General features: G+C 38.8%; 2 protein-coding genes across 4 annotated transcripts; both read left to right on the top strand.

Annotated features, from left to right (window-relative positions):
- Nucleotides 1–126,164: 126,164 nt before the first annotated feature.
- Nucleotides 126,165–387,337, top strand: EDIL3 (EGF like repeats and discoidin domains 3). 2 transcript variants are annotated; one of them, XM_076362437.1, is made up of 11 exons: nt 126,165–126,275; nt 197,741–197,869; nt 232,509–232,538; nt 258,404–258,532; nt 283,098–283,211; nt 312,594–312,775; nt 330,796–330,951; nt 332,045–332,189; nt 337,736–337,920; nt 372,787–372,942; nt 383,404–387,337. In XM_076362437.1, the coding sequence occupies exons 1-11, from the start codon at nt 126,209–126,211 to the stop codon at nt 383,551–383,553; spliced, it is 1,443 nt and encodes a 480-aa protein (XP_076218552.1). In that variant the 5' UTR covers nt 126,165–126,208; the 3' UTR covers nt 383,554–387,337. The 2 variants fall into 2 exon arrangements, with proteins under 2 accessions (XP_076218552.1, XP_076218553.1); XM_076362438.1 differs by lacking the exon at nt 232,509–232,538.
- Nucleotides 387,338–503,888: 116,551 nt separating this feature from the next.
- HAPLN1 (hyaluronan and proteoglycan link protein 1) lies at nt 503,889–534,617 on the top strand. 2 transcript variants are annotated; one of them, XM_076362378.1, is made up of 5 exons: nt 503,889–504,006; nt 505,002–505,004; nt 516,152–516,523; nt 526,134–526,436; nt 534,213–534,617. In XM_076362378.1, the coding sequence occupies exons 1-5, from the start codon at nt 503,910–503,912 to the stop codon at nt 534,500–534,502; spliced, it is 1,065 nt and encodes a 354-aa protein (XP_076218493.1). In that variant the 5' UTR covers nt 503,889–503,909; the 3' UTR covers nt 534,503–534,617. The 2 variants fall into 2 exon arrangements, with proteins under 2 accessions (XP_076218493.1, XP_076218492.1); XM_076362377.1 differs by lacking the exon at nt 505,002–505,004 and adding an exon at nt 515,534–515,536 and having other exon boundaries at nt 503,898–504,006.
- The last annotated feature ends 42,099 nt before the right edge of the window (nt 534,618–576,716 follow it).

Raw genomic sequence — 576,716 nt, 5'->3', positions numbered from 1 at the left:
CAAACAGAAAAGGTCTGCCCTTAGCTCACTTATAAATCCAGTTCCCTTCATACAGCAGTGCACCGGAGTACTTTGAGTTACTGGTTTAAATCAATTCATCTTGATGCATACCACCTTTTTACACCCATTTAATGAAATGATTGATTGTTATCCATAGGTCAAAGTCTCACATACAAAAAAAAAGACTAAAAATTTCTTGTGTTACTATTGATCTTTAGTATTTGAAGAACTGGATGGTCACACACCAGACTGCTGCTAAAAGAAAATGGTGTAATACGTAATGACTCTGTAATGGATACTCTGAAATCCAGCATGAGATTGCAGTTCATTCTTCTTAGTGCAGCTGAAAGATATGACAATTCCAAAATATTAACATACAAACTGCTTCCTGAAATGCTGAGTGCTCGCATATTAGGCAGTTTAATTTTTCCTGCAAAGTCATATTGTTTAATAGCTTACACAATTCTGCTCGATGGGGTACTACAAACACTGGAAGGAGAAACAGACTTTAGGAGAGGTAACCTTGGCAAATGAGGTACCTATTCACCAAGTTCGAATATTAACCAGTATTAGATTATTCCAGTTCAGACTGTGTAATAAATAAATGACCAAAAGTTCATGATATTGTAACAGTAGCTTCTTGGTGTTTAGTATGATGCAACACCTTCCATCACAAACCATGTGATTTTAGCTGTCAACATTTTTCATTTAGACAGGAAAACTTTCAGCTCCTGTTAATATGTGTATGCCTCTCAAAATATTTTCATTCTTAATTTTATATTATTATCTTATTATTTTATTCATATTTTCAGTCTTAACATGTTTTTAGCACTCAAATATGGCTTCATGGCAGTGAAAAGGTAGGAAGAATATTTGATCAGAATGCCTTCACATACCATTGGGGTTTCTTCTTCAAGGCATTACCATCATTTAAAAGAAATTTCTGTGCTTCAGTGGGACAGTATAAATCTTACTCTCTTCTTGGCAGAAGTAGCACATTCTTCTCTTCCCAAATATTTCCCCCCCACACATCCAATAATCTGGGTAAGGAGTCACTTCCTCTGGAGCAGTTTTGTGGTGGTTTCAGGATTTTCTTTTTCCAGAAATTAATGTAAGAGAAAGATACCAGAAAATGTTGTCTTACTGGATAGCTTATCCTTTTACAATTAAGGACTATATTGACTCTGTTCCAAGTAAACAAATCTTTTTGTATTTCATTGTAAACTGGAAATTCAATTAAAAAGTTATCTTCAACCTTTGATGCTGAATATTCTGTAGCCAAAGAAATTTAGAACATTTGTAAAAGCAAATTTATTTTCATAAATGTTTACAGAGAGAGAAGTAATCTCATTACTGTATTGTATTGCATTGACACAGGAAAAAAGAGAAAGACAAACTTTGGACCTACGTGTTACTTGTGTCAAAAAAACCTTTTGTGACTGCTGATTATGGGTGGGTAATGAGTATATTGTGTTTTTATGAATTTTGTGAATGTGTACAATTTAAGCTTCAGCTCCTTTATGATTCAACTTCTCCATGTTGTCCTTGCTTAGACTAAACAGATGATCATACTGGAGTCACAGGAGTACAAATCTTTTTGTTTTCCCTTACACACATGTTCAGAAGTGAACAGAGGCATTCAAAGAAAATAACTTCTGAGAAATATGGCCAAAACCTGGGGGATGGAGGGGATGGGAGAAGGTATTGGCGTTTGTAGACAATTAGGTAAAAAGGGCAATAAAATGATTAATTTTGTCACATTTAGTCATGTAAATCAATGCTTGAGTTAACCAGACAGAGAATGCTTAGACTGGATAGAGAAAGCTGGATTTCAAATGCTGATATCCTATGACTGCCTACTGATTTCATGAGGTGAAGTGTCCTGGACATATATTAGAGTCTGACTTTTTAGGTGCAGAAAATATTCCGCTTTAGTTAGAGGCAATGGGAGCTGTAGTTGCATTTTATAGCTGAATAATCAGGCATTTACTGCTTTTATAGCCACAGCAGACTTTTTTTTTTAATAAATGAGCACTTAAACTCTTAAATTCTTTCCTGAACTGCTGGAAACATCCTAATACTTAACATTTTATAAAAAAAACAGACCACTCATGTAAGTACCTTTAAAAAGAAAGATTTAGGGTCTTAATAATAGGGCCCCACTTAGAAAGGAAATCTTACATAATGTAATCAACCTGTGATTATAATAATAATAAACTACTTCTCAAGGACACACTTTACTAATGTATACTTGTGAACATGAATAATTGGATTAAAAGTGCAGCTGAAAAATACACACTACAAAGAATGAGTTTGTTACTTTATTGTTAAATTGTAGACGTTCTGCAATATTTCAAGTTTACTTTTAACAAAAGCCTCCTCCATAACACTGTGGATTTGGAGTTGTTCTTTGCCTGGTGGAGGAAAAATTCAAACTGTAACCACGCAGCAGTGTTAATTTGTGACCAAGAGTGATCTGGCATGGACTGCAAGAAGGTCTGACTGCAGAAGGGGTTAAACTGGCTGGAAGCAGGGATGCCAGGGACAGAACAACTCCCTGCAAGAGAGTCAAGTTTGTTGGTGAGATAAGAAATGCCACCACGTTTTCTTGTAGCAATCGATCGTGCAATTCGAACACTCAGGGACCACCTTTGGTCAGCAGAGATAGTGCTGAGGGATGAACCCAATGCCAGGCTGATGGATAATGCCTGATGCCAATGCTGATGTGATTGGTGCTGGTGCAAGTGTATATCAGGAATCGGCTTCTGCCACATGTTATAGATCAGGTTATGGTGGTAGGACTCTGTCCAATGCATTGTATTTAAGCATATAAATTCCCCAACACTGGGATATACAGAATACTAGATGTCTTTGCTTCCAAGGAGGTGATGCCCAGTTGGGATTCACTTGCCTGAACTTGCCAATATCCACGGGTGCTGAAGCTGTGAGGTTTCACACTCCTATGTATTCATGTCAAGTGATCAAATGAAGGCAGGTCCACTTGGACACCAGCTGCAGGAGATGCAGAAGAGAGCAACAAAAGCAATCTGAAAAACACAACTGCAAGAATTAGTATTTTTTTTCTTGGTAAAGACTGAAGATAAATGTGGTAATGGCTTTCAGACTCTTCCCTCTTTTTACCAGGGATAAGACAAGTAGAAATGGAAGTAAATTACAGCCAAAGACACTAGGAGAAGAATGTTGTGACTGAAAGTCTAGTACAGCACTGAAATGAGTTGTCTGGGGAGGTGCCGTAAAACCCCTGCTAATGGAAACTCTTAAAACCAAATTAAAGGCATCTGCCAGGAAGGGTTCTGGAGTACCTGACTCCACCTTGGACACTCATCTACTCTCAGCAGTCCATGTAGTATCAATATGTATTTATGAACAAAGTATAGAGAGCTCTTAACTGAAAGGCAGACTTGTGAAAAATGACAGAAAGACATAACAAAATCCTTACTGGTCCAGACTAGGGGGGAGGCAAAGAAATCCAAGTGGGAATTTTAATGCCACTGAAACAACATGATCAGAATCACACATTTGTAAGTTTTAAGGTATAATTTCCTTCATATGAAAAGAAATTCTACTGAATAAAGTAAAATTGTAAATACAGTTTTCAAGGTGTAGAACAGTGCTTTTTTAATGACTTTCAAAGATAATGTAACAAATACTAAAGGTAGAAAAAAGAACAAAAGTATGCTTACTGCAGAAATCTTACTTTCTGTATTACTGCAGTAACTCAGCATACTTTACTACACTCTGGACACAGTCCACAAAATTACATTAGAAAAGCAGGTTAAATAGGTTAGGGGTTTCATTTACATAATGCTTGACGTTCAGAAATCTCTTCCAATTAGTCGATCGCTTGCATTGTGAAATGGCTTCCTATAAAATTAGGAGTCTTAGTTGTCAAGTATTAGCTAAGTATAATTCAATTAAAAAGTAATGAAACCACATTATAATATTAAATGAAATATGACATGCATTTTTGCCAGGGTTGCAAATTTTCATTCTTTAAAACTTGCTAGTGTGTGTCTGTCAGATTTTTTTTTTTTTTTAATTTAGATAACATTTTAGTAGTTTGCATGTTCGAACAAGAAACGTTCTGCCCACTGCTAAAGCAGCTGAACAAAGCCTGTGTACTTAAGATTTTGTTCCTTAATGGCAAATTACAGTGTGGAGAGCCAACACAAAAGCTTTCTACCACTGCCAGTCTCACATACGAGTAAAGGCAGCATTCATGGTGGAAAGGAGTCTGTTTTCCATTCTGCTATTACAAGCTGCCAGAATGGCATCTTACAGCTCAGATGCCAGTGCATCAATAACCACAGTTCGGAAGCTGGATGGTCTCATGCTGGGAACAGGACCAGCTCTTGCATGACTTCAGGCTCTATTTCTGCCTCTCTCTTTAATTCTGCAATGACTCTAGTTTAGGGTGTCCAAATAATTTGCCCGCATTATCTAGATGTTTATGACTCTTGCATCCATTGACTCTTTGGAAGACAGCATATTAGTTTGCTTAAAGTACACTCATTTTGAACAGAATAGTAGAACTTATTTCTACAGACATTTTCATTAGAAATTCAAATTACCTGTTTTTTCTATAGGACTTTCCTCTACCATAAAAGACTATTGTTTGTATTTTAAATAGACTGTCACATAACCATGTAAAATAGGCAAATAATTGCAAGAACAGAACATTCTGAATGCTGCAGGTACTAAATTAACATTTTTGTCTCAGAAGGTTGTATCAGAACAATATTTAGCAGATTAAAATAATTTCTTTTTCTGCTCTGTTGCACACAACCTTTTAAAGTACATGCAGCACAGATATAGGTTTCTGTATGAATTGCAAACGACCTTTTAAGATTTTAAGCTGTAGCTTATCAGTAGTACACCTGCTGTAACATCTTTGCAAAGTTTATTACTTTTGAGCATTTTTCATTCACTTTTCTTTAACTATTTGGTATTCTTTTAAAGTAACAGACCTACAAATCTGTGCATTTTGGAATGTTTCTTCTGCTATAAGAAAAAGCTCGTTAGAAAAAAAATAAATGGTGGCTTTATTGATTCTTTTTCAATTTAATTTTAAATTTTTCATTCAAAAATACTGTTAAAATAAATGGTACAAGACACTGAGTTTAGTTAGTACCTTTAGAGGGATTTGTGTAGTGAAAAACGCTACATCCCTCTTTCCGGTCTCACTAGAGCTGATGAAGCCAAACAATATAATCCTTAATGGTTAATTCCTCTTTCATATAAACGCTGCTCATACAGAACTGTCTCTCTGTGTTCCTCTTGGTAGTTTTGGCTGGTATGAGAGTTGAGCATTTAAATATTTAAAAAACTTTTTTTCTTTTTAAAATTCAAGTGACTATGCTTTAACTATGTACACTCACTTGACCAGGAAAATATTGAAATAATTTTTTCCTATATACCATGGCAAAGAGCTGAAGGGAGTTGGGAGCAGGAGGTAGTACCTTGACGCTTTTCAGCTGCAGAGATGGAGTGGCCTTTATGTCCCGCACTGAGGACTTAAAACTGCACAAAGTACACAGCCTAACTCTGCTATTCACCTACATTTTTTCTGCCATGTATTGCTAAGTAAGTAGCTCCCAACAAAAGCTATTGCTTAACTATGTCAAAAGTTATGGTGGACTCCATATAAAGGATCTGATAGACCAATACCTTTTGGTGCTGCACTAGTGGGAAAGGACTGGCACTTAATGACAAGTTTCAAGTTGCTTTCAGCCATCTTACAATGAGAGGCTGCTCACTGTTAGCACATTTTTATAACGATATAAATGCGTACATTTTTAATAAAGACATATCTCAAAGAAGCTATTCCATTTTCTTTAGACTTCCCCTGGAATGGCAAACTTTCATTAGTGCACTTAAGCTTCCTTCCAAAGTGTTCTTGAAAAAATTATGAGGATAAGAACAGAAAGCAACTGATTGCAGAGAAGCTCTGCAATCTTAACCATCAAACCCTCTATGTAGAAAGTTCTCTAGAAAGACTTTGTGCCATGCTCTAGAATAATGTCACTCCTAAGTTAATGATCAGATGCTCTCACCCTCTTTTACAGGCATGGGATAAGGTGGGTACACCCTATAGGTCTATGGTTAGACTTTCATATAAATGAAGACTTTCAATACCATATGAATGGGGGAAATATATGGGGAAAAAAAATTAAAAAGAAGAAGAAGAACTTGTTTCCTCTATCATTGTTATCAGCTGTAGCAAGAAGCAATCAAGGATTTTGTACAGCTCTGTGGATAAACTGCATACTAAGGAAATTATTTTCGTTTAAAGTGATCCAACAATGTAGGGGAAAGGCTGTTTCATCCCTCTAAACATTCAGCAATAACCACTCATGATTCAATGAACTTCTCTCCCACCTATGCTTAGTAAATGATATGACAGTCACGTCATAGCTCTTCAGTTCAGATTGTATGAAACACCACATTTTGTCAGAAAGATACAAAACTAAGATGTGTGTGGAATAAAAAATAAATCACTCATTCAATGAGTACATATACTATTTACTAGGAAAGACAAAAGAGAAATTGAGTTCAAATTTCTATCTCTTTAGTCTATTCCATAACCATCTTTTTCTGCCAAATATAAAAATATTAGCATTCAAACCACCACCAGTGCAAATAAAGCTGTGACCTGTAATCATCTTACAGAAAGCAGGAAGAATGCTAAGGTGGTAATATTCTAGTTTTTTTTCCAATGAAGTATCATATTCTAGTTAAATTGACTACACCAGGAGCCTGAATATCAAGTAGCTCACTAAAACATGACTTTTCCAACAGCTTTTTATATTTCCAAAAGACAAAGTTAATGCCTTTATGATAATTCCTTCTATTTAGCATATTTAAGTAAAGAGTGCATTCATCATCCATTTTAGTAATTGTGGGAAATTACATAATCTTGTTCAAAAAGGCAAAAAGCCAGACAAGATACTTCTGATCTTTAGGTTCCAGAAATAGCATGAAGGCATAAGACACTGCATGGCCTATAAGCACAGGAGATAATGATTGCAATAAATCTGACCAAGTGTTGAATAATTAATGTTAGTAAGGTTTATGAGGGCTTCCCCTCCTCCCTTTTTCCTGATACATAGTCAAAGCTGTTCTCCTTCAGCTGTGTAGTAAAAGCAATGCAAAAAAATGAAAGAAAACAAAAAATAAAACCAACTCTCCAACATGTTATCATATTCTCTTCATATTTAATAAAAGGGTAATGAGAAAATTTCTGATCTAATGTTTTTTCCTTTCTTTGCAGAATATTTTTCCAACTTACTGCTGTTTAAGGAAGTCTTACTTTGCTTTGGCATTGGACAGAAATCCTGTATTTTCTACCATGAACTCTGCAGAATATTTGTTTTCATTTGCCTTATATTCTTAGTAAACATGTCCATTGTAAAGTTTTTGTTTGCATTTGAATTTCTTAAGTCAGAGTCATCTGTCCTGTGTATTTTAGCATGTTTCCCTGGTGTTTACTAATTAGCTGTCTTGTCTTTCTTTCTTTCTTGGCCTTACATATGGCATTCAGTTTTAATTTCTGTGTAAAATTTGTTTTGTCTAGAGTATGATTTACTTGATTTCAGAACAATAACAAAGTTCTAAAAAATTAATTAAACTGATTTTAAGGCCATAGAAATTATAGACAGACAAACTTTTTTACATTGTCTGGTGAATTCCCACATTTTTGTAGGTCAAATGAATTTTTGAGCATATTTTTAAAATAATCCCCAGTGTGCCCTTTCTCAGAAAGACAAATGGTCATTTATCACTTATCAGGTGTGTTCATCATACCTGCTCGTCAAATATGTGCTTGTTAAAACTGAAAATATTAAACCTTTTTTCAGATGTATGACTACAAGGTGCTTCTACAAGATATCTTAGCAACACATTCTTCTATCATCTGGTCTAAGAATGCAGGAATGCAGGTCCTTGATCACTTGTGTGCATAATGTACCTAACAGACGTCACACACAACCATAATTGTTTTTTCCAGTGGGAGCACTTTCCTCACTTCCTCTATATTTCATTGTCCTTTTAAGCTATATCTCCGTCCTTATTCACAACTTGCCCTTTTGCCACTTGGAGTAACCTTTGCCATGCTCCAAAGATTATTACTGTCCTTATTTTCTGGAGACTAGGGGAAAGATCTCCAAATTCTTAATTCATCTCAGTCATTTTTTTCAATTTATAGGTATAGGAGACCTTCTTGGGAGTAGTTAACAGCCATCAGGTATTGCAGTCAACCATGTTTTTTCTATTCTAGAAATGGAAAAAGAGGGGTACACTTTGTCCAATGGAAAACTTAATAGCATGTAAAAATTACAATATGCTGAGAAAAGAAGCAGGGGAGAGGAAGAAGAATATATAGAACATTAAGCAGTACCTCAGAGAGTTAAAGACAATTTCAGGTAGGCCAGTGGCCTGAAAGTTATCCTTTATAAGTGGCCAAAGGGAAACACTTTATTTCTTTATGGTAGTCTGGTTTACATAAAGAGAGTCTAAATCTATGCAAGGCTCATTATACCAAGGACTTGAAAATTAAATTTTAATTGAAATCTGGTAACATCATTACCAATGTGAAAAAAAGTCATACACTCATACATACAAAAACAAAACAACTCTCACTCTTTAAAGTGCACATTAAAAACAAATTATGTCCTCAAAATAGGTAATATGGACCATTCTCTTTTGAGGACAAATTTGTTTTTAATGTTTGTTCTTGGTTTTCAGCACAGCAATTTGTAGTAACATTTGTAATGAATTGTAAACTGAAAATGTCTCTCAAAAAAGGGAAGTAGAGAACAAGTAGAGTCTGGCTGTGAGAAGAGCTTAGTTCTCATTACACTAATGCTTCCTATGTGCATTATTGAGAGAGATGGAAGATCTCTGTGGGGTTATATATTGCTCATTTTATGGAAAAGCTGTGAATACTGAATATTTCAGGCAGATTTCTTGTAAGGACAAGCCAAACTTGCTAAAATTTTAGAAACCAGATGAAACTGTATACCTTTTCCATGTGTGTTTACAAAAATCCCATTAAGATAACAGTACATTTCAATTTTGCATGCCACTTCTGTTCAAGTTTTATAGAATATTTTGCAAATTCTGTAAACCTCAAAACAGCCCTGTTGGACAGATTTTTATCTCGATTTAAATGATAAAGAAACAGTAGCACAAACAGTTTAAAAAAATAGCCTCTAAATTTTTGTACCTTAAGAACAACATTAAAAATCAAAACAGATTTGAAAATATTGTAGTAGCTCACTTGCCCATGATTACAGCAAAATTCATTGCAAAATCAAAACCAATGATCATATGACTTGTTCGTTATTCCTCACTGACACATATTGGCATTTGTTCTTGCATCTGGTGGTATGACTGTGTGGCTTTGCAATTGTAACAATTATTTTGGCGCAGTTTCCACCTCCAGGCCTTTGTGCCATATAAGCACAAAAACATCATTACACTTTCCTTTGAAAAAGTATCTTCCTGCTAAAACATCAGAAAATTATTGTATTTATGTTAAGTTTTCTTTTGAAATATAAAGAATACGACTTTGGTATTGTATATGTTTTCGGTGGTGCTTTTTCCCTGAAATGAAAAATTGGAAAAGTGATGACAACTGATATGATTCTGTTTGATCCTCCGTACTGTAGTTCTTATGCAAATTACTGGAATATACTTTTATTGTGTCTCTCTTTATGTTATCTTTAAAATAAACCAGCCATATCTTTTCAATCTCTCTTCAGAAAAGAGTTTTTGTGTATTAAGTCATTCTAATCATCTTCCTCTGGATGGCTTACACTATTCTGATGTATCTTTTCAGAGCTGGAATATACAGAATGATACTCCAAATGAGGGAAAGTAACTGATTTATATTGTGACATTATATTTTCTGCTGTTTTCTCCACCCTGTTCCTTATGCATCATTACATTTTGTTTATTTGTTCTTACTGTTGCTGTACATTGCCCAGACACGGTGCCAATCCTAGACCATTACATAGTTTCTCCCACAATATCATGTTCACTTTATTACTCCTTCTTGATATTCCTGCAATATATACCTCACTTTTTCTTGTTGTTGTTGGTATTGTTCTTTCCTGTCTTCAGAACACTATGGAGTAAAGAATATTATTTTATATAATTATTTGCTAAAATCTAGTGCCTTTTTACATTCTTCTTGTTAATTAGTTATATTCAAAGATCTAGCAAAGCAACCTCTTTAGTTTCTGTTTTTCTTCTGAATTCTTATTTTAATGGAAGTGCTTTATATTTTGTTTTTTGTCGCATTGTGCTTAGGTGCCTAATAATTACAAATTGTACTTTGTCCAACAACTGTATTTTCAAAAGGGTGTGTGTCCTAGAAGTTTCTCTTCCTTTTATATGCCTGTGAGTAAACCTGTTACACAGCAGTCAAAAAGGAAAAGGTGCAAAGCTTTTCCCACATAGACCACCTGCCAATGGAGTTTGAATATTAGCTGGTGACTAATGACATGGACTTCAAAAATAAAAAATAATTGATCTTTAGCTCATGTCCTATAGCAGAGAAGTCCATCTGGGCCATGCATTAGCTACTCTATTACCAGGACCCTGAAATGATTGTTCTAGTCCCAACAAGATGAAGCAGACTGTTATGAAACAATCAGATGAAATTGTCCCTTCCATTTCAGCATGTGAGGTAGAGGACAAGGCAGAAGCAATACCTTCCCACTCTAAAATGGATTATCCAAATAGAAAGAGTCACCTGCAATGCACTTCAGGGAATGTTGTCCAATTAAGGATAATGGCAAAACTTTAGTTGTCATGATTTTGCAAGGAATTTCCTTTATGAAAGTTGCACTCACATGAAATTGAAAGAAGAAAAAAAGAATCCTTGTTGCTCGAGTGGCACATTTCCAAATAGTAACTTATTTTATATAGAAATGCACAACAACTGTGCAAACCCCAGTTTTTCTTGCCTTTCCCCTCCTCTTTTCCTAAATCTGAGTTCTTTGTCTCTTTCTGGAGCTGAAGACTCGCTCCTTAGCATGTCTCTTTCTTGCCACCCTACTGTGAAAAATGCTCACTGGTTGCTTCGTATTTCTTTGACTGTGAAACTAAATTAAATTAAAGAACAATCCTTATATGAAGTCACCGAAGCATACTGATGCCTGTCTTGCCTCTGCCATTCCGTTGGCAGCATCTCAGTAAACATGCAATAAAAGACCTTGCATCTTCCTACTTGCTGCAGAGAGGTGCTTGACATTGCTATTACTGTCACCATCCACAGAACATCCAGGTTTACAGCTAAGAGATGCCAAAACCACTGAAGATTTTGGCAACTCAAAGTAACGTTTTGCATATTTGCACTATGTTCATCGCAGTGACAGCTGCTCAGACAGATTTCTGAGTCTTTTGCACCACTAGTGCTCCATGTATTTCTGTCCTTGGCAATCCTTTCAAGAGGAGAAAATACCAGCTGTTACTCCTGGCCACCAGAGCAGCAACAGCCTTCTTTTCTCATCACCTCAAAATAAATAACTGAGGCAGGCAACTAAATCTAGACTGAGGAATGGTTTCCATTTCTAAATCGGACTGACAAAATGGTATTAACTCAATGGAGATCTGTGATTCTTCAGTGAAAATAACAACAAAACCAAAAAGGATGGAAATGGTTATGGTTGGGGGTTTGGGGTTTGGTTTTTGTGTTTCTCAAAGTACTTTTAACAGATAGCCAATGCACTTTTTTTCTCCCTCCCACTATATACTCATACAAATCACTGGTGCAATGATATCCCATATCTATAGAAAAGGTAGAAAGATGTCTTTATGCAGGATCATCCAAAAAGACCATTGCAGATCCCAAACTTAATGGTTTTAAAATTCTGCAAATGTCTGTGTCCTCTCTCTGTTTTATATATCAACAGAATATATTTTTTCTGCCCTTACTTTTCATTTTTCAGGCTACACATTTGGGCTACATCTGAACATCATCACTTGCACATTAAATATACTGTAAAAGACACCTCAGAGAGTCAGTCACAACACAGGCATGACTGGAGGCAAAAGAGTTAATTTCCGAATATACCCACATATAGCTGACAGAGATATGTAAATTGACATAGCCATCACTTTCCTACTTTAATTCCTCCTTGAAGGTCCCTGGCTGGTGGCTGGGAGGGCAGGGAGCTGTGGTCACAGCCCCAATTAGTTTATTTAATCAATGACATCAACCTACCATGGGACTGCTGTAAACCACCCTATTAGGATTACGCCTTTCTCTTCCTGGTGAATTTTAACCTTTGGCTTCTTATTGTAACAGCTCAGGTGTTTCATATAAGACTTCTCATTCATGATGTGGCATGGCATTTTGCTAATTGGCTAACTTGGCTGCTAATTAGATTTTACAGTGGCTACTATAAATATACTTTAATATTTGCTTTAGCAAGTGTTTATTATTGTACCACTGTCTTTCACAGAAGATACTGTTAAGTCAATAACTGATTCCTGTTACTGGATAAACAGATGACATTAATCCTGCTAAGATGTTAAACAGATTGGGGGGATAGCAGGAAAAATTAGTAAGAGTGGGTTTTGTTCAATTACATTAGCTACTAACAGTAATTTTAGAAGTAGGCAAATAAACTCCAGGAATCAGCAGAGCCCCTACATATGTAGCAGTAGTTACAAGAAGTGTCTCTTCCAAAGAGTCCAAGGGACAGTGTCTTAATTTTAGATGTATCTGCTATTCCTGCAACTCCAAAAAAAAATTAAATCTCCTTATACACACAAGCTGAGCAGGTTTTCTTCAGCTTGCAGTTCTGCAGTTCTTCTGGGATTAGAAACTGGACCTAAAAATAGGGCATGTCAGAAGTCTGAGTCACTGTAACCCCTTCACGCATGAATAAACAATTCTTCTCCATTTTCTTCATCTCCTTTTGTCACAGCACTGTGGCATCCAGATCTTGAGCATTATACCCTTTACAGGCTCTGATGTTACTGTATTCAATATTCAAATTTCCACTATTTGCTAAATCTGATTTTTTCTGTATTACATGTAATTCTTCAGAAACAGCTCACTCAGCCAAACATTTTGGGTTGCAGGGGCTGATCTTACATTCTTATGCTGCTGGTAATAGAAAGGGGAGTATACTTATCATAACACATTGAAGCTATACATTTGCAATGTTTCTACAGTGCTACTTGTTTATGTGAGCGTCCTATTATATCATAGGATATTATATCATTCAGCTCTGCCTTTCGTAAAGAACTAAAGCATCGCTAAATATTACCTGCTATCTGCCATCCAATACATATTCAGATACTGAGTGATTAAGCAGTCTACAAAACAGCCATTTTTTCTCATTATTGGAGACTAAGAATGCTTTATATCATTTTCAAGACAGATGCAGGGAGACATAAAACTACCAAATTTTGAGTTTACTTTACAGAAATAAACTCTGACTTAAACTGTGTACACCATGTCTGCTTTAGCAAATGCGTAGTACTACTGTTGTGAAAAAATATATATTAAAAAAAGAGTCATTTTAGAAAGAGGCACAATCTGCTTTTATACACCTTAAATGGCTCTTCTGGCATTGTTTTGAAATATATATTTTTGTGTTTCAATTTCATTTCTTTATAAGACCTTATTTTAAAATATAAAAATCTATCAAACCTTGGAGTAAAGCACAGGACACAAATTAAAAATCTAACTTCCAATTTAGCTGCTGCGTATACTACCACACAAAAGGGCCTTTTCTCTCAGGAGGTGAAATCCCAATCTACAGGTATTAATAGCAAACTTCAACTAAGTTGCAGGGTTTCATTATGCCTATCTGTCTTTTGATATGCAAACTAACAACAATCCAAAGTGCCACGTGGATAATGTGCTCTGTCAATGCAGCCAGGAGCAGGAGACTGAATTTGAGGGAAAGCAACAAATCTCGTAGGTAATGTCCTTTCCCAGCTGAGTGCCTGATGTAGTTAATATTCAATAAGCCCAGGCACCTGGCAATGAAAGAATGAAGGAGAGGGATAACCAGCAGTTGGACTGATGGGATCAAGTAGTTTCTATATAGTGACTCCACGTAAAACTTATAGCTGAGGAGAGAGAAAGCCTGGTAGGCACCTGAAGCATAGTGAGAAGTTTGGTTCTTGATTTTCATACAACCAGTGCAGTTCTTTTACAGGATAAAGCAAACACTTTGACATACTTAATAATTTGCTTTGTTTGTCAGTATTTTTTGTAATGGTTTTGAGCAACTTTCACTGGCTGTCAGTGAATTCACTGAGATTGGGAAAGAATTGGGACTGGATTGACACAGCCCTTGTAGATGTCCTCACCTTGGTTGTTAGGTCTTGGGCACAGTTAGTGTAGAAGGAACTATAGATTTAGACCTAATAGAGACAAGTTTGGCTTGTCATAACTTGAGGGTGACCATAAAGGCTAAAAGACACACCTGCCAAGATTTATATACTTGTAGATGTCTGTGCCACAGTAGGATGCAGGACTGATTCCTAAAAGTAAACTGAAGGCTTTGTAAGGTGACTTTCAAACTCCACAATGAGTCTATCAAATGCCCTGGTTGTACCACAGTATGAGTAAGAACAGCTGCTATTTATTACTAAGTTTAGCACTTTCTGGCTTCTCAATTAAAGCCCCGTCTGATCTTGATTTACATTTGCTCCTTATCTGGACCAGGACTCCCAGTTTGCCTCAAGTAGTAGGAATTTGCATAGACTCCTGCAGTTACTGTAATGACCCAGATTTTGACATATCACAATGAAGATCATTTTAGAAATGCAAAGTTAAGCTGAAGTTAAACAAGGAACCAGCAAAAGCAGCCTAAACAAAAGTGCTTGCCCCAGAAAAATGAAGAAAGAATTAAAGAATAGAAAATAAAGATTTAATAGATTCTTCTGACATGTGATAATATATATGTAGACTAGAATATATATCTTTCTTACTTTTATGACCAAACCTATGGAGTTATTTTAACAAATTTGTAATTGCATAGTATTTGTACATCTTTAATGTATATTATGTTTCGCAGCATTTGTTGGAGCAGTTTAAAGCCCAGTCTTCACATGATCTGTACAGGTAAAAATTGTTTGTTTTTTTCTAGTGTAAAAGATGTGTTCTACAAACACATCAGGTCTAGAGACTACTTTCTCACAAAAGAAATCTTAGAACTCTTTGATACAAAGAACTTTCACATTTGAAAGAATAACAGTTGTAATTTGAAAGATTTCACAGATAGGGTAGATTTTATAACAAAAAAATTAAGTTGATAATATTTCAAGAAACAGAATTCACTAACCAAAATGATGCTCTTCCTATTTATATTTTAAAAAATGGCCATAACTTATTAAAAGAGATGTCTGACCATTTCTAGAAGCCATAATGTCATTTTAAAATTTCTTCTTGTTAATTTTATGTTATTCAACTTGTTATTAATCTTTAAGTGTTGAGGTACACTTTTGGAAACAAGAAAAAAAATTTTGTTGGTTTCATCTGTTGAAATCACCTTTTAGATCATGAGAAATCTCTGAAGTTCCTATAGTCACTAGTTTTGCTGAAGTTCTAGGCAGAGGATGATTTAATGTTCTGAACCTGTAGCTCTTCAAAAGATTTGAGTCATAATCTGCATATAACTGGTATGTATGGAAAAATCACATAAGAACTGTTCAAATACAAAGATAGCATAAAAATGTCCTCCATATACTTTGGACTTTCTTGTACAATCGTGATTCAAAAAAACATGATAAAAGCAGTTATTTGACCACATCTAGGTGATGTAACATAAAAAATAATTCCTTCAGTTTCAATCAGTTTGAAATGTGGACAATAGTCCTAAAAGGGCTCCGTTTTTTTCTGAAGGCCAGTAGTAAACAGATTTGGGATGACTGCAAAAGCTAGAACTGTGGGAATTTATAGAAGTCCTAGCTGGTGAACTATCACTTCCTGAAAAAGAAAATAAAAAGTTATCACAGATCAATTAAGCTTAAGGGGAGGAGGCTTAATTAGTTGGCACAATCCCTGTGGTGCCTGAAAGAAAAAAGAAAAATCCAAGCAAAGCAATCATTTTGGGCACACAATTCAGTATTTCTCTTTCTGGCACACAGCAGTATTTCACTGTTTATTTCTCCTGTTTTTCTCCTCTGCAGTGTTTAGAATAAAATGGACAATTTTTGAAGTCTTATCTGTGCAACAATAGTGGTGTTCTGGGGTTGCCCTAAGCTGTAAGAAACTTTTACAGGTGGCCCATGTTCCCAAACTTTGACACTTCGCATTGCTATTTCTCACACTGATCTTTGCAGCTTTGTGCAGAAAACCACAGATCTCTCCAGACTCTAAAACTTTGGTGGTTCCTAAATGTCAGATTGGGCTTCTAATTACAAAATAGGAGATGATATACATTTTTTTCTGACCAAAGCTGTACTTCATACCTCAAATTGTAACCAGTAAGTGAAGGCACCACTGTATAGTTCAGGACTCCAAAGTCTGTAAGACAAAGGGCATGGCCCTAACACACATATTAATCACTATTCAGAAGTACCAAAAAGAAACATTACTTATTATCCACATTAAAGTACTAATTTTTTTTTTCCCCATTCCTAAATATTTTCTGGTTTTTGATATGTTGAGTCACAAGCCTAGGAACAGAAAAAAAAACATTAACCTACCTGCTTTAGGTAGCGGCTGCCCTTTGATAAAATTTCACTATGAATTAGGTTTCTGCCTCCAGACAAGACAAATAATGACTACCCAATAGTTAATAACTGAATATTTCAGAAACAAATTGTTACTTAACAAACATTACAGGAAAAAAAACCACTAACATGAAGAAGTGCTTCTTTTTTGTTATCAAAATCACCAATCATTTTTCGTCATCTGCATATGTTGCTACAGACTTCAGTTCACCTGAGCCTTAGACCTTCAGAATTATAAGCTAGTAATGGCAATTTGGCATTCTTAGCTTTGGACAGAAGATAATATTTAAGGCATGCTGGAGAGAGGGAGAGTCTTTTATTTCTACGCCCTCAGAGGTAAACACACATCTGATCTATGACACATTGGCAGACAGGCATAAAATGATGTCACTTGTTGATTGGATTTTGTCAGGTAATTCACTGCCAAGGAACACAAGTTTTTGTGCTCTTGGCGCAGAAATTATAGAGCATCTTTGCAGAAAGTCTGGGAGTAGCAGACCAGTAGATTACTGCTAATGGTGAAGAGGTATATCTGTATTAATCAGCATGTGCACTGAACAAAATAATATTTTCCTTATTTCTCAGGCCATGTGTATTCCTCAGCAGGTCTGTGACTGAGTATAGTAAGTTAGAAAAGACTGTTTTGGGCACCCCTTCCTGCTCTCAGAGAAGGCCTCAAGGGTGGGAAGGTCAAAAGAAGAGCATACTAGTATAAGCACTTCTCCTCTGCCCTCAGTCAAAAATGCCTGAGTTATTCAGTGTATTTTGTACCTAAGAATCAGGCAAGGCTCAAGAAGTCACATTTTTGAATCAGCTATTTAGGATGAAGAAAGAAGTGATACAAATCTGAAATGGAACATTTATAACACGTGATTGTGTTACTTAAAGGGGCTATCACCATTCATTCACTTTATACAGCCAGTTTGGTGGACTGGGACTTTCAGTCCCAGGAAAAAGGACCCAGAACTTCACAGAGTGAATGCATTTCTGCAGAATACCTCTGCTTGGAAAGCTTTCTTATCTCCTTTGAAAACACCAAGCAAATTATACAATGTGAATTACATGGTTTGTACTAGATGGGATTTCCCTGAGTTTTTAGAAATTCCCACCTATTTTCAATAAAGTTATCCATGGAAATATTAGTTATGTTTATGAGAGCAGAATTAAAACAAAAATTTATTGTTATTAATTATTATTGTTACCTATTTTTATTATAACACAGCACTGTCCAGATGTGGAATGAAAAGATAATTGTGATCTTGATTACTTATCTCTCATTGAGTAGGTAGTCTAATTAATGAATGTCATGTTCTTCCAGGCTGTGCACACAATATAATTACTTTTTAATCGGTGCTTTCACATCTATTTCAGCCAGGCCTACTGTTGTGTCTCAAATTGCTGCTCTTCTGCTATCCCTAGGGAAGAAAGAGAAAGAAAGGGAGCCACAATAGTTCATTAATACGGCAAAATAAGAGATGAAAAAAATCTCATATGTGTATACTCAGCATTTAGTACATTTACTATTAGATCCCATTCTGGGGGAAACAACAATTCACCAATGTTTGAGTATCGAAGAGGTTAGTAACGCTACTTTTGTTGTGAACTTGGAGGACGAACAGCTTTGTACTATGACAGTAACATCACTTGAAGATTGTAGGCTTGAAAGTACTTGTTCGGTAGGGATCAGATAGCTGACAAAAATCTTGACACAGCTGCAAGGAAAAAGGAACAAGAAGCAAATATCTGTTTGCTAATGTAATAATAACAACTAAGCCATGACGACTGAGGTAGTGCTGAAACTGTAGCTGAAAGTACAAGATCGTACTGTGAAGTGTATTGTCCTCACAACTTTCCTGTATCACTTCAAGTGCTGTCTAGTAAAAATGGAGTATAATAGTTCTGTACAGTCATTTTACTGATGTATAGCCCTGAGTTTAAGCCACTACAGCTTCCTTTCAGTCAAGGAGCTCAGTAACAATGGCAATCCTTTTAAGTACCTTATTGTAAAGAAAATGAGTGTAATTGATGATGAAAGTCATGTATATCGAGCTATTTCCTTGCATGCAGTGCCAGGTGTTACCTTTCCCATTGTTTGGAGTCAGGCTGAGGTTGAGAACAGTCTTACTCAGAATATTTATTTATCAATCTATTTTTTCATGTTCCTATAAAATATTTTTCTCCAGCAGATGTAGATGCTACCAACATTTCTTTCACTCTATTTCTCGAGGAGTATCCTTTAAGAGGGAAATACTGCTTCCAACTGCTTCCGATATCTGATGAACACAGCTTTCAGAAAAGGAGTTTCTAATTCCTGCAAAGAACTTGCGGCAACAAACTAAAAAAAAACCATGCAGAGTAAAACCAAATACACCTATAAGTATAAACAAACATAATGTTTTGGACTCATGCAGACATTTTCAGAGCTGTAAGCCCTTTTCATCTTCTTTTTCAAAAGCAATTTGCCGAAGGGACTTCATAGGCTGCAAATCAAAGGTTATGGCTCTGGATTCAAATAAAAATCCTTCAAAATTTTAAAAGTCAGAAAATATTTGCATAATTTAGTGGTCCCATTAACCTCAGTGGGTAAACTATAATTGTATTGAAATGAATGGGAGCTTTGTTATTAATTTTTAAAAAGCCAATATAATGAAGTGTGAGCTAGTGCAAAAACATCTGCAGGAGACAGAACAAGTTTGATCTGAATTTCAACCTCAGGTATTCACGCTTACGCACTTTGGGAAACCAAAATAAACTAGGTTTTTTTAAACCAGCCATGTGTACTTTTTGACAGATAGGGAGAGCATTAAAGTGTGTAAAATCATGTATAAAGTAGTAATACTAACAGATGACATGGATGCAATGGCAAAAAAGGAAGGGTTTATGCACTGGAAAGTCTTTTCTTTGGTCTGACAAGTAATCTACCCTTTATATGTGCAATGTACTTAATGATATAGGTTTAGTCTTTGCTAACTTGTAAACAGAAATAGAAGCAAAATGAAGTTAAATGTTTTAGTGAAAAAATAACAATACTGAAAAAGTTTTAGAAATCTCTAGTCAGGGTGATAGAGGCAGAACAACAGGGCGATGATTCACCTTACTGTTGTCACTGTTTAGCCTGTTGGTCTTTCAAAGCAAGTTCACTTATCGCTGAGCATGAACTCTGGAAGGAATGAAATGATCGTATATGATTTTGTTACGTCAGGAAGGAAATGCCTTTCCTTGGTTATTGACATCAAGGACAGCAGTTACTCCAAGGGAATCCAAAAAACAAATGGCCCGTCTAGAGGTCATACCAGCAACATGACAAGTTCAGGCTTCTGGCTTACTGGTGACAGTACGCAGCAATGCCTACGACCATCGAGGAATTTAATGGCATGCAACCTTAGTGACAGAAGAGATATTGAAAGAGAGATTTGGCCAAGTATTTGTTTAAATATAAGCAGCAACACTGTTCATTACAAAATGATTTATTTTCCTAAGTGTTCCTAGTGTGGGGTTAAACAAGACAGATGCAATCACCTCAGACACAAAGTTCTCAAGGAAGGTGTTTTTTGAATTAGAAATGCTTAAGATGAATTATCTGCATTGACAGATCAAGGGGGTTGTTTTTTTTCTACAGGTTAGTTCTTTTCTCCCCAGCATATGTTCAAGAAGACTTTATTGTCCATGAAAGTGAAGGGCAGAGAGTACAGGGTCCAGCTGAACACAGTTTAGGGAAATGAGATGCATAGTAAATTATGTGCATAATTCCCTGTGCATTTATGCTAGTGACAAGGAATCTCAGGTGCGAAAACAGTCAACACCTCATCTGTTCCAAATGAAGTCCTTTCCTGCAGGGAGGGGAACAGAAAAGTAAACAGGCCATTAACTTTCAGTCCAACTCTACAGCACCATTTTTGTTGTAGGATATTTTTTTTTTTTTAATTATGGAAATAGACAAGTATTTGATTTAGAGCAGTATGAAATTACAAAGAGACTAACGACAGCTCAGGATCCAAATTCTCTCCCAGATAGTGCTCTGTGCATTTAATTCTTTGAAAATTTCTAGAAGACCTCAGAAGTGGTTCTTACTGTGGGAATAGCACATGTATCTGTGTGTCTCTGCATTGCACAGTAGGAAAGGTTGGTACTTATTACTTGGGAAAACTTGGCCACAGAGGTCTGGAGACTTACTCAATGTCCCTTAGCTTATGATGTCTAAGTTCAAGAGAGAAAAGAGTGCTTCCAGACTTCAGTCGTAATTTGGCAACAGACGATGATAATTGTAGGCAACTTAAACATGCCTTTTACTTGTTCCCTTTGAACTAAGAAGCCAGATCTTATCCAAGAAATAACCTTGTGTAGTAAGTAGGTTGAATATCTCACTTATCTTTCTCATGAATTCAAACTCCATACTAAACACTCACAGCTGCTTCACGTGCCATAAGAAGCATAGATGTCTCATCGTGACTACTTCAGTGCAGAACAGAAAAGTAGTAAGCAGAATATATTGATTTTCTACCCAAAAAACCCTCTAAAATATTTAAATTTGTGTTTGTCCTTTTGCGCTACCTACAAGATCAGATTTCAGTTTTACATTTTCTCTTACTGGGCTGTGCTTCAGAATGGACATATTATCTACTTTAGGGTACTTAAATGTATTTGTTTTAATCAGGTTTTCTCTTTTAGCCAAAGGCTTGACTACAAAGGATCTTTTGTGCTTAAGAGCTCAAGGCAAAAATGTATACAATCAAAAACCCTTTCTAGATGTTTTGTTTGCTAAATATATCTGAACAGGATTTTTTTGCTGATACCTAACTCCAGTCTGAGTTAGTTGTTTGTATCCAAAAAGGCTAGGCCAGACTTGAAGATATCTTATGAGTTGTTTATTTCCAGGATTAAGTGAACAGCAATCAATAGGGTTTTAATAGCAATTTTAGAGTTAAGAATCTGCAATTCTGCAGAATCTTGTATTAGGAATTTAGCTTTTATTTTAGGATCTGGTCCAAGATCACAACTAAATTTCTAGTGACAGTCTGCAGCCTAAACATCACCCTGTTTTTAGTAAATTTGCTTGTCTCAGGTCTTTGAATAATAATGAAAATTTTAAGCATAAACTATGTGGGAAAGCTAGCATTTAAAAGGCACACCTACTCCTAATTGATGTTTTTCTCTCTCTGCCAAATGTCGGACTAGAAGAATAGGAAAGAAAAATGTATATTAAAAGCCATGAAAGGCTTTAATTTGCTATTTTTAAACACATCAGCAAGAATCTGGATGCTTCTGCCATTTCAAGCATTTACAGAGATCTTATTTTATCTTCTCTTAAAGATGTGTTACAATTGTTTCTACAATTCTGCACTGTGATTTTCTCAAAGGTATTTTACGGTTTTTGTAAGAGAGCAATGGGATATCATTTTATAGTTGCGTTTTTATGAAAAAAATACTAATAGGAGATATACAATATATAAATGCTCAGGAGAAAACTATCCATATTCAGAATTAAACGTGTCATAAGTCAAATTTGGAGAATCAGAGGGAAACATCTTTTACGTACTAGAGATACAATTGTTTTACAATTTTTAGCTTGGCTGGAAGTCTGTCAGATCTGGGAAAAGAGCCTACCTATCATACACTGCAATCCAGAGTTTAAACATAAACATTCTTTTCCCTCCCATTTGTCTTATTCATCCCCTTCCTGCACATGAATAAAGCAGGAGTCCTAGGAAACAAAAATATGTCATTAAGTAAGAAAAGGTTGTCTGCCAAGCTGGATTAAAAATGACAAGCAAATTTCATTCTACTGAAGAAGACCTTCTATTGAGGTCTTGCTGAATAACAGGAATCACGAACTGTAGTAAATTAACAACAGTATCTAATGTATTCCTTGTCCCTGACTGAGCAAACTTTCTTTTGGGCATAAGCACTTTTTACCAGCCACTTTATCCAGATAACGTTCATGACCATCTATGAAACCATAATCTTCAGAGCTCATTGTAGATGAGAATATTTAGAAATAAGAGAGTGCAATCACATTCTGAACTGTACTGTCAAAAACAATAAAAACATTTTTAATCTTAAGACACAAGTAACCTTTATTAATTTGAATTTAAAGACCTAGAGTGTTCTTTTTAACTTCATGAACATATCCGAAAAAGATTTTAAATGTCAGGTAGTTTTAAACAGCTTTTTCTGTTTTGGTTTTTTTGGTTTTTTTTTTTCCAGAAACATCTACATGTTATTTCCCTGGGGGGGGGGGAAGAACCTAGGCTTTGTCAGAGAGCACATATTTGTTAACACTAGAAAAAATAGATGAAAATAGATGAAACTTTCCAGAAAACCCTAGCAAAGTTTCTATAAAAAACTTCTTTGATGCTCTTGAAGAGTGGAGAAAACAAAACACTTAAACTTGTTACATCTCATTGATTATGTGCCTGACCATGGCTTACTGCTGTGTACTTAGCTGACTACAGTCTGCAAAAGATAATCTGATAATAGGCATGAAATTAAGTGTACCCTCTACACCTGTCTGACTACCATCAATACCTCTCTGTCCCATCTCTTGAGCCACTGTGATGACGACTTCAAACTTTGAGACAAAATTTTGCTGAGAACTGTTCCTAAAACAGGAAATCATCCAGCAGTGTTAGATGCAGAAATCAGTGCAAAGGAAAGGTATAGAAAATGTAGAAATTACACGCAATCTTTTGGAGTCTCAATATGAGTTCCAAGGAAATAAAAAGCTATGTTTTCACAGATGTCTGTTATAAAAGCATTCTTAGAACTTATTAGCATTGCTCACAGGCACAAGTATGTCTATTTAAAGTAAAAATGTACATCTTTCATATTTTCTCACTGCCCAACACATGTAAGAATTCTATCTGTATCTAACAAAATCTTGATATACTAATTTTGTGATTCTTTTATGAAAAATAGTTGATATTCCTAACTTTGGATTTTATTAGCAGCCTATTGTAAAAATGTTTTGTTTACTTTGTTGTTGTTGTTGTTGAACTCTCCCCAAGAAGTAGCTGTCTCTCAGACTACCAGTTTCTTATGAAAACGTGGTGAATGGACATTTTGTGATTTGGAACAATTACTTGGCAGCATGCATTACTTTAATAGACATATTGCTTTAAACTAAGACTCCACCATCTGTTCTGTCCTCTAATTACGAACACAGATGTAATATAATTCAGAGTTCTATCTTATAATATAAGTGATTTAAATCCATGTTTGTTCCCTTATACAATAAACAAAATGTGCATCTGGTAGATTTTTTTGCTTGAATTTCAAAATCAAGAGAGAATCTTTTTCTAATAATATAGACAATATTTTATGGTTACAAGAATTCACATTTAGAGAGTTTATTTAACTATTACTTTTGAAAACAGCTATGCTAAAAATACAAATATTCCAAACATCTCTTGTTTATTTAAATGGAGAAAAGCCATTCCAAGGGTCCTAACCTTTAAGGGACTGGAAGAGCTAAAGGATGGACTGGTAAAGCTTCCTTGTTGTGACTGAAAATCTTCAAAAGAGAAAGAAAGAGAAGAGAAGCAAGCAAAGAAACCACAACAGACAGAAGACTACAAGCTGGCTTTGAGTTAGATCTTTTTAAGGGGTATCTGTAAAGTTAACATAAAATTCACAGCAAGGAGATTCTTTTTTTTGAAAAAATGCAAAAAAAGGCATAATACCATCAAGTTCAAAAGTGCAGGGAAGAAGACCAATAGGAGATATGGCCAGCTGGGAGAAGAAGGAGCAGTACATTGTCATTCTTGTAAGCACAGGGAGGAAAGGAGAGTGCTGGCTGCTCTGTAAACTGCCATGCTCCAGCTCACCCCATCAAGTAGCAGTTACTAACAGGACGTTGCAAACTGGCACCATGAAGACCATCATTCAGACCCTCCTGAAGCCCTTGAGTGTTAGCATTTCCCTCAGCCTGGCCCTACTTCATTTATCATGTCTAAATCCACATAACTACTGAAATGTACAAAATCTTCTTTTGTTCTTCTCTGATTTGCTCCTAGTTTCTGTTTATTTTCATTAACTTTAAAATTCATATGCTATTTAAGCAGCCCTGCAATGGATCTTGGTCTGGAGAACAAGTCTTATGAGGAGCAGCTGAGGGAACTGGGGTTGTTTAGCCTGGAGAAGAGGAGGCTGAGGGGAGACCTCATCGCTCTCTACAACTCCCTGAAAGGAGGTTGTAGCGAGGTGGGGGTCGGTCTCTTCTCCCAAGGAACAAGCGATAGGACGAGAGGAAATGGCCTCAAGTTGTGCCAGGGGAGGTTTAGATTGGACGTGAGGAAAAACGTCTTTCCTGAAAGAGTGGTGAAACATTGGAAGAGGCTGCCCAGGGAAGTGGTTGAGTCCCCATCCCTGGAGGTATTTAAAAGACAAGTAGATGAGGCACTTAGGGACATGGTTTAGTGGGTGGTGGTGTTGGGTTGATGGTTGGACTCGATGATCTTAGAGGTCTTTTCCAACCTTAATGATTCTATGATTCTATGATTCTGTGATCAGTGACGTCTGGAAGACGGGATTCTCCACGGCACCTTCATTAACCTTCTACAGAAGTCAAGCCCCCAAATCACTTATGCAATATAATCAGTTTATCTTATCTTCTATGCAAATAGCAGTTATCTTTGGCTTAAATATGTGCTAGCCTTTACTTTTTGGTACATTGAATGAATATTTACATTGCTCGTAGCTGTTTTTGTAAGTGTGCACACTAAATCTTTTTTAAAAACTTAAAGACAAATTTTTCATAACTTGAACTGTCAAATGTTAATTACAAAGCTGAGATTTGCTGTAAAATAGGAAAAAGAGTGTTATTATATACTGCCTGAAGTAGTCATCATAAGACATACCCATAAGTATGTATAAAAATAAATAAATAAACCGCAATACATACGCACTCAAGTATATATACAATGTATAACACCAACTAGTACACACAACCAAATTAACTTCTAGAGCAGCTAAACCAGACTTTCTCTATGGTTAATAAAGTCTATTGCTAGAAAACACAAAATTAAAACAGCAACACTAGATAATATATGGCAAATTTCATTAGCTCCCTCATTTCCTCTTAGACCAATACTAAACATAAGGAATAATGCCTTGAGTATTTCCATATCCTTGTATTCTGCCCAAGAACAGTACTATTGTAAACCGAAATGCTACTGCAGAAGCTGGGTAAAACATCCAGAGTTAGGGGCTCAACAGCCAGCCCTGGGCATGCATAGTAACAAGTCAGATGCTGCACTAAACCGCTGCACTTCCACCAGTGCCCATGCACTGGATGTTTGGTGAGACACAGCCAGAGCTTAAAAACACAAGTCTTTAATGTTCCTGCACAACTTAGCAAATACCAGAGACATGGGCTTTGTGGGAGGGAGTAGGACCTATGTACAACTAACTCACACTTTGAACACTACCTCTCCCTAGCATCCAGCAGTCTCTTTCAGGCTGGTTAGGGATAAAGAAGTGTTGCAATTCAAACAAGTCCCTTACAAGGATAATTAGCCTCACAAATAAATCTATACTAATTTTAGTCAGCTAACTGGGTGACAGAGCTTAATAATAGAGGAGGTTTCAATGCAGTGCAGTTTTGTAAGGATTTAGAATGTGCTTTAGCAAGAATCAGGTTTTAGCCATTAGAAAAAAAAGGTTGAAAACTCAGTGGCCACTTTTGTTATGTTTAGAACAAGGAAGCCTGGAATTCTTCAAAGAGGAAGCATTACACTAACCTGAAATAAAGTAATTCTCAAATTTTAGGGATGAGATTATTTTATTAGTGATAGGTGATCTGAGAAAAGTGCAACACTTCATTGTGCAATTGGGAGCTCAAGACAGTATCTCCTTCTTTTGAGTCCTTATGTCCATCATCCTCTATATGCCAACAGAGAGCAATACCTGGACCTGTACAAAAGGGACATTGGAGGGATTAAAAAATATCTCTCTCTCCCCTCTTCCACAGAAAAGCTCCATGATAGACATGGGAGGGTACTTAGCCAGCTGTGGTTGCTATAATGCATTCTAAGATAAGTAAGAAGTACTTTAAGAAGCATTTTTGCTGTAAGAAATTTGGTCTGTTCAAAAGTATGGGGGCATTTTTTCCTAAAAGATTTCAAACTTTCTGCCATTTAGACTCAGATGTCTCTTAACAAGGAAACAGAGAAGTCAAGATGTAATAGGAACTTGTTAGGGGTTAAATGAATGCCCAGGCAGGGAATAGAACAGAGTAAGAATAGGGAGCTGGGGGGGGGGGAAAAAAAAAGCAAGAAAAGCCAATAAATGGAAAAAAAAAAGAAAATGCAAAAACATGGAAAACCACCAAATCATCATAAGAGGCTTGGAAAATTCTGCCAACTGTCTAGGAAGATTGGAAATAAGTGATGGAATGTGTTTTGGGTTTTTTTTAATAAAATTTCACTTTTTCAAATACAACAAATTTAAATTTGTGTAAGTGATAAAAAACAAAACTATTACTTCAGAAAGCAGAAGTAGCATGCTGGTTGGAAAGAATCTCCTGTAGACCTTATAGGTAATATGAAATAATACAGAAAAAAAGTGAATATTGCATAAGCACTTTCCCATTTTCCTTAAACTCATATTAGCATAGGATTTTTTTTTCTTTTCAGCTAAGGTAAAGAAAGATGTCTATGTTATTAATAACCTTTACTGCACTTAAATAATGTTTCTGATATTTTCTCCTGCCAAAAACATGAGTATTCCAAAGTAAGCATACAAAATACAGAATTAAAATATATTTAAAAGATTGGGAATTTAAATTACTATATGTAAAGCACATTCAGTGTGTTTATTCAGATCACTTAGTTATCTACCGAGTATCAATGGCAAAGTTTCTGTGGTATCTTCAGCAATAGTTATCATGCTTGATATCTTTGAGATAAAAGCATTCCTTCTAACACAAAAATTATTATAAAACTCAATTTATGTTCAGTTTAACTTTCTCATAATAAAATCAAAATCAGCATAGAAATCCTTTTATTATTTAGCCATTTTCTTCAAAATAAACTTTGTAGATGATTTAGTCACCTGTAAACTAGCCATCCTTGTAAGCAAACAGAAAATAGAAAGGAACATATGGCAAAATGGCAAAAGCAATCTGGAGGAGGGAGGGAGGGAGGGAGGGAGGGATGTTGAAAAGGGGAGATGCCTAATTTTGTAAGCCTATTTTTTCCCCTCCTTATTTCACTATAGTTGGTTGCCATATTAATGCACACCTACTATTTTTAACCAAATATCATACCTAAGTAATTGCACCTATGAACATACGATCAGCTTGACTGGGAGCCTGCCTCTCCAAATTTAAGAGTGAATATCATTGGACATTGGGCAAATTTTGCTGTAACTCACTGAGAAGTTACTAACACAAACAGACCTCTAAAAAACTTAAAGCTTGTATCAGAATGGAGATTGCTGTTCATCTTGCAACAGATGTAATAAAACCCACTACCAGGTGCATACAGAGCAGTATGAGAAAGACACTGTCTGCATCTGTACTGCGATTCTGTACAGGAGAGAGAAAGTATGAGGAAACCTCCCGTAATCTTTCATTTCCTTTGACTTTGGACTTTCACACTTGCTTCTCAAAATGACAGAAATTAAGTAAACTTATAAACTTATAATGTAATCAATAGATTTCTGGTTAGTAGAGAGCACGATACAGTAGGTGACCTCTTTCGGGTGCACACAGAGGGCACTCGCACATTTCTCTAAGCATGCACACCTTTCTGCCTCTTCACATTTTCCAAATTGCAGCTCAGACCTATGACACTTACCCAAAGAAAACGCTGTCAAAACGCAGCGTGATGCTGCAAACCAGCACTTTCAGCACAGGCTGTTCCGTCACAAAATTCCAAACTAGTGCTCGTAAACAACCCTGTAATTGTTCGTGGCATGTCAACGAGCAAAGACTTTGATAATTTTATTTTGGCCGCAAAAAATAGTGAGGAATTAAGTTCATAAAACTTGACTCAACTGTGGATAAAACCCTGGCATACAATTCTGCTACATTGCAGAAACCAATTAAAGTGTTTACAGATTAGTCAACATCTATCCATTCAATTCACATCATCAGTATGCAGTCTGCAATGGAAATGCTAAATAGAAATAAACAAATGTCTGTAATTTATAGTTGTAAAAAGTTGTCATCTGCTTCCCTCAGCTTAGTGGTCTGTCAGGATTTCTTTTCTAAACTACCATACTCAAGAAAGTTTACATATTGCCTTAGAATTTGTCTAGTTAAATATTTCTGTAAACATTATAGCCTTGCAAAGGCAGGAATGTCATTAGATAAAACAAAGACCTTCTCACACTTGGCCCATATTTACAATTCAGACTGGGTCTTTTTTAAATCTTTTTTGAGATTCTGAAGTGATCTGATAAAAACCCTTTTCACCTGATCAAAAATGAACAGCATTCAAAAGGTCAGCTAGGCCTTTCTGTTTATAACAAAAAAACAACAACTCATTCAGCAAAATGTCAAGTCCAGAAATATAAAATCACTAATAGGAAGGAACTTGTCTGGAAAAAACACTTACTTTGCCATTAAACTGTAGTATTTGCTGGCACAAGATAAATTCTAAAGAATATTATATAGTTCATAAAAGGAAATTTTTAAAGTTGATTCAAATAAACTATATTATTAAAAAATTAATTTACTATTATTTAAATTTAAAATTACAAATTTTAACTAAAATATTTTTTGGTTGTGTCAAGTGCCTTAAACAGTGATTAGTTTATATTTTTAAGAAGAATAACATTATTTCATTTCAGGACATAAAGCAATTACTAATGGAAAATTTCTCTAATGATCTTATGATGATGTCCAATTTTCAGTCTTGGAGACAGGACACTGGTATATCAGAATATGCTTGGTTTGGTCTGGGGTATCTTATCATGGTCTTGAGGCAATATCCTGTGAAAGCCAAATTATGGCAAAATAAAAAAAGCAGAGCATTTTTGTTCATGTTTTGGGGAAAAATAATTTTGCTGCATAAGACAATAAAAAATAAAATTGGTTTTAAGTTTCTTGACCTAAACTTTAACCTCTATACATACACATATAACAGCAATACTTTAAAACATAAGGCAAAATCCCAACCTGCACAGCATAAAGACTTCAGGTTTTGTTTTTATGAGCCCTAAGAACGTCTTATAATCAAAGCAGTGTGAGGATTCATGAAAAGGTTTAGCTTACATTTTCACTTTGTATTGAACTAAAAACCCACACTCATATAGCATATGCTGCTGCTTGTGGGAAAACAAAAAAAAAAAAAAAAAAAGGAAGGAAACTGCATGGACAAGCAAAACATCGGCTGTTTATCAGGGTTTTTCTATGTGGAAAAGAGTGACTATTCCATAGATTGATTTCTAAAGAAAACTAAGAGGGCATGCCCCTCTTTTTATGAATAAATATTTCCACAGGAGTAGCAGCTACATTCAGAGATGTGACATGGTAGGAGACAACTTCATCTTCTCTACGCAAAGACACCATGGATGTGAGAGACACACTTGGGTGTCCTGGGTGCCCTCTCCTCCCGCGTCAACCATGCCTCAGGTCCAGTACCAATAATAGCATGAGTTTTTAACTTTTCATATTCATGCTATAGGAAACTGACACTTCCCCGGAGCTGGAAAGGAGACTGCACCAGGATAGCCAGCGCAAAACCGGCAGGCTGGAAGGCTCATGGGGAAGGTAGGAATTGAGGTTTTGCCTGTCTGACAACAGGAACCCAGCTACTTCTTCTGCAGGGAATGATAATCAGTAACCTGTTGGCTTGATCCACTTTCTACAAATAAACAGGTTATTCATTGGCTCTAGTGGAAAACTGGATCCAGTCTAAAAATAAAGCTGATAAATTACTTGGAGAAGCAAAATGAATGGGGCTCAGTTTGAGTCCAGCCTTCCTGCACGGCCTAGGAAGTTTATCTTGCCTCATCCACATTTCAGTTCTCTATTATTTCCTAAAATGATGGTGATACTTCCCGCATTTGAGTTCTGAGATCTCCAGGGCAAAGGCTCTGTTTTATTCTGAGACTGCGGAGCATCCTACATATGGAGAATATTCCTGCCTGGGGACTATTGGTGTCACCATGAAAAGAAAAGCAGTAGAGAGCGGAGGATGGTTTTGTGGGACTTAATAAACAGCATCTGCAGGCTATCTAGATTGAACTTCTCTTGGCATGTCTGGGAACCCTGTAGGGACCTCGTAATTTGTTTCTGCTGACTAACTGATGCAAGTGTGGCTTGTTAACTTCACGCTGGATATTAAGATAAGTAGGCTTGCTTCAGCAGAGAGAAGCAGTAAAAAGAGAAACAAGAAAGAAACTGCTGGTAGTTTACAAAGTATAATAATTTAAAGGGGTCAATATATGGATTTGTGCACATAAATGAAGCAGTAGCCACCTCTCAAATTGCTCCTTAGAAGGAATAACACAATAGGATGATCACATAAAAAGCCCACAGGGCATTTGTCTTCTGTTCAGCTATAATATACAATTTAGGAAAAAAGGGTACTAAAATGCTAACTGTACTGAAATAGTTCTAACCTTAATACCAAAAAAGAAGATCACAAGAAAACCTCTGAACTGGTGATGAAAAAGTAATATTGATCTAAACATGACTATTTAAAAATAAAAAAATAGAAGATGGATAATTCAAGAGTTCAATATACTTTGAAAAGTAACCTTTGAATCAGATCTGTCTGTTGTTTTTTTTTTTTCTCTTCTTCCAGCTTTTGAACACATTCTCAGGCTTTTTATATCAAAGAAAGAAACAACCAAAGCCACAAAATGTGTAAATGCTTTGAAACATTTTATCAGGAGCACAATACAGTGTCCATATCTGCAACAGAAATGGAGAAAAAATGGTAACAAATTGTCACATATAGGGGAAAAGGAGACATTGGATAAGCTCATAATAATTGCTGTGGATCTCTCAAAATTGCAGAAACCTTCAGAGGTAAAGTGACCTTGATATATCTGCATGTCTTGTAAATACTAACATGAAGATTTAAAAAATCAGATAACTAAATCATGTAACTCTGTTTTTCTATATTAAGGAGGGAAAAAAGTCATTAATGCCTTACAGTAGAAAACAAAATATTATGTCATAAAGAAAATTGAATTTCCAAGACAATTTTTAATTTTATTTGTCATTTAAAGTTTTTACCAGAATAATCTCTAGAAATTACTCTGCATCTGCAGACAATTTGTAAATTAATGATTGTTATCAGGAAAAAAGGGAATTTTTTCCTTCAAAGATTAGAAGATTAAAGTCTGTCCTGTGCCAGGCTTCTGGTTTGGCTTCTTGAAATTTTAAATTCAGAATTCATTCCCTGTGAGTTTTCTAATCCTTTCATTTAGAACATTCTACTAAAAATATGCTATTCAAAAGATGCTAATAAAACCAATCAGTAAAAAAAAAAAATCCCAGAAAGTACACAAAGGACTATTTCCTTGCAAGTATTCAGGGAAAAAATTGTTCTGGTAGGTATGTGATTATATACACTATGATATTTCTATTATCTCAACATAATTGTGCACCAAAGAAAAATGCAGCCCTTTAGAATTGTTGAAAATCATAGCACCATACCTATTACTACTTTGCATATTTAGCTTTCTCTAGTTACACATAGATGTAACCCATGAGCACATTATGTTTTCTGCACCTTTGGGTCATAATTAGTAGATCGATTAACTATGGATGAAAACAGAAATCACAGCCTGCTGTTAAATACCAAAGATACATTTCATAAGCAGTGTTACACTTGTAGAGTCAATATCAAAATAACCGAGATATTAGGTAGTGAAATGTCATTATTGCTCAGAATTGTGTTTTATTGCTGCTTAGATGGCTATGGCATGATGTCTATATGCCTGGATAAATCACTAGCAGAAACAGAAATGATGCAAAAGCTTTAGGTTTAACTGAAGGGTGAGAAAAAAGAACTGTGTGTAAACTTTTAGAATGGGAAATGAAAAAAATAAATTTCATGTTAATGTGTCATAGTTCATTTTTTGAAGACATCAAAACATTCCGTGCTATTCTTTATTGGTTGCAATAAGCTGTAAAACATTATTTATAAGACAGTTTTTATTTATAATTGACTACAAGATATATATTTCAGGCAAAAGTGTAGGATGACATACTAAAATAATAGCTGGGGAGAGGGAGGGTAAGCTATGCTGTTTTAAATGTTGCTTAGTATAGCTATTTTATTCATAAATGATGGTACAATCTCCTCATAGCAATTTTCTGATGTAGTAGTTCTATCAACTCTTAGCACGAAGAAAGGGTTAGATTCAGTGAAATGCGTGCGAGAGTGGTTTTATAGCCTTCAGGTATTGGCAGCTACAGGCTTCTGCTCCTCGGAGGTGTTCCTTTCCCATTCAGCATGCACAAAACATCTCCAGGGAAGGAATCGGAAAGCACAGTGTTCCTCAAAAACAGATAAAGCTATCATTAAGTCATAAGACTCTATTAGGCAATTCTAACCCTTCCCCAGAGAGCCTCAGTGTAAGGAAAGATTATTTTGGCTGGTGAGGTGGAATGGTAACTAACATGCTACCTTAAAGTCTATAAAAATTACCAGAATCTCCTGTGTTGACCACCTTTTCCAGTGCATTCAGTACCCTTCTTGATTATTCATTAGCTGTTCTCAATGCAGATCCAAAATCAATTTTTTATTCCCCAACACCTGGAAGAATTAAACTGAAAATATGTGTTCTATCTTGTAATTTTAGGATAGAAAAAGAACATTAAGTTTCTCCCTTTTGCTTAATGCATACCTTGATGCCGTGTCTGTTCATCACTTGCCAGCTCCTCAGGCTTGTGTATGAATACATCAGCATGTCATTAAACAGGTAGAAAGAAGAAATACTTGACAGAGGTCTGCTTTGTCTCTGGAGATAAAGTACGACTTTCAGTTCAGCTTCCATTAACAGTTTTTCTTTCTACTGGTATTAATTGGTCAGATTGGAATCTACTGAAGGAATCGTAATTTGTAAAACTTTCTCACTTTGTTTTTCCTTCTAACATTTGTGGTCTGTCCTGGCTTTTTCTCCATAGGTAGCTGGCCTGTTAGATACAACAGTTTCTTTTATGCAGACTCCATTGCAATCACTCACATTTTACCATCTCAAAGCCTAGTTTACCAACCATTCAAATACAATGTGTACAATTATAACCTTAATTTGATATTATATTAATCTATTTGAAGATTAGGTTGTCTCTGTGGAGATTTATGTCAACAGATTCTACCCTCCCATCAGTTCAAATTAAGACCCATGTGTTAAATTTACTAAAATTTTTATTGGTACAAAAGAGAGGTACAATACTTATTAATGGTTCCCTCATTTGAAAAAAAAATTTTGAAAAAACATAGTTCTGATATTATGTTATTTCAGACACTTGGTAAAAATCTCTACTGATGAGGTATGAGATGATCATTCAGGCAAAAAAGCTGAAGATTTTATGCTACTTAAAAACTATATAGATCAAGACGCTAGTGATGAAGTTTAAGCAGTCTGAGGCCTAATCCTCTAAAGAGTTGTTCCCTGTAATCACTTCTTTGTTGGGTGTGACTACACACTATTTTTCAGGCCAATGTGAGCTAGCAGTACCTTATATTCCAGCTCACGGGAACTCAAATGGGTTCTGAAGATAAACCGATCCTCAGCAGAACGTATGTAACACTAGCAAACACCATAATGAAATGGACTCCACACATTATGCCAAAAGCTGACACCTAGCTGTTTTGGGTAAGGCTTGCTTGCACCTGCTCAAAATAGTGAGCTCACATTTAATTGTTGACTATTGACACGTTTTATTATGACTCCCATAAAGTTCCTCAGCAAATGTCTTCTATAACAGTCTGCATCATCTAATCTGTGAGAGTCCATGCTGGCTGCAGTCAAGGTGGAGAAGTAAAACACTGTGCCAGCTCCTGTTCTTAATGGTTGCAAACTTCAGTTTGTTTAAATTTTCTTCAGCACAATTCTATCCAATTTTATTTTTATTATCATTAATACTATTTTTCACATGTTTGAATGCTTCTGATAATAAATTTAGGAGAAAAATCAACCTTTATCTTCATTTGTAAAATTACTTTAGTCATTTTAGTGAAATATTTCAACATTTCCATGCCTGGATGTCGTGGTTTAACCCCAGCCAGCAACTAAGCCCCACCCAGCTGCTCGCTCACTCCCCCCCGGTGGGATGGGGGAGAGAATCAGAAGAGTAAAAGTGAGAAAACTCGTGGGTTGAGACTGTGGGACAGTTTAATTGGGAAAGCAAAAGCCACATGTGCAAGCAGAGCAAAACAAGCAATTCATTCACTGCTTCCCATGGGCAGGCAGGTGTTCAGCCATCTCCAGGAAAGCAGGGCTCCATCACACCTAACGGTGACTTGGGAAGAAAAACACCATCACTCCAAATGTCCCCCCCTTCCTTCTTCTTCCCCAGCTTTATGTGCTGAGCACGACGTCATGTGGTGTGGAATATCCCTTGGGTCAGTTGGGGTCAGCTGTCCCAGCTGTGTCCCCTCCCAGCTTCTTGTGCACCCCCAGCCTGCTCGCTGGTGGGGTGGGGTGAGAGGCAGAAAAGGCCTTGACTCTGTGTCAGCACTGCTCAGCAATAACCAAAACATCCCTGTGTTATCAACACTGTTTCCAGCACAAACCCAAAACACAGCCCCATACCAGCCACTATGGAAAAAATTAACTCTATCCCAGCCAAAACAGCACACTGGAGCACGTACTGAAACTGGGCAGAGAGATCTGAAGTACGTCATTATAATTCACCACCAAAAAGCCATTCCTACTTGATCTAGAATAATTCTTTCATTCACTGAAGATGGTAAATACTTAGTAAAGACAAATTCCTTTGACAGACAAATTCTCATGTAATCTAAATTTAGGGTCAGTTAGTCTAAGCTGAACATTTTCTACTATGGTCTTCCTTTCTGCAGAGTTATAGATGTTAGGGAATTTTACATTTCACATGCATACAGTTCCTATATGAACACAGCAAACACCTGACAGAGTTGAGTCAGATAAAAACAGGCAGGGATTCTTCAAGGATTTAGCATGAGAGTACAGAAAAACTTGAGAGAATGAGGATGGAAGGAAACCTCTGAAACCCTTGGCTATTAAAAATCACTGAACCTGAGGATGCAGATGAAAGGTTGTTTAGGCTAATGAATTTGAGCATATTTAAGCCTGCTTTCAGGAAAAATAGGATCCAGTGTTTGTCAGATTTGTTTATCAATCATCAAAAACTCAGCATTTTCTTGAAATCCTATGCCATCATTCTAAGTGTCTGTCATAAGTCCTTTTTAGGTGTACATTAAATACAATCTTACATCATGCCATATTCAAGAATAAGGACTGATCTACAGCAGTTTGAGCTTTTTCAAATTATGACTGTCAGTGCAACTGAAACAGCCTTTTTGCACATTTTCTGTGTGTAATCACTTTTGTTATTTCATCTAACAGTTGCTCATATTTCATTTGTACATCTTTGCAGAGATGTGAGCTACAATGTACTAGGCACTTTATAGTTGTAGTGAAAAAGTACAATAATAGCATATTCCTTATCGCAAAAAGCTTGCACTCAAAATGTATGGCAACAGACAATGAATTGAAAAACAAATAGGGGGTATGACATGAAGGATAAAATGACAATGAAGTGATCATGATGAAATAACTCTTGTGGAAGGACCTGGAACAGAACACCTGAATGGTGTTTATTTTGTTAAAATCACAGACACCATTTCAACACACTACTATTATAGTATATTTTGGCCATGACTATATTCAGCGTTTCATGATGTTTTGGCTAACACCAGATAGGAGACAATTAATTTTATTGTGTAATGAAACAATCCAGCAAATAAAATATACATTATAATGGATGAACTGGCATCCAATGCAAAGAAATACTCTGATAAATCTTCTGCCCTGAAGTAAAGTAATTTCAGTACTGCATTACTTCTATTTTTTCATTAACTATGGATCTGTGACTGTTTGTTGCTGCTGTAAATGGATTTTTTTCATCATAAACAATTTTTCTTTCCAAGTGGTATAATCAGAAGGAAGAAAAAAGAAATAATACATTGAAGAAGAGGAAAGTAGTGTTGGAGCAGACAATTTAAATTTAAATTGATATGATTAAATTTAATATGATATACCAAAAATAGTGATTATGGTGAAGAAAAGAATGAGACAAAGGCTTAAGGCAAAGTGAGGCTGAGGTGAAGTTAGAGTTTATTTTCATAGTTGTTATGAAAATAGATGTCAGAAAATGTGTCCTTCCTGATTTTAGGAGCCGATTTCATGTTTCATCTGAGAATCATCTTTATATGTAATATGAAGTTACTGATCCATAGTAGGACCTGTGGCTTCATACCCTAATGTGTTTGTTTCAAAAGATGTCTTAATAGTGTAGCCTTGGATGTATGGAAAAAAAAAAACCACCAACAAAAAACCACAAACTAAATGACACAAAATAATAGAAGGGTGACTGTGTGCTGTTTGTGCTTGTTCATTGCTCACCTGCAGGAAATGATATTTCATCCAAAAGCATTTAGTGAAATCTATAGTATTGTTGTTTGGGGAAAGTACAAGGACAGCGTCCTACCTGAAAAGTCATGCTTACTGAAACGTTTTCCTTCTCCACCCTTAAACTGAATTGTTCAGTAGCCCAGGTTTAAAGGGAGAGATAATTAGCTCATAGGTTGGTGCAAGGAGCGAGCCCTTAAAAAATAGGAAGTATGGCTTTGAACCTGCAAGCTCAGATAAGGGGATTCAGATGCTGAACTTTCTATCAGGCTGCAACTTGTTCTTCCTCACAAGTTTTAAAAGAAACTACAAATACTTCTCCATTCTTTGCATACTCACAAACGATGGAATCACCACTTCAAATCCTGTAGCAGGAAGAGATTTCTAGTGCTTAATGCCTCCTGCTGAAGAGAGCTGGGAAATATTCGGTTTAAGCAATGTACTTGAGGGTTTGTGTATGTGAGCTGGTGAGAGTTGTCTGAGGATATAACCCCAAACATTATGTTTTTTTAAAAAAATCTATGTATATATTCTTATTAAAAAATTGTTATTTATGACAGAGAGACTGCTGTTATTATTAATTTGTATTTCATGCAGTTCGTTCTTACTTTGTTTTGTTAACCTGTTGCTAGTGTATGCAGTTATCCACATTGAAGTATATTCACAAATGAGGGATTCTGACAACAGCTTCTTTGCAGTCAGAGGTTTAAATAAGTTTTTTAGTTAGCTAACATGTAACTGAGTGCTGAATTTTAAGGAAATTTTTCCTTAGCTGGTAGGATTATTTAAAACCCAAAATCTACAAAACTGATTATAAAACTGATACAAATGGGACTGCTGCTGTGCTTAAGTTAAGCATGTGTGTAAGCACTTTGACAGATTGGGTTCTAATCAAGAAAACAGTGAAAAGCACCATCTGCTCAGTGACATTTCACAAGACAGTGAAAAAATTCTGAAGTCTAATCTTTGGTGCGGATGAAAAAGAGATCTGTCCAGAGCAACAAGCTATCACAAAATTAATTTACCAACAGAAACAAGCAATTCCTCCACAGTCTCAGTCTTTTCAGCTTCCTCACATTAATTTTGTAGATCATAAGAAAAATAAGTTATAATGCATCCCTGTTGCAGGCACAAAGCTCAGTGAGGATGAGAAAGAAGTGCAATTTTGTTTTTCCCATACTGTGGTAATAGTGGCAAAAGAAATCAAATATCTCATTTTACATCTAATTTACGAGAGCCAGCTCCAATCATTATTGCTTTGTCTATAGTGGGAATGACATCACTGTAAGTTGCTGCTTTTTCTGATTAGTCAGCCTTGTTTCTGAGAAACATCCATCCCACATGCAATCAGGTCTTCTTAGGGATGAAATCTACCTCACAAATTAAATGACTGAGAGTTGAAAAAACCTGGGTATACATCCACACGTTGCCAGACATTGCTGTGGAGCAAAATTAAATAAATAAAACTACCAGATTGGATTAATGAATTATATTAAAAACACCAATGTTTGAAACTGAAAAATGAATATGAGATCTGCTCCGACTCTCATCATGCACTAAAAAAGAAAGACAGCGAACAATAAATGTTATTTGGTAGTCAGATGAAAAATATGTTAAGTCAATAAAGATTGATCGACAAGCTCAGGTTCAAAATCAGCCTTTGTTGGTTAGCCTCTGGCCCAAACACTTCATGTTTTCGCAAAAGTGAAAAGTTTCAGCAGCCACAGAAGCAGAAACATGCCAGCTGGAACTTGGCAGACAGTTAATTCCTGTGACTCACTGTGTCTGGCACCAGGTGTCAAATATAGAGGGGGAAAAAAAAGGAAAGGGTGTTTTTCTGGCATTTCTAACCAACCAGGCTCACTCATAAGCCTGTGTCGTTCAAGATGTCAGTGTAATGTATCACTAATATAATGAAATATGCACTGAAGTGTACAGATCTTTATGACATATTATTCCTTACCTTAATGCACTGAATACCATGCTATCAGCTAGGGCAATTTTTCTGTTTCTATATATGCTTGGTCATCAAAGGGATAGCTGTACTTAACAGATCAGGTGGCATAATTGAGATCCAGAGTTAATGATATTAATAAGATGAATGGGAGAATTCACACCTTGCAGTGATTGTTTCTGAGTGTCTGCTTGCTCAGGCAAATACCAATGAGCCCTTTTCTTCTTCCATTCATAACGCAAAGGTTGTCTTCATGACTATGACTTCAGTGGCTATGAGCTGAGATACCCTTACTGAAATCAACAGTGAGTGAGAGACACAACAGTGAGTGATTTGTTCTTACTTTTAATTGAAGGATTAGATTTTGAAATGCAGGATGTCACATGTCATGAGAGCAAGACTCAATCTTCTTCTGTCCCTCTCCAAAATATAAGGTATCTCTGCTGAACCCCAGCTGAGGATCCCCTCTAACTATTAATACTGCACTTGCTTCATTACATTTATCCATCTAATGAGCAATATTAATCTGGAGGTTGAACAGCTGATATGAAAATAATCCACATAGCATCTTCATTTGCTAGCATATCAGTGATCCTTCACAAATTATATGGTAGTAGCTAGCTCATCCAAAACTAGGCAGAAAGAAGGAAAATGATGATGGATAAAATGTCTTTGCAAGATGATGTACCTCACCTGCAATTATTACAGCAGATCTGTAGCAGTTATAAGCTAGCAAAATGCCTAAATTCAGTGGAGTTCTATCCCTATTGACTCTGCTCTTACAGATTTGTTACACTTGACTGGTGGAACAAAGTGTCGGGGTAAGACCACTTAAGGCTAATTATTTTGCAGCAGCACTGGTTTAATGGTTCCCAGATTCCCATATTTTTCACCCTCTACTGCTGAGACTGGATTTCAGGAGTGTGGAGTGGGAGCATTCACAGCAGCTTCCCACACCCAGAAGGGTTTTGGCTGGTATACCAGCCCTCAGAAGACAATTTATATAGCAGCAAATATGATACTATCTTAAACTGTGCGGAGGGCCTGGCTCAGCACAAGACACACTCTCTTTAATTGAACTGTGCACTCCTGAACAACAACCTCATGTCCCTGTCTTGCCCACTTCAGCTAAAGAGGTCAAATAGTTTCTCCATCATTGCTTAGAGAACTGCCATCAGACTTGCTAACAAGCTAAGTGTCAAGGATATTTGAATAGAAAGTCCAGCTCATCAGATATCTGTCAGTAATAAATGTGTGACTAAGTCAAATCAAATTGAAAATAAAAAGTTTTTTAGAATATCAGCTATATGTTAACTTCACCAGCATCATTATATCTCATCAGCTGTAACCCTCAGCTGGTTGAAAAATGTTGCAAAGTATATGTAGCCCAAAGAAGGATATTTAATAATATATTAATAATGTTTTTTCCCCGTCTGAGTATCTCTAAACCAATAGAGAAGGGGAGAACTTTGGATACCACCCTTTGATATTTCTGGTTTTCTAAATCACAGACATAATATAAATTCTTCTAAGATTTTAACAGATATTGTACACTCACATGTTTAGGTTTTGAAAAGATTAATCTCACTGTCTTCATTTTGTAAATTTACTGTGTTTTCCCTGTATTAATTTACCCCTCCGACCCAAATATCTCAAAAACATGATCCAGGAATAACCCCACAGCCTATATTATAATGGCAGAATATCTTTTTTGTAATTATTACTGACTACAGCAGTGGCTATTTAGTGACAATTTTATCCTCCCCATAACAAAATTAAACTTGCTTATATGCATATGTTTTTGCTATAGCTTCCAAAAAGTAGCAATATTCTTACATAAAGTTAGTGACCTCATGCAGCATATTAACATCTTCTTCTTACATAATGATTGAATGTCAGTAAATAGTTGGAAACTATTATCCATAAGAATTCAGTATTTTAAAGTTTTATGGATAAATTAAACCTTTCATATGTGACAGTGGGAATGAAATATCTTCATCTTTTACAAAGTCTCATGTAGAATACCGAAATCATGAAGTATTAGTAACTTTCAAATGACGTTAGTGCTAAAGTTGACATATCTAATAAGTGTGTTATATCACCAGTCAAATATGAAAAAATGCAGGTTTTTTACTACTTTCACTCTTGTATAAAGACGACATAAAATCAATTATGTTAGTGATATGCATTAAAATCACACTAGTTATCAACACGTCTCTATATATTCCTAAACATAAGACACTTTTTCCATTCATTGTGATAGGATGCAAACACCTTTGCTTTATACAAAAGGTGCAAGAGCAGTCCTTCATGCAGGATAGAGCCTCTACGAGTTGAGAATATATCTGCCTCAAAAGGATGAAAAACAGATGGGAAACCACCACACGATACTCTGCACTAACTTACGGCAGAGGTCAGTTGCACCTTTACACCCGACGTATATGGATGTACAGATCCTTTCCTTTCCCTGCAGTTTCCATTATAAGGGAACTAGAAGGGACCATTGCAGGCTACAGTCTTTTAGAAATATGCTGTATTCTCCCTCTCAAAATCCTTACCAATAGCTTTGTCTTATTTAACAAGTTGCCAAACGTACCTCAATGTAAGGAGGAGTGCATATGCTCTTCCCAGACAGCATGGACTGGGCATTAATGGATGACAAGAGTGATAGAGTTGACAGGATAATTATTTTTAATATTCTGGAAATATGTGAAGTACAGCTTGCTTTATAGTTGTACTTTTTAGTCTGCCTTGGGCTGTTTATGAAAATATTCACAAATCCTTCAGGTCTTATGAATTATGTCATAAATTATTATCTGTCCAACAGCTTACAATGAAAGTACAATATTCATTATTTACCATTCATCTCCAGATTAAAATGTTATCATCATCTAGTTCTGGGATACAAACTGTGTCACATGAGGTAGCAAATCTGCAGTTAACAATTCCAGACAGCATATGTTTGAAGTGAGCAATTTAAAGAGAACCTATAAGGCTGAAATTGAATGTAAACTTCATAGTGCTAAATAGATGTAGATTATATAGATCCAAAATAGTTTATGAATTACTTTTCATATCTAACAGCATTACCAAAATTGTTATTTTAAGGCCATGAATGATATTATGCATACTTCATACTAATATCTTAAAGAGCAAGCTGGATGCCCTAAGTAGATGTGTTGGTTTGTGGCGAGAAAGAGTTTCTTTCCACTGCCACCAAGTGCATCAGTTCCCAAAATGACACAAGGAGTCATCCTGAGAAATACTGCTGGGAATGAGAAATGGGATGGGACTGGGCACAGGTGTTTGTGAACTACAGCTGGGGGTAGGGGACAAGCAATTTTGGGGTGGCTCCAGGCATAGAGCCTGTACATGGAACATGTACAACAAAAGCAGGGGATATCTGTGTCCACCAGAAGTGGTGACATTGGCTCTCAGTCCTACCAAACAGCCTCTGAGGCGGTGGCTGTGTCACCCTGGGTGAGGAGCACCTTCCTGCCAGTAGGAATATGGGGATGGGGGGAATTGCTTGCAGGGGAACAACCTCCACATCATCAGCCCTTGACTGAGCAACAGGCACAGCATACCTTGTCCGTACTGAGGACCGGGAAGAGTCCACCTTGTGCATATCCTCTGAAACCATCGTTAATAATTCAACTATTAAAAAGCTTGCTCAGAGTCCTTATTTTTATAAAGTAACACTGTTGCAATATTTTGGAATTTATTTATTTATTTTATCTCTTCAGAGAAGAAATCGCTGTGATGTACTTACCAAATGGAAATGGCTGTCAAGAATGAAAAAAGATGGTGGCAAACTTTTCAGCAGGGCCTGTTGTGACAGGACAAGGGGGAATGGCTTTAAACTAAAGGGGGGTAGATTTAGGCTAGATATAAGGAAGAAATTTTTTACGCTGAGGGTGGTGAAGCACTGGCACAAGTTGCCCAGAGAGGTGGTGGATGCCCCATCCCTGGAAACATTCCAGGTCAGGTTGGACGGGGCTCTGAGCAACCTGATCTAGTTGAAGATGTCCCTGCCCAAGGCAGGGGGGTTGGACTAGATGACCTTTAGAGGTCCCTTCCAACCCAAGCTATTCTATTCTATTCTATTCTATTCTATTCTATTCTATTCTATTCTATTCTATTCTATTCTATTCTATTTCAGAATTTATGTCTGGCTCCTCTGTGAATGTTGTGACATGAAAATTACATACATGCCCAACTTTCAAGTACCCCATGTGTTTTGGGCTTTTTTAGATTTTCACTTTGGAAATGTAGGAAATAGATATCCTACAATCTAAATAATAAATCTTTGCTTCTTTGAAGTTTATAATACTCTTTTCTTTTCCCTTAAGTTCAGTTTGAACTGTAGGTGGAATAAAAATCTCTTTACACAGAAAACTGAAATTTGATTAACAGAAATATTTGCATTTCATTTCAATCATTTTATATTTGAATAAAATTATGTTTGTCATGTTGCTTCCAAAACTAAGATGACAATGTCTGTAACTAATTGCAAAAATCCTTCTTTTTTTTTTTCCTTTTTAAAAACAGGATTTGCATTTATAACTTAATGGTATATTATTTACTTCCTTAACCCTTTACACAAACTGACTTCCACATTACATACATTCTTATGTTCTTAAACATATATGCACTACCTGTACAACTTGTGTAGTTCATCAGTTTAATTGAAGTTATCTATGCCCAGTTCACACGATAGTTCAGAATTAAAGCGAATGGAGCCATTTCCAATAATTGGTACGGAAAGGTTCGAGATAGCAAACTCTCTGCTTCCCCTGACCAGGGAAACTACAGTGCTGGTTCAGGACCATCATAGCATCGAAAGCAAGTAGCCATCGTGAGATTAAATATCCTCAGAAGGGATTTGAAAAGGGTTTGCATAAGAATATGTTTTGAGAAAATATGATATAAAGGATGCTGATACTGATATTTAGGTATATAATATAACATAACATAACATAACATAACAAACAACATAAAAGAAGAAATTATAATTCCTGCTTCTCTTATATGCCTCTTTTGACCTTTGTTCCTTAGCTAAAGCACAGGTTTGAATGCTACTGCTTATGGCTTAAGTCTAACTGACTGGTTATAAAGTAACTGGAGTGTGTTATCATACAGAATAAGTTCCCCAGAATAGGAGAAAACTAATATTTTCCTTTTTGTTTTTCATAAATCTCATAAATGTCTCACAAGGAGCAGCAAGAACACAGGGTCATATGCATGTGCTTTAAGTATCCATGGATTTGTTTAAGTTTTCTAACTGTGGTAAGCATTTACTATGAAACAATTTTAGCATAAGGTAAATATTAATAAGCTATTAGTATTTTTATTGCCAATTAAGTATTTATCAGGGAGAGAGTTTAGCACATGGTATTCCAAAGCTGTTAATCCTCAAACATGTCTCCAAAAACCAATGTTTTTTAATTAACACTATATACTAACCTATTGAATCTATATTAATTGTGTAGAGAGAAAGAATTGTAATAAAAATAAGTGCTTTCATACACATATATATATTTACAGATGGGTATGTATTTGTAAATGGTTCTTTATATATATGTGTGGGTATAAAATGAAACACAAAACCAGAGAAGCTTTCTGAAACATACAAAGTTTAATATTGTATTACTTGTAAATATTCACCACTGTTAAGAACTGATTTCCTATCTTCTTTTCCTCTTTTAAAGAGGTATAAAATGAGTGATACTGTTCTTCCTGGAATCTAGACAAGCTCTTTCAAAATTACCACTTAAACTTTTGCATAAGTCTCCACGTATCTTAGTGACATAAGGACAGAATTCCAGAAATTAAAAAAAAAAACCCAACCTCCATCCCGTTCATCAGCTGTCTAAGGTTTAATCTTAAGAATAACTACTTTTTTTGATCATTGAGTAAATTAAGATAAAGAATTAATTTCTACATTTATATATATACACACAAACATATATAAAATTTGTCTTAAAAAGCTCTTAAACATGAAAGAAATAAAATTTGTACCTTGATGTAGTTTCCCACAGATCTGGAACCCTTATTTTCCTGTGGGTCTTTTCAAACAGGTAATTGCACAGCTCCCATAGAATGGACTAGTAAAAATACATTCTCTTCATAATGAAATATAATTTATTTGAAAAAGCTTGAGCCAGTCCATGTTTAGCTTGTTACTGGGTATAAAAAGCTCAGATTTCTGCAGATATATTCCTTAAATAATGACCTTCTCTTGTCGTTTTTACAGCTCAGTGCTAAGGGCTAGAATTATTGGTTAATTTTACATTTGCTCAGGTACAGGCACTTTGCAGAGAAAATTTTGTTAAGTGTAACTAAGGAAATTTCACTCAATAAAGTGCCTTTTCAAAATAATACCCAGATTGCCTAAGCAATTCTAGTCTGTCATTTCTACAAGTTAAGGCATGCTTAAATGGGTCACAGCTCTTTTTACCAAATGGAGTTAAAAACATTTAGGAGCTGGATGGGATGTTAGCTTACAGCTTTCTAGAGTCCCTGCTGGCACAAGTATGAAGAATAAGGCAATTTAATATTCTGATGGACTCAGAGTTTCTCTTCTAGACCATTGTGAAAATATGTGGTGAAAACCAGTAGTTTTTACCAAATGTGAGCAAGATGAAACTGCAAGATGTCAGGGAGCAGTGGAGGCAAGCTGCCTGGTGAAGGAGGGCAAGGCCAGCATCACAGCAAGAGGTGATAGTGCCTTTTTGGTAATATATAATTTTGTCAGATGAGAAACAATATGAAGGAAGATTTTTCCTTTGAGTGGTCACTCTACCTCCTTATTTGACAGTCTTGGACTTTGTAGCTTTCCTGCCATTTTTATATATATATATATATATATATATATATATGTATATATAAAAAATATATGAGACATATATACTATATATAATACCTCCTTATTTAACAGTCCTGGACTTTGTAGATTTCCTGCCATTTTTTTTAATATATATATATATATATATATATGTATAAAAAAAATATGAGATTTATATATAGAATACCTCCTTAATTAACAGTCCTGGACTGTGTAGCTTTCCTGCCATTTTTATATATATATATATATATATATATATATAAAAAAATAAAAAAAATCATTTCCCAGGAGGAGGTGGGTCTGCCAGGTGGCAGTCACCATTTCTCTACCTTGAACCAGGATCCCAGGACTAGAAAGCCCTGCATGTCTGTCCTTGTCCCTTGAACTAGTTAGTTCTTTAAAAAAGTCCTTCCCACTACAGAAATAGTCTTCAATTGTAAGTTCAAAGAACTTGATACACAAGAGAACCTAAAAAATGCCTCTGACTGCAAGGTAGTATAGCACTATCTTGGCTACTTTTAAACTAACTGATTTATGGACTAGTAGTAGCTATGGTGCAACAGAGCTTAGTGCTATGCTATAGTAATTATTCCTAATAAGAATTAGATGCATGCATTTTCACACATCAGGAAAATATTATCGCAATATTTTCAGTTTTCACATATGTTTTTGTAGGTAAAAATAAATATCATTAAGTTAATTTATACATACAGTCTAATTTCCATTGCTGCCTTCCTTGCTGAATTTTTTTTTTCCCCAAAAACTACTAGAACTAGATTCAGGAAATCATATTTCATGCTATAAAATAAAAAGTTCAGTGGAAAGAAATTAAATTGCTGATCAGCATACCTGTAAATACGAATGGGTAGGAAACACGAAAGATTTGCAAAGTATAGTAAATTATATGGCAGGAAGTACAGTCTTCATCCTCACCACTCTGGAATAACAACTACCTCTGTCTTTCCAGTAGTACCTCAGTACCATTGTTCTCTCTAATCTCTATTTCACAAGATAAAATTTTCATTCTATTTCTTTTAGTATATGACAAGTGTCAAGGTGAATGCCAGTCTACCAGAAATTCAGTCCACAGAGGGTTTTTCTAGATATCTGGCAATAACTGACTAATTTAGAATTGAGTAGGACAATATTGAGTTGGACCTGGACAGGCTGGATGGATGGGCCGAGGCCAACTGTATGAGGCTCAACAAGGCCAAGTGCCGGGTCCTGCACTTCGGCCACAACACCCCCATGCAACGCTACAGGCTTGGGGAAGAGTGGCTGGAAAGCTGCCCAGCAGAAAAGGACCTGGGGGTGCTGGTTGACAGCCGGCTGAACATGAGCCGGCAGTGTGCCCAGGCGGCCAAGAAGGCCAAGGGCATCCTGGCCTGTATCAGAAATGGTGTGGCCAGCAGGAGTAGGGGAGTGATCGTGCCCCTGTACTCGGCCCTGGTGAGGCCGCACCTCGAATACTGTGTTCAGTTTTGGGCCCCTCACTACAAGAAGGGCGTCGAGGTGCTGGAGCGTGTCCAGAGAAGGGCAACGAGGCTGGTGAGGGGTCTGGAGAACAAGTCTTCTGAGGAGCAGCTGAGGGAACTGGGGTTGTTTAGCCTGGAGAAGAGGAGGCTGAGGGGAGACCTCATTGCTCTCTACAACTCCCTGAAAGGAGGTTGTAGCGAGGTGGGGGTCGGTCTCTTCTCCCAAGGAACAAGTGATAGGACGAGAGGAAACGGCCTCAAGTTGCGCCAGGGGAGGTTTAGATTGGACGTGAGGAAAAATGTCTTTCCTGAAAGAGTGGTTAAACATTGGAAGAGGCTGCCCAGGGAAGTGGTGGAGTCCACCACCCTGGACATATTTAAAAGACGTGTAGATGAGATGCTTAGGGACATGGTTTAGTGGGCATGGTGGTGTTGGGTTGATGGTTGGATTCGATGATCTTAGAGGTTTCTTCCAACCTTAATGATTCTATGATTCTATGATTCTATAAGGTGTATTAAAAATTAATATATAGCCACATCTAAAATTACACAGGAAATATGTATAGAAGTGCATTTTCAAGTGATACAATTAGAAATTACCATGATTACCTACCAGAAAGGATACCGACATTTGTGCATGTGTCTGTGTGTTTTGTTTCCCTGTAGGGATTTGAAAGCATTGTTTCACAAAATGCTTAGATGTTGCAACTGCTTTCATTTATCGATTCTGTCACTTTTACCCACACCTAAGAGTGTGTCACTCCATCACTTGGCCTCAGTGTGGCTCAACTTGGAACCTTGAGGCACTTCCCAATTGTAGATGCACACCTTAGCCTCCCCAAATTTCATGGTGGGATCTGGGTGTCCACCTGCTCAAAGCAGGAAACCTCTGCAGAAGCAAGTTCACTGGGGTATGTCCACTGCTCTGGATAACATGGACACTAGAAGGTATTTTATTTGGCATTTTTTAAATATGCAATTTTACAGGATATTTACAAAAACATATGGCATGATGAAGTTGCATGAAGCTAAAAGCAAGTCAGTAGAAAAATGCACAGCATGTAGCTGGTTCAACCTGAATCCAATTCATGCTTAAGTTGTTAACTTCTATGAAAATAGCTTTAGAGCTGATTTTACTGTTGATTTTGACAATGTCACAATGAGAAAGCTGAAAATCCACTTTCTATGCTGGGAAGGGAACAGAATTAAAACAGCTGTAATGTCAACAAAAAAAAATCTCTGTGGATTTAGTGGCTTTTTAGAGATATGTGTGCTAAATAATATGAAAGGAGTATCTCTGCAAGTATATCTCCATAAACTCTTAAGATGTATGGATATAGGTTTAAATCTACAGGTTTACGTAGCACCCTAGATGACCTAGATGGCAACTGAAAATTGAAGAACTAACATGGACTGCAACAAGCATGGAAAAGTTTTTTTGTACAAATTCTTGTAGACAGACAACTGGCATGAAGAATATATAATTAGAAGTGTCTTGAATCTTATTATTAAAGGGCTGCAGGGACTAGAAATGCCCCACACTAGAGATAAGTTCAACAGAAGTGTGCATATAAAATGATCAAAGAAATGCTCACACCCAGAGAAATTTGTGAAACATTTCAGATATTTTGAGATACCTCTAAAATCTCTCAAGATCATAAGTATTGTTTGGCGATTTTTGTTTATTTCTTAAACTAACCTAAGTTTCAAAGGACTTGGGTTTCTAAGTAAAATGGCCAGTATTTGGAAGGATGTAGGAGTGTCTAGAGTATTGAGCAAGATGAAAATATCTAGATAGGAGACTGCCAGTTGCCGGATTTACAGCATCTTTGTGCTGTGAAAGAATCAATATATATGCTTGATATTATTAAAAATATTTATTCATGTGTTTCCTACTAACATTTAAAACTTGTGATGTGTGTGCAAGGAAGTATACTGAGAGCTATATACACTGGACAATCCTGAGATACAAAAAGCTGCGCACAGGATCTTAGAATATTGCAATGATTCCCTAACGCTACCAGAAATTGCCCTTCCTATTTTCTTCAGAGGTCTACTGCTTTGTAATGTTCAATTACTGTACTTTAAACATTTCTGGTTTTAATCTCAACTTCTCTGTGATATCTTCTTTTTGGTTACCCCTACTGGGTTTTTGTAGCAATATTTTTTCCTAGTCTTTACTTCATGCTGCAATGTATTACATTTTTTCTTTTTTCATGATAATGATAATTCTCTACTTCCCAAGGGTATTTTGAGGATAAATTCATTAATATGTATGAGGGGTTCAAACTGTAGTGATACGCACCACTGAGGCTGTATGTATGTGTGTGTGTATATATCTCTACAGAAACACACATCTACACACATATATTTAAATCAGTGTAGTTATTGCTAACTGGTATATATAACTATGACATGAATATATAAATACTTTGCATTTCCTCTGCATTATTTTCTCCCACTGCTTGATCAAGGAGATACATCTGTTATTCTGTTGGCTGTACTACGTTCATTACTATTATTAATAGGCTGCTTTGCTGAAGGCTATGTCTATACAGAAATGTGGGAGCACTCCATAGCGTGGCTCATACTTTTGATTCCTGAGACATTTCCATTGGCACCAGGGCCAGAGCTCATCATGGCTTTTCTCCAGCCTGCCCAACAACCTACACAGTTTTTGGGGTTTGGGGTTGTTTTTTTTTTCCATATTGACAAAGGTGTGAGGTGCCAGTACATGTCTAGGGCTTGTTTCAGTATGGAAAGTGATGGACTTTTTATTAGACCAAGAGTTAAGGGCTCCAAAGCCCATAATTTTTTATATAGCCTATACAGCTCAGATGAGTTTGGACCTTGTTTTCCTAAGCATTATACAAATACAGAAGACAGAAGACGTTGACAGTCTAAATAGTAAGTACAAAATGTTAAACATGTCTGAATTTATACTTTCTCCTTTATAGACCTGACTCTCTAGTTTTTTGACAGTAAAATTCTTTAGATATTAACATTATATATTCTCTGTATTTTGGGTACAACTTCCTACTGTTTAGACCTTCAGGCATGGCCCAGGATATAGTGGGCATCCAGGGCATGTTTTAGCCCTGTGTTTGAGCTGAAGTGTATGGCTGTTCTTGCAGAGGTCTGTACCTGCCTGAAGTTCAGATGCCTGGGGTACTGTTGATTGTCGCATCTGCCCTAAGCCACCACCACATGGCTGATACCATCCAGCCAAGAAGATCTTGGAGTCCAGACCAGCCTAGGCCTCACACCCTCTGGGCATTCTAGGCCTGATTTAAACACTGATTTCTAGCCCAGAACTTCAGAAATCTCGAGCAAGCTGGGCAGAGAAGCACCTACTGATATCTAGGTCTTGTTGGGATTTGCACAACAGAGATCCTCAGCTCACCATGGCTGCACCCAGGAGGTGGTGCAGGGATTTCCCATAAATCCAATGTTGCGTGCTCAGTGATCTCACTGGTAGTCAACCTGGCTGTAATTCTTCAGACAGACAGACAAAAACACTTTGCAGATATCTACCAATATCTGACATAGGTCTGTGATTTTCCCTGCAGAAACAGAACCTAAGGAGTCTGAATTACAACCTAGTTAACTAAAACAAACTTATTTGTATCTGTACCCACACAGCTCACCCTTGTTTCCTCTGTGTAGCTTAGTATATATGTAAATTTAGAATTTTGACACTTATTTAAAACTTTAACAAGAAATAATTGCAATACTACATTTTAAACAGAGAACTGTACACATTTTAATCCTTGTTTTATAGCACTATAATTTATTATAATGGTTGAAAAGAACAGTCTGTATAACATTACCAAGAATATTTTAATTACATGTCAGAAATGTACGATTTTATTTCAATCATCTGAAAAGTAATGCATTCAGTAATGTTTTGCAAGGTAAGACTCTCTTTTTCAATTTTTTCTTTTTTTAAGTATAGTTATAAACTGAGGGCTGTTTATCTAGCAACTTGCTTTAAACATTACACATTATACATATAATACATAAATTCAAGTTGGTGCATTAGCTGTTGAATGCAATAAAAACTTTGAATGAGAGATTTTGATACTGAAAATCCATATTATCATAAAAAAGTAGTCTATTTATTAATAATTCAAAGGGCCAGATGGATCACATTGATTTTTGTAGCTCACCTGAGGATCCAGAGTCTAATCTAAATTCCCACCCAAGCAAGAAGAGAGTCAGTTGGCACATTAAACCTGGTGATGCTGCGCGCCTCTTAAAGTTTTGCAGTGACCTCTATGATTGAAGAAAGATCAGAGAAGCTGCTGGGAGAGCTGCAGAGAGGATCTGTGTGCTTTCTGGAGAAAGATTTTCATGACAGTGTATACAAAACCATGTTAAAGCTCAGTATCAGAGAATCCATCCAGTGACAGCACAAAAATAGATTAATTTCTGTTTGTGATTTTACTACTTTTTTAGGTGCTGACTCATTAGTAGTTGAAAATATCTCACTCCATTACATTCTTTGTGGGTGAACTAGATACCTGTATATCTAGCTAAAGTAATAGCAGAAATGTTACATTTAGATCAGAAAGCCTGCTTCTGAATAGGCAGTATTCGTCTCCTGAAAAAAATTTGGAGCTTTGATGAGGTTCTTCTTTTCTGAGATCTCTTAAGATCATTTTTTGTGCTTCTAGATACTTTATGCAGCAAAATTGTACTTAAGCTCTAAGCCAGTCTTTTCATAGACATCCTACTATGTGTCATTTAAAATGAGAAGATGCTTTACAAAGTGTTATATTTTCAGAAAAATATACTCACCTCAGAAGGCAGCAAAATATAATTGATGGTAGTTATAAGATAAAGGCACTGTATTTCATATGACTAAATTCTCAAAGAGAATAATTTAAGGAAATGTGGTCATAAGCAACTTAGTCACATGGTTAAAGGTTTTGGGTTTTTCCAAGTAGTGTCACCAAAGAATGACAGTAACTCATTGAACAAAACACCTGAAGCAACCCTTGCCCCTTGCAATGACTATGGCACAGAGATCTGGAAAGGAGGATCAGGCAAATAAGACACTGGAAGAATGAACTATTGTTCCAGAACAATTGTCTGGATCAGTGAACCTGGTCTCACAGTGCAGCAGTCAACCATATCACGTATTTTATTTCTTAGTTTATCAAGCTGCAACTTAAAACTAGTTAGGGTTTTTATAACTCTTTTGTCTGTATGGGGGATCCTGAAATGTAGGGTCACATTTGTTGTTTTGCACACTGGGGCCAGCTAGAATTCACAGGTTTTTTCTGTTCCTAATAATCCTTCATTCTGTAGGAAAAACCCCTTTGTTAGCCTCCAAGTACAAGATCTATATAGGCATTTTACTTTTTATTACTAAATGCCATCCCATTTTATTTCTCCCTTTCCAAAAGCATTCAATTCTTCCTGTATAATTTTGTAATCCTTCCTGCATGAACAGTTCTTCCCAATTTTGTGCCACTACACAATTCAGCTATAAAAACTCTAGTTTGTGTGCCAAAGTCTAAATGAAAAAGGTAAATGATGTCCAGTAGTTAGAGTCCTTGTGAAATTTACTATGACGTCCTTCAGACACGCTCTCCTTTCAACACACTCAGTTGCCAACCTTACTTTAATTTCTTCCCTAATTCACAATACTTGTAATAACAGTTCTTTTATTCATCTTGTCTATTTCAACAAGTAATTACCCAAGTGCTTTGTAAATATCTCAGAAGTTTAAATTTCTCATAATGGCATAACTCCATTCAATATTTACTCTCTGACAGCATTGAAATAGCTAGACCAAAACTTGGGATTTAGAAGCAGATTCACACATCCCGAGTAGAAACTCTCTCACAATTCTTCCTCAAACAGTTTTGACCCAAAACATTAAGGTTTCTATTACATTTACTTAACTCATTCATGTATAGTGTATATCATCATCTTTACCTGGATGTATTATACATGTATTTCAAACCTAATGGACATTTCAATACTTTTCTGTTATCTTTTCTCATACCTTCTACCAGGAGCAAAAATGCTTTCATTTGGTTTTCCAGCCTCAAACAAATATCTCATTTGTTTCTCTGGTTTCACACAGTCCGTTAGGTTGATTAGTCCCTTAGGTCTCTCAGCTATTTACCTGCCCCATGCTCTCATCAATAACATCTTTCTCTTTATTGGCCCCTCCCGCGGGTCGAGGAAGGGTTAATGGAAGAGAATTATTGATACCCATCACCTTGTAGTATACTCCATCTCTTGCTCTCTTGATGTGGTGGACCTGACAGCTGCCAGGGCAGCACTGCAGCATGTCTCCAGCTCCATGTCCTCCTCATGTCTCAGTGAGGGAGTTGGGGGACATCTGACACTGACTGCCAGGATACAGGGTCTCACCCTGAGAGGCCAGGGGAGACCTCTCTTCTCGTCACATGGGGGCTATTTCTGCCTTAGATTATTCTCAGTGTTATTTCTTTCCCTCATTATATTGATATTAACTTGATATTCCTGTTTTTTTTAGGGGACAGGGATGTGAAACTGGTCTTACTCAAGCCAATACTTCCCTTCTAGGTCTATGATTATTTCTTTCATTAGTGCTGCAGGAAAGAAAGGGAAGAAGGGAAAATGGGCTTCATCTATTGCTCTGACAAGTGCACAAAGTGGACACTTTTGTAAAAAAAAGACAAGACATAAAAGAACATAAAGATAAAAGCCTGTATATCATTGCAAAAATGTTAGTATTATTTAAAGTGTGAAATTTGTCAAAATGTCTCCTTTAATAAACATGAATAATTGGGCATGTGTTTGAGCAAATTTGCACAGAAACTCCACAACTGTATGTGCTGGAAGATTCGGTCTGCTTGTGCATTTTTTTCTTTTTTTTTTTTTTTTCTTTTTAATTTTAGCAGAATTCTTGTTAGGACAAAGGGTCTATCTTCATTCCAGGGGCAGGCAGGCACTACCATCTGGAAACACTTTTGCTACCAAAGGGGATATCTGAAATTGGAGTTTAAAGTCAAAAATAATAATCATCTGGCCTGGTCCTGTAAGCAGCAAGTTTATTTTAGGGCTAGATTACCAAATTGCAAGTACAGGATTTTTGCTGCATTTTTCATGCAAGCAAGTGACTGTGTTATTTAGAAAGAAACCTTGTAGACCTAGAGAAGAGAATTACTGACATTTGGGGTTGGGCTAACCAAACTCCAGACCCTAACATTTAACTCTACTCAAAACAAATAACATGTTTCAAATTCAAATTTTGAATTCTTCATTACACTGGGTGACCTTGAAAACTGTGAAAAAAAGAAACAAATTCCACTTTTGTAGAGTTCCAAAGTGTGAGAAATAATGCTGTGTAAGGAAAGAGAAGGCATTTTCATGACCTTAAAAAAATTGACTATCAAATATGCAGTCTTTTTAACTCATGTTGAGTGATGTTCCTTGCTGTTTGTTGTTTTTTTTTTCATTGCTGATTTAAAATTTAAGTTTGGCAAGGCAATTTAAGGCATCTGCAACTGGCAGGACCTGGGTGTTTGTCTTTAGTGACTGTCTTAGAACTTTGGATGCTGTTTTAGCATCATTTCCATCATGCATAATAAAACAGAGGCAGAAAAATACATATAATCTCCAGTCTCCTCCAGAATATGTTCGTACAAATCTGATGCTGCAAATAGGTTGAACTGACAGAAAGAATTTTAGGCCGTACAAATAAAAATGGGTTTTCTAAGTAATTAATTTTGATTCTTTATTTTTTTAAAAAATGAATTAAGCTATATTAAAAGTATGCATTTTATTTTTGAAGGATTTTAGAAGTGCTTGAAGTCTTGAAAATGAAACAAATGTTTCTTTTCAGGTTGTTCATGACTTTTCTGGTTTGATAAGGCAACCCAGGATTTTTTCTGTTTATGACTCTATTTGTAGTGCAACTGTTTGGATTTATAGATTCTCTAGTTTTAGATGAGAAAATAAACCACCTCATTTCAGTTACATAGGCCCTTATACTAAGGACAAACTCTACCTTATGGAATTTATGGCTTATGTGAGGCATGAGTTTCTCCAGAATTCTGTGAAATTCAAAAAATTCAAATATTTTCAAATATTTGAAGCTCAAAAATTTCAAATATACCACAATTTTTAATAGCACTTTTCCCAAGTTCTTTCCCCCAAAAAAACCAGAGGCACTAACATGATTTTTTTTTTTTCTTCACTTTATTTAATATGTAAAGGAATTTCATTTTCTGACTCAATGCTCACATTATGTAACTAATGTAAGTTACATAATGAAAACTAAATAAGCTCATTCTTTAAGAAGCTCTGATAAGTCCCTCTGTATGCAAGCAATGAAAGCCTAATGTCTGCTACTTTTTCCATTTAAGCTACAGGTCAGCAGACAGTGGTGTTATATGGGGAAGAGCAAAAATAAGTAGAAAGAACTTCTGCAGCAAATGGACTTACAACTGGCTATGTCTGCATGCCCTGTTTCCTTTTTAAAGATAGTAACAAACCTTTGCTAAAATCCAAGGGAGACATAATACACTAAAGCTTTCATTCTTGTGGTCACATTGCTTATGATATTAATTTATGTGTCTTAAAATTCATACTAAAATGCGCCCCACTGCTCCTAAAAAAAAAGAAATAGGAACAATAAATGCAAGACAGTATTGACAAAATAAGAAATTCACACTTTACGGATGAGAGGACAATGTTTTAGTTTAGTATTGAGTGGGAGGCTATAAGAAAGGGAGTTAAATATGCAATGGAATTGGATAGCCTGACTGCAGAATTTTTTGTCAACAGTTGCATAATGCATACTGGAAAGGGTAATGTGAATTACTGATACATATCAATAGGCTCCAGTCTAAATGAAGCTTCAATAAGAAAACACACTAATAACTCATAGCAGTTCAATTGCAACATATGTCTCGGTCATTCAGTGGAAACAGAAAAACAGTAATAGAGAGAAACGTTAGGATATACAGGTAAAGCAGAATTGTGTTGTCACTATATTAAAAATTGATTGATACTAATGTGAGAGCAGACATGTTAAGTGCAATCAAAAGTCTCCCTGAACTTGTAGACTGTATCTAGCAGGGATCAACTTTAGATGCCTAAAGAAGATTGTGGAAATAGACAAAACACTCTTAAATTTTTCCAAGTCTCCAAAAATTTTAGTTTCATTGACAGCTGAGCTAGAGCAGGCACCTCTGCATCCAGCTGCAGATGTTCTAGGGTTAGGAAAAAAAGCAGTAAAAATGATAAGAAAGATAAAAAGGCAGAAAAATACAACAGAGAATTCAAGAGCTGATTAAACAGGAGAACACAAAACAGATCAATATTGATCAATGAAGGATATACAAGTCAGTCTGATACCCATTTTCAAACCAGAAGAACTAGTTTATGTTGTGTGAAATGGAGAGGTAAAAATTAAGATCCAATACAAGGGAATTACTTTATTTACACAAAGAAGGATTAACCTGTGCCCAATTCTATGTCATAACTGAGAAGGGGACTTTAAAAAATAAAGAAGTACATGGATAATAAAAATTTCAACAAAATAAACATGGTAAAACAGTGCAGTTTCTCTTCTAGGCTAACACAAAGTGAGAGTGCTAAAGATCTACACTGTATTATCTGTAAAAAAGGATCAGCATGGTCCTACCACATAAGTCAAAGTGTCATCCCATTAAATTTACACAGATTCTGCAAGATATATGATCCAATACCAATGTGTGGCATAATGGTTTTTTTACAATTTATTTTAATTAGTCAAATGAAAAGATATTTACACTTTCAACTATGTCTAAGAAAATCAATGGCAACTATTATACATAAATTCCAATTCAATATGGTATATGGCAGGATCTAATAAATTAATATGATATAATAAAGCAGGCAATATCAACATTTATATCAGCAGTTAATTTCTGATTTTCAGTAGATTCTAATAAAAAGTAGAAAGGAAGGTGATAGTTATTTCCATGCGTTTTGAAATCTCGCTATTTTAATTCACTGTTTTGCTTTAAAAATACAGTTTTGCTAATTCCTAGTGCAAAATGATGAAGACATACAACGCATGTCATTTCTATTTTATCAGTACTAATGGGTCAATAACAAAAGAATATGCAGCACATGTCTGGGCTAATAACCTACACAGGAAAATTCAGGTTTTTGGCTGCAATGTATATACCTGTATGTATATTTCTGATAGAGGAGAATGGTCTCGAGTAACTTCAGAGTCCATTGGGCCCTCAAATGACCGAAGTGTGACTGCTTCTTAATCTTAAGTTTTCGGGACAGTACTACTACTCCTAAAAAGCCAAGAAGCTGTCAATGTGATGGAAGAAGAAAACATAACCCTTTGGAGACACGATTTGAAAGTAACGCTTAAATTTAGGTAAATATTCTTTTTGTAAATGAAATATTTCAACTCTGTCTAAAAGATATTATGTACAGGTGTCCTGGTTTTGGCTGGGATAGAGTTAATTTCCTTCCTAGTAGCTGGTACAGGGCTGTGTTTTGGATTTAGGATGAGAACAATGTTGATAACACACCGATGGTTTAGTTGTTGCTAGGTAATGCTTACACTAGCCAAGGACTTTTCAGCTTCCCATGCTCTACCGACTGAGAAGGCTGGAGGTGCACAAGAAGCTGGGAGGGGGCACAGCCAGGACAGCTGACCCCAACTGGCCACAGGGACATTCCATACCATGGGACGTCATGCTCAGTACATAAACTGGGGGGAGTTGGCCGGGGAGCAGCAATGCTGCTCGGGAAATGGCTTGACATCAGTCGGCGGGCAGTAAGCAATTGCATCATGCACCACTTGCTTTATATATTCTTTTATCGTCATCATCATTATTATTATTTTTAGTAGTAGTAGTAGTAGTAGTAGTAGTATCCCTTCCTTTTCTGTCCTATTAAACTGTCTTTATCTCAACCCACAAATTTTACTCTTTTTTTTCCTGATTCCATCCCCCATCCCACTGTGGGGGCAGGGAGTGAGCGAAGGGCTGTGTGGTGTTTAGTTGCCTGCCCAATTAAACCACAACAGTCCTTTTTGGTGCCCAACGTGGGGCATGAAGGGTTGAGATAACAACAGATCTGACCAGAGCATGTTCAGCCAAATTTATTATAAGCATTCATCATATTGGTTTAATAGTTGCTGGTCGCAATGTTGATTTATTTGTTCTCAGAATTGTTGTGCTTGTTCTCAGAGTTGTGTTAGGTAACACCTTACTTGCTGTCTATGTTCCCTCTTGTGCTGTTCATCACCTCTGGGGGCTGGATCACGGATATAATTTTGCTGCACTGTGTAACACTACTGCTTTATGATATGATAAAACTATTGGTCATGAGACTCATTTTTGTATTTGTATTTTTGTATTTGTACTCAGCATTGCCATCATCTCCATACCTCAGGAGCCACCTTTCAGAAATTATTAATAATTACACCTTTTACCTTTTATCCTCGGGGAACCAAGCTATGGGGAAGACAGGGGGGACAATTTCCCCCGCTCCTTCACCTTCCCTTTCTCCTTCAGGCTAGTTACAACAGCTCTTGAGAATTTTGAATATCCTTGGGATGTTCAAACCAGCTTTTTCCTATTGCTCTGTCTCCTGAATGTGGTTCAGGTCTTGTTTAAGGTTAAACAATTGTTTAAGAATACCATCCAGAGATCAACCCCCATGGCAGGCACTGTGGCTACTCAAACCCCGTTGACAGGCACTGCGACTACTCCAGTCCCCGCGACAGGCACTGTGGCTACTCAAATCCCAGCAACAGGCACGGCAACTACCTCAGCCCCCACAACAGGTGCTGTGGTTACCCAAACCCCAGCAACAGGCACTGTGGCTGAACCAGAGAACCAACCCGTGCTGGTATCAGTCACCCCTGCACACAAGAAGAAATACACAATAAAATCAGCTCATTTAGTAAGGGATGAAGATGAACCAGGGCCATCACGAAAACAGGAGGAGGAAGAAGCAGAACTCATAAACAAGGCAGTAACCACCTGATCCCTATCCCTGAGTGAGCTGTGAGACATGCGAAAACATTTCAGTCGTTGCCCAGGCGAGCACACTGTCACCTGGCTGCTCCGATGCTGGGATAACGGGACCAGTAGCCTGGAATTAGAGGGTAGGGAAGCCAAGCAGCTGGGATCCCTTTCTAGGGAAGGGGGCATTGACAAAGCAATTGGAAAAGGGGCACAAGCCCTCAGCCTCTGGAGGCAACTCCTGTCAGGTGTGAAGGAAAGGTATCCCTTCAAGGAAGAGGTTGTATGTCACCCAGGCAAGTGGACCACCATGGAGAGAGGTATCCAGTACCTGAGGGAATTAGCCATGCTGGACGTGATTTATGATGACCTGAACAATGAGCAGTTATCCAAAGATCCAGATGAAGTCAGGTGCACAGGACCCATGTGGTGGAAGTTTGTACAGAGCGCACCATCGTCATATGCCAACTCATTGGCAGTGATGACCTGGAAAGACGGAGGGGAACAAACGGTGGATGAATTGGCTGGCCAACTCTGGCAATATGAAGCAAGTCTCTCTTTCTCCCTACAGGCCTGCATCTTGGCTGTGGAGAAACTGCTGGACATGTTAGCCAAGAAACTGTCCCAGGAGTTCCAGTGGTTCAAAGAGGATATGTCCTACTCCCCACCTGTATGGACCAGTATCTCGACTATTAGGAGTAAGCGTCCTTCTGCTCCAGAGAGAGGATATAGTGGGTACACGCCACGGGGCACCCTGTGGTTTTACCTGCGTGACCATGTAGAGGACATGACAAAAGTGGGATGGAAAACGTACCTCGACCCTAGAGGCACGGGCACGTGAGTTGCAAGGAAAAACAATCACAAAAGGGGGTTCTTCCAGGAAAATTGCTGCTCTGGTTTCTAGTGAGCAGTTCCCCAGACAGAGTAGAAGGGCTGATCTTACTCCTGATCTTAATAAAGGGACTTCTGATTTGTGTTTACGAGAAGTGAGTAACGGATACTATGACCAGGACCAGAGGGGCCCTGTCTTCAGCCAGGTGGAGGAAAGGGACAACCGAGTTTACTGGACTGTGTGGATTCAGTGGCCTGGCACATCAGACCCACAGGAGTATAAGGATCTAGTGGACACCGGTGCACAGTGTACTCTAATGCCATCAAGCTATATAGGGGCAGAACCCACCTGTAGTGGGTTCTACACGCTAGAACTTCAATACAAACTGGAGTCAAAGGCAGCCAAGCGGTATGCCACAACTGATATTGCTAATGCGTTTTTCTCAATCCCTTTGGCAGCAGAGTGCAGGCCACAATTTGCTTTCACTTGGAGGGGCGTTCAGTACACCTGGAACCGACTGCCCCAGGGGTGGAAACACAGCCCCACCATTTGCGATGGACTGATCCAGACTGCACTGGAACAGGGTGGAGCTCCAGAACACCTGCAATACATTGATGATATCATCGTGTGGGGCAACACAGCAGGAGAAGCTTTTGAAAAAGGGAAGGAAATAGTCCAAATCCTGCTGAAGGCTGGTTTTGCCATAAAACAAAGTAAGATCAAGGGACCTGCACAGGAGATCCAATTTTTAGGAATAAAATGGCAGATGGACGTCATCAGATCCCAATGGATGTGATCAATAAAATAACAGCCATGTGTCCACCAGCTAGCAAAAAGGAACCACAAGTTTTCTTAGGCATCGTGGGTTTTTGGAGAATGCATATTCCAAATTACAGTCTGATTGTAAACCCTCTCTACGAAGTGACCCGAAAGAAGAATGATTCCAAATGGGGCCCTGAGCAATGACAAGCTTTTGAACAAATTAAAGAGGAGATAGTTCATGCAGTAGCCCTGGGCCAGTCCGGGCAGGACAAGATGTAAAAAATGTGCTCTACACCACAGCTGGGGAGAATGGCCCTACCTGGAGCCTCTGGCAGAAAGCACCAGGGGAGACTCGAGGTCGACCCCTAGGGTTTTGGAGTCGGGGATACAGAGGATCCGAGGCCCGCTATACTCCAACTGAAGAAGAGATATTAGCAGCATATGAAGGGGTTCGAGCTGCTTCGGAAGTGATCGGCACTGAAGCACAGCTCCTCCTGGCACCCCGACTGCCGGTGCTGGGCTGGTTGTTCAAAGGGAGGGTCCCCTGTACACATCATGCAACTGATGCTACATGGAGTAAGTGGGTCGCACTGATCACACAACGGGCTCGAATAGGAAACCCCAGTCACCCAGGAATCCTGGAAGTGATCATGGACTGGCCAGAAGGCAAAGATTTTGGAATATCGCCAGAGGAGGAGGTAACGCATGCTGAGGAGTGTATAATGTATAATGAACTACCAGAAAATGAGAAGCAATATGCTCTGTTCACTGATGGATCCTGTCGTCTTGTGGGAAAGCATCGGAGGTGGAAAGCTGCTGTATGGAGTCCTATGCGACATGTTGCAGAAACTGCTGAAGGAGAAGGTGAATCGAGCCAATTTGCAGAAGTAAAGGCCATCCAGCTGGCTTTAGACATTGCTGACCGAGAAAAGTGGCCAGTGCTCTCTCTCTATACTGACTCATGGATGGTGGCAAATGCCCTGTGGGGGTGGTTGCAGCAATGGAAGCAGAGCAACTGGCAGCGCAGAGGCAAACCCATCTGGGCTGCCGCATTGTGGCAAGATATTGCTGCCCGGGTGGAGAACCTGGTTGTAAAAGTCCGTCACATAGATGCTCACGTACCCAAGAGTCGGGCCACTGAAGAACATCAAAACAACCAGTAGGTGGATCAGGCTGCTAAGATTGAAGTGGCTCAGGTGGATCTAGACTGGCCACATAAGGGTGAATTATTCATAGTTTGGTGGGCCCATGACACCTCAGGTCACCAAGGAAGAGATGCAACATACAGATGGGCTCGTGATCGAGGGGTGGACTTGACCATGAACACTATTGCACAGGTTATCCATGAATGCGAAACATGCGCTGCAATCAAGCAAGCCAAGCGGTTAAAGCCTCTCTGGTATGAAGGATGATGGCTGAAATATAAATATGGGGAGGCCTGGCAGATCGATTGTATCACACTCCCACAAACCCGCCAAGGCAAGCGCCACGTGCTTACAATGGTGGAGGCAACCACCGGATGGCTGGAAACATACCCCGTGCCCCCTGCCACTGCCCAGAATGCTACCCTGGGCCTTGAAAAGCAAGTCCTATGGCGACATGGCACCCCAGAAAGAACTGAGTCAGACAACGGGACTCATTTCCGAAACAACCTCACAGACACCTGGGCCAAAGAGCACGTCATTGAGTGGGTGGATCACATCCCCTGTCATGCACCAGCCTCCGGGAAAATCGAACGATACAATGGACTGTTAAAGACTACGCTGAGAGCAATGGGTGCTGGGACGTTCAAACATTGGGACACACATTTATCAAAAGCCACCTGCTTAGTCAACACAAGGGGATCTGCCAATCGAGCTGGGCCTGCCCAGTCAGAACTTTTACGTACTGTAGAAGGGGATAAAGTCCCTGTAGTGCACATAAAAAATATGTTGGGAAAAACAGTTTGGGTTATTCCTGCCTTGCGCAAAGGCAAACCCATCCGTGGGATTGCTTTTTCTCAAGGACCTGGGTGTACTTGGTGGATAATGCAGGAGGATGGGGAAATTCGATGTGTACCTCAAGGGGATTTGATTTTGGGTGAGAATAAACAATGAATTAAATTGTATGATGTTAATTACTATATAATACTGTATATCATCACTTCCATGGTGGCTATATGCCATATTGTCCTGGTTTCGGCAGGGATAGAGTTAATTTCCTTTCTAGTAGCTGGTACAGTGTTTTGGATTTAGGATGAGAACAAAGTTGATAACACACCGGTGTTTTAGTTGTTGCTAGGTAATGCTTACACTAGCCAAGGACTTTTCAGCTTCCCATGCTCTACTGACTGAGGAGGCTGGAGGTGCACAAGAAGCTGGGAGGGGGCACAGCCAAACTGGCCAGAGGGACATTCCATACCATGGGACGTCATGCTCAGTACATAAACTGGGAAAAGCTGGCCGGGGGGGCCGCTGCTCGGGGACTGGCTGGGCATCGGTCAGCGGGTGGTGAGCAATTGTGCTGTGCATCACTTGTTTTGTGTATTATTATTATTATTATCATATTATTATTATCATTTTATTTCAATTATTAAACTGTTTTTATCTCAACCCACGAGTCTTTCTAACTTGTGCTCTTCCAATTCTCTCCCCCATCCCACCGGGTGGGGGGGAGTGAGCGAGCGGCTGTGTGGTGCTTAATTGCTGACTGAGATTAAACCACGACAGTCCTTTTTGGCGCCCAACGTGGGGCACGAAGGGTTTGAGATAATAACAGATTAACCGGAGTGTATTAAGGAACTTATATCTGTTAATAGTTGAGGGTCACAATGTTGGTTTCTCTGTTCTCGATATTGATTTGTATAATCTGCATCGCGCTCTTTTTCCTGCTGTACATGTTAAAGATTGGTGTTGGGTTTTGCAGTTTGCTGTGGTCTGCAGTGAATAGTAATGTCTCGCTTGTGAGGTTTGTTTTTAGAACATTGACCTTGACGTTTCTGTGGTATGTAAACTTCGCAATGAAGCCGTTACTGTACCATGGATACCATATCGTGGAGACAACTAGCAATTGCAGTAACTTTTCTGAGAGTTTTTTTACAGAGGAAATACAGAATGGCAGTGTCACTACCTTCTTCTATGATGTTTCCTCCTTCATTACAGTAATTTTTCAGTATTTTGAGCATCCTTGGGCAGTTAAGATACTTCTATTAATACTTCTTGGGAATATTGTTTCGGTTTTGTCTAAAGTTGGTAAGCAATTTAAGAATATCATCCAGAGATCTGCCCCAAGGGTGAATAATTATGAATGGCAGGGTGTGTGGGACAAGATGGGCAAGTACCTAGGCCAATGGGCACCCCCAGTGTTTTGGAACTTCACCCCTGAGCAAGTGCAGAATCCTGAAAAGTTAGTAGAATATTTGGAAAAAGTATGCTGTCACCCTGGCAACTCTAGAGAGATGCAACTCATTGCAACGTGCTGGGGCCTGGCCCATGCCTACCGAGCCCTGTTCAACACTACTCAGTACCCTCAAAGGGAAGAGAAGGTCTCTGGCTCTGACAGTAAAACGACACACACTGCGGCCACTCAGACCCGGGCAACAGGCCGTGCAGCCACTCAAACCCGGGCAACACGCACTACGGCCACTCCAACCCCGGCGACAGGCTCTGCGGCCACTCAGACCCCGGCGACAGGCCCTGTGGCCACTCCAACCCCGGCGACAGGCCCCGCAGCCACTCCAACCCCGGCGACATGCACTGCGGCCACTCCAACCCCGGCGACAGGCCCTGCGGCCACTCCAACCCCGGCGACATGCACTGCGGCCACTCCAACCCCGGCGACAGGCCCTGCGGCCACTCAGACCCCGGCGACAGGCCCTGCGGCCACTCCAACCCCGGCGACATGCACTGCGGCCACTCCAACCCCAGCAACAGGCCCTGCGGCCACTCAGACTCCGGTGACATGCACTTGCACTGCGGCCACTCCAACCCCGGCGACATGCACTGCGGCCACTCCAACCCCGGCGACATGCACTGCAGCCACTCCAACCCCAGCAACAGGCCCTGCGGCCACTCAGACTCCGGTGACATGCACTTGCACTGCGGCCACTCCAACCCCGGCGACATGCACTGCGGCCACTCCAACCCCGGCGACATGCACTGCGGCCACTCCAACCCCAGCGACATGCACTGCGGCCACTCCAACCCCGGCAACAGGCCCTGCGGCCACTCAGACTCCGGTGACATGCACTTGCACTGCGGCCACTCCAACCCCAGCAACACGCCCTGTGGCTGAACCAAAGAACGAGCCTGTGCCAGTATCAGTCGCCCCTGTACACAAGAAGAAATCTTGGAAGCGGAAGTCAGCTCGTTTAGTAAGGGAGGAAGAAGCTTCTTCTAAAAGGGAACCGGAGGAAGAAGTATACGAGACAGATGACCCTAGAGAAGGACCATCACGAGAACGGGAGGAGGAAAGCCGGCCGCTGATCGGGGAGGAGGAAGAGGAAGAACTCATAAACGAGACAGTGACCACCCGATCTCTATCCCTGAGTGAGCTGCGAGATATACGAAAAGATTTCAGCCGCCGTCCAGGTGAGCATATTGTCACCTGGCTGCTCCGATGCTGGGATAATGGGGCCAGTAGCCTGGAATTAGAGGGTAGGGAAGCCAAGCAGCTGGGATCCCTTTCTAGGGAAGGGGGCATTGACAAAGCAATTGGAAAAGGGACACGTATCCTCAGCCTTTGGAGGCGACTCTTGTCAAGCGTGAAGGAAAGGTATCCCTTTAAGGAAGATGTCATATGTCGCCCAAGCAAGTGGGCCACCATGGAGAAGGGTATCCAGTTTCTGAGAGAATTAGCTGTGCTGGAGGTGATTTATGATGACCTGAACAATGAACAACTATCCAAAGATCCAGACGAAGTCAAGTGCACACGACCCATGTGGCGGAAGTTTATAAGGAGCGCACCATCGTCATACGCCAATTCATTGGCAGTGATAACCTGGAAAGATGGAGAGGAACAAACAGTGGATGAATTGGCTAGTCAACTCCGGCAATACGAGGAAAGTCTTTCTTCCTCCATCGTCTCGGCTGTGGAGAAACTGTCCGAAAAACTGTCCCGGGAGATCCAGCAACTCAGAGAGGATAGGTCCTACTCCTCACCTGTACGGACCAGTATCTCGGCTATTAGAAGTAAGCGTTCTTTTGCTCAAGAGAGAGAATATAAAGGATACACACCACGGGGCACCCTATGGTTTTACCTGCGTGACCACGGAGAGGACATGAGGAAGTGGGATGGGAAACCTACTGCAGCCCTAGGGGCACGGGTACGTGAATTACAAGGGAAAACAATCACAGAAAGAGGTTCTTCCAGGAAAATTGCTGCTCCAGTTTCCAGCGGGCAGTTCCCCAGAGAGAGTAGAAGGGCTGATCTTACTCTTGATCTTAATAAAGAAACTTCTGACTCATACGTACAAGAAATGAGAAACGAGTACTGTGATGAGGATTAGAGGGGCCCTGCCTCCAGCCAGGGGGAGGAAAGGGACAACCGGGTTTACTGGACTGTGTGGATTCGGTGGCCTGGCACATCAGACCCACAGAAGTATAAGGCTCTGGTAGACACCGGTGCACAGTGTACCCTAATGCCATCAAGATATATAGGAACAGAACCCATCTATATTTCTGGGGTGACGGGGGGATCCCAACAGCTATCTGTATTGGAAGCCGAAGTGAGTCTAACTGGGAATGGGTGGCAGAAGCACCCCATTGTGACTGGCCCAGATGCTCCGTGCATCCTTGGCATAGACTACCTCAGGAGAGGGTATTTCAAGGACCCAAAAGGGTACAGGTGGGCTTTTGGTATAGCTGCCTTGGAGACGGAGGAGATTAAACAGCTGTCCACCTTGCCTGGTCTCTCGGAGGACCCTTCTGTTGTGGGGTTGCTGAAGGTCGAAGACCAACAAGTGCCAATCGCTACCACCACAGTGCACCGGCGGCAATATCGCACCAACCGAGACTCCCTGATTCCCATTCATGAGCTGATTCGTCGACTGGAGAGTCAAGGAGTGATCAGCAAGACCCGCTCACCCTTTAACAGTCCCATATGGCCAGTGCGGAAGTCTAATGGAGAGTGGAGACTAACAGTAGACTATCGTGGCCTAAATGAAGTCACGCCACCGCTGAGTGCTGCTGTGCCAGACATGCTAGAACTTCAATATGAATTGGAATCAAAGGCAGCCAAGTGGTATGCCACAATTGATATTGCTAATGCATTTTTCTCAATCCCTTTGGCAGCAGAGTGCAGGCCACAGTTTGCTTTCACTTGGAGGGGCGTTCAGTACACCTGGAACCGACTGCCCCAGGGGTGGAAACACAGCCCTACCATTTGCCATGGACTGATCCAGACTGCATTAGAACAGGGTGGAGCTCCAGAACACCTGCAATACATTGATGATATCATCGTGTGGGGCAACACAGCAGAAGAAGTTTTTGAAAAAGGGAAGGAAATAGTCCAAATCCTGCTGAAGGCCGGTTTTGCCATAAAACAAAGTAAGGTCAAGGGACCTGCACAGGAGATCCAGTTTTTAGGAATAAAATGGCAAGATGGACGTCGTCAGATCCCAATAGATGTGATCAACAAAATAACAGCCATGTCTCCACCAACTAGCAAAAAAGAAACACAAGCTTTCTTAGGCGTGGTGGGTTTTTGGAGAATGCACATTCCAAATTACAGTCTGATTGTAAACCCTCTCTATCAAGTGACCCGGAAGAAGAACGATTTCAAATGGGGCCCTGAGCAACGACAAGCTTTTGAACAAATTAAACGGGAGATAGTTCATGCAGTAGCCCTGGGGCCAGTCCGGGCAGGGCAAGATGTAAAAAATGTGCTCTATACCGCAGCCGGGGAGAATGGCCCTACCTGGAGCCTCTGGCAGAAAGCACCAGGGGAGACTCGAGGTCGACCCCTAGGGTTTTGGAGTCGGGGATACAGAGGATCCGAGGCCCGCTATACTCCAACTGAAAAAGAGATATTAGCAGCATATGAAGGGGTTCGAGCTGCTTCAGAAGTGATCGGCACTGAAGCACAGCTCCTCCTGGCACCCCGACTGCCGGTGCTGGGCTGGATGTTCAGAGGGAGGGTCCCCTGTACACATCATGCAACTGATGCTACATGGAGTAAGTGGGTCGCACTAATCACACAACGGGCTCGAATAGGAAACCCCAGTCGCCCAGGAATTCTGGAAGTGATCATGGATTGGCCAGAGGGCAAAGATTTTGGAATATTGCCAGAGGAGGAGGTAACGCGTGCTGAAGAGGCCCCAATGTATAATGAACTACCAGAAAATGAGAAGCAATATGCCCTGTTCACTGATGGGTCCTGTCGTCTTGTGGGAAAACATCGGAGGTGGAAAGCTGCTGTATGGAGTCCTATGCGACAAGTTGTAGAAACGGCTGAAGGAGAAGGTGAATCAAGCCAATTTGCAGAAGTAAAGGCCATCCAGCTGGCTTTAGACATTGCTGATCGAGAAAAGTGGCCAGTGCTCTATCTCTATACTGACTCATGGATGGTGGCAAATGCCCTGTGGGGGTGGTTGCAGCAATGGAAGCAGAGCAACTGGCAGCGCAGAGGCAAACCCATCTGGGCTGCCGCATTGTGGCAAGATATTGCTGCCCGGGTGGAGAACCTGGTTGTAAAAGTCCGTCACGTAGATGCTCACGTACCCAAGAGTCGGGCCACTGAAGAACATCAAAACAACCAGCAGGTGGATCAGGCTGCTAAGATTGAAGTGGCTCAGGTGGATCTGGACTGGCAACATAAGGGTGAATTATTTCTAGCTCGGTGGGCCCATGACACCTCAGGTCACCAAGGAAGAGATGCAACATACAGATGGGCTCGTGATCGAGGGGTGGACTTGACCATGGACACTATAGCCCAGGTTATCCATGAATGCGAAACGTGCTGCAATCAAGCAAGCCAAACGGTTAAAGCCTTTTTGGTATGGAGGACGATGGTTGAAATATAAATATGGGGAGGCCTGGCAGATCGATTATATCACACTCCCACAAACCCGCCAAGGCAAGCGCCACGTGCTTACAATGGTGGAGGCAACCACCGGATGGCTGGAAACATATCCCGTGCCCCATGCCACTGCCCGGAACACTATCCTGGGCCTTGAAAAGCAAGTCCTATGGCGACATGGCACCCCAGAAAGAATTGAGTCAGACAATGGGACTCATTTCCGAAACAACCTCATAGACACCTGGGCCAAAGAGCACGGCATTGAGTGGGTGTATCACATCCCCTATCATGCACCAGCTTCTGGGAAAATTGAACGATACAATGGACTGTTAAAGACTACGCTGAGAGCAATGGGTGGTGGGACATTCAAACATTGGGATACGCATTTAGCAAAGGCCACCTGGTTAGTCAACACTCGGGGATCTGCCAATCGAGCAGGCCCTGCCCAGTCAGAACTTTTACGTACTGTAGATGGGAATAAAGTCCCTGTAGTGCACATAAAAAATATGCTGGGGAAGACAGTCTGGGTTATTCCTACCTCAGGCAGAGGCAGACCCATCCGTGGGATTGCTTTTGCTCAAGGACCTGGGTGCACTTGGTGGATAATGCGGAAGGATGGGGAAGTCCGATGTGTGCCTCAAGGGGATTTGATTTTGGGTGAGAATAGCCAATGATCTGAATTATGTGATGTTAAGTACTAATTATAGTTATAATAGTTATACTAATAATACACAGATATACTAATAATACTAATAATATTATATGCCATACTAATGTTATTATAATAAGAATCACCCAGATTAATGAAGAATAACTTCAGTGAAACCAAGCAAAGCACAGTGATGATGGTACCAGAACTGACTTCAACCTGAAACAATCCAACACCACATACCATCTCCATTTTTCCTGCCCTGAAAGATTATTATGACAGATGGAGCCCGAAGTCATGGACTAAATGAACTCACCGAACATTTTAGAGGGATGGCCCACAGATGAAGGGAATGATATCTGTGTATGTGTGTATATATATATATAAAAGGGGGTGGTGATTAATGAAAATGTACTGGAAAATGTGAGACTTGAGCATGATGCAAATGGTATAGAATAAGGGGTGGATATTGTCCTGGTTTCGGCAGGGATAGAGTTAATTTCCTTTCTAGTAGCTGGTACAGTGTTTTGGATTTAGGATGAGAACAAAGTTGATAACACACCGGTGTTTTAGTTGTTGCTAGGTAATGCTTACACTAGCCAAGGACTTTTCAGCTTCCCATGCTCTACTGACTGAGGAGGCTGGAGGTGCACAAGAAGCTGGGAGGGGGCACAGCCAAACTGGCCAAAGGGACATTCCATACCATGTGACGTCATGCTCAGTACATAAACTGGGAAAAGCTGGCCGGGGGGGCCGCTGCTCGGGGACTGGCTGGGCATCGGTCAGCGGGTGGTGAGCAATTGTGCTGTGCATCACTTGTTTTGTGTATTATTATTATTATTATCATATTATTATTATCATTTTATTTCAATTATTAAACTGTTTTTATCTCAACCCACGAGTCTTTCTAACTTGTGCTCTTCCAATTCTCTCCCCCATCCCACCGGGTGGGGGGGAGTGAGCGAGCGGCTGTGTGGTGCTTAATTGCTGACTGAGATTAAACCACGACACATATCAATGGTATTACAGTAAGAATCACCCAGATTAATGAAGAATGAAGTTTGATGAAACTGGGCAAAGTGCAGCGATGATAGAACCAGACAAGTGCAGCAGTGATGGAACCAAAACTGGCTTCAGCATGCCAACAATCCAATACCACACACCATCTCTCCTGCCCTGAAGGGCTGTTATGACAGATGGAGCTCAAAGTCATGGACTACATGAACTCAACGAACATTTTATAGGGACGGCCCATAGACTAAGGGAATGATATCTGTGTGTATATATCAAAAGGCAGGAAAAGTGGTGGTGATTAATTGGGATGTATTGGAAAGTGTGGGACCTGAGCATGACATAGATGGTATAGAATAAGGGGTGGATACTGTGCTGGTTTCAGCTGGGATAGAGTTAATTTCCTTCCTAGTAGCTGGTACAGTGCTGTGTTTTGGGTTTAGGATGAGAACAATGTTGACAACACACCGATGGTTTAGTGTTGCTGAGCAGTGCTTACACTAGTCAAGGACTTTTCAGCTTCCCATGCTTTACTGACTGAGCAGGCTGCAGGTGCACAAGAAGCTGGGAGGGGGCACAGCCAGGACAGCTGACCCCAACTGGCCAAAGGGACATTCCATACCATGGGACGTCATGCTCAGTACATAAACTGGGGAAAGCTGGCTGGGGGGGCCACTGCTCGGGGACTGGCTGGGCATCGGTCAGTGGGTGGTGAGCAATTGCGTTGTGCATCTTTTATCTTTTATCATTATTATTATTTTCCCTTCCTTTTCTGTTCTATTAAACTGTTTTTATCTCAGCCACTGTGGGGGCGGGCAGTGAGCAAATGGCTGTGTGTTGTTTAGCTGCCTGCCAGGTTAAACCACAACAACCGGGAAGAAATCTTTTCAGTTAGGGAAAAAAGAAACATATCAGAATAAATTTGTACCATTGTAATGAATGCTCTCAAGAAAGATGCCTCCACTGCTCATTAAAAATGCTAGCAGAACAAAACCTGCCTATAGTGTGGCCCCAGGAAGAGCCTGAAACAATTTGCACTACTACATTAAATATATCACCCACAGGAATTCAATCTGAGAAGTTATTCCTGTTTTTACAAATCCATGTTGTACTGCTCTAATTTTGGAGATATACAGCTCTAGTTAATGTTGTTTTGAACAGGCTAAAACACAAGCTGTTCTATGATTATGGCATATTTACCCTCCTGGCAGAGTGAGGTATTAAAAAAGGTAGCATCTTCAGCAGCAAGATTTCTTATTTTCTACTCTAGCAGTTTTGCAGATTTTGGCAAAATTCATAACCAGATTGAGTCTTTAACATGGCTTGAGCTAATCTTATGAGGCACTGTAAAGCCAGAGCTTTGTAATCATTAATTAAAATAAATATCAGTTTACAGGCTACCCTTGTTTGCCCCATAAGATTCTGTCTATAATCATTTTCTAAACAGCTCTGCATTGCTTGTTGACTGTTCAGCATCTTTAGCTAATCTCTCAGTTCGTGATGCAAAGACAGATTGTTTCACCTCTAGGCTTGAAGTGCATCGTCATGAGGGACCTTGCTGACTGACTAACTGAAAGGTGGGGTTTTTTTCACTCTGTTTCAAAAAGAACCAAAAATATATGGCCATTTGCAATTTTTTATGAGGTTATTAATCAAATACAGTGGAAATACTAAAGAGCTTTGATTTAGGCAGGGATTCCGCTATAGAATGGGATAAAAAAAAAGCTGCTACAGTGTTCAGTGAAGCCAGTGAAATCCTTATTAGCATCAGTTACTTTTAAATGGTTATCACATTCAGATACTAACAGAAGCTTATATTTTTTACAAATGCTTATAATTACTGTGTCTCCTTATATAGATTTTAAAAATATTCACTGCAAATACATACTTTTTCTCCCCATAAGTCATATCTTCCCTGTTTTGCTAAAATCTCAAAAATGAACTTATTTTCAGAATAAGTAGTAAGTAAATATAGTATTTGTTTTGTTTCTTTTCTCTTTCAATTAAAAATATTCCCATTTTAAAAAAAGGCTTTATTTTTTATGCAACTATTATCAATTTAAAGCTAAGGAATGTAAATATTTTGCATGTTTTCAATGAGACTGAAAAGGGAGTGGCTTTGATAGCTGTGTGCTATCAAAAAGGATTCCACAAAATTGAAAAAGAAAGGTTTTCTGTGTTATACGTTAGTAATCGTGTATCCTCACATGAATAGGATTGCCTATAGTTTGACACCTGATTAAGATCAGATGGAAGAAAGGCTGCAGACCCTGTGCTCCACAAGAACCTGTACAGCTGACCTTACCCAAAAGCTTGGACACCACTCTGGCAGAGTAAGACACGAGATGAGGAACTGAATGATTTTTCCCTTCATCACTTGCATCCCATCAGGATTTTTAGTTCAGAGGTAATGGAGCTCTACAACCCTTACATGAGATTGTTCATCTCAAGTTATCATGTAAGTTGCAGAATCTTCCCCTTTCCTGAAAAAGCTTCTAAATTACAAGAAGGGATCACAAACTCTTCAGATGAGTTTCGGTTATTAGGAATTATGAAGTGGAAAAAATGAGCTTTCTGAAAATATACTATTCATTAAAAAAGAAATTTAGAAAAAAGTAATTCAGAAAGACTGAATTATTAGCAATTCTTGAGGTATTTGAGTTCAGAAAGCAGTCACTTTCACATAGGCTTCTCTGATTTTCTTGTCACACCCCCTGATCACTACTTATTTTTGATAGCTCTAAAACATTCAGCTCTACGTAGCCAAGAAGAAGCTGTTCAGGCTGCCTTCCTCCATGCTTCTTATAGCGATGTGAACTACAGTGGGACACAAGCACATCCTTTATGTTTAATATTTCCCATTACTCTAACATGGAGTAGCATTTGATGTGTTGGGTACTGTCTAGGGAAGCAGGAGGTGCGACTTTGAACCTTTCACAGAGAAAAGGAAACAGGACTCATCTAACCCAGGTGGTGGTGGAGTGCTCTAACCTTTCAGCTGCTGCATAGAAAGATGCTGATCTTTTTGCTGGCCCTGGAAAAAGCGTAGGGTCTTTCTCTCAGTTCTAAAATAAAAGAACATTTAAGAAAAGTTTAAAGCTTGCCCATCTCAAATAGAAAGAATAACTCAAGCTTTGGAGACAGCTGGGATTTAAGATGCAGTAATCCCTCTCCTCAGCATTTTTTACAGGTTGTCTAGGGCAGTTCTATTTTGCAGTTTGTTTTTTATGATATCCACTCTGAAGCATCTAACTCCACTGTATATTGTGGAAGCAATACTTCTGAATCCTTATCCTGAAATTCCACCAAGAACCTGATTATTGATCAGTTTATTCAATATCAAAAGTTGTGATAGGAGCAGGAAGCTAAGGCAGCACTCCCAAATTCCATGCTAGTATACCCAAACCACTTTCCCTTTACCTGGCTTATATGCAGCAAAGATTTTATTCAGCCCCATCACAAACACAGTAATGAAAAATAACAAGGAACCTGAACTGACATGCACATGCAGAAAGATCAGTGGTTTTCCCTTGGCTTCTGTGGGGTACAGAGCATCGGTAAAGGAACAAAAACATTAAGAAATATTTCATTGTATACACCTAGGAGTATTGTTTTGAATGGCCTTGCATCAGTTTTTCCTCCTTGTATTAGGAATGAATTACGCAGGAGAGCATGAGCAAGTGAGCAGATCCATCAGCCTGCCTCATGCTTTCCCTGTCAAAGCAGTAGCTCTGCAGAGTTGGCATGATTCATCAACACTGTTAGCACATTCTTTCATCTCCCTACATCTCTCTTAAATATACAGAAGGGAGGTGATAACCCGATCCTTTATGCAGAGGTGAATATTTAAATCTCATGTCTTATGAATATATCTCGTGTATATAGCTTCATCTCTGCCATCACCTGATGCATAAATTTTGTTCCATCCAGTTGAGGATGAAGTAGCCTAACCTTCCACTGCTGGTTTTACTGCAAAACCTCATTCTCTCTTGAGGTGACTTTTTCCCTCACGCTGTGAAAAAGAAACTAACCATATAATCTTTCAGAACAGTACAGCAAAGATATTATGTTTTACTATAATACAACGAAACTCTCATTTACCACAAAGCTCTGACTACGCATTTTTCCATGGTACACAGTGACACAGATGACTGATTTGGTGTGGACACCAATTTCTCACCTGAGAATCAGGTCTTATGACTTTAAAATGATTAGTCATGTCAATGAGAATTAGTGTATGTTGAAGAATGCTGCCTGATATTCTACACACCCCTCCTTCCCAAATCAGGTGGACTATCTCCTCTTCAATTTCACTCCTTTAGTTCACAAGGAATATTTTTCTTATAGATGCTTTTGGAGAGTTGGAACTTTAAAACCAAATTGCAATACCTTTATTTTTTCTATGGCTATGGTTCTTGTTTCCTCCCTGTTTCAGTGCAGATACATAAAATCATGATTTTGGCTCTCAGATACTGCAGTAATAGAATCTATGTGGGTAATTACAACAGAAGTTTCATTTTTCCACGAGTATGTTGCCACGGGAATAAAGAACACTAAATTCAACTTAAATTCTGAATTAAATTTTGCTGCATAAAAAATGCCTACTTTTACATATACACTGCCAGGTGATAAAATAACATAGAAAGCCATGTATCATGACACGCTGTGATTACTAAAGCAGGCTTTAATATACCTGTTGATAATAATCCCCAGATCTCTCATATAACCAGGCCCAGTTAATTTCCCTTGATTGCTGTCTACAGAAGCACAGCTTTACTTCAGTCTTTGTCCAAATCGTGAAACAGGCATTTTGATTCACACAGTTCTAAGTTTGGAAGCCAGTGTCCTTTTCTAAAATGCCATGTGCACCACAACCCTGTATCTCAACTGAAAGCTAATTTTACTGTCTGGATAAATAAAAGCAGAATAAATAGAGAAAGGTATTTCAGATGATTACTTTAGAATCTGTGTATGACTCAAACAAAATTAGTCATAAACAAACAAATGCAATGATATATATGTAGATAAAAGGAATGTGCTCATGCTCGTATAAAAAGAAACAAAATCATAGAAAGCAGTGGCTCTGAAAGGATTCAGATCATGGCAAGCAACATAAAAAGGTCCTTCCATTTTTCTGCTGGTAGAAGCTGATATCACAGGTAATTAATAAAGAGTAACAGAGAAGTAATTTTATCTCTATTCATGGGGAAAATGAGAGTGGATACTCTGTACATTCTGACATGTGTGAATTTTTTTTTTTAAAAAATGAAAAGCTGGGCTAAGAACACACCACAAATATTGTTGAAGGTAGTGTAGCTAGTCCTGTCAAACTGTCCTGCCTGAAGCAGTCCAGCGCTTTCACCTGTTTCCTTCTTCGGCCTGGAGTATTTTCACCTTTACAACTATTTTAAGACAGGAATTTTAGCACAGAGGTGATAGTTTGATTACAAGCATTACTTCATATTTTCATTAAAAGTTTTTTTTTTCTTCTGGTTTTGAGTGTCTGATACCTGTCCTAAATCTCTCAGTCTGGACCTTAAATCCTCACCAGTGCAAGGAACGTTGATTTATGAGTCCGTGATAATCTACTGACAGTCTTCATTGGCCCAAAAGATAACCTTTAAAGTTTCTTGTAAACATTATTATAGATGTGGATGTTCTAGGATTTGTGCTCAAAGATTTCATAAAATGGCTGTTAGTCTTCCCAGTGTTCAAAGAAGATAATCTATGAAGCAGTGTTAAGGAGGACATGCATGCATGAAAGTGCTAGAAAAAAGACATGGCACTTCTTGTTCATTTTGGGACAAGCTACTTGTAGATCCAGTAGCTCATAAAACAGACAGGAAAATGGGCAAGAAGCTTTGCTTTTATGAACTTTATAAAGGAATCCACAAAAACAGAAACAAATTTATGAAAAATAGCGGAAAAAGAAAGACAATATTTTCATTCTATTTTGATTGTATTTAAAAATGCATAATAAAGCTTAATTATGTCCTCTCTGCATAATATCTACATACATTACACATCCTTCATTCCATATTCTCACTCAGAATATCACGTTTTACTAATTTTTAAAAATTATGAATATTATTACACTGTGCATAGGTGAGATGCCAACAAGTGCTCATTGTGAAAATAAAACAATTCAGTATTAGCTAGAGGAATATGGAAAAATCCCATGCATTTAGCTTTTTGTAGCCCTGCAAATTGAGAATGCATTTCAAAATATGTTTAAGAAAAAAATTCCGTGAATCAGAGAGACCTTTTGTGGCATGTGAAATATCAGTGTTTCTAATAGAAATGCTGACAGACTAGAACATATAATGGGTCTATTGGGTGATTTTCTAATATAACTAATGTATAAATGCTGACTTTCCTGATGTCATCAAAAATTCATTTCATTTCATTTCACTTCACATTTGCTGACATTTAAAGTGCATATACACAACAATTGATTTCTTTTGGACTTCTAAACAACTTTAAATAAAACCAGTGAAAATTGATTCTTTCTTGTTTCCTGGCATGTCAATGCCAGGAATTCAGTTATTGAGCCAAATTCTTGAAAATGAACAGATACTTCATGGAAAATTAAAATAAATGTTTACCTCTAGAAGTTTTAAGGCATCTTAGAATGGTAGTCTTAAAAGAATAAATAACACCACTAACTTCTGTAGTTTCAAATGCATTTAGCTTATTATAAAATGTCTGAATTTAGTCTTATCCTTCAAGTGTTCACTTTTGGTTTTCAGAATATTTGATAACACTCTGTATTGCATATATCTAAATTACGTTGCATGTAAGAAACAATACAATTTGTATTGGAAAAAATGGAAAAAGATACCTCTATTGACAGAAATAAGTACAGCACATATGGTTTTACTTGATAGACTTTATATATGTGTGTTACTATAGGAAACTTTGTAACAGAAAACAGCTGGGTTTTAATCTATTTTTACTGACCTTCTAGAAAAGAATTTTAAAATTCATTGAGCCAAACCTAAGAGCTTTAGAAATTCTCATTCAACCATCAGGACAGCACACAAGAGAAGCCAAATTCTCTTGGTGTGTCACCCATTTGCAGAGGCTGTAGAACTAGTTTCAGGTTACTCTGGCTTTGAACCTGTTCTCCTTCTAATCCAAGGAGAGACTTATGTTTATTTTCAATGGAAAGAAAATAAATCAACCCTTTCTGTATGATGCAATCAAAATTCAGTAGGATAACTTGCCTCTTTTTTATCTATATTGTCTAACACTTTCCAAAATTGCCCTGTGTCCTCCGAATACTCTGAAGTCTGTCAAACACTAACTAAATGCACAACATCAATCTGTAGAATATTATTAAACTACTGTATACAGAAGATGGAAGCAATACTTTAGACAGAAAAGCAAGATGTAGTTGTAAATCATCTGCCTAAATTCTAGGTGTTCCCCATGCGTAGACTTGTATTTACCAAATTACAGCTACTGTATTTTTTTTAACACAGTGCTCATAGCTAAAGATCTAGAGAATCCTATTTACAAGAGGATTTTGTTATTGTCCTGCTTGATTTCAGTCCATTTCACTTGGAATCAAATTATTTTCAAAATTCCCGAGAAATAGCAGCCTAAATTTTCAGCAGCCCAAAGCGGAGGTTTTTGGTAGCTTGGTTTATCTCATAATCAAATCTTTCAATGTACTAAATACCTACTGGTGTGGGTGGGTGTAAGGAAGACCGTATCAAGGACAAGAGGCAATGGGCACAAACTGAAATATAAGAAATTCTATTTAAACATAAGAAATTTACTTTGAGGGAGATCAAATACTGAAGCAGATAGCTTGTAGAGCTTGGGGAGTCTCCATTCTTGCAGATATTCAAACCCTGACTGGACATGGTCATGAACAACATGCTCTAGCTGACCCTGTTTTAGCAGGAGAGTTGGACTAAACATCTACAGATGTCCCTTCTAACCTAAACAATTCTACGATTCTAAGAATAATCGATTGACTCCTGCAAATAATTTGAGTTGTGCAATTTTTTCAGTGAGGAAGATATCTACTCCTGTTTTAAAGATTACAAGATCTCACTTCATTCTTCGAAAATTCTTGTTTAATTAGTCTTGTTCATGTTAATAAAAAATATACTTTATTCCCAACCTACATTTGTGTAACTTTAACTTCTAAGTAGTTGATATCATAACTTTTTTCAAGAGATATGAAGGTTATGTTAACTATTACTACCATTACTTTCAAAGGATTCCTGATATCATTCTAGGTTTCACTGAAAGAGAGGGAAGTGCTCTCATCTTTCAATAAATTCTAGGTAGTTGGTGATCTAGTCCCATCAATTTGTCCCATGAAAGACATAAAAAACAAATTCTACCTTTGTACACACAACATATGAGCATACATGCAGAATACAGCCATATATGCCAAAATGTTCTGCAAGAAAATATTTTGCGTGATAGGGATTCAATGGATAGCAGCTTCTCCATGTTTTTGTAGTATAACATAAACATACCCTACCTTGGCTGAGAGGACAATTGAGTTACTTTTGTGCCCCAATCTTTTCAAAATTAGGCTATCAAACTGATGCAGTGGTTAGCTTTGGAACCACTAGGCTAACTGGTGTCCTAATCTCCATTGGATTTTGAATTCTCCAAGGCCATCCATTTAAAGGTAATGCACATCCTATCTCGATTCCACTCTGTCAGATTCCCTGAAATGCTTTAGTTACTGCAATGGTAAGAAATATATCAGTAAAATGTAGGAAGTTATAGCTTTTCCAGACCTTACTATAACCTTGCATCCAAACAACTGACTGACTATATTTTGAATTTATTTTCTACACACAGATATGACACAATATTTTTAAGAATGTTAACTCACTTTTTCCAATGATACATCTTTAATTTTCTTTTGAAGTTCATCATAAACTTAGAAATGTAATTGAACGGGTTATATTACTATGCAGAAATAAAATACAAATTAAAGAATACTCTGTGTAAATCAGTACTCAGTTTTAACCTCTAGAGAGCTATGCTAGCCAAACGATCTTTCTTAACAGTGCTTATAAAACTCTTTCTTTTTTCAAATTACTGTAGAAATATTTAATCAACCAGTAAAGGAGTAATTTAGAAAGCAACTCAAGGTGGGGCTTTTTTTTAAGAAAAAAAAAGCTTGAATGCCATAGACAACATTTTAAAAAATCCAGAATGAATCAGAAAAGTTTTTTGTAATGAGAATGAAAGACTACAAAATGTAAAAACAAAAAAGTTGTACTTTCTACTGGTGTAAATTTTTGTTACTATATTTCAGTTCAGAAAAACTTCAGCTCAGTACAGCTTCAGAAAAGCTACACTTATGTACACAACAGCTGAAAAACTGGCTCTGCTTACTAAATTTTCTATTTTTTTTTTTTCTGGGTCTCACATGACTTCTCATTAAATATTATTGTTCTGCTTTGGCACTTAGTTGTGATAACATGAAAGCAATACAGATAAGAAATTCATTTGTTAAGGATGAGGGATTCTCCTAATTGGAAAGGAATAGTCCAAAGAACAATGTTTCGTTGACATGGGTTTAATACCTGACTGGCTTGATAAGGTAAAAAAGACTCAAAAAAAAATCTAAAAGCTGTCAAAATGTAGGCTTCACAAAGGATATGGTTGAATTCAGCTGAAGTCTATGAGATTCTATTTTTAATTTCAAGAAAAATACAATTATCCTTTAGCACATCAGATGTAATTGGCTGTAATCCACTCAAATGCTTAAGTATTGTTATACTATAAAATATATTTGCCATCATGCATAGGTCTTTTGGCCTGCAGACCCTTCACTGTGTTCTTAAAATATGCTGTTACAGTTATTACCAAATGGAATAGGTCAAATAAAAGAAATAAACAAATAGGTCTTTTTTTTGGTCAATTACTTCTTGTTCTTTGACCCAAAACTGTCCAAAGAACTGTAAAACAGTGCAGATCAGGTGTTAAATTGTATGAGCTATAGGATATCCTTGAGACTGAAAGTGAATATTGAGGTTAGAAGTTTGAATGATTGCACATGTTCATGTTTCTGTGTGAAAGGAGAAGAAAACAAAGAGTAAGAAAATAGGAAAATGAGGAAGAAAGTGTTAGCATACTTGGGAGGAACCCAAGAAGTATAAGCTACAGTTTCATATCAAAACAGTCAGCAGCAACACCAGCTTAAAGTATTGCGTCTTCTTTCTCACTGTGACTATTTCTTTGTATTTCCCTACCATAACCCCACCATAGCTGTAATGAAGGAGAGGAAGGGAAGAAAAGCAGCATTAATTGGTTCAAAAAAGTCTAATTTTTTATGCTTTATGAAATAAAAAATAGTTTTGTTTTTCCAAATGACTGACTGAAAAGGAAGACTTCTTTTCTGAAACTGCCTCCTGTTGATTTTTTTTTAATATGTTTCAGTCAATTTAACTTCACACAGCCTATTGCAGTGTGGAGAATTCCTGTGGAACTGAGATTCGGTAATATAGTCTTTTAATTTTCCACCAATATGGAATTGTCTGGTACTCTTCACTTTTAAATAGCTTTATGTGTGAAAAGACTAAGTCATTGATGGTTCAGCTACATATTTTTAAAGTTTAGCTCTAAGTTTCTTTTCAAGCCTGCCTTCTTAACTAGAAATAAATTATAACTTTAAAATGTTAAATGATTAAAAATGAAATTATTTTCACAATCTTTTATCCAAAAGCCAATAAGTTAAGAATTCACAGTATTCTAAGTACTTCTTTTGTTTTAGGAATGGAAGTAACAAAGAAATTGAGCTACAAGATCTAAATACAAATTTTTAAGAATATTTCCTTTGATAACTAATCAAGCTTTCCTAAAACGAAGTCAGAAAACTCAAGACACAGATCTCCATGCATAAGTACCTGATTTTTAGGTCAGCATTATTAGCCAATAAGTACACATTTTAAAATGCAGGAACTTGTTTGCAGATATCTCTGACTGAATGTACAAAATCTTTCCATTGGTGAAAATGAGAGTTGGGAGAGGAAAAAGATAAACTAATAACTTCAGCAGTGAACAAGAGTATCCTATTCTATGAATGAAGAACAAGAAAAATTAATTTAACCCATGCTAGTGATCAAGGTGAATGACTAGGCAAGAATGTGTTTTGTACTGGACATATAAGATACACAGGCTCAAGTAATATAAGTACTGCACCTGGAAAGGCTTTCCATACAAGTTGTAAAACACGGCACTACAAGCTGACATTCAATTTTACAACATAGTTGTTTATCAATATGCTACAGTTTTGATGCATAACAGAATTCCTGATTTAATTCACTGCAGTCATTCTGAAGACCTGTGAAAGTGATGAAACAAACACTTGTTCATCAACACAGAGTGCAGACTACAGCTGCAGAAACCAACTCTCAATAGACTGCAGGATTCAGAATTGATTGCTAGTGATATGATTTATCCCAATGTTAATGGAAAAAGCCTTCTAGAGTGGACTGAAGGGACTTTTTTCCCATAAATCCAGACTTAGAACTTACCAAAGAATTGAATTTTTTTTTTCAAAAAACAATTTTCCTCTTGGCCCAATGCTTCACTCGATTACACAATTTGAGGCAATTTTTTTTCGAATGGGCTATAGTCGTAAACAGATTAACTTTCTTTCAGCGATGAAAAGCTGTACCGTGTAATGATCTGAGAACTGCAGTAATACGGAGGAAGAAGGAGAAATTAGTGTTTTCATGGGCTAACCTCAATCACAAAGAGGTAGAGCCCCCAAACTACCCACAGTCTGTGATGACAGGGTGCACGTGGTGTCAGCTGGCATGTGGGACCTGGCTCAGCATGGTCCATGGCCAAGCAGGGCAGGGTTGTGGCATCTCACAGCATCACTGGGACAGGGGCTGATTGCCCCAGGCTGGGATAAAACAGGGTCCTGGGCCAAGGGCAGGGTATGGGGAGGCCCTGGGGAGGCTACGCAGTGGCAGTGCCCCAGGCCCTTACATATGGAAGGAGGTAAGTCCTTGCAGAGGGGAATTCAAAACACCTAAATTAAGCTGCTGCTCTAAATTACCAGCCAGGAAACCAATGCCTCTCTATGAACTGCACAAGAGCTTAAAGTGGACTCACCCACAGTGTCTAACATTAACCAACTATAAAATATTCCAGTCTATAAAATAGTCCAATCTGACAAACAGCATTAGAGACAAAAAAAATTGGCAGGAAGATAAGTGAGAATGACTCTCAAATGAGACTAAAAAGGCTTCATTCTGCTTCTAAATGAAAGGCAGATATTTCAGTATAAAATACAGGATGAGAGGAAAATAATATTTATCCCAGACTCATTTCTTAAGTCACAGTTAAATAGTGCTGCTGGTGGTATAGTGTCAGCGGCTTTATGGGACTCAGCTATAGACATCTTCTCTCCAGAGAAGCTGGTGGGTGAGGCATTGGGGGACTGGGAGAATGGATTTCCCAAAGCAGGTTTTTGATGGGCTTGAGAAACACAGGTGTCTGCTGTTTTGGCCAGCGTGGCATTTTGCTTTCTGGCAAGCACCTGACAACCAAAAGCAAGTGCTTCACAAGTGCAATGTCTTGTTCAGTCCTGATTCATCCCGCCATCAGTGACTTCTCTGCCACTGTCCTCACCTTGAGACTGGAGTGCAACTTTGTGCAGAGCCCTCTGGGCACACAAATGGTGCCCAGCAGGGCAGGGTGGAATGTGGCCATGCTGTAGAGCACTCTGAGGTTCAGCATGGAAGTCCAAGTGGACATTCCCTGTTTGGCGCGATTGGATTGATGTGGAAAGTCAGCTAGAGGTGGGATTTTGAAAGTGACCCAGAGCCTCAAGACCTGGCTTTCTACTAGTGCTGCAAACCCTTTGTCTGCTTCAGAGTCTGCTTCAGATTCTAGAGCTTATCTTGGCTCAAAAGGAATAATCAAATTGTCTTTTCACGACCTTCAGGAATATAGTAACTATCCTTAGATTACGAGTGTACGTAAGAAGACCTTTAAATTGAAAAAGATCTCTTTCACATCTTTGCCTAAACAAGAATTAAAAAAGTAAAGTGTTTGTTTGTTTTTAACTTTTTCATTCTTAACCTAGGTTATAATTATCTGTAGGGCCTTAAAACTGGAATCAGGGAAAGAGGCACACAGGAATGGTGTCCTCTTTGGGAATGGTATGCACTTGGGAGGGGAGGATAAGGCCAACAATAAGGAGCCTGAGGGTTGTGCAGCAATTGTAAGAGGTGGACATGCTGGATAAGTTCAAATTTATTACTAAAATAAATTAAAGCCACATCTCTAATGTCAGCTTTGCTGAATATTCATCCTTCCTTGGTGCAATGTCCTGGTCTGGAGCCAGTTCACCCTAAGAGGAATTAACGCAGAACTTTTGTGAAGACTGCTTCAGCTTGTGACCGATTAAAAAATGCCACTAATGCATTGCCAAACTTGGGAACTTTTTTTTCTTTTCAGTTGTTTTCTTTTGCACTTAGTGACAGATATATCTAGAAGCCTATCTTTGTACAAATTTAACAGCAAAACAGTAAAACAGTATGTTGTTCCCCATCTTCAAAAGCTGAGGAACCATACAGCAGTGTTGCACCTTTCTTCTGGGCTGAGTGTTGATTTGGAGTAGGTGGCTGTGCAAATGTTAGAAGATATATGAGTGATCTGGGAAGCTAGTAGTCTCTTGAATTGGTGGTTTGGGTACAGAAAAGAGTTACACTGTGTGCATAACAAACAGGATACCACTAAGCTGTTTCAGGCAACATATGCACAAATTTATGAGTGAAAATTGTGATTGTTTGAAAAGAATGGTTACACTGAAACCCAAAGTGAGAGATGCTGAACTCACTGGTTAGTGTCAACAGACTGGCTAATGCTGTTTTGGTTTTTTTGTCTGCATATTCAAGGCGTACCTGGTTTCCTAGAATTGGTGTGTTCACAGTGGTTGTTGCTTTTTGGGTATTTTACCTCTGTTCAACAGGTTCAACAGTGCTATCAAAAGACATCTAAAAGGTAGATATCCTTTCCAGGAACAGGGAGGGGAAGAAGGTTACTACTCCCTCTTTCTGGGAAGAGTAATGACCGCAGCTATGGTGCAGCTGTCTTAAATCACAGCATTCCCCCAGCAAAGGTAAAAAGCTACCACCTATAAAGTTTATTAGCAAAATTATCTTTCTTTCTGTGGGACTAGAGGACAAGGCTTTGAGGAATTAGCAGCATCATAAAGAAGCATATTGCTCAATGTGTCACTTGCCATGCTTCTTTTTAAATGAAAACTCTTTTTTTCATTCTTTCCTTGTGCAAGTGCAGACTGCTTTCCTGGATTGAAGGAAACCTGCCTGTTGGTTTACGTTAGTACTATGCAGATTTTCATCCTGCTGGTGCTCTGGAAAGCTCAATGTCCTTCATTTTCATCTGGGCAAGTGACTTGACACTAATGTGAGATTCCTGCTTTTTGCAAAAATGCAGCACCAGAACACCTGCTTATGAAAGGCCAGCGTTAGCAGCAGAGTTCAAGCAGATCCCTAAGGTTCATATGTGTTCAGTGAAGGCAAAGCATTAGAAAATGAATGAGTTGATGAACTATTAGAGGTCTCCAATGCCTAATTATTTCAAACGATGGCTAATACTCATAGGCTAATACTGGAGGAAGTTAACCAAAGTTAATTAGCATGTACTTTGGCAGTCTGCTCAGTTTAATTATTTTGCTACTTTCTGTTAGGGCAGAGTATCCAGATAGTAATAATGATAAAAATGCCTTGTAAAACTGCTTGCTTGGCTGAGGAGCTTCATACCATGAATGACTGCTTTTGTGCCATCACTGCTGAGTGGTGTATTTTTTATATGTCACCTGAGCATACTCTGTTGTTAGAGCTGCATCCAGACACCTAACTGCCATGGGAAACTAGGGAGTTAAATCATATTGGGATATATGATCAGCAGTCTTACTTGATTGGTACAGTTGAAACAAACAAAAAAAACCCCACAATATTTCGTGTGTTGTAGACTTTTAAACTAAATGAAAGAAAAGAATGGTGCTTTAATGGCACAGTAGTCTATTCAGTGTTTCAGGAAATTCATTGGGCTGAGATCTTTCTCAGTTAGCATTTTTGTACCACTCAGAAGGGTCACATTTTTGGGAAAAAAATGCACATGCGGTGTACTATGTGTACACAGCTTAGGGCAGGGGGCAGCTAGCATGGTTGTTAGAAAGCTATGACCAATGTAAATCCCAGCTGTGGGGGTTTTTATGATATAAACTGAAATCCATCTTTTGTGTATGGCTTTTTCATGAGGGTGAGAATTCAGACCAATTGTTTTTTCTGCCAGCCTTAGAAAAAAACACTTGCATTTTTCTTTCACCTGTAAACAGCCCACAGAGAATGGTCTTCAATGGTTAGCAATAAATTACATATGAGTATCAGTTTAGTAGGAAAAACTTAAAATAAGGTAATTATGGTTCTTAACCATTTTCTTCTGGGTCATATTGTACAGGTTGTATTGAGCTGAGTTTCTGATGTCATTTTTAATGATGTAAATCAAAACCCGTGTCATTGTAGACACACATTCATAAGGTCAGAGAAACATGCCATGTACCTGAAAATTCCCCAGGCAGGCTGTTTCTATGCTACATCTCTGCTCAGGGCAGGCAATGTGCTTGTGAACCAATTACGGATACTTACCTGTAAGTAAGTGTACTTACTTACAATCACCAGCACACATCTATTTAGACCAAAAAGACTGCAAGATTTTTGAAGAAGCCTGGTCAGCTGTAAGTCTTGCCTGGCTGGATAAATACTATCAAGCTTTGGGTCTCAGAGATTCAGTGTTGATAGTAAAGTGTCCTTACTTGACCGCTTTTGTTTTCCAGTGAGAAATGTAGAATTTTTTTTTTATTGAAAAGATGTCTTGATTGTGTATGTGAGAATTTCCTCCGTCTCTCCTGACACCCAAACTGAAGTGACAATTTTTTTCCTTGCTGATCCCCAAAACAAAATAAACAAGGACAGCTATGCAACGTGCCTGCACATGTGACTTTGCATGCAAGATTGAGGGCGGAATGCCAAATGGTGCTAAGATAAAACTATTCTGTGTTGTACAACAGTAATAATGGCAGGAAGGACATTAAAACTTTTGCAGTTATCATGTTACAACCCCTCAGAGATGAGAATCTTGCACATTTATGGGATGACAAAACCGATGGATTTGGATCAGAGCATAGATTGTAGTGAAAAGATATTCACCACTGCATGGATCTGCCTTTGTGAGACGATTTATTACCACGGTCTGCAGCCAGGAAGTCTAACACAGCTTTCAAGTTCAGAGATCCTCAGGGGAGGAAAGAAAGATCTGTCAGAGAAGTGGTCCTGTGACTGGCCAGTTGCACAGCTCATTGCTGAGGCAGGACATTACTTGAGTGAAGTTTGCAACTGCACTTAGAAGAGCTGACAGCAGTAAAGGCACAAAGATGCTAAAGTACAACCACAGATCTGAATGCAAAGCTTGCTCCATCCCATATTTGCTTCCCTGCGTTTGCTTTGCTACGTGTCTCTTGCTGGTCTATCTCTGAGCGAAGGGTTCACTCACCCCAGGGTCGGCTCACACAGGTTTTTGCTTGCTGGCAGCAGTCTCGAGACTTTTGTTGTTATTTCTGAAATGATCAGACAAACAATAAGTAACCTGACCACCTCTTCCTGAGAAGCAATGAGTACACATGTAGTCATGAAAAGTGAGGAAAAACACTGAAGGTAAATCTGACATTTTCTATTATATTGTGAAACTTTACAAGAGCAGAGCAGACAAGGCTATGTCTTTGGAGAGCAGGGCTTCAAACCTAAAATCAGTGCATTTTAACATTTACCTTTAACATTAAAGGTAAACATTTATTTGGGAAAACTTTTCTCCTGTTCTAAGAAATTTCTTAATTCAAATATAAAATGATCTAAACTTTTTTTTTGCCATGCAAAAATATTCTTTCAAAGGCCTCTGTCGGTGAAAATATGTCTCCTTTCTGCTCTACAGAGCTCCTTGACATTCCCCACCAACCCAACACGTAATAGCTAAAAGAACTTATTTTGGAACATTTCCCATTAACTAGCCTGGGGATGCTTTCCCTCCCCACCCCCCACCCCCGTATTTCGGAAATGCACCGCTCAGCTCTTATTCTCACCCACAATGCCCTCAATTTTTGAGTTTGTACCTCAACAACCAGAATGCATTTTCCTTTTCTTCACATTCAGATCCCTTTTTCCATTTGATATCCACTGTAATCTTATTTTCCTTGTCTCCATTAACAAAACACATTAGGAAAACCTCTGGATACTTTTAGAGAACAGTATCAATTTACTAACATCAATGGGAAAAAAAAATTATTTCCTTCTGAGAAAACAATTTGCTCCAATATGTCAGACTGTTTTGACACTGGGTTGAGTGGCAACCTTACTTTACTCTAGCAATTACATTCTAAAAAGCCTCACTGATTAAAACCTGATTCCTCTTAATTTTGACTTGGGATCGCCACACGTCTTTTATTCAGTTTTTGCAATGGAGCCATTGAGAGCCTACATAAATACCCTTGTAAGTGAAAGAAGAACATGCTTGTAAATTTCCTTTGGGTCAAAAAGATTAATTTGTTCTATTAATTAGCATTCAGGCCACTGAGATTTAAATACAACCTGTAGAATGCTAAGCAAAATAGTCTACCAGGATCTAATATCTACTTTGTTCTACTTGATTAAACACAACACAAGTGCCACTGGACCTCTTGGAACTACATAATATACTTTTATACCCAGATGTCCCAGTTTCTCCTTCATTTGCATTTACTCAGACTTTAAACTACAGTACTTGCTATCAAATCTCCCATGCAGAGAGAAAGTCTGAAACAAATTAGCTCTCTTCAGCCCAGTACTTTCTTCTTTTTTTTCCCCTCCCACCCCCACCCCTCTTATGGCCTACACCTCAAATTAACTTCAGGGAGAACTGATAAGCTGTAGTGTGGTTTTATTTGTATCAGAAATGGTCAGATTTTGTCCTGCTTATTGAATCCAAGAGGTAGTTTAACTCTTCCGTAATAAAGGACTTTACAGGGAATAAGGTATTACTGAAAGCAAGTGTTGTATAATCTGGTTCTCAAAATATAGTTCTAAAATAGTTACTTTCAAAAAGTATATCCAACAGATGTGGAACAGTGCTAGGGTTTTGTATATTTATTTTTTAGAATAGAATAGTAGTTAGATCTTTTTTGAAGAAGATTGAAAGGGAAAAGAAATCATGTTTGAATTGAAAGTCTTAGTATCAAACCGGTGTCATTTTAATATGAAACACTGGAATCATTGTTTAACCGAGTAAACTTGCTTTTATCCAGTATCAATCATCTCTGAAAAGAGCTGAAGCTGTAGAAATATCAAAAATATTATTCATGAATATTCTTCAAGACTTCATATAAGTAGCAGCCCAGAAATTAATATTAATTGTATATTAAATGTAGTGGTGGCAAGTCACCAACAACCATGCTGTTAATAGGCAAGATGCAAAAGGTGGCACTAATTTGCCAAATCACAAATAAGAATAAGCAGCGTATCCAATTTTCTCCATCACTAAAAATGAGCTCCTGTGTGTTTGTTCAAAATGTGCCATCAAATAAGGAGTTGGCATATCTATATTAGAAATACCTGAGAAGGCTGTATTATTCCATTAACAGGAGAAAGGTCAAGTACCTAGACATAAAATAACATCATTATTATCAAACACATATGTATGAAACCTTTTAGAAGACATTTATAATAGAAATATACTGCAAAAGTACAATGTATGATCCCAATTAAATAGCTGTTATTGAAACCTTTTAGAAAAGATTTTTTTTCCAAAAATAAGTGAAATAACTTTGTTAAGAACACTAATGAGCTTTGCAAGTAGAATATGAAACGTGACATAAGTTTTGTTTCTTATTTGTGATTTGAACTTTCAGCTACAAATTTTGTATTTCTTTCCTGATGAAAGGCAAGTATTCTTCTCTGTATAACCAAAAGGAGAAATTGAATTGCAAATAATTTAAAGTTACAGTCATACAAGACCTGACCAATGCTAGAGATGAGAGCACTCAAGTATTCCATCCGACCACATTAACTTCTGAAGAACACACATCCCATAGTCACAAGCTCTTCTCCCTTGCCATGCTGTAGGCATTTTCTACTACTGAAAATGTAGCATCAAAATATCTTTTTTTTAATAATATATCATTAAACATTAAATAAAGTAATTTTAAACAATTTATTTCCTGTTTAAAACACAATTCAAAAGCCAAACATGTATGTTGGTGCATAGGGAGGAACTTATGCAATTTAGTTCATTCATGAATGTAATGGAAGCCTGGTGAAACTCAAAAGTTGTGCAAAAAGCACCATAACTTTTATGATTTAAGGGAAGCATGATCCCTCTATAAACTGGAAGTGTATTCTGTTTCTGTACCTCCTCAGACATAACAGCCAACATATTGCTTACCATGGAGACAGAGAGACCAGTAATGCGTCCCAGTTGTCTAAGGTTTTTTGATTAGAGTTGTGCATGTCTGCAAAACCACAAAGAAATTATTACTGTATTCATCCCAAGAAAAAGATAGAAAAACAGAATGAGACAGAAAAGAAGTGTATGGGAAGCAAAGAGGTTATTGGAGAAACACTCTGTTGGTTATAGTCTGTTCCCATGCTTCTTAATATGAGAAAGCCTTTCATTATTTTCCCTTTATTTCTTTGGAAAAAGGTCAACATTTCACCTTCAGATTCCCCATCTTTCATTAACATATAATATAGTCAATCACTAGTAGTCTTTGCCTATTTTTAGTTGCATGCAGCTTCTGCTTGTAGGATCAGGTAAATCTTTTTTTTTTTTTCCCCTCATGTTTCCAGCTGTTCTACCTATATATCTGCCCTACTTTATTCAGACTCCTAAATCCAACATCATTCCTTTTTAACAGCTTGTGAATGGATGCCTGGGAACACACAAAATAGGCCAATGATATGGGGTGAGCCCCTGGGAAAGTAACTGAAATAACAAATTACAAAGGACTGAGCTGGTGAGGACATCCCTGCTGACAGTAAGGATCAGGATATGACAAAATAAGTGTGCATATTTAAGAAAGTTTCTGAAATTCTAAAAATGTCTTGTATTTGGAGAGTGAAAAAAGACTGTGTCCTTATAAATTCAAAGGACTTAGGAGCTTGTAGGGTTAAGGCTGTATCTGTACATTTTCATGGTCATATACATCAATTTCTTACGTAGAAAACATCTTAATGAATTATGTTCATTAAAAATACATTTTTTATTTTTGGTTTGTTAGTCATAATCCACAGTTTTGGAAAATGTAACTTAAAATGTTACAGAAACAAAAATTAATTAAATATTTTTAAATGGTCGAATAAAACTGAAAGGTGAGCACCTCATCTACCAGTCACTGAACTCGTCAATGAAGGATGTATTCACTACTAAGTAATCTAGGTTTCCCATGTGTTAGAACATCCAAAAAAATTCCCTTATTTAATTAACAATTCATTCATGTCAGTCTGAGTAGGAATTAATTTAGAGAAAATTGTAGTGTGTATATTAAATGGTTCGGTTTTGAATCTTAAGTGAAAATGTCCTTGGAGATGTACTCAAAGAGGCTTAATCTTAACGTTTTACTAGTTTCTAGAGCTGAAAGATAATCTGGACAAGATCTCAGCTGTTATAAATAGGTACAGCTCCACACTGTCCAGCTTGTGATTTAATATTTGTGAAGATCTGAGAGAGTAATATGTTGTCTTCCACAGATCAATGTTTAAAACATTACTTGTGTGATCACATATGAAAATCGTATTATGTTCACCAAAAAACAACATCCTTTTGGTCTTTGAGAGTCACAAACTTTGCACAAATGTATTTGTTAGGTGTAAGCTCTTCTTTCAAGAAGAACAAGAAAGTAAGTGCCCTTAAAGAACATTCCCATTTTTTCCAGCTGTATCTATTTTGTGAATTTTCATTCCACCAATAGCAGCTTGATTAGTCTACTGATCTTTTCATTTCACTTGGTAAAGCTAGCAAAAACAGGGGAACATTGTTTACTGATGTATTACTATAGTCACCGCAGTGACAGCTTTAGTCATACTCTGTGCTGAAAGAGTCATTAGCCAAATGGAAATCTGAGGCCAGAAAACGTTTCTGAGGTTCAACGAGACAGTTCAGTTATTTGAAAAACAGTGTGTATTTCATCACGAAAGTGTCAAATTCTTTCCCAGGATAATTTATTTTGAATCAAAACCTTAAAGCTATCTGCACTTCCAAGAAAACCTAGAAGGTTCTAGAAATTAAAGTAGTGCTACCCAAGTCTTCTCATTGCTTCTCAATATTGAAATGGTGATGGTAGTACATTCTTTCTGTCCAGATCTCTACACCTGCAGGCACCACATGAATACAAATCTATGTTGCTTGGACACTGCCATATCCAGTGGGCTCCAGTTCCACATTCTTACATTGGTTTTATACATGTGCAAGAGCAGACAATCAGACTGTAAAACTTTACAGCCTGCTGTAATGCCCAGTGAAATTAGTTGGAAAGACTGTCATTCATTTCATGAGATTTTTTTTTAATTTGGTTTCAATATTGTTTCTTCATGTATTAATAAAGAATATCACCAGGGCATAAACTTTGGAAGAAGCGTAACTAACAATCTGTTGCACCTACTACAGTGTCGTTAAGCTGCACGAGACTAAAACTAATCTGAAAAAGAAATAGGCTTTTGACATACAGTGCTGATACAACAAACACACAATATCTCTTCTGAGTGGTATTGATACTAAACTAATTATGTTATTCTGTTTTCCGAATATCTGAAAAAGTCTTTTTACCCCAGTGACCCCTGCCAGTTCTGTCTTCCTTTGCAAAACTGGATGTTTAAATATCATAACTTTTAATGCCAAAATCCTGCATTCCTTTTGCCTTCCTTTCATTCCAGCATTTCAGTACAACTGATCTTGGATGCCATTGCTTGGCAATGGATTATATTTAATAAAAAAAAAAAAAAAACCTAAGAGCTTTTATCAAAACAGTTCTCAGAGACCCATCAGCTTTTAGATCCAAATCTAATACAGAAACAGTTTCTGATTATCATTCTCCTTTAAACTTTAATTACTCCCAACCCAATTTCTCCTTTTCTTGTCCATATTTTCCTGTCAATTTTAATATCTTCACTAGAAGTAGTGTGCACACTTTGCCTTTTTACTCCAAAAATGCACATACAACTTGTACATTTGTACTAAAGCAATCACTGACCATGATTCCAACAATCTGACTACTAGAACTTGCATTTTGCATCATTTATTAATGCATTTTGCATTAATAAAAAACAGTGCAGAATCTTCCCTTCTCCTTCAAACCAAAGGTAGTTTAAAGTAAAAGCATCCTTTGGTATTGCCATACCAGGAATCCAAAAACATAGAAAATAGCATCTTTAAATTGGTCAAAATTACTCATGCTTTTCTTTCCCAAGTTTCTTGGTACACTGCATTCCTCAAATATATTTTCCTTAGCTAGATATAGAACTTTTTTTATCTGTCAGGTATATTGTAGGATCATGTTGTGATTATAAACTTTGCATCATTCTGCACTAGAAAGATATCAAGTTCACTGAACTCATTTCAGATGTTCATTAACCCAGATTATAAAACCTCCAAGATTTCTGAGGTAAGAGACTAATGTGCTAATCCCTTACAACACATAGACTGTGCATGGGAAAATTCTTATGAATTTTCAATACTGATGAAAATTTCTTCCAAGAAGGCCTTCTGTCTTGTTCAGAAAATTCCAGGAACTTCATTTCAGACATGCTTCTGGTCTTTCCAGCTATTTGCAAGAAGCATCATAGTATGATCTGTATAAAATATTACCATTTATATTAGAGCTCCTTAGCAAAACAGATTAAACACTAAAACATCAGCCAAAATAAGAAGCTTAGGGTTTTATCCAGTAGAAAGCAGATGTTGGTCTACAAAAGCTTAGACCCTCACACTCCCAGGGGCCACTGCTCTTTCAGACAGACTTATTGCTTTGACATTGATCATATAATACTGTACTACTAGAGACTGAAACCCATTTTTCCCCAAGCGCTTCTTCCCCATTTCACTCGTTAGGTGTACAAATCAATTTATGCTTGTGAATGAGGTAAATAGCATGTCATAATACACTAAGCTGCAGATATATGTTGGATACCATGTATTTTTGCACTTGCATGACTTTAAATGCCTTTAATTGTGAGGCTTAATAATAACTATCACAGGTTTGCAGATATAACTGGGGAAAATGAGAATGTGTTACCATCAAACCGGGAACCTGTTCCTGCCTGTAGACACAAGACAGAAGCTCCAAAACCCACCTTACCCAGAGTCACCCACCAAGACACCAGGCTAGACACAAGCTTTGCTTTAAATAGGTTGTGAAGAAGACCAGCAACTTAATGACAGACTTCCACACCTTCTCTTTCCTTTCTGACCTCAAAATTATTCTCTGGAGGAGATGACACTGCAGATAGCTACTCACCGCAAGGTGGTAGGATCTATCTGGTGCCATATATAAGCAACGATTTATTCTTCCAATATTGTACCTGCAACCTAACTGCTATATTTACATACTGGTCAACGTCTACAAAACCCTGTTTCTTAGGTTATTTTTCTCTGAACTATTTTCCACAAGATAAAAGCTTTCTAAGGTGAGAATTCCCATTTTATTAGTTACCCATTTTCATTACTGCCACTTCCAAAAATAATTGAGGGAAATAACTAAACAGACCTCCAGAATTTCTTATGTGCTACTTTTGTGAATACATTTTAATTGTTTTATGGGAAAAGGCAGTTTCTACAGGTTACGTTCACAAAACTTAATCATCAGCTATATATTTATGATAGATTAAAAATTTGTTAATTCAGTGAAACTCTTACCAACTGTTAATTCACTGGTTTATGTTAACCTGCAAAATTAGTAAACATTTGTTAGATTTTATTAGAAAATATTTTTAATGGAATGGTGTCATTGCTGTTAAAATTTGTTTAGCTATTTATTGGAAACATGTTTTTGAAAAAAAAAAAATATTGCTCTGCTATTAAAATAAATGTCAGGGTATAATTTGGCAGACATTTTCTTTGCCCATTAGTGAATTTCCTTTTAACAGTCCTTATAATTGGCTTGCTTATTACATTACTTATATTTTATTAATGTTAAAATGCTTTCATTTTCCACAACAACGGAAGAGGCACATATGAAGAGCCAAAACCACTCTCAAAGAAAGGTATGCAATCCTGCTGATTGCAGCAGGATCCAGCAGGATTTCAGCAAAAACAATTTGGCCAGATACTGTGAGCAAAATTAAACTTCCACATAGTAAATGAAAGAAAATTCCTAGAACTTTAGTAACAGGGTGGTAAATTGAACAAGTTTAAAAAAGAAACCCTGAGACTGTCCAGAGTGCATGCTTAAATTCATTGTTCTGGTATCCTTCCAGCGAAGACAAACAAGAATTTTGCTTCAGAACCACAGGAGGTTCAGTATTGGGCACAGTGGCACATTTAGTATCAAACAGAAGTTAGCTTACAGCACTACTTCACCCAAATCTACTTAGTTTTTTATTTCATGTTAGATGTAGTATAAGGTTGAGGATTTTTCATGTGACTAATGTCTCTGCTTGGAGATCTACAAGGAATCTCAAAGTGCAGAGATTTATGAAAATAAAAATTAATGAGAAAAATTTAATCAAAATATGGCAACCTCCAACAAAGGCTTAACCTAAATGAAGAGGCAAATGTTTGGGTCAGGCCAATCAATTTTTTCTTAGCTCTGTAGCACATTCACAGTGCTACTACTTAATCAGTCATCCCCTGACAAAGAGCATTTTGAAATCTCTAATGAGGACAGAGATACAGGGGCTGTCAAATTAACATTCATCTATTTCTCCAAAATTGTCTAAAGCAGCAGCATAGCACCAAAAGAGCTCAGTTTGCAAGTGTACACAATTTATATTGAAGAGAAAGATTGCACATTATATACTAAGCTCCAAGAGAGCACAGACGCATTGGGTTGACTCATTTATCCCAGTCCTGTCCAGAAAAGCAGATTCCTGCATCTTTCAGCATGCAGCTACATGTAAATGCTGACGTCCCGTCCCGCTGCCTCCCCCCAGGCACACCACACAGCGCTGACCCGCTCCCCAGAGGTACGCCGCGCTTGTACTAATTACACAGCTAGGTGCAGCTCCGTGTGAGTGCTGGGAGAGAGCGGCTCAATTTGATTAGTTACAGGCTTTGTAGTACAAATCACAGGAATAATCTACCAAGCCTAAAATGTTCTGACAGCGATATTATCTGTCAGGACGGATTTGGATTTCTTAAGGAATATGAGAAGATTTCAGAGACTCAAGTGCAACTTAAAAAAAGGAGGTGGAAAAATAGTCCTATGAAAAGATGCAATGCAAAATAGTGACACCTCCCGGGCTATCGACATAGGATAAGGATGCTACCCCAAAATAACACAGCTGGTCTGTTCTTCCCACATTTCTCTGTCTTGAATTACTTACTAAGGGCCCCAGGGATTTACTGTAGAGCCAGGAATTGCTGGAGCAGAAAGGAACCACTGTCATCTGTGTTTCATTTTTCCCCTGTCCATAGCCCTTATAATTATCATGGATGGAAATGACATATGAGAGCATCTGTGATAGTCTTGTGATATCCTACATAGAGGATACGCTCCTGTGCTGTAGTGGTACTATAAATCTGCTTTGGGGGAGAATATTTCAGCATACTTTACAATAACATTGTCAAAATTTGCTAGATCATTGCAAAGTTCTTCAAGGCAGAGTCCACCCAGTTTTTGAACTTAAAAAATGTTTAGCACAAGAGCTTCAGTTCCCATTTGGTACTCAGTAAAATAATACATTTTGAAGTGTATGAGGAGAAGAAAAGAAAGGCTTTCAAAGAAATACAGCTACTTTATAAAAAATTAATTCAAAATATTATTTTGATTAATGAAATCAAATATTTATTTACAATGAGATATTTTTGTTAGTTTCTCTACTTTTATAAATTTTAGCATTAGTTATATATATTCAAAGTAATGTATGTGTTTACAGACAACAATTCAGAAACTATTGCCATTTTACATCCACTATTAAGAGTGTGTGATTTCCTCAGTGCTTAAATGATTTCTAGATAACCTGGCGAGGACAGATTCTGTTCTCAGAAAGGGAAGAGAGTGAACTGGAGTGTGTTCAACACTTTTCTAAAAGCAGTATTTTTCTATAGCTCTTCAACTTCAATAGGTAAACTATTCAAAATGGACTCCAGAAAAAAAAACATGCATGCCTTATCACAACTAAGTTCAGCACAATGAAGATGGTGTGTCCCTGAGCCACAGACCCTTTGGCACACATAAGAAATACAGAATTTTTCCAATAATCTTGTAAGAAATAGAGGGCAAGACACATTTGGCTACTTAGACACAAGATGCTCTGGCTTTCTGCTGAATGGTACACCTTCATTAAGGACTTTTATGCTCAAAAGTCTGGTTTCAGGAGGTTCTGACTGCAGCAAAACAAATCACCTACCCAGCTGGAAGGACACCTCACACCTGAAAGAAGATTAATGTCTGTCCTTTCTTACCTAGACAGTTAGTTAAGAAAAAGTGCTGTACAGAGTACAGAATGAGGGCCTGATCCTCTGTCACACCTCTTATGGCAATAAGGCTTTTGTGAGAGTAGAATTTTTCTGAAGTAATGATTGTGAATAAGGCTTAGCTTTATACCTTTAAGGATGCAGCAAACATGTCTTTATCTTGCTACACAACTTGGGGGGAAAAAAAGAGGAAAAATAAAGTAGCCCAAAAAGTTTGCCTATAAAAGTTACTGTGTTGAACAACAAGAGAAATGTCTAAGATTTTTAAGTGAGAGGTTGGGTTTTTTTAATTTGCTTTTCATCCTAAGCTTGACCTTCTTCCCTCTTCTTTCATACTGCACTTTGTGAGACTTCTTAAAGAAGCAAAGTTTTTATTACCAGCAGCGGGAGCTGGGCTTGGGCAATGGATCACAGGATATGATCTCTTGTATTATTCAGCGTGTATACGGAGTTTTCAAGGGTGCTCCAAGTGGGCTGAATTCTGAAGTCAGTGGAAAATTTGTCATTCACATCAGCAGCAAATGCCTATGCTGAAGCTGAATCACTGTGAAAATCCCACAGTACGTTAATTATATACAGTAAACTGAAAGCTTTTATTTTTTGGACTGGGCACCTTTTTAATATGCACATGTAAATCACACATTTGGATCCCTCTGGTGGTTCTCTTGGTAAAACTATGATGGAAATAAATGCTGCTACTGAGAACGCGACCAAAATATTTTTATATTTTCAGAAAAAATAAAGAAAAAAGCTTTTCAGTAGTGCTATTTAGAATGGCAAGAGGGACAGAAACTTAAATTATCTGTAGTGGAGGAATATACTGTGCTTTAAACACTAATAACGAAAAAGAATATCAAAACAACATCACCATCTAGTCTGCAATCTTATTTGCAGAGTTCAAAGTACTTAACAAAGACATAATTATGTAAGTACTGAATTCTAACTATATACCCTCACTTTAAGCCTTGTTGCTTTCTTTTATCTTTCTGCATATCAGCAGGCTGCTTTCCAAATCATATTTTTACAAAAACAGTACAAGAGAAAATCAAGGACATTTCAGATTATTTACTTCAAATGCTAGCAAAAGCTAGTTTTACCTATAAAATCCAGTACAAGATTCATCCAAAGCAAATCATTCCTTCTTTTAAAGAATTAAGCTACCACTCTGTGTGGTGTTGTGCCAAACCAAAAACCATTTACAAGTCAAATAACTCAAAGATCTTTCTTTTCTTTATGGTTAACAAGCTTTAAAGAAATTTATTAAGATTTTGATTCTTGTGATAATATCTAAAAATGGATATATAAAGCTTCATGTGCAAAGTTACGTAATTAGTTACAGCTGAAAGCTTAAAATACTTTGTCTTGCCTTCTTTTCATAACAGCACACCTGAAATTGGTCATTTTCTTACTTACTCTCCAGAATTTTAATATGCTGGAGAAGAATTTGAAGCCTAACTTTAGGAGTTTCATACCAGAAACAGCAAAGAAGGTATATTCTGGATAATTAAACCATTGAAATATAGAACACAAAATTTAATCTGAATATACATTTCTCAATAGCATAATATTACCAGAAGACTGGCACATAGTGGAAATAAAGGTATCTTGCAATAGGTGGATCTGTGGTCAAATTAGCACATTTTCCATTAGCCAATACTATTATGCATTGCTTAATGCACAGTATGCACAGTCTATGTAACTGTAATCACTCGGAAATTTTCCATGTCAGGACATCTCAGGCTGAGTACTTTCTTATTTCAAGATTTTGTCCAAAAGTAACCATAATTTCAAAGAATAATTTAGAGAGAAAGTATGGCTTGCCCACAATAGAAGTTCTTCAAGTCATCTGAACCCAAGAAATCCAATTACCTGGGTTAGAACATAGAAATTTAGCAAGATGGTTGATCTGGGCAACAGGGGTATATCTATGTGTGGAAAAAGTTTCACGTCTCACCATTCTGAAAGGTTGTAGCTGTCATACATAAAGTGTGTGTGCTATTTAATTAGTGGAAAAGAGCTGAAATCCTGTGTTCAGTCTATGCTTATGGAATTAGCAGCAGGAATTGATGCTTAATTTGGAGCATACAATGTGTCCACACTTTCTCCACTATCTGTACAGCAGACATGCAGAGCAGAAATAAATCTAGTGGCAGGTCCCAGCACACATGCTGTGTGAGATTTTATCTTCAGTGCCCGTACTACAGATTTGGGTGCGATAGCGTAGCAGGACCTTCCCAGCAGCTGCTACTCACAGCAGAAATGAGAGCAGTGAGCCTGATCTTTCTTGCTTCCAATATTGTCCTGCTAAACCAAACCAGTATGAGACAGAGGAAAGCAAACAGGGGTGGGGGGAGCAAAAAAAAAAAATCCTGGAACTGCAAAATATGGCAGGATGGAATAATAGGTTAGAAGAAAGACAGTTATTGCAGGGAGGCTGGTTGCTGGTTACTGATGGGACTGAGACTGGGAGGAAGAATGGGGACAGCTGAGCAAAGAGGCTGGGAGTAGACATGCAGAAAGGACATAGAGGCAGGTGACATGAAACAAAAGACGATGCAAAACAGATTGGGCTTGACTGGACAAGATTTCCCTAGGATTACAGGTAAAATCAGATGTACAAAGACTAATTTTTGCTGACCTGAGACTCATCAGTGTATGCCCTACTTGTGGAATCTTCTTTCTCCTTTTAAATAACTGGAGGAAAAGTTGTCATTCTGATATTTACGTAAGTGAGCTGAGAACAGAAGGAGGATTTCTGAGTGTGGGGTAATCATGCCTGAAGCACATTAGGAATTTAATTTTTAATTTAATTCCAAGCCATCATGTATTCATTTAAAATAAGCTCTTTCTCATGGAAGAATATCCTGGAAAAAAAAAAATAAAATGTCAGAAGAAGTCCTAAAGCCAAATGGTTTTAACTCAGCAAAGACATCACGAGAAAGAAATATTAATGCAAACCACTTTCAAGTAAATGTGATAGATGTTAAGTTTAGGAAATGTTATTCTGGCAATAAGTAAAATATCTCCAAAGTTCAGGTTTGATATTCTAAAACAATCAACCAAACCTAATATGTGAAATGTGCTGAAGTTATTAATTCCATCTCAGAAACAAAGAAAAGAGTCTCAGACCCACAGATGAGTCCAGAGAAAGGGAATTTAAGAAGGATTTTCTAGATTTTATCTTCAAGGTTTTGATTGTCTGATTAATTAGAAAAGCAGCAAGAATTCAGTAATGATATAATGGCCTACTTAAAAATCTTTCAGCATTCAGCTTTCCTTTCCCTCTCTAGGATGGTTTTTTGCTGTTGCTTCTTTTGTTTGTTTCATTTTTCCTTTTGCCTTTGCTTTTGCTTCTTCAGATACAAATTTTGGTAAACATATGAAGTTAAAGGGATGGGGTTTTTGTTTTAGGATCTTGTCCAAAGATTTCAAAGGAAGAAGTATTAAACATCTGCTGAGTCCTACCAGTTCAGAATGATTGATGCTTTTCTTTCAGAGAGTATATCCAAAGTCACAGTCAGGGAGAACATTTTGGGTCTGATTTTTTTTTGAGGTACTGAACGTCTCTGGGGAACTCATAAACTCCCTTGATTCCCAGCGACTGCAGAGACGGACCATGGTTTGTTTCATAGATTATTGCACAGGGTTTGATCCCATCAAAGCCTCATAAAGTGCATAACAAAATCTCCCTGACGATAATGGGCTTTGAATAGTCCTTTTGCCTGAGACTGCTAAAACAGATTCTAAAAAAAATGAACTGAAGATTTACCTTACAAAGTGCCTTTGGCATGCATTACTGAGATGAGTATCACAACGGTGAACATTTAGGGACTTTGCCAACAAGGAGAATCCACTCTGTAACACAGATACAGGTGCCCTGGAAATGGATTCATGGGAATTAGCAAGGATCTGCTTTGACTTATCAATAAGAAAGGAAGAAAGGGTACATAAGAACTTAAGAACAGCCTTACTGGATCATATCGAATATAAAGAATAAAGCCAAAGATGAGCTATAAAAATAGCTCATGACAGCTAACAAAGTATCCTGTCTCTGATAGTAGCCTGTAAGTGTTGCTTCAGAGAAAAACAAAATCAGGTCAGGCATACAAAGGGCTTGCCCAGCTTTTAGCAGGACAAAGTTTAGGGTTTTTCTGAGGCAAAGACAATATTACATCTTTGGTTTTAAATTGCTTTTAATGAACTTTTCATCCATTTATTTGCTCATGTTTGTTTTGGTTGTAGGTGTACCGCAGCAAGCTCCCTTCCTCTATTTCATCCTAGGGTTGTCTGGATCTGTTGCAGTTTGAAGAATGACATTCAAAAGCAAACAAAATGGGGGATGCTTTAACTTAAAATTCTGTGCACTGGGACTCACAGATAGGGTGATAACCTTATTCTCTGTCTTGAGTGTAAAGTGACCTTGCCCATCAGTCAAATCTCCTAAGAGTAAGAGCACTAACTTGGGTTACAGGAGCTTTAAAACCTTCCTATTCTCTGTCTATATGCGCAGATATTTAATTTCAGCTCTCATCACATATTTAGCAGCTAATAATCTGAAAACACCTGACAGATCAGCATTATCTCGTGAATTTTGCTGGAATTCAGCTGATGAGCTGGCCATCAGGATTTCCTTTACTATAGATGGTGAGAAAAAGGGAACAATTCATCTCATCCTTAATCTAAAAGCTCATTTAACCTAACGTAGATTAGATGATTTAGATGACTATGTTCTGCAAGTGACTATTCCTCTTCCGTGGCTAAAAAGGGGAATGTTAGTATCTAACACTGCAGGCTTATAAAGTTATGGATGTGCCGGGGACAGTGAAGTGTGGAAGAATGATCTATGTTTTTTTCTAAATCACTTTATTGCTAAAAACATTGTAAAGCTGATAAAAATAATATGACCTATTGCCTTTTTCTGTCAGTGACCTTACATTTTTTCCTTTCTTTTTGTATTTCTGGTTTGGTAAGCAGTTATTCCCATGTGTGCATGCACACACAGACACACAACTGTATATAAAAATTATTATTATTTTTTTTTTAACAACCGTTAGTGTAGTCTGTGAATAAAGGAAGAAAGAATGTTTCCTCTTAAACAAAAATCATTCTGATTTAGTGGTTCCAACATAGTAAGTTGCTAATTATTTATTATCTTTTCTGAACAAGTAGAGTAGAGTAGATTTGCTTTAGGATTATTTTGGGTTTATTTTCTTCCCTGGAGAAACTTTTGTAGGGGGACGCATTCTTGTAGTACAATAATCTCTAAATTTTATTAATATATTTACTATCTTTCACTTGTTATATCCCAATTAAGAATGTTAAATAATTACACTCAAGAACATTATCAACAATTACGCAGGTTAGGATAAAATTACCAGAGCTTCCTGACTTCCTAAGTCAAAGCCCAAGTCCATGTGAAGAGTTGCAGAGGCCAGGGGAGGTTTTCTTCCACAGCATGGGATATTCCAAGCTCTGCCCATCACAGTTTTGTTTACATTTTTCTCTTAAATCTCCTCTGCCATGTTTGATATCAACCCCAGACCCAGTTCTGCAGTGAGAATATTTGTTAGTTTGTTTGAAAATCGCTGAAGCTTTTGGTACCAACCTTTATGGGGTGACTTCTTCTAACTGACAAATTATCCAAAGTATAGCTCCATTGTGACACACCCTGTGTCCTGAAAGACAAGCAGTCAACATTTAATGATTGAGTTTTTCTTCCAAAACCTCTATATTCTGTAGGCTGTTACAAGTTTTTCCCACAAGTAGAATGAGATATATTTACTTTTCTGGGGCAATTCATAAAATTAAAAGGACCAATGTTTTGCATAATTCAAAATTTATCAGCCAAACAACTTTCACAATCCTAAACCAAAGCACACTGAAGTGGATCGGCAATGATCAAATTTAGCTCAAAGAACACAGAGAGGGGAATACATGGAAGAAACACAGCAAGAAAGAAACTTAAGGTTCCTATAAAGACTACAGAAGAAAAAGTGTTGGAAATATTGATTTGCAATAATTAAATAATGTAACTAACCAAAAAAAAGTCATTTACTTAGGTAAGGTTAATTTAATAAGGAATAAGATGTTTGATCCTGTTAACAGACTCTTTAACATTTTGAAGTATATCATACACAAAGTATTCTTGATTATTACGTCAATAAAAATGTTATGAGGAAAAATGTAGACAGAACAGTGAAGAAATAAGCATGAAAGATTTTCCGTCATAAAGATTCCTGACTGTGCATAAATGAGGATGTGTTTACCGTGCATACTGTAGGCAAATCTGCATTGCTATAGCAGAACTGCTTGTGTTACTTCATTTAACTCATTTGGCATTAAATCCTCTATCCCTACAGCTTCCGCATATACTGCAGACACACCCGAAAGAAAAAAGTGATCTTAATTAGTGTTTGCTTTTCTAGTGACATTTGTAATTGGCATAAGCACTTCCTCCCAAAGTTATATTCATTATGTTAAAGTCATTTATTAGACAAGCAGTGGCAGCGGACTCCTCAGGATCATGACATATGGTCTGATCCATACAATAAGCCACAAAACCTTCATTAGCATCACTGAAAGCTGAACTGAGATATTGGATTAAAATTTCTAGATCATATGCCACACTGAATGAAGTATATTTTTATTTAAAGTTATACCAACATATGTGTTAACAGCTATGTTAACTGAGTAAGTTTTCCTTATTTATCAGGAAACAAGCCTTCCATTATATTGTTCACTATAAAAATAACACTCTTGGCTAGCATGCTGTTTGGGCATTTATTTCACAAACAGTTTTCAGAACATACTTAATATCAGAGCTATTATAAAAGAAGATCATTTTTTGTTTTCCTTAACATCAGGACATCCTCAGAAAGTATTTATTTTCAAAAGTTATGTTCAAAGGAAAGTGAACAGGGGGTTATAATATATTTAAGAATTTCTTATCAAAGTCTCTTATTCAAATTTGATGCTAACCAAAATTTAGCTTTCATAAAAGCTGTTTATTTTATTTCATTTTTTAAATCCATGTCACAGTCTGTCATGATTTTTGAAATCACATCGAGAGTCCTGCCATTATACAACCATATGTTTCATCTTGAGAAGGGGTCTTTCCAAAACAGGGTAGATCATACTAAAATTTTATTTGGTAGAACTTCTACTTCATTTCATAACAGCAAAAAGGGACTTTAACTTCCAGTATTGACAGGGGGTTTTTTATGTGGGTTGTGCTTGCAGTGCTTCTGAGAAAATGAAAACTGCACAAAAGAAGAAGATTAAAAAAGTAAAAAAACTTATTTTTCTAGTAATATAATCTCATGAAATGAAAAAAACTCAGAGCATGAAACCTAGTAAGTAGGCACTAATAGCATGTTCTGGGATTTTTAGGTTGCTGAAATAACATTTATATTCCACTGCACATTGCAAAGGAAAAAAGGGGAGGGAAAGGGAGGGAAGGGGAGGGGAGGGGAGGGGAGGGAAGGGAAGGGAAGGGAAGGGAAGGGAAGGGAAGGGAAGGGAAGGGAAGGGAAGGGAAGGGAAGGGAAGGGAAGGGAAGGGAAGGGAAGGGAAGGGAAGGGAAGGGAAGGGAAGGGAAGGGAAGGGAAGGGAAGGGGAGGGGAGGGGAGGGGAGGGGAGGGGAGGGGAGGGAAGGGAAGCAGAGGGGAGAGGAGGGGAGGGGGGAAGGGAAGGGAAGGGAAGGGAAGGGAAGGGAAGGGAAGGGAAGGGAAGGGAAGGGAAGGGAAGGGAAGGGAAGGGGAGGGGAGGGGAGGGGAGGGGAGGGGAGGGGAGGGGAGGGAAGGGAAGGGAAGGGAAGGGAAGGGAAGGGAAGGGAAGGGAAGGGAAGGGAAGGGAAGGGAAGGGAAGGGAAGGGAAGGGAAGGGAAGGGAAGGGAAGGGAAGGGAAGGGAAGGGAAGGGAAGGGAAGGGAAGGGAAGGGAAGGGGAGGGAAGGGGAGGGGAGGGGAGGGGAGGGGAGGGGAGGGGAGGGGAGGGGAGGGGAGGGGAGGGGAGGGGAGGGGAGGGAAGGGAAGGGAAGGGAAGGGAAGGGAAGGGAAGGGAAGGGAAGGGAAGGGAAGGGAAGGGAAGGGAAGGGAAGGGAAGGGAAGGGAAGGGAAGGGAAGGGAAGGGAAGGGAAGGGAAGGGAAGGGAAGGGAAGGGAAGGGAAGGGAAGGGAAGGGAAGGGAAGGGAAGGGAAGGGAAGGGAAGGGAAGGGAAGGGAAGGGAAGGGAAGGGAAGGGAAGGGAAGGGAAGGGAAGGGAAGGGAAGGGAAGGGAAGGGTGCATTTTAGCACACTATGAACTTACTCAGTTGGCTAATTAACATTTCCCATAGAAAGTAATTAAGGTCTATTGGTTACCCTCTATTTCTGCAGGAAAGGAAGATAAATCCTGATACAATATACTCACTGTTCTCCAAAGCCATTCACTTTATATTGGAGGGTTCTCAATTTCTGCAGTCATAATGATGGTAAGAAAGATATCTGACCCATACCAGATTTTCTGCTTCAAAAAAGCTCACAATATAGCTTTTACTACTTAATTCTATCCCTTACTATGAAGATACCATTTGATCCCTAGATCAGTTTAAGTACATCAGTGTATCACTATGTTTGAACAAATGCATTCTTCTGAAGTGTTCATTAGTCTGAATTAATGGCAGTTATTTTATTAGCTTGAACATTGCATTGTACAACCCGTAGCAAGGCAGTGTGCTAGTGCTGCTGTATTGCTTTCAGTATGGGAACTAGAGTGGTCTTTCTGGCTTGGGCACCGTGGGATGTACTGTGTAAAAAGCAAAATGCTCTTGTGCTTGTCACAGCATTAAAGTGCTCACTCCAAGCAGAAGCCAGGATAGGCGTATCTGGAGAAGGGCATCCCTACATCGGAACTTTCTACAAGACCTGAGGTTTCAAGATGTTAGGAAGCACCTGTTGCAGAAGCTGTATGATAGTATATAAAAGAGCCTAGGACACTGGAATATCACATGGCTAATTTCTAAAGATTATTTAAGAGGGAAAAAGAGGGACGATTTTTTTTTTATTATTATTAAAAAGAACCTACTCCAATAATTTACTTCTAATTATCAAAACGTTATGATCCAAATAGGAACAAATAGCAAATTTAAACTGGAAGAGACTGCTGTGTCTTCTCTCTGTTCAATAAGAAATAGAAAACCAACTCATGGTACCTCTGTAAAACATTTAAAGTAAGTAATAATAGTGGTTTGTCACTAAGATTCTTTTCTATTTATGCTGGTTTTGGCTGGGGTAGATTTTCTTCATAGTAGTTAGTGTGGGGTTGTGTTTTGGATTTGTGCTGGAAACAGTGTTGATAACACAGGGATGTTTTAGTTACTGCTGAGCAGTGCTGACACAGAGTCAAGGCCTTTTCTGCTCCTCACCCCACCCCACCAGCGAGCAGGCTGGGGGGGCACAAAGAGTTGGGAGGGGACACAGCGGGGACAGCTGACCCCAACTGACCAAAGGGATATTCCACACCGTATGATGTCATGCTCAGCACATAAAGCTGGGGAAGAAGAAGGAAGAGGGGACGTTTGGAGTGATGGCGTTTGTCTTCCCAAGTCACCGTTAGGCGTGATGGAGCCCTGCTTTCCTGGGGATGGCTGAACACCTGCCTGCCCATGGGAAGCAGTGAATGAATTCCTTGTTGTGCTTTGCTTGCGTATGCGGCTTTTGCTTTACCTGTTAAACTGTCTTTATCTCAACCCCTGAGTTTTCTCACTTTTACTCTTCTGATTCTCTCCCCCATCCCACCGGGGGGGGGGAGTGAGCGAGCAGCTGGGTGGGGCTTAGTTCCCGGCTGGGGTTAAACCATGACACTATTGTATCCTGCACCACTGAAAATACAGACAGAAATCTTTTATAATGTCTATTCAAGTGACTCAGCTAAGTATGCTAACGTTCCTAGAGGGGGAAAAACACCGCAAACAGTAAATACATACAAAATTGGTCCATAGAGACTACTCTGGCCTCAAAGAGCAAGGAGCATCTGTTGTTCCAAAGTCCTCCTCCACAGGGTGACGGGAGGAGAAAATACTTTGTTTAGCACTAGAAATACTAATGCATATAGTGCTACTTTCCCAAATATCAGGAAAAACTCCAAATTGTATTTTGGACTCTCAAATTAATGAGCAATTCTTTCGTGTGCTTGAATAAGAGCAATCTTTAACATATTTGATATTTGACTTCACAATATTAGGCTTTTACAGCTAGCCTGAAAAAAGATTCATTAATAACAAGTTCTTCACATACAGAGTGCATACTTCGATAAGCCTGATCCTCAAAGTTTTACTCAAAAGAGTAATTCCCCTTAAAGATAGATAAGCAATATTCCTAGGATTACAGCTAGAGATCGGGCTCTTTTCCTGAACGTATAAATACTGGCTGCTGCCTATATTTTCTTATACAGCAAAAGCAATGCCTCATTAGACTCTGACGTCAGTAAAGACAAGACATTTCCTTATCTAAGCACACTGAATTTTTAGAGTCCTGGGGATTGTTTTCTAACCTGAATGATGGAACTGTAGGTTTTAGAAAATATGTGTGATTCTCAATGAATTTTATTCAATGATAGGAAAGAGCAGATCAGTTTCTCTACAGATAAGTTTAAGAAAAGTTCTTTTTTTTTTTTTTTTTTCTTATCAATGGCTTCCAGGTTGCATTAATTAATTGCTATTAAAAGCTTCCATAATTTTTTAATGTTTTCCACAGGGCCAGTATTTCTCCTTTTATTGAAAGGACATAGCCTTTTGTCTTTATTCAGCTGCAGGGGGGAGATGTTTTTATGTGCAATTTGAGACATTTTTGGGGGATGCAGGGTTACTTAGGCTGAATCTGTCACATGGTGTGAATAACCCTATATTTTCCAGATATTCATTTTTGATTAAGCAGTACCCTTATAAAAAGTAATAATTGTTCTTTGCTTTTATGGTGAGCATAGGTCCAGTATAAGAAAAAAGCAAGTTAAAAGATTTAACTTTCCTTGAAGGAATCCATTTCTCTGTCATTCAGAGGAAACCTGCAAAATAGGACAAAATGGCATGATAAAACTAATGAAAATAAATGGTGTGAAACAAATTTCTGTACTAAAAGTCTTCACGCCATTCATTTCAGTGGTTTATATGGTCCATGGGAGCATATGAAGTTAGAAGGTGCAACTGAGGGGGGGAAAGGGAAAGGGAAGGGGAAGAGGAAGGGGAAGGGGAAGGAGAAGGGAAAAAACATAAAAATGAAGAGACTGAAGTGCCCTGTTCTTTTTAGACTAGAACATGGTGAATCTTTGCAAAAGTGTGCATCTAAAAGATGAAGAGAAAAAGTTTGATGGCTCCTTCAGTATCCCTGACTGTGCATACCCAAACTCTGTCTTTAAATACTTGCCCTTCAGGTTGCTAATTTTTAATGCATCAGCAGAAGTCCAAGTAGCTATGCTTCATCCCACAGAAAAAATAAGTCTTTTAGCTGTGAAATCATTTTTGGTTTTGGTTTTGGGTTTTATTAAGGAAAAAAAAAGTTTAACAGGAAAAACACAAAAGGAAGGCTGGAGGCTGGACGTAAAGAAAACTAGAAGAATCCATAGTTTGCGTTCATATAGAAGATTACCAAATAATAATCACCGAATGCCTGAAAGTAAAATGTACAGGTAGTAACTTGTCTCATCCACACTAATAAGGTGTTTCTATGTTTCTCTGTTATTTGAATTCATGACTGATGACAAAGTTTAATAATCACAGCCCAGGGTAGTTCACCAATTTAAAGCAGTGTGTAAGATTTTACCTTTTGCTTGTCTACTTTCAAGTATTTTTCCCAGAAGCAACAAAACCCTTCAGAATGAGTGAACCTAATGAAGAACTATCAGCCCAAATCTAGTGTAGACAATATCATGGTGAACAGCCTGGAAGTACCAAAGCATATTTACCAGAAGTACTTTCCTCCCTTTCATAATGACTACGAGGGTCTAAGCAAAAGCCTCAGTGCCCTATTCTCAGACAAACAGTCCAGACCCAACACAGAAACAATTTTAGTGCCAGCAGTGCCACCTATTTCATAGCTCAGTACAAAACTTTTGATCTTTATTATTCTTTAGTCCTGGAAGAGGGCCGTCCAAAATAAAGAAAAAGCAAAGAAACTCATGTTTTAAGCCACTTTTCTATGTAAACCATTTAATAATTTCCTTGTTCTAACAACTATTTTTAAAAGTAATAGAAAAAATTTGTAGATTTCATTCTTTACACCATATTATCAACAGTATTTAGTTAATGAAGAATTGTTGCATTCTATTCTGCCATAGGTTCAACAAATAATGTATAAAAACCTTAATTACTTGTTTATACATTTCTGAAACTGTGTCTAGCATGCTGTCTCCCTACTGTTTGACAAGACATAACAAAGAATCTTAGAAATTATTGACTGAAAATACTGATATCATGCATATAAGACAGTTGGACAGAGAGAAAGATATTGATACTAATGCATGAATCTGTCAACATCTTCTGCAAAAAGAAAAGCCTCTCAAAGAGCACAGCCAACTTTTTAGCAATAAGCTTCCTTCATATTTCAAAGTATGGTCCTGACTAGTAGCATCTATGTGCTAGCAATAGCAAAAGATTCATGAGTTTCATCCTAAATTCAACCTAACATGTTAAGTGTATTTCAAAGAAGCCACTGAGAATTAATGTTACTTAATTTCTCATTAAATAGAAATATAGGTCCTTTTAATGTGACTTGCTAGATGATACTTTCACTTCAGAATTTGACAATACTTACAATGTTTTTCGTCTTTCTTCATCGCCCCAGTCCTCCTAATATTTTTGCAATAAATATCTATGAGAAGGTACTGCTACTTTTCATTTAATGTAGCTTCTGAGAGTCTCCTATGTATCTATTATACCACAAAGATCTTTGCCTGGTCAGGAATCAATATCATCCCCATTTACAAAAAAGAATAGACACATAGAGGATGCATTTATTTTGTCCAGAGCAGGGCGATTTGAGAATGTGCTACAGCACACTGGTCTTTCTGACCTTTATTTTATACTTCTGCACTTTACCATAATGTGGACATTTCCATCATAACAGCCTCCAGTGACTGCAGTGTGACAAGCAGCATGTGGAGGTGACTGCCTTGTCCACCCCATGTGGTTAAGTGATGCTCCTAGAAAGCCCTGTGGGATATGTCATATCTGACTGCACTATCTGTACATCAGGAGGGCATGTATTGGCCTCTGTGCTCAGGAGTAGCACGGCTTCGAGCATTGCTTTTTTTTTCCATTCATGGGGTAGTCCAGGTAGTCCCTGACTGCACGTCAGCATGGATCCAAGCAGTGCTGACCATCTCATTATGTGTCTGATGAGCCATAAAACATCACATAGAAACTCAGCACTAGTAACATTAGTCTCCAGTTTATTTCCTAAACACTGAACCAACTCATCTTCTGGAATTACAGTTCTCTTCTTGTAAATCACCTGTATTAGAGACAGATTCTCGTGATAAGCAGCTAGATAGAAAAACTATATACAGACTACGCTGAAGTGCATCATTTCCAGACCTTCTGAGGGATCAGAGGATGATGCATGTATAGTTATGCAAGAAATGCAGCATTAGCATACTTTTCTGCCATGTATCCAGCCATGACAGTTTGTCAGGTATGAGGAAGGAGCAGTCTCTTAATTTGTATTATGGAAGACACCATCAGAGTGTCGGGTAGGCAGAAGGAAGAGGCAGAGGAATAAAGCATGGGCAGTCTGCTTTTAACACAGCTTAAACACTTCCACTTTTGGGGCCTGCTACAAGAAAAGCAAGTGAATCAGGTGCAAATTAGCTCTAGAAAGCTATTACAGAATATTTCAAGACTAAAAAAAAAAGGTAACTGGAAGAGAACTGAATTTTTTTAAGATAAAATATTTACCTGGCTACATAAGATGTTACCTAAAATATGTGCATTTAAAGGGGGCCAGTTATGTTGTTATCTGAAAGTGCTCTATGGTCCTTGAAGGTAGGTCTGTAATCAAGTTAATAATGGAGGAAATTGGGTGATGCTATCCTGGAAACATAATAGGGAAAGACTGAGCCAGGAAGCTAAGTTCCCAAGACCTTGTCTTCTGTAAAATGTCCATGAAGAGGGAATCCTGCCTTAAAAAGCAAACAAACAAACAAAAAACCCCAAACCCCCCAAAACACCCAACAAACAACTAGTTTGGTAACCTACTAAAACATGACATTAACTTATTAGCACTACCGAAATGATTTCCATTTAAGGGACATTTTTGTTAAATGGTAGAACTGGGAGAAAACCTATCTAAAATTTTCCTTCCTGTGGTTTTAATTCAGAGCTATGCTTGAGCATGGGAATCCAAAAGGTCCTGCAGACTGAAATCCCTTTATTATCCCTCCCGCAACAGCTTCCAACACAGGAACCAGTGTGCCTCAGCATTTCAGGTATCATGGGAGTCTGTTACACTTCAGTATAACAATTCCCAACACATAATATTAGATACATGGAAAAGTTTTTTTTTCAGTAGATCTCAGATTATTTCCAGGCACTTTACAGGTACTTATTTTCTTCCTATTCAGGATGACTTTTCACACATCTAAGAGCTAAAAGATAGCAACGATATTTTTTAAACAATTAAATACTCTTAGTAGTTTTTATGAGAACCATACAGCATAAACAAAATACAATGTTTGTGATGCTTCATGCTTCTGGGAGGAATGACCTGCATTTCTCACTTATGTTTTCACTCATGAGTAGATTAGCCACAGCAAATGAGGAACAACTAGGTCTCAATTCTGCTCCAGGACATGCCATTGTGAATTCTCTTTCTATGCAAGAAACTGAGAAAATCTAAAGATAATCAATGTAGGTTGCCCATGGATAACCAACTCCATGTACATAAAATTAAAAAAAAAAAAAAGGTAGAAAAAATTACAGTGAAGGTCAAGTAATTTTAAATGAACAATAAAAAGTATTTTAAGAATGGCTGCTGCACCTTTAAGAAACAAGGACGACATAGGATGAGAGGAAATGGCCTCAAGTTGCAGCAGGGGAGGTTTAGATTGGACATGAGGAAAAATTTCTTTACTGAAAGAGTGGTGAAACATTGGAAGAGGCTGCCCAGGGAAGTGGTGGAGTCCCCATCCCTGGAGGTATTTAAAAGACGTGTAGATGAGGCGCTTAGGGACATGGTTTAGTGGGCATGGTGGTGTTGGGTCGACGGTTGGACTGGATGATCTTAGAGGTCTTTTCCAACCTTAATGATTCTATGAAAAAAAATTCCAAATTATAAGTACACGAGGAGAAAATTGCTGTTACGTTAAATTGTGCTTTATCTTTTTTTTTTTTTTTTTTAATAAACTATCAGAAACTTACAGCCATTGCTACCTCAGCTGTAGTAAAGTACCCTTGAGGTGGACCATAAAAATTGTTGCATCAGTAGTTAGGTTTGATTGAGTTGGAGGTGTTCCTGATGAAGCATAGTTGGATTTTTGCAGATTGTTGTGGGAGGATCTGTTATTTCTAAAGATTGTTGAAGACAAACAGAGTGTTTAAAAGGACAGATAATTCTTGCATAGGGATTGGGAGTTGATGATATATTGGAATGCAGCAGAACTGAGAGTTTAAAAAGTTATAGTTGTAGGAAGCATATATTTGACGTTGAAAGCTTTATCTGTTGATCAATGTATCACACAGTGCCACTCCCTCTTCTGAATGATTCAGTTTTTATTGAACAATTTTTCTTAATCTTGTTTTTCTCTAAACTTAGTTCCTGTCTATGGTGGTTTCATGGAAAAAGGGAATATATTGACCACACAAAATAAAGGAGAATAAATGTGAACCTATGGGCATTGTTTTGCAAATGCTAATTGGGTATTTAGGTTTTAAAACAAATAAGACATAAGATTTCATAATGCTATGTGTTTTTATAGCAGACGTTGAAGAATGTTTTTCTCTTTTATTAATATATTGTATGTATGTCATAAGCATCCTTAACATTGTCTGGTGGAAATGAACTATGGTTTCCTACATTAAGTTTGCTTGTACTGGTTTTCAATTTGATTGAGTGCTCTGCACACTTATTTTAACACCATGTGTTATGACCATTTGTGTGTGGATTGAGAGATGACAAGACACAGGCATGTCAAGGGAGGCTATCGATCAACTATTGATCAATCAGTCAATCAGGCTGTCTTTCAAAGAACAGCAGAGAGAAAAGGCTGGCAAATCACAGGTGTTAGCAAATACACATTCTCTAATCAGGGTGTTCTTTACCTTAGTGCAGGACTGTAGGAAAAACTGATCTCCTGAGTTACTAAATCAGTGTATATTACTTAGGTAAAATCAGGTTTTTGTTCTCTATTATTCCAGCTAACTTCCATGGTGTTGAATGAAAAATAATCGTCTGTGTTTAAATTCCAAGAAGGCATTTTGACATTTTGTTACTCAAATATCCATCTCTCATTTTGAGGTTTGGTTTGCTTCATTATTTGTAATAACACATATCTCGTTCTTGCAATCAACTGTGAAAGTATTTTTAAATTTCAGTACTGGGAAAAAAAATTAAAGATGTAAATATCCTTTCAGTTTTAAAAAAAAAACAAACCCAACACTTCATTTTTTAATCAGTGTATACTGAAGAGACTGTCAAATATATCAAAGATATCAAAGATGGGAGAAAACTGTTTTTTCAGACAGCAAACAAACACAATAATCACTACTGTGTATGATACTGTATGCTTTGAAAGACTTGCTTCAAAACCTTAGTCGCGAATGTCCATTAAACAACTACTAAATGGTGGTAAAAGCAAAAGAAAGAAAAAAGCAAATTCTTGTCTTGGTTTGTTTACTTGGACTACTGCCATTAAATATTACAAAGTATTAGAAATGCATTGTAAATCACACTGCTCTTTGTACTGACATTGTTTGTGTAATAATGATGGATGTAAGTGAAATTGCCGAAGAGTGATGGCCTTATGTTCTTATTTATGAAGTTTCAGATTTTGTGAATTAATCTGATTACTACAGTGAAAACGAGTTACCGGAACTGTTCCTTGCTTCATAAGAAAGTAGTTCATACTCTAGCTTCCATTTTTCCCTTTTAGAAAAGCAACCCTGAATCAAACAAATACATATAAAGAGCAGATATCATCTTAAAATAATGAGCTTAATGGGTTTTCGAGTGGATGGAAACAAGAGGTGATAAAACCAGAAAACAAACTGCAAACTGAATATAAAAAGCGTTTAAAGTTCAGCCAGAATACTAACTATGGACTCCAGTAAATGCTGGTCATTTGTACTGTTACAATACTATCTATTCTTTTTATTAGAGATATTACCAACTTTATGTGTAATAGTTTTAGTCTTTAAAATTGCTGGCTAAATGTATACTTCTTGCAAGTGATCAAAGTGTTAATGTTAACATTTGTTAATGGATAGCACCTCTTTTGTTATTGTAGATAAAGGCAGAGAGCAGTGTTTATCTTGCCTTTTCTACAACCAATAAATACATTTACAAAATGTATTACATTTACATTTCCGAAGCATGTGTATTAAAAAGCAATTAAAAAAGAGTTCCTCTGTAAGCAACAGAACTAATTAAGCCTAGTTTTCTACGTGTATTGTGGGGTCTTTTTGTTTGTTTTGTCAAAATCTACTGCAATATCTGCATGACACTTCAACCATGGTAACCTCTATGCTCCACTATAAAACCACACTAGAATACCATCAGGTCACACCCTTCTAATAATTTATTAATATTTCTCCTCCACACCACAGTATTTCAGTCTCTTTTAAATGAGTTTATCTCTTCCCTTTCATTTTCTCAGTCTTTGATGGTATTTCTAGTTACTTTATGTGGTCCTCCAATTAAAAGGAACCTCTGATCCTTCTTCTGCTTCTCATTCTAGTATCTCCACAATTTTTTTTTGAGGACAAAGACCTCCTCACCCCTCTACTCTGAGTACTCTGCATCTTCTCATCAGTGTGAGCAACTGCTGTCTAAATTATGTGTGTGCCTTTCTGCCCATGGAGAGACAAAAGTGTCTTTATTTGGCAACTGATCTTGCCCCTGTTTTGGGACACGCATCCATCTTTCAAACAGCTAAACTCTAGAAGTCATTTTAAATGGATGAAAAGAAAAATCCTGGAGTTACTGTGGGACCATGGTCTTCCAGAAGTCTCATATCCAACAGGAAAATGGGCTAAGAAATATGGGTCAAAGGAATACCAAACACGTGGTCTTGCTCAAAAAAACCCCAAAAACTAAAGGGCAGAGGAATTTTGGAAGAACTAACCTAGTTTAAAAGACTGAAGCTTTGGATGACAGGGAAGACTTCTGGGTAGGACTTGGAGCCATTGAACTCCACATTTTCTAAAACTTAACAAAGAAATTCTGTGTGTTCAATCCAAACTGAACAGGCTAAATCATGTGGATTTTTCTTTTCAAGAATTGAAAGGAATTTCTTATTCAGATCATCATTGCTTCTAAATAACGTGAACTAGGCAGATGCAGCAAATTTCTCTGGTGCAGCTCACGGTGTGGCAGTTCAGCTTTGGGAGGCTATAGTGGATCAAGTACAGGTGTAATTTTTATTATCTCTGATGAGTACTTGTTTCATTGCACCTCAGTGTAAAGGGTTTATTCTTCTACCTTATAACAAAAGAACAGCATCTGCAGATCCAAATGAACAGGATGAAAAAAAAACCATCTCTAAAGGATTGTTAGGTTGGGCCGCTCCTTTGATCTCTAGGGACTTTAGTCGCCAGAAGCAGGAATGTTATGTGAATCAACAAATAACATTTGTCATTGAAGTACAACTCTTCTCTGTCCATCTAATAGAACGTGACTTTTCTTCAGGCTCAAGGGTCATAATTTTTTTGTATTTCAGATACAATATTCTTGTATTAATCTGAGGACTGTAAAAGTGAATTTAAACCTTGCCTAGGCTGAAGAAGTTGTTTTGGTGCAGAAAAAAATCTGGGTGTAAACGGGTCATTCTTACCTGCATGCATATATATAGTCGAAAAGCTGGATTTTAATCATCAACTTGTCAAAGGTTAATGATCAAAATGCTTTTGTAAATATGTCTTTGGCTATTCTTATCAGCTTCTGCCTTTTTTTTCTCTCCTCCCACCATCATGAAAAGAGGGATTTTGAAATTTAATATTCTTTTTCTCTGTGGCTGCAGTGCTCCAATATTGGTTATTTGATTACCAAAGCTTCAAAACCTTACTGTTAAATAGATGTCAGACACCATTACATCTCTGGTGAGTGAGTATACAAGATTTGTAAGAGCCACCCTAATTTGCAAGATACTAAAATATTGACTGCTTATATTAAAAAATAACTTGACAAATAATATGCTTCCATATTATATCCATACATATTTTATAAATTAATTTTATAGCAGTAATTAATCTTTCCTATTTACCCAACTGGAACCAAAAGACTTGAAAGAAAACTACCTTTCTGAAAATTCTAATTCTTGAGTACCACGTTTAAGAATAAATACATACAGAAACATCCTTTATCATACTCTTTGCTTTCATGTTCTTGTGTAAGGAAATCTCTTAAACAGGAAGCTTTTCCAGATTGAGAAAAATGGAGTATGGAAATTGCCCTTTAAAGTGTTCTTGCTTAAGATACAAATCTCTCAATTATAAACATTAAACAAAGTTTTTGACGTGACAAAATGACCACTCAGGTGGTCATTTAGACATCCACTTCAGGATATCTAAAAGGAGTAAGCAGAGTGACATATATAAAAACCTTCGAAGAAAGCAAACATTTATGTGAAATATTTATATATTTTAATGTTACTAAGATTTTTCCATAGTATTAGAAACATTTAGTCATAATACATTATAAATTCTGTTGAATAATACAGTCAATGTGCCCATCCAGTGATGACATAAACATTGTTTGTTCTAGGTGCCTATACTTAAATATATTTTTGCATTCTGAGTTTCTCTTTATTTTAATTAGAGGAATTACTATTATTACCATTACTATTACTATTACTATTATATTACTACTATTAAAATTGACTGCTAGTGGGGTAAAACAGTACTGCAGCAACCTCCTGCTCCAGGGAGAGATGTCCTGATTTTGAACAAGATGACGTTGCTGGTGCTCTGGGACCTGCACAATCCTTAAGAGGTTTCTGTGAGGATACAGAAGTCAGACTGAGGGCTGAAGGAGCTTTTAACGCAGACAACCCAAGTCATCATCGAATTATTTCTTTCCTGAGACCCATATCCGATACAATTAATACCACAAAGAGAAAAAGAATTGCATGGATGGATCTTATTTTGTCATAAAACATTTTATTTGTTTACTTATTCTTTTGCCCATTCACTTTGTTTCTCTCCCATGCTTTGTGTTTTCGGCTTTCATCTTAAACTGGGAATCCTCCAGGGAAGGGGCTGTTGCTGCTGCACCTTGGCACAGCCTCTAATATGGTGCAGCCTCCACCTCCAGCCTCTACACCAGCTGTCTGGAAAATATGTTTTGACTGTCAATAGAGATAAAATCAAATGAGACAAAATGAAGATTTCTCAAAATTATCATGAGAACCATAGTACTCATTGGAAAAGTGGAGTCCCTGAGGGGAAGGAAATAGTCAAGATATTTAATTGATATACTAGAAAGCCAGATGAAGCAGCTGTATTGCCTGAATCAGAGTGTGGGTAGGAATCTCAGCATCCTGTGTCAGGCAAGTTTTCTGGCTGCTGTACCACTAACAATCTGAAAAGAAAAGAGGATTTTGTGTCTTCTTTAGATGAGTATGCCCTTTTCCGTCTTGCACAAAAATGTTCTACCAGTCATGAAAAATACTACCTTTCAGAAATTTAAATGGACATAGCACATCTCCTTTCCTCAATTTTTTTTCTTTTTTTTTGGTGACGAATATCAATTTCTAACACACATCTCTAGGTCTTACCTCAAGGAAAACAAAACTATTAAAAAAAAGAAAAAACATAAAACCAAGAACACTTAAAAATAATTTTATATGACAAGGAAAAGTTGTCATACATTGGGACAGGATGGCTGTCAGTCCACTGCAGTGGTATAAATGTATTCCTAAAATCTCATTGTCAAATTCTAACCTGAATGATTTACAAAATGTCGTGATAGGCTGCCAGCCCATCAGAAGATGAAAAAAAAAGTTTTGGTTAGTTGTTTTCTTGTTTCACACAAAACCAATAATTGAAATCTGTTAAGTATATGTAATGTTAATTTGAAATGTATTCCACCATGAGAGACCAGGTGTCAAAAGTCTCCTGGCTCTAATAATATTCTCTTATTTTGAAATCACAAGAACTTTGGCTCAGTTTGCAGTTAAGTTTCTGAAATGCAGATGGCACAACTCCATTAAATACTTTATTGTGATTTAATGGTTTCTCCCCTGGGTTCTGAAATTCAGTGTGAATGAGCTGTTAAAGCTAACTGTGCAATATAAGTGCTGAAAGTAAGACAAAAGAATTTTAGAAATTATGTTCCAAATCTCTTTTCCTCTCTCAGAATAAAAAATAACAACCAAAAAAAAAAAAAAAGAAAAAGGAATAAACTCTTCTTATTTATTGGAATGATCTGCAACAGCACGTTTAGGGAAAAGCAGCCTCACACACTGTAAGAGCTGCTTACAGTTTAAATGGTTAAAGCATATTCTTGCTAAGATGAAAATATCTTTTGCAGGTATCTGAAATAAAGTCTTTCACCAAGTTCATTCGTGGTGCTGCCCTTGGAATTCTAATATAAATAACAGTAGGATGCAGACCTTGGTGTAACACATTTAACTTTGCAAAATTGCAACTCCAGCATTTATGTAGCACTGAAGCAAAAAAACCCCAAATCCAACACCTTGATCATTACAGACTTTAAGGTAGGAACTTCAGATTTGCCTCTAAAAAGCCGTATTTGGAATGCTATCGGCTTTCTTCTACCACAGCCCTTGTGTATTTTGTAGAAATTCAGCTTCAGCCTCATTTGATCAAGTGGTAGCAACACCAGGGAACACATATTTCAAAGCGTGCAACACATATTGCATGAGAATGAATCCTTCCAGCTTTTACAAACCTGGCTCACTGGGTTGCACTTCATAGATGTTCCTGCAATGATTGAGGGTGCTAATAGGTCCCAATATTGAGGGATAAGAGGCAAGGCAAACTTTGCTAGAGATTTCAAAGAACTGTTGCCCTCTTTTCTCTAAACAGCTGTTTAGAATGGTATATGTGTTTGATAGTGACTTAATGCTCCCGTTAACGATCACGATTTAGCTTTGCCCTAAAAGGGAGTACAAACCATCTTTACTAGTGCAAGGCAGCCAGTGTGCAAGTGGAGAAAATAAGAATCATGCACCAGTGGAGAGAGAGAGAAACTCGAAAAGGAGAGAGGTGTGTGTTGACTTGGTTTTGTAAGGAACTGTGGTCTGTTCAATCAGATCGTCTCCCTTCTGCTGACTGATTTCCTCTAAGTACACTTGTTTGCAGCTGGAAGAGGGATGCAGGCCATGGAGGGCACAGAAACGTAGTATCTGAGATGCCAGTCAGACTCCTCCTCACTGTTGAGTGCAAAAGCATTTTATAAACCGATGTAGGCAGCAAAGCATGGGGTTCAGCAGTGTCAGAGACTCTGGGTGTTCATAGTCCTCTCAAGAACCGTGGGTACCCCATAGTCCTCTGGCAGAGGGACTTGTGCTCACCTGAGAACAGCAATCTGACAGCATCACCGCCTGTTGGCGTAGGATCTTGAGCAGAAACCAATTTGTACACGTATCAGAAGACCCACTAGGTGCAGCTTGCTGTGAGTGACACTTTATAGGGGTGCATCTTTGCCTTGTTACCTTAACATCAGCAACGCAGAGGAGTAACATTAATGTTTAACTCAGACCTTCCTATGTAGAAAGTAGAGGAACCACGTGGTGTTGGTGACGACCTGTCTGTAGAGAGAGTGAACAGACATATATGCATTAGCACTCAGCTTCTACACATCTTACTGCTGCTGAAAGAACTGCTGTTCGCCATTCCCATAAATCTAAATTGCTAACTTTCTTCCTTTCACAAGTGGGCAGGGAATAATTTCAGCTGAAATTAATTAGCGCCTAGTTCCACAACTTCAGTGGTGTGCAGGATATGTAGAACAAAATGTAGGAATACCTCATTTCAGGGGCTGCTCTCACACCTTAGCCTGTGCACCCTTCTCCTCTTTTATGTTCTTGTTCACATTACACATTCATAATATGGGCGGCAAAGGATTAATTTTAAAAGGTACTCAGACATTTTAGCCATTGCATGGGATTCTTAAATATCTGTCCTCTGTACACAGTAAAGGCTTATTTCCAAGATAAAAGAAAGGGAATCAAAACGAATTATGGCACTGATTTTGTTGCCTCCTTTCTATAAATAGTAAAAAAAAAAATTCCATGCTACAGACGAGGGCAAGAAAAAATACCTTTTTTTTTTTTCTCTCACATGGAGTTTGAGTGTTTCCCTGTGTTGCACAGCCACTTCTCTCCCTTTCCTGTGATGCAGCATTACATGACACTTCTTTTGAACCAGAAAGGTTTGAGGGAGGCAGGATCTTCCATGCTTTGTGCAACAAAACCCCATGTTGACTTAACTGGAAACCTTGCATGTTCAAGAAGCAGGGGATCAGGCTCTGTTTGGGAAGAGATAAAAGAATGAATTGTTTCCTTTTTCAGAGGCAGTGTCAACCAAAAGAATAATTCCAGCAGTGTTGCGGTGGTGGTGATAGACAGATGTAGTATCTGTTCTTTTCTCCAAGGCAAATATATGCCGATGACTTGCAGAATCAGAGTAGTCGGTTATGGTGAATGGTGTATGACAAATCCCTGACGAACAAAGTACATATTAGTAGAAAACATTATGGAAAGTAATACTGCTTGTGTGCAGCAGTGGCTTTTTATAGCCCTAATTATAATTGAGGTGGCAATATGATCTCTGCCTGTACACCCTGGGCTCTGAGCTTGTGCTGATCTCTCACTTTAAGAAGGCTCAAATCTGGCCAGTGCTTTGATGGGAGCCACTGATAAAGCTAATATCCTAAGCAAAGCTGGTATCCAAGATACCCTAAAGGTGTTATAGGGTAATTGACAGGTTACATTTATGTTTACTAGATGACTTCTATAATTGGCAAGAGGTTGGCAAATAGGAAGGATAAGCTCTTACTCTTTTACTACTGCAGCACAGATGGAAGTTACTCGGTTCACCTTTTGTGTAACAAGTATGAGACCTTATGTTACTACTATTAAACATTCAGCATTATTCTACTTCTTATACTGAAAATGTGTTCATTTTGTGCATTAAGATTTGTTGTTGTTGTTCCTTTACTGATGGCTTTTTATCCAAGGGCAGTGTGGCAAATGACCTGGCCGCCTACGTTTCTAATGGCTACAATTTTTTTCTGTTTGATGTACTGCAGGACTTCAAAGGGTTAATTTGAGCACTTGAGGTAGGACAGGAAACAATGAAGACAAAAGACGAGAAAAATAAAGTACTAATGAAAGGAAGAAGAAGGAAAAAATGGGGACATTACTGTGGAATAGCTGTGGAATAGCTCTTGCCCATCTTCAGAGAAGCTGACAAAGCTGTGTTTTCCCTTTGAAAGGTAGCAGTTGATCTGACTCCCTGCTCCACCGCTTGCACTCCAGAAGATCAATAGGGATCCTTAGCCTAAGCATGGGGTGTTGCAGATTTAGACAGTTTCCACAGTCCCTATCTGGTAATTCTGTTAAGCAGAAATTGTTGGTAAACAATGCTGATCATTTAGATGGAAGAAGTTAAAAAAATTGGATGCAAAAGAGTTCTTGACCCTGAGTGATCAGTAAACAAACAAAATAAATAGTTGGATATTAGAGTGCAGCTAATCAAAATTCAGCAGAAATTATCCTGAAGTGTGGAGACAATTTGGAAAATGAAAAGCGGTCTTTGTGTCATATGTTCATGCAACGGATGGCAGAAAAAGGAAGATAGGATTAATACCTAGCAGCTTTTGAGCCCATTTCGGTACTAAATTCCAGAACATGAAGCACATCATGAATTCACATGACAGAAAGAAGAATTTTGCATTGCAAATAAATATCAAAATACAAATATAAAAATGTAATGTTTGTATATAAATATTAAAATCCATATAAAAGGTGAGAATGTCAGCTTGAGCTGCAATGGCTTGTGCCATTCCAGTCCCATCTCGTCCATATTTCAGCCAAGTGCCTTCACCGTTGGGAAGTCATTAAGGATTTGCAGATATGTAAGCAAATAAGGCAAAGAGAACCTTCAAGATGTCTTGAGTCCTGGGGTTTCCTGTATGAAAATGATGTTTACATACCTGTAGAACTTATAAATGGTAGCAGAGTCAGAAGGCAGTTTTTCCCACCGTCAAGTGGTTTCTTCAAGAAAGGTGTATACAACAAATGGCAAAAATTCACCTTTTCTGAACTTTAGAGGACAACGAAGGACACCAGGTCAGCCTCTTCACCAAGAAGGTCAGGTCAGGGATCAGTCACTGTAGGGGGAGCGCGCTGTGACATGCTGCAACCATAACCCTGATGAAAGCACTGGCGATGTAGCACTGAAGAATTGCAGGCCCATAGCACAATAGCACGGGGAGTCTTTGGTAAAACTCAGGCTAGCACAGTAAATAGGTTTGGCTTATACATATCAGAAAATCCTATTAAGAAAACCTAGATGCAAATAATTACTACATTTGAGTCAGGAGGAAAGAAACTGTCTGTACCTCAGAGCTGTTCCCACAGCACCGAGCTGGAGCAGGGTATTGCATTGCTCTGTGCTAAGAAAAACGATTGGGCTAGAAAAAAGGCGCTGGATGAAGGGGAGCTCCTGCAGCATCCCCGAGTTGGGTCCTTCCCGAAACACCGGGGAGCAAGCAGGGAGAAGCAGCACCTGAAGAAGAGCCTGGCAGAGAGGGGCAACAAGAAAGCTGCAGAACAGTCTGATTACTCTGAGATGGGGAGATAGATCTTGTTGAATAAAACTTATTCAAAATCTGAAAACAAAAAGACATTTCACTTTAGGTAAGAACCAAACATAAAAGCCCTTTGTTGTTTCATCCCTTTTGGCTGAATAAACAATGCCTGGCTTTGAAGAAGCCATTTCTGTGTCATTTTAATCAGCTGCTAGTCACAGGCTCTCAGTGGAAAAAGGCTTCCCAGTACCAAGTGTAGTTAGGCCCTTTAGATTTGTCCTAATTGGGGAAATAAAGGGGCTGCATTATGGGATTATTCCCTTAAGAAAAATTAAAAAAAGGCAAGCCTGCCACTTGGGGGTGCAGGCATGCTGGGCTGCCACAGCAGCTACAGTGCAGCTTGCCTTGTAATTATGACAGCTGGATTCTTGGTTGTAAAACAGAGATAACCAGTAAAATCAGCACCGTTGTGGAGAAACGATGCATTAATGTCAGAAGCTTTGTTAAGGCTTCCTAAACTTCCACTATCTCTGTATTGATAGTAAAGCAACCCTCGAGGAGAAATAGAAGTATTTTCTTTCCAGACAGTAGCTCTTCAGGGAGATCTCTGGCATGGAAACTGACGTGTAAAATCCAAGTTGCTGTAGAAGTAGTGACGCAATCGCCGAGTGTGTCTGTGCAGCAAAACGAAGGCATGACTGTAGCCCATGCAAGTGCTGCCAGGTGAATTATGAGAGCACACATAATAGTGAAGACGGTGAAAATTTTGGTGAATGCTACCAGCTACTGCATGTCCAGAGAGATATGCTGGACTAAAGCCCGTACTAACATATCTTCTCTGCTAGCATGGGCTTCATTAGTGTAGGGGAGATTTTTTTTTCTTTATCCGTCCTAACCTGCTGGATAATTTTGCAGTGCCCCGCTATGCTGCTGAGTGCCAGCAGAGAGGCTTGCACCTCCATGATGGGTGAAGTGCATGCTTGGTGTGTGCACCTGTGCCCTGTATGCAAGCAGAAAATGCTCTGGGATTCTGGGTGTAAAATGTTCTTTATCAAGATGTGTTATTTCTGGTAATTTCATAGCTTAACCAATGCAAAAAGCCTGATCCTTTTAATTCTTTCCTGACAGTGCAATGTGTTGAAACTGAAATACTTGCAATGTCAGAGAAAAATGCGATTAATTGCAAGCTCAGATGTAAAACTAGAGCTTTAGGGAAGGGCTGTCACCCTGCCACTTACAGGCATTTAATGGTAGACAAAGGGCTTGTAAAATGAAATGCTGGAAACTATTGTCAGATGCTAGCCAAAGTAGCCAACAGATTAGACGACTTAACGGGTCGTTTCCACTCTAAATTTCATGATGTCTCTCCTTGTCATCATGCAACCAACCCGGACATTCAGGCTGTATCTATAGAAATGCTTCTCAACAGCCTAATGCTGTTAAGTGCATTCTTCTCACTCAGCATTTGCATTAACGTTTAATATGGGCTCTTTCACTGTGAGGGCATGTAAAGGGGATGCAAATTATAGATATAAAATATCTGAAGAGCCTTTTGACTCCCGTTGGGCAATTAATACTTATTTCACTCTTGTAGCTGTACAAACGCAGGTAGAGGAAAAAAAAAAAAAAAATGTGAGCAGTGGTCTGACATGGGACCTTCCCGTCCTCGACCCTGGACTTCTGAAATTTCACCACGTCGTGCATTCTTGCTCTGATTTCTTTTCAGTAACGGGCAGGATGACATCCTACCTGGGGAAGGCGGTGGAAGAGCGGACATTTACATTTCATGTAAGTTCCCTGTCTGGATGTTCATAAAGGTTTCTAAGCCGGCAGCTGAAGGAGCGCACAGCAAAGTGCAGGGCTTAGACGACACCTACACGACAAAAGTTTGCGGAGGGTGCAACTACCTCTGTGAACCGCGCCGGCCTGCGTCCATTCCCTAATAGAAGGGGGCGGCTACCCACAGGGCCAACGACCGAACCGCGACATACTAATTTGCCGCGGAAGAGGAACGCCAGGCGGTGCAGTCCTGAGCCCGTTCCCCAGACCGCGGTCGCCGCAAACGGGACCCGGGGGCAGAGGGGCACGGAGCGGGCTTCGGGGGAAAGGCTCCGGCAGAAGCCAGCGCCGGCCTCCCCGCCCTCCTCGCTCCCGGCCGTGGCCGCGTACTTCACCTCACACCACCACCGCCGCCCCGCCGCCGACCCCCGCATCCCCCGCCGCAGCGGCGGGGGAGGCGCGGCCGGGGAGGCGGAGCAGGTGCCAGGGTGTGTCGGGCAGCGCCGCCCGCCGCCGGCGCCTCCACCCTCGAAGGAGCCGCTCGGGGCGCGCAGAGCGGGAGCGCGGCGCGGGCAGAGCGGCCGCGGTCGCGCAGGAGGAGGAGGAGGAGGAGGAGGAGGAGGAGGAGGAGGAGGAGGAGGCAGCGGCGGCGGCGGCCCGCCCGCGGGACGGAGGCGGCCGGCCGGGCCATGCTGGAGGCGCGGCGGCACCTGGCGGGCGCGCAGAGCCGGCGGGCGGCGGGGCAACCTCCTCGCCGCTACTAGGGCGGCGGCAGCGGGAGCCGCGGCGGGGGCTGCGCTCGGCCGGGGGCCGCGCCGCGCCGGGAGGGACCTTCGCATCGCCTCGCCTCGCCTCGCCTCGCCTCGCCTCGCCTCGCCTCGCCTCGCCTCGCCTCGCCGGGCGGAGGCGCCGCCGCCGCCCCGCCGCCTCCTTCCTTCGGCAGAGGCGGCGCGGCCGCGGGAGGAGAGGACCATGAGCCGCGCGGTGCTGGCCTGGCTGGTGCTCTGCGGGAGCCTGGCGGCGCCGCGCCTCGCCCGAGGTGAGGGGCCGGGGGCCGGGGACCGGCGGGGACGGGGCTCGGGGGCCGCGCCGGAGCTCTCGCAAAGTCGGAGCCGAAGTGCGCGGGGGACCGGGGAGGCGCGACCGGCGGGCGGCTCTCAGCCGGGTGCCTCCGTCTGGGCTTGCCTTTTTTTAATTTAAAAAACCCCCAACTTATCTCTACATTTTAAATAGAAGCCGACGAAAGATCCGTCCTCAGACATGTTCTGTTTTGAAACTACGCTTAATTAGAGGGGGAAAGAAATGCCGTGAGAGCTTAAATGTAATCCAGATGAGCGGCTGGGAAGATTTAATAATATCCGCAGAGCTGTCCACATCTCTTTTCCCTTCCTCCCCAATCACCGGTCTTCATTTCAATTTGAAAGCTGTTAGCTCTGAGCCGGAGATCCAGCAAACCGCGGAACAGTTTGCAAACACGTTCGGGGGCTTTAGCATCTCGGCAGCAGTGAACAGCTCTTGTCAGGCGACCCTTTTTCTCCCTCCCTCTAACGAGGGTATCTCCATCTAAAACACCAACGGCGCCTTCTCTGTGTCTCATGCCCCCCCCCCCCCCCCAAAAAAAAAACCAAACCGCAAACCAAAAATCCAAACCCCAAACCTACCGCAGAAAAATAACTTTAGGGCTCTTGGAGTTCTCTTTATTGGTATTTAGAATGATTATTTAGTGCAGGCTAGAGGGGTTTTCCCTGCTCGCATTAAAAAAGTTGTCGGAGGTCGTCTTGCAATGAGCTGAACGTCGTGAGGTGGTGGTGGGGGAGGACCGGTTCCACAGCAGCAAGCTCTTGTGAAGGCGACGGGGCCGGGGGTGGCCGGGCTGCCCGGGGGGAAGGCGCCGGGGGCGGTGGGAGTTCACCTGCCGCCCGTCCCGTCCGGTCCCGGGCGCTCCCGGTGCCGCCCCGCCGCTCCCCGCCGAGGCAGCCGCAGCGCCGTCGGGGAAGGAGCTCAGCCTCCGGGACCGCCGTGGGTCCCCCCCGCACCGCCACCGCCCCCTCGCCCCATAGCACGAAATCCTCCGTGGGCGGCCCCCGTCCCGCGATGGGGCTTCCCCGTGCCCCCCCCCCGCGGAGCCTTTTCGCCCTCTGCGAGCTCCAAACGTGCCCCTGTGCCGGGGCTGTTTCTGTCCCTCCGTGTGATGGCCGGGCTGGGGGGAATCCCTCGGTGTTGGGGACCTTTTTATCGTCCTAGTTGTATCTTCCCGAAGCTTAGTGGAACAACTGTTATCCTAACGAGTAACGGAGTATTTCCATTGACTTTTAGACCCGCTCCCGACATCATTCACATTTTTTATTTTAAAATGAAACCAATGTATCAGTGAAATTGAATATTTTATTAGATCTTAAATTATTCAGCACAGTGGCTTCTTAAAATCCAATAACGTTCACACAGTTGCAGCGAGCATGTGATAGCTTATGCAATGTGTCCTTGTACCTGCAGCTTATGCCCAAAGTCTTTTAAGCAGAAGATACTGTACCTGCCACAAAGTCTGGACTTGCCATAAATACTTTGCATTGGGCTTCTGTAGGACTTCTCATAGTTCACATCTGAGACATGTTTTCATTTAAGTCTACAGTCTTGCCATGTTTTTAGGTAACTTCAGAGAGAACTTCATAGATTTTCTAGTAGAAGTGAAATAGGAAAGAAAAAAATCCATTTGCTCTGTGATTGCTTAAGCTGTAATTGTTCAGTTAAAGGTTTGTCCTTGGCTTTCAAAATGAAACAGAAGAAAATGATACAGTCTTTTTTTATGCTGAAACAGAATAAAATGCTGCTTGACAGGTCTGATATACTGGGTTAATTTTGCTCGCTGTCATAACGTTTACTTATAATAGATCCTCTCAAAGTTATGATGACTGTAAGCACTGTAAGTAACTGAAACTCTTTAGAGAGCAGGTTTTCAACAGTACAAAACTTTTCGTGCACATTACGTGCTGATGAGTCCATTTGCATAATGGTGTATAATGAAAACCTATGGTAGTGTCATCTGTGCAGTGGCCAGTTCTTCCCTGTCTTTTTTGGGGGTAAATTCCAACTGCAGATCAAAATTAAGTCATGTAGTTCATTACTGACCTGTGTTTCAAGTCTTCTGTTAAAGAAAAATACCAACTGGTTTTTTATTGGACCTCTGAAAAGTAATGATGGAGATCAAAATCCTGTTTATTCATCATATCTTAAAAATCTCTTTTGCTTTTTGCATTTGGAATACATACATAGTGTACCAGCAAGTATTTTTTTTCTTTTTCTTTTTAAGAAAAAGGGAGAGAGAAAGGGGAGAAAGATTGAGAGAGAGGTGATGGTGATGATGATCAAAAAATCATCCTAATGGAAGACTGGAATTTTCTTCTTTGTGGTCAGTCTGATAAATTTGCAATCTCATGCACTGTAACAGGAGTCTGATCTTCAGAGATGTGTTTATATGCATGTATATGATGAAGGGTGCTTCAAGGGTGCAGTGACTTCTACTCCTTAGTTTGCAAGAAAGATGCAGGTGCATTTTTAATGAGGAGTGTCCTTTTATGCATATTTCAAAACAGCTGTAAGGTTTTACATTTGCTGCTGTTGCTGTTTCTTGGTCAAATTTGAACACATGCCAATCTGCTGATCTACCTTGTAGTGGACAGACAGTAACTACAAGAGTGACTACAGAGACTGCAAGACATTATTTCAGGTGGAAGAAATATAGTGCATCTCATCTATAGTAATACAGGTTTCTGAGTCCCACTGTGTATTTTTTTAGGAACAAATAAGCCAATACCTTTCAGAACAGTCAGTGAAGATTGGGATCAAATGAAAGAAAAACATAATTTAAAACTGGTGGCTGTTTTAGTCTCCAGATTTACCTTACAGAATGGGGTAAGCTGATCAGCTACAGTAATGGTACTGTAAGTGCATAGCAAATTGGTATATTCCATGTCTATATGTTAAATGTCTTTGCAACAGGATCTTCTGAAGATTTACCATTTGAGTTGTCCTTATTGTGAACTGATCCTTAAATTGTATCACGCTTTTTCACTTAGCTTGTTGCTGAATTTTTATGTATGGCTTGCTTAAAAATGGTATTGACATTGCCAAAACCAGGCAAAACTAGTTCTTTATTTTATAACTGTGTCCTGTGAACCTGAGATAAATATTTTGGAACTTCCAAGGAACTGTTTCAAAGATGTCGCTTTTTCTCCGTTACAGTGGGAACCTTCACTCTCTCTGAGTCTTAGAAGTTTCTATAAAGCCTCTTTCTGCAGCTGGAATGAGCTGCAAGGAGTAAAAGTGCTGAGAAACAAGAGAGGTAAACTGTAGCTTTGTTCTCATGTAACTATACTGAAAGACTGAAAAGATCACAGACACTTTTAAAGACCAAGATTCTTCTGTTTTACCAAATGCCTTTGCATCTTTGGACGGCATCTGCTTCTGTACAAACTGCTGACAGTGTGACCCTGCATAATGATTTTCACTGTTCTTTTAACAAATTAAATTTGTATTCAAATTGATTTTCCATGACTGCTCATATAGCCTCCAGAAAGCATATAGCAGATGTACTATTTCATCCTGTATGTGTCTGGTCAGCCTAGGACAGAATTTGATGTCAAGCCATGCATTGTTACAAGTGGAATTAATAGTCCTGATGGTATTCGTTGCGTTTTTTAAATGTCCGACTTCCTCTTTCTCTGCCCTTTATGTCTTCATCCTTTATCCTTTAAGTCTTTTTTCAAAGGATATACTTCATACAAGGTTGTGTATCAATGGTAGCATAGTGAAAAGGGGCACTGTCTTATCTTCCTGCCTCCACATTTTTCCAATTACCATGCAGTTGAAAATCAAGGAAATTATCCACTTTGGAAGTTATTTCAAAAGACAATCACTTTTTATTAAGAGGTTGTTTTTTATGCCTTGAATTAGCTGTTTATACAGCACATGTCCATACAGCAGCAGTAACAAAGTCACAGCATGATATCCCTTCAACGTAAGTAAAGATAACTGGAGAAGCGGCGTTTAAGAAACTGCAAGAGTCAGAAATAAATCTATGTTATTCTCAAATTTATTGTGAGTCACATAGGAGTTAGCGTGTTACTGTTTTCCATTTTTTTAGGTTTTTACACATTTCAAACTTATGTAAGCCACAGAGACAGGAGTATTTCTGAAAACCTAGAGGATGAACAGCATTGTATTACAAGTGATATTGGGCTTCTTTGTAGCATACTTGAAGCCTAGCTGCCTCGAGTTTGGAAGAATATGGGTTGAACATCAAAACAGTATTAATTTATTTCAACTTGCAAAACCGGTTCACGGTGAAAATATTAGTTTAATTTTTCTTGGTCAGATGATACACTAGAAAAAGATGAGTTAAAAGCTTCAAACACAAATAAGGATTGTAAGAACCTTAACATTTGCATACCCTGGAAGATGTTGTCTCATATTGGAGCACCTACACAGATTTTCCATTTAAAGGGAGCGAAGGGAGGAAGTAGGGGGAAAGCCAACATCAGCCTAAATTCAGTGTGTTACATTAGCCCGAGGAATAAGTGCTAATGGGTCTAGGTTTCCTTCTTTATAAGACACTTAGAGTGTGCAAGATCTCATCTTAGAGGGAGAGGTGCTCACTCTGAGTAGTGGCAGTAGGGTATGGCTAATTTTCTAACAATATGGTGTGTAGGGGGTAAAGCAGCTTTTGTGCCATTCGTATTGCAGGACCAGAGCGTGGACCTGTTCAAAAACAGTAACTGCAATTGCGGACCTGGATGATGGATATTACTGAAAGCACAGGCTGAGCTAGCAGCTGAAGTGTCCCAGAAATTTGGAGGCGCAGAATTTTGTGCATGTTTTTTCATGGTTTGGGATTTTATCAGATCTCAATCTTGCTGTTGTGGGAATATACTTACAGGGTTTTTCTGTTCATTTGTTTGTGTGGGTTTTTTTTTCTTTAATCAGCAAGCTGTGTTACCTTTCATCACAGTGGGGGTGTTCTTCTATTTTAAGTTTGAAAAGCTGAGAAATGAAACAGACTGTGACTATCTAATAAAGTGTCTAGCTAATCTAGCTAATAATTACAGTATGTGGTATGTGAGTGAATGCATTATCATATGAAACACACATGAAAACAACTTAATCTTACATACTATATAGTGGTTATATGCATACGTACTATACTGTGGGTATATCCACACTTTAGATAGCGTACAGAAGAATTACATTCTTGTAATTAAGTTAAATACTTAATACTTAATTAAGTACACATATGTATGTGCCACACATCTAATTTGATACTTCTTAAAAGTTTGGGTAATGTTAGACAAGACTTCATCGTTCTATGAACTTGGGATGCAGAGGTCCGTATTTCAAGTAAAAATTCATTATCTTCAACAAAAGCAATGAACATCTAAGGCTGTTTTTTGAGTATTCCTCACTCCACCGCCCCCCAACTTCTTAATAAGGGGTCACTTGTAGCAAAGGCTTTTTATGACTGTAAGAGTTTGGTGAAGTTGTTTGAAAACACAAAAGAAAGTATTCATTTATCTACGCCATTCAAACAGAGAATCCTGGAGTATCTTAACTATACCACTTGTGGCAGCAGAATGTCAGATTTTCAGTTTGAGGAGTTAGGATTTTAACCACAATGTTTAAAGCAGTAAACTCAAGTATGCAGATGACAGCAGGGAGGAGCAGCAGATGGATAAGCAGGCGCAAGAAGATCTGCTCTCCCTGTGCGGAGCCTGGGTAGGAGCTTTGCGCATCCCAGCGGGAAACAAAAGGTGTGAGTGAAAGATGCGCTACTGCTTCAGTTTCATGGGTGGTGTGTGACCTTGGAGGCCACGCAGGGAAGGGGGAGAGGAGCCAGGGCACTGTTGCCCTCCACCGGGGGAGGTGGGAGGTTCGGTGTGGGTGGTCCCTGTCGACTCTCATCCCAGGTGGTGCGTGGGAGAGCGGGGGCAGATCTGAAGGCGTAACCTGTCCTGCATGCAGTGCCTGCATCAAGCGGTGACTCTTGGTTAAAGCTATTGAGAAATTTGCCGACCAAAAATACTTTATCAGAACGTTGAAATTCTGTACATAGAAGAGTTCAACCAGTAATCAGTCTTTCCTGTCCTACTCTGGTGTTTAGCTTGCCCACCTGGGACATGGACAGTGTGGGTTCAAGTTGACTGTTAAGTGGTTCAGACTATGGATTTGAATCTGAGAGTTTCAAATTTTTCTTTTTAATACAGAGCAAGACTTTTTCAGTGTTTTGCAGATAACCTTTCCTTCTTCCTGTCCCCACTCCCCTTGCAACTAATTTTTTCCTTAATTGTTTTCAGTTTTAAACAACAGAAGGCATTTGTGCATAGCCAGATTGTGGTCCTCCTGTAGGATAAAGCTCCAGTTTAGACATAGAGGGCTTTTTTTGTGTGTGTCTTTGACTGTTCTCACAATAGTAACTTTTTGACAGAGACAAAAAAATAAACCTGAAAGAGATGATTGTTTTGCCAATTTTTAGCTGCAGTAATTTTATTTGCCATGCTTCTATGTAGGGAGGCTGACAAAATTTCTACAAAAACTACTTTTTTCCTATCATTGTCGAGATGCTGTGTCAACCTGTATAATTATGGAGAACTGTGACAGCAGTGTGTAAATAATAGTAATTTCTGCCATCTGATTACTCGTGTCTTAGCTTTCTACAATAGTGAAGCTACAACAGACAATATAGGAAATACTTTTGGATAAGACTTATATACGCCATGTGTGAGTGTGAAAAATAGAAAATAAAAGATGTTTGATTTATTTTATTTTTAACATTTACATCTTTCAGTCCGTCTCTCCCTCATGTACGACAGCCTCTATCACTGCTGGATATCATTGCACACAGCCAGCCCCTTTAATCCAGGCTTCCTCTCTGATTATTCTCTATTACAGTCCCATAGGCCATACTGCTTTAATCTGTTTGCCAATTTTTTGTTTTTCTAGTTAAGTATTACGTTTGCAGACAGTGGCCTGGGCTCTGAGACTGACTTTTTTTTTTTTTTTTTTTTTTTAACTCACACACTTTGCAGCTTGGGCTTTTGAAATAGAGATGGAGAAAATATTATTTGCTATGTAACTTGTCAGATTCCTTACTTGTGTGAGGAATTGCACAGGATTGCCTTACAGGGGCTTTTCTAGGTTAAAAATGAAGACCTAGTAGCTGATTGCTTTCAGATGCTATTCTAGAACCACTGAACATCCATTTATTTGAACAATTTTAAGGGAAGATTAGATTAATACTGTGAGTAGTGTACAGTGTGGATGGCGAAATTATGTGCTGTTGTCATGGGAAGTAGCTAAAATGACCTAGTAGTTCTCTTCTATGGTACGTCCTATATACATTTCTTTAATGATGCTTTTGTCTAATTTCTTTGATGTCTTTTTTATGGCTTACCTTCTGACCTCATACAAAATGATGCATCATTTATAAGTAGTCCTTCAGAATAAAGATCAACCTCTTTAATAATGGCCTTCATTTTCTTGGGTGTGATCAAGCCCATCCTATTGCAACCTCTTGACTTTCTTCACCAGGCTTCTCTTACCTGGTGTCCTTGTTCAGGTGCATGTTTTCTTTTAGAAACTTCTCTAAGAAATGCTGCATTTTTGTACTGTTGCACACTTACACGTACATTTACACTCTGGTTCCTTCCTATGGTGGTTTTACTTAACCTCAAACTCTTCTCCAAATGTGGGTCTTGTGGTTCAGCCCATTACTAAAGTCGTAGTGGACAACCAGAGATCAACAAAAAAAGGTGATTGAAGCAATGTCAGACATACTTGGGAATGTAGTCTCGGAGGTGTCTCTCTTCTTTTGTGAAGTCTGTTGGGGAAAAAAATGAAAGCAACATTCTGAGTAAGAACCCTGAAATCAGCTGGAGTAAAGTGCAGTTGACTATATATACTGGCTTAATGTTAAGACTACATCTATAATGCTTCATGCAGCAGTAACAGTTATTACTCTAGTATGCCTCGGTATCTTTCAGTATAGTTGAATAATTATGTGCTAATATGCATTTAAAATGCTGAGTGTGAGTAAAAGTAGAGTAGTAAAAGGTGCAGCTCTGACCTGTGGGTCAGAGCCTCTTGGCCACTGGAGGGGTGAAACATGGATCTAGTCTGTAGGAAAATTCCCAAGTCTTCATAGTTTGTTACTGCTAAACATCAGCTGAGGTGAGCAACTCTGCCATGTGAGATTTGACAGTATGGCCAAGCCCATCTAATTGCTCGTTGCAACTGACTATTCTCTAATTTCAGCACTGGTGATGGTCTTATGCAGAGCAATAAAAACCTTCATTTTTATGCCATGCTAGTTTTCTGGTAGTTTAGCTTGTTGGGATGACTTAGGGCAGGACCAGGCAAGCCCCAGTGCTGGTGCAAGGAAGGGCGATGTGAAGAGGGAGGGAGGAGTGAGTGGCACGGGGCTGTTGGACACTAGATGTGTCCTCACCGGGTTCCTTCAGAGGGGAGTTATAGATAGTTTTCTTGGTGACAACTTAAGCATTTTTTGCCAAGAAATATGTTTCTGGACCTACCCCTCCGGGTGCTTGTTGGCTCTCAATGTGTGAATGCCCCAAGTCTGTTTTTCAGTGCCAAACAGGTAAACTTAAACCATTTTGAACATGGAGACAAGCTCACTCACTCCCCCACCCTACCCTAAGGCACAGAATGCCACATTTCTCCTTGCCTTGTGTATAGCTATAGATCACCTACTGTGGAAACCAGGTACAGAAATCAGACCCATGAGTATGTATTGCGTTCCTGTCTGTGTTGCCTTGGCATGGCTGTAGGCAAGAGGAGCAAATTCTGCATTTCTCCTGCCATCTCCCAGTCCTGAGGATCTGCATGCTGCCTAGCCATCCTGGGTCCAATCAAGTGTTGATTAACTAAACTGTCCTGGTAGGTTATTTTGATGAGGACAGATTACAGTGTTTTTCTTCCCTAATTATTTTGTGCCAAATATTTATCTTAGGGATAAAGATCGTTCCTTGGCCATGCAAAGCAGGTGAGGCTCAGGAGCTCCCCATGTGCTCTCAGTAGAGCAGGAGGAGCTGCCTGTCTTAGAAATTCTGCCCTGGCTTATTTCTAAGCAAGTAAATGCCTTTAAAACTACTGGTGAGTAGATGTGGTTCTGGCTCCTCCATTCCGACCAACTGAAGGCTGAGCAGAAAGAAGGAAGAAGCCAAAATGAATGAGTAAAATCACTACATGCTTCAGTTACTTCAGGAGGAAAAAGAGAAAACTCTTCAAAATGTTAATATAAGATTTTTCGGTTATTTGTTTCATAAGGACTTCATGCGTATGTGTGCGTGCTGAATCTGGGAGATGGATTCAGCTGGAGAAAGATGCATCTTTCAGCAAGTAAACAACACGATCAAGAAGTGGTGTGACCTTCCCAAGCGGCAGTGTCACTTTAGCCCAGCTTCACACACCAGCCCTATGGGAGCTGTGTCTCTTCCTAGGGTCTGAGACCAGTGATTGACTAATTTTGAGCAATTAGTCTGCTGCTTGATTGTTTTTTTGATAGATTTGATTTTTTTTTTTTTTTTAATTTCCAGTAGAAAGCAATAGGTAATTAAAAATGGGTACATTGTTTTCTTTTCAAGTAATGAATTGTGGTTATGGCATTATACTTGTAGAAAAATCTGAACAGAATTTTAAATCACAACTAAAAATTTCCTTTTTAAGGCAGAGGAGGGAAGAAGGAATATCCCAAAACTGTACCCCAACTTCACTGGAATAAAGATCAGTCTGATTTAATTACAATCAGTTTTCTGAACTGGGCTTTTCCTCTAGAGCAGCACTGTTTTCAGAGCTGAATAATTGTAACAAGAAATACAAGAAGTTTTCTTCTTTTATGTTTTTGGAGATTCAGGAAGCTACTTTTTCATCCTATAAATGTTCTAGTCTGGCAGATAATCATAATGTCTTGTGCTAGCATCTTTCACAGCAATCTTTTGTCTCTTGTGTCACATCAAGCTTTTATTGTTTTGTTTTTTCTCCCCTTTCTTCTTGAAGTGTGTGTACCTTCCAGATGATACAAAGAGCATCCCTGAAGTCTGAAAACAAAGGTCAATACGTCATATAGAAAGGCTTCTACCTTTAAGAGAAATAATGAGATTTGATGACTTATGTCTTCTAAAAGCTGTGATGTTATGTCTCCTGTAGTGCAAGCTCCTGCATTGCAAGCATTGCAGCTGCTTGCGTATACATTTCATTGTGTGTGTGAGAAGTGTTAGCATACTGGTAATACCCAAAGAGTTGCAGGGATCTCACAAACAGGTATTCATCTGGAATTGCTGTTTCAGAGGAACTCTCAGGTAATGTTATTCAGTGTTCTCACTTTATTACTGTATATGCAAGAGATTCTCATTTCTTTTCCATTTTCAAAATGAGGTGTTAGAAGCTTTTAAAATTCAAATTGTAAATGCCCAGTCTGTTTACAGCATGGTATATCTATTTTGTAACAGTTGGAATAATTTTTAAAAGCCTTTAATACAGGATCTCAGAACAGATTTTTTGTAGAAAAAGCAGCTTCAGAAAGGGTGTAGTTTTGTTCTGCCCTATTTTCCTCTTAAGATATAGCAGTAAAATTACTGAAGATTTTAGACATATTACACCTGTTCTTTGCAAGAGAACAGCATAAAAGACATAAAATTACTGTTCTAGTAGATTACAAGCCATAGTGTATATCTGCTGAAATTGGCTTTATGGAAGGTGCTTCTAAGTTGAGGTAGTTTAAAAAGAAGGTGCTGCTTCTAAGTTGATGTAGTTTAAAAATAAAATACTAACTTATTTTGGATCATACCCTCCCTGAGCAGTGGAATAACTGTGTATTGCCCCTGCTCATTGGCCACATAGGCTTTGCCCAGAGTTTGGGCTTTGGGGAGCAGCCTGAAGGCCACAGGTGGACATCACTCTACCAGTGACCGATCAAGGAGTAGGGTCAGTCCTATGCCATGTACTTCCTATTGCTGTCTGGGTGGAAAGGGAGAATATTTAGTCTTTCCTGATCCTCTTTAAGGCATAGTAGATCCCTTATTTTCCTGGTGAAAATGAGGACTTGGAAGAAATTGTATCTGTATGGAGTTTATGGTGTATTGCCAGTGGTGTTCTTGGAGCAGCACAGATGTGTCACCACGTGATCCTGCCAGAGCTCATGGGTAGTCTTATTATAAATGGTAGTGGCATGAATTGTAATAGGGATATATTAGCTGGGGATGATGAGGCATTACTGTACTGCCGTGTGATTTTTGTGGTGGCTTTTGATTTTTTCTCACATATCTGTAAGTACTAACACAGGACAGATCTTTATATAGTATTTATGTTCTGCAGTATTCACCGAAAAGTGAAGAGTGGTGGTGATGTTTGTTGACAAAACAAGCTTCTGCATTCAGTACAGCTATCTCAGGCTTCTCAAAAATTTTCTGTGTGTGTTTCCTTGCATTAGAAATGACTATATGTATCCTTGGTATCTATGTAGTGACCTAGATTGTTTATCACAAACTACCTTGAATTTTTAGACTACATACACTGTTGTCTGGAAGAGTAAAGAAGAGGTTGGTTTTTGGTTTTGGGGTTTTTTTGGGTTTTTTTGTGGGAAGAGGTGTAATTATCTTCTGTTTAGCTGGATTTTTTGTTTCTTCAAGCTTGAGGTTTTTATGAGGTCCTACTTTCTTCCTTTGCACAAAGGTTTTACTTGGAGTTTTTCCCTTTTCCTGGAACTCTCCTGATAAATTGAAAGTTTTCTAATAGTTCTGAAAATTAGCAGTGTTACAAACCATAATGGCCAAGGACTAGAGTCAGCTGCAACCCCAGGGCAGGAAACGCAGACAAAAGGCTTCACTGTGTCAAATACAGCTTTATTTGAAAGTGGTTTTCATGTTTAGAATTTGTATTGTACCTTAACCCATTGTTTCTTTTCTCTGGACTATTATCCCTTTTTCTTTTCTTTTTTCCATTTGCAATGTTAAACTGACTTGAACTCCTGGATTTTTGATTTTTTAGTTGATGGTTCAAAGACCAAGGGCCCTGGTAGATGTTAATCCAAATCTGATGTTGAAAGTAGGTTGCTCTTCACATTTAACTCTTTCAGGAATATGGATTTTTGTGGCTTCTCTTGATTTCAATAAAGCAAAGACAACTCTTATGAATATAGCAGAATAACTTTACACCAGAGCTTCCTGTAGATTAATGTCTGCAACTTTGCCAAAACTATTATCTATATTGCAAGCTGTCACTTCATGTCCAAACTGAGTAATTAAATCTTCAAATCAGATGTGCGTTTTTTTATTATTATAAACATAGTTTAGGATTTTACGGCTTCACAGAACCTTCGGGAAAGATCTGCAGTACAGCTCGTTAGAGAATGGACTAAAACCTCTCTGAAATTTTGGGTTGTTATATCACATTTTCAGATTTGGACTCCTGTCTCTCAGGCAAAAACTGCCAGCACTGCATTAGGTGTGTTTGTGCCTTAATGACTGCAAGTCCCTTTATGATCTAGCCTGGGGCCTTTACTCTGGGTTGCTTGCCAGCAATTATATAAAACACCTATCAACTTTTTTAATACTAAGTGGTGAAATCATCCTTTTGCAATAAGCCATTTGAGTAACACTGTGTACCTGAAATGAACACCACTGTCTTTCAAATGTAGGTATTGTAGGTGGCCATTTACTCTTGGGAGAGTATGGTTCATTTATGTTTATGTGCCAAACAAGACTGCCTCTGGCATGGGCTGGACCAACTACCCTGGTAGATCAGAAACCTTGACCCAGATGAAAGGTACTGAGGGAGGATGCTGCTGCCCCAGCGTCAGGCTGTGGAGATGCCTAGGGTGAGGATGGTGATGACCTTGCCTGCCGGGGTGTGCTGCCTGCCATCAGAGAGGACAAACAAGAGATTGACAGGGTCTTGCAAAGACTCCACAAAGCCAACAGCTCAAGTCCTTCATTGCAAGGGAGGAGGGAAATCTATAGGACTACCTCCAAACGAGCTGTGGATAGAAGTTTCCATGATGGGGGAAGCTGGAAGCTTGTCACTTCTGGCATCACATCTCAGCCCTCTTCTCCACCTCGGGTTCTGCAGCTACTGTTACCAACCAAGTGACCAAGCAAAGCAAAAAAAAGGAGAGTGATAGCTAATGGAGACTCCCCTGCAGGGAACAGAGGCACCTGTCTGCTGACCTGACATCTTCTCTTGGGTGCTTAGGTTTGGGATGCTGCAGAGAGACTGTGGCCAGTGATACTGCCGGGGTGGCCTGGCAAAGAAAATGTGGGGTCGTTGCTCAGTGGGTTGGGTGATTTGGTGTGACAGCAGGCACAGAAGGCAGAGGAACTAAACACTGCCATTGCCGCAGTCGCTGCCCAGCCAGTCCTGCCAGACCTCTGTGCTTGGAGAGGCAGGTCAAGGAGAGAAATAACTGGCAGTGGGTGAACATCAAGCTAGGGTGACTGGAGACAACCTCACCCATGGGCCACTGGGACAAGACAGACTGCACCTGAGGGTGCTGAGAGCTGGCCAATGTCCTTGCAGGGTAAGACATCTATAACCTCTGGGAGGCCATGGAGATCCGGGGAGGTCCCCAGTGACCAAAGAAAGGCAAGTATTGCATCTGTGTTTCAAAAAGACAAAAAGGATGACTGAAGGGGAACTCCAGGCTGGCCAGCCCTGCTTGGTCCCTGGGAAAATCATGGACCATGTTTCTGGGCGTGTGAAAGAAAAGGTGATTGGGAGCTGTCACCATGGGTTTACCGGGGGTAAATCACACCTGGCCCACCTGATGGCCTTCTGGGAAGAAATGACTGGTTTGTGGATGGGAAGAGAGGGGTGGGTGTTGTGTACCTGGGTTAGAGCAAGGTTCTTGACACTGTCGCTGTTCTCACATCCAAGTTGGGCCATGGTGGTTTGGATGGATGGACAGCAAGACAGATGAAAAACTGGTTGGATGATGGGACTCGGAGGGCTGTGGTAGGTGGGTCATATCAGCCTGGAACTTGGTAACAACTGAGGCACCACTGGGGTTTGTCTGGGACCTTTCCTCTTTAGCATCTTTATCAGTGGCCTGGAGGAGGTGACAGAGTTCTTGTCCATCAAATGTGCAGGTGACACCAAACCACAGTGACCAGTGGACACCCTCAAGGGCAGGGGTGCCAGTGAGAGAGGCCATGCTGGGGGAATGAGCCAACAGGAGCTGTAAAAAGGGACAAATGCGAAGTTCTGCCCTGGACAGGGAGAGCCCCTGTGAGGGCATGGGTGTTTGGTTTTTGGACCCCCAGTTCAGGAAAGACCTGGATAAATGGGGGCGAGGTCAGGGAGACCACCATGTCGGTGGGGACTAGAGCCCCTGCCCTGCAAATAGAGGGACCTGTGGGACCAGGGCTGGGGCAGCTTCAGGGGCACAAGAGCAGCCGCCGCTGCCTGCCGGAAGGGGTGTCGAGGAGACAGACAGTCCCATCACAGCAGTTCATGGCAGGAGAGTGAGGGTCGTCTTCTCTGTAAATATGGCCCTTACTGGGGGAGGGGGGCAGTATGAAGACTCGTGTTCCTCATAAGCCCCATTTTGAGTAGCTGTGCGGGATTAAGAGTGTTGTCCAATTAGCCGTCTGCAGAATAGTGATTTTTTTTTTTTTTGCCTTTCAATGTAAAGAATAGGATTGTATTTTATGTAGATGCTAACAAAAATAAAATCTAAGACCTACAGGGTACATCTGGTGTTTTTTGGTTTTGTTTGCTCGTTTACTTTGTAATTGTTGCTTATCATTAATAAAGTAGACTAAGCAACATTAAACAAGCTGCAATTTTCAATGTTAAGCTTGTTTGTTTTGTTTTGCAGTTTTCCCTTTATAGTCTTGCAGTTGTGTGGGCTGGCAGTAAGAACCCAAAACCAAAGATTTACTTCCATTATTAACTTACTTTTATGTTTGTTTATGAAATACAAATGGAAAAAATGGGTAGCAATATGTAGAGATTCTTCTTGAACATTTTCCTCCTTGAGATGGTAATAATAGAAATGCCCAATTTCCAGATTGTGACAGAAAACCATGGCTTTCAAGCATATTGGAATGAAGGTATGAGTCTGCATTTTAAAATGCGATCTGGATTTGGCACAAGAGATCTCAGATGAAAACCTCCTGCTAAGATGATGAGATTTGTAGATTTAAGATTCAGTGATCACGCAAAGAGTTTAACAACTCTGCTGATATGAGTGTTAAGGGAAGAAATTAAAATGAACTGAATTGGTGATTCATTTTGGTTACACTCTGGGGGAAGAACAGACATTTTCTAATAATTAATTATCTAATTTAAAACCTCCCTGTTTCTTGGCTGAGGTAAGAAATTAGATATTTTGTATAACAAAGCAGCTGATCTTTAAAACTAATGGGAAGTGCTCTTATATTTTTCACAAAAACTATAGGCACTTCAGTTCACTGGGCTCTGCCTCAAGAAATTAGTTTCAAGCAAATTAGCCAGTAAAATGAATGTACCCTGCACTAGTTTATTAATAAAAGAGATGTGTAAACATAGCTGATCAGTATATGGCAATCTGCATAAGAAGAGAAATAAAAATATGCATAAATTAAATGGTCTTGATTACTGACCATTGATCATGAGCTATGTTTCTCTTAGTTTGGTATGAAATGTTTCTTTTACTTGAAAAATGAAGACATGTCGATCGAATAAGCTGGGCAGTTTTCATTGCCTTTGATTGCCTTCATTACAAATTGAGAGTGCTCAATAGAATTTAGAATAAAAAAGGCACAGTCTTGCAATGCTGTCGATTCTGGAAAATGTATTCTGAGATGTAAATATTTCACCCTTTGTCACAAAAGTCACCAACTGAGGATTACATTCAGGGTTAATGTTCAGATTCCTGTATTTTCCTCTAATGCTTACACAAGTGCTCTCTCCCAGCCAAAGGTACCGCAGTGCGAGAGCCCCAAATTAAGGGCATGCTTTCTAGTTTAACTTTTTCACTAGGGTCCTGAAATAGTAACAGTGCTGCTGATACGGCACTGCTGGCATAACATGTGCAGGATGCTTAGATGCAGCAGGACAGTTACTGATTTCTGTTACTTCTACTTAGTGCATTTGGCTGCAAGAATAAGGTGATTGTGTTTTATTTTTGAGCCGTTGGCTTGATGTCCAGTTGTGCAAGTATCCTATTGCTGTTCCCATAATTTCTGATCCAGAGCATGAAATTGCTTTGCAAATATTAAGAGTGATATTTGGGGTAAGTAGTACGTCTCTCTCTTTTTGTAAGAAAGTGTATTGAATTGCGGCAGAACCGGTGGCATGGCAGAAGGTTTCACGGCAAGTCTTTGAAGACCATGGTTAAGTAAATCTGTCTAATTCTGTTCTCACAGTGTCTAGGGACATATCGGCTTGCACCACGGCATTGTATGTAGCCAATCATACAAAAAAAAAGAACCCTCAAACCTTGCAGCCTCAGGATAAAAGAAAATGCTGCTTGAACACAGATGGAGCCTAATGAATTATGAGACTGTGATGGTCAAAGTGGCTACAGAGCTTGTGATCCCCTGGTGTAACTAAAGGTCAGTGATATGGTGTGACAAGGAGAGTTTTGAGGACGCATTTAGAGAAGATGAAAGGCAGCTTTGTTGAACTTCTCAAAAATATCTTTCCAAAGCTAAAGGGCGATGTGGGAGAGAATGAAACACAGAGTGCTTTGGTGATGAATTTTCAAATACATGGAAGGTTCAGCTGGACTTCTTGTTACTGAGTAAGACACGATACATTAAGAGGTACCCATTGAAAGAGCTTTGAAAATACAGAGCATGTGACATATGTTGGACGTGATAGGAAAGGGTGAGAAAATGGAGGTATGATAGGACAGTAATGTTCTAGTTAAAGCAGAAGGCTTGTGTAATGCTCCACAATAGCATTTGGAAAGTCACTGTTCCATTTCTGAAAGCATGAGTGAAAGATGACAAATTAATACGAACTCAAGCAGATGAGAACTTGGGATGATTAGCTGTGCCAGTGGATAGGAAGGGCTGTGTCTTAGGGGTATAATTAAGGAAAAAAATGGCAGAACGTCAGCCAGCATAGCTACTCACTCTCACCCCTTTTAGAATCAAGTGGCAAGCAAAGTAATAGTGGTCAGTACTGCAGTATTCTTTTTGTACCATATAAGCTATTGTAATTCAGGATCCTTCATATACTGGCAGGAAATCAAGGTCACTGAGGACTTTGAGGGAGTAGTTTACTTGTTAGTGTGCTTCTTGGAGTTGAAGATTAAGGCATAAATCTTTGTTCTTCTTTATTTAAAGCTCTCTTTCTGTCCAGAAATTCCAGCATGCATTAAGAAGAGCTCTTCTGTCTGCCTGTGGAGTGCAAACACATGAAGTAAGTGGTGAAAAAGGAAAACCTACCCCTAACAAAGCTTCTTAAATCACCTAGTTGAATATGTCCAGCTGATTCTAGTTGGCAGTGTTAGGAAGAAAAATCCGCATTGTAGCCACACTATTTGAGCTGACACAGAGTGAAATGGAAGTTGGGACAAGAGGTGATGAATCTGTTACAAAGATTTTGGAGAATAATCCAAATTCATTCCAGTCATAAGCTCTGGTGCATGTTTTTCTTCAAAAGAAGAGGGTATGCAGGAGAGAGTCTCTTCTCTAAAGTGAGAAATGTGGGGAACTTCCAAGCTCCCAGACCCAAGTACGTGTACAAGCATTACACTGTATTGGCCTGAGGTCTGAGACCCCTTTACTCTCTATGCTACCACAGCCTCTTTCTTTGCACAGGTTTCCAAGGAAAGGAAATCCAGATGCCTTGATCTGGTATGCTCTGTAATTACTCTAACCTAAACTGGATAATTAGGGGACTGCAGTCTGGGGATAAGTCTGGTAGTCAACTGATAGATCATTTCAGATTTAGTTCATGAAGGTCAAAGTGTAAGTCATTTGGAAAACAAGGGTGAAAGAAAAAAGTATTTTTTAACACTATCAATGCAAATAATGTGTTATACAGAATAAAAAGGCTGGATAATTATTGCGTGCAGATCACACCAGTATCATCAGCCTTCAAAAAGCAGTCTGGCAGATGATTTAATTGAACCGACTTAGAAAATTATTTACCTTAGGCAATACCCACAAATGTCTTAGACGGCCATGTGTAATGATTCAATGAACTCATTGCGTACTAGAGCATGTTTCATGAGAGAGAGAGAGAGAAAAATATGATTTTATGTTAGGCAACATTACTCAGGTCCAATTTATCCTGCAGGAGGAGAAGCACATCTCTAGAATAAGTTGTGATGAACAGCAAATCTTGGTAGCTCAAGGCACTGGTCTGCTAACTTAGGCCAAATGGAGGTCATTGGTCCACATCAGTAAACCTTGTTTGTTTGTTTCTTTGTTTTTAACTATTATACTTGCAAAACTACCTTTTACCTCCTTAGGAAAAAAAAGCTGCACAGCTCCTTTGGAACATGAAAGAAGCAAAGTACTTACTGGCAGTTGATACCATATAGGGGCATTTTTATGAAAATAGATCTCTATCGATTTTGTAAGTGCAGAGTCAGAATTGTCAAGTGGGAATCCAGACTTGTGAGTTAATTTGATGTGGGACCCTGACTTCCATTTGTGCTCTATTTGCAGAATCTGTGTGCTACAAAAGGAAGATGAGGAGCTATCCATTTTTCTTTAGCTCCCACTTTGAAAATATTTTAGGTGTCTTATGCTTAAATAGTATTAACAAAGCGGTATGTATTAACACTTAAAAATAATGGAACATTGAGAAAGAGAGAATCTCCTTACATTGTGTCCGCTGTCTGCACAAACTGAGGCAGGGATAGCGTGTTCAAAGAACGATACATTAATTTGCTCAATTCTTGAAACAGGTAAAATTAATTTTTATCTCCTCTTAAAGATAAAAATGACTGGTGTTAAGCTATAGGCAAAAATAAACCAGATTAAAATATTTGTAATTTTCTACCTGGCTTTTTGGGGAGAGGTCTTGAGGAGGCCTGACTGAAGCAAAAGCAGTCTTTTTGTCCCCCTAGACTTTGGAAATTTCAGATTGTAAAAAGATTTTAGGTGGACATTATTTACTGTCAGAGTAAAAATTGAATGGAAGACAGATCTTGCATAGGTTAACATTGTTGTTCAGTCCTGCTGAAAAAATAAAATGGCAGAACATCTTTGTAGAAATAGCGATAGCAGAGTCTCACTTAAGGTTATTTATGCTTTTGTCTCCATAGCCTTTTGTCAGCAGTTGCTCTTTTCAGAACGACCCCTGCTTGCTTCTGGTTGACAGCCAGAGCCTGGTTCTTGGGGCAGTTTTGGAGCAGCTCTGTCTTCCACCAGCTGAGAGTTTGGCCCCAGGTTTTTGACAGAGAACAGCACCTTAAAGCATCTGCTGCTCCTTTCCTCTGTTTTCTTTTGTGGGCATGAATTGTGCAAAGTTTTGGTTGCTACATGAGTAATGACTAGTACATGCAGGAAAGTAATGTTTTGCTAGTGTTTGCTTCCCATAGCCATTTATACACTACCGTTCGTGAGCGCCTGTCTAGCTCATGGATAACAAAAAAATATAAACAAATACTGTGTTCAAATAATCCCATGTAACCTTAAGAAAAGAGACTGGAAATATGTTGAATAGCTATAGAACATCAAGCAATACCATAATAAAGCCAAGATGCACTTGAGTATGATGATATTATGAAGTCTTACTGTATGAGTAATGTTTCAAGCATCTAGATATGATATTTACTAGTATCAGCTTGCCTGGGGAGTTTCCTGCTTGGGCTGCATTCCCTGTATTTTTTTATTGACTCTGTATGCTTGCTTCTCACTCTTCTAATAAGGTTACAGCTGAACTTGCTGTAACTCAGGTGCCAGGATACATTTGTCTGTGTCATTCTCAGAAATTAGCAAAGGTGAATTTTGATTTAGCGATAGATGTGAGCAAAGCTGTGGCTTGTCATAAAATTTCTGGATTTTTTTTTATATATAAAAACTTATCTTATTTTAATAATAAATACGCTCTTCTTAAAAAAAAATCTTGTTTTTTGATTATATTTCAGGTGAATAATGTGGCTACTTTATGTTCTCATGGAGCAAGATGGAGCAACCTCTCTTCGAGGTCATCTGTATTTTTGAGTTCATTAATGCTATCAGGATACAGACTACATGATGATGATGTACAGCCAGGACCACATCAGAATATGTCACCCCAGTTTTACTGGTGATGCTTGTGCTGTGGTCACTGGAATGACCGTTGAAATGAAACAGTAGGGAGGATTAGTGCCATGGAGGAGGAATCTGTGGAGGTTATGAGAATGTGTGTAGAAGCAGGATCCTTCTTAAGCCAAGCTGAAAGTCTCTCTCCATTTCTTCTCTGTAGGACTCTAGTTTTGTTTTGACTGGGTTTTTTTGTTGTTTGTTTGTTTCCCCACCTTTGGTAATGATGCTGGGTTCTGGTGGGTTTGGCTGAAGAAGAATCAGGACTGTGTTCATAAGAATTTCACTAAAATTATTGAAACCATGTATTTCAGTGAAGAAGAGAGGAATGTAACCTTTGACGAATCCAAAAAAGGAACTTTCTCCTGTTTCAAGTTTCTGGTGGTGTTTCCCCCCCTGCAGTCACCAAAGTTAGTAAATCCAAGTAAAACCATGAAATTGCTAGACACATAGGATAGTTTCAAGATTAGTATCTGAAGGGATTGTTTCTTGATCACCAAGACCAACAGGTTTCAAATGTTTGTCCTTCAAAATTGGAGGTTTTAAATATAGTCCATTGATTTCAGCTATGTTACGATTATTTTTAAGCCATTTCCTATTTCTTTCATTGACTTCGTAACTACTGAAGTTCTCGGGAGTAAGAAAGTAAATCATGCTGATTACAGGCTTCCATTAAACAGAAATAGTAATTTTCTGCATTAGAATTGCATGCATTTTTCGCTTTAAAATAATTAGATGTATATAGTGAGTCAGCTTAAAATTTGCAATTAAAACCACTGAGTAATGTAAGAGAAGAAACCCTTGAGGCAAATGACTTTCCAGACTTCCATAACTATCTTCAGAAGAAAATTAATATATATAGTATGGATTTTCTTACAAAAAGATAAAGTTGTTGCTCTTCATAAAAGGCAGAGAGCAAAGAAAAGATGAAAACTTACATTAGATGCACCATAAGAATTGGGTATTTCCTGAATACAGTGGCTAGTATCAGAAATGTTGTGGTCTCTCACTAAGGTCTTCATGATTATCAAGGTATTTCAAATATTTCATCAAGTAATACAAACCTAAAGAAAATTACTAAAAAGTTAGTATATTTAATCCTAAAGGTAAATGCATACATTCCTTTTCAGGTTTGTGAACAAACACCCAGTCATTTCAGTTATTCCCTTTGCTGTTTTTTAGATGGAAGCTGGATTTTTGGCTCCACTTCAGCAGCGGCTTACTTAACTTGACAGTCTTCCGTATTTAGCAGTGATGTGGCTATCTGAAATGGGAATGATGTGTTTTCTTTCACTAGTATTGCCACAAGAGGATTTAAATCATCTGGCACAATTTCAGTCAGGGACTATTCCATCAGAAAAGCCTAAGGACAGCAGAATCATCAAAATGATAGACTAGGATAGAGAAGTCAAAGGGAAAAGAGAACTTAATGGTATGGACAGTAATAATATCATCTTAGGCATTTAAAGAGTAAGTCAAATGCTTTATAAGCAAATGCAGTTCTTAAAATACCCATGCTGGGGTTTTTTAGCTTTATCCAGAAACAACAGTAGCTGTGTTACAAACATATATTTGAGGATGAAACTAAATCTGTTAAGAAACAAACCTACCCTAACAAATGAATCTATAAGTAAGTTTGGTAGGCTTGTACATAAGACCTTCGGTAGTATTTCCCTGTAATAAGAAGGATACCTTCTCTACATTTGTTCATAGGTCAGGTACCAGCAGATGGGGCCCAAGGTTGCGCAGCTTTTATAGATTTTAGGAAGACTAATGATACTTCTATTGTCCAGTGTGACTGCTTATAAAAATGGACTCTTACCTGAATAAAAGTCAACTCTAATGAAATACTGGTTACATTTTGGGGACATTCCACATTTGACTTGAAGTATTCAAACCAGGGTAATCGATGAAAATACTCTTTCCTTGTATGAGAACTGTATTCTGAGACTTTAACTGTTTGATCCGGGAATGCTTTTTGTTTTGTGTTCATAAAGCATTTGGCATGATGAAGACCTACTTCATGACTAGTAAACCGTTCAGACAGCTCATTATTCAGAGTAATACTTGAGTAGAAACCATTGTGTGGCTCCCCATGGTCTGTTTAGGGACTATAGGTGCATGTACTTTGCAGGTCTTTGTTGCATACTGGTAACTTGGGGTCTAACTGTCAACAATACAAACTCTTGGATCTCTTTATACATGTTGCATCCCTTGCTCCTTTAAGTCTGCTGCCTTGTGCAGTCCCCAGCTTCTTGTGCAGCCAGAGGAGAAAAATTAGGTGGCTTTGAACTAGACTGACTCAAGCTACCGGTGTAGGCATGTGGAAGTGCTAGGGGAATAAGCCAAAGCCAAAACCCTTTTCTTGACAGACTTCATCAAAAGTCTGCACAGAAGAGACTGACTTACATACGGTAGGAGTTTTCAGTCACAGCTGGTTAGTGCTGGCTGCCCCAGTGCAAGCTTGCATGTGCATGTAGTGTAGCATGATGCTATGTAGTGGTACACCTGCAGTCAAAAAGTAGCACCATACCAACAAAATGTGCACTACTGTGTCCTTACTGCTTTCAGGGCTGGTGTGGATTCTGTTGCCTTCAGATCTACCTGAGCAACTCTGAGCAGCACAAACCTGCTCTAAACAGTTTTTTGTTCCTGTTGCACACATGGGGTTTTTTATGTGCTTAAAAAAATTGCCCAATGAAAGCAGGAAAATAAGCTGGAAAGTAGAAATAGCATTTGCTGTCTCTTAAATACATGTAACTACTAGCATTATCTTATAACACATGGACAAATACTTGACAATATTTAGCATCTTCTTTGACTTATGTGCAGCTTGCCTGTTAATTAGCCAATGGAATGGAAGATTGCAGTACTGCTGTAGGATGTGTCACATCTGCAAATACTCTGTGTGGAGCAGGTCATTACTTAAAACAGAGAGCTGAAGTGTCATGGCACACACAGGGAAGCTTTAGAGGCAGTCAGGTTTCTTCAGTTTGTTGTTTTGTTTTGTTTTTTTAAATCAGGGTGTGCGTGTACACATACGCACACTAGAGTGGGTAAGACTATGCATGAGTTGAGTAGGAAAACTCATTTTGTCACAGGCCAGCATATGCTATGAATGCAGAGCGAAGAGGCTGGACCCGCTTAGCCCCTCTCTGTTGCATCGGTCCAGCGCTGCTGGAGCAATGGGTGACGGTGCTCAGCACTGCTTGTGCCAAAGGCAAATTGCACTTTCCTGGAGCAATGGGGTGATGCAGAGGACACAGTCTTATACAGCGTTGTGTCATCTGCAAAAAACATCCCAGTGTTACTTTTAGCTCGGGGCTGTGCCGGAAGGCACAGACCAGTGCCAGGATTTTGTGTTCTGTACTTTCTGCTTTCTTGTCCCTTTTCTTCCTTTTTCCCCAGTTCCTTTTCCTTTCCTTTTTCATCACATAAACACACACATCCTTGGTTTGGTAATGAAATGCGAAGGGTGTTTACTGGGACAGAAGGAGCTGGAATAGCATCCTGGGAAGAAATTTGAAAGCTGCCCTTTGCCAAGTACTTACAAGCCGTGAATCAGCAGGAGGGAGGGACTGTCATAAAAAGATCACCAGGCTGTTTCATCTGTGTAAAATCAGAGATGCTTGTCATGTTATCGAACAGCCAAGTGTCTTTTGTTAATTCCTATAGTGTTTTGCTAGGTATTCTGTACTTAGAAACCTTACCATAATATATCTAAATGGCACCATCTATTTCTGCGTAAAATTATGTTTTTCTTGTTTGTTTGAATTGTCCAATTAGTAACTAGTTGTTTTTTCCTGTTTACAGCTGTGTTTATAGTTATAAAAAAATTAATCTTAACTGTTATTGCAGATTGGTTTCTGCATTTAGGAAAAAAATACTTAATCTGATAAATACATTTTTTAATTATTTAGTTCTTCATAGTGGAGCAATGATTTGTGTCTTTGTGAATATGTAGGACTCATTGTCTTATTCTTGCCCTTTCAGTAAACTGATAGTCTTGGTTACCTGAGGGTTGAGATGTCAAAAAACGAGAGGAATTTAATAGTCTGAGTATGCTTTTCACACAATTCTCTAGTTGCACATGGGAGTACGTGAAGCAAATAAAGTAAATACCCAGTAAAATTTTCCACTTTTAAACATGTGGGATTTCTGGTTTTTATGATGGAAATCACTAAGTGAATTTTACTTATTCCTGTTAGTCACATCTGAAGCAGAAGTATTATTTTAGAAATGTTAAGTAACCAATGTGTAAGTTAAAGATGTCATTTTTGGAAGTGTAAACCCTCTAAATATTATTGTATAGGTTATATATAGTAGTCCAGGTAGTAATAATTGATTTGGTATGGCAGCTGTATCTATTTTAGGGGTTTTGGTATGTGTATTGAGGGAGGTTATGGAAATCACTGTCTATTTTGACCACTGCATTCAATGGTAGCCTTGTGTCAAGCTTCAGAGAAGGTCTTTTAAAAGTCATTTCTGTGCTGACGGCATTCTGTCATTTTCTTTGGAAAGACTGAAATTATTCTGGGAGCTAGAATTTTAGGAAGAGTACAAAATGCTTTGATTTGAGTTGCTTTGTCATCAATGCTTAAATTGGAAGGTTTATGTAAGCCTTGTTTGTGATGTTTAAGTAGCACACATGCCTGTATCTCTCCTCCCATGCAACTGGAAAGCTAATGATTAGGCCTGCTGTCCATACTAAGACTAATTGTTTATGTGCCAAGAAATGTAAATGTGTGCTCTGGATCAAAATCAACTGGCTTAGAGAAGATTGGAAAGATAAAAAAGGTATATGTATTTCATTAGGCTGTTCATTGGAGGTGCAGACTGAATACAGCATAGAGTTGTAGATACCTTGAGTAGAGTAACTCCACGTTCTCCATGCTGTAAAATGAGGACTGTAGTACCTGTATTGGATATATTTCTCATTACATGGCTACCAGTTGCCGGATTAAGTCATTTCTTTGTAACATCAGCATCAATAAAACTGTTTGGGAGTAGAGGTTTTGGAGGCTTTTGCTCATATAATTTCAAGTATAATTCTCTAAAACATTGGACCATAATTTCGAACAAACAGTAAATACAAGTTTAAGGTTTTTGGTTCCAGATCAGAACTTCCCAGCTCTGAAGCAAAGTGATACTCTGACATAGACCTGCTCCTTTTGCTGGTGTGTATTTGACATAAATTATATATCATTTGCTCTATCTGACGTAAGAGAAACCACAGTCCTGCCTTCACTTGATTTGGTTAAAATGTCTACTGACTGGTAATCCAGCAGTTCATAAGTCTGATATTAGTAATATCAGTAATATCATTGAAGTAATATGTAGACACCTTTTCCAATTTTCAGACTTTTATGTATGAATAATTTACATACATGAGTACTCGTGTCAGTACTGATACTTTAAACATGTAGGGAAAACATCAGGAAAGAACAGTGGCTGAAATCATAGAATCATAGAATCATTAAGGTTGGAAAAGACCTCTAAGATCATCAAGTCCAACCGTCGACCCAACACCACCATGCCCACTAAACCATGTCCCTAAGTGCCTCATCTGCACGTCTTTTAAATACCTCCAGGGATGGGGACTCCACCACTTCCCTGGGCAGCCTGTTCCAATGTTTCACCACTCTTTCAGGAAAGACATTTTTCCTCATGTCCAATCTAAACCTCCCCTGGCGCAACTTGAGGCCATTTCCTCTCGTCCTATCGCTTGTTACTTGGGAGAAGAGACCAACCCCCACCTCGCTGCAACCTCCTTTCAGGGCGTTGTAGAGAGCGATGAGGTCTCCCCTCAGCCTCCTCTGCTCCAGGCTAAACAACCCCAGTTCCCTCAGCCGCTCCTCATAAGACTTGTTCTCCAGACCCCTCACCAGCCTCGTTGCCCTTCTCTGGACACGCTCCAGCACCTCAACGTCCTTCTTGTAGTGAGGGGCCCAAAACTGAACACAGTATTCGAGGTGCGGCCTCACCAGTGCCGAGTACAGGGGCACGATCACTTCCCCGCTCCTGCTGGCCACACTATTTCTGATCCAGGCCAGGATGCCCTTGGCCTTCTTGGCCGCCTGGGCACACTGCCGGCTCATGTTCAGCCGGCTGTCGACCAGCACCCCCAGGTCCTTTTCTGCTGGGCAGCTTTCCAGCCACTCTTCCCCAAGCCTGTAGTGCTGCATGGGGTTGTTGTGGCCGAAGTGCAGGATCTGGCACTTGGCCTTGTTGAGCCTCATACAGTTGGCCTCGGCCCATCGATCCAGCCTGTCCAGGTCTGGACAGGAACATGCTATGCTCTCACTGTTGGTTTATCTAAACAGTTATTCTGACTTTTGCATGTGTGGTAAGCTCTCTACTCCTCTGTGCATGCTTTAATTAACTTTTTTTAGTGACCATGACTGTATATAATGATTCAGATGAGAGCTCGCTGAGATCTTATAGAATGATACTCAGGTTTTTGCACCTCTACCAGAAATACCTCATCTAATACATCCTTAGCATGCCACTTGCCTTTTTCATGGAGTGAGAACAGTATGGATCATATGATTGATTAGGTCATTGAGCCTACAGCTCAGAGGGACCCATTAATCCCTAGGTATTGAGAACTGGCATGTTGTTCTAGTAAATGCTATCCCATCTGCATTATTGCATTCCTTGAGTTCATCCAATTATTCCTCTGCTATACCAATCTGCCTCAGTATTGACAACATTCCCCAGCTTTGTATCACCAGCAGCATTGCTGATGGAAATACTAAAAGACGTATTCAATGACACGTTTCAGAAGCAATGCTGCACTTTGCCGGAGTTAATTTTTCAGCATGCTCATTATCCATATGAAGTCCGTATTCACCTTCCATTTCCTCTGCTAATGATGCTGACAGGAGTCCCTGCTAACACTGAGTTGGTGAATAGAACTCCTCCAGCCTGTTGTGTAAAGAGTAGCAGTTACAATTAAATCATATGGAGAACAAGGATATAGTTGACCTGTTATGATAATGATGTATTTCTGGGTCTGTTGTGAAGATGATGGTTTTAGACATGCATTAGACTCATTACAATTTCACTGCATAGTGTCTGAATCCAGAAAAATGACACTTCTAATTAAGCTGGGAGACACGGGCAGGATGTCTGTTTTCATGGATGTCGGCATACCTGTGATAGGTGGAGTGTGTGAGGCAAAACTGAGAGTTGCTGATCACTCTGAAAGAGACAGTATCCATAACATATGGCTGTGCCTCTAGGTGTCCTGTGCAATTATGGTGTAAGCTTGAGAATTGGTAGGAAAAAAAGAAAAAGAGCAATTCAAACACGCTTATAAATGCCATTGTCATCTACATTTCAGTAGGGAATGGTATCAATACAAAATGCATTAACATAATAAAAGATTTTTTAGAAGTGGTTTTGAAGGCATGTTCAAGACAGTGATACAATAGAATATCTTTCTAATCTTCAGCTAGCTTTTATTTTTAGCTTTATCTATTAGTTTGTTGTTTAGAGAAGAAAAGTCATGGGTGGGGAGGAGGAAGGAGAACAATAGCATTCCTTTTCCAAGTGAAAGAAGGAAGAAATTTATGTAGAAGGTGGTTGTGAGCACAATAAAAGACATCAGTTTGAAAAAGTACTTAGGGGAAGTGTCAGATGCTCACCAGTCCTTCTTTAGATCACTCTGAGCCTCCTTTTTGGGCAATGATAGAACTGTAAGGTTCAATTGTATTTCATCAACAGCTCTGTCTTTTTAAAAGGCACTTCTTTAGCATAGGTGTTATCTAAACTAGCTTCTGCATAGCATTCTCCATCACTCATTGGGAATATTTATCTCATTTGAGTCATCTTCTTTTTCTTCCATATCTACTCCTTATGTCTCCACCAGACATACTTGCAATACATTATCAAATTTCATGTAAGGCTGTTTTGCTCTTTTTGATAGTGTTTCTTCTGTTGTTCCTTGTCCTCCTAATTCTATTGTTCATTACGGCAGCAAGCAAACTTTAAACAATTCAAGTGCCTGTGGAATATGGCTGTCGAAGCAGGTCTGTTTAAAAACTTTGTAGAATGACTTCTTACTTTAAACCTAATCCTGAGTATACTTCTTACACTATAAGCAGTCTTGCTGATTTCAGTGGCATGTTAGCAAGAGTTTCAAATATCGAAAAATTTACTGCTTTCAGGTGCTTACCATAATCTATTAAAGAAATAATCTCTTGCACCTTTTATTGCTTCGTAGGTCCTAAAACTTCAGAATAAATCAACAGTAGTGATAGTGATAGTGTTTCATACTGTACGTGGAAGTAGTATTTAATATCTACCTCTAACAGCTTTAAATTAAAAAACTCTTTTTATCAGCTAAGGGAGGATTAACAGAAAACAGCAAAATACCCATGAAATGATGGGTGTACCAGGTTCTTTTTTAAAATCCCAGATTTGTATTAGCATTTGTGTGGCATTCCTGTACTTCACCAAATGTTCTTACTCATCCCATTGGAAAGAGAACTTGTCCTGTCGCATCTTCTCTGTCAAAAAGTGTTGTTACTATTGAAAAAAATACTCTGTACAGCTGTTGTGTTTGTACATGGAAGAGTCCACTGCTGGAAGAATGAAAGCCCGGCCTAAAAATGCACAATGAACATCTACAGGCGCAAGTAAATACAGAGTCTTCTGAGAGGAAAGAAGGAATAATAATTTGTACAACGAAACATTACACCGTGCTTATGGCTATCCCTGTGAAATAATCACAAGAGAACAAAATTATTTTTAATTTGCATATCTTTACCTGCCTATCCTGAAGTGAGATGCACATTGTTTACCGAAAGGAAAAGCAAGGCAGAAATCAGGTAGTTGTGGTGCTTGAGCTAATAAACCTCTGCGAGCTCAGGAAGAGTGCCACGGGGACACACTTGCAGGGCATCTTGAATTGCAAAGGACTGGTATTTGGCAGCTTGGAGCACAAACTCGGAGTTTATACGTATGCAAGCAAAAAATAATGTACTGTGTGGTTTAATTACTCAAACTGTATACATGATGTAGAGAATATACTGACCAGACATTTGTTAGAATGTACTATACACTTACATATTAAAGAATGTACTATAACAGATGTTGAAATAAAGATATAACAGAGATCACATTATTCTTTATTAATACATTATGTTTAGCATAGGAAAAAGAGTATTTTGGACCCAAGGAGTCTGTGGTCTAATAATACCTATAAAATCTATGAACATACATTTGTAGGTAATTTTATTTACGCGTACTTGGTTTGCACGTGAATTTTGTATTTCCGAGGCCAGAGTTTTTGAAACACTGTGCTAAGGTATTCCAGGCTTTCTGTTGCAGGATTATAGACTCTGGCTCCCTACAGCCTCTTTACAAACTGCAGAAGGAAATTGTTTACCTTAGAAAGGGTACAACAGCAGTGAATCTGGATCTGGGTCTTTCACTTTTGATGTAAATTTCAGCATATTTTTTTTTTCCTCCAGCTCTTTGTGTAGATTGTACAGCATGGAGTTCAGGAAACACAGTGTGGAGTAGATGAACATAGGCCCTCTATCTTCTACACTCGCATTTGCTTGAGTATGCTTGAACATATTTCTTTTTTTTACCCTTTTTCTGGATGGTAGGCTTTTTGTTTGGTTTCTGGCAGGTTTTTTTCATAATAAACTGTGATTCAGAACCCTCCTCACATCACAGATTAAGCTACTAAAGTGATTGATGTAAGGTTGATGAGCATATAAGCTTGTATCTGTAGACCACTAATGTTGGTTAACTACAGAGTAGATGGTAGAAGATATTTTTTCTTTTACTTGCACCTGCAAGGTCCACTGTTACCTTCTGTAGCCCTGCACATTCAGCTGCTTTAGAAATGGTGATGTTGCTTAATTCTCTCAATTAGTCACTGAAGCCTTCACTAGCCTCACCTGGCCTATTATGTAGTAATTCCTCGGTGAAAACTGGGATTAAAAAGCAAAACAACAATTAACTCGGAAACTTTAGCTCAGGAATTTTAGCTGCTGAAACTGAACACATTTATTCTGCTAGCTGTTCAGCTTAATCATCTAGCCCATACCGCTCTCACTGTGTAGGATTGTATTCCTGCTGAACATGCATTAGCACTTAATGAGGTAACTAATTTCTAAAATTTAAATCATGTGGCTGCCACTGTTCTCCTTCAGAGACAGTTCCAAGGCTTGATGTCAGCAGAAGTCTTTTGATTTAGCTCTGAAAAGACTGGCAGGTTGAGAAAATCTGCTTCTGGTCATTGTAATAAAAATGAAGAGTGGGTATTAAGAATTCCTGTACACTCCTTGACTGGCGCTTCATAGACCATTGCCAGAGAGCTAGTCACTAGCCACAGGATTTGTTTTGAGCTTGCATGGGGTTCAGTTGCTTCATTTAGAGATCAACAGCATATCCCTTTCCATTTGAATAACCTTATCATTTCAAATATAATTTTGTGAGTATTGAATGTGAATAAATTATCTAGCTTTTTTCCCCCTATTTTTAACGAAGAACTCTGTGTCCCCACTGTAAATCACACTTGGCTTGTCAGAAAGGGTTCTTAAAATATTTAAGTAGTTCAGTGAAAACTTTTCTAATGATGTCTTTTGATTGTAAGAACAGATTTTGAACTGTTACTGGTATTTAGCATATTTATAGAGTGGGCTGGCTGATATCTGATGATGGATAAGTGGGCTGCATATTTTGGCGTGGGGATGGGACGGGACGTGAAATAAATTATCTATAGCCAGCTAATTTCACAAAACTCCTAAGAAGGTGACCATCTTTGAGTTTCTTAAAATTCTACTCAGTGAATTGATGCACATTTAAAAATTAATTCCATTAAATTGCATACATCTTTCTGTTTAGGAAAGCAGACAAAAACAGTCCCTGGAAATCAGAGAGGTGCAGGGGTGTCTGGCCAACCATACCAAAGAAAAGGTGTTATTTATTCCTTGAAAGGAAAACACCCAAGAGGAGTTGTAGGTCTGAAGCCTAGGTATTTGTGTGGGCAAGGGAAGTTGCACAAGACATGGAACCAATTCTGTTCACGTTCCCCTTTCCTTTTCACTTAGGAACTTTGTTGGAAGAGGTAGCTTGAGTCTGTATAATGATAAAAATGGGTCCAATTTCCTCCTTCTTTCATCCCTCGGGAAGAAGGGCCATACCTGGAAGGAATATATAGCTACAAGGCTTATCGGCAGTTTAGCCCTGAGGGAAGAGAGGTGTGGAAGGAAGAGCTGAGCTGTGTAGGAAAAGAGGGCACACCTTTCTCTAGTGTACTCTGGGGGAAAAAAAAAAAAGGAAATCAAAACTCTCTTTTCCCCCACATATATATGATGCAGGAAAATCATGAAAGAATCCTCCTTATGAGCAGGGAGATGTGCCAGGTCTACCCGAATTAAAGTTCTACCTCGGAAACTTAGAGAGAAATTGTGCAATAAGGAAAAAAACATTTCAAAGAGGAGGAGCTGGGAGACCTGGGTTCAAACTACTGCTCCTTCTCAAACTTAGAATAGAATAGAGTAGAATAGAATAGCGTAGCATAGCATAGCATAGCATAGCATAGAATAGTTCGGTTGGAAAGGACCTACAATGATCATCTAGTCCAACTGCTGCCTTCTTTTCAGTACCTTCCTCTCTCTTCCTCTTTCTGTTGTCTCCTCACTTTTGTATAACTCAGATAATAATGCTTGCTTAGTGCATAGTGATAATAGTGCTTCTTTAGTCTTGGCTGTAAATAGGGTTAAGAACATTAAACATTTTCTCTTTTACAGTAAAGAGGAGCGTGGCCACACTGGGGATAGATTCACTCCTACATGTGTCTCGTGATGAATAATATTTCCCATTGGAATGGGAACTAGAAAAACTAATATTTGGAAGTCTGAGAATAGTTTTAACTATCCTTCTGCTAACTTTAAATTTGCCTTCTGATACAGAATGCAATTACTTTCTTTCAGCAGCTGCAGTGGGAATCAGAGTTTAGAAATTCACTTTATTATTTAAAATGGCTTTGAGCAGTAGTCAAAGGTTGTTTTCTTTTCTCTTTCTGAACTGCTAAAGCTAATAGCAAATGCCTTCACACAATTAGCAGATTAATAATCAAGGATTTTAAGACTACTCAAAATTAGGAATTTATCTCTAGGCCTTTCGAATACTCAAATGTAATCAGTTTAATTAGTTAGATGATGCCACCTTGAAGAATGTTAAAATTCATTGAGCATTGGGCTGCCCCTGCTCTCCACTTCAATTTGCTTTCCTTCAGAAATGTGTTCTCAGTTGAGTGCTTCATTCCCAGTGAGCCATTCAATAATAGTAAATTTTAGAGATTATTTTAATGATTTCTAAATATTAGTCTAAAGTTAAGGCTTACAGAAATAACTAAGTTTGGAAACTGAGGAAACTTTTAATTTGTTCTGTCCCTGGAAGAAAGCTTTGTGTTTCCTGTTATTCAGTTTCCTAAATAAGTCTCTCAAATTTTTATAGCTTTTTGTAGTGTCTGAGTTCATAAATCTCCTGTCCTGTTCAGCTACACTAACTTGTGTGCTTAGGGGGGAAAAAAAAAGCATGTACACAAAAAAATGCTAAAGGAATATTAAGTTTGCAAAGTCAGGCAAGCAATACAGAGGAAGGAAAGAAAAGAATTAATGTTGTCTGAATGGCCTTTATTTAGCCCATCTTTGGCTTGTGATGTAATATGTGATTATATACTGTTTTCTGTCCTATAAAGGTGAGCCTCTTCGTCATGGCACAAGGCATTGGTAAGATGTGTTCACTTAGCAGTATATCTCCTCATTCAGTAGCAGGTGGCCGTTCAACCGCTTTTGAGCTATTATGCAATGATCTCAATGGTAATGCAGAGTTCTTTTGAAAAATGCAGATGACTTTACAGTGAGTTTTTGTTCATTAGTTTGTTGAAAAGTATTTGCATGACAGTATTATTTGAGCCTAAAAGGACATTGTCAGAGAAGCTGAGAGAGAAGTAACACGATGTCTGCACATAGAATACAGGATACAAGTTGTATATAGAGCTTACAGATACAAGCTGATATTTTTTCCTTATATTTTTTTAAAATATGTGAGCATATGTACCTGCTGTTCGGGCAAAGTGAAACTTTTTTGGTCAGTTCAGGGATTAAAAAAAAATCAAACTTACTAAAAAGTTCTTCCTGGATGGAAGATGATCAAAAGATTAAGCAGGGCTTAAAAGATTTGCCAATAAAGACAAGTATGTGCTAAGACATCAGAGTGGATTGGGTCATCCGTGTTGTGGGCACACATCTTGTTCCTCTGCCCATGCTCCCGGATGAGGTGGTGTCACCTTAAAGCAAATGGATGGAAGTACTTCTTAATTCAGTGTTTTGGTAAACAGTGACACTTTGGCATGTTTTATTGCCACAGGTTTTGCTCATGTTCAAAGAGCAATACGGACATACTCAGAGAAGAAAATCCCTTGCAGGAGTTTTCCTAGTGTGAAGGCACCTACTCTCACTTGAGAAGTCTCTCATTGTAAGTTGCTGGAAACTCGAAGAGTATAGCAGTACAGGATTGCTATTCACTGGTTTTGTAAACCTCTGCTGTAAACTGCTGTTAATTCTGCTGAGCTCTTTGATCTGCCCCAATATGACTGTTCTTATACTTAGTTCCCTGCTACCTGAGAGTCATTTTTCAGCTCCATCTAGAAGCACTTCTCAGACTGCCCTTTGGACCACACTGTCTGTGCAATTCTGGTTGGCAAACTGGGAAGATACAAGTCCAGAGCCCAAACCTGCATGAAAGTTGTTTTTTTTTTCCCCCTGTTATTTATCCCAGAGAAGAGTTATGGTTCAAAGCCTGTTTGCCTTGTAATCGCAGCAGGGTTGAGCATTATTTATTGCATTCTATTCAAAACCTGCTCCTGAAATAGAATGATTAATTTCCTTGCAGGCACATCAGTGTTCATCCTTGTAGTATCTTTGTGAGCTTCCTGAATGTGTCTGAAAACATTTCCATAACAACTGTCTGAAATGAGATGATATCATTGTCTTTGCAGAAACAGGAAACTGAGGCAGGACACTCTGGCTATCTGATACTGTCATGGTACTCTGTTTCATTAAAGAGAATTTTAAAAATTCAGCTCACAGATCATACATTTATTGTAGATTTAAGTTCTCATCAGTTTTGCTTACAACATCTGGAGTTCACAAAATGAGCAGCACAGGTAGCAACCAGTCATGAGCAGTCTAGGTGAAACAGGAGGTACCTCCGTGGTTTCATTCCACTGTTTTAACCATGAGATTGTTTCTCCTTTTCCTGTAATTACCTGTGTGAACCATTATGTGCCTTGCAACACTTCCAGTAAATGAAAAAACGGTGGTATCTCCAGTATCTTTCACTGCGCATTCCTGATGTGACCTTTGTGAATAACTCTGTTTTGCTGATCAAAATGGAGAAAAAAGTTCTCCTTTCAAAACAAAAATGTTAGTGCTTGTTTCCCGAAATAATACATCATGTGGTTTTGGAGTGTTTTTCACTTTGCTAAGGAAACCACAACAATCACATTTCAAAACGAAATTTTGTTTCAAGATACAAATTGAAAATACTTATGCTGTCTTGAAAACTTTCCCAGTTTTTTCTTTTGGGAGACCAAAGTATTCATGTAATTCAATTGTAATTCACCACATTCAGCTCAAACTGTTATTTCATGAGTAAGTAATCTATTAATACAATATAACTCAGCTTGCTCAACTGTGACGCACACCAGGTCCAGCCTGTATGCCTTCACTGCAGCTAAACAAATATATTTTTCATTTGCCTCATTTGCATATATGACAAGTATTTTCTTTCCTTAAATATCATCTGAAGTAGAAAAGCTGGAAGACTTCAGTCCAACAGAAAGCGAGGTTTTACGGTTGTGGATGAGCGATTAATCTAGCCAAAGACAGCAAGATTGCTGGTTGGAAGTATGTAAACCCATATCTAACACTTAACATATCTTTGCAGAACTGCTGTTAATGCAGACACTGGAGGTTGCTTCCTCTATTCATTTTGACATGCAAATGATTTTAGCATGGAGAATAATTGACTGGCACACCTTCATACTAAGTGCTTCTGCATTTCAGAGTTTGCAAACAGTAACTCGTTAGTGTCAGGGCATTACGTTAAAGCCACAGCATCTTACCACCTTATTCAGATTCTTCTTCCTTCCATATATTTGTGACTTGCCCTACTTAAAATCTGGACCTATTTCCTTTTAAATATTAATTATCAGTACTTACTTGGCAGAAATCCGTAGTTTTTCAAGGTGTTTCCACAGACTGCTAGAATCAGCCTTTGGAGTAATGTGGTGATGAATGTTACCCACAGCTTTTAAAGCCAGTGGTTTTATTGAGATTGCTGCCTCTCCCTCTTTTTATAGTGTGTTTCCTTGTGTTCCCCTGAGACACCTCTGTCAAGAATCCCATGTTAGGTGAGGATTGACTGTCTTGATGATCAGACTGTTTCAGGTAGTGGCACCGTGTCTTGGAGGTACTGAGACACCTCAGTTACCCACCAGCTTCCAGATTCAGAGTGTTCTGGCGCACAGACCCAAACAACTCCAGAAGGTGAGTATGCAAACTCCTAACTTTTCAGTCAGTTCAAAATATCAAACAACTGCAAAAACAAAACCCGACTGCAAATGGCAGAGCTCCATCTAAATCTTGTATGTGGGAGGCGGTTTGTGTTGCTTCATCCATCTGATTACATAAAGATTTTTAATTTATCTTTCCACTTACCCAGCTGAGAGAGTTGCTAAGTGTTTTGACTTTGTAGAGGCTGTGATCCCCATAATTGTCTAACTAGTGCCAGAGCAATACTAGCAAACAGGTAATACAGATTTGATTATTTGATGGTGAATAAGCAGGAAGTATAAAAAAGTATTAAAATCTGCTCTACTTTATGCACATTTGATTGCGATGAGGCTTTAGAGGCAGATTTTGGAAATCCACATATTTCATACAGATATTTTCTCTCACAGTAAGTAGCTCTAGTGTCTAAATCCAGAACTAAGAATTTATTTCTTGTAATGTGCTTTCTTTCATCTAGCTATATACCTTTATCTCTTCTATTCAAGTAGTACCAGAAGGGAATAAACCCCTGTTTTTCAATAGAGAGAAAATAAACCATGTTTCCCATCCAGTGGTGAGAAGAATGGGAGGGATAGGGGAAGAGCCAAACTGGTACCTGGGGTGCTGCGAGATTGGAATCTGTGGGTTCAGATTCTTTACAGAGAAGGACTTCTTGTGGGCTTTTATGGTGGGTGCCAGCAAGCAAAGCTTCTAGAAGCATCAGTGAAAATACAAATCCTGTAAAATTACTTGGAGACTGCTATTTCCAACCTTTGCTGGTTAATTTTACTGCATATCTTATTTTTATTTTAAGTTGTCAAATTTCATATTACAATATAATCAACAAAACCAAGTGGTAAACAAAATGCATTTTCTGTATTTGCATAACAATCTACTTCTTCCACTTCATCCATTTATAAAAGGTTCTCTCAGAGACTCAAGATGGACAAATATTTATCTTAGCATCAAGGGACGTGAGTGTAAGAGTACAGAGAATAGGGAAAGGCTGTTGTGCATCTCGTCATTCTAAGGAGTTCTCTGTGTATGAACTTTTATAGCAATAGCTCTTATAAATTAATCTAAAATGGGTGAAAGTGCTCATGCATGGAGTTATCTGGGAATACCCATTACAATTAAACTCATGCCCTGCTTAATCATGATGGACTTCCAAGTGTGGACAAACTGCGAGCTGTAGCAGAAGCACTGGATATGATAAGTAATCTCTTATGATGTGAATGCGGTGAAAATTTCAGGAAGGTGATGCACTGTGAAAAAGGAAGACGATATTCAGATAAAGTAATCATGGGACAGTCTGGCTGCTTCATGAGTAAGTGGCAATCAAAACACCATTTTATTTTCAGGTGGCAATTCAGAGTGTTGCCATAGCTATTAGCCATTCAGATATAGGGTGTACCCCTCTGTCTTACTAATTTCCAAGGGATGCAGGGAGCTTCATAATAAAAAGAATTTAAGAAAATCCAAGAAGGCTCTGTGCTGAGAAGGTGCCACTTTTAGAACAAACTTTATAGAGGACATCCTGGATGTCAGCCAGGATGAATTCACTGTCTTTGACTGGTCCAAGGCTCAGGATCGAAAGGATTTCTTGTATGTTTGGGCACTGGCACCACCACCAAAAAAATCAATTTTAGAGTCTCTGCAAGGAAAAACTTGAGCATAGATGTTCCTTGCAAAAGAAAAGGTGCAAAATGTAGGGAAAAATGTCATTTGCTTAGTGGAGATAGGAAATAGGAAAATAGAAGCTTGAGCTGAGGTTTCCAATATAGATTTTGTGATAACCTCTTAGGCGGAGCACAAGTGTTCCTTTACAAATGTACTTCTTTTTGCAAAACCCAGCAGGCAAGGACAGAGCAAGTAATCTGAGGAAAAAGCTATGAAAGCATTTTCTCTCCCTCCAAGGATTTTGCTAGTGTCTGTTTCTCTTGAATTAGATGTTTAAGGATTCAGTCAGGGGGATGGAAAGATCTTACTCTGCACTCAATATCCTTTTTTCCCTGCACTGCTGAGATCTTTTTTTTTTCCTTCATCATTTTGTCTCTGGTGGCAGGAGGTGCCCATGCAGGAACCTAATCAACAACATGAGAATGACCACGGTTATATTTTTTTTTAAATCAGGTTGCCTTGCAAACACCATCTACATTTGATACTTTATTTTCTTTCTCCCTGTGCCTTTTTTTGTCTGTGTAAACAGCAGTTCTGCCCATCCTGCCTAGTAATACAGGAGGAGGCATAGTAAGAAGGGTAGAAGCAATCTTCTCAGGGATAGCAGCAGGAATGGATTTGAACACTTACTTTCTTAGACTTATTCTCTGAAATGGGAGATTTAGATAGCTCAGTGGTATACTATGTGGACAACTGTGTAGAAGTTTCAGAAGCTGTTAGGATATAGACATGTGGCATACAAGTGGGAGATGGGGACAGGCAGCGTTGCAAGGGACTATTGACTTTGAAGTGTCTGTTTCTGTTTCACATCTTGAGACCGTAACAATTGCAAGGCTCAAAAACAACTGATTTGAGAAGCTCTCAGAGAAATGTTTACTTAAGACTTTTTTTCATCTACCCTTAATGAATTTTTCATGGCACAGAACCAAGATGTCTTAATGCAGAGAAGACTTCTAGCAATATAATTATTCAGATATCACATTAAAAAACCCAGATGTTTCAAACTAAGTTTGTATTCTTGAAGAGTGAGCAGTGATTAAGCTATCTCAGTAAGATCTTCAGGGGAAAAATGCTTATGACAAGTAGAGAGTTCTCCATGGGTGGGTACAGTTGCGAGCATGCGTTTTTGACCACCACAAGACAGAGACTAATTTTCTGGAAGTGGTATCTTGATACTAAAATCAAGGCTTAAGTGTCTTGGAAGCCCTATTTTGGAGGACAGTCACTGCGTATGCTGAAAAACGGTGTGATGAAAATCTATGTTAAGCATTCAAAAGTTATTTAGACAAGGTTAAGTGACAAACAATAAGACCATTTTTATGGTTTGAAAATTTTCATTTTCTTCAACACTGTCTTGCGTTCAGTTGCTAACACATGAGGAGATTGTAACGAATGGTCATATGCCCCACACTAAATGTTTGTTACCAGGAGTAGTTAAAAAACACAGAGATCAGCTCCTGAGCCCAGAATTGTCTAAGCCTTGACTAGTTGTATCTGGCTTTCTAATTTATATCCCGAAGACATAGGATTTTAGTAGCATTCAGCATTGTGCAGTTCCATCTTTCCTCAGCCTGGTGGAAAACTCCTGTTGGTTTAATGTGAGCGGCTGTTGGTACATAGTGATACTTTTGAAACTTTTAGCTAAACAGCTCTTAAAATGGAAACTAGATCTGACGGAAGATCTAGTTAGCAAATAGATAGCAAAATAAAACCTAGTGAAGTATATAATCAAATTTTTACCTAAAATAGACTACAGTTTCTTACAAAACTGGAAACAACCATTGGTATTATTCTGTCCAGATTTCCATGATGATAGAAATGAATCCACAGCACTAGCATTTTTATAATTTTATTCCTGGAAAACTGTGTAGGAGACCTAAAACATCCTGCCTGTATGGATTTAGTACCTTGATGTTAAGGTGCGTAGCAGCAGGTTTGACGTTTCAAGGAAAAAGCAGATAACACAGGTTGGTTGTGTGCAGAACTGTTAAAAATGTTTGAGCCTCTTACTGGTCTGCCAACTGAGGAAGATTTTTAGAATGGAGTAAAAAAAAATTCAAGCTTTCAACGTTGTCAAACGCTGGCTGATAAACCTGAAATCATCTGGCTGTGTTCTGCAAAGTGGTGGTTCTACTCACACGGATCCGCACACTTTGGCTCTGTTTAGAGGGTTGATCTCTCTCGCACAGATCACCGGTTTACAACTCTTGCGCTCTGGGTTGTCCTGCTGCTGCCCAATTATGTTTTTCTCTTACTACAGTCTTTTAACTGATTACCCATTCTCCCTACCGCCCATCCTGATTCCCTGTTGTTTGGGGTTTTTTTTTGCATGGGACTAGTATTGCTGATGTAAGTGACAGGCCACAGACAGTAAGACCAAGGAAGAGTAAATTATTTCACCACAAAGTATGGGACTTCTGCCCCGTGTTCACTGGATGTGGACTAACACTCTTCTCTCTGAAATCTTTTCTCGCAAAGGGATTGTGGAGCGTTCCCTGGATGGCTGCTTTTTCTGCTGGAGAGAGAAATACTATAAAATTGACTTACTTTCATTTCAGGAGAAGTAGTTTTTGAAAGATGTCCTTAACTGTACTGGAACAAGATGATTAGGAGAAAATCAGTGAGGGAAAGGTGAATCTGGTATTAATGTAATTCTAAAAAAACGGCAGTGGCAGAGAAACTGGGTTTGGGACATTGCTTGTAAAAATGACTTATCATTGCAAATATGCCTGAGTTCATAATAGTTTTGCATCTTTGTTTCCTGTCTGCTGGCTGTGGTCTCTACTATATGTCCTGTTTGACTGCCTTTGAATGTTGCACATCTGTTGAACTCAAGGCATACTTAAATTTGAATTAATGTCACCAATGCATTAATAATTTTAGCTACATGCAGTTTTAGATTATTGTCTGCTTATATCTTCATGTTTGTGTGTTTTGTTGCAAATGGCACATTGAAAGAATTAAGTTAAATAGCAAGCATCACATCAAGCTGCTTCTGGTGACTTGTATTCAGCTATACTTTGACCAATCATCTGAAGACTGTTATGAAAAGTGAAGAAACATTGAAAAATATTTTATTGATATCACTGATAAAAATAATAATTCAGCGGAGAAGTGTAATTTATTTATTGGCTTTATAATAGATAGTTCCTCAGGCAAATACTGCAATCTCAATGCTGTTCCTGAATGCATGGATTTCTTATGCACTGAGTCATCCACTTGCATCCAGTGGTTCTTACTAAAAGGTAGAAAAAGTTATACTCACAATATAATCTTCAAATAAATGGATTGGGGGGGGGGATTTTTTAGATAGTAGCACCTGAAGGCTTATTTTGACTGGTAAAAATATCCCTGAAAAGTCAAAGCAGTGTTGCCAATGTGGAGTGACACAGCTCTGAATTTGCTTTCTTGAGGAAGGTCAGACACGTCACAATTTTATCAAATGGGAATCTGTGGAGAGAGATACATTCTTCATGCATCTATTTTGAATCTAGGAGTTTTGTTCACATTATGACAATTTTTTTTAGTAGACCTTTAAGAGTTTCTGTTAGTAAAAGAAGATTGGTTTTGCTTGTGCAGTCACACCCCCACACTCTTCTGTAGAAGTTATTCAAAAAAATATATGGACCTGAAAGCTGGGCAAACCAATGTGAGACTTAAAAGGAAGTAATCCATTTTAGAAGCTTTTCAAGATGACAATGATAACAATAATTTAAAACTATACATCAGCTAGACTGTATTTTTCTTATGGACCTGAGAAAGTGGTTATTACCAGAGACAAATCCTCTCAGATCTTCTGTAAGAGGTAAGAAGGACTTGGAAGGCCCCAGATTTCATTTGAAGACCTCTCCAATGTCTTCCAGATCTGTCCAATCTTTTCCATGTTCACACTTGCCCTTGCAAGTGAAAGGATGGCAGGCAGTGGGTGGTACTGTGGAGCCAGTCCTCATCTGCTCTTCTTTGTAGCTACAGTTTTTGGCCATGAAAGAGGAGGGGCAGGTTGATTGGTCTCAGGCAGTGTAGTGACGTGTTTCCCTGCTGTAACTGAAGGGAAGCTATCCCAAGGCTCAGTCCTTCCTGAAACAGAGTTGTTACCACCATTTAAATCTTGATATATCCCTGAATAATGCATAGTCCCAATAAGCTCTATACAGTGCTTAGTCGGAACTGCATTTACACATAGATGAGAAAATGTGTATTTTTATCCACCTAGGTAAAATGATGTTGTGTATACATTTTAAGAATAATTGTCTGTTTTTAAAGATGAAAAGTTGACACAGAATACGATCCAGCTGAGTATCTGCTAATTAAGCTGATTTATGCAAGTCTGGAAAGCTCCTAGGGAGTAGTTGGTTAGAAGTTGTGGAAAACTAAAAATAGAGAAATGAGTCCAATTTCATATGTTTAACATATTTAGCTATGGACAGGCATTGGTTCCAAGTAACTTGTGAATTTTGATTAGGGAACATAATTATTATACCTGTATTTGAAATATTCAAGCTAGTATAAATTTAGCAGATTTCCTATTTTAAGAGTGATCTAACATTTTAAAACATGTAACATAAGTACATTTTATATGCTAATATTTGTATGTCATCTAGGAATTACTGGTAGATAGATTTGAAAAATAATTTGTACGCAACCTTCTTATAAGGCATTCTTATAAGGCCTTGTTGAATTTTTTTAAAATATACTTTTTCGCATTAAAATAATTAAAAACAGTTTAGTATCTAGTTCAAACTAAATGTTCTTTTTGTTTGCCACTCATCTTGTAGAATTCTCACAAAGTTGTCACCCAAGATTTTGTGGTGGATTGGGTTGTAATTGTGTCCTCTTTACTTCTTTCTCACTGTTCTTCCCCAGTATTTTCAGTGGAATCTAGTCACCAAGATAAGGAAAATTTGTCAAATTTGGTTTACTCATAGATAAAACATTTTGTTCTGATTAAAGACCACAAAATAATAGGAAATGCTTCATTTGCCATTAAAGAAGGTGGTTAACACCGGGTAGTTCAATTTATTTCTCTGAAAACAGATATTTTGTTTTCTCTGTTTCAGTGGTGTTAGATATCTAAAAATTCAAATATGGAGGTAGTTAATATTTATATGTTCAATATAAATCTCAGATTTAATATTCATACCTTCAGTTACTTAGCCTTTTACGTCTTTCTCATTTCTTAGAAACTAGAAAGCATATTCAACACTTTTAAAAGTGACAATTAGTCTCTAGTACAAAACAGCATGTACAGCTTACATATTCAATATTTGCTGAGCACCTGGGACCCAATTTCACATCTGCATAGTGTTTGTGTGCATGTATGCAACTGCCCAAAGTGAGTTATACAAATGAATTTGGGACAGCTACTTTAATAAACGTTAGTTTTCTAACTACAGAAAAAACAGGCAAAATCGAATGAAGAGAACATTCAGTATAATCTTTCACTTTGTATATGACAATGTAGTGATGACAAATTCCATAATTTGATGGAATTCATTATTGTATTTTCATAAATAAATAATTCTTAAAAGCTCACAAAACCTCACGACCCATATGTGCTCAGAGTAAATTATGCTTTTTGGCAGTGTCGGATGTTTTTAAGAGAGAGGCTGTCACCACCGGGGTGCTGGATGCAGGACTGTACTCCAACACGTGCAGCAATTTAGTTCTGCCTGTGGATTTTGTGCAAATTGTCAGACTTGCTCTCAGTTCTGGAAACAAGTTTTTGTTCCAGCTGTTGACTGAAGATAGTAAGTCCGTAAACACACATCCCAAGTAGGAGTTGATGAACTGCCATATTCCTCTTTTTTATCATAGCTAGTTCCTGCCTCTCTGTACTGAGCTGGCTTATCTGCAGCCAGATAACAAGGACAACAATGTAAAAAAATGTAATATATGTTTAGTTGTTCTTTACAGTATCTGTGTTTTACTCTGAAACTATTTTGCTGATAATGACCTCCACTGAATACTCGCATGAAAGATCGAGTCCAAGAGGGAGCCTGAGACCAGTGACTTTGTTTGGCAAAGTTCTGATCCTAGTTTTTTTTCTTCTGATACCATATTTAAACCGTTCTAAGCAAAATTGCAGAAATGTTAAAAAAAAGAAAGAAATCTAAGTTCAAGTAGAAAATCAGTTAAATTTTGTAGGCGTTCATTGTTGCAAAATTTAATTGAGGACAGAAAACAGCCAGGTGATTAGCTGTAAACATTATAGCATAGACTTTTGAGGTTAGGTGCGATGGATAACACCTTAATATCATGATGAAGGGACTCTGCCTGAACACTAGGCTGCCGTACAGGAAAATCATGTTATTGATTGCAGTTATTATTGCAGGTGGGACTCTTAATACCCGGCAAGTAATGTCATATGTGTTTTCCTACATCACTTCCTAATTCCACTATGTGATAATGGTTCTTAGTTCCACTAGAAAGCACCTGTAAAATAGATGTAATATTTCAGGCTGGCTGATGAGTTGGGAGAATTTGAAACAGCGCTAGATTCTAGAATTTAGGGGGCTCTTTGTGTATTAAAAGACCTGGAAAATTGTTCACAAACAATGTTACATATTTTTAAGGTTTGTTGGGTGAGTAACCACTTCTGTGGTCATACTATTAAAATTACCTCATATACCCTCTAAAGAGGAGGGTGAGGTCAGAAAGTCAGTCATGATCCTGAGCATCTGGATCTATATTTATCCGTCTAAAAATGGTCTTCAGATCAGTTCTTAATTTTGCACAAATACATTTAATGTCATCTTGAAAGAAGCATGGAAGTTTTCAGATTAACTTGAGTAAATCCCTTCTCCACTGAATTTGAGAACAATAGATTCTCAACAAGCATTTTCTGAGTTTCTTTGAACTGCTTAAATCTGTGCTTTAGTGACAGTTTCAAAGCCACTGAGACACTTCTAATTAGAAAACTTACTTAATTCTCTCATACATTTTTTTAAATGGTGAGTGCTCATACCAAAATAGCAAAAATCAACGAGTGACATCTGTGGATTCTCCTGCATTACAGCGTGCAAAGTTCTGATGTTCTGGCTGGGGCAAATTTCTTCATTCACTTAAGGAGTAACACTGTCACACAGATGTAGCTATGCGGATTCTGCTGTGCATTTGTAACCAAAATGTTTTCCTTTTAGGAGAGGCTCTGAGCCTGTTGATGCCATGCCTCAGTATTGTGGTATGCTGAGATATGTCACGTTGATATGTTAATGTATCTCCTTTCTGGTTTGCTGTTTTGTTTTGTTTTGTTTTGTTTTAAAAGAAGATACTTTAATAGTGAATTAATATTAATTGCATATTAGCACAGTAAGTTTTTCAGAAGGTGTTTTCTCCAGCGTACTTGCATGCTCCATGCGCATTCCAGACAGTCTGTGGAAGTCTTCAGTTTGCAAAAATAACCCAAGAAGTGGTATTTACATCAGACATTTCAAAATAAATGCTGTATCATAGCATGAAATATACAGTGTTTATTTTTGTGAGTAAGATAACTTAATAATTAAAGACATAATTGAAATTCACTATAGGGAAATAGTTTTGCAAAGGGGAAGATGCAAACTTCAAAACGAGCTGGCAAAAATTAGAATGGATAAAAACAGTCCGATTGAAATGTCTAGTGCACAATCCTAAAATCCAGCCTGTAAGTTTGGAGCCTCGTCAAAACCTCATTAACTTTAATGAGGCTTATAATATGCATTCGAGGAGACAGATTGTAGGGTTGAGGCTCAAATTAATACTGAGTTGTTGTACGACAACTTACTAATAACATTAATCTTTCTATGACCTGTTCCGACAGGTTATTTTGTGAAGAAGACAGGACTTTGCATTTTTTTCATTGGAGGAATTTTTGGCTTGCACCTGATCGCCCGGGGAAAATGTGTCAGATTAACTCCTTGGGGCTTGTGGAGTCGTCCGTTTTATCTGTGTCTGTATGTATGTGTGTGGTTGCATGGGGACATGGGGGTTCCTTCCTGGAGGACACAAATGTGTCTTATGCTGCCTTTGTGTCCTTTATCTGCTTTCCTACTGATTGACTGTGTTTGCATAAGTAGCATGCATGTTGAGAAATATGTTTTGTTTTTCTCCTTTGGAAATGAGAATTTTTTGCCACAGAAAATGCAGGTCATGTGAAATGATTTTCCTCCTGCTGTTTGGCATGCTGTTAATGTTGGCTCAGTCGGCTGGACCGCTCTGCACCGTGCTTCTATGTTTTGTTAAAAGCTAGATGTGTGTTTTCGAATAAGAAACAGCACTTATAATTGGGTAGAAGCCTGTGCATTAATTGTGTAATGTAACACGTGAAACACGGTGATTGAATGAAATATTCTACTTCTATTCTCTGTAAAGTCAGTTCTATTTTTTTGCAGAAAGTCAAGTTTTGTTTTATAGAAAGTCAGTCTGCCTGATGTGTTTAAATTCCGGATGTCTTTGAAAGCCACCTCATCAACCATAGTCTTCCAAGAAAAGTAGATGGAAAGGGGTCACTGCAAGTGAGGAAACAGAGAGGAGGAGAAAACACATTTCCAAATTATAATCTGGATATTCCTAAATGTATGGAAATAACAATTTAATTGACATTATTTCATGAGAAACTCTGGTAAAGTTTGCTGGATAATTAATAACACCATATAATCAATGCCAAGATGCCCTTTGTAGCTTTAGAGTGAAAGCAAATGTGGGCTCTTCAAGGACCATCAATATAACACTTAGAAGTCAGGATATAATCAACTTAATCATTCTCCCAGTTTTTCCATTGAGTTTTGATTTGGCCACTTTTGATCAAACCTCTGGTTCAAAATGAGAAGTGCTAACCTGAGTAACCCATCAGTGTGGCTGCTTGGGTGAAATGAGGGATTTGTCAAAGCTGCTGGCTGCAAACTATAGCTTGTGAATTAGAAGGAATGGCCAGTAATGCAAGCATTACGAGAAAGACGACTATCAATTATTTAATTTTAGTTCAATCATTCCTGATTTTTTCTTTTTTTAAATTGCCAACCTAGTTTTTCCTGGTCATTGACTGCAATGATGATTATTTAGATTTTTTGATCTGAAGAGAGAAAGCAATGGGTTCTGCAGATATATGTTGCTTTCCTCTTTCCTCCTTAATGCAGTTTCAGTAACATATTTGCACTGCATGTTTCATGTGGCCTCTAAATTTTAAAAATTGTTATTGTAAAAAAATTAATTGCTGGCTTGTTGTAAAGTAATTATTAAGAAGCAGGCACCCAGGAAAGTCTCCCTGTTGAGAGTGTTTACTGCTTGCTTGTTACTATGACTTATTCTGTATACCATTCCCTGAAGCTGTTACTTAATGGGGATGGACAAGCTGTTAGATAAATGAAATTGTTTGGGAAGTTGATTTTTTGTTTGACTCCTTGGGCCTTAGCAAATACAACAAGTAGATTTCAGAAGTTTTTTTGTCTCTGAAAAAAATTAATACCTTTAATTTTAAGTGTTTGGGTTGGGTCTTTTCCTGCTCCTTTGGTACAAGGCTCCTGTTATACTGCTGCTTCTTTGTATGTTTAATTAGCACCAGAAAAGTTCAGTCCATACATAATGCATTGTACATCACCAGTGTTTCTGGTAAAAACTGAAATTATAATAGAATGGTATTGTCTACCTTAAAATTTTTGAAAAATCAAAAATTCATTTGCAGCGTGACTCAAGCTTGTCATGAGGTGCTCTTCTCATTTTGAAAAGCTGAGTTCTTTTAATGTACTCTTGGTTTTCTTTAGTTTCTTGATTCTACTTATAATCATTTTTGTTCTCTGAATTTATGTATAAGCTATAAACTTAATTTTATAAAGCAGACTACCAAACTTGAGAGGCTCACCTAATTCCTTGCTTGTTTTGAGGTATTTAAAGAAAATACTAAAACCTATAAAATTTGGGACATATATGTTTGGTGATGCTATGTGGGAAAACAGTCGATAGCCACAGCATGCTTTCATTGTCTTGCCTGACAAAGAATTGAGTCATATTTGTATTTAAGTTTTGTCAGAGTGGTGTTTGGAAGTTATCTTGTTTGTTTCTTTGATGATTGCATTTTCTTAGGCTGTGGCTTGAGTGTGATGGGATTTTTTTTCATCTAACAATACCACGTTCCAGTTGTTCTGTAAAAGATGACTGTCTTAAGAGGTTTGGCTTAAAGGGACAGTTAAGACAGGCTCATCCAAAAACTGGTGTTAAATTTATATTAACCATGCAAATGCTTTTAGTGGTAGAATCATGTGTGTAAGAAAATACAGTATAAATGTATGATAATATCCTTGTCTAGAAGTATATATTGGGTAAGCGGTCTGAGAAGAAAAGGATATATTTCTATTCCAACCTTTCTTTTAGGTTGGATGGTAGTGGGCTAACATTAAAAGAGCTGGCATATTACCATTAGTAGCCCCCATACTGCAAGTATCACGGATTGTTAGTGAGAACGATTCACATGCAATAACCTGATAACACAGGTTAGATTATTTCTTTATGCATCCTTGCTCATCTCTTAAAAAAAAAACAAACAACAACAAAACCAAGCCCTAAACCAGATGGGAGCTTAACGTGCAAAATTAAATAGTTTAGAGTTCTACACCTGTATCCACAAATCACAGTTGGGTGTGTTATGCAGAGTTTCGAGGATTAGGAGCTCATATGAAGTAGTTTGAATAGCTTAAAAATGTAGTTAATGCTGTGCTTTTATCTCACACATCAGGCTTTCATGGCAATCCTGGAGATTTATGAATTTCATCATAAATTACTATGATTCATCATAGTAATCATACTTCATCATAAATTACTGTGATTGTTCATTATTTCAGCTGTATCTTATATGTTTTTTGGACTTCACTGGAGATGCAATTACTTACAGAATGTCAGTTGTCACCCCTCATTGTATTAACGATAAATTAAATTTTGGAGCCATTGCAGTGATTTGTTTGTACACTGGTTACTCTTTGCTGAATTGAAATCTGGAGAAAACTAAGAACTTGAAAGTTCCCATAGCCTAAATCAAAGTCAGATGTTTGCATCCTCTAGGACCTTATTTGAATAGCTTAAACATAAGGCCAACATTTCTACATTCTCAGAAGCCATATAAATATTTAGGTACTATTTAAGTACTTACTTATGTCTTGCAGTGATGCTGTTTCTGGTAAAATTCAGAGGTTTTATTAATTCAAACGGTAAGTCAGTTAGATTCCTTGAACATTAACCTAGCAATTTATTTATTTGTATTTATAATACTGTTAAATAAAAAACCTTTTGATAGCTATGACAATATACATTCTTTAAATACCAACTGTGGTTTTCAGTTAATGAATTTCTCAGCAAGGTGATCATCTAGCTAAAATTTCTTTCCATCTTCATTTTTTGTTATAGTAGCTGTGAATTAATAACAACATCAACACAAGTTTAGAGTGAGATTTTTTTTTTTTCCAAAACCAAAATGTAGTAATGATCATTTAATGTCAAGTTTAAGGGAGAAACACTGTTTTCCAGATCATTTCCATGTAGGACTTCATGCTGACTGTGCATGAGGAACATTGAGCAATATTGAATTAAAAAAAGGAAAATACTTCAGCTGAATGAATGTTATATTTAGCTTTATGTTGTGTTGTAACAACATTCATAGCCATGCCAACACAAGATCTCAAAACAAGCTACCATTCCCTAATAATGACTTTTCCCACCAGCTTCTGTGTAATACACTTGTAGTTTGATTTTTTTTTTTTTTTTTTTAAATAATCCTCATTGACCTTTTAAAGGAACAGAGAGAACAACATGATCTGATTGCCAAAAGCAAACACTTTGGAATCTTTCCCTAATTATGGGCCAGATAATCCTTTTTAATTTTTGCCATGGAGAGTGTGATAACAACAGCAAAACTATTAAATGGCTGAAAATCTGTTGGTACTCAGAGTTTGGCTTATCTGATGTTATCTTTTACTGCCTTCTGATTTTTTTTTCCCTTTTTAATTTCCATGTGCTTGAAGAAAAATTGAGATTTCAGATAGGACTAGAGATGAAAGAGATGTGTTACGGGTGAAAATGATGCTGTTGGCTCATGACATGAGAAATACACAGGGATTATCCAAATAATATTTTTCATAGTTTAATGTTCTGGCTGGCAAATATTCTTGGAGGGACTGAAAAAAATGACCAAGTGCAAGTATGGCAAGATGGCAGCACAACTGAGCTGGAACAGAAGGAATAGTCAATCAGGTAGGGGGTAGCCATGCAGAACCCCTTTCTTCCAGAAAGTACTGAGAACTTCGTAATTAAGATAGTCTGTGTTTCCCAGCTCCCCTGTCATGAAAACAAATACTGTTTATGTCTGCTGCAATTCCAGAAGGGAAGCTTGGGTTAGGTCTGGATATTTGCCTTCATCTAGCTTTCTTTCGTAGAAAATCAAATTCCTGACTTATTGTAATTGTTGGAAAAAACCTTAGACGATAGTGTGCAGTACCCATGCAGGAGGGAGTGAGTCACTTGTCTGTCATAGTTAACTGGAGTCATAACCTGGGCTATATTACAGGTTTCTTTATTTGGCCAGGTATTGGGTTTATTTGCACTAAATACATGCTTAGTTACACTAGCGAACATCTTGTTTTCTCTGTAAGTGTGAAGACAATGGGCTTAATGATTTTCACCACACCACATTTATTCCTGTACCAACCCAGTGACTTTGAGGAAATTTTTGCCACTTTCTTTTCATATAGAGACAGATAAAAATCAAGGCATAGGTAAGTATAGAAAGTGCATGTGTCTGTATACATTTTGAAAGGAAAAAAAGTAAGGATTTATATTGCACACTGAAAAGGAGTTCTCTTTGAGTTTATTCTCAATTGAATAAACATCCTATTTATAACTTTGGTTATTTAATTCATCAGGCTGTGACTTGTAGGTACCCAACTAAGAAATCAGAAACATGTCAGAGGTGTATCCCCAAAGCCTTTTTTTGTTATTTTTTTTAATGCCTTTGGCCATGAAGTGGAAAGTAACAACGGGCTTATAAGTCTATCATGTATCATCAGCACTTCCTGAATGTAGTAGTAATAGTGATAATTTTTTGCCATTTCACATAAAAATACATCCCATGATATTTATCATTATTGAAAAAAAGTCTCACAAGAGTATCATTATTAAAAAACATGTTTCAAGAGAGTCTCACAAACTCTGTAGTCAGATTTTTAGTCTCGCAAATAAGTAATAAAAACATAGGCACTGGCTTCTTAGTGCATTTCGTATTTAGAAACTAAAATTATTGTGACTTCTCCCAGTTTTTTAAAATGCTAATCACAAAATTCCAGGAAAGCCCTGGAGGAGAAAATGTTATTTCACTCCTACTACCTCCTGCCTTGACAATGAGAAGTGACAGCATCTCTCTCACTGTAATGTTTTCCTCTGGTTGCTGGTGTCTTGACAGCATTCTGTGCACGACCTGTGCGCTGGACTTTCTCCTCTGTGTCCCTGCTGAAGGCCAGGCAGCAGCAGAGACAGAAAGGCTCACCGTATGCAGTATGCTTTGCTGGCATTTTTCATAGGACAATTTTGTGCGTCGTTTACCACACATTTATATGGAATATATGCTCAGATCACTGTGTATTTACTACATGACAGTAGAGCTTTGCAAGTTAAAGATGATCTGGAATTCTTTCATAAAAGGGAATTTCATGAGAAAACATCAGAAATTCAAAACATAAACTCTTTGTGGAAACACCAATGTTGCAAAAAGGTTGACCAGAAAGTGAGGTCCATACTTGTTTGATTCAAGCTTAAATCTTGCATCACGTTAGACATGAAACTGTAGCATTCTAAATCTACTTTGTAGTATTGCAGGCGGAGTGTGAGATGTGTTGCTTTTAAGGGAACATGCTGTTGACACAATACCTAACTGTGCTATGTGGTTTCCATTCGGACTGGTGGGAGTTAAGAAGACAAGGAGAAAAGCAGGACACAAAGAGATGGATGAGAAAACAAATGTGTTCTCTCTGAGCAGCTTCAGACAGGAGCGGAGAGAGATGCTCTAAATTTAGACATACTGTAAATTACTAATCTATAATACTGCTTACCAATTTGTTATTCCATTACTGTTTTTTATTCTGTAAACTGGAGTTCAGAATATAATCCAGCTTAAAATAAGAAGAACATGTTAGCCACATGGACGGTTAAAGCAAATCTTGATACATCCTGACAGTTTTATTTTGTTTAAAAATAAAAAAAAGGAGGGGAAGCAGGGAAGAGAAGTACTTTGTTCTTGGATATGTGTGTGCACGTTCCTATGTCCAAACAGTTGGGGAAGATACTGGCATTAGCTAGATGGCCTAAATGCCAAAATGATAATAAGTACTAAATTTCTGAAGAATTATGAATTTCAGAACTAAAATTAGTCATGTGTATATGAAAGTGGTTTAATTTGCGAGTACCTGTAATCCTGGCTTCCGTTTAATTTGGTGTTCAAGACCTGAAGCACAAAGCCTGCAAGCTGCTCTGCATAGGGAGGCTGCTGTGTCTTTGAAGAGCCCCTTTGATGTCCGTGGAACAGATTACACTTGAAGTCAGGTAAATCTTTGAAATGTCAGGATTATAGTAACACTTCCCATTCAGAAGATCTAGAAATGGAAGCTAACATTTAAGAATCACTTTTTTAGGGCACCCTAGCATGTTTTATGAAGGTGCTGTGCAGACTTAGTATGATTTGCAGTCTGTGTAGAACTGTTAGTATCTGTGGTTATCACAAGGAAGAGCATTGACTGCTTGCCCAGTATGGTGGTTAGTCTTCAGGTAGTCCAAATGTTTTTTCTTTTTATGGGTCAAATCCTATGACCAACTGCGAAGGCATCTAAACCCATTGAAGTGGTCTTTCTCAAAGGCTGAACTCCAGATCTTCCTAGAGCAGGATCTGAAATAACATTCTTTGAATAACCATCTAGAATATGTGTTTGGGTTTTGGTGGTATTGTGGGTTTTTTTAATTTTCTGTGAATTCTTATCAATTGATAAGATCTCTCTTGTCCCACTTGGATTGTAGCAGGTCAGTAGCCCATACCAAAGTGCATTGGCATGCAGGAGAACGGACATGGTAGACTGCCTTTTAGCTCTTAATTCTAAAAGATGTTGTATTTCCCCCTTACCTCCCTTAGCAAAAAAAAAAAAAAAAAATTACTTGCTAGTACTGCCATGGAACAATACTCAAGTTCAGCCACTGTCAGCTTAACCTAAAAAATTCAGACTTTTCCCAGGAGGAAATGAGGACACACATAAGAGGTGTTCCCACAGGTGCCCTGTGATCTCCTTTCATTCTGGCTAATGAGATCTTTTGGTCTTGCTTTGCCCCAAGAAATGGCCTGCTCAGATCCTCTGCTATAGAATGTCATTGAAAAGATGAGTGTTTGATACTTTTGCTTCTATATTATGTTCATCTGAAACCTAGACCTGCATGGTAACAGTGAGGGGCAGGCAAAAAAACAAAACAAAACAAAAAGCAAGCTAACAGAAAACATCCAGGCACTTGCCAAATTTGTTTAGAGAGGAAAAATCACAGTTAAATATCATTAAAATCTATAGGTTTCATTATATATAGCTGGATAGCATAACAAAAAGTGCTCTTCCTTAGAAGAGGAATGTAGGGAGTGTCAGTCACTTCTCCCTTCACCACAATAGCAGCAAGAAAAGTTGGAGATTGAATCATAGAATAGTTTGGGTTGGAAAGGACCTTTGAAGCTCCCTTCCTTTAAAGATAGGGAGAGAGGTGGGATCCACCTCCTCATAACTACCCCTTCCCTTTTGGTCTATTGATGATCTCTGTTTGCATCTCTAGCAATGGAGGACAGAAAAGCCGAGCCTTCTCCTCCTACAAGAGGGTCTCTGTTTCCTCTGTCTGATGAAGTAGTTCTCATTGTTCAGATGCTGATACCAGAGGAAAGGGGATTTTTGACGTCTACAGAATCTACATTGCTCGTAATAAAACAGGTCCACCATATACAGCCAGGCACAATTGCCACAACAGCCTCTACTGCTTAATTCCTGATCCTCTCCTTGGCATAGCTTTGAGGTATATCAGCTCTCGGACAATGCTTGGTAGAGTCTGGAGAATGGTGGGATTTAAAGACTTGGTAGTAGGCGGATTGGATGAGTCACCTATGGGGAAGGTGATTTATGGACCTCGTAATGGTTTTGTGTTTGTTTTTTTTTAACAAAGATGACCATAGGCAAAGATGTGTTTGTTGGTTCTACACACCATTTTTAATAATCTGTGTTTTGTTCTGTTCAGTCAAATTTGGTTCTGTTCAGTCAAATTTGTATTGCAGTCAGAGCAGGTTTTCATACAAAAAGCTAACCAATAAGCTTTGGACCTGGTCTATTAGAAAATATCTGATTTCTTTAGGACTAGGTATCTGATGGATTTATGAGGAAGTAGATGATTATGGATGTAGTGATAATTTTCCTGTTAAAAATAGAAGCAATACAGTACCCTGGGAAATATAAGTTCATGCAACTTGTATTTCATGCTACTGAATAGATAAGCATTTTCAGCAAATGCTTACAGCTATGATTTTCAACCAGTGATTTTGAAGATAAACACAGAGGTCTCTAGCACTGATAAATACTGTGCTTTTTATGTTTTTACATTCTTTCAACTACTTTGTGATCATGGTTTTTACTCTAATTTACATGCTAATATGTTTTATCTGAGAAGACCTGTTGTTTTCATTGCACATCTGACAATGAAACCTACCAAATTTCACTTCATGCTTACTTTTATTTATTTATAGCGTGTTTCAAGAAAATAAAAGACTGTAGTGGAGTGCAATAGTGTCTGTCTTTGATCTGTAATTATTCAAGATGCTTTCTATTGTGGTGCCTTGTAGATTGCTTTCAATAGTTAAGCTTTTCGGACAATGTTGTTAGGCTTGCTTGGCACCTGCTGCAAGGAAAATATTCATATTGCATTGTCTTTCTTTCAGTCATCTACCAGGGTAGATGTATAAAGAAGAACCAGGTTGCAAAATGCTGAAATTGTTGTTTGAAGTGACTTCTCTTGAACTGTGTGCAATATCCTGATACTTTGAAAGCAGCTTTCATAGCCTAAATCACTTTATTTCTGAATAACATAGCAGGAGACTTCAGCAAATGCCTTTGTCCAGAGTAATAAATGTCTGATCCCATTTAGGCTTTCTTGTATAACACAAACGCAAATAGAGGATAAATATTTTTTATTGATTTGTCCAAATTGTCTTACATACATCTTGAATGTTTGATTTAAGCAAGACCAGCAGGAGCCATTTGCAGAAATTTCTGGCTTAGTAACCCGGCAATCGGGAATACTACTGAGACAAAACTGATATGTCACTAGAACACACTAAAGGGCTAAGAAGTTTCTAGAACCTTCTTAAAATAATAGCTTTAAACTACTTAGCAAGAAAATTGTAGCAGATAAGTAACAAGTGGAAAATCATAAAAGGCTGCACACAAATTCAAAAGCAAACAATACCAACTGAATGAAGTTCAAATAAAAATAAATTGGGCTAAAAAAGGAAGAACTAATCAGAAACTTATGAGAAATAGAAAATGTGGTTTAAACATTGCTGGTTTAAAAAATAAATGAGACAGGAAATTGGAAGAAAGGATAGAAGCAATACTACGAGGAAATAAAATCCTAAGAAATTGTCTTAAAAATTCTTTTGGTGATACAATATAACTAAGCAATGGAGAAAACTATTCAAATACTCCTTCTGTTGACAATATCGAAGAGGAATAATGCCATCAAATTAATGGGCTTACTTTGGACTTGCACAAGAGTGATGCCAGTAGCATTTGGATTTAAACCGATTCTGCTGATCTCGTTAGAAGTTGTTGTATAACAGCTCCTGGCTTAGAGATCTTGAGCACCAGCGGTCTGATCCAGCTTTCTGGAAGAGTTTTGCTTTTAACTTCCCTGGGAGATTTATTAGGCCTTAAACCTGCAGGAGCTCCAAGTGTTATGCAAATAATGCTTTTATCATTCAGGATGTTCAGCACTGCTGTGTGTTATGTACTCCCTCTCTTTGCTGGTAATGAGGCAGTATAATCAGGGGGAGCACTGCCTGTGTCCTGGCTACTGGGCTTGTGAAAAACAGCAGCTCTGCCTTCAGCTCTGATGGGGAGAAAACCTAATTTAGAGCGGGGATAATGTCCTAGCCCCGTAGTGGCAACCGACTGCGGATGTAACTGCCTCGTGGTAGGCAGTGGTCTGGGACAGCTTAGTAAAAAAAAATATTTTCAGAAAGTTAATCTGAGGTCAAGATCAAAGCAAAGAAATGGCAGCAGTTAACCCATTGTGATTCTGGTCTGTGGCATGGGTCCCTGGGCAGTACGGAGGCATGCACAGGGCTAGTGACAATAATTTGTGTTTGAGGAGGGGAGGGATCAATAGCTGTTAAAAAAAAAAAAAAAAAAAATCTAAGCCTGTTCTCAGAGAAGAAAAGAAATTAAAAGTTCCAGTGGCAAACACACAGCTACAACATGCACAAAATAACGGGTGGTTCCTTTAATGAGGCCCACAAATAGAGGGAAAAAGAAAGGAATTCCCTAATGAGCCTCCGGGTTGTTGTTAATAGCTTCATTTGAGAAGAAATACGTTGAATTTCAGACTCCACTGTTATATTCTATTTATCGGTCTTTTTATTGTAGTCCCTTTGTTCGTCAAGATCAGGCAGTAGCAATCTATTTGTGTACCCACAATAACTCTTTTATATTTCCTGTTGGTGAATAATGAGGCTTCTCTAATCACCTGTTTGTGCTATAACTACTGTGTTCTTTGTTGTTGGCATAAATTACTGGATGCCAACAGCAAATGATAAAAAATAACGTTTGTAAGTTAGGGCGTGGGACTGGAGTCAGGAAATGGTCTGCATTTTATGTTTGGGGAAGGAGAGAAAGAAAACTGAATGAAGTTAATTGTATGAACACATTTGAAAATAAGTTGATGTACAAGGATAGAAAGAAGTAGGAGACAGGTGGTCATCTTGCCCTGCTGTGTGGATCCCGCCAGTCACTGTGGATCAGTAAAATAAGCAAAATAAGCTGCATTCAGTCCCCTGGAGTTTTACACTTGTATACAAAAATACATTCAGTCCCCCAAAGTGTACACTTTTACACTTAAAGCTTTATACTCCTATATGTTTTATCTGCTTATTTTCTGTAGGTGTCCTGGGAGAAGAATTTATGGTGAACTGGAAGAGAGTATTTTTAGGTACCTTCTATATAATAGAGATGGCATGTGAGAAAGCAGCTCTTCTCATTAGAAGGCAAGCTTTACTTCTCAGGAGTATTCCACAAAACATTTTTGTGTCAGGAACTGTTGATTTGTTGAAACTGGAAGGCTTCGTAGATGTGTAATATTTCAATTTTGATTAAGAAGTATTTTATTATCAGTATCAGAAACTGAAATGTGTCACGACAAAGTGTACTGAATTTTCTTTTAAAATTATCTTTAATTTTCAGATTAATCTTTTTTATAGAAACAAATTCAATAAGATCCACCATCTGAATTCCCAACTGCAATAATTACCGTAAATAATTACTGAGACTTGAACAATAAACTCAAATACAGTTGTGAATTGTATATTTGAAAATGTTAAGCCCCCTCAAGCTCTTTCAAATAATGCTATTTCTGTGCTTTGCGGGTTTAAGAACTCTTTAGCTGTGACAAAAAAATCTAGAAATACCATCTATACCCTTAGAATTTAAATAGTTCTCTCAGTCTGAATTATTCTTTCTTTTTAATATATCTATTTCCTGTCTGTGCTGGTTTTGGCTGGGATAGAGTTAATTTTCTTCAGTGAAGCTAGTATGGGGCTGTGTTTTGGATTTGTGCTGGAAACAGTGTTGATAACACAGGGCTGTTTTGGTTATTGCTGAGCAGGGCTGACACAGAGTCAAGGCCGTTTCTGCTCCTCACCCCACCCCACCAGCGAGCAGGCTGGGGGGCACAAGAAGTTGGGAGGGGACACAGCTGGGACAGCTGACCCCAACTGACCCAAGGGATATTCCACACCGTATGATGTCGTGCTCAGCACATAAAGCTGGGGAAGGAGAAGGAAGAGGGGATGTTCGGAGTGATGGCATTTGTCTTCCCAAGTCACCGTTAGGTGTGATGGAGCCCTGCTTTCCTGGAGATGGCTGAACACCTGCCTGCCCATGGGAAGCAGTGAATGAATTCCTTGTTTTGCTTTGCTTGCAGGCACAGCTTTTGCTTTCCCTATTAAACTGTCTTTATCTCAACCCCCGAGTTTTCTCACTTTTACCCTTCCAATTCTCTCCCCCATCCCACCCGGGGGGAGTGAGCGAGCGGCTGGGTGGGGCTTAGTTGCCGGCTGGAGTTAAACCACAACACTGTGCTACAACAATCCGATGGCTTTGAAAGGCCTTCCACAGTAGTATCCTAATGCTTTGTTTTAAAATGCAATAAATTTAATCTACTTTTATTTCAGACTTAATTGAGAATTAAAATGATCATTCTTTCATCTTTTCAACTTAAAGGGCTCTAAGGTTTTACAGAGCAAAGTGAATTTTCCATGATTTTTTTCCATGAGAAGCTCTACTCGCATGAAGTCTTCTGAGAGAAAAGATATTTATGTCCAGGAGTGTTTTCCATTCTGGATCATTTATTTATTTTTGAAGATGGTAATGATCTAGGATTTTATTTTGTATACTTTACATATTATATACTTTTATGTACTTTATATGCACATCTATATGTGTATGTATATATTATACATGTGTTGTATTGGTATAGTGCTAGCACCAGACAAATCCATGTAAAGACCTCATTCTGAGTCTAAAAAAACTACAGACTTCTGTTGTGGCATCCCATGTTTACGAATGGTAGGAGTGTGGAAAGTGGAAAGCCGGTGACAAAGGCTTATGACTTTAATTGTACCTATTAAACTGTAATCACCTTCCTCCCTTTGTTCCTCTACGCTTGATGAAAAAAGGCATTAATTTGTTTTTTTTGTAGATTATATTTATTCATATTATATATATATATTCATAACATTCAGTAGTATCACCTCCTTTTTAGTATTTTTCCCTTTCCTTTGGTATTTACTCTCTGCCTAGTCCTGTGTTTTTAAAAATATATGGTATACATGCAGACTCAGGACACTGTTAAGTGCCAAAGAACAGCGATTGCATTTCAAACAGTATGTTGTGGACATCCTATATATAATTCACCACATTAACATTACCTGGATGCAGTTAATAAAGCACAGCTGCAAAAAAAAAATAGCAGGCCAGTTAGGCAAACCCTCATTTTTCTTTTTCCTACTAATTAAGCCAGAGAGGGAGACCAGCTTTATTATCAGGTCTGCTTAAGACATGCTGTTGAATCTGGGATGTAGCTGGGATGTTTGGAAGGGCAGGTCAATGACTTGGCCTTGAGACTAGAAGCAATTATAGTGCACTTCAGTTCTCCAGATATTTTGGTTGTCTTGTGATGCCAGACAAGAAACTGCTTGTTACAGGAACATTTGTCTATGTTCAGAAGCTGAAACAGTAGAGTTATTTAGCTTAATAGTCAAGGATCTGTATGTACCATTATTAAAATAACAGTTAAAGTCCCTCTTAGAATATGGTGTACTAAAAGCATCACATTCTCAGCCACTCCATTTGTGAATATCTTTCATTTATACTGTTCTCTGCCAGACTTTTTTCTTTCTCATTCTTTTTCAATTACTATTCCCAGTTCTTCATTCTCAAATCTTACTCCATACCAAGCAACAAGTAGCAAGCGCATTCAAGCAGCTACCCATCTTTGTTTAGGTTTGGCTTACAAATTACACTAGAAAATAAAAATAAATTAAAAAACACTGCCAAGAATACAGTTTGTTAGTGCAGTGTGGCCATACTGAGACAAGGTTTTGACATACAGAAACTGTTTTCTTACTTATCATTCCTGTAAACCATCATATAGTAAAGTGGCTTTTAAAGTCTGAGACAGTCCTTGCAGCATGGCTTTGAGTGCTTGGATGGCCACTGTGAAAGAAAAACTGGGGACAGCTGCAGAGCAGTGAGGCTAAGTGGTTGCTTAAGGTCAGGGCTGTGCTGCACGAGTGAGTACAATGCGGATGTGCGTGAAGCAACTGTGACCACCAAACGATTTTATGTAATCCAATTTACCAGCTTGGCTAAGTCCTTGTTTTAAGTGTCTTTGTGTCACATGCTGCTGCACGGAATAAGCGCTCTCAGAGGTTCATGCTCAGTTCTTGCCTGATGCCTTTAGTTAACACATGCCTGGTAGATAAGTTGTTTCATCTAATTTTATATTGTATTTGGGGAAAATCGAGGGCTAGAAGAAACCTCTTTTACAAGTAACAGTGTGCTACACAATCTATACTGGAGTCTTTATATGTGCAAAAGTTTCATATTTTATTCTGTTTCTGAACAAGTTTAAACAAATAAGGTAAAAATTGTGTCTGTTCATCTTTCCAGAGACTCTTAGCAAAAATTACCAAATGGGTTTTCATTATTCATCCACAGAGCTTACATGTTACTGCCAGCTGCATCGTCCAAAATAAACAGAATCACTTCTTTATTGTAGCTGACAGCTGTAATGCCCTTATTATTTCATATCTTTCACAGGAGGGACACATATCTTCATTACCTAATTATTATTCTGAGTGCGATCAGTAACATCACCTTCCTGTAAAGTCAGAAAGAAAATAATGAAAACCAGCAGTACCGTTGTATCTCCTTAGGTGACATGTCTTTTTTGATGGTGACAGAACTTTCATGGTGATAGATTTAAATATCCATGTGGCCAAAAAATGCATGAAATGAATGCAGTAAGATCAGCTAATTATAACAATGGAAACTTACAGAATATTTTGCTTTATTCTCTTTAGCTGCAGGGTTTGGTATAATAGAAGAGAAGAGCTCACTGTAGAAAAAGTTCATGTAGGAAAGAGTGTTCAGTGCCGGCATGTCTGTTAAAACGGTCATCTACCACGCCGTTGGGCTTTGGAAGTGAATCCCTTGATTGCCTCCACGTCCTACGCTCACTTTGCTTCTGCCTGCAGAGAGGTTTTGATGGGCGTGAGCTGGATTCGTTCCCGAGGACATCCAACTAGAAGCTGTACTCGAGTGGAGACCCTAATGGTTATTTAAGGGTCTGAACCAACCTTGGGTCATTTGGGCACCTTCAAATCACATGGAGGGAAGTGTTTAGATCTGAAACAAAATCCACAGACTTTAATTTAATGTAGGTACAGAAGCCTGAGCACTGCGTGCTTTGAAATACTGATCTGCTCACGTTGTGCCAGGCTGTTTTCTAATTTAGACATAGCCAATGCTGACTGCTTCACATGGCATATTTTCAAATATGTTTTGCAGTTTGGAATATTGCTTGAAAGCAAAAAATATTCCTTCATTTTCAGTATACATTCTGAAACTGTTGATGGAGGTGAATGTGTGTGTATTTTTTTATAAATGTATATACTTTTTGATATATGTAGACATATATTTAAGGGTTTTTATGGGATGCATTTGGTACTTACATGATTTTTCAAAATTTTGAAAAGTGAATTATAAAGTTTGCATGTTATGTATTTTGGATACCTAACTTGGGGTATTAAATGGTGCCCATTTCTTCAACAGTGTTGACACCTTTTGTAAAAATGTGACCAAATAAGGTATTTGAGAGTGGATATCCAAAACCAGAAGTAACTAGAGCTCGATGAATACTTTTTGAAGTGTAATGAGAATATGTTTAGAATTCATATTGATTTAAGGTATTTCATTTTGATGAAGTTAGAAGGATATAATGAAATGTAATTAGAGTTTTAAAAACTGTTAATGATGACTTTTTAATTGCTCAGCTTTTGAATTTGGATTTACTTAGGATGGGAAAAGATAAATTCACCAGTGCTGAGATTAATAATTGCCTAGCAACCGGTGCCTGAATATATCCAATATAAGGCAAACAAAGGGAAAAAAAAACACTTTCATTCCCATATATATAAAGTATGTATAAGTATATAAGTATGGAGTTAAATATATGTGTGTGTATGTGTATATATTTGGAAGCACACTCTGGTGCTTCCAAATTGCTAAACTCAAAAGCTGTGGAGCATAAGAAAGAGAAATGGAAAGGTAAAACTGGGATGTAAAGTGTGGATAAAAATTGGGAATATTTATTTAAAAGTAATAATTCTACAATAAGTGTTTTGGTTTTGTTTTTTTTTTTTTTTTTTAAACCATCTTGCTTCAGTGATGAAGTCAAAGTAGAAACTGGAAGGATAACTGTCAAGACCAGTAAGAATATGTGTACCTGAATGCTCTTAGTCAATAAGGAAGAGAAGGAAGGAAGATGTTACCTGTCTAGAGAAGGTCATAAACACTTACGACTGTTTATTTTAAAGGGCAGCCTTTGGACTGTGCTGCTGATTTTACTGTGTGCGTGGAATTTCTCTCCATGGAAAGCAGGGGATGGGCAAGAGAGAAGCTGCTGTGTGTCTGAGTTGTTTCCTGATCGGGGGGTTGAGGCATTTCCAGAGCCTTGGGAACCATGAATATTTTTAAGAAAGATTTAGGAAGAGCTAATGATTGAAAGCTCAGTGTAGGTTAAATCAAATAAGAAATCTAGATCCCTATATTGACCATCTCATGGCCATGGATGGATGGCTAGTAGGATCTCATGGCTAGTAGGCTCAAGTGGAGCCTACTAGCAGTTAGTGGAGAAGCCTGCAGGAGCCCAGCTGATTTTTGACACAAACCAGTGAAGCTGTATCAGGAGATCTGCAAAACAGTAATTTTTAGCAAGAAATGTGAATATTTTATTAAGTGAGAAATTTCAAGTGAACATACTACTAAAACTCTTCTGATCAGCTTTAAAAACAAAGGACAAGTGACTGGAAATAATAATGTATTCCCGTCATGACTTGATATCTCTCTGAAAGTTTTAATTGAACAAAACAACTTAATGGAGAGACAGTTTAGCCTAAGTGCCTTGTACAGAAAGTCTCAATTTAAGCTCTTATTCTTTCCCTTTTCATAAACCTCTCTCACCCCATAGATCTGAACAGGTGCAGAAATACAGGTTGATTCACGTGAGTGTTAGTGAGTTGCAAATAATTGTATAAACACGGCTGACGTGGATGACAGCTGAAATCAAATGAGTACGTGCAAGGAGTGCCTAGGTGATTTTTGCCAGTGTTGTTGAGCATGCAGAGAGAAAAGATGTTGTGGAAGGTTGTGTTGATAGGGATTAGGGCATCTTCGTTAAAGGCATTTATCAGCTATCTCCCTGCTTGTGTAGGCAGCATCATTGCTGTTAGCTGATGTTGGGTGCTAGGGATGGTGTGCCACTGGTACCATCAGCTGACCAGTTTGGGGGAATATATATATTTTCCTTTGATGAAACAATGTCTCAACTGATGACAGCTTTCCCCAAATCCTCGTGACAGTGTGTGCATGAAATGTTTTTCACAAGTTGTAAAAATATTCAGAAGTCCATTATATAACCATATTCCTCCTTTAATCACTTTTGATCCGTTTTTTACTAACAAATATTTGAAATTACAGGAATGGTTCATCTTCTTCCTTGCAGAGCCAGTTGGCATAGAAATGAACTCTCTGCAACCTATGAAGGAGAGAAGAGTTTACTTTTTAAGCTGTTTTCTGTTTCTACTTGTATTTCGTATTGTCAAACATCAGATGCTTAGAAAGTCTGTAACACAGCAGGCTGAAGTACAGTGACCCACTGCTCTTTCACATTCAAATGAATAAAGCAGCTCATACTGTAGACCTTTAGAAAGGGAAGGGATTATACTTTTTTAAGGCAGAAGGGGATTTATTATGATAGAAATTAATCTCTGCAGACATTACTTTAGGGCTCTATTCTAACCCTGAAAGTAGGGACACACTTTTACAGTATTGTACTATTAGACTAAATCCAAAACTTAAGTCAGGACTTCATCTTCACCCAGGATTAATGTTTCAGTCCAGTCCCAGAGTGGTACTCGAACAAGAATTCTCTGCATAGAATAGTCTGATTTTCTTTTCATAATACCATCTCAGGTTTTCAAAAATCAGCTGGTGCATCCCCTCAGATTACAAGACCGGAAAAAGTTAAATTTAAAGAAATGTTTATGCCTAGATGACAGGGGTATGTTGCAGTTGTCCTCCACAACTACAAGCTACAGCTCGTTTAAGTGCATACAGTCTCTTGATCCCAGAGGCTTTCAGAAGAAGCAGCAACCATCTCAATTTTTGTGAGACCTGTGATAAAATCGTGAGTTTATTATTGAGATTTACGTTCTCTTGTAAGTTTTCCCATCTAATTCGTATGCAGACATTTAGAGTTGATAATATCAGTTTATTCATTTTCTAAAAGCATTTCAACAGTCTGCCATGAATATTCTAGTTAGAAAGTTAGCTGAACCTTCTACCTGCATAGTAAGCAAATCAGCCTAGAAAACAAGCAGAAGGAGGTAGATGAGAAACTTTAACTTCCCTTTCAAATAATAAGGGATACAAGTTAATTATTCAATTGTTTTTTACCTTAGGAAAAACAAATTAGCTGCCTCACCATTAAATCCGAAAAAAACAGCTTACAAATTTCTTAAAAGAACTGCAGAGTTCATCGGTTTTCATGTTCATATTTTGCGTCTCTGCACAGGTGTGTCTTCAATATGATTTATGCTTCTGCTTCTCAATAGTGGTTCAGCTGTGGAGAAATAGATTTGAACTCGGACACTGTACAGATGATTCTGTAAATCAGAAAACTATTAAAACTCTTTTTCTGAAAATGGATTTTAACATGAAATTGCTAGTAGTAACAAGTACTTTCTCAGTCTTCTTCTGAAGTTCAGTTGCTCTTCTGGGCTTCAGAACTGAGGCTCATTTTCACTGTCCCAAGACCAAATTCCTATTGACTGGCTATTTTCTGGGCTGTTCATTCTTTGGTGCCACCTGGAGATTTCTTCTTTGTAACAAGTTTTAGTCTCATGAAAGGGAATAGCTGTTCATTTTATTCCTTTGGAGAGAGCTTTTAAAATGAGCCATATTTCATTTAACAATATAGGAAACTGAATAAAAATATAGCTGCTGTTTTAGGTAGGAACCATGGTCCACTGCTTCCCATCAATGGTGAAACCAAATGCTTGAACTACAAAACACCCATTATATAGCATACCAGTAAAGAGTGTTTACCTCCCTAACAACTTGCGTGGCTAGCACCCTGAACTTGTATGTTATTATGTTTGCAACTGTTTACCTGTAGGTTTCGTCATACCTTTTGTTTCAATGATTGTCAGCATCTCCTTGGACTCCTACAGCATCAGTATGTTTACCTCAGTATCAGCTTCTGTAAATTGCAGTACATCAATATGTAATGCATACTAAATGTGTTCATATTTATATTTAATGCATGTTATACAAAAGAATAAATAGGGTTGAACTTTTCCATGCACACTTTCTATTTCATGGAATATGCTCTATTCTTAAATTATAGAAGAAAATGTGCCCAAACACCCAAATCATCTTTCTTCTATCACTTCTTTCCTTCCAGTTTTGAAACTTTTGAATCCACACGATTTTTTGAAGACACAGTTCTTTCTTTGTCATCATTTCATTGACTCAAGCAGATGTTTCTTACAGTAACGCTTCTGCCAGAAATCTTAAGAGTTACCATTCTAAGTGTTATAAGATAGTTGAGAGAAATTGTATTCATTTCAGGCTAATGATTTTGTGCATAGGGACTGAAATGCTTCTCCCATGCCTAATTCAGGATACTGTACTGTAGCTTTTGGCAGGTATTCCTACCCCAGGAGCTCTAGTGTTAAAGAGTAAATAGTTTTAAGTTGGAGTAAATAGCTCTTTCTCTTTTTTTCATTGACAAACATTAATGAACTGCAAATTGATTTGTGTATAGTAATGGTAGCTGGCTGGTCTATGTGCTTTTACAACAAAGAGTGCTTTACAAAGTAGTGCATGCAGGTGGTTGTGGACGGTATTTTTCTGTTTGCACAGTGCATCTTCTTTAGCCTTCATATCACAAAAATTGTTTTCCTAAACTCTGTGAATTTCTGTTCTTGACCAGGATTGACAGACAACTGGAGTGCTGCAATGGATGGCTATAAACTCTTCAGAAGGGATAGGCAAGGAAGGAGAGGTGGTGGGGTAGCCTTGTGCATTAAAGAGTGTTTTGATTGTCTAGAGCTTAATGATGGTGATGACAGGGTTGAGTGTTTATGGATAAGAATCAGGGGAAAGGCCAACAAGGCAGATATCATGGTGGGAGTCTGTTATAGACCACCCCACCAGGATGAAGAGGCAGATGAAATAGTCTATAAGCAGCTGAGAAAAGTCTCACAATCGCTAGCTCTTGTGCTCGTGGGGGACTTCAACTTACCAGATGTCTGCTGGAAATACAGTACAGCAGAGAGGAAGCAAAGAGGTTCCTGGAGTGAGTGGAAGAGAACTTCCTGACACAGCTGGTGAGGGAGCCAACTAGGGAAGGCACCCCGCTGGACCTGTTGTTTGTGAACAGAGAAGGACTTGTGGGTGATGTGACACTTGGAGGATGTCTTGGGCACAGAGATCTTGAAATGATAGAGTTTTTGATTCTTGGAGAAGTAAGGAGGGGGGTCAGCAGAACTGCTCCCTTGGACTTCCAGAGGGCGGACTTTGGCCTGTTGAGGAGCCTGGTTGAGAGAGTCCCTTGGGAGGCAGTCCTGAAGGGCAAAGGAATCCAGGAAGGCTGGACATTCTTCAAGAAGGAAATCTTAAAGGCACAGGAGCAGGCCGTCCCCATGTGCCGAAAGACGAGCCAGCGGGGAAGAAGACTGGTCTGGCTGAACAGAGAGTTTTGGCTGGAACTCAGGAAAAAAAGGAGAGTTTATGACCTTTGGAAGAAGGGGCAGGCCACTCAGGAGGACTACAAGGATGTTGTGAGGTTATGCAGGGAGAAAATTAGAAGGGCCAAAGCCCACCTAGAACTTAATCTGGCTACTGCTGTAAAAGACAATAAAAATGTTTCTATAAATACATTAACAACAAAAGGAGGGCTGAGGAGAATCTCCATCCTTTATTGGATGCAGGGGGAAACATAGTGGCAAAGGATGAGGAAAAGGCTGAGGTACTTAATGCCTTCTTTGCCTCAGTCTTTAATAGTAAGGCCAGTTGTTCTCCGAGTACCCAGCCCCCTGAGCTGGAAGACAGGGACAGGGAGCAGAATGAAGCCCCCATAATACAAGGGGAAATGGTTAATGACCTGCTACACCACTTAAGACACACACAAGTCTATGGGGCCAGATGGGATCCACCCAAGGGTACTGAGGGAGCTGGCAGAAGTGCTCACCAAGCCACTTTCAATCATTTGTCAGCAGTCCTGGCTAACTGGGGAGGTCCCAGTTGACTGGAGGGTAGCAAATGTGATGCCCATCTACAAAAGGGGCTGGAAGGATGGTCCAGGGAACTACAGGCCTGTCAGTCTGACCTCAGTACCGGGGAAGGTTATGGGGCAGATCATCTTGAGTGCCATCACGTGGCACATTCAGGACAACCAGCTCATCAGGCCCCATCAGCGTGGGTTTATGAAAGGCAGGTCCTGCTTCATTAACCTGATCTCCATCTAAGACAAGGTGACCCGCTTAGTGGATGAGGGAGAGGCTGTGGATGTTGTTTACCTGAACTTTACTAAAGCCTTTGACACCGTTTCCCACAGCATTTTCCCGGAGAAATTGGCTGCTCACGGCTTGGATGGGCATACTGTTCACTGGGTAAAAAATTAGCTATATGGCTGGGCCCAAAGAGTTGTGGTGAATGGATTTAAATCCAGTTGGTGGCCGGTCACAAGTGGTGTTTCCCAGGGTTTAGTATTGGGGCAAGTTCTGTTTAACATCTTTATCAATGATCTGGACGAGGGGATTGAGTGCACCCTCAGTAAGTTTGCAGACAACACCAAGTTGGGTGGGAGTGTTGATCTGCTCGAGGGTAGGAAGGCTCTGCAGAGGGACCTGGACAGGCTGGATCGATGGGCCCAGGCCAACTGTATGATGCTCAACAAGGCCAAGTGCCGGGTCCTGCACTTCGGCCACAACACCCCCATGCAGCGCTACAGGCTTGGGGAAGAGTGGCTGGAAAGCTGCCCAGCAGAAAAGGACCTGGGGGTGCTGGTCGACAGCCGGCTGAACATGAGCCGGCAGTGTGCCCAGGTGGCCAAGAAGGCCAATGGCATCCTGGCCTGTATCAGAACTAGTGTGGCCAGCAGGAGTAGGGGAGTGATCGTGCCCCTGTACTCGGCACTGGTGAGGCCGCACCTCGAATACTGTGTTGTTTTGGGCCCCTCACTACAAGAAGGACGTTGAGGTGCTGGAGCGTGTCCAGAGAAGGGCAATGAGGCTGGTGAAGGGTCTGGAGAACAAGTCTGATGAGGAGCGGCTGAGGGAACTGGGGTTGTTTAGCCTGGAGAAAAGGAGGCTGAGGGGAGACCTCATCGCTCTCTACAACTCCCTGAAAGGAGGTTGCAGCGAGGTGGGGGTCGGTCTCTTCTCCCAAGTAACCAGCGATGGAACGAGAGGAAATGGCCTTCAAGTTGCACCAGGGGAGGTTTAGATTGGACGTGAGGAAAAATTTCTTTCCTGAAAGAGTGGTGAAACATTGGAAGAGGCTGCCCAGGGAAGTGGTTGAGTCCCCATCCCTGGAGGTATTTGACAGACATGTAGATGTGGTGCTTAGGGACATGGTTTAGGGGTGGACTTGGCAGTGCTAGGTTAACGGTTGGACTTGATGATCTTAGAGGTCTTTTCCAACCTAAACGATTCTATGATTCTGTTATTGTTTATTCAAAGGTGATATTTATTTTGTTCTGCATAATTTCACAGACACTAAGTCATAAATAAAGGTGCTAACATTTTAAGTGAGTTTTACTAATCTATGTATGCAAGTTTGCACAGCCTGGTATCTAGTTTTAAGTAGAATTATTGCTCGCTTGTATCTGTGCGGTTACTCATTTCTCTGACTGCATCATATTTGACGTCATACTATGGTATTATTTTAACCATTGTTGTTCAAAGTACAGATTTCCCCTCTTCAGCCCTCTTTAGCATTACATGGATGAGACAGGCTAGGTAATTTTTTTTGTTGGAACTTTTTGTCTCTTCCCCCCCCAACATTTTCTTTAGAGGTGTGTGTATTCATTTTATTTCTGCAATGTGACATAATGACAATTAAAAATTTACACCAGTGACTGACAATAGAATTTGGGCCAAGGTGCTCGGTCAAAAGAGCACTTAGTGTAGTTATTTCCTGAACATGGAAATAAATGACTGTTTTTGGAGGACAGCATCTGCTTTGTTAGTTCCAACCTGTAGGTCGGGTCACTTGACTTCAGGCTGAAAAAGCCAACACGAATTTTCAGACAAATGAAAACTACACAGTTAAGTATGCACAGTTTGGTCAAAGTAGGAGATTTCAGCTTCTGGAAATATAATGGAAAACTGGGGATGTATTAGGCTTGTCAGTCAATATAAAACTTACAAACTGAAACAGTATTTAGTCTTTTTACATTTCTGTTTCTTTATTGTATTGCATAATTGAAATCAGAAGAACATTGATTCAGGAAACACATAGTAAAAATGTCCCCTCTCATTTTAATCAGAATATCCATACGGATTTGCATAATAAGTGTTCCTGCTCCAGATGCTATTTAATTTATTAATTTAATTAAAGGTATAGGAATACAGTTGTCAGAGCATTCAGTTAATAGTAGTTGTTCTTTCACAACCAAATGCCTGAGCCCCATGAAGTAAAAACCAAGCATCCTTTACTACTCCAATAATGCAACAAGCACTGAAAATGAGAAGTCTTTACTTATTTAGATTCAGTTAAGAAGACAGATAATGTGTAGTCATTAGACAGATAATATCTTATGTCATTGGCTCTTTTCAAATAGCTCTACTTCTCTGTCAGCTGGACAATCTTCAAGACAAAACTGTTAATACCAAGTACATAGACACATGACAACTCTCGGTGTCATGAAGTCAGCTTAAAGCTGACAGATTAAAATTAAATCAAATTAAAAATAACCCAGCAAACTAACCCATAACTAGAGGTTTTTGCAACTGATGCACAGAACTCATAAAGGCAGTTTTGTACATCAGTTAAATTTCTTAAGTGATTGTTAGATTGGAATTCTCACACCAGGCACTAATCTGAAGTCAATGTGCCAGAAAAGTGTTGAAAACATTTTGAGGTCCCTTACCACCACTATAGTCCAAAATGTACTTTAATGTCAGTAATACTAACATAAACAAGTGGATTTCTATAACTCTTTACAATTACATGGCAAAAAACTGATGACTTTCAATTTAAAAAAACATACAAAATAATGTCCTTTTTTTTTAATAATTACCTATCTGCAGATTTGCTTTAAGTTGCCTTTGCAAAAATTTTGCAAAACAAAACCGTACTGCACAAATTATTAATATTTCTAAAAACAATACTGAGCAATAGAGAGCACATACCTGTCTTATAAGATGAAGCTTGAGATAAATAAAAATGCTTCTAAATATATATTTAATAATCTGATAAAAAATATTAAATTGAAGCTGATCAAAGCCTAGGGTATTCTTCAGGATCGCTTCCAGTTATCCCACTGGGGACAGGATGCAATCCTGTATTTCTGTATATTTGTAGAACTATGATAGGGTGGGGCTCTTTAAGGGTGTTAAAACTGAGGTATTACAAGAATTGAACAGGCACTCTGTTCTCTCTTTTATATCTCCTCCTGAAGGCCGTTTCAAATAATATTAGATAGGAAATCACAATAATGTGGTGTACACACTGGTAATATTGGAGACGTTCAAGTTCTGAGCATATGAAGCAGCCCTGTGGTGCATCTTTCAGAGTTTATGTCTTTTTGCTGTTGATCACCTCGCCGCTAATTGACTGAATAGGGTGTCTTCACTGAAGAGCAATTGAAGGATAAGCAAAATCTGCTTGTTTAGCATTATTTAGGCAGGCTGAAGCTACCCACTGTGCCAGCGCTTGCCCTGTATCCCAGGGAGTTTTGTAGCATAGCTGATTCATAGCATAGCGAAGCATAGCTTTGTTTCTAACTGATTTGTTCTGATTCTGCGATCAAAATGAATTATGGGAGAACCTGACAAACTTCCTTGGGACATGGAGGGGACTGTCGGGGAGTACTGAGGGACTGTGGCCTCTCAAGTCCTTTAGCCTCTAGCCCTGCTGTGGAGTTGGTGGGTCACAAGTCATAGTGAAAGCCTCCCTGGGGGCACAGTGTGAGCATACAGCAGCTCTGGTCATAGGGCTCCACATCAAAAATCATTGATTGGTTGTAAACTTACCGTTAGAATTAAATTGTTCAAAATACTTCAATGGCTTTAGTCTGTACTGTCAAACTTCATCCTGGGATCACATGTGATTGGTCTTTGTGTGACTGACATAAAGCCAACATAGAAGCACACTGCTGGCCTGAATGCCATGCTCCGTGTTTAGCTGTGTGCCAATGCCTGATTTGGATCAAATCTGTGCGTAAGTCTGGAGCACATGATGATGTAACCACAGCCACAGTTCTTTGCTTACGAACCAGGTGATAAGACAATAGCCTGAATTGAAACCACCATTCAGCTTTATGTTGAAGGGAACCTGGAGAGGTAAAATCCTGGGTAAATGCCTTTCCAAGTATATATCCTGAATGACTTCAAGTGAGAGAAAGCAAAAAAATATTTTTTCTTAAATTTTATTGTCTTTTGCAAGTGAATAGCTGTCAGTGTATCTAAAAGAATCACATTTTACGGAGTAGAAGGCTAGGGGAAGATGATTACACAGAGGTGTGCTGTCAAATAAATATAAAATGGAATTAGGCAAAAGGTATTCAAAGGACATAGAGGTTGTCATCCCTTTCTGTCTTGGTTGTCAGCAATCTGCCATACTTAGAGCTTCTGCGTAACTTTTGGAGAGGTTTATACAGGAATCTTTTTTTCCTGTAATCCACAGGGGACGTGTGTGACTCCAACCCATGCAAAAATGGTGGCATCTGTCTGTCGGGGCTGAATGATGACTTCTACTCATGCGAGTGTCCTGAAGGCGTCACAGACCCCAATTGCTCTAGTGTTGTGGAGGTTGGTAAGTGCAAACTTTAAATGCTGGAATCTTGAGTATCCCATTAGTCTGTGGCTGGCTAACCAGTGATCATGTCCACGGCATTTTGTATAGTGCTGTGGTCATTGCATTGTTCATTACTGGTTTCTTAACCTTATTTCTATATCATAGATATCTATGTCATAATTAACAGACAGTTAAAACAGCATCTGACAAGTGTATCTGCAGAACATAATCACTCAGAAAAGTTCAGCGCTCTACTTCACAAAAAGATCATAGTTGTGACTTAAAGTGACCAACATTTCTCAAAGATCAATGTAATTAGATATTTCTATATATCCTTCTGCTGATCAATGACCATTTAAAGCTTGGTTTCTGATAGTTTTATGCCTAGGTCCAGAGTAAAGAGTAATTACTTAAACAAGTGAAGTTACAGAAACAGTATAGGAGAAACCAGAATAACACATAGTAGTCACTTGTTTGAATTTCAAAACAATTACTCAGCTGGAGGTTATAATTAATCATTATATGAGTGCATAGAGTGCAAGTCAAATGTACTGAAATCTTGTGATGTGTGTTTGACTCAGAGTAAACGTAAACATGAGTGGCAGCTCCAAAACATCCGGCAGGTCAGGCCTCCATCTTAAGAAAAATTAAGGAGAAAATCAAAGTGCAAGGGAAAAGATGGTAGAAAGCTCCTTGTGTCACAGGCCATCCCATCATTTTTGATGGAGCAGAAGAGCTGCAAGTTGACCAAGATCTTACATTATCCCAAAGAAGGTATAAAGGTACGTATGGTAGAGCAAAACAATAAATAGACACTACTGTTTAAATAGGTACGTTTTCTACCTATCTCTTCCATGGAGTTGTGGGAGTTAGGTTAGGAAGGTAAAAGATACAGAAAAGCATTGACTTACAGAAGAGAAGGCAGTGTCTCTTATTTTTTTCCTATTACTAAAATACGCAAAAGTGGAGGTTCTGTGGCCATACCTCTTATCTGAAGGCTTTGCATGCCCTGCCTGCATTTCTTCTGCTGACAGCCAAAGTATTCGAAAGCAGTATGACCCTTCAAGTATTTCATATCATACGTCTGTGTCTGTGATTCATCAATCTGGGTTACACTAACATGCTTCAGTCTGTGACGGCTGAGTAGTACTCACACATTTTGCTTCTGCCAGCTGTACTGTAGGACACCAACCTCGGGCAGAAAGGCAACGCCAACAGCCTTGCTCCTACAGGTGTCTCACTGAAACCGTGACAGCCAGGCTCAGCACCTCTCTAACACTGCAACCATCCTAAATCTGTGTGGGTTTCATTTTTTAATAAATAAATAAAGGCTACACAGGCACAACCTGAATACAGGATTGGTTTTGTTTTGGTTTGTGTTTTTCTTTTCTGAAAATGATGCTACCGTTGTTCTGGGAGTGAATTCTAAGTCTTCACAATGCAATTTTAAGGGAATTTGGATTGAATTTGATTTCCCTGAAGATAAGTTTTCTGCAGACAAATTAACTAGTTCCTGTGAAAGAATGACCAACTTTGGTCAGACACCAACTGCATTTTTTTCTGACTGTAAAATGTCATAGTAGCTGGTTATTACCTAACATTTGAGTTGCACAAGAAACTGCTTGTTCCCTTGGTGCAACCACACAAGAAGCCGGAAGACACTGCCTCAGAATCCTGTTTTCCATCCCTTTCCCTACCATTTTTATGCATGCTTGAAGGGTCTGAATTGATCCTACAGCTGTATATCATGCTACCCTAAAATGGCCTTGACATGGGTTTACTGCAGGAAACTTGCATTGCGCATAACTGGGAGGATGCCGATCATGAGTGAATCTGAGATAAAAGCATATTGTGATAATTGCCACTGTAATTTACAACTAAATATTAACAGGGCTTTAAAAAATACACATATACTTAACTAAATTCTTCAAACACTTCACAAAAATCTCAGTCTGGTAAACAGAGTAAAGCATAAGCAAATAGAGAACTTGAGAATATAAGGTAATCACAGCGCTTATGCAGACAGAGTATTACATTTTTAGTTTGCAATGCAGAGGGATTATCTGCCAGACAACACTGATTAAGTAAAGGACTTATTAATCTTCCTATATTAGCTAAAATCCAGAGTGTTAATTTAGTTTGTGTTTGTCCTGTATGATTATGCTACATGTATGGATTCAGAGACTAGCCATTACTTTTTGAAATATTTTCTAAAGTAATCTTTTACTTTTTAGTAAAGGCTGTCTGAGGCTTATTCAGCATTATATTCCCCTACATAGAGTCATATAAACCACTGAAAAAAATGTTATTTCAAGATAGTATTTTCGTTTTTCCTATGAAAATGATGATGAATAGTGTAAGCTATTAGTCAATTAGGCTCGATTAATTCAAATACTGGAGTGTTTCAAGTAAAATAATAAGTTGAAAGGTGGGTGTGTGAGGAGCCAAGGAATGCAAGACTCCGTGTGATCACTATTACCAAGAGTGTTTATTAGCAGATGCAAGATTGGAGAAAGAATGCTAACAAAGGTTACTTCTCTTTGGCTTTTTAATGAGTTGTTGCCCAAAAGCTATTTCTCTTAGTCCTTAGTATCTCAAAAAAGTTTCTTGACTATTTCCTGTGTAGTTGAAAACACTAAGTTGTTTGAAAATTAGGCATTTAGGATGTCGGGAGGCACTGAGTAAGAAGAAAAGAGGAGGGTAGGGGAAAAAAACAACGCAGAGAGGAGCTTATGTCAGTCCGTCTCCCCTCAAAAGGGCTGTACAGCAAATTTTAAAAGCAGTTGAGTGTTCTGTGTGACCCTCCGATTAGATACTCCACTATTAGACTTTATTCAGTCCTGGTGACAGGATACTGTTGATCTCTGGACAATAGCTGGAGTGTCACAAATTTTCAAGGAACATACCTCAGACAGGAGGATTTCACAGTGAAAGGTAACAGGGATTTTACTTAATCACGCATTAAAGTGGGTAAATAAAAAACAATGCCATACAGATAAGAAGTTATAAATTCACGTAAAGGAAAAAAAGATAGATGCATAAAAGTATATAAAGGTAGGAAGATTAAATATTTAGGCAGAAGTCTTACCTAAGTCAATCAACAAAGATTCAAGACAGTTTGGGAGCTGCATGAATAGTTCAAGGACTTAAGAATGTAAGTCCTGCTATTATCTTAACAAAACTAAGATGTAAAATAACCCAACATGATTATAGCACCTTATTTCAGTCTAAGAAGATTCATTATTGCTGTTTTTTTCTAAATTTACCCATGAAAAATCCTGACTCCTCTGCCATACCTCGCCACTATTTTCTGATCCTGTAACTTTGAGTGTATCTAAAACAAAATTTTTGTGAAATGTTTGTAATAGTAATTTTTATATTTTAAATTTCTAATCCTATTCTGATCCTACTCTTTCTCTAATGGTAATCCTGCCTTATTTCCTATGTTTCCTTATACAGAATACTCTACGTAGTCATGCTAAAAGAGTTGAGATTAGACGATAGATCTATAATATCACTCCGTTTGTGCAGCCAGGTCATTTCAATGCTCTGTGTATCCTAACATTCTACATATCTGATAAACTGGCAGAGAATAAGATAGAGGCAAGCAGGAAAAAGTACATTGTGGTTCTTTTCAGTACAGCACATCCTCCAGTGAGGTAGAAAAGTATTTTGCTAAACAGATAAGAGTAAAAGGTAATTATATCAAGCTTCCCAAATAGCAGGACATTTTCCAAAGATAATAAGGTCACTATGGCCTGAGTTACCTCTTTGGCAGACTCCTATCTATATCTTTGGAAACATGAATTTTAACTTAGATTGAAAAGGATTCACATGTAATTAACATCGGTATTGAAATGCATTACAGACAACAAGTTGACAGACTTTACATCATTTAAATAACTCACAAGTAATTCTCAGAAACTGTATAAATTACAGAAATACCATAAACACCATAAACTACAACTGTTACATACAATTAATAGAAGTCTAGTACATACTGTTCAGGAAAACTATTAACATGAATCCTAATCAACATGGGTAGTTGATGAAAGAAAAGTAGCTTAGTCATGGACAGTGCATGAGGGGAGCAGTGACAGTGTGGGTATATACATTGAAATAATACTGGGAGAATTTTTTTTTTTACATAAAAATTATTCCTGTTTTGTTTGGTGTGTGCATAGGGGAAAACAGGGAGAGAAATACATGACTGAAGAGAAAAGTTAAAGAAAGAGCAGCTAAATTTAGTATGCCATAAGGCTATCACAGTATGTACCATGAGTGACCAAGTTGTTCACGTTTGAAAAATGAGCAACTTAAAACTATTCAGTCTTGATCCTCCAAATCTGAAATTCAGTCGCTGTCTGAGAGATAAACTGGCGAACATGTTTAGTTTATGTAAGTGGAAAAATAAATTATGTACAATGATAGGGAGGGTGGAGGAGTCATGAGAACATTAGAGAAGAGCTGGGAACCCTCTTCAAAGCTGCATTCAAATAGGCTGTCAGTACCCTCTTGGAAAGCGTCTTTACCTTTTGCGTCAGCTCTCAATACTCACTGAGAAGAACTCATTATTGAAAACCATGGTAAAAATGTCTATGTGCATTTTAGAAGGATGGAAAGGCAAGTTAATGATCTTATACACACAATACAGGAAACTTGGGTCTAAATTCAGCATGGTGGCTGAGAGAAGGGAGGAGAGCTGAAAGGAAAAAAAAAAGAGGTGCCAGTTTTGCATTACATCTTTATTCTGCCAAGTGATTAAGAAGTGATTGTGGGGTTCCTTGTTTATCACATTGCAGTGCTTTCCGTATCAGTTTAGTCTTTCCAGTGTCCAAGGGAAACTATTTCTTTGACAGCTGCTGTCTCTGAGCCTGCGACACAGGAATCAAAGGGGTTCTTCCCTTTTCATGCTGTCAGATAAAAATTCAGTAAGATGGATTAGATCCAGAGTGCTATGATCTGTTGGCTTTGTGGCTTTCTTTGCACAACCTAAGTCTCTACCGTTGCTGTCCTGATCTCTGCACAAGACCAGAGCTTGTCAAAAAAATCAATACGGATAGACTTCTGTCATTGTTTTCCAGTCAGTGTTACAGATGCTTTTTAATGCCATGAGTGGAAATGACTGAATGATTTCCAAGATGTTTTTATAGTCCTACAATATGTGATTTTTTAAGGAGGATTGTTTGCACCACACATTGAACATATGTACTAATAGATTTTCTCTCTAAGGTAGAAATAATGAAATTAGTCCATTCTTACAAAAGAATTCCAATGGCTTAGTGTCATGTGTATCTAGTATGCAATTGATATGAATGTAGCTGCCTTAGCTCTAAATTAGGTAGCCTGAAATAATTCAAATTAAAGTACTGGCGATCATAAATTCAGAGTAGTTGAGGATGGGAGGCAGTTCTGGAGGTCTCTAGTCTAACGCCACTTCTCAAGAGAGGATCAGGGGCACAAGTTTCTCAGGGCCATGTCCAGTTGGGTTTTGAATATTGCCAAGGATGGAGACTTCACAGCCTCTCATGACAATCTGTGCCAGTGTTTGATCACCTGCACAGTGAAAAAACAAGCAAACAAATAAACCCAAATATGTTTAAGTGGAATTTTGTGAATTTTAGTTTCTGCTCTTTGTCTCTTATCCTGTCACTGTGTACCACTGAGAAGACCCTGGCTCTGTTGTCTTTATTTCTATAAGACTTCTCTTCTCCAGGATTAACAGTCCCAGCTGTCTTAGGTGCTCCTCATATGTCAGGTGCTCCAATCCCTTAACGATTTTAGGGAAATAGTCACGTCTCTTAGCCTGCTAGCAGTGCTCTCCCTAGTACAATACAGTACTCAGTGCAGATTGCCCAGAATACTGGGAAATAGAGTGTGGACTCCAGATTTCAGCATCTGATGTCATTGCTGTATGTGTAGTGTCACCCAAACTGACTACATTTATTGCTATTGTGACAGAATCTACCTAAGTGACTTATCCACCATGTTTCTTATTGCCAACAGGGAGGTTTTATTGTATGGCTGTGAGTTCTTCTTCAGTAAAGTTTCATGCTTTGCTTTTGATACTGATTTATTATTTGGAAAAAATTGCAAAGGAAAGGAGTGTCTGTTTGTTTATATTTTTGTTCTTGAAAATCGTTTCAGTGGTTCTGTTGGTATAAAAGTGAAACAGCAGAATGGTGAGTTGGGCCCGTGTTTATCTGAATGTAGGAAGAATAATCAGGTAGTTTCTTCTAGGAAAAGAGTGAGATGGAGTGGGAGAAGGTGGGTAGAAAACAAGTTCTTCCCTGCTAGGCTTTATCTATGATACCTGTTTGGATTCTGTGTTGATTTCTTTCCCTGTGGGCAAAGAGGGAAAGTGCTAGTTTTTTTGAGCAACAGCTTATTGCTTCAGAGTTCTTAATAATGTCCAGGTTTCCACTTCTGAGCAATGAAGGAAGTTGTTAAGTGGAGCCCTATCAGCTTGGCACCTGATTAAAATGAAGCTGATTTTGTGTGAACCTGATTTTTGTTTGGTTGGTTTTAGTGTGAAATATCCCCAAAGTATTTGCTGAACTATTTGAAGTGCACTCTTGTATTACTTTCCTTATGATTAGCATTTGCAGTATGAGTATGGACTACTAAATTCCTCTTAGTAAGGCTGTAGCAGTTCAGTATGTTGAAGGCATTTCTCAGTGTTCTGTTCTGAAGTCTATAGCCTATAGTTTCACATCTCTCTTATAGCAGTGTTTTATGTGGAAATCACTGTAAGGCAGGTTTTTAAACAGGAACTATCAGATAATCAGGCCACTTGGCTCATTAGGAGATGTTCTCAAAGGTTACGGGATTCTATTGAAAGGCAATCAATAGATATTAATAAAAATAGTTTGACAAATTAAGTCTTAATTTTTAGTTTCTGTGTAGCCTGAAGAGTGCATACTGCACAGAACTCTAAATTGAGTCGACTAAAGGCGTGTAAGCAGAATGGCTTAATAAATGGCATTAAATGCAGCACAGAAAATGTAAGTGATAATTGTACAATGTTTGTGCCAAAACAATTGCCTTTTGTGTTGATTGCTAGTAAATCTGTTGTGAAAATATGGCTCAAGTCAAAATTGGTGAGAATGCTAAAATAATGTATATTCATAGAATCATAGAATCATAGAATACCAGCTTGGAAGGCACCTCAAGGATCATTTGGTCCAACCTTTCTCGGCAAAAGCACGGTCTAGACAAGATGGCCCAGCACCCTGTCCAGCCGAATCTTAAGTGTCCAATGTTGGGGAATCCACCACTTCCCTGGGGAGATTATTCCAATGGCTGATTGTTGTCTTTGTGAAAAATTTTCCTCTTGTGTCCAATCAGAATCTCCCCAGGATTAACTTGTACGCATTACCCCTCGTCTTTTCCATGTGACTGCTTGTAAAAAGGGAGTCTCCATCTTCTTTGTAGCCAGCCTTTAATTACTGGAACACCGTGATAAGGCCTCCCCTAAGCCTTCTTTTCTCAAGGCTGAACAAAGCCAGTTCTCTCAGCCTTTCCTCATATGGCAGGCTTCCCAGTCCTTTGATCACCTTTGTGGCCCTTCTCTGGACCCTCTCCAGCCTGTGCACATCTTTTTTGCATAGCAGGCACCAAAACTGAACACAGTATTCCAGGTGTGGCCTGGGAATGGAGTGGGATTATGACTTCTTTATCTCTGCTGGTGATGCCCTTGTTGATGCAACCCAGCGTCCTGTTGGCTTTCTTCTCCACAGCAGCACACTGTTCACTCATATTGAGCTTGTTGTCCACCAGGACCCCCAGGTCCCTTTCCACAGAGCTGCTCCCCAGCCGGGTAGATCTCAGCCTGTGCTGCACTCCTGGATTATGTTTTTCCAGGTGCAAGACCTTACACTTGTCCTTGTTGAACTTCATAAGGTTCCTATTAGACCACTCTTCCAGCCTATCCAGGTCTTCCTGCAGGGTGCCTCTCCCTTCTGAAGTGTCCACTTCCTCACTCAGTTTGGTGACAACAGCAAACTTCATCAGGGTACACTTGATCCCATCATCCAGATCACTTATGAAGATATTAAACAGCATTGAGCCCAATATCGATCCCTGGGGGACCCCACTTGTGACAGGTTGCCAGTTTGAAAAGGAGCTATTTACCACCACTCTCTGGGTGCAGCCTGTCAGCCAGTTCCCCACCCACCGCACAGACCGCTTGTCTAGACCATAACACATCAGTTTCTCTCGGAGGATGCTGTGGGAAACCGTATCAAAAGCCTTGGAGAAATCCAGGTAGACAATGTCCACCGCTCGCCCACATCAACCGAGCAGGTTACTTTGTCGTAGAAGGCGATTGGGTTTGTCAAGCACGATTTGCCCTTGGTGAATCTGTGTTGGCTTTTCCCAGTCACGTGCTTCATTTGACTTGCGATAGCCCCCAGGAGGATTCGTTCCATAACTTTTGCCAGGGCCTGAAGTAAGACTGATAGGCCTGTAATTTCCTGGATCCTCCATTAAGCCCTTCTTGTAGATGGGGGTGACATTAGCCTTCTTCCAGTCTTCTGGGATGTCCCCCGATCTCCATGGCTTCTTAAAGATTATGGAGAGCGGCCTCACAATGACATCAGCCAGCTCTCTCAACACCCTTGGGTGGATAATGTCAGGGCCCATTGATTTGTAGGGGTCTATGGACCGACTCTTCCTTCACTGACGGTGGGTCTGTGTTTACATCAACCTGGATTTTTGTTCCCAAGGCCTGGGGCCCAACGTGCTGGCAAAGACAGAGATGAAGAAAGTGTTGAGAACCTCTGCCTTTTCAGTGTTGTTGGTGAATAATTCACCTCTCCTGTTTAACAGTGGGCCAGTATTTTCCTTCTGTTTCTCCTTGTTGTTTACATACCTGAAGAACCCTTTCTTGTAGTTTTTGACATCTCTGGCCAATTTCAATTTAAGCTGAGCTTTTGCTTTTCTAATTGCATCTCTGCACACCCTGGCAATGCCCTTGTAGTTCTCAATGGGTATTCGTCCACTTTTCCATCTCTGGTACGCTTCTCTTTTGGTTTTGAGCAGACTCAGAAGCTCGCAGTTAAGCAAAGGGGGACTCTTGCTCCACATACTTCCCTTACCTTTAAAGGGGATGAACTGTTTTTGTGCTTCCAGGAGTGTGTTCTTGAAAAACTCCCAGCACTCACTAGCGCCTTTATCCTCCATGGAAGCTTCCCATGGAATCCCTCCCAGCTGAACTCTGAGTGTTTGCTCTTCTAAAATCAAAAACCTTTGTGTGCTCAGCAGGATCCCAAACTCTGCAATATTGTGATCGCTGCAGCCAGGCTATCGCTAACCAAGATATTACAAAGCAGATTTTCTTTGTTGCTTACCTTTTCTCCAGGAGAAGGGTCTGGGCACTTGTTGCAACCTACCATCTGTACTGAAGTCTCCTTCCTTACCAGTTCCATCTGGGTGGAAGCATCAGACATCTCAGGGGCTTTCTCTGTAGAAACACAGGTTTTAACTCTGAGGAGAGAACCCACCATTACGGCAGAGCCCTAGAGCACTTCACTGGGCTGTGGGCCTACAAGCAGGGTGCACGGCCCTTCTCACGTGCCCTTCTGCATGAACTGCTGTGTAAACTACTGCGCCCTCTCAATCCCTGTTTGCACGCCCTGTTCAAGTGCTCCTGGTTGCTAGCTCTCCCTAGGGATGTTTAAATCTCCCGCGGTTGCTCCTGACAATGCCCAAGGTGCGTCAGCCTCTCTCGGGAGAGCTGCTGGCTCTTGGTGGGGCTCTCTGTTCTTCCTCAAGTTGCCCTGGCTCCAGGAATCCCCCTGTACACCTCGATCTAGCGCTCATCCACGGAACTTACCATTGCCACAGCTGCATGCTTCACCAACTGAGTGCTGCTTTCAGTTTTGCCGCGTCTAAAAAAAAAAGCATTTAAAAATATTGCATCAGCATCAGTAAATTGAGCAAGTAATCCTTGAAACACTTTTCCTGTGAGTGATACACATCCATGTTCATTTAGACTGGAGCTAATATTTTATTAAAAGAACCTCTGTATTTGAGTAATGAAGCTGAAATTCATTGGGATAGTATCACAGAATCACAGAACAGCTGAGGTTGGCAGTGACCTCTGGACATCACCTAGTCTTAATCCCCTGCTCAAGCATGGTCAACCAGACCATGTCCAGTTGGGGTTTGTCTCCCTGTGAGACTCCACAACCTCTCTGGGCAACCTGTTCCAGTGATTGACCACGCTCGCAGTAAAAAAAATATTTTTGTGTGTTCAGGTGGAATTTCCTATGTTTTAAGTTGTGCCCATTGTCTCTTGTCACTGGATACCACTGAGAAGAGTCTGGCTCCATCTTCTTTACACTATCCCATCAGGTATTTTTCTACGCTTGGGTAAGATCCCCCTGAGGCACCTCTTCTCCAGACTGAGCAGCCCCAGCTCATGCAGCCTCTCCTTGTATGAAAGATGCTCCAGTCCCTTCTTCATCTTTGTGGCCCTTTGCTGGATTTGCTCCAGTGTGTCCATGTCTCTCTTGTACTGGGGAGCCCAGAACTGGACTCGGTACTGCAGATGTGTCTCACCAGTGCTGAGCAGAGGGAAGGATCACCTCCCTTGACCTGCTGGCCGTGCTCTGCCTAATGCAGCCCAGGATGCTGTTGGCAATTGAAAAAAGGTAGTTAATACATTCTTGGGTTTAATCAGAATGTCTCTTTTATAAAGCATTTTGAAGTATATGACTATTCTTAAGAGTCTACTTAGTCCCATTGATATTGAGATGATCATCCACAATGTTTGTAGGTAGTGGAAAGTTTAGTACCTTTGTGAAAAATATCCTGTTGCATAAGCCCTATCTTGAAAATCACGTCACACTTCTTTTTTTCCATTTACAAATTTGTTATTTGAAAGTACAAACTGGCAAGGAATGAGTAGTTGTAGTCACACACTAGAGTGTTTGACAAAAGAGCAGTGGAACATACTGAGGGAGATTTTATGCATTTTAGTCTAATTAAAAAGACAAACGAAAAACATCCAGACTCTTGTTGCCAGAGCTACTGCTCAGGATGAGACCTTGCAAAGATAAATGAGGTTTGTGAGCATGGGTTGGTCTGCAAAACACATCCCCAGCCCCTGTTTTCAATTGGAGGGATGAAGTTCTCGGTAGTAGATCATGTTTTGATTAAAAGGTCCAACACTGATGCCAAGCCTTGCATACAAACATGTTCAGAAAAGCATGATTGTAGGTGATGGAGAACTGTCACAAAATGGTGAGGTGTGGACTCTCAACCCAGGTGCTATTTAGTTGGAAATTTCAAGTATATAGAGTCTACTAAAGGCATGGTGCTCCAGAAACAAGACTTGCCACGCTGCAGATCAGACCTGCCTGGCCTGTGTGTGCTGGAAAGGAGGCATCTCCTATGAGCCAGGTCCATTTCCACTGGGTTCCTGTCTGCAGCTGACCAGGATGTTTGCCCTACTTTAAGGGATGAAGAAGAGACAGAAGAAGGAACAGAAAAAAATAAGAGTGGTTTCCCTCTTTTCTTTTTCACATTTTACTAATGTGATGTGTCTGTGGCCTGATATGTTTTAAACTGGCTTCAAGCAAGTGGGTAGAATAAGCCAATTATGTTTTACCAGATCTGCCAGTAAAATAGGCAGCACATAAAAATCTGTGGAGAGCTTATGTTAACAGCCAAGGGAAATTGCTCTTTGGATAGGTGCTCTAACATTGTCTGGAAAAAGAAGCCTGCAAATAATTCAGCCACTTCGAAAGAAAGGGGTCTTGGTGCGCAACAGCTGTAGCAGATTAAAACAGCTGAATCCAGTTCATGGCACATCACGATCTAATGGAATGAATATTCTGGTACACAACTTTATGCACATTTCACATCCGTTACTACCTCTGAAGTAGTCCAGGTGCCTGTGAGATTTGCTGACATTGCTGCAAGGCTGTTTGTAGTGAAGTTCCATACTATGTTGACTTTGTTGTTCATTGTTGTTTATTTTGGCTGGTGAGGAAAGATCTGGAGATCCGTAGTTTCTATGAGGCCATGCAAGCACTGGTTAGAACAAAATGGTGTTTGCTGCAGTCTCATGTTATGCTTGTCAGATGCTCATCAGCTGCAGCACAGACTTGGCCCTGTCCTGGACTCCTTGGTTCTATATAAGCTTGAAGAGCTAAGTGTTTAAAATAGGTCTCTCACCGCCTTTTTTTGTCCTGTATTTGTGTGTTTAAAAACATGGAAAACAGACATGTTTTATTTTTTAAATTACTAGTAGATTGTTAGTGCCCTTAAGAGAGTTCCTTGTATTAGATCATTTTTGTATGTATGCCATTATCTTTGCCAAATATTAATCAGAGATCTGTATGTTCTTGTCTGACTCTTAAGAAATGAACTGCTGCGGAACTTTTTATACTTTTAAAATATACCACTCATTAGGAATTATCAATAAGGCTCAGGAATTAATTACTCTTCTGTTTTGCTAGAAATAGGGTGGTAGCTTTATAGATTCACTTTCTTGTTCCTTTAGTTTCTTGGCTAATGTAAAGTAAATAGTTTTGATGTTTTTGAAGAGACCAGATGACCTGATTTCTCATAAAATTTAGACTTAAGAAATAAATGTTCTTAAAGTACCGTTCCTGTTTGTGTTCCCGTTTTATATAATATAGTGTGCTCCTGGATTTTTATGCAGAAGGATATGACTCAACAGCATGGAAACAACTTACTAAAATAAAAAAGCCAGAAGGAAGCTGATTCTTTAGCTGAAAAGGCAAATTGGTCTTTAATGAGATGATAATTCTGGCACCCTGAGAGATTCAGATTAGAAGATTTTAGACTTCTTAGGCAAAAATGATCAGATGGAAAGCCTGGTGGTGTTGAGGTTAATGCAAGTTCTAAATGCAGTGCAGTTCCAGAGTAAAAGAAACAAAAATTAAAAGCTGAATATTGAAACCCAGAGACAGATGGACATTACTGTTGTTTCTTTCTTTTCCCCTCTAAGTTATTTTCCAGATGTTTTTTGCAAAACTATTTATGTAAAGGGCTCATTAAGCAGAGCAAATTTCATCGTGATTTGGAATCACATTTGCTTACCTTTTTCTCCTCATGTATGTTTACTTATATTTAAAATAATGAATTAGGGAAATATTTTTTTGGTACTATAAAGAGATGCAATAGTGCATAAACACTTTTTCTTTTCTCCAGTAATAAATATTCTTATGCTCAGAAGTAGAAGAATAAGAGTGCCCAAATGTTTCTCTGAACAAATTTAATCTTTCTAACTGGGAAAAGTTGCTATTAGTAACTCAGAAACTTCTTTTCACTCTGCAACTCTGTGGGATCTGATGCCTTTGTATGCTCACTCCCTTTTTATTTAAAATCTCTGTTAAGTCATTCACTTAAGGGTGCAAGATCTGATCTTTGCTGTTCAGTACTCCATTCCAGATGCAAAATTTGCTTAAATGTTTAAAACAGTGTAGAATAATGTATCTACTCTACTCTCTTAGTATTTTTTCTGCGCAGTACCAGAATACTAAATGAACTTGTTAAAATTTAAACTGGAATATATACAGCTAGTATTGTCTTGAACAAATATACCTTGTTCTTAAGTATGTTAAAGACTGAGAACTGTTGGTAGAAGTGGGCACAGCTCTGAATGTAGAATTGTGCTGGTATACACCAGATGAGATTTTTATTTTACTTTTTTCAACAAAGGAGTACCCACAGAATCCCATTTTACCTGGGTAAGGGGAATAACTAAATGTTTTAGCTCTTAATTGGTTTGGTTTGTTGTTGTTGTTGTTGGGGTTTTTTAATGTAGATGTAATTACAGGAACTTCCTAATAAGTTTATGGTTGAAAGTTTTTCCTATTAGGCTACTGAATAAATGCAGGATTTATTGCAAGGAGTAAACAAAACAGGGGAATTATACGAGATAATCTAATAAAACGGGAATCAGAATTTGAAAGACCAAAGTTCATTATTGAACTTCTATGAAAATTATCACTCAAAATAACAGGAAGAAAAAAGTCCTTTCAGTTCTCGGAGAAACATTTTTATTTGATAACCCTTCAGCGTAAATTAATCAGATGTTGGAGTAATCTGGATAATGAATGAACTGAAATGGTGCTGCTATATCCCAGCTCCAGCTGGCTCATAAAGAGCCATCTGAGGCACGTCTCACCGTTCTTACCTTGTGTCAGGGTAAGGTCAGCTTTTTGTCTGGACTTGTTGCTATTTAGTCAGACATGCCTGAGCTGCACCAGCTCGTGTCAGCTGTTAATAACCAGGCTGAAGGACCCCCACTGGTTCCTCTCCTCTTTCTTCATTTACCTAGTAAATTATCTGGGATGGTTGTTTTGAGGTTGAAAAGACACTATATGCCATGTGCTCATCTTTACGTGCACCCATGGCTGCTGGATCTTGGCACAGATGGGGAGAGGTACAGCCTCTCCAGTGTGGTGTTATTCAGGATGAGTTTTCACACTTCAGCTATTTAATGGCAAGGTGAGTCAGGCATCCTTTTTCTTTTCTTTTGAATTTGGCCCCAGTATGGATAATGAGGACTTAAGTGAAATGCTGACTCTATGAAGCGTATGAATAATTTCATTTAGAGATACTGGGAGTTTTTCCTGTTGTATCACAGGTGTACAGCTTTCTCAATTCGATGATGCTATAACATAATGATTAATAATAATGCAGTGATATTTATGTTATAATATTAATGACCAAAATTATTAGGGCATGAGATTATGTGCTAAATTATGATTGCTGAATTAATATTTCAAATGTATTACTTGAGCTGAACACCTGCTTGAGAATTGCCATTGCACCATGAGTTAGGAGAGTCAATATGTTATTTCCTATGTCAAAAAAGAGTAATCAATGAGATTAAAATTAATATTTTCAGCTGGTTCTTTCTGGCTATAACTATAATATTAGAATATTATTGAGGTACAAACTCTCCAGTCATCCATACCATCTTCATTTTGAATCATGCACTGGACTGATTCCACTGTAAACCAGGCAATTCTGAAGTCTGGAAAAGCATGTGCAAGGGATTGACTTGGACATGAGCTTGATTTTTTGCCTCTGAAACTAGAAAGGGTGAGGTAGAATTCAAGCTACATGATTTGGTGAAGCCACACTTCAGCTTCCTTGGTATTTATGATGCTATTTCAGCTTATGTGTCTCTTCATGCATAATTGGTGCAAATACGCATAGTTCCACTCTTCTGATCTGTGCTTTCGACAAATATCTAACTCAAATAGGCATGAATGCATGCAAGATTTTAATGTTTTTTCAAATGGATGGGTACAAGACATGCATATATAATCTACTTTGTTTATTTGCCCATATCCTACACTTATTCCCTCCCCCTTTCCTAACAGACTAACAGGGGTGGTCAAAATAGCCTGGAATATTTTGGTTTACCCTAAGAGCATTTCCTACATAGAGAATAGGATACAAATAGTCAGACTCCAAATCCTCATGGAGATGCTTTGAATATTGCATTTCAATTCATATACACCTCTTTCTTGCCCTCCCTCTCTACATCACTGCATCCACACAAACATATAGTGTTGCAGAAAGATGCGTAACTGTCATCTGGGTGATGCATTTGTTATTCCTTTTACACACCAAAAAGAGCATGGAAAGAAGTGCAGGTTGCAGCTATTTATCCCATGTAACATCCCTCACTCACGAAGATGGTGTTGGGAGCAGTACGTGTGTGCATGGATACAGAGCTTCTATTTCAGAGGGAAAGTCCAAGATATCTGTAAATGCCAGAGTCCTTTCTCTAAATCCCAGCCAGTATGTTTTGTAGTTCCTCATGGCTTTGAACAGCAATAACTATTTGGCTTCTGTTGACTATGTTTGCTCAACTGGTCTTTCTAGCTGCAGGTGTAGGAAAAACTAGAGACGAAAGAATAGTTGCTGCTGTGGTAACTGCCTTAAAGTTAATTTTTCTTCTAAACATACTTAACATTTTTCATGGAGTCTGGTGCCTTTTATGGTGTAAACAGAAACAGGACAGAAGTAAAGTTTCTCTTGTCCATGCAGGTATCTGTGTATCTAAGTGGCGTGATGCCCATGTTGTGCAAAGTGCTTCACTCTTCAAGTTTAAATCTGGAAGAAAAAGAGTTGGCAGCACAAGGCAGACAAAGCACTAGCCAGAGTTGATTCCGCTAAATAATCTATGACAAATCAATAAGTCAGGTACTGCTATAGCATCTTAGAGATTTGCTGGTTTCTTCACTGTATCAGAGGAGGCCTGGATTTTAACCTGAGTTGCAACGCTGCCAATTCAGTTAGCTGTTAGAGGTCTGCCAAGGTGTTTGCATCCAGTTAGAAGCTAGTTCATGCAAAGTGTATTTTTCAAACACAAAGGGATTTTTTTTTTTTTTCAAATGCTGTGTGAGTCATTTCTAGTATGTATTTATTAAGCCTTTTGAAGTACAAACAATGGGAAATGTTGAGAGAGTTATTAGAGACTATTACAAAGGAAGAGGTACAAATGGTTTGTTGTGAAAAAAGAATAGATGTTGTATGATGAGATGCATGTAAAAGATGAACAATTAATGCAATAGAATGCCAAGTTTTGAAGATTATGTCTATATTCAAATTGTGAATTCTTTTTTTTTTTTCCTTTTTATTGACTTCTGTGTTTGTAATGCTAACTTTTAGGAACATTTGCTGACAATGACCTGGTCTTATTTCAAACCTAGGCTGGAAGCAACTACAGCTTCAAATTCATATTAAAGGCTAAATGAATTGGCTATGAATCAACAATTAATGTGCTTTATTAAAAAAAAGAAAACAACAAAAAACAAAAACAAAAACTGAACAAACGAAAAAAAAACAAAGCAAGGCAAAAAAATTATGGTAGTCCCCAAACTGTCAGATGTGTTGTAGCAAAAGCCATCGATGGGGAAAAATATGATCAAGGTATGTTATCATTCTTCTTTCTTTCTTTGGTCTGGGGAGTTGTGGGAGAGGTTTGATCCAATCATACGAAGAAGGTGTTGCTGTGGGATCTCAGGCAAAGAGAGCACTGCTTATCCAGTGAGATAATGGATTCTGAGATATTAGGATACTTAAAAGAATCCTTCATGCAAATGTTTCTTAGCTTCAAGTTGATTTGACCAGGAAGAAGGGGCATGCACATGTTAAGTTTTGCTGTTTCAGAAGTTTATTCTGCAGAAATACCTGCATTCCTTGCTGTAACTTATAAAGGATTAAAGCTGTAAGCAAAATTAGACTACGTTAGCTACTGAACTGGTCTTGTGGCCTCTGGCAGATTGACACATTGTCCCGTTTCCTGAGGAATGACAAAAGAGGGACACTGCCTGTGAGGTTGCACTGGGAAGGCCAAAGAAAGTGTCTGCAAAGTTGTTCAGTTGCAACGTCCAAATGCTGCTTCCCATTGAGTGTCTTGCTGTGTGGGTGTCACCAAGGCTTTTTGCCAAGATGTGGTGAACAGTCATGTGCTTTGACAGTATGTCAGATGGACAAAGACAGAGACGTCGTGATCCCAGAAACAGTGTGCCATGAGATGCAATGAATGGTAAGTGCCAAGAAAGGGTGAAGCTGGGGAAAAGGTAGTACATTATTAGAAATGTACCTGAACAGGAGAACTGAGATCTTTCATGTCCAGTTCTTCTCCCGCATGATAATAACATATGCATTCATTAAAAAATGTTTATTTCCTAGTTTATTCACCAATTGCAGTGACTAGAGGTTTAGGAAGAGTGAAAAGCTCAGTTCCGAGATGTTTGTGCACAAAGCTCTAAGTTGCATTTAATTAAGGTGAAAATTAGATTCTCGGTGAGAACCTACAGTGAGTACATACTCAGTGGAATATATTTGTCTAAGTATTAATGTTGTTTAAAAGGCATCATAAAACCCAAAACACACCATTTTCAGATATGCAAAACCACTTTTTGTGTTTAGCTCTGCACACAAAAACCCTGTTCTCATGGTAGATGAGTCCTTCCACTACATTAACCAGCTTTCTGCTGTTGGGACAGTATGAATTAATAACACTCCTACTGTGGCAAAGAGAGTTATCATCATTAGTAGGGATTCTTAGCTACATAGATATGCCTGAGCAAAGGTCCTGAGAAGTCGTTGCAGCCCTATGCTGGCACAAGATCTGCGTATGCACAGGCAGTGGTAAGATCAAGGCTTGTAACAGAATTATGATTGTGGATCAGACCTTAAAGCCCTGAGAAACAAGTAAGAAAAATATTTTTTAACAGCTAAAACTCAGTGTATTAGATTACTATTGTCTAGAAATATAAAACACCATATCCAGTTCTGAATATGGCAAAGTAAATTTGAATTGGCATTAGATTAAACAAAAGGCATTCTTGAAGATGTCTTCTTGGGTTTCTCCATGTGTAAGTAAGATGGGGGCAGTAAGGGTGTGAAATAATATGAAGGCAGAGACGTGCCAACATATTTAAGTACAAATGTACTCTTGTTGAAAGAGAGAGAGAGAGGTATGTCTTGATTAAAAATTCTTATTACTTTCCTCTCCTTCTTAGTCAGGTCAGCTTTTTAATCATCAGTTATATTATTCATTATGAACAGTCTAATGAGGCCAGAATTTGGTCTTGTAAGATTAATTTTTGCAGATAGGAAAACTGCGTTGTCAGTGTCATTTGATTTATTCAAAAATATGACTGAATGGGCTATAATTTATAAAGGGAACTATAATGGTCATAAAAAGAAAATATTTAATTTCAGCTTCTGCTTTTCCTGGCATGAAATAAGAAACATCTGCAGGAGTCATTAGCTTATAGCTGAACAATACATTAGCCTAAGTCAGCAACAAAAGTAAGCAGTGGATTAACTTTGTCCTCACTAGTGGTGTCACTGGGATCAGTCTTAGTTATACTAAAACAACAGACCCTGATCAATGTAGCATAAACAAAGTAATTAAATATATCAATCTGAATGCAAGTTGTGGATACTTCCAAAACATCAGTATGTTCATCACTTGCCCTCTCAGGGTGGAAGAAGGGACCTGAGCACTTTCAAAGAATCAGTAATCCAAAATTAAATAGATTAATTATGTTTCAAGTATTGCAACTGAATATATGAATACCCAAAGACCATGAAATAAAAAGTTTTCTAAAATAAGGAATGTGAATATTAAGCTAGCAGACTATGAATCTTGATACCGTTTAGAATTACGGGATGTGTTAAGCATTTCTTTCATGCACCTTACAGTTAAATACAGAAAGAATTAAATTACACAGTTCTTGTCTGGCCTTGCTGAAATCAAACTGATAGCAATACTTTTAGAGAAATATCCGACCCTTGTTTAGGAAAGGAAATATTAAAACTACAATAATCTGGTTGATCAGAATTGAATTAAATAACATTTTTTTTTATAATTTCATTTGCCACTGAATTTAATTTCATACTCTGTCTGTAACAAGCAGTATTGTATCCATGCTGCTCATGAGCTGTGTTCATTCAAAAATGGTCCATAGTAGTTCCACTGTTCTTCTTTGACTTGGCAGCCCTAAATCACAGCCCTGTTTGTTGCCTACCATTTGCCTGCCTTTGCAAATTTTGTCTACTTCAGCTCTATAGGGCTGATTGTCCTGTGAGACATAGAATCATGTGATGTTACTGAATACCTTTTGCCTGTCCAAGAAGAAAACTACATTTTCTGCGCTGAAGTCACTTAGCTTGGTGGTACAGGTCTTCCTGGAACCTGAGAAGTCTACTGGTTGAGTGGGAGAGATGGGACTTGTGGGTGCGAGTTAACAAGTCTAGTTTGTTTGTGCCTTTACAGTCTTCACTACCATATTTGGATAGGAAGGAGACAATTTAGCTTTATAAACACAGATTTTTTTTCATGTCTTTACCCAGCATGTGGTACGTGAAACACAGTGGCAATGGTCTGCCTGGTGAGAACTGGAGCAGCAAAGAGAATGTGATTAATAGAAATCCAAAGTGCAGTACAGTGAAACGTAACGGCAATGGCCTACCTGGTGAGAACAAAGTGATGAAGGGAGCGTGATTAAAAGGAATCAAAACGGCCTAGCAAAGCAGCTGAGTAGTAGCACAAGAGAAGGGGAGGGAACTGATTCCACAGTTCAAGTGAAACTTAGGAAAATTAAGTTTTGCTGATTAGTAAGTGGCATGTGTAATCTGTAGAACTACACATTTCCACTCTTTGGGAATACAGAAAATGTTGAAGAATCTGGAGAAGGGTCCTCAAACCCTTTGTCAGGGCAAAATGGTGACAGAGGAGCTGAGAGTACAGGTGTTGTGCTTCAGGGAAAGTAGAAAAATATGCTCAGTTTATGGGGTTGTATGGTAAACAAAATCATGCCACACTCTTTGTGTAACTACAGTTACAAAAGAAACAGTGCATTTAGTAACTGATGAATTGAGCATTTTCCAAAGAACTGAAGCACATTCATAGTACTTTTTTTTTTTTTTAAAGATTTCTTTTTTTAAAATATACATGCACTGTAAAATTTTTAACAAGTGTTCAGGGTTCATTATTCTCAAGCATGCAACTTGAATAGACTTGGATTTCTGATTGGCTATGAGGATTCATCAACGTTAGGACCAGAACAGATCATTAGGAAATACAGTATGACCTCCTGTAAATCACAGTGTGTCATCACACGCAAATATTGTTGCATGGAGTCCAAAGAGTCAGACTAAAGCTTTGCATTTCTCAGGAAGCTTCCAAATGTGATATATACAGAAAGAAGAGGGGATTTTAGAGAAGGGAATTTGAGGAGGTGAGAGAAGCCCAGCTGATCTAGTTGGCAATCTCTGCTCTAAATGTAGCTGGAAAATGCCATTGTTTCAATTATGCATATTTCAGGGTAATTTTTTTTCCTGACCATTTACCTGTCTACCACTGTGGTACAATATACAGTTACATCTTCATCTAGAAACATCACTTCATGTTTTGAGGTGAATGTCTCCAATTTACTGAACTTTGTTATCTTTGTCAGCACAATGTGTTTAAAAAGAAAGCAAAAAGCTTTTCAGCATCAGATTTATTTTCTATATGTAAATAGTGCTCGGGTGCTTCTCTATTTATGTTTCCATCACCTGAGTAACAGAACTCTCTAACCCTTATTTCTGATTATTTCTAGTGTTTCTTGTTCTGGTAACATTTCTGAGGTGATAATTTTCTCCATCTTTGATATTTTCAAGTCTTTCCTGAATTGTAGACACAAGAACTGGATACCTTAATCCAAATCTGTTTTAGCAGTGTTATAAGAAGAAGTAAACTAATTTTTATGGGGTTTTTTTAAGATCTATTATGTGTCTATATCCAGGAATCTCCTAATATTGAAAAGGAGTGGGTGAGATGATGGAAAATGGACTGTATGACACACAGCAAAATAATTCTTTGATCAGTGGGTAAATATAGATTGCTGATGAGAAAGCCATGGAGCGAGAAAAGATATTAATCTGGCATGCAATCATACAGCAGAATCATTGTCATGTAGGCAACTGGATATTGCAAGCTGTACATAGGACTGTGCAGAGTACAGTATCAACAGTGGTCCCAACCTGAAAGAGGGGGAGAGTGCGGTGTGTGCAGTCGAACAAAGTGTAAGGTTGTGTAATTCAATGTGATGAGCAGCCAGAGAGAAGCTGAATGTAGAAATAAAGTTTCCCATAAATATTCCAGTAGTAATGTTGATGAATGAAAGGATGAGCAGTATGAAACCCCATAGTATTTTGAAATGCACCAGAACTGATCAGCAGCTTAGTGTCTGGGATAAACTGAGGGTTCTGTTTTTACCCCGGACAACTTCAGTAGTTATTTAAAAACAAATACTAGTACTGGCTGTTATCCAATATAGTGTGCCCTAAACAAAACCGGACGAGAAATGATAAATTCTTCTGGATTGTTCTGACCACCTGCAACACATTTTTGGAGGATGTTCCTGAACATGGGCTCTTTGTGGGTCCAGATGTATCCTTGGTTAACATAACACCAGGTACAACTGGCATTATGGTGATGGCATTCTTACTGAAAAGATAAAGGAAAAAGCAACCTGTGATAATGATAAGAGGTGGTGGCAACCTGTAAATACAATTTTATTGCAGAGCAGCAGCAGGTAACAGGCCATACTTGCAAGAGGTGATGCAGACCAGAGGACATCTATGGGATATCCTTTTGAAAGGCTTATGAGAACCTTATTCACTCTCCGGTTTGGCATGGGAGAGCTGGAAGAAGTTTGATATATGAACAACCTAAAGAATTAGTGTCACTAGCATCATAGGTTGGAAACAAATCCCCAAACCACAGTAGTTATTCAAACAATTTGGGATGCTTATTCATGGAATATCATACTTGAAGTTGTATACAGCATACAGAAAAAACAAAACAAGGAAGTTTATAGCCAGTAAAAAGTCTAATTGATTTGCAAGATTTCCATCAGGAGATTTTTGGAAAGTAATTTGGACTTTTATTTAAAAAAACCCCAACATCGCACTTGTCACTATGCAGTGCAGAACAAACAATACAGAAAACAGACAAGAAGTACCCTTTAAAGGCTTCAAGGTGACTAAGAAAGGCAAAAGGACTTTTAGGAGATGAAGGAGAGGAAACATGGACAGAAAACGTTTTGGTTTGCTTGTTTTCAGTTTGCTGTTTCAATTTTTATGGATAACATGGATTTACCATTAACTGCTTTCCTCCATAATGTTATTAGGAAACAACATCTGCCATTCCTTAGTTTTTACCAAGTCCCTCAATCCACCAAAGTGACTGTCACTTTTTAAGTTGCCTGGTAAATCAGGTATAAGACTATATGAAGGAAAAGAAAGCTTATTAAATTGATCTGTCCTCTCCGCTGAGGAGCACGAAGCTTCTGCCAGTATGAAAAAAGCAAAAAAAACCCCCTCTCCTGTGACCTGATTGACCGCCTTGATGCACAGTAGCCAACCGCAGACCTGCAACTACTGACTTTCCCCAGACTTGTGAGGCCAGATGCAGAGTGAAGGCTGAAGATTTTTGCACTATAATACGTTTATGTTTCAGAAAACAGCTGGAACCTCTTTAAGCTTCTCACTCATTGAGGTGTGCATTTGTCATGGCAAAATGGTAGCAAAATTTATATGATCACTTTCTGCTGGGAAAGCTTGACCTAATTACAGAGGAATTAATTATCCTGGAGTTGTAAGCTCGGATTTTGTCCTGGCTAGACTAAACTCCAGTGATTTCAGTGGAGTTTCTGTCTGTATTATATAGGTCTGATTTGTCCCTCAGTGGTGTGAGGGAGCATTTAAAAATTCTCAAACTGCAAGATAGTACAGTAAAAGAAGCACAGCCAGTGGAAGGTAATATAAATGTGTATTTGATTGATTTATTCCAGGTCACCAGGAGACAATAAATTCAGTCAGTCACTTTTACATTTATAAAGCGAAGCTCATGTAAAGACCTTTGTGTGGTGCAAAGAATCAATAAGAAGATACATAAGTGAAGGAAATTCAGTCAAATATTGGCTGTTTCACTTTAGTCATTGACTGCAGATAGCAATCAGACATTTTGCTCTATCACCCTACAGTAGGAGGGCATCTATGTATGTGTATATGTGTGGGTTGTTTTTTTTTTTTACATATATAGTGTGTCATTTTGTCCTTTTAATGCAGAGTCATGGCTAAAATTCACTAGGTTAAAACATGGAATATTTATGAAGTAGAAGAATTTGCTCACCAGATGAATATTTCATGACTACTATTTTTTATGTCTATTTCTTGAATATATCTTGCATTTAGTCATAATAATCTTTGATGTAGAAAGATCTTGCAGAATGCTGTACATAGTAATTAACATAGACTTTAAAACACATGGTTTAATTTAAAATTTAATATTCTAGCAAATTTCCTTAAGGGGATTATTTTCTGTTCAGTGAAGTCATCATAAAATTCCTAGTGAAAAAAAGGTTTTGGAGAGGAAAAAAATTGATTTTGTTTGACAAAATATTGTGGGATTAATTTTTGTCTTTTAGTTAAGTCAGTGGAATTATTTCAAGTTTACTTTGTTATTAGATACTGGAATTAGATACTATTTCATGTTAATGTTAATAATGCTGTATAAAGCTGAGCAACTGAAAATGCAATCAAACTGCATCTGCTAGCATTATAGGCATTTAGATTGCCCATCTTTAAACCTGAACTTTTTTTTGCATTAATATTAACTAGAAAATGCCATGGGGGCCATGCAAATTATTCATGAATGTGAGTTAAATTCAGAAGGAATTTTTTACTTTAAAAACTAACAGATATATCTTTGACCTACAAACTAACAGAAAAAGGTTTAACCTAAAAACTTGGGAAATTAATCATGAAAATATATTAATGAATTTCATTTTTATTTTTGTGAGACAATGTTTATTGATGTCTAATTTTGAATTTTTTAAAAAATATTCCAAGTGTTTTAAAATTTTGGGGGTTTTATTTTGTCTCTTAAAAGGGTTGAAATTAAGATGAAGTATTTCACTACAAGCATGAAAGTTTTAGGTTGACCCAAATACAAAGTTTTTCACTTCTGCTTAATATATACTACTTTTTTTTCCATTAGGTGGGGAAAAAAATACCCAACAAAAGATTATTCTTCAGGTTCTGTCCTGAAGAAAGCAATTAATGATGGAGAAGACAAGCTAGTAATTTCTTTTTCCTTCATCCACCTAACTGTAATGAAAATCAATCGTGTTCCAGTCAAGGTTTTCTCAGTAGTTCCTCTGAGTTAAGTATGTGAGTATCTGCCTGTCATTTTCCCCGATCTCCAGAAACATACACTTAGAGCATTTAAATGTATTTACCTTGAACATTAGAAATGAAGACTATGGAAGCAGTAGGGATTTTTCCATCACTGTCATTGTAATTATACTTTAAATGTAATGTATTTCAATAATGATAGTATGACAGTCAACATGTCACAAAATGCACGTTAGGTCGCTATCTAAAGAGATTGAAAGGTGGCAAATACTTTAAGGAAAAAAAGTTGATTAACGGTAGAAATATATTTTGTTTCTCTCCCATTGCACAGCCCTTCTGTTGATTGTTCTTTAAACACAATGCGATTCACCGAATTGCAGCAGGGTTGAGGTGCGAAGGGACCTCTGGTGGTCCTCTGGTCCAATCCCCCTGCTCAAGCAGGGCTACCTAGAGCTGGTTGCCCAGGACCATGTCAAGATGGCTTTTGGATATCTCCAAGGAGGGAGACTCCACAGCCTCTCTGGCCCTGTAAGAAAAATATGAAAATCTTACATATTGTCCAGTGTCCAGAATCCAGAATGGTGAGCACTTTGACAGCCCAAACAAAAGTGCCACATCAGCAGATAAGAGGTAAGGCTACGGGTCTTGTACTCAGTGGTTCAGAGCACCATACAGCTTTGGTGTGTACCCTGCATTTCTGTACGCCTTTTTACAAAGAACACAAGGCATTACTGCATCCAGAAGAAAGGATCAAGGTATTGATTTACATTATTCTGACCTGAACCAACCAAGTAAAAAGCGTTTGCGACATCTCGAGTGTCAAGGAGAACAGCTTATATGAATAGTAATCCTTGTTTTTGTGATGGTCTGCAACAGCGTGCAGTGGAGATAAGAGTGTGTAGAAGTGCTCTAGATTCCACCAAACGTAAGTTGGAAGGGGGTGACGCAAGGAGAGGTTTTGCCATCTGTTTGCAGCATGGAAGAGGGAAAATCAAAGGGAATTAAGGACAGATGTTTAACACAGCTCGCCAGAGACAGACAGCTCTTATTTCTCATGGTGGGAGGTGCTGGTTGGAATTGCTTTTGAAATGCAGCCACTGGAGAGGGTGCTAGGCATCCTCTGAAAACACAGAACTCTGCTTCTGATGGAAGGTGCACGGAAAATTAATAAATCTGCTCTGAGGAACGCATGGAAAAGTAGGCGTGAGGTGGGTTTCAGAAAATCCATATAGTCAGGATGAAAAAAATCTTTAAAAAAACCCAGCTCAAAATCAATAGGCCTGCCTCTTACACTAATGAAAATTGAAAGGGGTGGAGGAGCACCAGAGTGCTGACTGACGGCTGCTGTGAAAATGCTTCTTACAGGGGTGAAGTCAGAGAGGCTGATAAACTTTTGACTTCTAGTGGCTTTATTCATTAAGATAAAAGAAAAATCAATGTAAATTATCTTCACTTGTTCATGAGAAAAAGCCTTGAGTATTCAAATTTTAATTATTTTGTGAAAAATTAAGAATAGTATGTAGATGACAGATTAAGGGGAAAAATGTAGCATTTCTGAGAAGATTAAAGAAACCTCACACCAGCGGTAGTTTTTTACCTCATACCACCGTGTTATCTCTTGCATATGTCTGCATACAACAAAACCATGTTCGTGTTAGCAAGAGAGAAAAACATCTGTTTTTACACCTACGTTTAAACATGTTTCTCTTTCGACATTTCTGTTCGTTGAGATACAGTTGTCAGCAAAGGACCTCGCATGCTCAGTAAAACCAGTCTAGGTCACAGTAATGTGTTCAAACTGCCCCAGGTTTAAAGTAAGCTTCTTTGTCGCTTATATATTGGGACAGAACAATGTGCTAGGTTTGAAAAGGTCCAGGTTCAGTATGGCCTCTGAAGATAACCTTAGATAAATTGATATTTTCTATGAGTCATTGACGCTGTTTCTAACATAGACATATGGTAATAAATTCTTTGAGATCTAGATGAGGGCAGTGTTTTATTGAAGCTGGACATTATTGCCACTGTTTTGCCACAGTCTACATACATATTTTTCAACATATATTTTTCAATATTAAACACTAATGGATTCAAATATATTTAGGTATTTATTCCGGTTGTACTGGAGTTAAATATAAAGCCAGTATTAGCTACAAAGGTAATAGGACCTTCTTTTGTTTCTGCCCAATCAGAAAAGTTAGAAGTGAATACTGGTATGTCAATCATTCCTTAAACAGTATGTTCCAGTCTCCAAAATTTACCTGAGCAATCGAAATACAGTTTTATTCATTCAAAAACACCTGCTTTGTCTTTCTTGCACCAGGACTCAAGTCTTCTCTTTTCTATACCTGTATTCATGCCATGTAGCTTTATGGTGGGGTATTTCCTGTTCCTTATTCCTGAAGTTACTAAAAAAAGATTAAAAACACATACCGCACCAAAGCAGTATGTCTCCCTGCATGGGACTCCTCTAACACCACATCCTTCATTTTAGCTGCCGTCTGCTCCTTTGAATTCTCCTCTTGGCACGTCATACAATTTACAACTCAAATTTTCTGTGATGAAGATTGTGTTGCATGGAAATTATCTCAGTAAAGCAGTATGCCGGCCCTCAGTCATGCTGAAAAGAGTACTAAAGACTTGGATTTAAAAAAAAAGTTAGTTCTTCTGTAGGGCCTATGAACCAAGCAAGGCATTTGAACTGAGAACTGTACGCCCCTGGTCCTATGCGGTTTTGTTTAGTATGTTGTAGAGTATTTTCTATGAAACAGTGACTATTGAGTACTTTTCCTTTCGTCTTGATGCAATCTAAAGACTTTTCATACGATGATAAAATTGTTGTCTCTTTGTTGGTTTACACAGCTTCTTTCCCCAGAAAGGATGGCAGTACAATCTTTGTAACTGGCCTGTCAGAAAATTTGCCAAAAACCACAAAGTATTTGGGAAAGCACTGAAAATTGCAGGTTACATATTTGTCCTGAAATTTTAGGGTTTGAAAGTCATTGGGTTTTCCTGTGTGTTTATTGAACTTCCTAGTATGTATTTCAGCGAGGCAAGCTGGTCAATCTGGTCGTAATTTGCTGGCAGGAGACTGGCTGGTTGAGGTTAGTCTGGGGTAAGAAATGGCACAATAGTGTCACAGAAAATTCATGCATTAAAGTTGGAATCTGATGTTACAGGACCATGCACAGTTGGGGTTTATTTGTCTTAACTACTATTTTCTGCTCTGTTTTGAGCATTGTTTATTGTCTTTTGAATCTTTCCTCATTCTATTGGATATTGGATATTGGATATTGTCACGTAGTATGGTAGTAATTCTACCCTTTTATTTCTGGTGGAAGATTTGGTGATGCTCAAACCCTGTTCAACCTTTACTTATCTCAGTCCCACTTTGTTTCAGCCTGAATTTTTGTACCTTTGAGGAAGCCTTGCTCTCCTCCCTTGCGCAGAGAGCAAGTGCCAGGAGTTTCCCCGCTTTGAGTAAACTGTTCTCAAAAGCAGATCAAACTGCCCTCTCAGTCAGCCTCTGTCATCTGCGGATTGAGATGCAACACATTTTCAGCCCATAATACAAAGGAATGGTATATCTGGCATGGCACCAGTACCTTTGACTTGGCCTGGATCAAGTACTTGGGTACACATCTGCAGTGAGAGCTAATCCAGCCTCCTGTACAAGTCCAAAACCAGACTCCAACACACTGTGAGCATCTGAGTGGGCTTTTATTGTGGCTTGTGTTTTTTTTTCCCAAGAGGGAGAATATCTGTAAAATAAAAATTATCATCATCATCATTATTACTTTGCAGTGTAATGTATGATGTTATTTTAAAATTCTCCATTCACGTAAGAATAGGTGGTCAAATTTCCTTTAAAACACACAAAAACAACCAAGCGAAAAAGCTTAAGGCAAGTGACTGAAATATGAAAATATCAAATTATTTGGCTTGGAAGGTGAAGCTTTCTGTGTGTAACTATGGGGATATCCTGGATAGGTTTTTGCATCCATAAGTTTAACAGATGCTAGCAGGTACCTACTTAACCATAACTATATTTTATAGCCTTTTTTAGTATTCAATTTTAAGGTTATGCATTTAGACGCTGGAGAATGTTCTTAGAAATCTAAAGAAGCAAAGACTACTGCACACTGATTTATGGTCTTAGTCAGTTATTTGAGTACACTTGGTTTTGTACATAAAAGTGCTAGCATATTTTCTGATTACATTCTTTGCTCTTTTGGAACATGCACATCTTCTCAAAACTGCATATGGCAACGTGTATGTGTGTGTGTATGTAAAATTGTGTGATATTTCAAGTCATGACAGACTACTCCTGGTCTCAGAATTGCAGCTTTAAGTACTGTTGTGCCTTTGGCAGCACTTGAAACCTTGGCAAGAGCTGCAACTGACTAAGAACTGAATAATTGTTTTAAAACCAAATCTTTTTACGCTGTTTTCCTTAAGCAGAATATCCTGCCAAATACTAGGCTCAGTGGGCACTGCATTGACTGCCTTGTTCTACAGAGTTGTAAATGTGAAGGCATTAACCACAGAAATCATTATCTAATCTTGTCTTCTGCAAAATGTAGAATTTCACCTAACTAAATCTTTTATTTCATATTTAAACGTTTTCATTCAGCACCAGGCCCTGATGCTTAGAAAATAAAGACTAGTGAGAATGAATTAACCACCTCTACTGGCATTTCCAACACTGTCATTTTAAGACACTAGTATTCTAGATTTTAATAACATCTGAAATTTTGCTCAGATACACACTTTTTGTTAGAAATTTGTTTCTTGAAATAAAATAATGAAGAGAAGAAAGAGTAAGTTCCTCATACATTTTAAGTGCTTAAGTGGATGTAAACCTATGCAGAGTGATAGGTTTCCTCTCTTAAGTGCCACAGGCATTTCCATGGCTTCTTAATTAATGACTTTGTTTTCCATTTAACATCTGTCATCCAAGCAGACTTTTATCAGTTCATAGTGAGTTATCACCGACATGCACTAGTGAGTTGCCTGGTGTCTTCCTTCTTGTTTTGTTTTGTTTTGTTTTTCAAGAATAGCTGCAAACACAGCTTAGCCAGCTGAAGCTAGAAGGAGGCACTGCTGTTCCCAAGGGCCTGTGAATGGTGAAGAATGTGCTGGTGACCCAGTACTACAATTACAATTAACACACAATAAGAGAACAAGCCAAACCTCACTTTTAAACTGTGAGATAAAAACCTCTTACTCACACAGACAGATGTATCTTTGACCGACTGGCATAAATGGTGCATTTTCCAGAATCTCACATTCACACATCTTGAAAACAATCTGGTTTTCTTAGGGTTTGCTTCCCCTCTTTATAACTAGGGGTGATGATTATTTATATCAGTTGTTGCAGGGGCAGCCAGCTGAGTTGGTTGAGTTAGTTGTTACGAGTTGGTGAGATAGCGTTAATCATCTGAGCTGTGTCTTTAGCACATTTAACCTGACAGCATGGGACAGAGTGAGGTTGGGTGCAAGGGGGGCTTTGGTGGAAACACAGCTTGTTTCAGCTCTTTGCTTGACGATGGGTTGCCTCATCAGTCATGCCAATAGTGCCCACAGGGCCATGTTGAGAACCAAAGAAGATTGAGCCAGTTTATGGAAAAATGAACTGAAGTCTGTTGAATGGGGAGTGCGTGAAGAGGCAGACTTCTTAAGCGCGTATTTTCAATGAAACATCTGTAGCATTAAAATCACATTCTTAATGACTGATGCTGAGTTTTTGGGAAGTCAGTCAGTCAGTTGCGGTAGCATGCAGGTCCTCCGAGACCCTGAGATTTGATGCTGAGGGGTATATCATTTATTTTTGATGTTGCATTCAGAAAAAAATTATTTGCTGTTGGATTCTGCTCTTCACAGGTGGTTCATCTGGATAATTTTGTAGAGCTCTGGCATAGCCTTTTCCATAGAGATAATGTCATATATCTAAGTTTATTCTTTTATTTATGAGTCTTATGTTTCATTTGAACATTAAAGGCAAACATATTTCACATTAATATAAAATTAGCACAAGCCTTAATATAAACACAAAACTAATGTAATGTGACGTAATACATAATATAATATAGCACCTTGTTACACTGAATCTGCTTCCCTCAACTTTCCTGTACTTCAAAGTTCAGATTTTTCCCAGAGCTGTCAAGGCTTCTACCTTTGTAACAGAAATAATCAGAAGTCTGACACAGGTATTCAGATACTCTCCAAGCATTGCCTTCTTACATTATCTCTCTTAAACTATGTTGGACGATACATGTCCTGGTATATGCTTTCCAGATCTGCCCATGTCTTCTTGGATTTTTTTCCCCGCTAATACCGTGCAGTGTTATTCACCTCGAAGGAAAACATGATTAAGTTTTCAAAGTGAGCATCAGCTTTTCTCTAAGAAGGTAAAAACTAATGTTTGTGCTGCCATATATCTTATTATATTTTGTCAATGATGCATTAAAACAGGAAGAAAATGTTCTTGAAAATGCTTTAAAGCTGCAGGGTAATTTACAGTTTAAGGACATGCAATGCTGTTATCAGACCATAACTTGGGGATGTCTGTAGCTGTTTGGGGGGCTTTTTTGTCAAATGCCTGGCTCCTCTATGCAAGTCTCGCTGCTCTGGAGTCAGAAGGAGAAAGCCAGGCTGATGGTGATCCACCACACAGTGTAGTGAGTCACCAGCTTGTGCCACCTCAGTTGAGCAAGGCAATTCCAGCTTACTCCCTCTCCACCCCTCTGAAATAAGTAAAGAGAGCAAATTACAGATAATTACTATGGAAATGACTCACTGTATAAATAGCTTTTAAAAATAACTTCTAGTTTTAAATCACTGCTGATGAAAAAAAAAGTGGTGTTGTGTAGGAAGTTTTTGGTGTGGCAATTTAGTGCATTTACTTAACGAGTGGAAAGCAGAGTGCTGACATCGCATTTGAGCTGGCATGATAAAGCAAAAATAGTGTATTCTTAGAGTATTCAATAGCTTACTGAAGGCTGTTTTTTCAAACACGGTTTATCAAGTTATGGGGGCGTGAAAGAAGTCCTGGCACATATAGCAAGAGAATAAGTTCATCTGATTTTTAAAAAAGTGTTCATGAAGTACAAACAAGTCCATAACTGCATTTTCATATCTATTTTTAATATGCATTTTTAATTTCTGTCTAGGGTTAAGAAATCTAGTTTTGACAAGTAGAACTAGGTCTGTTCCATTTTACAAAAGCAGTTCTAACTAACTCTAGTCTAACTCAGACAAGAAATGAACATATTCTGTTCCTGAAAGAGCCTAAACTAGCAATCAAATAGTCAAAATTAATTAAATAATCAGAAAAGTAACATTATTGGCATAGCTGTCTTGGCATCTGAATGATTACTTCAGCTGAGATTCAGCTATCCTATTTTATTTAGACGTGTACCTAAGTGCAGAGTGGTTCCACTGAAACAACCATCAGAGGAATAAGAGAATCCATTTTTGAATTGCTAATGCTGGTATTCATCCCAATAATTAAGTTTAAGAATATTATTCAAATAGCAGTCTGAAAAAAATTGTTACTGGAATGAATATTCTTTGTATAATTGGACAATTTTGTTTAACCAGTTTTAATACACAGTCACTAGTACTTTTAATTATTTGTTGCTCAAGCAGCAGTTGAGCTTGCAGCTAATACAGATTTTGGGTATTTGTAAAATTTAATAATGGAACTTCTAACTAACTTTCATGTTCTGTTCTGTTTGTGTAGTCGTCCTCTCTGCCACTGGTAACTTGAGAAATTACAACATGCTTGATTGACTTAGTTTGTAGTTTGTTTATTTACTTCTGATTCTGTTGTTTTTAAGATTTAAATACTCAGTTTCTTTTTGTGGAATCAGCTGTCATGTTGTTGTTGAACTAATGATGTATCTGATTAGTTCAATTTAGAAACGGTAGGGTGGTATTTTCCCTTCTTTCTTTCATTGTCTTGAAATCCTCTACTGTTACAAACACATTTTACTTAAATTCAGTAATTATGCAGTAAAAGAACATGTTATTGTGAAACTTAAAAGCTTAATGTGATCTCTACATATATACAGCTCAGAATGGATTCATCTAGTTTCAAAACACACGTCTAGACACTAAATGAGGAGTTAAAAAAGGGAAGGGTTAGCCTGTTAAATACCCTGTTTAGGTCATTTTAGCTTACGCGTTTCATAATGTACTGTTCTTGTAATGTAGCCATCTTAAGTGTTTATTTGAACACCAAGCTGTATAAATAAAAATCACCTATTTACCTCAGGAAACTTTAGTTAGAGACAAGATAGTTCGCTGGTGCTTCAGACAGTAATTCATTATCTTCTATCGATTGGATTTGACAGCCCCCAAAAGGACACCTTGCTACTCTGCAATTAGAAATAACTGATGTGTCCAGCATTAATTGTCACATACAGTTGCATATAGAATATTGTACTGAATTAACAAAGCTTTATAGTTGGTCTCAAATGCAGTTGGTGTCTGTTGACAAGGCCTCTGCTATGTCTGACAAAGTTTCACTAAACAGAGGACAGATCTTCCTGCTCCTTTCCTAATTTCTCCCAACATAATACACGGAGTGATACTGAAGGGAAAGAAGTCAGTTTACCAAGCATGCACTGATCTTTGAGAAAATGTTTGAAATCTTTATCCATGCCAAGTGCAAGCTCTGAAGCTGTCAGGGTGGATCAATGTCTGCCATTGCTGTAGGAGTGTTGTTTGTATGGAACTGATTCTGCAAGAAATCAAACAGAAGAATGTTCCATTTCAACGGGTAGAGGACACTCCTTAAAAGAGAAAAAATAAAAGTATGGATACCTGTGTTTAGTATCTTAAGAGGGTCTCTATATCACATATATGGAGAGTCCTGTCAGACTTCTAGGTGCTTTTAGAGTATCCAAGTGAGAAACACTTGATTGCTACTTTTTCTGTCATTGAAAACTTTGAAAGACTGTGAGAAGACTGTTTTTATGATGCATGTGTATATAAAACATACTGACTGCAAGGAGAGAAAGAACTAGGTCACTGATGTACTTTTAAAATACAGTTTTACTGTGAATACATCTGTTTCTTTCTTTTGAATGTACAGGTAATAGATAGTCTACAGTCAAAGGTGCTTTCTGATGGTAACTTAAGGCAATTTAATGGTTATCTATTGCCAAAAGGGAAATGTTCTTGTATGAAGATACGGATTTTTATTGCTTTCCTCAGACAATAAACAGCTGGATTGGACAGTCAAACAGGCAACTGCCTCCCTCCCGCCCCCCCCCACCCCCACGCCCCCCATCCTACCAGAAAAACAAAACAAAACAAAACCCAAAAACTGCCGTTTTTGCTCCCTGACTACTTAATTTCAGGATCATTAAATCATTACTGCCAGCACAAAGTTGGGAAGAAACTGAAGGGAACGGAAGGGGTGGAGGATGCAGAGATGGGAAAAAGATGTGGACTGTGCCTCTCATTAACTGCTAACCAGCCGCTGGCTTAGCTGTGTCATCAGACAACAGTCTTCATTAGCTAACCAGATAACTGGGTCCTGCAGTCGATTTTTTAGAAGGCTTTACCTTAAGAACAGCAACAGCTAGCTCTGGCAGTGAATTTGACTGCAGGGAAGTTAACTGAAACTCTTCTGTTGAGCATTGCTATTACAGTATTGGGCCTATCCTACTAGCTACATTAGAGGGAAAGGTTAAGAGTGTAATGCTATAAATGTAAGCTAAGATCTTAACTCATTTTAGCTTAGTTCTCCACGAAGATGAAACATCTGTTACTGAAGTTGATCAAACTATTTAGAATAAACTTTTTTCCATGATGTTTTATTGCTCATATATTAAGAAAATGTAAATAATATAACAATTAGCACTATTTGGATTTCTTCATCTCTCTTTTTCTCTCTCTCCCTTCCCTCCCCTTCCCCTTCCATATCCCCCCCTAACTTTTTGCACAGCCTCAATTGAAGAGGAACCAACTTCAGCAGGTATGAATAATTTAACACCTGCATCATGGTAACCATTCCTTGAGAGCTATCTTTTCTTCTAAATCATTTTAACCAGGTTTATCTTGTGCATAACACATGCTAAATAGCCATATCAGTGTTGGGTTCTTTTCTTTTCTCTCTGCTCCCCTTCCTTTCATCTTTTTTTCCCTCGGTTTGGAGTCAGTAGGAGATATACTCCTCCAGTAGTGGTTCAAACGCTTCCCTGCCACAGTTCCTTCCTTTTTGCTTCTTGCTTGGTTAAGCTGGCACATTGGGCTTCCCACAACAAACCAAGTCAAAAGCAATCAGGAGTTAAAAAAAATCAGTGTTTGTGCTATTTTTTTATCTGTCTTTATGCTGGTGAAGATCAATCATCTGCATCACCCCCAGAACTGGCATCCTTAAAGACAGCGCAGCCTGGGAATGAGCAGTGAAGGAAGGGAAGGACAGCGGGTGCAGAAGCACCCTGCTCAAAGAAAACATTCTGCAAACTGTGGCCTGGATATCTGCTCATTGAACTTTTATTTCCATTGACAGGCTGCCAAGTAGTGAGAACGGTTAACAACACAGTCATAAAAATTAGTTTAGGAGCTCCCCAAGAGACACAAACACGTAGTGTTTATTCTATTGCGAAGATTAACTATTTCTAATTAATTGGCAATCCATTAGCTTGGGAGTATTTAAAGAAAAAGAAGATGATGTACCAAAGAAGAATGCCACTAAACAGCTTAATGTATTTGAAATAGCATTGAGTTGTATAAACTCAGTGAGCTAAAACATCAAATGAATAGGGAGTCACTTTATAGTGGCTTGTTAAAAGAAGTAAAGGTCTCCAGAGGACCAAAGGAGAAAAGGTAAGGAAAGTAAATGAAGAAAGGAAGATGGCAAAGAAGGATTGAACACTGTTTACAACACAAACCTACAACTTGGGAGCAATATAAGTAATTAGGGTACAGTGGAGAATAATAAATGAAAGGATGGAGAACAAAGCCAAGAGCAGAACGTGAGAGAGGGAGAATAGTTAAGACTAGCACTGAATAGAGAAAGAAGCAAAAGGGCACTTTTAACATTAAGATAGTAGTGGAATGGAAAGAAAGCATGACTGAGATGAGAAAAAACACTGCGAAACAGAGAAAGGGTTTGGGAAAGATATAGAGTACTAACACACCCCTGAGGAGTATGTATTATAATTATTAAGCATCAGCCTTCAACTATCCGTTTCTTGAGAGATCTGTCAGTCTTGAAATTTTCATGGAAAATATCTTAATAGAAACCTATGCAGCTGTTAAATAGAAGTGTCAGTTACAAAAGGAAATCTTTTTTACCTAAGAAAGGAAAAAACTACCCCTTTTTTTCCCTTTATGGAATTGGTTTAATTATGCACATTTTGTAGAGATAGAGTTTAGAGGTATATATGAATACGCTGCAGTAATGTTCAAGACAATCTTGCTGTGGTTGTGCATTGTAAAACCATCATTCCTGTTGCGACCAGTGGAGCGTCCCATGAAGATACGGCCTCCCTCTTTGTATTTTGAACATCACTGCCGTTTTTGTGAGAGCCCACAACTGTGAGTTGGCCAAGCTAACCAGATACATCAGATGAAAATGGGTAAAAGGAGATAAGTGGAATTTATAAGACAGACACATGGGCTCCACTACAGATCTCTGTTAGACTTACCAGCTGAAATTTCAATAGTTTCACAAAAGCCTACAGATTCTATATTCAGTTCCTCAGGAGCCCTTGCCTTTTGGAGTGCCAGATGACATTGGGTTTTTTGCTTTTGTATTCATTTAAATGTATTGTTTTTAACCACTTCTGACTGCTTTGTTTTACTCTGCCCTAGTATCACTGCTTTATTTCCGCACATAATTCTTGTGTTCAACAAAGCTCAGCCAATAATTTACAATGAATGTCTTTTGAGCATTGTTCCATCACAGAATATTCCTAAATGTTCATAATCTCCTTGAATTCACCCATTATCAATAACATCTTTTACACCAGTATTTTTTCAAATATTTTCCACCAAGACTTGATCAGATATGTTTCAAACTCAAATCATTTACTTACTTGTGGTTGGTTGAATGAGCTGCACCTAGGTTTTAGCCATTATTTTTATTGTTATAGTTCTTAGTGTTTCAGGGTTTGCTGGCTTCTAAAAATGTGCCACAATAATTTATGCAGTAATAGCTATACCAGTGTAAATTTCTGTACGAAAACTCTTAATGGAAAGACTGGTGACCTTTTCATGTTAGTTATTCCATGAGAGGATGCTGTTTGCAGTAAGAGTATACATGTGGGAGTTGCACTGATACAACAATGCAGACAGATATTCCCACGCAGACAAATCAACAGCTAGAAGTACACAAACATGCAGCACGAGAATGTTTTTGTTCTTTGATTTGGACAGATGCAAAAATGCCTCTGGCATAAATGGTACATGGTAGATTTACAATATGAGACAAAACACATATTTGTAAACGTTTGTGCAAGTAAATCTCAACTGCTCAGAAATTATGTTACAAGGGAATATGACTAAATACCTGCAAAAGTAAGTGAATTAATGTAACGTTAACACTTTCTGTTATTTAATCTGGTTCTAGGACATTGATACTTCACATGATTAGATTCTTTGGGAATTAATTTGAAACAATTATTTTCTTGGGAATAATTTTGATTAATCCGAAGCTTTTTCAAGGAATTAATTTGACTAAACTCCAGGCACAGAATGATTTTTTTTTTTTCCTATTCAAATGAAAATTTCCACCTTTGGGAAAACAATTCTATTCTCTGCCTTGAGTAGCAAACTTTGGATCTTAAACTCTTCTGCTAGATATTAACAGAGTATAACCCATCTCTACATTTGCATGAAATGTGACTATGATAAAAATAAGCTATATTTAAGTATAGATACTATTTTTTGGTGTCGTGGTTTAACCTAGCAGGCAGCTAAACACCACATAGTCATTCACTCACTACCGCCAGTAGAAACGGGGAAGAGAATTGGGAAAAAGGTAAAACTCGTAGGTTTTATAACATCCCAAGGATATTCAAAATTTCAAGAGCTATTGTAACTAGCCTGGAGGAGAAGGGGAAGGTGAAGGAGCAGGGGAAAGTGTACCCCGCTTGTCTCCCCAATAGATTGGCTCTCCAAGGAGAAAAGGTAAAGAGTGTAAAGAAGTATGGAGATGATGGCAATGCTGAGTAGAAATACCAGATTAGTCTCACGACCAGTAATTTTATCATGTCATAAGCCAGTGTTACACAGTGCAGCAAAATGATATCCTTGATCCAGCCCCCAGAGGTGAAGCACAAGAGGGAACATAGAGAGCAAGTAAGGTGTTACCTAACACAACTCTGAGAACGAGCACAACAACTCTGAGAGCAGATAAATCAACATTGTGACCAGTGAATATTAACCTAATAAAGAATGCTTACAACAAATTTGTTTTAACATGCTCTGGTCAGATTTGTCGTTATCTCAACCCTTTGTGCCCCACTTTGGGTGCCAAAAAGGACTGTTGATGTTTAACCTGGCAGGCAGCTAAACACCACACAGCCCTTCGCTCACTCCCCCCCAGTGGGATGGGGGAAAGAATCATGAAAAAAGGTAAAACTCGTGGATTGAGATGAAGACAATTTAATAGGACAGAAAAGGAAGGGAAAATAATAATAATGATAAATTAATATGCAAAACAAGTGATGCACAATGCAGTTGCTCACCACCCGCTGACCAATGCCCAGCCATTTCCCGAGCAGCGGCTACACCTCCCCGGCTAGCTTTCCCCAGTTTATATACTGAGCATGACGTCCCATGGTATGGAATGTCCCTTTGGCCAGTTTGGGTCAGCTGTCCTGGCTGTGCCCCCTCCCAGCTTCTTGTGCACCTCCAGCCTCCTCACTGGCAGGGCAGTAGGAGAAGCTGAAAAGTCCTTGACTAGTGTAAGCACTGCTCAGCAACAACTAAAACATCAGTGTGTTATCAACATTATTCTCATCCTAAATCCAAACCACAGCACTGTACCAGCTACTAGGAAGGAAATTAACTCTATCCCAGCTGAAACCAGGACATTTAGAAATTCCATAGAATGAAACAATAATTTTCTGCAGAGGTGTACATATTTTGTTTTGGATCTTCCTCAGGAAAGCAGTGAAGTACGTAGTTAGTATTTGAATATCAGTGCACAGTAGACCTATTTTCTTTGTGAGCATGTGTTTTAAGCATGTGTTTGCTAGATTAGAGCTTAAATTAGGTGCAGTGAAAGTGCAACCTAGAAGCACAATAAAAAATTTAACAATGAAGTGCACTATCTTGCTCCTGGGGAAGTAAAAATCAGAACCAGACTGTTGCATTAAGAGCAGGAAAGTTTTAAATTTAGTGATGAAGGGCATGCATGTGAAAATGAAGTTATTTTTAAACCTTTGTTATAGAGATATTACTTGTTCTAGCTTTTCCAGAGGAAAATCTATGAATAAAGTGCAATTGTTCTTTACCTAGATGCTTTATAATTTATAGTTTCTATTGATTTTGCTCTAAGATATGACCAGATGTTGTTGTTTTGAAAGTAACAGACTAGTGCATTATTATGGGATTGTTTTAATACAACTTATTTCTCAAATTGTATTGACACTTACAAAGCTGTGTGTTCTGCTTAAAACAGATACCTCTTCCTCAGAGTAGGAAGGCAGTCATGCAGTTTGAAAGATGCGGGGGTGCTGAAAAATAAATAGAAACTGCATCCAAAGCCTCATGCTGTCACCTAGAGCCTTTCCCAGTAAGTTCAGTGGGACGTGCCTTGTATAGGCAGAAAGCAAGTTCTATTCGCTACCAGATTTTGCTCTTTTCCAAAAAAAAAAGCAGCAAGTTTCCTCCAGTTTGTGACATTTATCTTAGTGGAGCATAATTAACCTGCTGATTCTAGTCCTGATCTGGTAGTGTTGGGGAGGAGGTATGCACACACTTCCAGCTGCAAGGCCCAGAAGTCATCACTTAGCATTCAAAATCATTAGAAATACCTTATGATTGTCTTCTAAACACTCTGAGATAAGAGACTGCATTTAGTGTAACAGTTGCAGGGGAGGAAAGGTGAGAAGATTAATTGGAGGGCAACGTAGTATTTTTCCAAACAATACCTTTACTTACTAAAGAATATGAGGTAGGATAAATTGCAGCTAATACATTAATTTTATGAAGATTATAAACATTATTTGAACATTTTATGAACATTATAAACTTTTAATTGACCTGTGGTCAGGATCAAAATTAGAATTTCTTTTTCTATTCAACTGAAGGTATAAAACAATACTATTTCCCATGCTCTGCTCTTTGGGATAGAGTCTATGAGCACTATATGTCACTCTGACAACGCCCTCCGTGAGTAATCTCATAGAAGTGAAGTTACCAAAATTTTACTCTGATTGTTGTAACCACTAGGTTGAAGATTAATAATCCTGAAATAATAAATGCCTTGTGAGTATCTCTATAGAAATGGTATTTCACAGGGGTTCCTTCAGTTTCAGAATGCTTCAGTCTAATGAACTGTAATTATAACTCATTAAACATATTTCATCTAAGAAAAAGCATACTTACTTTTTGCATGCTTTTTAACCAAAGCTAAACCGAGGAGTTTTTCAAATGATCCTCACAGTTTCAACAAGGTTTTCCTTAGCCCTACTTCTGGATAAACATTGATCTAGATCTCTTTTTCCATTCCAGTTAAATACCTATTTTTTTATGTTGTCATAGACATCTAAACACTCTCTTTTGAGCCACTTCTTCATATCTGTTCATTTATTTTGAGTTTCAGATCAATTAAATAGTTTTACCAGAAGCTCATGCATCCTGTGAAAGCAAGCTAGGAAAATCTCAGGACAGTTGTCTTGGAGATTTGTTTCCATGTTTCTTTTCCGATCTACACACGTGGCATGAGTCTTTTAAAGCTGTTTATTGAACTAGGAGGAGGTTGCTTTGTTGAAAATTTTTAAGCCTAATGTATCAACTTCTGTTGGATGTCCTGCTGTTTGAACCTTTGCATCTCAAAAATGTTTCCCCGTGGTTTTATGTATTCCCTCCCTCTCCTCAAGGAGTCTGGAATCATTTCTAAAGATATCAAAGAGTAATTCTTCCAAGACACGATGAGACAGAGTACCGCATAACATGTGGCACTTTGTACACTGGTCTTTACACTGTGACTTTGGCTGAAATAATAAATACACGCCCCTTGAGACCATCACTTAACTGAAGCCATTCCTTGCTTTTGTCACCGATTTTTTTTTAAGCCTAGTGTTTCAGGTAACTGGGATTTGTGTCTTTGTATTCCATCTATATACAATATGCAAATATGTTTAGACTTTCATGACAATAAAAGCGCTTTTACAGTTTGAGTTTAATATTGATTTAATGAAATTTAGGTGTTGAAGAGATAGTAGACTCAATATATGACAGAAATTTCTTCTTCAAAGCCATTAGTAAAACATAATCCCTACAACAACCTTGTGACACGGTATGTACATGTACAGACAGCTGCATTATATATCTGTGTGCAACTACTACAAGCAGTCTATTTTTTCCCATGGAAAATAATATTACTCTTCTACAATTCCATGTGATATTTAATCTGTTCACTTCCTTATTTAGAATTTCAACTTCTATAAAAGTTACTTTAACATTTTTTCCTAAAGAAGTAAAAAACAAGGGAAAAAAATCACTTTTGAGAAACAACAAAAGTTAAAAATGCCATATAAAGTGGAGAAGGGGACTTCTATTGGAAAGTCTCTAGAATGAAGTTTAATCAGAAAAAGAAATCAAAAGATTAGAATAGAAAAGCACAATATCAGAAGTTGCAGGAAGAAAGTTGTACTAGAGATAGCACTTAAGAGTTATCAAAAAGTCATAAAAAATAGACAACTAAAAATCTTAAGATTTGCCCATTAACCTTACCCTATGAGCATGGTGTTAAGCAACAATTGAAATCTAAATTGCTTCCACGTTATGTGTTTTGTTTTGTTTCTGTTAGGACAACTCCAGGTTTCTCTGGCTATTAAAACTGGTGCTTTGTTTCTCCCCCAGATTTCTTGTGTTTAAGAAGCCCTTTAAAGCAGGGCACCACAGTATATTGCCTTAGTGTTTTCCTTGGAACCTATTTGCAGAATACAAAACTATATATCAGTCACTGTGTTTGAAAAAAAAAAGATTGAAAAAGATGAAAAATTAAAAGTAGTTATAAATTATTTTAACTAATAGATATTTCAAAACTGATTTACTGGACATAGCCTAGGTTCTTCTTAAGAGAGACCCTATTAGTTTTCCTATTAGACATCCTCTAGACTTCTGTAGTAATAATGGAGTTCTGTTTTCTTTTCTACTTGTTTTTTAGATTTCTCTCTTTTATTCACATTAACATTTAGGTAAATTTGATTTAGACTAGCATATTAGGAAGAAATAATGTTGCTTCTCTGAGCTCCACTACCTCCCAGGGATTGTCCCTGGACTCAGTGAGAGCCTTATTGTGAAAGGGGTGGTTTCTCATGGAGGTTTCGGACCCAAAAGCCCTTCCTTGACGTAGTGTCCCCGTGCTCACACGCTGACTCTGTTCTTGTGAGTAGCATGCTGAAATGGCAAAACAAAGCCAGCACCTACTTTCTATCTCATAAAGTATGACAGAATGGAAATAGTGTACTCTCTCCCATAAAAAGCTGCCTATGTCATGGGTTGGGTTTCCCTTTATGGATCTCTGGAAATTGACAGGATAGAGACAATAAAGCAACGTATTTAATGTGCATTTGCAACGTATAAGTGCTAAACATTACTAATGTGTAGATTTAAAACCAGTATGCAATCTAGAATTTTTTATCAATTTTCTGGTGAAATTGTTGGTTCCTCAGAAATAAAATTGTTCATGGGACATGGTGAGTTTAAAAAAAACAGAATAGAATTTGTATTGTAAAAATGTTGTAAAAATGTAAGCCACATTTTTGGCAAAAATAAGTGCTTTTTCTTGTTCTAAATAACCTTGCATTTAAAAATTCACTGAATTATCATTTTTCATAGATTTAAAATACTAAACATAAAATTATTAAAATCCCAGGTTTTCCCTTGTCACAGTTTATTTTTATTTTGAGGTAAATTCATAATATCAAATTTTTAAGATTTTGACTTTTCATAACTATTTATGGTAGAAGGTAGGAATGTTCTACTCAGCACCATCTTCGATAGCTTTATGTTAGATTGTTTAAAATAGTTTGATATTAAATAGTTTAGAAAGTGGGTAGATTTAGATTGGACATAAGGAAGAAATTCTTTACTGTGAGGGTGGTGAGACACTGGCACAGGTTGCCCAGAGAGGTGGTGGATGCCTCATCCCTGGCAACATTCCAGGTCAGGTTGGACGGGGCTCTGAGCAACCTGATCTAGTTGAAGATGTCCCTGCCCACAGCGAGGGGGGTTGGACTAGGTGACCTTTAAAGGTCCCTTCCAACCCAAAACATTCTGTGATTCTATGATTTGGATATTGGATAGATCTTTTGCTTGAACAGAGGAATATTGTAATCAATTTTTCATTGTCTTTCCTTCCTTCATGTCAGCAAATGGTTTTACATTTGGTGCTGCGCATCTCTCATCAAAAAGTAGAAGAGATCCAGTTGGTTAAAGTACTGGCAAGATGTCATTGATTCTCAAAGAACTACATTATGAGTTCAAATGAAAAACATTTGAGATCTTACTGAGATTAATATTTACATAGCAACTATACTTATATCCTTATATGCTAACTATACTATATGTTTTCCTTAAAAATACTTAACTGATTGTGGGTATAAAATTGGATTTCACAAAGGGTATCTCTTCTGCCTGAATATAATGCCCTAATGGCCTTCTATTGATTGCAAGAAGTTGGAATTGTAACTCCTTTGGTGATTATCAGAAAAAAAAAACCAAAATAAACAGGAGTCCCTAGCTTATTGAAATGAAACTTTCCAAAAAGTTCATGAGATATTTCATCTGCTTACTCTCTTACCCTCAAAATCTCAAAAGATGCATCTGGTCTAGTCTCAAGGACTTCAATTTACTGCCCGTTGTACAGCAGCATCCAAAGTGTTGTAGTTTTGTGACAGCATGCTCTCAGGCTGTCTTTTGGGGCACAATAATTTTGCTGTGGTATGCAAAGCTGTTCTGTTTCACACATTTTGAAGAGGAAAATCATCTTTCCATATTATTCTAAGGGAGAGGATTTGTTGTTCCCTCAGGGTCTGTAACAGAGATTTACTCTCTTGCTTAACTTGGTTTACACATTTGTAACAATTCCTTTTCTTTTTCTTCTTGAAGTGCATATTTTATTTTTTAGTGCCTGAAACTAACTTGTTAATTACTTTTCCATATATTCAAGTAGAATATAGACTAAATCAGAACATTATATAAAGGTCATATTGAACCCCATTCTGATGAAAATGAGGCTTATGCAGTAAAAATAGCTCTAGATGCCAGGTGGCACTGAAAGCTATTACAGTAGGCTGTCACATTTAAAAGCTGGAAATCTTGCTTAGGTCAGGAATGGAAATTAATTAGTATTTTCAGCCTATTCCTTAGTGAATGTTTGTCCATATATCATAAAAATAACTCAGTTCAGCAAAATCTCTCACTTCTTTTCAGGGTTAGACAAAAAGGGTGCTGGGAGGTTGGGATTAGCCTTCAGTGCTGGCAACTGCCTGAGAAACTCATACATGGGCATTTTTCCATAATCTGCATAGGTCTAGAGAGTGGTATTTGTGGTGGGTATACAACATTCATCCCAGTGTACAAATACAAGTGGAAGATCATATAGTATCCCCTAAACTACCTATTGCTTTATGTCATGAACATTTTCTTTTGGTTGCTTATCACTTTCTCACCCGAACTTTGAGATAGAAGTTTTCCATGCTAGGCGTCTGCCTCAGGCTGAACTCAGCTCAAATAGTTTCACTATTTCTTATAATGAGGTTAAGGAAAAAAGGTGTTCTGCTGCCCATTCTGATTCTCAAAGCTGTTCTACTGAGAAACCTTTCTGCTCCGATACTTTGGAGCTGGGACATGCAATTTCACAGTGCGGTGTCAGAGGTTGCTTTTATTACTGCCATGGAAAAGTCCACAGAGTCAGCAAAGGAGGTAGGCTTAGTTCATGCTCAATTAGCAGAGACCGCTCCTAACCTAACAGAATTGAGAACTCTGCTATAAGGAAACCAGCAGTGCATACTGCTGTCTGAAGGTGGGTGAAATCAAGTCTGCCATACCAACTACCAATGCATCTCTGTACCAGGGAGAGCAGGGAGCAGAACAGATGGAGATGTCACCCTGGCAGGGAAACACAACACCTTTGTCTCAGGCTCCAGCAGTGTCAGCACTGTCTGTTGGTTCCAGGTCTGCATCGATAGGGTGGCTTTACTCAGGTGCTTTTCTATCTGGGAAGCAGTATTCCCCAAGAAGAGGCTTTGCAGGTGTCTAGACCTTGCTTGGACAGATACAAAGAGCAGAACTAGCAGTTAAGACAGGGTCATGTGAATAAAATAGACAAAGATTATTATTTGATATTGATTGTTTCATCCTCTGAAGATGGAGCAAAAACAAACAAGATGAAGAACAAACTACTGTTCTTGTTGCTTCAGGAATCTCAGTGTATTCTGTTGCTCCTTGAGTTCTCTGTACTTCCAAGAAGTAGAGCTGAAGCACGGGAGAAAATATGGCAAAAGGCTAACCATGGCAGAGAACAGATGACAAAATCCTCTCCTGTCAGAATGGACAGATTTTCATCTGAGAAGTGATGGAAACTGAGATGAGAAATTGCTGAGGAAGAAGGGAGTTGACAGGCAAAGAAATGAGATTAATGAGTTGTGCCTGGGCACAGAGTGAGTGGATCTGAATACATGCATACAAAGGGAAGGGCTGTGGTGGGATGATCTGTGTTGGCCTGGCTGCTGTTGGAAGAATTGTTTACTTCACGCAGGCCATTTATTTCTGATTCCTTCTTCCAACCTACTCATGCTTTCTTGCTCTCCCCTTTATGCTTGTGCTAGCAGTTGTACAGCTACATGTTGAGCTGCATCAGGTAGCTGTTCCAGTTGAAAGTAGCCTCTTCCCTAATGTAATTTCCCCAATAGAGTTAGTGTTCATTTGGTCCAGCTCCTTGATCTGACTTGACATGTAGTGGCATGTGTGCTCTCAGTGGGAAGGGGAATTCGGTGGAAATGCGTAGCGAAAGCTAGAGTGAAGAAAAAAAAACAGTCATCTTTGGTGAGATACTGTAATTAAATTGGATAAAAGCAGTCAAAGATTCCCATCCAGGTATTAGATGCATGGAAAGAGGGGAAAAAAGCAAATACTAATGAAAGCAAAACAAACAGGAGTAGTGGTTGGTTGAGGATTTGGAAGCAGGTTAACAAGCCTGATGGAAAGGACTCTGTTTAAAAATAGCATCCCAAAGAGGCTTATTTTGTGCTTATTTTCGGTTTTAAACTGTCTTATGACCATCTTTAAAGCATTGGATTGACTGTGAAAATGTAAGAGTGCTGAGGAAGAAATTTTACTCATTATTTCCTGTTCAGTGCAAATTTAAGTGGTTTTTAGTTACCAAGGCTTGTACTACACATTCATTCAGGAGGATAAAGAAGTATTGAATAATGACCCATTTGCAGAATGGCTGGTCCTGTAGGAAGACAGCACATGTTAGCAAAGTTAAGGACTATAAAGTAAGTGTGCTCTTAAAAATGCTAAGTATATTTTGCTTGGACAATGAACCAGACCATTCCATGATAGGCACTGTAACCCAAATAATATTCATTAGTGGAAGGTTTTATTGGTGTCATATACATTATGAGTGCCAGTTCTTGCATACGTATGAATTTGAAATCCTCACTGTTCGCAGCTGTGCATTTGACACTAAATTGTGCCAAGACTGGGCAGTAGTCTTCTTTTTGGACAGCAGAGCAGCAACAGCATGGGTAGATGTAATTTTATCCTGATTTCCTCTTCAAGAGTGAAGAGTCCAATCTAGGTCAGTCTTTGCAGTCAAAGAAACGAAACACAAACCTGTAGAGAAATTTAAAACAAAGGCAGCGGTTATTCCTTCATTTTCTCTATATACTACAGAAGGAGTGTACATGGTTAATGTCAATTAGGAAGAAACTCTGAATTTAAGTAAATCCCTTTTTCTAGTTTCCTTTCTACAGGAAGGACCCACACCAGTAGCCCAGTATCAAGGTGTATATGCACATATGAGTATGCACATATTTATGATTTTTCTCCTGAGGTTTTTAGGACCTCACCTTTTGTAAAGCTGTTGATTTGTTATGTTTGTCATTTGTTTTTCTTCATATTCATTTATCGTATCTCCTTCCAGGATATACATTCAACACATTGAATGTTCTGTGCTTCAAAGATTTTGAGCCTACAAAAAGCTACATCCATGCATAACTGTACTGACGCAAGTTTCTAAACATCAGTCTGCAAATAATTATAGTTATGTAAAATAAATAAGAGTGGCTGTGGATGAGGTTCCCTGAAATCTCATGATCTTTGGGGTGGGAGCTGTACACTCTTGGTGCTGACTATCTCAACATAACATTTGTAGATTCTGAGCAAAGTTAACCAGTGTGAATCTTGAAAGTACCCTATACCATTGCTCCCCATGTTATGATGTTTAACAGCAGGATGAATGGGAAATATCCCTAATAACTCTCCTGGGAATGACTCTATAGTATAATCTCTACAATTTTACAAGTTGGCTGACATGCTGAAACAGCCAAGGAATCATGTTCAATCATGTATCTTGCATGTTCATTGTTCTAGTAATTTTTCCTATCACTTCATATCTCTTGTTCTTAAATAAATATATTTTTTTATCCATAACTCTTGTTTAGTAAAAAGCAAGCAAATGAACAAAAATCTACTCTGATTCTTGGTAATCTGTGCTGATTCTTGGTAATCTTGCACAACAAAAAAAGTGTTGGTTCTTGCAACCAGAATCCTTGTCCTACCTTTTCAGTAATTCATATCCTATTATGTAAGGGTGTTAAAGATGTGCCTAAGCTTAAGCAGGTTGGATAGATGCTAAAGCAAGTAAGGAAGAAGTGCCAAGGAAAGATTGCAAAGTAGCAGAGAGCATGGCTGAACTGAGGGAATATGGTACTTCTGTTAAATTCAGGCTCCTTTGAGACCGATTTTATAACCAGGGAAAGATGTGACATTTAGGATTGTTTTCTGATGTAAGTCCATAGGTTGCAGGGAAACGTTTGTAGATACAGGTAGCATATTTCATTGAACCAGCTGATAGGTGAAATGGACAGGCATTCAGACACGTGAGTTTTTCTTCATGTCTGAAACAGCAGTATTTTATCGATCATGGATATGCATAATACCATTACACTGCTGTGGATTTGTAGTGCATCAAAGCCCAGGAAGTGTTAAAACTGACAGATAATGGAATCATCTGCAAGTGGAATTAAGTGCCCTGAAGGACCAAGAGCAGGGTTTAAAATAGAGCTGAAGTGGGTTGTTTTTTTTTTCCATCTGGTCTTTCTTATTATGAATCTCTGTCTCATCAGCTACTGATCTGATGCCCAGTTCCCATCCAAATGAGTTTCTTCCTGCATTGCACTGTGTTTAATGTTCTGTCTACTTCTAATCCCCCTAAAACCCTTACTAAGTAAAAAAGCCCTGCCATCCCAAACTCTCTTGACTCTGGCTTCAGTCATTACTATTTGCCAGTAAGGGATCAGCGAGCTGGACTCTCTGAGTAGCTGCATCACTGAGGTGCTGAGAAGATCTTTAAGTCTATCCTAGCTTGAACAGGGGGGAAAAAAATGTTGAAAGAAGATTTGGCATTTATATTTTAATAAACAGTCACAGGTTGCCTGCCATTATTCTCATAAAGAGAACATAAATTGCTTTAGGGGCATAGAAATATCAAGCAAAGCCTTGACTGAGTTCACTCAGACAGGAATGTGGGGATTTCTGCACGTATGCAACAACTTCTTAGACCATTTCTTGCAATAACAAATATTTGCCACTTCATTCACATCTACTGATTCTCATTGTTGCTCTTATAGATTGACTTGCCATATACTAATGACCATTTGCCAGAGCCAAGACCTCCCTTTTTTCTTTTGTCTTAGAAATTGAATAGATTATTTTTTATTGTATATTATTTTGAAGTCTTTACTACTGCAATTAAAATGCATTTCATTTTTTCCCACTGTAAGTCTTTTAGATAAACAGTATTTTACCTCAGAGCATGAATGTCCATTATTAGGCTTAAAGAAAGAATGACATGTAGTATTCAGCTATCTTCTGCTGTATTGTGTAATCTTATCTATACAATTGTAGTGTTTCGAAATACTATTTTGGAAACAACTATTTTTTTCTCTTTTTTTGCACTTATATAAAACTGTTGACTTCAGTAATACTCCTTATGAGTAAATACTATGTGACTTCAAAATTGTAGCAAAACTATTTACATAAGATCCACAGTACTGTAAAGTAATAAACTGTCAAATGAAATTATCAGTATGACTGGAGATAAGAGAGCAGAAGCTTTCACACTCCAGTCCAGAAGTATATATTCATTACTTATTTAAGACAAAAATTCCACTGGCTTCCATGGGAGTTGTAGTTGTATGACAACTCTTCTGATAAAAATATCAGTTATGAAAATGTAACATGCCCCCATGAATGTCTAGTTGTGTATTACTAAAAAATGTTAAAATGAATTGTACCTTTATATACTTTAGAAGTTATTTGAATTATGTCAAATAAGCTGAGAGAAGACTTGGAATTCATGAAGTTTTATTGAAATGGCTAGCTACAATGAAGAAGCCATAGCCCAAGAACAAAAAGGTCTGGATATAGATTTATATATTCAATTTGCCTGCAGTACCATATTTTAACATTTACTTGCAAAACATGAATTAACACTCTACAGCAATATTACAAGTCTTTGTCATAGTTACTCATTAATTTCATTAGTTTCAAGCTTTCTACAGTATTTCGTCCTGTTAAAACTGTGGAACAGTATTTATTTATTAATATAAACTAAGGGAAAGGATGACAATATTTCAATATCTGATTTTTAATCTTTCTGTGTCGACCTGGAATTTCTCAATTTTCTTGTTTTAATCCAGCCTCCTAGATGAGAAAACCATTCTAATAATTTTCTCTGCAAAACAGTAATACTGGGCATGTTTTGAAACAAAATACAATACAACAATCCTGTCAGGTCAGCATTCTGCTTTAGCCTCCCTTGAACAGGGGGAGGGACAGAAGGTATAATGTAATGTATTTGTCATCAAGTCTTGTTTCTATCTAAATATTTGGTAGCAGAATACAGGTAATATGTTGCAACCTCTTAAGAAATTCCAAAGAAAGAATTTGCTTCAAACTGTTTAAATCATGTCACTAGGGATATCCTCAATGAAAGGACACATTACAATAGTAAAGTAGTTTTCACAGCATATCCTATTGGTCTTGTTCCCTGTCATTCAGAACCTAACTGCAGCATCCACATCTTTCAGCCAGATGACCTTCTCTGTGCCTGACTCCATTCCATCAACAGATGAGTAATATTATGGATTCCCTTTCAGGAACCGTATCCAGCTACCAATTAGACTAGATTGGAAAGAGAATATTAACATGCACTCAGGTCGTCTGTCCTGAGGAGAGGGGAAGTTAATTATGCCTAGTTCATGCCCCCACCTTTTGAAGTCGCCCAGATGAATATGGCCGTCATTATGCCTATGCACAGACCTGTGGATCTTGAAAACCAGGGGAAAGTTGGATGTGTCTGACAAGCTACCCATGCCACAGCTCAGGGTGGACACCAGAGAAGAGTGTGTGGCTCCAGAGGAAGTCTGCCATGCCATTCACTAAAGGAGTATATTTCTGGCCTTGGGAGTGCTGCAGCTTATGCCCCAGCCCTTGCACAAGGCTCTGCTGAAGGCAAAATTTACCTGTGCAGAGAACTGTACTTGAATGACAATAATGACACCTGCATTGCGTGTAATAACACAGAAAGGAATTTTAAGTTAAAGCATTGTTTATCAGAAAAGGCTAATCTCCTGTCTTGCTGTGCAGGAATTATTACCATTATCCACCAAAATAGGTCAGTATTTTCTTCCATGTACAACTAACTGCATGTGAATCACATTAATCAAGAGCAATTAGTTTGTATTTGTGCTGTGGGTGTAGCTGGTGCAAAGGAAGCAGACATCTGGTGATTCTACTGTGTATCTTAAAAACTGAAGGCACATAACTGCAAACATGGGTTGTGATTTTAAATTGGGATGGTTAGGCAGTGTGTGGTTTTCTGAGTTGGCAAGACACCAGTATGAAGCAGGAGTGGGTTATGAGGAGAAAAGAGAACGACGATCTGGCTAAGAAGGGAGTAAGAGTTGGAGAATAGTGACAGGATCTGGAATTCAAAAGAATTTAGGGTAGGGTACATAAAATCGTAAGAGTTTGATGACAGCTGAAAAAAAAATGCGAAGAGGAAAGGATGTATTTCCTCTGTCCTACATCCTAAGGGAAATAAATGACTGGAGTGTAAGTCTTGTCTATTTCCCTTGGTTTCTGCTGTGGACAACTTTATGCCTTTTTGGACTATATATATTTCACATTTAGTAATTCTCTTTCATCACTTTTTAATAATATTTCATGTCCTAAGGATAACCATCCTCTGAGATTCTCTTCTGCTGTTTCCGTGTCATTGGTGTGACACTAGTAGTTAGGACCTGACTCATACAAATATGAATAGCATGAGTTTAGGCTGTTGCATTTTTTAGTTCCCACTGGAATGCTCAGCAAGAGAACTAACTGGATTTTAATCTATTTGCTGTTATAGTTAAGGTTCACATAATCTTTTCAGGTTTTTTTCCATTTTCCAGTTATTAGTGGAACACGGTGAAAAAGGATGAGAGGTCCTGATCACTGGCAGTTTAAAGTGCAGTGAAACAATGAAAACTGACATCATCATATATGATGACAAGAATTACGATGATAAAAATAGCACTGTTGCACAGAAATCCCAATTGGCAGTGAGGTTCTGCATTAGGTACCAAACTGTGTATGGTTTCCTTATTGCTGGGTATATTTTATTTAGGCAACAGACCAATGTAGTAAATGCAGAGGTGGATTTCTTTCAACTATATAGAGAAAGGATTTGGAGAGTTTATTTTAATGTAAAACCTGTAGACATTAGCGTTGTCAGAACTGCACTTTTGAACTGAATCTTTCGAACATTCCAATCTATAATAATAATTCTCTGAATATTTTAATATACAAAATTCTTCAAGTCTTTGCAGTCCTCCAGCAAAACTTTTACAAAATACAAGATTCTCTGTGTTTGCAGAGTTTTGTCCATTTGATGTGAACCAGAATCAACTGAAAAAGAGATTTGGAAAATATTTCTAACATAAGTTGGAAAATTAATCTGAATTTAACAATGATACAAAGTAAATCACAAAAAATTGAGTGTAGCAACCAAGCCCCCACACTTGGATCAGCAAGAGTGGGAGAAGTCAGTGACAGAAACAGTATCATCTAGGAAAAAAAAACAATGCTGCTGCCAGAGTTAAACTATAAAGTTAGAGAAAGAGAAGGAAAAGGCCCTGAACCTGGATTTTCTGTAAACAAACTAGGTATTCTTTGGGAAGATAAAACCCTCCTGTGAAAGGTCATGCAGAGATGCAGAACAGGTCTCACGTTAATTTGCTACAGTACGTTTATGAGATAGCTGGTGAGGGAAGATTACTGTGGGCTTTATTCAGGAACACGTGTAGGTGATGAAGGGTATAAAGAGCTGAAAAACAGCATTGAAAATGGGAAAGAAAGTTCTCAAGCTCGGAAGCCTAGGAGTATGAGGAGAAATAAAGAGAGAGAAGTTGAGGAAAATATCTTGTAGTGCATTGAACACCTTCTCTAGCTTTTGGAGCATTTTCAGGTCTCACCCTGTGTAGTATCACTGCATTGCCTACTACACTGGCCACACCTCAAATTTGTGTAGAATCTGTCATTCCAGTCGATGGAACAGTTAGGTGAGAAACTTAAGACTATTTATTAAGGAAAGGCACTGTATAGCCGTCAAGTTTAAATAGCACCTTTTCAGAAAATATTCTAGTTATGTAGTTAAAAAAAGGTTGGGAGATGGCTGGACAATCAGTTTACTGTAATATAAATCCACAGGGGAGAATTAGAGGGAAATGTGCAGAAATGACCTGAAACATTTTGCACTCAGGGAGTGAACCTTAGCTTTTGCTGCATCCAGATGGAGACACCTTGATCATTATAATCAGCACACTCCATTTGCTGCATTAAAAACAAGATAAATATTTAATCACAGTGCAATTAAGTCTGGATCTGTGCCATTAGTTTATAATTGATATATAGTTAGATAGAATCTAATACAGTACTAATTCACTTACGAGCCAGGCTGAACAGATTTTTTTTTTTTTAAACTGATATTTTGAGAATGTTAATGAGGTGAAGGTGTGTGTAACTGCTAATTATTTTTACTACTTTCATGCACTAACTGGAATAACATATAGCAATCAGTTAATATTATCAACATTCCACATAAACTGTTAATGATGTCCTGCAATACCTATTCTTTTCAGGCTAAAACAACCAAACAAATAGCAAGCTGTAGGTATAATAAATATTTGTTGATACAAAATTCATTTGTATCCTAACAGCAAAGTAGAATCAACAGTGGCAAATTCTAAAAGGAAATCGTGTGAAATATATTGATCTGTAGGAGCTATTGTTTGGGGTTTTTTTCCCTCTTTGTTTTACAAATATTCAAGTATGCTGGGCAAGCAAGAATTTATTACACTTTGGAAGACTTGAAGGATGAGGTAGTTCAAAACACGTCAAGTTCAACTTCTGTGGGTTTTAGTTAAACTGAGAGACTCCTTTATTTTCTTTCAGCCATGTCATGATGCACCAGTATAGTGGGAGTTGGGCCCTAAAATGTTTAGATATTTATGTAAATTTTGAACCCAGAATTACTTTTAAGGGGAAAAAAAAGAAAATCTGAGTAAGAAAGAGCAAATACTGTACTACAACGTATTCATTCCTTACTGAAGATGCTTCATACTTAATTGGTAGAATGAGCATGTTAACTAGAATAAACCATTTTCATTATTACAGCCCCTTCTGGCAGAAGGTCAATAGCACATCTGCTGGGAACGTTCTCTTCAAATGCCCTCAAAACCATGCACTGCAAAGCAGGCAGCTGAGATGTAGCAGGAGTTTCAAGTAGTGAACAAACATGCTGTTCTTTGGACCCAGCAACCTCAAGAGTGTTCTTGGGAAATGGTAGTTTTCTTCTAAATACAGGTGAAATCTACAAAATACCTGAGCAGAAGCTTAGTCTTAACCACAAAGTTGGTGCACAGGCTCGAAGTATGTGTACTAGTGAGACCTAACTCCCTACGCTGCGTTGCTGGAATGGATATGTCATACTTGTGTGATTGAACGTATAGATAGGCTGAGACCTAAGTATGTATTTTGGTATGATTTAATGATCCCCAGAACTCCGCAGATGCAGGATCATTTCTGTCGAGTTGTTAAAATGGTCTCTGAAGTATCACGACTCCCACACAGACATGCAGCTGGGAGCATTCAAAACCAGCCTCTGTGTCAGGTAAGCCTTGCACAACCATATTAAATTAATAGGCAAAGTAGTAAATGTGAGGAAGATCAGAGACCATCAAAAGCTTTTGTTATATTCCTGCCCTTTTTGTGCAATAAAGCAGTTTTCTGTCGTAACCTGTAGGGACATTCCTGCTGGTTTTGAATGCTCATTTGTGTGTCTCTGTGGAAGACAGTCTCTTTCAAATAGAATTATGTTATATTTTGGATTTGTGTCTGCTGAACTTTGAAATCTATAAGATCACATTTGAAGGGGCACACCTTTCAAAAATCCATTTAATTGAGTTTTTAAAAGGATAATGACGAAAGAAAAAGGTCAATATAGTTCTGAAAAAGAGGTGGTCTCTCATTTGTGCATATATAGGTGGTATAAACATAATTTTTAACTGTATGGAGAAAACTTACATATTAGTTAGAAAAGAATGTCTAACACAAAGATTCAGAGATTAAGTTCATCTCAAATATTTGTAAGATATCTAGTGCAGATCTTTAATTATTCCCACTGCAGGATTCTTCAGCTTTCTTCTCAGGTTGCAGGAACTGATGAGCAGCAGGGACAGGATGTTGGATTACCTGGACACTGAGCCTAATTCAGTGTGATAATCCTTAACTTCTTTATCATGGGAAGCTTATGCCATTCTACTAGCTCCAGCAGCAAGGAGATTAATTCTTCCTCTTCCCATAAAGATGAAAAAAGTCATATGTGTCACTGGCTTCTTTTATACATACTCATTTCAAAATTAAGAGCTCTTCCTAAGTGAGCTCTGTCATAACCTAATTTGAAGACTTTGCTTTGGCAGAGGAAGCATCTAAAGTATTATGTATTATCAAAACATAGGTAGAGGGAAGACTTCAAACTACTGATGTTAAAACTGTGTGAGAGATCTCTGATGAAGACTTCAACCTACCAGAGGAGGAAAAAAAAACCTATTTGACTGACATTCATGTAGAGCCACGAGGGTCTTAAGCAAAGCTAGTGGTATGAAGGCAAGCAGCTAGAGAGTATTTTTCTTTTACAATGAAATGTAAAATCATTTGATACCTTTTATTAGTTTGATGATAACTCCAATATTTGTTTTGATGGGATTTGGAGCTTACTATATCATCAGAGTAACATTATCTATTAGTCCTACTTCAGTAATATTCCACAAAGTAAATGAAGCAATTAGCTTTGTAGCTAACAGTATCTTCATCTTGATGTATGTCAAGGTCAATGTCTAATTTAGTATTTTTCATTAAAGTTGCATTATTTCTACATGAAGAGAAGATGGATAGATAGATACCATCAAAAGTGTTAACATTTGTATTGCACTGCCTTTAATTTTACTTTTTAAAAATGTGATTATTTGGCATGTGTCACTCCACTGGCATATATTTTTCTTTTTTTTTTCCTCTTTATGTTTTTCATATTTCTCATTTAATCTTGTCTTAGTAAGAAATGATGATTTTTGATTTTTTATCATCTTCCTATTCTAGCACAGCAGCAAGCACACTTCTGAGTACAGGGAATCAGACTTTGAGGAAGATGTGATTGATGTAGAGTTCTTGTTTAACTACATCACCTGTAACTGCCTGGTTTTTTTGAATGTCTTTCCCACCAAAGCAGCAGCAGATTTTATATTTGGCAAAAAATGCTTACACTGTTTGGTGGAAGCATAAGAAATGGCTTGTTTTACAGATGACTATCACTGAATTGGGGAGTGGTAAGGGAAAGAGTCATTGAGGGGGTGTTGTTTGCTTTTTCTTTCTGTTATGGCTGCTATTTCAACTACTTTCTGATTTCTTGGATTTTGCTAAGCTAATGCTACATAGCTCCACTGTTAGCCATTGTACTTCAGAGTTGGCCTTTGTCACATTTTTAAGTCCAATTTATCAGAAAAATATCTGGCAAAGCATCGGTAGACTTCCTGATAATGCAGCTCAGTGCATTGTACAAAATCTTGCATGTGTTCATTGTGTCGCTGACCATCTGCACAGCCTGCCCTTGCAGACAGGCTCTGTGTCTGTCCCTGATGAAGTTTGCACTGGCACTCCGAATGAACTCATGTACGGCTCTCGCTGTCCTCAGCTGGGTGAGGAATGGGAGGGCTGCAGTGCTTCATCAGCAATGCACTGGAAACATAGTATTTTTCCTTTTTTTCTTAAATTCTAATGCATCCTGGACACTTAGAGGGAACAGTAATTAGTGTCATACCTCACGCATACAGATACAACCCTAAGCAGATGAAAAGCCTTGACAAGAGACTAGAGTTAGTCTACCACCAGAGTAACTCTACCACCCCCTTCTCAGGAAGGATACTGTGTGGGCATCAGGACCTCAGCATCAGCCCTCTTGCTCTTCAGATCCCTTCCCATTGCACTGTGTAGCCTGCTCACGTAGATGCAGCCAGTCTGTAGTAAAACTAAATAATTGAAATGAAAACAATCAGAATTTTAGGTAATGACATTCACATATACATATTTAAATGTCCTTTACAATTGTCAATGTTTCTAAGGGTTTTTTGTGTATTTGTTTTTTTCTTAAAAATTGAAGACCATGCAAAAAAAAGAAACCCAAAATAAGACTAGCTATTTTAAAAAATACTTTTCGTCCAGATTATCAGGGGAAAAAGTAGAAAGGTATTTGGACACTTCTTTCTAGTACTTCAAAATAATGTGTATATCCTACAAGACAAAATGAAGTAACAGTTTTCCTAAATAGGCTAATTGACTCTTTGTATATATTATCATTGTCAAAAATTACATTCTTATTGGTGAAATGATGCTTTTCTTGCTTTCCTGGCTTTTTTTGCTATAGACAAACTAGTGGTTTCTCTCAAATATGTAATTACAACTTCAGTACTGCATTATACAAGATTTTATTTTAATGAAGTTTTAGTTGATTGTTCTTGTCAAAGAAGAGAACAGATAACATGCTTCTGCCTTGAGCACCTTTGCAACTCTACTGAGGATGTATTTGTTTGATTTGTCCACCTATAAAATCTCAGAGATTTTAGTAAGAGCATCTAAAATATTTAAAACCTGCTATGCTTTAATTTAACTTTCAATATTTTTTTCAAAAACAGCATGCAATTTCAATTGAATAACAGAATGATGTATTTTGGACTATACTTATTATGTTGGTTAATACCATTGGAACCGCACAAAGAAGGACTCCAAAGAGCAGCAAAGTGAATAGATCTATTTTGAGTGCACAATTAATCTTGTTGACATTATTTTATATGAACATAGATAAAAATGCCTGGAAAGCATACCATTGAATTCTACTGCTCATTAGTATTGATCAAATGTTGTTGTTCTCTTTGTGTTGGAAGCCAATTAAAGATTACCTGCAAAAGTATTACAGTGCTATTGATTTAAAAAAACAAATCCCTGAAGTCCACTGTTTTTTTGAAAATTAGTTGACAAATTTGGTTTGGGTTTTTTTTGGTAAGGAAGGATGTTTTTGAACTTGCTGCTATAGATCTGAGTAACCGAGAATATTAATCAGATTATCAGGGAATTAATTATGCAGCATTCAATACAATGTTATTTAAAAGCCTGTACATCCCAAGTTAGTTGGGACCTCTCATCATCTGGCAGTAGTGCCTAGATCTTACATACCATTTTTGATGCGTAAATGGAATGATGGCAGGATTAGGGCCCAGATCCTTCAAGACACTCAAAACTGCATAACTTGCATCAGGGATCCTGTAGACTCAGTAAAAAAAAAAGAATCATATGCTTGAAGGTTCATGCAATTTAAATACCCTGAAGATGTGTGAGCTCAGAGTATGATCTTGTGGAGAATTGCGAGAAACAGGGTATGATGATTCAGGCTTTTTAAAGTTTCAATCATTCATTCTTTTAGAACACAGATGAGTCTAACACATCTTTTTTAGGAAATGGATGTTAACTAGTGAAAATTAGATGATTGTTGTTTACTAGTTTCAGTGCATTTAATTAGGATGTTTCATTGCTCTCAAAATCATTTTTGAACTACCAGTTTCTATTAACAAAAAAAAAAAAAAAACACCACCAAAATTACTCAACATTTAGATTGAAAATACTGCTATTATATGTCTATGACCAAATAACTATAATCAGGCAAAAAAAGTGTTCATATTGTTGGTGTGGAGTTTTTTTTCAGTAGGAGGGCATTGTAGAAGCCTAAGATTAGTTAGAAATACTGGCGTGCACCAGTATATTTATTACTGTGCACCTCAAATGACCTTTTAAGTCTTTGTACTTTGGACTGATCTGAGAAAATGCAAAATCTAAAGACAGTCAATGAAAGTATGCTGAACACGTGCTTAACAAGCCATATGGAGAAAGCAGGAAGCAAAATGAGAAAGAATTACTAAAAGATTTATTGTTCTTGGAAGATTAGAGATTCTCTTGCACAGAAATAATTGACATATGAGGCTACCTGCAGGTACTCCCCAAACTGCAGCACTATGATAGAGACTTGAAAAAAAATACACAGCTCATATTCATTGGGAGACCAAAATTGCAAATTATTAAACATGTTTCTTCCCAAAATATTACAGAGGAGAAATAACGTAATCAGACGCTGTGATACTTGAAAGCCATGAGTCTTCCTAGACCTGTTAAGTGATATCTGTTGTCTGGAATTAAGAATGTAGTGTACCGTTATATTTAAAGTGTAATGCACAATGTGGATGGGGAAAGGCAAAAAAGGCAACAGCCAGTCTCGTCCTTTTCATCTTCATGATTTTTGCCTTTCTTTACTACTAATTGCATTTAGAATAAGCTGCTATATATTCATGTCTTATTTATTGGGTTTGGTGAGACATATCCCATGTTTAATGATGCACACAAGCGTAACTTCTGCAGGATTGTGTCCTGGAACAAACTGATGACGTCAGTTGTAATGGAAATGTGCACATGGACAGTTCCTCAAATTGCTATAACCACCCAGGCAATTATAACTGGGGAATGTGTTCTGGCATCCTTGTCATTCTGTTAATTTGCAAATTAATATTTTCTTAGAGAGTGAAATTTTCACTAATGTGATGTTCTGAATGGATGCTGTTGCTGTGAACATCTGTCAAACCTTGGGTTTGTCATTGAAGACGTAAACTAATAGGCAGACCCTCAGAAATGTTAAACTTATAGCTCTTTTAAGTTTAAATCATTCAATTCCCAGTGCTGATTGTCAGTGAATTATGCTGAGGAAAGAAGTTATTTTCTTTTTTTTTTAAAAAATACAATTTTAAGTGGGTGAATAATTATGACATTGCATTTCAATAAGCGAAGATTAACACTTTTCTGTGTACATGGCAAAGATTGCAAATAACATACTTTATACTGAATTCACAAATCTTTTCTCACACAAACTTGCACATGAGGCTGTCCAATCAATGATTACCAGTTCTTTAAAGTAAGATTGGAAAAAAGATTTATCAAAATGCTAAAGTGTTTTCTTCTGGTAGGAGGTATGTTACAGGTAGTATTAGTAAGATAAGAACATGTAAAAGGCTTTAAACACGTGCCATTAAATGAATGAACTTTAGGCCTCAGTTCAAAAGATGCTGTTATTTAAAGGTGTGTATAGTCATTGCAAACCCAACAAAATAGATCTCACTGCTGAAATTTAGGTATCCTAGCATGTGGTTAGCTGGGAGAGAAAAAAATTAGTCAGAAGACCTTTTTGAAATCAGCTTGAAGTGGATATGTTAAAAAGGCACTTAATGGAAAAAGAATAGTTGGTTTAGTAGCTGCTAACTGCTGGCCCAGATAGTCACATACTCAGAAAGTCACCCAAAGCCATAGCAAAAATCTCCTCAAACTACTAACTTGACATGTAGTGATTATTCAGGGATATTGTACATGTCATTCTGTACATGATAGGCACGTTTGATTAATACATATTTCCTCAGTGGTATAAAAGTTAGAATGCCTGTTATCTTTAATAGGAGAGCAAGATTTAACTTCTCTGTCTCCTGTCTTCTCTTACATTAAAAAATAATGTTGTGATTAATGAGTAGTGACATGCTTCATATTTTTTCTTGTTCATAAAAATCTGTGCTGGCAAGTTATCTGAACTAAATGAAGGGTATATTTTAGCGGCTTGGTGGAATATGAAGGTCTACATAAGGGATTTTATTTCTTTAATGAACGCATATAAATGACTGAAATTATTGTGGTTGTTATTATGTATGCATATATCCTTCTCTCTTTTTTCCCCTCTCTCAGGACCCTGCCTTCCTAATCCATGTCATAATGGTGGGATATGTGAAATTAGCGAAGCATACCGAGGTGACACATTCATAGGATATGTTTGTAAATGTCCAGAGGGATTTAATGGGATTCACTGCCAGCACAGTAAGTTCCACATGGTAACTTTTATTGTATTTATAGATAGGAGCCTTTTTATGGCTTGCAATGTTGAGGGTTAATATTGGATCTGGTTTTCTGAAGTACATCAGTCTTTGGCCTTTATATTATGAGCAAGCTAATACTACTGAGTACTACTACTACCTTCAAAAAATGACCTTACTTCCAACTTACTGGACACAACAGTGCATAATTTTCAATGCATATTCTAGAGTATGGTAAGGAAAGGTACCCACATCTAGCATGGATTTAATGGAAAAGCATATTTGAAATAGTAGGGATCTCTTCTTATCTTTGAATTGTTTGTGGGTTTGTTTTGATTAATGCTAGACAAAAGTGGAAAGAATAACTGAAAAGAAATTTGTGAATAAATATGTCTTCTTGATCTTTCTTTACCTATGCACTTATAAATTATGAAGAAATGTTTTGAATCATGATACTTAAATTCAAGGGTAGAAGTTCAGACTTAAATCAAATGTATATTTAATACTACTTAAAATACAGTATCTGCACCTCTTTCTAATCATTATCATTTATTTGAAGAGTTTTTCCTGGTTTCAGGTCAGATTAGGAACAGCAGGTCAGTATCCTAGTCTTAGAGAGTACAGTTACAGAACTGACAAGTAGCCATATGGGAAAAAAAATCTTGAGATTTCAATAATATCTCATGGGGGCATTATATAGTAAGATCTACACTTCACCAAGAAAAAATTTTAAGAAGTAAATAGATGTTGCATTTTTTGTGCTTATGCTGAAAATTACAGATACATGTTTCTCTAATTAATGTCATCAGAAGTTCTGTGTGCTCAAAACCAATTAGTAAGAGCTATGCATATTCATCTGCAAGTGACAGATCGGATCATATCCTAACCTATAAATGTAATCTGCATTATCTATTTGTCACTTAAATAGAAGCTGAGTTTTTTTCATATGTAAAATTCATTTAGAACAAGTGCTTGCCTAAAGAGAAACTCATGTGCCAAATTTGTGTTTTATTTTGTGCAATAAAGCACAGCATATTTCTTAAAATCTCATGTTATTGATGCATTTGGAAGTCAACTGTTACTCAGTTAGAAGGTTAAAAGCTCAAACAAACAGTCAAGAATCCAGTTCCATTTGCACATAAAAGATAAATCCACTCATTCAAATCAGAGTGAATAAGCGCTGAATCCAGTCTACCTTAATTAAGTGCTCCATTTAGATACTTGTCTATAATTTGAAGTGTCAGGAACCAATACAGTCCAGCTCAAATAACTACTTATGTTCATTATGTCCCTTATATACTCAATGGAAAGTGTCTCCAAAGACCTGAATATGGATATTCAATTTCATTAATTTTGGCCACACTCTCTCCCTCAGTTAATTAGGTAGGTAACATAGGCAGTCCCACTAACTTAATCTAGTTAAATTATGTATCTATCTCTTCCACTGGGAGTATGGAAATATTGGATATTATCCACTCCTTTGGGATCTATTCTGTCTAGCCCTGATTCTGGGGATGGCCGTCTAGTGGAGCTGACTGCCAGCAACAGTCATACTGACTTTCTTTTGTTTTAATGGACATATCATTAGAGCACTCAGTCAAGATGGGGGACTGAGTACACAGTGTAATCTTGATGGCAAAGGATAGTCATTGACAGCCTTTAAACCATATAGCCAGGAGTTCAAGGGTCTCAAGACCAGGAGTGCAGGCAAGATTATGTCTAGCTGTAACTCAAGAGTTATACCAGCTTAAAAACTGTACCTGGGCTAAACTGTGAGTGCAGTACCTTGTGGCTCCCAACCCTGTTCCTTGTACTTGCATGCATTTTACCTAAGTCTGCCACCTGATAAGTGAAGCAAAAGTCATTGGAGAGTGGAAAGATAAGAAGCTGTACCTTCACCCCTGTGACTGCTTTAAGTGAGGGTACAGGCAGACCACTTCTGTGTGCCATTGATGTCCAGTCATATGGAGGAGATGATGTGAAAACATCCTCAAGTGGCCTAATGTTCTCAGGCATGCTCCATCATGAGACCAGTCACGTAGTCAACATGTGATGCACAACGATTCTCCTTCCATTAAATGTGAAAGAGGTGACCTTTGTTAAGGATGCAGTGAAGTGAATAACACCACAAATTTTCATCAAGCAAAATGCATGCTTAACGTGCTGTCTGGAAAATATTATCTCTTCTTACCTAATTCATGAAGAAAACATACAGTAGTGCATTATGGAGTGATTCATCATAGTTGTTTGCTGCATCCCCAGTATCCTTTTAAAAATATTCAGGTATGTAACAGTTAGCTAATGATGCTCATAATCAATCAGTGTATTTATACCAACTTCAGAATAAAGCAGAGCTCTCACACGGGTGATTCAGATTCACTGTGGGGAGACTAGAACCCAAGCAGGCAGCTAAAGAGATTTGAGGTAAGACACGTTTATGTGAACAGTTACTCTTTGGGGGACAATGAAATTCAGTCCTTTTCAGATAATCTGGTTTAAAATGTGGTAATAAATCATATGCAATGTATAGGTGTTCAGAGGGTCTCTGACGATGTCACCTATGAGAAGCAGTGGAGGAGGTCTCTGCAGTCAGGAAGAAGTATGGGACTTCCATTGGTGGACTTAATATCACTCTTTTATATGATATCACTTTAGCTCAATTCACAAAGTTCCTTTGATACAAATTCCTCTGCTTCACAAAGTTTAGCAATTCAATTCTGAACTCACTGTAAATCAATTAAGAAGTCTGTCAAAGTAGTTCCGTCATAAAAGGTAAATTAAAATGACCTTATTGCAAGATACGTATCTTCATCTAAACTGTTAAGATTTCCAAAAATCACATTATACTTCTCTTGTACAAGGTTTTTTTATCTTTGATTTCTTTCATGTCTAATATTCTGTTGCTAAATCACTTAGGCTAGGTGATTGATTTTGCAGTCGGGGTACATTCCCAAAGCTGGTATTCTGTCATTTGCATCGACAAACATCCTGTCAATATTTCTGAGATTCCTTGACCTTTTACCAATGTAAATAATTAATATGTAAATTATAAAAGAGATCATTAGCAATTTCACTGATTGTATATTCTAGATGTATTGCAAAACTGATATTAATTGGCAATGGTTCTCTGAAAAGATTCCGATTCCCCAGTGGCAAAAAAGGAAACAAAATTTCCCATTTCAGGGCTCATAAACTAACCAATGTTTGGATAGGAAAGTCTACTTCAGGTAGAAACCTGAGCAGATTTTTGTGGTAATACCCAAAAACAATATGTTCTTTAAATATTCCTTCATTATTTAAGAGGCATTTACTTACCTGCTTGGTATGAAGATTCTTCCCAAACCCTGTCCAGGTTGCAATTTGTCATGCTGTTAATGTATGGCAATCTGGCTTTCAAATGTGCTATTGACAGTGTCTAGCGACAAGGAGAGCGGAGTTCTTTGCAAGAACAACCTTGAGGTAAGGCAAGTCTCCCTACGTTCTTACTACACTGAGAAAGCAGCTCTTCCAGAGAGTAACTTAGAGCACTTAAATTCCTGAAAATAGCATACAACTCATGCCCAGGAAGGCTAGGGTGTACTCTGTGGTGGTGAAGCTCATTCTTAAGAGTGGCAAATTATTTTGTTCCTTCAGGATCACTTTGACTGAAAGCTATGTAAATACATGGCCTTGTCATTCACCAGAAAACAGCGCGTAATCATTGGGTGCATTATGATTCCCTTTTCTTTAACCATGGACTTCAAGAAAGTCAATCTTCCGAGATCTTTACAGCTTTTATTGAAAAAGGCCTACTGCTATTTATGAACCAGCATCCATTGTTAAACCATTATCAACCTCACTAATCACTCTTCTTATGACAGATGAAAATGCTGGACCAATAGTTGCTGTTCAGTAAATTAATGCCTTCATCTACATATAGAGGGATTATACTGTCACCTATTAAAACAACCTAGAAATACAGTTCTGCAGAACAAGTCAAAATCCGTGGAAATACCCAGAACACTGAAATGGACTGTTTTTCCATGAAAAAAAAAAATTCCATAACATTGAGAGATATAGCCAATATGCATTATTGTGATTATCAGATAAAGATTGCCTGCTGAAAAAATAGGAAACTGAAACATTTTTATCGATATATGTCAAAGTGTGGGTTAATGGCTGCCACTCAACTAACTGAAATGACGCAGAGATCCAACCAGAAAAAATCAAGTTTGAAATAATAAAGGGTTCAGATTTAAGGGTTTGATTTGGATGTGGTTTTATATTCTGAGGATCATTAACTCTGTCAGCTATAACTAAATGCCTAGCACTCCAAGAAGAATAAAGGTTATTAATCAAACACATTTAATAATGTAAGCAAGCACTTCCCAGTGTTTGTACAGAGTGCTCTGATTTCTACCTCCCCGTCATAGATGGTCTGTGATATTCACATCTGCTACATTAATGTATTGGGAACCTGCACAGATGGGGACCATGTGGCAGAGCATCAGCTCACATTTTGATAGTACGTTGAGGCATCATCCCAACTACCCATAGGGCAGTGGCTTTTAACTGCGGGGCTGCAACTGGAAAGGCTGGTGGCCATGCGTTTCTGGCCAGTTGACATGATGCATAATCTCCAGCTTCAGCTCTACCAGCAAATTCAAATCCTAGTGACTTTTCCAGCTACTAGGAAGAAATATATGTGAGCTGTAGATCATCCTGTGGCATGGATTTTGTGTGTTAAAATGAGCGAGTGCTTTTGATAAACCATTCCTGGCTGCAGTTTGGTGGTAGAGCACTCCAGAAACCATTCGCCACAGGTGGTTTTCATCCAGCTGTCTTGTTTTGGAGGCTAAACCCAGTTGTATCTTGCTCAGATGCAGCTTGTTCCAAGGCAGTGGGCCCCCTAGCTGAGTGGGCAAATTTAATGTACTAGGGTAGATAGAGTTGCACCATACCAGATATTCATCCTGTGCTTCTGCTGATGAACACTCACCATGGCTTCTCTTCTAATATCTGTTTGGGCTTGGGGAGTTCTAAATCTAACCCAGGTGCTCATTTTTATTTTGTGTGAGGGGTTCATTGTAATTAGCTGTATGCATAGTTTTAACAAATTACACTAGCAATAAGTTATTTAATGTAGTAGCAATAAGCTATATAGTACAGTAGTAGTAAGTTACATGTATAAGTATGTCTTTGGGAGCTTACACGTCTAAGCATTGTTGAGCTGAAGTTTGAAAACTGTTCCTGTGTCCGATCAGTTGCTTAGGTAAGAAATCAAGGAAGACAGATATACCGTTACACTATCTTCTAGAATTTTGCTTAATTAAAATGTATGAGAAAGTGGGTAATTTGAAAGACGTCTAAGAGAGATCACTAATAAAGAAGAAAAAAGTAAATAGCCAGTAGAGGCTATTGGAAGAAAAGTCAATAATAAATTGTTCCTAAAATGGAAACTGTGTAAGGGGATAAAAAGTGGACCACAAAAATGGCAGAACCACCAGGTGTGGGAGCACAGCAAATGTTTGCCCCATTTGCAGAAGTCCAGGAAAACTTTTGTGTGAAACTGCCCAGAAAAACAAATGCTCTAATGAGGTAAAAAAATGATGGGTTTGTCGGTAGAAAACAAAGGAAGTTTTGATGATGAGTCTTCTCACAACAAATGTGTGGTGAGATTGAACAACAGTGACAACAATTTTTGGGCTATTGGAAGTAGGGGTTTGTTTTCCTTGAAATCCAAACAAATATCTTGGTTAAAGCAGTAGGTGACTGAGATAAGAACCTGAAGCCCAGAGAGAAAAAGCATTAAATCTCAGGTAATAGACCAACACTGGATGCTTCACAGGAGGGGTCAAGACACACCCACCATGAAAGGAAGGGGCATAACTTGTCCCCTACTTGAAGATTTTATTTCATTCTGTAATAGCCAGAGATTAGCTTAAAATCCCAGGTAGGAAGTATATCATATCCCCTCCACTTTTGTTTCACTCTTGTTAGCATTTGCTAATATAGCATTGTTTATTCTTCTCATTCATACACACTTCCAATAGCTTTTTTTTCTTGTTGAATTACTGATCTTAACAACTTCCTGATGCATTCAATTACATAGTCTAGTTATGCTGTATATTGAAAAAAAACCCTTTTCAATTTCAAACCTGCTATCTTTCAGCATCTTTAAGTGTTTCTTTCTTTGTGTATTATAAGACTAGAAGAAAAGCAGCTTTTGAGTGCCTTCTGTATGCAACTTATTATTTTGCATACATTTCTCATGTTCCCTCTTATTTTTTCCTATGCAAACAGTTAAAATTGTTTCCTTTTCTGTTTCACATGAGAGTTTTTCCAGGACTTTTAAATTATTCCTCCGTGGCCTTCTCAAAACCCTTTTTGTTCTGTGGTATATTTTACTGTGCAGTGACCTATACTGAAGACAAAGTTGTACCATTTATTTGGTAGAAGATCCTTACAGTACTTTCTATATTCTTTATGCAGCATTTTGTTGGAAGTTCTTTTCAATTTTTCCTGTTTTAACCAGAACTGGATGTTGAGCTGAGGCTTTTATTAAGCTGCCTTCTTTGATGCCTAAGTTTCTTTCATAAGATGTCATAGTGGGAGGAAATAGATCTTCCTGATTGCTTTTGGGTTTTATGAGGATATTGAACAGAGGGGTGGATTTCTTATGACCTGTATACTGACTGAACTATACAATGAATGGTACTTTTAAGAAGATGTGTGTTTCTATGGTATAAAAGTCACATAGGTTGCCAATAGCCATTATAAACATCTTTTGTAGGAGGGTAAATCTCTCTTCCCCTAATTACTGTCTTTCTTAAGGATTAGTATTATTTTACTGTGGAAGGAAATTAATGTTCGAACAATACATGAATTGTTGTTTGATTGTCAAAGAAATTAAATTTGTTCATGTTCTGCATTAAAAAGATAACACATAGAGATATTTTGCACATACAAGTTCCTCTTTATATTTGAATTAATAGTAAATACTGAATTAAAAATGATCTCTTTAAATTCAATAATAGTTATCCCATTGTAATGTCAACATCACACATTCTCTTTTATAACATAAAAGAGATATATTATATTATATTATATTATAATATTATAATATGCCTTTTCAGTGGGTTTCCTCACGATGAGAATAACTGTTTGTATTCCTAAATACATTACACAAAAATACTAGCAATGAGTCTTGCTAATGCTGCATGAAAACACTTTTACAAAAAAAACCACAAAGATTCCCTTTTAGATGTTCAATAACTAGACTGCTTTTTTGAAAGTGACGTGTAAATGGTCTTACATGGCTTTGTGAAATGAGAATGTGGAAGAATATATGGATTATGCTCTTACACTCATTTTGTAACAGATAAATATTGTAAGGAAATGATGAGTAGTTTACGACTTATATGAGATTCTTCAGTAACAGACAGGGAACTGGACACTGTGATTCATCTGGTGCCTTCCACTCCAACTTTAATGTTTTTTTTTTTTTTTTCCTTAAGCTATCATACCAGAGTTTGGAGTTTATATTTCTTACATATAGTGTCTCATACATTAATGTCTCAATACAGATAAGGTATTTCAGATAAAGGTATGATGATGCACTCATCATTCAAACTTCAGTTTACATCAATAGAAGGTTTTCTTGGATAAAAGCAGCAACAATGAATTCAGTATCTCTTGATGTGTTACGCTCACTGTTTATCACTTAATACTGCATAATTCCATGCAGTATCTACTCTATAAGTATTTTAAGTTTCCTTCAAGATTATGCATTCAAACAAGCAAAAGCTATTATCTAGGATGTAGATAATTTAATTATCTACAATGTAGATAATTAATGTAATTTTATTCTTTTGTGTTGTCCTTTTTCGGGTTCCCTTTCATACTTACCAAAAAATACATGTTCATTTCAATTCTGTTATGAAAAGTGGAACAAGATTGTTTTCTTGACTGGAAAAGGTCATTTTGTAATATCCAAATGCTAGTCTTTCCTTCCCTTTTCAGAACTTGAGTCTAGAAAATAAGCCTTTCTTACTGCTTTGCTTTCTGTATTTCATTTCCAAAATTCAATATTCTAGTTTTGGCAGCTTTCCAGAAGTGTGATGATTGTGCATTTTCTTTTTGTTCAGTCTTAGCCTTCTCCATGCGAATGCTCTCAATGCTCTCTTAGCAAGGATTTGGCATAGAAAGACTCTGCAAAGGAAAACAGACTTTAAATAGAATAACAGTGATTGGAAAACCTAAATTCACCTTGTTTGTTAGTGTGGTCCTTTAAATAGCGTTACTGATCCTAACTGATTTCTCTTACTGTAAACTTTCACCTTCACGTTTGTCAGTTTGACAAGCAATACACTTTGTGAATGAGCCTGCTTTCCATCTCTTTATACTACTCCAACTTTCTAACAGTCAAAAAATGCTTGTTATTGAGAGCAATATCCTTGGCTTTCTGTATGGTCATAAGCCTTTTTCTTAAAGCTTTGAACATGAGTTGCTTTGACACAGCCTTGAGATGCTAAGTGACTTATAACATTGGGTTGTTCCCAAATTGTCACTTACGCAACTTTTCTTCAAGAAAGTGCATCAAGAAGAAACTCTTAAGTGTAACCACATTATTACACCAGTATGGAATTATTATTGTTAAATGTGTTAATATTTGCTACTTTGACCCAATAGATGATATATATATATAATAGAATCATAGAATCATAGAATCATAGAATGGTTTGGGTTGGAAGGGACCTTCAAAGATCATCTAGTCCAACCCCCCTGCCATGGGCAGGGATACCTTCCACTAGATCAGGTTGCTCAAAGCCTCATCCAATCTGGCCTTGAACACTTCCAGGCATGGGGCATCCACAACTTCTCTGGGCAACCTGTGCCAGTGTCTCACCACCCTCATCATAAAAAATTTCTTCCTAATATCTAATCTAAATCTACTCTCTTTCAGTCTAAAACCATTGCCCCTTGTCCTGTCACTATGGGCCCTGGTTAAAAAGTCTCTCTCCATCTTTCTTATAAGCCCCCTTTATATAGTGAAAGGCTGCAATAAGGTCTCCCCAGAGCCTTCTCTTCTGTAGGCTGAACAGCCCCAACTCACTCAGGCTTTCTCCATAGGAGAGGTGTTCCAGCCCTCTAACCATTCTCATAACCCTCCTGTAGAGGAGGATCCACTCTAACAGGTCCGTGTCTTTCTTGTACTGGGGACCCCAGAGCTGGATGCAGTCCTTGAGGTGGGGTCTCATGAGAGTGGAGGCGGAGAATCACCTCTCTTGACCCACTGGCTATGCTTCTTTTTATGTAGCCCAGAACACAATTAGTTTTCCTGGCTGCCATCGCACATTGATGGCTTATGTCCAATTTTTCATCCACCAGTATCCCCAATCCTTCTCCACAGGGCTGCTCTCAATCCATTCATACCCCATTCTGTATTGATATTAGGGATTGCCCCGACCCAGGTGCAGGACCTTGCACTTGGCCTTGTTGAACTTCATGAGATTCACATGAGCCCACTCCTCTCAAGCCTGTCAAGGTTCCTCTGGATGGCATCCCTTCCCTCAAGCACGTCAACTGCACCACTCAGCTCGGTGTCATCTGCCAACTTGCTGAGGGTGCACTCGATCCCACAGAAGAGAACAATTGGTGAACCACAATAGAATTATGGATGGTTAGAGGAAGAACACAGGAAAACTGCAGCTGAACAAAGCATCTCTTCTCTGTTCCTTCTCCACTTTTTTTGCCCATTTAGGTAGATACAGGAAATTATAAGACAATTTTAGCTATTGTGATGGTTTAGGATCAACACAGCCATACCGCAGCTTTAAAGGAAGGATTGCTTTCAGTCTTCGTTGCGCTCACAGATTCATTACAGATATACCAGCGCATTTCTGTAAGGAAGATAATGAAGATAAATGAAATCTTGAAATGAAATCTCATTATTTAATGAGATAAAACTTATCATTTAGAATTTTGTCACACAGTTGCACAGTCTGATCCATCTGTGTAAGAAGCAGCTGTTAGAAAAAAATTAGTTTTGTAATTTAGATCTTTTTCCCGTTTTTTCTTCTTATTGTTCTGCTGCTGTAAGAGCTACGGTGCTCAACCATCTGTGTGTGTAGGTGTGTCAAGGGTGAGGAATTAAAACATTGTATTTGTGTTAGGAACCCATGCTGGCATATGGCTGTGCAGTTCCCTATTACTATGCAGAATATTAGTATTTCCATTGTTCATTGAACTAGTTGAAAATTTTATGACTGACTTTAATGTTTGGAACTTGAACAATTCACTTGAACATTTTTTTCTAAAAATTAAGAAAGAAAAATTTGAGTCATCAGGTCTTGTTTTTATACTACAGACACAGTAAACAGTTCGAAGAAGCCAAAGAACTTTTTAGAAGGATGATCCCAAAATATATTCAGTACTCTAGCTACTCTTTTGAAATTATAAGTAGTATTTATTCATGTGGATACACTTTTGAGATCAGTGGGTTTATTTGTAAGTAAGCGGTATACAGAGGGAGAGAAGGATATAGCATCAGGCTCATTATCTATGTGTGCAAAACTTGAAAAAACAGTACGTGGACTTGAAGCTCAATGTAATGAGGTAATAGTCTAATAGTATATACCAATCTGCATTACAAATGTATTCCCTTTGTATTCATAAAATATCCCAAGCAAAGCTCGTGGTGCTGTCACATTTGCATATGAATACCCAGGATATTCTTCTAGCTTGCATTTATTCTGATGTGCTAAATAACATACAATTATTTCTGTAGCGCATCTGGATGAGTGTTTTAGTTTGAATCAGGAGTGCATTTTTAAAGAAAATCTCTTGATCATCTCCACTTACTGTGCTTTGCTTCATGTGACAGCAGTCTCAGAGCACAAGACCTGGATGCCTTTGAGATTAAAATAATCTAAAAGAAAATAGACTGGCAGTCTAAAATTCCTCATGCACACACTAGGAATTGACATAAAACATTCCGGTGGGTAAATGGGTATTCCGTCCACCCAGCCAGCCTAGAACTTGTACAGAGAAAACATCCCTGAGATATGTGTAGGGACATGCAGACGCTGTGTCCTCAGCTCAAATCATTTCACTCTACAACTATAATTCTGTAAGACCACGCTACTTACAAATGTAGATATAACCTGTCTGTGCCTACGTTTTTTCGCCAGGTACACTGAAAACAATGAATAGATCTTGTTTATCTTCCTTTTCTTATGACTTGTTAATGTCTGACATCACGAGATACACTTGGTTTTCTGCAGTCTCATGATCTGGCCTGAATTTTCTTTAATCCTCTAGTGTGATTGCCTGATACTGCCAAAAGTGATGGTGCCCATCTTCCCTGAGAATATATCCTCATCAGACTTCAGTCTGAATCACCTCACCAGGCTTGTCTGGAAGTGTACAACCTAACCAGAAGAAGGGATTTTCAGTGGGATCAGATCACTGAATGTAGCCACACAGCTGCTAGGTCCTAGAGAAGTGGGGAGACAGGAACATGCAGAGGGACATAAATGGTCGAATTGGCAGCTCTCCATTTCTAACAGATTAGATATAATACTGAAACTGATACACCTCCTTTTGGTGAGTGCTGTTAATAAGAGCAAAAATACTCCTAAGGCTTTCCAGAAGAGATTATTAGTTCTTACTGTGACACTTTTCTGCGCAAGAGCACAGAGCTTCTGTGACTCGAACCATCAGTAGTTGCTTATCATCTCAGAAGGACTTCTGCTGGGATCTGTGCTTGGCCATGAATGTGCAAAAATGATAGCATTCAGGAACTGGCCCCTTACAACAAATCATTGGCAGTGAATTGATGTTGTGTGGTCCAGACGTGTATGCATCACACCATAAAAGAGAATTCAAATTGCTATTTACCTGCAAATAATAGATAAGTTTTGTAATCTTGTCAGGTTTCATTTTATCCTCAGCACAAGTCAGTAAGGCATCTGGTTCTGAAAATGTGTTCTATGTGATCCTTTCGTGTGTGTAGCAGAGCTGTTTACGCATACAATCATTACTGTCATGTAATTATTAGGGTTTATTTAACAGCAGTATTCTCTTCCAATACCAGTAGTTTTCACTGTTAGAGAGAAATTAGTCTGCTCTTTTCTCATCCTTTCTGTTTTTGTTAGTCATACTTAAGGGATCTTCAGAATAACACTGCAGAAGACATACACCAAAATGAGAAAAAAGTCAAAGGTGAAAAGAATTTTTGCCTGAATCTGAAATTTAGAGTTTACAGTATTTATTTCTGACTTCATTATTTCAGTGCTCTAACAGAGAGAAAATCTCCTCTATTTCTCAGCAAAAATAAAGATCTTTTACGGGGATTGTACCACCCATGGCTCTAAGTTATGGTACAGATTATATGTATAGACTGGAAGGCAATTCCTTAGCTGCAAAACATAGTTGTGGAAAAGGCACAAACCTATTTGGATAGGTCTTATTTGATGTGATCATCAAGCAAAGGTGACATTGCCTGGGCCAGCTGCTATAAATACAAGTTCCAGTTCTGAGAGATGGTTTTAGTGCAGGACATATAACTCTCTGTGAGTCATGAAGAACAACTGGGGTGTATGTGTCGTGAGATAATTGAGCTGTCAGTCAGATGGAGACAGAAGTCACTGCAATAAATATTTCCCTTCCTGTATTAGACAGTCATTGGTGATGTGAGGAAACGACTTCATACACATTTTGCATCTTTTATGGGGAGTGAGATGTGGTCTTCCTTTTCACCCTTGCAGAAGAGACAAGGAAATTACCATAGTCCAAAAGATAAAATGATTGATAAGTGGTTAGCAAATAACTATTAGCCACAGATAATACGTACTATGTACATGGCATATATACCATGTGCATATATCACAGAATCACAGAACTGTTTAGGTTGCAAGGGACTTCTGGAGATGACCTAGTCCAACGCCCATCCTCAAGCAGCATCAACCAGAGCAGGTTGCCCAGGACCATGTCCAGTCATGTTTTGAATATTCGCCCAGATGGAGACTTCACAACCTCTCTCTGGTGTTTGACCACTCTCACTGTAAGAAAGTATGTTCAGATGGAGTTTCCTGTATGTTAAGTAGAGCCCGTTGCCTCTTGTCTGGTCAGTGGGCACCACTGACGAGAGTCTGGCTCTTTTGTCTTCATTCCTTCCCATCAGATATTTATACACGTGGGTGAGATTCCCCCAAGCCTCCCCTTCTGCAGACTGAGCAGTCTCAACTCTCTCACCATCTCCTTGTAGGTCAGATGCTCCAGTTCCTTAGTCATCATGGCCCTGTGCTGGACAGACTCCAAAAAGTCCATGTCTTTTTTGTACTGGGAAGCCCAGCACTGGACACAGCACTCCAAATGCCTCATGCCTAGAAGTGTTCAAGGTCAGGTTGGATGGGGTTTGAGAAACCTGTTCTAGTGAAAGATGTCCCTGCCCATGGTGGGGGGGAGTTGAAACTAAATGATCTTTGAAGGTCCATTCCAACCCAAATCATTCTATGATTCTGTGTCTACCCAGCACTGAGTAGAGAGGAAGGATGACCTCCCTCAGCCTGCTGGCAATGCTCTGCCTAATGCAGCCCAGCAGGCTGTTGGCCGCCTTTGCCATGAGGGTGCATTGCTGTCTCATGGTCAACTTGTGGTCCACCAGGACCCCCAGGTCCTTCTCTGCCAAGCTGCTTTCCAGCCGGTCAGCTTGCCAGCGTGTAGTGGTGCACGGGGCTCTTCCTCCCCAGGGGCAGGGGCAGGGGCAGGACTTTGCATTTCCCCTTGTTGAACTTCATGAGGCTCCTGTTCAGCCCATTTCTCCAACTTGTTGAGGTCCCTCTGGACGGCAGCACAGCCATCTGTTGTATCAGCCACTCCTCCCAGTTTTGTGCCATCGGCAAACTTGGTGAGGGTGCACTCTGTCCCAGTGTCTGGGTCATTAATGAAGACGTTGAACAGTATTAGCCCCTTTATTGACCCCTGGAATACACCACCAGTGATTTGTCTCCAACTGGACTTTTTGCCACTGATCACCACCCTCTGGGCCCAGCTATTTAGCCCATTTTTAATCCACCTCACTGTCTACTTACCTAACCGGCACGCTGCCTATGAGTATGTTATGGGATACAGTGTTAAAAGTCTTACTGAAGTTGAGGTAAACAACATCCACTGCTCACCCCCATCCACTGACCAAGTGACCTCACTGTAGAAGGCTATCAGCTTGCTCAAGCATGGTTCCTCCCTCAAAAATCCATACCGACTACTTTGCATCACCATCTTGTCCTTTATGTATTGGGAAATGCTTTCCAAGATGGCTTTCTTCATCACCTTCCCAGGGACTGAGGTGAGACTGACCAACTTGTAGTTCCCCAGGTCTTTCCTCTTGCTCTTATGTTTGTGTACATATACTATAAGCAAATGTATAATCCTCCTAGGACTAAGGATATACCTATGGTTATATAGTGATTTGCTATAGTGAATAACAGACATTTGGTTAAGCATGTATTAAGCCATCCATTCATTCATTAACCCTCCATAACTCTTAAGTGATTTATAAATGTGCTCTTAATATATGTCCATGTATGTTATTTGTAATAAAATGTGGTACTTCACAGCCACTAGAGGGGAAAAAAGGTTAGAGAACTGTGCCAAAAGATCTAACCCATTCTCCTATTTACAGTGCTAGATTATTTCTGTGATTAAATCTAACAATAAGATTAATAAACAATAACACATGCATATATTTATGAGCAACTAGGAGTACAAATTTGAAAGGTATTAGCAGAGTAGAAATTACGCAGCACATTTATGTGCACTTATGCAACATAAGTGCACTGAAGTCCCACAGACTTTTTACGAGAGCTTAAATGAGATGTATATAGATTGGCCATAAAGGAATACTCATCACCCCTTGTATATCAAATACAGACATATGAACAAATATAACCATCTGTTTTAGTCATTTTAGAATATCCATCATCATATCCTCCAGGACTTGTTGGTCTAATAACATTTTTCAAAACACATGCCATAAGTGTACCCATGTGAAAAATATATATCCCTATGCTCATTCTATTCTGAAATGCATAAACAACTGTATTTTGGAAAAATATAATTATTTTGGGATATGTGAAGGGAAATATGCTAATTTACTGATCTGGGTTCAAACTTGCTTTGAAAATAATTTGACTTCTTGCCGTGAGCCCACCTACGCTATTTTAACAAATAATCTAGTTAGAGGTTATAGTCTAATGCTGGATAATTTAAGTTTTCTCATGAAGTTGAGATTTTTGGAACATTGCTTGTAATAAAAAATGATTCACAAGTTGATTCACTTTTTAATATGATTTTTTTTTTTCTCAATGACAGAATGATTTGTCAAATGCTTGTTATATAAATAGCCAATTATTTTAGTAAGGTTCATTGGAAATGATAGGAATTGTTGCCCCGGAGACATGCTTCTACAGTGTAAAATTAAATGGTAAGTTACTTAGTGGGACGAAGGTTTCCATGCCAGTATACATTAAAAGTAATTAAAATGAAAAATCTGCTTAAATTTATATAAAAACTTTTAAAGTACCAACTCTTTAAAACTAATAAGAAATGTCCTGGGAATGCTATTCCAAAATCCTATTAAATTTAAATTACCTCAGATGAAAAGCCATTAAAAATGCATTTATACAGGTAAATAGAAGATGAGGAAATACTGACATAGTCCAGTGTTGGAGGTGTGACTCCATAGAAAAAATTAGAATAACTTTTTAGTGGCTGTACAAAAAGATAAAAATTTTGCAAGACAGGCGGTAGGCACCTATGCGGATTCAAATTTCATTGTATGATCAGAGCAATAGTCAGTTTTCTCATTTATTTTATGGGAGTTTTCAAAACAGAAATAGGGCTAAAAAAGTAGCCTCAAAATACACAAAAAAGTATGAAAATAAAGCCACAAATATTGCTGTAAATGCAACAAGATGTTGCATTACTGCAGCAAAGACTCCTGTAGAGCCCTACCTTATTTAGAATCTGCTCAAAGTCCTTTGAAGTCAACAGGCACCTTTATACTCTCTCTAGAAGCTCCCATTAGACTTTCATGAAATTAATTCTGTGGTCTCACCATTCTTTTACATAGCTTCCAATAGTTTCTAAGGAAAACAATTGAAAACAACTTTTGGCGTGTAAAAATATGGAAATAATTAATATTTGCTCTCTTGCTGGAAAATCTGCACATTATAAAATGTGCACAGCACAGGAAATGCTAGATGTGTGTATTGGAGTGATGCATAAATTTTGCAGTGTTCATAGATGTTGCCCCTGTAGGTTCCTAGCAATTCTTAAATTGAATTTTTTTTTTTTTCCCCTGGCCTTAATTCAAAGTGCCAAAAGAAGAACAGTATTCTGCAAAATATTTCATTGGGTCTTTTTCTTGATAATTTTTTTATTATAATTTTTCTAATAGTTCTACAGTTAATCTTAGCATTCTGAAAACTGTGGTTATAGTTACTATGTGTAGAAATGTATTTATAAGTGACTTGAAAACTTTAAATTGAATTTGGAAATTTTTGTTTAAGTTGGGGGTTGCATAGGGAAAATACCTGTATAGAACATGAAGAAAGCTAGGAAAATGCTATAGATAATAAATCTATTTTAAAATGTGATTTTACAGATAGATGCTACAACTGATTCACTGATACTATAACAGTATTACTTTGAACAGAGGTGTAAATTGTAGGTGGAAAAGATGATAAATGAACTAGTAGGGAAAGAAATTAATCATAATAAAAAATGCTGTTTTGTCAAAATTAAAGATTTTACTTGCCACATTTAATTTAAGAAAATGTCATTTAAAAAACCTTCAAAATACTCTTTCATTTTCAATTTCTCAGAACTCTGATTTCTTTATGAATCAAAGTGAACTCAGAATCATAGCTATATATTCCAATTTTTCTTGAAAGAAGTTGACCTAAAATTATTTCAGAAACCAGTAAGATGGGAAATAACACTTGATTTTTTCCAAACTAAGGAAAAAGATCAGTGTTTACAGGTACTGTGAAGTCTTTTTTTTCCTTCCTTTTTTTTTTTTTTAAGAGAGTGTGTTACAGAGACATAATGAAAAAAGTACAAATTAGTCTAAAGAAGCCTAAGAGGACATAAAATTGCTTTGAAAGGCAAGCTTGTAATATTAGGAAGGATGCTTAAGAGGCAGTTTCTGACAGAACTCTAGATAGGAGCAACTGAACTCTTCTCAAAATTGTTTTTGTTACATGTTTAGACCTTAATTTATATTACTGGTTACGCGGGTATCTCAAACATTAACACATAGTCAAGCCAAAAGTTCTGACTTACGTCTAGACATTGTTTTTATTTCCTTGGCTTGCTTATTTAGGATGCCTCTTTTGGGTTCAGAACACAACTTTAGTAACTCTCTTACATGACTTACTCTCTTCTTAATAGAATAATAGTATCTGAAATATTTGTACTGAATGGTTCAGGAAAAATTCTAATAGGCAGCTCTGTGATGGATTATTCTGGAGGACATTTACCATAATATGTTGTACCAAATGCGTGCTGGAGAAGGAAAACTTTATACATAATAATGAGAGTAGGGGTAATATAATGTTAGCCTCTAAGGGTGGGAAGCAAGAGGCTTGTACTTTTTCGTCTCAAGTGTAAAGCTGTTTTCTGCTCATTTTGAAGATCAGATAATAAGGGTATCTGAACAGCGAATCACTTCAATATGACATTATAGTTGAAGTTTCCTGCAGGTTATTTGGCACAGCATTTTTAGAGCCTTCTGTGGTCAGGCAACTAGCTTTGAAAAAGCAATCAAACCACTGAATTTTAACAGATGTCAGTCCTGCGTTGAATATGCATTGAATACATCCAGTTCAGATTTAATAATATATACTAAATTCCCAAATTTCATGGGAATATGCTCCAGTTCTTTTTAAATGTTTCACCCCAGGGTTGTACCGGTAATCTATTAGTGCTTGTTTTTGTATAATCCTGGTTAAATCAAGGAACAGTTATAGCTGAAGTTACAGCTTATTTTTTGTTTACATTAATTACAGCCAAAAACTTCTTCAGAAACAGGTTAGAAACTTTCTTAAACCTATAATTAACAATAATAGAATGAATTATTATCATAGTAATTACTTATCTCTTCTGTATCTTTTAACCAAAAATTGAAGGTGGTCTACCTGTGCTTGCAAAGTTTTTGGTGATGTTTATTCATTCTCTTTAAATACATTTTTTAATTTTTTTTTTTAGCTTTTTAGAAAAAAATGAGGTTGTGTTCATTTAGGAGATCTTTACAATTTAGGATTATTTTAGTAAACCATGGCAATATGAGAAAGAACATTTTCACGACTTTTTTTTTTTTGGTAAATATTTTACCAAAAGTCTTCTACTCTTAAAGGAGATGTGTCCTTCTATACATGAATTGCTGTAATCCTTCAAATTTTATTATTTAACTGAGTAGCTGGCTGTTAAGATAGCCATATTACATTCTATTGATTCTCTTGAGTCAGATTCTTTACCAAATAAAACTGGTGTAATTTTACTCTTTTTAATGGAGCTTTACCATTTAATGTGTCATAAAAAAATATGGTGCTTGAGCAAATTGGTACAAATCTGTAATAACAAAAAAGAGTATATAATCTGACTTGCATGGTATTTGTTAGGAAAGTAATAAAGAAAAGTTTGAATATCTGAAAGCTTATGTTTAAACAATAACAGGATATTACAAAGTTCTGCAAGCTAGATCATACACTTTGTGTGGTCTTACTGATATACTACTTATTCATGTAATTAAATCTTTCAGGATCAATACAAAATAAAGAAAAAAATATAGAGAATGCACTTAAAAAGTCTACCAAGAACCATCAAACAACTACAAGAAAAGCCTAGACTAAGCTCCAGCTAAAAGATAATTATTCCATACTACGTGTTTCTCCACTTTATGCTTTACCAGTTTCCAAATGTAAAGGTATTTGGACACGTTGTTAGTTATCAACAACTTTTATTTTGAAATAGAACTGGGTAGGGAAGTTTCTAAGTTTTCTGTTTTTTTTTTAAATAAAAATAAATTGGGGGGCAAGGAGTTATGTTTCTTAAATTGTGACTTGATCTTTATCCCATGTATAGTTGTGGGTCTTCATAGAAGCCAGTTACGATACAGAGGTCATAACCAGTTGATCTTCTGTCCCCGTCTGTTTTCTATATACTAAATTGACTTTATTATGGAAAAAAATATTTGCAATATTAGCAAGGCATAACTGGATTATGTCTACTCAATGCTCCTAATAAGGCCCAAGCTGACTTCCAGTATGGACACTGAAACCTAGATGCTGTGGCTGTGATGGGCCAACCATTCTATCAAGATAGAAGACTGATTAAAAACATGACTTAGAGTTGAGATGAGCAGACCACGTGTGATCAGGGGGCCAAAATGAGTATAAAATCAAACGATAAGGAAAGAATGTGCTTGTCAGCAGGAGGGAACTTCAGGAAGTCTGTATTGCAAAAGGTAGTCCTGGATCAGAAACAAAGGTTCAGGTGGCAGGAATAAGGAATTTGGGCTAAGTAAAGAACAAGCAAGCAGGGGACAGGAACAAGATACTGGTGTGCATTTGCAGCCAAAACACAAGCTGTGTTGGCAAAAACAATTGATTGAGCTTATCAGTCCCTTCGTCACAAGAAGTCAGGTTTATACCAAGTAGCTTGCCGAAGAACTCAAATTACTGGAAGTAATAGTTAATTTTTTTATTATAACAGTTACATAATTTATATACCCATTTCATGTGGGGTAATTTTTCAGGAAAACACATGTGACTGTATTTAACAGGTAAAGTCCAAAATGAGGATTATGTATTTTTAATTGTATTATGTTTGCAAGTACAGTACTAGTTTTTATTCATGTTTTATTACATACTTAGAGGATTAAAAAAATATATATAATCCATCAAAGAAGGACAAAAGCCTAGAACTCTGCCTCATAATGATTCTCCAAATCACTCCGTAATACGGCGAAGTTCTCTCTCACTTGCCCAGTTTCTGACAGTATACTTCTGTTCCAGGTTGCACAATGACTGTGCTTCAAACAGAAGCTTGCTTAATAGCTTTGTACTTATGGTTTGATCTTAAAGGTAGGAAGTGTAAACTTAATCATCTTCAACATAAAAAGAAATCTTTACTTCCTAATCAACTGTCTTAGCCCTTCAAGCTATTATTCAAGGAACAATCTATTTTCAGAAAATAGTCAGTGTTTCCTTGTTCCTGCACCACTATTAATTTCAGTATCCATTTTTAGTAGAAAAATCTTTGGGGATGGGGCATGGGGGGTTGGGTTTTGGGGGTTTGGGGTTTTTTGGCTGGATTTTTTCTTTTAGCTAACCTGCACACTATTTAGAAATACAGGCTTCTCCTGTGCTGGCACTTAAACCTCTTCAGGAGCCCATTTCACTCAGTATCTAACAGTCTTATTAGGTCACTCTCTGAGGAACTCTGAATTCTCTGGTAGTACCCAGCTATCTGTGGTTTAGTTACTGTAGTGCACAAGATTGTTATCTGAACTACACTTCAAAATCTGACCCGGCATAAAACCTAAGCTTACCTGAAAAATCTTGAGCAACCTACAGTGATTTTACTTTGTATTAGTTAATTTACATTAAAAGCACATCCTTCTCGTGTAGGTAAGTTAATTGCATTGTTAGTGAGATTTTGTATCTGACAACATACAGAGAGCTTGTCTTTAGGAGCAACTACTCCAGAAACTCTGGCATATTAAAATTTCTATTCAAATTTACTTCTAATCACAATGCTATGACAAAGTTTAAAAGGTAATATATGTGTTTCAGAAGGAAGAAACACACCAGCTGGTGTAAAGTTTAGTATCGTAATTGGCACATCTAGGAATTTGAACAAAATCTGACCACAATTTGCAGGAACCACTTTTAATCAAATATGCTACATCTGGGCATTCAATCAAATGAAATAATGAATAGTAAATGAAATAATTCTGTAGAACTTATGCTCCTTTCTTTAACACAGTTCAGTTCATTATTTTTCCAACTAAATGTCTGTTCTGGTATCAAACATGATGCTGCAATGAGCTAGTCTTCCCTCATTCATCAAATATGACATATTTGTTTGAATTGATGGGACTAAAGGTTCTCAAATTACTGGAAAAAAATCACTATAGGATCCAAGTAACAAAGATAATAATAAAAAACTTCCATCTTTCTGCACTGGTCATAGCTAACTGCTCCATAGGCATAGAATATGAGGATTGCTTTAAAAGTATCTGGTGCTTAAGGTTCAGTCTGTTTTCTACATCATCGCATAGACAATATGAAATATGCTGGAAAGTTGTGCATTTTTTCCTACATATTTCAATATGAATGGCAAACTAGAAAAAATTAAATATCTCAAGAAGGTATTATCTTTACACAGAAAAGCTTTTAAGAGGGTAAATTACTACCTTTATTTCACCAAGTAAGAGATAGTTCATATGTTCACTTAGTGTTTTTTAGTTCACAGTGACCTTGATATTTTTTTCCCACAAATGTGTTAGCCTGTATTAAAATGATGAATAACCTGATGAAAATGTAAGGTTAATGGGCTTTGCTTAAAAAGGCAAATAGGGAGCTGAAGAATCTTGTTAAATTTCATAAATTTATATAAAGAATTTAATTTAGAATTGAGCAGGTCTGTTCTTTGGCCATTTCCCTTGGCAGGTTTCATTTCTCGCACACTAAGCTGTTACTCCTCTTCTTCCTCTTTAATAGACAGAAGTTCAGCTAGCCTTGTGAATTTTTATTAGTCCAGTATGTGATATCTTTATTGGCAACAAATAGTAAGACATGAGGGATTAAAAAGAAGCTCAGAGATCAGTATCCATCATCAATTTTAGTATAAAAATCTGAATTTTTTTTTGGTTCAAAGAACTGAAACTAGCCTCCCCATTTAGCTGAAGGTCTGTCCCTGCAGTTCTGTTCACAGCAATGGGAAGATTATCACAGAATCACAGAAGGGTTGAGGGTCGAAGGGACCTCTGGAGGTCATCTGGTCCACCCCCTCCTGCTCAAGCAGGGCCGCCTAGAGCTGGTTGCCCAGCACTATATCCAAATGGTTTCTGAATATCTCCAAGGATGGAGACTCCACAAACACCTGGGCAACCTATGCCACTGCTCAGTTACCCTCACAGTAAAAAAGTGTTTTCTGATGTTGACATGGAACATCCTGTGTTTCAGTTCGTGCCCATTCCTCTTGTCCTGTCACTGGGCACCACTGAAAAGAGCCTGGCTCCATCTTCCTTGCACCCTCCTTCAGGTATTTATATACATTGATGAGTTTCCTCCTGACCCTCCTCTTCTTTAAGCTAAACAGTGCCAGCTCTCTCAGCCTTTCCTCATAGGCAAGGTGCTCCAGTCCTTTAATCATCTTAGTGGCCCCTTGTTGGACTCACTCTATTAAGTCCATGTCTTTTTAATAGTGGGGAGCCCAGCACTGGACGCAGCACTCTAGGTGTGGCCTTACCAGTGCGAAGTAGAGGGGAAGGATGACCTCCCTCAGCCTGCTGGCAATGCTCTGCCTAATGCAGCCCAGCAGGCTGTTGGCCGCCTTTGCCATGAGGGTGCATTGCTGTCTCATGGTCAACTTGTGGTCCACCAGGACCCCCAGGTCCTGCTTTCCAGCTGGTCAGCTTGCCAGCGTGTGCTGGTGCACGGGGCTGTTCCTCCCCAGGGGCAGGGGCAGGGACAGGACTTTGCATTTCCCCTTGTTGAACTTCATGAGGCTCCTGTTCAGCCCATTTCTCCAACTTGTTGAGGTCCCTCTGGACGGCAGCACAGCCATCTGTTGTATCAGCCACTCCTCCCAGTTTTGTGCCATCGGCAAACTTGGTGAGGGTGCACTCCGTCCCAGTGTCTGGGTCATTAATGAAGACGTTGAACAGGATCGGACCAGTATTGGCTCTGGGTGTACACCGATAGTTACTGGCCTCCAATAGACTTCATACCACTATCAACACCATCTGGGCTTGGCCATTCAGCCAGTTTTCAATCTACCTCACATACATTGCACATATAACTTAAAAGCTACACAGCTTTTTAGATCTGCAGAAAAGACTGGAGGTACAGACTTCCCTGGAGACATAACAAAATCTATCAGATCTAGGCCAGATGTGTATTAAAACACTGAATTTTTGTGCATAGATTCCTAATAAATGTAAAAGATTAAATTGAAAGTACAAAAGTTGCATACTCAACTACCAGAAATCAAGCACCTTTTTTGGCAGAGCTGAATTCTGCTTCTTCTGCACAAGCCTTATTGCATCAGGTTTAGACACTTACGTAGCATCTTCTTTAGTCTGTATATGGCAGCGCAAACCAGGTTTGCATTTTGGGGACAGAAGCAGATTCAACACAACAATGAGGAGTATTACTTCAATTCATAGGGCCCACCAATGAATGCAACCAGTTCATCTCTGTTGAGTGTCTTCTCATTTGAACTTGTTTCTGTGCTATGCACATGTGCGCTTTATCAGCAATTGTATCCAAAATGAAATGCACTTAAGCAAAACTGAGTGAAATAAAATTGTAGTACAAGCTGAAGACTGCTTTTCTGTTTGCTGTTCACAGTGTCTAATGCAACAGCAGTTCAACTCTTAATGAAGCCAGTGTGGGCTACCATCTTTTAAATATGTAACTGTATGCATTGATGCAGCCCTTTGAGACAATGATGTATAAAATCCATACAACGTTTCTACTCCATACAGAATAAACATAAATGCAGAGACGGAGAATTTTAATTATGAGATATCATTATCCTTTATCTGCCTATTTGTGATGACTGAAAAATACTATATTGCTTTTGAGAAAAAGAATCTGATACTATACTTGAAGGTTACTACACTGAAAAACACAGGGGAGTATTATTCTTTCAGCATTTGACAAAGCGTACTGGAAAAGGGAAACTCAAATGAAATTAACCACCTTTTCTTTCTTTTGAATTTAATAAAATTTGCAAGCTTCTAAATCAAGCTATTAGTTTCAATTTGCCCACTAACTCATGCACAGAAAGGAAATTTTTTAGACGGTTAAACAACCTTGTCAATTAGATGTTTAATGAGTTAAGATGAACTGAGAGACATTTTTAACTGGCATCTGTTGATAAAGAAGTAGCTAAATTTCTTGAAGTTGCAAGGATCACTAATGAGTACTCTGTTAGAACTAATTGAATTTGTTTATTTAAGGACAAACTGTGATTTGTGGCCCTGATGTCCTCTGGAAGTTACAGTGAAAATCCCTGAGCAAAACTTTAAAATCTGTTGTGTCATGGGACATAGCAAAACTTTAGCAGGTATATGAAACTAGCTAAATTTATATCAGATTGCTTTGTTTTTTTCCTAAAGCACATCCCGTTTAATCACATCCTTTACTGAGCGTGGCTGCTGGGCAAAAGAATGTATGTCTTCTAATGTCAATTGTATAAATACGTTGTGTTTTAGAGCTTTAAAATATGTGTTTATTGCTTTTACAATTTATTTTTGCTAATCCTGACATTGTCTTGTGTGCTTCCTGCAGATGTAAATGAATGTGAAGCTGAACCCTGCAAGAATGGTGGAATCTGTACAGATCTTGTTGCCAACTATTCCTGTGAATGTCCAGGTGAATTTATGGGAAGAAACTGCCAACAGAGTAAGTATTGTATGTTTTTACATCTATTTTTTAAAATAAAATAAATAAATGTTTTGTTTTGCAGAAACAACTATAGTATACTATGGAAATATTTCTCTACAAATACATAATGCTCAAAATAGCCATCTTATTCTTTTCAAAATGGAGGAAATTTAAGAGACCAAACCTGTCATGCATTCAAGTAAAGCATCTGATATGATGGAGACATTTGCAAAATGCAAAATTATTATCTAAGAGTCAAACAAGAAGGAGTAAATAGTGTAAAGTAGAAAAATACAAAAACTGATTCAGGCTAGGCGTTCATCTCGTCAAGTATCTTGTCTTCAGCAGTAATTATTAGCGGATATCAACAAATGTAAGAGCAGGGCAAAAATATACGTCACTTTCTCTGACATGTCTCTAGCCTCTGAAAGTTGGACCAGTGGTTTACAGAGAAGTCATTAGTGGAGTTCCTTCAGGATCTGTCCTGGGAACAATCTGACATGATTTTACCAATAACATTGACTATGAATGCACTATAAAGGTTTGATTCCTAAAGCTGTTACTACAAAGGAGTTCTTCACATATGTAAGACTAGGTAATCTTGAAGACCAAAATAACAAAAATAGAATAAACTGCTATGGTACAAAATGTAATATACCTTAACTTAATGGTCAGTAACAGGTGTTAGAGGCTCATGGATTTGAAATACTGCAGAGAAGAAAGCCTGTGTCTTTTAGTTGAATAAAGGATGCTAATATGATGGTGTTGTGGAAAAAGCTAATATAGTCCCAAGATATGTCAAGCCTGGTACCTTAAGGAGAAAAAGGAAAATATTTGTGTATTAGTATTTGTAGTATTGGATACTACATTCAAAATACCTGAAATACTGGAGTCATCAACATTCAAGAAAGGGCATTTCTAGTTCAAGGAAGATCTACTATGTGTAGCAGGAAAAATTTAAAAAAAAAAAAAAAAGTTACAAGTTGAATATTAAATAAATGAAACCATAACAAAGTTGAAAAATGTGATTCATTTTTCTGTGCTCACATTGTGGATGCTTGGGGAAGAATGGAGAAGAAAACAAGATGGACCAATAACCACAAATGACAAGCTAGGAATTTTTTGAAGTAGCCTCAGTGAATTCCCAGATTTATACATGCAACAGGCAGAAGATTTGAGGCATCTAACATAACGTGTATATAATTCTAGAGAGAAATCAAAGATTTCTGGGTCATACTTTGGGGATTTACACTGGTGAGCCAATCACCTAGTCAAATGATCTTTCTGGAGATGCTTCTGTAGATAAATGCTGACAACTGTGACGCAGGACTCCATCATCTAGCCTATAGAGAATAACACTAAGTTATTTGAAAGGATAATTCTATTGAGTGTTAAAGAATTTTTATAATTATGATAAGGCTCTATACAACAGTCAAATTGCCTTGGTGTAGAGATCAAGAACAGTGAGTTTTAAAATGTGCTTTGCAGTAGCTATTAATTTCTCAGCTGCAAAGTGTGTACAGGCTGAGAGAGCTGGGGTTGTTTAGCCTGGAGACGAGAAGGCTCCACGGAGACCTTATAGCAGCCTTTCAGTACTTAAAGGGGGCCTACATGAAAGATGGGGAGGGGCTCTTTATCAGGGGGTGTAGTGATAGGATGAGGGGTAACTGTTTTAAACTGAAAGAGCGTAGGTTTAGATTATATATCGGAAATTCTTCACTGTGAGGGTGGTGAGACACTGGCACAGGTTGCCCAGAGAAGTTGTGGATGCCCCATGCCTAGAAGTGTTCAAGGCCAGGTTGGATGGGGCTTTGAGCAACCTGATCTAGTGGAAGGTATCCCTGCCCGTGGAAGGGGGGATTTGAGCTAGGTGATCTTTAAGGTCCCTTCCAACCCAAACGGTTCCATGATTCTATGATTCTATGGTGTGGCAAATGGCGGGGCATGGCAACGCAGCACTGGAGTGCAGTGGTAAAAAGCTTCTGTTCTGTACTTCCTCTGGGCAGGGACCCGTATATGGAGGTACCACCAATCTGGTGTCTGCGGGACGGTGTCATGGGAAGAGTGTGAAATCAGATGTGCTTTGAAGACTTAAGAGAAACGTAATATATTACTTAAATCAGTGATTAGAAAATGCTACACAGTGTAGATATTTGAATACTTCCATTACACTACTCATTATACTCATGTTGTTCAGCTAAACGTATGAAGAGTTATGAATAAATAACAGATAATTAAGGACGGGAATAATGTTTGTACTGACTGTAATCACTGAACTACGCCTGTTCAGGAAAGTCAGTGCATCCTTCTAGTACTATGGCACAGTTCACAAACTTTTAGCATTCATCTTCTTTTGAGCTAGCTTTAGCACAGCTAGCATTAAAATGATAACTTTTCTTTTTATGCCTCCAATATAATTGTGCAGTATACCGGTTCCTATAGCTGGGCTTGTAAATATCCTTTTTTTTTCATAAGAAGTTTAGTTATGTCATCATACCTAATTATGTAATTACAAGTAGTAATTACACATTCTAATTACACCATTAGAGTTTTACACATATTTACAGTAATCATATAATTACTGTTATGCTAATTATGTAAATTACTGATTGCTGTCTCAGAATTACCTCACAAAGCTCAAAGATTGCTAATCCACATCACAGAATATGTGAAATATCCTAGATCGAGAATAAACAAGGCAAAAATATATCATACAGTCCATTCTCCTGTCATTGCAAGCTTGTTCTCCAGAATGCATTTCCTAATAGTATATCTAGTTTGATATATCCCAAATACTGATATATCTAGTTTGATATATCCCAAATATGCTCTGTAATAATGACTTGTCATGTTACTCATCAGCTTGAAGTAGTTTATGTCAGACTGTTTTTCCTAATGGTCCAACTAAGTTTTCTCTCTTTTTTTAATTCCACTATTTAATTCCCCCATAATTGATTTCTCTTCGCTAATCTCCTAAATAACTCCCTTCCATTTTATCTCATGTGTAGCTCTTTCCAGGTGTGAGACAACTGTTGTATTACACCCAGGTCCTGCGAGCCTTGTGGGACACCCACCCAAAATTCTTCTGACTAGTCCCAAGAGCCTCTGCTAATAACTAGTGCAGCTGAAATGAGACAGGAAGGCCTGTCTGGAACTGACTACTAAAATAGCACTAAAATGCCTACTGAGCTTGAAACCGTATTTAGACCACCTTGACCATCTTCTGAGTCTCCTTCTGGCATCGATGAGGTTTGGAGTTGCTTTCTAAAGGCTCAGCCATGAAGTAAAGTTCTCAGAAGACATGGAGATGATCTCCTGCCAGCTGATGTGGTTCACACCCCAACAACGCTTCTGCTTTAGGGCCGCCTTCTGTTTTATTTACATATCCTTCTCATTTTGAAGCACTGGCCTGACCTCTCGGTTTTTTTCTGGAGAGGCTTAAATTCAATCTTCTTTCTTTCTTATTAGCTACTGCTATTTCTAGCCGTTCAGGCATAAATGATACTTAAACCAGCTGCTTCTCATTGCTGGAAAGCACAGGATGAAGCAAAGTCAAAGTAATGTGGAGTGCAAGACCACTGATGGCTTCAGAACATGTTCAATTGTTCTGGAATAAGCTTATCAACTTGTTAAGAGATACTTCACTGAGCATCTGGTATTTACAAAATTTGCCTGCAGATGTTTAGTAAACACAGAGTGGAAAGAGAGCACCTTTTCCCATCCTCTGAATACAAAAACTAAACTATATTAATTCCATATTACTTTCTAGATTTCTTAAGGCCTCAGCATTTCCTTGATGCAGCTGCATCTCCTTCTGTTCTTGTACTCTCTGAGCCTATTTCTTGCTTCTGTGCTGAATTCAAGCTATCAATTATGATTACCTCCATTACAGCTTTCCTTAGTCCTGGAGTCTCTATAAATAAGTACTGCTTCCAAGACAGATTCTCCTGGGGCTGAAGTTTTTACTTTCTGGATCACAAAATTCTCTTGCAGGCAACAGGGAGCCACTTTCATCAGTGTCAGACTGTTTGCATTATTCAGTACGAATCTGTATTGTTAAAATATCCCCTGAGCAACATGGATTGTGAATGGCAATAATTTGTGAAGAGTTCCACAGGTAATTTTTGATCACTTTTTTTTATCTAACAGATGGTACTATACAGTGGACATGTTACAATTTCACCATTGTGCATTTTCAGCTGTATTTTGCTGATTGCCAAGAGTTACTGCCATTAAAGCATATGGCAAATTTTCTCATGCTTTTTGTCTAAAGATACAGATCAAATTAGTCACTGTAAATGTTTTTTATATATGCTATGGCCCTTTCACCTCCTTTTCTGTGTATTCAACATGCCCATATGTAGGAGGACTGCATTCAGAGCAAATACACCAGTTTAGTTTGTCTAGCACTGCGGAAAGCCAGCTAAGCAGTGTACCTTCACATGATTTTCATTTGTTTCCTGTGCTTTATGTTTTAGTACTCTAATGTGTTTATACGGCACTTGGTTGTCTTCTGTCTTCCTCTCTGTGGAAATCAAAGTGGCATTTTTTTATTTAAATGAAAATGCCCCTTCTTTCAGTGTCATTTTTACTTAAAAATTATCTAAAGATCTGACAGATCTAGGCATAAAGAGACTTTCAAGACTTCTGCTTACATGCAGATATCCAGGCTAGATGGTGTCATCCAAAGCATTCTGAGGCACTGTGATTTTAGAAGTTTCTTTCTTTCAAAATTGTTTGCAGGAATACAGAACACCTGCAACTTGCATGGTTTGTAGCGCAGGAGAAATAAGTAGTTTCACAGTATTTTTTGAAGAGACTATACTGCTTCTTTTGGTGTCTTCTGTATTTCACTTACAAGTGTGTTTTCAAGTCAGTGTCCTCACTTGTTGGGACTTTTTGGTTTTAGGTGCCTGTCATTTGAACTCCTTTGAGCTTGATGCTCACAGTCTTCACTGAGTTTTGTGTATCTCTGTCTTCCCCAGCTCCAGCTCTTACCAGCCCTGGGTCAGCAGGGTTCAGGGTTCAAAAAACCTCCATGCTTAGGTTCAGAAAAACCCTACACAAAACAAACATCACAGGATGAGAGCATAAAAAGTGCACGGGCAAAATAAAACAATTTATGAAATGGTTAAAAGCTATGTTTTCAGGGGGAAGCTTTACGTCAGGCTAAAATTTGTCTTCCAAGAAGTCTGTGTTTTCAAAATACGGATAGGAATCAGAACTTAACTATTTTCTTAAATTAATAAACCTGGTAACAGGCTTTCTGGTGAATTCAGCTCATGAAAATGCCTGTTAAAATTAAGCTGTTAAGCACTGGACTGTTGTTGAATGGTAAACATGATCCCATTGCAACCATACCTCATTTCCAGATTACCTGCTGGGGAGCCTAGGTTTTAAGGAATGAGATTTTTTATGCACCTCCAGTTGGCAATATTTTGTGGCTTAAAGCTGGTAGTGAGCCACTGTGAAACACTTTACTTGACAGGAATCAACATGGACTTGAGTTCCCTAAATTACTGATAACTATTAAAATCTCTTTGAAGGAGATTTAGGAGAGTTCCCTATAGCTCAAAATAGCAGTTTGATTAATTCTGTGAATAATCCAATATGAAGTTTGGTTTTAAGCATATTCTTGATTGTTTTGAATATCTACAGCTTTATGATTTGAAATACTGGTATTATATAAAATGTAGCAAATTTCTGTAAAACAAAACTGGCCAAACATACTAATTTTTTTGTGTGTGTGTTCCTTAAATTGCTCTGTAGTTCAGGATGCCAATGATTTATGTTGATATCCAGCAACCTGTCATGTTTAATCAGTTGATCCAGGTTTTCAACTTTCATTAGGAAAAAAAATGAACTATAGAAAGAATTGTAATTTCTAGAAATAGAGACTCCTGTATTTAAATTAAGGGCGTTATAATCATCTGCAAAAGAAGAAGATACGCATTCATTGGTACAAAAATAATTTATGTTTTTATATTGGAGTTGCTGTTCCATTTTCATTCATCTTGCCCGTATGTACTGGAAATTCTGTTAAGGCACATGCTGAACCTGAGAGATTTCTAGATGACCTGTAGATTATGACCTTAAACTGAATCAAGACAGGTTTCCTGTTGCTCTCTTTCCAATTTATTAAATAGGTAAGCTCTTGTGATTGCCTTCAAAGTCCAGAAATTTCCAAACAGATTTTCTATTTCTGTCAGGAAATTGGGACAAAAAGCCCTACCCCTGTTTGTCATTGCATCATACTCTAAAGTAACAATTCCTTGAAAACTGACATACACCAGCCCTGCTGCTGCCTGAAGGAGCCTTGCTTCAGCTCTTCTTTGCCCATTTTGCTGCTTTTGTGGCTTCTCATTCTGGGCTGCCGTTTTACCTGTTTGTGTTGTTGTCCTGCCAAAAACTGACCCAGGAAATAAAAAAGGTAGTTAATGAACCAGATCAGTTCTTTGATCCGGTGAACTTCATGGCCACACAAGTGCTGGGCTGGTACAGAAGAATGGTAGGGGGCAGAGCCTGGGCATGATATCAAGACTTAACACAAGTTAAAAAAGTTAATCAAGCTGTGGTCTAATCAAGAGTGTAGAAACTGTTCTTTAATTCATGTTTAAGGCAATGATAAGAATTTATTTTAATTTTTGTATTTTCCTTGGTTTGTTTCTCTTCAAAGATCATAAAATTTAAAAGCTAGGATTCTCAGCTCATTTGCCAAGGATACAACGAATAAAAATTCAGTAAATATATACATTCCCATGTGTCATTATTTAGATGACAAGTTCAGGACTTGCATGAAAAATAAAGGAGATTTTATAGGTATTTGTATATGTGTGTGTAGGTATATGTATACACAAATATTACCCTTAGAGAAATTAATTCACTTTTTTTAATTTACTCAGGATAGTTAACTTATCATTCATATGATGTCCTTGCTGGTTTAGGGAATAATGTGTGGTTAATCTCAGACAAAAGGAAGAATGGAAAAAATTTTGTGCCTAAAAAAAAGTAACAATTTAATATAACATTAATGTTAATACTTTATTTATGACCTCCCTGGATTACAGAAATATCTTAGAACAGAAACATATTAGAAAGACATTTCGAAAGTGCAAGAAGGAAAACTTTTACATGTTAAATGTGACTTTAACCCATGTAATTCAACCCAGTCTAGGTAATTTGTCATTTTTTGAACATGCTATAAGAATAAAAACAGGAATTATTTAAGAGGTTAAATGAATGATGAAAAATAGGCTAAATGTATCAGTAGTAAGGGTGAATGCTTCATATACATTTTTAACTATTTCAGCTAATCATGGACGGGACACAATTTCTATGTTTGCATTGGATAAAACCCATCTTGAATCTCTTGCTGAAACTAATGAGGTTTGCTGAGGCTACACCATTCTGGGAATATTGTCTGGCTAGCATTTCTGTGTAGTGTGTTGGTATGAAAGTGCAAAGAGGCAGAAAATGTTATAGAAATGACAGAACACATTATTAACATTGAAATGTTCTCCCAGGCATTTCAATGACCTAGTGGCAAATACTAATCAAACTCTAACATTTCTAATATTGAGTCTTCAAACAACAAAGCACACTCTGGCCCTTCTGCTGCAGACTTACTTTGTCCAGGCATCCCATGTAAGACGCAAAGGTGTGCAAAATTAGGCTCAACAGATCAGAATTGTAGTTCTTCCTTTCAACACAGTAAGAAAATGCAACTGATCTCTCAGTGTTTGTTGTTGAAATAAAGTCCTCAGCCCTATGCCTTTGGGTACATTTTCATCTTGCTGCAGTTGTACTGTACAGCAATGTCTCCATTTGAAAATTCATTTCTCAATATCTTACTTTGATTAGGCAGTAGAAGATACAATCTTTACTCAGACACCTGACAGAAACTCATGGTAAAATATTCAGACAAGCTCTTAGGACCCAACAGGCATATTTTACACATTTAATCGTCTCCTTACTACATGAGTTATCTAGCGCAAGAGTAGCTTTTGGGTTGTGTCAATAACTACAACATGAACTCAACCCTATATTCAGGCATACAACTTGACTTTGTAACGTCTCATTTTAGCTTGAACAACCTTGTTGTGGCGACTTTCTTGCCATGTTTTCTTACTTAAACCTACTGATGCTTTTTTTGGACATTGTGTCATTCTTGACTCATGGTGCGCCTCAGTTACCCTCAGTAAAGAGGCAGGAAGGTTGCACTGGGGTCAGGGATTCCTCCTCCTACCTGTCTTCCACCAGTCTGTTCTTCCTACTGAGGGAGCAATACGACCCTACCTTTTCAGTAACATAGAATCATAGATATTCACAAAAAGTAGAGGAGAAAAAATACTTATCTTATAGATATAATCCACTGTTCGTGTGTTGGAATAAATTTTTATGTGCATTTTTATGCATGGCAAAGCCTATGACAATAAATATTTCAGCTTTTCTAACCCTTAAAAGAAAAATTACTCAAATTACAAAATTACTCAAAAAGAAAACTTGTTCTTCAAGTAGCCTTTATAGTGCTTAAGTTCTTGGTCTGGTCAATAATGCACATTCTATTTTTACATCTTCACAGAAATGAATAATAATTCTGCTGAATAATAATTTCAGCAGAAGCAAGCTGAAAACAAATCATGATTTATTATGACCAGAAAAAACTCATAAAAGTATGGAAAAACACCTTCAATAAAAGCACTGATTATAAATATATGAAAAGAACAATTTACAGCTGCAGTAGGCTCAACAAAGTTCCCAACAGCCAGGTCACAGGACCATTTTTTCCTGTTCCAGGTACTAGTCCAATTGGAAAATACCTTATTTCAAGGCTTAGTATTTATAAGACATAGGCCATTTATTTCAGAATAGATTAGTCATGGAGGGTGGCTTGCCATCTGAGTGAGCCTGGTCTGGTCTGCTGCTACCCTTTGGTGGACACAGGAATGAGCAATGAGAGGAAAATCATCTTTAGAGCCATACAAACTCCTCATAATGAAACTGCCTTGTGGTTTGCAGTAGTTAACAAACCGGGCACAGAGTAGAATTCCATGCGAGTATGGCATAAACCTTGCAAAAGTTTGAGGTTTGAAAGTTGATTCACATTTTGGAGATTCATTTGGACTTGGAATTCAAGCCAAGCTGTGAAGATGAAAATCCATGTGAACTAAAGAGAAAATGGAACAAAACGTGGTTACATGAGCCCTAAATGAACTAAAATCTCCAGGCTCGGCACAGCTCCCACCTGCAGTTTTCAGAAGGAGAGGGACATGTAGTATGTTCAGTGATCAACTTCCTGCTGAGGCAAGATTCACAGCTCCTGCTGCTTTGGACAGATGGAGAGTCCAGCAAAGCTCCTGTTGCAGGCATCGGTGCAGCGATGTGTAAGATACGTAGGAGGGGAATGAGCGATGCTAGTAGGTTACATCTATTTTAGTCCCTGACTGCCACCATGCTCGTTTGTTACGTTCCATTAGATGATCTGAGGCCTTACAAGACAAGAAATTCAGACTATCTATCTCCAGTGTCTTAATGTTGGTTGTGTTAGAAGGCAAAGTGGCGTGTGGTTCATCACAACTTAGTCTGTTTTCTAGCCTCTTCAGGGTTCAGCACAGGAATGGCAGTTGTTCATTACCTGTCAGATCAGAGGCAAATGGCATGCCTCCGTTGCTGCAGGCAGCTGCACAGGCAGTGGCCATCAGCCCGAGAGCCGCCCCACGTGGATGCACCCTTGCAGCTTGCAGGATCAGCAGCCACAGTGTTACTTACTCAAGGCTGTCAGTGCTTCAAAATAAATGAGGAGATGAACAGATACGAAAAATTCTGTGGAACCGTGATACTGAGAGAGAAAGACTTCGTGTGTTTCTGTCATGGCGTACATAAATTGGGACTCAGAAGAGTGAGAGTGAGTTTTCAGATTGGAAAGGTTTTTATGAGTTAAAATTTTAATTAAAGTTAAAACTTTAAAAATTCACAAGTATCGTAAAGAATTATTACTTTGCTGAGAAAGGCTGATGGAATTACTCTTAGCTCAAACCCTTTTCTTTTGTATCAGTGATTTTTTTTCTAATATTAATTCTAAGTGTAATTTGGCCAGCTCTTTGTTTGGTGTAGTTACTTAGAAATTTTGTTTACAGAAAAGAATGACACAAAACTTCTACTCTTTAAAACTGGTGGACAGATTAATATCCACTACTGATCCAGCAAAATCTGTTTGATAGAGCTCAAAAATTTTTCTTTGTTGGCAAGTCTGTACAGTTGATGGGACTGTTGCATGCCTTCACTGAAGATCAGTTCCAGTGTGTAGTTTGTAATATTGTATCTATTGTTATTCTAATAATATCAATTCCCATTTATGCTCCTGTTGCTGAAACCTAATTTCGTAATTACTCTGTTCCTATTTTCATGCAATTCACTTTTACCCATCCATGTTTTGAAATTTCATCCTAGGTGTAGCATAAGAAGTAACTATGTTGTAATTCATTACATCAATGTTAGAGAAAAGCAAATATTGCTGGGAAAAATATTCCCCAGTTTTCTTTTAACTTTGAAAGCAAATTTGAATCCTTACATCCACTGTGTGCAAATACGTTTCTTTCTCTTTCTTCAATGTTTCTAAAAAGTGTGCTTTCTCTTCTGGATAGCAGTAAAACATCCATACAGGAAGCTGAATATGGATTTTACAGTGCTTACTGAAACCTATTCCTCTTCTTTTTCTTACCTTGTGGTCCTTCCACAATTTTTGTGACAATACCTTTAACTTTTCCATCACATGCAAATTTGAGTGAGTATTGGGTTTTGTTCATTTTTAGACATAGGAAGTTTTTTCCTTGATAAAAAGTGTCAGGTGGAAAAACCTGAAGAATTAAATTCCTTTCCAAAAGGGCATGATGGAATCTGTTCAGCCTCTTCTCATCTCTGCTGAAGGTGGTGGTGGGTCTCCCACTAAGTTCTCTGCGGGCAAGATGGGGCACAAGTTACATGATGTCCTTTAAAAGCTGTGCTTTAGTCTTAGACATACAAATATAACTGCTGGAAGTAAAATATGATTTATTAATGAAGTGTAGTGTGTTTGTCCCCTTCACCTGAGAAGTTAAAATTCTCTAGCATTAATTGCACATTGATTTAAAGATTGAAACACTATTTTTTTTTATGCTGTTCATTATTATTATTTAGTGATGGAGAATCCTAATTTCCGACACCTTAATATACTTTAGAAGTGGGGTTTGATTCAATATGGAAAGCCTAACTGGCAGTCATCATCTATCCTAGTGACATCTGTGTCACCTTTGCTATGTCTGCAAAGTTACAAGGAGAAGTAGACCCCAAGGAATTCACCAAGATAGGTTACTGGGTAGGGAGTTGCCTAAGTTAGCCAGCCTGAAAAGTTGAGGAAAAGTGTAATTTTTGTGAAAAACTGCATCTGCCCACAGTGCCCATGTGTAAGGGATGTAATGCAGAAGAGTGCTTCCTCGTGGGAAAGCAGAGATGTCACCGTGCTGTTCTGTGTCCCAAGAAGGGGCCTGAGGAAAAGCAAATTCTAGTCTCTGATGTAATTGACGTCTTTTATGCATGGTGGAGCACCTTCAGAAGACAGTGTGAGAGTCGCAACCCGTAATTCCCAGTACGTCAGGGGCTGGGGTATGAATAATGTGATTTCAGATTTGATCAGATAAGGAAGAAATTTGGTTCTCTTATAAGTAGGTACTAGTCTTGTTCACTTAAACTTTACAACTCCTGAAAGACATACAAACCTTCAACTCAAGCTGCTCTATTTTCCAAACTGTAGTTCATTCTTATTTGTGTTGTTAGATGCAAATGCATGCCTGCTGAAGATATACTGTAGTTAAGTGCACACATTCCTCCTTGTTGTGAGTTTTGCATTTAGTGCTGAGATTAGATCCTCTTGCACAAGACAAGAAGTTGAGAAACAAATTCCCCTGCTCTGTAAATCCTACTGCAGTTAAGTCAGCAGATCAGCATCCAACATTGCAATATTGTGGTCCATGTTAAGCCAAAAGGATTTCAAGTCACAAGAAATTTTACACAGGGACACTTAGACAAGAAAGGCATTAAGATGTTTCCAGCGTCATGTGAGATTTTTGCACTGGCACTGAGGACACAGGACGAAGAGGTTATTGGGAATTTAAACTGAGATGTGTAAATTTTTATAACATGGTGTTAAAGTTTTTTGATAAGTCATTATGGATAAATAGCATAGTTTAATGCAATTGCTACTATTGAATCTAAAGAATCAAACAACTTGGCTGTGGTAATTGCATTGTAATTTTGTCATGTGCCACTTTATTTGGAATTTCTTCATACAGACATTGTCAGCACAGTGGAGTCTCCTGGCTCTTACTCAGCATCAAGATGAATTTGTAAACAGAGTTGTGCTCATTTATGTATTACTGACAGGTAACTTCCCATTTGCCTTTTGCTATAACATTTTGTGAATAGTTCTCTTTACATAGTCATGAATGAAAGTTACTGTCAATCTATATCTTTTAAAATGTCTAGGCATTTTGTAAATAAGGTGGGAGGATTTTATCCACAATAAATGCAAGTATTTATTTATGCTTTATTTATGAAAGGAAAATGCTAAAAGATTTGGATTTTGGTGACTGGATGATGTTCTCTAATATCTTGCATCTCTTCTCTAAATATCTGGAATGAAAAAGTCACAGCTATCTAGTGGCTTCATTGACCATGTTTATTTTGGAGATATTTCAGGAAGGGGGGTATTGTTTCTTAGTTTGTCAGCTTAGAAATACAACTCTCTTCTTGGCAATCCCCTAACAAACATTTTTTTTCCTGTAAAATATTAAATTATTGCATAATTAGGTTTCCTACAGAATACCAAGTAAAGAGCCTATGAAAGGAGATGCCTTCTGAAATAGTAGCTTTTTAAAGTCTAGTTTCTATTCTTAATTGAACTGCTATACTTATTCATTATGTATTCAGTGTGTTTTCTTGGGGAGTTGTTTTTAAACAGACTATTTACATGAATAACCTAATGGATTCTTAGCTAAATTTCACTACCATTTTATTGGTAATTTCTTAAGAACATTAAAAAGCATCATACTGGGTCAGATAGTTCAACAATCTCTTTGGCTTACCATCATGTCTCTCACTGTGGCAGAGACCTGAACTGCACATGGTATGTGGTCACACCAGAGTTTCATATACCTGTAAAATGAAGACTCTATGTCTTCATCTCAATGCCTAACTTTTTATTGGCTTTTTTGGGCTGCCACTGCATTTTGAGCCAATGACTTTAGAGAACTGGTGATGATAACTCTGAGATCTCTATTTGCAGTTGTAACGGCCATTTCAAAGTTCAATATTGTGTAGGCACATTTTAGGGGTTTTTTTCATAGATGCAGTATCTTCCATGTATGTACACTGAGCTTCATCTGTCACCCTTTTGACCACTCATTCAATTTTCTATGTCCTTCTGGAGCTGTTCATCATCAGACTAGAGCTTAGTAGCTTCAAAGAGGACAATTTTCCTATTCATACTTTCCTCCAGGTCACTGATGAGTAAAACTGACTCCAGCAATGATCCTTGGGGGATCCCACCGCTGACATTTCATCCTGAAAAGCCATTTCCTTTTCTTTAATTAGATTTCTGTCTATAGCAGGGCCTTTTCCCCACTCCCTGGCAAGAGCCTTTCATGTGGAACTTTATCAAATGCTTTCTGAAAATCCAAGTATGCTGTTTTCATTGTATTTCCTTTATCCCTACGCATATTGTCACCATTAAAGAACTCCATCAGGTGAGGCAGGACTGCCATTTACAGAAGTCATGTTGGCTCTTTTCCAACAGTTTGTCTTTATCCAGGTACTTAGTGACCTTAATTATAGACTCAGCAGCTTACAAGATGTCAAAGTAGACTTATCTGCCTGTAGTTCCCACAGTGTCCCCTAAAGCTGTTTTTTGTAGATGGGAGTGGAGCACTGATCTATCCGTGTGGCTCTGTAGTCCCTAAACCTAGCTATTTTGTCTAGGCATAATTCCTAAAGCACTGCGTCATGAAATCACATTACCACTGGAGAAAGCAAGTCATTATTAGGTGCCGAAAGAACTCGAAAATCCTTTTGCTTCCTTTTCTAAATCCTCAGACTACCTTAGAGTTGCCTAACTTTATTTTCAGTCTGTGTCCTCAGCACGGAGCTTGTAGAGCAAGTAAAGGGCAAAAGTGAATTTTACAACCTTACCATAAAAGTATGAAGAGAGGATTTAGTAATGGAGGCGCATGATAGTCACTTAGCAGTAATGGCACTGTTGAGAAGTAGAACATAACATCCAATTTCTTTATATTTGATTAGTTCTGATAGCCATTGCTTACACACATGAACCGTGTTGACCAGTATGGGAACAGAATAATGTGCTGCTGTTGGCTGAGATGCTACCTCAGCATAAAAAGCATTTAATCTCTTTGGACATATCAGCAAATAGGTAGCAATTCTTCCCATTACTGTCTGAAAAGCTGTCTTCTGTTGCATGGAACATAACTAATCACTTCATTTTCATGTCACCTCCTAAAGACTTGTAACTTAACACAACACCATTTGAAAAGTTTGCTTGTCTGGAAGTGTCTGTGTGCTCATTAGCTGCTACTGATGCAAATTGGTAAAGATGTTGCTTTGACATACAGTATTTTATGTGAAGGCATGAAACAAGATTAATCATATTCTTCACCTCAGTGCTGCAGTACCACACTGGCTACTAACATACTTGGAATCACACTTCAGAAATCATAGTAATAATAATTAAAATGTTAATAGGTCAAGAAAATCCAATTTGTTTTGTTTTAAATTTGTGAAGCAAACTTATGGAGATAAATGCTTTCTGTTAATAAGATTTCGGAGATGAATGGCTCTATAAATTTACCAGGGCCGGGCAAAAATGTGCTATTCCATTGTGTAGTTAGGAGTCACCTGGAAGTTATAAATCCTGTGACTCTAAGTTTTTTATCTAGTATAGACAAAAAATATCTGAAATACTCACTGACATTTTGTGTTCTCCACATCTACTGAAATGCAAAATAAAATGGGGGTTTGTAAATTCTATTTTGTGGTTTCATTTTGCATTGTGATGGACTAGAAAGAGGAACACATGATCTGTTACCTTGACTCAGTGGAAGTGCTGATTAAATTCCTTCAATGGGAACGAAAACATTGATTTGGTCTTGCCCATAGGATTAGTCTTTAGAACAACAATTAACATGAGTTGCTACAACCAAGTTACTCAATATCACTCAGATCAAAACATCGGATTGTGGAAAAAACACTTGAGCTACATGGAGTAAGCAAACAATTTGATTAGCTGCAGAATGATTGATAGCCAATAGCGAAAATGTGCAAAGCTGAGCTTGTGGTCTGCTGCTGTATCCCCCCTACGATATGCTCACCAGCAATCTTCAAACTCCAGTCCATATAATAAGAGGGTGAATAGCTCGAGTCCAAAGCACCGCTTCACTTGAGCTAGAGATTTTTAGGTATGAGTAAAGGTCTCATTATCAAAATCAGATTTATAGCTAAGTGGGTGCAGTAGTATACCATCCCTTTTGGGCAACGGTGATTTTAATATTCATATTAGAGATCTGCAGAGTTTTAAAATTTTAAAAGTCACTGTTCCATGCACAGCTTATGCACAATTTAGGATTCATTCCAAGTGAAAATCTGCCTCTTTATAGGAGGGACTGTAGAGGGCTTAGGCTTTGCTTGTATTTAAATGTGATGTTTTAAGAGATGACATAAGAAGCAATAGCTGCTAGTGGGAGAAAAAAAAACCTGTCATGAACTCAAGAGCAGATGAGATGGCAGTAAGAATGTGTTTGACAAAAAAACAGGAGGCCAACACATTCAAAAAATGGGTGTGTAGGAATATACCTACTGTGTCTGTGTAATCTGCAGCTGTATGCTGTACACTGTAATCAGTGCTCTTGGACTACTGAAGCCAAGCTGTGAGACAATTAATTGGATAATGAGCTGGGATGTGTGACTGTCCTTCACAATACCTCCACATAATATGTTTGCTCTGTGCAAGTATGACTGAGGCAAACTGCATGTAAAAAGCCAAACAGAGTGCTTCCAGTAACTTAAGAACTTGGCTCTTCTTCAGTCTGTCATAGTGTACATTTACACATATGGTCTGCATACATAAACAAAGACAGCATCTTGTGGAAAATGAAGTGTCTCCTTGGGCTTCTACCTTCTCCTGGAAATTAAGATGTAATACTTTCTTACACTTAGAAATTCTTCTACTTTTTTAAATATACTGATTATCCATGCAGCTAACAGCAAAAATTTAATATGGTATAGGAAAACAGACAGAATTTTTGTATGTCAGGTATCATTCTAACAGACTGTGACTGACTGGGACTGAAATATATTCATACTTAATTTTATCAAAAAAATGTAGACTGCAAACACATTTGTATAAAGTGTTCTGCTTAAGAATGGCTCCCAAGAAGGAAAAAGTGCTAAATCAATGAACAATTTGTTGGTGTTGTTATTATTGTTATTTCATGTAGTACTGTGTAATACTGGATAAAGTGAAGTACTTCAGGGGCAAATCCTCACCCATTGTAAATCAATAACACTCCAAAGTCAACAGAACAATGTTAGATTATTCCTACTCAGGAAGGGCTCTTCTTTGTTGGTTTGACACCAGGATTTACCAGTCTGTGAACATTGATCTGAAAAGAACCTGGAGTTACAACTATCTGGAATCAGAGGGTCACAGAAAGGTTGAGGTCGACAGGCTCCTCTGGAGCTCATCTAGTCAAGCAGGGACACCTAGAGCCAGTTGCCCAGGACTATGTCCACTGAGGTTTTTAGTATCTCCATAGATGGGGCTCCACAGCCTCACTGGACAACCTGTTCCAGTGTTTGACCATTCTCACAGTAAAAAAAAACCAACAGGAACCCCAAACTTTTTTGTGTGTTCAGATGGAATTTGTGTGTTTTAATTTGTTCCCATTGCCTCTTGTCCTGTCACTGGGCACCTCTGAAGAGGGTCTGGCTCCTTTGTCTTCATTCCCTCTCATCAGACATTTATACACATTGGTAAGATCCTCCTGAGCCTTCGCTTCTGCACGCTGAGCAGTCCCAGCTCTCTCAGCATCTCCTTGTAGGTCAGACGCTCCAATCCCTTAGTCATCAGGGCCCCGTGCTGGACTCACTCCAGTAAGTCCATGTCTTTTTAATAGTGGGGAGCCCAGCACTGGACGCAGCACTCTAGGTGTGGCCTTACCAGTGCGAAGTAGAGGGGAAGGATGACCTCCCTCAGCCTGCTGGCAATGCTCTGCCTAATGCAGCCCAGCAGGCTGTTGGCCGCCTTTGCCATGAGGGTGCATTGCTGTCTCATGGTCAACTTGTGGTCCACCAGGACCCCCAGGTCCTTCTCTGCCAAGCTGCTTTCCAGCCGGTCAGCTTGCCAGCGTGTGCTGGTGCACGGGGCTGTTCGTCCCCAGGGGCAGGGGCAGGGGCAGGACTTTGCATTTCCCCTTGTTGAACTTCATGAGGCTCCTGTTCAGCCCATTTCTCCAACTTGTTGAGGTCCCTCTGGACGGCAGCACAGCCATCTGTTGTATCAGCCACTCCTCCCAGTTTTGTGCCATCGGCAAACTTGGTGAGGGTGCACTCCGTCCCAGTGTCTGGGTCATTAATGAAGACGTTGAACAGTGTTGACCCTTGTATTGACCCCTGAGATACACCACCAGTGACATTAGATGTAATACAGACAGAATGAGGAGTCGCTTGGTATTTTTATGGCAAATAACTTTCTGAGGTTTGATGCGGGTATTTCAACTTGAATGACTTGGTAATTCCAATTCCAAGTCACATCAACCTTCTCGTGATCATCTTTTTCAACAGAAAAGTCAAAGTCTGGAATTTTGTTTATTTGCTGTTATGCTCATCTCTTCCTTGGCACCTGTTTTTAAAAGACTTTTTTTCCCAAGTATGTTAACTGTCTAGTAAATCTAGCTTTGCAGAAAAATGTATCATCATATATTTTTAAAGTAATGTCTTTTCAGTGTTTTTAAAACTGATTTGATGCATTTCACTTAATTTTAGCCTCTTAAACGTAGGCACTAAGTTGAAGATCGTGCTCTAGGCTTGTTCCTTGGTCAGTAGAAACAGAGAAGACAATTACATATGTCTTCAACACTTGATAGTTGTTGATAGATAATGGAATAATGGAAATCGTGGTTTAGAGTTGCCTGTTTCTTCCCACAGATGACAGAAAGAGCCTAAGCAGCTACTTCAGGGTAGATACGTAACTTTTAGATGGCTGAAGCTGGGTCACATGAATTGTATCGCTTATGTTTGCTTTGTTTGGTTAGCTGTTTTTAAATATAAACACTTTGGAATAATGTCCTCTTTATGGTGAAAAGAGATGTTGGTAAGAAAGAATAAGGGGATAAGGAAAAAAGTGTGAATACAGATTTGATTTATGTTTAAAACACACTATGGAGTCACAAATATTACATTTCATTTTAATACACTGCTGTAGTAATGAAAGACTTCTTCTACTGCACATATACGAAGATAACTTTTTGAATCTTCATTTTGAATTTTTTCCACCCTAATAAAAGTCCATGACTTTTAAATTAATTCTCTATTTTTAACAGGGCTTCATGCCGTGATCCTTAAAGCTGCTTTACATGAATATAAGGTTATACCTACATCAGATGACTTCCAGAAACAAGATCTAAATGCCAATATCTGAATTTCCAGTTATTAAGAAGTTAGACGTGGTATAGAAGAAGGTGGAAACAGCTTAGAGGCCATAAAAACTGTTGTTTCTGGGTAGTCAGATTTAAATAACAGTCGTTTGCATGCAGTTTGTGTTCGGTACTGTGGATATAGCTCATACTTAGCGTTATCACTTCAGCAGTATATTGTAGGACATTGCCGTCTTTTTACTTCTTTCTGAAGAACATGGATTCCATTGTAATGTAGAATTCATATTAGTGCCGCTAGTAGTTTTTAAACAATTTCAATGAATACGTCTTGTAATGAGTAATATTGTCATTTCTAGGAACAGTTGCTGCTCTGATGGGGGAAAAAAAAAAACAACAACCACAAAGACAGAAAGAATGTCTCTAGGCAGCAAAATGAGATTTGCCACTTGAAAAGCACATACTCTTCTCCTGGCAAATGAACATTGTCATTGTCAGGCTGGCTTGCAGGAATGCTAATTACATTGATGTTGTAATCCCACTGATTTCCATTGTAGACCTGCTAGAAAAATGCAGATTGTCTTTCAGTGTAACTATATTTTGTCTTTCCAGTTTTACTTCCAAGAGACGGTTTGGGTTTGGGTTTTTTTTCAAAGTTGCTTTTTGGAACAGGCAGATTTGAGAAGAAGCAATCATTAAGCACATAAATACATATGTCATGAGCTGCTTTCAAATTAACAGTAGTTGGTTTGCACTTTAAAAAAAAAAGTAGTATCAGCATCTGGTTCCTGTAACTAATTCAGAGAATCAGGCAGAGCTTCAAAACAGTCAGCTGGTCAGAATCCAGGTATTTCACCTCTCCTGATAGGATTTAACAAAAGTTGTAAAGGAAATCAGTGAGATTTCCTGTTCAATTAGCACATCTGAAATTAGCATTCCCACCAGCTAGCATGACTGTGAGTGTGCGTTTGCGTCAGCAGGTCGCTGCAGTTGAGAGGCAGAATATGAGCTTTCCAAGTGGTGAACCCCATTTTGCAGCACTGGTATGAATATTCTTTAGCTTGCACTGTTTTTTTCCCTGGGAGTGCTGACAGTTTCTGGAAATTGTAATATTACTAGTTTAAGATATATGCATCCACTCTATTTAAAAATTACTAGTTTTTCTAGTATAAATGTTGCCCCGTGACAGAAAAAAACATGTCCTTTGGAATGAACCTACTGGAAAGACAGGATACACTACAATACAACGCATTTGCCACATAGGTAAGATTTTTGTCTGTGTTTCATGCTCCATAGACAAAAAAAACCAAAACAAATGAACGTAAATAAAAAACCAAGGAACTCTGAAGGAAGTTGTCTGTAGCTCTCTTGAAATCAGGCTGAACTTCCGCAGAATACTGTGCCTCTTTAGCAAAATCCTAACATAGCTTGAAAGCTGCTGAGTTTTCTTCTGTTCTTCGAAGAAATATTTCTGTCATTACCCAGGAGGGGAGAAGTGCACAGATTGCGGAGGGTTCAGCAGCAGCAAATAAAAAAAAGATTATTTTTAAATCCAGTTGGGTTCCTAATTTCATTTTTACATGCCTAATTTATGCTTAAATTGTTCATTGGCTGTACTCTGTCCCACAACCATTTACAATGGCTAGAAGTAAAGGAGGTAATTAATAGATCCATAACTACACAAATCTCCACCCACAGCTGCCCAAGTCGAGATCCACCAAAAAAATCTTTGGATTGGTAAATAGAACTTGGAATCACATATCTTTTCATGTCATTGTAACCTAAGATAATAATAATGATGTTACTGTTATGCAGCAGTGAGGGGCTATGGTTTCTGTGTCTGCCATGACTTAAGTATGTGAGTATGACCACATGACAATTATTTTGTATTACGACTTGAAAGCTCCTATGAATTTAACTTCTATGATAAGAATGTAGTTTAATTCTTGTGAAAAGTTTTTTTTAGTGTTACTCCATAATTTCTGTTTTATTCAGATTAATCTTAGTAGCGTTTAAGTGGCTATTAGTAACATAAAACTGGTTAATGTCGCTACTCAAACATGGTAGAAATGTTATTTTTCACAGTGCCAACTTGAAATATAAAAATAATTTTTCACATAAAGATTAATATATTTCTATATGAGTGCTCAGCAGGGGAGTTTGAGAAACTAAACTCCTCTAACTCCTTACTGCAATATATATATATTTTTTTTTAAGTCATAATCATTGCTTGAAAACGGAATAAAATAAAGGTGAAGTGTATCAGTGAATTGTTGAATGCTGTAACTTGAATAATGGTGTAAACTCAGGGGAAGCATTTTGTATCTGGTGGGAAGACAATGGTGCATGTCCTTTCTGAAATCACCATGGAGCGACAGTTTTCTGCTGTGGCTGTAAATTGCCTGTATGGTGCATCACGGCCAAGGTTCAGCTGATCATTTTTCTGGCTTCTGGGTTGTGCCTCCTGTTAGTCCAATAACCCATACGGCAAGGACAGCTGTGCTCCTTCACACTTTGTGTTATGCCGTGTGCTTAGTGTAAATTGTGATTATTTGGCATCCCCAGGTAGAAAAGAGAATAGGAGAGGAGACAGGTACACTAAAGGCTATTTTAAGAAGAGATGAAGAGGACATTGTTGTCCACGTTCATAGAATCAGGACAAGAAATAATAAACGGAATAAGAAAGATTCAAGCTGGACTTCAATCAAACACCAAATGGGATTGTTGAATGTTCACTACTGGAGCTTTTGAAAAAAGCCTTTCAGCAAACACTTGTCAGGAATGGTGTGGCTGTAATGTAGTTGACATGTCTTGGGATAGAGACTTTTCCAGATCATTTGAAGCCATGGTTTTCTCTGATAGGGATCCACAAACAGTGCGTCTTCATTCTGGAAGTCCTCTTCCCAGGCCAGTTCCATTAAAAGCATTTTGAACATGCCTAGGGATGCTGTCAATAACATTAATGTGATGGTGTTCAGCACAAACATAGCAGCAACAATCACTTCATGGAGCAATATTAAAAAAGTGACTTTTCTGATTACAGCTTTGCAGGTCTGAGATTTTAGATGTACCCCTCTTTTTGAGCATAAGAATGACCATGCTTGGTCTGATGAGAGTCCAGTAGTCCTGCCTTGGACAGTGATCTGAAGCGAATGCTTAATGAATGAATGTAAGAAAAGGGACGAGCACTAAGTGATAGTTCTCCCATTGTATTTTCCCAGCTTCCAGCAGTCTTCAGTTTAGGGAGTTCCTAAATCAGGAGTTGTACCTTCCTTTAATTTTATTCCTGTTAGATAGGCCCCCTCTTCAACTGTGCTGTATGTTGCAGTTCCCTAGACGTTTATCCCTGTGCTTTTTTGCGGGGAAATTACAACCCTATACACTCTACTGAAAGAGCAGAATGGAGAAATTGCCAAATTAGAACTAAGCAAATTAGTCCTGAATAACAACCCTCCATTTCAGACACAGCACTGTATAAAAAAGACATAATCTGCTTTCAGTGTCTGAGCTGTTGTCTCCATATGCTCCTGCGCTATGCTAGAAGTACAAGTTTTTGCAGACTTGCTCAGTGTAGAAAATCCCTCTGGATGACCATCAGAAGAATGTGAATCTCACCCTGGGGACTGCAGGCCAGTATGGGAGAATGCTTATAGTCAGAGAGCCGAAGTCTCTGTGTGAAGGAACAAGAAGAAGAAGAAATAGGAGGCTGAAGCCTAGACTGCATGGTGGGGAGCTTATGCATGTATCAGCATTAACTAGTGCAATATCAGATGTCATATGTAATCCCATTGTGCAATGGTGAAGTTGGCAATTGGGGACGAGAGGATCCACTGACACCTCTAGCAGAAAGGGAAGCTGTGTCTCCCAGCCACCTCTCTGCAAAAGCACTTTTACATAATATTTATAAAGAAGAGAGGATTTTAGCATTATCATGTCATGGTTGTGAAAAAACAAGCCCTACAAGAACATCGCTTCATACATTGCATATGGATGGGCACTTTAATAGCAGACTGCTAAATGATTGTCCATATCCATCTAACCAGCTCCTATAAAAACAAATCCACTGTTATCTGAAGAGAGCTATCCTTGACAGAACAAACTGGGCAAGGATGTGTGGGTGGCAGGAGGAACAAGAGGAAGAAATAGGAGGCTGAAGCCTAGATTGCATGGTGGGGAGCAGCATTAATTACTGCAATATCGGAGGTCATCTGTAATCCCATTGTCAGGGTTTGTGTTCAGCACAATTACCGTGCTATGCTAAGCACAACCAGAGTAATCTCATTCCAGAAAATGAGGTCCTTGGAGAAAGACAGGATTGCAGATGTCTAAAGCAGATTTGTTTTCTGCATGCCTTCAATTTTGCATCTGTTTGTTTTTATGACGTTAGCTAGAGACAAACCAACAGAGGAAATGAAAGCTATATATTCACGCTGCAAAATCAGTCATGTTTCATTGTCAATAACAAGAAATCTTTTTCTTCTGTTTGCAGAGGCATAATCCTCACATTTTCAAGCAATTTTTAAACCATTTGGAGGTTTTGCTTGATTTGTGGACTGACATAAGTGTAGAAGTCCAATTTAAATGTACTCAAGTAACATGTTTACCCAGTGCTTTCTGCTAATTATCTCCTACTGTAGCAATTCTTTCTCTTAAAATGGTTTGTCTTACCCCTATTAAGAGGGGGAATGAGTGACATAATTCCCTATTCTAATTTACCTCTGAAGAGATATCAATGTAAAACACAGTAAGCTAACTGTCATCTTCTTCTATTTCCTTTTATACAAATATTTTTGTTCAGCTGAAGGGATTTCTTGTTGTAAGAGATGAGGGTGGAAACACAGAACTCATCTTTTGTCTGGGGAGATGTTTGATCCCCATACCATTGGTCTACAAGTGAAATCTGGACTAATGATCATTTGCTTTGTAGTGCAAAATGGTACATAACATTTCAGATCTAGTTAAGTTTGAGATTGTAAAAGAAGCCTTCAAGGCAGTTTTATAACCATGCCATCTTCACATGAGTTGGTGGGGATTCTTACGAGAACTGAAAAGATATAAATGAATCCTTCACTTTTCCTGTGTTGTTGACTTTTCCCATCCTTCACTGGATCCATTCACAACCATGTAGCTTATTGATACACCTTTGCATTCTGTCATCTTCATGGACAATGGGGCGTTATGGGCATAGGCTTGTGTTTGATGAGAACAAGAGAAGCTTTGATAGGGTTTTATTTAGTGCGTACCAATTGTCACTGTAGGGTTAAAATAATATTGCTTGAGTTATTATTTTGCTATTTAATGACACTAAAATAACAGCTCCAGATGAAGATCTTCCTTGTGAATCTGTATCATGAACCTGTCAAGCAGCTTTTTAATTGCTTTTTTATTTTTTTTACTTCCTTGCATCAGGCTGATTGTCATACCCCAGTGTGTCAGCATTAACTAATGAAAATGGCTTTCTATTTAATGACTGATGTTGACCAGACTGAATTGTACAGAGTCACTGTAGTGATATTACTTCCTCGGAGACTGCAGTTTCCCAAGCTGTCATGATTTTTGTTAAATGAACTGTGGATTTAATAGAAGCAGATGTATAACAACAAAATATAATACAGCTTGTACTTGTTCTGCAAAATATGTATCTCAGTTTTATTTAAAAGACAAACAATCTCCAAAAGCTGCATTTGCTTGTTTCCTTCATTGTTAGTAGTCAATGGCATATCACAGCCCTTAAGCACTAAAAGAAATAATTCGTATCTTAACTTGAAGAAAAGTATTGTTTGTGTCTCAAATTGAATATCTTACGCAGAAGCTAGCCTGTAACCAGTCCTTTACTGGTACAACATGTTTGATGGAACCAGAGGTAGATTATTCAGCTGAGAGTTTTCAGGCAAAGTAAATTTCTTGGGAATTTAGAGAGTAATAGCCCCATTAGAGCTTTTGTAAGGAGAAAGCATGACTCACAAATCTATTGGAGTATTTGGAAGAAATTAATGAGCATATGGCTATGAGAAGTCCATTTGCTGTGTGGTATTTGACTATCCAAAAATATGTTCAACTATTTCCTTTCAACTGATAAAAGAAAGTAAACTGAAACGTTTTCTTGTAAAGTCTCATTAAAAATAAAGACCGAAAGGGTGGGTAAATGGGCAGTTTTAACAGTGGAAGGAGCTTACTCACAGAGTCCTAGCAAAAGCTCTGGTGGAGTCCTGGCTATTCAATAAATAAGTAAGATAGCAAAATGTTATCGTAATTTAAGAAATGTACTTAGCATTATTAAAATGGCCTGAAGACTTTTAAAAATATCTTGAAAGACAGATTGACCTGGCTATGAAACTGAAAGTTAAATTCAATGTGACCAAGTTCAAGGTAAGACTACTCAAAAAAAACCCCTCATGATGCATGTGGAGGTATCTTATGTCTCAGGAAGAGATAGCCTTGAGAGGGCTTCCTCAAGGCCCATCTGCCAGACCTGTCCCTAGGAAATTGCTCAGTTCATCGGCACTGCTATGGTCAGAGTAGGATTGCATTGCAAGATCTGTGGTTTGGACCTACAAGCAGGCCTTGAGCAGGATTAAGCTTTAGCCTAATCCAGGCTTCCCACCTCATGAAAATGATCTGATGTCCTTCAGGGCGGTGAAAAAAGATGGTCCTCTAAAGACAGATCTTAGTGGTGCATACATATATATTACTTTGTAAGGCTGATATTGTTTAGAAATTATTATCCAGTCTCATATTTCCTACACATCTCATGTTGTTATGCTTGAACGGAACACCGTTCTGTAGAAATTATCTCTAATGGGGTAAAACCAATTTTTAGGAGTGGTAAGTTTTGTGTTTAACTTACGTTGAAAAACTGACAAACATGACAAACCAAGACTGGAACTACAATTAAAATAAGAAGCTTGTACAATGAAGTACCTATTCCCTGAAGGTAGAGATTTGCTTTGGATTTCAGGAATAATCCTCCTAAAGCTAAGGAAGGTAAACACTTCTGACCATATATGGTCATAACTGACAAAGTGGAGTTAAGTGCTCTACTTGGTAATTTAACTGCCTTCAATTTAGAAAGGAAAACTCACCTTTCTCTTGTAAGGAATTCACACATATTTCAAATACCTTTTAATGCACCTCAAGCATGAGAACTAACATACCTTCAAATCAAAACTTTCCACAAAGTCCTGCACCTTAAACAAAGGACGATAAGCAAAAACAATGGACATCCACATCTCTTCCAAGTCTGCCAAAGCTAGGTTGTCTATAGGAGATCAAGGGTCTCATCATCAGATATGTGTTCTTCTTTTGAAACTTACCTGCTAAAGCCAAATATCCTTATTCTGGACCCCACTCAAAACTGGCCCTGACACATGCTGAGGCTCTGTCCTTGTGCACACATTTTTTCCCGTTAGGTCACTGAATAACGCTAGCAGGGCTGGCAGGTGTCCTCACCCTGTGCTCCTCACCATGAGAGGAAAATATTTATAAAGAATATAGCTGTATGCTCCACATCCATATTAAAACACCTGCCATACCTCCATGCCTCCTTTTTAAGCTCGTCTTGGAAACGCCTCTTCTGTTTCCTCACATCTCTATTTTTAAATACTTATCAGTCTATACCAGCTGTTAGGGGTGGTTAATTTCATGGTAAGCTGGAATCAGTCCTATGTGTACGTGTGTATGTTTGTGAGTTACACATACATATAGACACACATCTGCACACTGTCTTTTCCATCATGAAACAACAAAGACATTTTAATAAGTAAATATAAGAAACTTTTGAAAATATGAAATTTTCTTTGGAAAGTAGAATAGTTTACCTCTGGCTTGCAAGCAGATATGGCAGTTTATACACTAAAGGAATTTATGCTGATTAGATGAAAAGATTTCAGAAACAGAGCTAAGATTTGAATAGGTCTTTCAATTTTTAAGTAACGCTTGATAACACAATGAAAAATGACACTTTTCCAACATACGTGTTTTTTTTTAATACGACCTGTATAGTCCCTGCCTATGCTGGTGACAAAGAATTTGTTTTCTTCTGGCACTACTACACACCTGGCACAGCAGCAGGAGAGAGCTGCATTTTGTTTTGTTTTGTGCAGCATGAACAGAGTTATTAGTCAAGTGCTGAATGCGCCGCCTTTATTATTGGGTGATACATGACACAAAAAAGTAGTACGAGGACTTTAGATTCTAGCTGAGCTTTGTGGACTGTTAAAAATGTGGATGAAATCATCATATTGTGCAAATCAGTCATTAATTTCAAGATTTCATTTAAGCATATTCTGGAAGTAAACCAGGTTTTGTATTTAAGAAGTAACAGATTTGGAACCCCACCTTTGTGGGGGTTTTAGTTTATCTTTTCAGAGTGCAAGCATGTGCTTGTCCGTGGCCCTTGCTCCATAATAAACTTAAAACTGCAATTTAATTTATATTTGTCTCCATTATCAGTGACACACAATACCCAGGGACTGTATTGCCAGCGACTCCCAGCACTGTCTCCCTGCCTCAGCTTCTGCCGAGAGGAGCAAAATTGCACTGGTCACTTTTTCTTCTCTGTAACTTTAAATTAATGAGGAATTAAATTATTTGTGACTTTCTGCCCACATGGTGTAAGGATTTTGTAGCAGTACCATTTCAGAGTTCATTCTTGGGTGCTGCTTAAGGTGAAACACTGCCAGGCCTCTGGGAAAACCTAAAGTGTAGAGTAAACATCTGCTCTATCCTGTTGGGTTCAAAATTGCTGAAGTGCAGTTGACCCACAAAGCAGAAGATCTTTTGGGCAACTGAGCAAGATCGGCTGCTACAGTAGTTCCTCCAGTTAGCTTCTTTTTATACTCTGCATCAAAATTGAGTTGAGAAAAAAAAATCTTATTTACTTGAAAGTGTTTGGGGGTATTTAATAGTAGGTAGACTGCCAATCATTTGTATATAATGAATTTCCAAATTTTTCTCTGTTTGGATTGCTCACAATAACTGAATGCTCTTGTTCCTGTACCAAAATGGAGTGGCTTCAGAAAACAATGTATGCAGAAATATCTTAACTTTAAAAAAGATTACATCTGCAAGTATTTCAGGTGAATAAATTAATGATGAATACTACACATAAAATTATGAACATTTGAACATTACAGTTAAATGCATACTTTGTGGTTTGCTGATTAGATGTATAAGACCTTTAACTATTTTTAATGCAACTGAACAATACCATGTATCTAGTTTCATATTTCTAAAGATAACTGCATTAACAATATGTAGCATATTGGCTAAATGCTAACCTCTGTGGCAAGAGTAGCAATATGGAACTTTGCAGTAATTACAGAATTTTAAATTTGCTTTTAGCAACTATTTCAGTATTTGAATCTAAGGATCATTTTCATAGACCCACAGAATCATAGAATAGTTTGGGTTGGAAGGGACCTCTAAAGGTCATCCAGTCCAACCCCCCTGCCGTGGGCAGGGACATCTTCACATAAACCAGGTTGCTCAGAGCCCCGTCCAACCTGACCTGGAATGTTTCCAGGGATGGGGCATCCACCACCTCTCTGGGCAACCTGTGCCAGGGTTTCACCACCCTCAGTGTAAAAAATTTCTTCCTTATAGCTAGTCTATATCTACCCCCTTTAGTTTAAAGCCATTCCCCCTTCTCCTGTCACAACAGGCCCTGCTAAAAAGTCTGTCCCCATCTTTTTTATCAGCCCCCTTTAAGTACTGATAGGCTGCAGTAAGGTCTCCCCGAAGCCTTCTCTTCTGCAGGCTGAACAACCCCAACTCTCTCAGCCTTTCCTCATAGGAGAGGTGTTCCATCCCCCCAGTCATTTTTGTGGCCCTCCTCTGGACCCACACCAACAGGTCCATGTCTTTCCTGTGCTGAGGGCTCCAGAGCTGGACACAGTACTGCAGGTGGGGTCTCACCAGAGCAGAGTAGAGGGGCAGAATCCCCTCCCTCGACCTGCTGGCCACGCTGCTTTTGATGCAGCCCAGGATTCGCTTGGCCTTCTGGGCTGTGAGCACACATCGCTGGCTCATGTCCAACTTTTCGTCCACCAGTACCCCCAAGTCCTTCTCGGCAGGGCTGCTCTCAATCCCTTCATCCCCCAGCCTGTATTCATACCAGGGCTTGCCCCGACCCAGGTGGAGGACCCTGCACCTTGTTGAACCTCATGAGGTTCACACGGGCCCACTTCTCCAGCTTGTCCAGGTCCCTCTGGATGGCATCCCATCCCTCAGATGTGTCCACCACACCACTCAGCTTGGTGTCATCTGCAAACTTGCTGAGGGTGCACTCGATCCCACTGTCTATGTCATTGATGAAGATATTAAACAGTACTGGTCCCAATACGGACCCCTGTGGGACACCACTTGTCACCAGTCTCCATCTGGACATTGAGCCATTGACCACTACCATTTTCTTGCATTGTATCCGTAAAACCCAAACTCACAAATCTTCAGCTAGAACAAACTAAAAGAAATTGAAAGCTTAATCTATTTCATTAATTTTGCAATGGGAACAGTTATTTACAAGCAATATTTTTGTACCTTTTTTTTCATTTCTACAAAAAGAAGATGCTACCCAAGTGCTTTAAATCTCTTCTAATAACGTATTTGGATCTATTTGTATGCTATTTGTAATTACAGCCACTTGGGACTCAGAAGAGTTGATCATTTCAGTTGCATTCATTTCTTTTTTTGTTTCCATTTGCAGGATGCTCTGGCCCACTAGGCATAGAAGGAGGAATTGTGTCAAACCAACAAATTACTGCGTCATCCACTCATCGAGCTCTTTTTGGACTCCAGAAATGGTATCCATACTATGCACGACTTAATAAGAAGGGTCTTGTGAATGCTTGGACTGCTGCAGAAAATGACAGATGGCCATGGATTCAGGTAACAGATGGAGCTGAGCAGGAAAAAAATCTCCTTGATTCAATTGCCAGAGTCACTTAAGAAACTGATGAAGACAAGTGGTAAACTAATAGCTAGATTCTTATTCACTGTCAGAAGTGTAGCCTAGACTATAGGGACTATTTAATTGCAAAACAGTAATAATCTCGACTGTACAAACGCACAAATCTTTCTATTTAAAAAAATGCATGCATATGTTCCATTGTGGCTCTAAACCATGGAAGCAAATTTACAAAGACCCTTTTCAAGGAAGCTGCTTTCCACATACGTTACATTTGCTCATTAGGTCCTTAGTAGCATTTAGCAGCAATATCTCTTGATGGAGATACCTTGACACAAGCAACCTTCCTCGGGCATAATTCTAGAGTGCTTTAATGTGGTTTTGGCTGTACCAGAGCCTGCAGAAATAGTTTGTCCTCTCTTCTGAGCTGCTCTGGGCACACAGGTTAAGCATTGTGTGCATCATGCTGGAAGTAACAAGAACTGTTTTAATTAAGGTTGAAATAGCTGTTAGTTCAACCACATTTGTGGGGCTGAAAATACATATTTTTTTCATTCCCACTCAAGGGTGTTAGCACTAGAATGATTCAAATGGCAATGCTCTCTTTGTGGACTGGATTTCTCTGTGCCCAGCAAATGAGTTCAGTAAAAGTCATGAAGCAGTGAATATGAAGTCCTGTGGCTGTATTTTAATGAAGATAATGATTATCTAGTGATTGCTGTAGCTCTTTACTTTTATGGTGTTTTCTTTTCATGATATGTGAATTGGGCTAAGCTTTGGCATTTTCAACTGTTAGTTAATAAAGGTGATGTTAGATACTTATGGGAAAACCTTTTGCACTAATGAGTGTAGAATCATAGAATCAGAGAATAGTTTGGGTTGGAAGGGACCTCTAAAGGTCATCTAGTCCAACCCCCCTGCCCTGGGCAGGGACATCGTCAACTAGATCAGGTTGCTCAGAGCCCCGTCCAGCCTGACCTGGAATGTTTCCAGGGATGGGGCATCCACCACCTCTCTGGGCAACCTGTGCCAGTGCTTCACCACCCTCAGCGTAAAAAATGTCTTCCTTATAGCTAGTCTGAATCTACCCCCCTTTAGTTTAAAGCCATTCCCCCTTGTCCTGTCGCAACAGGCCCTGCTAAAAAGTTTGCCACCATCTTTCTCATAAGCCCCCTTTAAGTACTGACAGGCTGCAATAAGGTCCCCCCGAAGCCAATATGTGAAGAGGGTGCTTCCCTCCCAGTGAACCCACCACAGGAGTAGCAGAAGATGCTATTTGAGCGTCTTGTCTACCAGCGCTGAATAAGTTGAACTGTCCGTATGTCCCTTGGGTGTGTCAGACACACTCTTCTTGAAGTTACCTTAGTGTATGTGGCATAATTTTTGTTCATATTCAAGTTTTAGTACTGACTACCATTTGTGATTTTTCTGAGCGGTTCCCAGATATGTGGGGAAAAAGTGTACAAGATTACCTGTTCATTTCTCGTGTTTGGAGAACAGGCACAAAGCGCGGTTTAATGAAGTTTTCTGAAACTGGTGTAGTGAGAGTGCTGGACTTTGTCAGTTCTGAAAAATGAAGCCGGTGTTACTGTTTGTTATTCACTGCAGAGTGAAAACACAAAGGCCCTTCAATGCATCTTAAGTCAGTTTTCTTCCGTAAAGACCGGAGGGGTTAGGAAGTCTGTAAAATTTATACATTGAAAAAGAACTGGAAAGAGTAACGCTAAGGGACTTGAGCAGAATTATTTTCACAGGAGTAGAAAGCTAATGTAACTTTAACGGATAATGAAGAAGTCAGTGTTACAGTAGCTTTTGGGCTGCTTTAGAGTGTTGGCTTTATTAAATGAGCTGGAGAAGAAATTCAGAATCATTTAGCATTGGCCCCCTAGACATGTCTTTACTAGGAGATGAACTGGATGGGGATGGCTAATGGTCTGTTGCTTCCACGTTTGTACTTGGCAAAGCCACCACCCAGCGTGGAGGCAGCTGTCAGGCAGCTGTTTAGGTTTCTACCCAGATCAGAATTGGACTTTGCTCCCAGGTAAGTCTTCCCTTTGCTCTTACCTGGAAGGAAGGTTGGACCAATGGAGAAAATGTGTCTACAAATCTCAGCCCATGGCATCAGGTTTGAACAATTTGTTCTTTTTTGGAGTTAATGACCTAATCTAGGCAGTGCCAGTCCCATGCAGGTTATTCTGTAATTTTGACAGTCATAGTACATAAGGACTTTCTATAAGCTAATTAAGTGAGATGATTAATGTGTACTAAGCACCTAGAATTCTCTTTTTTTTCTTCTCATTTTTCTTTAATACTGTTCACAAAACTTGCCAAGTATTTTATTTTTCTTTTTAGTTCAGAGTAAAAATAAAAATACTCTTTGTAATTTAAAAACAGAAGTTTAAATCTTGAGAGGATTTTTTTTTTTTCCTTTTCTGAAGAATTTTCTCCTTAAAACACCTGGGAACAGCAAATCTAAATTTGTCAGGGAGATGATACTTGTAGAGGAAAAGTGCTTTTTGGTCTTCTGCAGAAACCCTGTTTTGATTTGGCAAAGGTACAGACCTCCACAAACTCACACTTTATGTGCTGTATAGTAGTTCTTTACATCAGACCACTGTCTTTTTCTTCAAGCGTGAAATACACTGTAAGAGGCAGATGCTGCTGACCCTTATATAGGTGAATAGTTTCTGTTGAGAGAGGAGGAGAAGCAGAAATCCCATATCTTATTTTTGCACAGCTTCTATAATGGACAGGGAGATGCTTCATAAGCCTTTGTGGAAGGTTACAAAAAGTCAGCACACTCTGATTTGCGCTAAGTTTCTGGCTACCTTCCTTCTGGTCCTGTGGGAGAAATGCTCCCTCTAACAACAGTTTTTACTTTCTTTATTGTATCACCAGCTTCCTCCCGGATCCTAATGTGAGGGGTCTGCATATGGGACCTTTTCCATGTTGGTCTGAGTGACGAAGCAGCTGGTCCAGAAGATGGCTCCTGAAAAACAGTGTGAATATTTGGCAGAGATTAAGTGGAAAGTTACAAAGCCAGAAACCCTATTTTTAGGAAATGTAAATTAACATTTAACACAGTGAACCTAAAGCAGTAGCACGTTACCCTCTTATAGTTTCTAATGCTAGATAAATCCTAAAGGAAGCTGTGTGTAACAGGCAAAGTCCCCCAAAGTATAATTATGTATAGGCCTGTAGCTATTTTTGCCTTGTTCCATCATTACCAATTTTCTTTGTCATTTAATTTCTTTATTTATATGCAGCTTGGCAAATGAAAGGTTTGAGTGCTGTGCTTATAACTCACTTGTAATGAGTGCAGAGTTTTTTTCTCTAATCTTTCAGGTGTCTGACACACATGAACTAATTAGTATGCAATTTCATTTTCCTGCATTCTCCCAATGAACTGAAAATTGAAATTGCCGTTTTAAATTTACACTCTCAGCATGTAATTAGTAATGGCACTACAATGCTTGTAATTGGCTTGTGATTTAAAGTGTCAGTGACCATGTTTTTGAAAGCAAATTAAAGTCAGAGTAAGTCATATCTCCCTTTTAAAGTTCTGCTGACCTCTGTTTCTCCTCATAGGTTGGCTGTGATAAAATAACACCTGTGTATACTGTTTAACATTTTATTAGTGACACTAACTTTTAATGTTTCCAAATACAATGAGAAAAAATCCTACACTTCTATTTTTCATTAATTGTTCCTGAGATATAACCAAAATGGTCACTGTACCTAGAGATCCATGCCTATACCTTATATTTCTTCTTCTCTCCCAGTTTCACCACCCAAAACTAGTATTTCTCAACTCATTTTTCCCCTATTCATGACTGGTTTCCCTTTCCTTCCATAAAATATTATCCTTTTTTATATCACTGCAGTTATTATTGCTGTAATACACAAAGACTTCAGCCATGGTGGATATGCCAAAAATGCATAAACTGGAATGTCATGAAGAACACTGTGAGACAAGATAGAATAATTTGGTATAACTAGCAATATAGGACAGGCCTACAGTACCGAAATCCTCAGTCATGCCGTTAAGGTGTATAAGTAGCTTTGGAAGAAGGGTGCATGTTGAGGAACCATACTCAGGGATGAGAGAGCAAGGTGGGTGAATATTGTCCTGTAAGATAATAGACCTGCTTCTTTAGACTTTTAGAGTAGGTATGGTCTTTTTGTTCGGCAAATAATACCAGTGCAATGGGTTCTCTGTCCATAGATGAACCTTCCTAAATTTTAATTTGCCCAACAGTAAGTCTTATACCACCTATGTCAGGCAGCCTGGAGCGGAGAAGGAGCTCACAGCAGAGATTCAGTGGCTCCTGCCACTGCATCGCAGGGCAGGCTGGGCTGGGTTGGGTCGTCAATGTACCGGGGAGTCCTAAGAATATCAACCTCAGAAATACATGACAGTCTTAGAACAAAGTAAGAAGGCGGGTAAAGGAATAGAAGAGGTATAGTGTAGAAGGTATCAGATTAAGGCTAGACAGCAAAAATCTGGGTGTACAGTGAAGTCTGGTAGGAAGCATTACACAGCAAATATTGGTACAGCTGGCAAAGATGATGTTTCGAGTCAGGAGGGGTCAGGGAAAGTTTTGATTACGGAAAGGATAGGGTAAATTTGATTTCCTGGTCCTGGCTGTGGCCAGTTCATTAAGCAAGGAGTGGAAAAGATTAGTGCCTGCTGGTTCCCGTGCAATTGCTGCTGTTGCACCGTGACTGAACTATCACGTCTGAGAACAAGAGATTCCTTAATTTCGGCTCATCCCCTGAGTGTGATTGATTGTGAAGCGGGTTCCTGTGAGGAATGTGCCTGGTGATGCAATAATTTTAATGATGTACAAGGGACCACCAGCTCTTTTTGAAGTGCTTTGTGGTCTTTTGGACATGGAAATTTTTTTTAGAAGGTCAGTATTAATCCACAGCCACCAAGAGCAGATTTGGGCATACCTTACATCTGAAGAATATTAAGAAAATGAACTAATTACTGCTTATCAGACCACTGTGTGGGAGCTATGATTGAACACCTGAACTGTTGCTGGAGACTTGTTTATAAATGTAAGTTGTTAAATAGAAAAATAAAAAGCTATTTTGTTATCCCTCATTAAAATAGCAGGAACCGTTTCTGCAGAGACATCAGTATGGTTAGCAATTGGTTTTTAAATAAAATATTCAAATATTTAATTTTATTATTGTGAGAAGGAGGAGGATTCATTTACAAAATAGCTGGACTGCTCAGTTTGGTTGCAGAATCAAAAAATGGGAAATAAAGTTGGTTCAGGTTGAGAAGTTATCTTTTTCCCCCTAGTCTTTATTGCATACAAAAATTTCCAAAATATTTAGTTTGGGGTTTTTTCCTCAACAAATAATTCATCCCTTTCCAGCTCTATTTCATATTTTTATTCTTTTTGGGGGTCAATTTTTGAATGTCAAATGTGATTTCAAAAAGGAAAAGCTAGAAATCTTATTTAGAATATATGAAAAAAGCATTCTAATTCTAACATTTTTCTAATTTCTTCCCTAAATGGCTTTTCTGAAACTATATGATAAAGTTCAGATGAAACTCCATATTTTGAGATACAACAGTTTGATGGAAAAGGTGCCCAACTTCTAATTAGTAATTTGAATATATTAGTATTCTAGTCCAAAATAAAATACATTGGGTTTATTTACTTTTACCTTCTCAGTGCATCTGTTTTAAATAATACTTTTTTTCTTTTTTAATAACTTTGCACAGTTTTAAGAAAAATTCTTCATTGTTTTTCCTGAAACTCTGAGTAAATAGTCTTCCTGTAGAGACTCTTAATAAAAAAGGTGACCTGTGATGGAAAGGGATCTACCTCAGCAGATTCAGGGTAAAATTTTTCCAAAGCCCCTGTGTAATTTAGAATTTTAAGGTCAACTAAGTACAGTTAGAGACACAAAAATGTAGTTCTTATAAGAACTTGTTCCACAGCAGAAATCAGAGTGGTTAATTAGCAACCAATACATTGGGCATCCCATGAAATGCATGGAAATGCCCAGTGCCTTGGAGGGTTTGCACAGAGTCAGCACGCTGCATGGGTGATGGTGACGTTCATCCAGAGAAAATGGAGCACCAGAGTCTTCCTTAAGTATTGCCCGTACACAGCATTCACTAATAATATATCTGAGGAATAATAGTGTATTGATGTGTTCTTGGATATGGTGTTTACATTAAGATAGTTTAAAATCAGCAGGGTAAGAGAAGAATTGTGCAGCACAGTGATAAGGATACTTGTTTGAGAGAATCTAAATTCTAGTTTCTACTCCAGAAGCCATGTTGGTACTTTATTTAGTGATTACTGAGAATGCTTTTCTTTTTTTTCTTTTTAAGTCTAAATATATTGGGATAATGTTTCTGGTAGGTAGAATGTATGTTATTATTTGCGGCTTAATTTGGTTTTTACACAAGTGTGTCCCACACCACCTGTGGTTTCAATCCTACCTCTGGCGCTCAGCCTCACATTTTCAGAGCTTGCAGTCCCTAATACTGGTATAGTTAATTGTATGTCTGTGAATCTCACAAACCTAATGATAACTACTGTGGCACACAAAAAAACATATCTATATAAAGACTTTCTAAGTTCCATAATTCTTATCCCCAAGCAGGAATCAATAAAGTGTTGGGTTTTTTTCTCCAAAAAAGGCAAGGAAAAAAATTAGCAGCTTCCACATCAAGAACATCCAAAGAGCAAGTATACACCAGGTGATAGCTATTTGCTAATAAAATGATAAAACCCAAAATACACAGAGTTCTTGCAGAACATTCATTCAAACATCTGTTAGTAAGAGCTCTAAGCAAACTACCATCTGTCAAACCATTCATTTTGTCAAAGTTCATTTCCTCATTCATGAGTACCGTTGTATCAGCTTCCAAAAATACCTGTCGTCATAGATTAAATATGTAATATTACTTAATATAGATCTCAGCTTAGTATAATGTGGCCAAGTGAACCATGTGTGGCCATTATGAAATACAATCTTGGAGTCATCATGTAAGGTGACTTGAACCATATAGGAAGACTTAATCTGCTAAGTTAAATGCTGAAAAAACTATTAAAGCTCTGCATTTTTTGTCAATACTCCAAAATTTGACCTAATATCATAGGACGATTTCCTTGGAGGATATTGACGAGTGGCAGTAAGTACCTGAAAGCCCTTGGCAGGAGAGAACAGAAACTAATAATGAAAGTGCAGTGTAATTCTCTCAAAACTATCCCACATAGGACCTTTGAACTGCAGGAATTAGAAGAGATCTTCAGCTAGTCAAAGTCTGCCATAAGTTCACTGACTTCAGTGAACTCAATAGCAGTGTCTGCTGGCTGCAGATCTCCCTCAACATCTATACATTTAGCTTACAGGCTAAAAATACAATTTATGTACTCAAAACAGACAAGAAAACAAAAGGACTGGGAGCCCATTTCTTAGTGTAATCATCCAGATACTCCCTTGTGTCCCATATCTTGGTATCTATTTGATATCCTCTTCTATCTCCTAGTTTCATTCTTTGTACACACAAACACCCACGCACAGACGTATTCAAACAACTTTTGACTGAGGTTTCAGATACACAAAAGCAGTCAGTTCAGAGTTAGCATCCCCATGGCAACTGAAACTTGATGCTATTATGAACGCTATCCATAACATGCTCTGTCAGCTTGCATGCCAGCTTTCCTTAATTACTCCATGTAATATGGCTGAACGACTGAAGTAACAGTACTTTTAAAAGCATTGTTTCATGCATCTGTAACAGCATCTATTTTGACTTAATGGTTTTTCACATTTACCATCCTGATATTAAAAGTAATCAAACCAGCAAGTGGTGACACACTGAAATGAGCTAATGTGTGTCTGTCTGGTTTCTCATGTCAGTAATAAATTGCATGTGGAGGTGCCCCAGCACCTATGTGGCGGCTCACCAACTGTAATGGCATAATGTGTGGGCATCATAGTCCTCCTGTGGGGAGGACAGCATCTAAATCTGTAAGATGATACTATGCCGATGTGTGATAGTCAAACAAGTTGTATTTTATGTTGTAAACACTCACCTGCAAAACTGGCAAAGCAAATGATCCTCACAGTTACTCTTCTGCTAGGCTTGACTTCTGGAAAAAAGCTGTTTCAAGTCACTTCATTACAGCTAAGGTTCAGGAAACAAAGTTAATGAAAAAGTAAAATTACATGCCAATATATTAAGTTTGGGTTTTTTTGCATGGTGCAGAGGCATGTATATACACTTCCCTCTGTGTTGATGGCCCCAGAGCGGTACATATATGTGGAGTTCATATGTGTGTAGGTAGGTCACAGAAGTGCAGAGCAATCTGCAGGGTGAAAACAGAGGCAAAGCCTTAGTACAGCTCTAGCTGTGGAGAAGCAAGCATGCGGTCCCTGGCTGCACCTCTGTGTTTCTCTGTGATTTTACTGCTGGTGGAGAAAAGTTACTGTTTTATGTAGGCTTTTGGAAGTATGGGAAGTCACCAGCACCATGGTACTACAGCAGAAAACGAGGGCTGAAGTAAACTCATACTCCTTGATCTCCCCTGGAAATGATGACATGTGCTTGTCATCTCAAAGACCTTCTAATTTCAGTGGAACACCAATTCTGTGGACTGAAAAATAGGAGTGTGTTTTACTCTTGCAATCTTAAAACCTTCTTATTCCATGAGTGGTTAAGATAAAGAGACATCATTCAAGTCTAGAGTCTTTCAATGAGACTTTTCAGATTTTGAGGGTTTTTTCTTTGTCTATCACAAAACCAAGCAACATTAAACGTTTCTAGTCTAATCTATTGCCTGCTAACTTTTGTAGACGGAAAAAGTATTTTGAGGAAAAATGCAGATAATTAAAATGATTGGGAAGTCTCACCGAGGGGTAACTTTTTGTGTTTATATAGCAACTTTATTGTCTATTGATTCTTAATTTCAAGACATAATTACAAATATATTATGAGTGTGTTTGTTGTGATTCAACCAATATTCAACCAATTTCTTAAGATTCAGGAGGGATTAACCATTTGAGCCAACTTTTTTTTTCTGCAATAACATCTGTGGGTGGAGAAATCATTTGAGTGGCATAGTCTTTTCAGCAGTCACAAAGCCATCTGTCCCCTGTGTGCTTACTAATCTACTTCTTTACTCCACTTGTGTCCACCTGAAACCTTGGCCTCTCTCCCTACACAAACAGTCTCATAGCAACTAACAGATTATTCTCAAAGATGACAATATGTGGGAAGGATTGCTTTCATGTACTCCTATTTTCCCATTTGTCTTTCTCGCGCAAATTTTGTCACGACATGAACACAGTCTAACAGTTGCCCTAATTATGAGCAGCATTACTAGATCAGTCAGAAGTCCTAGTTACAGCTGGAACTTCAATGTGCTTTGGGTCTTCTGTAAACAGACAACCAAAAAAACTGCACTAACTAGACAAGGTATTTGCAGATACATGGGAAGAGCAAAAGGATGGTACGGTCAGCATCTCAGGCAGCATAAAACTGTGGCTGCCAGGCTCATTGGAAAAGAAAGTTTTAAGTAGGTATACAATGATTAGGATTATCTTGACCAAGGAAGAAAGGACGTAAAGATGTGTATTTTATGATCAGTGTTACGAAAATTGACATACTGCTTTGTGAGTTATTTAGCAACTGAAAACAGCATTTCATTACTGGCTGAGGAAGGGTAGCTAAAGTGTGATAGCATGAGAATTGATACTCAGGAGGAGTCTGCAAGCACAGATCTGCTATGTCACTTGCTCCTCATGGTCTCCTTGCAAAAAATCCAGACCTCGTTTGGATAGTGGGATTTGCAGCGTCTCCCAAGGCTGATGTAGCAGGATTACATAGGAAAGGAAGTCTGCCCATTGCACAGCCCATGACGATCATGTCCTGTGGAACCACTCTTCAGGAAGACTCTTCCCCTTCCTTTACTGTAGTAATCAGTATAATTTCTGTAGATAAGCTGCATAAAAAGAAAGACAAGGTAGTGAACTATGGTTAAGAAGTACTCTCTGCACAGGTTGTTTGTGGACCATTTGATAGCACTATTACCACTTACTGGGCTTATTCTGGTGGAGGAACTAAGCAGCTTTAGTTTCCCAGTGTGTTAAAATAAGCTGGGAATATGTAATGATCACAAAACCCCAGTAAGGATCTCATGGTGCTGGGGAAGTTTTTGCTCTAGCTCCCATCTTTGAATGGATGGGTTAAATTCCAGGTACAGCTTTAATATTGATAACTAATGAAGAGAATTTCTTCATCTGGGCAACAGACTTGTCATTTTCTAGCACATTTCCTTCTTACTTAACATTTCTTTGTCTGAGAAGTTACATACGACCTAGACAAAGCCCACTGAAGTCAGAATGGGAATTCTTCCCAGTTGTCCTTGTTGGGCTTCAGGGCAGATCATATTTGTTATCAGTTTTTACTAGAATGCATCTACCAAAGTGCCTTGAAAATAAATGGAAAGGATGCAGTAGAAAGTACCTCCAGTATTTGCAATAGGCACATTAAGAGTTTTCCCTGAGTATATTTTCATGATGATTTTAATATTGTACCTTTTGAATTTACTTCTTTTCCCTAAAGAAGAGGGTTTTCATGTAGGATTAAAAGAAAAGTGCAGGTTTGTTTCCGTGACCCGAGTCTATCATCCTACCTTCTAACCTCTACAAGCTATTGATCAAAGCTATTTTACAAGTGGAAATACATATAGACATTTTCTCTGACATTTTTATTTACACATTCTTTGACTGGTGCTTTAAGAAGTATTCTAGACATTTTGGGGAAGTTCTTTCTGGGAGGCATTAGCATGCAAAAGACAGGAACAGTATTTACAAGTTCAACGTTTATGAAGGAATTAATAATAGCAATAAATGACCTTAGTGTTTCTTAGCTAACCTTAAATTGCAGGTAGTTAATACCCTTTTAATCAATACTTTGTATATGAGATGAAATTTTACAGGGCTACAAACCTCTGAACAATATGAGATTGATTATGGGCCTCTTCTTGAGATGACAGTCTAAACATGCCAGTATTTGAATAATTCATATCATCCAGTTAATAGCATTCATAACAACTACCTTTGGGACTAAAATAATGACTTAATAGTAAGAAGAAACAGACCAAGCAAGTTTTTAGTCTGTCTAATTATGTAAAGTCTCTGAGGCATAAAGTGAAAGTTCTCAACAAAAGCCAAATGCAGTGAGTGCTTTTTGGTAGTATTCATAACATATGCTCCTCCGTATTAGCATTACACGGGCCAAACAATCCCTGTATTTATGTTTTCCATACAACTAGGGTTTAACCTATATTCTGATCTTTTCATGGACAGGCAAATTAAATTAGTGGGCCAATTTGCGTCTCTGATTCAGCATGCCTAACTTGAAGCATATAAATAGTCTAATTGAAGATAGCAAAGGTAATGAGTTGCTTTTAGATGGTTGGCTGGGGCTAAGCTGTAAGTGAGTACAGGGAAGACCTGAGAGATGTTTGTTGTTACCATAAGATATGATAGTCTGGCGAGGCACTCTTGAAACAACAGTATCAGGAGGATGAGTTTGCAGAGGTTTTAATAGCAAAGTTGTGAAAAGACTTTGCTGGATCTGCATCCATATAAGCAAAACAAAAAGGGTTTGGGATCAGAATAAACTGAGTATTTAACTGGTTTGTCTGCAAGGTACAATCCCACAATCACGTTAGGAATTATTATTTGTAAAGTGACCTGTAGCAAATGACCGTGTTAGTTCTCTGAGATTATCACAATTATAAGATAAAACATGTTGGCTTTTCTCCATGTAATAAACCCCCTTCCAGAATGGCAGCAGCAGCTGGAGTGCTACATGGATAAATCACTGCGTTACCTAATCTGGATGCTAGTTAAAACACATATCACTGCTACTATGCTGACTGCATTAACACCCTCAACTAAATCTGGAGAAGCTCTGCTGACAGTGCTGATTAGGAGAGTAACAAAATGCCACAGACAGGCAAGATATATGAGCACCTTATGTCCAGGTGCCAGCAATGCTTTGCAACAGGGAAGATAATAGTAACTGACCTGCTCCGACCTTCCTGCACCTCATCACATGCCGAGTCCTGCTCTGCAGCCCCTTGCTCTTGACGTTTCATCAGTGTGAAACATCGATGTTCAGTCGTGTTCAGGGCCTCTAATGCTTGAAGACGGAAAAGGAAACATGGGGGGGAGCTTTCAGGCTCACTAAATTTCCCAGTATTGAGGGAATCATGTCAGGTTACTCCTTTCCTGAGTTTATTACAAACATTTCCATTGGCAAGTGTCCCTATTTTTCATCAGAAAATGGTTCTGCGGGTGCTTTCTATCTAGCTTTGTCAGAATTATGACTTTTTTAAAAAAAGACAAAAATTAAATTTCAATCCTTCAAAAACTGATGAAATCAGCAGGGAAGGGTTGCTGTAATAAATCTTTGAATGCCAGTATAACCTTGATACCTTATTCAACCCTATTTTTACATGAGTAATAGTGAGTATTAGTAAAAATATACATACTTTGTGCCAAAAAAGATGGAGAATTTTTATAGCAATGCTATTGTATCTTACAACTGAAACAGGTAAACACCATGGTTCTCCATAAACTGCATTTCTGTTTATGAATGAAGGCTCATGTAAAACTACATTTACAGTCTCAAAGACCCAGCGTTTCATGAAGGCTTTAATCTGAGCATTTCTTGGAAGCTTGCTCTTAAGGTATACTTCAGACAAACCTATTCTGTATGAAATGTTAGTAGTGTTATTGCTAATAGTGCAATAACAAATGAGGGGAATATGGTTATGTATTCTGGCCAGGAGCATCACATATGGTGTCTTCCTAAAGTCACTCCATCGTCTCGTCCCTTTTCTCCTCTCCTGCATGTAATAACGTAGATGAGACATATGCAACTGATTTTTAATCTTTTTTGTCAAATACGTACCTTTTGGACACTGAATATACTAATATTTGGTCACAAATTGAAGAGGAATATGAACTTCTTCCACTGGTGCTGTCCCTAATCTCTGCTGTCCTGTTGCATTGACATATTATGACTGTGAATTTAGTCTTTTTTCTACAATTCTAAGGTTTGTTAAGCATTCTGGGAAGTTATTTTTGGTCTTTGTTTTGTGGAGACCTTTGGACTGTTTATGGAAAACAAGCATGAAGCAGTTCCCTCCTGTGCTATGGTCCTACATTTACTTCACTGTGTGCAGTGAAGCTGCACACACACCATGCAGATTTGCAGGACTGGTTCTGAATTGCCTTTGAAAATGATGCACTGCGCAATCTACAGGAACTCGTAAAATTACCTTGTTCATATTGCCACTTTCTTTTGGGTAGATACTCTTTTTAATTTGTTTTATTTCCTTTCTGATATAGATTTTTTCAAGTTCCAGTAAAATCATGATTGGCTACGTCTTCATCAGTGTTGACAACTGAATGATTTAGCATCCTAAAACAGATTTGTGTGAGTCACTGCAGTCAAAAACATTAGTACACCAGTGAAAATTGTTTAATAGAAATTACTCCTACAGAATCAGTCCTGAGAGCAGGAAACATGGCATGCTGGTTACTTTTTCCCCTCCTGTTGAAAGAGGCCATGACTCTATAACCTGCTGTGATGATAAAAGTGGTCTAATCATGGAGTCAGGATGATTGTGGTGGTTGAAAGGAACAAGGTTAAAAGAAATTTCAAGGACTGCTGGGAACTTTTTAAACTGCTAGAGCAGGTTTTATTCCCCAGCTCTTGGGCATACACTGCCCTCAAGGGAGTATGCCTCAAGTGATTTTCTTTTTTCTTAGTTTTGGCTGTATGACATAGTATAGAAGGCACCGAGTGACTGGCAGTACATGAATTCAGCCTTCGACAGTGTATACAGCACTGACTCCGAGGTATTGTATCTTGTCCCTCAGCACTGTCTATTAACTTGAATTGACTGCCATGCCTGTGGTCTAGCTAAGCTTTTCACAATATCAGCACGGTGACTGCATCATCCACCACATATTGTGTAGACTTAATGTATTTCTTGTAGCGTCAGATTTAAATTAATTGATGTCAGACTACTGGCTTTCTTTTACATGCAGTTTTACCTGAGTGATTCAATGTTCATCATTTATTCTAGCCCCAGAAAACTTCCTCATTGAAATGCAAAACCTGTTTGAGGCAGGTTCCATTACCTGTAGGTGTTAAACAGCACCTTACCCAAGTTTCATAAAAAGCTTCATGCCATGAGGATGTAGGGCAACGGACATCCTTGGATCTGCTTGTGAACATCACAGCCAAATCCCTGACGTATGTTGGGTGAATTAGGTCCCATGGAAGTTGCTGGACCCAGGAGCCCCCTCTGAGCTGGGGCTAAACACAGCTCCATGGACAGGGGCCGAGTATCCAGTCTGAATCCATTACTCTCAAAATAACCTTAAATTTAATTAGGGCTGGTAGAACTGATCAGTCTCTTTTTTTTGCTGTAAGTAGTTTTGTCAAATTTCTATGCAGGTATCTTCTCACAAGGTCTTTACCATACATTAATACTTAAATTACTGGGGTAAATCCCCCAAAATACTATTGATCTTCTATCATCCTTGATTTTTTCCACTTAATCTAGGTAATGATAAGGGGTCTTTTATAACTGAATAAGCTCTTACCTTTTTTAAAGAGATGTGTTAACTCTTGTACTTATCCTGGTGACTTTCACCTCTTTGTTTTAAAACATAGTCACACATGTAATTAGAATATATAACATCTGTCCTAGATCTGAATCCACAAAGCAGAGCTTCCTAAGCTGTTTTTCTTCACAATTGCCACAGAAAAATACCTTTGAAAATGCTTTTAGTGCTAAAAGAACTAGTTCACATTTCACGTGGGGAACTTTGCTTCCTACTGAACTATATTAAGTAAGAAAGATTTCAGCACCTGCTTCATTATAGTCATTGCACAGTTGTAATATTTTGGGTTTTGCTAAGCTCTGACTTGAAAAATTTAAAACACATAAAAGAACACAGACACAAAGGGCCAATTAATTCCTGGTGTATCCATATGCACTGAAAGGAGCTGCCACAGGCGTGATGTTAGCCCCATGGGGATTTTGTATGTAAGAAAGCTGCGGGGATTTTAAAGCTTTTTTGTTCCCCTTTCATCGGGATTTCCTTGCAAACATTGACAGAATATATAGACCTAATTGCAAAACACAGCATCCTGTTTTTATTTCCAGTGTTATATCAAGCTCAACATTGCCTAAAGCCAAAGCTCAGTTTGTGACTCAAGAGTATGGATACTGATCAAGAAAGCCTCTAACAGGAAAGATTCTGTCTGTTAAAACAGAAGTAAATAAAATTGTACAGCTTATACGTAGAGATACACAGGTAAGGGTATAGAGCAGGCTGGTATATAGCAGAAAAAAGGTAGGCTTTTTACCTCCTGAAACTCAAAAAACACAGGTTAAACAGTATGTATGCTAAATGAGTATTTAAAAATTAAATTATTCTTGTTTCATTTTTATGATTATCTGACCAATTCTTCCCTTCATTCAGTAAGACTTCTCTTTTTTGAAGTTTGACTTTCAACCATAGTATTAAACTCTTTGGCAGATTACTTTTGGATGGTTTTTTTGCTATTGTTTTGCTTCTTGAAGTGCAGTGGTTGATTTGTTGTGCATAAGAGTTGGAGGATTTAGCATGGAAAGAAGCCAGTGTGGGAAGATAACATCCAGTGGTTAAAGCCATGGTTTCATTAGAAACTACTCTTTCCGAATAAACAGGGAAGAAAAATTTTCGCATAAATTCTCATCCAAAAAAACTCCCTGAGTTTGTTATCTGGAAAATGAAAACCTGGGAATGAAGCTGAAAGAATATTAGGTGTATGCGTAACTGGATGAAAGAAAAATTATTTGGTGTTGCATTATATCTTCCTTTTCCCAAGCAGTGAAATGTGAAGATACTACTAGTCAGCATATGCAAAAGGCAAGTAATCAATGGCTGGTTTCTCTTTGACTCTGCTTTCTAATTTGTTTTTGGAGATGGTGTTCACTTAATTATTAACAATTTTGTAAATATATGAAAAATTCTTTTATTTGCCTGTTTATTAATATGCTTAAATTCCATATAGAGAGTGAAATCTGCATAAGAGACTTCCAGAAACCTTTTTGTCTAACTGCTTACTATTCTATGTTAACTACATTCGTAAATGTAGTTAGGGGGCTGATAGTAATCTCTGGAGCTGTCCTCTTACAAATATAATGTGTCTTTTTTTTTTCCTCTGGAAAACCTGGAATGGGGGGAAAGAAGGTTTCCCAAGACTATAAAAAGGCCTGAATCTCTTCTAATTTATACCTGTCTAAATTCCTGGTGTGAGTCCATTCTCCCCATTGCAATTGCAAACGTTCCTGAGTTTTCCTGGCATATGTGAGAAAGATCCTGTAAGAAATCTGATCTTTTATAGGCAGCTTCTCCTCTCTCAATGGGTCTAAACCTCTAAAGTACCCATTGTTATTCTAAAGGTGTAGGCATATTTATTAATTTCTTATAGGGAGAACTATGGTAAAACTACACTGAAATTCCTCAAGAAGAAAAATATCAGAAGCCCAACTATTTCAGATAAGTAGCAGAAAATAGCTAGACGCCCTCAAAAAAACAGCAGTAAAATTCTGTCTTTCTTCACTTTCCCATTGTGTTCTCAGTAAGATATTGAAACACTGACATTTGATCATCTTACATCCTTAATAGAGGCTAGTTTACATCACCAAGTGAAAGCAAATCTTGAGACCACACTGTAAAGAATAAAGGGATGAAAGTATTTGGACAGCAGATACCCGATCTGTCTCTGACTCCCTATATTCCTGTACTGGGGCTGCTATCCCAAATAGTAAGGAGTGCACTGGGTCAGCTCCGCTAACTGGGGAGCAGAGATAAGATTCATACGGAGGAGACAAGTGCTAATGTAGTTTAATGTATTATTTACATTGTCCCAGTTGTTTACTCTCTAGTATTTCCATTCGTCTCCTCTTATCACACATCTGCCTGCACCTTCACGCAATTCTCACGGTATGACAGCTCTTTGTTAAGCTTCATTTGGTGCAAAAGTTACAGACTTCAGCTGCCTACCAGCGAGAGGGTGGGAGTGCAATTGCCAGATTGCTTCATGATTGACTTCACTGCAGGGACGAGACTGATGATACCAGCATTGTTTGATTTGAATATCACATTCTGAATTTTGTGAGAATATAGTTGTCTTTCCCATACCATAGGTGGATAAAGAAGGCAAAATTAAGGTGGTCTGAAAAGTGTTGAACTCTCCGTACAACTTAATTTTGTACTTCAAGGTGTTGAGGTCAACTCAGACAAGTACAGAGGGAATGTTCGTATCTGTTGATAGCCACTGATATTTTCCTATTGACTGTTTTGGGATTAGCATTTCAACCATGATCTTTAAATATATGAATTTTCAATGAGAATCAAGGAAAGTTCTATTTGTCTGCTTTACAGAACATCCATTTCTTTCACAAAGAAATTTGACCTGAAGTTAACTGAGGCTTTTTTGCATGGGATTGCAAATTGGCTTCTAATAGAACAGAAGATTCAACCTTTGGTAAATTATCACACTATTGCATTTCCTTTTTAGGAAGGAAATACGTAGCAGTAATCTTATATACCAGTAATATGCTGTATCCCAGCAATACACCAGTAGTATCCTGTATATCAATAATATATACGTGTGTGTGTGTGTACACATATACATGAAGACATAAGCATAGTACAGGCTTTTCATTCAATTATTTTCATTTATTTATGTGCATATGTACATGAAATGAATGAAAGATAAAAGGAATTAATGCAAGAGTAAAGATAGTAATTTAAATGCTGCAGCTATGTTTTTTCCTTTCTGTCATTAAAAAAAAAAAGAAAAGGAATCAAAGGAATCTAGAATCAGAATTGTGTCCCTCAGATGGTTAGTGATAACATTGTACTGTTATTTCAGATAAACCTGCAGAAGAAGATGCGAGTCACTGGAGTTATAACTCAAGGTGCCAAGAGGATTGGAAGTCCAGAATATGTAAAATCGTACAAAATTGCATACAGTAATGATGGGAAGTCGTGGACAATGTACAAAGTTAAAGGCACAAATGAAGATATGGTAAGATTAAGTCATCTGTATATGAATACATCTGTATGGTTTAGCTGCCTTCAGAAGTATGATATGTCTAATAGATAAGCATAATTGCCTGACAGTATGATATAGGCTGCCTTGTTATTATTTTTCTCTGAAAAAAAACCCATCAATAAATTTGCACTTTTTGTCTGCTAAGAATTTCTTATACTTTAATTGACGGTTGTATAAATACTATGTCCCAAGGCTAGAATAATCCTGTTTATTACACTTAACTGATTTTCATTTTAATTAGTTTACCAGTAATTACTCATTACTCTGTTTTCAATTTAGTTTTATTACATTGGCAGATTAGTGTTAACCCTTAAAAGCACAGAACCCATTCATCAATGCTAATCTCTGTACTGCACAAACAGTATCATCCAGTGAGAAGTATGTGTTTACAGTTCATAGTTACCACTTATTTTTTGTAGAGATGTGCATACAAAGCAGCAAAAATCCCTTTACTCTGTAAGTTAAGATAGAACTAAGGCACTTTGCAGCATTAGACATCGTTTCTCTATTAGGAAATTAAAATGTTGTGTGAAGAGGTATATAATGAGGGAAGACAACGAAGTACAAGCATATCTGTTTAGAGTGAGGAGTGAATAGAAGAATGCTTATAGGTTTAATTCAGCTCCCTCTGCAATCAGTGGGAGTGTTACACGCACTTCAGTGGGAGTTGGATCAGGTTCTTGAAGTAGAGGGAAAAAAATAAATGTCAATCAACATAAATAATTGCAGGCTAAATTGAATTGGGACTATCTAATACACTAATTAGAAAAGAAGACATAATCTAGTTGCATTAGTAGCTTCAGTTTCTAGGAGTGACAAGATAAAGGTCCTGATTCAGTGCAGGTGGCAAACGCATGCCGATGCAAGCCAATAGCAGTATGTTTTGCTTAAAAACTTGTATGTTGGGCACTAGAAATGATAAAACAGCCTTTATTTGGGAAAAACTTGCAGAGAAATGTGCAGGAAAGGCCAGAAGAACAACACAGATACTTTTGAGATGTGGAAATCCACTGAACCTCCATTAATCCTCCTGGCACATTTTTATGGATATGTCATTTTATCACAGGTGTTTCGTGGAAATGTGGACAACAACACCCCATACGCTAACTCCTTCACCCCTCCAATTAAGTCGCAGTACGTACGGCTGTATCCTCAGGTGTGCAGAAGACACTGCACATTGAGAATGGAACTTCTTGGCTGTGAATTGTCAGGTGGGTTTTCTGCAATCGCCGCATCTCAGAAGTCAACCATCAAGCAGCGCATTTTTGTGCCTGAGGTCTAAACCACGTGCAGTTTATTCCTGGTGAAATGCAGTTGGCGGGACTGAGTTTATCCAGACAGTTATTTATCGCTTTTTATGTAAATTATATAAGCAACAACACTTACCTAAATGATGCAGGTGACAATAGTTGCTTGCAGTAGGGCAGTAATAGTAGTAGGGTAATGTGGTAGCAACCTAATAACACTTTGTAAATCTTTCTGTGCACATTTGCCTCCTATTACGTGCAACCTCGAAAAGGACATTTATAGCAGTTTTAATAAGTATCAACAGCTATCAGGACCCGTTATGTTACATACTAAGCAGACCATGAGACAGAGAGTCTCTAACTCACAGTTACACTTGGCACAGCCTGAACTAAGCACCGAAAACAGTTTCTGAGAGGCGAAGCTGTTTGTGCAGTGCTGTACAGCAGAGTCACGGCAGAAGCAGGCATCAAAACTGATTTGAGTAATTTCTCCTGGCTGCTGGGTGACCACGCCGATGTGCTGTGTGACATCCTCAGAGGGACAAGGGTGCTTCAGCTGCTGCCAAGGACCACTCAAAGTGCAATAAGATATATTTTGCTGGACTGCTTTAGTCAAGATTTCAGTTTAGATTTATTTTTTGGATTTCTAGCAGAAGCAGGGATTTCTTCTCATAGCAAAAAGTAAATGAACAAGTGGAGCCAATATAAACCCTCTTAAGGTTTGTAGTAGCAGAAGTTATAGCTCATAAATGTAAAGCCTGACCTCTAGCCACTCTCTGCAAGAACCATGTTCCCTTACAAATTCAGTAAAGCATGTAAATTTTTTATCTTTTTCAAGAGATCAACCTTTTACCAGTGGGAGCGCTCCACTGAATTCTTTTAAGAATGATTTTTATGTGGCTGCCTGCTTACTGTACGAACAATAGTCATCCAGTTCACGAATGATATATCAAAACAGCTGGAGTTAAATAATTCTCAGTCCTCTAGTGGCATCAAAACCAGCTTCAGAAATGAAAAGTTAATGCATTAATTTCACTGCAGTCCTTTTCCAATATAGGTAGGTTTGAGAGTAAATAGAAAATTCTGTCTAGCTGCTTTAGTCTATTAGATTTTTTTTTTTTATGTCTTCCATTTCTGGAACCACAATTTAGAATAAGACCTTGCCAGAATGACCAGGAATTGTTTTGCTCAAAGAACTGTGAAAGCTACTGAAGTGAATTCATTTCAGTGGTCTCCTAACAGTTTCAAGGTCATAATTTCTTAGAACTGCAGGCAGCCAAGGCTCAGCAGAACATAATGACAGACTAATTCACTCTAATTCCAGGTGGCCTGTCTTAGGCAAAAAAACACTTTGAGAGGTCTAGCTTCTCTTACAAGTCCTGGTGCTAGAGAAGAGAGTCACTACTGAAGGGAGGGAGACTGTCTCGCAGCACCAGATTATCATAAAAACTAATTCTTTCTTAGGACAAACTGCAGCAAAATGTTCAATATAATCTGCTCTAGGGTCATAAATAGCTTTACTTACCAGGACCCGTGCTCAGATCTTATTGAAAACCATGATCAATGCTTGTGGAGCTGGCCATCAATAAATTAGGCATTAATTTTCATGGCCTTGTGTTCCTGCCTTACTTGTGTTTTGTACATCTTTGTGTTGTAAATTCCCTTCCCTTCATAGAGTATTGATGTGGGGGGAGAAACAGATCACAGCTACTGTTTATTAGAATGCCTTTATTCATTAAGCTGTTATTAATAGTAGCATGCAGCTGCTGTTTTTAAAAATGGATAACTGTTCGCACAACACAGTCACTTACTCATGCAATTCACTCACATACCCAAACATCTGCATATAGCAGGCTCCGCCTTCTTGCATGCGGTCCATGTCATGCATTGTTGCTGCTCATGGATGTTAGTGGCTGCGTACCGATTCAGCAAATTCTTGGTGTTCTGAGTTTGTCAGTTCTTGCAGAGGGATGCCGGTCTCCAGAACTTAACCAACCTTGTGAGACTTCTAGCATCTTCTGAGCATGTAATTTGCCTCCTTTTGGCATGTTGTTCTCTGGGAACTATTTCTCTATCCTAACAGTACCTATAGGTACCATTCGCACAAACTCACACACAAGGGGACTTTGTAACATCTGCATTTAATACTAGATTCCCCTCCCCCTGTTCGTCTTCCACACTATCTAATCTGGAAAGGAATCCTATGTTCATTAATAGGAAGAAAATTTTTAAAATCTCTTGATTTTTAGAAAAGAAAAATATCACAGTATTAATCAAAACAAAATCACCCTTGCCCTCAAATAATTGACCTATGCTGCTTTTGCCAATACTGCATGAATTCTGGCCCAAGACAAGACGCATGTAGACCTTTCCTTGCAGATCCATTTGTGGTTTTGCTTTCACTGCATTGGATATTTAATATTTCCTTTGAGGGTTTGAGCTTTCTTGAAAGAAGGGGTAGATCAGGTGCATGGTACGGGACACAGACTGAAGAATAAAATATTGTGGCCCCAGAAGAGTCAACAGAGAATAACCTTCGTGTGTATTCTTTCAATTTTCAGATGCTAATCCACACTTATTCTCATTATTTCACTGCTCCTGTTTCATTGAGCTAGACCAAACAAGAAGTAACTGCAAACTTATATCCAGATAGTTTTAAACATACAGAGTTATCAGGTATTTATCACAGATGGTGATATCCAAAGCATCTCAAACATTTTGACCTAAGATGCTCCACTGAGCATAGCCATAGCCAATCATTTTAACAGGTTGTAAAAGTGTGAAGGGAGATTGAATCCTTTCACAGGGCCATTGCAAAGCAAATTTAAAGAAGATACAGTGCAGTGAAGAGGAGATGTCCGGGGGAGTCATAAGCGTTATTATAAATACACTTCTATGAGGGATGACTATCTGCAGACACAAAGTTTTGTACTAGTTTGATGATTCTGTCCTTTGCGCTCTAGGTTATAGCTCACCTATCAAAATAAACAATCATTATCTTCTGTCATTGCAGCAGGGTGCCATAGGAGCAGCGAAGTGACTGGGTCAGCTGTTGCTCTCTGTGACACAGCACTAAGACATTGTTCTGCCACCTGTGTGCATCAACTTCGTGTCTTCTATTCTCATTGTTCTTGTCACTTTCTCCTGTTAGCTTTAACAACTGTCTTCCTCCTCCCTTTGGGGCAGTGGAGAAGGAAGGCAAGTGTAAAATCCTATTAATATATGCAGGCATGCACAGACACACAAGCAGACACATCTGTTGTTTCATAAATCAGTAATAATACTCAGAAAAGATAGAACTATTCTTGATGGATTGGACCAGCGCTGAAAAACAGTTTTGACAACCCATGTTTTTGTGTCAGGAACCTCCTTCAGATTCCTCAGATGAAACGTTCCTGCTGACAGCCCTTGTGATCCTGGAGTGATACTTCAGAATTGAATAACAAGCAAAGCCCTTCTCTAAAGCAATAGATGAGTCTTTCTCATTTGTGCTATCAATTGCTCCTTCCTACTCCGAGGAAAATTGTTTTGTTGTTTTGAACTAGGTAGTTCATTCTACAGACAAGGCTGTGCAATTTCCATTTGTGCACTGAGAATCAGTTCTAAAAGATTGGGTTTTTTTCCAAAATTAACTGTTTTCTGTTTATTTTTTTATTTAATATGAAACATGTCAGTATTTCAAATTTTAAATACAGTTGTTACTACATTAAAGAGCATATTATTATTATCTGTCTCTGGTAATATGCATTTGCTCCTGCTGTTAAACCCCCCACAAAGGGCCTGGTCTTACCTTCCTGATTTGAATCCCTAATAATTCCACTTAATTTTGTGTGTTAAACCTACGGGAGAAACAGAAAGTAGAATCTGACCAAAAGGTCTTTGCTAATAATATCAAAGAAACTAAAAAAGAATCAGGTCTTTAAATCTGGGTAAACATACTGCGGAGGAAATGGACTTTTAAGAAAAAGAGAACCAGCTTTGATATCTAGCTCAAATAAAGTGAAAAACAAGATAAAAACTTTGAAGGTGTTTTAAGTGGGCACACGGTGCTCTGGCTCTGTCAAGAGACACCAGCTGAGCAGGGTCATGGTCCCAGCAGGAAAGCCTTCACAACATGCGTGCTTTAAGAAACACAGCTGGTGACTCAGGAGATTATTACCTGATAGGAACCAGCTCAGCGAAGTGGGATGTGAGTGTCAGGTGGAAAACCTCTGTCTTCCCAATGATACATAACATCAAGGTTCTGTGCATTCAGTGATGATGCACTCCCTGCAAAACCAGGTATTTCAGATCCTGGGGACACTCTCACTCAATGAGTTAGAGTATGTTAAAACATTATTTGCAATTTAACTGCATAAAGTCAGCTACTGAACTAAGGAGGATCACCAAATTTGTGAACTGAGAACTTTGGGACAACTGCACATATGCAGGTTTTTGGCAGCTGGGGCAGGAAGGAAATGAGAAAACTGCTTCTTTTTATGTTTCCATCTCCATCTTTCACCTTTTCCTCAAACGACCATCAAACATTACTCCACCCAGCCACACATCCACCTTTCCTGATCCCTTAGCAGCTCTCTCACTCTCAGCCACTTGACTTGCCTCTCTTTTCCTTATGTTTTTAATCTTAAAACCATGCAGGTCATCTACCTCCCTTGGCTTCCAGTGCTGTTATTACAGTGCTGCTTTCGAAGGGTGTCTCTCCTACTGTCAGCTTGCTGCTTCTCTCTTCTGGGTCCGAATGTACCTTCTGTGTTCCCAGTGTAAAATAGCAAGGCAGAGGAACATAGAGTCACTTATTAATGTTTTTATTTTTTTTTCATGGACACCCAACAGAGAAAGGAGAAGCCCAAGATCTATCTTTTGCTACAATCAAAATAACTCAATGATGTGGGACATTCACCTGGTTTAAACAAACAAGCCTTTAACGCTCGATTTCTCCTAAGCTATTATCTCCTACTATTCTCCCTCCTTCACAATTGTTTTTATGTAGTCTTCCACTGTCAGTGGGTGTTGGGGCTTTCTAAGTTTTTGGCTAGGCATCAAGTAATTCAAAAGTGTAGAAGGCTCAGTGCTTGTTGACATTTTACTTCAGCACTGGCTTTAAGAAAAATTAATGTTTCCTCAGTAGGCAAACATGTGGCCGATGTGATATGGCATAAAAGCATGATAAAATCAAACTGAATAGGGGAAACAATAGCAAGCTGCTGGACAGGAAAATAAAACCAAGATAAGAAGAGACAAAAGTCATCTTTTCTGTTTGCCTTCATAAATTTATGCCAGGATAAAATACGTTGAATTCTCTGCCTTGTTTTTGGTTCTTCCAAGGTAGTGTTGAAATAAAGTGCCTTGAATTGGCTATTTTTCATTTGTTTGTTTGCAAGTTCCTCCAACAATAGTCTTGATTAAAGCCTTTTCTTTGAAAATTGCTACTTTTCTTTTCCATAACAGAAAACCTAAACCACTTACAGAGATAAGTCGGTAGTGTTACAGATCTTATTTTCCTGTTCCAGGTTGCTCTGAACCCCTGGGGATGAAATCAGGACATATACAGGACTACCAAATTACTGCCTCCAGTGTTTTCCGAACACTCAACATGGACATGTTTGCTTGGGAGCCCAGGAAAGCCCGACTGGACAAGCAAGGCAAAGTTAATGCCTGGACCTCTGGCCACAATGACCAGTCACAGTGGTTGCAGGTAAAGTTTCACATGCATTTTCCTAAATGTTTACCTTCTTTGTATTTCAGGTATGGGGAAGGTTGACTGGTTTAGGATTATACTCATATTCTTCAGCTTCTGAGTTTAACCATCCTAACTCTGCCACACGTGGATGATGAAGCTATGAAAGCCCACACAGATCTTCATGTCTTTGCTACCTCAGTTGCAGTAAACCCTGCTCAGGGAAACCTTCACCTCCACTAGCCAAACCTTACAAGCTGCCCAGCAGCCATGAATTTTCCTTTGTTAATGGACACAAATACTAGTTGCAGATCTGTTTCACTAGCTTCTCTTTTGTTGAGAGAGATTTTTTTTTTCCCCCCTTCTGTCCTTCCAAAGTTCCCTGGAAAAGTGTATTTACTTCAGCTTTGTGCACGTTAGCAAATCTGGCCCACAGAAATTATCTTTGTCTAATTGAGACTGCTCAAAATTACCTTCTGATGTCACTCTGAAGCTAGCAAGACTGATTCAGCACTTGAATTCATTATAAAGCTGTGCACAGGGGTTGTTTTCAGCCTGGGAGTGTTTTGTACAAATCAGTAGTACGCTAATGTGAAAGATTGCAATAAATCACCAGTATGGAAACCTATTTGACCAGTCGCTGACACATTTATATTTTTTGAATTGTTGAAAATAGCAGTGTATTGAGTCAGCTGCCAGTTTGCAGTGCAGTTCTCAGTGGGAAGCCTCAATAGCACTACGCATAGCTACTAACCCCCTGAAATCTTTTCACATATAAATTATGACATATTAGCTTTTTTACCTACAGTTGCTAAGCAATTTAGCAGTATAATTACTCTCTTTTCTCCAAGTTTACACATGTACTGAAAGGAAGGAGCAGTTGCCTTGTCTATTTAACTTTTGAATAACTGAAGATCCTGGGATTTGCTGAAAGTGTTTTAGAGCAGCCTGTTGAAACAGCAGTTAATAACTTCTGGAGAGGAGGAAGATTTTATTGTTGTGTTTTACAGTGGAGAAGCAGATGAAAATGTTTCTCCATGTAAAAGAGAGGCAGTTGTATCATATTTAGCCCCATCAGTGATCCCAAGAAACCAAGGGTGTGCAGAGACTCTACAGAAATATCCTGTGGTGTGTTATTCCTCCTGTGGGTGACAGTGGATTTTTAATTCTTATATTCTAAAATTTTCCATCCTGTTCCAAGTCTTGCTATACTTGAACCTACCTGAACCTGCAAATTGAATCTGACCACTTGCACAGTCTCTGCAAGTCCTTGAAGTATCAGGCATACTTTTTTTTATCTGGTCAAAAGAAAGTTGTGAAGAAATATTTGTCTTTTATTTCATTTGTCATATGGCTATGATATGAGTTCAGTAACTTCACAGAAATATGACCAATTTACCCTTTCCTGAAAGTCATTATACTTACGATATTTTTCCAAAAGAGGATGATAACATTTCCTGATTGAAAAAAAAACAGGTGGTATTAAAACCACTTGTTTTTTCAGTGCTTAAACTGGTCGTTGACTTCTACTATAGGCTGATTGTTTTGAATTCAGTCCACAAGTAGAGATGGGCTCACATGCTTCAAGTCTAGGTAACGATTCTGTAAGAAAGACATGCGTTTCATTTAAGTTCATCCATTCATTGTTCTCTTTGCTGTTTTTTCTTTAAAACACAGAGTATTGTATTGTAAACTTTTAAACACACTGACTGCAATTTTATCATCATGCTGCTTTCATGGAGTTTAGTCAAAACACATTTATAAGAAAAAGCGTGTGAAAGCAAACTTAGTTGTATGCTCTTTTCCCTCAGCAAATACATATTACAAGGAATGATCCCAATAGCAATTACATGGTATCCTTAAACGGGCGTAAAGTAAGAAATAGATTTCTGGATTTTCCTAAAGTAGCTGGCCTACTAATATGATATTTCACAGTGTTAGCTTTCCATGCCTTTTGAATTTTCCCCACATGCCTTATTTTGTTTATCTTTTATAATTTTCACTAGAAAACCTATAAAATTGGGTAAAAGCCTACTGAATGCCTTTAAAAATTATTGTTGTAGTATGTGGTATACGGATGACTTGAACAGATCTGTTTTGACTTGCAGTTACTTTGCAGGATCCATGCCCAAATGCCATTGCTATCAACTGTTCCTCTGATTAAAAACTTGTGTGTTGACACATATCTCAGAGCACCTGCTGTGATAATGGTTGCTGAGAGGTGATGTTTGCATCATGTGCATAAATGCTACTTGCTGCTTATGGGCAGTTCACAGCACTTTTGGATGAACCTTAGAGATAAATTCTTCTCCGTCATGAGCTGGGGTTGTTTTACTCTGTTTTCTCTCAAAAAGGAAAATGCTGAAACTTCTGTGTATTAAAAAATGCAGTCATTAACAAGTATGCTCTTTGTTTTAAAGTGTTCTGGATAGCTACATCCATAATTTAGCTCCAGAGGGCAGGAATATGAAGTATTATGTGGCTCTGCAAACAGACTGTGCATTTTTGAGTTCAAGAAGAATACTCACCTTATTGGTGCTGCCATTGTTGAAAATCTGTTGTGATCTAGACTCTACTCACTTATGAACTCCAGGTTCCCCACGCAACACTCCTTTACACCTAACACCATCATTAGTAATGGAAGAAAGTATTTTTGTGATGTGGGGGAAAAGTTAATGAGATTAGATGACCAAAATTATACTTTTCCAGCTCAGTCATAATCTGGGTCTGAATTCCCCCATGTGCTTGTTCAAGGGCACTCTTGCCATTCCTTTAAAGATGATGCTGCAGAAGCCATGTCAGTTACCTGACCTAATTCATGGCACAGGATCTTCCATTAACTTAGGTAACCTGCCTCTTTAATGTCTCCATACTCATCAGAGTTGAAATCTATGCAGTTTGGTGATACAGAACAATGTAGCTCTTCAGGCTTGGTACCACATCTAATGCAAATAGTAAGTTCCAGCAACTCTCTCTGCTCCTGAATGCTTTTCTTTAGGGATTGCCTTCATTTTGGAGACATCTCTGTGAAATTATCTGAATAACAGTAAAATGAAAGACTGGGGGGAGGTGGGGAAGTGAAATTTAAAAAAAAAAAAAAAAAAAAGCAATGGTTTGCTTCCCGTAATTGTGTATAAAATTAGCATAAACTAAGTGAGGTAAAGCGTTTCAGGTTAATTACTGAGAAAAGAAAGAAAAGCCTAAACTTCACTTTCCTACCAGGCAGTCCCTTTCCCTCATTACTTTGATTTGCTTGTCAGCATCATTTGCTACCTTGAACCAGTTCACAGGCTTTTCCCAGGATCTCTTGCTGAACTACAGTGACCAGGCTGCTTTGCCTGTTTGGAGAGTGCTTCTGCTCCTCCTGGACACAGTCCAGGACTGTCATTCCAGCCAGTCACCCCACTTTGCATTTCTTCAGTTATTTGACATTAAAGGACATGTTAAAGTACTTCCCGCCTTATGCCCAGAATGAGGCACCAAGGCTATAAAGATTATTGAAAATTATTCCTACTGATTTTTCAGGTGCTTGGTGACTGCTCTTGTAAACAGTTTTTCACCGTTCTGTATCTCATTTTCCTAGCCGAGACTATCATTCAAAAGAATTAACATTTTTCTCAAAATCCATTCTCACTCTACTACTAATTGTCTGCAGTTATAAATTATGAAATCAGGACAGCGGCTTAAACTCCTGTTTCTCTATTTACTGTTAGTTAAGTTTTGATGTTTTTAAATATTTCCCTGTTTCTGCTAGATCAGCAGATGCCATATCCATTGTTGTATTGATTTCCCACTCTCTCACTGCCTAATAAGGACAGCAACACCTTGTACTTTAATGCCTTTGCCCGTTTGTCCTTTGCCTGGTGCTTCAGCAAGTAATTTCTCTGATGCTGTTTCTCTGATCTACCATCCTCTGCAATATTCCTTGGAGCTGAGGCATCTGAGTTCATTTGGTGTCTCCAAATAGCTGGAGCTTTCTTCTCCACCCAACCATCTCCTTTGCATAAATTGTTTTGTATGTTATCCCAGTTCTAACTTTCTAATTGTACATGGGTATTGGTAATATTTTATCTTAAAACGGGTGATATGCTGGGTTTTTTGAAGGTCTGTATCTCTGCAGAGCACAGCTGGATGAAAAGGATGCCCATCTTGGAAGCCTGCTGAGGTTCCTTTTGTATCCCAATGTTATCTTCAGGTCACCAGCAGCACTGCAGTAGCTTTATGTTTCTAGTTGTACTTGAAACTTTAAAACAGTTTACTCGCTGCAAAAATGACTTTCATCTGGTTCTGGTTGGAGCTTGTATTTTTCTGCAAAGCTAGTGGAAGATTCTGCAGCTTGATGTGCATGAGTAATAAACCTGATACAGTTTATCCACAGTTCTTTTATATAGTTACCATTGAGCTCAGATGGTTTAAGAAAATCATCCCTCCCTTGAATAGTGGAGTGGAGCAACAAGCAATGTCTTATTCTAATGTTTCTCTTGCTGATTGTATGTGATGGAATCAGCTAAGCACTATTAGGGAAAAGCCAGTTGCTGATAAAGATAGCAGATTGTTTGAAGATTGGCAAAGCAACTGTTATATATATACCTACACATTTTTAAAATGTGATGATTGCCAGTAGTAGAATACATTTGGGTTGGGTATTTTCCTGCCAACCTAATCCCCAGTATTAGACAATATTGCTGAGATTTTTCATCAACACCATTAGAAAACAATTGTCTCAGTGCTGCAATTGACTTATTCTTTAGTTTAATACATGATCATCTTTTTTACATCACAGTCTTTTGTTTGAAAACAAAGGCAAAATTGTATTCCAAATATTTATTCACTTTTTGTTATATATGTGCAAAACCATCTCTATCTACAAAGTCTCATGCCATCATAAGTTCTACTTATCTTCATTGTCTAGCATTTATTTACAGTGATTAAGCTTCTAAGTGATCGAATGAAAGAGTTGTTATCTAAAGCCTAAACCAGACCCAGCTTCTACTCAGTTTTTCTTAGAGAGTACTCTTGTAGAAAGTAGACTTTGTGCTACGTTTCTCCAGTATTTACAAAATTTGACAGTGGTACATGTTGTGCTTTGCACCACCAACACATGTCATCTGAAATTGTCTAAATACTAAGGTAAATGAGGATTAAGAGGAGGCAGACGGTAACCATGTCTAATGCTATGTCAGCTCCAGCAGCCTCGTGCAGAGCACAGCTAACATGAGCCTAGAGAGACAACCCAGACCTTTTTTTGCATTTCACCAAGTTATTTGCTATATAACCTGATGCAAAGGGACTAAACAACAGTAATTTTTAATTTTATGGATTCTATATATAAAATTTGCATAGGCAACTTATAGATATCGTAAAATATCTACTTCTAATTAGTTGCTTAGGCTCCTTCTATAGTCAATGGGAAGAGGACAGCACTATCAGGGAATAATTCATCCTACCCTAAGTAAGTGTCTTAAGTTTCCTGTTATGAATCACCCTGGGGATATGCCTTTACTCTGTTAGCCACAGAAAGAGACAGACAATTAGCTTAAACTAGAAGATAATTTTTTGAATTATGAAAGTTACATGATGTGAATCCTTCCCTTTTTTAATATGGGAAGAGAATATGATATTTCATCTCATATTGGTTAGCTGAGCTTATTTTAATGTGGTGTTCGTTCTGTCACTACAGAAAAGGAATGTTGTTTCCTGTCTCTCGTGTGGTATTTGCTTCTCGTCTATTATTGCACCTGCCTCTTTCTTCCCTTTTTTGTTGTATTTACCTGTTTTTTTGTAATGAATTCTGCAGAGGCTTACTAGATAGGAAATCACTATACTTTAGCATTTCCTAAGTGCTGAAAACAACTCATAAGGAGAAAATTGTGTGGATCGTTTAATTATGTTTTGAATTGTGTTGTTAACAAAGCAAGCATTAATACTAATACTGGTTAAAGTAGCCAATAAGTCATTTCTGTCTGGCCACCAGCTTAAATATTTTATTTTAACAACGACACTCTGGAAAAAAAAGAAAATGCTTAACAACATCTTAATTCAATAAAGACTTGAAAGACCCAAAATTAGAATAGGATAAAATTAAGACCAATCTAGTAATTAACATAATGAGGAAATTACATGACTTCTAGAAGGCTTGGACTGCTAAACAGTGTGGTGTGACTGGTCTTTGAAAGATACAGTATTCTATGGGAATTGTAAACTTAATTATAACACATTATAAACGAAAGGCATGTATCTTTCTCTGCAGCTTCAATAAACCACAGCCATCACCAACAGATCAGGAAAGCAATCAATGTCCTTTACGTGTACAGCAGGAAAAGGTCTCCCTCATTCTTCAGTTGCAAAGTTGGTACTGTTTTTTAATTATAAGTTCTCCCAAGTAGAAAAATGAGTTCTCAGATTTCAGATGGCAAAAGACAAGTTGTGCAGAGATCAACCTTTCTTTGTGCCATGCTTTTTATTGGGATACTGAAAGATTTTTACAGTCAATATTGGTCATTTTATCTTTTCAACTCAAAGTCATGTTTTTTCTTTTCTTGTGGTTCTTGGCAAGGCAGCTGTCATTTTCTGCTTGAAGGACTTGGACACTCAGCTTTGGCATCTCCTTGGTCTTATGTTTACCTCGATGAGGAGCTTCACAGAGTAATATTCTGTTCACACAGTCTGATAGTTCACAGGATGCAGCAACATAACAAGGCGGGTTGTGATTAATTTATTAATATGGATCTTTCCTTTGCCAGAAACTTACTATAGATAAATTTCCCTATGAAAAGCAATCAGTGGTAGAATGAGGCAGTAATGGACAAATAGTTCCAAGTGGTTTAGTCAAAGACAAAAGCAGGTAAAAAGAGATACCCACTTCTAAACTGCACATTGTTGAATTTACCTACTTTGCACTGCCTAGGTTAGAATGCCAAACAGATGACTTTACTGACTTCTTCACTTGCCCATAAACTGTAGAGTTAAGTTTGCAACTAGATGATCACTGTTTGCTTTTAAGACAGTGTGTAGCTCAAGATGAATAGCAAGCTTTTTTTCTTTAGTGTTTTTTGGGTTTTTTTTAATGCTGATCCCTCTGTATGTTGCCAATGCTTTTTTAACACTACTAACAAACACATAGCTTAGAGAAATGGTATTAAGAGGTATGCCTTGATTTCCTAGTTGCAGTTACCTGCCAGCAAATATTTGATGGCCGTTCCAGAGGTCCCTCTCTAACCCAGTTTTTTCCCCCAAATCATTTCAAGTTAAATGCATTATTCACATTAATAATGTTACTAAATAGTGCATTTCAGCATTGCCCTTCCTAAATTGCTTTTGACTTTGCAAATCTTCCTTCTGCAATTCATTTTATGGAAATGTTTATAGTGGTAATTGAATTTAAGCCTTGAAATTAAATAAGGCAGCATAAAATCTTCGTTTATTTTGCCTTTTCAATGCTGTATTTAGGCTGTATTTTATCATTTAGGTAACAAAGTCTAGAGCCTTGGTAGAATCATTGATTTTACTCTGGCCAAATACAAAGAGATTGTTAGAAGGAGAGGCAGAGCACAGAAGCCCTTTGTTGCAAGATGTCTGGGAAATAAGCAACAAATAGATACAGCATGACTATTTCCTGGGATAAAATTTGTATGACAACACCTTCATAAACAGGTACAAAGGAAAGAGTGTGTCTGAACTGTAAATTAGCTATGCTTAAGATTTTATAGGAGAAAAAGGTTTCATTGCACAAAACCCTACTCTGTTCAGTGAATTATATTCCCTACTCTCTCTGTTAAGTCTTCAGTAAAAAATGAGGGGTTAAATCAGTGTTCCAGAGCCTATCTCTGAAACATAACAAATTCATCATCACTAGCAAAAATTACTTGAGACGTTTCCATAAATAGGTGAATCATGTCTAGCTCCAAAGCATTGCAAGAGCGTACTGTCAGTTCCCTTACTGACTTGCAGTTTTTCTCTGTGTATCACTCCCCGGCAGATGAAAGTTAAATTGAATAATGACCCATTTCCTATTACAATAACAGTTTTTGATCTTGCTTTAAAAAATCTGGGAGTGTAAGCGAAAACTCTATGGTTGTTCTGAATTTTGATGTACATAAGATTTGAGTCTGAAGTATTTTTTGCTACTGTGTACTTACAGTGGAAATTTTGCTCTTACTTGATGCCAGTAGCAGCACCTTCTGAAAATGGCATACATTCAATTTTAATGGAAAGATGTTAGTTTTTCATTGTTTTAAATTCCTACCTGTTTTACCTAACTATCCTTTCCACTGATTTGAAATAATGTTCTCTGTGAAACAAAACCATATTTTCCTTGCCCTCTCTTAAAATAACAAAATGGCTACAAAATTGGCTAGATAGGAGTGCAGAAGGAAAGGATGCAAATGTGTTTCTTATTCATGCCTTCTTCTTCCATGGCAGTGTTTCAAAATAGCATCCACTTTTTCCTAATAAAACTGCTCATTGTTTTCGTAGCTACATCTGAATTAGTTTTAGACTCAAGCACAATTGGACACAGTTGTTGCCCAACAATACTTTCAGTCTTGACGAGACAAAGGGATGAGAAAGAAAATACAGATGAGGGAGAGAAATGGAGTGACCTTGACAAGGTCAAGTATCTTTAAGCAAAAAAAATACCTGATGTAAAAACAGATAAGACAAAAGCCAGTGCAGGATGAAAGCAAAAGAATAGAGTGGAACTGGGTCTACTTCTGTGTTCTGATAGCTCAATGCTTTTTTAATTGGACTGTGCTGTTTTTATTAGCCCTGCACATTTGTTCCCTGCACAAATGTTACTTCTTGACTAAGCAAGACACTTATATTTTCTTCATGAATCTGTCAAGATCTTGTGAGTAAAATATACAAAGTTCTTGGAAAGCTATTCTTCACTGAATAGGCCTTTCAGTTTTGCATTCATATGATTTTAGTCTTTACGCCACTTTAAAAATGCAGTGAAGCTGTATTACAAGATTCTGGTTGACTTTACATGTTTGTTCAAAATCTGCTATTTATTTTCTTATTTTATTCCCTACATGAAGTAGATGATAGAAACAGATTGGTTCCTGGCTTGGCAAATGGTGAACAGAGATTGTATCTTTTTTGCTAAGTAAATAATGTAATTGAGACACAAACACAAAGAAGTGGTGGTGGCAAAGGAACCTCAAATTAATCTAAATTATAAGGCAACAAACTGCCTTGCAGCCTTCTTCAGAGGAGGGGGAAAGGTGCTTAACCAGGCTGACATTTACCTAGCAGTAAGCAGAAAAATGAAATAATCCTATCTCAGCATGTTAAAGCATCACATAAAGTAGATATGCACATTTCTCTTGCTGTTTCTGAATCTTAGCCTATTCATTGGTTTCAGCATGTATTTTTCCCCAGTAACATCCCAATCATAGTTTAGTGTTGGTCTCAGCAGAATACTTAATAGCTTGGCTTTTTTGGTTTTGGCTTCCATGTTAACTCACGTGTGTCTATATAGCAATGTATTGTGCAAGACCCTCTTTCCAGTCTGCTTAATAACATTCATCCTGCTTGATCCTCAAGTAACGCAAGAGCAGTTTCCCTGTCAGAAAACATGACATAAGAGAAAAATCTTAGCAGAAAAGGTAAGAAAGAGAGAAGGAGAATTTAAAAGGGAAACCACAGCAGACGCAAAAATACTGCAACTAAACATTTCTTCAATTATCTGGGTCTTGTTCAAGAGCACCTTGAGACTTGTAATATAGACTGCCAGAACAGGCTCTTGTTGGAATTTCCTCACTGATTTGGGGCTTGTGTCTGTGTGTACATCTACTCACAGGAGCTGAGACTTACTCAACAGGCATAAAGATAGAAATACAGGCAGATTTTCTCAGAACGGAGACGGTTTTTATTCTGTAATTCATCTTTGACATCAGGACAGAGCTGAGATGATATCTGAGTTGACAATGCTTGTGTTCACGTTTGATACTTTTCTCTAAAATAAGTCAGATAATGGTTATTTTAAAGGAATGAATACTTTAAAAGTTAGTCCTTGGGATTACAAGAACTTCCTGCCTAATTATGTCCTATACATAACCAAGTCTTAATTGCTTTTGTTGTTGGAGTGATCTCCTTAGAAGCTTCATGTTTAATTAACTGCAAGATATATTAAACCTATTTCAACCCAGCCTTTCTTTGTTGTATAATTAAGCAGAAAAATATTTTCACAATTAAAAGTTAATTCTATATATAGCTAGTAAAAGGAAAACACCTCTGTAAAAAACACAGATCTGTTATTTCTAATGGCAAAAGTAAAAATATTCAGACCTATCTTAATGGGTCATCTTTGTTAAGAGGTAATGAGAAATACAACACACCAATACTGTTTTCAGCTAAGAAGTATTAAGAAGAAAACTGTCAGAATGTTTTTTAAAGGCCTTACCGCAGATGGTTAATGATCTCTCTTTGGCAACATCAGAAAGACCACAAAGGCATGATACAGTATTTATAAATATTGGAGCAGACCCTCACTGTATATTCCTTTACCTGAATTTATTTTTATTAACTTTACTTTGGGATGTTCCTCAGTTTGTCTTATTTATACTTCAGTTACATTGAACTCAAACACTGCCGCTGTATACCAGATATACAAATACTGTGGATTCACTTTTGTGTTTTCCTGCATAATGCTGAGCTTCCTGAACTTTTAGAAAGCTCAATGGCATGTTGGAGGAGTAGCTAAGGCTTGCTTTTTTGGAGAAGTACCAGACAGCTTCAGCTGATGTTGTTTCATGGAGCCAAAGAATAAAAGTAAGAGATTTTTTAGAACGTGGTTTATTGACTCACTAGCTAAATTGCATGGCAATGTTGAGACTATAAAACTCAGTGACCAACTGAATTGGCAAAGCATAGATGCCTCCAAACTCAATAAGGGCCACAGAGCACAGCAGTCACATAGTTGAGAGCGGCACACAAGTCCACCACAGAAGAAAGCCATATTGTTTTCAGTGTCTCTCATTGAGCCTGTAAGGTTCTTCATCCACTTCAACAGGATCTCTGGAAATAGCACGATTCTTTTCTGTATATAAATATGTGGTGCATGCTAATACATGTACAATGAATGGGGTGAAGCAAGCACGTGGACATCACAACAATGTGTGATGATCACACATTAGGACAATGTGAGCCACATCCAAATGAGCCTGACAGCTGACCATCAGTAGAGAGGTGCTTGGTGACTAACAAACGAATGATACATTCATTTTGCTCCTTAAGACAAGCTTGCCTGTTTTCTGCCCGCAGATCTATCTCCACTGGGAGGACTGCTTTACACAAAACAAACCTCAGAGGTGCTTTAAAACAGCTGCCAGTTTAGTTATTAGTGGTTGACCGTTTCTCACAGCATCTGCCACCAAACCGTTTATTCTTTTCACTTCCCCCAAATGTACATCGATATAAATTGCAGGACTACGGTAGGATTTGCTTTGTGTTCCGAAATACATCAGAGGGGTTGTTTTTATTTGAGAGCAGCTTAGAAGTCTTGTTTTTCAAGTTTCACAGCAATAATTCATAGTCCTAGAAGGCCTTTTGATATTAAAAATTAAATCTCTGTTTTATGAGAATTTAAGAGTTATTTGGGGGTTATTATCAGAGTTTTAACATGGTTCTCTTTATTTTCTTTATTCCCCATCCTACTGTACGTAATTTTGTGTTGCTAAGGCAATCTGACTTTATAAATATAAGCAAAATATTTTTTTTTGTAATTCTAAGATAATTTTCCATTTAAAATATGCATAATAAATAAAACACAAGACAATGAAGGAAGGGTCTTTTGTGAATTTTGCCTGTCTGAGTTACTTTGTATCTCTGCAGATGCATATGGGGAGGGTGCAATCTCATATAATAATTTTTATATATATATGACTTTTTTAATTTTCTGATTGCATTCCACTCTTATAGTAAAATGTCATAAAATGTTATTTGTTTTTAGTTCTAATGAAACAATAATGACACCCACTATCGGGGCAAGAGAGGATAGGTAGCAAAGGACTTTAGTGTTGGATTTTTTGACCTTCTGAAAAGTCAAACTTCAAATGGAATAATAGCATTCTGGCAAAAAATGGAGCAATTGGAAATAAATTTTGTCATGTTGAGTAACATCTAACTGTGATTTTAAAAAGTCTGTCATCTATTATGGAAGCTCACTCGGAAGGTGGAAATTGTGCCTAATCAATTTACATTGCAATTCTCCCCTATTGCATGAGCCTTTCCATTTCATTTTGACTAAAACAAGAACTGAATTCTGGGAATTAGATTTTAATTCTTGCATTAAAAGATATAAGCAAGTTAAACTTTAATGCACAAGAAAATAAATGAAAACATGAAAATTAATTATTCAAATTTAATCTGTTCCTCAGTTTTACAGAGAACTGTAAATCTCATTTGAGCATTGCACTTCAGCCATTTAGGCAATGTGGTCCTTAAAATTGGGATAGAGACTGTATGAGGAGCTTTCTAGACAATTTGATCATCTGTCACTTTGTATTGTATCACCCCATTATTTCACAGATTAAAGGGAAATGTGTAAAAAGAAACTCAATGCCATGATTATAAAAAAGCATTGTTTATAAAATACGGAACTCTTCACTGAACTACGCTTGATTTTAATTGTCATGTGGCAGGGATAAAAACAAAGGCAAGCAGTTCTGTTATTTTGTTATATTAATTAGTTTATCACACCAACTTTAGGACCATGTTGCCCACAAAAGACTGTAGGAGCTATTTGGGAGGATTTTTACAGCTCAGAAACTGCCGTTAACTAACCTTTTACAGTAATGTAATTTTTTTTTTTTTTTTACAGAAATGTTAATATCCAAGATAAACAATGTCTACTTGAAACAGAAGTAGAAGTAAAAGAAGCCAGCTAGTGTATGTTCAGATATGGGTGGCAGCATGCTGATCTTCACTTTTTGAGTTAGATTTAAGAATCGATGCTGTGATGTTTCAAAAATAAGTATCAGAAGTCTGATCCAGAATGTAGCATAGTCAGTGTAAATACTGGTATTTATTTTTGTATATTTTTGGCACGGTACATAGGATAATGACTGGGAGTAAACAATGTCATGCACTGCAACCCCTAGTCATACACCTCTACGTTACGAGAGCAATCACTCCTGTTAAGTGCAGGATTTGTTGTCCATACCATCCTGTAAATTATTTCTAGCTCAGTTGCCTAAAGTATTTGACAAGCTTTTAGCAATTTGGTTTTGTGTTGTGGGTTTTTTGTTAACTTTGAGACCAATCTTCTAAGTTCTCTGTATGTAACATAACAAAAAAAGTCAGAAAAAAGTATGGAGAAATTGGATTGGGAATGCAATATGCAGTATTTTTCACACTATAAGAATTAAGTGGGGTCACATGAGATTAGGAGGTGGCAGGTTTATACAAATAAAACGAAAGATATCCACATTAAGAGCTAGCGTTGAGCTCACTATAGTAGTGGTAGTCCATACCACTAGCCACCTATAGACTCTATGAACTGAGGATTTAGGAATTTCATGCTTTCTGCACCCCCATTTCTTCTCTGTACTGCCCATAAGTGGATAATAAGATACTGCCTGTTGTGCACGGGTAAGGGAAGTACGTGTGACAAGAACTAGAGGACATCAACAGTGGGAGTCAGGTTCTAGGAGGTGGTTTTACACAATTCATGATAGACCAGAGAAACTCTAACAAAAGATTTTGTGGCTGTGAGAAGTTGATCTGAATTCAAGGGGACACTGGACATGAACTCATCCAGTTCTTACAGGAAGAAACCCATTAGGAATTACTAAATAGACAAAACACAAGAGGCTTAAGAAATTCCCTTACCTGAAAATTAATGGAGACTGCAGGTGTATTAGGCCAACACATATGTATATATTTTGCCTTTTGTATCTGCTTTTGGCCACTTCTAGAAGCCAAACACTGGGACCTCGGTTTGCATCAGTACAGCGTGTCCTCTTCTGTCGGTCTTCTACAGAGACATTTACCATACAAGCAAAGGTACCACAGTCAAGGAAAGGGAAAAATAAACTGAACAAGAAGGTTAGGACAGCATAATGATACTTCATTAACATAATATTCTTTTTTTTTTTCTTTTTTGTTTTATTTTCAGATTTCTGTGTAATTCTATCATTAGGAGAACTGCTTTAAAAAATTCCTGTTTCATTCAGCTGGAAGTAAATGCTCAGTGCTTCAGGCCAAATACGGGGCACATGTTTCTGTATTCTGACAATCAAAATCGTTTTCTCCACTGAGCTTGCATAATCTGATTGACTCAGGAGTAATGTCAAAAGACTAATTTATGGATGCTACTCTAATTTTATAGAACTTTCTGGTTTATTTCTGCAGAATCATGTCCTGCAACTGTTGCTCCAGTTTACAATAGGACTTTTCCTGTTTTATAATCCTGTAAAAGGATCATTTCAGTATGATTCCTTACTGTGTACATGTGTGTTTGCATTTTTCCTAAATCTATTTAGCCAAATCTAAGCAAGTCACTGGCACTTCATCTCTCTAGTGTCTCTTAAAGGGAGGCAAAGAGCAATTACTGCTTTCCTGAGATGCCTATCTGGGAGATACAGAACGAATGGCCCTCTGGAGGAGGCTGTTCTCTCCATTGACTCTCCATTCACTCTGCTGAGTTGACATGGCTAGCTTTGGTTACGAGCCTACCTTTCAGAAAAAAAGGTTAATCGAGATTAAGTCTACCCCAACTTGTCATTCAGTATTTTTAGTTGAAGTAATTTTAATATAATTATCCAACTAATTTTTTTTCAATATTATTAGGGTAATAACCCAAAATATATTCCTACACAATAATTTTGATGCTAAGAATGGTATTGTGCGAGCATGCTGTCCCCTGAAATTAACGAATGCCTTTTCCAGTTAGCCCTCAGAAAATGGCGAAAATCTTGGGGGTTAGCAATCAGGGCAACCTGATCGTACAGACAGATAATACAAAGTATTTGGAATTCGTTTTTAGCAGATCTGCTGGTTTCATCCACAACACTGGACTGAAAAGGTCCCCAAGGCACTGTCAGGTGGACAAGGAGGACTGCATTAGAACAGGGTGATAAGTACCTGAGGTCTGCCAAGGGGCTTCCTTATATTTCATAAATCCTCTGTGTGTATGTCTTCCTCTTTCGATTTTTATATATTTCATCTCAAGCTCTGTGCTGTATTTCACGTGATACAGCTGAAATACCTTCACCGTAGAATGAATTACCTACATAAGCAATAAGCAAGTAGCCAGGAGAACAACACATTTTATGTTATTACCTAATTGTTTCATTATCAATATTTCTAAACTCTTAAATTACAGTTATGTGTGGTAGTGTCAAGCGATCTTCACAATATTGTTTCTGTTATTAAGTAAAATTGCACAGAGGAGTTCACACTTCATAAAGGAATAGAAGAGCTATTGTGTAAATGGACAAAAGATGGTTTTCCACAGAAGAATTCTGAAGTGTTACTGATGGTCAATGAAATTTTAAAGGTACTGACAGTAGCTTTGATTTGTATAAATGACAATATTTTTCAGTCTGGTTAAATAAATGATTGGAGAATAGGCAAAATGCCGATAGCGAGCTATGTACAAAAAGATTAATTTACTGCAACATCCAAACGTGTTTGTGGCACATTGATGAGTAACTAATCAAGGCATAGAACATAATTACCTATGTCCACAATAAATGTTAGCAGGGGAAAAAAAATAGAGATTTAAGATCTGATTACTCAAGTCTGCATGACTTTCTTAGTATCAAAACCACCATTATTAAATGCACCTGCTTTAATAGCACTTGTAAAATGTCATTGTCAGAAAACACTATACAAATAAGGATGACATGCAGAATGTATTGTTGGATTACAAATATCACAGGAAGCATAGCTGAGTGAATTTAGGTCGTGAGCACTGTAACATGTACTTAAGAGTAACTTCATGCAACAAGAGCTTCAATTTTTTTGTGAGAACTCATAGGAATCTCTTGCTCATACAGAAGCAGAAAGATTTTCCACTCTACTGTGTTTCACTCTGATCGAGGTGAAAGCACTTTGTATTAGCTGAAGCTGGCAGTAGCAAAAATGTGTGATTTAGGCTAAGATGTTATAAGGAAACATTGAATGCTTGACACTCCATTGTAACAATATAAGCTGCTGTAGCACTTATGGGGGAACCTTATAGGGAGCAGAAGAGGCAGCAGGAAATTGGCATGGAAATAAGAGCTTGTCCACCCAACAAAGAACGAGCAGGTGTTTATGTGTTGTCTTGTTGTTCTTGTCATCACTTGAAGGAGGACGAAATGTTGCCTACAAGACATATTTTCTTCTAGGTGTATGTTTTTTTTTTTTTCCCTGGGATGAAGGGTTTAATTTGTACAACAGGTCAATGGATCTTGCATGGATGCTGCAAATTAATGTTTGAAGACCTGTTTAGATACCTGACTTTACAGTTTAATATTTTCATCATATTTATTTTGTGTTAATTGTTGTACAGGTTTCCAAATCAGTATATATTTGTGCAAATATACAATTTTACAGATTTCAACGAATATAGAAATATTTATAAAAATATTTAACCTTTCATACTAACATCAATGCATTTGCATTTTATTTTTACTGCATTTTATACACACTTAACAATAATTACATTGTCCATCCCACATACTGAATAATGTCTAGCAGTGACTCAGCTTTCTTTAGGCTTTGTTTGAGTATGTGTGCTCACAGGTCTCGCCACAAACAACCTCCAAGTGCTCTCCAGAGTATTTTAGGCAGCTCTGCCTTTCTGAGAGCCCCTGAGTCTGAAGAGGCTACTGGCTAGAAATTCAGATTCATGCAGAATGACCTGGTGAGGTGCTCAGAGCTCTCAGCAAAAGCTGTGTTACCTACTCTTCACCAACTTTGCAGGCTGAAGTCTTTCCTCATTCTGCTCACAACCCCTTTGCAAGAAAAGTGGCTTGCCTGTTTCCCTGGCTAGAGAATTAAGTTAACAGGGTCTGAATTTCCTTTGAGAAGCTCCAAGTGACTGTGGCTGCTGCTGACTTCCTCTGGGAGTTAGGAACGTGTTGCAAGACCTGATAAGCTGTTCTTGATCAGCTGCATCACAAGGGGTGAAGTGGTGACTGTTGTTTTTGCAGAATACGTCAAAAGCCTTACATGATGTTCAAAATTCATTGATCTGATGCGTCATGTTAGATTGAATGATACATTGCAGTCATGCACTGGTCACACTGCCAGAATAGAAATTAAATCAGAATTACCCATCTGAGGTGGGAAAAACTGTTGTCATTAATGGCGTCTGTATTTATTTTCAAATTTGTGGAGAGATTTTTCTCAATAGCTGTAATCCACACCTTTGCACTTCTGTCTACCGTGCCAAAATTTGGGGATTTAGCAGGCAGATAAGGGTATCCTGAGATGCATATTGATTTTATAATGTAAGTATGTCACTTCCAAGACAAAAAAGGGCAGAATCTTTTAAACATTTTACCAATGAAAAGTAACACAGGTGCCAGCCTCCTGTTAAAAGTTGTCAGTCTTACTACAGAAAAATCCAATACAACCTGCCTGCCTTGAAAAATAATTCATATTAAGATAATGAGTCTGCCCTGAAACAGCAGCAGCCCAAGTCATATTGCCAACACCCTGCTATAATTCTCTTGTGGATATTTCATCCCCTTATAATAAACAAAGGTTTGTATTTACATGTCTTTACCATCTGTCCTCTTGCCTCCCGTCCTTTCATCCATCTCAGACATGCCAACATTTAGTGCAGGCTCCTAATCATTGTGTTTGTCAAGGCCTGCATGAGGGGCCATGCTGGAAGCCATGAAGGGATGTTGGCCACCTGCCTCCTTCTCTCCACATGCCTCTGCATGTGGATGGCAACGCTACGCAGAGGCCAACACCTTGCTACTGGACATTTCTTTTCCATACAGGCATCTGATGTCTCTGTGGCATCGATGTTCTTCTACCGTAGCATTTCCTAAGTCCTTCCACTCCTTCCATGATGATTCATGAAGATCATGGACACCTACTTATCAAAAGCAGGGGGCAGATATTTCATTTTAATAATAAGAGCTGCTGCATTACTTTGGGCAGGTACAATGTGTAGGGCACAGTATTTTGGAAGTGGTGCATTGTTCAAGGTATACATGGCAGTGGAGTCATTTGTTGCTAATCAGTGTTTATCACTACAGCTAGCCAAACAGGCTGCAAGGTTTCAGCTTTTTTTGCATTTATACAATCACAAAGCAGCCAGATGCCAAGATTTCACATCAGCCATGCTGCATACACTGTAAATATTTGTACATCAAAAGAGGAGCAAAATTATTAAACTAGAGAAGTCTGAGCATTCACTAGTTCAACACAGGTAACTTGGGGAAAAAGATTTGATTCTGAGACAACCGGTTTAATATCAGGGAAATCAATTACAGCATGTTACATCATAACTGATTTCTCTTTTACAGTACCTAAGTTTGTTACCTTAACCATCAAATGCAGTTATATGTATTTAATCTCCGGTTATGTACCTAGTCTGTTCTTAAGTGGAATTGGGTGCTGTAATAATCAGATCTCTGCAGGAAGGTTTATGGCAGTGAGCTTGTTATGAGTAACACATTTCAAACAATAAGTGAAAAATAGCAAATACCACTTTTTAAATACTTTCCTTTAAGAAGTAAACTGCTGGTTTTACTCCTCAGTGGGGAAAAAAACACAGAGCTAGAGTTGGACTGTATACATAGCTATGAATCTTGTTTGTGTGCATGCAGAGACACCCTTAGAGCAATTGGGGTAGAATTTGGTAGAGATAAAATTATCAGCATTTAGGGAGAGAAAAACATATGTCATATCCCTTCTTATTGATTTGATATTCTGTTTAGAAAAGGCTTAGCTTTTCCAGGAGTTTGTGCAGATAAAAATATATATTGCAGAGCTCTACGTTAAGTGGTACATAAAAATACTGGCAAGTCCCATCTCATTCATTTTAGTTCAGCACTTTCTCCTCAAAAAGGCTAGTTCCATATTTCTCCAGGATCATTACATTTCACCTGCTGTATAGAAATAAGCCTAACTTCTCTGATATGCAGCCTGAGAAACTATGAACACTATGAACAAATGACATACAATGTTTGGTATGCAGTACACTTCTTACTCTCATGGTGGTAAATTTAAGACGCACATGATGTGAGTTATGTGTAACTAATGCACTTGTCAACAGGTTAAATGCATTTTCAGTGCCTGGTAAAATTTTACTAAGTCTTTTTTGTCTTATTTTGGCCTAAATTACTTTTGTTGATTTTCAGAGAGGTCAGAGTGGATTGGATAATAAGAGTAAGTGCATGTAAACTGGTACAGAAAGCAACGACAGAAGAAGGATATTCCTAAAATACGCCCAAAATATTTGAGGAAGGACAGATGTGTGTAACAAATAACACATAATTTGCATGCATCAGCAAGAATGTAGCTGAGGCAAGGTTTGCAGAGGAAATAGATGTTCCTTATGTGGCCAACTGATATATTTGATATTGTTAACAGGAAAATCATGGTCTTAATTTCGTCAGTAACCCCTACTTCCAGGGAATACTGAAGCATTCCTGGTTGTAGCTAATGGGCCAGCACAGGACTAAGTGTATCCTGTTGCTCTTAGATTTGCTCTGAAGGACTTCCACAGGCCAAAAATGAAACGAATTGAGAAAATGGGAAAATGGAGCTGCACTGGCAGGTGATTGTTGGTTTCTAATAATATTGAGCCGTAAACTCGTAGAATAGTTTGAACTTGTCAGGTAACGTGTCAGCTGTTGTGCTCGCTACATGTGCTGTCACCGTGGGTGCTCAGGGGTAGAAGCTGTCATCACAAATGTTCTCCAGAAGGTGCTTTTCACAGTGAAGCTCTAAGCTCAATTATTTATGCCAGTATTGGCAAATACTGGAACATGAAAAGGGCTTGTGCCTGTGCAAAGTATTTATTCCTATGTGATTTCATGTTTTGTTTAGACCAAGCACCAGCAGCTATTTTAAACCTTCTAAGTGCAACTGCATTGTTTTCTGATAGTGTATGGCTATGGCATCCAGAGCCCACAGAAGGAAACATTAAATGTAGACTAAATAAAAATAATGTAAATACGTGTTTTTAATATTCACATGGCTTTGGTGAAAAATATTGGGGACTTAATATCATCCAATATCCATGTCGTTGGCACCATAATAAAACTGAAACTTCCTCAAGCTATGGGTGTGAGCTCTTAGCTACAGCTGCCCCAGTTACAACAGCCATACAATCCTGCAGAATTTTATTGCTATTTTTTCCTTAGATCATCTACATTATATCTCCCAGTCTTTGAGTTCCTCTACTTCAAGAAATTCACTTTTCCTACTTGCTTTCAGCAATGTTTTTCTTTTTTAAATTTGCTGCTTCTTCCACATGTGCTCACACCTTATCACAGTTGAATTTACCATAAATAAATAAATAAATAAGTATATCCCTGACATAGGGACACGCAATGCTATGGTAAGGGTTAGTCTCAGTGGACAAATAATTCAGAATTCAGAATTTTGATGGAAAACTGAATTAAGGAGTATGTTTGGGAGAATGCTCGTGTAACCCAAATCGCAACTTCACAGATCTGGAAATGTGAAAACCGTTAAGCAAAAATGCAGTATATTTTGAATGTATATATCTGTGTATGTAAGTATACATACTGATGCAAAATTAGTATTTCTATAATGGAAGAGCACTTTTTGGCTGCAAAGGGCTTTCAACATACCAAAGAGAACTTGCCAAATGCATGCAAACGCACTGAAAGAGTTGCCTTATTAAAAAACGAGGTCGTCTTTCAAAACTCTGTACAGAATTTCTTTTAGAGTTTTCGACAGGCCTTGCATGAGTCATTTGTGTAGCATGAGGAATCAATCACGTTCCTTGCTACCACGCACGTCTGTGATGTTTTGCCATGCTCTGCTGTGCTACAGCCAGCAAGAGAGTCTCTACAGGCTGCTCCTCCCACCTGCTGTCAAGAGCTGGTGCCATCTTACAACATTTCAAATAAAAGCTCTTTCAAAATCCTGCTGGTGTAAAGACTCTGATTGGCTTCTGAGCAATCAAAATGCAGCCAGGCTTCTGCTTGCAGATAATTTCAGTACCATCTCAGTCAATGAGGCTTTCATGAACTCTGTGAAGTCCCAAGAAAATGGAAGGGATTGTTCTGGGTTTTTTTGTTTGCTTTCTAAATGGCCATTACCCATTTCAAATGTGCGTTATTTGGACAAGCAAAATAAAGCTGCTTTTCTTTAAGGTTCTCTTTTGCAATTGAATGTGTAATCAAAAACAGAAGTAAAGAAATGCAGAGAAGATAACTTTAAAAGTCCAAACGCTCTGCTCTGATTTAGCCTCTGACCTTTATGCTCTTGTGCACCAGCATAACTGCAGACATATGTACCAAGTATCTCTCTCAAACCAAAGTACAAAATGTGCTGTCATGATAGGATCATCATCTCAACCTCAGAAATAAATTACTGAATACTGCAGATAATATCAGGCTTCGTACAACCTGATTGCATTTGTAATTCTGGAAATACTAGGAATTAATATGTTGGCTTTTTTGTTGTTGTTGTTGTTAATTTAGGAATTATTTGCTTCACCCACAGTACTACAAGCAAAAGCACTGCTGTGAACAAAGTACCCACTTTATATTAAGAAAATCAATATTTTTTTTTAGTAGATACTTTATCTTCTTTTTCCAGTCTTCTCTGTTGTTCTTGTTCAGGATAGATTATGGGCCATTTACCATGGAGAGTGACAAAGTACTTTTAAATCAGGGTAACCCCTATGTGTTTATGTGAACCCCTTTGCCTTCTGTTTGGCAAGGTCCTTCTAAAATCAAAAGTATGTGTAGGAAAAGCTTTATCTGCCTCGTCCGTGGCTTTGCAGTTTAAAAGGGCTGAAATACCTAACCTAAATAGTCTTGGGGGATGATCTGTAGTTTTGGGGTGAGAACTCTGGCCTGTGATACAAGAAGGTCAACTTCACTGCACCAGTAATTTCTTGTGAACTCGGGATCTCTGATGCCTGTACCTGTGTGCAGTGCCTATAGCCAAGGTTTTCATTGAAGTTCATGGAGATAGGTGCATTAGTACACATAAAGTAGGTGAATCAGGCCCTTTTTCGTGTTTTTTGGGGGCTAAGACGAAGACACTGTTTAATCCCAACTGAAATGCAATGCAGTGCTCGCTCCAAGCAGAATATTCTCACTGAGTTTCACAAAGCTTTTAAATCTGGTCCATTTAGCATGACATTTGGGAAAAACAGGACAGTTATCCACTGTGGGTATAACCTTAGGAGTGTCTTTTTAACCTCACCTTGGCAAGACCTTTCTGCGAAGACTTGCTGGGAATCAGTCAGTGGGGAAAAATACTTAAGATGTTGTTGCTCTTAAAAATATAAACTTTCTGTTAATGCCTGTGTTTTTTAAAATACAGTTTTCTATGAGAAAAATTAACATTTTCACTATTGGATACCATAGGAAATTTGAGAATTATGTTCTTTCACTAAGGCATCTAATATAAGCACAATAATCTCTTGCAAGTCAGTACACAAATTACTGCTGATTTGTGTTATAGTAATAGAGGTATATTTTCTGCTGCCTACAGAGCAAATAGTTAGGAAACAGTCCACTCCATGGAACCGCAATGCATGAGTGAGAAACATCTACTTACAGTCAGTGGAGAAAATCTATAAACTGCATAACAGTATTTTTTTACTTGAATTCTTCATAGAAAACTCCACTTAGCAGACAGTCTGCTGCAGTGATAAGCCAAAGATCTTTTATTTCTGTCTGCCAGCCAATGTAATGTTTTATTTTCTAGTAGAAGTTAATTTACATTAAGACATGTTTTTGTCAAAACTTTTTCTTGGTAGGTGCAATTGGTAGATGTTCAAGTTTCTCTGATATATACATTTAAAATTAGTTTTTAACCACCAAACTATGAAAGTGGATGTGTCACAACATCTCCCACATGCTTGAAGTTGACTGAAAAATTCTGGTTTTGCCAAGCCTTTCACAAATGTGCAGATTCTTTGACAGTAAACACGGGGTTTTAATAAATTAGGCTTATACCCACCTGACAGAGCAAGGGCTGCAGGAGCCATTTAAGAGATTAATCTTTGAGAAGGGAACACTGGGAACATAAGGGAGAAAGAAAAAAAGCAAGAAATATCTGATGGATCTACAAGGAAAACACATCGCCCAGAGCTGAAAATATGTTCTTTTCAGATTTCTTAATGCTGTGATTTCACAGACTTCTCTGTGTGTTGGTGCTCAAAACTTTTAAGTTAACATTTCGACTTCATTAATAATTTATCATCTCCTATCTTTCTTCTGTTTTATGGCAGACCAGACTTCACCCTCTGTGGTGTATGCGCAGCTCTTTGTTAGCTGTAACAGATGTCAGTAGGGGTTGTGTGGGTATATGCAAATGTAGAATTTCACAAATATTCTGCTTCAGATATTACTTTCTTTGGGATCCAGCCTTGTTTATTATAGAAAATAGTTATGTTTTTGAGAGGACTGTGTTTGCTTTTCCAGCAATAGCTATACGTTTCTCTTTTACTATCCTTGGTTCAAAAAGTTGTTTTCTTCTTTTTCAAAAATGTCAGTTGCAATTAATTGTAACCAAAGTACTCCTAGGGAATTTTGGCACTCTTCATATATTGAAAAATGACTCAGATGTTTTTACTAATCTGCTCAGTGTGAACATGACATAACATTTGTTGTCATCTAAATCTTTAATACGTTAAGCATAGAAAGCAACAAGCATGATGTTTGGAACTTACGTATAGTTATTTATACTGGAAATGGTGGCATAAGGAGAGATACTTAATTTCAAAACAGAGGTAACTTCAACCACCAAGCTCCATGTCCACAGACCTCCAGTTTTCTGTGTTCTTTTCTTTTTCAAGCTGAGAACAGTACAGATAAGCTTAGGAAATAATTTGTCTGCATTGATTTACCCTGTTGCCTATGCTCCAAAGCATTAGTATGCCTTTGATTAACTATTTAATAGTACAAAGGATGGAATAGTTGTCAATTTAAAAAAAAAAAAAAAAAAAACTGTCAGCAATTTATATGGTCTTTCCATTATTAAGAAAAGAAAGGAAAAACATTCTAAGTGAAAACTGCAGCATTTTATTTTTGCTATTAAGTTAACTTTAAAATATTTTGGAGTTCATATTTTTATTTTTATACCTGTCCTTATGAAAATGAAATATCTTGATAGATAATTTTGAACTTCTTCAGTAGAAATTCATATCACTATAAAAATGGTAAAACTTCTAATTTTATGAAAAATGCCATGCAAATTTCAGAGACAAATCAATTTTGAATCACTTCCAAAAACTAAAGCTCTGGTTCCAGATCAGCTTTACTTAATATTTAATTTAACATAGTGCAGTTTGAATTAACTGCTACTCTATCTGTGGGTTCCAGTTTAAAATCTGGGTTTGAACTGTTTGGAATTTCATTTACTCCAAGTTCCTTGTTGAAAATTCCTATAATATTTCCCAGTCAATTAGTTTTTGTGGAACTTTCATCACAAAAGCTCTAAAATGGAATATATGGTAAATATAGTAAAAGAAATTCAATTGTTACTTTTTTCTGGAATGTGGAAGTCCATTCTCATTACCCTTCCTTTTCCTTACCCAGATCAGAAACTGAACGTGGGCCAGGGAGGCCTAATGGCCAATATACTGATCAACTACTTCAAAAGCATACTTTTTCATCTTGTATCTCTCAGGGTGCTTTTTTCAATTTCTGACAGTACAAAGTGATTTGTTTATTTTTTAAAACTTTAGGGGAACAGGAAAATATTCTCCCATATAACTCCAGGCTTGGTCAACAATTTTAGCAAAGTGTTAATCCCTTAAATCAGTCATGCCTTGCGCTTTCCACGCGCTCCGCATTGGTGCAGAGCGCCAATAAGCATTACAAGGTGTTTTGAAAGCCAAGAAAATAACGTCTGTGTCAGATCAAAGGCAGAACTGAGTCCCAGGGTTGGATATGTCCTGCCAGTAGCCTAGTCTTATTTTGACCAGAGGTCTGTTTACGAAGGTCTATAATAGGGGCTCCAGGGTGTCCTTTTGACTAATAACAAATAATCTTTCTTATGTCCTGGAGAATAAAGATTAATAGACCTTTTAATTGTATTCAAGCCAGTACATTACAAGATTATTGCCTTAGAAGTGCCAAGCTATTTAGTCTAAAAGGAAAAAGAAACTTGATTTCTTCTGTAAACATGGAAAAACTCTTCTCTAGCTAAAAAAGCCAAAGCCAATTCCTACATTGTAGTGCACCAATTTTCTGTATTTCTGCTGGTCATTAACAGTGTATCACTGGAAACAAAAGCCTGTCCTATCATTTCAGGGGGGAACACACAAAAAAGAAGAGTTAAAAAAAGCAGCTTACTGTTGTTTTCAAAGTCTGGTAGCACAATTTTGACATTTTTAGTTTACAGCTATAGCAGCAAAGCTGTATGAAACAGGTTATGCATAATAAACCTGGCTGACAGATGGGCAAAGTCATTCTTAAAAAGAATAGCTGAATGATGCTGTCTTGGCTGCATTTCCTTTGAAAATAAGAGTCATGCACTCAGAGCTTTTAAATACAAGGAGGAACTTTCAGCCTAAACCTCACTTATCTTCTAGGCAGATTTAACTTTGCTTACAGGCAGGTTTTTGTTAGTATTTCAACAGTTCAGTAGTTATATTAATTATTAATCATTTTGCAGTATCTTGTGTGCAAGCTTATCTGCAGTTTACTTGTTGATCTATAGCCCAGACACTCATAGGTTATTGGGACATTTTTATGTACTGCAGAAAATATTTGCAACATTATTAATCACCTGAGAAAAACCGACCAGGTGAATAATGAACTTCCATATTACCACCATTATTTTTCATTTTAAAAATAAAATGAGCTGCTCATGCGTAGGTGAGTCCATTTATGATCCCAACATTTTTACAAAGATATTTATCAGTCCTCCAATAAAAAGTGTCGCATCATCTTCCCTACTGGAAACCAAGCAGAAGTTGCAGTAATTCATTTGTAGGGAAGGATTTTGCTTTCCCAGGCATTGCATCAGCAGCCTTTGATTTCAGTTTGGAACCCATAATGTGCTGAAAACCTAAGACAAATGAAATCTGATAAACCTAGATTTCTCCTGACTGCAGTTCAAAAGTTGACGTTGTTTCAAAGTGCTGGTATAAAATGTTAGCTCCCTCGCTCTTCATATTTCTATTTATCAAGTGTCATTCTGAAATCTACAGTTAAAGAGACCACATTTCTCCTGCTTACATTCCAAGTTTTCTCCTATCTGTGTTTGCCAGTGTTTTGCAGCTGTGTTACCCGCTCCAGCACCTGAGATTCCCTGCAGTGGTCTTTAACAGAAAACTAGGGAATCGCACTGGGACAGAGCCCACAGCACTGGCACGCAGGAAATCTTACTGATAAATTGCTCATCAACTTGAGATATATTTTAGTAAAATAAGGAGCAATAACAGAACTCCTTTCTTGCAACCTAAAGAGAGTGGAGCATGCCCATCTAGCATCTCAGGATGATCTGTTTCTTATTCATAGATTAGAGAAAAGACAAGCAGAAACGGAAATGGTTGATATTTTTCATATTTTTTTTTTTTTACTTTGATAATTGTTCTTTGCTGTGTTTTGCTTTCACCTTTGGTCATAGTCAAAAGCTTTTGATCAGAAGTTATCAGCATCATTATTGTTAGTACAGCAATAACTGCTTTAAATTATATCTTCCAGAAATTACAATCCTGAAAGCTACTTCTTATCATCATCCTGTTCTATGCAATTTTTGCTTTTAAAGGCAATTACCATTATGTAAAGAACCAAATGTAAATGAATTTTTTTTCCAATTTCCATATCTATTTCTAGCCATAACTACGTGCCAAGATCAGCGAATTGTACTGTACAGTCACTGCTTGCAGCAGTGTTCAGCTGAAGACCTTGACAGAAAGGTAGCATAAGACACTGTCAGTGTGTTGTATCATGAACTACTCATGATCATATTCATATTTTTTTCTCTCTCTTTTTTTTTTAATGGCTAAGTGTTGTTTTGTCCTTGGCTTTCCCACAAGAACTCCAACTGATTGATCTAACACAGATTTTATCAACTCTTGAAGCGTACTAATGCAGCTCAAAAGCTTCTTCTAACTCCACCAGATGTCTAAGCCTGCTTAATCACTGGTAATTTAATGGACTATTTTTAAGTCTCTTAGCGTCATCAAGGACTGATAAGCTTTGACTATTCCATAGCAGATAGAGAGACTATTGCTGTTTTATTAATGGTTTCTTGACTGTTGGTGACCAATGCAATCAACTATGTCATCTCTGTGAAAATACTCTAATCACATTTATGGTAAAAATACTCCCGTACACAGATGTGAAATATTCAATGTTAGGAGAAAAGGTTATAGATTTAATCATCATATGATGATGTTATCATTTTGAAATACTAAATTTTCTTTTACTTCAGTCTACGTTCAGACCTGGACATACCGGGTACTGCCATTTCCCGTGAGGACATGAATACGCGCTGATAAGTTGTGGGAGTTACCGACACTCACAGCAGTCATTCCAGTTTGCAGGATCAGTATGAAAACAGTATTATCTTGTGTGTGCTGCAGGCGTGGTTTACCAGCGTGCTGATACTATGACCGCAGAACTTCAACTGCCTTGAGTTCCCATAGGAAATGGGTAGCAACTCCCTTTGGTGCTTTTGAAAATCCAGATCCTAAGGCTAAAATTTGCTGCCTTTTTTTTTTTTTTTTTTGGTACATTTTAGGTTTGACATAGCAATAAAATTATATTAGTCATGGTTTAGTAAAGTGTGGTTAGAAAATGTTTCTCTGTAAGAAATAGATGCTGCTTTTAAAATGGCTATGCAGTTGAACATATAAATCTGATGTATCTGAATTTTTACTAAAATGCTGAAAAAATTCTATAGTAATTAAGGTGTTTTATTCTCTTTTTCCCATAATACCTATATAACCGTTATTACTAAGTACATAAATACATTAATGAAAGATTCACACAGTCTGTACTATTTAAGTAGCTGCTTCTTAAGAAGTTGCTCATGGAAATGAAGTGACCCATGAGCTTGTGTGTGTGTTTCACTTCAAAAATTTCAAGGTAATGGCCTGAGATCTATTTTTGACAGTCCATGGAGATTTCAAGTGACAAGCCTCACACCCCAGTTTCTCACTTTTAAATTGTACTGGGGACAGCTGACAGTACATGGTATTCTTTCTAACTTTTTTCTTATATGCAGTTGCTGCAGTCATAAAGTGATTCAGAGGGAATGTGCTCTTTAAGAAGAGGCAAACAAGAGTAAATGAGAAAATAAGAGTTGTATTTATTATCTTAGCCTAGAGGACTACAGACATTAAAAATACAGTGACACAATGTTAAAATAGTGTTGAAGGTCTAAGCTTAAATTGAAAAAGAAGCAAGCAAAACAAACCCCACATTTTTAAAGAAGAAAAAGAATGGCACTCCAATCTCATTTCATCTGAAAACCAAACATCTCTACCTGGGTTCATGAGCAGAAGGTTAATTTTAACATATTAAAACATATGCTAGCTAATACAGACCCAATTAAATGTAAATACATTTTATTTTATTTTGTTTTATTTTATTTTATTTAGAAAGAATGAAAATCCTTTATAGTGGAATATTGATCAAAACGCTCTGAAATGCTTCTTCCTATCAAATTATTATGGTTTCTTCTAAAGCATTTCCTTTTGTCTCATAACTTATTATCTTACTGTAATTTTTTCAGGTTTTATTCATAAGTATTTATCCTAATAGTGTATATTTAAGTGACTATACTAAAAACACTCTGCTACTTAGGATGCTGTGATGGAAATTAGATTTCTCTACCAAGAGTGTATAGTTGTTTTCTTGTTTTTTTCCTTCAAAGTTTTTAGATGCAATTAGGCATGATGGATTATAGTTTGGGGTGGTTTTTTTTTTAATATGAGCCTTTGGAAAACAGCCTGAAATGCTAAGCTTCATAGTTTACAAACAAGAAATGCTGCTGAAATGTTGTTAGAAACATATAAATGTTGCACATCTGTGGCCAGTCTACTGTACCGTCACCAATTTTCCTTTTATCTCCAGTGTTTGGGCATGGAGGAGAATGCTAAGTGCCTGTATCTGATGCAATAAGGAGAGCTGCGGTTCTGCCTTTATGCTGTAGACACTGCAAGCCTGTCCCTCCTTTTCTTAGGCTTGGCTACAGATAGCAACTATCTGTGTGTGCCAGTTTACCCTGGAAAAATCATGGGAGTCACGAGGACTTAAATGAAGAGTAAATAACCTGCTCAGGACAGCTTAAGTGCATTAGACTGTCTTGGTGGGATTCAGGTGCCCAGCCATGAGTCTCTAACATTACCTTAAGCACCCCAAAATATCTGAGACCTCCTTACAAGACCAGCATATGTGACAGGCAGATCTGCACCTTGGTGAAGTAGTAGCTGCAGACCATGCAGGCCTTCTATTTTCAATGTTTTAAGGGTAAGCACTGCCCCCACCTCGGCTGTGCTTCCCTCTTAATCTCACGTGTGTTGGATCCAGGTTTCTTTCTTTTTGATCCCTGGTGCTTTTAGTCCACGGGACTCTTTTATTTGCCAGGTAGAGTAGGACTACCCAGAAATTCATCAGCATTATGTGGCAACAAGTGATAAAAAAACAGTCTACAGAGACCACAAAGGTAAATAAAAAAAACCTGGCAGAAAAATGACATCTTTCAAATTACAGAAAAGCTAGGCATAGGATTAGTTATACTGGGAGCAGAAACATAATATCTGTATAAGGAGGGGACTAAAATGAACATTTAAAATAATTATTAAAAGGCATTATTGAACTAACCTTAACCCTCAGCACTCCTGAAATCTTCCACCCCATCTCTCTTCTTTGCATCTTTGAATTGAAGCTGAGATTCTATGTCCTGAGATGAAGAGATGCACAGCTGAAGGTCAAGTGAGCTGTCTTACCAGTAGCTTCATTGTGAAATAGGACCCAGTGCCCCCTGGATTCTAAGGGTTCTTTCTTCTCCTTAACGTTGCAGTGTAGATAAGGAGTGTGCTATTCTTAAAGACTGTCCTCACTTTTCATGCTTTGGTTCACATGATGGAGTACCCTCGCAGAGCATGAAATGGATTCCCTTCAGATGAAATTAAGCCAAAAGACGTGCTTCAAAAGTTGGTCCAGACTAGCTGGAAGTAAAAACCCTGCAGCACACACTGTGTAGACATCCTGTTCTCCATATCAGCTGCTTTGCTTTACAGATCTGCGCCCATTGCACTGTGCTGCTTGTCAGTATAAACGCAGCCTACCTGTGCTTATTCATTTCCCAGTCTCCAACGCTTTGGGCAGCATGGATGCATGGCTGCATGGTTCTGCACCTAGCATGGGTTCTGCTAGGTATCAGAGAATGACAGAATGGTCGAGGTTGTAAGGGACCTTTGGGGGTCATGTAGTCCAACTGCCCCTGATCAAGCAAGGCCACCCAGAGCCGGTTGCCATGTATAGCCATCTAGATCCATCTCCCCTGTTAATGTCTGAGGTGCTGGAGACTTCTGTAATTTGTATCTTCTTGAGGCTTGTCTTCTTGTAAGCCAGAGTCGCAGTGTGTATTTCTGCTCCAGGAGAGACTACTTGAGCTGTGTGGTCACTCAGCTTCCACGTGTGATCTCATGAAAGCAACCCACTTCCTCTCCTGAGTCCTGTCCACACGTGGCTTATCATTCATGTGCTGTCCTGCCTCCTTAATAGTCCCAGCAAATGCCTGGAACTTAATTTGTTTCCACCAAGTGTGTAGAAGAGGGAAAAGGTGTGGAGTGGGGAGGGGATGTTCAGAAAGTTACGGTTGATATTTCATGGCACGTCTACTCCACTCGTACTGAGCTTCCTGATATAACGGAGACCCAAGCCAGTAGGTTGTGGTAGGCAATGCATCACCATGAGGACTATCTTGAGTCCAGGGTCGGTATAGCAGTGCTCAAGCACAGTGCATGCAAATGCAGTTGTACTGCTTGCAGATCCAAACTGGTTTATGGGCAGCTGTCCCAAATGTCTAGAAGTGTCTCATCCTTATGTTCCTGCTCTTGGGAGAAGTGAATGTTGCCAGGTAAAAGGTCTCTGCATCTATGAGTTGTGGTTCTCAAGGAGTTCAGGTGCAAAGGTGGCTATATGAAGATTGGGCACATCTGCATAGTCAGAAGCTGAGAGTTGAGGTTTATTAGCTTCGGACTACTCGGAGCAGGGACAGAGCATGCATGTGACTGTTTTCTCCTGATCAAGAAGACCATTTACAGTACAAATACTAGTCATTCCATGTTTAACTGCACACTGACACACAGTTCATGCTGCACATCCGTCCAGTGGTTCATTGAAAATGTTTCCTATTCAGGTGGATTTATCTTTGTGCTTTTCTTAAATTAATTGTCCTCCAAATCACACTGAATTGTCTTTAACATCTGAAGCAAGGTGGGAAACAGATATGTACAAAGGGAGTAGCTATAGCCCAAGAGAGTTCTTCCAGACACAAGATGTTAAACTGCTTTTTGATCAGCTGCTTGTAGAAACGTACATTGAACTGTAAACCATGGTTCTTGTAACCAGCTAATGATCCTATCAGTCGCAGACTAATTGCCTGTACCTCGTTCTAAATTCTGCTGCCTTGAAAAAGCCGAAGTCACATTCTGATCCTGTTAATCACATTCAGCTTTGAAGAGTACATAGTGGTTGTGTGTTAATTCAACTTCTCTCCCTGGTAATTTGTTTGATTGCCTGTTACTTGCAATCTGCACTAACTGAATAAATGTGTTCTGCATCCTGATGGGAAGTTATGACTTGTGTTTAAGCTATTTTAATGCAGATGTTTTGCCTAGAAATTAGGGTAAATTCTTCTCACCTTTCTGCTCTAAAGTATTTTCATTAGGAAGAATGGAAAGCAAGGGTGTTAACCCTTTGCAGAAGGTAATAAAGCAACAAGCTTTATATATAGCAATAAAGCTATATTTCTTTAATGCTAGGTTAATAGCAATCTTTATGGCCTGAAGGCTTCTCATCATCTTATGAATAACTAAGTAAATAAGATACTAAAGTATGAGAACAAGGTGCTGGTGCTATATCCTTTTATTTTTTCCTCCATATCCAGCAATATGTATTGTCAGTATTGTCAAGACCTAGAACAGTCTGTCTATTCATTGCTTCTTTTTTTTTTCTTTTTTTTTAAACAGAATACACACACATAAACACACACACATATTCTACATAGTGCTATGTAAGTCTTTCAGAAAAAGGCTGAACATATGCCAAATTACCTTTCAGCTTCCCACATCATTTTTCTGAACAAGAGTACAAGGCCACTGTATATGTCCTATAAGCACAAAACAATTGTTACTAGGACATTTTTATTAACATTGGATCTGTGCGATAATAAAAATTTATTGTGATTTTACCTTTGAAATCCCCTGAATCTTAATGAGAATTTTTTCTCCCTGTTCTGAATTTCAATGAGAAATACTCTGAGTGTCATGGCCATGTTAAATATTTGTGAAATCCTTTTAGATTACTTTCAACATTTTAAAAATAAACAACCTTTTTATGGAGGCATTTTTTTGAGTTAACAGGAGAGACATTAACTTTTAGTATAAGAAGCGTTCTCTGCTAAAAAGAGGTTACACTTGGAAAATGCTGATGTTAAAATTATTTATAAAGAGAATCTAAAGTTGACTCTGAAATGTTTAGTTCAAATGCCACCTGGAAGTGTGGACCAATTAGTGATTCCTTACCGGATCAGCCTTTTTGAAAAACAGACTATTCATTTAGACTCCAAAATATTTAGAAGCAAGGTCTGGAGACCTAGTGTTTATTAATTCATGAAAGACTTATACTAATTAGCAGCGTTCATTTCCCAGAGGCCCATTTAGGCTATGGAAGCAAGCCCCCCTGCACTCCATACAGAAGAAGTCCCTTCAAGCAGTCCATGAGAGCATCCAAAGCGGACTCCTGCTCTGAGTGATCATTGATTGAGTCCTTCTCTCTCTCCATTGACCAAAGAGAAAACAAAAAGAGTTTTTCCTCCCACGGATACGTCCCTCATTCTGGGGTGCTCCTCTGAGCAACATTGCTACTATCAGATGGCAATAAATTAGTTCATTCTGGTAGAACCAAAACTCTTGGGCCATCTGTGGACAATGACATTGTCCACTTACTGTCATAGTATCTCAGTGTTGAAGCTTTTAAGTTATTCCTTTTCTTAAAAGGATTTGCTACTCATTATTTGGTACCTGTCTACAAATGTCGGGGCAGGGGTCTCCAGTCTTCCTTGTCTGATTGCTCTAAAGAGTCATTTTTCCTCTTCTTTTCTTATAAATATACTCTTACGCTTTTCTGTGTTTTCTTCTTTATAGAGTCCAAACTGTAGTGTCCCATCTTTCAAAGGCATCGGCTTGGCCTAGCTGACTTCTTATGCGTGTTCATTTTTCCTTCTCTTCTCATGATTAATTTCTTATGCTTGGTATCACATCTGTTCTTCTGTCTTGCCCCACATTCCAGTCAAAATCTACTTTGCTCAGGGGGCCTCAGCTTGCCAAAATCGCGAGACTGGATCTTCAGCATTTGATCAGCCAAAGATTCTTTATTCCTTCACCTTCTCTTTTTAATTTTTTTTCTGTAAAAACATATCAATCATCTTCTCATGGAGTCCAGCACTCCTCTCATTTTACTGTAATATTTTTACTATTAGTCTCTCTTGCCTGATTTAACAGACAATATTAAAAATGCCGACTGCTTCACAGCCATTTATTGTTTGAAATAAATGTACCTTTTTTCTTTTTTTTACTGACTTGCCGCATTGCTGGAGGACACAGAATGAAGCCTGAGTTTTACCTTCACATTTCAATGAAATGTCAATTTTGATAGGGAATTCAACTCCTCCATTCTTCCCCTAAAAATACATTATTAGGCCAAATTACTTCTGTACTGTATTCTGTTCCTTGATCATTTTAATCCAAGGCATCTGGCCTGAATCTGTTATATTCAGTGTTGGGTTCTGGTTCAAAAGCACTGATCACAGATGTGCTGACCCATGTGAAAGCCACTTGAAAGCTCAGATTTTATTAGGCTTTAAGATTCCTGCCTTGCATTTTCAAAAGTCTTGTGCTATGATTATAAAATAAAGAACTCAGAAAAATCAAGGAATGAAAAAGTCAGAGCTTTAGAGGTAGAAAAAGAAATAAAGGCTTAAAGAGAGAAGAAAAGTTCAGCAGGAAAAGAAGTGTGATAGCAAATGTTTTAAAAGACTTAGTAAAGCACAGACTCTGTTACTGCAAAGGAAGAGGAAAGGCACTTGGGGAATCAATCTCTGGCATATTGTATTCTGATTATTAGGAGCACATGGGAACACTTTTTGGCTACAATTATTTGCAGTGGAGACTGCTGTTTTGTTGGGACCGTGTATTGGACCTAGCACGATGGAAAGCGGTACGAGGTGAGTCCTGCTGTGCCATTAGTTAGTATAAACAATAAGTAACAAACAGAAAACAAAAATAAATTGACTTGGAGCTTGGAGAAGGAAAGTTGCTGTCTATGGCGTCAGCACGCGGTGGGCACGGTTGCAAAGCAGTGCAAAGCCGCCTCTTGGACTGGGTCCTCTCTCCAAGAACTGCCTGCGAACTATGTGTGATATGCTGCACCATTTTGCTTTGGTGTGGTGTAAAGTCAGACTGCAAAAAGAAACTGTTCTAATTATGTTCTCCTGTGTTTTGTTTTATTTCTGTTTTGTTTTGTTTAGGTTGACCTGCTTGTCCCTACAAAAATCACTGGCATAATTACCCAAGGAGCTAAAGATTTTGGTCACGTCCAATTTGTGGGGTCCTACAAGCTTGCTTACAGTAATGATGGGGAGCACTGGATCATATACCAAGATGAAAAACAAAAGAAGGATAAGGTAAAGCAAAGAGAAAATTGATATTTCGGTTGCATTTACAGAGGAGTACATCTGTAGTAACTACAGTGCTGGAAGACTGTAGATTATTGCATGCTGCCTGCTTTATAGGGTTCCATATGCATAGGATCCCACAGATAAAATTCAAGGTGAATAAAAAAGAGTCATATAATACGATGACATTCACAGTGCAGTAATATCATACCTATCGGTGCAATGCACCTGATTTAACGCTATTAAATATGAGACATAAAACTTTACAGTTCACCATTTATTGGAATTATTTCTTCCTTTAACTCTAGAGGAGAAGGTATATAAATAGCGGTTTATTTGTATATTCCAAAACAGTGTCTCAGTGCATATTTTGATAAGTATGCACTATTTTCTGCGATTTCCTGTAAAGTACTTTAGCATACCTCATTACCTAGCCATTTTGGATGGATTTTTTTTTTTCTGGAAATTAATCACTGGGGTTTCAAATACCCAGTGGAAAGATTATTTTTTATTACACTATTAAATGAATACAAAACATAAAAAGTTTCATGACTTCCTTTGCAAATGTTTAATGAGAGGCGTAGAGAAAGTATAGGTTTGCTGATTGATTTAGCTGGAAGCATTTACCTTTTCTCTTGTTATTTAGGATATTATTCATTATACCTTTCCTTTAAACTATATAACACTTTTATACTGCAAATACCTGAATTTATAATATCATCTGTTAAGAAAGAGATTACAGCATATGCATTGCTTAAGGGAAACATTAAGCAAGCTGACAAAATGTGAATTATTTCTTAAATATCTTAGTGGGATTATGTCTGATTGAAACAAAAGTTGCATTAATAAAAATACCAGATGGCTGATATATCTGATAATGCATGTCTCAAATTTGGTGGTTTTAACATCTGTATTCAGGGTGATAAATGTTCCCACTTGTACTTATTTTTCTTAGAATAAACAAAAATTCTTCAGTAAAAAAATTATATCCTTCATATAGGTCAATTAAATTCATTTTTTTGAAGTAATGAGAAAGCTTTTGATATGTATTGATATGTGTTGTATGAGTACAGGTAGATCTACTGAGGAGTTAGACAACTGCATCTCTTAAATTTCACTGATTGTAAATGATTGATCAAATGTACACCCATTTATTAGGGGGAGGTGTCCTAAATTACTTATTAAATTATGTGCACAACTGCATGTGTGTGTCTGCATAGACATGTTACGTTTGTAAGATTATTATCCAAAGATGACATCGTAAAGTCCCATTCTTAAAAGCCAAATGGCAGTTCATTGTGGTTTTATCCTGCACTGAGATTTTTTCCTCATCAAATTCTAAAGGATTTTAGATAGGGAAAACAAAATCAGTTGTTTTAGCCATCCAACTGAGAAGGCCCTGACACCAGTGATTATGGATGTGTCTAGTGTAATTGGTTGTCAGTTAAAAACTGGAAACAAACAACCCACCTTTCGTAGATATACCATAAATGCATTCAATATAAATGACAGATAGTCACTTCAGTACATTGTACATTTTAAATCCCTGGCATTTAAAAACAGAAGCAAAAGATCTACTGGAAAAGAAATGTCTTCTCCAAGTCAAACTTCTATTAGCGAACTGTTGCATTCATTTTACTGAAAAAGGGAATGAACATGCGTTCAAGTCTCTGGTGAGAAACACAGTAACAGTCACAAGCAAATCTAAAAGAAAATGCACTCTCACTTAACAGCACTGTTCCAGTCTACACTTGTTTATAACATTTGCCAGGGCAATTAAATTCTTTTTGCTTTCATCATCGGCTGGATTGTTAATTGTTATATGCATAGTCCGTTAGGAACAATGGAAAGCTCTTAATCATTCTCTTATTAAAACATCTCACATCCTGTATTAATTAACGTCCCTAAGAGTAAAATAGATGCATCTTACTATGATTCTTTAACAAATCAAGAGCAATTAAAAGCAGAGTGAGATCAAATACACTTAACTGGAAATTAGAAATTATAACTTCTGAATTTAAATTTGTACGAAATAAACAAACAAGATCACTTGATACAAGTTTAGAACTCAGTCTTTGATACACAAACATTAATCCAAAATATCTTTACTATTTTTAATTTTTCCATACCACAGAAGTCTGGAAAGGTCAAAAGTCTGATGGCAGAGTCTGATATTCCAGAAATGCTAGCTGTCAGTCAGTGAACTTGGCAAAACTTTATAGGAGGTAGGACTGGAAAGGATCTCGAGACAGCGCCTAAACATGTACCTCTTGACCTATGAAGAGACTATGCTCCTCTCCTCCCACCCCCTCTGAGGTCTTCTCAGCAGAAAATGGGATTCAGCAACCCCCAAGTCCCTTCCTGCCACCCTAGGAGTGGGTGCAAACAGTTCATTGTTAGACCTAAGGCTTAATTCATTCACCTGTCCTTCACCTCATACAATGCACATATCCTGCACCATTCTCCATCAGATTATTATTCAATATGTTTGTAGAAACAGACAGTGATTAAAATTCTACTATATAAGCAGCCTATTCCGGTGTTTAAATATCCTTAAAGGTGGAAATGTTGCTTATCCCCCTCCCTGCAGTACATCCGCCCTGTCCTCAGAGGACACAAAGACCTGATTTTATCTTCCTCTTTTCATACAGTTTGTTCTGGTTGAAACATGTTAACTTATTTCTTCTTAATTTCTTCTTGGGGAAAAAATAATCTTTGTTCCTTCAGTCTTTCCTCAAAGGGTTTGTTTTCTCAACCTCAGATCATTCTGCTTGGACCAGCTCTCCTTGAAGTGTGGTTTCCCAAGCTTGTGGTAGTATTACAATCTTTAGCACAGAACTACTGTCTGCTCCATTGTTCTCCATATTGTACCCATGACATTGGTTATGACTTCCTAAGGTTTGGCTTGCTACTCATCATTATTAACTTGCACCATTGGTCTTCTGTACATTTCTCCAATTTGTCAAGACCACTCTGAATTTTGATCCTGCTTTTCAAAATGGGAAAAGCTTGGCCACATCTGCACTTTTAACAAGCAAATCTATTATTTCCATCATCCATTTCATCACTGAGAATACATAAATTGTATTCGGCCAAAGGCATGGAGCGCCACCCAGTAAAACCTTCCAGTTTGACACCAAACCCTTCATCACCGCTCCAGCTAGGTGTGTGTCGATGCAGTGTGCTCTGATGGGATTTGCCCACTGGATGTGTATAGCACCAGAAATACTGGCCGCACTCTGGCCTGTGTGCAGTGGAACAAAAATACAAATGAAAAATAAAAGCAGCCAAAGAAAAAGCAATGCTGTGCCTCATCCATGGGGAGCAGAAGAGAAATAGCATCATTGGTCCTGTCTGATAGTAACATCTTTGCACAGGATCCACAACAATTTCCTTAGCTTAAGTTAAGATACAAGATGTGGCCCAAAATGCAAGAACACTGTAGAAGAAACCGTATTTTCACAGCAAAGTGAAACTTTCGTGAAATGTTTCTTCTGTCCCCTGGAGACACAGAAGGGAGATAAAAGATAGATAGTGGCAACTATCAACAGCAGCAAGCATAAATTATTCATAATTTACCCTCATTCATTCTATTTATTAACTGAACATCTTGATTTCTTCCATGAAGGATAGAATATATAGAACTCTTATTTCCTCTGCAGGTGATTTACTCATCCTGTACTCATCCTGTGGTCCTTGTACAATCATCCAATAATTTAGGAGAAAGATGGTTCCAAAAACTTTCAGGGAAAGGAAGGCAGGATAAAAGAAAAATAACTGCTTTTTAAATCCTAACAAAACATGTCATTTTACATTCTGGAAAAGCAAAGATAAAAAGAATGTCTCAGACACAGAAATTATGGAGGTATTGGTAGGCTGGTAATAATAATTTGCGGATGAATATTGTGACTTTAAAACACATTGAATTAAGAGCTGAGAGCTTAATCCTGTCTGGTGCTGAACATCTCGCTGTTCAGCAGTTTACAGGATGAGTCCTAATGTATCAGTGAATTCCTGAAGCTATTCACTTCTGCCTCTTCATCATTTGTGAAGTTATTTTACAAAAGAGAAAAATATTGGTATCTTGTATTCACAAGTGCACTATGTGCAACCTGTATCTTTGATCAATCTGCAACAAATCAGTTGTTTCAAACAGAAGGAAATATGGTGTTCAGTTTTCTTCTCTGCACCATTTCAAATGGAAAAGCTGTTCCAAGAACAGTGGCTCCTGCAGCTCCTGTTTGGCTTCTGCTATTTTAACAGCCAGTCATTTGAGTTCACATCTGTGCTGAACTTCTATGAGTGCAGACGAAAAGGTACTGGGAGGAAAAAAAAAAAAAGTCTTTAAAAAATGAAGACTTTCTCATTCTTTTTAAATAGTTTGAATGAGTTGCCTGGAAAATATGAAAGCTTTTCCCATTGTCTTCAAGAAGCAAAATAAATTACATTGCAGGCTGGCAAGTAGGAAGAAAATATATTTTAGAAAAAGGGCCAGAGCTAATAGCTATCTTGTTTTTCTCAACTAGAGGTCAGTAGCTCACTATGCCTCCAAAGCTAAGGACATCCAAACCAAATTTGACCTTTTTTTTTTTTTTAATCACATTCCACATGTGATTTATAAATTGCACAGCCTGCTGTAGATAACTCAAGGCCAGCTGCAATGTCAAATGGCATTTTAGAGGCTGTTTTTTAAAATAAGATGAGAACATTTGAAAGTAGCCTAAAGGAGTCTAGCAGTCTGCAGCACTGTCAGTCATTATTAGCCATCAGCAGGGCAATTAACTGCAGGTAGACAATGTCCAGTATGCAAATGGCCACTGGATTTGTGCACAAAATGATGAACTAGTTATAAGTTATATGCTTTGCATGTCCAGTTAATTGCCATAGCAACGGAAGACAGAAACCTACTTATAAATGAAAAGTTAGATCATGTCAGGTTAAAAATCTTTCTGCTAGATTTGCTAGTGGTTTTTCATATGATGTTTCATTATTATAACACCTAGTTTACACTGACAGATTCAATTCCTACATATAATCTGCATACCTGGCACAGTTAAAGATGATGATGATGATGATGATGATGATGATGATGATGATGATTATTATTATTATTATTATTATTATTATTATTTAATACTATTATTTCAAATAATAATTCTAATCTAACAGTAATATTTTTTTTTTCCTGCACTGGTTTAAATTATGAGTGCCTTCTATTACTTTCATGTTAACTGAGTTAACATGATTTGTGTCAGATGAAGATCTAGCTATACCCATTCTAGGTTGTGCCTCCAGCACACATATCTCTCTCCCTCATACCACACTAAGAGCTGAAGGAAGACAACATGCTCATATTAACAGTTTCTACAAGCATTCCTGGAGGGAGGTTGGTCTTCAAAATATTTCTCTCTTTGCTTGGCTTTGAGTCTTCTATCATAAAGCACTTATAAACTATGTACAGTGGAGTAAATTCCCATTTTAGTAGCATCAGTAGATAGATCAAATGGAAAAAAATAACAAGAATGTGATAGTATATTTTGCAAGTTTAAAAGTTTTATCTGCCTGATACCTATTCTGAACTTGAAGAAATAATAAAGGTCATGTAATACATATTCTTATTCATGTCTCATGGAGAGGGAAAAAACAGTCCTTCTCCTGGCACTGGACCCTTTTGCATAGCAATCCCTTGCATGCCAACCAACTCCTGACTCTTCAGCCAGTCCCAAGAAAAGTGCTCGGTGAAGAAGAAGAGAACAGGATGGCTAAGATCAGGAGTTTACACCCTGATCTTACACCCTGAATTTACACCCGCCGCAGAGATTTTATGTACAGCAATTGAAAAGAAAGAATGTCTTTCTTCTCCTCTTAATCACTCCAAAACCACATGTGCGCGCACACACACATACATACCTGTTTATGTATGTATATTAAAAAAAACCCTGCCCAGTCTTTTATAGCAGAAAGCGTCTTCCATGGGATGGAGTATGCCTATAAACAGCAGCTCTATTTCTGGTGAGAAGTCAAGACATTTTTCACCATCTTTTACCTGGTGGTGTTCACTTGTAACTCTTCATGGTGAAAAGAGTTACTCCACCAAGAACAAAAAACTTCAAAGCAAGTAAATGGTCTGTTCAAACCTTCTAATTCCCTCTCTTGCTTAAGCAAGTCTTCTTCAGTGAAGAGTAATAAAGAAATGAAATGTTTCAAAAATAAAGGAATATGGCTGTCAAAAATTACTTTTCATGCAGCTTTTTTTTAGATTTTAAATGATCAGCGCCCCCTTTATTTGTCCGAACACTGAGATGTTCAGCATTGAAGCAAACTCCAAACAGAAGCTAGGTCTAGCTATTCTTTTAAAATAATCTGCCTATAATATGAGTAGGATTAACTGCTCCATGAAATAACATGTTTAAAATAGTCTGCTCAGAATAAAAAATATGGTTAAGGTACAGCAGACAACATAGTGACTTCACTGACAAGTGACAAGTCCGAGGCTTAAATATTAAAGTCTCAAGTCTCAGCCATTATCATAGATAGCAGGAACCAAAAATGCTATGGCCGATGCAGACTTTTCACGCAATTTACATTTCTGCAAGACATGAGATCCAGAAAGATTCTCTGTGGAGAGAATTTTCATCCTAGTTCTATTGAAAAATCTTAATGAATGTTTGAAGGCAAGAAATCTATATTGCTTGTTGGACACAATTATAAACAAGACTTGTTTGTATTTCAGAAATCTTTTTTTGCAGAGAATAACAGTAGATATTTTCCAGGTTTTCTTTCTCTTTTGCACGAACTGACCATAAAATCAGTTATCATACTTGAAAGTACAACAGCATGCATTTTCTACTTTTTTATTTTAATAGCAGCTGTAAGAGACTGAGCTACAGAGGAGCTACACATATGTGTGTGGGGTGTGTATGTGTAAACTTGCTGAAGCTGCTGAGTAAATGTTTTAGCAAGTTACACCTTTTAAATATGCAGACTGACATAAATAGATATATCCACTGTAAAATGTTTAACATTCTACAACAGAATTGTTAAAATGCAGGAGCATTTTTACCAACTTTTACCAACTTTTTAATCCACTTTTTTTTTATCCACTTTTATCCACTTTTACCAACACAGGCACTTTGTAAAGTGGGAGCCACTGGGCTGAGTGAGGCTGAAGCTCTGTCCAAGGGAGGGAGCATCCTGTAGCAGATGCTACAGATGCTTTATAAAGAAATAAAAAACATAGGGCTGTTATTCTTCCCTAGTGTACTTTTCCAGCCTCCAGCTTTCTTCTGTCTGTATTTTTAATAGTCCCTGCTGATTTTGCCCCTAACAGTTTATCTGATCTTTAACAGTAGTTAAAGGTTGTGGAAACGGTGCCACACTTTAGTTGTGTGTTGTTTGGGGGACCGTGACCTTTCGGTGGCTGAGGACAAACCTGCTATCATTCCTTGTCCCCTCGTGGCTCTGGTAAGGGGATAGTGCAATACTGCCCACTATTTTCTCCATGCCACTTGTGACTTTATAGACATCTATCATATCTCCTTTCAGGCTGAAAAGACTTAGTCCATTTAATAATTTCCAAAAGGACGTTCTTCTGTGCTTGTGGCCATCTTGCCACTTCACTCTGTATATTTGCTGTTTGAGATAAGGCAGGACCAGATCTGCACCCACTCAGAACTCAAAATGAAGATACACGCTGGCTTTATGCACTGACACGTTAATAACTTACACTCTGCTCTTTATTCCTTGACCACTGATCAGCTTGGGTATTATTGTCATTGGGCATTTTTTTTCATCTAAAAAATTACGTAGAGCTATGTTATGTATTAGCTTCTTGAATGCTAATAAATTGTTACAGTCTTCAGAGGTGTTGTGTACTGAAACAAACTTCTCAGAAAAAAATGTGAGGAGTGAACATTTACGGTATAAGCCTACCAGCTCTTCAAGAGCTTTTAATTGCTTAGGTGGTTCATTTAGTATTGACTGTTTGGGCATAAAGCAACAGGTAATTAAAGAAAAATTACTTCTGGCTACAGAAATAGCTTTTTTCTACCGATGTCAGATGTACAGTTTTTGTCCTTTGTCCTCCCTGCTTTTTCCAAGTTTCTTGACTCCATTAGTGAACTTAGGCTGAAGTAAAATGAAGAGTGACAAACAGTATATTTTTTCCATAAGAAATTTACCATGGGTCCACAGCAAAAAAATCCGGTAAATACGCTCTTAGAATATTATATTTCATGCAGGTCACCTGTGTGGATGCTGACAAAGTTTCCCTCACTTCTGATAAATTTATTTCCCTAAAATCCTTTCTCTGATCTAGCACGTTTAGTTAATTTCTTGAAAGCAGATCTTGAATTTTGAGGGAAGGTGGATTTCAGATTTGCATAAATTAACCTCTGAAACAGAGGAGTTTGACTTCAAGTGCTAATGAAATCATGTATGAGTTAGAAATAAAATTTAATTCTTGTTTTCCTGCTCTAAGTAAATGACATAATCCTACCTTCTTCAGCTGTCTTTGTTGCTTGGTTTGTATCACATACTTTTATTTATTTTGCATAGCTATATGCGGATGCAAATACTGGGGCTGTAGATGGATTCTTCTGGTAAACAACAACGGTTTTTGTTCTAAGCCTTCATTTAAATGTTATCTCTGAAATACATCTTCCGTAGGGAAAATAAAATAGAGCATAAAAGAATTTCCCAGTAGCTCTGCGGCAAGAATTGTCTGCAGTTTTGCATTGCTTATCATCTGGCTTGATAAAAAATATCAACAGATATATTGCAAGCATGCACAAGAAATCAAATGAAAAAAAATTTACTTTTAAGTTTTCCTAGCTGCATATTGTACATTGGGGGGTGCCACTCTGTGACTTTAATAATAAGCTTACTGCCTTTTATTGTATGCTATATTGCCACAAATGAAACTCAAATTCAGACGCAATCTTGTTAGACCAAGCTCCAGCTCATTTTTGTAACCAACACTGTACTTGGGCAACAAACAATTTTTCCTGTGGTAAATACACTTTTTCCTTAGACTCACAGCACTGTTGTTTCTGTGGTCAGTCTGTCTGCAATTTTATTCATCTATCTTAACTCCTAGGTGCTTTAATGCTCCCATCTCTGTGTTAGTGAGATGCCAGACGAGAAGAGAAATTTATCACTTGTGAAAGAGCATCACTTGAGGAGGATACACGTTTTGTTCGAGATGCCAAATTGATAGCACTTGAGACAAGTTTTTGAAATTGAAAGAAAATGTGCAGCGTAGAGACCAAAAAGTGAAGATTTTCATAAAGTGCTCTGTAAACATATCACGAAAGAAACTGCTTAAGGGCTAAAATAGTAGATCAGCCTCTTCTGAATTCAACCTCTGACATTTTTCCTAAGAGCTTGTAGGAAACTAGTCATTCTGCACTAATTCAGTCATATAAGCCCTTCATCAGGAGGTCCATATTCCTTCTCTGCATGATGCAAACGAAACTTATTCATTTCAAGTCAAAAAGCCATCAAATACAGTTTTTACAAATGAGAAGTGAATTGGCTGACATTTGAAGAGAATGAACATTTCCCATATAAACTGAAAATATCCCAAGAGAATAATCTGATCATTTTGCCAAAAAGCAGTGCCATGGCCTTTGAATTTAAATAGTGGCTGCCAGGGGAAAAACCCATCATTGTTTTAACACAGACGGAAGTTTGGGAACTCATTTATGTATTGGTTAACCCATACCAGTGGAAATAACATCGTAACATGCACTGTACCATGCCAAGATTTTTTAATTTGATCACAAACCGATTCCCTTAATTCATAGAATCATAGAATAGTTCAGGTTGGAAGGGACCTCTAAAGGTCATCTAGTCCAACCTCCCTGCCATGGGCAGGGACATCTTCAACTAGATCAGGTTGCTCAGAGCCCCATCCAGCCTGACCTGGAATGTTTCCAGGGATGGGGACTTTTGTTTGACAGAAGAAGATAGTATCCTTGATAATCACTAACTTTACAGGGGTTTATATAGTTGTATCCAAGCTGCATTCATAAGTGATACATGACAAATTCTTAACTTTAATTATTAATGTTGTTTTGTTGGAAACAATAGCAGGATCTCCTGGGATTAATTTGACATGATACAAATGCCAGTAAAAAGACATTTTAATTTCTTAAATGTTAATGATTTTTATATAACTTTTAGAGTGGGGCCCTGGGTTTTGGCAGAACAGCAGATTAAACTTTGAATTGAAGGCTAAATCTGCACCAGGGTTGAGCATGCCATGCTTATACCCAGCTCTGAGGTCCCTGGCATGCAATGAAATCCCCAGGTCTTAGCAAAGGCAGGTGCTTTTTGCAGCATCAGTTGGGTGCCCAGATGATCAAAATTCAGCATGGAGATCAGGGAGGTGCCGAGAGACATCACGGATGTACCACAGCTGTTCCTTAAGCCACGTAGGCTTAAATTTTCTCATTACTTGCCCTTCAGGTGTTCCAGGGAAATTTTGACAATGACACGCACCGTAAGAACGTCATCGACCCTCCGATCTACGCCCGGCACGTCCGCATCCTCCCATGGTCATGGTACGGCAGGATCACCCTGCGGTCGGAGCTGCTGGGCTGTACAGCGGAGGACTGAGGCGGATCTCCGTTAGGCATCGCAGCTCTCAGTGTAGCTAAAAGTCCCTCCGTAGAAGAAACTGTGCAAAGCCTGTAGGATGCTGAGTGGGTTTTTCATGAACAAGTGCTCATTTTATGGTAGGCCGCTAACTGTCTTTCGCAAGGAGGTCTAAGCCTGCCCTTTAAATGATCCAGTCCAATTTTGTCCTTGAAATCTGTCAGTGTTGTCCCTTCTGCTGTGGAATTATCTTTCTAGTTTTCTTTTGAGTTGTTCACACTAGTTGAAACGTGTTAGGGAAAAACAGCAGCATCCTTTTTACAAGGGAAGAGAAATAGCATGACAAAGCTCATTTGCAGCTTTAGAAACATTGGGCTGACGAGTTCTCCATAAATCATACTGTCATCTTACTTGCAAAAAGTGATACTGCAGCTTTTAGCAATAAGTTTACTTGGGGATGACTGCATTATAGTAATTGTGCCTATCAAACACTGTCAGTATTTATGACATATATTTTGGAAGATACTCTGTGGTACTGCAAAACACGGTACCTGTGATATTACAAGCTACCTTTCATCACTTTCATCTGAACAGCAGAGTCCATGCACCTAAAGGGTTTTCCTAACTAACCCAATTTTCCTTCTCTCTTTTGCATGCTATAGACATGACCTCCATCTTTTCTGTTTAGTATCACCACTAATGTTATTTTCCTTGAAAGAGGTGACCTGTTTGCGTATGGAACAAAATCTGCTATCAGTATATTATGAAGTTAGTGAATTTGCCAAAGTTTATTACTTCTGCTTGAGATGTGCTTTTTCAAGGAGGCTGAGATGAGATGCCAGGGTACTTGTGGTATCTCATCTTAAGTATCCACGTAGGTAAAGGCACACGGCGCATCAGAAGTCCTGAGCCCGTTTCATGACTTGCCCAGGGGTGAGCACACAACCCTAGACGGAGCTGCCTGCCCAATTACTTCTTTCAGAAACCTCCTTAATTTCTGTGAGGAGGTAAATGTGGGGAAGGAATCAGGTGCTAAAAGACACACAGGAGGAATGAGTCCCTTACTGCCAGGAAACCCTCTCTGTAGGCTCTTCTTATGGTGGTGGTCACAGCCTTCCTCCCAAGCATGAAGGCAAGAGGTGTTGCAGGAGTTTATCAAAGCTGGGCCCTTGGGAGCCTCCACTCCCAACTATGTCTTTTCAGACACATGCCAGTGAGCCACAAGGAGACTGATTTTTATCATGCCTCATCTACAGAAATGCTTCATACACACTATGTTGTTTTAACAAGATGATAGCCAGTGAGGACCCCAGTTTAAAAAGTAGGTTTTAGGAGGAAAAGTGGGTCAGTAGGGGGGACATTCTCCCCCGTGCCTCAGTTTCCCCTGATGACAGAGATAAGGATACCAACCTTTGTAAAGCACTCCAAGTTTCTTTGGAATAAGGTGCTCTATGACTATGTTAGTGTAGTACCAAGGTCTAAAAAAATCCTGGGACAAGGAGAGAGGGGACCATTTATCTGTTACCTGGAATAACAGCATTTGGGATTACTGCCACCCTTTTAATTTCATAACATGCTGATGTGGAGAGAGATAGAGATATAGAGAGAGAGCTGCATGTTTTAGCAAATGTCACGGAACTTATTTTTTGTCACCATTACATTCTCACTGAAACGCTGAAGTATGAATCTGGGCACTGCTTCCCAGGCAAACAGCTAGCTGGCCCACAGTCTGCAAAGGGCAAGGTTTACTTTGGAAACAAAATGGTTTGGATTTCAAAAACCTGCATTTAATCACACATTCTCCACCATAGACAAAATATATTATCCATTGAACTGTGAAAGACTCTAGAATAGCAGCCAGGAATTTTACATACAAGAATTGGGGATATATTGGTGGCGGTTTTCTGATAGTGTCACTTAAACTGTCACATTTTAACAAACAGAACACCCTGCCTCTATAAAATGACTTAATCCTTAAACTGTATTTATACAAGTATTTATTTTATAAGGCTTAGACATTTAAAGACTTCTAAAGAAGAGTCTTGTAAAGGTAAAAGTATGTGTAAGAAATGTTGAGGTCCTGTGCAACACTGCTAAGTTTGTTCTTTATTTTTTACTTTGTGCCGCATAACAAAAGCCACTAGACTGTTACTGTCTTGTCTGTAACTGTGTTAACAGCATTCCTTAATGATGTATATATGGAGTGGTCTTCAAACATAGTGAGCGATTTTAAAGAGAAAGTCAATCATGATGGTACTTCTGAAGAGCAAAATATTTCTGAATAATGGAGAACAAATGTATTTCTAAATTACCTATTGCCTATGTTTTGCACTTTAAGCTCTAAAAAACAAACAAACAAACAAACAAAAAAACCAACAAAAAACCCAGAAGTAATATTTATCTCTTTAGGGCACACACAATATTTAAAGAGGTCCAAAAACATTTTCCTGTTGTGGGAGAGTAATTGACCCTGAATTTAATTACAGATATGAAGAATAGCGTGTAGCTATTTCACTAGTCGACTGTACCCAAAAAATGGAAGGCCATTTCTGAAAATTAGGTTCCCTGGTTTACCAACTTGTTTTAATGTTCTTTTGAAATATTTGTTCTGTGTTCTTAAGTGATTTTTTTTCATGTCATTAATCTTTTGCAACTTCAATTTTGGTTTTGAATTAATCTTTCTTGGTTTAGTAATTTAATTGTTATCCATTCATCTGCATATAAAAATAGCGTTGTCATGATACCTAACACAGTAACTTTATTTTGTATTAATTTAGAGTTGAGTATTTTCATCCTTATGTCCTGTGTCAGCTTTCTTCTGCCAGCAGTCTTCACAACCTGCAGAGAAAGCTCCATATCCATTGTGATAACACTCTCTGGTAATTTATAAAAGAATCATATATGTGATGCCCTTACAATTTCAGCCAACATACTGGGGCTTTTTCTAATGCAATTGTTCCTTAGCTACCAAGAAGCTTTCTTTAAATGGCATTGTGCAGCCATAGTACCAAATTCTGCTCCCAGTGTTAGCAGTGTAAGTCTGAAATAACTCTTGATTTCTGTGGAATACTTCAGATTTAACAAAACAGATGAAAATCAGATTGTGGTCTAGAATTAAAATTTTTCCCTTTAATTTTATTTTCTTGTCTTGGTGAGCACCATTGACATAAGGGACAAGTTATAAATTAACATGCCACTACTCTGCCAGAGAAAGCAACTGGCATCCCAAAACTAGAAATAAGTGCAGGATATGTCCCTTTAAGAGGGATGGAGAAGCACTCTGAAATGATCCTTGACTTCTGTATTAATTGTAACAATGGCACTGAACAAGACTGAAAATGTTCTCCTAATTAAATTTCACCCTGAACCAATTAAGTATTTGTAGGCAGACTTCACCTTTCTGTAGCTCTGTAATGTGCTACGTTTATAGCCTGGGAAATAAAGCACCGGCACAAGGCTCCGTTTTATCTGTGTTCTGTTAAGGGCTTATCACGTTAACTGGCTCTCGTTTTGAGGTTGACTTTCTCTTTTGGAATGGCTGCATACAAATTAGTGTCAGTTTTGAAGACTAAGGATACTAAATGAGTGTATCTTTGCTATACAACAAATATGAACTATAATATTCAGTGCTGGCTTCTGATGTGTCAGTAAGTACAGAATTATCTCGGATACAATGACCTTTGCAACCTTTCAAGCTGTGTAATATTCAAATGGTTTTGTATATACTTAAATCATGTAGAATGATGTAAAACCAGTATGACCTTGTCTAGTCTTCAAACTTAACAATAAAACTTTTGAAAAATGACGTCATTTTTGAAGCACTTATATTGCAATACCTCGAAGGAGATGCAACTTATCTCAGCCTCACTGGCAGCAAATGCAGAGCAGAGATATGATGTGGCATTTTCCTGGATTCATTCGCGGGGTCTTTGTGGTAGGTAAGTTTGTTTCTGGCAAAATCAACTGTGGTGCTGTGATCCCTTCAATATGTTCCCTTTGTTCTTTCAGATAAAAAAGCAAAGGTTTGAATGAGTCTAAAAATATTTTTCTTTCTTACTGCTCTCTGAATAAGCACCAGAAATGTAAACTGACAATTTCATTTCCTCTAAGTCAAATTTCTTGAGGTATTTATCAATCCTTATCCTCTCTTCTCCACTCCTGCATAGGCAAATTAATTTCCGAAAAGAGAAACAGCGGCTGCAGCGCAGACCCACTATGAGGCTTCCAGCAGAGATGCCAGAGCAGGGCCGGTGCTTGCTCACACCCTCATCTATCTTCACTTTATTTGCTGTCCAGCCCACTTCCCAACATTTCTTAGTTTAGTTAACTAGCTGTATCATTTCAAATTCTGAAGAAGCCTAGAGGTTAAAGTAGCACATGGAAAAGCCATTCACTCCCGATTTTAAACATTGAGATTTTTAAAAAATTTTAAAGTTTTGTGTAGCTGTAAGAGATGGAGCTTCAGTGGTTTGCTCCCTACTGATCCAGAATAAGCTCATAGATATACATGCTTTTGTTTCAAACCCATTTCAGCTTGTGTCCTTTCACCAAAAATTGTCTTTTGGAGATAAAACCATCCACAAGTATGCACTGACGACAGGTACCTTGTCCGCCAAACGTGCAGTCTGAACACTAACAGCGTATCATCTTTCAACAGAAAACTCACAGAATTGATGTTGCAATTTTTTTTGATGACATATCTCTACCGGTCGTAAAAATTAGAATATAATGGTGCACACAAAAAGAGGATTACTTTTGGTGAATAATGGCTGAATATTAGCGCTTCAATCATAAATTTCTGAAAATATACATCTTGAATCTTTCTGACTTTTAATTATAAATTGCAACTCTTTCATAAAATACAGGGCCTGTTCCTGAAGAAATGAAAAGTGATTTTTCCTCTCATTCTTCATAATGTAGATCCCCAGGAACTCTAATGAAGACAATGAGAGAAAATAACGAGTAATTCTTTTCAGAATAGCAACTATTTATCAATGTCCATCCTCCCATACCTGTTGCTAATGACCTCAAGGGATTAACATGCATATCAACACTCTACATCATTATGAAATATGTAGTCTCTGATACTTCTGTGATGAATACAATGGCACTTACTTTGTACCTTAGATTCAAATAACAGGAGGTTGATCTGTTCACTTAGTGATCACTAAGTGACCTGTGATGACTTAGCCTTATAAAACAAAATAGGACAAAATAGAAGATAATTTTACTGATACAAACTTTTTATTTTCTTTTTTTAAACTTGTGTAATTTTCTTAATAGAGAAATGATGCAAAAGACTGCTTTAGGTTAAGAATATAAAACATAAAAGGCAGACTTGTATAAGTCTTTGTTGCATGGCTTTATAACTGCATTTATCACAAATTATCTTTCAATGATACATATCAATATCAGCATTTGGGGAGCTGTAAATATATATATTTAAATGCCTCCGAACATAAGAACATGGAAACTTGTCTTGGTCTCACAATTTAACTTGCTAAGGGTGTAGCAAAATATATTTTACCAGTATATGTTAGTAACAATACCAGTTGTGTTTTGATACACTATATATCAATTTAGAAGTAGGCTCCACATGTATAGGCATGCATGGGAAGCATGAAAAACCTAGTGAAATACAGGCAGGGCACAACAAATGAAGAGAATGGTCAGAGCACAGTCTGTTCATCACAATAATGTTTCTGATGCTGCTTTCTCACTGGTTTACAAGCTAATGCACTGTGGTTATCTCAGGTTGCACATCAGATGATAGGTCAGCAGGCACATTTCTGGTGGCCATGTGAGTAGATGAAGGATATCAGCCACCAAAAGGTGGTAGGAAAGGTCACTAAGCATTTGCATCAGACTGGAAAATCAAAAGTAGACTAAATTAATGTCTTGAAAGACAGTGGTTTTCTGGGATGCTGCAAGAGGTCAGTAGGACCTGTAGAGAAATGTATTGTATTGCCTTGACCACATTAAATACAATTAAGTACACAGACTGTTGGGCATAAAATATATATGCGATCCATTGAAGGAGAGTCAAAAGCCCCTTAAAAAGTGATATAGCATGTTCTTATGAAAGTGTCAGATGATATGATGTAGGCACTGTAGACTGATACACTATGGACTTTTGTCCCCAGCTGGGCCTGGCTGGGATGGATTTACCTTTCTTCACTGCTGGGAAGGGGCTTCAGGGGAAGGTAGCCGTTGCTTGGAGACTGGCTGGGCATCAGTCTGCTTGTGGGAAGTGATGACTGATTGCCTTTGCAACACTTGGTGGCTTTGGGGTTTCCCACCCCCCCCTCTTTCCTTCACTCATGAAACTGTTTTTATCTCAACCCACGAGCTTTCTCACTTTTGGTCTTCCTATTCTCTACCCTGTCCCACTGGTGGAAGAGAGTGACCCAGCAGCTGTGTGGGGCTTAGATGATGTTTGGGGACAACCCACCACAACTTTAAAGGCAAAACATAAATCATATCTGGGGTCTAGAATTATGCACACTGAATTGTACAGAAAAATATTTTGTTTAAATCTTCTTTCCTCACTTTTTACATCAGTTGTATTTTTCTCTTGAATGGTGTTGCCTTTACTATTTTTGACTTGGAGAAATTCCTTTACTACATGTGACATGTTACTATAACAGGTTCACAGCTTCGTTAGAGGAGGCACTGATGGAGAATTTTTGAATAAGCAGCTAAACCATGCCTTGCTTATATGGATATAGTGTGCACATTTTATATGTATATATAAGTGCATTTTCTACAGGCCGGTGTCATCCACTTTGCTGTAAATAAGTATGGGAACGGAGAGAGCAAAGAGGAAGCAGAAGGGTGATTACGCTTTCCATGTTGTTGCAATACCTATAATATTTATAGAACTGCCCAAATAATTCCAATGTGCATCAGGAGACTCATTAGTGAGCCTAAGAGTTAATTCCATTTCTAGTGAACCTTTTGATGTGGGTAAAAGCAGTGATGATTTAAGTATATTGCCCCTTCACTCACTATTTTCTTCCATTTCTTGCAGAACAGACTGGAGAAATTAGGATTTGTTGTACAGAAACCATACCTGGTAGATGTCTTGTTTCTGTTTCCAGGATTTGTGGATGTTGTATAATTTTGGGAGTAATTTCCTGTTACGCACACACAGAATCATAGAATGGGTTGGGTTGGAAGGGACCTTTAAAGATCATATAGTCCAATCCCCCCACCATCTTTCACTAGATCAGGTTGCTCAAAGCCCCATCCAACCTGGCCTTGAACACTTCCAGGCATGGGGCATCCACAACTTCTCAGGGCAACCTGTGCCAGTGTCTCACCACCCTCATCGTGAAAAATTTCTTCCTAATATCTAATCTAAATCTACCCTCTTTCAGTTTAAAACCATTGGCCCTTGTCCTGTCACTACAGGCCCTGGTAAAATGTCTCTCTCCATCTTTCATGTAGGTCCCCTTTAAGTACTGAAAGGCCACAATAAGGTCTCCCCAGAGCCTTCCTTCTCCAGGCTGAACAACCCCAACTCCCTCAGCCTTTCTTCATAGGAGAGGTGCTCCAGCCCTCTGACTGTTCTCGTTGCTCTCCTGTGGAGCAGGATCCACTTTAACAGGTCATAGAATCAAAGAATATTTTGGGTTGGAAGGGACCTCTAAAGGCCATCTAGTCCAACCCCCCTGCTGTGGGCAGGTTCATGTCTTTCTTGTGCTGGGGACCCCATACCTGGATGCAGTACTCCAGGTGGGGTCTCACCAGAGCACAGCAGAAGGGCAGAATCACCTCCCTCGGCCTGCTGGCCACACTTCTTTGGATGCAGCCCAGGATACAATTGACTTTCTGGGCTGCAAGCGCACATGGCTGGCTCATGTCCAGCTTTTCATCCACCAGTACCCCCAGTCCTTCTCTGCAGGGCTGCTCTCAATCCCTTCATCCCCCAGTCTGTACTGGTATTGGGGATTGCCCCGACCCAGGTGCAGGACCTTGCACTTGGGCCTTGTTGAATTTCATGAGGTTCACATGGGCCCACTTCTCCAGCCTGTCAAGGTCCCTCTGGATGGCATCCCTTTCCTCAAGCATATCAACTGCACCACTCAGCTTGGTGTCATCTGCCAACTTGCTGAGGGTGCAATCAATCCCACTGTCTATGTCATTGACGAAGATATTGAATGGGTCCTGGTATGGACCCTTGAGAGACACCACTCATTACTGGTTTCCATTTGGACATTGAGCCATTGACTGCAACTCTTTGGACATGGCCAACCAGCCAATTCCTTATCCATCTAACAGTCCATCCATCAAACCCATTACTTCTTTAGTGGAAAGAATGTTGGGGGTGACTATATCAAAGGCCTTACAGAAGTCCAGGTGGATGATATCTGTAGCTCTTCCTTTGTTCACTGATGTGGTCACTCCATCATAGAAGGCCACTAGATTAGTCAGGCATGATTTGCTATTGGTGAGGCCATGTTGGCTGTCTCTAATCACCTCCCTGTCTTCCATATGTTTCAACATATCTTCCAGGAGGATCTGTTTTATGATCTTATGGGGCACAGTGGTGAGGCTGACTGGTCATTAAACACACCCAGTACAACTTTTTCTATCTAAATGGAAGTGAGAAGCAGGACTAGTGGCATTGTCTATAGTAAGTTCTCTACATCCAGGTCTGTAAAATTTTTCCTGAACTTTAAAAATCCCCAAACTGAAATATGATGTGCTACTTTCTACTTTAGGCTCAATTTGGCATTGAGTAGCTTTCATCACAGGGGTGTGCCCCATATAAATCTACCCCATCTTTCCCAAGTGTACACATAGATTGGATAGATACACACCTGCACAGTACCTTTTTCTCTTATAGTATTTCAGGATGCCTGTTCTTGTACCACTGATATAGGAAATAAATGAGCAGCACCAGGTCTATACTCCCAAGGCTGAAAAATGCACTGGTCTATGAACTGAAGATGAGAGCTGTTTCACAAATGCTGCCATTGAGACCCAGCCTATGTGAGGGATAAAGTCCCCTGCTTTGAGTATGGAGAGAATAAAAACTACCAAAGAGAAAAGAAAATTGAGATTAGACTAGAATGAGGAAATAATTTGGGAAAGCATAAAGAGGAGGACAGGGGCTTTGGGTTAGGAAAGCTGCCTGGGACCAGATGAACAATATTATATAGAAAGGCAGTTAATGTATATGAACCATATTGAACTTGCAGCGCACTCTCCTTGGTGTTTCTCCAAAATTAATCTTTTTTTTTAAAGCTGACCCCTCTGCTCCTTCCTTCAGAGGGTGCAAAGGAAAATAAACAACCCCCATTTCAACAAGTGCAGTGTGAAATTTTGCAAAAGTCATGCTGGAAAATACCATGTCAAGAGGATGAAAGGTCCTCTGCTGCACTGTTGAAGAGCCGCAATTTCTTCTAGCATAGTGCCCAAGCCTACAACGTTGGCACAACCCATGGCTGCAGCCCCTCCGCGGTTCCCAAGGCAGTCACTTGCAGTGGCGTTAAGGCATGCAAGCATCTCAGTATAGGTCTGTTGATGGTGTGGTGCAAGTCAGGGCAAAGCCTTAAGTCAAGGCAGTGGGAGCATCTCCATCAAGGCCTCATCCTCTCTCCTTGGCAAACTAAAGCTGAGCATGCATATCACTGAAATCGGAGGGTTTTCCTCATGGTTAAAGCCTCAGTAAGCTCCCACAGACAGGCGCCTGCAAACCAGATAAGTACCTGATTTGTAGCTGTCAGTTTATAACAGCTGTAGCTCCAGACCTGTATGTTCAGCAGTATGATTAGTCTTTTTTTCTAATTTGCTTACTCTTTAACATTTTAGAACTAGCATTTCAAGGATGCTAATTAAGTTCATCAACCTAATCTAGCTGTTCATCTTATGTATGCTGATATAATTTTCTTCCATTTAAGAGAAGTAAGTTGGGATGGGGAGGGCAGCGCTTGTTTGTGGGTGTTCTGTTTATGTTCCTGGTTTATTTAACTATCTTGGCTTAGAGGCTCATACAGAAATGGAGTTTTCTTCACATGGGAACAGGCAACATTACTTGAAAGTCAGAAGCGCTTCTTTGTTTTAAAGCCATTTTTCCCTTTACTAAGTGATTTGCAAGTATTTTATTAAAAAAACCATCACTGACCGGTGACCGGAATAAGTAAGAAGGTTTTCTTGTTCACAAAGAAACTTAATTTCCAGATAGGAGTCAAAGGGCCTTCCAGAAGAATCTGACTCAATATTTATATAATATACATATATAGCACGTCACTTACCACTTGCATTGGCTGTTCCACCTTTCCATTTCTTTCCAGTTTCTGAGCTGTAATAGAAAGTGTTGTTTAGCTGTGGGAATGAGACCATCTATTCACAAATGGCTTTTCACTAAGAACACGTTTAACTGTAACGGTCACATTCCCCAAATATTTCTGGGAGTCTAAAACCAGACTTCCAAACCAGAGCAGCTCAGGAGCTAGGTGTGATGTGGTGAAGGAAAATTTGTCCGGTCCCAGTGCAACTGCTGAGCTGACTGAATGGCATGCACAGTTTACACCTGTAAACACAGAGTGGGTAACAGGAATGGCTCGGTAAACATGTCCCAGTTAATCCCTTCGTGGTATAAAGACTGCTCTTCAACTAAAACGGTTTGGATATTTTTAAACATTTAGCAATCTTTTCCCTAGCCTCTACCACAAGCATTCCTATGGCCTGCAAAAAATGCATTTGTGGTTAATTTCTTCTCCAATGGGTTACATTCTATTCAGATTAATGTCTGCAATGCATTTAGACTGCCTGAATGAACTAATATGTTCCCGAAGTCAGATAATGAACTGCTAGAAGTCCACGACAAGATGTACAGTACTGGTCTACCATCCTCATCATACCAAATGCAAGGGCTGCTTGAGAAATCCTTGATGCCAACAGCCCAGTAAATAGTCATATGAGTCAACACCTTGAATTCAAGCGACCTCTTCACAGAAGTAAGGACTTGCTCAAGTTGAAGGAGAGTGAAATGTGCCAATAGTGTTCCAGTATGACTAGTAATGTGCTTCCCGATGGATGCTGTGCTCCTTTCAGGCACCCAGGCAACAGCTCAGTATTACTAGGGCTCAAATGCACACTGCTTAGTTCTTACCTGATATCTCTCATGAGTGATTGTGAAATCGCCTTGCACTGTCTTGTGAAAAATCTCCATTGGTACACAGTTTGTTAGTAAATTACTGAGGACTGTCATAGCTGCATTTTTGCCTTATTTTGAGCCCTCTGTGTATACTGGTGATCCCTTTTGTTGTATTCCAATGTCAGAGTGAATCAACTGAATGTATTGACACTTTTGCAGCCCGGATCATTTCCTGAAATGCAGCAAAGCAGTGTTTTGATTGAAGAACAGGCAAAGGCTCATTAGCATTCAGTTACTGTCTCAAGACAGTCTGGACTGGTTCTTCCTGGTCAGTGTAACATGACTTTAAACCAGGGAATGTATACCTTGGGCTGTGCTGGGGAGGGGCACTTTGATGAACATCCCTTCTTCCATTCATTATCCCCCCCCAATAAGGGTCCTCCTCTTTAGCTCTACAGTAAAAATGCTGATGGGACCAGCCCCTGATCCCGGTGGATCTTACACAGATCCTTGTGCTTGCACTTCAGCACTGGAAAAAGACAAGGTTTCAACTACACTTCCCTGGCTGCACAGCAGTAATTGAGCTCTCATCAGTAAGACTCCTGGCACAGTTTTGAGGACCAGGTAAGCGATGCTGGTAATGTCATATTGAAGGTGACTCCAGCTCCCACTTTGACTCAGAGTCCCTGGCCCTTCCCATGGTGTTGGCTTGCCCTTCTCTCCCCAGTCTGGAGCACACAGAAACTGAAATAAAGAGGGAGCGAGAGGAGGGGGAGGATTGGGCCTGGCCCCTGCGTGCAGCTCTTCAAACCATGAGGCTCTATGAACTGTGAGCATCACTGTCAGAAACAGCATAGACAGAGTCAGCACCTCCTGTTCAAAAATGTTGCTCCAAGTCTATGCAGTATAGAATTTATTTTTATAATTTTTTATACAATTTATTGGGATTGAATACTCATTATAGAGGGACTGGGGGGGAAAAGGGTAGATCTTCATCTGAACTTATCCTCCCAGCACATCTGTGACTCTTCAGGTCTTCCAGTCTCTAAGTTATCTTCTAAGCGTGGTCTGGCTCTGAACAGTTGAGTTGCCTTTAATTAGATTAATTAAGTTAAGATTAATTTTATAACCAACCTGGTTGAAAGACTAATTCATATGACACAATTCTGGCTAAAATTTTTTCAAATCTCAATGTTGTCTTAATACACATCTTAACTATTTCACAGGGGCTTCTTCCTCATCTGTTTTCATCTTGAGACAATCTGATTCCATGCAGTGGACTTAGTTACTTGGAGAATAGGAAAGATCATACCCATGAATATTAATCCTCAGCCTTTATTAAATTGAAGTTAAGGGGTGGGGGTGGGGGGAGGAGGAGGAGAAAAGCAGTGCCTGAAAATGCAAGCCAGAATTTGAGATATATTTGCACAAGCAGGAGGAACAAAGCTATGAGGTACTTCTTCTCTGTGCGCTCCTCAGGTGTAATAAGGGCGGTACAGCACCGTACATGTGTGTGCACGTGTGATCAACTTTAATCATGGATAGGTGCACAGATTTGAATGGGAGTGCTACACAGACTGTAATATACAGAAGAAGCAGCAGCTGCATGACTGGCATCTTTGCCTATGTCTTCACCATAACCTTTTTCTTTTCCTATTACATTAAAGTCTCTTAACTGATTATGCAGGATCTCAGCCTGCTGTGTGATCCTGTTACCTTCAGGCATAATTGCAAATGAGACAAGAAATCTCAGCTGTACTGTTCCTTATAATGGCATTCATTCTTTGTCGGATGTTAATTATTCCTTGCAGCTGACAATGAAACACAAAGACCAAAGAGTTAATTTTCAGTATAATGAAAAATCAGTACATGCTAATATGTTCCATGTTACTTTGCTTATTTACCTAGAAAAGCACTATTTTGGTTTGCTCTGTGAATATTTAAAAGCCAGGCACTAAATAAAAGGTGAGAACAAAAGACGCAAAAAACCCCATCAGTTTTGTTTGCAAACCAAAGAGGACTTGCCACAAGCTGTGCTCAGAGAAAGCAGTTAGTTACTGAGCAGAAAGTTTGTAGGTTTTCTTTCCATGGCCCTACAGCTTTGATGGTGCCTTTCCCTTCTGGCACAGCCTTGTTGTTGCCACCACACCATGCAGCACAGCACGTGTAGGTGTGCAACTGACCTGACAGCCAGCAGGGAGGATAGAAACACCCTCATGAACCCCATCCCATCCCTCACCAATAGCTGTGGCAGAGGGAAGAGGGAAATGTGCCCTGGAGGTAGCTGACTGCCCCTTCTCGCTGGAAGGTCTGCGGAGGGCTGCAAGTGGAGCACCCTAGTGACACTGGGAAGCCCCAAAGGAAAACCATCAGGACTTACTGCAAAATAAGTGTCCTGGTGTCAGTGAAGCTGTAAGCAGGATCCAGCCCATCAGATGAGGAAGAAGGACCCATAAGTTATTCCTCTGGTGCACTGTGGTACCTGCCTTGCTCTCATATGCATACACGAGTGAAGAGTGCAATTCATCATCTAAAACTCCTCTGATTCTGCAATATAGCCAAATGTCTATTTTGCACATAGGTGTCCGTTATGCCTGGACTTCACAGTCAAACTTTCAAAGACCACAATATTCAGCCTTTCTCTACTTGTGCATTATTTGGCTCAGGATTTTTGCCAGACCTAGGAGTCCCTCAAAGACACATAGGCTTTTTCCACCATCGTCTGCAGTCATATTCAGTAGGTACTGAAGTGCTTTAATATATTGTGGTCCCTAAAAAGTGTTTGTTGAACTTAATCCAAGTAAGTGGGAAGTGAGGAAGTAGAATTACTAGGTATCATCAGAACCATATTTTTTTCGGAGAATATTGCCTAGAACTGATGCATCATTCAAACCTATTAATCAAAAATTAAATGTGGATTTAATTCAGATCTTCCATTTACTTGCAGTGATGCAGTTTTAAATTCATAAAGTCTAACATTTGCTAGTCAAATATTATGCAGATATTATGTCAGATATATCTGACACTATTTATTCAGAGGATAATTCTTACAGCTTTGTGGAATGCTATATGATATTTGAGGATAAGACTTAGTCCCTCTTATTGAAGCCATTCCTTTTCTTCCATCCTTCTGCAGCCATATTTTGAGAGAGAGAGAAAATGAACGTGATAAATGTAGCAAACAATTACCATCAGGAGAGAGGTTATGCCTTATCCTCGCAGCCTGAAGGGAGGAAATGAATGCTGAACACCTTAGCTTTTTTGTAGTTCAAGTCTCTAATCTAGGCAGTATTTTGTTCTTTGTAAGATATGTGAAATGCGGCTCATAAAATTATACTCATTATTTGAAAAAAATAAATAAAAGAAAGAGCCTATACATGATCAAAAGCACTCAAAAGCTAGGGACTTCTCATGCTTAATTTCTATCGGTGTAAATTCTGTGTCATTAATAGTAGGAAACTCAGGAAAAAAAGCTTTTTAAAATTCAGATTATTATTTCCCACTTCTAATCATAACTCTTAATTGAATACATTTTCAGAGGTGTATGAGTCTGGATGTTTCACCTAAAAATACTGGAGCTTCCTTTGGAGAAAGTATTTGAAATAATGGGATGGTGATACAGATGTGATGATTTTTTTTTCTGCAAGTTGCTTCCACAGATTCCTCATTCTGTGGAAATTATGTCATTTCCCTCTGAAATGAACAATCCTGGATAAATTTATTTCCCTGGCTTCTTACCATGGGAAGGAAGGTGGTAGTCCCATCTGACCCGTAAGATCATGACCAGGTCGATATTCAGCAACTTGGATCCATATTCTTGTCTATTTGGTAACTGTGATTCAAACTGGTGTCTCAACTAGAAACATGTCACCAGTTCACAACTTTCTTCAGCGTAGTAATGAATGTTTCTCTTGTGCTACAATCACCTGTTGTACTTCTGCTTGAGTTTGGAATAACTATAGTGGCTTAAAAGAGTATGATACACTCTTTTAGGAAGTTGCCATAGAGACCACCTCTTGTTTTTGCAGGGAGTGAAAGTTTCCCATCTTGAGTCATTAGGGCTGTTCTCCTTAATGTCCTCTGAGACATAACAAACAGAAGTAAACAGGGCTTACATTTAAGGACATGTAATTCCCTTAGAAGAGCCAACATAAAGTTTAAAAAATAGTTAACATACATAGTTAAAAAAATAGTTAATGTATATTTATTGGGTTCAAAGGTTCCTGGCTTCTCAGATTTGACACAAAGGAAATCTCACAAGATTCATACATCTGAGCTAGGTTTCAACATGGATTCTTTTCCACTTGTTTCAAATACGTTTTAGTATAACCAAGTGCTATTCTGTTTCACTAAACTGAACCTCTGCCTAAATAATAATGGAATGTATATTTTACAGGTTTATTTTTGGTTATTTACCTTCTTTTCACAATTTATTTTTCTGGAGTCATAAGAAACAAACCTCCTCAGAAGAGAAGCTTAATCCAGAAACTCTCAGCATGCATTAATCTTCATTATTTCAAATCTTTTACACTTTTTTTAATGAAATATTGAAGCATTCCCACATGGCTGGCTGAAAACAAAGCAAAGAAAATGTCTAGCATCATTTGCTCAACGTTTTCATACACACTCACACTTTCACAAATAGATGCATAAACTCAGGGGGAGGCAGGGTCAGAAGCTCATCTGTTATAAAATGAACAATTTGCAAAGGCTGTGGAACTCTAAGACAAATAGGGATTTATTAAGCAAACAAAACTGTAGGCTGGACATTAGGAAAATGTTCTCAGCACCGAGACTGATTAGACCATGTGGGAATGACAAGTCCCAGGTACGGAGATCGCTGTGTATAACCAAAAGTGAAGTCCTTATCAGCGGCGATCCCAATCTGTTGTTTTGGTTTTGGGAAGAACACAAAAGTCACTCCAAGAGGAAGACCAAAACTCAACCCACATGGAGCAGGCAGCTCCTTTGCTCAGACATGCAGCAGCCTTGGACTCCTTTTAGTAAGAAAAACCCCACATTATCTTCCGTGCATCAGCAGACCCATTTGGTGATTAATTTATATAGCAGATGTAATTATTGGTGAAAAGCCATTAAGCTGTTTTACTTCAGAGGATTTCATTCAAAGGTAAATCCAGCTACATCCCAGGTGACTGCCACTTCAGCCCTCCGAGTACACAAACCAGAGAGTGTGTTTCATTTTCCCAAGGCACACCGTACTGTCAGGCTCTCTGAAGCACAAGGCAGGCTGCCATTATACTTAGCTTGGACTGATAGTAATTAGAGTGACCCGGGATTTTTCAGAACTACTACATCTTAAGAAACGCAGCTTTACCTCTGTTGACCTTCTCCGCAGCTGCCAGACTGAACAAGCACTATGGGACTAAAAGCATAAATTAACTTAGTGACTCTTTGAAAACAGTATTGATTCAGGAAGTGCAATAATGAACAAATGCTTCCTCAAAACCTGCACTCTGTTCAAGTCATTGAACAAATGTATAGGGGACCATTAATTCAGTGGGGTTTTATAATGTGAATTAACTAATATAATAGAGACTTAAGCCAAGCCATTTCAAATACATGCAATCTAGTATGAAAAGAAGTGTTTTAAAAAAGAATGGAGTTTTATTTCATGTTATTGTGACTTTTTTTCTTCCCTTTTCCTTTTCTAAGGAGGCAGAAGTATATTCTTTTATTCTAAAAAAAGTTTAGTACAAAAGCAAACTCCATCAAGGAAAGGGGGCGAATAGGTTGCAAAGTCAGAAGAACAATCCAAACATATGCCAATTTATTTAATATCACAGTTGTCCAAAAGATCTGTGGATTCTAAAATTGAGAAGAGTTTGGACTGATAGACACATGCGTCACCTTTGATGTACAACCCTTGAAACTGTTTTTTTAAACAGTATTAAGCATCCAAAAGTTTAATTACTCACTCTAACCAACTTACCTGTTTTAGACAATGGAAACCTGCAGACTTTTCCACCTCCAGACTTTTCCTAATTATTAGAAGTTTTTGAAGTAGATAGCTTCAATGCATTTAACTTTATACACACAGTATTGTCCAAATATAGTTACCTACAAATGGTGAGACTATATATCTTGTTTAAACAGGCTGTATAAAAACAGAGCAGATCAAGGTTAGTCCCTGCAAAACAAGTATGTTTGTTCTTTACAAGACCTTCCTTCAAAAATACTCATATTAACATCTAGATTTGTCACCTCTGCCTTTTTGCACGCCTTGGGTTAGCACAGAGTCTTCAAAACGGCAAGCACTAGGAGGCAAATTGTCGGGCTGCTGACAGCGCTGTCACACTGAACTTGGTGACAAACCACCCCCAAAGTACAATGGGCTTCTCCAGCACAGGCAAAAAGAAGTGACCTTCATGCATAATGCAGGATCCTGACACGCATCTACCGCCCGTGTGGCTGCAAGTTTCCAGCTACACGAGGTGTTCCTAAAATATCAGCTGTAGGAACTTCTGTCAGCTCGAAAGAAATATGATATTGTAACCGAATTACTGTGAAAGCTGTGGGAGACTGGGACTGGTGTGTACCTGTCCATAGCCCATGGTGGCATTGGGTTAGTGAAAACGGAGCTTCTTCCAGCGTTTTAAAAGGATCGATCTTGATAGTCCCTTAACTTGGATCAGTTTTACACCGGGCTTCAATTGTACTACCCTAATGTTATGCTGATATGAGCCAGGGAACCTTCTGGTACTTCACTTTTCCTGACAAGAATATCTAGATGGAAAATGTCTGTGTGGGAGCAGAGGGAAGAATAGAGGCAGGTTTTTGTTTGTTTGCTTTTGTTTTAGTGAGATTGCATTTTTGATTTGGAAAATTGATTAGTTCTGCTTGATCTTTCCCGAGTAATTCTGAGGATAATTGCTAAATATGTTTATCTTGAAATCTTTATGGTACTAGGGTTAACTCTTCTTTGTACTCACTCTCCAGCCTCTAAAGACAATGAGCTCAGAGGACATACTATGCACTATTTACTCTTTGACAAAGAAATAAAGTAGCACAACTTGAAAGAGCCTACTAGAAGAGATGCAATTCAAGAGATCCTTTCAGTTGTCAATATTATCTTCTTTTATATGAATACATTATGCTTTTAAAATCTATTTGGGAGATGAGTATAAGATTTAGAACTATAGGCAACTAGAGGCAGAGAAAAATAAAAATAAAGGAGATAAGGGGAATGCTGGAATTCCAATATATTGGGATTTTGAACAATATAATCATATGGGTTCATTTGGATCCATGGGTTTACCACTAAAATTATTCTAGAGATAACCATGGAGTTTATGACATGAGGGTAAAAGATGTGGCTCCCCAGTTCATTCATTTTCATAGTTTACATGTCATTTACATCTTTATATTCTTTTTCACATGCTTTTTATTTTCCATGACTAAGAGGAGCATCTTTCAGTATTTTTTCCTGCATGCTGAAAAAGATACAAAAATGCCAGTGTGTATTTAGCCTAAGCAATAAAAAGAGAAAGGGTCCTACGTGCACAAATCAGTTGCGATCACAAAATGTATTTACTTTGATTTGGTACAAGTCTTTTAATAAGTTATTTTCCGGAGAATCCTTTTTTTTTTTTTTAACACAGATTTAAAACAAAAAAGTGAAGACCGCTTCCCTCTTGAAAGACAGCTTCTAATTGCATGTAAAGCACCACTCTGCTGTCAACACATAGTTTTCATATATTTGTATTTAAAGACTGTATTTAAAGTGGTTACCCTTAAAATCTCAACTATTGACACTCTGAGACCGTAACTCCCTTGAGGGGTAAGTAAGGGCACTACTGTCCTCCCCTGGGCAGCGGGATTGCCTGAGTTGGCACTGTAGGGCTTGTTTTTGGTAACCTCCACCTCTCACGGCGAGTATACACATGAACCTGCACTTCCCAGGTGCAGCCGGCCACGCTGCCTTTGTGTGCTCAAGCAACAGGATTGTTTGCATGCCCGCCCCTTTATTCAGGTTTGCCAACGGGTGGCATACCATCAGCCTACGCTGTGTTTTGCTTGGGCACAAGCGAAGGTCATAGAGGCAGCCGCTGTATACTCTTCTCACCAGCTGAAAATGGGACTTCATAAAGGGACAGTAAATTCACTTATAAAAACTTCAGCACTAACAATCCCAGCTGAGCTTCTTGTCCACTACAGATGAGTGACAGGAAAACATTAACTTACAGTGAGAGACAGCCGGGAAGGATTGGCAGGATGGCTTCTATTTTCTGCAGGAGCTCATCAAAACATGTGGCCTCACTTTTTTCAGGTACAGAGGAGGACTGGGGGAGCTGAGAGATCTTGTGGGTGTTTGCTTACAGTTTACTGCCTAGGTGAAACCTTGATATGCCAGACTATAGAACTTCGTAAACCTACTGCAACGCTTGAGTGCATCAATAACAATGCTGTAAAATTTGTATACTTTTCTGTAAAACCCTTTTCATCTTAGTCTTGATGAAGGATGAATCAAAGATCTAGACATTCTAACAGCTTTCATGCAGGTTAGTAGATGTTGGCATTACAAGAAAAGCACAGGGGACCAGGAGGTACGTCTCATCCAGTGCAGGCACAGGACCTGGCCAACAGCACAGCCTCCCAACACGCTCCCGTGCAACTGACGGCTCAAGAAATAGGGCAGTCCTACGAAGAGCATTAGGCCCCTACTGTTGCCGACAGTGAACCATCTCCCTTGCCCCTTGCCCAGCTGCTTAAAACTATTTTCCTCTGCACACTTTATTAGTAGGTTCCGTAACAGGTCAGCACAGAATCTGGTGTAAAGCCCCTGTATTATGCTATTGCAGCATGAAAATGAAAAGGCTGCTGGCCATGATTATTTTCTACAACTTGAATATGTGGGTGAAAGAAATTTAAGAAACAGTGCTGACAGCTTCTCAGATGATGAGAAATAACCGTACTTTAGTAAAATTATTCTTGCGCATGCAGATCCCTTTCTAATTACTGGCAATGAGGACAGAAGGAAAACTTAGATTAACAAAACTGGTTACATAAGGAATTTGAGATGAAAAGAGAAGTGAACATTGAATCAAAAGGGTAATGATCGCACAAGCAGCACAATGACTGCTGCTCTGCAGTGTGGGGAGACTAGGTTTTAATGTCAATCATGCAACACTAGAAATGATTCTCCAGCTTTTTGTGTAATTCCTTCTTTAATTAGTAGGACTTAACCTGTATATCACACACACATGTAAATCACCTGTCTATCCATCTGTCTGAATATCCATCTAGTTCAAACCTCTTCTTCCTTTGTTATTATTCACAGCTGTTCCTAAGGGTACCATTGAAGCAGAACATCGCTGAGTAAATCGATATATTTTAAGGATGAGCTTTCATTCAAGTGACATTAATTATCATGAAATAACAAAACTGTATCTTCAAACCACCTGACCATATATACTGTGCTGTTTTATGTTCAGTCATCCTTTCAGTGACTCTGCTGGTTCCAGTAGGTGGGTTGTTTTTTTCATCACTGTTCCCACCAGCTAAAATTGAACTGTCTCAGTCTGAGAGGAATTAGAAAACCTGCAGTAATGGATAGTCAGTCCTTTTGGACAGAAACAGTCATAGGAAAATTTTAAAACTTTCAAAAATTGTCACTTTCCAATTGTGGCAAATTATTCTTGTTTTACTCATAAAGGAAACCAGCAAAGTGTACCTGCTCTGTTTTCACATGTAATCCCACGAGATTAAAATTTTGTTAGATGCTTACTTTTAGCTTTATTGTTGGAGTCAAAGACAAGACTTCAATATTACAGAGGAGAGGGTAGTCTTCACTGATGGCACTGTGCTAATTGCTGTCAAAATCATGTTCTTGGCAGACAGAAGTAGCTTCAGAAAGAAAATTAATGGGAAGCCAGGTCTATTGATAAATTGCTGCTAAACCCAATGGTTTACCTTGTTTGGACAGTACCCCCCAGCCACTGGAAGGGCTTTGCAACACTTTACCCCAGCAACATTTGATGTATGAAGACAATGAAAAAAAAATTGTATGAAAACTTGTAAGGGAACACTGTGCATAGTTTTGTGAAGTTTAGAGTGTTCTTAGAGGTGTTTGGCAGTAGATGAACATCCTATATTCCCAGAAGCAGGAGGAGAGAAGGCATGTGCAAGAGCAGCACCAGCGTGGAACCTCAGTTCAGCAAAGCCAAACCATGGCACTACATCCAACTACTACATTAAAAAATGTCCTTCCTTGTGTATGTGAGACTCACAGACTTGATGAAGGCTGAGAGGTAAATAATTACCCTACCTCTAAGGAGCACCTTGCCTGTCTATAGTCCCTTCAGAGTTCATCACACAAAGACACGGCTCAGCAGCCGTTAGCTTTGCAAACCTCACCCCACTTCCTATCCATTATGAGCAGGCAGATTACACGCCCATCTTTGTGCAAAGACACAGGACAAGAAATGGTGGAAGACAACAGTTTGCAGACTACACGTACAAAAGGCAACAATACAGACCTTGTTATTGCCTCATTTTACAGACCACTAGTATGATGTAGTAGCACGATAGAAGTTCATGGTTCCAACCCATTTTTGCGAGTCATCTATCCATTCACTGGTGTTAACAGCAAACTGCCATGCTAGAAAAATGTTCTCCTGGTGTAAATAATCTTCTTAGAGTAGTAAAGCAAAACAAAACCCAAAGAGACCTCAGAAACAGCCAGGGAAATACCCAGGAGTAAGTACACTATCCATGCATGTATGGCATCTCTCACTACCCTCTCTCTGCCAGCAGTGCCCATCCCAGTACTGTCCCTTCATGTCTTTCCACAAACTTCGCTATCTCCTTTCCCTAATGCTGAGAAGCAGTCAGCACACAGCTTTCTGTCCTGAGAACATTTACAGTTTTAGACATAAAGGACCTAACTACTGCTGAAATTGGGCACTTGAGGGGATAAAAGCAGAGACAAAAGCACAGCCACCATAGCATCCCAAACACAATGTGTGTGTGTATGTGCACACAAGTGCACGTTTCAGGTTTCATATGGCCTCTGCATTCAGTATTTTGGGGATCTGAGCCATGCAAATGGCTTCACAGCTACAGCCTTCCCCATCGCCATCTCACCAACCTGCAGAAGAAACATATACCCTGCCTATCTGATGACTTCTGACAGGCCTGTCACCTATTCACCTTCCCTTAGCTTTAGTTGTTGACAGAGGATTAGTCTTCTATAATGATATTCACCAACATAGAATGGAATGAGCTTCACTTTTCCTTAGAAAAGGTGATATCCCTAACATATTAGTATGTAAAATACATACCTGGCAATGTGTGCGTACTTCTCTGACTCACAGGTCTAACCATAAACTGTTATTTTATGGGTTGTATGCTAGAAGGACTGACACCAAGTGTTAATTCAGAATCATTTATAAATTTAATAAATGTGTTTTCATATTTTTATTTCAGGCAATTAATTCAGTTATTATATGAAACTGAAATGATTGTTAATCCTTTTGATATCCCAACAGCAACCTTCCAACATCTTAGCACATTACTGTTTATCATGGCACTTTTTAATGATCTTCTGGTAATTTTCTCTTCATGTTTTTCCCAATTGACCTGAATTAATTTTTTCAGGTCAAATTTTATGAGCCATTATATGAAATGCTTCACTAAAATCTTTACACACAATCATATTATACACTTCTTTGCATTATTGAATTCTGCATTTGCTAATGCACAGATTTTCTTGCACTTGCTTGCCCATTGTCCATCTGTGACTAATCTTCCACCTCCAGCCAGAGATTAAAAAAAACCCATCGTCCCTGTAAATTTCAAAAATAGCAGCAGCAGAAGAAAATAAGTCAAGTGCAAGTAGGTCATTTCCTTTTCTTTAGGAGTCAATACATGAAGTAATTTTCCTTTAATGTCATGTAGCCATCTTACAGTGCAACCACTTAGTTGTACACTCCACCCCAGGCTTGTCCATACTGCAACTGCAGACATGGTTACATCATATGCATTTTATCCTAGCAATAATGTGCAATAACAGCAGGAAAAGCCAGGCAGTATGATGCCCCACAGAAACCTGCAGGTACCTACCTACTGGTTTGCAACCCAGGATGGAGTCCATTATGCCGTGTGCTCCCCGTGACTGTTACTGCAGTGTTAGCTTCCACACGCTTAACCATACACAAACCACTTATAGATGTTACATTACAGAAAAGTGTGGTAAGCAGCATGTTACAGTTAGTTATGATCCCCCTAAGCAGAATATCGCTGATGCCCTCCTAGCTCTCCTGTAAGTCACAAGTTACATTTAATATGTCAGTGCTGTCTTCAGCAAATATAACATGGTGCTGAGGAGATTTATAGCACCTGAACAGCCAGCTACAAGTAGTGACCTTAGGTGATTTCTGTTTCCTACTGCCCAGAGTGTTATATTGAAGGATGTTCACGCTCTTCATCCTCACAGGTAGCTGAAATTTATTTCTTGATATACAATTGTGGGTGTAAAGCTGTACTACTGAAAAAAATTTTGCTTGATGGAGAAAATGCTGGGGGAGAAAACTCAGAGTACCAAAAGCACCTCTAGGGAAAGGCTGCTTCTCTGCTGCAGGTTTCACAGGGTCTGGCACAAACAACTATTGTTAAATTTCATAATCAAACAAACCAGACATAACCATAAAACTATGATGGACTTCCTGAATGCTGAGTAAGGTGAAAAATAACCTTTCAAAGGAAACGGTGACTGGCATCTTCATGACTTAATGTTTTATACCTGGACTGGCCAGGGCTCAGGGCAGTGCTCAGTAGGGAACAAATCTGCCACAAGAGAGAAATGAACTAAAGGTCAAAACAGATATGCCTTATATTTTATGCCTATAATTCTTTGTTTTTTTTCTCATTACCCAAGTGATTGTTTTTATCTACATCTCTGAATAGAAACAAAGGAGAACTTCTTACAGTTATTTTACCGACTTGTTTCTCTAAGCATTTCCAAAGAGTATTTTACTGAATGTACTGAACACCAACACAATAGAAAGTTACCAATGTTTTCTAGATTGTCATATACAGTTTTGAGTTCCTCGGCTCCCTGGAGGTAATTCATCACTAACAGTGTCTTACTGCGATGTGCCTGAAATTCGTGTGAACTTATCACCAAGGTGATATTTCTATACTGAAAACATCCTGAAAGATACTGCATAAATAAATTTTTAAAATTCCCAAGGGAATAAATGTATGTGACACAGAGCTCAGGTGGCTAGGAGTTAAAAAGCTATTACTTTCCATCATTAGTAGTCCCCGGGGCTAGAGCATTCAGCTGTGAAGACTGCTTTGTACTTGCAGTGACACAAGGTCATCATAAAGAAATTATTTCCTGTGGTGCTTAGCTGAAGTATCTTTCCTAAAATGACTTCCATGGCTACAGGTAACTGTGTCCTTATCACCAGAAAACAAATACAAAACAAACAAAATAATCTGGGCCCAAACTCCTGTATCTTTGCAGAACACTGAATGTCAAGAGTTTAAACTTCTCAGGAAGTACAGAATTCTGAATTTGCATTCTTCAAAAGCCACTTACAAATATTCAGTATAATGTATTTATCAGCGCATGTGAAATACTTCAGCAGATATAAAGAAATTGCCTATTATGTACCAATTTACTACTTCATTTCACATTAGTCCATGATTTATACCGCATAGCTTCAATGGGGTGACAGAATAGAAGGAGTAAAATGATGAGATTTAAGCTTTACAATGTATTATGAAGTGGACCAAAATAGTAGTACTTAAAAGATGACTTTAAAAATACCTTCCAATCCCTATGCAAAGAAAATTGAAAGACTAAAAGAAAGTATAATTGTAATCTTTCATTTTTAACTTGATTTTCCTTTTTTGCATTCTCCTCCAATACCACTGTGTTCAGTGCTTATTCTCATGGCAGCTAACAGTAAAAGGACTGGAAAGTTGATATTATTATTGGCCATTGCTCAGGTAACAACACTGTGTTGGCAATTCAGAGTTTTACAGAATTTTGGGTTTTGTTTTATTTCCAACTATAGTAATTGTGAAAAGAAATGCTTTTGTTATCCTGGTGAAATCTGAAAGTGCACAGCTGTAAATCATAATCAAAATACTGTTAATAATACCAGCCTGGAGTCTCCCAAGTGCAGAGATCATTATTGTGTTCAGTCAGCATGCGAGGCTCTAGCAAGAATAATAAATGCTAATCAAGTACAATTTTACACAACTTCATGGGAACACTGGCAGGAGATAGAGCACCTGCAAAGACCGCGACCAATCTTGAAATCTTGAAAAATCAGAAACCTTTCAATGTTCATTCAAGTTATTATGCTGACAAAAAATCCTTGTTTCTTTGAGAATAATTACTGATTAGACACCTAGTGAGATGCTTGTGGGCAGAGCAGGAGAGGATTTGCATTGAGGACATGCGGAGTGCGACCTGCTGGCAGCGATGAACGATGTCCACGCAGAAGGACACGGCAAAAGGAGCACGAGGGGGACAGGGAAATATACAGAAGGGGAAAGTACAGGGCCACAGATTTTTCTGCTTCCTGTGGTTCTCTTTGAGATCATTCTTGGTCTTGACTGGCCCCATGAGACTTTCACTTTTTGACATGCCAGAGTTTTGCAATTAGCACAAGTATAACGCAACCATAAACCTGTATATGTAAATGTGATTAAGAAATGCTGTTCTTTTGAACCCACATTTTTCCTAGGTATTTTGTCCTTTGCAAACTTGTTTACCACAGACAGTTGCCAGGGACACAATCCATCACACTTGTTTATTCCATGTTTTACCATTTTTTCATATGGTATTTTACCTCCTACCCAGTCAGCAATTACACTACATCATGTTAAATCCTGCTAAACTGCTAACGTCAACTGTGGCAAAAAAGCATTAACAGAGGCCACTAGTGAAATCTTAGAGACTATAAAATATATATGTGTGTGTATGCGTGTATGAAAAAATAAATGTATTGTGGAATATTTCTAATGGAATATTTCACTGAGGAATAACCATTTGTCTTCCTGTACTTGGTTTCTGATAAAATGCTAGAAAAACGCCTATCTTTGCTAACAAGGAATTTTAAGTATTAATAGATCTTTTCTGCTGCTACCTTCCTCCTGCCCCAAGCTCCTACGTTATCAGTTTCTCTTTGGCTAGAAATGTAAAGTTTTCAGGCTGAAGGATTATAACACATAATTTTAAATGCCCAGGCCCAAACCAGTGGATACAGACTTCAGTCTATTTTCCACCGAGAGTACTTTTTTTTAATAGGAAACACAAGATGCAATTATTTATAAGCAGTTGGAGTAGTTAATGCTGTGTTCACAACATACATCCACTGAAAATAAATTTCAAGACTGAAAAATGCCTCAGTCTTTTGGTGGCCAACTGCACAGAAATGAATTTCACTCAACTCATGTGCACCGGAGAGGAATATCCTTCATTTTCAGATGCTCAGTAGAGCACTCAAAACCCTTAGGAAGAAAAAGTGATCCTTACAAATATATTTAATTTGCTTTCCTCGAAGAATATGGAGGAAAACCTCATTTTTGCTTTTGTGGGGTCATTGAATAAAAATATACATAACATTTTATACAAATTATGACAGATAAAATTTGCAGTAGCAATTTAGAGTTATTAACAAAGATTATTATTGGGACTTGATAACACAAAGCAGGGAGCATCACTCTAAAAAGTTGCTTGAAGGCATATGTATTTTCCATTTTGCAGCCAATCATAGCAAAAATGAATTTTAATTGCATATTTTTTTATAAAGGAAAACAAGAAAGAAACAAAGTTGCTATGTTTTAACAGCCTACTTCCAGTCTTCTACAGGAATAGAAAAGAGATAATTTTACATTGTTGGGCATTCTTCCCAAGTCTAGGAATAACCCTAGTAGTGCTGATTGGAAACCATTGTGGTTTTCAAGCCCATTGCTGCAATTACCTCAGCAGATCTGGGTGTTAAGAATCTTCACAGGTTGTGTATCTTACACAGAGGTACATCTTAGAGAAGTTGTGCAGAAAATTCTGTAAGTTCAATTTTGGGGTCAAGTTTGAATTAAATATAATTATGTCCTTCTAGGCATAGAAGTAGCAGCTACTACTTCCTGAGGCAATAATTAATATTATATTAATGCATAATGAAAATTCATTTGTATTAATGAATGGTACATTAAGCAGGCATTAATATTACATTAATTTTAGGTTTTAAAAAATTAGATAATATGAAACTTAAGAATATGACCTGTCGTTTATTTCTTTATAAAGGTCTGTGGGACTCCAGACGAAAAATACACAAACTATTCCCATTTGAGGAAGAGGCAAAATCATGTCTCTAAAGGGCTCCAAGGGGATCATAAATGACCATTACAAGACAAAAAGAATGGGAAGACTGACACAGGGTGGAATCATGGGTAGAAACTGAAAGAATAGTAATGTAATTAATGCTAACCAACATTTTTTTCTAGCAAGTAGATTTTGTAAAATCTAGTTTCTTATATGGAAAGTCAAGCTGATAAAGGTGCCTGGGCTGACATAATATCCTTCAACACCTCTAAGGAATTTCTGTATCAAAATGTGCAATAGCATGATAAATATCCAGTCCGGTATCATGGTAGTTTAATGGATTAATGATAAAGCTCAGAAATCACTTTTAAAAAACAATCATTGCCTTATTCTGCAGTGTTAGTGGAGTCTTGGAAGAATAAAGTGTGGCTCAAGAAAGTGTGCATATTGGCTCATCGATAGTAGTGTGGTTACCTCAGCAGGCAGTAAGTCCTGGTCTCCAGATGAAGCCACGTGAATGCCTGTTCATTTTCCTCCTTGGGTATAGACCCTACTTTACACTCTCCTGTTCTTTACTCAGCTTTCCCCAGCCAGAGAGTTAATTTGCTCACTCCAGATAGGAGCAGAGGATACAACTGACTGATGGATGAGGACCATGGAAAGAAGTGCACAGAAAGGCAACTTGATACTATAAATGTAACCAGCATCTTTGGCAATGCTTATGAAAGGGGGGAAAAAAAAAAAAAAAAAGAGATAGCAACGCTGATATCAAAACAAGTGACAGCACTTGTGAGTGGCAAATAATATATCAATGAATTTGGATCACCTGGCGTTTTTGCAAAATGTGTATTATGTCTCATTCAAAGGCAGGAAACCATCTCCTACAACAAAGTGACCCTGCAGTAGACCTGCGGAATACATTACCGGTAGAGCAGAGCTACAGCTATTATTCTCAGAGCCCAGAGGGGCAAACAGTACCCAGTCTGATGAATAAGCAAGGAGAAAATTTGTACGAGAAGGAAGAAATTTTTTAGCTTTATGTGTGACTTTATGTTGCGATTAGCCTAACTGCAAAAAAAGATGATTGGAGAAAATGATTGAAAAGTTTGGAAAAGACTCAGATAATTAAAACATGTAATAGAGTCTGGAAAGCACACTTCAGAAGAGCTTACTGCTAAACGGAGTGTAAGTGAAGGCTGAAAAGAGACTTGATTGCGGTTTATATACAAAAAAGTGAAAATGATACTTTTGAAAGTGAAGTACCCATAAGTCTACTGTAGAGGAATATCCTGTTGTTGAAAGAGGACAATAGACATACAAAAAGGAGAAAGGGCTACTGATGAATTTATAGCATTTAATTACTAGAAACTATAGAAATATTACCATTCTCTTACAAAGATATATATTTAGAATATTTCTGTGGACTTCTGAAATGCTTACCGGGGCTTAATTAAATAATGTGCGTAATTAAAAGGGTCCAACATGCCCTTAGCTCTGAAAAGAAATACATGAGTCATGAAGGCAGGCCATTCGGCAAAGCAATACCACAATATGAACTGGTAAAAGGATTTGAAATGTGGGGTTTGCTGTGTGGTTTTTGAAAAACAAACCTGAATTGTAAGCCCTTGAAAAGCTGTGGTTGGAAGCTAAAGTTTTTCATAACCATAAATGTGTTAGAAGTTCCTCTGACCTTCATGAGATTTAATCTCTGAAATATACAATATAATTTTAAAACTGGGACATGGGACTACTACTCACTCCTCCGTTATTCCTAAGTACTCTACTTAAACTCTACCTAAACTGCTGCTAAGAAAAAAAGGAGGGTAATTGTCATAGGCGATTCCCATCTGAGGGAAACAGAGGGCCCGATATGCCGACCGGACCCGTCCCACAGGGAAGTCTGCTGCCTCCCTGGGGCACGGGTCAGAGACATCACTAGGAAGCTCCCTGGTCTGGTATGGCCTTCCGACTACTACCTGCTGTTGGTTATACAGGCTGGCAGTGATGAGGTTGCAGAGAGAAGTCCTGCAGCGATCAAAAGGGACTTCAGGGCACTGGGGCGACTGGTTCAAGGATTGGGAGCGCAAGTAGTGTTTTCCTCTATCCCTGCAGTGGCAGGGAAGGATACTGAAAGGAACAGGAAAACACACCTGATCAACCCGTGGCTCAGGGGCTGGTGCCATCGGAGGAATTTTGGTTTTTTTGATCATGGGGAGGTTTACACGGCACCGGGCCTGCTGGTGACAGACGGAGTTCAGCTCTCCCACAGGGGAAAAAGGATCATGGCTCATGAATTGGCAGGGCTCATTGAGAGGGCTTTAAACTAGGTTCGAAGTGGGAAGGGGATAAAACCAGACTCACTAGAGATGAGCCTAGGGGTGGCGTGCCGATGCCGGGGGCGAAATCGATAGCCCAGCTCAAGTGCATCTACACCAATGCACGCAGCATGGGCGGCAAGCAGGAGGAGCTGGAAGCCATTGTGCGGCGGGAGAGATACGACTTAGTCGCCATCACAGAAACATGGTGGGGTGACTCTCATGACTGGAGTGCTGCAATGGATGGCTATAGACTCTTCAGAAGGGACAGGCGAGGAAAGAGAGGCGGTGGGGTGGCCCTGTATGTTAGGGAGTGTTTCGATTGTATAGAGCTCAACGATTGTGATGATGGTACGGTTGAGTGTTTATGGGTAAGGATGAGGGGGAAGGCCAACGAGGCAGATATCCTGCTGGGAGTCTGTTATAGACCACCCAACCAGGATGAAGGGGCGGATGAAGCGTTCTACAAGCGGCTGGCAGAAGTCTCACAGTCGCTAGCCCTTGTTCTCGTGGGGGACTTCAACTTCCCGGACGTCTGCTGGAAATACAACACAGCAGAGAGGAAGCAGTCTAGGAGGTTCCTGGAGTGTGTGGAAGACAACTTCCTGACACAGCTGGTAAGTGAGCCTACCAGGGGAGGTGCCTCACTCGACCTGCTGTTTACAAACAGAGAAGGACTGGTGGGAGATGTGGTGGTCGGAGGCCGTCTTGGGCTTAGCGACCATGAAATGATAGAATTCTCCATTCTTGGTGAAGTAAGGAGGGGGGCCAGCAAAACCGCAACCATGGACTTCCGGAGGGTGGACTTTGGCCTGTTCAGGACGTTGGTCGAGAGAGTCCCGTGGGAGACGGTCCTGAAGGGCAAAGGGGTCCAGGAAGGCTGGACCATCTTCAAGAAGGAAGTCTTAAAGGCGCAGGAGCAGGCTGTCCCTGTACGCCGTAAGAAGAACGGGCGGGGAAGACGACCGGCCTGGCTGAACGGGGAGCTCTTGCTGGGACTCAGGAAAAAAAGGAGAGTTTACCGCTTGTGGAAGAAGGGGCAGGCGACTCAAGAAGAGTACAGGGATCTCGTTAGGTCGTGCAGAGAAGAAATGAGAAAGGCAAAAGCCCAGCTAGAACGCAATCTGGCCGCTGTCGTTAAAGACAACAAAAAAAGTTTTTACAAATATATTAATGACAAGAAGAGAGCCAAGGAGAATCTCCATCGTTTATTGGATGTGGGGGGGAACATTGTCACCGAGGATGAGGAAAAGGCTGAGGTACTCAATGCCTCCTTTGCCTCAGTCTTTAACAGGCAGACCAGTTATCCTCAGGGTACTCAGCCCCCCGAGCTGGAAGACAGGGACGGCGAGCAGGATGAACCCCCCGTAATCCAAGAGGAAGCAGTCAAGGACCTGCTACGCCACCTGGATGCTCACAAGTCTATGGGGCCGGAGGGGATCCACCCGAAGGAGCTGGCGGAGGTGCTCGCCAAGCCGCTTTCCATCATTTATCAGCGGTCCTGGTTAACGGGGGAGGTCCCGGATGACTGGAGGCTTGCCAATGTGACGCCCATCTACAAGAAGGGCCGGAAGGAGGATCCGGGGAACTACAGGCCTGTCAGACTGACCTCGGTGCCGGGGAAGATTATGGAGCGGTTCATCTTGAGGGCACTCACAAGGCATGAGTGGGACAACCAGGGGATCCGGCCTAGCCAGCATGGGTTCATGAGAGGCAGGTCCTGCCTGACCAACCTGATCTCCTTCTATGACCAGGTGACCCACCTAGTGGATGAGGGAAAGGCTGTGGATGTGGTCTACCTGGACTTCAGCAAGGCCTTTGACACCGTCTCCCACAGCATTCTCCTCGAGAAGCTGTCGGCTCACGGCTTAGACAGGTGTACTCTGCACTGGGTGAAAAACTGGCTGGACGGCCGGGCCCAGAGAGCTGTGGTGAATGGAGTCAAATCCAGTTGGCGGCCAGTCACGAGCGGTGTTCCCCAGGGCTCAGTTTTGGGGCCGGTCTTGTTTAATATCTTTATCGATGATCTGGATGAGGGGATCGAGTGCACCCTCAGTGAGTTTGCAAACGACACCAAGTTGGGCGGGAGCGTTGACCTGCTCGAGGGTAGGAAGGCTCTGCAGAGGGACCTGGACAGGCTGGATGGATGGGCGGAGGCCAACTGTATGAGGTTCAACAAGGCCAAGTGCCAGATCCTGCACTTCGGCCACAACAACCCCATGCAGCGCTACAGGCTTGGGGAAGAGTGGCTGGAAAGCTGCCCAGCAGAGAAGGACCTGGGGGTGTTGGTCGACAGCCAGCTGAACATAAGCCAGCAGTGTGCCCAGGTGGCCAAGAAGGCCAATGGCATCCTGGCCTGTATCAGAAATAGTGTGGCCAGCAGGAGTAGGGAAGTGATCGTGCCCCTGTACTCGGCACTGGTGAGGCCACACCTCGAATACTGTGTTCAGTTTTGGGCCCCTCACTTCAAGAAGGACGTCGAGGTGCTGGAGCGTGTCCAGAGAAGGGCAACGAGGCTGGTGAGGGGTCTGGAGAACAAGTCTTATGAGGAGCGGCTGAGGGAACTGGGGTTGTTTAGCCTGGAGAAAAGGAGGCTGAGGGGAGACCTCATCGCTCTCTACAACTCCCTGAAAGGAGGTTGTAGCGAGGTGGGGTCGGTCTCTTCTCCCAAGTAACAAGCGATAGGATGAGAGGAAATGGCCTCAAGTTGCGCCAGGGGAGGTTTAGATTGGATGTAAGGAAAAATTTCTTTACTGAAAGAGTGGTGAAACATTGGAACAAGCTGCCCAGGGAAGTGGTGGAGTCCCCATCCCTGGACGTATTTAAAAGACGAGTAGATGAGGCACTTAGGGACATGGTTTAGTGGACATGGTGGTGTTGGGTTGACGGTTGGACTCGATGATCTTAGAGGTCTTTTCCAACCTCAATGATTCTATGATTCTATGATTCTATGATTCTAAACGCTAAGTCTATTTTACAGTTACAAAATACCTGTTTATTTGACTCAGACAAAATTTGGCCTGTATGAGTCCAGTATTAAAGTTGAGGCTAGCCTTACAGAAAGGTTTTAATGCAGCCAACCAAAAGAAACGTATTTGGCTTGTAAATAACTACTTTTTATGAACTATAACATGACACGACCAGGTTGTCCCCCCATCACATGTAGCAGTATTTGAAGTACACAATGTACGTTGTCTGGTTTTAACTGTAATGTCTCATAGTTCACCTCATTTACTTGATTTTCAAATGCAGTTTTATGTTTCTTTATTACAGGTGACTATAGTTCTTACAAAAAAAAAAAAGAAAAAAAAGAAAAAAAAAGAAAAATATACAAAGCAGGTAAAATTTTCAAGTTTTAGTGGAGAGCATACATTTGGACTCTCCCTCCCATGCTCTTTCCAGCCCATGGCAGAGGGACGGGAGCTGGAGCTGAGTGCCAGATGAAGAAGCCCCACGCACGGTGCCTGCAGAATGACAGCTCTGACCATATATTCACATTTTCTAAACCACTCAGTGTTGGCCTCACTCAGCTTCCACTGAAGTCAATAATAAAACTTTCACTGATTTCAGTGGGAGCAATCTGAGGCCAGTACTTAGTGCTTTCAAAAGCTTTCTTCTTGACTGTATTTCTTCTCCCATTTTTTTTAAACTACCACCCAGATATTTAACCATGTCCTGTACAGGTTTGGGTTTTTTTTCCCCTCCACACAAGTCAATACAGAAGAGGTATGTAGAAATTTGCACTGCGTTCTTCTAAAAAGTATTTTGTAGTGTTTACCTCAGTGTGACAGTTGGGTTTTTTAGGCTCAGCCAAAAAAAGAAAAGGCATGAAAATAGGAGCATTTTCTCTTGCAACTATCAATTGTATCGAATAAATAAACTTTACAAAAATACCTTTTAAGCTACTGGAAAATAACCTTAATATATAACTCCTTCCACAAGACTATTCATTTAACTGAGATGTTTTGCTATATTTTACACAAATAAAATAAGGCAGGATATTTTTCTGTATTTGTAATTAAACCTCATGCTCACAACAGCCATGTAAGTAATCAGAAAAAAAAATGCAAGTAATTCTTTGAATGGCAAAAATACAATAATATGTTCCTTTATTACAGGGGACTATGTTTCTCACAACAAAACAAAACAGAACAACCCATACACAAAGCAGCTAAAATAATGTTAATTGAGTTACCAGTCTTCTTATGAGACATTCTTATGTCTCCAAATTACTGGGGCTCAGACATTGTGTGGATACCACTCTCCACTCCAGTATGGTCAGATAACTTTCTCAATACCATAATCTACAAGTCCTAGGGAAACCTTACTAGGTTTGTTGAACCATCTGTACAGTCAATTTAAAAGCAATTTGGATTCACGTGAGTATTTAAGAAGTTAAAAAGTAGGAACAAATAAATTGACACTTTTGTTTAGTTTGAAGTACCAAGACAGACAAAGAAGCAATTTCCACTACTGGGATATTTCACTAAAAATTCTTCTCCCGGGAACTAAGGCAACATCTTCAGCAAACAAATCTTGAAATAATTTTGGGGGGTTTCTCTCAATGAATGAGAGAAAAAATACACAAAAAAAAGTTTGTTGTTGAACGGCAACCAGGCATGAAATCCCACCAAGAATTTCTAGGAGTTGTGAATCTTCCCAGAAGTTTGTTGAAGATACGCCATAAAACATAAAATCAATGAAAAATTATTAAGTACATGACTTGTACTGAATTCATCGACTAACTAAAAGCTTCATTATATTACAGTATACATGTGGGACCTCAGCTAAGACCAGGTGCAATGTTTTTATCATCTTAGGAATATTTTGTTACAGGAAAAGATAACAGCACGGTGCACCTAAGGTTGGCCTTGATCTCATTACACTGATTGGAGAGAGTTAAAGTGTTTCTGAAAAGCAGTAAAACTGCTGCATCAGTGAAAGTGATTTTAGAACCCAGTTCTGATTGCCGATGGGGGTGACTTCAGGATCCCACTGATAGAAATATTTTCAGAAGTTACTTACTTAAGAAATTAGTTTTTCAGTTGCCATTCTAATAACAGCTTTTCAATTTTGTAAAAGAATACCATGTTGTTATCAAAATCCTACCTGCATTTAGATATCCTCCCTGTTCTTCCTAAGCACCAAACAGTAATAGAATACAAACCACTTTAAGCTGTTTCTTAACTTTAAATGTCTGAAATATGCTGAGTTCTGATAAAAACCAAACTAATTTCCTAATGGTTGCAGCCCATTTTAGAAAAATTACACTTAGTTCTGTATTTTATTAAGACGACTGTTCTTTGCTATATTTTGAGGCATTGTCCCACCATCTCCAGGAAGATGGCTAGTCACACTGTGGGAATTCAAGGACACTCAGATCTCAATTTTTCACTCCTTTGCTGTCCCAGAGTATGTTCCAGTTCTGAACTACTTGCTGTCAAACCATTTATTTCATACCAGTACACATTTCTGTCCCTACCCCCTCTCTACTGCATGGTTTACACTAGCCTTCCAGCAGCAGTATCTCAACTATTCATCTGATGCAGGTAACTTCTTCTTATCGAGTAAATACGTCCTTGCCAATTTGCCCTTCACAATTAAGAAGAAAATTTAATGACTTAGAGAAAAATGCACTTTGATGGATGTGGTATTGTCTTCCAGAGGCTGCTGAGCTGCAAACAGTCATTTCAAGATGCATGAGCAGCACCACTCACCTGGAGGACCCCAGAAGCCAAAAGTGATTAAGGTGACATTTTAAGAGACAACATTATTAAGGTATTTCATTCCTGCATTGTAGCAGAAACATCTTGCCAGTAGGTACTTCCCCCAAAGCTCTCTTACATGCCAAAATCCTCAGCCGCCCTCCTCAACTGTCAAAATCTCCAGTTTCTACTCTGAAACCTACTGCAATTTAATTATTTATTTGTTATTGATACAAACTTCTGCATCATCTCACTCTCATAACTGGAAGCACTACATAAAATGAACTGAAATCAGTCTAAAAATAAATGTATAAAGTAAGTTAATAACAACAAGTATGTATAAAACAAAATCATGTAGTAATTGAGGTAGTAATTGTGTATTAGTAAAAATAAGCAGTCCATTTTCCTACTGAAATTGATACTATGGAATCCAGATATCCAAATATCTTTCACGATCTAAGCTTCAGTATATTCTCTGTGGTCTTAAGAATGAGTTCTGGAGCATTTTTAAGCTCAGACAGCCTCAATTTAACTTCAGATTCAAACCATGTAATAGTGACATGTAGTAGCATCCACTGACAGTCATATACCAATTTCAGGTCTGCCACAGTGTAGTTAACATACATTTTCTAGTATTGTTTCACCTCTTTCTCTTCTTTTTCTGGACTCTTTTTTTCCCTCTTGTTCTCTTTTTGCCCAAAAATGAAAGCGGGGGTGGTAGGAGGTGGAACTGTTTCATTTAATCATTGGCATGTCAGGGGAAAAGCAGCAATGCCTTTTTGCTATGAAAAATATGGAGTTATCCTTTGATTACTGACTGAAATCTCATAACTTTTGTGCCGTGAGGCATGAAACTCATCCTGTCAAAAGAATAGCACCTTCAGTGTAGAGTCACTAAATATTTATTTCAGTGGCAATGTTCTGTAAAGCTTCGACTGTTTAGATTGAGTGTTTCTCCCAGACCCTTTCCTTTTTATTGATTACATTAACACTTTTAACACTTTGCCTTCATAAATAGTCACCAGAGAGCATTCATTCAACACTCAGTGAAACACTTTTGCATTGAGTAGCATTATATTTGCACATGCATAAATCAGATGAACTGTCTTTATCCAGTTGGGGTCATAGAGCGTTCAGCTCACACCCTTGATACCAGCCAGTCCCTTGAATGAACTCTCGAGGCAATAGATTTTTTTTCTGCCTTTCCTAGAACTAATTTAAAAGCTTTCTAAGACCTGCTGAATCTCTTGTTCCAGGCCCATCAAAAAAGTAAAAGCAAGAGTGTAGATCGAACCTCCTAGGAAAAAAAATGTGCTCAACACAGCTGCTTGCCAGGAAATATGCACACTTCAAAAGACAACATAATTTTGTCAGAGGCAGATGAAATACTTTCAACATGATGAAATTTTATGGAGCCAAGTCATTTCACAGGCATATGAATAAGGATCACAAAGTTCAAGGAAGATGGGAAAGACAGACCTCCTGAATCTGCCTTAGGATGTGAGTCTTCATGGTCAGATTTAGCATGAGTTGTGAGAAAAAGTTCCACATGAACCATAGCAAGGCCTTGAGCCTGGCTCTCCCATATCTGTGACCCATGTCCTGACCACTAGCATGTAAGCACTCAAAGTAATTTTGATCAAATACTACCAAAAATGTACTTGCCCATCAAAAAAGGACTTTTGACACAAGCTGGACCTGATTTGCTTTTTTAACAAAAGCATTGGCAAGAGGTTGCCTTGATAAAATGTGGAAGTAAAATAAATTCTGGGCCTTTTTGAAAGCTAGTATGAAGAAGGATTATTGCCCTCCAAGAAGCTCAAGAATTTAATGTTGGCAGTGCCACAGGAGGAAGTGCATGGTTACATGAAGAAGTAGGGACAGAGGTTTCAGCCAAGGGCTTTTATTTAACTAATGCATCAGCAATTACTGAATGAGATCTGGTTTAATGCCTTACGTGAAAAATTGCTCAACATGTTAAGTTGGCATGCCTGTCATATCGGTGTGGTTGCCTTAGATAACCTTAGGGTCCACAGGATGGCACTGTGCCACAGTAGACACAATCATCCTGACGATGCGAAAATGAATATTGGAAAGTATAGTATGGTCTCACCACAGCATTACAACCTCTGCTTACAGTAAGAATCATTCCCACTTGTAGCTACCAAAGAAGAGAATTGCTTCTTGAGTGATAATGCTTTCCCTTCCTGTTAGTGCTAATACATATGGTTGAATGTAATACCTTTTTGGCACCTTATGTGATAGAAAATGTCATTGAATGTGATAGTCCACTTTTTATCCATTGCCCTTGGCTAGCAATGTTTAAATCAAAACAACGAGAACTTAAGGTTATGAGAAGAATACATATACAAAATAAAAAGTGTCACAAGGATGGATGGTAGTTTGAAACTGTGGGAAACAGTAAATGAGGTGATTTCTACAGCAGTCAGGATAGGCTTTTGTGCTCAAAAGGCTGGCCTACAAAGTGTACAGGTTTTAGAAAAATACTTATTCCTATAATGGCCAGCTCAACCCATTTATTTATTTATTTATCTATAAATACAATTTCCAAGGTCTGGTTTTTGTTCCAAAGCAGAGCAAAACAAAACTGTCTGGAGCCTGTTCAGATAAATCAGTCCTATGATAAGAATGAGTTCTGAACCCTCCTTGAGAAAGTCCTCATGAATTAAATATGTCCATATAATCTCTGCACTTGCCTGGACACAAATGTGCTGCTGCTTTCATGAGGACTAAATATTTCTGGAAATGCTTAGGATGCTGCTGTTTAATATGTATTTTCATGCCTGGCCCGTATCAAGAGTGCTCTCCTTGAAAATTATGGCTTCTCAGATGAAACAGGTTCTTCATCATTTTACAGGCCATTCATAAGGGCTCATTTGGAACATTAAATGTAATTCTAGTCACTTCTAGTCAAAAGTAAAGTTAGCTTCAGTTGGAACCATACAGAGAAGGACTACCAGAATGATAACAGGAGCGCATAACCTTCCTTATAGGGATAACAAAAGTGCATCTGAAGCCCAGAAAATGAAAATAAAAGGGAATATGATTAATCACTGAATGCTAGTAGAAAGTAGGTATAAACTGACCATGATGAAACCTAGAGTGGGAATTACAAAAAGGTTTATAACCACCAGAAAAGCAATGTTTGGGTACAAATTTTAAACAGGGCATTTGGGAGCAAGAAACCTACACTATATGAAAATGGAGTTTGCTAAATTAATGTGTGGAAGTGACAGCAGTAAAGACATTCTGCATCTTTCAATATACTCACAATATTACTTGTAAGCTATTTGCCATTAAATATTCATGGTTTTAAGCTTCTGTTAACTGCCTTTGGGATTATGGGACAATTCTCCCTTTTGACTGACAAATTCTAGGGATTTTTCACTACCTAAACCATACCTAGGCTTAGGGCGTGTCTTTTGGATGGGCTGCTGCACCTTCCCAGTTTGGAAAACTTTTCTTACATTTGATTCCTGTGCCTTATTTATGCACTTAGATTTATACTGTACAACAACTTTTGGGATCAGGAAGAAATTCTCAGTATTACAGTAAACCATTTTGAACATTTTTGTCTTGTTCTGCAATTTACTTCTCCTCTCTGTCTCTGTCCTAGTGTTACTTTGGAATTTTTGAGGCCTTCAAACTTTATGTTTTGCTATTTTTATATAGAATGGTGGTTTCAGGATGTTTGTAGCAGAAAGGATGTAGGGCAGAAAGGATGTTCTTTAGAATCATTGCAATTTTATGTTTTACTTTATTACCAATGAATTATTGCCTGCAGTAATGAAGAACAGTGACTTAATGCCTTTACACATTATCTTCCTCTTGGGAAAAGGCCATAAGTTATTATAACATTTCTGTAGCAAAAACCATACTGTTCTACCTGTCTCAGTGGCCACCTTTCACTGTTAGGACATGACTTTCCACTGGACACAATCTAGCTGGTGCATGTCTCCACAGGAGTCTCTTTAATTTTATTGCCGTTGATTAAAGTGTCTTAATTAGTTTTGTTTATAAATCCACAAGTCCTCTGTGTTTCCTCAGGTGCAATCTCTGTGGGCTAAGCAGACCAATTTACTCACATGAATGCTTTTCAGTCCTTCCTTTAAATCCAATCAAGTATTTCCCTCTCCCAGTTTTATGCTGTTTCTGTTCCCCAGCTGCCCCCTCTTGTTATTATTTGCTAATGGCAGGGAGGAGTCCTAGCCATGAACCAAGACACTACAGTGCTCAGAGCTAATCAAACACTAAACAAAAAGGCAACCTGCAAAGAAAAAATTGCTGTAACTTCCTATCTAGAGTTTTATCGCTAACTTCTGTTCATGTGTGAATATCAGCCTAAATTTGAGAAGAAAGCTGGTGTTCATTTGCCATTCAGCCATAAATCTTCACCACCCATAGGGGAGCATTCCCCTTCATAAGTCCTAAGACTCATCAAATTCACTTTCAAAAACCACCTCTGCATTCCACTTTGGCATGTAGTGTTTCCAAAAGTCCTGGAGAAAGAAATTTCCAGAGGCAGAAATTCAGAAGCCCAGATGATGTCTAGGTGTCAGGTCATTCTTACACATCTCATAGCTTTGGTAAAGAGCTTTCTCATATGGAGAAGAAACAATGATGAGAGATCCCATTAACTTTCCAAAGAACCCAAAGTTGATGAAGGTTAATAAGCCCTTAATTAAGTAATTTAGTGACTATTTATGAATGAGGGAGTTAAATAAGGAAGATACAAGCAAAAGGCAAATTGCTGCAAAACAACAGCTGAATTTCTTAATTCTTTTAACTATTGGGAAGCTGTTCATCTTCTTCCACCTCCTTCTGTCATCTTTTCTTCACCACCTCCAAGAGCCCTCCTCCTCTTTCTCCCTTTCTGTTTTTTTGTTAGCCAAAAATTGTAAGCCCTTACAGTTAACAAGACCCCAGACCATGAAATGCAGCCAAAAGTATCCCTTTTTTTGCTGATGAGCTTGCAGGGTGGGTTCCTCTAATTTTTATGTGGTTCTTCAGTTCCCACCTTGTTTGTGCTCAGCTTTTCTTTCCATTGAGCTTGTTGTCCCAAATTTTAATACTATTAGCAGCTGATTATATTTTCATGTCTTTGTCATGGGGAAATCCAAGAAAAATGGTTTTCTGTTTACTCTTTAACTTCTTTCCTGAAAACAATTTGCATCTGCAGTGCCTTGCCTTTGTCACAGTATGAATCACACTCTTGTTTTACATTGTCTCATAACTATTTGTTCCCTACATCCCATCCACAGTAATCAGGGTTGAATTTAATCTATCCCTCTTTGTGTTGCTGATTAACTGGGAGGGGTAAGAAAAAAGAGAAAGAATGCAGTACATGATCTGTTCATCTGAGTAAAATGGAGCCTATATATACAAAATTACATTACTTAGGCTATTCCCAGAAATGGCTATTTCCTTAAAGTACACACTTCTCTCAGACAGATGGTAGTTACAGGCAAAGGGAGAAAATGCACTTCCCTGAGAGCCAGCCACTCTGTAGCTGAAATGTGGGGGGAGGCTGGACATAGAGCAGATTGTGGCTTTGTGCACAGACCCTATGAACCTTGCATAAAAGATGTCAAAGCAGAGAGTCTTTGCATTTACAGCATATGTCTGTTTTCAGCTGGTGGCATTGCAATGGTCTTTCTAATCGTCACAGACTGAACCCAGTTTTGGTTTGAAAGAACTGGGTTCTTTCATAACAGTTTGTTCATGGCTCTGGGACTCCTGGTTAGCAAGAAAAACAATGAACATTTTTCTTCACAATGTCTCAGTAAATTTCCCTAGCTTCCTGGCTTTTCGCAGAGCAACCCCAGAGAATGGCAATGCTCCTACTGCCCTCTCTACGCTGGTGCTCTCAGGCATAACAGCCTTGGCTGTTATGACCCTGTAAGACTAGAAATGTGTAAGTAAGAGAAATAGAGCCTACATGACAGGTAAATTGAGTATTTTAATTCTATTTCCATTCACCTTCTAATTATTCTTAAAATTAGTGGTAACTATAAATTCATAGAAAACTGAAGTATATCACATGGGGCATGATTCATTTACTCTTTCTATGAAAACAGCCCACTTCTTATGTGGGCACAAAATCGAGTCAAGATTATGTGGCTGATTACAGATACAGCTCAGATAAGTTACACTCAAAATTTTGTTATGGGCAAAAAAGGAATTCAATGGTATGTAAAATCAAGAATTTATTGTCAGGATAAGTAAAATCTTAATAGCCTAATCAAAGAGCTCTTATTAGTCCAGATCTAATTATTATAGAAAAAGAAAAGAAAAAAAAAGAAATACTGTTACCAAAAAAAGTCTCAATAATAATAGTATAGGTAAAATTGTATACACATTTTTAGATTCTACCCCTTTTCCAGGTGTTTTGCTCATGATTTCACCCCTCCCTGGGGTCCTGATGGTGAGGTCTTCAGTCTGGCAAGGAGCACAGCAAGTTGTCAGTATCCCAAGTCCTTTGCTTGGAGCAACATGATGATGGTGAGGGTTTCTTCTTCCTTACTCTAGGAACTACTTGGGGGTTATTGTACGTTTGCTAACATGCTTTACACTTTCGTCTTTCTTCATTGGTCTGTAAGTCCATATTAGATCCAAATTTACAATATATATGGGGCCTTTTTCACATTATATACTTGTTCTTTGTTCCCTTTTTTACGCCTAAAAAGCTGGCTTTACCCAGCTCCAGGTCTGCATTTGTTTAACTGATCAATGATTAGTTGTTTATAGCCGCAGGCTCTCCAGTGCTGGCCTGTGCCTTGCCTCTTATCACCCCATGACTGCTCCTCTACTCCACATCCCGCATCCCCACTTCTCAAGGGCTCTGCTATCATACCAGACCTGTATTCCTCTACACTACGTCACCATCTTAGTCATAAATATTTCATTCTACACAGAATAATGGCTTGTTACAGCTATCTACATAAAAACCATGGTTGTACTACACAAAGATAAGCAAAAGGAAAATAAATTAGGTATAGCCATCTGGTCTTTAGAAAAATTACTGCTGCGGCTAAACCATGAAAAAACAAAGCTCCAGGCAGTCCGAGAAAGGTTCAGACAAAATTCGCCTGAGAAGCCTCAGTCCTGAGGTCTTGCAAACTCACTGTAAAACCTGTGACATATTAATAACCATGACAGTACTGTACTTACTGGGTTACGGAGCTACAGGTAAGTGGTAAACTAATGCCCTAGTGCATTAGTAAGTGTTAATTAGTGTGCAATCACATGCATCACATAAGTGCCTAAATTTTTGGTTCAAATAATTTTGCGTTACCAAAGACCGTACAGGACATCACAGCTATCCCACAACAAAGAACTGAGTCTCCAAAACAGAGCTGTGCATCCCAACAGCACCTGGCAGAGGAAATAACGTAGTGGGCTCCATCACAGCAGCCAGTCCGTGGATAGACCACTTCAATTTTCAAGGCTGCCAGTCTTGCACTGCAAGACTGCACTCTCGAGCACTGCATTAATTCATTTGCAAAAGGCATGCGCTATTTTGAAGTTGGTGAATGTGTAGATGATGACAGCTAATCCTGGGCATTTTACTATTTGGAGGGAAAACATATGTTAAAAGATCTAATCATTTATTTTGGAAAAGTGGTTAGTTTATCGCACTGCAAAGACCCACCACTACATTTTGACTGAAAGTGTAGAACAAGTGGTAAGACACAGTTGCCACCAGAAATTAATGAATTAGACACAAATATGCTGCAAGTGGGAGGCTTTGGGGATTTCAGCTTCCCTAGCAAAGTAAGATGCTTTCAGTAAAGCTGGTGCTAGGTCTTGCTTTTTTATAAAAACCTCGCATAGTACCAGGTACTTTTGTACTAAAAGCAAAAGAAAACTCCCACTTATTCCAAGTCTGAAAGATTAAACATATAGTAAGGAAAGATTCCCTGTTGCCCTGGGCAAGATTAAACAAATGACCCAAAATGAAATTTGTACAGAATTTAAGCTCTAAAACTGAAATCCTGAAAACCCAGCTTACCTCTAATTATCTTGAAGAAAACTAATGTTGGTCATGTTGGATGTCATTAAGTCGCAACAAACACTTACCCTCAATTAGATTGCAGACGCTGAGCATCTTCTTCAGTCTTACCTGTCACTCAGGGCAACGCATCTTCCCAGGGTGTGAGACAGGAGAAAACCCATCCAATGAAGAGGACTTTCCCAGTACAACCAAGATGAATTTTGCTACCAGATTTGTCTGAAAGAGGTTAATATAATGATGAAATAAAACATAGATTTTTGAGCTTTCCAAAATCTCATGGACAATTTTTTTTTAAATTTCACCGTTTGTGGCTTTTCATTTTGAAACCATTATTTTTTATTAGAAGTAGAACAAAACATGAGGGGAATAAAAGGTTACATAACCCAGAAAGAGAGCAACACACCTTTTTCTATTGAACAAAATATTTCTGGCTGACTTAACTTTTGAGTTTGTGTTACTTAGTTCACCAAAAAGCTGGAAAAAAACTGTTTTATTTTGCCAATATGAAAGTTTTCTCAAGGTTTTAATCCATTCGCAAAATGAGAAAAACTCATTATTTCCTTTTTAAGTTTTTCTCAAATAACAAACCATATGTGTTGTACTGTTTTCCTTTGTTCCCCAGTGTTTCACCTATATTTTTGTTATCCCTGAAGTGTTTTGATTATAAATAATTTTGATGTGCAAGCAAAGTTAGTTATTTAAAGTCTTACAAGCTCAGATGATTCAATGTCTATTCATCAACCTGTGTATTAAGAAGAGCACCATTTATACAGTATTAATGCATCATCTACTGATGAAGAGAGTGATAACACTATCTGGGCAACACAGTATGAAGTAGTATTTCAAAAACATGTCTGTGTATCAGCAGCTAATATTACATCAGACAGATTTACATTAGCAGAAGGCTCATAAATTCAAACAGTAATCAAATTAACTATCAAGACTGTGGGTTATTGGCAATTCCCTTGGGGTATGTTTACACTCTGCAGAAGCCTTGGTGAGTAAAGCAGTTCATTAAAGACAGACTCCATCCTAAGTTGGAGGCTCCAACTCGGGAGACATGATGCCAGATGGATGTGGCTCGTTAGAGGAACTTGGTCCTAGCTCTAACAAGTTACGAATCCATCCTGTCAGCTCTTGGGCAAACAAGCAGAGTGGAGACAGGAAACCAAGCCAAGTACAGCTGGCTAATAGGGTATGTAATTGCCTTATTTCTTTGCACTCGCTTTCCAAATCTAGCAACTACGTTGTTGACTTTGCCATTTAGTAGTTTAAAATTCATTTTGTTTTCCATCAAAATCTTGTGTTATGTTCACAGTGATTTAACTGAAGGCAAAACACAGACCTGTGGCCAGTGTGCCTCTCGCAGGTTCTGGTACCCAGTGTCAAGAAGTCTCGTTCTACTAAGCTGCAAGGGCTTGATACGAGGTGCTGACCATGAGTCTTAAATGGTAGAGAGGAAATTCCCTTTATTAAATGTTGGAGACTTTGTGGCCTGAAGCAAGGCAGCAGCAAAGGAAGTTAAGTTTTCATGTTCAAATATCAGCTTATGGCATTCACCCAGTCCTACTCCTCATCAATGTTCAGAGAGCCACCAGTTTCTTCTAAAACACCTCTGGTTAAGGAGATGATACCACCCCTCTACTCAGTGCTGAAGGAGACGACTAACCTCCCAGCCCAAATGAAGATAAGCTCCAAGCACTACTTGATGTTCTTGCTGTGAGTAGCACCCACACCTGAGGAATGGTCAGGTTTCAGACCCGACCTGACCCCACGTACCGCTGGTTAGCTCCATCCAGTTTCCCTGCTCAGTAGTCTGGTTTGCATTCTTTCCTGACATCTGCCCATGAACTGCTTCGGGAACTCAGTCACTTGGGATTTCACTCTGGGCAGAAGACACCTAAAAATTACACGTGGCAACACTCAGCACCGCAGTACCCAAATCCTTTTTTGGAACAATATTTTTTTTTATTTAATGTGCTATATCTACCCTTCTCAGAAAAAGAGAGTAAAAGGGTGGTTGCTACTAGGAATTAAATTTTCAGTGTTTTCTTTGGAAAGCAAAAGGACACCACACATTATTGTCTTGCTAGATGCTGGAAGGGTAGCAGAACTTGCATGCACATCCAACCTGGTTCAATCTTTTTCTCAACTGACAATGAAATATTTTAGTTCCAGTTACGTATCAAACTACATAGCTGCAGGGAAAAACTAAGATAAATCCTTCCCTCTTTAAGCTTTACTCTGAATCTACAGCAATTGTTTTTGTTCTTTGTACTTTTTCACTGTATCAGCTAGCATTTGCTAAAGACACTGAAGTAAGAGCTTTCCTTCACTCTTCAGCTGGTAACTCCACTAAAAGCAAGACCTTGTTAACTGAGGACAGCAGATTCACGCTGCTGTTGAAATGGTTAATATGACAAGAGAATGCACACTTTATGCAAAAGGTCTGATTTGGCTGACAACTGTGGAGTAAAGCAAGTAGAATTATTGCCATTTAAACTATATCCCACTGGAACAACTGTTTAGTGCAAAAGCTGCTTCAGACATAGGGATTATTGTTTAGTTAAAAATAATTATGGGAAGAGCTGAGAGCAAAACGAATTCCTAGGGATAGAGTGTATATTATTGTAGCCACTGCACTGATAAATATGACTCTGATAATATTATGATCAAAATGTGCTCAAGCAGACCCTGGCAAAATAAACTGCAATAGATATAAAGAAAATGTAGATGTAGGAAAATGTGAAAGTAAAAAAGACTTTTCACAAATAAGTGCCCCATTAGAACACAAAATGAATGTATTGGCAGTAGGAGCTAACATGAAATCACATGGCAGCTGTGTCCTGATTTATGTAAGTGCTGTGATTCTCCTTTTTTTTTTCCTACTTTCTTTATACCTTTTTTTTTTTTTTCCTGAAAGGAAAAAGAGAAACTTTCACCCAACTTCAACTAAGCTATTTCAGAGTAACATTAAAGCTTTGACTTAGGCTGACAAATGACCTCCCCGTAGGGATCTCTTTCTCTGCACAAAACTGGCCATTGAAAAATATTGTAATCAGACATGGTGGTGATTTTATTGGAATAAGCTTATTCATTCCTGTTGGCTGTCAAGCAAGTTTCTGCATGAACCATTTATCAAAAAATCAATGGGAGGCTTTTGAATATCATTTTTCTTGAAAACGTATAGAAATACCTAAGCCTCATAAATGTATTGATGTGTGTCCCCGTGTGTGTGGGTGAGTGAAATGAAACTGTGTCCAGACAATGAAAAACGATAAGGAGCTGTGAAGTTCTCCCAGATGAGGTTCCAGTGTGGCAAGGAAATCCCAAAAAAATTTCCATCAAGTAGGGACACTCTGTGGAGATTTCCCAAAGCAATGGAACAAATAAATGAGCAAAATGACTTCCAGAAATGTGGAATGTAAGATAAGTGTGGTGATAAAAAATGAATAATAGTCCAAGAGAGTTTCTAAAACTCGGATTGCATCCTGCAAAAAGAGGCATCCTCATCATGTCCTGTTCTTGTTGGATCTCTGACTTCAGCAGCTGCTCCAAACCACTGTCAAGAAATGGGATATGGGATAGACAGATCTTTGTTCTAATGTATTACACTTATTCATATGTTTTGTATATAAAACAGTGAAGAATTTAGATAATTTAAATATATGTTAATAAACTCCAATTGCACAGATCGAAACAAGCAAAAAAAAAAAAGCTTTTTTTTTTTAAATAAATATGTGTTTACATATATGTAAACAAATTTGCTCCACAAGATTCTCAGATATTCAAAAAGGCACATCAAACCAAGGTTCCATTATTTTCTTTAAGCCACTGTTACCCTTCAGCAGCACAGAGCTGTCATTTCAAAGATCATGGGAGTCTGTGTTGATTCCTATAGCTTGGTCCTGCAACCATGAGCACAACCGGTTTTATCTGCTGAGCAATGACTCAGTGATTAAACCCAGCATACAGACTTCAACCATTGGACCATTTTGACAATGCTTACTGTTAATTATCCGCATCTTGATCAGAAGTTGCACCACGAAGGAAAGTACAGGAGATGTGGAGTACGATGACCTCACAGAAATACATGCTAGGTCAGCTTGGACCTTCCCCATTATCCACTAAAGGATTCAGGCTTTCCTCTAGTGCACGTATGAAGGCACATCTGAGTTCAAACACAGCCCAGTAACTTTTTGTTCAGGCTCACCACAAAATTGCTTTGGTAAAAACATATGGAAGGACACATCGTGTGTAAACAGAATAAATACACTTACGTGGGCAGTGGTACCACATTTGTAACGTGCATAAAACAGGAAGGTAATTTCACGCAAACATGCATGGAAAATTAGATGTGCAGAGAAAGAAAGGAGATGTCATGACACTCCCTTCTAAAGATAGAAGGTGTATAAAGAAAGACTGCCTCATCTCCATGCATCTTGCAGCGTGTGCAGCCCATGGGACAAAGCTTCACAGGAGACCTCACCTTAGGCAATGTGCATTTTACCTCAGTTTGAGGCTTCTGTTAACGTTTCAAAGAGAGCAGTGGAGAGCTATGTATCCCAGTATTCTCACCTTGCATACTGAATTCTTTTCCATCCATGGCTGATAAATGATCACAGACATTTCATTTGGTTTGCCAACTGAGAACTGTGAAACGTGGTGTGTCAGTAAGAGAGAGATTTCTGAAAATAAATAGGTTTAGATCTGCTTAAAACACTGGAGAACATGAAAAGTACTCTGATGTCAGTAACATTTTTTTTAAAGTTCTGTCTATAATATATGAATGTGGATGAGATGGACAGATAGATGGAGAAAAAGACTATTGTGATTCCTAACTAAAATTACGAGAGGTAAAGATAGGTTAAAATAGCATACAATAATATTGTTTGGAAGTAAAGGTGGCAAAACCAAAAAGGATTAATGTGCTGTAACTGTAATAGAGAACGTCAGAATAAAGCCATTTGTTTCAGCGTGACACTGATAAAAAGACAAGGAAACACACAGGAAAATTAAAAAGAAAAGAAAGTTAATGAGGGTTTCAGGAAGCATTTTTCATGCACGGAATCTTAATACTCCAGCCCGCATTCAAGAGCAAATTGTAAGACAAAAGCTGTGTGATAATTCAAGAAAGAGATATGTAAAATGTCATGCTGTTATGCTGATTACTGGCTAGATTTATGATATAAACTTCACAAATTACACTATATAGAGTGGAGAGGCGGAATAAATATTCTTTTTAAAACTTGATCACTTTCTAACATGAAAAGCTACAAGGTGATTCTTCAGAGACCAAAAATGTAACCTGCAAAAGCTTTTTTTTTTTTTTTTTGGGGGGGGGGGTGTAAGCTTAAGCTTAATAAGAGGAAATTGGAGTATTCAAATTCATCTGAGACCACAAAAATATAGTATTAGCAGAGTAAATTACTCTCATGTTCAAGCTGCCAAAAACAATTTAGTCTGTGTATATAGAAACAAAAGCACAAGACTAAATCAATACGTTTTTCCCATGTTTGTGGAGAAAAGATAATTGATTAGAATAGCAGGTCACATCTATACTGATGTACCATTCAGTAGTTGACATCATCTCTCTATCTTTGGAATGAACACCAGCTCATAATACTCACTTACGTACCTTTTAATTACTTTGCTTTGTAGCCAGAAAATGGAAGGCTAACTCATTAACCTTCTTTGTCTTTCAAGAAGGTGTTTTTTTCTTAATGTTTATGCCTGTTTGGACCTGCAGTTATTCCCATAGACTGCAGAGCTATCTATTAGCAAACCTGGTCAGCTGCAAGTTCTCTTTCATTGCTTAATATATTCAGCAATCTGTTCTTCATGATTCAAACCCATATTCCAGTCTTATCAGTAAATAGAAGTTTCATAGATTATTTTTCCTATTCCTAGGAGTGAAGCAGTTTTTGAAAATGCCAGAAGTATTTTATAGATCGTTTTGTTGGTGGCAGACAATTAAGAAAGGGTCGTATAAACAATGATATAAAACACTGATTTAAAACAAAGACATTCTACTTGTAACAAACATTTCTCTTACTTATGACTAATGACTCCTATTTAATGCATTGTTAATGCCTTCCTAAAGCAGAAGCATCAATGTGCTAGGAAGAAAAGAGAAATAGATTTCCTGGATCATTGTGGAATTTTTCAAAGTCAGGACTACAGAATTGGATAAAGACAAAGAAATCCAAAGCAGAGCGGAATAATCAGAAAGCAGTAATTCTGTTGCCATTAGGGTGTTTTGTTTATTTTCCTATAAGAAGACCCAGAAAGAGGACCCTATAATACAAATTTCTCCAGAAAATTAAGACACTTTTGCACCCTTCTGCAGGTTGAAGGTGCCTTAAGATTACATCATGGGTGTGAAAGAAATTCAGAGAATTAGAAAAGAAAAATGCATAGTCATTTAAAGGGGACCATAGAGGAGTGTGACTGCATCCAATTTTGGTAAGAAGCTTTTATAAGGACAAGGGAACAATTCTGCACTTCAAAGGAAGCTTTAAGTGATAATAGGTTAAAACCGTCTTTGTCTAATTAGTTATTTAAATACTACTAATCATCTGGGCTTGGTGCCCAGCTCAATGCCTGTAATTTGAGGGCCCTAAATCTTATAAAGTACAAAGGGTCACCTCATACTCAGATCAGTGGTTTTTATGTGCTTGCAAGTTATACCAGTGGACTCCAAGAAAAGTTCACAAGTTTACACCTTCTACAGCTTAAAAAGGGGCGACATACTGAATATGTAAATTACAGGTTTATAAAATTATACTATCATATTTTAAGGACCCTACAAGCAGGGGAAAACAGCCTGAAGCCAGGAATGCAGCAATTAAGGTATGTAGTAGAAATGTTAATTGAAAGTTCTTATGCAGGAGGGCGGAAGGAAATTACGTAATTCAGCTGACATAAAGCCTGGCAGCAATTCTGCACGACTGCCTCCCCCCACCTCTTTGACACCCATCTGCACCTTTTGCGTTGTCCCCTCTGCTGCACCTGCACATCTGCTTGTACATCTGAGCAAGTCTGGAATATGGGAATTTCCCAATCTGAAAAATAGCCCTTTTTTCTTATTTATCCTAAAATATATTTTGCTGACTAATCAACTCCCTGGTCTAGCTCATCACATGACCGTACAAGCAGTCGGACAGGAGCAGAAATCAAAGACCTGGAGCAAAGAAGAAATAGTTTATGTTGATTCAAATATTACTGCTGCATACGAGAGCCTAAGAAATGAGGAAGCTGAACTCTTATTAGGAGAGAATAAATACCTTGGTCATTTCGTTCCAGTGTAGAGAAACAGCTGGGGACTGAGAGCACCAGCACTGGTAACCACCTTTAATAAAAGTAGCAGAAAGATTTGGGTTGGGAACTGAGAGTTCCAAACAGCCCTGGGGCAGTTTGCAGGAATAAATCAGCCACCCTCACAACATAGGCAAGGTTGTGGAGCCAGTGAGACAGAAGGGTAAGCCTAATAATGGTTTCTGTTGTTTTATTATCTGCAACATTCTTCTATTTTTGTCAAACCCTTTTTACAGAAAATACCAAAAGGCAAAGACTGGCTTTTCCTACAACTGAGCCTTCTGTGGAAGCTGCAAGAGTTTGAGGGGTAATTCACCAGTGATGACAAAGACCTGAGTATAAGAGGTAACAAAAGTTGCCAGGAGACCTTATTGCTGCCTTAGTGATTGTGTTTTCATTACACAGTCTTACGGTGGTGTAACGCCAGACACTGTTGGCAGGATGCAGGGATGAATCAATCTCAAAGCCTGAGCTCCTGAAAAGGATGTGCCTAATACCCTGCAGTTTAGGCTCGGCATTTTATTGTTGCTGAAGCTGCTATGATGAAGTTTGCCATTTTCCATCATCACAGCACCATATGCAATCAAACATTAATGATTAAAATACATTGCTATTCCCAGCAGGATGGAACCTCTGGCAATACCTATCACAATGCTAGCCCACTCCTGAAACTGGGATGCTAGAAATCATCATCGTGCAAGAATCAGTAATAATGACAATATATTCTATATCCTCACTCAAAGCACATCAAATGCACAGCAAATTGCTGTGAGTGCTTTCTGCTCCCCTGTCTCAGCTATTTCTTTCTACTAGCTTCTCACAGGAAAACTGTAATATTGTTCCCAAGGTGCTCAACAGTCACCTCTTTCATAGCTGCTTTGAGGTAAAAAGTGAATGAATACTGTATGAGATTGGACCAGGAAGTCATGCTGACAGCACATGTAGACTGGGTAACAGCTTTCTTGTGATGGCGACAATGGTGACCTTACATGAAATGCCAGTAGTAGTAAAAATGAATCGTGATATAAGAAAAACTAAATGTCTTATAATCTTTTGAGGGCAAAAATAAGGTTCAGATCATATAAGATAACAGAAACTCCAGGAAAATCCAATTGGTTGTTATGCAGCAAGAGATAGCTCATTTGAGAGCAGACAAAGATGCACCTCATTAACTTGCTGCGCTTTGAGAAGCAGGAAAGAAATTATATTCCACAACCAGCTAGGAAATCAAAACTAATGCCCAAATTAATGCTAAGGGAATGGAGACCAAAACCAAGCAGAAGGATAATACAGTGACATACTCCAGGAGGGGATGAAGGAAGGGATGTTAGAAACAGCAGCAGGGCCCAATCCAAACTGGTTTTGTCATTGCATTGGTAGCTGAATTTTAAGACTCTTACTGTCAGAGTTTGGCTTAACAGTAGCTATGTAGTGTGTGAAGGCTGGAGAGCCTGATGATATAACTTGTTTCACTTCTTTGACTGATGAACTTTGATTTAATTGATCATCTGTGAATTATACTAAAGGACCTTTCTGTGGTAGCCTGGAGTGAATTTCCACTTACTGCAGTAACTTCTATAACTTTTTCCCTAGTCACAAAAGAAATTCACATTTTGTAATGCCTCTTTGAACCAAACAGTTAAGATTTAAAAGTTTTGTCTCCTACAGGGAGGGATGAAAAGATGGAACTGAGTAATGATATTCCACTTGCATTTATTTATAAAGGATGTATAATTTCCTTGATTATTTCTAGAACCAAAGGCTTTGCCCAAAGCCCTTGACAAGGGGCTGCTTTTTCTTGGGGATGTCACAATGGCTTCTCTACTTGTGTTAGCATTTTTTCTGCTTTTCTATATCCTCCTGGGAGTCCTATTGCTCCTCTCATAGGTGCACACGCACATGCCTCCACCCGTCTTCTGGCTCTCCTTTCACTTTATCATTCACCAAGGAACAATCTAGTTGTCCAGCCAACCTTCTGCTCAAAACTTCTCTCTTGAGTGGGGATGTGGATGTGATTTCTTCAGCAGACTGATTATAGCGGGGAATTTTTCCCTCTACTTTTTTTTTCTTTGTTAGCTATTTCAAAAGCTACTGCGTTACAGTTATTAGACACATATAACTTGACTGGAGAGAGGAGTTTTAGCAGTTTTAGCAGCTTGAACATTCATCTTCCTCTCCCACTAAACTGAATAACTTTCAGTGACTAAGAAGTAGTCAAAGGTTTTAGTACTTTTGCATAGAAATTCAACAATGATGATGGCTTTGACATTAAATAATGACTGTGTTGAAAGTACTTTAGAAGACAGAATCAGAATTCAAAATTATATCAACAAAGAAATTTTCCAAAATCCAGGAAGAAATGCAAGAAGTCCAGCAAGAAGTTCAGCCTGCTTGGCAGAGGGTACTGAATTCACAAATACCATATGGAGGTTAAGTAACTACCATAAGACAAGTGGCAGAAAAGGTCCCAGGGGTTATAGGCGGACCACAAATTTCAAATTATGTTTTCTATTAATACTGCACTGTTTTACAAAAGATACCGAAAGCAAATACTCTGCTCTACAATGATTAGTAAACTCTCAGATGGGACGCTGTCTTTTGTATCGTGCATTAAAGGAGAGGTAGACACATCTCAGAGTGGGAACCACTACACTGTGGCAGGCAAATACTTGTTTTGGGGGGCTTAAATAAGTTTATCCAATCTCAGTGCATGGGAATAGATGGTATGTCTTCTTGAACTCCTTTTCAGCCCCTTTTAGACTTGAAATTATACACTGTAAATTTAGAGAAACTAAAGGTAGAGCAAAATGTTCTTACAAACCAGTATTTTAGCCATGGGTCCACTGCTTCAGGATAAGCCCTGGCAGCTGATAAGTCTTACGGTGTTGAATTTTAACCTCTAAACCTGTATGTGGTTTCAGAGGTGGTAAGCTAAGAGACTACCTCTTTCTCTCTCATGCTCAACAGCTGCAATTCATATCAGTGGAGACGGTTCAAAATAAACGAAAAGGATCTATGGGCTGTCTCCTACTATAGTCCAGATAGCTCTAATATCTTAACGCTTTAGGTAAGATGCCAGGTCCATCTATTTTGCCATTCACTGGGGTGGGGTAGGTGCAAGGCTGCAGTGAATTGACTTTTCTTGCCTTCAGTGGGGACTGTGTGACTTTTCTGACTGCTATGAAGAGGCCTTTTATAACTACGATGGCTGGAGCACACATTTATTTGGTGTTGGGAGAATTTCATTCACTAGGTATGTATAGCTGAGTTCCTGAGGAGCACAGTTTATCATGTAAAATCTGAATAAATGCACGTTAAAAGTAGGTTGGTTTCTGCCCTAATTGAATTTTGCTGCATATTCTTTAAGGAGACCCCTGACATTAAAGTAGATTTGGTCAGCCTTGGAGTACAGTATGAGAACAAATTCATTACTCTTTAAGAGCTATACACACACTTAGTCTTTGATAATGAAGGTCATACAGGTTTTTCAAAAAAGAGAAAGCTCAAGCTGCGGAGGGAAAAGTGACCTCACCTTAAAAAAAAAACAAAACCACAAAACCAAACTCAAAAAGTTAATCCAGAGACATGATTGTTACCAAGTTATTTCCTTACCTCTTTAGCTGAAATAAGAGACTGGCTACTTAAGTATCAACAAGAATGAGTGTTATTCTAGGCCGTTATACTCATCTTGATGCAGAAGACTCAATCATTCAACCATGATGACAAATGTCCATTAACTACTGCAAAATCACACCACATGTTATTTGGGAAAGTATATGACCTCTGTATGAAGTTTAAATGAATTTATTCTGATCAGCTTTAATCAACTATCAAATTAATTCATAATGTTTGAAATGGTATTACTAAGCTCCTGGAAACCAAGTTCACTGAACAATGTCACATATTCATTACTTTCTGAAGCATAATGAAACCTAAAGTGCTAGGAAATGTTCTACAGTTATAATGGCAACAGAAGTTGACACTTTCTTCACCAAAGAAAAGTACCGCAAATACACAAATCTCTCCTGTATTATCTGGGAATCTTTTTCCATCGCTAACGACAATTTTTATTTGATTTTATTTCCCTCTGTTTACTTGTCAGACTGGGACCCAGCCAGTAAAGCCACAGGAAAAAGGGCTCTGACACACTGCCTTGAGCAAATGGCTGCAAGGTCCCGTCCTCTGTCGGAGCTGCCATCCCCGTAACAGAGCCTGCAGAAGAGCGAGTGCACCTGCATCTCAGCTGTTCTTCTCACCGTCAACCCACCTCCATGGATGCCAGGTCCTTTTAGCCAACTCCACACTGAGGTTAGCATTCTTGGAAGACTGGTAGGGCAGGACAGCTGAGAGCAGTAACATCCATAACCTCTGGAGCAAGGTTTTGCCTGGAAAACAAATGCTAGAGGCTGTCTGTTTTCTGCCTTGTGTTCCTTCCAGCCTGCAGGGTGGACCATGGGAAAAGCTTTGCATTTCAGGTAACACACCTGAGCTGATCTGGCAGCAGAGGTTAGTGAAGGAGGATGCTATGGCCTGCCACTAGTCATCACGAGCAGGGTGCTACCAGGACAAGGGAAGTCTAGGGAAGACATGAAGAGTCACCTTATATGAGAGGTGATATGCAACTTCTTTTTCATGTAAATTGTCTCCTGAACTATAAGTTGATTTAAATCTGCTAGCTTAATTGTTTCATCTAAGAACAAGATCAGGTCGTGAGACATAAGAAAACATTCCAGAAATAATGTCAAAAGATGTCCCCGGGGTAGTACTACCTTCTTATGTTTTCTAAATTTTATTATTTGAAAAACTGCTTAAGCAGCTTGCCGATTTGTTCCAGGAAACCAAATATGAGTACTGTTTCACTGGAGCCAAGAGGCTGGTATCACACTTTTTTCTGGTTTTGAGGCATAATTCTTTTTTATTATTGTTTTTCACTCAGTGCAGCACAATATTTTAGCCCTAATCAAACACATCATCCCATCGAGCTGACTTTCCTGAGGCTGCCTTTTAGTTGACTCAGTGGCTGAGCAGGTTGTTAAAAGCATGCAGGACTGCCACGTCGTGAATCACAGGATAGGAAGTTTTACTCCTTAGCACAAAATAGCCAGCCAGCTCTAGCTTTCCCTGTAGACTAGAAACTCAGGAACACTGTCAAGATATGACATTTTTGTCACATTTACTCTTAAAATGTCAGTTCACACTCAGATTTGAACACAGGCAAAGGGATGGGAGTTTGCTGGCCTTTTCTTTATTCTGCCTTTGTTTGATGTGAAATTACACATTAATACATACAGCCACATGACATTTCAAGATGAAATATTTTTAAGCAACATGAAAAGCAGGAAAGGTCTGAAAAGTGTCATAATTTTCCAAACTTGTCAATAGAGTGCACAGTACATCTGATATAAGACTTCGCCTTATGCATTTGTCATGATACAAACAGCACTTCGTCCTCAGGGGACCTGCTTGGTATGTTCGAGCCCCTTTGGCCCGGAGATGAATTAGTGCATTTAAAGGAGAGCACAGAGGCCACTTTCTGAGGCTTAGGCCTTATTTTGTGCTTGGTCGCAACTCAACTCACAGAAAGCATCATTCACACGCACAGACACTCACAGGCCCAGGTTTATGATTAATCCCACCGCAGTGTGCTCATACATGTATAACAAAAATGGTCCCTTTGTAGAACCTGTTGGTCTAAAACAAGGGAACAGTATATTCAGTCAGTTTTTTGGCCACTGGCTAAAAAGTTCAAATTCAGCCCAAACTGAAGGATGACTCAAGTTTCATATTTGGACATTCTGAAAATTTTCTCTAAAAACAGTACGTGTGAGAGAGTACACATGTACAGGAAAAAGTGATTACAGGAGATGAGGAGGTGAAGAATGAGCATGTTCAAGAATCCGTACTGCATTTGCACTTCTGTTAGTAATAGCACATGAAATGTCACTTGAATCCAGCATGTAATTGTTCTTCGCCTCCTTAACATCTTGTGGGAACATTCCCTTTAGCACCTTGATTTTGTTTTCTCTAAGCTTAAAAATGTATTGGCACCAGTAATTGCCTAATCTGGTCCAGATACGATACGGTAGGGTGCAGATTTATTATACTGCGACAACAAATGAGGAATAAAAGCTCCAGGGAAGCAGTAAATCAAGGCTGCGATAATTCTTCTCCAAGTGCCACGCAGAGAGTCCAGTGGAGCATCCAGAGTGCTGCTTCCCAGCCACTGCTAATGCTGATCTACAGGAGGTTGCTCTTCCCACCCCTGGCAGGGAGCTGAGCACAGTGAATTTAAACTGCTGGTAAATCGCCTGGCCCCACCCCGCACTTCTCTCCTTTCCCTGCCTCTCGATGGGAGTTGTTCTGCAAGTTCTTGATGCAAGGGGAGTGCTCCCCGGGCACCCTACATCCCCTCTCTGTCCAAACGAGGTTGCAACATGTGCCTTGCAGCTCAGCCCTGGGACGGTGCTGTAAGGTGGGGCCAGATTTGTTCCACCGGTTACTTCTCATACTGCAAGCCCAGGTAATCAGCTGCTCAAGGATATCAGACATTCAAAGATATTGCAGTGGAACTGTTGTTATTGATGGAGGAACCAACAGTAAGACAACTGTGATAGCTTTACTGCATGAAGCTCATTATTGATGAGTTCAGCATTCAAACACTGTTAGAGTTTGGAAACTTTCGTATTTGCACTTGACAGCTGAAAACAGTTACTGCAATGTGACTGCTGTGCTTTGCACCCCTCCTACAAATAATTGTGGGTTTATACATTGTGTTTTTAATTATGATGCTGAAGGGAAATGGATAATAAGTACTTCAGTGAATATACACATGCCTGTTCATCTTCACCAATCATTTCTCATATTGTGAACCGTCTTTGCTAAGATAATTATTGCTGTGATTAATAAGCTCCTAAACTAAGATCAGAGGTTTCAGTTCTTGAAAAAGAAAACAAAACAATGATAGTGACAATTCACACTTTGCTTACATTTATGAATATATAAAGTTACACTGAGAAAGAGTAAGTCAGAAAAGAAGCAGAGAAGTAGAAAGAAAGCAAAACAACTGATTTGGATGGTGTATGGAAAGCACTAAGAATCATGAAACATTATTCTTCAACATTACAAAGGAACAATTAAATGCTTAAATTGTTCTTTTAGTGTCAGTAGAAAGTCTTTAACTTCAGTGAAGCTGCAGCAGATGCTGAAAGAGATTTTTGAACTAGGAAATAAGGTGCTTTATTCACAGAAAAAATTATTGCTAGACATGAGTAACAAGGACTTGTTCTGAGCCTTAATTTGTATGTTCACTAAAAATAGAAGGTTGAATTTTATTTTGTTGCCCACAGAGCTCCTATAAATTCAGTGGAATGCCACAGAACAACATCAGTTTATTATTATCTGAGCACAAAGTCATTCTGTCAGTTCAGTGTGTGTTTTTTGAGACACACAGACATTGACTTGTAATAGGTTGGCAGAAGACTCAGATTCACTTCTTAACAATCCTATTTAGTAGCTGACTATGACAGCATCAGTTTAGGTAACAAATTGTAAGGATCACGGCCATATCTTGCTGTTCTTTTGCATAGAAAATTCCTGTTGCCTTCAGAGGAAGGTTTGTACCTGGAAAAACTGTAGATCTCAGTTCTCTTTGATTAGTGTCTCATAAGCACATGTAGCCAAACCAATCTCTGTTATAACAAGTGTATCCTTGCTCTTGTCATTGTTGAGTGTGTGGACATCCCACTGATTTTGTTAGGATGTCTGTGTCTGAAAAGCTAGTATGACTGCACCTGACATAATCATAACTGTCTTTACTTCTTATGTTTTTTGTTCTGGGACTCTCTGCAAGGAAATCTGAGTGTACTCGTCTTGGCTGGTAATTCTGCACCACTGGTGGTGGCTCGGAACCCATGGGTTCCCATGCCACTCCTTTCCAGGTTCATCTGAGATGAAGTGACAACGAAAAGCTGGGATGCTGCTATGGTTGTCTGACCCTACAATGCTGAACTGATGCTTGTGTGCTACTCATAGCTGGCAGGAAAAAACAGTGGCTTGTGGCCATCGTGGATGTTCTGGTTTACACCTACAACCAAAGCTGATGCTTGGCTACTCTAGGATTAGACCAAAATGGGAAAGGGGAAAAAAAAGCTACATAAGGATATTTTTCACCATACCTGCTAAATGCAGGTTAACTTTCTGTCTGGAATAAAATCTGTACAGTTATATTTACATAATGTAAGTTTTCTCAAAAGCCCCCAGGATTTTCCACTGGTGGTAGTAATTTCTGGAGGACCATTTTCCATAACTATTGGGATCCCTAAAAACATTATTAAGGGGCACATAAGATTGTCTACAAAAGCTACATGCTGTTCAGCTACCTTTAAAGAATTTCCAGCAGGTACTAACCTAAAACTTCAGAAGCCTGAAGACCTCTGTAAGAGAGGTCTTAGCCTTAAAGCAATGCTAACGCTATATCTCCCAAGAAGCAGCAGGGGAAGATCAGAGGAGATCAAAGGTTGTAACTAAGTGACCAACCATCTTAAGTTATCTACCCAGGCTTCTGAATTGTTTGTGGTTACTCCTTCACTCTTTAACTCTGCAGAGACTTTCATTTTTTATCTATCAAAGGTCTGGGTACTTAGGCTTTTTCTCAATTAAAGATCAAATCTCAAAAGTTGTATTGATTTACAATTTTCAGCAATTACTTTTTTTTTTTTCTTTCAACTAGCAGTGGTTGAAGATATCATTCTACTATTATATACATTGATGTGGCTTCCCTACCTATCAAAATGCATTAAGGAAACATAAAAGAAAAAAATCACCATCTCTCTCTCTCTCTGTATCTGCAGCAACTTGAAAGAAAATGATGAATGGAAAAATGTTAGAGCAAAGGCTCCCAAAACGAAGGAAGTGGCATGATTAGGTTCTGTATTTTAAATTAGAAATAACTGCTCTGAATACATAAGTAATAAGACATCCATTTATATCCCGGGTAGAATCTGAAGCTTCATTAATTGCAGTTGAATCACATACAAAATAAAGACTTCCTCCAAAAAGCCAGGCTTACTCAAAGAAAAACTTAATGTTTTATGATAGTATTTTCCACATTAGAGTTCTGCTCATGGCTAAATCATCGTGGATAAACATACATATATTTAAACAGAGAAAGGATACACTCTTTTAGTCTAAAAATTGAGCCATAGAAAAACCACTAGACTGAATACTGATTATTCATATGAATCATTAGTCAAACAGAGGTGAGAACCAAAAAAATATGAGTACTATTTCTATTTATAATGTTCACGTTTGCGTGACATTTCTAAAGGCTTTTTTGTCATACCCAGTTACTCCATGTTGTTACACATAGAGATGAAAACTAGATCAAAGGATAGCCTGTGTTACTAGTACTCACCTAGTAAACATCCAGCCTCCCTTTTCCTCTCAGTCATATCCTTTTTTACACTAAATAAATCTGGGGTGATTCCTGTGTTTTTACCATTTGGGTCATCACATGATTTCCACTAGAGGATGCACCAAGACAAAGACAAACATGGGATGAATATTCAGCAAATCTGCATGAAATACTGAATATCCCCCATTTCACATTGAGAAAAAGCCAGTAAGCCCACTGAGACTTCCTGAAGGACTTTATCTATGTGACTGAAGGACTTAAGCCAGGAGTATTCACGTAGGTAATTGTATACTCAGGACTGTATTTTGTATGAACCACTAACAGTCATTTGTCTAAACAAAAAAAAAAAAAAAAAAAGAGAAAATGAGAGAACCCAAAATTTATATGTCTACATTTTATAATCATTTTACAAGACTATTTCATATTCAAGAGAAACATGCACTTCTTATGACAAGTTATACAGTGTGATCATTGCAGTAGTTAAGCTATAGAAAAATTGGGTTAAAAATAACAGGCATGCTGCTAAACCATGTTAGCAATGAATGTGGTTTTTAACTTTAATCTTAAAAGAGTACAGTATTTCTTCCTTATAATCCTGCCTGAAGTTTGCAGAGTATGATTTGTTCTCCATTTACCCACTTTTGCTGTAGTCAGTTCTTTTCCTATTACAAATCCCACATAGTTTATCCAGGAACTCAGGACAATCTAGATAACAAATAAGCACTGTGAGGAAAGACAGAAATATTAGAAATGTTGAGCTCACAATAACAAAAAACCACTCATTAAGTGACAAGTCAGACTTATACTACATCTTCATTCACTCCTCCACCAGTGTTGATGTCTTTCTAAATAAAAAACTGTGCATCACTAATGTTCTCAACCGCAGCAAACTTTTTCCTATTTAACAAAACCCCTGCTCCGTATATGCCCTTAATATGCAGAGTATATTCATGCTCCGTATATGCCCTTAATAAAAGCAATCTTGAAATGAACCTTCTATGGCTCTCACCTTGCCCATTTTACTGTTTTGCTACCCTCTGCTGGCTTTCTTTTTTCTGTCACATTAAACAGAAGCTGTCGATTTTCAGTTTGAAAGCCTTTCATAAGGCAAATTCAGGAACAGCATTTGGGGCTGGGAAAAGGGGAAGGGGTAAAGCTAATCAGGTGACACTGACTTCTTCCATCTCCATTGGCATGAACAGGGATTTTCATCCAGATCACTAGTTTTGATGAAATTTCTTAAAATCAAGAACTCCCAGGAATACAGCCATTATGCATGCTCAGCTCTCCTATGCAGTGCATATTCATTGAGTCTGATGCATAAAGATAGTAACTATGCCCATATTTCTGACCTCTTCAGTAAAAATATGAAAAACCTCCATGTGTTTCCACATCACTTGGGTAAGGGCTCCATGTGCCCTTGATGTCCACATTCGTCTGAATAATTTTCTCCCATTCACAATGTGTATGGATGTCAGAAAAAAAAAAAACAAACAAGCAATAGCGGACATCTCATAGGAAATTAGGTAATCTTGACAGCAAACAGACCTTCCAATGCAAAACTGCAGGGGAAAAATATAGATTGCAGCTGCAAATACATCACACTTGAAATCACAGGTAAAATCATTTCTCTACAGTGTGTGGCTGTTCCTAGAAAATTGTGTTTAGCCCTGAGACTCTCATTACTGAGAAGAGTTGTAAATTGGAGAGAGGTCAGTGCAAAGCCACTGATATGATTAAAGTGGGCTGGAGGCATTGACTTATGAAGAAAGATGAAAAGATCTAAATAAACATGGCCTGGCTGTGGAATGCTTAAAAGGCATCAAGACAACCATTAACAAATAGCTGAGAAAATAGCAGGGAAAAGAGATATCTCAGGTAGCATAAAGGAGAATAGCCAAAAGTAATGAGATGAAAATTAAGAAAGGAAAATCTAAGCCAAACGTCTGGATAAACTAGAAGTGGAATGCATCACGCCATGAAGCACTCCCCCAGGTATAATGGAAGTCCTATCAGCTGAGACAAATAAACTGGATTGACAAAACTGAAGTGGTTGTACAACGGGTTTAACCCTCCCTGTAGAGAGAGGTAGGCCAAAATGTACAAATAGGTCTTTATCATCTCTAATATCTCAGAATTACTGCTCGGATAACTCAGCTATTAATGGAATTCCCTTGTGAATGAAACTGCTCATGCCTTGCAGAAGAAGTGTGAAGTCTGCAAGTGGCGCCGTTTCAGAAGATAAAAACTCTGCAAACAAAGCTCTTACACCACTCCCCCAGAAATGCTCATGAGTTGCTCAGTGCCCACGAATTGCTGTCCTTCAGGTGTACCAAACCTACAGTGTGCCCTGTACAATTGTGTTCACTGAGAACCAAACAGTGAAGCAAACCTGACATTTTCTGAGTCTGTTATAGTTACCACAGTGGCGATTGCCAGAAGTTTTGTGTTCATTGTAGGTGGCTGTACTACAGAACAGACATGCAGTTCTGACTTGTTTAGACATTTGGAAACCTCAAACATTATTAATCTGCACACAATCTGATTGACTTGTTAGGGCTACCAGGCATGAAGCAATTGTGGACAAATTGATGAAGACCTTAAATCTTCCTGAGCAAAATTTTCAGGAGCAAAAGAGGATGTGCCTAGAAAAATCACATGTAAGATAACTCTTCCTGTGGCCATCAAGAAAAGCAGAGCCAGGACAATTTTTACTCCTTCTCCTTCCATTTACTACCAGGAGGAAGAGAAATGCAAGCAGTCCCTGTTTTTTGTTCAGGGGGGCAGTCATAATTTTACACAGGCTAAGCAGGAAAAAATCTCACTGCCTTTCAGTTTTTGTGTTTTCAACTGCACTCACTGACATCTCTAGCTACAACAGTTTTTATCCCTTTGGGAGACTTTACATGCTCAAAAGATGCAACTCTAACCTGATGTGATTGATAGGCTGATGGTGCAGGGACCCCAGTATCCACTGGAAGTACCAGAATGAAGATTATTGCATAAACCAGTGTCTGCTCATTCCAAATAGGCCAAGTCTTATTGCTGCACCTACAGCAATGAGAATAAAACACTCAGGAACTGACAGGCATGCATGACAACTGAAGAAACGTGCACTGTCTGTGCAGCAGTCTTAGATGTGGAACAGCAACATGACTTTTATCCTATTCACACTTGAAAAAGCTGAGCTTCCTCCTGCACATATCTGATTTACCTCAATTGTGATGTATTATTATCATCTCTTGTGATCCTGGGCTGCATTCCCGCTTACCCACTCTTTATTTTTTGCCTGCTTGATCCTGCTGATGCCATGCCCCTTGCTGTGTACTGTGCATACTGTCACAGGTCTGAGCCAATTGCTGTGATTACAGGCACAACTACACTGTGAGCCTGCCCTTGTCTTCTGAAAAGTAACTAAAAAGCTACTTTTGCTTCAATTAGCTAAATAGCCATTCTTCCTTGCATAAGAGATCCACTGTCCTGGAGAACACATTCATCATTTCTGGTCAAATTGCAAACATATCTGGACTGAGTCTACCTCGCAGGATGACATTAGCATTTAGAGTATTACTCAGAAATATGACTCAGTTGCACATCTTTCCTTTTGCACTGTCTGACTAGGATTTAGTCCTTAAAAAGTTAGTGCTTTGGGTTGAAGGGACCTTTGAAGGTCATCTAGCCCAACCCTCCCTGCCATGGGCAGAGACATCTTTCAACTAGATCACATTGCTCAAAGCCTCATCCAACTTGACCTTGAACACTTCCAATGATGGGGCATCCACAACTTCTCTGGGCAACCTGCTCCAGTGTCTCACCACCCTCATCATAAAAAATGTCTTCCTTATGTCCAACCTAAATCTACCCTCTCCCAGTTTAAACTGATTACCTCTTGTCCTGTCACTACAGGCCCTGGTAAAAAGTTTCTGTCTTTCTCATAAGCCTCCTTTAAGTATTGAAAGGCCGCAATAAGGTCTCCCCGGATTCTCTTCTCCAGGCTGAATAACCCCACCTCTCTCAGCCTTTCCTCATAGGAGAGGTGCTCCAGGCCTGTGATCATTCTCATGGTCCGTGTCTTTCTTGTGCTGGGGACCCCATACCTGGATGCAGTACTCCAGGTGGGGTCTCACCAGAGCACAGCAGAGGGGCAGAATCACCTCCCTCGACCTGCTGGCCACGCTGCTTTTGATGCAGCCCAGGATACAATTGACTTTCTGGGCTGCAAGCGCACATGGCTGGCTCATGTCCAGCTTTTCATCCACCAGTACCCCCAGTCCTTCTCTGCAGGGCTGCTCTCAATCCCTTCATCCCCCAGTCTGTACTGGTATTGGGGATTGCCCCGACCCAGGTGCAGGACCTTGCACTTGGGCCTTGTTGAACTTCATGAGGTTTGCACGGGCCCAACACCTCAAGCCTGTCCAGGTCCCTCTGGATGGCATCCCTTCCCTCAAGCATATCAACTGCACCACTCAGCTTGGTGTCATCTGCCAACTTGCTGAGGGTGCACTCGACCCCACTGTCTGTGTCATTGATGAAGATATTCAATAGTACTGGTCCCAGTACGGACCCTTGGGGGACGCCACTCGTTACTGGATTCCACTTGGATATTGAGCCATTGACTGTAACTCTTTTGACATGGCCAACCAGCCAATTCCTTACCCACCTAACAGTCCACCCATCAAACCCATTTCTCTCCAATTTAGAGGTAAGAATGCTGGGGGGGGGGGCTGTACCAAAGGCCTTACAGAAGTCCAGGTAGATATACCTAGGCAGTACCAAGAAATACTAGTCCTGTGCTTACCATTAAGACACACCCCAATAATAAATAACAGAGGGATACAGACAACTGCCAGTGACTTTACTATTAATGTGAATCTCATTACATATTATCGTTACAACCCCCCAAATAGTATTGAATGTGTTTACCTTCCTAACACTACTAAAGATATTATACATTTTTCAGGGTTTAGAGATACAGGAAGATTAAGACCTGTTTTTTAATAGAGAGCCTGAAAGCAATCTCTTCCTCTACATCCTTTCCTGTGGTCTTAGCTGCCTGTATTCAAATTGGCTCCAATATGGCACAGCTGCATAACCTGGGATCAGGCTGCTATGAAAACAGCTGTGCTGCCAGAAAGCCCTCTGGGACACCCCATCTGGGGCTGCCACCCTTGGCAGGAGATGCATTTCAGCTCAGAACTCTATGTTTGGTCCTTGCTAGAACAGTGATGTAGGCATGCCGGTGCCCAGCCTTCTGCCTCACGTCCTCACCTTGCTCACAGGACTTCCCAACCTTATCTCAGACTGGCCCCATGGCCACAGACCAGTCTGTATGAATATGGTGGGTCCTTGGCGGTTAGCACACTGCCTGGCCTCGCTGTCTCCTGTGTTGCTCACGATGCTGTCTGCTACTAGCTTAAAGGGAAGAATTAAGGTATTTCTCGAGACATGGATTCAATCCCTGCCCTACTGGTCGCTTCAGTGGAAACAACAAAGAGATCACAGAACTTTCCTGCTTAAAGAGTGTTTGTGAGTTTTGGGGCACTTGGACCCAAATCCTCAGAGATACACAGAAGCTTCACTCCCAGTGTTTTCAGTTGGGTTATGCCCTTAGAAAAGCCTGACCCGTGTGAACTGCCCAAGCTCAGGTGTTCAGCTTGTTTCAGAGTGAGAACTTGAAACTGAATCTTCCAAGTCCTAACCCCCTGATGTAGCCACAGGACTACCCTGTCTTTAAAATGAAAAATTATCTTGATGTGAGTCTCAAAATGTTCAGTTTAGTTTGCTTGTTACACACTATGACTGTCAAATTAATTTTTTAAAAATGATGTGAGATGAATCATAGCCTCCTAGTTATAGACAATGACCCTTTGTGCTCCGATTAGCTAGATGCCTACTCACTTTTTGATAGGGTATCTGTTTTGGAAGCAACATGCTTCAAATGCAGAATCACAGAGCCAAAGGGGAAAGGGGAAGATGGCAATCTGCCAGCTCAAAAGGAAAAAAAAAAAAATCCCTTATCTGTTATATACTGAAGTCATTAACTATTTTACAGCTATAAAAAGTACATTAAAATGTCCCAGTGTGCTCCTAGCAGGGTCATGATTTGTTGGTGCCTGAGAGGCCGGTACAGTGCAGTTTGACAGGTGTTTAGGTCAGGATGAAATATGACATCTGTGCTCCCACTCAAGAGCTGGTACCAGTTCTGGATGATTTGCCAAATGAAGATCTATTCGGAAAGTTTCGGTTTGACAGATAAATAGCCCATCCAAGATTTTTCAGTGCTAGGGCAACCAAGAGATTACCCCATTTATGGCACCTTGTGCAACCTACAGGCATTTTAATCAGTTTTACTGGCATTTTAACAAACTGAGTTTGCCTTCGGTATCACAGATATCGAGATCTGTACACATCTTCAAAGTAGAATGCAAGAAGAGGAAAGAAAAGAGAAAATGCAGAGTCCTGCAAATTTCCCACTGAGACAGTTATACACAATGAAACTGTCCCAAAGTAAAAGGCAGAAAAAAGGTAATGAGATCCTGCAAAGACCAACAAATTAATTAAAATTTTATATGTTAAGTGTAGATTAAGATTTAAACATTTGGTCCTGGTGCACCTATGTTCACAAAGTCTATTCCCATCAGAATGGCTGATCAGAAGCACAGTTATGCCCCTGTCACCCGTCTCTTAAATGTGACACTCTGAATGAAAGGTGGAAAGCTTTGAAAAACATAAAGCATCATTTGGATTAGAAAGTACACAATTCAACACTTAGCTGAAACCCACAACTAAGTAGTTGAAAGTGCATATAGAGTATCTGTTGCTATAGTACAGCATGCACATGAAATGAAGCTTTCTCTCTGTTCTTACAGGAACTGGCCTGATAACAAGAAAAAGATGATACTTCTAATGACACAGTGTCATTTACCATCACGTTGGGGCACTCATGTCTTGCTGAAAGAGGAAATTATCAGCTACAAAAGATAGCCTTGCTTTGATTTTTTTTTTTTTTTTTTTAAATTAAGAATTTCAAAGTAGAGATGAGGCTTAAGCTTACTTCCTAAGCTTTCTGTGAAGAACAACCCACAGAGGGCTTTTTCATCTCTGCTTCCATTTGGAATTACTGGTAGATGACCTGTAAATAAACTCAAACGTCTACTCCCAGGAAAAATCACATCAAGTCCAGGGTATTAAATACCTCAGTTATACTAGCAGAGTTGGAAAAAAGGGAGAAAAAAACTTCTCAGTTGTGATCTTGATTTTTATTTTAGGGACTTATGGACTCTGTATCACCTCATTCCCCCCGTTCAGTGCCATCTGAAGACTTGATGGGTGAAGACTCTGTGATCTCCTCCAGGCCACTAATAAAGATGTGTACTGGTTTGGGCTTGGATACAGGTAATTTTCTTCATAGTACCTTGTATGGTTTAGTAGCTTATGTATATAGCTATGTGTTGGATTTGTGCTGGAAACAGTGTTGATAACACAGGGATGTTTTGGTTATTGCTGAGCAGTGCTGACACAGAGTCAAGGCCTTTTCTGCTCCTCACCCCACCCCACCAGCGAGCAGGCTGGGGGTGCACAAGAAGTTGGGAGGGGACACGGCCGGGACAGCTGACCCCAACTGACCAAAGGGATATTCCACACCACATGACGTCATGCTCAGCACATAAAGCTGGGGAAGAAGAAGGAAGGGGCGGACGTTTGGAGTGATGGCGTTTGTTTTCCCAAGTCACCATTACGTGTGATGGAGCCCTGCTTTCCTGGAGATGGCTGAACACCTGCCTGCCGATGGGAAGCAGTGAATGAATTCTTTGTTTTGCTTCGCTTGCGTGCGCGGCTTTTGCTTTACCTGTTAAACTGTCTCCATCTCAGCTCACAAGTTTTCTCACTTTTACCCTGCAATTCTCTCCCCCATCACGCTGGGGGCAGTGAGTGAGTGGCTGGGTTGGGCTGAGCTGCTGGCAGGGGTTAAACCACAACAGATGTTAAACAAGAAAGGTCCCAGACAGACCCCAGCAATGCCCCACTTGTTACGAGGCTAACATGACCCATCGACCGCGGCCTTCTGAGTCCGATCATCATCCAACCAGTCTTTTATCTGTCTTGCTGTCCATCCATCCAAACCACCATGGCCCAACTTGGATGTGAGAACAGCAACAGTGTCAAGAACCTTGCTCCAGCCCAGGTACACAACACCCACCCCTCTCTTCCCACCCACAAACCAGTCATTTCTTCCCAGAAGGCCATCAGGTGGGCCAGGTGTGATTTACCCCTGGTAAACCCATGGTGACAGCTCCCAATCACCTTCTCCTCCACATGCCCAGAAATATGTTCCACAGTTTTCCCAGGGACTGAAGCAAGGCTGACCAGCACAGTTTCCTAGATCATCCTTACTGCTTTTTTGGAAGATGGACGCAACATTTGCTTTTTTTTAGTCACTGGGGACCTCCCCGGATCTCCATGACCTCCCAGAGGTTATAGATGTCTCACCCTGCAAGGACAGTGGCCAGCTCTCAGCACCCTCAGGTGCAGTCTGTCTTGTCCCACTGGCCCGTGGGTGAGGTTGTCTCCAGCCACCCCAACTTGGTACTCACCCAGTGCTGCCTATTTCTCTCCTTGATCCATCTCTCCAAGCACAGAGGCCTGGCTGGGGAGAACTGAGGCAAAGGCGGCATTTAGTACCTCTGCCTTCTATGCCTGCTGTCACACCAAATCAATTAAGATCTTAATCAGAGCATCAACAACTTAGCTACAGAACAAATGTGACGACAGCATGTTTATTTCTCCCTCAGAAACAGAGATTAATAATAATTAAAATATTTCTTAATTAAGGAAACACTGATTTTGGAATGGAAGCATGTTGGTCTCTTTATTAGAAGTAGACATACATTAACAGTACAAACATACCCACTAAAAGTACTAAATGGAGAAGATACAGATCTGAATAAGTCCTGAGCAATTTTTATCTTCAGTTTACTGTATTTTACAACTTCTGGGAAGATACTCCTTAACTATTGTCCTTGTATATTTGTCATACGCTCGCTGAGCTGCAATTGCTCCACTGTGGAGCGAACCTGCCTGAGCCTGGCAGGAACCACTGAATCTGTGCACACCAAAAGCACTGCTTCAGGTACCACTAAAATCATTTTATTAACTTCTCACTTCACAACACAGCTGATATCTAGTCTGGCTGAGTGAACCGAGATTATTTCTGAACTGACTTCAGTGATCTTCCCGTATACTGACAGCTGGGTTGCTGCATATGAAGCTGAGCAATCAGTCAATTCTGACTTAAATGAAAGCCGTACTTATGCAGCACATCTGGAGCGTGCATCTCCGACATGCTGGCGTTGGAAGCTTCCAGAGGTCTGGAGAATTTTGGTCTTTCTGTGCAGATCTTGATTGAATAATGAGCAGGTAAAATCAGGGGGTCTTGAAGAGAACATATCAGTTAGGTTCCTTTGCTAATACAAAAAATAGCATTCATCAATTGTTACTTACCTTTCCTGAACTTTTTTTTTCCCGTAAACGTTCAGGCATACTGACTATTTGCAATCTTTCACCTTTTTTTCCTAATTCACGGATCCAAAGTAAGCTTTAGCTTTCACCTCAAGTGAGGCAATATTAATATAATACTTTTTTTAGTTAATGATAGTTTGGGACAGTTAATTTACTGCATATATGACTTTTTTCATTGATTCAATTTTAAAATACACTTTTTTGCCTTTGAAATAGTACGCAAGTAGTTTTCCCACTCTCATTTAGTTTCTTCCACGGTAACACTTAAACCTTCCTAATTTGCAATGTCCCTTTTATAAATTGAAAACAACACCTTTTCATGGAAAATCAGCCTTCGTATACATAGGAGCTTAGTAACTTCATTTTATATCACTTGACTGACTTTTTTGAATATCAGTTTTTCAATGTTGTAAACATTTTCAGACTTACAGGCTAGCAGTACTTTTAATGCCATCCTGGCATGACAAATTCAAAGTAATTGAATTTGTTGCAACTGACAGTTAGCACGATACCACATTTGCCACGATGTGTCAGCACTATCTTATCTGGCCATGAGAGCTGCTGATCTTCAGATTACAATAGTTGCTTCTTACTATTGATATGATTGCCTTCCATGCACAACCTACCATGTGCAATCCAATAAACATTTATAAATACTAATTCCATCCTTGCTTTGTTAAGGGCACAAAACCGCTTGTTTAAAATACATAAAGGTATAACAAACTTGTCTCGATGTGATCACTTAATGTTGATTTCTTTAGTCATTTCGAAACATCAAAGAAACATTTTGCCTCTAGCATTTGCCACTTGTTCTGTAAACTGGCATGTTCTTACCCTTTCCTGACCTCCTGCCCGCCCCCAGATCTTTATCCATTATCTTCATTAGGATCTCTTTGGTTTCTGACAGGCTGGCAAGAAAAGATACATTGCCACTACTCTAAGAGGTCTTCTACAGAGTATCAAATACATTGTGATGACGCAAAGCAAAACTGGAAAGTCTTCAGTGAGCTTCTAATCTTTTTTCACTTGGGAAACTGAGACCATGGAAGAACTTCAACTGCACGTTAGTCAGAAGTCTTTCAGAAAGAAACTATACTATTTTCACAACAACAGGTCACTGAAAATCACCAGATTAGGAGAAACAGCAGAAAGCAACCTTCTCTCCTCCTCCACCCCACCAAGATAAGTGCAACGAAAGGAATTTGTGTAAGATTAAGAGTTCCAGAAATGTAAGCAACACTGGATATCTGGCTTTCAGTTCCTTCTGCAGTGAAGATGAAGCAAGTCCAAAGCCACAGCCAGCTGAGGTGGATTCAGTTCCCATGGGATGTGCAGTTGCCACCTCTCATCTGTGACCATACCTATTGGGGCAGCAGAGATGCACAAATTTAAGGGAAAGAACAAAGCTTTCTCTGGCCAGATGAAAAACACTCATGATTATTATAGACAGTCATCTCCACCATAATGGGACACTCCTGAATGATACAGAAGGGAACAGTTTACACTTTTCCTCTCTATATTGAGAAAATTTAGCTTTTATCCTCAGAATATGAGTACATAATTCTGCCACACCTGTTCTCTGCAACATTACTCTTCCCGCCCTTGCTAGCACAGGCCCCAGGGTGAAGTATTTAGTGTCATTCAGCGACCAACTCTTGGTAACACAGGTGAATGTTTTCCAAGGAATTAACTGTGTGTAAAAATATACCTTTAAGTGTGATGCAGAAGGTTTGAGCAACAGAATAGTCTTTGCTCAAATCACCCCCTTAAGCACCTTGCCAATATTCCAGGTAATATGCTAACAACAAAATATATATTAAGATATAGACTTAAACATATACTAAGAAATAGCCCCAAAACAAGCACTCAGTAATAGGCACAATAGAAAACATCATGCACCATATAGCTAAATGCTGTAACATGCAGCCTTGTTATGGCTGAGAATGGATAATCCTCACAAACATTCTGAAAAGCAGTATAAATATTTCTCATTATCCCTAGGTTTGACATCACTTTTTAATAATGACAAGAGCCTTATTAAGCTGAATCTCCTTTATTTTTTCTGAGACATTCACCACTGCAAAAACAGCAGGAGGGGAACTGTATTCCCTGAAAGTCTAAAGAGTGTGTATAGAGTTAACAGGAAACGAGACATCAGAGAGTTTGAGCATGAAGGGAGCTGACTCTCTCCCTTTCATGTGGACAACAATGTCATCAGTCAAATGTCAGGTCATTCCGATTTCCCTGCTCCGAGGAAAGTAAGATGTTTACCAAGAAAAAGCTCTTCTTTCATTTTAGGCAAACACCGTCTGTTTCTGTTTTCATTAATGTATTTTCCTGTGTGCATTATAAACACTGTTTTCTTCTTAAAAAAAAAAAAAAAAAAGAGACTGATTCATGAGCAGATGCCATTCTGGAGTACTCCAGGCTGATGTACACTCCGGCAGCCCCATGCACTGAGATCTCCTGACAACACCAGAAACCCAGGGAGGAATCACAGAGTGCTGGGCAGGCAGCAGGGCAGTGGCGTCAACGTCTTTGGCCCTTCTGCAGGCTCTTTACAAAAACCTGGAGGACCACGTTGATTGCCACAAGTGCCACTTCACCACTGCCTGCCAAGACTGTGGCAGGTGAGTTCCAGAGGTCAAACTGGTGGGGAGGGGGTGTAAAAGGGCTTCCTATATCATTTTGGCATTTGTTGTCTTTTCATTTCACTGAGCATGCCTCAGTCCTCCTAAGAGAGTAGGAAAGAGTCTGAGCTCTCTCCATTGCTCCATCTTCTGTTTTTTTATACTATGGCCACAACTCCTCTGCACATTCAATAATGCAAACTTTTCCCATTGTTTCAAGCTTTCTTCACAAGCAAAATCCTCTTATGTCTCAAATAATGTGCTTTGTACTCGAATCTTTATTTAAGACAGGATGACCTTAATATATAGATTTTCTCTCACTTTTATTTATGATAGTGCTATGGGAGTTAATACCTGTTCAAGCTTTAAGCACTATTTTTATGTAATAAAAACACGGGTATAAATAAAAATAAAACTAGCTGTCATCTCTCACCTTAAAACCAAACAAAACATAGTCAATACCAAGCTTGTACAATATTCCTGAAATACTGAAATTCCTGAAGCATTAAAATTCCTGAAGCATTAAGCACAGAAATAAAGATAATGCATCTATACATGTAACAGTAATACTGCAATCTCAGTATCATTCTATATATTTTCCCTAATATAACCTGCTATCTTCTTTGCTTCTTTGACCACCATGGCACATTGAGCAGATGTTCTTATTGAGCTTTCCCCTGTGAGGCACAGGTCTTCCTCTAGAGTGATTACAGCTAATTTATAACCCATCAAGGTATATGAAAAATCCAGATGGCTCCTCCCAGTGATAAGAGAGCTTCCAGAAGCAATGCCTTTGGAATTCATCCGAGATCAGAACTGGGATTGTCTGATATTTCAGTACCACGTTGCCAGCAGCTGTTTAATATTTTCATATATGTCATTTGCCCTCGCTAGAGCAGCAGGCTTACACTTTGCTGTTCTAATTACATAGACTTATATTTTGCTTTTTTAATTTCTCAAGGTTAGTTATTCTCCCATAGGATCTATTACTAGACTGATGTCACTTCAGCACCTATCTACAGAGAGAAACTAAAACTGAGCCATTTAAAGTGCTGACAGTCCTGTAACTAAATTTTAAGTCATTTTGAAGAAAGAAACCACAGTATTTAGTTTCTGGTAAATCACAGATATATTGAAGTCCAGCTATCAGGAAAAATATTGGAAACTATAGCATGAGCCATATGGTGCCACACAGGATTCTTCTAGATTCGTGAAAGGAAAAAGTTGTATTTATGAAATACACAGTCACCTCCATGAAAATAGACAGCTGTCTGGAAGCGTTTCCTTTTCAAAAAAGACATGATTACTGTTATTAGTTTTCTATTAAAAAATGACTTTGTTCTTTGAATCAGTATATGGAAGAAGGACTCCCAGAAATGGTTTCAGGAGAGCTGATGAGCATGTGCAACACCAAATCCAGAGTTTGGAAGATGGGAGACGACAGGCAGGCAGCGATGGGCACTCCCAGTAGAGCTCAGCAGACTGGGAAAGGATTTCTTGGCTGATAGATTCAGTATATCTTGTGTAGTGGGGAAAGAGGTTGAGGTTGGTGCTCAGTGAAAGCTGAACTAGCGTATAGTGTCCTGTTAAAAAATATGGCCTCAATTCACAGAGCTTTCACTCCCCACATCCACTCAACAGTTCAGTGGCTCGTGCTTTCGTCTAAGCTGCAGCTTAAAACAATTCCGTTTCCTCCTACGCCTGTGAGAGATGAACCACTGTGCTGTAACTGGAGCTCTGTCCTTCTTGCCATATCCATTCCACGCTGCATAAATAATTAAACATCCGCCAGGACAAACACCAGCGCTCAGATGTTTCACCCAAATACTAGGTGAGTCAGACAGGTTTTCTCTCTCTCAATAATAACCGATACAACTGGAAAATGGGGGCAGATTCACACCTGGCAGCATGCTGTGTGTATCTGTGCAACTGGTTTTATCAATGCACTGCGATTGTTCTGACGCTCTGATGCTTCTCTTTTCCATAAAATACTTAAACAGTTAGTGAGAACAGACAGTGACTGTGTCAGCGGTGGTGAGAACACTTGCCTGAGAGGTGTGAAAGCTTAATTATTTATTCAAAGCAGTAGAGTTTCAATGGGAGACCTGAGAAGACTCTTCCCCGCCTCTTCCCTCTCTCTCCAAAGCACCCTATAGACATTCATTAGAGAAATGCAGGTTCACGTGCTTCAGGAAAAAAAGAGAACTCCAGTTAAGCAGTTGCTCTAACCCAGCAGCACTTGGATAAAAAGTGGCATCTCCACCTGTTCACTTTAACCCACATTTCATTTCTTTTCTTATTTTTGCAAGTTGTGTTTGCACAGAATAAAATTATTTTGGGAGGGTGGAGCTGTTTTCTCCAGGAAAAATGGGACAAATGATGGTTTCATTCAGCATTACTTATTTTTTGCTCAGATACCCACCTCAGACGTCAAATTTAACCCTGCCACTGATCATTCCTCTTCCACCCTCTCCCGTTATAAACTAGCAAAACTGGCTTCAGATTTATTAGTCAAAATTAAAATCTGCTAACATATTTGCTATGTTTGCAATTTACAGTCAAACAAATAATTTTTAACTGATACAGGATAACCAAATAAGACACTTTTTAAACGTCATGTTATCTGCATGAAGCAGATGAACAACACGGGGCAATCGGTGAATGTTGTGAGTTCAGCTGACAAAGTAAGGGGAAAAAAGTGGACCCAGTGTGAAAACCATTCCGAGTAATTGTGAAGCACAATTCCAGAAACTGCAGAAAAGGACATGGATAATGCCTGCAAAAAGCCTCAATGTATGCAAACATTAAATACCATTTTTTAACTGCAATATACAAGAAGTGTTCCTTCTGTTCAACTTGGACACAAAATGTTAGTAAAGGGGCAGTGAATATGTGTGTGTTCAGTAATTCCAGTAACACTCAGCCTGAAAAAAAACTTCATTTTTTTCTGGAAAACTTCAGCACTGTATCGAAACAGGACTTTATTACTTTGAAGGGAAATCAGCACGAAGAGAAATGACCCGCGAAAGTGACTAGGAAAGATTAAGCCTAGTGATCCAGAGAGACCTCACATATATTTGAAGTGAACTTATGTCCTAAGAGGAAGAGGAGTAACTACTTAAGGGAACAAAACAGAGAAAAGGAAATGGTAGGAACATCATTCCGATTGATAGTGAGATGCATGAAGTTGCTCACTAATATTTCTCAGCATGCCGTTCAGGGTGAACCCAAGCCAGCACCCAAACTCGGAAAAGCCTTAAACATTACTGTCTAAAGTTTGCTATTTAACACAAAGCAGGAGCTTAACTGGAGCTTGGAATTTCTCACAGGACACATGAGCATTTCAGGCACTGGTACTGCACACTTGTTACAGGGAAATTATGCGTCTTGTTCAACCTTACATCCTCCCAAACATTGTCCACCCACAGTACACATCCATGCCATCGACAGATGGGCAATGCTGCACTATCTGCACTGTCTCAGAACGCACTCGTTCAGATGCTGGAAAAAGTCTAAACACAGAGTTCCCTCCAAAGTATAATTACCTCCACAACTTAGAGACTGCTTAGATAGCTTTTTGCTAGTTAACGATGACTAGCTCAACTAACGATGACTACTTAGAAGGACTAGCTCAACGAACTTCCCATTGTACTGCAGTGTGGCTGCACCTTCATACCCATTGATGGCCACAGGTTCAGAAAGCAGCATTTAATTTTACTCATTGCAAATGCAGACCTTTAGCCTTCAGTGAGAGATATTCATTTGCTTCATGCTTCCTCCTGAATTTTTCGCAATGCATCATTTCGTAAGAATTAACTCCACTGACATCCATCAAAAGAAAGTCATGGAGTTGAAATGCAACAGGAAATTCTGCTTAACAATAGGTATATCTCACCATTCACTAAGAAAAGTCATCTTCAGGCAAAGTTTATCTGTTGAGAAAATATCCCTCCTATTAGGAAGTCTGTATTGGCTTTCATCTGTAGCATCCAGCCCTCTTTTGATCCTTCTTTTTTTTAACCAATTAACTTTTAATTTCTAACCTATAGTCCATAAATTTCTCGTAGCACATGGTCAAGACCAGATAATTTCAGGAGGACAAATATTTTCTGATATGCAGAGGTATTAGATATCATGGGGTTTTAACTAATGTGTGAATTTGGTAGATTTTTTTTTTTTTAAAGTGCATGCAACCATTAAGGCCACACATTGGAAACTTTATTCAGATTGAGTTTGTCTTATTCTGTGAAGCCACTGAATTCATTTGCTTGTGAAATAAGGTCTTTTGGCTTCAATACGATTTTCAGAATGTGAACCAGATCCTACCAAGAAATGTGAATACCAATCTAATCTTAGCCATCCTGTACCAACTGCTCTTTTTGTTTTGAAAGCCTGGCACCAAATTTGTAACATTTTTATAAACTTAGGTTGCATAACATTTATCAGATATTTAAAAATAACAGCAGCAGTTTGCCCATCACCTTAAAAAAAAAACAACCACCACCATATCAATAGGGGATACTTTAGTCAGAATTAGATGGTAAACACAAGATCCAAATCAATACTGTAGGTTCAAAAATAAAATACAGGTTAAATGTAGGTAGCTAAATTCAAAACCAGATGTCCTAGATGCCTAACTCTATTTTCTTGTACCACCGTGCTCAAGCCAGTACCCTCATTCTGACTTTCTGTTGCCTAATTTAAGTAGCCTGAAGGATCCCTCTCTGATCACACCACATAACATATCATCACATCTATTTGGGGTGTATTTCACTAGTTGTGTATTCTCAGGTTTCTACCTGGCAGCAGAAATGGCTACCTCTCACTTTACTGTGAATAAGCATCAAACTATGAATAGATAGGTATACTTTCTGGTATATTCCATGTTATACTTTTTAAAGTATACTATAAAAGAAGTTAAGTGGCCTCAGAAGTATAAATCTATTTTTAATTACGAAATAGTTACCAAAATCTGCAGGAAATACAGAAATTTTAGATAATGTGCGTAAAAATACTGAACTTTTTCACTGCTTGGGATCTGATCTGCCTATAAACTTCAATAATCCTGCTGTACCCAATACTTCATAAACACCTCTTTGTTAAACAATATAATTTTCTGGTTCTCTAAAATGGAACTTAATAAACAACTTCCTTGGTAACCTTGGGATTTTTTTGCATTAAGGTTCTTTCCTTGTAGTTCTTAATATCCGAAAGCTGCTACTGACATCAGTAGGTATTCTGCCTACGGAAGGCAAGAGAAATTCTTTTTATTTTATTGTTTATTTATTGGAACGTGAAGAATCCAAAATTCAATATCCAGAAACCTACTTCTTTCAAACTGAGTTTCTGTCCACTGGATTGCACAGATGCCTTAATCTCCATGGCTCAAAAGTCTGCTGAGATGAAGAAAATAACATAATTTAAATGACATTCACAAAATACTTAAAAATAAGATAATGTCCTCATTGTTCAGCCTTGTTCTAAGAGTTTACTGTGACCGTGAAATTTTTTCACTGCTAGAAAGAAGGATAATTCCTTTCACAAATTACTTCAGTAATGCCCTCCTGTTGCAAAGGCGTCCACAGAAAATGTTCAGAGGACTGAAAAACACATTATTTTATCTCTGTTGGTATTATCCAATAAAATCATGCACAAAGAATTGGACAAAAAGATAATAATAGCTTTATCTGAAAATTAGTATATGACACAGGAAAGGACTAAAGAAGTTTCTTTTATTGACTATGGCATGTTTGAAAGAATTCTTCATTGGTGAGGACAGAAATACTGTCAGATTTAAAAAAAGACATGCACACACGTATACATTATACATAGTAATTATTTTTAAAAGGACAAATGAAACAAAACCAAAAAATGCCTTTTTAGGTATTTTAGGAGTGCAAAATATTTGTGAAGTTATGAAAACATCACTGTGATTATTCACTGCACTTTTTGACATAAAATAGTATTAGACCAACTTTTTTTTTTAATCTAAGCAGTTATTATAGTTTATCCTAGCTGGTCAGTTAAGCCAGTTATTTGCCTACCGCTTGTGGTGAATGGTTAGTGGTTAAGCTTGAAAAGAGGAAAGGCTCTGAAGATAGGAAACCCCTTTTAAATACCCTGATCCTCTTTATAGATCCGGGTAAGGGTCTCTATGACTGGGCTTCTGCAGGGTTATATCCTGAATTGCTATTTTAGTTTAAAACCTCTACAAATGATAGAAACCCTCTATTCATTCTGTCTTTTGGCCAGCAAGGCTTCATCAGATTTCTTTCTTTTATAATTTTTCATGTCTTTACCTTTGCTTCCCTTCTTCTAGCTCCTCTACCAAAAGCAGTGATGTGCCTTTTAAATCAGATACGTCCTCATTTCGCTAAGGATATATTTGCATTTGTTGCAAAAGTATGGGGAAAGCTGGGCTAAACTGAAAGACTGTTACTATGTAGGGCTCGATTTTTAGTAATGTGGCATAGCTGACAACTGTAAAACTTCAGCATTCCAAAAACATTTGGCTCTCCTTCTCGTATGAATGGTTTCATAGATTATTACTCAGAATTTATGCAGGTGAAGTTAATTTCAGCCCTGGTGAATAAGATTTTTCTCCCATTTAAATTGTTTTTCTTAAATAACCACCCTCATTTAAAAAAGAAAAAATCTTTGAATCTGGTCTCTTTAAGACTCTGTTTCTAACTATGCTCAGAAGATGTATTTCCACATAAAAAGTTAAATCAACGTTTTCTTATTATATTGATTTTCCACTTACAGTAACTGCAAAGATTTTCAGTCCTCCTAAAAAGAAAAAAGAAGGATCAAAGTCAACACATTTTTATAACCTGATGAGTATTTTCCACATTGAATCATTCAACAAATGAAAAATAACAGTCTGTAACATTTAAAACCAGGTTGAGAATACACTCCAATGTACAAATGCTGCACTTCTAAATATTTAAAATTATTACGTTCTTGGCAGCCGTATCTTATGTGCTTATATGTGCAATATATTCACATTAACAGAGATTCCACTTCAAAATGCTCCACCCAGATAGGAATCAAAAGGCAGTATCATAAATGATTCACTGGATCTTGTCACAAGTTAGACGAGGTTTTTGTCACTCATGGCAATTTCTCCAAGGATAAGTAAACAGGAAATGAGAATAACTACATCCAGCTTTCCCTCTTGCGTTAGGTACAGCTACGCTGACAAAGCCCTGCACAGAGGACCAGTAAAATTATCTGCATGGGCACACACTTATTGAAATAATGAGTATTAATTCTAGCACTTTCAAAAAATACTGTGAAAGCCATACATACAGGTAAAAATACTGCTACCAAAAAGGAGCATTCTGTTACAACAAAACAGCAGGACTGAAAACTTCCTGCAGAAAATGATTTAATAGACTCAAAAGACAAAGCGAGTACTTTCTTTGTAGAGAATCATGCAATCCATAACTTTCCAATAGCACCACCAATAACTTCCACAGACTGCTGTGCATGGCAGCCGATACTGAATTGCCTGAAAAGCTCAACAAGTCATTGTTATACTATTACCCCAGAACTGTTGCCTATACAAACTGCCCCAAGAGAATTCCTTAAAACAGAGAAACAAATGGCTGTCACATTCTTCCCTTTCACCAGCTCATGACTTTCCATCAAACTGTCTGGAGAAAATATTCCTTGATAGCTAGGACACAAAAATACTAGTAGACTTTAAGACAATAATCAGTAGTAGAGCCTTTTAAACTATGCCAATGTTGAAACCTCTCAAATAGCTTTCTCTCATGGAATATTTTTCAAATATTAACACCTCTTATTTGAAGCATGTCCCATAAGAAGCCACAAAGCAGTACTTAAAGAAATATGAAACTGATATCAGAGCTTCGCATGGTTATTAAAAGATATCCTGGCTATTATTGAAGCTAGGGAGCTACAATCAAGATGATCCTTATTAAAATAAACTAATGAGATTTGACAGAATATGAATTTAAGCCTAAATACCAACAATGTCATGCTGTCAGCAAATGAAAGATATTAACTGAAAACTGTTGCATTTGATTTAAGGCCCTATCATGCAAAATGAGAAAGGAGGTCACCCTGGACCTTCAGGGAATCTGTTCTTACAGAAATTTTAATTTTGCTCACAACCCCTGGGAAGCAAAAATAATGAATTACCTTGCTCAGAGACGTAAGAGGTGTACCAGTCACACACTGACAGCATTACAGTTCATATTACCTCATCTACCTACATGAAACATTCAGCTAAAACAGCAGTAATAATTGGGACTAGTTAGTATGCTCCTTTACTCACACAACAGCAATCAAAAAAAACTATTCCTAGTGGCTTGGACTGTCTAGTAGTTCAGTAATAAAAAGTGTTTTTTCCTGTCTGAATGGCTTGAAAGATGACAGCACAATCAGGAATGGAGCTTCAGTTTAGCAACAATTTGTTGATACTGGTCCAACACTGAGTGAAAACCGCCTTAGCTTTCCATGTGAGAAGGTCACTCCTTGGACTCACTTTCAGTTTTGAGAACACCACAATTGCCCGAAATAATCTCTTTCATGATATCAAATACTGAAGATCAGTCATATTCATATGGATTGAAAAAATGTTATCTAGTCTCTGCGGGGGGGAGTATCTATGATCTTTCTGGCATGATATATTTATCACACACAGAGAAATCACTGATTTTCCAACAGTCACAGTGGACGTTCATCAACTATTTCTGAGAGTCAATTGACATTGCAGTCATATGTACTACTTTAAATAAATGAGCGTGGTAAAAGCAACTCAAGTAATGTACAGAAACTGATTTTTTTCATCTTAATGGCTATCTGAAAAATCAGCATTTAAGAGAACTGAAGTTGGTAGCTTAAAAAGTATCTTATTCACTACTGAACTTGCAGTTCAAAGATTACCTCAAATATTTTCCTTATCACTTCCCAAGACATATTTCAAGGGTGGTTTTCATCTATGCAATGAAATAAAACCTGCTTATTTCTGGGGTGTGCAGTGCATGAACACTCGTGAGACATTTGAGATCTGCAGGAGGTGTAGTGTAAGGGCAAAGTATTTTGCTAGGTTGCATGCTGATAGGAGAAATTTTCCTGCTTCTGCTTATACATGACATTACAAAGTCTTTTTTCTTGTCTTCCTTCTTTCCTTTCTGCCTTCTTTGCTTCTTGATCAAACTCTATTTCCGTCTCACCAATTCACCTTCAGGGTCTCCCAGGAAAACAGAAACATAATTAAGAACAAAACATGTAGAGCTTACAGAAGATGAGAAGAAAAATATAACTGGTCTGGTGGTGTTGAAGAGGCACAACTGCTTGTGAGATACAGTATTAACATTAAAAGAGTTCTCAGAAAAGCCTGGAGCTGGCTTAAGTTTATAATAGGTCCAATCAAATTCCAAAGCAAAGATAACATAGCTCAGAAGACAAAATCAATGAATATTCTGGAGGGAAATGTGTGAAGATTGTGTGATGAAGTGCTAAGTCAAAAGTGTATTTATATGAAAATGATTCTCCTGATATTATCAGGCAAAATGAAGACCATGCAAATCCCTTTTACGCAGCCCATACATCTATCTCCAGAGAAACTGATGTTAAAAGTGATATGCTCTGTATTTTTTTCATGAACTTTTTTTGGTGCTCCATTTCTTAAGCAGTAGAAATGAGAATATTGTAAAAAGGAAAAAAATTTGTATCCAGGAGTATTAAACAGCTATGAATGTCCAAACTTCAGTCTCATTAAAACCTGACAATTAGTTTGGAGAAAACAACCTCACACTGTAAAAAGCCTAATTTGTGAAAAGAAAGACAGAACACTGTAGTCTGAGAAACTATAAATAATCTTAAATGGAAAGATGGCTGTTCAGCTGCATAAAATAATTTCCTTCATTGTCAGTCAGTTTGCAAAACTAATGTTTTAATATATTGCCTTTTGATTATATTTTTAATTTTTATGGATGTTGCTTGATTTCTCCCCATGTTTGTATTTCTCTTCAGTGCTTTTTATTTTTTTCAGTAATAAATTTTCATTAATACGTAGGATTTATTTTAAAATGAATGTTCCACTGTTTTTTTTCCTGTAGATTTCTGTAGCTTTATACCGATGACTCATAGCGTCCATCCTGCTGAATTTTCCAAAAAGAGGAAGTGCATAACCCACATTTTTCACCATATTATTAGCTTTTACCTTACGTCTTCTTCTTCCGTGGGATCAAGTGTGCTTCATTGTTGCTGTCAAGCAGTCTCCTTAGCAGCTTTCTCCTTTTCTGGGTTAGGACTGAACATCTCGCCGTATGTGAATATATTATCAAAAGATAATCACTGTTAAGCTAAAACTGCACAGTTACAACAGCTAGCTTTGAACTCAATGAGAATTGAGGACAATAGCTAAGGTAAACAGAAAATTTTTTTAAGCACACAAAGATCGTGTAAATCTTGTCAGGTTACTTCACTGAGTATTGTACCATAGGATTAGTTGCCAGAGCCCTGGAGTTTCAGCTAGCTGTTTATTATTCTTTAAAGAAAGTGAATCATAGTTACCAAAAGTGTCTAGCAAAAGATCACTGTCACATGAAGGTGAGTGAATGACTGCAAACGAAAATCATGGTGAGTGGCAGTGAACAGAACTGAGGGAGCGTCTGAAGGTGGTAGTGTCTGCGGTGCCTTTGGGACCAGTGTCATTTAGCAGACCCATGACTGATCAGGAAGATACGTGTAAGAAGGATACTGAAATTTGAAGACGACTGTAAATGAAGGCGCACTAAGAACAAAAAAGAGTTGCATAAGAAGAATGGACTATACATTTCTCATAGGACAATAATCTTCTTGCAGGAAGTTCATTAACCACACGTGCCTGGCACTGTTTGCTAACACCTGATTTTTTGGCAAATCCTGAATGGACTACATTGCAACACTGAGGAACTCTAATTTTCACATCAGCTGTGTACGTTTATGGTTGCAGCCCCCTCTCCCCCCCAGAAAAAACAGACAGGCACCAACTATTGTGATTTGAAAACTTCTAAGAAGCATTTCAGGATTGCAGGACTTTTACGTGGTCCAAAAGTGGGTAACTCAAGAACTGATCAACCCAAAATCAAGCAAGCTTAAAAAGTGATAAACCTGTTCAAAAAAACCCAGACCAAAACAACCCTGAAACTCTTCCTCTCTTGCTCTTTTGGTTTATCAGGAGGTCTTTTAGCTGCTGTTTTCCCAGTATGCTTCTCCTCAAATTCTGAAAAAGTCAATTTTAAGTGGTATCAGTGGGAATTTCCAAATTCTTTTCAAAAGTGGTCCAACATAGCATGAATCACAATATTCGTTTTTGCAGAATATGCCACCTTTGCATCCATATTGAAAAGGAAAATTCAAAATCTTTGGGACAATGATACTGAACATTCATTTTTTGAGTTGTTGCCACGGTCTGAGGTGCTAGGAATAATAATCAGCAGGCCTATGAAGTTGTCCGTCATGACAGTGCTCCTAGGTAAAAGCAAACATAATATCCATTCATCTTATCTGGACTGGGTTTAAGCAAACAGCTTTCATTCTGCATGCTTTCGTGGTCAGATAATAGGGGAAAAAAATCTCAACTGTGCTTGGAAGAAAAGAAATGCAACGTCCTTCATCACTATCATAGGTACGATCCTGCGGTAACTAATGCTTCCCAAAGATGATGAACGCGCACGCAGCAGTGATCTGCATGTGGAACTGCTCTTCAGCTGGAGTTAACTGAGCACCTCTCTAAAACCCTCTACGGTATTTATACAGAAACATCACTATCAAGGTATGCAGATTAGGCCTCCAAACGTGGCAGAACAATATGAGATCACTTTTCGTTTCCTTTGCCGAGTGCTAATCAGATAAGTACCTTTGAGACAGCGCACTGTAGCTGATGCAGTGCTGTGCCGTGCTCTTACTTCAACCCGAGACCCCTGCAATATCATGACTGTCTTCTTAAGCGAAGCTTATCACTAACATTATGTTTATTTTGATCCTACGTCTTTGCTCAACAAGATGACAGCATCTTGCTAGAACTTAACACATGGAAACATTCAAACTGCCTCAAAACAGTGTCCATCCAGCCCAGCATCTTGCTCAGCAATATCTAGTAATGGGGGCCTGAAGGACGACTACGAAAAAGAGAGCAAGGAAAAAAAAAAAAGAGCCTTCCACTGATATATCCTCCTGGCATCCAGCAACCAGCAGTTTAGGGACTTTCTCGACCACAGGTTGCTTCTGTGTAAATACTCTGCCCTAGACTTTCATCTATGCATCTAGCTGTGATCATAAAGCCCCTAAATCCAGTATAGCATTGCATGCGGATTTGAGTTTAAAAAATGGCATAAACTAAAACAAAACAATGGAGTATTATGAGCTCACTCACTTTCATTTCTGTTTGTTTCAAATGTATGTAGTGAGCTGATACTTTTTCACCAAAGATTTTTGGGGAAAAAAGACTACCTTAATTTTGTACCCAGCTAGGGAGTGCTATGGACTCCCCTAAACGTGGAGCTGGGAGGAATTTCCACGTGCCACTGCTTTCTTTCCACTTCCCCATCCACTAGCAAAAGAAGGAGTAGGTATTTCACTCACGCTTGCTTGTGGGCTTTATACAATATCCCAGCATGTTTTCGTGTGCTTTTAGATGTACAGAGACGGAGCATTTCACCCCCACTCGGCCCACGGTCGGCACAAGAGCAGCTTACCACCTCCGTAACTTATAAAAACCTATGTTGTGTTGATAATATATAACACTGTTCTATTAGCAAGTCTTCAAATGACATAATGTACCAGAATTAATTTTAAGATATACTAGAAGGCTTTAAGACTTTGTGGCGTTTCATTCTCTAGTTACCTGCACCTGATTTATAACTGGAAAATACAGTGAAAATCCATACAGGTTCACTTTCCGGGACATTTCTGTTGTTTCTTTTGGTTTACTACTGCCTCACAAACCAAAAATTGTGCCCCTAAAAGACTCACCGACATAAACCCCACAGCATCGGCATTAGATCGGGGCGTAGGCGGTGTAAATTAGGTGGTCTATCACCTCCCGGCAGCCAGCCCCATCTAATTGCATTAGCTTTCCCCACACATTTCAATTTCTCAGGCTCTCTTCCAGTGCTATAGCTGGCGTGACCCTTTTCAGCCTTCAAAGTATTTTGACTATTCCTAAGAGGAAAAAAACAAAACAAAACAAAACCAGAAAAAAGGGCTGCCGTTGTTCATTTAAAAAAAAAAAACCAAACAAACAAAAAAACCCAAAACCAACTAACCCCAAACCCCCTACAAATAAAACAAACTAACAAACAACCCGAAGGAGAGGGCTGGGGAAGGAAACATCTTGAAAAATAACGGCAGGGAAAAAGCTCGGCGAATGCCCGTTTCGGGTCACTTTCCCAACGCTGCCCGGAGCGGGTGAGCTGCGGGGACCCACGCCTCGCCTCACGGCCCGCGAAGGGGAGGCAGAGCCGGGCTGGGCAGCCACGCACCCCCGGGGCCGCGCCTCTCCCCGCCAGCCTCCCCGGGCAGCCACGCCACGGTGGGGAGGGACGGAGAGGGAGAGGCCGGGGCAAAAAGGGCCCCGAAGAGAGCGACGGGCGGGGGCCGCCTCCCAAGCAGCTCCCCGCCGCGCCGCCTCAGCCGCGCCGCCTCAGCCGTGCCGCAGCACACCGAATGCCTCCGCGCACCGTAACGGTGAACCCGTATCCCTCCGCACCACGGCCCCGGGGCGCGGCACGGGCGGGAAGGCGGCGGCCCGCCCCGGGGCCCCTCGCCCCGCCGCCGGAGGTGCGTTTTCGCGCCGTGCCCCATCAAAGCCCCCTCTGTTATTGAAATGTGAGGCCGCTTCCTCCTCGGCGGAGGCCGCTGGCGGGAGGCGGGGATCGGCGGGGCGGTACGGTCACCCGCCGCCGTGAAGAAACGTCTCTTTGTTCGGGCGGGAGGGGCCGGGTCGGTCCCGCCTCAGGCCCGGGCACGGCTGGCCACCCCACCCGGGTCTCTGAGACACCCCCTCAGCCCTGACCCCGTCCCCCAGGGGTAGCCGAGGGGCGTGGGCAGCCCCGGCCCGGCGCCCGGGGTGCCCCAGCACGAAGGGAGCGCGGGTGCCGCCGTCGCTGGGTATCGCCTCGGCCGGGGATGGGTTTGGATCAGGCGCCGGAGGGGACCCAGCCTCCAGCCTTATCCTTGCATCCTTGGCACCCGAAATGCCTCGCTTGTGGCCACCTGTGCCTAATTATTTGACATGGGAGAAATGCGTTGCGCCTCTTTTTTTTCACGTTTAATAATAACCACAAGCCAATACCCTGATATTTCGAGGCAGCGTCCTGTTTATTTGTTTGCGGGTGTTTTTTTCTCCCAGTGGGATCTGATGTGAAGTAGCTGATGAGACACAGCAGTGGCTGACCCCTGCTTGGTGACTCCGGTAAAACCGATGCCTTCCGACGTGCTTTTGCACGGGGATGTGTTAGTCTCTGGCATTTTCCTGACCAAGTAGGATTGATGAGCTGCAGCCTCTTTTGATGGTGCAGGCTGAGAGTTTGACACCCACAGTGAGAAAAGCTTAGCAGGATCCAGGCTGAAAAATGATGTTGGAGAGTTGCAGTGGATGTGACACAGTTACATTCTTCTGTTTAACACTGGAGAAAGGGGGGGGGGGGGGGGGGGGGGGGAAGGGATAAAATGAATCCACAAGACCAAGTTGCCTGGGTTATCTGTGTTTTCTAATCCAGCACAATTCAGATGTTGAGGATTCAGGCATGTATTTCCTACTGCTGTTGTGACATCAGGCATCAAGAACCTTATTTTGTTCAAGTGGAGGAAGAACAACTACACCTGCTTTCAACTCAAATAATATTATTTGGGCCTCAATTTGCCAACATGTAGTACATCATCAAGGCTTGGCCTTTTTTTTTTTTCTTCTTTTTTCTTTCTTCTTTGCTGTTTGATTTGGGGTTTTGTTTTTGTTTGTTTGTTTAAATAACAGACACATCTAGAGATACAATAATGGCAGCGGCTTTTGTCTGCAGTTGTAAGAGGCGAGGTTTAATGTGTATGCTTTTCATGCCATGGGATTTAGGGGGTTAAAGCACGGATTTTAGCAAACTCCTTTGGGGTTGTGTGTCTCCTGATACGAAATGCACCATAATCCAGAGATTTTTGATGCTGGAGGAGCACTTTGGCCTGAGGTGGTGTTTAGAAATTGCGTAAAGACTTGGGGCCAACAGTTGCCTGACTTTAGGGTTTTGTGATGCCAGTGCCGTGCGCACGGCGTGTTCTGTATTTGGGGTGTAATAAGAGAAGCTGGGCTTGTTTCCTGGATTAATAATTCAATTGGAATTTAGGGGTAAAACAAAAACACAACAGGATCCTGTTAGGTCCAGCTGTTTCCACCCCACTAGACCCCCCCCCACCTTTCATGCGTCACTTTCTCCCCATCTGAAACCACATTCCCACCCTCAGAGTTAACGGTAGGGTGGGGGGTAAAAAAGGAGCAGGGGCTGGGAGCGAGCAGAGGCAAGTGGTCAGAAGTATCATGTTTCTCAGGGTGTCACACACCCTGTATCCCTAAATTCAATGATCCCTTCACAAGGAACACTGCCAACTACTTTTTTTTTTCTTTCTTTCTTTCTTTGGTTTTTTTTTTTTTTTTTTTAGCCCTGTGTATTTTTTAGCTCGGGACTTGTGTGCGTTGCGAGAGGCTTTTTTAGGTGCGGATCCGGGAGGGCTGGACCTAAGGGGTGAGGACAGGGACCTGGAGGGACAGGGCAGTGTACTGGGACGGGGTGGGTGGGTGTGGGTGTGTGTGAGAGAGAAACCGCGTGTGTGGGTTTATTTTTTCCTCTCATTCCTGGGGTCTGAATGGAAAGCACGTTGAGCTGTAATTAAGACATCTTGGAGGCGTACTTAACTCATGACGTGTTGCTTTTCTTTTCCTCCCGGTGAGAAAGTGGCTCTCTCTTCCCTGAATCAGGTCCTCTGCCACCCAGAGCCACAAAGAGACATTCGGGACATAGGCACACACACGCACACACTGACTTAAGGTGAGCACCAAAAACTTCCTCCGCACTTCGCTGTCCTCTGTTTCAAACTGCTGGAGAGTTCTGAGAGCATCTCAACTCGGGAGCTCTGCGCAAGGTAAAAAAAAATAATCAAACTTTTGGGAAAGGTTTTTACTCCTTTATTTCTCTAAGTCAGATGGGGATCCAGTAAGCAATGTCTGTGGCACCAGCTCCAGAGCTGCACCGAAGGGATTTTCAAACGATCTAATTTGGCAGCTGAGGCTGGGGGTGAGGGCGAAAGACGGATTGAAACCGGCTAACTTCAATGTGTTTGACTTTAAGTGCTCTGTGTTACCAAAGGAGAGATCATATTGCAACTGCAGATTCCGTCTGAAAGACAAAAGTTGTATGCTTCTGTTCTGTGGCTTCCTCCTATGGGATTATACATTTCACAGAGATTTGTCTTTCTTGAGGGATTTCTCCATCCAGTCAGATGCTTTTAGAAGTTTTTAGGACGTAGGAAGAGGAGGATGGTAGACTGAGCAAGAATTTCAAGGGCTGGAAGTAGATTTGCATAAAGTACTGACCATCCGGTTAGAAGGAAAAAGATTTTGATAAGATGTGATAAATTACATACTGATGTCATATTTGGTTATTTATTGTCAGAGAAAGCCTGAATAACATTTGGCACAGCTTTCTGTATCGTCTCCACTCACCGAGAAAGTTAGGATGCCACAGCATTTCGAACGTGTAGATGCACATTAGCTGGTCCATGGCTGTGATAACTGTATCATTTTACTGGCTGTTTATTTCTTTTTTGGGGTCAAATACATATAGAGGTGTCATTCAAAATGTTTTTTATGGCAAAACCACTTGTGTGGTAGGTTTAGATGTAAAGGGTTGGAAGGTATTTGCATGTTCGTATTAAGGAGGTTTATTGCTATTTGCATATCGTTAGAAAGGGGATTCATCACTGCCAGGATCTTTCAGGGCAGAAAATGTTGCCATATATGTTGCTGTGTGGTGTCATGTAACTGATACAACACCTTCAGGAGACTCTGGGAACTTGGCAACGTGTACAAGATTGTTAACAGCAATGGGTTTGTATTAATGGCTAGCAAGACTGTTTTAGTGCCTAAATGTGGAAAGAAGCAATCTGGAAAGATTCCTATTGTTTTGTTAGGAAAACATTGTTAGGAGTATGTATGATGTGGGAGTTGAAAACGTAGATGCAGTGCGGCTGTGTAACTGGATACACACCCTCTCAATGCACACTGTTTCTAGAGGGAGAGTATTTTCAGCACGTGGAGAAATGTATCATAACCAGGAAAATTATTATCGGCTCCTATGGAGAGCGAACCAGGAGTCAGCAGTCTCACGCCAAGGCGTGTCATGCAGAATGCCAAATCCTCGTGCTACAAAGAGACAGCTCATGCTTCCTTGGTTTTTCGTATCTCATGGAGGCAGATCTTCAACTCCCCTCAAGCACAGCTAAGTGGAGTTGCTCTGAATGCATTATCTGAGACTCTAACCCATATGTACTTACCTGTATTACGTTTAGTGACAAGGGGAAAGGGAAGAAGGAAGAATGCAGGAAGGAACAGAGAGAAAGAAAAAAAGATTACTTTGTGATACTTTTCAACATAACAGTTAAGGCAAAATGGGAAAAATAATTTTGTAGAGAGCAGCTTTTTCAAGTTAAATAAAAAAAAAAAGTCAATGTAATAATCAAGACACTGCTGGTCTGCACTGAAATTGTGCCAAAAGGCCTGTCTTCCTAATAAGATTCCTGAACGTGTAAGCAGATTCCAATAAGAAAGAGAAAAAAACCCTGTCATTATGAAGAAAAGTGTTATCCACAGCAATGGATGTCTCTTCAGAGACATGACTGACAGTGTAATTCACAGCAAAGCGTCCTTTCGTTATAAACCTCGCGGGTTCAGTTTCCTCTCATTTTCAGTTAGCATGGTTAAAACAACTAGCAGCTACTAAAAAACCCTAAAGTAGTATAAAGGCTTGGGGCTGGAGGGGTAGAGGTTTCAGAAAAGAGTGGAGGGTTTCTGTGGTGCGCTGCAGTGCATCTTTGTTTTTACAGTTTGTAAAAGGATAAGAAGAGCATTTTCTACTGCAGGTCCCCAGCCTCTCTGATTTTATGCTGATATGTGACTAAAAGAAATATTTTTGACCACTGTTGGTCACAGTCTGCAGCCAAAAGAACTGTTATCGATACTTACTTAATCAAGTCACTTAACCTCCTTGCCCCTCAGTAAAAATCTGGAAATAATATTGACCAACCTTTAAAAAATGTTTTGAGATCTTCAAGTGACGAGTGACTTTCCAATTGCTTATATTTAAATATATTCAAAGTTTTCCAATTCACTGCAAGGATTAAAGTGTGAGAACTGAAATTAATATTTTCTGCTTTTCATTTGCCTTTTCATTGAAGCGGTAGTTAAACTATCCTTGGAAGTTGAAATACTTTGCATTTCTGTTTCGTTGTAAACCTGACAGTGTATTTCATTACTTTAAAGTCTCTGAAAATGAAAAGTTTTGGAAAAAAATTATTTTCATATGACAAGCTGCTTCTGTTGGTTGTGAGGAAGTATTAGACATTCTGTCTCCACTGTTAGTAACTGTAGCATACAGTACTGCACTTGAAAAGGTAGCTTGTAACTTGTGGGTAACAAAATGTTCTTTGGGGTAAAAAAAAAAGTCTGCATATACTTAGGATTTCAATCAATGGTGTTTAAGGAGGATTAGAGGAAACAGCTGGCTAAACAAATATTAGGTGTAGAGTGGATGCAGTGGTATAAATTAATAATGCAGCTCTTTATCTGCTGTATGAATGGGGGGTTTTGTGGAGATAAGACGACCTAAACGTGGTCACTGTATGCCACCTAGTGGTTATTGCAAAGAGTCTTTCAAAAGATTTTTCTTTCATTCAGAACATCTGTAACTAATCCAGATGCCACTTAACTATAAGTGGTTAGTTCTATTCGGTTTTACCATTAAAAACTATCAGCTAGCTTTTTTCTTTCATAGATTTTTAGGGGAGGTTCCTTCTGCTTTTTAAGTGCCTATTAGATATGCTAAAAATAAGTTCAGCTTTTATTTAACGTAATTTGCCACTAATATCTATTTCCAAAGACTTGTTAAATCATTCAGTAACAAATAGCCACAAATTAACACTTAGTTTGACACAGTGAACTGTTACTGTAAAAGTGAAGAGATTTCTGTACAAATATTGTGGCAGGAGAAGCTATGTTCAGCAGTAAGGATTTCAAAGCTCCGTCAAAAACTCCTTTATCACGTAGAATGTGCTTTTGTTAAACCCCCTTTTGTTATGTCCCTGAATATTTTGTTGACGATAGGCATAGACAATGTCAAATTATTTCTGATGGCTAATAAAAGGTCATAAACCCTCTCCATCTTCTTTTTCTGTGCATGTCATTTATCTCCGCCTTCCTCAGACCTCACACACACTAATTGCTTGGACTGTCCTTTCTCTTTATTAGGGAAAGGAAAATTGCTTTTTGGTCCACTGGATTGTTTATTCGGTAGTAGATGTTCATTTGCTGTCAGTTCTCATAGCTCTAAAGGATCCCGTGAAATTACAAGGTTTTAAGCAGGCATACATCAATCTGGATGTACTTTGTGACTGTTTTTATGCTATGTGACCAGCTTACATGCTTCTACTTCCTAAGCTTTTTTAAGATTTCACCATCATCACAGCTTCCACTGCAGTCATCTCCTAGGCACCTAAACCAAGTGCTGAATCTATGGTTCTGATCCTACATTTTTCAAGTAAAAGCCACAATGGCTACTGGAGCAAAGAAGTATTAAAATACTTGGCAAAGCCAAGCTCCCTGTGCTTCGCTTCCTCCTGATTCTCATCACTGTCTGAACAGTAAATCAAATGGCAACATCACACTTAGCAGAACAAACAATTTCTGTGTCCTTCTCATTCACTTAGCTTTGAAAACACATTTTTTTTGTTTCCTTTTAATTAGTACAACAGAATGGAAATCTTGAATGTGATCAATGGCTCTGAAAACAAACATTTAAAACATGCATTAAGAAGTCACAGAGCAGTAATTTGCACTGACTACTTCAAAAAATTTTCTCAAGAGTTATATGAAATATTACCATAGGAAGTTGTTAACATGATGCATGAGTTAATGGCTTAAAGTGAGAAGGAAATCCGCCTTTCCATTAATCAGGAAAAGTTTACAAATGAAAGTCTAGGAAGGTAAAATACCACAGCACCGAATGGGCTAATTGATTTGATGCTATGCTTCATAGGTGGCTACCTTTCTTTTTAGCTCTGCCTGGCCTGGTACTGTGAATCACAAGAGCTGCTGATGGAGTCAGACCCAAACTGTATTAATGAGAGCCTTTGCAAGGCCGCAGAGCCTCTGCTGGGACGAAGCTTTCCACTAGTGTCACTGGCACACAGAGTCACTGCCATTTCCTAGAGCAGGGCACATCAGATATTACGGCAGGATCTACACCATTAATTGTCTGGCATAACAGAAATAAAATCATGAAACCAGAAGAATGTCCCTGGATATATGCCTCTTGCTTCAAAAAATGTCATCTTGGCATTTGTCTAATAGCAGAAGATCATTATCTTGAGACAGCTTTCCATTAATAATATCTCCTAATTACTTTAAATGCTTGCAGCCTAGAAGGAACATATGGGCAATGGAGATAGGTTAGATTAGAAATGTGTTTGGCAGAAATCTGTGTAGTAGAAAACAAATGTTTCAAACTACTTCAGGGGGAAAAGAAGGAAAAGTTACTTAGAGGTAGTTTAAATTTGGGTTTGATCACTTTTGGTCTGTACTTTTGCAAGTGGATATATTAAGTTTGGGTTTGTTTGGGGTTTTTTGCATGTCATATCATGTTAATTTACACTGCTTATGTCACGGTACCTGGTAACTCATCATCTGAAGTGTATCAATAGGTATCAATGCATTATAGCATGAGGTATACCGACATCTATTGCCATTAACATTTCTTTACATTCAGAATTCCTTTCCTGCAATAATGCCTATACACATAGAGAAGAGGCTGTCTGTGTGCATCTATGCATATGTATATATATGTGTGTATATAAATATATATATATATGCGCATGCTCACATACCCTATTAGAATGTGCAATTTATTTTTTGGAGCAAGGTGATTGAAAATCGATTGTGTAAAATGGCACGCTGCTGTTGATTTGTAGTTTTTAGCGTACAAACTATTACCCTCCATTGTTTTAAAAGTGGTTATTCATTGTTCTGCTAGTTAGTGGCTATCACTGCTTGGCACTTGTGTTTTGGAAGATCATATAGACAAAAGGCATGGTACAATACCACTGCGCTGTGAGATTCTGATCCAGCAAAACAATATATAAGCAACTTTACTTGCATTAGTAATTCAGTGAGATCAATAGACTCAACTCAAACAGGGTTCAGTGAATAAAACTATTCACCTATTTGCAGAATGGCATCCATAATGTCACACATGGCTGATCAAAAAGCAGTACATAAAGCTCCTAACCTGTAAATCTGTTTCGCTTTATTGACAGAAGTACCTCAGTGACGCCAATAAAGTGTTAAGTAAAACTGTGCACATTTACAAAGAGTAGAGGAATCAAGACCTGCACCTATGGAATCTCTGTGTAGAAGAAGTACATTTAATGTAGGAAAAAAACTTCCGTTGCTAAAATAACTTCCCAGACTCTCCAATGGGAGAGTCTACTACTCATCTATTTATTAATATTTGAGAAAATACATGCTACACCCCAAAATATCTATGTGGTGGTTGTTTTTTTCCATAAACTTATTTTCAAGCAAAAGAAAAACCCATCCCTGAGTCACATACAAAAATACTGCCTAGAAATGGGAAAAGCACATTGCAAATTTTCCTGTTTTGTAATAACTATGAAAATGTTATATGTTGGGTCCAACCAAGAGATTTATAAGAACCATACCAGAGAAAAATAACGTTACAGTAGGTGCGGCAGTTCTTTTACTGAAATTGCAGTGATAGATGTGTGTTGCAACTACAGCAGACGGTGCTGCCACCTTCTGATACGCACCACTTATTGCCTAAGGTAATTTGCTCCCATTTTCTAACACCCAAGATGCTGTACATGCAGTAGTGTAGGTCTGCGTTTTTAATTTCATGCATAACCCAAAAGATTAATGAGCACATTGTTATTTTCAGATAAACTATGTTTCCAGATTTCCAAATGTCTGAAGCAAAATGTCAAGTTTTGTTGAGTCTTTGTAACTTGTTTCTTTAATAGCCTTGACTATATAGATTTAAAATAGGTGTACAAAGTGTGATTCAGCTTTTATTAGCAAGTCAAGCAGGCAGGCAGATTGTTTTGGTTTTTTATTCAGATGTTGCTGTATTTATTCTTTAATTGGTTTGATTAGAACACATTTTCACTGGTGTACTGAAATAAACTATGGTTGGACTCGATGACGTTAAAGGTCTTTTACAACCTAAATGATTCTAAAAACTGTATTAATGCAGTGACTGTGTATTTGTCTGGTTGTGCATGTGGTGATGTATCTGGTCACATATATCATGTCATGCTGTTTTGATGTACTTTGGGGACTTAATGGTCACCTCTGTGAGCCAAGAACCAATGAGAGACAGCAAAGATGTTGATCTCCCAAGCATTTTCCAGATTTTGCCCAGCTGAAACAGTGAATAGAGAGGATGGTAATGAGCTGTTATTATTGATAAAGATAACTACAGACTACTATCTTTTTACTCTTAAATACTGATTTAAAGGCTTGCTAAACCAGATTATAATCTGGCCACATTGTACTGCAGATCTGTTCTCTCAAATGCCATTGCAAATGAGAAAAGGCACAGGAGTCAATAGATTAGCTTTAGCTTTTGCTAAAGAAGTAGGCTATCAACACGTTTGAGTGCCAAGGTAAGAGGCACCATGTCCAGTCTTTTACCCAGTGGCTGGTGCCTGGTGTGGCACACTGATGTGACTGCTCCCTGTGCTGGTTTGAAGTCACCTGGTCCCTTACACCCCGAGCATAAGGGAGCACATAGTAGGAGACAGATAGAAGCACTTGGCTGCTGCAGGGATTATGTCTTTCAGCACAGCTCCTTTGAGCCTGTAAACCATGTGCCAGAGAAAAACCAGTTGCACTCCAGATGTGCGACATGCTGGTGTCATTCTGACAACATAAATTATAAAAAGCAGAAAAGAGCAGGTAGAAGTAGAATGTCTGTATAGGAGCCAAAGGTGCTGTGCAATTAAATAAACAATGATATGTCCTGGGAAATCCAGCAGGAAAAAATGCAATTTTTAACCAAGAATCTCTGAGAGTAGATCAAAAGAATAATAAAACATTTGTCGATGTGTCTGAATGGTTCTCTTTAATACCAACATCTGGTCTTTTAGCCAATGAATGGGTTGTTGCATCCAGTTTCCAGGCATTTCATTCTGGTTTCCCCCCATGAGCAGTCTAAAAGCAGCATGCAACTGTTACATTTTTCCAAAGCAACCTCCATGTCTGATTGCATCTGTATTGTAATGTATGTTCCACTCTGATAAAATCAGACAATAAGGAAAACTTTCAAATCCAGTAGGGCATTCCCCAGTAGGATGGGAGAATGATAGTGGCATGTATAACATCTTCATAAGCAAGCTAGGAAGATATTGTCTTGTTAAAACTGGTGTGAAGTTTTCAAAACTGGTTAGGAAATCAATAGCTCACAGTGAAAATAGAAGCACATATCAAATGGGACTTTGCCAGGGCTAGTCAGCTTTGGTGGTCTCCAATACTTTCATTGGTAACTTGGATAATGGAATAGAAAATATGCTTAAGTTTTTAGAAAACGCAAAATAGGGAGAGATTGAATTATTTTGGAAGCTATGGTTTGAAGGTAAAATGTTCTTGCCTAACCAGAGAAAAAACTGGACAAAAATCTTTTCAACAAATAGAATGTGGTAAAATGAGGCAGAAAGAAAACAATCTACAAAGATGAGTAAGGTTTAAGATCTCATTTGAGCTTGTTCTGGTGCTAGGTACTGCATTTTGAGAGCTGTATAGACCAGCTAAAGAAAGTCATAAGGAGAATAATAAAAATGATAGTTTAGGAAGCATGAGTTGGAAGAACAAACTGAAAAACCTAACCTATCCTAGTCTAGCCTGAAGATGAATACACCGAAGGACAGGCATAATAATAGTCTTTAAATCATAAAAGATGCTACAAAGATAGAGTAAATCATCTGCTCCCTATGTCTATAGCAGAGAAAAGAAGTATTGGGTGCACGTGGCAGGAAGAAAGACTGGAGAAAGAGATTTCTAAAAGATGAGAAAGCTCTGGCATAGGTTGCCTGGAATTACTGTTTTTCAAGAAGTATCAAGCAGTAAAATATATGCAGAGAATTATGAGATAATGTCACTTGAATAGAACATTGCCTAGGAATAATGGTCGTCTTTCCGAAAATTAAAGCTACCACATTTATGGAAAACACTGTAAGTGACAAGGGAAAGCACAAAAATTTATTTCCAGACCAGGAGACACACATCCTGTCAAGTCATGTTGTGAGGGTGATTTATTTTTGGTGCAGCTGATGATTGATGCAGATTCTATTATTTTATCTGAGGAATGTTGGTTCAGGACTGCACCATTACTGAATTTCTGCAGTTTGTTTATTTGGACTTCAGCCTTCTTCTGACATTATATTCAGGAAATGTGACTTTTTATTTCTAGTCGATTATGAGTTTGACTGAATCTATATTTATTTCTGTGACTTGCATTTTGCAAAATAGTCATCTCAGAAAACAACCCTCCTTCTGCAGACAATGATATTCATTGATGCATTTTTATTTATTTTTTTATTACTCCAGAAACTGCCATGGAACTATGAGTTACAGGTTTTATGCTTTTTTTTTTAATATATATTAGTATCAATTGTCCAGTTTATATTGAGTTTCTCACATAAAAGTTAAATAAAATCTTACAGATGTGGTGTAATAATGGAGCCCACATGTCAGAGGGCAAGACCTCACCCTAACAAGTATATCTAAAGAGAGGGAGATGGGGGTCTCCAATGTGGGAGCACACCATCTTTGAGTTCCTTTGACACCAAATAGCCAATTTCTCATATTTCTTATATCAGTCTTGAATATGCCTTAAACTATGGTCCAAAGTCATTAGAAATCCAGGATCTTGGTTCAATAAATTTTGGCTTTCTTCTGAGTCCACAGAAATGCCACCTATGAGCAATGGCTCTTTTGGCAACAGAGTCACAGTCCCATTGTGTCTAATTCAGGGAAATTTATAGACAGTCTTTGTAGTCTAGAGGAAAACCAGAAGCAACAATACACCTTTTGCAATTAAAGGTTTGCAGGTTCACTTACTGTGCAATGTGCAAATAAATATGAACAAAAGGACAAATTAAACACTCTGCTGGTCAACAGCTGTAGGATGCTTATTGTCATTTTAGGAAATCTTGCAGATCTCAAAAAATCTAAAAGGCAATTCTGGTTCTCTATAAGCTCTTCCCAGACTTCAGTAAGAATAATGTAGCACAAAGGCAAAACACGTGGGCTAACCCCAAGGAGAATTTGATTCATATTTCTCTGTCATGGAAGCTTAAATATGGCAGATGGCCTAGAAAGCATAACAGTCAATTCTTGCAATTCTCATAACATTTTGTGGGTTTGTTTTATTAGATCATCAGTTTTAAAGTCATAATATTAGATAAGAGTCTTGACTCCCGCTAAGAAAAGTCTTCTTGGTCTTTCTGCTTACAGTGGAAAGCTTGAATACGTGAACTGCAGAAGTAAATTAGAGAGTCCTAACCACATGACTTGGTCTAGCAATTCTCTGTATCACTGGTTGCAGTGAGACTGAAAGGGGCATTCTCACCTCAGTGGCGCCCAATGACACGAACAGGAAGCAAGGGGCCCACACAGAAATACAAGAAATTCTGTTTAAACATAAGACAAAACTGTGAGGGTGATTGAACACTGGAGCAGGTTGCCCTGAGTAGTAGAAGCGTCTCCATTCTTGGAGACAGTCCAAACCCAACAAGACACAGCCCTGAGCAACCAGCTCTACCTGACCCTCCTGTGAGCAGGGCGGTCGGTCTAGACTCCTACAGTCAAATTCATACGTGCTCGTGCGTCATCTAGACTCACAGTAATGAAGACAAAAAGAGTCATTGGTTTTAGCTAAAAAGGGCTATGGCCTCTTTCTTGGCTGCTTGGATATACAAAAACACAAGAATAAAGAAGGACAAGATATTACAGAACGATGTCAAACCACCACTCTAGCAGCATTTTCCAATACCATTCAAGGAAAGAGGAAGGGTAAAAATAATGGAAAAGAAAGAGTATAAATAAAAATTGCAATATTGCTTTTCCTCAACTAAGAACAGAGAGTGTGAGGAGGAAGCTCGCCCCTTCTGTGCATGGTAACTACTGCTGTCAAATGTTGAACAGTCCTCTTAAAACTGTGTTTAGCTGAATCTAGAGAAGGAAGCAAAGAAAGACAGTGTACAGAAAACATGAGGCTCATTTACAGTATGTTTCCCAATTGACTCTTCAATTTCCTATCATGCAGCCCTTAATTGCTCTTGGCTTTGACCTTTAATGCAATTCTCCTGCACTAAACTGATCAGCATCTCTAGATTGACTCAGGAAGCTATGGGTACTTCATGGTTGATTCAGTGCTAGAAGAGCCTTTTGAAGTGTTATCTTTCATCTCAAAATGACTTCAAATATATTCCATGTAGTGTATTGCTTGGACAGCAAGGAATGAGCCAACAGATTTGCCTATGATTCTGACCTTTGCTTTCCTCCTTCTGAAATAAAATCACATAGCCAAAGGTCCATAGGCACAAAATAGACCATTAGGGATAAGTTAGTGCTTGCTGTATCCTTCTAATATAGTTTATCACTTCACTGCTGCAGGAATTCTAGTATGATTACAAGTCAGGCAACTTTATTGAAAATCTGAAGACCAGCACCTTACTGCTTATATCTCCCTGCCACTGAGACTGAGAATTTCTCGGTGCATAATGGAGTGCCCACAAAGGACTTACAGGGAATCATTATTGATATCTTAACTCCTTGCTGTTTGAAGGGAAGAACTGTGGTTGCTGTACTAGCGGAGAGAATGTAACACAGTATCAATTTGAGGTTCAGGCATCTGAAAACAGAGATTAATTTTTATCTTTTAATTATGTATTACTTGCAATAGGGAAGAAAATATTACTGAGTAGTTAAGACATTTTACTGTAAAGATATTTTACTGTTGCTCAAGAAGCATAGTTTCAGTTCCCTGCTCAGACTTAAATCCCTGCATGACCTTGAATAAGTTGGGACCTCTTAGTCCTTCATTCCTCCATCTATAAAAATGGGATGATAAAACTTCCCCTCTTCACAGGGATGGTATGAAGATACAGGTATTCATGAAGGCAACCTCATCACTTTATCTGGTAGTAGAATAGAGCCACCTATAAAATGTGACTGTGCAACCAGTTCAGTCAAGCAAGGTATATTATTACCTCCAGCTCAGTGCCAAATATACGTCTTCTTGTGACGCTATCCCAGAAAGTGTATATCTGCCTTCATGCAAGCCAATCTAATCCTGACCATCTCCAATGGCTTTGGGAGGGATTATAATGAAGGAAATCCAGAGAAACTGCATGGAGAGTACATCTATATCATCAATCGTTGCTCAGTTGATACCACATCATTCTTTTTATGGTAAACTCATGGTTCTGAAGGGTTTATGAGCTTTCGTGCAACACTGAATCACAGCAAGCTAGTCACTGAACCCAAAACAACAATTCCTCTAGAAGCTGGAACAGTTCTCAGCACTTTTATTGCTTGGGGCTGTCATCTTCTATAGTATTGCACATAGTCATTATTCCAAATAAAGAAGAGATGCCTGCGTGTTAAAGACTGCAAGAAAGTAAGAAGATTAAAATGGGAGTGTAGGTAAAGAAAAGAATTTAGATAGTCTGAGAGTACTGGGAATTGTATAGTTTTTTTTAAAAAAAGTCATCTTCTGCCCCAAAAACTTTTCAATTTGCTTCTAGAAAAAAATACAACAAACTACACAAAGAAGATCTGGAAACAACAACCAAAAAACCTACCAAAAAATCATACAGCTTGTCACTTATATCTATATACATTTTAGTGATCAAAGTTAAAACTAAAAAAATACATATAGTAATAAAAACTATATAGGGAAATTTGTGCACCTTTTTCAATGCATTATTCACCTTGTTTAAGATATATTGTATGTGAATGTTATGCATTTACTTTACAAAGATATAATGTCTACACAAGTAAAAAATGTGGTCAAAATGCTTTGAGCAATGAGGTTATTGTTCCCTATGAAGAAGACAAAAAAGGCAGTTCTGTCTCATGCTTTGTTGAAAATAGAGATGTAACTTTCCATTATTTACTTATCCAAAGGTTAATACAGCAGCCTGAAAAATGTTAAATAATTACAGTAAAGATTGCATATGCTAATGTTTTCTGGCTCATTGACTCGGAGGCCAATAATATTCCTTTTCTGACTTCATCCTCCCTTTAAAGTATATATAGCTTCTGAAATGATTAATTTATAAATTCGTAGATTTAATGGGAATACTTTTAGGCATTTCTTACTGCATATTCAAAGCAGGTAAAATTATTTCATATGCTGGCCAACAACAACATCTCTCATGTCAATATATCAGTATTCCATCCTAGCTCCTTGGGTTAGATGGATTGCTACTGTCGTAAAGGTTTTATTCCTCCATGTGCTGAAGGAAGGATTCAGTTATCACAGTATGTGATCTTCTCTGTGTCAAAGCATTGGAAGGTGGCTAATTCAAGTTTGAGAAAGCTAAACTTGGGGAGGCAAGCTTCCCATTGCACTGGTAAGTCCTCGTCTAGCCATGCCACTTCTTAGGGAATTACAGGCTGCAAACCCTGCACTGAGCTGTAGCCTTGGGCAGGACTGTGCCATCAATCTTCTCTCAAGCAGTGTTCCCTTCACAAAACCTCTTTGGCAAACGGTGCCATGAGTCTGACCAACTAACATGTGTCCAGGTCCTTGGGTTGACTCTCAGCCAGCATGTCAATCCTTGCTCTGCTGATTTCCTGATCATATTTCTGGGGGTATGTGCTTGATAAAGATGTCACAAAGTAACTTCACATTTTGGTTCCTGACATCTTACTCATGAAGTTTTACCACCACAAAGGAGACACAGAATTTTGTCATTCCAAGGAGGAGGGTTCAGGCCTTTTCTTGGTCAAGCATCTTTTGCCACACAGAAAGGATGGGAGACAGGCAGAGCTGGAACAGAAAGCAGAGGGAGAGAGGTATGGAGATCTCTCCCCTGGCCACTGGATGGAAAGCAGCAACAGGGAGAGCAACTTCTGCCCCTGGGCAGGTGCAGCTGCCCTTCTCACTCCAGTAACATCCATTGTTCCACTCACCCTCCGAAGTGGAGACAGCATCAGCCTTTCCCTGGGGTGCTTGCATAGGTAAACACCACCAATAGTGAGACCATGTCTATTCCAATAGTCCTAGCAACTGCCTGTTTGCACAAGCTGCCCTGAGCCACCTTTGATAGCATGCGTATCAGAGGCTTGACTCTTTAACCACTGCATTAGAAATGCATCTCACATCGCCCACATCAAATCTTCCTCTGTTTTCCTCTTATTCAGCCCAGTCAGTGGAGCACATCTTGAGCGTATTTGTTTCATAAGGAGCATTGGGCCAGGGCACCATTTTGCACACCGTTAAGTGCACTCCCAAGATACTTTGATATTAAAACCGGTTTCTATACACATGCTCACATTTTAAGCTGAGTATTTATTGTGTAAGAAGAGATCAGGGATTTTAGAGAATTTAGGGTATTCAAGATTTTATCATGTGGGAGAGGATATTTATGACCTTGGAGTTTCAGGAAAGCCAACATGAGGTTGGGCAAACAGTAGCAAACGATGATTTAAGAAGTGTGATGTCTAATCCTATCCCCATTGTGGGCAGATATGACACACGCCATAGCAATGCGGCAGAAGTGGCAGATGGAAGGACCAGAGGTTTAACCCCGTATCTCTTAGCAGTTTGTATGTGCCCATCCACCTGTTTGCAGTAGTTGACTTAGGTGAACTAGCTGAGTATTTCTGCTAAAGTTACTACCCATGAAAGCATTAACTGTGTTGTATTTAAATAGTAATTGCTACACTTCTGACATTATACTTTTACTTCTTTGAAACAAATAGCAGCTGTGGGCCCCTCTGAGTGATACTGTTCTAGGCAGAATACTGCAGGTTCAGCTGGGAACCATGGAGCTGCTTGCCACGAGCTCATATTCGGAAGGTTCTCTTCAGAACCATGAAAATAATACTTAGTTCTTACAAATCACTTTTCATCCCTACATCTTAAATTGCATTACAAAGATTGCAACGAGCATTAAGTCATTTGCTAAAAGTGGAGCTGAAGTTAAAATTATTTTTTTTTTTTTAAATAAAAACATGTTCTGGAACACATTTAGCAGTTTCAAAGCAATGAGAAATCTTACTGCTTTTGCTTTTTTGTACACATCCATTATGCAGAGAATCCTAAATATGCCAATATATACAGTTGGTGACAAACTCCATTTACAGTGTCTATGCAATGACTGCATTCTGTGCACTGCTCAGAGATGTTGTACAGGGTCACCATGAGACTCAAGTAACAGATCAAGTAACAGACCAGCAAGGAACACTTTGCCAGAAAACATTTTTGGGTCAGGATATTGCCTTAGCTAGCTTGCACTGCTGAAAATGATAGCATATTACTACAGTAAGCTATGGATGTCTCGTGAAATTAATAACCTGTGCTTCAGTGACCAAGAAGTATAGACAGTGTTGTTTAACCACTCCTCTTGCATGCTAAAAAACAAAAAATATTTGTATTTGACAGTATCCACTACTCTGTTTTGCCAACTCCAAAAAAATAGATCACTTCTCCTTTTTTCTGATGGCCAGAAAAATGGAAGCTGTGCCTACACAGATATTGCCTTTTTCTTCATCCTTGTAAGACATTAAAAACCAGCAGTCTCAAATACCTTTATACACTTTAGAAAAAGTTTACCTTAGGTTTTTTTTGTTTGGTTAGTTCATTTTTCATAGGTATTTCTTTTTTTTTCCAGGTAGTAGCATTGTTCTAGGTGTTTTAAAACGTCTAAAGGATCTATTTCTAGATGTCCTAGGGAATGCTAGGTAGTTAAATTTTATTCTTTTATTTTCTTACCATGTAAACACAAGAAAGGAGGATTTTTAAGCTGGAGGTGAACACGCAGGTGGAAGCACAGTGGAAAATGGTTAAAACTTTTCATGAAGGGAAAGAAGGCTTCTGAGGAAAGGTAAAAAAAATTACTTTGGCTAAAATCACAATTGACTGACAAAGTGGAGGTGCTTAACAGCCACAATCGTTTGAAATGAGCACAGAGAGGTTGGATATTAAATTGAAGGATACTGGGCCATAGTCCTGGATGTTCTTTCTTCCTGGGATTTACTGATTGTTCTGCTATGGCATAGCAAGGAACTGCACTGTATTGCTCACTGAGCAGCAAGTGTGAGGCCTTTCACTGCAAACACATCTTTTATTTCCTGTCTGAATAATATTATGGAAAAAGTTTCTTACAAAATTTTATTAAAAGGTAAATAAATATAAATAAATGGTAGAAATGATGAAGAATTAGAAAGAAAGAAATCAGCTGAAGTCCAAATATTGTTTCTGAATTCAGAGCACACAATGAAAGTCTATGTTGCAGTCAAGGTGCTATTTATAGCTTGTACATTCAGAGTTTACACTAGAAATGAGTTTATAATGGAAAGTATGTCGGGTTATGAGTGTGCCAGTATCTTTTTTCCAACAAAATCTAATTTGAGACATTTAAACAGAGATGTTTGCAGTAGAGGACTAGTGTTGAAGGCTTTTTTTTTTTTCTTTTCTTATAACCAATTTGAAATCCTTCATAAAATATGTGTGCCAGTCCTTTTATAGTAAAAATGAAGGGAATTTCTCGGCTCTTAAATAGCATCTGGCTTTACAGCCTTTGATGTCCCAGTTGTAAAATAGAGGTCACCCACTAACTCACACAGTAACTGTAAGGAACAGTGCACAGCCACAGCACATTCTCAGTTCTTTCTCCAATTTTGGTTTTCTCCTTTACTCTCACTCTGCTCCCAAGAGATGAGATCTGTTGCAACCACCCTCTGCTTTATGCAGAATGGTCTGTTGATTGGTGGTTTGTGGGCATGAATGTTAGACTCGATTCAGTCTCCACTCCTGTTCCCCCACTTGTTTCAGCAGGGAACCTGCAGTCCTTCCTGCAGTCGTACTTTTGCCCTTACTGCCAAAGTCTAGACTACAATCTGCTTTGCTTAGTATAGCATTTATGCATTTAGAGCTGCATTACAGCTGAGGAAGAGCTGTCTTCCCTTGGGTGACCCACGTAAAGCACACCTAGAACTGAAGTCCCAGTCAGATGCTCAGCCAAAAAGTGTTCCTCCTCTCCCCCAGCTCCTCGCCCACATTCTTGGAGAAAAAACTTGTTTTGTTGCTGCAATTGCTCTCCCCTTCCCATAGAAGAGAAAGTATCGCATTTCTTTAATTGTTTTTCCCTGCAGCACATCTGAGACACTGTGACTCCCTGAGAGTAAAATGCCTCTCGTATCTAACGGCGGGAATTGTTCCATCTTGACACCAACAAAGATCAAAGCTAAATGCCGCAAGTTAGTCTAGAACTGCAAGGAAAATGGTCCTTACTCTACATTTATATAAAACAGATCCATGACTATACCTCAAAAGATGTGTCATGTAAATTTCAGATTAAAATAGCAGGGTTCAAAGGCATTAATTCTATGTAGTGTAATCTTTTAGTGGCATGTTGGAGGTGCAAAATTGTTCTTCATTAAATGCAGGTTTTATATGCATGCTTTTATGTCTATGTCAGATTTAATTAGAGCAATGACCTGATTTTTTAGAAATAGATTTCTACTGTCTACAGTGTTTCCAGTGAGACTAGATTATTAAAAAGCTCATTTATTATATTTATGCTTTTCAGATTATTTCATTTTGATGCTCATTAAAGTACTTTTTAAATAGTATCCATTCCTCAAATTGACGAAAAGACAAGGGCATTTTATAAGATTATTATCATGTGTCAGCCAATTAAACCATGTTTTTTAATCTTCTGCTAATTCAGTGACATTTTCTTTACTACTTTTTGCTATAGTACTAGCGATGGCCCCTAAAATGACACACTCTTCTCCCCTTGGATGTGCAGTCCCTGTGAGAATGTTAAAATAGCTGTGGTACATGAACAACCCATTTTAGAAACAGATTAACCATTACACAAGTATGAAGGAGGGGTGGGCGTAGAGGTTGCATCTGGGACCTGCTCAAGTCCATCCTGTGAGTTTCCAGTCCCAGAGAACAGCAATTTAAGTTTGTGAATAAGGTTTCACTTTCTGCCTGGGATCCACAATAACTGCATAAGTAGTCATTCTTTTTTTCAGACCAGATAATAATGTATCTTGATGCTTCAAAAGTAGAAAAGAGAGACAGATTATTTTACTGCAGATTTTGTGTTGGGTAATTTCTCTCCTTGTCTCAAGTAGACGTCTCTAGAAAGAGGATGACAAAATTCCTGCATGCTGGTTTATCTTACCCGCTTTTACTTGTGCAAACATGTCAGCCAAAAGCATATCTTGCTTTATCAGGGTATGTTCAACAGCCAAAGTTTGAATGGATATCCATAATATGTACAAATACGTATACTTGTACATGTACATATATACACATATATAAACATGTGTGTATATATATGTAGCATTTTATATGCACAATGGGGGACCTAAGATGGATTTTACCTTTTTTCCTATGGTGACTCAGGCAGAGCATCTGCCCTCCAGTTCACAGCAGTAGCAGCTACTGTAGCAGCAGATACCCCATTGTGGCCAAAATAGGGCAAAGTTTCTGGGCTGGTTCAAGCAAGCAAACCGCAGGCTTTCTGCAAGGCAGCCATAGGCACAGGAGAGCAGGGCTCGGGGTCTGTAGTTGCTCCACAGGTCACTTGTCCACTGTGTCATGTACCATTGTTGTAGTTGCACAAGCATAAGGAACCTGTGCTTTCTATAATAGAGTTCACCTTCCTCACCAACTGCTATCAATTATGCTCTTGGAGGCTTTTTTCCCTCTTACAGCTATGCCTGCGTTAGGACTGACCTGTCAGCGTTGCTCTACCTATCTAGCTAAATCAACAAACCTTCTCTAGTGTAGATTAAACTTAATTAGGGATTAGCACAGCTCCCAGTCTCTTGTTTGGCAGCCCTCAGGCTGGGAGGTGGAGCTCTGCTAGGGTTAGTTTATGGAGGCCTTCACAGGGATAGGTTTGGGTGCTTTGGGCTTTTTTTTAACCCCTACTATTTGACTCTTTAAAAACCCTGCCCTGGCAAAACAGCCTAGAGAATGGCATTTAGACTGCGAACCCTGACATTTGGATGTAAGTGCGTCTGTGCATTTGGCCTCTGAGAAAGAAATGAAACTGAGCTGACCCTACAAGATCAAAACTACTGGTAAGTGAGAGATCCTAGAACAGCGTCCATGCCCTGTGTGCTCTGCAGTTTGTGTAGCTTGGGAAATTTCTACAAGTCACTGAGATAAAAGCTGGCTTAAGTAGAAACCAGTATCTCAGTTAGTTTATTTGATAATTTATGGTCCTAGTTGAAAATCACAATCCTAGCTTCTAAAAGCAATAAGAAAATGGTAAACCTTCCTGACGTTTGGTACAGATCTCTCATGGTCTGACAAATACTTAAGGTAGATGGTGTTACATGTGGTGTGGAGAAAAATTACGATTATTCCATAGTACAAACTGTGGAGCATCTGAGAAGAAATGAGCAGAAATACCAACTTTCCAGGGCAATCCTTAGTAGATCCTCCTGTTTTCTCCTCTGCCCTGTGGGGCAATGGAGGCTAGCAGCAACAACCCCTGCCATTAGCACACCAAAGGGAAAACCAATCCTTTTTCCACTAGCAGCACTTTGGGGCAGGGAATCTCCACACAATTTTGGAGAGGAATGATGCATTGTTTCCATTGCTTTTCAGTTTTTCACCCCAGGCCACAGTTTTAACACCCTTATTTGCAGTGAGTGGAGCTTACTATGGAAATTTTCCTGTTGTCTTTACAAGCAGTTTGTCACTCTAGTCTCTGGGACAGGTACGTGGTGTGAAAGTATCAGTGAAGCTTTGGTAACTGAAAAAAAGAGCATGAGAAGGGCAATACTGTGTCAAGGCAAAAGTCAACGTCTCCCAGTGTCCAATGATCAACTGCAGTAATTGCTTAGGGAAAGAATAAATATTCCAAAAAAAGGGCGGGAATAGTGCAGACCTCTGGCTTGTGTTTCTAACACCTTTGTAAGAGATCCCTATCTGTAGCATATGGCTGTTCCTAGGATTCCCACCATCCTTCACAGTGTGACAAACCCTGCCTCATAAGCACAGCTTCACTTCAGATGTGAGGATGTGGATTGGGTAACACTGGTTGAAGGGTGGTCAAAGCCTTGACAAGTGCTATTCAAGAACCGGGAATTATGTCTGTGAAGTTGAAACAGCCTGCATAATCCTGAGGATATTAAAGCACAAACAAAAGCCTTGCATTTATTCTGGACGACTGTAGAGATGCTGATCTCTGTAATTAACTTGCTTGAGTGGCACTTGCAAAAAGTATGTGAATCTTATCTGTTTGCCATTTATTTAAACTGGATATCCTACTTATGTATCTTTGAAACCCTATTCATTTTCATCCTACCAGTGTTGCGGGTATTCTTATTATTGACTAAACAAGGATATGGCTTTGTCTGACGTAATCCAAATCAATACAATTTCCTTGTTAATTGAGTTTTCCGATTCAGAGATTGTCAAGAAAACCTGTTATTTGGTCTATGGGGTTTTTTTCTGAAATCTGCACAGGTTTACTTTACCTGAAGGACTGACCAAAAGCCAGCAGATATTGCTGGCAGCCAAAATAAATGTCAAAACAGTTCAATTAACAATGACATTGATTTTTTTGAAAATGTCCTCTGTTTCATGTCATAGCTCAACAAATTAAAACCTGTCATTAGGCTTTTGTTCTCACAATCTCCTTGTGTATACTTAACTCGGTGCTGTCTGTGGTTTTCCACAAAGTCTTTTTTTTCATGTATGCTTATATGTCACTTAATTTTGTAATGCAGAATGTAGGTGTTTCCTGGATACAGATTCTCCAGTCACATCTTCCTACATCTGAACATATTTGAATCTAAAATGTGATGTACTTTTGTTCTTGTACTAGGTGCACTGAACTGCATACTCTGCAAGCTGTTTTGCTTACACAACTTGAGAGTTTTATTTACCATGATAAGTTCTGCATTATGATTTTATCAAGCAGTTGCAAATTATTCAGTTGATCTTAATTCAATATATTACATTTTCTGAAATTTACTCAAACCATTATACTATTTCCTTATGAGGATGTTAAACCAGAATAGTGTGTTTGGAGGAGCTCCTGTATTCTTTTTCATGTTACGTCTTTGATTTACAAGTATGTGTTGAAATTCTCTTTATTTTCTCAACTTAATATCCTGAGTCATTCTTCTTAGTGGTCCAGAGTGAAAATGGAACTGCCATTTCCCTTTATTTTTACATCATCCTAAATCTCAAAAGCATCACAACTAAAATGCATTGTGGTTGCATTGCCCTACCACACCTCTGGAACATAAGAGCTGTCTTCACATCTTGCACATAACCACTGCAGCAGACAGAGCCAAACCTTCCATATGACTGAGCATTGCAAAAGTCAGGCCATTAAGCCAGCCACGTGTCTCCATTTCATTTGCAGATATTTAATGACCTGTATCAGGGACAACAGCGTTGTTATGTAAAGCATAGAGTCTGCTTAGGAAATTACAGGAGTCAGATACCAAGTCAGAATATTAAAAGCTGCTTTGAGATATCTCTCATCAGAAGTCCCAATAATGAGAAAGGTGCTTTGCTGCCAGTGCTGAGTATTACTGAGAGCATGTTTGTAGCTGCATTTGGAGCAACAGGAAGCCCTGTCTGAGTATATTGGATCATATCATTAATAGCAGTAGCCAGAAGAGTTTGGAACTGCCATAAAAGGAAAGAAAAAATTTCTGCTTGAAATAGGAAATTATTAACCTACTTAAATTGAGGCCTTTGCCAAAAGCTAGGTATACAAGAATGAACAAAATGGATCCCCGGTGTCATAACCTAGTCCTCTTCTATCCGCGTTCCCCTTCATCCCAGCCAGTTTTTTACAGAGCAAGCAAGTTCTGATTTAAAACTAGCTGTGTTTCTTTCTTCCCTGCTAAAATGTCTTTAGGAAGACTGTGATGTTTTTCTACATCTTAAAATCATTTAATTTCCAGTTTAAACTTATTTATGGCCCCACTTGTTCTGTTCCTAAATTTTAGCGAAAATGTTCTTTTTCTTCTCTGGCATTTACTCTGTGATATATTTATAGAAAGCAATTATATCCTTGCTCAGCTGTGTTTTGCCAGACTAACCAAGACAAGCTCTTTTGGTCTCCTTTTATAAAACAGGTTTTCCTTTTCTCTGATTGCCCCAATAAACCCTTGCCTGCATGTGTCCCATTTTAAGTTACTACCTCCTAATGCCATGGGACCAGAGACGCAGGCAGTATGTCTGAAGGTGTTGCCAGTGGTATGGAGTTGGAAAAGAGATTGCCAAGGCGATAGTGATGCAAAGCAGTCAGTCCAGCTCTGCAATGCTCCCTGGCAGCTCCATTGCCAAAACTTCCAGTTTCTATTGCAGCACTCATGGAGGCCATCTAGCTAACCATCCACTTAATTCGGTACCACGTGCTGATTCCACTCCATACAGACAATGCCTTCAACATTTTTTCATCCACACATTAAATTGGTATGTATCTACTTTCTGTGCCAGCTCATTAATTAAAATACTCCATGTAACAAAGCTGGTCCTGAGATTGCTCCTTGAACTCATCTGGTGATGCCCTGCAGCAAAATTTTGGGTTTTAGCACAACTATAATATCATCTACCTTTTGTCAAATTCTTTGCCTCCTTGTAGTAGCCTCTTCCTTCTCTACCCTAAATAATGATTTCCCACATTGAGTTACAGCCAATGTTTTGATGCTTTCCTGGAAACCAAGTAGCGTAATGGGATCAAGTTCTTATCTAGACACAGAACGAGTATGGTGTGATCTACCTGTAGCAAAGCTTTTCTCCTTTGCTGGCACATTTACTGTTGACTTGTCACAAAGAACCGTTCCAGCTTCCCAGATGTATTTCTTCAGGACTGTCGGTTTACAACTTTAGTTTTCAAATTATTATCTTTTTCTCTTGAATCCAATTAATTCTTGCCCTATTTCTTTCTAGTGTTGCTGTTAACTTACTTAGTTCAAAGTGCAGAGCTGCAATCACTATTTGCCAATATCTGCAACTGGTAGATATACAGAGCCTGGACCTTTGAATAAAGACTAATTTTTCACATCTTTCTCACATCTGACTGACCAAGGATGTCTTTGCAAGTCTCTGTTATCATTGCTGTAAACCAGCAAAGATTTTTTTTTTTAACAAATAATTGAGTCATGCACTTTTTTGACTCAAAATAAAAAGTAGTTTTCAGACCACAGCTTGAATTTGTGGTATTCTCACTATTGTTGATTGTTTTGTAAACCAAAACAAAAAATAGTGTATGCATAATACTGAGGTGACACTGTTTAACAATAAAGTCTGAAAGTGTTGCCTTTATTTAGATAAATTGTCTTACAAACATCCATGATCTTTAAAATGTTTATTGCTTGTTTTCAATAGAATTTAACTAAAAAGAAGTTAACTAAACAATCGTATGACTCGTGTTTTTCCAGTGCTCTCAGACTTAAGATATTGGAATGAAAAGATATTAAGAAAAGCAGGGGGAAACTTGGTACAAGCAGACATCTGCATGTTTGTCTGGCATATACATATGGTCAGCTGTCACACAGTGCTTCAGCATGTGAAAGTGTGTAGTGTTTGTAAGTGGTCCCCATATGAAGAAGTCCCCTTCTGTCTAGATACTGATATGTCTCATCGCAGCAATGTGAGACCTCCTTCCAACTGTAAATATATTCACTTCCACAATAACTTCTGAGCAACAGAAAATATTGCTATGCTGTGTCACATATAGTGAGCTAAGATAACAAAAATTAATCCTCCCCACCACTTCCACACCCCGCAAGGTCCCACATGAAGGGTAGAGAGGACAGAGTTGAACTCAAGTCCCCCAAAGTCTGAACTCATACCCTAACCTCTAGACCTTTCTCCTCTTTAGAATAACTGATCTCAGTAGAAAGTATGTTTTGCCATTGATTGCTGATTAATTCAATTAAAAAATTGTTGAAAGAATTGTGCTTTTACAAGTGATCCCCATATGGCTTTGATCTGGCTGCACCCACAGCTAATTCTTTGTGACTGAATATCCAAAGAAAACTTATGTATCATTGCAGTAAGAAGCAGATGTTGATGAAAACAGCACTGTTGTAAAATTAAAGTGTTTACCTTCTTAGAAGCAATGATTCAATGGGGACTTGCACTGGCAATGTATAACAGCAATTTAAAAAATATGCAGAGCATTATATCACTGTTATTACTTCTTTAGGAAACTGAGTGGCTTGTTAAAGTCATTCTCAATGACATTGAGAGTGCAGACAGTGCAGTTCTCAGACCACAAAAAAGAGGGAGGACAGGACTAAGCACTCATGGTTGGCTGGACAAGGAGTCCCGTTTTATGCTTTGCACCAGGATCCATGCCAAAAATGGTATACTGCCAGTAATTCCTTACAGCAGGCTGGCACCGGGCTCCTACTCAGTAAGTCTGGCAGTGCATCTGTTCTCTCATATAGTGGGATTCTTCAAGGATGTGAAAGCACTGTTAATGTTTTTAATTTTTATTTTTATGTTGCTGGTACAGTCAGCCTAGCTGGGGAAAGGGAATGAGAACTCCATTGAATTAAATGTGGGACAGTCAGAATAGACATGTTGCACCTCCCTTAGATAACACAGATAGGATCTGGCCTATTTGCATATCTCAAGGTATTATCATTACATGTACTGTTTCCTAACTTTACCATTCCAATAATTTTCACAATATTTCCTAAGCAAAAAGTATAAGACTAAGTTTTAAATTGTGATCAGATCATTTTACTTGAGTGACTTATCAAAAAGTTTGAATGAGTTGAGAAAGCTGCTGTCTACAGTGACAGAATTTCTACATACAGTATCAGCATGTGATTTTTCTGGCTTCTCTTGAATTCATTCCTTTTTATCATATTTCCAGAAAGGAAACTTCCTTCTTTTCTTTGTCCTTACAGGGGGGTTGTGTTTGGGACTCGTTTTGTTTTTAATGTGCAATAACAGTTTTTCCACCAAGTTTACACTTGTACTTGGTGGAAATGGGCGAAGACTTAGGTTGTGTAAATACATCTTCTAGGTCTGCTTAAAAACATCGGCAGTTTTTAGGTGGCTGAGAGCACAGGAGAACTCTTGGGGGAGACATGGCATGGGTTGTAGGATGGATGAGCAGCCATTCACCACAGAAAACTATGAAATGAGACTAGTATTTAGAAAACGTGTTTCTTGTCATCCTGGGTCCTGCACTTGGCAGAGCTTAGTGGCCAGGCAACAATTAGTAGTGCTGCTTTGATGCTCAGTAACATGAACATTACCAATGGGAACTAACAGTCTTCGAGTCTCCCTACTCAAATGTCCCAATCTAATGCTAATTAATTAAATGTCAGAATGTCCACTCATTTGAATTGACTTTGAGTAAAATTCTTTGCCTTTTCACTGTACACAAAACCTCCAAAATTCCATCTGACTGCTTAGAAATGGTCCGTGGATTGGACTAAACATTCACTTTAAAGCATGAAATCTAGCACTGCAAGTTTAGATACAGAAAGGCAGTTCAAATTCCCAAAGACAGCAATTATAATAATAAATAATAATATAATCATATTATTATTTAGTATTATAAACAGGTCAAAAGAACAGTTTGTAAGAACCTGTCTAATGATATAACATATATGAGATTTTTTTTAGTCATCCAAAGAAGATAGGCATCTAGCTTTCATTCACTTTTGGTATGGGAACAGAGCACTAGAAACTTAAGCCATTTATGCCCCTGTAAAAATCCAAGCATCCAAAAAAGAACTGGCAGAACTGGAAGCATCAATAGGGTGAAGGTTAGAGAAGCTGAAAAAACTCTGGCAGAACTTCCCAAAGTAAATGGCCTTGCAGAAGTTATTGCAGGCAACTGGGAAGTATAGCTGCAACCAAGAAAGCACCTTGAAGAAGAGGTATAGGTAATAGGAGAGGACGTGGGAAGCAGTGAGGGCCTGATGAAAAGCTAGCTTTGTAAATATGACCAAGAGGCAAGAAAAATGAGGGAGAAAGATCAAATTTCTTACTGACCTCCAGTGACCTCCAGGCTTGCATGCTCAAGGCTGAAAGAGGCTTTTTGATGAAGAAGATGTTAGAATACAAGCACAACCTGACTGGAGAGTCAGCTCTTGAGCTGGATTGCAGAAATTCTTTGAAGACCACTGATATGTGGAGATTGCAGTAAGTACTTTCTCCAAAAGAAGGGACTGCAAACAAGTAGATCTGCTTTATAAAGCAAAAAGCGGAGTTACCTTTCTATGGCATCACACTATTTGTTATCAAAGACCAACCCATTGCCATACTTTGAGCAAAAATATCCGGATTCCTGAACTAAAGGCATATTTATATAGCCCATTATAAAGAACGAGAAAGAAAACTACTCAAAGCACTGAGTGACCAGCATTCCATCAATGATAGACCTTAGCTGCAACACATTTGCCTTATCCCTGTTTGCATTAAACCCAGAGTACCAAATTTTCTAACTTCTAGTCATAAAACCAGACCACATGACCTTGGCTATACTCTATGAATAAAGTCAGAAGTATTGTTACCATTGTTACCCTGTGTATCTGGAATAAATTTCGTATCTAACACAAGGCAGATACTTCAAAGACTGTAAAGATATTTTCTTTCTCCCTGCAAGCAATTTATCAGCATTCTTCCCAGGGAATTAATAGACTACAGGGGATTCCAGATGTCTTTGAATGGTCATGCTGCTTTTCCACTGAACTGTTCTGCCTATGGTTAGGGAACTACTATGACAACCTGTTCTCCAGACATTGACCGTCTGGCACTTTAGATGGCCCCAAGACCCACACAGTCTCACAAATTTCCAAATTGCCTTAATTAATGAAGTAGCATGGGAGGAGGTCTTGGAAAGCTTGCTCTAAGTCATTCTAATAGAGCACGTAAACATTATCATTCTTATGCCATCAGTTGTTCTTTCTTCTTGCTATGGCATTGGCAAAATTTCCTTTGTGGGAACAGTTTAGCTTGGGGACCAGTCTGCTGAATCTGTCTTGCCTTAATTCCATCAGCCTGGGGGGCTTTTTCACTGAGAAGAACCTGTCTTCTTAGCAAAATAAGTGTCAGGTAGAATCAAGACTAGATGGTGTAAGGGCATATCAGGGCAAGAAGTGGATTTTCATTTGATTTTACTAACTGAGGTCTTAAGTCTGTAGCTGGAACTGAGTATTTTACTGTTGCCTTTGGAGAATGGAAGATCTTTGAAGGAGATTCTAAATACTTATAAGAAACCAGGCGCCCTTCAAGAGTAAAGCTGACTTTGCTGTTGCCTACTTTAGATGCCCACTTTTGGCATCAGGACATCTAAAACGAGTGTGTCAGTGCTACCAGGATGAGTCAGACCACTCACCCTCCTTCTGCAGTCAATAGAGAGATGAGTATTTGTTTCTTAAAGTGTTGCTTACCATGCTGAGTGGGAAGTTGTCTAGAGCTAGCCAAAAGAAATGCTAATTACAAGAGGGACTCCGAACCGCGCTTGTAAGAAGCCCCTGAGTCAGATCTGCACTTCAGGCACCTCTGCCCATTGCTGTCCCTTTAATCCTGAGTGATGAGTCCTTGACTAAATGAATTTGCATCTGTATCGTGTTTGCAAAACAGCCTCACGTTAGACCACTCAGCCAAAGAGGCCAGGCAAGGTGTGCCTTCCGTGTCAGTGTGCAAGATTCAAGCCCACAATTCCCACTTCTCCAGAGAGGCCACACTGCAGATTGAGGGACTTATTCAAAGACAAAAGTGAACAGACAAAAGGCATCCTAGGTCAACTAAACACACATCTGCCTTCCACTGACCACATTGGTTAGGTATGAACTGACAGTAACAATAGCTTGGACTCGTAAGTGAAGTGTAAACTTTTTACATACAGACACACTAACTTAAGTGTCCACAATCTGGAGCTGAATTCCATCCTTATGGCTTGACTCAGTTGCCTAAACCTAGGTGTCTATACATAAGATATAGACATAAGGTAAGATCTTTAGGAGGTTTGGGCCAGTCATTTGATACCAGAAATCTGTCTAATCAGCTAGATTGAAGTATTCTACACCAACTTCCCAGTTTTAGGAAAGGCTATTGAAGAGAGTGTGTGAGTACTGCCTAGACTGGTCTTCATCCTATTCTGTTATCTACCAGCAGTGTCTAAGGGTGGAGACTCTCAGTTACTGCAGCTGACACCGTCTCCCTGAAAATACATAAATTTTGTTTCATTAATAGTTACTTCTCTAGTGCTTAGCACCAATTCCCAGATGCAACAGAGCTCCACAGAGAAGAAGCCTGTAAAGGCTTATATTATACAGTAGGTTTGTGCACGGATGTGCATAGTCCACAGATTTTGGGGCTATTTCAACCCTAAATTGAGACTGATTTTACTGATTCTGTTACCTGTTTTAGATATCATTGATTACTGCCTTCACTGGCTGGATCTCACTGTATTAAATATAGGAAACTCCACAGAAAGACAGTGCTCTTGAGCCATTGTGAGTTCAGGCTTCCATAGGTCTTTCTTCTCAGGGAAACAAGCATTTGATATAGGACATAATAATGTCTTAATACAAGACAAAAACTAACTCCTGTGAACAAAGGCATTCTCCAGGCTTTTAACTACTGTCAGACAATATTGAGCTAGGTGGACCTTTGGCCTCACACAGTGGATGCTCTCATGTTCTGTAGCTAGAAAGTAGTTACAGTAGTAAATAAGAAATATGTCATTTTATTAGAAACAGAGATTGGTATGTAACATTATTTTTTAGTACGCTGTTCTTCAGAGACATGCTTGTTACTTATGCAGTTGAATTACTTGAAGCCATTCTGTTAATTTTCAGAATATTATATTAAAATACAAACATTGGTGCTTTACAGCCTTTTAGATTTGCCAGTAGTAGATTAATTATGGCTGGGTAAGTATGACAAAATGGTGATTAATATCAGAATTTCAAATTGTATCTAGGAATAAACAGTTTTTGAGAACTTAAAAATTGAATGTACAGTCACCTTGACCACTTCCCTGAGTCTTGAGGTCTCCCTTTAAAAACTACTTTTCAGCTTCTTTGTGTCCCTGTCCAGGGAGATAGCAGATTCATAAACTGCAGTAATTGAAACCAGTGCAAATTTCTTGAGTATGACTAATCATTACCATTTCTTACCAAAAATTCACTAACTCCCAGCCAAGATTTTATTAATTTTAATATGGAAACATCCACACCTATCATTTCTCCCCTGAGGTCTTCCTAGGCTGGTGCAGAAATGGAGTCTGACTTCTATTGCTTTGGCTAGAGTTGAGGATGTGAATTCCTCTGGCTAATTGCTTTTCTGGATAACCTACAAAACACCAGGGGTCAGATTCTTGGCCTGGTAATGTTGCTTTGCGCTGCTCTGGCTTGATGACACAGCTCCCATCACGGGGAATCCCAGGAGGAGAGCGGTACAAGGTTGGGGTGTTCCTGACTTCAGACACCCACATTTTCTTAGCTGCTGCTGTGCACGGCGGTAAAAGGGAGCAGCCTTAAAGCTGCTCAGATTTAAATGGAGGGTTAAAGTGGCCTCCCACAGGATGCTTCCGCCCAGCTAAAACTTTACTCTCAGTCGGTCAACCTCAAGTATGAAGCATCTGGTGACATAAGCAAATATATGTGATGTATACTTTTTCTAAAATGTTGATCAGGCATTTGCTCCCCTGGGAAATAGTTTTGAAGTTCTTGCTAGTTTTGTGCAGTCTGTCAAACACATCTTAGCAGTGCAGATGAACTTTACCAGAGCCAAAGAAAGCACAGACGTGCACACACATGCTATTTGTGTGCGTGCTCCTGCACACGCAATGAACCTTTAGGCTGCCCTTTCTGTCCGTGGCAATTAGGGAAAACCAGAAACCTAGCCACTGTAAACTTTGCCTATTAACAAAGCTAAAGTACCACCATCTTGGGTATACTCTTCAAAGAAAAATGTCAATCTGTAACAGTAAGCTTGATTTTGTACCATGTCTGCGGCAAGTGACATATTAAATTGTTCAGCTGCATCCGGGAAATTGAGGAAACAGAAGAGCAGATCTCCAAGTCATCATTGACCTTCCTCTCATCCTGCTTGTGTGATGCTACCACATAAACTCTATAGAGTTACATGATATTTACCTGAAGGTACAGGCAAATATCTCTAAAAGGTGTATCCTGCCCCTTCAGTGCACCAGGCTAATCCTGAAACTAGTTGTTCTGACAATCATCACCTGATGATGCTACATGGAGGACTTTCCCCCATCATATTAGGGAGACCTTGACAAGAACAGGGGGCATGTGTGGAGTTCTCCATCCATGTAACCAGAAGGTGAATCTTTCTCATTCCACATTAGAGCCCCAGACGCTGTGCACACAGAGTTTGGTGGAGATGGGGATGCTGTCCACAAAAAAGGTAGTACTACCTGTCATCTGGTTATGTGGCTGTTTCTTTTCACTAGTGCCATGGAAAAGAGCAGGTTTGTGGCAAGAGGTAGAGGCAAAGTGTTAATGAGTGGCTAAGGTGCTCCCAGAGTAAGTCTGTAGAGCCCCTGTGGGCTTTACCCCCACTCACTGTGTCCAGGAGGTTTTGCATCCAGCATAGGCTCCAATCTGCAGATTGAGGTGGGAATATCCCCATAAACTTTGCCTTCAAAATCAAAGCTTCTTTGTTAACCAGACTATTTCTAAATCAGTAACACTCTCCCCCACCAATAAAAAGAAGAATTGTCAGTTGTTAGTCAACAGCCAAAAAACCCAAACCCCAGTCCTGAAGCATTTTTCACTCTTAGAGGAAATACTTCGGGTGCCTGGTCTGGGATTTGTGAGGGAAAGAGCAGTGTGGTTTTACACAAGTGTGCCCTGCTCCATCAAGCAGCCAGGCCGGCGGTCCCGTCGTGCAGGAGGAACGCCCAGATGCACTTGTGTGACCCCTCCGGTCAACCCAGGCTTGGGTTGATGTGCTCTAGGGGGAGCCACATCTGTCCTTGCTTTCCCAGATGGAGGTCATCAGCCTGCCAAGCTTTCCAGGAAAAAGGGAGTGGCCGGAGAGTCTTGAGTTACTGAGCATGGACCACCTGGAAAATAGTGTGCAGCGAGCACTTGTCCTACCTCTAGACACTCCACAGTAAGGAGTAAGGGATGCTGAATTGGCTTTGAACTCCCACCCAAACTCGCTTTGAAGAAATGGAAAGGCAGGCAAGTAGCATGCATGTTCTGTTATGAAAAAATGGCAATAGCATTTCTGCATTTTAGTCTGTAATAGAGGTTGGTCCGGATTACAATATTTGGATCTAGACTTGAAACACATAGGTGTTTGAGTCTATTTGGGGACAGGGACTGTTTGCAAAGCTCGGACCTTGAGCCAGGTTCTGACTGAGAGTACCCTGCAACTTTGATGTGGTTTTAGCTCTGATAGAGAAAAAGGGAAAAAAATAAATTTCTTTCTGCCTTAGAGAGAAAGCATATTAATAATACTGCCACTATTTGATGATTGGGGAAAAAGTCCTAGTCTCTTGAAAGGCAAAGTTTGGAAATAGCTCTCTTTTATTTCAAGAAATCAGGGTCATAAAAATTCTAGCTATAAAACACACAGCAGCCTGAACCCTTTACATAAAACCTTTTGTATTTTATGCCTCCTTTTCTATTTCAGGTCTTCATTTGTCTAATTACTACTCAGAGGCTGGCAGAGATTTTCCCTGCAGCGCTCAGCTCTGCTGACTGCAGAGACCCTACCTGGCACACTAAGTTAGTGCGTCAGCATTCTAGGTAGAAATGAATGAAAAATCAATCAGGGCAACTGCAGTGGTAGCATATACAACTCTAACCTACTTTGTGCATGGTTTTGAACATTTCATTGTGTATTTAGGCATCTTTTAAAATGGTAAGTGGATCTGAAATAAAATAGATCTTTCTAGTCAGTCTAAGAAATGTTTTGTCATCTTTACTGCTTAGCTCAAGCAAACTTACCACCCTGACTGCTAAGTTAACTTGCAGTCTTGATTGAAATGCCAAAACCTACAAGAAGATTGTTTTAATCTTGAAAATCTATCACCAGCAGATTGCATCATGCAGGGCATATAGGTATAGTGATAGCTTTGATTGTTTTAACTGTATTTACAGACCACATCTAGAGTAGGTCTGAAAAATCAAAAGTACACTAGAACCTTTTTTGAAACACAGGTATTGCTTACATATGGTCTTGCAAGGAGCTTGGTTTATGGATATTTGTGTGTGTGCTTTTATTTTTCATGTTGTATTTCTGCATAGGCAGAGTTAAATATGTATTGCCAGTTTCATTTAATGAAAGTCCATGATAAAAAGGTCCGGTCTTCATACCTAAAAAATTAGTAGCTGTTGTAACTTTTTCAGCTGAGTGGGTTAAACATGTTATAGAACCCTCATAAGATCATTGCTGTAACAAGTTGTGCAGTGCAACACTGTAAAGGTTTCCAAAAATTCATAAGCCTCTTTGTATGTGATGCCCTTACAGTGAAGAAGATTCTTTTGACTATAAAGATGAAGAGTCTACTTTTTCTGGTGCTGATTTCTGTCTGCTGGGCTGAACCTCACCCTGACAACTCAAGTCTGGAGCATGAAATTATTCACATTCAAGGTAAGGAAATACGTAAGAAAATACCAGTATCTTCAAATTGCTGAGGGAAACAGAATAATGTGCTTAATGATCCTTAATTTTTTATTCTGCTGTACTGTTTTTTAAATATTATTATTACTGGTGACCAAACCTTTTCTTTTCTGGTTCTGTTGCATTATTATTACTCCTAAGGAAAGTAAAAAATGAAAGTTGCACTGTTTAATAGCACTTAGTCACAACCTTGCAAAGATTAGTGAGTAAAGTACAGCATGATTTAAGATAAAGAAAAAAAGCTTGCATCCTAAAGTAATAAGCAGCTGCAATGGGTTGAAATACCTTCAGTTTATTGTGGAATATGTTTGATTTTAAGAAGACTGTCATACATAGTTCTTCACATTACAGAAATTTGTTGCTGTTTATTATTTAAAAAGGCTCAGCACATCTGAAATCATAACTGGACAAATTAAACCAGAAAAAAAAAAGTAGCTTACCCCAAAAGAAATGTGTCTTTCCTCATACCTTTAATTCACACTAAGTATTATACTGGCCTTCTGCATAATCCTGTTTGGTTCATGTTTGAATCCTAGAGCTTATAGCTGTAGCAGGATTTGAGTCTGCAGTACAATGCAGCTGTTTTTTCAGTCCCAGCTTCAGTCATTGAGGGTCATCCTGTGCAAGAAAAAACAGGGGATTTATGCAGTAAGGACAGGCAGAACTAGCAGGGATTTTCCTGCTTTCATTTATATATTTCTTGAGGCTGGCTAAAATTAATCTTGCAAAGTTAAGAAACGCAGCATTATTGTTCTCTCTCTTTAAAGTTTGATTCATTTCTCTAAACAGCTGGCAAATTGTGTTATCTGAGTGTTTGTGTAAATATGAATTACCAGGTTAGGGCAGGTTACTAAGAAAGCCTGGACATTTAGAAGTTCACAGGAGAGTCTCAGAAGTTAAAGGTACCCTGCACCTATTAAAACAGGCACTCAGATTGTCAAGGTCAAATAAGGAATAACAGATAGCTGGTTTCACACTAAGGAAAATCACAGGATGAAGGTCAAATGAATGTGTTACATCAAAATGAAGACATATCACTCTTGTGAGATGGTGAACATTCATTCCCCAGGGTAAATTTCAAATTTGACACAAATGTCTAATAAACATATAGTTTGCCTTTCCCTGTATAATGCAGTTTCTTATCTCTGAATTTTCTTTATCCTTTTGGAAGATTAAATTAGTGGAAATAATTAAACCAAATCAAAATTATTTTTCCTTAATCTGTGTATGTTATACTTGCTTAGTCAGCAGTTTAGAGTAACTTGCAAGTCATACATGTCGCTTATCACTAGTCCTTTAGCATGAGTACAGTGCAGTCTGCAAGTGCTAAATAGTTCAAAGCTGATAGAAGTTTCAAGATGGGCTATTCTTCCTACCCATGAAAACTCATCTGAACCTCAAGAGTTTATTCCTTCAAGGAAAGCTGGATAAAGCTTAAAATTGAGCTCTACCATGAGCTTTGTACATCAGCCGATTCAGGCTCTGAAATACACAGAACACAAATCAAAAAGAATAAAACTGCTTGGAACTTGTTTTTTTTACTATTCATTTTCTTCATTCCTCTCTGCATTGTGGAATCCCATCAGGGTTGGGATTCCGCTCTGCCCAATGTTGCATAAACCCATGCGATGATCTACACCTGGAAATGAGGTGGAAATCAGGGAAGCCTGTGGAACACATGTGCTATAGCTTCATACAAAAGGTATTTTATATTACATTAAGGAGTGTAGCATCCCCCTCCACAGCTGAAATCCAAGAGATGGTTAGCTAAACTCCTCCTGGGTTGCATGCTTTGGAATGCTTTGGAATTACAAAAGGTGCAGATAGATGTTGTGTAGTCAAGTACACAGAGCTGAAAGGGATCTCCGGAGGAAATGAACTAAACCGTCTTCTATTCCCCTTTGTTTACATCATGTAATCTCCTGTAGGTTTAGTTTCATTTTTAAAAAATCTGGGTTTTGCATCTCATTACTGCAAGGTAGTTTTGGACCCTATTTTGCTGATGTGAAAAACACTCTCCTAATTCTCCATGTTTGTTCACAGCCATTGTATGGCCTTATGCTTCTCCTAGTGTTGTTCCTTAGCTTGAAATAACAATTTTTCTTCTTTGATATTCACTTTAAAACATTAATAAGATAACACCATATCCTCACAGCTATCATTTGAGTAAACTTTTTCAAATGCTCTAAGTGTATAACCTCCAGTTAGTTGATAATGTTAGTAGTTCATCTCAACACTGGTTCTTGTCTGAATTCATGCTTCTTGAGGGCACCCGGCCAGGATTTTATTCCAGATGAGATCTTAGGCTGGCATTAGTATTTTTGTTTTCCAGCTAACAGTGCTTTGTTTTTCAGACCTCAGATCAAATTTGTACTCTTCCCAGCCATGCTGCAGTCTTGATCAACAGTCTATTGTGATAGACAATATTTAGCAGTCATTCTCCCTCATTATCACTTGCAATTAACAAGTACAAGGTTTATATCAATAATTCTTCAAATAGGCCTTAAAAATCTAGATTATGCATTTAATATTAAATGTTATCATACTTATTCCACCCTTCTGTCTTTAAACATTCTAAATACCCATTCTCCTCCCTTCAGTGATACTTAATATGCCATGTGAAAATTTTATTAATTCAGTAGTCACATTTACTTTATAAGGTAAAATTAGTGGAAATATTAGAGTCTCAAAAACTATACTGGAGACAGTTCACTGGCCTTTTTCCAGGCTAATAATTTATGTTTCAGCCCAACCAATTGCAGTCTCCTCTGTATCTAGTTCTTAGACACTTAGCAAAGTTTCTACCAAAACACCTATTTTCTCCATCCTGTCTAATTCCATGTATTTCCCATATCACTTGCTTCCCTGAGCTCCAAGCAGTTGATACTTCACATTTCCCTGGCCTTCTACATTTATTTTTATTATATAATTGATTTCAAATTAATCTGACACCCTTTGGTAAGTATCTACTGCATTTTATCCCTCTTTCTAGTGACTTACTCTATTTCTGTTCTTCAACAATTTTTCTTCAAAAATTGTTCTAAGGTCCTGTTGCTGTTGAGGTCAGACTAATCAGCCTGTTAACGGTTAAATTACTTTCCTTATATATATTTGTTATTTTGCTGTTGTGCAGAAACACATGGTACCATTCTTAAAGTGATAAATGAGCTAATATCCCTGCCATCAGGTTTGCCATAACGAGTGTCAATAGTAACATCAGTTACAGTACTTCAGGCTGTGAGGTTTTCTACCCTTTTCTTTGAACAGGCTATATTTTCTGAGTTCAGCTTTCATCTTTACATTTTCATTTCATATCAATGCACTCATGTACTTTAAACATCATAATTTCAGAGCATCAAAACCAACTTGTTAAAAAGAGAGGATTTGTTAATATAGCACTTGGGTCATTTCTTTATTGTCTTCCACCTTTATCTGCATAGTGACTCCATACTACAAAAGGTACCTGTGCCTCTTTAAAAGACTTTTTTTGACTGCTACAGTAAGATCTTTTACAGTCCTTCCTGACATGCTTTTGATCCATGCTCCGTTTTGTCGTAACTATCATTTCTTATTTCTTCATAACCTGCTAAAGCACTAAAGTACAGTGCCACCTTATCACCTTTGTCTTTCATTTAGTCTTCCTAAAAAGCAGCCACCTATTAATGCTGTATTATGGTCTGATGGCTATTTCAGCGTGCTTCTGACCCCTTTAACAACTCTATGTCAGGAACCAGGAGATCTAGTTACTCCACTTTCTTGCCTCTCCATTAGTATAAAAACTCCTGCCATCTCTCTCAGACTCAGCATTTGCTAACCAGAACGAACAGTATTTCATAAGTTGTATTGTTCTCTGATTATACTGACAGGTCATTGCTTGTATGAACACAGAGCTCTGTCTGTCAAATGTCCACTCTCTGGAAACTGTGGATTTCTTTAGCTTTACTAAACACTTGCCAACCTCTTTAACATTGCAATAGGCATAGATATGTTCTCTCTTAAATCTTTCAATTTTTCTTAGAAATGAATCACTAGCTTCATGAATATCCCTGTTCCTGCTGTCAGTGTCAGCTCTAGTTCCTGGTTCTCCCCTTGTTGGTTAATACAGTGGAACTGGACCTCAGTCAAATTTCTCATGTGCTAGACGGTTTTACCTCCCTACCTTACCAGTATTCCTTTCTGCTTCTTTCCTTTTGCCTACTTCTTTTGTTTATATCTTTTCTTTTTTTGGTTTTATTCCAATATCTATGAACAAAATTTATAAAATATCTAAAGCTGCATTTTCTCTCTTCTGTGACTTTATTTCCTTTCCTGAAGCCAGTAGTAGATTTCATGGTTTTGGTCAGGCTGCTCTATTATCCCAGACTGCTTGACCATATCACCTTCCTCTCTGGTAGTTTGTCTGCATACAAAAGTTATTCCAGTTTAACCTTTGTGGATAAAAGCAAATGAGAAAACTATATTTACATAAGATGCGTTGTCCCCCTCACCCCCCACCCCAGTAAACTGTGTGTGCCCTAGGGGATACCAGTTTCGCTTTTTAGAAAAAATCATAATCCTAAATGAAATCATCTGGTGAATGTGAAAATGGGACAAAAGTATACCCTAGCCACATAAGTGTCCACAACAAGAAAACAATACTACTCTAAGCATATCAATGTAATTAAAGACTCAGATTTTTTCTCTGAAGTCAAGATCTGCAAAGGACTCTGTGACCCATGAGAGAGGAAGATGATTCTTTTCAGTGCCCAGCTTTGTATATCTTTCTAATCTATTCATAGTGCTAGTTGCTGACCAATTATTCAAAGAGGCAGAGTACCCTTCAGAGATTAGAGCATTCTTCTATGTGCAACTGTGTGTTTGCTGTTCTGCAAAATAAACGGAGCTGACTAAGCCATTACAGTAATTGCTAAGTTAATTGCTTAAGGGTGGCAGGAGCCTTTAACATATGCCTCCAGTTTGTTCACGTTTTAGAAATACAACAAGAAAGGCCAGCGAAGAGAATACAAAGTTTGGTTTGTGAAGGACCAACATTTAACTTTTCAGCTTTTCCTTGAATATAAGTTAATTTATATTACGCAGCATTTCTTTACCTTTCAGATACAAGAATACACCCATTTGCCTATCAAGATCTCTGCACAGATTTATTTATACATACCAAGAAATATGTCAGCGTGGAATGAGCAGAAAACTTTCCAATATTGCCCTATTGAAAAAAAAAAGTTAAATCAATTAATCAATAACAAAAGCAGAAGAAATCTTTGCCCAACTTGTTCTGCATGATAATGAGTTTTATTTACAGTCCAATTCCTTTTCTTCAAGCCAGAACCAACAGAGGGAAAGAAGCTACATAGACTTGCTGGACTAGCCAAAAACTTGACAGAGTTTTGAGATTAGATGCACTACTGATTTGACTTCTTACATTAATTCTGATCTTCCCAAGTTTCATGCTTTTCCACTTTCCTTTTGACTTTCTTCCTTTGGTCCACCTTTTTGCATTTTCCCATTTTCAGTGATGTTACCTGTTACTTCTTTCCATTTTCTTGCATTTGTCTTTTCCGTTTAAAATTTCTTACTAGTTTTGTTGCCATTCAGGACGCTTTAGATTACGTCATGATTAATTTTGCAGTCTCTTCTTATAATTGAGCTGCTTCTTTTACATCAACACAACTTGCTTTCCTCTTCAGAGCATGGCATGTTGCAACAGTGTGTAATAGAAATGTCAGCAAAGAGCAACCTCACCTCCTGTTGGCATGTTAGTTTCATTAAAGGCATTCAGGACTGCATGTTCTGGAATAGACCTTAAATGATAGGTACCAATATATCTGGGTTGTAAAAAATTATTACAGAAGCAAAAGGATTTACATCAAACAAATTTAAATTACTAATTTGCCTTTACTTGCTACATCATTCCAATTCCATATATATAGCATTTAAAGGTAATTAAAGAACTGGAAAAGCTCCTCACCTGTATTGTGTGATATTTTGGTTTTGTCAAACAGTCTCAATGCCACCCATGAAGATTTCCCTCTATGCAGAAGAGGTGCAGAGACATTGTCATGATTTCTGTTCTATTCTGCTCTATGAGGCCTGATCTTCATGCAATTTCTTTATCTAGACTGAAGTAAACACATACTTAAAGTTTATTTAAGGCAAAAGGTGGCAATATTTTAGAAGAGCTGAAGTTTGTTATTTCCCTGATGGTTTTATGTGCTGTTAGGTCTACTAGAAACCTAAACTTGAGTTAATGTGGCCCCTTTAACAATTCCCCCCAACGTGTTACTCAGGTTGAGTAGATGGGATCAGCTGAAAAATATTTTACCTCAGTCTTGTCATCTGTATGTTGGAGAGACAGATTTCTTCTCTGCCATTTATAAAATGGGTATTTTTAGCAATACTACTATTTGGAACCATGTACCTGAACTTTTTAACTAAGATTTATGTAGCATCTCTCTTACCAGTTGTAGGTCAAAACTTAAAAATAATGTGTAGAGAGTATTTTATCCTGTCAGTTTAGAGGTAAGAACACGGGAGTTTGATGCTTGTATTTTCTTTCTCATGACATAAACAAAATTACATTAATGCTTGGGCCAGATAAGAACAGCTTTTCCTAGTCTTACAGCTGGTATACAAAAGTTTTTAGATTTTTTTCCAAAAGCAAAAGTGAAAAAGTAGTTAGCTAAAAGATAGTTAGAAAAAATGTAGTAGGAAATGGATGTGGAACAAAGTGTGTGCGTAATTCTTCCTCATGTTTTTCCCTTCGGATTCTTTAAGTAATAGACATACATGTTTATATCAGTAATGCACTTCCACTCGTATTATAGCAAGTGGGAATTATTGTTATCATAGAAATGATTTTTGAGTTTTAAATAAGCATGGCAGGATAACAAAACATGCTATTGCTATAGGAAGAGTGAGGATATTTTAGCATAAGAGTTATGCTCAAGTCCCTGATAACATTACAGGAAAAGCAAGAAACAGCTCTGTGTTTATTTAAAGTAGGATGCCACACGGTGTTATTAACCTGGTGGCTTGCTAACTATGTGGAACATTTAGGCAATACATGAGTTCATCTAACAAAACACGTCTATGATGTGATCCCTGACTTATGATTTTTTCCCCCTAAAATGCATTTTTTTTTCCTCCACTGTTGCACTGTAAGTTAGTCCATTAAAATGTGGGAATAATCAAGTTTCGTAGCCAGGTCAGCATAAGCTTCTGGACAGTTCTGATGGATAAAGCGGATAAAGCTGTTTGCCAAGGGTTGTGGCGTGACTCATCCTCTCTGCCCCACACTATGTTCCTGGCCTTCCAAACCTGGCTTGCCATTACTCTTGAGTGCAGAAGCCAGTTAAGAGAGAAAAAAAAACCCAAACAAAAAGAAAACTCCACACCAAAAAAAAACCAACTAAAAAGACGAACAAATCTGAATACATGTCCAGCAGTAAAATTTGGAACTAAACCAGTAAGCCAGCAGGCGAGACTGAATTGAGAGCTCTAGCAGCATGAGAGCAAGTCCACTTACTGACCTTGAAGTGGGAATCACACTGAAGTCAAGGTTAGATGTGTACAAAGTAATGACAACCGGAACAGCAGTGCTAATCACATAGCATGCAGGCAAGGGAGAAAGAGAGGTGGAGAATAAACCAGAGGCAGACAGCGTGCTGCTGCCTGTGCCTTCTTACTTAAGGTAGCAAGATACCCTTTCGCCTGCAGTATATACCTGCTTGATTTGGCACCACTGAGATACAGCAAAGCCAACCCGAATAGCAAGTTTCCAAGCGAGTTTTCATTTGTATCAGGCAGTCTTTCCCTACAGCTTGGAAAAGCAGCTCCCAGAGTTGTGTGTTATCCTGCACATCTGGACAGCTTCTGCAACTTGGACAAACTCATTTTTAGCTAGCTTAGCTGTTTTTGTATTATGTTGCCTTTGTCATCCATCTAATTGCACCAAGAGGATTAACAAAAGGCCACAGCCTGTCAGAATCAATAGCAGGGAAGCAGGAGTGGAAAAAATATGGCAAATTAGTCACCAGTAGTGCCTGGTTCTGTACGAAGAGCTAAGCTGCTGCCTGTCTTACAAGGCAAAATATGCCTAGAAGGGTGAAAATCCCACCTAGCAAACCTTTCTCATCCCATTTCTGACCTTGGAGCTGAGACCAGAGCCAATAACCAGGCTGTTGCCACCTCTGTTCCCAATAGAAGGAGCGGCTCAGCCGTTCCTCACTGTCTGAGGCTCTTGAGTGGCCATGCATGTGGTCTGTCTTGTCTCCAGCAAGGATCTGAACTGTCCTGTTGCAGATAACTGTTTAGCAACGTATTATCTGGGGTTTGCAGAGTTTATAGTTGTTTGGCCATTCACCTTACAAATTCTCTCATTGTACTTCTGAAGAAAGTAGTTCTGGGGAAAAAGAAGTGTTCTCTCCTTCAAGTAACATACTGGATAACACTTGTGTGTCCCATCTTTTTCTATCTTGCACTCATCTTTTAGATATTCCTGCCATTTAGATACAAAGATAATTTTATTCAGAAGGAGCAGCCTTGTCAGAAACCCCATGAGGAAAGCAGCCGCTCTGACAAGCCTTTAAAAGTGTTTACCCCATCTTGTATGATCAGATCGCCGTTTCACAACAGACCATTGCTCATTGTATTAAGGTAACCCAGGAAGCAGCATTCATTCCTCATTTAAGCTGACTTTCACAGCAGTAAGCTAGAATGCTGCATCCAGAGTGCTAAATGTGTTGCAAATGCAGGGATTCTGGTTTGCTCTGTGTTTGGGCATTTTCTTGGTTGTTGTAAGGGTTTTTTTAACTCCTTCTCTGTCAACTCCAGAAAGACCAAGACCCTTCATTTTGCCATGCTCCCAAAAATATGCAGTTAGGTGAATTTGGCCCTGGTTCTCACTGGCTGCTGGATAATGAAGACCTTGTGGCCGCTTGCCAAACCCCAGTCATCTCATTTTTTAATCCTGAATCCCTGCTGCCTGCATGTCTTCTGCATGTCTTCTAGCCCAAAAAGAAACTATGCAACATCCCCCAATATGACATCTGCTTTTCCTCAAAAGCCAGAGATTCTTCCTCCCTCCTCTCCTAGGTCTGGAAGCAGCAATGTAATTTCCTGCCCCACTGTCTTGTCAGAGAGAAGGGCACATCATCTCTTTTTCTGTAAAAAGGAATTGGCTTTTGGAAAACTTGAGGGTGGAGGCATATTTCCATCGTTGCATCTCTCTTTGAAACTCCAGGGACGTAGGAGATGTTCCAGGATGAGAAAAGCCATGCTTTTCTTTCCTTTCCCAGGTTGCCATCCCCTCTGCTCTTTAGACTTAATGAGATACAAACTCAATCAATGGCTGCTGCAAAGGGCCAGAGGAGGTGGGAAGCAGCCAGGAGAGAGGCACACCACCGCACCAGGATGCTAATGCTAGAGTCAGAGGTGACAGTGCTCTGGGAAAGTCTCCAGGCCTTGCTGGCACAGACTGGCTGTTGTTAGAAAGAGCGAGCGTTAGCAGCCTGAGTCAGACTCTCCCTCCTGCCCCAGTCCTTTCTGCTAATATTTATTAACTTGACTATTTCAGTATTAAAGACCCAACATAGTTGAGCTCTGATTCAGATTTCTTGGTAATAACCACCCCAAAGCATAACATTTTTCCTCCCAAGGTGGACAGAAGTCTGTGGAACATCTTTGTTCCTGAAGGAAACAGGGAAATTCACAGACAAACCATGCTGGCTGCCTTCACTTTCTTCCTTCTCCTCGTCCCGTGGAAACAGTGTTAGCACCACTTTCCATGGTGCCTTGCCTCGGATCACCTCTCTCCCTGGATGCTCTCCTCTGAAAGGGGGAAGATGGGTTATTGGAGCAGCCCCGAGCCTCTGCTCACCTCTGGGAAAAAGGGCAGTGAAAAAGAAAACCAGTTATATGGAGCTGCAGGTGATCTGCTCTGTAGTAATCATTTTTCAGGAGGTAGGATGGTCTCTCGCCCTGGTAAAACAACTTGCAGTGCTCAAGCTTGTTCATTCTTGAGGAAGCTGGTGCCCTGGCTAGTCTGACCTGTGCAGGTAATAACAATGCTCTTGACGTAACATCTCCTGGCAAAGAACTACACATTTGGGATACCTGTTTTTCTTAAGCAGATGCAAGTTTGCACTCAGCGAGCTTGTCTTTGCAATTACCACCCCTGAACATGTTCGCATAATCATAAAAGCTGCATAGCCTGGGGTTTCTTCTGCTGCTTACCATAGCCAGCATGGACAGATAGTGAAGTCAAGCTGAAACTGCAGTTTACGTGAATATATCATTTAGCTGGCAGACCTGTCAACAAGACTCAGAAACTTAGGACTGTCTGGAGACATTTATGAGCTACAGATCCTAACGTTTCCCTGCACCCCCCGTGGCTGTGGACACACCGCAGGTTTTTGCAGTGCTGTGAACAGACAGCTGGCCGGGTGGGATACTCCCTGGTGGGCTCATCACACCACCTCGTCTGCCAGCCCATCTCCATCCCAGTCCTTCCCTCCTTCAGTCACCCACACCTCTCTCTGGCTGATGACATTTTTGCACTCATTTCTGTGGTTTTGTCCTATCAATCCAGATTCAACCCCATGGATGCCAGCAGAAGATTGCTGCTGGCCTTCATGGGGTCAGCCTCTCAGCAGCCCTCACATTTGGGAACTTAGCCTTGGCTTTTGCTGAAGTTAAAGAGAGCCAGACCGAGCCTTAAAGTCAGGAATCGCATTTCTAGGCAGTTACATTGACTTGCTGAACACATATAGGGAGTTATGAAGTCTTTCTTCTCAATCTGTTATGTAGAGTGAGGTCTTTCCCAGCAAGCAGAGCGCTGGTGATCCATTGCTAGTTTCGGTCGGTGTCTCAGTGATAGAGGTTGGCAATACCTACAGAAGCGCTGAGCTTGCTAAATCAGTTTTGCAAACCACACATGAGAGAAGAGGGAAGAGGTACTGAAAGAAGGAAATATTCTCACTTTTGGATACATCTGCTGACTGTCACCATGAAATCTGTGCTTTCCAGGGTTTTCCCAACGCAGCACAGCCTGTCAAAGAAGCCCCAGAGACTTAAGGTTGGAAGCAAGCACCTGCTCAAGCTGACTATCCTAAACATAATGATTTCATAGAGCAACATCAGCCGTAGTGACCTACTAGAGAGAAAAGAGAGCAGGGAGTCTGGGGGGAGGGGGAGGAGGAGAGGAGCCAGCCAGTTAAATACGGGTTTGTGTGAAAAGTGAGATCAGAATCATAGAATCATTGAGGTTGGAAAAGACCTCTAAGATCATCGAGTCCAACCGTCAGAATATCAAAGATAAAATAGTGATGAGTTTGAAAGAGATGAGGAAAACAGATGAGAAAAAAAACAGATTGAGATGATCAGGAAAGGGGCCGGAACAGGACCAAATTTTACATTTGAAGATAAATTGGACTTCCTTACTTTGGTGGAAATATGTCAGAAGAGGAACTTGAACTCAAATGTTAGAAGAAAATACATATAGAAGGTGAGACACTTTAGAGTTATGCTGGCACTTTTCATGTCAATATAAATAGTGCTATTTGATACAGTAATGGTTTTTCTGTTTTGTGAGTGTGATTCACTGCATCCCAGATCACGAGGGGCTTTGTATGCTGCCACCTGAATAAGCTGAGTCCATACATAAAAACTGAATTATGAAAAAAAATGCAACATTGGTGGACAGCTCTGGAACAACCTGCAGGGAAATATGGGATTTTTGTGTGGAGCCTTTTATGGATGATGGCATTCATCTACCAGCTGTACAACTCTATCAATATATCGATACAACTCTATCTTCATGACTATGGAGTATATAGGATGGCCTCTGCCTATATGAGGGGACAATGCTGTGAACCAGTTTGCCTCTCTGCCTGTCTGGGAGTGTACACACACAGACATACTTGCAGTTAAGTAAATAATTATATACGAGTGGTTTATACGCCCTACTACCGCATAGGTACAGAATGATTGCAGGGAACTGATTCTGCAGACCTAATGTATAATATAGCTGATGATTGTTATGGCATTGATCATATCCATTCCGTAAAAGGTAGATTGCAAACTAATTCTTGTTTTTGTTTTTCTCCTTGAATCCTAACAGAAAATGGACCCCGTCTACTTGTGGTAGCAGAGCAAGCTAAAATCTTCTCACACCGGGGTGGCAACGTCACACTGCCATGTAAATTTTACCATGAACACACATCAACAGCTGGCTCAGGAACCCACAAAATCCGGGTCAAGTGGACCAAACTCACCTCAGATTACCTCAAAGAAGTGGATGTCTTTGTTGCAATGGGACATCACAGAAAGAGCTACGGAAACTACCAGGGCAGAGTGTTTCTGAGGGAAAGCAGTGAAAACGATGCCTCTCTTATAATCACAAATATAATACTGGAGGATTATGGGAGATATAAATGCGAGGTCATTGAAGGATTAGAGGATGATACAGCAGTGGTAGCTCTGAATTTGGAAGGTAGGTAACACCTGAATTACACTTAAATTCAGATTTGCACTGTGTTAAGGAATACCTGCTTTTTTCTCCTAATACCGCTGATATTGTATTATCAGTGATAACAGCAAGCTGAGAACTGGGATTCATTGTGCTCTGGGGATCTTGGCCTGACAACCCATGACAGCTATCATAATTTAGAAGAACATTAGGACTTCTATAACTTACGCTAGCCTACGGCATATTCAGCTCCCAGTGAGACCCAGTGTGAGGGGAGCCAAAAAAGAATGACGAAACATAGTATGAAGAACTCCATATGTTTTTAATTTGCTCCTATCACTTTACAGAAGTCATTGCATGTTTTTACAGTAGACTTAGGCAAAATCATGTTAAATATTCCCCTAATAGCCATTTTACAGGACTTCAGGACATTTTAGATTATCGAGCAAATACAAATCTCCTTACAAAGAGGAAAAAAGTTAAAGTAGTTTTCCAGAGACAATGGTTTTGTTTCTTCCAGCCTTATAATTACATAAAATAGGTCTCTATATTGTCTGCCAAGGCAACTCCTACATGTAGTCTGTAGTCATTTCCCTCAGCAATATTCTTGAAAACAGTAGAGTACAAAGAACTAGAAAAATTAATGAAACAAGTTGAAGGAGGACCAAAAATTCAGCTTTCTTTTACTCTTAGGAAATTTAGATAAATTATATGAGATTCAATGCATGTAAACCAGCATTTGGCCTTTTTCCCCAAAGTGCTGCATTGAACTCAGCAGTAAACTAAAAGTTGCATGAAGATGTCTCCCTTACCCTTATACTTACCAGCAAGTGTGTGCCAGAGAGAACTTTATAGAAGCCATGTTATCTGTGAAAAGTAGTTAAGAAGAAAAAAGAAAAGAAGAAAATCAAACCCCTGGCTCTCACACCTGTAAACAGGTGAAAAATATGACTCTTTCATTGAGGATTATTGTACATTATGATGGTTATATAGTTACCCTGCACAATAAGACTGGCTGAGTGGTTCTTGGAACCAAATAGATGCCATAGGCTTAGCTTACTTCTTTACATCTGTTTTTCCATTCCTGGCTGGAGGCTGCTGAAACCTTCCATTTCTGAGTGCAGAAAGGCCCTGCACAGTTTCCATGCCAGCAGGATAGTTGATTTAAGCTGTTTCACCTCACATAATCCATCTTTAATAAGAATGCACACTGTTCTTTTCAAACTTAGGAGATAAAGAAAACTGGACATATACACGTCCAGTTTAAGTTATCTGAAACAGTTTTGAGTGAAGACAGAAATGAGTAGAAGGAAAAAGTGTTTTACTTATTCTTCTCTGCTAGCCAAAGGCTCTCGTGTGTTCAGCCTCCTCTTCGCTCGGGCAGGCGTTGCAGTGGTTGCTCACTGCAGCTGCTGTCATTGAGACTAGCCATTGAAGGGAGAGCAGTTTCTGCTTGGCATGCTCGGCTTTACCTAAGTGAAAGCAAGGCTCTGGTCGGCTGCCCAGGCTGCAGGTACGGGCCCTGTGATCAGGAGACACATTGCAAGGTGGGCAGCCCCAGGAAATAAGAGTGATCCACCTCACAGGGTGGTTTCCAGACAATAAGGATGTAAATAAAAATGCGGTAAGTGCACCTATTTACTGCGTGTGAGGAATAGCAAGCACCACGTAATCCAGGTGAGAAACACGCAGCATCTGTTTAGCTGTGTTTGACCCCAGCACGTCTCTTCTCCTTTCACACTGTTGTGCAGATGGTCCTGGAGCCCACCCCTGGGTTGCGAGGATGCTCAGTAATTTGATAATATTCATCTGACAGTCTTCTTACATCCTAAGCACGTACCTCTACCAGGCTTCGAGATATTCCACATAAATAACTATGTCTTGTTCCCCATCAGATACTGGGATTTCCCTGCGTTTTACAGCATTATGGTATTTTTGCCAATGTAAAAGGGTCAGAGCCAGCGTAAAATCTTTGTGTTCATCACACCACACATCTGGACCAGATACTCATCTGGTGCCACTTAGCATTGTGCCTCTGAAGCAAAAGTTCATTAGCTTTCTGCTATTAAAAGCGCAGAGGTTCCAGTACAAACGCTTCCTGCTGTGCCAGGAGTGCTTGGGGAAGGGGAGATGCTGATGGCTGTAATGGCAGACCGGGAAGTTTTGCCTGAAGCTTGGTACAAATACTTGTGCACATGCAGAGATCCGGATTTGAAAAGCAATATTTGGTTGATACTAGAGTAAGAAAGCAATGAGGAATCTTTTCTTTACTGCATACAGTAACACAACTGAAAAAAGGAGATTTTTCTACCTTTTTTACTGTGACTGTTTCGTGATATAGCACCAGCCCATTGGATACAAGGTCTGGCTCCCACCTCCTGATATACACTGTCCTTTCTAGCTTACTGCTGTTACTCTAACAGTGCCTCCCTCTGAGGTATGCCAACTCCAGCCCATCCTGTACAACAGCACCACTCCTTCCCGTTTTCCCCCACCTCCAAAATCAGCAAATTCATAAGGATCGGAGAAATCATATTTCTTTAATCATCACATACATTCCAATCTCTGCTCAAAGGAAAGTTTATATATTTTAACTAGGGTCTGGCTAATATAAAGAACAATGTCTTTTTAACGATTTTTGTCAGGCGTGGGACAGGTGTCAAACTGTTCATTTCCGATGTTATAGAGTGATGTTTCCTAAGCAGACAGGAAAATTCCATTTGCGAAACTTCATGGTAAAACATAACCTTTCAAGAAGTGAGATAAGACCAGTGAGCGTGTCAATGTCAGTTCTGCTTATGGCAACTAAATCCAATGATTCTGGGTCTAAGTTTCATTGAAGTTTCCTTCTAAAATGGTAATGATTAAAATGCACTTATATTTACAGTGGACATACATAGTTGATGGAATGTATTTCTCTGTTTGCATGCCCCTGTGCTTATTTTTTCATCTCATCTGCAACTTTATACAGTGCTGGCTTTAATTGCTGTTTCATGTATTTGCGTAATGCAGAACAGATCAAGGAAAAAAAAAATCAAACTTTGGACAAAAATAAAAATGTATCAGCCCATCCTAACATCCTACATCTGTTGTAAATAATAAGATTAATCTCACAGTGGGAAGGATTTGCATCAATAGCCTGATGTCCTGAGATGGTGGCCCTAAGGATGTTAACTGGCAGCAAGACAAAACCATTTATATCCAGGAATGCCCGCTAGCAGTGCAAAACAGCTGATTGCTCCAACGTGAGCTCACTGTACAAACAGTATAGCTTTGGCTAGGCAAAAGCATGTTAATATATCAATATGAAAATAGTTCACCTCTACCTCAGTGGACCTTTTTTATTCTCCGAATGTGGTAGTGTTTTATTCTTTATTAGACTTAAAGGCCTCCTGGTTTTGCCATTAAGTAAACTGTTCATAATAATTGAGTACTTTTAGCTTTGAAAAAACAGTTGAATTAGATTCAGTTTGTGTTTGTTACATACCTTAATTTGTTTTGGTACATTTTCTTCACTACCATTTAATGCAGAACCACGCCGTTTTCCCCCTACACTAGCAAGACAGTGCCGTCTAGCAGCTAAAGCTCAGGATTAGGACTCACTGCAGTATTTCACAACCACCAGCTTTAAGAACTATTCAGTTATGTCACGAATATCATCCTGTTTGTAGCTTTAAGTACAAGGATGGTCTAAGGGCAGGAGGGTTGGGCTGGGCACAGTGCCTGCAAGAAATGTCCAGTACTGCAGAAAGCAGGACACTTTTTATGTTGGCCTTGTCACCAAAGCCATTTTCTGACTGGACTGGCCTTACTCTCCTCCCGCACACAAAATACAGATCATGAGTTTTACACCCTTTGTCAGGTGTCCTGAAAGTCAAAAGCTTAACAAATTAAAAAGTCTCCTATGGCAGGTAGATATTGTTGCCTGAGTCATAAGCAAAGAAAGAATTCTCAGCTTACAATAAATTTTCTTTATGTTGGTGTTTTACTGTTTTCCTTTCTTATGAATACCAGGCACTGTAATGAATCTCACTGCATCAGGTTTGTGTGCTTCAGCTTCCCAGGCATGTGAAGGCTCCAGAACTGGCCCTTGGTTATACTGCTCGGGCACAGATTTTGTGTTCTGTTCCTTCGTGAGATTCATGGGCCAGGTGACAAAGAAAGTGGAACAAGGCTAAACTGCCAAAGGCAGATTTTTACTCTATTAGGATTTTTTTTTATAGTTTCTATCTTCAGGGGGAGGTGATAACTGAACACAGTAGTTTTGTGATAGAGGCTATAAAATAATTACTTTGTACTTCCAACAGTACCAGAAATATCCAGATCTAGATAAAGCCATTAAAAATCTCTGTAGAAAGCTGCTTCTAGATAGAAGCTAACTCTTTGGGTGGCTTCAATGAACCAAAAACCCCATCAGGTTTTATGATCTTGCTTGGAGGTGTGTTAGCCTTTATGTTCAAGATAGAGTTAGAAAAGAACAGGCATCTCTTTAAAAAACAGACTTTATAGTTCAAAATAGATCAAACAAATCCATGATCTCCATATAAACAAATTCTTCCAAACTGTCACAGCAATCATTTTATAATCTAGTCATTTGCTCTTAAGTTGGATGTAAGCAATGGGGAATTCATAGCTGAAACCAATACGAAACCAACTCCGTGCTCTCAACAGCAGGAGCAATCAGATTTAGCCTAATAATGTATGTCATATTTGTTTCTTCTGTGTCTTGGTGTTACATTCATACACAAAAAGCTATTTTAAATATCCTTTGCGTGACAGTCTGTTGTTCTCTCTGCTACAACACTGATTTTATAGGACACACTATTTGTGGGTGCCTAGAAGACAACAAAAAGTCTTGTAAAAGACAACAGGAGTTTGTCAAGAGTAAGTCATGACAGACCAATGTAATTCCTTCTGTGACAGGGTAACAGGTCTTTGCAGACACAGCTGTATTTGCAAGTGCTGTAAGAAATGGTACCTGAAAGATGCAGGTGAAGTAAAAAGTTCAAAATAAAGCAGCAAAAAATTATCTGGAAATGACGACCTGAAAGGAAAATGCTAAAAGAATTAGGACTAATTAGCCTAAGGAGAGCAAAGAAAGACAACAGTCTCCAAATTTTGATAAAGGCTGTGGAAAAATAAGGGAATAATTTGTCCCCAGGCCAGGCAAGTCTAGTTCATATGCCTGTATTTGTCAGAAAAAAGCAACTCCACTGGCAGCTTGGTTACGGGATGCTATGGGCTGGAGGAACACCATCTCAAGCTTCAGTTTCATTTTCAGGGAGGTTGATACCTGCTGATGGCTAGTGGCCCACCCACAGAGTCTGTGCTGAATGATCAGATATCTGACAGTCCTGACAGGCAGAGAAACGGAGATGGATTGTCAAGGAAAATGAGGGACTTGCCACTTTTCACTGAATTTTAGAAATCCAGCATGGAAAATTTGGCCATTAAATGTATGAACCTGCCAGCATAAAACTGTACCCTACAGTATAGTATATAGCAAACCCTACTGTTACCTGGTGTTTACACTGGCTACAAGAAAACTTACTTTTCTGTTTGGGCTAGAACTCAAGGAAGTCCATTTCTTTACTCTGGCTGTGAAAAGACCTTTTTTTCCATATGAGTCAACAGAAATTTGTGTTATTTTGTTCTATGTGTAAATACTTCTAAAACTTCTAATTGTGTATGGAGCTGGCTTAATTGACACCCATAAATTGTTACAGAAGCTGAGCTTTCTAAGGTTATTTCCTTACCTTGTTGTCTTGGGTAACCGTTACAGCTCTTTGCACTGACAATGTGTAGTGAATGCGTAAATGCAAAGCACTTGCACTGAATTTTAGGGATTACCTGCATATAAGACTGAAATACAAATAACTTACAAAGGACAGACAGATATCATATCTTTTACATTGCCTAAAAACCACAGTAACAGAAGCAGAGTTGTACGTTCGTGGAATTCAATGTAAGGCATTCATGGAAATACAGGTGTGTCTATGGGGAGGATACGTTATACATCATGTTCTTATGTTCCAATTTGGTAGAAATCCTAATTTCCATTACAACAGTCATTTTCAGGACTGTGATTGTGTTGTCACAGGGACACACAGCAAGCCTCACCCAGCCCTCCTCTTTCACTAACAGATTTATTCTCCACTGAATCGATATGTCTCAGGTTCTTCCTCTCTTGCTTGGAGGAAAGGGGGTCCGTCCCTGGGGGTAGGACCTATTCCAGAGAACCGTGTGTTTGGGAGAGGAGCCACACTGTGAAGTCGATATTGTAAATTAATATTCCCCATGAAGGTTCCATAACTGTCTCAGCTGCTTCCTTAGGGTAAGGAGCTGAATCACTAAGGTCAAGTTAAGGCTCCGCAACTCAGTGTTCTCACAAAATAACTAGATTATAACCATCTGAAGCTGGAAGGTTTTCTCTTCCTCCATTTCCTAAGCTGAATTTGTCAAAGTTTGGAAGTGAGTGTTTTGTCTAGTGGTAAAACACAGTGTTGGAGTCAGGAGTTGAGATTTAGTTTGGGAACAGTAACAAGGCTCAGGACAGCTTTTGTCCATTCAAGAACAGATGGGCTGGATTATGTTTTGACGTATTATAAGATCCAAGACCAAAGAAGATGTTTTGCAATTAATTGAAGTTCAGCACTGCTAAATTGTAACAAAAGGAAGATGAATAGTAAGATCTAGCTATGAATTCCACTGTTAGGTTTGATAGGGAAATGCATATTAACAAAGATGCAAGATAATGCAAAGCTATATAAAACACATAGCCAGTCAATTTGGCTGTACAAAATCACCAATGGCCACCCCCATCTGCAGGGTGAAATTAATGCTAATCAGTTGCAGGCTTGTACTGCAGATGAACTCAAACAAAAATCAGCTTCTATGCAGTCTACCCGAGTATAGCCCAAAGCTAACATTACAGTTTTGTGCATATTTATGTTATTGAAACTTTATGTCCCAAACTGTCAAACTCAAGTAGATTTGTAACAAATTTACATACATATTTAACCCCTTTTAAAAAGTGATTTTGGAAACCTTAAGGAATCAAATCTGTTGCTCAGTTTTTAGAAGTATGTAAGTTTAGGTCTTGATTAAAAAATACCCACCTCTGATGATTTTAGGAGTTTTTTTACATGTATATGCAAATCAGACACATGTACTGGACAAGGAGTCAATTGTCTGGGGAAGTGTAGTTCTGGAAAAATAATAAATATTGGATTTCTAACAAAATAATAAAGCTTGGACTCCTCTGACATTTTCTACATTTTTATTATAGACAGTGATATTTCTATCCATTAGCACTGAGGGAGAATGAATAATTTTTTTTAAAAAGGTGAGGAGGAAGAAGGAAAAACAGAGATCCAGAAAAAAATGAAACATCTACAGCTTCTCGTTTATGAAGTTACAGTTAACAACACGTTTTGTTACATTTCATTCATGCTTTATAGTTCAGAACAGCTAATAACTGAAAAGCCCTTTAACAAAGGATTTACAAAAGCAAAGAACCTCAGCAGACTCTCTAGTTAATTGCTGAAGGAGAGTAAAATATTGTTTCTTATTACCCTGCCAAGTTTACATTTGCATGCTTTATTTTCTTGGACCAAGTCACTGAGGTTTAGTAATAACAAAGATTTTGTTTAACAAAAATAACACTTCTTGGACGATAGAGGGGCAAGGGAAAGAAGGGAAAGAAAGGAGATGTTAAGATACCGGTGGAATAGACACCGAAGTGGCTTTGAAAGTTTGGAAAGAAGAATGGCTTCATTGCATGGTGATGGTCTTGCATGACTATAATGTAATTTCTCTATCCTATGCTACATTGCCCCCGAGACAGGGAACTTGTCATAGGCGGGAGAATTCATCAGCAGGAAGAAAGTAAAAAGAAAGATGGATGTTTATACCAGTGTAAATTTTTTGGCTCATCTCATGTGTTATCTTGTCTTCAGTCCCTCTGCATCCTACAGCAGTTAGTTCTACAGAGATGTTTGAGAATAAACATTCTGAGCTGGATCTTCTCTGATGCCGTTTTATTTCAGCTTATTATGAGACTGGGCTAAAGCCAACTGTAAAATTTAGATCTGGGTTAAGTTTCTAAACCCTGCCAAAGATTAGGGTGGTCTGATCCAAACTTTTGTTTCAAGTCTCTTTCTTCTCTTTTATCAGAGCCACATGGGGAGGTGGTTCTTCAGCATTTTCTGAAACATCTTTCATGCTTCAAGAAGTAATCTTTAACTACGGATCTTTTTCATAAAACAAGCAGAAAATATACTGTGGAAAAATCCGTCAGATATGGGCAACGAGTTTGATTAAATGTTGCTGCTGAAACAATTCTGGAGGTGTCCCCACATTTCCCATCTCCACTTGGATGTCCTCTGTTACGAGAAGGTCTCTTTGCCATACCTGTCTGCAACGGCTCACCACCGATGAGCAACAGACAGGGCTTTGGGCCAGCCTGTAGCTGGTCCTCAGGGGTGAAAGGAAGCATTTGGTAGGTCCATGCTCCTGGCACAGCGGCTCTCCGGCAAGCATCCTTTGGTTAAGCCAGCAGTGCTTTTGGCAGACATGGGGGAGCAAGGGAAGGTGGTGTCTCACATGGCTTCCTACTAGGGCTGCCTTGTGTTGCTGCATGCTGTGTGCTACATGGCTCACCACCTGCAGTTGGGGAAACCTGTCTTCTGCTCAAGGAACCATGCTCCCTGATGCCCTCTGTGAGGAGCTCTCCCTCCTTGAGTGGTGACAAACTGCCAAAGAACAGCTGGAAAGTAGCAGAAAAGTCTCCCTAAAACCACACACGAGTTCACGGATTTTATTTCCCTATAGATTTCCTACTTTAATACCTCAGGACACTAAAATTATGCCTCCTACCAGTCTAGCCTTGAAATGTTGTTATTAAGCTGGGCATGAAATACCTTCCAGTTTCTAGGTTAATGTGAAATAAAATTAAAACAAACAAACAAAAAAACAACCGTCTTGAACCTCTCAGGAAATCTTGGCAAGGGCCCATGCAGAGAACATAGCTGGGCAAGGGCCCATAGCAAAGAACATTTTTTGTCAATCAAAACATTTCATTTTAATGTCTATGTGTAAAAAGACATAATTCTTATGCCTCTGTACCACAATTTCTTCTTCCTAAGTGACTGCCAGAAAATCCCCACATCCCATCCCACAAAAAATAGAACTAGGCTGGGTTTTAATTTACTTCTTTTAAATGAGAAATTGATCTTACAGCTGATAAACTGGAATTTTCTGATGAAAAGCATGTAGTTGTACAATTTTAGCCAGCTCTGCTCATCTTTAAGCACTCCCAGAGTGCACAAGGGTGAGATCACAGTGGGGACAGCAAAGCTGCAGATGGGAGCAACGTGCAGACCTGGCACGGTTCCCACTGGGAAAGGGATGAGGTTATGGGGAGAGGAGCCAGTTAGGTAAGGCAGCAGCCCTATCCCCTTCTCAAACCTAATGGCTGATGTGCTGACAGTGCGTTTTTCCCCAGAAATAAAGCAACAGTCTGACACACATCATGGCGTTAACCTTTATTTCTCCTTCTGGTGACTGTAAATGCTGTTTCCCTTTCTTCTGCTCTTTCGGTGCCCAGTAACTCACCCTCTTTCTACCGCTTCAGGTGTCGTATTCCCTTACTCTCCACGGCTGGGTCGTTACAACTTAAACTTCCATGAGGCTCAGCGAGCATGTCTGGACCAAGACTCCGTTATCGCCTCCTTTGACCAGCTCTACGATGCCTGGAGGTCAGGGCTGGACTGGTGTAACGCTGGCTGGCTCAGCGACGGGTCCGTGCAGTACCCCATCACCAAGCCCAGGGAGCCCTGTGGAGGGAAGAACACAGTGCCTGGGGTCAGGAATTACGGGTTCTGGGACAAAGATAAAAGCCGATATGATGTTTTCTGTTTTACTTCAAACTTCAACGGTAAGAGCCTTCTTCACCCCTACCTTGTAAACGACTGTTTCTGTGCTTAGGAAAGAAACTGCAAAGGCAGAAAGTGATATTTGATTTGTCAAAGCTTATGTTAGGCTTGGAAAATGTTATTGTTGAATTTACAAGGACACATGCGCAGAGCAAAGTTGTCTTTGCCACATGTTCACGTAGACCGTTTTTACAACTCAGAACTTATATTGGCAGGAGTTTCTAATATCTCCACTTTCACCCCGTTAAAATTTATACGTACTCTTTTAAAGTTGATATATGCCCAGTTTATTTCAGTTAAAGTGATGAAGAAACCTGTGATTCATTAATTGAGCTTTCCTGTTGAATTCAATTATAATTATGATGTTTTACAACTTAAATATATCACCGAAACAAAATTCTGATTATCACTTCATCTATGCTGTTGTGTCAAGCAGCTTCTGCTCATGTACCAGGTCTAATATGACTAATTCTTCCTTATCGGCAAAGCTATTTCTAGCTTTTATGCCTAATAATTTAGATTCCTAATCTTAGTACACTGCCAAAACCCTGTTCACTTTTGCTCTGAGGTTGGTCTGCTCTAAACCTTATTTTAGTGACTGCAAGCTTTTTTGCTATTAGTAGATGTCACTTTAGGTATGAAAAGACTTGATCTCAGCTTGCTATCATTTCAGGTTTAATCTAGTGGCTGAAAAGGATTTAGAAAACATGGCTGTGAATGAGAGGAATGCCGCAAGTGAACATGTGCAAAAAGAGTCTACAATCCTCTATAGCATCATACTTGTGGATAATTCCTGTGCAACTTTGCACATGTTTGGCTTGCAGCCCACCCAGACCAAGGAGCATGGCCTTTTCTGTTTATGCACAGATTGCTTATCCACAGTGAAGCACTTTTGTCCTACAGCACAGCAAAAAATAAACATAAGCCTTGCTCTCAGAAGATATGCTCTAGTGCTAAGTCTGCTCCACCCTCTCAAAAAACCTCCAAATCCTCAAACCAAGAATATTAAATCAGGCTGGATGAGGTCTGAAAAAAAAGTTTAGCGGATTTTTGCCGTGCTGCATCATTCCATGAAATGCTGGCTCATTTTTTTCTTGCTTCTTTTATCCAAAGCAAAATCCTACATGAGCTCATCTGTTATATGCAGATTTAGCCCTGTACTATAGAAATAGCACCAAGGAATAAAATAAACAAGGAAAAAGAATTAAAGTGTGATAGCTGCACTATTTATAATGCTTGAAGAATAAACGTTTGTGACTACTGGTCACTAATCACCACCCTTTTCCACACTAGCAGCTGGAGAGTGTCTCTTAAGGAAAGAGAAAAATCATTCCTGACAAAAAAAAAAAAAAGTACTGAGAGAGAAATATTGCCTGTGCATTGATACAGCAAGAGAGAGAAAGAGGGAGAAAGAGGAATGAGGCAAGGTAAGGATAAAGTATACAGGTAGTAAAGAAATCAAAGACAAGCCACTAAAACGAATCTTATCCTTGGTGAGTCTGTTAAACTGACCTGCAAGACAGAATACTACACAGCAGTAGGATGACATACAGCGGTGAGCACCATCTTTTCTAGTTCCCTACAGCTCAGTGCCATGTAAGTCTCTCAAGGCGTCAGCAGAAAATCTGGATTCTGCTTCTCTCAGCGTCCATTTCCTTAACCAGCAACTCACCAGGTTACATTATCCTCACATGTCCCTGCTGCGTTCTCCACTATTCATGTCCCAAGCTTACCTTAATACCCACAATAAACCCAGTCACTCTCCCAAAATGCCAACTGCCTATTTTCAGCTCAACGCTTCAGATAGCTTATGTACACTTAACAGCATACATTAGCTTTCTCACTGTAAAGGGAAAAGCTTATAATAACCCATTTTGCCACCAGGTTGCAATTGCCAAAGATAGTGGCTATGGGCAAAGAGCTATTTCTGCAACACCCAATATTGATTCTCTCAGCTCAGGAACAGCCAAGGAAAATGAGAAGTGGTTAGGACACCATGCATTTCCAGCGGTGGCAGTGACTGCTGGAGTCTCCTGACAGTATGAAACAGAGAAGCCTTCAGCTTTATGTCAGGGAGCTGGAAAAATGCCAAGGGCCCCAGGATCAGGGGAGTATAAGGCGAGCTTAAAAAAAAAAAAAATCTCAAAGAGTGTTAGTTGTGGGAGCTGCTATGAATAAAAAGGGTGAGTGAGGTTTAGGTTTCTGCTAAGTGGGGTTTTTTTAGGGAAAGAAATACCCCAAATACATTATGAACTCAGGGACCATATCTAAAAAAAAAAGGCTCAATTTTAAATAGTTCAGCAGTCAAAGCTAAAAAGTCTGTCTAAAATACATGCAAAGCTTGTTTTTTACCTGGATAAGAAAGGTACAAACCAGCAAAATTACATTCAGCCATTAAGGTGAAAAATGAAAATGTATTCATCAATGCAGTGAGTTCAAATCCAGGTTCAGTGTTTTCACTCTGGTACTGTTGGATCCCATCTGTGATGAGCTGAATACACCAGAAAATACTGGTTAAAAAAAGGGGATTTTATACTATTAGTGAAGAATTCTACCTGCATTCCTGTTACCTGCATAGGGAAATTGTTTTAGCGAAGTTTGTCTGCAATGCAATATAAAGGAATCTTGGTACTTTATGAAATTACTCTCTGCAGCGTCTTTTCTTAGACTAAGTGCAATATTTGAACATTTTGTTCTGCCTGTATAACTGCTTCATACTCAAATCATTCTGTTGGTTCATAGAAGAACTGTTCATGTTTTGTGTCTGTGCAGGTAAAGCCAAAAACCGGAAAATGTTTCACACACTTTGTAAATAGTAGTACCAGCAATTTACCAGTTTATAAGAATATAAAGTGAAGTGTTTCATAAAACAATGCAAAGAGTAATATTAGCATAATGCTATCCATTAAATCCATCAAAATATTGTGAAATAACATAATTTTTTTGCCTCCATAGAGATAACTATTGGATGGCAACACGTTTCCCAACCTGCTTTTACATTCCTCATGTTGATAAAGACTATTGAAAATGAATATGCACAAGTGGGAATGTCGTGGTTCAACCTCAGCTGGCAACTGAGCACCACGCAGCTGCTCGTTCACTCCCCCTGCCCCAGCGGGATGGGGGAGAGAATTGGAAGAGTGAAAGTGAGAAAACTCATGGGTTGAGATAAGAACAGTTTAATAATTGAAATAAAATAAAATAGTACTAATAATAACAATAAGAGTAAAAGAATATACGAAGCAAGTGATGCACAATGCAATTGCTCACCACCCGCCGACCGATGCCCAGCCAGTCCCCGAGCAGCAGCCCCCCCGGCCAGCTTTCCCCCAGTTTATGTACTGAGCATGATGGCACATGGTATGGAATGTCCCTTTGGCCAGTTTGGGTCAGCTGTCCTGGCTGTGCCCCCTCCCAGCTTCTTGTGCACCTTTTCACTGGCAGAGCATGGGAAGCCGGAAAGTCCTTGACTTAGTATAAGCACTGCTTAGCAACAACTAAAATATCAGTGTGTTATCACATCATTCTCATGCTAAATCCAAAACACAGCACTGTACCAGCTACTAGGAAGAAAATTAACTCTATCCCAGACAAAACCAGGACAGGGAAGTATCTAACTTAAATTTGGAAATTCCATGTTGGAATTTCCTGATGTCTGTGCACTCAGCTCCGCTCCCTCACAGCCGATTTCTCCTCTGCTTTTCCTTCACAGTAGGAGCCACTTTGGTCCATGTTCTCTTTAGAAAAACTAAAGGTTCCTGCCCCACATGGTGGGACAATCTGCCATGATCCAAAGGTTTTCAAGGGCTGCAGACCACCCCAATTTCTCTCCCATCCCTGCCCCAATGAACGGGGATGCTCCTCTTCCATACATTCCCTCTAGAAGGTCAATTTGGGCTTCTACACACCAATTCAGGGGAACAAATGCAGCTAAATCCTTTTGTTGCAGTCTTCCCCACAGAGCCCAAAAGGCATGAGACAAAGAACATATGATGGTATAGCTGAGTGCTTATTCTTTGCTTAATTTCAAAGGGTTTCTCTGAAAGACAACAGTGAGTTTCTTGAAGAAAAAAAAATGGGAATCTTTTGCATTGAAAAGTGTTAAGTGAGCTAAATATAAACATATCTATCAGCTCCTCTATAATTAAGCAATTTCAAAGAAAAAAAGGTATAAGTAGAGCTTGTATCACACTTTCTGCTCATTAACATTTTGTTATATACTTTGCACACAGAACCACAGTGCATAACTGATTCGTTATCAGCTCTAGCAGAATCAAGTAAAAATCTCATGCTAACAAAGTTAAAAATACAAAAAATAAATTTTAGGGGTCATGTTAAAAGTGCAGCTGTGAACCACCTGTTCGTTACAGTAATGCATGTGATAAGCTAACACCTCTGCCATTTAAATGGGAGAAAGGTATAGAAAGCCATCTCTGAATAATGCATGCTGACTGCTCATTTGACCGTTTCAGAATATTTTATTGCTGGGAACACATAGCCATTGTTCCAAAAAGAGAAGCAAACCTCCCCAAAAGAAAATTTCATAACATTTCTTAGAAGTTGTTGCTTCTGAGCCACCAGATTCACTGCTGATATTGGAGGGGGCTGGAAGAGGATTTTTAAAAACTGTTCTTACATCACAAATTTTTAACATGTTCTTCAATTTTGAGGAGCGATGGCCTCTCTCAACCATTTACTACTGCTATAAGATATATTGAACTGAGCCCGCTGAGCAGATTACATGTTCTACATGTTGTGCAAGCTACAGATACACCCTGCTGGCTGCTGAGAATGCCTTTTATGGACATATGAAACCACAAATTAGAGCAGTTTGCTCTTTACACAGTAAAACAACTTAACTGATTTCTGCAGCCGTAAGCTTTTCGGCGTACGTGTCGATCACTGGCTGCAAAGGCAGTCCTGCACTTGGAGTTCCTCCTACGTGTGCTGCCACCCACCAAGCAGAGCTTGCTGCTTGGCTGCCCCCGCACAGCATCGAAGCCATGAGGTTGAGCAAGAGGCTGCCCCAGCAAGCAAGTAACCTGCCAGGAGTAGTCTTAGGGCTGAGCCCCAGTGCTTAGATACTCGATGCACATGGAGGCATCATCTCTGAGCACTCCACCAAGCACCCTCTTTTGAAGGCATTGCACTAACACTTTCATGCAGAAAATAGCGAATAGGGTGGTACTGCCTTTCTGTGCCTCTGAAAATGATGGCCCACTGTCTAGTACACCCAGCTGCAACATAAAAACTTACTCTTAAATCTCTCGATTTAGAGCTGAGCTTGGAAAAATCTCCAAGGGTGGTGCATCTCTCAAAATCCCACAGTCACAAGGTGTAGGGTATTTAGGTCAAGTGCTCAAGTTTTCCTCTTTAAGCTGTTCTGCTACATGCAAAAGCTTAAAATAGCTATTACAGATGGGGTTTGATTAGGTTTGCATAAACCCTCTGCCCCATGATTTGGATGTCAGAAGTCAAATCAAGCACGCTCATCCTCTGTAGGAGTGACCCAACTACCAGATATTAATGAGAGACAGACAGTTAATGCCTCCCTCTCCTTCCACATCAATTAATAAATACTAAGATTGAACAGTTAGGAACCCTTCTAACCTATTAGCAGGGGAAAAACAGCAAATCTGTACTGAGTTTATTAACAGAATTTTATTTAATCAGACATTCTAGATACACATTGCACCCCTGTGGGGTTTACTATTAAAGTTCTCCTATTTAAGGAAGGGGCAGAGTATAGGAGTTTTTATTATTCATGTCATATGTCAAAAGCCTGACCTTACTGCAGATCCCTAGGAAATTACATTCCATTGACATATGGTTTGAAGAGCAACTAATAAGCTAGGTGAAGTTTACATACTATCAGTTCAAATCCCTGTTCCCCTAAGTCTGAAATCCTGTTTGCTTTGGGGAAACCTCCTAATAACATAGTAGGAACAGATTTCCACTTAATAAACATTCTCTTTAGCAACACCTTGTAAATGCTCTCAACTTGCTGAAATGGAGTTAAGTAAGCATTTTACAAAAGGGTAGATTATCTACTCTCAACAGTTTTCTGTGGAAATACTGCAGATATTTTCTCTGACACCAATGAAATTTTTAAAAATTTCTTCTCCACCACGGCTGCAATGTAAATGCCTTTTTTTTTTTTAATGTTCTTGTCATGGTATACAATTTCTAAACTTTACACAAAGTTAATTCAATTATCTCTATATTGTCATCTGGCCTGATATTTCTTCACTTAGAAAAAAGTTATGTGTTTTTTGCAGGGATCTGGAGCTGACATAACTCTTCATCTTGCTCACTGCTTCTTTTTCACCAAGAAAGTAATCTGAAACTGAGCAGAATTCTGTTTGTGTGTTTGCCTGTTTTTTATGAGGAATAAAAAGGGTATTATTCTGGAGTACATTCTTAATTAAGAAGTAAAGAGTGTGCTCTGGAATTAGAAGATCCCCACATTAATAAATTCCTTTGTTTTTCAGCTAACTTGCCTCTTAGAGGACAGTCAGATTGAAAAGTTGTGCATTTATTTGGAAATTATTATTCCTTTAAATAAACACTATTCCTCTGCAATCCATTTCTACCTCGCACTTGGTTAATTGTCAAATCAGTGATGATAAATAACCTTAAGTATAATGAATGAAAGGCTTACGATGAATTTATATTGCCTTGATAAATGAAATTAATGTTAGTATTATTGCCGCTTATGGATTAGTAGGGGAAGACTTCCTTTTTGAGCTTTACTTGCTGGCATATGTTTTCAGTACCGTGAGATGGAAGCATATTTTTCTTAGCAGCACTATCAGTTCAATGCCGTCTTACGGTGAGGATATACCCTTTGATGCCTAAAGAGAAACAGAGCTGGAGAACTGCTGCGTGTGGTTTTGACGCTGCTAATGAAGACTTATGACAGGCATGGTTTTGATCTACCACAGGCTCGAACGCTGCTTCTGAGAAGCTGTGCAATATCTCGGCTTTCTTACAGAAAAAAAAATAAAATTGTGCTTGTACTTAATCAGAAACAAGGTCACCGCCTTGTCAGAGAGTAAAACTGCATGTGTTACCTCCAGCCACCCTCACCCAAATGCTATCAAAGGCCAGATCTTGCTATGCCATGCTTCTGAAAGGAAAACTCATAAGGGTTTTAAGCTAACGCTGGGAGCATAAGGTAGAAGTGCACTGCTTTGCATGTTTAACCGATTTCCCTTCTCTGACAGCAGGCTACAGCTGCATGAGATCTGCTTTGCCTGAAATCTACGGGGTTCCTCAGACATCTGACTGCACTGTCATTGGCACCTTGTTGGTAAATGCATCTGGCACCATAAAGTCAGATGCAGAACAGGTGCCCTCCTCCGAATCCCAGAGTGCCTTCTATCATGCCTATCCCCCGACCTTTTTACTGCTGTTTTTCTACCTCTGAGGATGAATATGCGTTGCAACAGTTCAGTTACCACTGAAAGCAAGTGAGGGCGGGGATGCCATGCTGCACTAACTTAGCAGAAATAAATATAGTGCTACTTTTTTTTGTTCAAACAGTCTGTATTCTCTACTTGCCTTCTTTTTTTTTTCTCCCGATATTTATCAACTCACTATACAAATAATTAAGATATTTTTAACAGCGCAATGTACAAATTGCACAGTCCCAAATCAACCAGTGTTTGATATGATTCTGCAGTGGAACATCCCCATTTCCCTTCAAACCACCTTTGTCATATCAAATCATCTTAATCATGTCGCTAATGACCCTTTTTCCTTCTTTCTCTGACTAGGTCGTTTTTACTACCTAATTCACCCGACCAAGCTGACCTACGACGAAGCCGTTCAGGCATGCTTGAAGGATGGAGCTCAGATTGCTAAAGTTGGCCAGATATTTGCCGCCTGGAAGCTCCTGGGGTACGACCGCTGCGACGCCGGCTGGCTAGCTGACGGCAGCGTCCGCTACCCAATCTCCAGGCCAAGGAAACGCTGCAGTCCTAACGAAGCAGCGGTTCGCTTTGTAGGCTTCCCTGATAAAAAGCACAAGCTGTATGGTGTCTACTGTTTCAGAGCATACAACTGAAAGTACCTAGAGCACAAACGTTTTAAATTCATTAAGAACATGTGAAAGATTTCTTTTCGATATGAACTCATGCAAGTTACCAAAACTGTGATAAACCTTTTTTACTTACTGTAAAGAGTCATTTTCATAAACCCAAGCCATTAATTTTTTTTTTAATATTTTTGTAAAAGTATCATTCCATAGATATTTTAAATTAATATAATTTAATGGAAGCTCTAGGTAAGGAAGTTTTAGAGCCAAATTCTTTAAGCTACATCATCCCAACAAAATATACTTTTCATGAATGGGGCATGCAATAGAGCTTGATGATAGCTAGGGCACAATTATGGAATGTAAGGCTACTCAAAGCAGCAGCTTTTAAAAGCACAAATTTTACATATTTGTATCAGTTTGAGAAACACTGCAAATTGATTACATCAGGAATTTTGAAATAAGATAATCTTTTTGTTAAAGGGGATCAGTGAGGTTTTGCAAAAAAAAAACCTCACTACATAGGTTCGAAAATAACTGCTTTCACTGGTTTCACATGGGAACAGCACAGAGTTTAATAAAAGCAGCTAAAACAAAAATAGGACTAGTTTTACAATTTAAAATCTTGCCTTTCTGAAAAATAAGCTCATGGTTCCATGCATAAGAACAAGCACAATTAGTTCTCCTGAACATTTCAATTGTGGTTTTGTTGTGTATAAGTCATTGATGAGGGAGTGAATAATTAACTAATGAGAAAACCCTATTTTCTTCTTAACTCCAATTAAAGATGCCTGAGAAGTGTTGTATTACCTTTGAGTAGCTTTACTGAGTTATTTTTAAACTCTTAAAGGCCATTTGCTAAGCAGCATATAGCATCTACTCAGGGCAGTTGTATAAATGAACTGCTGGTCAGAGAAATTGTAAACTTTAGCAGCTTGATTTTACATTAGCCTTTGAAATGTTATTGTCTTAATGAAAGAACATTACAATATTTAATATTTCTTACCTATTTACACATCACAAGAAATAAAAATTAGAAAAAAAAATAAAATTATTGTCTTAGAACAAGATTATTAAATAAAATCTGAAACCAGCTATTAAGGCTCAGAAGAGAAAAAAAACACTTTATTTCCTTACATCTCATTTTTATCTAAAAATTACATCTGTTTTTTAAACTATTGATGAAAAAAATAGTATCGCTAGCCCTGAATTATTTCGTTAATCCTCCTTAGATTTAATAGAAAAAAGTATTGAAATACTTCTTTTCACTAAATCTGCAGTGGTCTAGGTGGAAGATGTTTACCTATATCTGCCAGTGTCAGAGATAAACATGCACTGTGCATGGTGCCTAGGATTTTCAGAGCTGCCTAAAGCACTAGGTCCTCCCTAAATACCAATTTGAGGGAATCTGGATTTCTGATGCAAACTTATTTTGGATGCAGCAATTCTTGGTGCTCATCTTCAGATACCTTAACGCAACCAGTTTTTCAGAGAGTGGGTGCTCAAGGCTTTCTGAAAATTTACTACACTTATGGTGTCTCAAGCTGGATATCCAAAAAACAGAGAGGCCACTGATTAAAAATATCTTGGTCTTGAGTAATCTCTTAGGCAGTTTTTGACATTCTGTATCCATTGTTGGTTTCTACCACTTGAAAATGGAGAACTCTTTTTCCTACTCTACGCTTGCTGACTATGAAGATTTCAGAGGACCAATATTTGTATTATGCAAAGTTTTATAGCTTCCCATTGTTTCCATATCTAAATGAGATATAGTGGTATTTATCCAAGTGGGACACAAGTGGTATGCTTTCACGAACAGTTTGGTGTACTTATTTTCCCATGGACATGAGTAAATAAATCCCTTTCCCTGAGTGGTTGTGGTCCTGTTTTAAAATTCTGTGAACAAAGCAGGAACTATATATGGTAGGATTGTAGTGGAAAGATACCATGGTGTAAGAGGTATTATATTGGAGTTCATTCCCATCAAGCTCAGAGGCAAATTTCCATCCTTCTGAGGATATTTGCATCCACTGTGGATATTTGCTCATACTATACGTATGAAGCAATCTCGGTGCCAAACCCCCCCTTTTTTTTAATCCACTAGGAATTGGATTTTCTGGAAACTCTATCACTTAGCTATAAATAGAGACTTGTGACAGGTCAAGCCCCTAAACCCATGTAATCTTTTCTGAACAGCCATTTTTTAAAATCAGTGTCCATTTCACACATTTTCTCAGGCCATTCAGAACCTTTTCTGAACCTTTTGGAGAAAAAAATGGAAATGGAAAGAGAAATGGAAAATATCCGTACAGGATGAGGAATGGGGTATGCAAGACTGGACCATGACCAAGAGGAATACATGTTATTCCCCCATCCAACCTTCAGAAACATGGACAAAGAGGCAGACTATTTCATAGTCTTTTCTGAAGCTTGGGCAGGGAGGTTGTGGCATGGGAAAAGCTATAGGGAATATCCCAGTTGTTACCCTAGCTAGATCCAGAGTTGCTGTAAAGAGGGAAACCTTTTATGCAGCTGGCTCTATCCTCCCCAAAGATCTGCTAGATCTGGAGGAGGCTGCATGGTTTTCCTATTGCACAGAGGTGAAGTGACCCTCATGAATTTTTTTTTTTTTTACCTCTCCAGGGAAACCCTTCACAGGGTTTAACCCAGACACATCTTTTTTGCAGGACTGGGGATTATATTTTGCCTGCATAAAAAATGTACACATCCAACCCACTCGTGGGGCTGGCTAAAGTGCCCTCACTGCTAGACCAAAGGCACTGCGGGAAAGGCAAATTCAGCCTTTCACCAACTTTGCAAAGCTCTGGAGATGGCTGGTCAGGTCCTAAATCACAGCAATCTCAGGCTTGCGCTAGCTTATGCCTTCTGCGTCCATATCTCCGGACTGCCGCTGTGACAGCCCGGGCGTAGCATCTCCCCAACCCACCCCTGCTTCGTGCATCACCCACACCCCGGGCCGGTGGCTGAGCAGGCTCTGCACCACCCAGGTGATCCCTCAGCTCCAGGGAAAGCCCCTGAGCTCCCAGCTTGGCAGCACGAAGAGACCACAGGGCAACAAGGAATTAGGTCTCCAGAGAGATGCTGCGCTGGCATATGATCACAGATGGCCAAATTTATCTTTCAGTTATGCCTGTAAGTTCGCATTGAAGATATTGCTTGCTAGGAATCATAGGTTCATGTAATGGAGTCGCAGTATGTGAATTTACATTCATCTTGTTACTTATTAAGAGCCCAATAGTCTAATTTGGGATCAGGCTAGATTTAGATCTGTGTATTGATATACAACATTATGTATTATTATAACAGATACAGTTAATTGGATAGTTTGATGAAAATACGTTTGTATGAAAAAAATAATTAGTTCTAATGTAAGCAGGTATAAAAACCATAAAAACTGTATGATTACCTGAGAAGTGGGCACAAATAGACAAAAAGACATGAATTATATTTATTTTTACAGCTACTGACTCCATTTCCTTTTATAATGTCAAATGACAGGATGTTTTCTTATTTTTGACTAAGCTAGCTAGGTGCTTAGATAAAAACTTTAAAAAGCAGCTTAAGAACTGGATAAATGTCTGTGCTATTTTCTGTTCATGAGAGAATATTCTATCATTAGAATCAATTCATGTTCTCTGTCATTATCTTGTATTTCATAATGTATCTGAATTTTAATGCCCATGAATTGACAACAATTAAATCATGTTGTTCTTTTCAATATGATGATTTCTCCTTATTGACTGGCCATTCTTCTACTTCTGTCCCAGAAAACACAAAAAGAAAAGGAATAGATCAAAATATAAGAATACTTATTTTGCCATGGTAAACAAATGATTAAAAGACTAAGGGGAAAAAAAAAAAAGACTACTCTGTGAATATGATTTACAATGAAAATAAAGAAAACTGTATTCCAAAGCCTTTGTTTTATGCTTCTTTGAAGCATTTTGAAAGTAGAAATGCAAGTATCAATTTCTTCTTTGTGTTCTCTGCCATCTTCTAAAATAAAATAAAGCATAAATAAGGAAGGCTTTTTTTTTTTTTTTTATGGATGGTGTTACACTGCATATGCATCACTAGGAATTGGATGTAGAACAGTGTTTCATATATGGGAAAATTTATGGAATTATTTATATAATTCTATGGCCTTAGAAATTAAAAACAAACAAAAATTGCTCTTTGTAATGTGCAACAAGAAAGATTTCCAGTGTCAAGCAAAGAATTAGTTATTCAAAGCACTGGGCCAGCTTTTCAGCTTCTGTAATCATACTATTTCTCTATTCTTTTATTGATCTGTGCCAGAGAGTTAACCCTGAAATTTACCTACTCTGCACCACTTCATTAAGAAATACTAATATCTTCCAGAAGCTTTCAGTATATCAGCCATGTTTTCAAATAGGTGAAAAAGAGCTTAGGAAAACTTGTCACTCAGAATAAGGGAAATAATAAATGTATTACCATTAATACATAATTGAGATGAACATACTTTATTTTCTCATAATTTAAACTTTTAAAACGAGTAACATTTTCACTTTACAACATTAAGCATAAAAACAAAACTACCTTTGGTAGAAACAGTCCCTCAATAATTAGGATTTTCAATAATAGTAGCAGCTTCCATTGAATGACATCTCACTATTCAAAATAGAGACACCATCTTCATGTTTGGAAGTGACTGGATTTAAGACTTGATGGAACTACCACAAAACCAGAAATGTCTAGATTTTCACCCAAAGACTTAGTAAACGAAGTAGTAGGCTGCCATTTTATTTAGCCATTCCCTCATTTACTCACAAAGGATACCAACAGCTTTCTGTTCAACAGCAACAGCTAGTTGTTCTTCCTGACAGTTTTAAGAAGCTGAATCTTACACATTTGTTAGCCATTTTCTCCCTTTTTCAGAAGGAGTTACAAAAGTTGAACAAATATGCTGCAGAGCAGTAAAATTCCAATGCCAGCTCATTTTCTATATAAAAAGAGACAAGCTTTCTCTGGGTTTCAAGTCAAAAATACAAAACTAACAAATAGTCTTAATTTTAAGAGAAAGGCAAGATGAACTGATGAAAAATAATTACTACTGACAAATAATTAATGATTACTACTGAAAAATACTTTCTCCTCTTCCCATGCCGTGAATAGGGATGATCCCTTTAAAACATGGGTGACCTGAAAGATTCTTTAGGAAGAAAAAGGAAAGACAACAGAAAGCAATACTGCAGCTCCTGATCTTTCACACTGAGTTTGCCTTTGTCATATTTTACCCAAGAATTATTAAGCCACAAGTTTAAATATATAATTTTAAAAAACCCAAAACAAAACAAAACAAAGAGATTAATAATAGACCAAGAGTTTGGAGAGGATTTCTTCTTTTTCTTCGTCAAGCCTCAAACCGGAAGCAGGAAATTCTCATTAGAAGTCCTTTGAGTCTAATATTTTTCCCTTTTTGTCTGAGAATGTCTCAATCCGTAAAGCCAAAACAGGGTAAAACGTTAAGTCCATCTATTTCTTCAATACTTTGCCAGAGGCAAGCAATTGTTTGACTAATAACAACAGCCCTAACATGGGACTCAGCTAATGAATTATGCAGTAGAATATTTTCCAATGTGTCCAGTGGGTACTTAATGGATCCTTTTTTTTTTTTTTAAAGGCCAGCAAACAAAACCAAAATGGTATGCCTTGGTACTAGTTGAATAAGAACAGATTGGGGTTTATCCTTTACTAAAAAGATCTACTGTGAGGCATTTCAGCTCCTTACTTCCTAAACTGCTGTTCAATGTACTTCTATGCATGATGCCATTTGCTTTCTACTTAATTTCATCCTGATTTCTTTAATAGCTGGAAGAAAATTAAGTTTCTGGTTTTCTTTTATGTAGAAAAAGATCGGATTTCAAAATTTTGAAGTCCCAGCTCAAACACAAGATAGATAAATTAAGAAGTCTTCATTTCAGCAGAACTGACTTTTGAATCAGTGGCTGCTTCTTACAATGGCAAACTTCAAAATCCCAGCATAGAATGAATTTATATTCTGTGTTACCAAACATGAGCCTTCAGTGACTATTCTTTTTCTTGACTTTCAAGGAGCTTTTAGTTCTTTGTTAGCACTCCTGATCTGGAGGTTTTTTTTATTTTCACCAGCAATTAAAATCAAATTAACAAGAAAACCACCCCCTAAAAAAAAACCACACAAAAAAAACAGAGGAAAAGGATGACAGGAAGTAGCCAACAAACTAAGAACACAACAAACTAAGAAGAGTGGATGACAGTCATATCTTAATAATGATACTGAAGTATGAAAGCAAAGGAATAGTAATAACAGGTAATTTCACAGTTCCTGGTCTCGGCGAGTGACACTGCTTCCTTCTGTTGAAGGTTTGCCAGCAGACCCAGGTCCTTGCAGCTCCAGCGTAGCCCCATGCCGATCGCCTTCATCATACCTTGCTCTCCGTCCCGCACCTTGCTCCAGCCAAAGGAAGGAGAGCAGGGATGGGAATACCCGTCGGATAACACAACAGGGTGCTTGCACTGTGGGAAGGGTGAAGTTGCAAATGGCAGCAGCTGGCAGGAGCTCTGAGTTCACTCTGATTGCTTGTAGATTAGGAGAACATCTCCTGTGTAATGCCCCAGTAAGCCCATTTACTAAGGTTCTGTGAGTGAATGTCAGAGACAGGGACACTCACTTGTACACCAGGGTCTCCCACATGCTCAGGCAATTTCTATCATGTTGACTTTCATATTTATGTTATTAATGGTCTCTAGTGGAAGAAATACTTAAACTGCTCACTTAACCCTGCTTAGCCCTTCCTTGAATTGAAACATCTGCTAGCTAAGTGTTTTTAAATTTGTGAATATAACAAAAATAACAATGATTTCTTTAGTTAGGTGACAGTTTAAATGCTGTGCACACAGGCTGAGGTCACAGCTACATATGGCTGCATGTACATTAAAAAAAAACAGTGCAATTAATTGAAGGCAGTTATGTGGTTTTGAAGCATATCTTCTGATCATCTCCACTTCTTGCCCTCTGTCTTCTTTTAGAGGGTAGTTCTGGTGTTCATGCATTAGGTTTCCTTTGTAGGAAAACTAAATTGGAAGCTCAAGCTGAGGTGGACATCAAATACATCCCAGCCATAAGGGGGATATGAGGGTCTGAACCAATCCTCGATGCTTCAGACATCTTCAAACCACATCTATAGTGTGGATTTTTGTTTCAGGGCATGAACTAAAATCTAGCATGATGAAAAAAGCCCTATAACTCACACTGTGCAGATGTAGGAATCTCAGCACTAACTGCTCCAACCTACTGAACCACCCCTGTTGCACTGAATTACTTGCCCATGCAGATATAGCGCAGATGGACCACTTGGGGTGCTCTTTACAAGCATCTGGCCACAGGGGCAATGGCCCAACAGTATTTCATAACAGTTTTAGTTCTCAGCCCCCGGGAGTATTGGATATGGCATGCTTGTACCTGTAATACAGATCTCCTCCAAGTCCTGGTGGAGTCAATAAGGCTGCCATCATATCCAGTGAGGGTTTATGGAGGGTTTTGGCTTGACATGTATCTTTATACCTACAAATGTTTTGCATATGGAAATTAATAATATTTTCTTTTCTAAATTTCATAAAAAGAAATTTGCAAGCTCTTTTGTATGGGGGTTGAAGTATGGTAGCAGTGGTGGGGTCAGTCTTGGATACCGAGTGTACCTTAAAGTACATAGACATGAGCAAAGGATGCAGCCTGCTTTGCCTAAACTCTCCCAAGCTGGACATTAAAGCAAACGGCCCCCAAACACATTCTCAGAGCAGTTTCAAAAACACATTTTAAAACTGTTTGTGCACAGCCTGTCAAAATGACAATACAAAAATAAGGGATAAGAGTAGCTTTCAGGCTCATCAGACTGTCCCAACCTGACAGTGCTAAACAGCAATCATACTGCTTTCATCAAGTCGTTAAATCCTAATCAGCTCCAAAAGATCCAGGTAATCTGGTTTCTGTCCATCCATTGTAGAAAACTAACAATAAATTTCTTTGTTTATTTATCAATGCAGCACAACATTATTAGCATGCACTGAATGTTGCTTGTGTGGAAAGCCAGTTAAAGTAAGATTTTATGCTGTTACTGACTGAAATCAGGTATAGCTGAGCTTTACTGCATCAGCTTGTCTCAAGGGAGTTTCTTGCGATATTTAGTTCTGAAAAATACAGTACTCAGCACAAAACTAACATTTGGGATATTTTTAACCCTTCTTTTCATTTCTGTGCATCTTCGTTCTGTAGTAACATGTTCACCTTTATTACACCAAGAGGTGACATCCTAATGTATAAAAATGGCCTCAGCTAGAAAACACAGAGCTGTGAAATGGTTTTCAATTCCCACAGCTTTTCCAAATATCAAATTACCTCAAAGATAATTGCCATAAAAGGAGTGCATCAAGGATTGCACCAGGAAAGCCTGTCTCTCTGATTTTTAAAACATAACCTTCAAGGCTGAATAATTCCAGAAAAATTCTATCTACATCTCAAAATTTCTAAAGATAGCATATAAATCTTGATCTGCTTCAGCAAAAAGAAAATCATTTGTACATACATCCTAAAAAAATTAAACACACTACAGAAGAAACACATAGTGTTTCTTTATGATAGTTCTCAATCATAATTAATATTACTTAAATAGGTGTCCATTTTTCCAATGCATTTTTCAACACTAAATTTTCCCCACTGATCCACAGTACAAATGAACTTGATCATTTCCAGCCAATTCTATGATATATTCCTTAAAAAGGCTTTTCTCAGCTATGTATAAGCTGCAGTAGCAATGCAGTAATCAGCTGTGCAAGGTTAACTGTATGTGGAATTCAATCAAGCTTTTTAGAGGGATTTTTTTATTTCTCACAGGCTAGCAGATTTTTAAGTAACATGTATAATAGCACTAATTTCAGAAACATGGGGGATCAATATAATTAATAATGCAAATTTGTATTTGGATTGTCTTCTAAAATGTTGTTAGGCCTCAAAAAAAGAAAAATCATCCTGTATAATGTTAAACTAACAGCTGAGAAATTAGGAATGGAGAGTCACATGGGGATCAGGCCACTTCCATGTGAGTTCTGCTGCCCCAGGGGGGGTAAGTGCCCAGCATGGGAACAGATACACCAAAACACCCTCTAATTGGGAAATTCAGTCCCCCAGACCTGCCTTACAGTAACTGCATCAACAAAAGCTTCATCGAATGCTGAAGAGAAGAGCTCTTAGAAAGGTTCATCAACAAAGAAATAAAATAAAATATCCAGTATAAACCTTTGCATTTGCTTTGGATACACATACCTGAATCACTGTTTTTGCTTAAAATACAACTAAAGCAAGAGGAGTAAGGATGCAGTATTTCTCCACCCTAAATTTTTTCAGAGCCTGATGACCACTGGAGGCCAAATTACAAATAGCCTTGTCTGAGAGAGAGTTATCAAGCCACTCAGCCCAGACAACTTAATGATATTTCCAGACCTGTGCAGCAGTAGATGTGCAACACCTGTGTGGGTTTCACCACAAACTGCTCCACTAGAGCTGCTTGAATTTAACCCCTTATGAACACAGGCTTATCTCTCAGTGTCATTTAATCTAAAGACATAGTCATAATTTAAGGTTTTGCAGCATATCCTGATGGGTCAATACTTTACATCAGTGCACTACATGAATTCAGATGAAATATCTCATTAACACTGATCACTATGGCAGGGTTCACATCGCCTGGGGTCATCTGCTCACCTATTGTTGCTCAAGCATGAAAATAAGTATTATTGGCCATTAAGACAGCCAGCAACCCATGGAAGAGTCAATGCTTGCAGCGCAAAATGTACTGCAATATGCAAACTGAGCACACATCTCTGACACCCATTTCCACTGGTTTATGCCATGCTGGTATGAGACTGCAGCCCACATCATCACCCTGCCTCTGTGAGAGCACACCGGTGCTAAATTCGTAGTCAAACTGGACATTGCAATGCTGAGCTTCGGCATGTACCTTGGAGGCAGGTTGTCCCCAGCTGAGCTCCTTGTCGCTGAGTTAGGCTGTCCCTTACCCCACTCCCAATTCCTGGAAGAGAAATCACTCAACAACACGCTCCTGAAGAGGCAGCGCCTTGAACAGGCAGCTGCCTAGCCTGGGAGCTGCTGAGAGGGAGAAGTGAGACCTAATCCAAACTGCAGGAAACCAAGCAAGCCACATTTGAAAGCCTATCAAAAATAAGTAAATAAGTATGCAAATGAAATAACCCCAGGCACTAACCCAAACACTCCTGCAGTGCAAGATGCCTGCTTTCAAATTTCTCTATCACCTGATATGGTGCTAAGATGTAATTATTTTTTCTGTTTTTTCTTAAAAATGCCTTATCAGGAAAAAGGGAGCAATGAAAGACGGAAGGATGGAGATGGATGGATGCATGCAAGTGTGCACATACATATTGACAGTGCCAGTGCTCTCACCCCAGTGGTTGTACCTGGACAAAAGGCCTTGTTTTAAACTTTTCCAAGGTCTTGGCTTAAATCAGGGCTCAGAGTTACTTGAAGGCATCAGAAAAATTGCATTTTACATGTGCTCAGCAGCAAAAATATGTCAGCAGCTGAGCACACAGGACAGTCCAAGTCCCTCACTGACCCCACCAGTGGCCATGCTGAAGGGCAGCAGAAGTCTCCTCCTCAACCAAGGGCAAGGACCACTTTACAGGTAGGGGAGTGCTGTCAAGCAGGAGAACAGAGCAAAAGCACAGCCCCCATGCAACTGCACTGCACAGCACCTTGGTTCGTAACACAGACCAGCTGGCACATTAGATATCTAGAAACATGGGGCACATAAGTGTTTTGTGTACATCAGTCATTGCTAAAGATTCACAGGTCTGGCAATGACACAGATGTGTGTTATAGCAAAATCCCAGATACTCACTGCATTTTCAGGATAGTTGTGGTCTTCCCCAGCAGCATGTTCAGTTTATTCTAAAGAATTCCGTTCTTCTTCTCCATCACTTTTGGTGTTAGAAGATACCAACGGTTACAAGGTTGACTTTGAGCTACCTTGAGAGGTTTTTTCTGGCAATGAGCACAATCCCTATCTTGGTTTCCTGTCTGGAAGCAGATTTCAGTGTAAGTCTTAGAAAGACTTAGTAAAACCTTCTCCACACTTTTCTGAATAACCTTCCTCAGTCACAGAAGGTTGAAGACAAGGCCTTGGGAAGAGCATCAATACCAAAAGAGAGCTTTGAGTAAATGTCCAGACAACCACATTAACAGATGCTGAAAATATGCTCAGACAGAGACATTGGTGATTTCTAATTACTTCCCCCCAATCCCTTCATATTGAATTTTGCCTACCAAGCAAGATAAAAGTCTGTCTTACCTGTCCAGCTTTACTTTTCTAAGTAGACCAAGTATTGCAGCAGTGAAGTCGTGGCAGATGAGGACTAGAAAAATTAAATTATATTTATACGAACTGTATAAAACATTATAGAGCATTCCAGTTAGAAAGGAGAGCAAGAGAGCAAAGCAAAAATACAAAGGAGATTGCGGGGTCATACAGCTAGACTCGTCAAGCATCAGCCACTGCATGCAAGATATGTACAGGACTTTCCTTGTTTGCAGCTGCTGGCGGGGCAGCCCCTTTCTTATGTGTGAAGCCACACACACTTCAGCCTCCCATCTGCACTTGAGCAGAAAAGGCCCCTGCTCAGAGGTGTATTTCAGAAGAAATTGCGAAAACTTATGCCCCACAAAATAGTGATTTCCATGCATATGATAACAATCTCCTTTGTGACTGCACTGGGGACAAAATTTATCCATGTCAATGGAAAGACAAAGCCATGACCTGTTAGCAGTTCATATCTACTCTTGCATGGTTTTTTAAACTTCATTTCCATTATAGATTAGGCAATCATTTCAGCCCAACTTTGAAGCAGAAGTCCATCTAAGTCATATCCAAAAACATAAACACTTTTATAAAAGTCTTTGCTTAAACTCTATTTAGCAGGACTAAAAATTATATCTAGGCAATGTGACTTAGATTTATGAATGAGAACTCTGAGATCAAGCATCTGAGCAGCACTGCTGAATATTTCCATCATGGCAGGGATTAAAAGTCCACATTAATAAATCCACCACATTTCCCAAATGCAAAGTAATGGTTTATTAATCAGAACTCTTTAGTAGGAATTTGTTGCAATGATTTGTCATAAAGCTATAACGTTTGTTCTGCTGTTTAAAGATTCCCTGCCCATTTGGTAAATGCCTATTTATAAGCATTAAAAATGCAAAGCAGTATGTATATTTCATTGTTTCTTTCTCTGAAGCTGACCTAACTTACTGAGCGAAAAAAGAAGAAACTCAGCATTTCAGTAACACAAGGACAAGGACTCTGAGGTATCTGCCCCACCAAATTGTATTCCTGGCCAAATTGCTCAGACTTTTATCCCTGATGCATAGGAGAAAGTGGCCACCCAGACTGGAGAAAGTCAGCAGATGAACCTGAGAGACACTGTTTTTTATGGCTAGACATAGCTGTCATGGGAATGGGGCAGCAGCTAATTGCACAGGGAGGTAGCCATGGCCCCTCCATCCCCTTCTCTGCAAATACTTGCTTGTGTGGCCAATGGGGATGCCAGTGCCCATCACCTCCTCCGGATAAGGGTGCCAGCAGACAACACGCACTGCATACACCTATGGCTTGCATTCATGTAGGGGCTGGCACCTCCAGCAAAGCCGTGTGGGACAAGGAAGGCTGCCGCGTGACGTTCAAGCCTGCGGGGATCACGTTGCACAGCCCCGTTGTTCAGCAATAGCCCCAGAGTTACACTTTTCTCCTCAATCACTCCTACTGCAGGATCCTTCAGGTGCTGGATGGATCATTGATTTTTGAGCCAGAAAATTAAGTATTCAAGGTTTAAGTCCTCTAAATGAGCTATATTGAACTAAATGTAACCTCCTTACAACTCTTCCAGTATAACATCACGTTTCAGTCTTTTTCCAGGAACCATGGTGAGGACCTTTGTTTTGTTTCTCAGGATAACTGCAGTGCAGCTTCACAGGCTGTACAGAACAGCTGAACAGAAACCTTCAAATAAAATAAAAAGTGTTGCCTCCTTTTGGGACAACATTATGAGTATCCAAGTATTTAACTAGCTTACAGAGAGCACTGATAGGGAGAGATGCTTTAAGTCTCGCTAACAGCAGCTAATCAGCTAATTACACAAAGCAATTTAGGCCTGACTGGTAGCAGATATGCTGAACTGTGGTTTCTTAATAGGAAGAGTAAACAAGATACTGTGAAGTAGTACTTGCCTACAGATTAGCACAAGCAGAGACTTTGGAGAGAGACTGGTGTTGTCCAATCCTCCCCACTCATCCAAAACACCTTGCGTCTCATAGAGCGGTGTGTTTTGTTATACCTTTTCCTACTGTTTTGCTTTAATTATATAAGACATTATAATTCTTGGCATTATAATTCTTGGCATTATATTAAATATACAAAATAGTATTTAAATCCAATTTGCAGATGGCCTAGACAGACGAAGTTGTTTGGCCAAGCTCTTCTGTGACATGTGTCCACCTTATATGACCACTGTCAAAACAGCAACTTCAGTTATAATGGTGATGAGAGGATGGGAAAAGATGCCTTTACTCAGCACTTTCTCAGACGTTTAACCAGGAGCGGAGGCCCCTTGGTAAGTCAGTGTGAGGACATCTGTAGTATCCTCATAGGTACTGCAAGCGTTATGCGAATACAGAGAAATACAACAGTTTCCTGGTACAACAAAGACAAAATTTACTGTTTTAAAAGTACGTGCCTGTTAACTTTCAGATTAAAATGCATTAGCTTTCTGTTCTCTATTTCAAGCTGGGACAAAATCTTTTTAAGTAGGTAGCAAAGCAATCAGCTGCCATCCTTTATAAATGAGACTGGAAGGGTAGAAGGGTCCCCTTCCACTTCCTTGCAAAAAGTGGTCTTTTCTTAAATTTCTGTATTTGTGACAGGGTGAGTGGGTGCCGCAGCAAGGAGGATGAAGGGGAGTTTCGAGGGTTGCCTGCAGCGGGAGGGCTGTATCCAGTGCACACAGACAAACCTGGGCCGGTGATGCTGGGCACGCACCTGACCCATGCCATCACATCACAGCCCAAAGAGGGGAACTTAACCCCCCAAGATGCGGGGGGCCAAACGCCATTCATTTGGCCCAGAAAGCCAAAGCTGCTTGCAGGAACCATTGTCCAAGCACCACATTACGGGTGCTGGTACACAAGAGTGAAGCATAAGTAAGGTAAATTCAGGGCAGGGAGGCCAGCCGAGATCGTTTTGCAGTCTCAGCTCTATCTTTACAAGGCATTGAAGCCTCTAACTGCGGCACTTGGGAATGGGTCACTTGATAATTATGAGACCTAACCTAACCAGCAAGGGGAAAACCAGGGACAGGTCTAAATTCAGTACTCAGCTCAGTACCATTCCCCAAGTACCAAATTTAGACCTGTTCCTGGTTTTTCCCTTTGGTGGGTTAGGAGAGGAGAGCACTGCCAGAGCTGGTTCAGCTGTAACAAACCAAGCAAATCCAAACCTTTAATCCTCTTACAAAAGACCTCTTTATTTAAAAAAAAAAAAAAGTGCTTGTCCCATGATCCTTTATACGTCCCCTTTGTGTCTGTGATGCTATGCATTTTTTTTTTCCTTAGATAGGGTATCCTTTCACTATTCTTCTGCTTCTCAGTGAGGAGGTAGAAAAGGACAGCAGGCTTATTTAATGTGCCCTCCCAAGGCTGTAAAGCATTTCCTCTCCTTTTCCAGTGGTTCGTGAGTAACAGAGACAGTTTGTGAAGATGTAGTCTAAAACTTCAGGGTTTTCTGTAGGGCCGTTTGTTTGACTCAAAACCCACAATGTATGCCAAGCCCACGACATCATGTTCAGAGCCAGCAATTTAATGGAAATTGTTTTAAGTTTTTATTTCCTGCCACAGGCTTTCTGAAGCACTCTCAGAATTTTCCTTTCAGGTTAAGCTAAAGCCATTCTGTATAAATATTTATGTAAGGGTGTGAAGGGGGAATCACCTTCCGCGCTCCACCCAACAAAAATGTTGGAAAAAATGATGCATTTTTGGTAGTCCATTTTAAACATGTGGACAAGGGCAGTCTTTGACTGTATTTTACTTACTTGCTGGCTGGCATCCACTTCAGTCTTTGCCAAAATAAAAAAATACAGAAAATATTATATTTTTTAGAAGCTAAAGGAGAAAATATTTTCCCTGACCCCTTTAATTTTTTTTCTGAGTTTAAATGTACGGCTGTCTGTAAAAGTACGACTACTGCTCAGGAAGTCAGATCTAGACATGAGTAAAACACTGCCCCAATCAATTACAAGAAAAATGCCTTTTAATGATGTTTCCACACTGGACAAATAAAATAGGCTGTTTCTAACATGCTACAGTAAGCAGGGATTCCTTATTGCCTGTTTCTCTCTGATTTCTCAGAAAAGCACGGGGAGCGAGAGCTCATCGTTAGGGGCCACAAAGTCAGCGGGTATCGTTTCTGGAAGGGGAGGAGAAACCACAGGACAGTTCTGCACATTTTTTACTTGAGGTCTGAGGAGTTTGGGATCCTGACATTTCCGTCTCCATACTTAACTCCTAACCTGTTTTTCCTTTCACTTTAAGTTTACACCATCACATTGGATTGACTTCAGCTAGGGTTTACTCTGATATCCAACCAGGCGAGCAGCAAAAAGACTCAGGTCCCAGAAGACCTCACTAGGTAAACACGAGTCCTTCAAAGCAAGGTCACTGTGGAGCTCAGCACTACGTCACCCTCCAAAGTGGGCTCAAAACTGGTTTTATTGCTCTTCTGTTGTTTATGGAAGGGGAACCTGGGAAGGAAAGTCCAATAATTGCAACTACCAGATGACACCACAGAGGTAAATGACTGCTGCCACCCCCCAGGGTAACTTTGAAGCCCTGCATATGCTGTTAGCCTTTTTACTCTGATCGTTGCATTGCACAAGATGGCTTTTGAATTACTGGTGTTTGGAATCTGTCGCTGAAATGTAAATTTGCTGAGACACATTGTCTTGTCAGACTCCGACCGTCTGTTGGACAGAGCCATGATATAATCCTGTGACCTTCATGAAGGACAGCAGAGTCCCAGTCGCTGGTCTGATCTCTGTGTGCTACCAGACCTATCACACACTCTGCACTTAGTCAGAGGGAGAAGGAGAGACATATGCACTGAGGCTAATGAATAAAAGAGCGAATGAAAACTGAGTCTGGATGTGTCATTTGATTCCCACCCTTCATTTATTGGCTTAATTTATTTTTGAACTCACACAGCTATAACTCTATGTCAGTTCATGCTCATAATGAGTTTAGATCAGTACTTAAGAACTTCACTTTGAACATATTTGAAACTCCCGTTACATTAAGTTTATATTAAATTAGTGACAGACTTCTAATGTAAAAAGTAATTATAACGAAAACTCAGCAGCACGAAACCACAGTTTCAAGGTGAAATTTCGAAAAAGAGTCTATTCATTCTTCCCTTACTCCCCAAAAGAATAAATATTATGCCAAACAAATTCTAAAGTATTGTTTTAATCAGATTGAAACTGATTGTTTGATGGAATTTGTCATTTGTGGAAATTCTCCTGGAGATTAAATTAATTTCCTAGCCTTTAAATCAAGACCAGATGACTTTTTAACAAATAACACTTAAAAAATAATTGGGATAGAACTGGAAGTCACTAGATTAATTTTATGGTTTCGTGGAGTCCAAATTCTATATGAAAGATAATGGAAATTGTCCCTTCTGAATTGAAAAAGCCAAGTAGCTCTAATGGCACTTATGAAGGCAGTAGGCATTTCTCAGCTGATATCTTTCTGACCAGCACTGGCGCTTTCCAACCAAGTCAGGAATCCAGAAGGACCAAGGGAAAAATACAGTGGACATCTGCCAGGATTGGGCCAGAAGAAAGGGCCTCGATGAAAAGTAAGGTCTGCAATGGAGTACATGGAGGGAAAACTGGCCTGAGTGGAACAGACAATGTAACTCCATTACTGTCATAAAAGTGCCAAATAAAAGCCTAATTCACCCACAGTGAATCCATGTTGCCATACCTAGTACAGGCAATTTGGGAATCGGTATTTCTTTGCAATGGCTTTTCTACCTGCAGCACGTGTACCGCTGTACAGGGAAAACTGAGCTAGTGCAGTCTGAAAGGAAGAAAAGAGATCAGGTTGAGGTGTGGGTGAAGGTTCATGTGTCAGCATGCTTTATTTAAAAAAAAAAAAAAAAAAAAGCAATTCCTGTTTTCAAGAACAATGGAACTTTTCAAACTCAAAATTTCTCGTGTCCCCCCCTTCCCGTTTTAGGAATCTGTCGTAAGGAGGAAAAAGGATTCCCATAACTTCTCCAGTTCATTAAGTATATGTTTACTACAAACTCATCTGTTTGATGGCACCTCCAGATTTGTTGTCCTGATTCTTGCACGGTCTTGAAACAACTAAGAAGAGAGTGTACACAGTTTTATCCATCCTGGCTGTGGACGATTTTTCTCATTACCATCCTGGAGTGCACTCGTACAGAGGTTTGTGTTCCAGACTGCACAGAGGTTGAGCAATCTCCAGGCCCATGCCAAAGAAAAGAGGGAGGAAGAAAGGGGATAGCAGAGTGCATTTCACAGCACGGTGAGCACAGCTGATGTACCCTAGCAGCTACTTTTACAATGCCCATTTGTCACATGCTTGTCCTTAAGTCTGATTTAATCATTTTTCCTGGAATTATGAACAACTGCAGGGAAAAATGGTTTTCTGGGGATATTCAAGGGCATATTTTCCTGCACAATGGACATATCTTTGTGAAGAAATATCTTTGTGATGCAGCACAACCTCGTGCCTAGGAGGACTGGTCTTGCAGAAAGGCAGGGCTCGTTGGCTGATAGAGCACCTTATCAATAACTCAAATCCCACCACCTCTGCAAACTGAGCCATGCCCTCACAAAAGGCTCTGTCTTTGGCTCTGAGGATCTGAGCGGTGCTCACTCAGACATCTTGACAACATCTTGCTGTATGAGACAGCCAGGGGCTGCTCCTAATTCCAGGCAGAGTGCAGAAAACAAAAACAAAACCTAAGCTAAACAATCCAGGATAACTTGTCAGCAGTTTGCCTAATGACAACATCTTTAAAGGCAAACTCAACACTGTAAAGCAGAATTTTCTTGCCCAGATGCATATAGCCTACAAATTTTAGTTCCCAGAGAAGTGGATACAGGTGTTTCCAGGTTTCTGCTCTTGGTCAGTCTTTGGTTCTCTGCCGTAGTTTGGGGATGCACCTCCTGCCTGGACCCCTGAAGGCTCAGTTGCCTCAAAAACTCTAGGTCCAGTGCTTGCTCTGCTGGCTGAATCATCCCCTTTCTGGTTCCCCAAAACCTCACAGGCAGTACATGCTTGCATTTTAACCTAGCTATATTTTCAATGTAGACTTGTGAAGTCTCCAAGTACATGCAGCAGACTTGGGTTAAGAAAACAGCATCAAAACCTGTGTTAGTCTGGATTTACCTTATACAGAACAGTGCGAGTCTTCTAAATATTATTGTTCTGACACAGAGTGTAAGCACCTTTGAACACAAACCACAGCAAAACATGTCATTGTGCTGGACAATCATACATGTCAGCTGTAAGCACTAAAGACCAAGGTCTCAGCTGAACGTCAAATGATTCATTGCATTGTGTATATGACTCAGTTTTCATTGGCACCTGTATTTGGCTGAATAATGTTTTGGCTCAGTAGATTATTTAATGAAAAAGGACAGTGGCAATTCTTCTCAGAGACTGATCATAACAAAGAAAATGAGGGGTAAAGCAGAGAAATGCAGTGTTTTTCACATCTTTTGGTTAAAAACCACAGAGCTCTTAACTCTGAAGTGCCAGCTGCTGAGATATGCCACTTTCAAAAATGCAGCGGCATTCAGAAATTGGACACAGATCAAAGAAAGACAGCAAAGACCACCCGTTTGTGAAAGAAAACTTACAGCCTTGAAAATTCAGTGAATTCCTATTACTCATACTGTCAAAACAAGTGCCTGCAGGTAGCTTATCTTGTATCAAGTGCACCGCACAACAAAATACAGTAAAGAAATCATTGTTCTCCTCTTGATCAGCATCGCGTCAAGAGTTTAGGAGGGAAAGCAACCACTGTCCTGGGAAGGGTGGAATCTCTTTTTTAAATGTTATGGCTTCATGCTGTGTTAGCAGCACTGCTGACAAGGCCCACAAAGACACCGTATAAATTTGCTTAAGAAAACTAAATTCAAGACCTCCAAAGTAGAATGTGGTATTTGTTTTAAACAAATCTAATTTCAGTCACATTTTCAGGTTTCAGCTACTATTTCTTCATACTCACAAGCACCAAAATGGATGTGTCCGACTAGTCTAGCCAGTGTTACTGATGTGCAACACAGAGGACAAGGGACACCAGCTATCAAGTTCCCACCACATCTCCTAAGTTTGTCTCGATGGGCAACAACAAGCTGGTTTTTAGACAGACAAGTCTTTTAAACTCTTTAGGAGTCACGAGTTGCCTCAGAGTCTCAAGTAAGGTTGCTGCCTTACAAATATCGTCAAGATTTAATGGCACATAACCAAACACTTTCCAAAAGCCACGCAGCCCCAAGATCCTTTGGTGGTGTATGGCCATAGATTTGAAGTGACTCTAGGTCCTGTCCTAGCCAGCCAGCTCACCTCTCCCAAAAGGAAGACCCAGAGATTCGGAAAGGTTTTTCACAAAGTTCCCCAGCATCACACAGCTTTTACCGAAAGGATATTTTCTTTAGCCTGCCTAATGCTGGGACCTGAAACACTGCTTTCAAAACTCAGGAAAAGGACCTCACTGGGAAGTTGAGGGATGTCTCAAACACAGCGCATACTCTAGTACTGCCACTGTATCCACATCCCTCCTGCCAAAAACATCAAGCGCCATTGCTCAGCTATGTCACAGCAGCCAAAGATGTTAGGTCACAACAGTGTACTTCAATCAGCACCGAGATAATAGAAGAAATAATAAGGACCAGTCTATAAAAAAAAACACCAAAAAAACCCCAACCCAAAACAAAACACACAACTAATACTTCCTGCTATAAAATTTCAAACACCATCAATTTCTTTCAAGCTTTGAACACTCTCAAGAAACCTCTCAGGAAGATGTCAAGCAATAAATTTCATTGGAAGCCATCCAATGAACACTTCACTTTGGATTGATTTTTTGTGACTGCCTGCCACTTGATCAGTAAGTCTTCTTCCCTCTTGCAATGAGGTTTCTCCTAAGGTGAAGAAAAGAGGTTAGTGTAGGCGGTTAGGACGCTTCATTTTTGTACAGGCTGGATTCAAGCATTTTATTCAGCGCAAAACCCCTGTGTCATCTTATACAACTCATTTCCGTATCTTCTCTGTCTCATGTAAAATGGAAATAATTTTCCCCTGCCTCATCCAGACTGTTATCAGGCACAGAGATACTACAGTTGTAGAAGTTACACAGCACCCACAACAGATTCAGTGTAAACCCAATTATCTGACTGAAGAGCATCACAATAGGTTATCCCAAATGTTGCCTACTAGAGGAGATAGCTGGTATGTAATAATCCATAGCCACTCTCCTCTGTGAAAATATATAGGGATAGAAGGGCGATAGGCACAAAGCATCCATCAGAAAACTTAGAAATTGATTTTTTCTCTCCTTGAGTGCAAAAGAGAAACTTCAGGAGGGTCCTGTGGGTCTCAGATTTCAGAGGGAGGATCAGGGGCCATTTGGAAACCAGCAGGAACTCATAAATCAGACGGGATGGGACTTCAGGCCCACAGAGGAGGGAAAAGAGAGATCACTAACCCCTTCATCTTAAAAGTTGACTTAGCCGCATCCACTGGACATCTCAAGATAAACTGCCAGACGTCTTTTGAAGAGATAGCCCTGCTGCTTACTGCCTCTCCCCAAGAAATCAGCAAGTTTTGTCAGCATCTCAGCTGGAGTTCACAGCTGTGATCACCGAAGTCATGAAAGTGTCTTATCCAAATTCTTGTCTCACAGTTTAGCACTTTGTACAACACTTGCAGGCCTCCTTTGCTGCCGAGCCTCCGTCACGCACCGCCGCAGCTACACCTCTGCTGCAACACAGTATTGCAGCACAGTAATGGGGATTACCTTTTATTGGCTGGTCTGTTCATTCATCCCTTTGAACCGCCAGTGCATTTCAAATTGTACTTCCTTTGCTGTTAAATGGGACTTGAAATAGCTGTGGTCCGTAGCACTTCCACTGTGGTCACGCCACAATGCTGAAATCTCCCCTGCTCACCCGGGTCTGGGGTAAAGCAGGCGATAAAACACCGGAGGAGCATGTACCTCCGCTGCAGCTGAGTGGCTCCTTTTGGAAAGGGGAGGCTTGCTGATTTAAATGGGGCTGCTCAAAGAGTAAGGCGCAAGTGACTTTAAGTGATGGTGGCATGGTCTAGCTCTAGACCCTGGGCCCTATTTTTGCCACTGAGGCAAAAGCCCGTGAGACCACCCCCTCCAAGTATCAGTGCACAAGTGAGCAGCTGCCCTGCAAAGAAATCAGCAGAGATGAAGAGGAAATACACCCTTATTGAGATGTTCTGGGGGAGGTCAAATTTATGTCAAGGGGTCATACTGTTTTCCTTCCAGGGCAGCTGGAGTTTTCCAGGGCAACCCCCAAGAGGTCTTGGAAATGAAAGCACTGAAAGCCTGTGCAGATCTCTGCTAATCGATGGTGAAAGCTGCTATTTTCAACACGGAGACCAAATGCCAGGTCTGTGGAGGCTCGGGACTCTGGTCAAGGAGAGAAGCACACCAGAGCACAGCCAGGATCTTTCCCCCCACCCACTCTCTCCACTTTTTCATAAGAAACATTTAATACCCCTCATTACTTGGGTTTTCTTTTACATGAACTCGTACAATAATTAGTACATTTTATTTAATGCCCAGTTTTGAATAAATAAAAAGTAAATGCACTTCTTTACTCTTTGAACCCTACTGAAGTTTGCCTGTTTCACTCACTAACTCCATGACTGAAAAAGAAACTGAGCTTGTATTAAACAAATTACCAAAAAAAAAAAAAGAATCTAATAAAATTAGCTTCCAGACATTTCACAGTAAACAAAGTTTAGATAAACAAATTTCACTCTGGAGGAGATTTTAGCTTGCAAAAGTAACCTTTGCCTCTGGAAGACTGGTGCATTTGGCATGTCCAGATGTTGGGTTTGATCCTTAGCACCATTCCAACCCTTCGCATTATTTGGTCAATGAAAAGTAGATGGAAAGCTGACTTGGATTGCATTAAAGATATTCCTCTTGCAGAAGATCTGCAAATAACTATACATTTCCCACTCTTCGACACAATTTGACAAGTTTTGAGTGGAGATACTGAGGATGCTGCACCCTGGAAATGCAGCACAGACTCATTACTTTATTGCTCTTGCAAGTTAAAACAACAAAAAGCCAATTTTCACAGCAGCCCCACTTAAGGGAAGAAGACTTATTCAGCAAACCTTCCTCTGATCCCACTTTCCAGGCTGGCCCTAACCATGCACAGCAAGGCCTGCCTGTCTTGTGTCACTCAGTATTGGACCATAGTGGCTCCCAAAAATGATCCCTGTACTGCGCACTTGGAAAACTTCCATGGACCTTAAAGGGTGTTTGGGGGGAAGAGATGGGGAACTGGCCTCAAATAAGCATTGAAAACAATTGCTCAATGTTCTTTTTGTATGTTTAATGTTACTTGCTACAAGTGCTGTAGTCCTTATAAACTATCTCTAATACAGTATAACCAGAGGTACATTTAACTCTGTTGCTCCTCCCCATGTGTGAGATACCACGGCTTTCAGTTTAGAGCATGCTTGGGCCTTCAGGCAGGTCTCTAGGGGATCTCCACTGTTTAGTTTCCTGCCGAAAAACAACAAAAAGTAAACTAAAATGCCACCTTCCACGGAAATACTTTGAGTTATATACACGCACTGCTTTTGTCTTGCAGAGTGACTCTGGAGACATATGTTTTTAGAAGAAATAAGAACCCATGCGAAAGTTTTAGAGGTCTATATCACTGACAGAAGAAACTGTGCAGATACCATTGTGGATAATTTTTGCTCTAAGCTGCCTGCATGCCACTTTATTTGGGCAAAATATTGCACTATTTCTAAAATTAAGGTTTGTTTCCAACTTGGCCAGTTTACTGCCATACTAACAAAAATGTCAGTATCAAGGTTTTAAGAAAAGTCTGGGGCAAGGCTGGGGGTGTGCAAAAAGAAGACATGAAGAGAACGGGAAAATGAAAATGTACGTTCCAAATAACAAAATTTCTTAGAAAAATTATGAATAAACCAAATTCAAGAAAAAATTTGAAACATAACTCTGGAGAAGAGGGAAAAGAAAATAATTTTGTTTCTAATATCAGGCAATTTTTTATTACTGGTCAATAGTGGGTTGCAACCGAGCTCAAATGGCGTTTCAGTAATGTGTCCAGACAGTTAACCAAACCAACAAGAACTTTTAGAATTTTTAAAAAATTCTAGATCTAAAGGAAAAAAAAAAAAAGAAAACAAAACAAAAACACCAGATGCTTTTTATTTCTTCAGTGTAAAATGGAAAAAACAAAGCACAACCAAGCCATTATTCACACTGAGAGTTACACTTGCTGCGTGATAGAGTTACAACCTGATCCTCAAGTGATCCCATATGAATGCAGCCAACTGGGCACAAACATAAACATGCAAAACAAGTCAGAGTACTGGCCAGCTGTCAACAACTTATGAAAAGACTGTTTCTCTCCTAACTCAGCAATAGTCCGTGACACCGTGACTGTACTTGGTTCAAGGCCGGATTCGTGTTGCAAGCACAAGAGAAAATAACCCCCACCTGGTTGGCATGTGCCTTCGGTACACGAGCCCAGGGCCACCGCCTCGCGGTTTCATTGCCAATAGCTTTGCAGAAAGTTTTGTACAACGAGGGAAGATGCTCGCCCCCGGCTCCCACGGAAGGAGCACCGTTGGCACTCAGTACTGCTTCTGGGGACCATCCCTCCTGGGCTGAGGACTGAAACCAGTATCTAGGTGAGGAATAAATGCTAAATCCCACAGAAAGTCATTAACAGCTAGATAGACCGTTAACTCTAATTGGTCACGTTAAAATAACCTTTGAACACTGGTTGTACAGGGTTCTTTCATTGCTTTATGACTACATGAATCAACCCCATTTAAAATGTCACTGAAGTAACTAAAAAAAAAAGATAATTTGCAGGTTACTCAAAACACCCCAAATCTTGACTGATCGTGGAAGAAGGCAATCACTGAAGTATAGCTTTACAAAGTTAGAGCTTCCAAAAAGATCACTTAGTTACAAACCAAATGGAAATGTGTTTCTGGTTCCATTGATCCGTCCTGGACTCTAACACTGCCCTTTCACGCTGACAACCTTATTTCATTCCATGCAGTGTCCAATTCCCAGGCGCTAGTATCATCAAACACTGGTCATGAATTATTTATTTTATTAAAAGGCTGACATTACTTGACAGATAAACACTCTTGCAGGGCGCTCAGGCAAAAGACATTACTGCCTGGCTCTTTCACGTGACATCATAACTTACGAATAACCTTTGTAATGTTTGGTCACATAATCTTGCACCTCAGGTACTACTGCCGGCGGTACGGCTCAGCAGGTTGTTCTTTCAAACTTCGGTTCTTGCACTTGTCACTTGCTGAGACACTGTAAATTATCTTGATAATAACAAGCCACAGAAAATTCACAAGTCCCCATTCGCTTCAGTGGTAATTGTACGAATGATGAAAAACGTGTTTGCTCCATTCTTCATCTTTCTCCAACATTGGTTGTTGGCCATTCCTTCTCACAGTGATGCAGAGCTTGTCAGCGTCCCCCTGTGGCCCTTTTCCTAGCCTCGAGCAATCATCACTGTGTTTGTGCACACACTTTTTCTCTAAACCATTGAGTTAACACTAGACCTGTGTTCAGCAGCAGGCGCAGGAGCAAGCACTCACCTTCCTACATCTATCCTGTACAGCTCTGTTTACAAATCCAGGTAGCAGGAAAATCATAGTCTGCCTAGGCATCTCCCCTGAACTTCACAGACTTCAAGCGTTATATTCACAACAAGCACATCTGTACCACAGCACCTCAGATAATATATCTGTGCTAACATATCACATCGGCAGAGACCCCTAGCAGAGACCAATCTAGAATACCTGGGGTTTTTTTTCTCTTGTTGGGGCGACTCCACTGTTTTCACAAATACTGTAAACTTATATTTTTCATGTGCTGATTCACAGACCTGGGGTGGGAAGGGTGGCAGGGAAAGATGTACATGGGTTGCTGCAGAGGCTTGAAAAAGAAAATGAGGAGGCTTTAGCTTTCTGGAGGAAGCCACCAGAAATATTTTAGAAGCCTGCAAATGGAGAGGACTCAGTGAACCTACACCACAGGGTATTTTTCCTTACACTTTCAAGTTAGCATACTTTTACCAGCACATCTAAGCTGTTTGGATCAGATTCTTCCATATCACAGATAAATTCTTTTCTCAAAACCTTAAAAATTTAACAGACAATGGCGTTATCAAAACAGTATCTATTTCTCTCTGTTGAAGATCAGAGTAACGAAGTATATGATTGTAAAGTTTTGGGGTCAGGGTCCCAGGCATCAATTAACCATTTAAAATGATTACTCAGTAATAAAAGCAGCCAAACTCTGCAAATGAACTTCAGGACAACTCACACACCACCACTGGGCAACTGTAGTGATTTTAATAGAAATGAGAGACACACAGTTGCTCCCCTGCCCCAAAAAGTCTCCAAAGATCAAATAATAAAAGGATTGCAAATATGATTTGTAGAATTCTACATAATTTGGGGAAAATTTAAGGATCATACTTTAACTAATAAAGCTACTGATCTTTACAGCCAGGAAAAAGAAAAAGTTATAAAGAGTGATGTACAAACCCAAACTTTTCATTATTCTATTCAGTACCTAATGTGGCATGAGAATGAGAATATTAATGAAAAGAGAAGATGAACAGTTAAAATGGAGTCAGACAGCTCTCTGTGTACAAAAAATGTATGTGATTTATCTGAAGCATCTAGTGCAGCTCTGGGTTCATTTGACTTTTCCACATTGTCAGTAATTGCAGCAAGAGCTTGCATTTCTATGACAACTTCCACCAACAATTCCAAATGTCTGAAAACACAATTTTAAGTAATCTTCACCTGCAAATGGCAGTCTACCCACTTCAAATGACCCTAAGCATACCTTACTTAAAACAGAGGCATGATGAAGTATAGATGAGATCTGGAAACAGAGAACCAGATCTCAGCTGCCGGTCCTGTGGCAGGAATAGATTATATTCTCCTTCGGATAACATATGAAATGCATTGGGTTTATTTGCTATAGTAGCAGACGTTTGTATAGCTGCTGGTCTATTACAAGTTAACCCGCAGCTGCATCTGAAATACATAAAAATAAAATAAAACAGAAAAAATCGCTCTCTCGCAGGCTGCTCCCCCCAGCCGCCCCCGCCACATCTGGCACTGAGAGCCCCTCCAAAGCAGTGGAGGACCCCATGCAATAACCCTCCTCTGTGTGACATCTAGCGTTGGCTTGCCTGAAGGACAAGCCCATGCAAGCCCCATGCTTGCAGCCGTGCAGCTTTGCAGAAGGGGTGCCGGAGCCCCCCAGCCTCACCCCCCTACCCCAGCAGCAGGCAGCTCCGCTCCCCCAGCTCTGGCTTCCACCCCGCTTGCAAAGACAACCTCAGCACCCTCGCTTCGGCAAGTCTGTGCTCAGCTGGTTGCTTTTTTATTTGAGTGGGCTACCCTTCAGTGGCAGAAATCCCCTCTGATGGGGCTAACCAGGGAATGACCATAGCATGGACAACACCATGCAGCCACCTGCCAGCCAGAGCGCACGGGATCCACCGTGGCTACAACAATAGAGCTGTGTTATCAAAATAGGGAAGAAAACTAAGACTTCTCAGACCTCTAACACCTAAGCCAAAACTGATCATTTTGGCTTAAGCTGCGACAAATTCAACCCCCTGCCTGAACCTCTCCTCCACAAAGGGCAGAGGGGACAGCTGGGTGGCCCAGGCTCAGGAGGTGATGGCACTGCTCTTTCCCATCACTGTTATTTCTGGGTCACGCTCTTGGTGCTGGAGGGAACGGTCCTGCCACGCACTGTAAAGGAAAGAAGAAGAAAGAGCCTGGAGCTTACAAAGGTCACCCTAGTTGTCCCAACCACTTGTTCATGCCAAAAAAGCCGGGGCGGGGAAAGTGCAACATTACGATACAATTATTTGATAACAGGTATGAAATTGCTTTACCCGTTCTAGCAAGACTATTACTAGTACTGGACCAGAAATAAATTAACCAAGTTTATTTCATCTGAAGAGTGAATAAAATAGTGTTTCACGGGCATTCTCTGGATAGTACCCAAGATCAGTTCATAACCAAAAAACTAGTTAGGGAAATAAACTTCACTGAGTGAGTTTTAGTGCCCTAATTTCCATGCAAATTGCAAGGAACACTACAGTTGTATTTTAGATCCTTAATTGGATACAAATGTAATGGCCACTGCTATACAGAGTTATTGACATTTACAATTTCAGTCCTTGTCAGTGGACAGGCCAAATAAATAAAGCATGGAGAAGATATTTTCAGGGGCTCCTAAAGAATTATAAGAAAAAAAACTGTGCAGAAAGCAAACAGTACTTGTGTCCCTCAATCCTCCTGATGCTATTGTAAACCTCCCCTCAGCTTTTCACCTTCCTTGGTATCCCAACCTTTATCAAATATTGTCGGGGAAAAAGCAAAACCTGCAAGAGTCTTTCTTGTTGACTGGCTGATAGGAAAAAGGAATATGCTTTTAAACATGTGGTTTGTAGTTTCCATTTGAAACAGTATTTCTGGCTTAAGATTAAATTTGCTATTTTAGCCAAGGTCATCTAGGGATATAATGACAGGCAAAGGTTATAGGAAGATACAGGATTTTTCATTCCTTTAACTGATATCATTTAGAAAAAGATATCTTTGTAGAGAAGGGGAAAATGAAACCCTTTCAATCCTCTGTTCTGAGAGGAAAGCTGAGAAAGAGCTGCCGGGAGTTCAGTGATTTCTTTTTTCCCCACAGTGCAGACAATATTTAGGTCAAACTGGAGTGGTCTGACTTGCATCTGCACATTGCTAAATTTTTGCAGTCCATTGATACTCAAAAAGCTATCATGATACTCAAAAAGCTATCACCATGGCTACAGATTGCTAAAAAAGCTATTGTAAAATTCAAGGATATTCCTGCTCCACATAAGAATATCCCTGGAGAAAGTGCGTGGTACATTTTCCTTGTACGAAAGCAGAAAAGACCACCAATTCATAGGCCACATGAGGTCACTTTTTCTTATGAACTGGAAACATCAACAGATGGAGTACTTGAGACTGATTTGGCCTGGCATTGCCAGAAACCAAATCAGATTGTGAGAAAGACACCTCATATTGCAAAGGACGGTAACTAATCACAAAGCTAATAAAAATAACACTGCCCATACTCAGCTACTAACAGGAAATAAAACTGCCAGTGAAATAGCAGAGAATCAAATGCCCAAGAAACTAATTTAGAAAGTCTTGGCTTATAAAGCACTGATATTTTAACTCAAAACACCCCATCACAGTCAATTGTTGAGGCCATCAGTTGAGAGTCTTGAGGGCAGAAGGACAGAAGCTTTAGTGCCAACAGCTTATAAGCTCCTTCAGCCAAAGGCAATTAAGTCCAAGGTAGTTATGGAAGACATACATGGCAGGAAAGAAGAAATCCTAGACAACAGCTTCCAACACTTCTCCCCACTGCGGTGAAGGGAGAGGGTTACATCCCAACCAGCAATATCTGTGGCCCTAAACCCCACCCAGGCTCGGGCTGTATACCACAGTCACCTTTCAAGGTCAGTCCCCCAGAAACTAATCAGGATGCTACCAACAGCACTTTGGAGCTGACGTAAATAATATGTTCTCACCTAATCACTGGCAAAGGAAAAAAAAAAAAAAAAGAAAGAAAGAAATAATCCCCACCAGGAGAGCAAACAGACATTCTGCAGAGTTTTTGCTGCATTGCCTGATCACGGTATCTGAAAGGTGAGTTCAGAAAACTACAAGTGTTGGGAGCCAAAAAATTAGTTGTGGTCGATGTCATTGACTTTCCTCTGTTCTAGACTTTGCTATTTGTGTATTTTAGCAAAAGGGCGGCTATTTTTAGTTTAGTTGGTATTTACCTTTGTTGATTACACATGATTAAAAAAAGATGCCATAATAACCACAAAGTCAGTGGACACTAATCCTTAGGAAGGATCTGTCAAATTACAAAGACTGTCATACCTATTACCTAGAAAAGGTACATCTCTCACTCACGTCAGGTAGCTTTGACAAGCAAAAGAACAGCAGCTTGCCACAAGCTTCTCAAAGCTTTATTTATTTTTATTTATTTACCTTAGCTTTATTGCTTCTTGAACAGTGAAATAAATTAGAGGAATGTGCCATGCCTCAGCACACGGGAAGAAAGCATAATCTGAGTGCAGCCAATTTATTGGAAGAATAATGAAGCCCTCTCCTTCCTAGGTTTCTCTATAAATACGCACATATATATTTTAAGGGATAATTTTGTCACGAGTCAATTAGCCAAGCCCCCTCCAACAAAGCACACCAGTGGTTTACCCTTTGGACTTGAGCGTGCTCTCCTTTGCAGTGCTCCTAAACCCTTTGCTATTCTTGCCAGGTTTTTCATCCGTTGCCCTGGAAGCTGCAAAGCCCTGCACCCAAGGTTTGTCTCTCTGCAGCCACCTGCATTTTTTACATAAAATAAACAGGATTTTCAGAAATGCATAGCTCGCCTGAGTTTCACTCCCAGCTAAAACACCTAGAAGCTTCAAGGGCAACAGGTCAGTGCTCCTATAAATCCCTCTCAGTTGACACATTACAGAAACTTGTTTCTCCTCCTTTTCCCCTAACTCACTTGCAGAAATCCTTAAACACAGCTGCCTTCTTATGCCTGAAGGGGAAAGGCTTTGTGTGTGCTCTCTGTATACTTAAGTTTGACTAAATGGTCCTTAAATGGACCTCGTGCTACTTCAGTAAAATGCACTGGCAGGAAAGAAAAATAGCCTGATGTTTCAGGATTGTTGTTTTACGAGGACAGACTGATAGCTGAGAGCTTTATTTGCTGCGTAGCGTTTGTTGCTGTTAATCTTCTCAGTGGAGGCAAAAATTGCACACTCCTACTTCAAGGTTAAATCTGAAAATTGATCCTAATATGGTAACAAATGCCAGATTTCTCTTGAAGTAGCCAACACACCAAGGGGAAAAAAACCCAAGCAGCATTTTCACTGAAAACACACATTTTTACACTCCCATTAGTGTTTTCTGCTTTTATAAAGCATACATGCTGCCACCATGAAGACTTAAATGGTAGAGGGAAATAATTTGTTTTTTCCCTTTCAGTTTCAAGCAACTTTAACGGTGGCCATAATGAAAAATACATTAATAGGCACTGGAATTTCCCAAGTCAGTTCACCATAACATTATCAATAAAACATACACAGTAGTTATCAGTGCAAACCTTTGTGCCTCAAAGGGGACTTTTGAAAGTGTCAGTGCCTGTCTATAACCTGAGAAGCTCTTTTTTCAGTTTCTTATGCAGGCATCAGGTTCAACCCTTATACCACAGGCCCTGCAATATTCAGGGTTTTTCTTGAAGTCCTCAATCATGCAACTATGCACACTTCATTAAAAAGTGAAAACGTTCAGCCTAGAAGTTTCCAAGCAAAACCTGAAAAAAAATTAATCAATAGCATTCCAGCATTTCCAAAGTTAGAAATTAATTTTCTTAAGAAATCTTACAATGCCTGAAGACCTAAGGACTTTTTTATGTTTGGTAGTAGCAAGACTTTCTTTTGCTAAAAATACTAAGCTTGAAGAAGAAAAATATAAGGCTGTCTTACTTTACAACTTTGTACTGGTAGATGGAGAAACATTGGTACCAGTACGATCATTTGTGTTAAAATAGGAGAAAAGAGGCTGGCATAAAAGATGAAGGGACTGAACTACAACACCTTGCAATTCAAGTAGAAGCTAAAAGGTAGATGCATGCACTGTAACTCTAAAAATCTCAATATGAATGTAAGAAAACACACATTCCTGTTGCTCAGCCTGGTAGATGATATTAACGACCACAACTCAAAACAGTTACGCTCTTGCAAGTATTACCAAAAAAAAAAAAGAAAGAAACGGAAGATTTCCTTGGCTTGCAAGGGGAGCTTTTGCCGTTTTGTTAAGACTGAAATAAAAGTTTCTTGCAGACATAATATGTGGGCAGTGTGTAACCTGTTGGTGCAGTGGGGTGCGTGGTGGTAGAGACCAATCTTTTAGTGCTGTGGAGGAGGTCAGGACATGCGAGGTCAGAGAGCTTCAGGAGTCAAGTCACTTGTATCTGATTAGGGTAAGAGCATCAATAGAGCAAGAAAAGGGTTTTAGAAAACATGACAAGGTTAAAGCACAAGGCTGAGAAAACTGTCCTAACACCGGTGTCCGACGAACACTTCAGCAATGCATGATGCAATGCTGAGGCCCAGGAGAAGGATGATATTATAACAGGTAGAAAATTAAAGTCTACGCCGGTATTTTGGCCACGAGGGGGGCTTGAGAAACCCAAGCATTGGAGATTCAGAAAGGATTTGCAGACATAGAGGAGATGCAGGATCTCTCTCCCTTTCCCAAAGCAGTCCATAAGGTGGAGTCCAGGAGCTGGGGAGGCTCCTTGTGTTACAGATTAAAGGGCTGATTAGCAACATGGGAGGAGAGCTGGGGAAAGACTGACCCACAGAAACCAGGCGAGGAAGGGATTTTGAGAGCGGTGGCTGAAAGGCAAGGATGGGTACCAGGAGCCTCCAAGGCCACTTCTACAAAGTAGAAGTAAGCCAAGTGCCAAAGTGAACAGAGAGAGACCCGGGTAGACAAAAGGGACATCACTATGGTCAGCTTCTAACATACCAAACTATAGCCAAGTGCAAATAGCAGACGGTGGCCTGCAGAGTCAGAGGATACATTGTCCCCCCCCCACGCAAACACAGACACCAGCATCCCACAGCCACCCTGGAGGAACTTTGGGAAGGCAGGGGTTTATTGACAGTAACACCAAATTTTACATCCTTGTGTAATATTTGAGAGAGTACCCGGCTTGGCCAAGCTTCCACTTCTGCTTTCAGGGGTGCACTTATAGCTCCCACAAAATACAATCCCTAAAAACTGAAATTTGACTGTGCTCACGGTAAACAGTTTCCTCATTATACATTTTCTGTCTGAATGTTTGATATTGCAGACAGTCATGTTTTACAGCTCCCCCCTTTAACCCAGCCATTTTGAACTTGCTCCTGAACACACAATGAAATAAAACATGAACATTTCACCATTTATTTATTTAGTTGTCTTTGGCTTTATATTGGTAAACATTGCCTCTGGGCATAATGTTAATCACACTGCACAATAAGATACTTATTACATTAATAAATATTGGAGCAAAGCCTCAAATCCCAGGTGCACTGAACCATTTAGTATTGAAAATTAGTTTGCACAGGTCCAGATCTTGAAGAACGAGTATGAGGAGGTGCTAAAATCTTGTAAGACCAAGCTCTTCATGTTTGTGCATTTCTTCATGATCCTTGGATGCAGGTATTTCCATGCAGCATCTTGAAGCAGGATGCTGCTATAAAAAAATATGACTTGTTGGCATTGCTCGTACACTGTAGATATGATTAGCAATTAGTACACTCATTTTTTTAAGCTATCGTATTTTGTCCTTCCTGACTCTGGTCCATGTCAGAACAGATTATATAAATCTGGTGATGATATAAAAGTGACATTGTAGCTACCCAAAGCAATCCTTTGAATAGCTGAACAGCAGTATTAATTCTCACTGACCAAAAACGTATGCTGTAGATTTGCAAGGCATCTGAAGATTTGACCCCTCCTTGATTAGTTCCCAGTAAAAAAAGTCTCTGAGCCCCTAGGGAATCCATCATGAACAAGAACAATCTTTAAGGTGATGAATTCTCCCTAATGGTATCGAATACCTCCTCTGTTCAGGCCGTTTTTCTCCTGAGATTTTGGGAAAAAATATCCGACTCTTTTTCCCTTTTCTTTTTTCCTGACTTTTTAAGCCTTTTCCCCCCACTTTTGAATTCTAAGTAAGTAATTTTACTTTTAAATTAATAATACAGGGAAGCAAATAAAGTTTGTTCACCTCCAAGTCCTGACTGACTGTATCACAGAAGTTAGGCAGCTATGTGTCTGCTTCAGGAAGGGTAAAAAAGAGAGAGATACAGTCCCTTAAAATGCAAAGATTTCCATTCTGTTATTGTCATCCTGCTGGCTATTTCATCCAGAGATGTTTTGCCCTGGGGCATAACTATATGGGTTTAATTTTTGTGCATGAGTGAAGTTGAAGAAGTCATAAACTTTAATAAAAACCATGTAGTCCAATACTTCTTGGAGCTTATCTCATTCTTGGATGTGGAGAGGCTGATCTTGGAAGGAGACTTACTAACATCCACCAAAACTTATCCCCAGACAACGATTTTTTTCATAATCTTACTCTAGTCTCTTGCTCTTCTTCCTTATCCAGGCATGCAATATATATATACATATATATATTTTTGTAGTGTTTGTGCGAAAATTTATGCTTTCCCCATTGTTAAGGAAAGGCTGAATGAAATGCCTCCTTGTGCTTGCATTTCCACGTACCATGTTAGCTTGTACAATCAGTCCTTACTTAATTTACATGGTGGGGGCAAACATTTTGCCCCATAACCTCCTGACTGCAAGTGAGGGGTCCCAAAAGGCATTTTCAGCAGCGGGTACAACTATCCCTGCTCACTTCAGAGTGAGAGATCCCAAGCAAATACGGCATCTCACTTCAGACAGGGCTGGTTTTGGAGCACATTGGTACCCGTGGAAGGGCGCAAGCTGCCTCTCTGCCTGGCAGATGCGACTTGCCACTGCCCCCGCCCCCATGAAGGGTAGTAAACCTCCTGCCACCTCTAGTTGCCCTCACCACAAAATGTCAATACTGGGTTGGGCGGAATAGAGATGTAGAGGTTTGCATTGGTTATATTGTGCTCCAAGACTAATAAGCATAGGAATAGCTCCCAAAAGTGACCCCAAATCTTTCGCTAACTAGAAGTACCCATCCAGCAAGCTGTGCAGGTAGGTCAGACTCGAACCATACTTGCCATAAAACAAATAAGAGTTGTTAAGAAACTGGATATTTCAGATCCAAATTCATGTGGGTATTGGTCACTTGATTTGGGAAGATCCCTTTTTCCCCTCAGCTGTACAATTAAATCCCAGTTTATTCATACACATTCTGGCCCAACTTTCAGATGGGTTTATTTACCTCCACAAAACCAGATTACGGTAAATCACAGCAAAGGATTCCTCCTCTGTCCTGCTTTCTATGATACTTCCAGCAATGATTTTGCATAGGTCCTTTGGCACATCTCTGTACCTTTATGTTATCCTTGAGCTTCACATCATGGATGATTTAGGATATCTGAGAACAAATACTGGACAACTCTGCTAACAATCTAGTACCTTCGCACTTCTTTCTGGGAATCCTTGCTGAGTTCTCCTGCACTCAGCTTGCACAGAAACACAGAAATGGTTAGGTGAACACATGAAATACGGGGAAATAGCTGCTAAATTTTTCAGTTAACCATTACCTACACCTTGTATCACAAAAGTGGTCATGGTACAACTTCTGTCTGAAGAGTCTGTGGTTGGAGTAAGGCAACACTGATGAAAGGTGAACTTGATTACTCCAGTTTTGAGAATGTAACATCCCATTTACTCTTGACTGAATCTGTCCTTAAAACATGTGAGGTAACTATTTCACACAGATTCACACTCTAATAAAGTGAGATTAAGGCTACTAAATATTTGCACTTTCTCCATACTCCAGGAGCGACACTTGCTATGATAGGCAATACATAATTTCAAAAAAAATCCGCCAGCATTTATTAATTTATGAAAGCTGGAGAGCATTAATTAATGAATTGTTGATGTATGTTGAAAACTTTTTTTTTTTTTTAAATGCTCGACTATGGAGGGTCAGGGGAGGATATTACCATTGTCATATCTGAAGACACACAGGTCTCAAAAAATTCTATTATAAAAAGGACGGACATTGGAGCAGTTAAATGCTAAGACTATTTGTTATATAAATAGTGATATGGCAGAGATAAGAAAGGAAGAGTGTTTTGTACTACACAGAATTTACTTGTTTCCTTTTTGCGATCTTTGCTCACCATCTGTGGAGCACAAGTTGAAAATTTACATCCAAAAACGGTTATTTACAGGATGTGAGATCAGCCAGAGGCATTTACACTCTGGATATCACACAGAATATATATGGGCCAAGATCCAAAGAGGTGTCTCTGCCATGAGGAGGTCACAGAAGACATCAAGAGGCAGTCCTGGATTTCCAGGTACAGACAACACTGGACTCTTGTAAGAAAGTAAGATAAACAAAGGAAAATAAAACAGTGTGTTAACTTTGGTAGATTATTACTATAGAGGTTGAGAGAATTATTTTGAAAGTGCAATATTATTTCTTTGCACAGGAAGAGCAAGATCTGTGAACTTCATAGAAGTAAAGTGAAGCTTAGCAACAGCAGAGGATGCTTTGGAGGAGACAGAACCTCGAGGGAATGACAAGCCATGAATGCAGCAGAGTAGCTGACTTTGCTACATATAGGGACGATAGTTTTGATCTGCACACACTTTTGAAAAGCCACAATGATTTAACAGAAAGGAGTCTTTTTCCCCAAGAAATGAACTGAAACTGTCCTAGTAGCCTGACGATTTGTTGGACCATGTGTATTATCATTTGCCGCAAATTTAACAGTGGTTACAAATGCATTACCTTGGCCATTTTAGAATTGTGTTAGCCTGATGGGAATGTCCCAGCTCCTTCATACAGCCAAAACCACAAGTCACATCACATCAGGGAAGGTTCGAGGTCTGATGCCTGCCAGCACAAGGTGACAGCTCTCTTGGGCTCCCCAGACTTTTCTCCATGGGATGGGGCTCGTCCAGGCAGGCGGTTTGCTCCTGCACTGGCTCAGTGACACCAGCCTCCGTTATCCTGCTTTCTCCCTCTTACGACACTCCCCTGCTATCCCAAGCTGGCACTGCCCTCCTGCTGCTCCAGGGGCTTGGAGCACACCTCAGCTGCTCAACAGCTGCAAACACAGCAGCCCCAGAGCCATCCTCAGCAGCCCGGAGCAATCCCCATGGCCTTTTTAAGATCAAAGTTGTGCTTGGAGTCAGCTGGGGCAGCGCAAGAGAAAAAGGGTTGGATTTCTGTAATTTTATTCATCTCTCCTTTGGCTAATATTTTTTTCCTCTAAGGTTAGCCCTCATGCTCTAATGATGCCTTGGACTCACTATATTGAGTCAATCAAAATACACATATCTCATTTTTTACCCCTGAAAAATGAAGATTCACTACAAACAACCATACAACTATGTCCTAAAAGGTAAAGGTAAACTCACTTCTCTCTGTAATTCCGTGTTAGCTAGTATCCAGTATACTGTAAAGCTCAAAAGACTTTTGTAGACTAAACCCCAAGTTTTTCCTTAACTTTCACATTTGGAATCTCTTCTTCAAGGAAGAATTTTCCACTCAAGAGTGACAGTAAGTGATGCTCTATGTCCTAAGCTCTTCTCTTATCTTTAGAAGTCATTTCACTTCAGCAGTATGTTAATGTCACTTCAGGCAACGTCAAAAAATCTCTGTGTCCACATTGCCTGTCATTTTAAACTCAAATGTTTGGCTTTACAAGTACAAACAGCTGTTTCTAACAATTTTCAAGGACTGGCGAGTGACTGAAAGTGTAGCCCACATGTGCAAACACAGGCTAAAAGGTCTGTCTTAAAGTCCCGAAGGACTGAAGTATCTTTTTAAAAAAAAACACCTGTAACCATAGAGTGCAAACAAGAACTACTACCAAACAAAGAGCACACACATTTAGGCCAGTTTATCAAAAACTACAATAGCATATGTTTTATATTATATGTAGCTATTATACTGATGTGCCCTTACTGGGGATATCACTGTCTGGTTGGTATAAATTCATTGGTATAAATTCAAATTCCTCCCTAATACAAAGTTAACATGGATTGATTTTCCATTTTCAAATCAATACCCACGTACTTTTCCTCCCACCATTCTTCCTGCATTTTTATCTCTGACATCACAATTCCCTTTTATAACAGTATTATTTTCTGATGATTTTCGTCCTTCTTATTCTGCCTTTGAAAATGTCAGTCTGGAAAGCACGCCCATGGGGAGGGAGCCAGGCTGCTGGCATGGGAAGGACACAGGGGAGAAGGGATCAAAACATCACTTTTTCCAATCATGTCTTTTTCCTTACAGCATCTTCCACTGGTCTCTGTCAGTGATGGCACAGTGCAACCAGACAGACCTTTGCTCCAACACACTGCAGATCCTCTTACGGAGATACCTAATGGAGATGGTTTCTGCAAGACTCAGTGGGGTGTAATTGATTTGGTACCATGATCAATGACTCTGTACTGGGTTTAGGATTCTCTTTATAGCCTGAAAGCATGAGAAAAATCAGCGTGACCTGTTCAGCCTACTGAGAGGAAAGCATCTTTATTTTCCCCAAAAGCAAAGGGGAATAGCTGACATTTGAGCCCTGTACCATCAGCCATTCTCAAGCTGCAAGTACCAGCCTGGCCACAGCATGGTTCGAAATACACCAAAGTCCACGGATTTTGTTAACAGAGCACACGCTCCCGTTGAAATGCCCTTTTGGGAGACACGGGGCATTAGCTCCAGCCTGGCAGTTGAACCTCTCAGCCGCCTCACGCTGCAGGCAAAGGAGGTACGGCATCACCTCTGCAGCCACGTGAAGCTGGGGGCTGCCTCCTCCCTCACCGAGAGGTCGAGATGGAAAGTGAACTGGGAGCGGTCACCGGCCCAGTTACCCTGCCATACACTGTCCCCAGTCAGGATTTGAGCATATCTAGAAGCTGCCATGGTTTAAGATGAGCAAGCTGCAGTGGAAGAACAGGTATGGCTTTCACAGTCAAAGGGATCCTTCATTCAGCAAGCAAATAGCACCGTCAGCAACATCTGCTGCTTCCCCCCCCCCCCCCCCCCGCTTTCCTAAGCTTATTAAAAATATATATATATTGACAAAGATGTGGTACATGGGTAAGCCCAAGGTTTGTTTTAGCCCTGAAGAGAGCAGCCTGGGATCCTGCTGCCTTTGGAATCAAAACTTCCATCACCTGCTTAGAAAAGTTAGGGTGTTTTGGGGGGGGGGGGTTGGGGTTTTTTTTTGTTTTAAACCTGTGAAGGAACAGTACCTTTACTAAATACAGATTCATTGCCTGGGTCTGATGCAGATCTTTGTGAATTACCTCTGCCAAGGCTCTGCGTTCCCTTTTTCCCTACCATGTAAGAACATTATGTGTAATTATTACCCCGAACGCTGTAGTGTAAGAAACACAGGACTAAAATTCCTGCCATTCTTCTGCTACCGAAGACAACCACACCATTTATTCCCTTTCCTAAACTGATTACCTCCTATCTTAAAGTAAGAAGGACTTTTACTGTCACGGGACTTCTCACCACTACACGATGCAGCTTCTAGAGATTAAAACCAGAAGCCATGTAATTGCTCCTTAAGACTGCTGCATCTGTGCAGGACCACCATTAGTGTTTGCCTTCCTTTTAGCTTCTCCATTCTTCTGACCATCCCAGAAGCAGGCTGCTGGACCATTTCCAGCTTGAATTCATTTCTCCGGGCTATTGGCAGCTGGAAATCTGGAGGCATTTTGGTAGTATCATGAACCCATTCCCACCCTTGCAATAAATACCTCACTAATACACCTCAAGGTCCCATTTCTCTTTTTTATCTGCATTTACACAGTAACTTAGCCTCTATAGCAATGACAGCTGATGGCTTCCCCACTTGAAAATATTTATTTGCTGTGAAAAACAAAATTTGCCATCAAATTGCACTTTACAGGCTCTTAAGTTTCCTTCCAGGTCTACTGCTGGAGCGTTCAAATGATACACCTTTTTCTGGACGATATTTCATCCTTACAATGACTATACTTCTTGGCTTCACCATGCTAACAACTTTGCAGCTTTTGTCTGTGCTTTGTCCAAACATCGTTTGTATCCCTTTCATCGTTTGCCAGGAAAAACAGTGCGCTCGTAGAGTCCTATGCACATTACTGCTTACAATCAATAATACAAGCTGCATGTTTTCTCTGAAAAAGAATTCATTTGCCTTTGTGCATTAACACAGTTGCACTGAAGCCAGAGATTTTTCCAGTCGCTGTTGGTATGCAACACCTTAAATATTTCCTGGTGAAGGAGCAATTTTCTACCTGGACAGCTGAAGTCTACAGACAGCTTGAGTCATCTTCTACCTCTGGGGGACAGGAGGGCATATTGCAAGCCTTTTAATTGTGCAAAGAACACGACCACCCTTTTTCCCTACTATCTGGAGTAAGAAATAGCTCTGGTTCACACCAGGAGCAATTCATACCCCTCTGCCTACAAACGCCATTGAAGTTCACAGATCTGCCTAAAAACCCTAGGAGGCATCTTTGCAGCCACTGCTCCTTCAGCAGCCCTGCTCATGCTGAGAAGAAACTGTCTGGGGGTTTTTTTGAGACACAACAGCAGCAAGACTTCTTAGCAGACAAAAACAGCTCTTCCAAATGCAAAAAGTCAGCATTTGCAATGTGGGAAAAAAGGAAAAAAAAACAAAACCCAAACTTACTGGAGGCGCAGAGCTTCACTGAGGATTTAATTACATCCACCAGTCATGCTCTTAGCAGGATCCAGGTTTTTCAGAAGTTAGTTAACAGCATTTACATTGGTGGCTGCGGCTGCTGCTGCTCCTCTTGCTCTACTTCCTCCTCAATCACCCCAGGCTGCTGTGCTGCTGAGATTTTTACAGCTCAAACTTGCACCAGCTGTTGCAGTTTCAGCCTCCCATCGCCAAGGGAATGCCTCTGCTTGCGTGTGCTGGCTTCTGCATATGCTCAGAGCAAAGATGTTGCCTACAGAAATGAAGACTTTTCACTTAAAAAAGTATTACAGACATAGGCCTTAAGCATACCCATAGGTTGAACCTCAGACAATGTTCCTCCAGCCATTGCCCTGGCAAAGCAATTTCTGACTGCAAAGCTCTCTTTGCAGACTATCCTTTCCACTAGCAGCCCCTTGCCAGCCCATTTGTATCTTGCTGGCCCACCTGTTGCACTTCCAGGGACTTGTGTTTTCTCCTACATGGTTCGTCCAACCCTAGTCTCTGATGAGTCGCTACTTGCAGTGACATCTCAGGCAAAAGATCCCATAGAAACCAGTGTCCCTCAAGGAGATCTGCCATCAGGGAGCTGTCTCTTCCTCCCTAGCTTCAAGAAGTTGTGCATCTTTTAGGGCGTAGCTGGAATACAGCAATCTTTCCACTAACCAGCGCCTTCTCTTGCTATTTGAGAAGCTCAACCAAAATAGATGGCCTGGCTTATTTCTATCCTGTGTGGTGTTAACCTCTGCAGGAGGTGAACCCTGTGGTCTGAGGTTCATGCTGGGAAGTCAAATACTGTCAATATCTGAAGGGACAGGAAGATGTTCAGAACAATAATAGCTACTCTGCAGCGATTTTCATGGGCACAGAAAATGCAATTGCTCTCATGTGGCATTTTGAGCTCTGTGCACAAACCTGCAGCCTGAGCCTTGGTCGAACCAGATACTCCATGTGCTGCTGGCAACCCAAGTTGTGCAGTGCACCTCTGAGCTCCTGTAAGCTAATGACTTTAGTCATCAATGCCCCATCCTCTCCTAACCTTTCCACCTCCTAGTCTACAGGTGTTTCTGTATCCTTTTAAATGGCAGACAGTGTGTTAGTAGAGACAAAAAGTTTAATACTTATGCAACAGGGGAAGATTACTACAGGAATACTACTCTGATATTTGTCTTTCCTGTACTTGTAAAACACAATTTAGAGTGGACACTTCTATCTCTGCAGCAGATACAGGGTAACGTTGAAAAATAAGTTAAAAAGAATTCTGGTTTAACTTGAAAGGCAGGAAAGCAGAGCTAAGAAAGACTCAGAAAATCTGTATTTAAATCTGTAGTTTTTTCTTCTATCCCTCTACTCCAATCCCAACACACTTCCACATACTGGACTTCAGAGATGCTCCACGTAAAGGAATCACGGCACACGCCCTGGCTTCACAGCAGACCTAACTTTGTGATATGAGTGGGTGCATTTTGCGGGGGGTTGTTATTGGAATATTTGGGAGTTAGATCAGTATTAGAAAAAGTCTCCAGAGCTGAATAACATTCCATTCTCTGTCTAAATAAACAAGCATGGGTAACAGGTTTTTTTTGGTTTTGTTTTTTTTTTTTTAATAAGGAATGTTGTCAGTCCTATTTTATTATGCGTAATAGAAGGAGGTGAAAAAAATCAATATAAGCACTGTATCTAACCTATTTAAAACTACAATCACAATGTTATCTGAATGCCTTACAACATTGTTTAAATCCAACAAGTAGACAAGAAAACAACAAATCTATGCAGGGTTTTTTATACATATGGTGAGAAAGTTTGCAAAGTGTTAAAATATATTTTCTGTTCTGTATGTTTCTGGTACAAGGAAGTGATGTGTAGAATACTGTATATTTATGAACAGAGCCTTGACTTATACAAGCAATAATCGACTTCAAAACATACAATGTATATCTTAAAATATCCCCTAGAGCTGCTCATATAAAGTCAAATCCAGCACCTACTAAAGTTCAGCCAGCTGACTCTCTGACTCCAGTGGGCACTTGATTAAGCCCATGATAATTGTGAAGTACCTGACAGTCTAATTGTATTCATATGAAAAAAATCACATTGCATAGATTTAAACAGGAAGACATGCAATAACAAGACAAGTCACAGTATAGCAAAACCTTGTTTCTTTGGTGAAACAGAAGCAGATATAAAAGTTACAAAGATTTTAGACTTTCATTCACAAAAAACCAGACATTCACATTATACACTATACAAGATAATAATATAAATA

Source organism: Aptenodytes patagonicus, chromosome Z (assembly GCF_965638725.1).
Source record: "Aptenodytes patagonicus chromosome Z, bAptPat1.pri.cur, whole genome shotgun sequence".
In the NCBI taxonomy this organism is placed as follows: domain Eukaryota; kingdom Metazoa; phylum Chordata; class Aves; order Sphenisciformes; family Spheniscidae; genus Aptenodytes; species Aptenodytes patagonicus.
This window is presented reverse-complemented; position numbering and strand designations above follow the sequence as displayed.

What these genes read in the sequence shown, in the direction of transcription:
- EDIL3 (XM_076362437.1), top strand. Translation starts at nt 126,209, where the DNA reads ATGAGCCGCGCGGTGCTGGCCTGGCTGGTGCTCTGCGGGAGCCTGGCG. An exon ending in GGCGCCGCGCCTCGCCCGAG is followed by an intron (nt 126,276 to 197,740) that starts GTGAGGGGCCGG and finishes TGTAATCCACAG; the next exon opens with GGGACGTGTGTGACTCCAAC. An exon ending in TGGGATTCACTGCCAGCACA is followed by an intron (nt 258,533 to 283,097) that starts GTAAGTTCCACA and finishes TGCTTCCTGCAG; the next exon opens with ATGTAAATGAATGTGAAGCT.
- HAPLN1 (XM_076362378.1), top strand. Translation starts at nt 503,910, where the DNA reads ATGAAGAGTCTACTTTTTCTGGTGCTGATTTCTGTCTGCTGGGCTGAA. An exon ending in GGTAGCTCTGAATTTGGAAG is followed by an intron (nt 516,524 to 526,133) that starts GTAGGTAACACC and finishes CTACCGCTTCAG; the next exon opens with GTGTCGTATTCCCTTACTCT. An exon ending in TTTTACTTCAAACTTCAACG is followed by an intron (nt 526,437 to 534,212) that starts GTAAGAGCCTTC and finishes TTCTCTGACTAG; the next exon opens with GTCGTTTTTACTACCTAATT.